The sequence below is a fragment of the Mobula birostris genome, chromosome 14, assembly GCF_030028105.1.
Source record: "Mobula birostris isolate sMobBir1 chromosome 14, sMobBir1.hap1, whole genome shotgun sequence".
In the NCBI taxonomy this organism is placed as follows: domain Eukaryota; kingdom Metazoa; phylum Chordata; class Chondrichthyes; order Myliobatiformes; family Myliobatidae; genus Mobula; species Mobula birostris.
In genome coordinates, this window is record NC_092383.1 from 61,114,241 (window position 1) to 61,690,956 (window position 576,716).

Genomic DNA, 576,716 nt, shown 5'->3' on the forward strand with positions numbered 1-576,716 from the left:
CCCCACAATGAAATCCAATGAGTGAAACTGAATGCTTTTCCACTTTGGAGCAGATGGCCGAGTTGCACTTCTGTTGGGTATTAGTAGTCAAATTGGTAAAGTAATATAAACCATCCTTTGTTATATAAAGAAGAGAAATGCAACCTGGAGCAAAATCTGTTAAACCTACCTTTCAACCATCCTCTCAGCCCTGACTGTATCATATAAATTATATGGATATAATTATTATTATATTGAATTGAAATCAATTCTTGTTTTTATTCATCCATATGTTCTGTTAAGGGAAAGAAAAGGAAAAATATCAAACAATAGTTTATCACAGTTCAGTGAATTTATAATAATGTGTCTCCCTATATGTATTTTAGTCATTGTGCATTTAAATTCTGAAATATAACATTAATTTACTAGTCAAGGGAAAAAGGGTAAAGAAACATTATGTCAACTGACCTCGTGACTTTTGGGAAAACACATCAGCCAACATGAAAAGGTAACTTGTTTTTTCCCACCTGTTGCCTAAATCTGGTCTTGTAAGTGTGAAGTTTTAATAAAAGGTTTTGTTAAATTGATGAAGCTATTCCAAATCTACAGAATGTTCAGAATTTGTATTGTCTTTTGCTTGTGGATCCATGAATCTACTGGTGGCTTGAGGGCCAGAGGCTTGCTGGAGTTGGAGGGCTGTGTGTGTGTGTGTGTTTGTGTTTGTGTGTGTGTGTGGGGGGGGGGGATGGGGGTTGGGCTTGTTTTGCAATTACTGTTTTGTTGCTTGTTGTGGTCTGTGTTGTCCTATTGAATATTGTGGGCATGCTATGTTGACGCCAGAATGTGTGACAACACTTTTCCCAGCACATAGAAACATAGAACATAGACACCTACAGCACATCACAGGCCCTCCAGCCCATAGTGTTGTGCCGACCATGTAACCTACTCTAGAAACTGCCTAGAATTTCCCTACCACATAGCCCTCTATTTTTCTAAGCTCCATGTACCCATCTAAGAGACTCTTAAAACGCCTTATCATATCCACCTCCACCACCATCACCGGTAGTGCACTCCAGCACCTACCACTGTCTGTGTGGAAAAACTTACCCCTGACATCCCCTCTGTACTTACTTCCAAGCACCTTAAAACTATGCCCCCTCGTGTTTAGCCATTTCAGCCCTGGGATAAAGCCTCTGGCTATCCCACATGATCAATGCCTCACATCATCTTATACACAACATCTTTAGATTGTGTTGGTTTTAATACAAATGACGCACTTCACTGTATCTTCACATATACTTGTGATAAATAAATGAATTTGAATCTGTCATCCTGTGTGTGTGTAATTTATACATTTCTTAATCTTTAATTGCTAATATTTTCTAACTTTTTTGGATGCCTAAACAATCCTAGGGAACCCATCATATCTATTTTCTCCTACACTTTGAGAACATAGAATATTGAACATTGTAGCACAGTACAGGCCCTTCGGCCCATGATGTTCTGCCATCCTTTTGACTGACTTACCCTTTCTTCCTGCCTCTCAAAGTCCAACCATATGACTCTGTTGTGAGAGGTGGAAATGGGCTCTGGTACGGTGCATACAATGGATTACAGAAACATTGATGAACTCCAAATATACCATCAACTTTGAATGATGGAGGTAGGAGGTTGTCAATGGCTTACACTCCACTGGAACTAGGGGCCCAAGAAGAAGGAGAACCATTCCTTCCCACATAGCAATCCATTTTTCTTTCATTCATGTGCCTATCTAAGAGTCTGCTACATGTCACCAATGTATCTGTTCTACCACCAACCTTGGCAGTGAATTCAATGCACACACCACTCCCTGTGCAAAAAAATCTACCTCTGACACCCCTTAACCTTTCCTCCAATCACCTTAAAATTATGCTCTCTCTTATGCCCAGGGAAAAAGGCACTGGTTGTCCACTCTATCAATGCCTCTTATCACCTTATAAACCTCTATCAAGTCACCTCTTTCCTTGGAAAAGTCTTGTCTAAGGGTCTCGGCCTGAAATACCGACTGTACTCTTTTACATAGATGCTGCCTGGCCTGCTGAGTTCCTTCAGCATTTTGTGAGTGTCACCTCTTATCCTCCTTTGTTCTAAAGAGAAAAGGCCTAGCTCCCACAAACTTTCCATATAAGACGTGCTCTCTAATTCAAGCAGCATCCTAGTAAATTTCCTCTGCACCCTCACAAAAGCTTCCACCTTCTTCTTATAACAATCAACCAATAATGAACACAACAGTCCAAGTGTGGTCTAACCAGGGTTTTATAGAGCTACATTACCTCGCATCTCTTGAACTCAATCCTCCCCACTAATGAAGGACACCGTACACATTCTTAACCACCATATCAACCTGGCACAGCAACTTTGAGGGATCTATGTATATGGACTACAAGATTCCTCTCCCACGCTGCTGATTCCTACCATTAACCCTGTACTCTGCCTTCATGTTTGACCTTCCAAAGTGTATCACTTCACATTTTTCTATATGAACATCTTCTGCCACTTCTTAGCCCATCTCTGCATCCTATCAATGTCCTGTTGTAACCTACCATAACTTTCTGTATGATCCGTGACACCTTCAACTTTTATGCCATCTGAAAACTTAGTAACCCCCCCTTCCACTTCCTCATCTTTGTCATTTATAAAAATCACTAACAGGATGGTTCCTAGAATGGATTCCTGCAGAATGACACAGTCCACTGACCTCCAGGAAGAACACTTGCCTTCTACTACCACCACCCTCCCTCTGAAGGGAAGCAAATTCTGAATACATGTAGCCAAATTTCCCTGGATCCCATGCCTCCTGACTTTTGGAGTGAACCTACCAAGGAGAACTTTGTTGAACACCTTACTAAAATCCATATATAGCACATCTACTACTCTACCTTCATCAATTTGTTTTGTTACTTCCTCGAAGAATTCAATTAGGCTCATGAGGCACAACCTGCCCCTCATAAAGCCATGCTGACTTTCCCTAAACAGAGACTATGCTTCCCTAAATGTTTGTAAATCCAGTCTTTAAGAAAACCCTAACTCTATGGTCTTTAATAGTTTGCCCACCTGTGACGTAAGTCACACTGATTATGCTTATTAACTTTCTTCAATAAAGCAATAATATTTGCCACTCTCAAGTACTAATTCTCCAGTCAGTGAGGATGCAAAGATCATTGTCAAATGTGCAGCAAACTCTTTCTTCACTTCCATAGTAACCTGGGCTATATCTTGTCCGGCCTTGGGGACTTATCAACTCTAATGTTCTCTTTCTTAATATCAACATATACCAGCATATTAACCTGTTCTTTGCCGTTCTCACATTCATAAAGTTCCTTCTCATTGGTGAATGCTTTCCTCATTAAATTTAGCAAATATTCTACATCATTTCTAAATTCTATTTTTTTTTTGCCATGAAACCCACTTTCTCCATTTTTTATTATTCATATTTTCAAATATTCTCTGTTCATTTCTATTTTAAGATCCCTCTCACTCTTTATGTCGTCTTAGCTCTGTTCATTTCATCTGCTAAATTCTGTTGCCCCCATTTCTTTTAATCTTATTTAATGAAGTACCTCCATTATTATCAGTATTTTGGTAACATTGCCATTGCTTAATGCTTAATTGCCCATGTAAATCATTCATTCCCTTATTTATTACCAACAGTTCTCTTTTTTTCTGCCATATTACATATGCTAGTTTATTTCCAACCTTCTACATTCAAGTGATGCAAATAATCATATTCCCTCTTCAGGTGCTTACTTACACTTACTTAGGACATCAATAATACTTTGGTCTAGAATTCATTTGGGTATTTAAAATGAAGAAAGAACTTCTTTAACAATCTCAGAATTTCTTAATATACTTCATAATGCAATGTTCTTGAAGTGTTCTCATGTACAAAAACTTGTTATCTCCAATAGGATTCCACCGGCAAGCATATCTTTCCCTCTCCCCCTCCCACCTTCTGCTTTCCACAGGGATCACTTCCTCCGTGACTCCCTTGTCCATTCATCCCGCCCAACTGATCTCCTTCCTGGCACCTAGCCTTGCAAGTGGACCATGTGCTACAACTGCCCCTGAACCTCTTCCCTCACTACATTCAGGACTCCAAACAGTCCTTCCAGGTGAGGCGACACTTCACCTGCAAGTCTTTTGGGGTCATATACTGTGTCCGGTGTTCACAGTGTGGCCTCCTGTATATCAATGAGACCTGACATAGATTGGGAGACTGCTTCGCCGAGCACCTATGCTCTGTCCACCAGAAGAATCAGGATCTCCCAGTGGCCACCCATTTTAATTCCACTTCCCATTCCTATATGTCAATCCATGGCCTCCTCTACTGTTGTCATGATGCCACACTCAGGTTGGACGAACAACACTTTATATTCCGTCTTGACTAACCTCCAACCTAATGGCATGAACATCATTTCTCAAACTTCCTGTAATGCTCCCCCCCTTTCACCATTCCTCATCCCCTTTTGACTCTCTCACCTTATTTCCTTGCCTGCCCATCACCTCCCCCGGTGCTCCTCCCCCTTTTCTTTCTTCCATGACCTTCTGTCCTCTCCTATTAGATTCAAATTCTCCAGCCTGTATCTCTTTCACCAATCAACTTCCCAGCTCTTTACTTCACCCCTCCCCCTCCCAGTTTTACCTATCACCTTCAGTTTCTCCCTCCCCTCCCCCCATATTTTAACTCTACTCTTCATCTCCTGCTGAAGGCTCTTGGCCCGAAACATTAACTGTATTCTTTTCCATAGGTGCTGCCTGGCCTGCTGAGTTCCTCGAGCATTTTGTGCTTGTTGCTTAGGAAAACTTCAGATATCTTGAGTGGAACATTTCCTTCTTGAAAGAAAAGCCATACTTGTTTAATGCTGAAATGGTGGTAATTAAGAAATTTCAACAATCGGAATATTAGTGACCTAAAGCTAAGTATGATCTTAGCTGTGTGAAGTATGTGCATGAATTTAATTTGCTCCCTAGTTCCTATTCCAAAGGCAAACATCGAAAGAAAAACTTACACTTACTCTTTGAACATCCCAAATCATTTTGCAGGGAAAGGGATATTTTTGACGTGTCATCACATTTATATTATAGTATGCAATAAGAAAGTTAAAATTGCAATGTTTGAATGTTTCAAATTTGAGTGCTGTTTTCAATTTCATATCCCAGGGCTGCAGTTAATTTTCTGCTTTTGCATTATAACATTTAAGATGTACCAAATATGTAAAATTAGCAACAACATTCTGCTCCTGATACATCAGACCACAAGACCATAATCTGTTCCAACATTGCCGTATAGCTGATTTTTTTTATCCCCTTCATCTCCATTCTGCTACCTTCTCCCCATAATTTTTGACATCCTGACTAATGAAGAACCTATCAACCTCCGCTTTAAGTATACGCATCGATTTGGCCTCCACAACTGTCTGTGAGAATGAATTACACAGATTCACTACTCTCTCTCTGAAGAAATTCATCCTCATCTCTGTTTTAAATTGATGTCCCTGGGCTCTGATGATATGCTCTCTGGTCCTAGACTCACCCACCATAGGAAACATTCTTTCCATATCTACTCTACCTAAGCCTTTCAATATTCAATGAGATTCCCCACCACCCCCACCATCATTTTCTGAACTCCACTGGTAAAGAACCAAAGCCATTGAACACACCTCAAACATGAACCCTTCCATTCCCAGAATCACTCTCGTGAACTTCCTCTGGACCTTCTCTAAAGCCAGCACATTTTTTCTGAGATAAGGGGCTCAAAGCTGCTTAAAGTACTCCAAGTGCGGTCTGACCAGTGCCTATGAAGCCTCAGCATTACATCCTTGCTCTTATATTCCAGTCGTATCGAACTGAATGCTCATTTTGCCTTTGCCTTCTTTCCCACTATCTCAACCTGCAAGTTAATCTGTGCAGAATCCTGTACAAGGACTCCCAAGTCTCTTTAAACCTCAAATTTTTTAAAATTGTATCTGTTTTTTGAAAATTGTCTATGCCTTATTTCCTTCTAATAAAGTGTATGACCATACACTTCACTACACTATATCCCATCTGCCACTTGTTTACCCACTCTCCCAATATGTCTAAGCACTTCTGCAGACTCCCTGCTTTCTCAACACTACCTGCCCCTTCACCTAACTACAGTACTTCCACAAACTTGGCCACAAAACCATCAATTCCATCATCCAAATCATTGACATATAATGTGAAAAGAAGTAGCCCTAATACAAATACATGCAGAACATCACTAGTCACTGACAGCCAACCAGGAAATGTCCCCTTTATTCCCACTCTTTGCCTCCTGCCAGTTAGCCAATCCTCTACCCATGGTAGTATCTTTCCTATTATAACATGGGCTCTTGTTTAGCAGCCTCATATGTGGCATTTTGTCAAAGGCCTTCTTAAAATCCACGTAAACAACATCTATTACTCTCCTTAGTCTATCCAACCTGTTACTTTCTCAAATAATTCCGATGGATTTCTCAGGGAAAATCTCCCCTTAAGAAAAACATGCTCACTTTGGCTTATTCTAACACGTGCCTCTAACTACCCTGAAACCTCATCCTTAGTAATTTACACCAGCATCTTCCACTGAAGTAAGGCTAACTGTCTTATAATTTCTTTTCTTCTGCCTCCCTTCTCTCTCAAAGAGTGGAGTGACATTTGTAATATTCCAGTTCTTGGTAATCAGTGATTCTCTGAAAGATCATTATCAACAACCTCTTCCACCACCTCTTTCAGAACCCTGGGGTGTAGTCCATCTGGTCCAGGTGAGTTGTCTACTTTCAACTTCCCAAACACCTCCTCCTTAGTAATAGCAATGACATACACTTCTGCCCTCTGACACTGTCAAATTTCTGGCACATAGCTAGTGCCTTCCACAGTGAAGACTGATGCAAAATACTCAGTAAGTTCATTGCCATTTCCAGCATCACTTTCCAGTGGTCCAATATTCATCCTCGCCTCTCTTTATATATCTGAAAAATCATTTTTGTATCTTCTCTTATATTATTGTCTAGCTTACCTTCATATTTCATCTTTTCTCTTCTTATGGCTTTTTTAGTTAGACCATAAGACCATAGGACATAGGAGCAGAATTAGACCATTCAGCTCATTGAGTCTGCTCAGCCATTCCATCATGGCTAATCCCAGATCCCACTCAACCGCATGCACCTAACTTCTCACCATATCCTTTGATGCCCTGACCGATCAGGAAACGATCAACTTCCACCTTAAATATACGCATAGACTTGGCTTCCACCACAGTCTGTGACCGAGCATTCCACTGATTCACCACTCTCTAGCTAAAAAAAATTCTTCCTTGCTTCTGTTCTAAAGGGTCGCTGCTCAATTTTGAGGCTGTGCCCTCGAGTTCTGGATACCCCCTCCATAGGAAGCATCCTCTCTACATTCAACCTATCTAGTCTATTCAACATTCAGTACGTTTCAATGAGATCTCCCCCTCACCCTCCTGCATTCTTCTAAATTCCAGTGAGTATGGGCTCAAAGCTGCCAAATACTCCTCACATGTTAACCCCTTCATTCCCAGAATCATCCTCACGAACCTCCTCTGGCCTCTCTCCAATGGCAATACATCCTTTCTGAGATATGGGGCCCAAAACTGTTGACGATACTCCAAGCGCAGCCTGATTAGTGTCTTATAAGGCTCAGCATTATCTCCTTGCACTTACATCCTATTGCCCTTGAAATAACTACCAACATTGCATTTGCCTTCTTTACCACAGACTCAACCTGTAAACTAACTTTCTGTGAGTCTTGCATGAGTCCTAAGTCCCTCTGCACCTCTACTGTTTGAACCTTCTCTCTATTTATATAATAGTCCACACTATTGTTCCTTTTACCAAAATGCATATTCATACATTTCACAACACTGTATTCCATCTGCCACTTTTTTACCCATTCTTGCAATTTGTCTAAGTCCTGCTGCAATCGCATTGCTTCCTCAGTACTACCTACCTCTCTACCTACCTTTGTATCGTCTGCAAACTTTGCCAAAGCCATCAATTCCATTATCTAAATCATTGACAAACAATGTGGAAAGTAGTGGTTCCAATACAGACCCCTGAAGAACACCACAAGTTACCAGCAGTCAACCAGAGAAGATGCCTTTCATTCCTGCTCGCTGCCTCCTGCCTGTCAGCCATTCCACTATCCATGCCAGGATATTTCCTGTAATGTTATAGGATTTTATCTTGTTAAGCAGCCTCACGTGTGGCACATTTTCAAATGCCTTCTGAATATCCAAATAAATTACATCCACTGCCTCTCCTTTGTCCACCCTACTTGTTACTTCCTCGAAGAACTCTAACAGATTTTTCAGGCAAGATTTCCCTAGACAGAAACCATCCTGACTTTGACATATTTTATCATTTGTCTCCAAGTACCCCAAAACCTTATCCTTAATAATAGACTCCCAACACTTTCCCAACCACTGAGGTTAGGGTAACTGAACTGTAATTTCCTTTCTTCTGTCTTCCTCCCTTCTTAAAGAGTGGAGTGATATTTGCAATCTTCCATTCCTCCGGGACCATGACAGAATCAAGTTATTCTTGAAAGATCATGACCGATGCATCCGTTATCTCTTCAGCAACCTCTCTCAGGACTCTGGGATGTAGTCCATCTGGTCCAGGTGACTTATCCACCTTAAAACCTTTGAGGTTGCCTAGCACTTTTTCCTATGTAATAGCAATGGCATTCATTCCTGTTCCCTGACACTCACTGACCTCTGATACACTGCTGGTGCCTTCCACTGTGAAGACAGATGCAAAGTATCCATTAAGTTCAGCTGCTATTTCTTTGCCTCCCATTACTACTTCTCTAGCATCATTTTTCAGTGGTTCAATATCAACTCTCACCTTCCTTTTCACTCTTTATATAACTGAAAAATCTTTGGGTATCCTGTTTTATATTAATGTCTAGTCCACCCTCAATTTTCATTTCCCTTCTTATAGCTTTTTTAGTTGCCTTTTGTTGGATTTTAAAAGCTTCCCAATCATCTAACTTCCCACTAAGTTTTGCTAATCTATATGCTGTTTCCTTGGCACTTATGTAGTCTTTAACTTCCTCTGTCAGCTGTGCTTACCTACCCCTGCAATATGAAAAATTCTCCCTCTGTGGGACATCTCTATCCCACGCCTTGTGAACTATTCCCAGAAACTTCCAGAAAATTCCTATCCCTGCTCCTCTCTGATGCTTCTGTAATTCCCTTCATTCCATTGCGATACTGATACATTTGAGTTATGCTTCTCCATCTCAAATTGCAGTATGAATTCAATCACATTATGATCACTGCCTCCTAAGGGCTCTTCTATATTAAACTCCCTAATAAGATCTGGCTTATTTCACAACACCAAATTGAAGATTGTCATAAGGGGGTTGCTGAAGGCGGACCCAAATGCAAGACACAGACCAGTGAAGTACTAGGAACAGGACTAGGTCTGAGTTAGGGACAGGACTGGACACAGACTAGGTGCTGGGACAGGAACACAGACTTGGGCTCGGAAAGCGGGACCAGGACGAGGAACTGGGAGCTAGGAGCCTGGGCTTGGCGAGACTGGACAAGGACCCAAAACCTAGGTCTTGACTCGGGCTCGGTCCCTGGAACTAGGGAAGGACATGGTGAGGCTAGGGTTCTTCGAGGCTTGGCTACAGGACTAGGCGATGTGGGAACTCCAGCATCGGACAAGGGAACTCCTACACAGGGCTGGGCAGGGTACTCCTGGGCTGGGCGAGGCACATGGACAGGACGGGGCACATGGACAGGACGAGAACACGAAGCCTTGACTTGATCTTGGAAGACAGGAGCCTTGGAGCCTTGGACCTGGAACTCAGGAACCTCGGAGCCTTGGACTTGGAACACAGGAACATGGCACATAGAGCCAGAACCCTTCTCCTTGGGAACAGGACCAAGGACCAGGGCTCTTTCTATACACAGTAAACTGAACAGGAAGAGGCAGTTCTTCACTCAGGGTAGCAGCAGACGGCCAGACCTGCCCAGCAGAGACAACACAAAGAGACGGTTCCCAACACAAGGTAGCAGCAAACAGCCAGAACTATCTAGTGAAGGCGAGGACACAGAGATAGTTCCCCACTCAAGGTAGTGGCAAATGGCTGGACCTACCTAGCGAAGGCGAGGACACAAAGAGACAATTCCAAACAACACCAGACTGTTCCTTATCTTGACACAGGAAGGCCCCGGTCTTGCTCCAGAGGTTGAACTTGCCAGGGTTACAGGCAAGGACTCAGGCAAGGCTTCAGGAGGAAGGGGAAGGGAACAGTCCAGCAAATGAAGCTGAACCCAGGAGCTATTTATGTAGCCAGCACAAAATGAGAATCAGGTGCCTCAATTGAGGCACTCAACAGAACATGGGAGAAAACAGGAAAACCCGGAACAAGGATCGATGGACCAGACCGTGAACCAGAATGCAGACTTCATGGATCAGACCATGACAAAGATAGACTTTCCCTGAGCAGGCTCAAGCACAAGTTGCTCTAAAAACCATACCATAGACACTCTACAATTCCCTCTCTTGGTATCCAGCACCAACCTAATTTTCCCAAACTACTTGCATATTGAAAGCCCCCAAGACTATCATAACACAGCCCTTTTTATATGGCTTTTCTATTTCCCATTGTAATTTATATCCCACAACCTGGCCACTATTCAGAGGCCTGTATGTAATTCCCATCAGGGTATTCTTATTTTTGCAGTTTCTTAATTTTCCCCACAAGGATTTTATCTACTATCTCTGATCCTATGTCACGTCCTTCTAAGGATTTGATTTTATTTTTTACCAACAGAGCCACCTCACAGTCTCTGCCTACCCACCTATCTTTCTGATATAATGTGTATCCTTGGATCTTGTTCCCAACAATGATTTTCTTACAGCAATGGCTCAGTGATACCCATAATGTCAAAGCTGCATGTCTCTCACTGCACTACAAGATCATCTACCTTATACCATATACTGTGTGCATTCCAATGTAATGCCTTCAGTCCTGTATTCAACACCCTTTTTGACTTTACCCCCATGTTACATTTCATCTCATCCCACTGACTACCATTTTGCCCCATCATCTGCCTGTCTTTTCTCACAGTCTCACTACACTTTGCATCTGCTAGCATACAAATGGCCCCATCTTCAACCCTATCGCTCTTTTCCCCATCCCCCTGCCCAGTAAGTTCAAATTCTCCCCGACAGCTCTAGTAAACCTGCCTGTAAGGATATTGGTCCCCCTGCGGTTCAGGTGTAACTTTTTGTATAGGTCATGCTTTCCTTACAAGAGATCCCAATGCTCCTGAGATCTGAAAACCTGCCCCCTGTACCAAATCTTCATTTATCTGTACTATCATCTGATTCCGGCCCTGACTAGCATGTAGTACTAGGAGTAATTCAGAGATTGCTACCTTGGATGTCTTGTTCTTCAGCCTCTTCCCTTACTTCCTATACTCACTGCGAGGACCTCTTCTCCTTTTCTACCTATTGTCATTGGTGCCAGTGTGCACCATGAACTCCAGCTGCTCATTCTCCCTGGAGAATATTCTGAAGAGGGAGAGTGAGCAAGCACTCTGAGACATCCTTGACTCCAGCACCTGGGACATAACTTACCATCCTTGTGTCTTTTGCAGCCACAAATCTCCTGTCCATCCTCCTAATATTGAGCCTCCTATCACTATCGCACTACCTGACTTTTCCCTTGACAGCCGAGCCTCAGAGCCGGCCATAGTGCTATTTGTCTGGATGTTGCTGCTGTGCTCTGATAGGTCATCTTCCCTGCAAAGGGGTATGTATGTTGCTGAGGGGAATCGCCACAGGGTAACCGTGCACTAACTGCTTATTCTCCTTCCTTCTCCTTTGGGTCACCCATCTACTATCTGAAACCTGCACTCTGGGTGTGGACACCTCAGTAAAAGTCTCATCTAAGAGGTTTTAAGCCTCCTAGATGACCCTGAGTACATCCAGCTCCAGCTCCAGTTCTTTGACCTTATCAATTAGGAGCTGAAGTTGGGTGTACTTCCTGCAGATGTAGTCTTCTGGGAATATTACTCTGTCTTAACTACCACCCTGCCTACGCTTGCTATTCCTTTTGCTCTATCTTCTTCAGCTTAATTTCTACAATCAACAAAATGACTCCAAAAGGCTCATCCCATTCAGCTTACGTCTACTATTTCCGAAGCCTATTGAGCCAAAGAGTGACCACTCTAACACTGGCCCACTCACACAATGGCCCCTCCCAAAATATTAAAGCCAAGTTGCTGTGGACAGTCTTGTACTCCCTGGAAGGTGAATAACGGCAGAACAAATGCCGTAAAAATATTGTGTGGTCTACTATTTATTATAGGAAGTTTATAAATTAAGCATTAAAATATTTTACTGTTCTTGAGAACCTAAACACTGTTACGCATTCTTTGCTAACATTAAGAAATAAAGGAAAAAATAAGAACGGGGTCAGCTCATGAAAGCAAACACATTCCTGTCAGGCAGAGTTTGCGTTCCAAATAAGGATAGCTTATGATATATCTTTAGTCCTCACGCACTTTCAACGACTGAACTATAACTGAATTCCAATTATGTTTTGTTGGTTGTACCAACACAATTGTGGTTATAATAAACAAGAACCAAAGAATGGAAAAGCCTACAGAAAATGTGGGATACAGCGCAGTCCATCACTGGAAAAGTCTTCCCCACCACTGAGTACATCTACAAGGAGCGCTGCCACAAGAAAACAGCGTCCATCACCAAGGACCCCCACCACACAGGCCATGCTGCTGCCATTGGGAAGGAAGTACAAGAGCTTTAAATACAACACCATCAGGCTCAGGAAGAGTTATTACTCTTCAAATATCAGGCTTCTGAACCAGAATGGATAACTTCACACATCTCAAAAATAACCTGATTCTAGAACCTATGGAATCACTTTCAAGGACTCTACAACTCATGTTCTCGGTATTAATTATTAACTTAGTATTTTTTTTTTCTCTCTGCTCCGGCCGGTAAGATCTGAAGTACAGGCATACTTGAGCACACTTATTTGCCAATTGCAAGGAACTTTCAGAATATTCCAATGGTGTTTAGTATTGTGGCTTTCTGAAGACTTACAAAGATATTATTGTGTCGCCCTAATTATTTCATGCTATTGTGTAGTGCCTTCGGTACGATACCAGTTCTAGATATTACTATCGGGAAAAGGTATACCCTATTCATGTTCTAAAGTGTTTCAATTTCCTTCATAAATTCAGCATATTTCTGGTGTTTTTCTCTTATTGATTTCTGTAAGTTATACGTGTTTGGAATGGCTATATCTATTAAACAAGTTGTTCTTGCTTGTTTATCCTGTGTTATTATACCTGGATGGTTATTATGGATTGGCCTATGTGTAACAACAATAATTATTATTTGTAATTCCATAGTGTATCTTCTTTTGCACATCATTTGTTTATGTGTAGTTTTTCATTGATTCAATTGTATTACTGTGAAAGCACAGCAGCGCCTCTACTTCCTTAGGAGTTTGCGAAGACTCGACATGACCTCTAGAACTTTGACAGACTTCTATAGATATGTAGTGGAGAGTATATTGACTGGCTGCATCACAGCATGGCATGGAAACACCTATATGCTTGAATGGAAGATCCTACAAAAAGTGTTGGATACAGCCCAGTCCATCATGGGTATCGACCTCCCCACCCTCTACACAAAATACTGTTGCAAGGAGGGACCACCATCAACCAGGGCATGCTCTCTTCTACTGCTGTCATCAGGAAGAATGTGCACGAGCTTTAGGACATTTATTACCCCTCAACTATCAGGTTCCTGAACCAAAGGCGATAACATTACTCAACTTCACTTGATCTGTCACTGAAACGTTCCCTCAACCTACTGGCTCACTTTCAAGGACTTGATCTTTATTGCTTGTTTATTATTATTTCGTTCTTTTTGTATTTGCATAGTTTGTTGTCTTTTGCACATTGGCTGAATGCCCACTTTGGTGCAGTCGTTCATTGATTCTGTTATGGTTATTATTCTATAGATGTATTGAGTATACCTGCAAGAAAGTGAATCTCAGGGTTTTATATGGTGATATATATGTACTTTGATAATAAATTTGGTTTGATCTTTGAGCCTTCAGGAATTTTAAATATAAGTGGATAATAGCCAAACCTATTATCATTCATATGCTTTCTTATTTTTGTATGTTGGCATAAGGTGTACATTTACTGATCTCTGCCTAATTTAGAACAGTATTATTTGCCAAAGGAAGAGATACATTTACAAAGGATTTTTTTTAGATAGACAGTTTTCAGTTGTATTAACAAAATGTCGGACAATTGCTCTTAAATACAGGAAGAAATGGGCGAGGAGGGGGGAAGGAATCCAACCACAAACAGGAGAACATCTGCAGACGCGGGAAATCCCAGCAACACACACAAAACGCTGGAGGAACTCACAGGCCAGAGAGCATTTAGGAAAAGAGCACAGTCGATGTTTCGGGCCGAAACCCTTCGACAGGACTGGAGAAGAAAAAGCTGAGGAGTAGGTTTAAAAGGCAGTGGAGAGAAACACTAGGTGGTAGTGAAACCTGGAGGGAGAGGGATGAATTATGGAGCTGGAAAGTAAATTGGTGAAAGAAACAGAAGGCCATGGAAGAAAGAAAAGGGGGAGAGCACCAGAGGGAGGCGATGGGCGGGCACAAGGAGATAAGGTGAGAGAGGGAAAAGGGGATAGGGAATAGTGAAGGAGAAGCGCGGGGGGGGGGGGGGTGGTTCGGAGGCATTACCGGAAGTTCGAGAAATCGAAGCTCACGCCATCAGGTTGGATGGAGGCTCCCCAAGTGGAATATAAGGGGTTGTTCCTCCAACCTAACTGTGGCCTCAACACGACAGTGGAGGAGGCCATGGATGACATGTCGGAATAGAAATGGGAAGTGGAATTAAACTGGGTGGCCACTGGGAGATCCCGCTTTTACTGGCAGACGTAGGTACTCGGCGAAGCGGTCTTCCAAAAAGGAGAGTCACATTCTATTACGCTTCACTTCATGGCACATTTTACGTTTGTGGGTTTCTATAGAACCTTGAAGTTTATTTTAACCAGTTCAACGTCAAAGTCGATACTCCACTTCATAATATCTGACCAAGAGAGACAATTCCTTTGGATTCTGGTGATCTCGTTATTCTGTTATCTTGTCAAACTGACGGAGCGGTGTTTCCAATCACATTGTTCACAATGGTCCTTCTGGTGTTCTATGTGCCCTTCACCCCGTAACCAATCTCCGTCCAACAGTTAAAATCTAGTAATCCCTCAAATTATCTTTCTTTTGTATATCACATATATTTCACAGTTTTTTGTGGGGTATAAAAATGTATCCAGAACAAAACTAACATAAAAGACACTCGAGATGGGCAGGGAATAAGGCAATAGAAAACAGTGTCTATTTGTGATACAAGACTGTGGGAGGATATAAATATGTGTACATTTGTGCGTGTTTGTGCGTGTGTGTGTGGGGGGGGGGGGTCGTCACAATTCTATATTTCATCCTGTATAATTAAACAGGCGCCAGTGTCACTTAGTTATGAAACACTGCTCTCAGATTAATTATTTCAAACCTTGCGCGCTTCAATCGAATCTCAAATAAATTCAGGCGGGAAATTAAAGGTTTTAAATCTATGCAGTGATGTCAGAATCTCCACATGAAGACTGCATATGAAAATACAGAAACAGCGTGGTCGTATTATTCTCTATTCTGATCCGACCTGACATTTCCGACTGAGGATTTGGGTGCCGAAAAAAAAGGTTATTAGGAAAGAGAAATTGCTCTCTAAACCTCGTCCTCTCATCAGGGTAATTCTTATCAGCAAGTTTCTAATTGTTAACTATTACAGTATGTATATTTTGGCGCCAATCGTCCAGTCATGCACCAATTGAGTCGTACAGTTTCGAAGTACATTCATGCAAAGGATTAATGTTTAACTTTTTGTCAGTAGTCTTGTATCTGTACGCTGTACCGTGCATTTGCTGCATTTAAAACGTTTTCAGATCACGTGCTCATTTGAGGAAAAAGTTTTCCAATGATAATTTAAGTCTGACTTCTCAGATTCTCACTTAGAATAAAATAGGCAGTGAACTGGCTCAGTTAATACATTACTATTTTTATAAGCAATGAAGTCAGCTAATGAAGAGACTAGAGCTGATTTAAATGGTGGCGAACATTTTTGTAAGGAGAAATAAATGAAATTGAAGTATTTGGAATGCAACTGTAAATAATGTATTGGTGAATACTATCTATCAAGAAATCATCCGAAGTGTTGAAGAAATTATAGCTCCGCCCACAGCGATCAATCATCTAACTTTAGTGCGCGACGCCAGCCAATAAGGTAAGTGTGTGTTTGCCCAAAGCCACAATAAGTAAATGCGGTGGCAGCGAGAGCGGACTGAAGTTTGCAGAGATCTGCATCCACACACGTGTGTTGCTGTAACTGACATCTGTGCCGACCCTCCAAAGGCTTCCGTCAGATCACAGGAGAATGTTCCTGCCCTACTCGGTGCTTATCCTCGCTGCCTTTGGGTATGCATGTGCGACCCAAGCGCCAACGAATCCCCCATGCCCACCTCAGTGCCACTGTGAGGAAGATGGCATTCTACTGTGGGTCGATTGCTCAGAACTCGGGCTTGTGACGATACCGGAGAACATAAGCGCGCTGACGTCTTACCTGTAAGTGCATGCACTGTTGCTCTGATATACCTATTAGAATAGTATAATAAGTTCTGTTGCCGTTTCAATCTTAGCCCGACCCCCAGTGCTCCAGCGGAGAACTTGATGTTAAAAAAAACCTAAAGCATTTCGGAGAAAGTAAAGTCTAGGAAGCTGACACACGTCGATTGAGAGATCCTGGTTTTTTTTTTGCTTAACGAACAACTTTTCCCACAGCGCTACTTATAACAAATCACAGTCCAGAAAAAAAATAGACTATTGCGTGCTGTACCTAATATGACAAGGAAATAATCAAGATATATAGAGTGGTGATGGTGTTCGTGTGAACTACTGCACAGATATATCACGATGGTACGCACTGACTGAAAAGAGGGCGTGAACAGGTTGATTCGTGCAGTTCAAGGGAGGAATTAAACGCACGTTTGTAATATAGTTACTTTTAGAGCTGTGAGAAATAGCTGCACAGTACAACTAACGAGTGAGCTATTTTGAAGAGTAAACGCTGCAATTATGGGCCGAATAACCTCTTTTGTGACTTTATTTATTCTCTAGTTAGCATATCAACGATGACTGCGTCTTGCACATATTTTATGATGAAAACAACTCATTATCAGAATTTCTTGTTGATTATCTCAAGATCTGAATCACGTATCAGGGTCATCGACTAACGATAGACTTATAACCCATCTCATATGAAGATCTTAGGAATTCTTCGCATATATCCTTATTGAGACTAGTATTGAATATCTGAACCGTAATAGTGATAGCTTCCATGACTAAGGCTATTGGGAGTTAGTTAATAACTGTAGAGGAGTAAGATATCCAGATGAGACATCAGATAAGTTATGTTTATCGGGTACTGGCTGAAGAAGTTATTGATTGAACACAATTCCTGCGAGCTACGGCTCACAGCTGCCAGAATGCACGCTCGATTTGCTGGGAGATTTTCTTCAACCTTGTTTGGATGCGATATACTGAGGGCTCTGAGCAGAGGCGAATAATATTACAGTTGTAGCCGTTTGTTGCCACAAAACAGATTCCTGCTGAAATCAAACTGTACTTTCCTTATTTCATTGTCACGAAGGGAAACGAATGTCCTGTGCCAAAAATGTTTTCCAAAAAAAAAAGTAATTACTTGCTTCCGTCGGTTGGTTAAAAGGGAAAGGAGGATAATTTCCGCCCTGTGCTTAGAATTTTAAATAGCTGAAACTTTATATGAAAGACAAACAGGCTGGAGCAACACACTGACATGCAGAGCAATACACTGCACATCAGAACGCTTTTTATAACTGTCCATTAACGTTGCACCTGCCAGGAATATTAATCCGGCTCTTTGCATAACTCATAAGCAGCGATCTTAATACCAAACATATATTGAAAATTGTCTCAGAGTGATCCTCCCAATTTCAACGAGCGCCTACTTTCCTGACGTCGGCCAATGGGCTGTTATTTTCATTAACAGTTAAATCACGTTGGTACAATACATTTTCGGAAACGAGTGACAACGTGATAATTAATTGCGCTTCAAATGTGCCTTTACTGCTGATCTGTGCAAATTTCCCTTGACCTCAAGTGGGTTGCTTTGGTCCACATTGGCCAAGACACTTGCCTGGGTGCAACAGATGTTAAAACATTTCAGGTGCGAATGTAGTCTTCCGCGGCTGTCTTCTATTCGTCATTGCGAGCAAATTTTGCTGGTTGTCTTATTTGCAGTTTTACAGCGCGTTGATCAAAGGTATGGAACACCCAGAATAAATTAAACCGACTAAAGATTAACAAATAGAAATACCAAACAGAGAACGTCAGGCAGTATCACCTGCCTGAATGTGATTAAAATAGATCTTGGGGTCGGAAGTCTAACAGTTCGTCCAGTAATAAACAGAGCCCCTATACCGCCACCCCCTCCCCCCATTCAGTGTAGAGCGGCAATGAATTTTGTATTTTTCATATAATAAAATATTCGAAAATTGAATCCACTTCATAATTCATTGTGTACCAGTGAAAATTAAACAGAAGCCATACGGTTAAAACTGCGTGATTATGCTCTCAAATATGTGAAGGCGTCGTTTCTCCGTGGTGTGACACCTCAGTAAATATATCTAGACTGAGAAGAGCCGATGTCTTTCTCATTCATGCTTACACTTTTTTTTACTTGAGGGCTTATTCGATTTACATACTAAAAATAAACATTTGCTACGTATTTGCACAGAAGCGAATAAATCAGCCCGGGGCCGTCTGAAGCCTGGACGCTTTACTTAGGGAGATCAATGAAGATGTATAGCTGTAATTTATATTTGAGAATACCCATTCAAATTCCGGGAAGTGTACAAACAGCAGTGGAATCGTCTTTGGTACCACACGCACATCTTATCAATCAGTAAGTTTAGGCTTCAGACACTGACACAGTCGAACCCACCTGTGTTCTTGAATGTTCATTTACAGAAAATGTTTAAAATCTGAATTTTGATTTTATAATTTTAAATCAAAATCGAAACCTCTGTACATTGCAAATTAAAATAACCTTGTTTTCCCATTTAAGCTTTCAAATGTATTAGAATAATTTCTTTCAAAGTGTTAATTTTCAAAATGTTATAGTGAAATGATGAAGTGCCATCAATACATAAATATTTTGGTAGAAGCAAAGCAAAATTAAAAATTATTGGGCAATATTATTGAAAAGTGTGCATCTCATGGTGTATAATTAAATAGTATCGTTTCTCTGAAATATGGCAACACATACCCTTCTCATGCCTACCCTTCACCACCATCTCTACTAACCAACAGTAGGTCATTCCTGACGTGGTAAACACGTGCAGAGCTACAGGTATCTTTTATTTTCTGAAAAAAAAACTATTCCCTTAATTGAGCTGTGCACTATTAGCATATTTTAATAAACACTGATTTAAAGTATGCAAACAAAAACAATCAAATGTCATAACAGGTCTCCAAAAGTATTTATAGCAGTCACTAAATGCAATCATTATCTACTGTCAGGCAGTATATTTAGATTGCGTTGAAGTGCACAATTGCTCTTGGGTTTGCAATGATGCTAATTGTTACAAAAATTGAAACTCTGGATCAGAGGAAGAGGTGATCTTCTGCTGTTTCTGATTCATTCCTGGAATGTGACCTGTACAGTTATTGTCCATGCCTGATTAACGTTGGACAGATACAGTAGTACTAAGTTCCATTCTTGAACCACAGTAATACCGCTGCTGAAACTTCCACCACATTGCTGTTAGGATTTCGAGTCAGCAATCATGAAGAGTTCATGATATACACGATGGCCAAATTAGGTATTCAGTAGGGAGTAAGCAGAACACAGCAGTCTGTACTGTTGAAGGCATTTGAGATTACATAGTTATGGATTTGTAATTACATAACCTCAAATGTGGCAATGCATCATGCAGATGGTGCACACTACATCCAGAATGAACAAGTGGCAAGGAAATTAATACTTGTGTTGGATTAGGTGCCTATCAAGTAGAAAGTTTAGTCCTGGACAGTAGTGAGATTCCGAAGGATTGGTCGGGAAGCATTCACTTCAGCAAATGGAGTATATTTCATCACAAGCTTAGCCTACACCTTGTTAATGTAAGACAGCATTTGAGAATCAGAATGCTGCTACAGATTGCAGTTGCAGTTGTAACTGGTGTTTTGGCCACTGATGATCCAAAACAGATTGAAGATAGAGGATTTGAAAATGTTAATGCCTTTGAAGGATGCTATGGTGGTGTGCCTATTAGTGCTGATGCTTCTTAGCTCAGCGATCTCATGTGCTGTTACACAGAATTTGCACATTCTCTCAGTAACTGGATTGCTTTTGGATGTTCTCAATCCTTTCCATATTCCAAAGACATGCTAGTGGGTTAATTGGTTGTTGTAAATTGTTACTTACTATAGAATAATGGTAAAATTAATCAAATGAGAGTTGACAAATGTATGAGAAAGAGTAAATTGCAGGCGTATAAGGAAATAAGGAGAAGGGGGATTAATGAGATTGCTCCTGAAGAGTTGGCTTGGATCTGATTAACCATGTTACCTCCTTCTGTATTATTTTAAATATAATACAAGAATGTCAAGTACAAATTGTTCTGCTATCTTGTGCTGGAGGTGGCTATTGGTTATTACTTGAATGTTACTTCCCATTTATCAACACGCACAAAATGCTGGAGGAACTCAGCAGGCCAGGCAACATCTATGGAAAAGAGTACAGTCGTTGTTTCGGGCCAAGACCCTTCATCAGGATCCTTGTAGGCACTTGAGATTATGTAGTTATGAATATATAAGTACATAACCTCAAATGCTGCAGTGCATTTTATGGCCTTGGACTTCCCATTTATCAGTCTTGTTTGAATAGCTTTCAAGATGGTTTTAGTATTTGAAAATACATAAGTGAAAATACCATGCAGTTATCAGTAAATATCCCATGTGACGAAAGGCTAATTGATGAAATAATTGAAGATGTTTGATCCAAGGACATTTTGCCCTCTGCATTTTCTGCAACAATATTCTTGTTCTTTGATGACAGGCCTCCAATATGCACAATCATCTTTCATTGTGCTAGTGATTAGTCCAATTAGTAAAAATACTTCTCCCCACTGGCAGACTTAGTTAATTGCTTAAGCCGATCTTGAGGGATGTTGTTCTCATCTCTTCTGTGCAATTCAATTTCTTTCACTGTTATTTTAGGAAAAATAGCAAAGCAGTCTGGAAAGAAGTGATTCTGGTCTAACTCAAACTGAACAATGGTCATTGGAATATTTATAATTAAGTTGTTAGCACAATTGGTTAACAGCGTTTTACTTCAGTATGTGGATATTAAGAGCTGATAAAGTGTAATTGACTTAGTAAAGCATGGGCAGGTGTATACAAACATAAAAATCTTTATTTTACATGTAGGAACAAAGTTCAACAATTTTCAAAACCTTTAACAAGTGACAAGATCATTTTGTTCTCCCCTTATTCACATTTGGATTGGAATCAGCAAGTATGGTGTGGGCACCCTGATTGGTGGCTGGGTTAAATTCAACGTAAAGTTATTAACAAGATACACACATCAAAGTTGCTGGTGAATGCAGCAGGCCAGGCAGCATCTATAGGAAGAGGTACAGTCCACGTTTCGGGTCGAGACCCTTCGTCAGGACTAACATTATTAACAAGATGGAAGGTTTTCATAATACTGCTCATGTTTTAGAAAATCAGAAATAGTTCATTTTTTAGTAACAATAGGGATCGGGGTATTGAGGAAGATTGAATTTATTGGATTTAAGAAAAAATTATGATACAATTATAAAACGAGAGAAACAAGTCTTTTGACAATACTGTTCATTTGCTTCAATGAAGACTTTTATTTTAGACTAATTAAGTAGGGGTTGTAACCATTCAACTACAAGGTTTTGAAACTTAAAACCTTAAGATAAATTAGTCATGTGAAAGGTTTACACAGACTTAAGAGATACTGCAGATGCTCAAAATCTTGAACAACAGGCACAAAATTCTGGAGGAGCTCAGCAGGTCAGTCAGCTTCCATGGAGGGAAATGACCAGTCGATGTTTCGGGCTGAGACTCTTCATCAGGACTCACATATTTGAAATGTTATTTCAGAAATTGTTGTTATTCAATATTTTGTAACATAATAAAACTATGATTTTATTGTTAATAGAGCATGTAGCTAGCAAGCTCAATTTCCCTTGGCCAGTTAATTTGCTTATGTACGAGATTCACAGCACTATAATGGGTATCTATGTCCATCATTATGCTGAATTTGATCATACCAAGTACTTTGCTGTGCACCAAACACATAAGCAGAACATGCCCAAGTATTTGTACTACAATTTTTTTTAAAGGCAGACCTTTTTGAAGATGTTCCCTTTGATGTTACAAAAGTCTGCGCATTGCAAAAAAAGTTAAACTCAGCTACATTCTTTGAATTTTATTCTCAATTTAGAAGATAACTCCAATTGGTAAAATATATTTTAGATGAAGGATGGTGATAGATAAATGTTTGGATTTGCTATGAATCTAGGATAAGAATACGGTTTGGCTCGGCATCAGAGAATTCCTTCATTATTGTGACTGCAGCTGAACACAGACTTGGAAAATACACGCTAAACAAAAAGGAACATCACCTCAATAATGAGCTCAAAGGTGTACCTTTATATAGGTGCTAGCAACCTGTTATCAAGTTTAGCACTTTGCTATGTGCTAAACATATGCTGATGTGTTAATAGCCCATAATAAATGTGCTCCATATCATTTATAATCTAAGTCTTTGCATACATTGCCAAGTCTGCATTAGAGTGAAGTAGATACAGACTCTATTCTTTGGTGTAGTTGTGGGGTGGGGGGGTGGTAAGCGATGGATTTGGCAGTGCAAATTTTTCAACTTGGTATTGTAATTGAACTTTCATTTCTTCAGTTGAAAATTCAACTTCCTTAACAGGAATCAAATTCTCCTGAGGCAATAAGGAAGATTGCCACATTTATTTGATGTCCCTGCACTGGCATCCATATTCCATAGCTGTCTGACTTACAGGATTCAAGGACTTCCTAGTGTGGTGGAAGAAGGTGATGCATTATGTTGAAATGTTATCGCTAACACTTGATACTCTATTGTCTTTTCAAGTTGTGGGGTGTGAATCAAGCAAATTTAAAGATATGTAATTTCTGGTCATGTACTTCCAGCCTGCTGAAGAGCAGGTGCTGAAATAGGCTGCCCACCTGTCCCTAGAGGTTTGAGTGAGGCATAGCTACAGAACTTCCACACAGTGAAAAGGAAGTCTAGATAAACCACAGTCTTATACTACTCAATTATCCAGGTCCTATGTCTGGATCCAATATAACTTCTTTTTTAAAATTGAATCCACACTACTCCAAATTGCTCAAAGTTTTATAGGATCATAAATTGATCAATTTCTCATTGTTGGACAATTTAACTGAATCAGAATTTAATGCACTAGGTGGCAGCCTATTCCATATCTCAGTTCCTCAATGGCAGTGTTTGTTTCTAATTGTAATTGTTTATAATTACAACTGCATTTTCTGGTGCACTGATGGATTTTGCGTAACACGTGTTTATTTAAGAATAGTTTGGAACACTCCTTAAAAACTGTTCCCTAATAACAGTGGGTTTTGCCTTTTTATCTCTTGTAACTTAATGCTTAAAAATATGGAATACTTCATACTTTCCTTTTATGTCTTCATCTCAGAATGTTTCCTGTATGGGCTCCCCATAATGAATATGAAAATGACTTACTTCGGAATATTATTTTCTACACTTTTCTATATATTTAAATATTTCTTTTTCTCTCTGGCGTTACAGATATCACACTGAGTTGTGGCAGCACATTTCTTCTTTATAGGAATATTTTGCACAAATCTTTATCACAACCCATTTTCCCAAGTAGCATATAATTTTGAAAAGTTATATTTATTTTCCTTAGTGGTAGTATTTATCACTTTCCAGTAATACATCTCATTTTATCTGCTTAATCACTGTACATGTTTTAGAATTGGGCCTCTTTTGTCTGAATCCTTTACTTGTCCACACACGTTTGGAATGTATAGATAGATCAAAATCTTGATGAATATTTCATTTTTAATTATTTTATCAAGATTTTCTATAAATATTTGGAACAAGACTGAACTTAGTAATGTACCAAATCCAATCTTGGGTGTATTAAACAATGAATCCATTGTCAGGTTAGTCTAATTAAATTATAGTTCGAGTTGAAATGAAACTTATTAGAGCAGAGTCCATAACAATGATTTTCATGTTCATGTATAATTGTTGAGGGAGTTTCGAGAAATCATTTACGTTTTCCTTTCAGGTGGTAAAAGTCTGCAATGAAAATATTAAGTATAGGATGTATAATTGTCCTTAACATCATACACAGTACACAACCTTAGAGTCATTCAATTTACTTAATGACATTAGTAGCTTCTTCCTGGTACTCACAAATAATAATGACAGTAATGAAGGAAACAGGAATGTGTGGAATTTAAATATAAACATAACTGACATTGATGAATAAACTCATGCAGATATTCTCAATCTCAGTCTTTAGCGTGCTCCTTCAGCCTTGCTACTTTCAGCCAATGACCAGTTTTTCATAGATGCCTACATCTTAAAGAAATAGAATTAAGAACCATATTCAGTAAAGTGGAGATGATTGTTGGTAATCTTACTTCAATGTTCACATTTCAAGGTAGAGTTCTTGACCACAATAGTATAAGACCATAAGACATAGGAGCAGAATTAGACCAATCACCTCCTCAAGTTTTCTTCATCATTCCATCACGGCTGATACATGATCTTCTACATAATGTGAACTCAGCAACACTTCTGGACAAATGTTAAGCAAACTAGGACAATCTACCATTCAGAACAGCAATCTACAAGTCATGTGATGTGTTCCATAATAATTAAAATGATTTGTTGTATCATTGTAGTTTCACCATTGGTAAATGATACACATACTATCTTCAGATAGTGCTTGAAAACTTGGTCCAAAATGTGCAGTCAAAATAATGGCAAAGCTTCATGGAACTCTGTGTTATTTCTGTGTAATTACGATTGCCACTTCAGGCAAAGGGAAATGTTGACATCTATTGTCATGGTAAATGTAATTATTACCAGAAAGTCTCTCTGTCAATGAAAATACATTTTCACAACATATGGTTTCTATTGGAGCTTTATTTTTTTTACCATTTTTCTATTTTCTTTTTCTTTCTTTCACTGATTTGATAATATATTTGGCATTTTAACTTGTACTTTTTAATTGAGATCCACTGTTTTTAAATTCAGTCATACCAGGGATTTCCAACCATTTTTATGACATGGACCAATTCAGTTAAGCAGGGGGCCATGGATCCCAGGTTAGGAACCATTGGGTTATGCAGTCATCGCTGTTTACTTGAATCTAGGTGCCAAATAGAGGGCAAAGTGCAAAATCCTAACGGATATTTTCACCAAAATGTCACAGGGATTTAATGGGGAAGAATAAGCCATTATGACAAACACTATTGGTAAGTAATGTGATAAAATATGTTCATTTTATTAATTTATCTGGCTTAAACATTTAATTATAATTGCACTACACACAGCTGGGGCCATGCATCTTTACTATATTTCATAACTTGCAACATTTTGGGGGCCCCTGCTCGTTCTCTCATAATGTTCACTGTAAAGTTTGGTGGTCTTCAGATCTATTAATTATTTGGAATTTTTACATCTATTTAGTGCTTTTATAAAATGTTATTCTTTTGGATTTAAAATCATATTGGAGCATTTCCAGGTAAATTTTATTTCAGTAGGACATGGAAAGGCAGTGGAAACAATGTCACTGAATATTTTTAGGACCGTGATCAATTGATATTTCGTAAAGATTGAAAGATTAACATGGGTATGCAGGAATTCAGAGTTGACATTAAAGTCAGGTTAACTATGATCTGGTTAAATAGCAGAATAAACTTGAGCACCTGAATAATCTATTTCTGCTCCTGATTCGTTTTTTTTTTGTTGCAACATCATCATAGTCACTCTCAGGAGAACTGGGTTTCTCCAGCCCTGCTCTAGACTGCTGCCCCACAGATGTAAGTCCTAATCTGGAATGCAACCCCAGGCTCCAAAAGCAACATACCTTCTGAAAAACTCTACTGCTCCTCGTGCCCTCCCCTCCCCCCATATTATAAACCTCTTCACTGATTCTCCAATTCCCTGATTTTATAATCCTTCAAAATCCATCGTTCCTTCAAATCCATCCTGTGATACCCATAGTTCCCACACCTCAGATGACCCTGCCACTGATCCCACAAGCTACTGATAACATCTTCATATATCCCAGGTCACATTTACCCATGACCTCTGTACTCACTAAGCTATATTGGTTTCAAGTTAAGCAACAATTTATTTTCAAATTGTTCATCATTTTTGAAATCACTCCATGGTTGCTTATCTGTCCATTTTCTTAATGCCAGCCCTGTGACATTATATTATGTTTCAACTCTAGCCTCTGGCAGATCCTCATTTAGAATCCCTCCACCATAGGTGACATTGTCATGGGCTTCCAAAGTGTTAAGCTTTGGACTTTTCCTTCCTAACCCCAAGATGCTCCTTATTCCCTCTTTAAAGCAGTAAAGCTTTCCTTCAAACTTATCTAGAACATAGAAACCTACGGTACAATAGAGGCTGTTCGGCCCACAAAGCTGTGCCAAACATTTCCTTACCTTAGAAATTAACAATGATTACCCACAGCTCTCTATTTTGCTATGCTCCATGTGCCTATCCAGGAGTCTCTTAAAAGAGCCTATCGTTTCCTCCTCCACCACCGTCACTAGCAACCCATTCCACACACTCACCACTCTCTGTGTATAAAACTTACCCCTGACATCTCCTCTGTACCTTCTTCCGAGCACCTTAAAACTGTGCCCTCTCGTGCTAGCTATTTCAGCCCTGGGGAAAAGGCCTCTGACTATCGACACAATCAATGCCTCTCATCATCTTATACACCTCTATCAGGTCACCTCTCATCCTCTGTCGCTCCAAGGAGAAAAGGCCAAATTCACTCAATCTATTCTCATAACTTTTCCACTGTTACACTTGAGTGGTCCTATTCTCTTAGGTCTTATCCTCTTGCTCTTCACATACTTGTAGAATGCCTTGGGGTTTTCCTTAATCCTATCCACCAAGGCCTTCTCATGGCCCCTTCTGGCTATCCCAATTTCATTCTTAAGCTCCTTCCTGCTAGCCTTATAATCTTCTAGAACTCTATCCTTACCTAGTTTTTTGAATCTTTCGTAATCTCTTCTTTTCTTCTTGACTAGATTTACAACAGCCTTTGTACACCACAGGTCCTGTACCTACCATCCTTTTCCTGTCTCATTGGAACGTACCTATGCAGAACTCCATGGAAATATCCCCTGAACATTTGCCACATTTCTTCCGTCCATTTCCCTGAGAACATCTGTTTCCAATTTATGCTTCCAAGTTCCTGCCTGATAGCCTCATATTTCTGCTTACTCCAATTAAATGCTTTCCTAACTTGTCTATTCCTATCCCTCTCCAAAGATATGGTAAAGGAAATAGAATTGTGATCACTATCTCCAAAATGCTCTCCCACTGAGAGTCCTGACTCCTGACCAGGTTCATTTCCCAATATCAGATCAAGTACAGCCTCTCCTCTTGTAGGCTTATTGTGTCAAGAAACCTTCCTGAACACACCTAACAAACTCCACCCATCTAAACACTTTGCTCTAGGGACATGCCAATTGATATTTGGGAAATTAAAATCTCCCACCACAACAACCCTGTTATTATTACACCTTTCCTGAATCTGTCTCCCTATCTGCTCTTCTATGTCCCAGTTTCTGTTGGGTGGTCTATAAAAAAACACCCTGTGAACAAATGTTTGGTTATCTACTGGAGGATGTATTGTACTCCAGTGTTGGCCCATTCTAAAATAGTGCCATGGTAGTATGCATGGCAGAATTTGTAGTGACTATATATTTGTTGAGGTGCTTTGAACAAACAGAAGCAAGTCTCTGCTGCTTCCACTTGATGTTCCCATAGTACATAGTACATAATACATAGTACATCAACTTGTATGTGACTATAACAAGGAATCTGTTAAACCTATCAAGACTACAAGCATCAACTGTGCTCTCCAGATAAATTAAATGCAAATATTTGTTTGCTGATGGCTGCGCATTTTCTGCACCTTCTGGAGACCTTCACCTTATGGTGTATAGGTAGCCAATTTCTACCAGTGACTAAAATTTATGTAAATAATACTAAATTAATGTGTCATCCATAGTATTAGTAGCAAATGAAATACAGGAAGGCACACCTCTGAAAAGAAAAATCTGTGTGAAGTTTTTCATTAGTCTACAAAATTGATTAGTCAATGCACTAGGAAAGCATTATTACCTCCACAACAAAGACATTTGCCGTTAGATTACATCCTACACATGCCATAAATTTAAATTATTCACTTATTGTTATCCTTGAATGACTCATAAGAGCATGAGTTTGCTTTAGACTGTAGTGCGTGATTATATTATTAGCTTTTACAGTATCATATCTATAAGTGAGTAAACAGATAATAGAGTTCAACAGCTAATGTGGTATATAGAACACCTTGCAGCAAAATAACAATAATTTCTTAGGTATCTCCTCAAGTTATTTTAATACATTGATTGTGAGATGGTGAAGTCTGCCAGCTAGTTCTTAAATACACTTTTAAAGCAGATCAATTTAAGACACATTAGCACACTCAAAATATTGAAGGAACTCAGCAGGACAGGCAGCATCCTGTACCCCCGAAAATAGGGTTTTATTTTAAACTATTAAACAGACCCAAAAAGACGTTTGTTGTAATTTAGGCAATTAAACTTGAGGAAATGTAAATATTAAACTCTACCAGTAGCAAGCCCCTCTATAGCAGTAACATGTTGTTGTATTATAAACTCATTGGTGAACGGAATTATTTACAGTTAGTGGGATCAATGCATTGGCCAATATCTGTCCCATTTTTGATTCATTGCTAAGCAAAGTACAACACATTCTAATCAGTTCTGTGAAATAAACTCTGGTGTGCATTGTGAGAGCTCAGTGTCTCAATTGAGATAAATGTTCTCAATATTGCACTGCAGCCTTGGTACAAATGATTTTTTTAAATGGCATAAAACTGTCATGTCTGTATCTTTTTACTTATTAAGTGTAATCGTGAACTATAGCCAGATCAGAAATGCTGATCAAGTCAACTACTGCAGTTCTCAAAGAGAACTCTGATAGGCCAATCAGATGGTTCACTGCTGCTCAACGATAGAACACAAAAAAATCATATGTACAATTAAGAAACATTTTTAAATAGTAGAAATACTGGAGTCATGATGATCTTGATGAAGTCTGCTGGAGAGGGACCTTTATACACATGCTGTCCTCCATAATTCAAAGATCTTTTAAAATCTTTTTAAATATCTGAATTTTGTTGAGATTTCTTCACACTCATGTTATTTAATTCTGTGCTTGAGCTGAAAAGCTTCTTGTATTTGTTTTAGCCATTGTCTTTAGACAGGTCAAAAATGAAATATAACAAATGCTCCAATATATGGTGTTTGTTGAGGTTAAGTTGGTAGCAACTCTGCTTCTCAATCAGTAGGCAATAGTCAGAAATAAAGATAGAAAAAACTATAAGTACTAAGAGATTATACAGTATACCTGGAGAGGAATTGAGTTAATGATTTAGGTCAATTTTCTTGTAATGCAATAAGACAAAATTAGAAGTGAAACAAACATTCATAGCTTCAAAGTACATTTATTATCGAAGTATATATGCTGCATAGCCCTAAGATTCATCTTCCCACAGCTAGCCGCAAAATAAAGAAAGAAATCTGTGGCGCCTGTTCAAAGAAAAATATTACACTCCCGATGTGCAGAAAAAGAGCAAGTTGTGCAAACGACAAAAAAAAAGTGAAAAGCACAGAATATAAAACACCAAACCACAAATCATCGAACCAGTCCAGGCATGTTCAGTTCAGTTCAATCTAGCTCTGTGTCGTTCCATGTCAACCATACTTGAACAATGTTTATTTTCTAAGACGGGGAGTTATTCGTCCTATCCAGGTCATTGAATTTATTTTTGAATTGGCATCACTGAATAACAGATATCTTGACATTTATCACTTCACTGTAGAACTTTAACTGCTGCATTTTTTGAATAGCTACAGCAATTACACTTCAAAAATAGTTCCTTGACTATAAGATGCTTCATACTAATGTGAAGGTCACATTATTACTGCTAGCCTTTATTTATTGGTGTATTTAACATTGATCATGTCTATTATGTTTTTGTGCCAAAATCCTACATAAATTGGAACCTTAAGTGCCTGTGTTACCTGTGTTCCGGGAAATTTTATCAATTCCTTTAACTTTGTAGACATGGTAATAAGTATGGGAGGATTGTATTATCCAACTTTCAACTATTGTTATTCTTAGTTTGTTATCTGAGCTAATGAATCTTTGTTTCAGGAATTTTACCATGTTGTTTTAAAGGAAAGCAAGAATAAAAGCTGATTACGCAAATTTGGCTTTAAGACAAGATTTGTTAGTTCTGTTGCGCCTTTCTTGCCATATTCAACTGAACAACTCTAGAGGTAACAAAGATTTGCAGTGTAAAAATATGTGGTAATGTTTTAAGTTCCTAACATTTCTTGTTACCTGTTAAGAATCAATAACAAGTAAGTCAGTTTTAGCGTATTAACTAGGATCTAAAACTGGCAAAAAATGTTCAGCCATTTCTAAGTCTCATATTGACCCAAGGTGCTTAAAACTGGCATTACAGAGTTTACTTTGGCCTGAAACAAAGATTGATCACTTTCTCATGGGAGCAAATCATTTTCATTCTGTTCATTAATCATCTTCTCTGGAGGGCATATGTGAAACATTGCTTCAGTTACATTAAAATTCGGCTCCTGAACAAGCTTAATTTCAATGCTGCTATAATTGTATGAGATGGAAATGAACAGCAGCCAAAATTCAGCATGTGTACCAACAAAAACACTCGCAATAACTGCATTTGAAATTTTTGATTATTTTTCCAAAATGTGCTAAGCTAATGATTCATTATTCCAATAGTAACTAATTGAAAATATTTTTGTCGATGTCTCAAAAAGTGTTTGCCATAGTCACTTCAAACTGCAAGATTAATTGTACCCAATTGTAATGAGCTCATATTGGGATGTCAGACAAAATACTGATGAATATCATCCAATAATAACAATTTTGCCATATGTCACATCAGTTTATAGAATGATTAAAAAGATAAATCGAGGAATTAAAGCTTCCAAAACATTAGATACTGCTAATGGAATGCAAAAGACAGTTAAATTTATTTGTTGCATTTATATCAATTTCATTCATTTGTGTTCACTTAGATTCTTGATTATTTTCAATAATTACAGAAAATGTAAAATTCCTATTAAAGGTGAGTGGAGCTGTGATTTCAGGAAAACTTCATTCATGTGCACTTGGCAAACGTGTAAAGCTGCATTTTCACCTTTATAAGAATACAATATGAAAAAAGTTAGCAGCTAATTGGTTTTGCTGATACATTGTGGGATTTGGGTCTTGCACACGTAATTGCAGGTGTATATTATTCACATCAAGCTGTTGGTTTCACTTATTTTTTTTCAATGCCAAAGTCTGGGTTGGAAGGATGGAAGTAATATTGAATAAGCAGTGAATTAACATTTCAAATGGAAAATTAGGGATAGGTGTCACACTTAAAGCAAAATAAAATTGCATTCAAAATGCACATGTAATTGCTCCAGTTAATGTTTTTGCTAACATTCATTTCAATGACAACAAATATTTAAGATTTAACATTTTTTTGGGATAACATTGTTAAGTCTATTAAGTCTTCATGCATCATAATCATTCTATGGAATTGACAGCTACTTTGGGATTCCCCCGCATGCAAAAGGCAAAACTCTCAAAGTAGTTTCACAATGATTCAATGGCTGTACTGCTCATTGGATCTGGAGTTGGAGAGGTCTGCAGCTAGGAACTTGGAAGAATCCACTTGAGAGTTTGATGTCATTGAAACCTTGCATGTCAATTCACTGCCAAAAATGATCTTGTGCCATGTCTTTATCTTTATATACATGACATCTGTATCTTTTCCAGTGAGGTTCAAGGACTCCCCTCATCCAAATTTGAGGGAGTTGAATGACCTCAGGAATGTCTCTGATGACTTGAACATGTTATTTTGTTGGTTATTATTTCATAAAACCTTTGATATTTCTGATCATTTTTCTCAGTTACTCTGTGGCTTATAGATGTGTCTTTTTAAAATAAATAAATCTGAGTTTTTGTTCATAATGTTTGGATGTGCAAAGATTTTCAGGTGTTTGAAACTTTAATGGGCCAAAGACGTGGTTAAGGTACCTGCCAAGTCCTCTAATTCAGTGAGTGGGTAGGTTGGTTTTGATTTGATCACTAAATGTGATGTTCCATATGACATAGAAGACCCTATTCATGTGTAGAGTCTTAGCAAAAAGACTCCTCCCAACAAGACTGGAAAATTATCACTGGGAGAATCAGCATCTAATCATCTGGGAGATTAGATATTTATAAACTGCTTGCTGTGAGCTGTCAATGTTCACTGTTGACTGCAAGATCCAAACAGAAGTCTTAATTCAAGTCAGATGATGTAATGAAATAAATATTTCTTTTCCTCCCCAACTTGGGGAATTTTCTTTGATTACTTATTGGGTTGATCTTCCCGGCCAAAATCACTGCCAGCAGAAGCTTTGCGTCCGTTCTTACCTGGTTTGGATATGGAAGGCTCGTCTCACTACACTGTAATATCCTGCTCTCAGGCAGCAGAGTTTCTGGAATAACAAGGCTTCTACCTGAAAACTGAGGAAGTTCATTCAAACCCCTCGTAGCATTCATAGGTAAATAACTCTCACTTCTTAATGAATGATTTTCAATGGTCTTTTATAAATATGTTTAAAAATGAAGTGGATACCCTATTAACTAATTAAATAAATGTGATTTAACTTCTGTTTTCCCTCCTAATCTGAAGCTACACAACTCCCATTGAAATCAAGGAGTTTAAAGACCTCATAGTATCCAAGAGGTAGTGAACTAATTGACTTGATGTTTTATGTCAGTAAGCATGGATCTTCTGTGTTTAACAGTGCAGTCATGGACCTCTATGACATACTGTGGTTCCAATGGCTAAATGCCAGCTATTTCATTCAGAATTGTCAACACTTTCTAACAAACTCTGGAACAATTGAAACACAAGTGAATCTTCACCATAAAGCATATTTTCAACCAAAAAAGATCTTCTTTTTTTGAATAATGATAACAAATTAGTGAAAATTAAACTTCAAAGTTATGACCTACAAGTCCATTGACATATAGAGACATTAGATTGTGCAGCTTACCAATAATTTTAGTACTACAGTTGAAAGATTGTTCAATGCTATCTGTAAGGAGAACTCAATAATATTATCAAAAATAAAACTACCCAATATCAAGGTAATTCCTCTGCTGCTTTCCACCGCATTGTCCAATCCAGACCTACGTTTATTATTTAAGCATTCAAAGTCTATTGTGCCAATCGGTGAAGAGCAGACATTTCCCCCACTGGTTACCATGGTGCCAAAAGTGTTCTCTGTGTGGATCTCCCAATAAGTTCAGAGGAATAACTCAAGGTTCAAAGTAAATTTATTATCAAAGTAATTTTATGTCACCATATACTACCCTGAGATTAATTTTCTTTCAAGCATTCACAGCAGAGCAAAGAAATACAACAGAATCAATGAAAAACTACACACAAAGGCTACCACTATGCTAAAGAAGACAAACAATGCAAATACAAAAAATGTAAATAAATAATACAGAGGAAATGAGTTGAGGGTCCTTGAAAGTGAGTCCATAGGTTCTAGAACCAGTTCAGTGTTGAGGTGAGTGTAGTTTTCCACACTGACTCAGCCTAATGGTTGAAGGGTGATAACTGTTCCTGAACCTGGTGGTGTGAGACTTAAAGCCCCTGTACCTCCTTCCTGATAGCAGCAATGAGAAGAGAACATTTTTTAAAAATTTCAAAATATACTTTATTCAAAAATAAAATTATATACAATAAACTATTCAATGACTCCCAATCCTTTATATATGTTTCTCTTATGGTCTCTAGATATCCATACTTTTGGCCACCCATGTGGCCCTCCGTTGGTTCACCTTACCACACCATTGTTGAGGGGTATACTCCCCAACACCAGACCCCTCCCACTTCCGCGGGTGAAGAAATCTATACTGTGGTCCTTCCCCACCGGGTCCTTGCGGTGGCTGCACCAAGTTTCAGTGCGTCCCCCAGCACGAACTCCTGCAGCCGAGAATGTGCCAGTCAGCAGCATTCTGCCATGGACGTCTCCATGTGCTGGTAGATCATCAAGTTTCGGGCCGACCAAAGAGCGTCTTTCACTGAGTTGATGATCCGCCAGCAGCACTGGATGTTGGTTTCCGTGTGCGTCCCCGGGAACAGCCCGTAGATCAGAGAGTCCTCTGTTACGCAGCTGCTGGGGATGAAACGTGGTATTAGCCCGTCCATCCTCCTCCACACCTTCTCTGTGAACTTACAGTGTGCAAAGAGATGGGTCATAGCCTGGATGATGGACTCATTGTTTTTTTACACCAGGGATTACTCTATTTCCACCCACCACTAACTGCCCACTGACAACAAACACACTTTAATTTACATGTCTCTGAGCAGATTGGCAGTTTTACTTGGCTTTGACTGGCACAACTGTAGTTAGAAACACTTCATGCTCTTACACTTTCCATTCATGGCAATGTGAACCCAAATACCTCATCATAATTGTAGAAAACAAATGATGGATATCCTGTTTGCTTGCATACGCTGTTTCAACACCCTCTAAAGGGGAAAATGATTGAAATATGAATCACTGTGCACTCTTACATGGAATTAATATTTCCCATCCAGGTGTTTATAGAGGGTAACCATGTGACCCTTGGTAGGTGTCCTCTCTTAAGATATCACTACTTGCATGTCAAAGAGAGAATTTTACTTTCTGGACATACAGAAATCACCTGTACACTTTTTCCTCTACTCTGTGCTTGCATCCCAATGTTCATTTGCAATAAATTAACTTTAATGCAGTTAGCCATCTCAGCAAAAACTATTTGCGACTTGTCAAAAAAAATGGAAGTTTAACAATGATCAATTCTACAATAATGACAACAAAATACATTTACAAAACACAATTAACTTTTAAAGGCAGTTAGCTGAACCTTTAGCAAATACAAACATAAACCAACACAACTTTTGACAAAATATTCAAGAGATTAGTGAAAAATGAAGGTGGGACTTTCTTACTTTTCAGTTATGGTGACTGTAAGAAAGGAAATCATTTGCAAATTGTAAACACAAAATACTCTGCAGATGCTGGGGTCAAAGCAGCAGACACAACCTGCTGGAGGAACTCAACAAGTCGGGCAGCATCTGTGGAAACGAACAGTCAACGTTTCGGGCTGAGACCCTTCGTCAGGACTGAAGAGGGAGGGGGCAGGGGCCCTATAAAAAGGTGGGGGAAGGGTGGGAAGGATAAGGATGGTAGGTGCCAGGTGAAAAACCAGTAAGGGGAAAGATTGGGGGACCGCTTCATCGAGCACCTCCGCTCCGTCCGCCACAACAGACAGGATCTCCCGGTTGCCACCCACTTCAACTCTGCTTCACATCCCCATTTGGATATGTCCATACATGGCCTCCTCTACTGCCATGAGGAGGCCAAACTCAGGTTGGAGGAGCAACACCCCATATAGCATCTGGGTAGTCTCTAGCCCCTTGGCATGAGCATTGAATTCTTAACAACTTCCGGTAAATCCCTCCCCCTCCCTTCCCCCATCCCAGTTTCACTTTGCCCCCTCCTCCAGATGCCTATCACCTCCTTCATGGTTCTGCCTTCTTCTACTACGCATTGTGCTTCCCCCTTCCTTCTTCACCTTTACTGCCTATCCCCTCCCCCACCCCTTTATCTTTCCCCTTACTGGTTTTTCACCTGGAACCTACCAGCCTTCTCCTTCCCACCCTCCCCCCACCTTCTTTATAGGGCCCCTGCCCCCTCCCTCTTCAGTCCTGACGAAGGATCACGGCCCAAAATGTTGACTGTTCATTTCCACGGATGCTGCTCAACCTGCTGAGTTCGTCTAGCATGTTGTGCATATCATTTGCAAATCATCTTCAGATATTATAAACAATTGAACATGTGATTGCCTAAAACTGTGATCATGTGACATCATATTTTTGAGCATTCATTGTTTCATTTTCAATGAAAAGTAATCTTTGCCTACTCAGGAACTTCAATGATTTACGGAGTCTGTGATTTTTTTCTCTCTGTGTCCAGCACACTCCTGATGCACAATGCGGAGCAGAACTTAAACATTTGCTCTGCCTTCTAGGGTAGTGCAACTTGAATGCCATTTCCATAATGTACACTCACTCACGTGGCCATCTCTGTCCATGAGCCTCTGTCCAGTGAGGCTTGCAACATTGGGATACAGCTGAGGCTTGACCTAAACATGAACAGTCAGGGCAGTTTGAAACCTGTGGATTCCGCTCTGGGTCCATCTCAAAGCAATTTTGTCACTGAAGTGTCTCACCAACTAATCAGCACTCCCCAACACAATGTCATCAGTGATCCCCAATACCATCCCAAAGTTATCAAACTTTCTCCCATTCCACCTGACATACTGATCACGTAACTACCATGCCTCCCCATCCACCAATTTCCTTATCAAACATTTCTATCTGCTAATCTTTCAATCCAAGCAATCCTGCTGCTGCTCCTCCTCCAGCAGAACCACCAATTTCCATCTCCCTTGATTACCTCTTCTGCTGCCTGCTATTTTTCTTCTCCAATGATCTTATTTCCTTTACTCCGAATCAAGAAGTCAGAGCTATTAAGCAGGTTGCATTACTTCATTACACATTTCTACCTTATTCAAGATCAATCCATTGTAATAGTTCATGACTGGATGTAATTAACTACCTTTGTATTTAAATCTGTGTATCAGTTAATCTCATTTACAATGTGTACCTGGAGTAGCCTAAACCTGTGACTTTCTTCACACTTGCTGTAGTCAACTTACTGTCAATAGTTATAAGATCAAGATTCAATGATTAACATTATTTGCCTTGTACAATTACATATACAGTGGATGCTGATTAATTGGGACACATGGGGCCCGATTAAGCAAATTTTAATACAGAGCCCTCAATTAGCTAAATTTTCATGGAAATGGTAAAAAAGGTATAAAAAAGATAAAGTACCATTTAACTGAGTAACAAATTATGCATTTAAATGGAATATAGAACAAATTTGAACACTACCAATAATACTGCAGTACCATAAACTGTTTATTAGGTCCTAATAGTTATTGATGGAAGAATTGTATGTTGTATGTTGCTGTGTTCTTTTGATTGACTAGATGAACAAAAACAGTGGAGACACCAAGTGCAGATAATGCTTTCAACAATTGCATGCTCCAAATCTTAATTTTTATTGTAAAATTCAAGCTGATTATCGGCAGGATTCAAATTATTCGTAGTTCCTAACTTGATGAGGTAGTGAAATTGTATCATTTTCGCTCCCGGCCACCTCTGCCTTCTCCAAACCTGGATGCTTGAAACTACAGTAGGCAAAACAGTTCTGAATTGTTCTCTTTTTCACATCTCACCAATTTTAATGACAAAGATCACTGTTTTTGAACGCAAACACATGCAACTGACACTATTTCAAAACTATAGCCTAATGACTCTCACAGCTATCTGGACTATTCCTCTTCTCACCCTGTCTCTTGCAAAAATGCTATCCCCTTCTCGCAATTCCTCCATCTCCGCCGCATCTGCTCTCACGATGAGGCTTTTCATTCCAGGACGAAGGAGATGTCCTCCTTTTTTAAAGAAAGGAGCTTCCCTTCCTCCATCATCAACTGTGCTGTCAAATGCATCTCCCCCATTTCACGCACATCTGCTCTCACTCCATCCTCCCACCACCCTATTAGGAATAGGGTTCCCCTTGTCCTCACCTACCACCCCACCAGCCTCCGGGTCCAACATATAATTCTCTGTAACTTCTGCCACCTCCAACGGGATCCCACTACTAAGCACATCTTTCCCTCCACCCCCCCCCCCGCTTTCCGCAGGGATTGCTCCCTATGCAACTCCCTTGTCCATTCGTCCCCCCCATTCCTCCCCACTGATCTCCCTCCTGGCACTTATCCTTGTAAGTGGAACAAGTGCTACACATGCTCTTACACTTCCTCCCTTACCACCATTCAGGGCCCCGGACAGTCCTTCCAGGTGAGGCCACACTTCACCTGTGAGTCGGCTGGGGTGATATACTGCGTCCGGTGCTCCCGATGCGGCCTATATTTTGGCGAGACCTGACACAGACTGGGAGATTGTTTCACTGAACACCTACACTCTGTCCGCCAGAGAAAGCAGGATCTCCCAGTGCCATGTCCCATTCCCATTCTGATATGTCTATCCACGGCCTCCTCTACTGTAGAGAAGAAACCACACTCAGGTTGGAGGAGCAACACCTTATATTCCGTCTGGGCAGCCTCCAACCTGATGGCATGAACATTGATTTCACTAACTTCCACTAATGCCCCACCTCCCCCTCGTACCCCATCCGTTATTTATTTATTTATATACACACATTCTTTCGCTCTCTCTCCTTTTTCTCCCTCTGTCCCTCTCACTATACCCCCTGCCCATCCTCTGGGTTTTCTCCCCCCACCTCCCTTTTCTTCCTCCCTGGGCCTCCTGTCCCATGATCCTGTCGTATCCCTTTTGGCAATCACCTGTCCAGCTCTTGGCTCCATCCCTCCCCCTGCTGTCTTCTCCTATCATTTTGGATCTCCCCCTCCCCCTCCGACTTTCAAATCTCTTACTAGCTCTTCTTTCAGTTAGTCCTGACGAAGGGTCTCGGCCCGAAACGTCGACTGTACCTCTTCCTAGAGATGCTGCCTGGCCTGCTGCGTTCACCAGTAACTTTTATGTGTGTTGGTTGAAATTCCAGCATCTGCAGATTTCCTTGTGTTTGACTATTTCAAAACTGTTTGCTCTAAGCATGGTGTAGTGTCCACACAATTTAATGGCCACACAATTGCATGCAACTGATGTTGGTTAGAAAGTATTCTGCAGCAATTTCCTGCCCTAATTAAATTGCATAGTGCCCTAAATAAACAAAAGGAATCACACCTATTTTCTCAATTAGTTTTTGTTCTTTAAGAGTTGCCCCAAATAAGTGGCTGCCCAGATTAACCGATGGCCTGATTAACTGGAATATACTGTATTAGCAATTTGCTGTGGCGTGTTGCTGCGACATGCAGCAAAATGCAACACCCAACAATTAGAAGAATAAAGAATTATATAAACATGAACTTCGAGGTTAAAGTACAATTATGGAATAAAATGTACATAAATACATAATTACTTGCATGTATCTACAATCTAAACAGTATTATAAAAAAGTGGTTTAAAGTATTTCGAACAGAGATGAGGAGGAATTTCCTTAGCTACAGGGTGGTGAATCTGTAGAATTCATCGTCAATGACGGCTGTGGAGCCAAGTCATTGGGTATATTTAAAGCAGATGTTGATAGGTTCTTGATTAGTAAGGGCGTTAAAGGTTCCAGGGAGAAAGCAGGAGAATGTGTTTAAGAAAGATAGTAAATAAGACATATGGAATGGCAGAGCAGATTTGATTGGCTGAATGACCTAATTCAGCTCCTGTGTTTTATGGTCTTCACAATGCAGTGCAGTGACTGAGGTAATAGATCGAGGAAGCAGGGTGGCAACTAGAATGGCTGATATTAACTGCTTGAGGGAAGAAACTTTTAAGATGGCATGAAGTGTTTGTTTGATACCCCTATAGCATTTTCCAGAAGGGGCTTTTGGAAAAGGCTCTCATGTTTTTGTCCTGGACACTGCAGCCAATGACCTTTTTTGCTGACCTGACAGCTCGCTGCAGTTTTTGTATATTGGGAGAGGAAGCTGTGCCAAACCAAACAGTAATGCTGATGTGAAGATGCTCTTTATGATGAATTGCAAAAGCGTGTCATGGGAAAGAAAGAATATATTTTAGCTATTCTACCAAATGACCCACACTTTATCGGTACAGAAAGTGAAACATCTCATGGATGCAATGGTTGTGATGCTATTAATCTAAAAATTTAAGGATGATGTTCAAGATGCAAATCATTTGCCTTTCTTTCTCCTAAAACCTTGTGCCATTAGTTCTGAAGCACATAAGAGGATTCTTTCCTTCATATTTACAGTAAGTTTGCATGACTTATTTAAGATGCATGCAATTTACTCATTCCCCATGGGCTGGGTTTGGCTGATTGATGCCAGACAAAATGATCTCGGCTGCCACTAAAGTACTTCATAAACATACTTCTGTGACTCCAATCTAAATATCAGTTCCTCAAGCAGCCCAGAAAAAATAAACCCATCCCAAACTATAGAGCTAGATCAGAACTCTGATAATGCTTAAAAATAAGACAATGTTGCACCCCTCTACATGTACGAAGTTTTACCCTGACTTACACTGTGATCTTCCTATCCAATTTCATCTCTCTGTTCGGGTTGTTCTAGAGATTCAAACCTATTGATCAAATTGATTGTTTTAACTCTGTATCTCCGGTCAGTGACAAAGCATCACAGATCTTTGGAAGGATAGCTCTTGTGTGAAAACTTGCCCTTTCTTGATGTCGTCACATCAGCGGGATCACTGGCAGCCTCTCCAGTGATGACACTAAGTAGGTCAAGCAACCAATCACATGAAAACATTCATAAAATAATCTCGCAAGTATTTACCAGCCCTTTGAAAATTATGCAGTGATAAATAAAGTTTGGAATTCAGAGGAATTATAAACACATAAATTTGCTTCTTAAAGCCAAATACTTAATTCAGAAACTACAAACAAGTAATTATTTTACAACCATGTTACAGCATTTGTGTGGCAGTAATTATGTCTTTATATGACATTAAAATCTTCCAAACCTCACAAAACAAAACATAAGATTTTCTTGGTGTTTCACAGCTGAATGGGTTTGTAAATGGCATAAATTCATCTTAGTCCCGTTAATCTACTGGAGAAGGCTACAAACGGCACTGCCTATGAAGCAGAATGAAACACTGCCATCCAAATCACTGAATACTTTAAACTACATATGTGCAGAAATTCCAGAATTGCTGTCGGTTTCACAGGAGTAATGATCGTGAATGCTGATATTTTAATCATCACAACTGCTGCTGAAAGCTTCAGCTATGCATCACATACTGTGTTTTCCCCATCTCTGGCACACACACTCAAGTACCAGCCAGCATTTACGTTGATAACGACACTTCAAAACGTGCCCGGTATATGAAAAATTTAAACAAAAGCAAATGTTCTAAGGAGAATTTGTTTTATTTGCTGATTCAATGGCACTTTATTTTGGGGGTTAATGAATGGAGTAATTAAATAATATTTTGATATCCGGACATTTGGAATTATGATCCGGTGGATGTATGCTATATACATGTCATGTTAATGGACAGATGATGCCTGTTTCATCAGGAGAGGAGCACTACCTTGTACAAAGCATAATTATGGCATCTTCCTTTCAAAGGCTGGTTAGGCAATTGCAGAGGCTGCATGGAACATGAAATTTCAAGCGCAAGTAGATAACAAATTTTTACATCATTCATTTCAAATGGCTACTTATAAAAAGCCAGGAACTTATTATTTTACATAATTTGAAATATTTGAAGGAACTGAAGTGAGGATAAGAATCAATGCTAATATAACCATCAAACGTCTGCAGATTTGTAGCTACTTTGAGCTGTTGTGTTAAGGTTTTACAATGTTATACTGTGTAAAATGCTTACAGAGTTTTTCCATGTGTTGATATGTGCCTCTTTAAGACTGCATATCTTAATAATATTCAGTAAGATTGACACAAAATTTATTGTTAAGTAGGATCTTTACTATAACGATTTCAATCATGTTCTTAACCGTCTATCAAAATTTTGAATCCAAATTTATTTGAAACATTATGGGAATGATTGAGTCTGGGTAAAATAGTGTTCTATTATTGATTTTTATTGTCACTTGTACCAAGATACAGTGAAAAGTTTGCCTTGCATGTAGTTCCTACAGATTAGGTCATTAGACAGTGTATTGAGATAGAATAAGGTAAAGCAATACCAAGGCAGAATAAAGTGTAAAAGCTACCCAAAAAGTTTAATGCAAGTAAATGATTTGTAGATCATAATGAGGTAGATTGAGAAGAGACAATCTTATGGTACCAGAAGCCTATTTAAGAGTCTGATAACAGTGGGATAGAAGCTGTCCCTGTGCTTGGTGCTATATGCTTTCAAGCTTTTATATCTTCTGCCTGGAGAGCCTGTGGTTAGGAATATTGAGAATAATGTTGAGTTCATGAAATGAGGTACGTAGACTATCACTCATATGATACAAAGCTCTGGTTGTTGTCTCCTTACATGTTTTACAGTGTTATCTCATGTAGGTGAGCATGATCTGTTTTTCTCCAACAGAGCTCCAACATCTTGAATGTATTAACCTGAAAATGTTGACAAGCTGCTTTGTTGACCAACCACAAAATCCCCACAACTTTTGAAAATAGGTTGCAAGTCTGAAAATAACTGAACAAGGTTTCATATGAGAGGGAAATTGATCCAGAAATTATCATTTTCTATTATTTTTGAGGATTCATTATAAACATTTCTGATTTGAGAAGTGTCAGTTTGCCAGTTCATCTCTATCACCAAGGCTTCCAATTGATAGTTGCTTCTATAGGGAGAACAATATTAGCAGTCATTCCCATTTATATCTGCCATGAGGAATCCCAAAAATAAATCAGATTTCATGGCTGACCAGGTTTTCACTGCCAGAACTGACAAGTAACATTAAGGCAGGTTTTGCATGCAGCAGTAATGGAAAGATTTCCTTTCAATAGCAAGTTTTACAACGGTGTATAAGAGATATGTGCTTTAGATTAAAAATCTCAAACAGCCTTCTTTGCATAATAGATATATTGTGAAGAGATTTTATGACATTTGCTTTTGATTGTGTTTATTATCCTTGATGAAAATGGTTGGTGTCTTAATATAAGCATTATCCTATTATCTCTGTCTGTTACATTCATGAGTATCACCTTGTGGGTCACAATCTTTTGCAAGTATTGTATCATTCTGATGCATGATGCTGTGAAAATGACTAACAATCACATACTTTAAATTTCAATATTTTCCCAAAATATTAACTCAGCCTTGACTTCAATACCTTCAGAAAAGACAATGGTTAAGAGACATGTAACTTGATATAACCTAAACCAACCAGCCTGAATCCAACGGACAGAATTGTTAGTCATATATAAAATACATTGTTTTTATGTTGTACAAAGTATGAGCAAATATATCTTGAAGAAAATTAAATATACCACATTGCTTCTTTATAATAATCCATTTGGTGAAGGTAGCAATTGCTTACTGAATGTGACATACAATAGGCTGCTTCCATTAGTTTTGTGGGAAAAAAACTACTAATTTTCAGTAACCAGAACTGTTTTATTGTATAATATTTAGCATTAAAATATACCTCAGCAAATCTAAACCAGTTCTTTTTTGGACAACAATCTAATTCAGAATAAGCAGAATATTTAAAGTTTACCACTTCCATGCCACTTCAATTCTGTACTTAATTATCATTTAAGTATGTTGCTTATTAGTTAGAAACTACATGCAGAAATGTTATAAATTAAATACTGCAATCAAAAGTTGAAAGGCCATATCTACAGATATTACTGCTTGAATTCCCTATTTTTGATTTCTACTTTACATTATTGAATATAGTGATTTTGGTGGTAATTTTATTAAACTGTCTGTTTTGTTCAATGTGTATGGTTCTGAAAGAGAATGCAAGTTACATTGAAAACATATTTCAGAAGTTTTGTTTTTAAACTAATTTCAAGAACAAAGGGAGTTAAGAGGATTCTTCTGATATGACCTGGCACCTCAGGCAATTGAGTACTTGACTCCCTGCCCAGGATGTTGTGGGTTCAAGTCTTGATTCGCCCTGATACTTGAATCTTGTGCCTCCAGGGCTGACTCTGATTTGTTCTCAGCTGAACCACTTGGGAAGGTGCTTCTCAGAGGTGTAGTATTCCATTGCAGGGGAAGGGGAAGTGGCACTTCCCATCTCTTTCTCTTGTTTTGTTTTCCCTATAGGCATTGACAGCAGCTGTAAAGATATTCACAGCCCTCACTGTCCCATCCTCCGAGAGTACTAGGTCTGGGAATGGGAAACTTTAATTTTATGAATTAATTAAAATATCAATTAAAACTAGAAACATTTATCTGAATAAAAATGATTGGACTTTAAGACAAGCCAAATTTCAAGTCTCAAGAGATAAATTTAGAATTCGGGTAACTATTTTAAATGTAGCAGCTGTTCGTTCCTCACACTCTTTAGATTCTATTACCTTATTCTTCTGGCTCAAACAATTCAATTTCAGAACATTTTTACTACGATGAGGACACATAATTATGATCTGGATTATTTACGAGACAAGTTGATCTCACACATCTATTTTATGTACAGAATCAACAATTCTTTACAGTCAAGCACTTCATCTACATCCTGTTTATGATCTCATAGTTAAACCAAGCCGCCATGCATCGCATTTTCTTCCATTGTTTCTTAGCCGTTAGAAGGCACGAGACAAATCCCAACAAGAACGTTATGAGGGGTGATTGATAAGTTAGTGGCCTAAGGTAGAAGGAGTCAATTTTAGAAAACCTAGCACATTTATTTTTCCTACATTTACACACTTAGTCCAGTGATCGTGGAGCATATGGATCCCTTCTTTGTAGAAGTCTGCGTTTTGGAAATCCAGGAAGTGGTCCACAGCAGGGGTGATTGATAAGTTTGTGGCCTAAAGTAGAAGGAGATGAGGAGAAACTTCAAACTTTCTGCATTTTCACTCAAAGTGTTGAACTGCACGTGCATGTAACGAGAGCTGTATAACTCATCTCCTTCTAGCTTAGGCCATGAACTTATCAATCACCCCTCGTAATTCAGTTAGTTCAGTAATTTGAATTTGTTAAACAACTGAGGGTCACAAAATGACCATGTTACTGTGAAAAATCTTGCTATGTACTAAATCTAAAAGAAAAAAATCTGCCACCCCCCCCAACCTGTAACGTATTTTCTGGATTCAGATCTTCAGAAATGTGCTAGGCTATTGATTATCCATTAAAACAGACCAGAAAGGTAAGGAGTTCTGTCATATTGACTCATTTAAACATGTGGTTATTTGCGTTGCTGTTACCTTCTTGTCAGCCTGAAACAGTCTGGCCCTTCTCCTCTGACCTCTCTAATTAACAAGACATTTTCACTCACAGAACTTCTGCTCACTGGATGCCTTTTGTTTTTTCACACCATTCTCCATAAACAGAGACAGTTCTGCTTAAAAATCCCAGGAGATCAGCAGTTTTTGAGATACTCAAACCACCCCATCTGGCACCAGCAATGTTTTCATGATCAAAGTCACTTAGATCAAATTTCTTCCACATGCTGATGTTTAGTCTGAATAACAGCTGAATCTGTCGATCATGCCTGCATGTTTTTATGCATTGAGTTGCTGCCACATGACAGGCTGATTAGATCTTTGCATTAACGAGAGGGTGTACAGGTGTACCTAATAAAGTGGCTGCTGAGTGTATGTCATGTGGAAGCATGAAATCAAAGCTCTGTTTAATCATTCCTTCTTCCTCCCGTTAAAGACTGCTTGCAGTGAGAATTATTCTTTTCATGAAGCATAGTGGTTAGCGCAACCCGGGTTCAATTCCCACTGCTGTCTGTAAGGTGTTTATACATTCTCCCCATGACCATGTGGATTTCCTCTGGGTGCTCCAGTTTTCTCCCACAGTCCAAAGACATGGTAAGTTAATTGGTCATTGTAAATTGTCTTGTGGTTGGGCTAGGGTTAAATCGGTGGGCGGGGGAGGGGGGGGGGTGTTGGGCACCACAGCCCGAAGGGCAGGAAGGGCCTGTTCTGTGTAATAGCTCAATAAATAAATAAATAAATAATGTATTTCTTCTTGCAGCAATGACATAAAATTCCCTGCACTCCAGTTAATACCATTACTGCATGCCAGCAACCTCTATTGTTAGCATCGAATATGGAGATATGATCTTCCACCATGCATAAGGATTTAATTTGCATTTAACCATCACATTGCAACTTTGAGAATTCTGTGTATAACACATAAGAAAGATATTTGGTATGTAACTATGTTTCTAGCCCGGTTTCTGAACATATTAAACACTCAGATAGTAATATTACTGGGTAATTTTAGGGCTTAGATTCCTTTTGTAGTTGTGATAAAATCAAAGCTCATCATGAAAAATGTTGATCTGATTACCTTTTTAAGAAAATCAGCAAGATTTGAAGTCGGGCGGGTTTTATTAACGTACAAGCACTACCATTAGAAAATGAACCATCAAATTCATCAACTGATAAGTTGTTCTTGACAACAGCTGCAGGATTTATCTGTCATAGCTGGAATTATGTGGTAAAAATCTCACAATGTGGTTATAATATTTGCAACACGAGGGCATTGCTATGAAGTATTATATTTCAGTTTAGTTCTCAACAGTTTTCCACATTTTTAAGGAATATTGAAAAAAGCTTGAACTCCCACTGCATTTATTAAGATAGCTAGCGGTGACTTATAAATGAATCAGTGAAGCCTTGTAACAATAGGCCGCACATTAAAAATATTTCTTGATTGGAAGATATGAATTTCAGCATTATTTTGTATTTTCCAGTCAATTTTTTTAAAAAATGGAACTTCTCTATCCTCAATCACTTTGAAAGTGCAAGTTTTGGGAAACGTTCTGATTATTATGTTAACTAATTATTTTTTGCCCCCTGTGGCTAGGCTTTGGATATCAAAAGGACCTTCTAAGCTGCGATAAGAATGCGTATAGAACTAAAGTAGGGCTATCCTTAAATCAGCGCGAAGTAAGCTTTGACAACTGGCTAGCCTCTCTCTGATATGACATCAAATGTCAAAGACTGAATATTTCAGAATTTTCCAGACTTGTATAAACATTCAAAACAGACTACTGTATTTAAGAATTGTTACAACTGACCACAAACTTTATAAATATTACTTATCTAAAATCACTTAAAATGCTTAAGAATACACAGACAATTGAGAAGCTCTACATTCAACAGTATCTGCCTCAATCTCTCACAGCTAGTCATCTCCATTGAACAATGAGGAAGTCGAACCTGGCAAAGCAACTTAACAATGAGCCATAGAGTCACATCATGCAGAAACAGGCACTTCATTTATCGAATTCCTGCTCACCCTCGTGCCCATTTCTAGTAATTCTATTTCTATCAGCTCCAAACAGAATCTACCACTCAGCAACACATTTAGGGTAATTTACAGTGGCCAATTAACCTACTAGCTTTCGTGTCTTGGATGTGGGAGAAAATCAGAACATCACGTGGTCATAGGGAGAGCACACAAAGTTCATAATACAGCTTTGAGATAAAGATTCTGCCTAGGTCACTGAAGCTGAGGCTCTGAGCATGCAGTGCTGATTTGTGCAAATCTCCATGCTAAATATCACGAGGAGTCCAAAACTGGAGCACAATCATCAAAATGCCGGTGACGATTGATGGCTGTTAATGGATTTCTATATTTGCCGACGTACAGGCAGAAATTTTGAAGCTGCTAGCAATAATACAGAGAAATGTTGGCTGTTTCACCAATAATTTCTGATAAAATCTGGGTCCATGCCTTGGCGTCATTGACGAATCTGGCATGGAGATGATACTGAAATTGCAGCAAACTTAGTTGGCAGAAATTAAATAACATAATTTTTGCTCTCACTGACCTGATAAGCAACATTTCTTATGTACTCACCCACTTTATCGTGAAACCGTGCTGTTTGAAGGTTGATGCAGAAGATCGTGCCACCACCCCCCACCCCCCCCCCCGGCTTCATCTCCTATACTCCAGCATTACAGGCCCAGAGCTATTAAAAATCTCCTCCTATGTTAACTTTTTCATTTCCAGAACCACTCTATAAACCTCCAAACCTCCTCTGGACCCTTTCCAATGCCAGCACCCTCTTGCACCCCCAGCTACTATCTCACATGTGCAGCATGTTTGCATTAATGATGGAGGTCATAGTCAAAGTCATGAACACACTTGGCTTCCAAGTCCTAGCATCATTCCAAGGTGTTGCTTATCGCTGCCACACCTCACTGCTGCTTTTGAGCAACCAACAAAAATTCTACACCCAAGGAGAGAAGACTTCATCTACTTTTCCTTTGGCCCCCAAGAAAAAGTACAGAGCAGAAAGAACAGCCATCCTTGAAGTGTAAGCATTTAAAGATTGCAGTACTTTCATAACACTTTAAGACCGTAAGACATAGGAGCCAATCTGGGCTAATTGGCTTATCTGTACTGCTATTCCATCATGACTGATTTATTTTCCCTCTCAACCCTATTCTCCTGCCTCCTCCCTACAACTTTTGATGTCTTGACTAAACAAGAACCTATCAACCTTCACTTTAGGTATACTCAATGACTTGGCCTCTACAGTCAGTGGCAATGAATTCCACAGATTCACCACCCTCTGGCTAAAGAAATTCCTCCTCATTTTTGTTCTAAGTGGATGTCCCTCTGTTTGGAGGCTGTGCGTTCTGTCCCTAGACTTACCCACTATAGGACACATCTACTCTATCTAGGTCTTTCAATATTTGATAGGTTTCAATGTGATTCCCCCCTCATTCTTCTAAACTCCAGCGAGTACAAGCCCAGAGTCATCAAGCTCTCTTCATACATTAACCCCTTCATTCCCGGGATCATTCGAGTAAACCTCCTTGGGATCCTCTGCAATCCCAGCAGATCTTTTTTAAGATAAGGGGCCCAAAACTGCTCACTATACTCCAAGTACAGTCTGACCAATACCTTATAAAGCCTCAGCATTGTATCCTTGTTCTTATATTCTAGTCCTCCCAAAATGAATGTTAACATTCTATTTGCCTTCTTTACCACCGATCCAACCTGCAAGTTATCCTTTAGGGAGTACTTCACAAGTGCTCCCTTTGCACATCTTTGAAATTTCTCCGTATTTAGAAAATAGACTTTATTCCTTCTAACAAAGTCCTCAAAGAGCTCTCTGTATTGTGTAGTAATTTATCTATTGAGGCAGTAACTGCACAGAGGTAAAATTGAATGAGGGTATCTTCTTCATCCATTCTTTCCATCCCTCTGCCATCTCATCAGATTGCAAATTTTAGGTATGTGAAATTGGAAGTGGATAGGGATAATATTGAAGGAGATAAGTAATCTGCCTTTTCCTGCTTCAAGATGGGATACGAGGAGGAGAGTAAGAATGATAGATTCTGAGGATTTTGTCTCTCTGACAGTTTGTGCTTTGCTCCTCTCTGTGAACTCAGCAACAAACAAACATCCCAGTCATGGCCAGCATCTTCTTCTTCACATACTCTCAGTGATCTGTACATCTGCTTGTTAATGCAAATATCGAATCAGTAATTCATGTGGTAGCAACTCAATGCACAAAAACATGCAGATATGGTCAAGAGGTTTGATTATTATTCAAACCAAACATCAGAATGATGAAGAAATGTGATCTAAGTGACTCTGACCATTGAATGATTGTTGGTGCCTGATGGGTTGGTTTGAGTATCTCAGAATGGGATGTTTGTGCACGTTTCTCTAGAGGCTACAGAGAATGGTGCAAAAAAATCTATTCAGTGTCAGTTCTGTGGGAAAAATTGTCTTGTTATTCAGCAAGTTCAGAAGAGATTGACCAGATTGCTTCAAGCTCACAGGAGTGTGATAGTAACTCAAATAACCATATGTTACAACAGTGGTGTGCAGAAGAGTATCTCTGAACGTACAACACATTGAACCTTGGAGTGGATGGGCTATAGCAGCAGAAGACCACAAGTATACCTGCAGAGGCCACTTTATACTGTATAGGAAGTACCTGATAAGGTCACTGGGGGTACATCTCCAACATTGATTGGCTTCAGCTGATGTTGTCCCCCTAAGTGAGAAGGAACTATATTGTGTGCCATCCAATTGGTCTGGTTGAAAGAACTCTCATTTTTGACTTGTGAGTGAGACGTGCAAGTTTCAAGGTGTTCATTTGGAGAAGATGTCCGGGTGCTATGGGATATTTGAATTTTAAGAATGAATTATGTTTGGAGAGATTATTGGTGAGTCAATTATAAGCAAATGCTGGATTGAGCAGTGTCAGGAGCACATTTTTGTGTACTTCTTTCAGTAGATCTTTGCTGGTAGGTCATTAAGCTCCCTGAAGAGCAGCATGCTGCTCTTTGTCAATGGTTATCCACTGCCATTGTGCTCTAAGCATGTGTGTGAAGCTGCTCAAATCTCCTTGGAAATCATCTCTCCAACATTACATGTTGACCTCATCTGACAATCCTGGAGCCTTATCTTTCCCTTATTGTTCTAATCTTCTCTGCTTTCCAGATCAGCAACATTTCATCCAGGACTGCTGACAATGCATCAGCCCCAGTACTTCTCCACTTAAGGGACAGAGCCAAATTGTAATCAGTGAATGCTAGCTTTAACTGGAGCCAGCCATTCACAATCTTGGATCTCTGCTGATGCATCCAGACAATCAACATTGCAGTCAACACTGACTGGACACGAAAACCACAGAAATCAACAAGCAATGTCAAAGCAAAAAAATAACTGCTGACAGAACTCAGAGGGTCGAGTAGGTTCTGTAGGGTTTGATGGGGAGAGGAAAGAATTTTCGCTATTTCATGTCTGCATCAGGACTGAAAGCAGAGAGGCAAGATATTGCAAGAGGGAAATGTCATGCGTACCAAAATACAGTGGAAAAACTTAGTTACATAGAAACATAGATAACCTACAGCACAATACAGGCCCTTCGGCCCACAAAGCTGTGCTGAACTAGTTTCTGTGTCTTCCAGGTAGACCCTTCCATATGTTAGCCAACTGAAGTAAAAGGAACCCAGAATGCAGAAGTGCAGCGGGCTACGAAAAGGTGCAGTGTAAGTAATCAAAGAAAGCACAAGGGCCAGTCGGTCACAGGTGGGCTGATAAGGGATAATGGGTAGAGAGGGCCAAGTGGGGGACAGAGAGGGGTGGGGTTGGGAGACAAAAGTGAGTTGGTGATAGATAGAAGCAGAAAATAGAACAAAAGGTACAGACAGACTCAGGTGAGGTGATGGGAGAGGAGTCACAACATCTCATATTCTGCCTGGATAGTCTACAACTCAATAGTATAAATATTCAATTTTACAATTTTAGGTAAGTCTTACCTCCTGTGTTTCTGTTTCTCCCTACCTTTTGTATTGTGCTCCATTTCCATTCCCTTTCCACACACTCCACCTCTTGTCCGGGCTCAGAAGGGGGAAAGAGGAAGAAAGCACATTTTTGATCCCCTCCCCCACCTAGTTCCATCCAGCTATTACCCAACTGATGTCCTCCTCCATCTGAACCCATTTACCATTCATCGCACCCTTAATGGCTGCCACTAGGTTCTAGCATGCACAGACTTTGTGCTCCCTTTATCACAATGCACCTTTATTCAACACTCCCCCACATGTTTCCATCTGCCCATTTCCTTTCTCCTCTGCTTCTGTCACCCAGCTCTGCCTTTTCCTTTTTCACCTGATTCTTTCATCTCACCATTCTCACCCCCATCGAAAAACTAGTCGACTATGGACAACTGTTTCAAATCTCCATTCTTCCCCCCCTTGCCCTGCTGCCCTTCTCTTTATACCTGCTCCAGATACCAGCTTGTGCTGTGTTCTATTTCTCTTGCTCTCTCTGTTGTGATTAATGGGCATGAGTTGATGATGCATTATGTTCCTCACATCCATTCGAGAGCATCCAGAGAGGTTCATGACGTTTGTTCTCAGGAAAGAAAGGGTTAATGTACGAGGAGCATTTGGTGGCTCTGGGCCTGCACTCTCTGGAGTTTAGAAGAATGAGAGGGGATCTCATTGAAACCTATCAAATATTGAAAGGCTGAGATAGCATGGACATGGAGAGGATGTTTTATGTATTTGGGGAGTCTAGGACCAGAGGGCACAGCCTCAGAATACAAAACATCCCTTTAGAACAGAGATGAGGAGGAATCTCTTTAACCAGAGGGTGATGAATCAGTGGAATTCATTGCCAGAGACAACAAGTGGAGGCCAAGTATTTGGGGATATTTAAAGCAGAGGTTGATAGGTCCTTGATTAGTAAAGGGCATCAAACTTTACAGGGAGAAGGCAGGAGAATGGAGTTGAGAGGGATAATAAATCAGCTATGATGGGACAGCAGCACAGACTCGATGGGCTGAATGGCCTAACTCTGCTCCTGTGTCTTATGGTTTAATTATAATTCCACTTGTAAGTTTTATGAATCTTATTGGGTTAATTCTTTATCACGAAAAAGATAAAGGCTGAACTCAAATAGAGATTGTCAGATGAAAAGCCTGCCTTACCTCCTTGATATCAGAGAGAGAAAGATGCACTGTAAGCACTGATCAAATTCAAACCACGGTTGCTGTCACAAAGCATTGTTAGCATTTAGTGGTAGGGCAAGCAGGTAGCAGCATTGTGATTGTGCAGACAGAGCAGACAAAAAAAACCGAGCACATTGTGAACAGCGTTTCTTCAGATGAAGGACTAAGGGACAATTGAAGCCGTGAGGCAGACTGACTCCAGAGAGGAATCTGTGAACATCTACTGGCAGACAGCCTGCAGCCAGATGAGATCATCTCTCCTCATCTTTCTACAGTTTTTCAAAGATAGGAAGGCAACCTTGTTTCTGCCCTTCAATAACATTTGAACTATATGCTGTATAGTCCTGTGAAGTTTGCTGATAGAGTTAACAAGTGGCATCAATCAGTAGTTGCAAGATGGCAACACATTCATGCTGTTGAGGGTGGCGGTGGGTATAACTTGTTTCTAGTTAATAAGAATTTTATCGAAAAGCTTACACTTCTGTCTTGTTTTTGTCCACTAGAATGTGACTAAATTTACTGAGATGTGTTTGCATACGTAACCATTCTTTTCCAGTGATTTACCAATCTGGCTTTTATCACTTGTAAATTGATAGCAGTTGTGAAATCACTTGAGCCGAGTGATGTTTCAGAAAGCGTACTGGTTAGCGCAACAGTTCACAGTACCAGCAACCTGGAATCAATACCTGATGCTGCCTGTAAATAGGTTGTATGTTCTCCCTGCGGCTGTGTAGGTTTCCTCCGGGTGCTCTGGTTTCCTCCCACAGTCCAAAGACATACCGGTTAGTAGGTTAGTTGGTCATTGTAAGTTGTCCTGTGAGTAAATCTGGGGTTGCTGGGCAGCATGGCTCGAAGGGACAGAAGGGCCTATTCCATGCTGGATCCCAATAAATAAATAAATAGCTAAAAGACAATGCAACCATATGCAAAGTTATAATCGCATTTGATCTTGCATCACCATCACTTTGAGTAGTGTCTGAGTTAACTTTTCAGTCTGCATGCCACGTCGTACACTAACGGACCAATTTGAAGTAGGAAACCAGTCATGAAATGTGATCATTATATTGATATGAAATTGAATAATAGATCTCTGTGTACATCGTGCATCACCAGATAGACATTCATAGACATTCTAGAGTGATACCCATCAGTCTACAACATGCACTTGATGTCACTACTGCTGTTCATGCTGAATAATGGCCAGTAGAAACTCGTGGAGTACACCTTCATTAAAAATCAATCCTTTTATTAGCCACTATCCGCAAGTTCACCACTGCAGAAGGTGATAGAATCTCATTTATTTATTATTTATTGAGATACATCTCAGAATAGGTCCTTCCAGTCCTCTGAGCCCTACTGCCTAGCAATCCACTCATTTAATCCTAGCTTAATCATAGGACAATTTACAATGACTAACTTACCAACAAGTACATCCTTGGACTGTTACCAGAGCACTCAGAGGAAACCTATGCATTCATTGGAAGGATGTAGAACTTCTTAGAGGCAGTGATGGGAATTGAACCTGTGTTGCTGGGGGCTGTAAACCGTTGTGTTAACCACTACGCTACTGAAGCATCTCTAATATTCTTCATCTCAATTAACATAATGGCTTAGTGGCCAGAGATGCATGCTGTCTACTTCTGTCTAACTTGCTGCTTCTGGCTCAGGTATCATTTGATTCCAGAGAGAATCATCAGATTAAGTTCAGCTATGGCAGCAGATTACACTTGTCGGCTTATGCGTCTTATGCATTTTATATATTTCCTGAAAATATGCTTGTATGAATCACCTTATTCGCAATAATTTCATTTATTTATTTATTTTCCTCTGTTTGTCTACTTTTGCACATATGTTGTTTATCAGACTTTGTTCACATGTAGCTTTTCAATGATTCTAATTGTATTTCAGTGTTGTACTGTGAGTGCCTGCAAGAAAATGAATCTCAAGGTAGTATATGGTGATATATATTCACTTTGATAAAAGTTTACTTTGACTCTGATTTTTGACTTTAAAATGGACTCTATACTCCTATCAGTCATGTGGTGCAAGTGGTATTTTGCAAGTTAATAGATCAAACCTTAATTTCTACCATTCAGACAACAGTATATATACAAACATTACATGATTAACATTATTGGGTTTCGATCCTTCACAGTTTATTAATAAAAATCCAGAAAAAATATATTTGTGCGAATTGACTTTTTGTATTGTTGATTCTAATTAACTGACTTGGAAGAGTACAGCACAGAAACAGGCCATTCGGCCCACAATGTTGGACCGAACCAGCTAAAAAGCAAGTCAAAAACACCCAAACACTAATCCCTCCTACCTATACTATGTCCATATCCGTCCATCTCCTTATATCCATTTACCTATCCAAACATCTCTTAAAAGTCTCTAATTTATTTGCCTCTACCATCATACCAGGCAGCGCATTCTAGGCACCCACCACTCTCTGAGTAAAAGTCTTACCCCTCACATCACCCTTGAACCTACCCCCTCTCACCTTCAATGCATGCCATCTGGTGTTAGATATTTCAACCCTGAGAAACAGATACTGTCTGCCCAAACTAATAAATCTATCAGATCTCCCTTCAGCCTCCGACACCCCAGAAAAACCAACCCAAGTTTATCCTGCCTCACATGACTGCACATGTCCTTTAAACCAGGCAGCTTTCTGGTAAACCTCTTCTGCACCCACTCCAAAACCTCAGCATCCTTCCCATAGTGGGGTGACCAGAACTGTATGCAGTACTCTAACTGTGGCTAACCAGAGTTTTATAAAGTTGCAACACAACCTTCTGACTTTGAACTCAATACCTCAACTAATGAAAGCGAGCATTCCAAAAGCCTTCTTAACCACCCTATTGACCCGTGTATTGACCCAAGGAGCTATGAACCTGTATCCCAAGATCTCTCTGCTCGGCAACACTATTAAGGACCTTGCCCTGAACAGTTTACTGTCTCCTTGCATTTTCCCCACTGAGGTGCAACACCTCATATTTATCTGGGTTAAGCTCCATCTGCCATTTCTCTGCTCATATCTGCAAATGATCTATATTGTGCTGTATTCTTTGCCAGTCTTCTACTCTCACCAATCTTGGTGTCATCCACAAATTTACCAACCCACCCATCCACATTTTCATCGACGTCATTTATGTAAACTACTAACAGCAGAAGTCCCTGCTGAACTCCACTAGTAACAGACCTCCAACTCAAATATGTCCCTTCATCCACTACCCTCTATCTTCTACGTGCAAGCCAGCTCTGAATCCAAACAACTATTTTGCCACAGATCCCATGTGTCTTAATCTTCTGGGTTAGCCTCCCATGAGGAACATTGTCAAACGCGTTACTAAAATGCATGTAGACAACTCATCTATGTCTCGTCACCTTGTCAAAGAACTCAATCAAGTTGGTAAGGCACGACTTGCCACACACAAAACCATTCTGGCTCTCCCTAATTAGCCATGGGTTTCCAAATACTCATATACTTATACCTATGAATTTTCTCCAGCAATTTCCCTTCAATTGACATGAGAACCACCGGTCTATAGTTTCCAGGACATTCCCTTGTTCCCTTCTTAAATAGAGGTCCAACATTAGCCACTCACCAGTCCTCTGGGACTCACCTGTGGCTAGAGAGAAACAAAGATACTGGTCAAGGTCCCAGCAATCTGATTGCCTGCCTCCTTCAATAACCTGGGGTAAATCCCATCAGGCCTTGGGGACATATCCATATTAATACTCTTTAGGCAGCCCAACACTTCCTCCTCCTTGACTTCTAAACACCCTAATATATTTATACATTCAGTGCTGATCTCCTGGTCCTCCATGTCCTTTCCACTGGTAAATATTGAAGTAAAGTACTCATTAATATTTCACTCACATTTTCTGCATCCAAGCAAATTCTCTCCCCTTTATCCTTCAGTGGTCCCAACTTCCTTTTAATTATCCTCTTGCTCCTCATGTATGCATAGAATGCCTTGGGATTCACCATAATCCTACTGGCCAAGGACTTTTCATGGCCCCTCCTGGCTTTCCTAAATCCCTTCTTGAGTTCTTTTCTGTCATCTTTATATTCCTCATGTGCTTCATTTGATCCTAACTTCCGAAGCTTTATATATTTCTCCTTTTTTCTTCTTGTCTAACTTCATCACCTCTCTGAACACTTAATGTTCTCTTATATTTCCATCCCCGTCCTTCCTTCTAACAGGAACATACTTCTCCTGTACTCTGTGTAATTGATCTTTAAACACCCTCCGCATGTCTGATGTGGACTTGCAGAGAAAAGATGAAAGCAATTAACGCTTCTCGGTTCGTGCCTAATGCCCCTGTACTTTGTCCTAGTCCAATTTAAAACTCTCCCACAAGGACCTCCTCTGTAGCCTCCGTTGGTCGTGGTCAACCATGGGTTCTGCGCCTCTGGTAGTCACTGGGGAGTGGCCCCTCCAGGGTGCAAGCTAGGGCAGAGTTGATGTGGAGATCCGTCTGTTGCCCATGCAGTGGGATCCGCCCCCCCCCCCCCATGCTGATGACAGGTCCAAAGGGATGACGAAAGTCGATACGGTTTGGTGCCAGCAGCATCGCAGGAGTTGCCATGCCCGTGCCCGTGCTGGGTACAGCAGTCAGCCGCCTTCGGGACTCCGGCTCCGGATTCTTCCTTGGGGTTTACTCCCAAAGTCTTTCCCGGGTATAGCCGCAAGGCAGCGGAGGTTTGAAATCGGGGTTTTCTCTCCCCTAGGTGAGCTACCATCTGTGGTTAACAAGCCCCATCTGCCCGGAGCAGCTGGCTTTAAGGTGCCAGTAGCCTGCCTTTGCCCCTTCTCCTGTCAGTGAGAACAGCTCTGCCTGGACATAAGAACTATGCCACACGCGAAGGCCAGGAGTTGGACTTGGTTGTCAGAGGCTGTTTGAGACGCACACCATGAAGAGCATTTGTTTTGCAGTGGGAGCTCATCCCCACTACCACCCTTTGGCTATGACTACCTTTGGAGCCCCCACAAGGGCCATACCTATCCTTATCTATAGCTACCCTGAAAGCTAAGGAGTTGAGGTCACTGTTCCCTAACTGCTCACCCACTGGAAGGTCAGTTACTTGGCCAAGATCATTACACAACACCAGGTCCAGTACAGCCCCTCTTCTCGTTGGGCTGTCCACATATTGATTTAAGAAACCTTCCTAGATACACTTCACAAATTCAGCCCCATATAAGTCCCTACAGTAAGAAGGTCCAGTTTATATTAGGGAGGTTGAAATTCCCCCATGACAACAACCCTATTATTTTTACCCATTTCCTTAATCTGATTACATATCTGTTCCTCAATGACATTCACTTATGTCATAATAGAAAGAAAGAGAATAAGGTGTCAGCCTTGTTAAAGTTATGGATTCTAATTCCACTCCAATGATCTGAACATATAATCTGTAAAGATCCTTCAGCGGAAGATAGTGTAGGCAGAGTTGTATTTCAGCTTCATTTTTTGGATTTGATAGCTCAACCCGTTTCTGCCAGATGACTGCATGGCACACTTTGAAGAAAAATAGAAATTGCTAACTCTCAACCAATGTCACTTAAACAGATTATCTGATCATCAGTTTTGCTGCTGCTTGTAGGATACTGCTGGATGCAACTAAGCTGTTATGTACCTTTATGTTATTCTAGTGACCATTCTTTATAAACTGGATCACAAATTGTAAACATGTCATGAGTTTTTGCATGATACTTTAAAAAAGCAACATTTTCTACATTAGTACAACTCAGCAATGCTGATAGTACAGAGTGCAGGCAGATCCTGGGAAAAAAACAGATTTGCCGGTTAGTAATGATACACTCCTTTTTCAGTTTAAGTAAATCTAACACTTACTTAAATTTGTTAATATTTTGGATACTGTATAAATCTGGAACTGACCCAGTCAGTAAGTGGCTGGACCTGCCCATTTACCTCCTCTCTCACCTTCATTCGGGGTCCCAAATAGTCCTTCCAGGTAACACTTCACCTGCAAATTTGCTGGGGTTGTCTATTGTGTCCGGTGCTCCCGATGCGGTCTCCTCTACATTAGTGAGACCCATCGTAAATCCATTGTAAACTGGGGGAGTACTTCACCAAGCAAATCCACTCCATCAGCCAAAAGCGTATTTTCCCTCTAGCCAAACATTTTAATTCCGATTCTCATTTCCATTCGACGTATCATTCCATGGCCTCCTCCTGTGCCTTATTGTTCCTCAGGGTGGAGGAACAATATCTTATATTCTGTTTGGGTAGCCTCCAACCTGATCACATGAATATCGATTTCTCCTTCCAGTAAAAATAATTTCCTCCCCCTCCCCATTACTATTCCCCACTCTGGGCTCTTAGCTCTTCTCATCTGTCTGTCACCTCCACCTGAGTCTGCTGCTCCTTCTCTTTTTCCTATGGTCCACTCTCCTGTCCTATCAGAGTCCTTCCTCTCCATCCCTTTACCTTTCCTATCCACCTGGCTTCAGCCATCACTTTCTAGCTATCCTCCTTCCCTTCCCTACACCCTTCCCCCTTTGTTTCCAGTCCTGTAGAAGGGTCTCAGCCCAAAACATTGACTGTTTATTAATTTCCATAGATACTGCCTGACCTGCTGAGTTCGACTTGTATTTTGTGTGTGTTGCAGTAAATTCAGTGGTGGCTTTCCTATGTGTTATTAATACCTAAGCATACACATTCAAACAAAATGTTAATCCTTGTGTAAGCGTGTGAGGGTGACCTCATCGTGGCACAAGAGGAGGCCATGGACCAACGTGTCGGAACGGGAATCAGAATCGGAATTAGAGTGCTTGGCCATGGGAAGTTCCGCTTTTGGCTCCTGAAAAAAGAGAAACAATGTTTCTCAATTGGACAAACTCACCTGAATGTTAAAAGTCAAATTATGATTGCAAAATGTTTTTATTTCCCTTTGAAACTCAGCTGAGCAACAATAGGCATGAGGAGATTTTGTGGGGATTAATTCGTAAACTGGTTGCTGTTTGAGTCTTTGTCTCTGTCATTTGTTGGAAACAGCACATTTATCTTCTTACACAAATGTTGAAAGCTTTACTGAGTACAGCCAATTTCCTTTTACATGTTAACATGCGCTTTGTACAGGCACAATTCATTGTGTGCCTCTCTATGTGTCAAGTCTCCAGTTCTCAGCCAAAGACATCAAATATTGAGCCTATTCTCCTGTTCGCTAGATCAAGTAACCAAACCTCCTGATATCCTGAGGTAAGCAAATAAAGAACTGTGAGCCCGATAAAAAGGAATGAAAGAAAGAATAGGCTGAATAATGAAAGAAGAGAGCGGAGGGGAACAAAGGGGAGGAAAGAATAGACGAAAGATAACAAAACAGACACAAGAAGAACAAAAGTGGAATAAAAAGACTTAAATGTGCCTATATAGATTACATGGATCTCCAAAGTTTTGTGTCCCCACCTGTTTGTCATCAGGATGCACCTTAGTAATGTATCTGTTTCCTCCAACACCATCTCTCCAGCAAACTAAAAAAAAAATGTCAGGGTTATTTCTTAAGCTCAGAGAAAGTGAGTGATTTGTAGAAGACACGACATAATAGCTGCACAAATTATCTAGTTTTACTTCCTAAAAATGGTTCTGAAATCTGTAGGAAACAGTTCCATTTTAAATTAAGTGCGATCTGGTAATATTTTTTCTACTTCCTTCTTTTAAGCCCTTAAATTTGCATTTACTTGCTACATAATGACAACGTTTTATCATACATTTTTACAAAGAGCAATAACCCAGATTGGTTTACAACAAAAAGACTGTGAACCGTCGTGAACAGAGTTCGTTAGTATTCTGATGCCATCAAAATACTGATCCATTGCTAATGTATCCTATTTATTTTGAAAGTTGAAAACTCAATGGGTAAATCACTGATTTTTCATCTTTCAAAATACGAGGAATGCTCAAAGCAAGGATTTTTTTTGCGATATATAGCTTTAAATTTCAAACTTCATTTAATCCTCTTAGGTTTTAATTTGTGTCTGGTGGAAAATAGAAATTTCATCAGAAGGAAATGGATATTGTATAGCAGTGCCATGACAAAGCTTGAATGCTGGAAAATTGCCTTCAAAGCCAGTATCACGAGAGGAAGCTTTAAAGAAATGCAGCTTTGTCTGAGCCCCAGTTGATTTGAAATCACCCAAAGGTGTGTTATGAACCATCCTGACCCTGAGGGGCTTTGTGCACTCTTTGAAAAATTAGAGGTTTCTACTGTAGGGTTTTCAATAAATTACTTTTAATATCCTCACTGAAGCATACAGGAAGCAAGTTGCATAAAGAGACTATTTCACAAACATTTCCATATGTTGTGGAAAGATGTCATTGTTTCAGATTGCTTTTGTGTCTTTTGACTCAATGTCTTATTAAGTCAGCTTGTCTAAACTTCACAGCTGTTACAACAGTCATGATCAAACAACTGCGCAGCCTGTTTGCTCAGCTTGATGAGCTCAGGCGTGCACAAAAGAAAATATGTAATTGCACAAGGCCTTGGCTCAACTTTTTTTTAAAAAGAAGTCAAATATTCTCCACATATTTTCTCACAACTTAAAATATGCCATATTCTATTTTCCTCTGTACTCTTTGACTGTTATCACAGCATTACATGTCATCCCACTGCATTGATGAAGGCATTTTACTGTCAATATAATGGCTTGGTTTGAAAATTGCCACCTTAATTCTGTTCGGGTATGTACCTGTCAACAAGCCTTAATGAAAACTCTCATTGCTTATGACCATTTGGTATCAGATGGAATGCACTTCTCAGCTAAATGTTATTGAGGAGACATTTATCATCCAAATGAATGCTTTCCCATCTGTCTATATCGAACACCAGCAATAAAACCTATTTCTTTTTTACAAGTGTTTATCTACGAGTCTGTGGTGGCCAGTGCTATCATGTTTGCTGTTATGTGCTGGGGCAGCAGGCTGAGGGTAGCAGACACCAACAGACTCAACAAACTCATTCCTTAGGCCACTGATGTTGTGGGGATGGAACTGGACTCTCTCACGGTGGTGTCTGAAAAGAGGATGCTGTCTAAGTTGCATGCCATCTTGGACAATGCCTCCCATCTACTACATAATGTACTGGGTGGGCACAGGAGTACATTCAGCCAGAGACTCATTCCACCGAGATGCAACACAGAGCGTCATAGGAAGTCATTCCTGCCTGTGGCCATCAAACTTTACAACTCCTCCCTTGGAGGGTCAGACACCCTGAGCCAATAGGCTGGTCGTGGACTTATTTCATAATTTACTGGCATAATTTACATATTACTATTTAATTATTTATGGTTCTATTACTATTTATTATTTATGGTGCAACTGTAACGAAAACCAATTTCCCCCAGGATCAATAAAGTATGACTATGACTATGACTATGACTGCCTTTTCCTTCAATGCTGTTGGTTTTAACTGCTATTTGAGTCAGTGTTTTATATTGTTTTGAGTAAATAAATTTCCTTTGAAATCCTTGTTGGATATTCCAACTCTGCAGACCAGTCTAGATTTTGTTTTTGGATCTTAGAAACATGCAGATGTTTCTCTTCCTTGAACATATGGGATATTAGCTTCAAATACAGAAACACCATTGAAACAATTCATGGCCAGGTGTCCTGTAGGTGCGAGAAAAAGGCAGTCAGCAGTTGAAAATTATTGGTGTTGAGCTGGGGATATACCTTATTAGCCTTGAAATCCACCAAGAGCAATTTTCAGGTGGTTTGTAAATGTGTGGACAATCAGCCCACATAAGATAACTCGGCTGATGTAAAATTCCTGCTACAGTATGACAGCCAGTGTCTTAATGGACCACATGAAATGATCAAAGTTATCATAACCAGAAAAAGCATCTGATAGTTGCCTCAAAATTAATTCTTATGTTATTTTTATATTGTGACAATATTGTATGTTTAGTGGTACTGATGGAGGATGAATCTTTGAGCATTTTTTTTGTAAGATTACCGTGAGCTACAGTGAATAATATCTCCCCTCCCATTCCCTGGACCTACCTCTGGGCCAGGAACCGATCAAAATCCATTCAGTCTTAACTGGAATTGGCTTTTGGATTTTTGCCTTGTGTAGGAGTCGATTAAGATCCATTCAATCTTAGCTGGAATTGGCTTTAGGATTTTCTTGCTTTGTGTCAACAGCTAAGTGTGCAGTTGAAGCAAAGTCACAAACTGAAGCTTGGGGTACATAGATTAGTCACTCTATTGACTTTAAAAATGCAAACACGTGGAAATCTGCAGATGCTGGAATTTCAAGCAACACACATAAAAGTTGCTGGTGAACGCAGCAGGCCAGGCAGCATCACTAGGAAGAGGTACAGTCGACGTTTCAGGCTGAGACCCTTCGTCAGGACTAACTGAAAGAAGAGCTAGTAAGAGATTTGAAAGTGGGAGGGGGAGGGAGAGATCCTATATGATAGGAGAAGACAGGAGGGGGAGGGACACGTCCCATTCCTATCTTGACATGTCTATCCACGGCCTCCTCTACTGTCAAGATGAAGCCACACTCAGGTCGGAGTATATTCTGTCTGGGTAGCCTCCAACCTGATGGCATGAACATTGACTTCTCAAACTTCTGTTAATGCCCCTCCTCCCCCTCGTACCCCATCCATTATTGATTTATTATATATATATATATATATATATATATATATATTCTTTTTCTCTCTCTCCTTTTCTCCCTCTGTCCCTCTCACTATACTCCTTGCTCATCCTCTGGGCTTCACCCCTCCCCCTTTCTTTCTCCCTAGGCCTCCCGTCCCATGATCCTCTCACACCCCTTTTGCCAAACAACTGTCCAGCTCTTTGCTTCATCCCTTCCCCTCCTGTCTTCTCCTATCATTTTGGATCTCCCCCTCCCCCTCCCACTTTCAGATCTCTTACTAGCTCTTCCCTCGGTTAGTCCTGACAAAGGGTCTCGGCCCAAAACGTCGACTGTACCTCTTCCTAGAGATGCTACCTGGCCTGTTGCGTTCACCAGCAACTGTTATGTGTGTTACTCTATTGACTTGCCGTTCTTCCTGGGCATGTCAAACTTCTATTCCCATGAGTCCTTCTTCAATAAATTAAATAACCAGATATATTGCTTTGAGAAATAGTATGTTAGAGATTCTGTTTCAGTTAGAATAATTTCTAAAACTAATAAATTTTGATATTCAAATAGAACAGGTCAGCTCGAGTTGCCCCTGGTTGTCAGTGTTGTGATTTGTCTGCTCACAGGTAATTATGTCTCAGCTATGACCAATCTGAAGTCTGTGATGAGCTGAGTGCCAATTTCTGGCACAATGATTGCTCCATTCCACTGCTGGACTTTCAGAAGACTTCAGGTTTGGAGCCAATGGACTTAAGATTTGCAAGCATTATGCTGGAGAATCTCCCAATGTAATCCCAATCCAGTCCATAAAACTACGGCTTGTATGATTGAATTTCTAGGCTGTTTCTCTCTAAGGTGGACAAATTATGTTTATATAATTTATTTACAATGTCAAATGAGAAATGTTATTCACCTTTACTTCTGTGGCCTATGTTTTAAAACGTGCATCGAACTATCTATCTGAGCATGTGTTCTTCTTGCGATCACTCGAGTCGAGTATGATGTTCTCCAAAGGGGTTATCTATTGATTGGTCCTCAAGTAGCTGTAGAGACTGATCTCAGCTCCACATATTCCACAGGACTTAATCTGAGATGTTAGCGTGAATTCTGTTCATGGAGAACACTCGTGCGTGACTTTGTTTAATGTGGGGAGGTTGGTGCCTGAGCAGCCATCACACGATCGTTGACAAGGCTGACCAGGGACCATTGTCAAGGGGACCCAGCCTTCCTCTGCCTTCACTGCCATATTGTCATCATCATAAGCACCAGATGGCTAAAATCCAGAACATGCACTCTCAGGATCCCGGGATCTCACAAGCCTCTCTACTACAACAAAGAGATTATCTTTGGAGAAGCAGCGTACATTATAAAATTACACTGAAGCTCTCTTCAGAATGGATGGCAATGTGTAATATGTAGACCAAACACTTCCTTTGAAATAGTTGAATTTTTTAGAGAGTTCATTATGTTTTAGGTGTTTTTTGAAGACACCAGTTGTTGCACTGTGAATAAAGAAAGCAAAAAAAAGTAACTGGGCAGCTGTGATCAGTAAGTCTTGTGAAGTAATGACACTTCAGCACCAGTCATTTCACAAAACTGAGAATCAGTTTAAAGATTCGTCTCTATGCAGTTAGCTGATGCTAATCAGAGTGAGTTAGATTAGGCTGAAGCAAGAGAAAATAATTGGCTCAGCCGTCTACTCAGAAGTACAAGTGCAAAGCAAGCAGCTGAGGTTTGATGTCTCTAGTTAAACTTGCTTGTCATTGCTTAATGTCCAGACTCACGGACGAAGCGTGCCAGAAGTGTGAAGTTCTAGACGATGACTTGTTTGCTTGGAGCTACCCTCTCAAATGAATCATTACCTTAAGTGAAAGGGCGAGAAATTAGAAGGGGGAAACAAAGCAGACCGTTAAGCTTAGCTATCGTTATAATTTATTGAAGGCTGTATTGGCTGCAAGATATAAGTAGATCGCAGTAAAATATTATTTTTGTAAGAACATGAGCTTAGAATATACTGTTGATGATCTGAAATAAATGTTTACCACGTGTAACATGCTTCCGTCTGCTATTTTAAAGGAGTAGTTAATCCGTTTAAATGAAATCAGTTAATGCCTGCGTCAAAAGGCAGAGAATTAACTGTTTATTACCATATTGCTAATCTTACCAATAATGTGTGGGTGTGTTTGCAAAGCACCTTATGTTCACTCTTTCCTTTGAAATTCAACTGTTTGTCACCAGCATTTAAGGTTGTGCAGCTGGGAATGAATAACACAGAGAATAGAATAATTTTACATGAAACCCAAACCTTCCTGGACAAATTTCCTAGTTATGTTATATTAATTTACCTGGAAGATTAGTTCAACTGTTATGTCTCTCAACATACTGGAGGAGGCCAACAAGAGCACTGTTTCCACCATGATACTACCTCCAATGGATAGGTCATGTTATCTGGATGCCTAGCTCACATCTCCCCAAAAAAATCCTTTATTTCCAGTTGAAGGAATGTGAGTGAGCCCCCGGGGAGAAAAGTAAACATTTCAAAGATAACGTTGGTAAGTTGATGGAGAAGATCCTGAGAGGCAGGATTTATGAACATTTGGAGAGGCATAATATGAATATAATATAAAATAATCTTCTGAGGTGTGTCTATTTCAATGCAAGCAGTATTTTGGGGAAGGCTAAAGAGCTGAGGGCATGGATTGACACATGGAATTACGACATTATAGCCATTAGTGAAACTTGGCTACAGGAGGGGCAGGACTGGCAGCTTAATGCTCCAGGGTTCAGATGTTTCAGATGTGATAGAGGCAGAATAATGAAGAGTGGAGGGGTGGCATTGCTAGTCAGGGAAATTATTACAGCAGTGCTCATGCAGGACAGATTAGAGGGCTTGTCTACTGAGGCCATATGGGTGGAGCTGAGAAACAGGAAAGGTATGACCACATTAGTGGGGTTGTATTATAGACCACCCAATAGTCAGCGAGAATTGGAGGAGCAAATCTGCAGAGAGATACCAGAGAACTGCAGGAAACATAAAGTTGTGATAGTAGGGGATTTTAATTTTCCACTTATTGATTGGGATTCTCATACTGTTAAAGATCTAGATGGGTTAGAGTTTGTAAAATGTGTTCAGGAAAGTTTTCTAAATCAATATATAGAGGAACCAACTAGGGAGGGTACAATATTGGATCTCCTATTAGGAAATGAGTTAGGACAGGTGACGGAGGTGTGTGTAGGGGGAACACTTTGGTTCCAGTGATCATAACACCATTAGTTTCAACTTGATCACGGATAAAGATAGATCTGGTCCTTGGGTTGAGTTTCTAAACTGGAAAAAGGCCAAATTTGAAGAAATGAGAAAGGATCCAAAAAGCGTGGATTGGGACAGGTTGTTCGCTGGCAAGGATGTGATTGGTAAGTGGGAGGCCTTCAAAGGAGAAATTTTGAGAGTGCAGCGTTTTTATGTTCCTGTCAGGATTAAAGGCAAAGTGAATAAGAATAAAGAACCTTGGTTCTCAAGGGATATTGGAACTCTGATAAAAAAGAAAAGAGAGATGTATGACATGGAGCAAATAAGGTGCTTGAAGAGTACAAAAAGTGCAAAAAATACTTAAGAAAGAAATCAGGAGGGCTAAAAGAAAACATAAGGTTGCTTTGGCAGTCAAGGTGAAGGATAATCCAAAGAGCTTCTACAGATATATTAAGAGCAAAAGGACAGTAAGGGATAAAATTGGTCCTCTTGAAGATCAGAGTGGTCGACTATGTATGGAACCAAAAGTAATGGGGGAGATCTTAAATGTTTTTTTCGTGTCTGTATTTACTAAGGAAACTGGCAAGGAGTCAATAGAAATAAGGCAAATAAGTAGTGAGGTCATGGAACCTATACAGATTGAAGAGGAGGAGGTGCTTGCTATCTTGAGGCAAATCAGAGTAGATAAATCCCCAGGACTTGACAGGGTATTCCCTCAGACCTTGAAGGAGACTAGCGTTGAAACTGCAGGGACCCTGGCAGATATATTTAAAATGTCGGTATCTACGGGTGAAGTGCCGAAGGATTGGAGAATAGTTTATGTTATTCCGTTGTTTAAGAAAGGCTCTAAAAGTTATCCGGGAGATTATAAACCGGTAAATTTGATGTTGGTAGTAGGTAAATTATTGGAAGGAGTACTAAGAGATAGGATTGACAAATAATTTGGATAGACAGAGACTTAGGGAGAGTCAGCATGGCTTTGTGCGCGGTAGGTCATGTTTAATCAATCTATTAGAGTTTTTCAAGGAGGTTACCAGGAAAGTGGATGAAGGGAAGGCAGTGGATATTGTCTACATGGACTTCAGTAAGGCCTTTGACAAGGTCCTGCATGGGAGGTTTGTTAGGAAAATTCAGTCGCTAGGTATACATGGAGAGGTGGTAAACTGGATTAGACATTGGCTCAATGGAAGAAGCCAAAGAGTGGTAGTAGAGAATTGCTTCTCTGAGTGGAGGCCTGTGACTAGTGGTGTGCCACGGGGATCAGTGCTGGGTCCATTGTTATTTGTCATCTATATCAGTGATCTGGATGGCAATGTGGTAAGTTGGATTAGCAAATTTGCTGATGAAACAAAGATTGAAGGTAGTGTACAGTGAGGAAGGTTTTCAAAGCTTGCAGAGGGATTTGGACCAGCTGGAAAAATGGGCTAAAAAATGGCAGACGGAGTTTAATACAGACAAGTGTGAGGTATTGCACTTTGGAAGGACGAACCAAGGTAGAACATGCAAGGTAAATGGTAGGGCACTGAGGAGAGCAGTAGAACAGAGGGATCTGGGAATACAGATACAAAATTCCCTAAAAGTGGAATCACAGGAAGATAGGGCCGTAAAGAGAGCTTTTGGTACATTGGCCTTTATAAATCAAAGTATTGAGTATAAGTGTTGGAATGTTGTGGTGAGATTGTATAAGGCATTGGTGAGGCCAGATTTGGAGTATTATGTGCTGTTTTGGTCACCAAGTTACAGGAAGGATATAAATAAGGTTGAAAGAGTGCAGAGAAGGTTTACAAGGATGTTGCCGGGACTTGAGAAACTGAGTTACAAAGAAAGTTTGAATAGGTTAGGACTTTATTCCCTGGAGCGTAGAAGAATGAGGGGAGATTTGATAGAGGTATATAAAATTATGATTGGTACAGATAAAGAGAATGCAAGCAGGCTTTTTCCACTGAGGCAAGGGGAGAAAAAAACCAGAGGACATGGGTTAAGGGTGAAGGGGGAAAAGTTTAAAGGGAACATTCGGGGGGCTTCTTCACACAGAGAGTGGTGGGAGTGTGGAATGAGCTGCCAGGTGAAGTGGTAAATGCGGGCTTACTTTTAACATTTAAGAAAAACTTGGACAAGTACATGGATGAGAGGTGTGTGGGAAGATATGGTCCAGGTGCAGGTCAGTGGGACTAGGCAGAAAAATGGTTCGGCACAGCCAAGAAGGGCCAAAAGGCCTGTTTCTGTGCTGTAATGTTCTATGGTTCTAGAATAGGAATAGTCAGCATGGCTTTGTGAAAGGCAGGTCGTGCCTTACGAGCCTGACTGAATTTTTTGAGGATGTGACTAAACACATTGATGAAGGTAGAGCAGTAGATATAGTGTATATGGATTTCAGCAAGGCATTTGACAAGGTACCCCATGCAAGCCTTATTGAGAAAGTAAGGAGGAATGGGATCCAAGGGGATATTGCTCTGGGGATCCAGAACTGACTTGCCCACAGAAGGCAAAGTGTGATTGTAGATGGGTCATGTTCTGCACGGAGGTCAGTCACCAAAGGTGTGCCTCAGAAATCTGTTCTGGGACCCCTACTCTTCGTGATTTTTATAAAAGACCTGGATGAGGAAGTGGAGGGATGGGTTAGTAAATTTGCTGATGACACAAAGGGTGGGGGTGTTGTGGATAGTGTGGAGGTCTGTCAGAGGTTACAGCAGTACATTGATAGGATGCAAAACTGGGCAGAGAAGTGGCAGATGGAGTTCAACCCAAGTAAGTGTGAGGTGGTTCATTTTGGTAGGTCAAATATGATGAGAGAATATAGTGTTAATGGTGAGACTCTTGGCAGTGTGGAGGAACAGCGGGATCTTGGGGTCCGAGTGCAAAGGACACTCAAAGCTGCTGTGCAGGTTGACTCTGTGGTTAAGAAGGTATACAGTGCATTGGCCTTCATCAATCGTGGGATTGAGTTTAGGAGCCGAGAGGTAATGTTGCATCTATATAGGACCCTGGTCAGACCCCACTTGGAGGACTGTGCTCAGTTCCGTTTGCCTCACTGCAGGAAGGATATGGAAACCATAGAAAGGATGCAGAGGAGATTTACAAGGATGTTGCCTGGATTGGGGAGCATGCCTTATGAGAATAGGTTGAGTGAACTCAGCCTTTTCTCCTTGGAGCGGCAGAGGATGAGAGGTGACCTGATAGAGTTGATTAAGATGATGAGAGGCATTTATCATGTGGATAATCAGAGGCTTTTTCCCAGGGCTGAAATGGCTGGCATGAGAGTGTACAGTTTTAAGGTGCTTGGAAATAGGTACAGAGAAGATGTCAGGGGTATGTTTTTTTACACAGAGAGTGGTGAGTGCATGGAATGGGCTGCCAGCAACGATGGTGGAGTTGGATATGATAGGATCATTTAAGAGACTCCCGAACAGGTGCATGGAGCTCCGAAAAATAGAGGGCTATGGGTAACCCTAGGTAATATCTAAGGTAAGGACATGTTCAGCACAGCATTGTAGGCTGAAGGGCCTGTATTGTGCTGTAGGTTTTCTATGTTTCTATGTAACATCAAAATTAGCCTGCAGAGATTCAACATTACATTTATAAACTGGGAAGACTTTGCACTCAGTTGACACACCTGGAGGAAATCTGTTCAAAGGGAGCTCCACTACATGAAAGTGGTTTCTCCTGTGCCACTGAAAACAAGTGGCAGCTGTGAAAGCAGAGACTGAACAACTAATGACCTAACACTAACCACAGCCACCACTTGCTCCTGCCCACACTGCACCAGAATATGTGGATCCTGAATCGACCTCTACCACCACCTAAGGACCCACCAATAGACAACCCCTTAGGAGAACATCATACTTGACTCATGTGATTGCACTACTAGATATGATTTTCTTTCCACAATTATAAGCTGAATGTTTAAAAATTCAGCATTTTTTACAGTGAGTATTGTTATGATCTATGTATCATTTTCAATATCCATATTCTTGGTGAATTAAATCAACATCAAGCATTACCTCACCAGGATCTTCATTTGGCACTCATTTAAACCATGAACTGCCAAATTCAGACAATGAAAGTAATTGAACAGGGAGCTTCCCATATATATGTTCATAGAACAGCATAACAGTTAACTCACTGGGGTCACAATCTACAGGCATGTACTACAGATTCAAATCTTATGATAGAGATTGGTGAATTTCTAATATTTCTAATAAACAAGTTATTTCTAATTTTTTGAGTATTTTAATTACATTTACTTTTATAACATATCGAAACATAGAAACTAAGAAAACCTACAGCTCAATACAGGCCTTTTGGCCCACAGAGATGTGCCGAACATGCCCTACCTTTAGAGGGTTACCCATAGCCCTCTATTTTTCTAAGCTCCATGTACCTATCCAGAAGCCTCTTAAAAGACCCTATAATACCCGCCTCCACCACTGTCGCACACAACCCATTCCACGCATTCTCCACTCTCTGCGTAAAAAACTTATCCCTGACATCTCCTCTGTACCTACTTCCAAGCACGTTAAACCTGTGCCCTCTTGTTGCAGCCATTTCAGCCCTGGGGAAAAGCTTCTTACTATCCACATGATCAATGCCTCTCATCATCTTATACATCAGGTCATCTCTCATCCTCAGTTGCTCCAAAGAGAAAAGGCCAAGTTCACGCAACCTGTTTTCATAAGGCATGCTCCCCAATCCAGGGAGCATTCTTGTAAATCTCCTCTGAACCCTTTCTATCATTTCCACATTCTTCCTGTAGTGAGGTGACCAGAACTAAGCACAGTACTCCAAGTGGGGTCTGACCAGGGTTCTATATAGCTGCAACATTACCTCTTGGCTCCTAAATTCAATTCCACAATTGATGAAGGCCAATACACTGTTTGCCTTCTTAACCACAGAGTCAACCTGCACAGCTGCTTTGAACGTCCTATGGAGTCGGTCCCCAAGATCCCTCTGATCCTCCACACTGCCAAGAGTCTTACCATTAATACTATATTCTGTCATCATATTTGACCTACCAAAATGAACCACTTCACAGTCATCTGGGTTGAACTCGATCTGCCACTTCTCAGCCCAGTTTTGCATCCTATCAATGTCCCACTGTAACCTCTGACAGCCCTTCTCACTATTCACAACACCCCCAACCTTTGTGTCATCAGCAAGCTTACTTACCCAACCCTCCACTTCCTCATCCAGGTCATTTATAAAAGTCACAAAGAGTAAGGGTCCCAGACAGATCCCTGAGGCACACCACTGGTCACCGGCCTCCATGCAGAATATGACCCGTCCACAGCCACTCTTTGCCTTCTGTGGGCAAGCCAGTTCTGGATCCACAAAGCAATGTCCCCTTGGATCCCATTCCTCCTTACTTTCTCAATAAGCCTTGCATGGGGTACCTTATCAAATGCCTTGCTGAAATCCATATACACTACATCTACTGCTCTTCCTTCATCAATGTGCTTAGTCACATCCTCAAAAAATTCAATCAGGCTCGTAAGGCACGACCTGCCCTTGACAAAGCATCACATTATACCTCTGCAAATGTTCACAAATCCTGCTTCTCAGGATTTTCTCCATCAACTTACCAACCACTAAAGTAAGAGACTCACTGGTCTATAATATCCTGGGTTATCTCTACTCCCTTTCTTGAATAAGGGAACAACATCCGCAACCCTTCAATCCTCCAGAACCTCTTCTGTCCCCATTGATGATGCAAAGATTATCGCCAGAGGCTCAGCAACCTTCTCCCTGGCCTCCCACAGTAGCCTGGGGTATATCCCATCTGGTCCCGGTGACTTATCCAACTTGATGCTTTCCAAATGCTCCAGCACATCCTCTTTCTTAATATTTACATGCTCAAGCTTTTCAGTCTGCTGCAAGTCATCACTACAATCACCAAGATCCTTTTCCATAGTGAATACTGAAGTAAAGTATTCATTAAGTACCTCTGCTGTCTCCTCCGGTTCCATACACACTTCCCCACTGTCACACTTGATAGGTCCTATTCTTTCACATCTTATCCTCTTGCTCTTCACACACTTGTCGAATGCCTTGGGTTTTCTTTAATCCTGACCGCCAAGGCCTTCTCATGGCCCCTTCTGTCTCACCTGATTTCCTTCTTAAGCTCCTTCCTGTTGGCCTTATAATCTTCTAGATCTCTAACATTACCTAGCTCTCTGAACCTTTTGTAAGCTTTTCTTTTCTTCTTGACTAGATTTATTACAGCCTTTGTACACCACGGTTCCTGTACCCTACCATAACTTCCCTGTCTCATTGGAACGTACCTATGCAGAACTCCACATAAATATCCCCTGAACATTTGTCGCATTTCTTCCGTGCCTTTCCTTGAGAACATCTGTTCCCAACTTAAGCTTCCAAGTTCTTGCCTGATAGCCTCATAATTCCCCTTACTCCAATTAAATGCTTTTCTAACTTGTCTGTTCCTATCTGTCTCCAATGCTATTGTAAAGAAGATAGAATTATGATCACTATCTCCAAAATGCTGTCCCACTGAGAGATCTGACACCTGACCAGGTTTATTTCCCAATACAAAAGCAAGTACCAGTACCAAATCAAGTATATCTAAAGAAAGTTGTTGTTTATTAAACAATTTTAAGCTTCTTTGAACATCATAAATATTTACATCTAGTTCCTCAACCAGTTGTCAAAAGACCCTCAAGGCTCAGTGTATACAAGACCTCATGATCTCTTTTCATAGGTTTCTCCACTCCATAGGATACCTCCTGTGTACAAAGGATGAGTTCAGCCAGTCCTCTGAGTTGGTAACAGATACATGCATACATGTGACTACTGTCAGTGGAAAATTCAGGTGATGGGTTGAATCCGGGATGATTCAGTCCAAGTTTTACGCAACCTGATTATCATTTCCCCTATGTGATATTCCCTGTGTCTGATCTCAGTTATTTTTCTTAATACACTTCAATTTCTTAATACACTTCAATAGACACTTCATCAAGACTAACTGAAGGAAGAGCTAGTAAGAGATTTGAAAGTGGGCGGGGAGGGGGAGATCCAAAATGATAGGAGAAGACAGGAGGGGGAGGGATGGAGCCAAGAGCTGTACAGGTGATTGACAAAAGGGATATGAGAGGATCATGGGACAGGAGGCCCAGGGAGAAGGAAAATGGGGAGGTGGGGAAAAAACCCAGAGGATGGGCAAGGGGTATAGTCAGAGGGACAGAGGGAGAAAAAGGAAAGAGAGAAAAAGAATGTGTGTAAATAAATAAGTAACAGATGGGGTACGAGGGGGAGGTGGGGCATTAGCGGAAGTTAGAGAAGTCAATGTTCATGCCATCAGGTTGGAGGCTACCCAGACGGAATATAAGGTGTTGTTCCTCCAACCTGAGTGTGGCTTCATCTTTACAGTAGAGGAGGCCATGGATAGACATATCAGAATGGGAATGGGACGTGGAATTAAAATGTGGATCTCCCCCACCCCCTCCCACTCTCAAATCTGTTACTAGCTCTTCCTTCAGTTAGTCCTGACGAAGGGTCTTGGCCCAAAACGTCAACTGTACCTCTTCCTAGAGATGCTGCCTGGCCTGCTACATTCACCAGCAACTTTGATGTGTGTTGCTTGAATTTCCAGCATCTGCAGAATTCCTCGTGTTTGCATTCTACCACCGTTTTTTTTGTTCCAATAAATTAGGGAAAACAGTTTAACTGACATGAGTTCATTCCATTCCAATAGTTATCCCAAAAAACAAAGCTAAGTGTCATAATGATGTTGTTCCTTGGCAAGATTGAAATGATTGGGTAATTTCTTTCTATACAATCTGAGATGAATGTTATGTTTACAACTGGTATTTAACCATTCTCCTCCCACAAAATGTTTCAGGTTAAACCTAGCTCCATTACTAGGAGAAGCTGGTGTAGATTCTGTCACACACTCTGTTTTGACTACTCCTTAAGTGGACTATTTCCAGAGAAAATTGAACATGTATATGATACAATTGCTAACTTCTCGCCTGTTCCAACTCACTGGCTGATAGTCTTTTAAAAGGACACACTGAAAATGACTAACTGTTCAAGCTTCCCAATTGTTATTTTCAGTGCTAGGGTACACACTCTGGTAATATCTTACTGTTTGTCAGATGACTTGACAATTGCCAAAAGGATCAGATTTTGCTGAGGGTGCCTTCTGCTGTATAATGTCAACAGCATGGAGGTATCTACCCCGCATCTCAAAGAGTTTCTTACAGGAGACTATTGTTCAGCAGAACACAAGGAGAATGGAGACATGTGGCCCAGGCAGTACAAACTCTTTCCATAAAACTCATAGCAAAGCCCCACCCTAATGTTGTGGTCTGTCAAAGCTTTCAATGTGTTTCAAAGTTTCTGAATATTATCCTTGATATTCAACAAATCTCACGACATATGTCATTGATACTAAACCTGATTCTGATTCAGAAATAGAAATCAGTAATGACAAGTTTTTTAGCAGTGTGAAACACTGGGACCTATTTCCCACTGCTCTGAGACAGCTGAGAGATTCCTATGTACAATTATAGTGCAGATACAGGTTTCTGCTGAAGGCCTGTTTGCTGGCAGTTTGGCAAGACTCAGTGCATTGCAAGATTTCCCCTTCTAGATGAGTGAGTTGCATTGAAGGAATGACTTGGGCAAATATTTGGAGTCAGTTGGAGCCAGTGAAAACACATAGGCACCTACACGCATGCATACACATGTATACACACACACACACACCCCTACATAAATACACACTCTTAAGGACAAACTTTCAGACAAACATATTACATCAGATGAAAATTTGGACTTACCTTTCCTCCAGCAGGTGGTATCCCTTTTTTATTTGAATGGCACCACTGTATTTGCATCAGGCCTGACCTAGCATGGATTCCATGGGCAGTTTTCCCAGCCTGAAAGCTAGGAATAGATCAACTACATAGATGAATAACAAGATACACAAAATTATTGAAGAAAAGACGGCTATATAAGGAACACAGAAAACATAGTAATGGTGTTAACCATAGCGCATATAAAAATATGACAGCTATAGTCAAGAGGGAGATTCGGATTGCCAAAAGGCAGGTTGAGAAGGATATTGCCGATATAATGCTACGATTGACCCCCAAGAGATACTTTCATTACTTTAGTAGTAAAAGAAAAGTCAAGGTGGAAGTTAAGTGTATTAGGAATAATAGTGGGGTGATAAGTTATACAGAGAAGGACATAGCGATACTCTTAACTCATATTTCACTAAATTATTCATCTGCAAAGATGTTAGCAGTATACTAGTAAGGGTAGAGGAAAATAAGGTTGTTTTAAGTGACTTAGAGATCTTAGAAAGTGAGGGGTCCTGGTTCTGCTGAAAAGGCTGAAAGATGATAAATCTCCAGGGCCAGACAACATATATCAAAGAGTAATTAAAGAGAGTGATTATACATACGAACTTCTAACATGTATTTGTCAAAAGTCATTGAAGACAGGTGAAATCCTTAAGGACTGGAAATGGGCTAATGTTGTCCCCGTATATGAGAAGGGTGACTACACTGTCCCTCGTAACAATAGACCAGTAAGCTTAACAGATATCGCAGGTAAGATAATGGAAATAATAATAAAGAATGAGATGGAATGTTAGACAGGCATGTTATCAGATAGCCAGAATGGGTTCAGAAAGGGGAAATCATGTTATACTAATATGTTGGATTTCTATGAAGAGGCAACTAAAATTTATGGTAACAATAGAGTGGTTGATATCATTTACTTGGACATCCAAAAGGCTTTTGACAAGGTACCCTACAAGAGGTTAATAACCAAATACCAGGAGGTAACTCAGGGTAAGGTGTGAGAATGGGTGCAGAATTGGCTCAAACACAGAAAGCAACGAGTTACGGTAAGAGGATCTTTTTCACACCTAGAAACTGTTAAAATTGGGATTCCACAGGCATCAATTTTAGGGCCACTGCTGTCTTTAATTTACATTAATGATTTGAATGAGCACATAAAAATAATCCAGTAAAGTTTGCTGATGACACAAAATTAGGGGGATGGGCTGATAACACTCAGGCGGCAGAATCAATACAGTTAGAGCTAAACAAAATCCAGATGTGGGCTGATAAACAGCAGATGAAATTTAATGTAAGTAAATGTAAAGTATTACATATAAGGAAGTAGAAATATTAAATATGAATATACAGTGGGATGTCTTGAGTTAGAAAGTGCACTGTATAAGAAGCATTTGGGTGTCCTGGTAAATTCATCACTATCAACACAGAAAAAGATTCTTTTTCTTCATGTGTCTTGAGCGTTACATGCTTGGGCGATCATGGCTCTCCACACCGAATGATCCCTCGCAGTGTCAATGATATCTCGCACAATTAGATCTGTTAGTTCTTTCACAGTGTCCATGTATTTTCTTCTTTGCCTTCCTCTTCTGCATTTCCCAGGCATATGGCCTTGTAATGTAAGGCATTCTATTTCTCCCTTTCTGATGACATGGCCCAGGAATTTAAATTTCCTCTCATTTAATGTTCTCATTAAAGATTTTTTGTATGGGCACATTGGAGTACTGTCTCTATATGATATACCCATTCTTCCAGTGTTCTTCTAAGAAACCACATTTCTGTTGCTTCTAAGTTTCTTTGGAGTTCAGGTGTTATATGCCATGTTTTGGAAGCATACAGCAAGATTGATCAAATATAACATTTTAGTAGTCTAAGCCTTGTTGTCATAGAAATGTGTCTATTGGTAAAAATGGGTTTCATTTTTTGGAAGTTGGTTTTGGCAATGGCAATTCTTTACTTCTACTTTACTTCTAGCTTCTTGTGATATAAAGCTACCAAGGTAATTAAAGCTGGTCTTTTGTTCAATCTCTCGGTTACCGATGTACAACTGGCAGTTGGGAGTATCCTGGTGTTTTGATATTACCATACATTTCTTTTTTTTACAGTTAATGGTTCGACCAAAACCTGCACTTGTTTGTACTACTTTGTCTAGGAGGATTTGTAGGTCTTCTGCAGCACTTGCTATTAGGGTGCTATCGTCTGATTATCTTATATTGTTGATGTTAACACCTCCAATTTTTATCCCATCTCGGTCTAAATAATTCCGGTGAGGCAACGCATCCCTGTCTACACCTCTTTGAATTTTAGTCCAACTGCTTATATTATCATCAATTTTTACCGCTGCCGTTGGATTCCAATATAAATTTTGAAGCAGTTGTTGGTCCCTTCCATCAAAGAAAAAGATTAGGAAGTCTAATAGAATGTTGGGCTATATAATGCGCTTAGCAGAGTTCAAGTCTAGAGACGTCCTCTGTAAGTTGTATAATGTGTTTGTGAGACCACACCTTGAGTACTGTGTACAATTTTGGTCTCCATATTTTGTGAGAGATGTGCACCAGGGAGAGTTCAGAGAAGGGTGACTAGACTCATTCCAGGACTGCAGAATATGAGCTATGAAGAAAGATTGAAATAATTAAATCTTTTTAGCCTATGCAGACATAGAATAAGAGGAGACATGATAGAAGTGTTCTAAATCATTAACAGTATAAGTAAGGTGGATGCCAGCTGCTACTTCAAAATTAATCCATCATTAAGGACACAAGCCATAGGTGGAGACTGGTTAAGGGGAGATTTCAGACTAACATCAGGAAGCATTTCTTTACACAGTGAGTTGTGGATACATGGAGCAAACTATCTCTAGTTGTGTACTTGAGAGTAGTGCCTTAGAGACTTTCAGATCTAAACTCGGTAGTTATTTCAACATACTATGTAAATAGGGATTTGGCAAGCTTTGTTGGATCGAAAGGCCTGTACTTGTCAAAAAGTTTCTGATGTTCTAATATTCTAAGAAATCTGCCAAGGCTGGAACGGCATCTCTGGACTCCGTAACTTGCCGAGTGCGGGTGTTCCTGGGCCAGCGCTCTGTGTGCAGAAGACTGCACTATAGACTGTAGATCGGAATAGCTCATCTCTAGGCTTACCTCCCAGTAAATCTTGGGGGGGAGGGTCAAAGGTCTTGCCCTATTATTATTAAACATACCCCCAATAATCACAAACCACAATAAGCATGAATAATTTGAACATTGTATCTTACTGTGTCCTTTCTTTGCTTCACAGTGAACGGTAGGGCACCGAGGAGTGTCATAGGGTTGGAAAGAAAGCTGTTGGCACATTGGCTTTCATAAATCAAAGTACTGAGTACAGGAGATGGGATGTTTCATTGAAGTTGTATAAGACAGTGGTGATGTCTGGTTTGGAATATTTTGTGTAGTTTTGATCTCCTACCTACAGAAAAAATGTAAATAAGTTGAAAGAGTACAGAGAAAATTGACAAGGATGTTGCCAGATCTGAAGGTTCTGAGTTATAAGGAAAGATTGAATAGTTTAGAACATTACTCCTTAGAACATAGAAGCTTCAGAGGAAATTTGATAGAGGTATACAAAATTATGAGGGATATAGATAGGGCTCCCGGGTACGCTTTCCATCTGTGCCGGGTTGAGTGTTGAGCTTGCAACTTGGCCTCATGAAAGAAAAGACTGTGCTGTGAGAAGGACGGAGGGGGACCACTCACAGAATCTTTCCTCCAAGACAGCCACTTGAAAAAAGTGGTCGCCGAGGCTCTGGCAGAGTATGGCACACAAAAAAAAAAAATAGATAGGACAAATGCAAGCAGGCTTTTTCGCACTGAGGGTGGATGGGACTACAACCAGAGGTCATAGGTTAAGGGTCAAAGGTGGAAAGCTTAAGGGGAACATGAGGGGAACACTCAGAGGGTCATGAGAGTGTGGAATGAGCTACCATTACAAGTGGTGCGTGCAAGCTTGATTTCAAAGTTTACGTGAAGTTCAGATGGATAGATGGATAGTAGGGGTATGGAGGGCTATGGTCCTGGTGCAGGTCGGCAGTTTAAATGGTTCAGCTTGGCCCAGATGGGCCGAAGAGCCGGTTTCGGGGCTGTACTTTCCTATGACTTTATGACTCTATAAATTTTCCATTCACATGATGGGCTTGTTGATATTTTGCTAGGTCTAAACTGGTCCAGGGTCCAGGAGCAGTTTCTCACAGAGAATGTGCAGAGAATTCCAAAATTAACTTTACTACTTTTTGAATCCATGTGAAATCCATCCAACAGGTTCATCTGGAGAATTACCTTCAAAACCCAGCTACATTACTTGCATGTTTCCACGGGAGTCCTGAATTTGCTGGCAAAACCTTAATCGATGTTTTGAATTTCGCGCACAGCCAATTTAGGTGTGAGGCCCTCACTGGTTAGACATGAACACCAATTTACATAAGGGGAACAAAAACATACTGTTATGCACTGAGGTCCTTTGATTAACTATAGAATTAGGAGTTGATTGATGTTCTGTGTTTAATTTTTACATTCATTGTTAAAATTTTTAAATAGATGTTATCTTTTCTGAAATAACTTACAAGAAAAAGAAGGACGAATTTCTTCTCTTTTCAAGGTACAGTATGTTTACTTTCAATATGCATAGCCCAACAATTGCCATTGGCATATATTTCATCTTTCAGCTTCTGTCTATAAAGTTGAGAGGTCAATATTTTCTTTGAAATGTAAAAGAGAATTCCAGCAGGGGAGGCTTTGAATTCCATGATGCTAAAACAGCCAAACTTCAAAGCATACCTCTTGAGTGACAACAGAAACCTTTTTACTAAACATGATTCAGAAGCTTTTAGGGAATGTGATTTTTGACAGCCTTGTTTCATATTTTCAGTTCCAATTTTGAATGAATGGAAATTTTGACAGTTTAATTGTGCTCTTCAAGTAAATCTGGGAGGATTCAATACCTACAAAACACTTTTAATCTTATGTACAAATTTACATGCAAGCCTAAAGGGAGAACAGTCTGTTCTCAAAGTTATTAAATTTTTTTTCACATTTTGAAAATTTAGATCTACATCTTTATGCCCTAACTTGCTCCTCAAGCAGTTTTTTAAAAATTTTTTGGCAGAGTATTTAGCTGGATTGGTAATAAATGAATTATTTGATTATATTTTAGTTATAGAGCCGTAGGTGTAGATCAATCAGCCCATTTGAATTATCTACCATGGAGTAAGAATATGTTTGATCTGTACCTTATTTATTTCCATACCTCATCTCAAAAGTTCTTCTCATTTCATACTTCTTTCTCTTTTGCTGTGCTAAGAGCCCTAATTGACCCAGAGACTTTATTGTTTTGGGTAGTTGTTGGGAGAAGACAGATATCCCACCTCTCCCTCAAGTTCCGGTAGTCTCCCACATATTGATAGTGGCTCCCTGATGCCCGCAAATTATATACAATATCCTGGAAATTGATTTTTTTTTAGAGTGAGCAAGTGAGAGAGTGCGAGAGCGAGAGAGAGAGACAGAGAGAGAGCAAGAGAGAGCACGAAAGAGAGCGAGAGAGCGAGCATGAGAGAGCAAGAGAGAGAGAGAGAGAACAAGCGTGAGAGAATATGAGAGAGAGAGAGAGAGAGAGAGAGACAGAGAGAGAGAGAGAGAGAGAGAGAGAGAGCGAGCGCACACTGGCACAGTGTACCAAAAAAAAAAGAAAATATAAAATGTACGTCACCCTGGACTACACTAAAGTGTACCCCTGCCTAATAGGGGTCAAAAATAATGACGGTGTTGCTCAACAGCGACTTTTTTATGGCCCATGGTGGGTTAAGACTGTAAAAGACATGTTGAGGTGAGTTTAACAGGTGTCATTCGTTCATTCGCATAGCTAACGTTATTTAAACTAGCTGACTAGCTGCTAAGGAGCAACTCTATTGCAGACATCCCACCTCTCCTGGAAGTTCCAGGAGTCTCCCACAAATTGATGGTGCTACCTCCCTGAAATGAGTTTTTGCAGGGTGGGATGTCTGAAAAGATATAATATTAATGAAGAGATTGCGGGTGGTCAACTGGGGAGGAGACGGGCAGAAAGGGAGTTGGTTTGGACTTCTGTGAAAAAGATACTTCCCCATTTCCCTGTTTATCATTTCAATGAGACAATATATTCATCATAGTGAGAGACTGTTATCAGATGTAGAGGTCAACTGGCTCCAGTTTGGCAAAAGTCTGACAAATTACCAAAGCATTGCTCCAAAGTGTTAAACCAAATGAAAGAAGTAAATGTGTATTATAATGTTTATAATTTTAAAATCAGAAGGTGGAAGAGTTAAAATCAGAATATCAATTTGTTTATGTTGGTTTAATAATTATTAGGAACTTTAAAGGTTGCTGCAACTTAGTATTTGAGGAACAAAAGCATCCTGAATATTGAGTTCAGTGACATTCCTATTTAAGTGTTAGCTTGCTTATAATTTAAAATCCAATAATTATTCAATAATAAGAACAGACAGAAAACTCATAAGTTCCTGTAGAGGTGAAGCAAATTATCAGCAGACGATGTTCACAGCTCTGCCAAACTAATATTGAGTGGGAACTCAAAACCATGGGTCCATGAGGTGCACCCAAAACTCAAAAAGGAAAGCAGCAAGCAAAAAGTCAAGAAGTCAACTGCAGACAATGGCGATTGATAGCTGGATATTGAATGAACAATCAGTTGCATGGAGCATACTGATTGTGGCCCTAGGAGTCATCAAAGATGCTGGATGATTGAAGCCTAGTTAAAAATGATTGTGAATTGGAGCCAGAGACCTGAAGAATCATGGATTGGATCAAAGGGAGTTTTGCAGTTGGGGCCTGGAGTGGAGGAGATCAGAGAGCAGGAAGTGTTGGGAATTGGGTGAAAGTCTGGTAAAGTTGGTAATGTAGGGGTTTAAACAGTGGCAGTGAGGTTAAAACCACCAAGTAAACAATTTAAAGGGGATTATCCTGAGTCAGGATTCTAAGCACCAGGCTGGGACTTGTTCAGTGAGTTTTCCTTGAAATGGAAGTGGCACTACTAAAATCGAGTTGCTGTTGCACAACAACAAGCCTCTAAACCATGTGAGTTAACTTTTCTGGCAGGACTTAAAAAGAGTTTTGCATGGGGAGTGATGCTTGACTAGGAGTAAATGCAATTCATGACTGGATAAGCTTATTCATATTTTCACTGTGGATCAATTTGACTCAGTGATCAGCATCATGACATTTCAAAATTCAAAGAAAATTTTTTTTATCAGAGTACATACACTGGGACACCACTGGGATTGTGAAACGGGCCCAGCAGAGATTGCACTTTCTGAGGAAGCTTAAGCAAGCATCACTCCCCACTAACATCTTAACTACATTCTACAGAGGCGTGGTTGAGAGTGTGCTGACCTTTTGCATCACAATCTGGTACTCCAGCTGCAGTGCTGTCGACAAAAAAGCCTTGCAGAGGGTGGTTAGGGGAGCAGAGAAGGTTATTGGGGTCTCCCTACCTTCTGTCCAAGACCTCTTTCAGAGTCGATGCCTCCAGAAGACACGGTACATCATTAAGGACCCCTCACACCCTCTCCATGAACTGTTTGTTCTTCTGCAATCAGGCAAACGTTACAGGAGCATCAAAACTAAAACCACAAGGCTACTAAACAGCTTCCTCCCACAGGCAGTCAGACTGCTAAGTAGCTGCTCCACCTGACTCTGCTTTGGACACTTTTAACTTGCACTGGACACTTATAACTTGATTTTAACTGACATGTGGCTGTTGTGTTTTACTATTTATTGTTATGTTTATTATTTAGTGTTGCGTTTGTTATGTTATGATTGCAGTGTCCCTGAGAAACGCTGTCTCATTCTGCCCTGCAGAGCTGATGTATGGTTAGAATGACAATAAAGTTTTTTGAATCTTGAATCTACACGTCACTACATATAACCCAGAGATACTTAGCAAATCTATAGAACAGTAACTGTAGACAGGCTCAATGAACAACAAACTGCGCAAATGCAAATATTAATAAATAGCAGTAAATAACGAGCATAAAATACAAGATAAAGAGTCCTTAAAGTAAGACCATCGATGGTGGGAACACCAGAAGTACAATCGTAGAATGAGTGTAGTTATCCCCTTTTGTTCAAGAGCCTGATGGTTGAGAGGTAGTAACTGTTCTTGAACCTGGTAGTGCAAGTCATGAGGCTTCTACCTGATGGCATCAGCAAGAAAAGAGCATGGCCTGGGTGGTGGGGAACTTTGATGATGGATGCTGCTTTTCTACAGCAACGTTTCATGTAGCTGTGCTCAGTAGTTGAGGGGGCTTTAGCCATGGTGTGCTGGGCTGAATCCACTGTCTTTTGTAGGATTTTCTGCTCAAAAGCATTGGTGTTTCCATACCAGGCCATAATGCAGCCAGTCAACACCCTTTCCACCACGCATCTATAGAAGTTTGCCAAGGTTTTCGACAACATGTCAAACCCTCAGACTCCTGAGCAAGTAGAGGCACTGTTGTGCTTTCTTCACAATTATATTCTATGATGGGTCCAGGACAGGTCCTCTGAGGTAGTGACACACAGGAATTTAAAGTTACTGACCCTCTCCACCTCTGATCCTCCACTGATTACTGGCTCATAGATTTCTGGTTTCTCTCTCCTGAAGTCTACAATCAGTTCCTTGGTCTTATTGACATTGAATGAGAGGTTGCTGTTATTACACAACTCAGGCAAACTCTTAATCTCCCTCCCATATTGCTGATTCATTACCACCTTTAGTATGGCCCATAACAGTGGTGTCATCAGCAAACTTTTATATGGCGTTGGAGCTGTACTTAGCCACACATCATAGATGTAAAGCGAGTAGAGCAGGGGGCAAAATACACATCCTTGTGATGTTTCTGTGCTGATGCAGAATATGGAGGAGATGTTTTTGCCAATCCAATTTTACTACAGTCTACTGTGACGAGAATACACATAGATTAAGATGTAGCTGTCCTGTGCTGGCACCGGGGGTATCAGCAGTTGGTCTGCCACCTGTCTTCAGGAGAGAGAGAGATAAGGATAACAATGGAGCAGCATTTGGAGATGTTAATGAAGGGGAAGGAGAGCTGTCAAGATCGGCTCCCCCTTTGAACCCTGAACTGTTTGAAGTGTTGGACAGGCGATACCCCAGCAGGGGGATAAAAAGGGACAGGTTCGCTAAGGCAAGACACACACGACACCCGAGGTAACAAGACCCTGGAAGCGGTGCGTCTCTCACAAGTCGGTGGGAAGTACTGGGCCATAAACGCACAGGGTGGAAAGGCACAATCAGCAGGAACCTGGTGTGTGTCCACCCTTGTCTGGGTGCCAGGTTCACCGCAGGGAAACGATCGTATCTGGAAATGGAGGGGTCACGGTCGGTGACCTCAGATGACATCACAAAGGACTCGCCCGAAAGCTGACTGCGGAGGTCTGTGTGGAAGCCTTGAATATTCATTCGTTTTGCTCTCTCTCTCCTTCCCCCCACTGTCCATCACCACAGCAGTGATTACTGCGAACTGAACGGAACTAAATTGAACTGAACTTTGCATCACTTTGAAACTGGTCATTTACCCCTAGACAACAATAGAGCTTGATTGATCCTGTTATCTTAATTCTGTGTACATGTATGTTTATCATTGCTGAACTGTTGCATTCATTATCCTTTTGATTATAGTACTGTGTTGCTTGTTTCTTTAATAAAACTTTCTTAGTTCTAGTAATCCAGATTCCAACTGAGTGATCCATTTCTGCTGGTTTGGCAACCCAGTTACAGGGTACGTAACATAAGTGGGGTTCTCGTCCGCGATTTTGAACGCTAAATTTGGGACGGAGTAAATTGATTGGGTCAAAATTCCCGAAAGAAAGAAAAGACAAACAGCAGAAATGGAGGCTGAGGAAATTATAAAGGCGCCGACCTTGGAGGCATTAGAGGATGCCAGGAAATCGGAATTGGTAGCTGTGGCCAAACAGTTGAATCTTGCTAAGGGGAAGTCGACAATGAGGAGAGAGGAGATACACAGAGCTTTCGTAGAGCACTATGTATCTAAAGGTGTGTTTCCCCACAGCGAGCTGGAGGTGGTGTCTATTGAAAAACCTGCTGGAGACACGGTACAGGTGCAGCTTGAAAAACTGAGACTCGAGCACGAGTTCCGGGTACGGCAGTTGGAGCGAGAAGAGAAAGAGAGGGACAGACAGTTGGAGAGAGAAGAGAAAGAGAGGCAATGGGAGCGAGAAGAGAGAGAGAGGCAGAGGGAAAGGGAATTTGAGCTGGAGAAGTTAAAGATAAGGGCTGAGCAGGGGCCCATACCGAACCAAGGTGGAGGGTTCCGGGCGACCCAGGAGGTTAGGCTGGTTCCCCCATTTGATGATACCGACGTGGATCGGTACTTCTCCATTTCGAAAAAGTTGCTATAAGTCAGGACTGGCCGAGGGATAAGTGGGCTGTTTTGCTTCAGAGTGTACTGAAAGGGAAAGCCCAACAAGCTTACACAGCTTTGTCCGCGGAAGATGCCCAGAGGTACGAGGTGGTGAAAGAGGCCATCCTCAGGATTTATGAGTTGGTCCCAGAGGCATACCAGCAGAGGTTCCGGAATGCGAGGAAGCAGTGGGACCACACGTATTTAGAGTTTGCCCGTGAGATGCAGACATATTGTGAACGTTGGTGCGCCTCGAAGGGGGTAGAGGGGGATTATGACAGACTGCTACAGCTGATCCTGATTGAGCAGTTTAAAGGTTGTGTCCCTGAGGGTATGAGACCCTACCTAGATGAGACCCTACCTAGATGAGAAAGAGGCAGCTACGTTAGCCGCAACTGCTAAGTTAGCGGATGAGTATGCGTTGACGCATAAAATGAAGTTTGCCCCGAGTAAAGGCTACCAGAAGGGTAGTCAGGACGGCGGGGAGAGTCCGCCAGAAAAGGCAGAAAGTAAGCTGGGGGCTAGTGAGAAGGATAAGGTAGACCAGGAGCAGTTTGGTAGGAAGTCTCCTGGGGTCGTCTGTTATAATTGCGGGAAACTCGGACACTTTGCGTCCAGGTTCTTTGCCCCAAAGAAGGAGACGGGGAAAGGAAAAACGGCGATTTTGACTGGCTGTATTGAGCTGGTAAGCGAACCGCTAGAGAAGGACAGGTCTGCCAAAGTTCAGGAAGGGCGCGAGAGGTTTATCTCGGCCGGATTGGTGTCAGTGAAGGAAGGGTTAAAACCAGTTCCAGTGTGGATCTGGAGAGACATGGGAGCGTGTCAGTCACTGATACTGAAGAGTGTATTAGAGTTTAGCTCAGAGACCCAGACTGGGGAGGTCAAGGTCAAAGGTATTGGGGGAGGGACAGAGGCCGTCCCTTTGCACCAGATACGCTTACAAAGCAACCTGGTCTCTGGACTAGTCACGATCAGGGTGAGGTCCGAATTACCGATGAAAGGCGTGGAGGTCTTGCTCGGTAATGACCTCGCGGGGGGAATCGTGTTCCCAGCAGTGAGATTGACAGGTCAGCCTGCCAGCATTGAGGCCCCGCCCATGGACTCACAGGTTCATGACAGGACTGCGGTAGTAAATTTAGCTGAGACGTTTCTGCCAGCCTTGTACAAGAAGGGGGTAGAAAGTGAAAAGGAGGAGTGTAGTGAAACAAGAGGTAGTGAGGGAGCTGAGACAGACTTAGCATTAGCCAGGAAAGAATTTGTGCAGGCGCAGGAGTGAGACGAGGGGCTGATGGTTTTGGCAGAGACAGCTCCCTCTGACACAGAATTAACATGGGAACTAGTAGGCTATTGTGTGGAGGAGGAAGTGCTAAGGAAGAAAGGGAGACCAAGTACCGTACCCGCAGATGAGGAATGAGGGGTGGTGCAAAAGAGTTATGGGGATGCGATTTTTAACTTGCCCCACAAGGTACCCCCCGGTGGACATCTTGCGGTGCTGGAGGAAACAGTTGGTGGAATCATGAAAGAGGTTTACCGGCTGCCCAGGAGGGAGAATGTTATTGATTATGGCCGACGTGAACTAAGACGGTCACAGGCTTTTGATATGCTAACAAACCTAGTCGGTGTTAGCGCGGAAATCAATGAAGCTAGGGTCCCCCTGATAAGAGAAAAAAAACATTTTGAAAGGATGAGTATGGTATCCACCAGATGGAAGAAGGCTATTGTTTTGGCCAGCTCTGCTGATAAGGTCTCTCCCTTAATCCCTGAACAAAGCGACTCTTTAGGAGAAGTAATTAAACGACTCGCACACGTGTGTTTGATTGTCCCGAGGCGATGCAAAGAACTGGGACGTTGGGTGGTGCTTGTTAATTAGGTTAGCCTAGCGAGCAACAGTCCTATAGAATGAGTAATTCAGTGACTAAAGGGCTGACGAACACAGAGGTGTGTATTGGCGATGTAATATGGCTGTCTGAAGCCAGCTTGATAGTGAACCTTGAAAAAAACGAGTTCGGCCACACGAAGGTCACTTACCTGGGAATTGTGGTGACACAGGGGCAGCTGGCAGCGATACAAGCTAAAGTGCGGGCTATCTCTGACATCCCAACCCCGACAGACAAGAGGGCTCTCAGAAGGCTCTTGGAGATGCTGGGGTACTGTAGGAAGTTTTGCAATAACTCTACGGTTACTACCCCTCCCCCTCCTACTAAGCCCTTGCGAGAGAAAACTAAGTCGGAATGGGACGACCCTTGTTATTGTAGTCCGGGACGAAACCCAATGAGAGGTTACATTGATCGCAATTCATCAGTGTTTTTGGCCACTATGAAGTTTGCTAAGTTGGAGCCTGGTCTAAGGGATTATTAATAACATATAAAAGGAACAGGAAATGTGATGGCTGACTGTCTGTTCGCTGTATTAGCCAAATAGCTGATAAAGATGTATATTTGTGTGTATCAAATAATGCATTCATGTTTGTAATTTTCACCCCCCGGTAAAAATCCTTAAAGGGGGGAAGTGTGACGAGAATACACATAGATTAAGATGTTAGCTGCCCTGTGCTGGCACCAGTGGGATCAACAGTTGGTCTGCCACCTGTCTTCAGGAGAGAGAGAGAGATAAGGAAAACAATGGAGCAGCATTTGGAGATGTTAATGAAAGGGAAGGAGAGCTGTCAGGATCGGCTCACCCTTTGAACCCTGAACTGTTTGAAGTGATGGACAGGCAATACCCCAGCAGGGGGATAAAAAGGGACAGGTTCGCTAAGGCAAGACACACACGACACCCGAGGTAACAAGACCCTGGAAGTGGTGCATCTCTTACAAGTTGGTGGGAAGTACCGGGCCATAAACGCACAGGGTGGAAAGACACGATCAGCGGGAACCTGGTGTGTGTCCACCCTTGCCTGGGTGCCAGGTTCACCGCAGGGAAACGATCGTATCTGGAAACGGAGGGGTCACGGTCGGTGACCTCAGATGACATCACAAAGGACTCGCCCGAAAGCTGACTGCGAAGGTCTGTGTGGAAGTTGTTTTGAATATTCATTTGTTTTGCTCTCTCTCTCCTTCCCCCACACTGTCCATCGCCACGGCAGCGATTACTGCGAACTGAACTGAACTAAATTGAACTGAACTTTGCATCACTTTGAAACTGATCATTTACCCCTAGGCAACGATAGAGCTTGATTGATCCTGTTATCTTAATTCTGTGTACATGTATGTTTATCATTGCTGAACTGTTGCATTCATTATCCTTTTGATTAGAGTACTGTGTTGCTTGTTTCTTTAATAAAACTTTCTTAGTTCTAGTAATCCAGACTCCAACTGAGTGATCCATTTCTGCTGGTTTGGCAACCCAGTTACGGGGTACGTAACACTACCAGTGAGGAAATCGAGAATCCAATTGTACCAGGGGGTATTGAGGGCCAGGTCTTAGAGTTTACGGATTCATTTTGAGGGGATGACGGTATTAAGGGCTGAGCTGTGTTCAATAAAGGGCATCCTGATATATACATTTTTGCTATCCAGATGTTTCAGGGTTGTGTGAAGAGCCAATGAGGATGAATCTGCTGTGGACCTGTTGCTTTGGTAGGCGAACTGGAGCGGATCCAAGTTGCCACTCAGACAGTAGCTCAAAACCCAGTCTCTCAAAATACTTCATCACTGTGGATGTAAGTGCGACTGGGCGAGAGTCATTGAGACAGGTTATCATGCCCTTCTTGGGCATTGATTGAAACGTGTTTGAAGAGAGGTTGAAGATATCCATGAATGCACCAGCCAGCTGGTCAGCACGGGGCTTCACTACTCAGCCAGGTACTCCATCTGGATGAGCTTTCCTTGGATCCACTCTCTTGAGGGCAGCCCACAAGTCACCTTCAGATACTGAGACCAAAGGATCATCGGGAGACATGGGGCTACGCAATGGTTCCTCCCTGTTCTGGTGGTCAAAGTGAGCATAGAAGGCATGAGCTCATCTGGATGCAAAGCTCTGCTGTTCTCTATATCACAAGGTTTAATTTTATAAGAGGTTATGACATTCAAACCCCGCCGCAGCTGGCGAGCATCCCTCGTTGATTCCAGTCTCGTCTGTCATCTCCACTTCGCCTGTGTAATGGCTTTGCGGAGATCATACCTGCACCTTTTGTGGCATTCTTCATCTCCAGACTTGAATGCTTGAATGAACTAGCTCTCAGCAAGTTCTGGATTTCATTGTTCATCCAGGGCTTCTGATTCAGGTAAAACCTGAATGATTTTGTGGGGACACACTCATCCACAGCTGTCTAAATAAAGTCTGTAATGGCCCTGGTGTAGTCATTCAGGTACTCAGATGGGTTCTTGAATACGGCCCAGTCCACTGACTCAAGGCAATCCTGTAACCGTCCCTCTGCCTCCCGTGACCACCTCTTAGTTGTCTTGATCTCTGGAGCCTTGCTCTTCAGGCTCTGTCTGTATGCAGGTAGTAAGAGTACAGCCAAATTAGGTTATGAGGACATGCAGTCCTCTTTTATTGTCATTTAACAATGCATGCATTAAGAAATGATACAATGTTTCTCCAGAATGATATCACAGAAACACACGACAAACCGACTGAAAAACTGACAAAAACCACATAATTATAACATATAGTTACAACAGTGCAAAGCAATACCGTAATTTGATAAAGAATAGACCATGGGTATGGTAAAAAGTCTCAAAGTCTCTCGAAAGTCCCATCATCTCATGCAGACGGTGAACCTCCAGCGACACCAACTTGCCAGTGCAGCCTCCTGGAAGCATCCGACCACAGTCCGACTCCGAGTCCGTCCGAAAACTCCGAGCCTCCGACCAGCTGTCCGAAACCGAGCACCGAGCACCATCTCTGCTGAGCACTTCGACCCCTCCCCAGCAACAGGCAATAGGCAAAGCCAAGGATTTGGGGCCTTCTCAACCAGTGATTCTCAATCGCACAGTAGCAGTGGCAGCGAAGCAGGCATTTCAGAAGTTTCTCCAGGTGTTCCTCCGTGCTTCTCACAGCTCTCTCCATCAAATCAGGATTGTGCACGGTCCCTACCTAGTTAACACATACGATATCATTCGGAACGGCTGCGCGCGCTGTGTCGCACTGCTATCTTCTCCTCCCTCCTCAGATCCAAATGATCTGACTTGCCAAAATGCAGTCTCGGGAAGGAACAATAAGCATTCCTTAAAATAGTGCAGTAGTGGTCAAGTGTATTGGGACCTCTGGTGTACCAGGTTACATGTTACTGCTAACTGGGCAGGGTTTTCTTCAAACAGGCCTGATCAAAGTCACCGACTATGATTTGAAATGTGTCAAGTGGGCTGTTTCTTGCTTGATGTCCACATCGTGCAGTTTCACGAGTGCTTGCTTATAATCCTTTCCTGTTAAAAAGAAATTATTTTTATATGGATTATACTGAATATGAGTCCTAGTATATCAAAGCATCTATTCAAAGCAGAATGAGTAAGTGTTCTTCATTAATGACCTGCAATAATACCCCTTTTGCATGTTGATGGTTTTATATCATTACTGATGCACCAACAGACTTCTCTTCTAACAAAGGTTTCACAAATCATGACAGAAAACTGGAAGACTTTGAGATGACAAGTCTGCAATCTATCAATTACATTTATGATTGACCAAATTAAGGATTGATTTAAAATGACATTCAATAATCAAGCATGTTCCAGAGGAAAGATGTATCATTGAAAGGTTTGTGATACTGTTTTACACAGTATATCAAGTCAGTTTTACATAGATGCCTGAGAACAGTCTCAAAAGAGGCAGTCAGGACTAAAATGAGAAAAAAAAAGCCTTCACTAAGATGGTAGTGAATCTTTGGAATTCACCTCTGAGTACATTCAAAACTAAAATCAATAGATGTTTGACTATTAAAGGAAACAAGATTTATAGTGAGTGGAGGAAAATAGTGCTGAGGTGATGAAATGGTTGAGCAAGGAAAAGGGGCTGAATGGACTGTGTCTGCATCTAATTATGTTTTTTATGTTCTCTGTAAATTCCTACACCTCACCTCCACCACCCCCACCCCCCACCGCTCGGGTGATGTCACTCTTCAGAGAAAATGTGGTATATCAAACAGTGCTCCTTTGATGTTTTTATAACCTGGTATTCCCTAACTTTATTCAATGAATCACATCAAGTGTGAAGTGAACTGAATTGATTCTACACATTGTCCCAACATGCAATCAGAGTTGGAGGCCTTGCTTGGCGTTGAAACATTAGATGTTTGCATCTCACTAGTATTAGCATGGGTATTAACTTTAAAGTTACCATTAAAGAATCAGATAACCAGATTTCGGGTACTTGCCATTGAAATCAGGTGTTTTGAGGAATATTTCAGATTATTATGAGTCTATGCCAGTCAGTCAGGCATTAACAGCAGCTGGGACAACAATCTACTCATGTGCTTACAAAGCTACCAAGTGAAGGAATCATGGACAATAGTCTAATCAGGCATCCAAATGACACATTTTGTGCCTCTCAACATTTTGCCATAATTTTCTGGTATATGTGAGAATCTGTATAGAATAGTTAAAAATCCTCCTTATAATGTCTTTGCGAATGCTCCATCCTTACTGAGAAGGCTTGTAGAAGACTCAATAACCATTGCTGGCAGCTTCACAAAGACAGCCTTTTTTTAAAAACTTCCTCTCATGGCTAGTTAACAGTGTGAAATTCCATACAGAAACTAAAAGCCAACAGCGTGCTGTGAAGCACACTGGTCTGAAGAGAGATCCCCCTCGGCAGTGTTTGTTGATCACTTCCTACTGGTTCTCAAGAAGCAAACAAAATAGCCACCAAGTTATGGGGATATCAATTTGAATGTTATTGCAATTTGGAAAATAGTTTGCTCTTAATAAAGTGTTCCACAGTTATTTGATGTGTGCACAAGGCATTAGCAACATGGGTATCCTGTTTTATAAAGACGTTACTTTTCTACTATTCTATTTGATTTGTGTATTTTAGCATTGATATAAACTAAACTATAAGAAATTGCAAAGATAGAAGAGTGTAGTCATTGATTCATAGAGTGTAACAGAAGGCAATTCAGACAGCCAATGCCAGCTTATTGAAAGCACCAGCCAGTTATTCGCTCTTCCTAATGATTCCCCGAAACTCTTTTACTATCTCCTTTCAAGAACATCTGTGAATCCAATATCAAATTCCCTTTAACTTACTTTGTGGATAGTGAGTTACTCAAATATACATTAATTTAAAAAGATAATTGCTATTTAACTCAGACACTCTACAACAGCATTGTTCACTCTCGAGGGTAGCATGATATCGTATCTGTGCCCGCACCTAAGCTACATTATCAGAAGGGAATCCTACTGGTCCAGATGTTGATATTTTCTATTGTTGTACCATGTATTCTGTGGCGTCTCTCACTGAGTTAGCTGAATTATTTCCAATTAGTGACAATTAGGATAAACATTACTCATGAGAAAATTGAAGAGTCCTTCCATTCAACACTTTTGGAAGCAGCAGAATCTAAAGACTTTATAGGAGCATTTCAGCGCGTTTAGTACAGTGGATATCCAGGAGAAATCATCCAATAAGGCTGTTAGCTGGAAGTTTGGAATGAAAGAGGGATGATTGTTTCACTGGGGTTATACCTTAAGGCTCCCAGTAGTGGGAATAGAGGAACAAATGCATTAGTGAATTTTATAAAGGTCTAAGAGCAATCATTTTACTGTAGTAAGGGATTTTAACTTTATATAACCATCTAACAATTACAGCACGGAAACAGGCCATCTCAGCTCTTCTAGTCCGTGCTGAACTCTTACCCTCACCTAGTCCCACCGACCTGCACTCAGCCCATAACCCTCCATTCCTTTCCTGTCCATATATCTATCCAAATTAACTTTAAATGACAACATTGAAACTGCCTCAACCACTTCTGCTGGAAACTCGTTCCACACAGCTACCACTCTCTGAGTAAAGAAGTTCCCCCTCATGTTACCCCTAAACTTCTGTCCTTCAGCTCTCAACTTATGTCCTCTTGTTTGAATCTTCCCCACTCTCAGTGGAAAAAGCCTATCCACATTAACTCTATCAATCCCCTTCATAATTTTAAACACCTCTATCAAGTCCCCCCTCAACCTTCTACGCTCCAAAGAATAAAGACCTAACTTGTTCAACCTTTCTCTGTAACTTAGGAGATGAAACCCAGGCAACATTTTAGTAAACCTCCTCTGCACTCTCTCAATTTTATTGACATCTTTCTTATAATTCAGTGACCAGAACAGTACACAATACTCCAAATTTGGCCTTACCAATGCCCTATACAATTTCAACATTACATCCCAATTCCTATACTCAATGCTCTGATTAATAAAGGCCAGCATACCAAAAGCTTTCTTCACAAAAACTTTCCTAGTATTGATTTGATTTGCTTTAATACAAGGGACTCTAATAAAATGAAATTTGTTAAGTGTATCCAAGAGGGGTTTTTGGGACAATTGGCAACATGGATATCCCGTTTTATAAAGATGTTACTTTATTAATTCAAGGGGGGTTTATGGTCCTAATAGGCATCCGTTAGTCCCATGAGACCATGGATTTTTCGCCTTGGAACGTTTCCAGGGCGCAGGCCTGGGCAAGGTTGTATGGAAGACTAGCAGTTGCCCATGCTGCAAGTCTCCCCTCTCCACGCCACCAATATTGTCCAAGGAAAGGGCACTAGGGCTGATACAGCTTGGCACCCGTGTCATTGCAGAGCAATGTGTGGTTAAGTGCCTTGCTCAAGGACACAACACGCTGCCTCAGCTGAGGCTCGAACTAGTGACCTTCAGATCACTAGACCGATGCCTTAACCACTTGGCCATGGTCCTAATAGAGACAAGTAGTAGTCAATGATATTTTGGGTAATTATACTGGGAAGGCAGGAGTACACTTTGGGAATAGTACCCGTATTTCTGTACGTTGCCAGATAGTTATGGAATGGGATAAGTTTAGTCCTTGAGCAAAGGCCCTAAACTGGGGGAAGGTAAAATTCAATAGTGTAAGAGAAGAGCTGGTGAAAGTCGATTGAGAACCAGTGCTTGCTGGTAACTCAACATTTGACAAGTGGAAGTCTTTTAAAAGGGAATTAGTAAAAATTCAGGGTCAGCATATTCAGTTTAGGATGAAAGGCAAATATGGTACGATTAAGGATCCTTGGGTGACAAAGGACATTTAAGGTTTGATTGGGAAAAATTGATATATGATATGATAGATATGAAAGAATATGATAGATTATAGGCAACTGGAATCGAGTGAGCCTTGAGGAATATAGGTATGTAAGAAGGAAAAGGAAGGCAAAGAAGCACCATGAATTATCCTTCATCAGTAGCATTAAGTAGTATCCCAAACCATTCTATTGAAGAAACAGCAGGTTACCCAGGGACCAAAGCGTTCATCTGTGTATAGAGAGAGCTGCTATGGGTAAGTTCCTAAAATACATCTGTATTAATCAAGGAGAAGTCCTTAGACGTTTGGGGGGTGGGAGTGGATTCATAGTCTGCAGCAAGAAGATGATGGATGTCATGGAAAGCATAGGAATTTATAAATCACCAGGACAGGATGAGATCAAAACCAGGACTGCTCCTCAACTCTATAATTCTATCAAGTCAAAGTCAAAGTCTGTCCTGAACCTTTGTGGCCCATCAGGCCAGTGCTTATGCCAGTTTCTATGGCGTGAAGTGACTGAGAGTACGAGACCCCACCCTCCAGATAGGACGCTAGTCTATCGCGAGGTTAACCCCCAACATTTGCCAGTACCCATTTTCAGCTGGATGGACTGAAGCAGTGTGTGTGGCCAAGACTCGAACCCACGGCCTTCAGATCGTGAGCCCAATGCCCTAACCACTTGGCCAGGCACCACATACCCTAATCATATTAATTGAAGATGTATATACCAACATTATTCGAAGGACAAAGTATAATAATAATAAAATAAATGGCCTTATTTGGTGGTGGACCTCCATCTTCATCTCTTCAAAGTGTGACCGCCATCTTCATTCAACAGGTCCAAATCCAAACCACTTTCACATTGCAAGGATTGTTCAAATGCTCTGCATCAAAGAGCTTAATAGCTGACATCAAAATAAGAAAGAGAGATAGTAGGAGGAATTATAATAAATCAGATCCCAAAGCTTACAATGACCTATAGGAGAGATTTGTCTTCAGTCTAATGTGCATATCTAAATCAAGGGTTCCCAACCTTATTTATGCCATGGACCCTACCATTAACTGAGACATCTGTGCACCCCAGGTTGGGAACCCCTGCACTAAATGCATTGTAAAAACACTTTGCTGGAAATTACGGAATTGTTAACTTGTAATTATGTCCATCCTGTGGATGACACTGTCACTTGGGCATTAGACTCAGTAGCTCAATAGGATATTCAACAATTAGAGTTAAAGTAGATAGAATATAATAACATTAATGTAAGTGAGGTGTATTAGTCAATACTTGCACTGCTGTGCCATGTTTTGTAGCTTTGCTCAGCAACAGATGTTTACAAACTTTTGCACAGTTTATCGGATAAAAATAGTACAAATAGTATATTATAAAGCTAAACACTCCTATATAAAACAATTCAAGCAAATTTGAAACATTTACAATCATTTATTAATAGGTCAATAGGTAGGTTCAATAGGTACATATAATGTCAGAGAAATGTATATAATATACATTCTGAAATTCTTTTTCTTCGCAAAAATCCACCAAAACAGAGGAATGCCCCTAAGAATGAATGACAGTTAAATGTTAGAACCTGAAAGCACCCCCCCCCCCACCTCCCCCTTCATACACACAAGCAGCAGCAAGGCAACAAACACTTCCCTCCCCCACCAGCAAAAAGGCATCGGCCCCCCCTCACTGAGCACTCAAGTGTACAGCAAAGCATCAATAAAGACACAGACTTGCAGTACCCCAAAGATCCGGTAATTCAATATACCACAGGCTCTCTCTCTCCATATTAAGGGAAAAAGGGGTGTCCCTGTTTCACAGTGAGAGGGGAGACATAACAAACAACTCACTGATTTATGAAGTTAAAAGTCTGTTGCATCGCTTTTTCTGAGCTCTGCACCCAGAGAACTGGCCCCGAGGCTTAGGTCTCTGGACACACAACCAACACCCTTACTTTATTATTTAGCTGGCTGGTGGTGTAGTGGCATACACACTGGATTTCAAGGCGAGTGGTCCTGGGTTCGAATCTGGCTGGCTCCTTGCACGCTTTCCATCTGTGCAGGGTTGAGCATTGAGCATGCAGGGCAGCCTGGTAAAAAACAGAACAAAATGTTGAAGAGGTGGCAGGTTGCCACCAGTGCACCCCAAGGTGTGGAGAGGAACAACAACAATAATATTATTATTAAATAGTTTTGTATTGTATAATGAGGAGCTAGCTGCACAGACGGGTCTGTGCAAAAGCAAAATGGCATAGATATCTGTAATTGGGGTTGGATAGTATAGATAATTGAAAAACAAAAGGAAAAATAAACGTGCTCAGATATAATTCACAATACAGTGTAACATAAATGACCTTTGAAATCGAAACTGGCAATGGTATTAATATCATTTTTTTCAAATACTTGTGCTATCTGATATAATTGTGAACTGGTAATAGATAATCCGAGTAGACTGGATGATTCTGGAAATGTATTCACCAGAGAACAGAATCATCTTGTGGTGAGGAGCACTTGTAATGTCAAAGGCAGGAGATAACCACATCAAAGTAGTATTGTTTGATCCAGCCTTATGGAAGAAAGGAAGGATAATCATGGTTAACTATCTTTATTTAGAAATAAGTATATTTGTTCCAATCCTGCTTATAAATCATTCTTTGTACTTTCTGGCTTAAGATGAAAGGAATATTGTTATTTAAAATGGTAGTAAACAATAATTTGGTTGTAGAAGAAAAAAATTATGAACTTACATCTATAGCTTTTGTAGGGCATGGCAATTTGGAACACATAGCATTGCCCATCATAATTGATATGGTTATTAGCAAAATTGAAATCGCCAAAGCTACCTTTATGAATGCTTAAACAAGAGAAATTCCACAGATGTTGAAAATCCAAAGCAACACACATTAAACACTGCAGGAACTCAGGCAGGCCAGGCAGCATCTACGGAAATGAATAAACAGTCAATATTTCATGCCGAGACTTTTCTTCAGGACTGTTTGTTGAATGAATGTTTGTTAATTTTTGTTAAATCCGTGAATATTTTTTTAAAGTCCCTAACAGCATTGTTTAGACAATAAAAAAGTGAAAATAAACCTTTAACTAATTATAGACAAAAGAAAATCTACAGATGCTAGAAATCAAAGTAACACACACTATTACTGGAGGAACTCAGCAGGCCAGGCAGCATCTATGGAAAAAAAGTACAGTTGACAAGACCCTTTGGCAGGACAGTACATGGATGCTGCCTGGCTGGCTGAGTTCCTCCAGCATTTTGTGTGTGCTGCTTCAACTAATTATTTTACTTTTGCTTTAATTTTTATTGAAATAAATCATGAAAATATTTTTTTCATTTGGTTTTCTCCACATTATTAAAAACAGAGATTAGTTTACAAATTGCTCTTTATCTGATCAATAAAAATAATACATCCTTCATGATTTTGTCACATTTGTGAATAAAAGTGTGAAATGAATTGCCAGGCATTGTTTCATGGAAACAGTACACTCTGGGCAATTCTTTCGAATTCTAAAGTTCAGTAATGCCCTCAATGAAAAATGAATTGTGATTTTAGCCAGTAGTGATATATTTAAATTATCAGCCAAAGAAAATGCTTCACTTTTGCTTTGATGTTAATAAGTGTAAATGGAAATAATGATGAAGAGCTTATTGGACAGGATTTCTAGGGAGATGATTTACATGCTTTTGATTAGAGGCAGACAGCATCGCTTTATGCAGGACAGTTCAGATGTTAAAAGACTTTACCAAGTTTTTTTTTAAGGAGATGATGAAGGTCATTGGTGAAGGTAGGGCAAGAGATCTTATCTTCATGAATTTTAGAAGGCATTTGACAAGGTACCTCATGGTAGTCTGATCCAGAAGAACATGATATAGGGTGACTTGCTAGTTTGGATTCAGGATGAACAGGCTTGCCTTAGAGGATAAAAGATAGTGGGTATTCTGGCTGGAAGTCTGTGTCCAGGAGTGTTCTATGGGAATGGGTGTTGGGGTCTCTACTGTTTGTGTAATATATCCAAATGACTTGGATGAAAATGTTTGATTAGAACTTGGGGTTTGGGAGATATATAAGGAACACAGAGCATTGCACAGAAACAGAGAAAGGAATGAGGAACAGGATCAAACGTTGTTAGCAGTTTTGTTCATGTTCAGCCAGCTCTTGAAAGTGAGTTGACATTAGCTGCAATGAAACAGGGTTTGTGATGGGATTTGAGATGATGTTGAACAAATTTCGAAGTAGTTACATATGACTCAAGCTGTTAGAGAGCCGTGATCAGCAATGGTGATGGAGGGGGGAGGAATGTTAGAACATCTTTTAGGGAAGGTTATTTCTGGGTGAATTCTTCTGTTAAATATTTGGCAGAAAACCATTTATAGTTCCTTGTGTATATAAACAGTAAACTGAAATAGGCTGTGTAGTGCCACAAAGCATCGAAAGATCCGTAGGTTTCTAATCTAAATTGGTCATCAAATTTTGGACAGGATAATACTCACTTGGTTCTTTCCATTCATTTGTAGCCAGAGAATTACCAGCATTTTTTTTACTTCCCACACCTACCTTGGGGTCATCTTGGCTTTCTTCTTCAGCATTAGCATTGGACAACACAAAATGTTTCACATGTGCACGTATAGATCCCAGCTCCATCTCCTCACCATTTGTACTAACTGCTCTACCCTTTTTTAAACTGCCAGACTGTTTATCCAACATTCTGAAATGAATGAGCTGACTGTTCCTCCAGTTAAATATCAGGAAGTCTAAAGCAATTGACTTTCCACCAGCAGCTCTGTTCCCTTGCCACTAACTCCTTATCTCTGTAACTGTTTGAAACTGAGCCGTACTGTAAACAACGGATTATGTGGCCATGCTAACATTAAGGTTGCTCATTTCAATTTACTTAGTATCACCCAACTCTATCCTTACCTCAGTTCATAGAACAACAGGCCTGTAAAGCATGGAACTAAGCCTTTCCGCCCATCACACTATGCTGACATTTTAGTCCATTTGCTTCTGAAATCCTGATTCACGCTTTTTTCATTTGTAATCTAGACTATTCTAATGAATTCCTCCCCTCTCTTCCTCATTCTGTTCTCCATGAAGTTGGTTTTCTAAAACATTGATACATCTGTTTTAATATGCACAAGGTTTTGGTCCCTCATTGCCCTGTTTCCTAGTGCTCTTTGCTGGCTTTTGGTTAAGTAGTGGCTCAATTTTAGAATAATCCTTAATTTAAAATTACTCCTGTTCTCATCTTCCCCTGTTACTGTGACCTTCTCCAGCCATGTAAGCCTTTGAGATATATTTGCTCCTCTAATTCTGGTCACGTTTTCATAGCTGAGTTCCCACCTGCTCTGAAATTCTGCCCTGAATGCTTTTGGCCTCTATATTTCTCGTTCCTGGATCTATTCTTATTGAATCATTCATATTCAGAGACTACAGACGCTTTGAGTTGATGTTACTGAAAAGAGGGGGCAAGTGATAGGTTCCTAGGGTCCATTAGTATTGATGGGGAAGGATAGGCATTCCCATGGATTCTCTGAAACTGGCAAGTATTGTCCTGTTTTAAAACCAATATCTTGATTAAACCTTTGGTTAATCATGTCACCATTTCATTCCATTACTTAATGTTAAACCATTGATCAAGTTTAAGTCTGAATCGTTTTGGACAATTTAAATGTGTGATATGAAAGATGGGAGTCTTTGGATTCTATTAAATTTTTGATGAATGATTCTGAGAAATATCCCTTTTTGATATATGCATAAATATGTGAACTGGTATGGAGGCGGACTGCACAGGATCACAAAAGACTGCAGTGGGTTGTAGGCATAGCCAGCTGCATCACAGCCACAACCTTTCCTATCATCGAGGACACTTTGAAGAGGTGGCATCCATCATTAAGGACCCTAACCATCTGGTACATGACTTCCGCTCAATACTACTGTCGGGGAGGAGATACAGGAGTCTGGAGACCCACTCTTGATGATTCAGAAACAACTCCTTACCCTGCACTGTCAAATTTCTGAATAATCCATGAACAATGGACATCCCCTCAATATTCCTTGTTTATGCACTTTATTTATTTTATAATTTATAGTAGTTTTATGGCACGTAACTTTTCTACTGCTGCGAAACAACCTATTTCATGTCATATAAGACAGTGATAATAAACTTGATTCAGATGTGAGCACACTTTTTCAGACAGAAAAGAAATTAATGATAAGCATCCTTGTGGGATTTTGTTACAGGTGATGTTGTGGGTCTGGTGCAACAAGGCTTGTCAAATTAAGCCTTGTTATGCCTTTGAATGCACTGTGCAAATTGCAGCTGTCAACATTAGCAGTGAGTGAAGCATTTAAGTGGAAAATTTTAATGACATCTTGCTTGTATGTTTCCTGGTGTTGCCATGTGCTTCATTCTTTACATTTCAAAGTAGGGTAGTTTGTTAATTTCAAAACAAGCCACCTACACTGCTGCATTTGTAATGTTTAGTTGGAAGCACGAGAGGAATTATGTCAACCAGTTTCTGTTTCCTGATTTGGAAAATGCATGCTTTAATACAATTCCTTTCATAAACTCAGGAACACCCACAGCTCTTAAGAGCTAATACTTGGATGGAAAGAGTCATGTAGCAAACACAGTGCCTTGTTGACATAGAGGAGGCAGCTGCAAATTGCAAGAAGATTAATGAACAGCTAATTCTGTATCCATGATCGTAAATGAGGAATAAATACAGGCAAATCTTTGCTCTTTTCAAGTTTAGCCACAAGGATTTCAAATTGGCATTTAATCTGAGTGACGATCCTTCATCATTGGCAGTGTAGCACTGAAGTCTGAGTCTAGATTATGTGCACAAGCCTCAAAAGGTACTGAATTCCAAGCTTGCTTTGTCTGTCTCTAAGACCATTGTCTCTCATGCTTTTCCATTGCAAAGGGTTCAAGGGTATCCGTGTGCAAAGCAGAAGGGAAAGGGTTGATGGCTTAGGACTTCAGTGGCTTTAAGGGCTGGGCTGCTTGGCAGGTTAGATAGTTTGGAGTAGAGTGGAGAACCAGACTGACAGACTGTAGTGGAAATGGCCTAGTAGGCTAGTAATGGGTTAGGTTGGCAATTTTAGCAGGACTGACCTGCGAAGTGGATTAAAGATACTGAAGGATCAAGCCTGGCATACTGGTAAGGAGAGATCTGTCCAGCAGGAAGCTGGTAAATTCAAAGCTAAGGTCAGTTGTAGGATGTCAAAGGAGAGATGAGGGGTGATAGCAGGTCAGTAGTCAATGGGAAGGATCATGAGTTGGGGACTGTCACTGTCCTGCCATGACAGTGTGGAGATTATGCAGGCTGAAGGCAAATTGGTAAATAAATTTCTCAAAGAGGCCAAACTTTATTGGGATCTCAATATCAGTCTCCCTAAGCTTTTCAGTCTTACCAGTGCAGGCTTCACAAGTGATGGGCCATCTTGCCTGCAGATCACAATGCAAATTGAGAAAGTAACCTCAAAGTGTGACTAACACTCTGATGAATACTACTGTGCATGTCTGTGCTTTGACACATTAAGCACACAAAGTACCCGGGGCACTTACTGATTATGCAATTTACAGTAAGTTGCCAATTTTTTTAAATAAAATTTGAATAATTTAGTGCTGTTTTTTTAATCTGATGATATCAACAGTAATCATTTAATTTATAAATTACTCTCTGGTATACGTCTTCAGTAGTTTTTGTAATGATTATGCAGAATTCAGTGTGATGCAAATTCTGAACAAAATATCTTCTTTCCTTTGTAAATATATAAATGCTTAAAAATATTACCCATGAGTGCCATGTAATGATTTATGAAGTTGTACTTAGGATCTAAATACAATATATCCATGTTAGAGAAAAATTGCATGAACGTGATAAATACCTTACTCAGGTAAAAGATAATGATTGATATTAAATAATATTACAGTGAACACAATGTACTTTCCCAGAGGAACAGTTTTCTTCTTTAAAAGGTGGATTCATCAGGTAACAGCAACTATTTACAAGCATGTTGCGCAAGAGTTAGTTGCTAGGATTGATAAACAATCATTTAATTCTAGGCACACTATTCATCTTTAGGACATCTTGTGATTTAAAATGTTCCAGTTTTAGAAGCTACAAGGAAAAGAAATATCATGCCTAACATAATAAATTGTCAGAGTTTAATTTTATGGACAGATAAATTACTGCACTTCATTATACAATTTGCAATGAAGAAAGAACCCATGGCATTGAAGTGAGTCTGAGAACATTGGTCGGTCTCCTGTGAATAACAAAATATTCCCAAATCTTGCTGGAAAGTGTCAAAGTTGTGAAAACTGGACAGTGTATGAATAGGGTTGTCCTTGGCAGCAGTATCTGTTTGATTTGTCCTGTTAAAGAGACAACCATTTGCAGAGAACAGATTCCAGACTAGGCGTGGGAAATATCAATACATCTGACACTGGTCTTGTTCACAGAATAAAAGGGCTGTATTGAACAACAATTGCTGTACTGTCTGCTATAGGTACAAGGTCCATTGTCTTGAGGCTGAAGGATGAGCTAATCCTCTCTTGCTTGCCAGAATATGCCATTTAACATTTTGTCGAAATTCATGGTTTGAATATGCCTCAAAGAGAGAAATATTGCCTTTTATTGATGAGCTTTTTGGTAGTTAGTAATTAATATTATTGATTATGACCTGTGAAGCACAGAATAAACCACACATCCATCCACAATTTTACTGCGCCAAACATTTGGTCAATCTCAACAGATCAAGCTATATATTTGTTATGTTAGCTTTTTTTTAGTAAAAGCTGAAGTAAAAGAAACAAGGAAAAATAAATCAAATCTTGCAAATGTGTTAGAACAAAAGCTGAATTAGATGATTTTCACTGTGGCGATAGTTGGAAGTTAGAAGCCCATTGCAGGGTTTCATCCAAGAACAGCCTAGCATGAGAGTCAAACTCGACAATGTTTACATTACAAAGAGCCCAGACTTTTCCATCAAGCTGCACTGGAGCAGAAAGAAGCATTCAGTGCAATAACAGCATACGTGCACATTTGCAGCCCCAGGATCGAGAACAAACTGGGGATAAGCAAAGCTGAATCTTGAATCTGGGCTGAAGATAATTTTTGCTCCAGCTGTGTCAGTATTATTGATAGCGCATTTTTAAAATCTCTGTTACCAGTGTAAAAGCGTTCCAAAATGTAGTATGTTTACCTTATAGTGAATATTACAGTGCAGGGAGTATTAGAATTACAAATAGACAATTGCATGTAGTATGTTTATTTGAGAAGTTACTTACTTTCTGGCATAGCAACTTTAAGAATTATACCTTGTACTGAATTTATATCCATCTATTGAGAATGCTCCAATAGAGACTGAAAAGGCAGCAAATTAACTCTCCAGAACATAACTGTACTTTACCCTTGTCAGAGAGAAATTAGTTTCTAACAGTATTTGGAAAACTTTTAATTGTACACATTATCTTACAGTTGCCTAGGTAGTAGCTGAATTATATTACAATTTGAATTTATATATCATTATTGCATTTGCAAAAGTACTATTAAAATGTTAATAAGGTCACTAAAATGGATTAGATTAGGCTTCATTGCTTTAGGCTTCTGAATTACATAGTAACAGACACAAAACACTGGAGGGACTAAACAGGTCAAGGGGGCATCTATGGAAATGAATAAATAGTCAGCATCTTGGGCTGAAACCCTTCTCCAGGACTGAAGAAGTGTCCTGGCCTGAAACGATTATCTGGAAGAAGGGTCTCTGTCTGAAACATCAACTGTTCTGAAGAAGGATCTCTGCCCGAGACATTGACTATTCTGAAAAAGGGTTTTGGTCTGTAACGTCAACTATTTATTCATTTCCATCGATGCTGCCTGACCTGCTGAGTTCCACAAGTGTTTGTTGCTTTGGATTGGCAAACTTTCTTGTGTTTATGAATTACATAATTTTATTTTTGTCCATATATTGCTGATATATATCCTAGTGACATTGTAATACTATACTTTTGTATACATTCCATTAATGAAATGGAACCGAACAACAACTACCCCATATTTTTATTTTAATTATTGCTATGACTTTAGTATCTCCGTGGATGGATTTGAAGTTAGACAGTTACTAGTATAAAATTGCATCAAATATTAAACTCTTTTAATGGCCAAAGTACTGAATAAAATAACAGTAACCCTAAACCTACCCCTATCAACATTGCCTTTATTAGGGTTTAAATCTGACAACAGATCTCAGAACCCACACGAGCATAATTAAATGTAGAAACGTGGAAGCTACTGTCCAAATTGCTCTTTTATCACCACAAATAAAACAGAAACTGCTGGAAATACTCAGCAAATAAGGAAGCATTTGTGAGGGTACAAGCAGTATCAGTGATATTTCATCAGAAAGCTTCTGATATAAATTTACCATCAATGATGAGACAGCCCACGGAGAGGAGGTGGAAGAAATCTCGGCCTGGTGCCAGACAAATAACTTTTTCCTCAATGTCAACAAGACAAATGAGATGATTATCACTTTAAGGAGAACTCACTGCACTCACACCCCTCTTTACACTGGCAGTGCAGGAGTGGAAACTGCAGGCAGTTTCAAACTCCTGGAAATGCAGATCTCACACATTGTCCTTGACCACATTCTACACAATAAGGAAAACTCACCTCTGCCTTTACTTTCTGAGGAGAGCTGGACTATGCATATCTATACTTATATCATTCTACAGATGTGGAGTAGAGAGCGTCCTAACATTTTGCATCACTGCGAGGTATGGCAACTGAACTGTGGCAGACAGGAAGGCTCTACAATGGGTAGTCAAAACTTGCCCAATGCGTCTCCTGCACCAGCCTATCTGCTGTCAAAGACATACTGTATATACAGAAAGGTGCCGGAAAAGAGCCAGTGTCAGCATGAAGGATCCCACCCACCCTGCTCATGGACTGTTCGTCCCACTCCCATCAGGGAGGAGGCTACATAGCATCCATACCAGGACTACCAGACTCAAAAACAGTTACTTTCCCCGAGCATTGAGGCTAATCAACACCTCCACCCACTAACTGACCCCTGCACACACCCCACCACCGCTACTTTATCATTTCCTGTTATGTACCGACACCGCTGTGCCTAGATCACTTTATGGACATTCAATGAGTTTATGTATATAAAGTATCTTGTATATTTATATTTATTGTGGTTTTTTTTGTGCTGCAGTGGATTCAGAGTAACAATTATTTTGTCTTCTTTACACTTGTGAACTGTAAACAACATTAAACAACTTTGAATGCTGAATCTTTACACAGATGCTGTATGTCTGATCTGATTTTCAGAGTATTTCCGGTTTTACTTCCAATTTCCAATTCTTTGCAGTTTTTTTTCTTGATCTATTTTATGCTGCTACCTTGCAGATTGACTTAGCATTCAAATATGATATTCAGATGGTATCCTAGTAAAGATTACATGATATTTTAATGGTCTAGCTGATCCAAGTTATTACCAAGCAAACCAACTCTCTGATGCTGAAATTTAGAAGACTAGCATTTCATCCTTTCAAATTTGTATTACCATTGTACAAACGTACATTAATTCTTTTTTGTCCCTCTTGAACCTTTTATCTCTCTGTTTCTACATCTCCATTTATTTTGTTTTCAACTATAATTTCATCTTGAATAAACTATTCTAACCAACTTCCTGTGTTAGACTCTGCAGGCCTCAGTAATGATTCTTCAGTCTGATTGTTTAAGGAAATGTGTAACTGCTTGTTCATCCTAGAACCCATGTGACATTCTTCCTAATGACCATGAACTGTGGCATAAAAGTTCCCAACAAGTCCATGGACAGCTGCAACATTATTAAATCACCTGCCACTCAATGATTTCGTATGATTGTTCATTCACTGGTGTGTTATCTATTCAATATGTACAAATGCACTCCTTCAAGGAGAATTAATCACATTTCGTAATGTTTTCTTTGAAGGGATTCCAATGATTTGTTCATATGAAAGGAGATCAAAGCCACCTGAAATCCAAAATAAAGATGCCACAAGATGGTTATCTTTCATTCATTGTTGCTAATTGTCATAAATCAGAAAATTCTAACTATAGGACTCCAAATGGGTAGCGAACAATTGCCAAATAAAACAATCTTGGCTTCATTAAACCTGATTTAAATGCTTGGCATTAACTGTTTTCTCTGTTTGAGAACAACATACTGATGATGCATACAGTAAATGTTTGTTGAACCAAAGGGAAACTTAATTGTTTAGTTCAGTAACACTAAAGCACTTGAAATAATGAGATAAATTTTTATTTTAGATGCAGGGAGAAACATGAACTCAAGTTATCTCAAAATTACTCTAGTTTTCTGAAATGATTTCATGACTCAGGTCTCCAAACCGGTGTTCTAGATCATAGGAACATGATTTGATCTGAATATGATTTGATCCTCTGCTTTATTTTCAAAGTGGATATTCTGCCCTTGCTTGAGAGTTCACCTATTATCTTAAGCCAGGCAGATAGATAAACTCAAGTCCCGGTGTAGATAGTTTGAAGGAGGTTTTAATATTCAACAATGTGTTACAGTACACGCTGATGTAAAAAGACAGTACTTCTCACCGTTCTCACAAAAAGTAGCTTCAAATATTGATTGAAATTCATTTGACTTCTAACAAAGGGCTTGTAACTGCTAGCGACTAAATGAAATATACATACGATATGAAATGGTGACCTGATGATGAAAGCTAATTGCTTAACAGCACAATAATAAGTAATCAACACCTGCTGTGAACTAGCAAGTAAGCAGTGAGATAATTAGAAATAAAATAACAAACCACATCAGGAAGGACTTAACAGCAAAGGTTTAGAACTCTTGATTAAGGGCATCAAAGGTTGTGCAGAGAAGGCAGGAGAATGGGGTTGAGATGGGTAATAAATCTGTCTTATGATGGAATGGCAGAGCAGACTCAATGGGTTGAATGACCTAATTCTGCTCTTATGTCTTATGGTCTGATTGTCTTTATTTTGACAACATTTCAGATTGATTGTGACCGCTCAAGTGAATAAAAATAAATACATCAATAGAAAATTTAGCTTATGGTTTCTGGTTGTGCTCTATCTTTCTTTGCTTCTATTTTTCTGTCAAACTTATTTATATAATTCCAGATATCAGGCCAGAACTGGCAGTGATGTGCTTGATGTTTGATCAGTAGCAATCAATGTAAATACAGAGTTATCTTTTCCAGATCTAATGATGTTGGCTTGCTTCTCAATCCAGAACCATGTCATGCTGTTACAGAACATTACCACCACCCTACAGGAAAATGATTTGCAACCAGCTAAACCACACACAGAATTGCCAAACTTGAATCAATTGACAAGTTAAATACTTACTGTATGTCCCAAAAAAGCAGAAATATTCAAAAGCTATAAAATAAAATGAAGAAAATTAATGCATTTTAAAATAAGGAAAAACTTCCAGCATTTTAGACAATTGAAAACTTTTAAGCAAATTGTGAATTAAAATGCAAATTGTTTTACAAATAGCTCATCCCAGTCTGCTTCTTTTTTCAACTTACAAACGTTTGTAGATGAATGGCTTCAGTTTTCCTTCACTATATCTATCGATGATCCAGCAGGTCGAGTTCCCCTACATAACTGCTGATGATCGGGAACAATTTGTCCTCAAATGCTAGACAACAATGTCAGAATGCAGACAAGGAATTGCCCATGAGAGGTACCTAGCAACTTGCCGGTTCAATGGGAATCCCAAACATGCTGGCATTTACATTGAGAAATACCAGCAATTTGGTGCAGAGCTGCAGGCATTTACCATCAAGTTTCAACCTGTTAAATAAAACCAGAACAACCTGCCAGCATTTTAGACCATGTGTTCTTCATTTTTGCTTTTTCTAAAAATATTCCTGGATGTATTAATGAACAGTAACCAGGCACAATTTTAAAATAACTGAAGATTGGTTTATCATACAAAATAAAAATTTAAATAGTAGTTTCTTGCAGGCTACCTGTGCTTTAACATAAGTCAAAATTGCCAAAGAAATCTGTATAGAAACATTTCAAATTCACAGATTCAAAGTACATTTATTATCGAAGTATGTCTGTAGTATACAACTCTGAGATACGTCTTCCCACAGACAGTCACACAACTAAGAAAGAAAACCATAAAGTGAAATTAATTTACCTGCTTATTTGATAATGCTCGTCAATTTCATGCTAACTTGAATATATTTACAGTTAAACTTCAGAATCGGAATCAGGTTTATTATCACCGGCATGTGACGTGAAATTTGTTAACTTAGCAGCAACAGTTCAATGCAATATATAATCTAGCAGAGAGAGAAAAAAAAATAATAAATAAACTAAAGCATATTAATAAATAAACAAGTAAATCAATTACGTATATTGAATAGATTTTTTATAAATGTGCAAAAACAGAAATGCTGTATATTAAAAACATGAGGTATTAATATTCTCATGACCAAAAGGAAAGACTGATGTTAAGCTTTGCGAAAATTTGCAAATTCAAGGCTTCAAAGTACATTATCAACGTATGTATAAATTATACAACCTTGAGATTTGTCTGCTTACAGGCAGTCACAAAGCAAAAAACCCGAAAAAGAACAATTAAAAAAAACCAACACCTAATGCGCCGAGAAAGAAAAAAAACACAAATCATGCAAACAATAACAGGAAGCAATCCAATTCTGAAACAAATTGAGTCCATATACCTGAATCCCGGAGCAACCAGAGCAGGCCCATTGCCTCGGTTTCAGTTAATCTTTTAGCGGGGCAAGTTGCTGCAAAACTTGCAGACAGGAAGTGCATGGCAGTTTCAGCCTCAGAGCCATAGAGAGAGGAGTGAACATCGTGGAAGAGTGAGGGGAAACGGCCTGACTCTCATCTCCGATCCCAACACCCTGCCTTTACAGTCTATCTGGGTCAGCGTACAAGTGACTATATTCAGTAGAATTAGCAAACAATAATGAGTAAAGTTGTAGCCAGTTTTGAAAGTCTGCTGGAATCTAGCATAGTGTTTTTTTTTAAAAAGCTAGCATAAGAATCATGGAAATTTAATTAGTGTTAATGGTAAAATGCCCTTGATGCCACTGATCTGGATGATTCTAAGCAAATTAGGCCAGCGCAACTAAATTTGGCACAAATATAAAACAGCATTGATTTTTTAAAAAATAGTGACTTTGTTCAACTTCCTAACTCATTGTCAAACTCCACAACAAAACAAGATTTTGTTTCCAAAGAGTGAAAGTGTTCTCCCTTCCATTTTATTTGGAGACACAAAGACACATTAATTGATGTGGTTAATGGGCTATATTGGCATTAAGCAATACAATGAAGGATTAGAAGTCTGAACATTGAAACAAGGATAAAAGTTGGCTGTTGCTTTGGAAAATTACATATGAAAGTAAACGCAGCAATTATTCTTCATGAAGCCTGTCAAAGTTTGGCTTTAGTGCATTCTGACTGTATGAGTTAGGAAAATGGCATTCAAATAATTTCATTAGAAGGATAGATGGCAGAGATATAATATTCGTGTGTTGGTATTGGGTTCACTGCCTGCAAAGACATAAACTCCAAAAAAGATTTTAAGCCCTATCCAATACTGGTGTCTATGGATACTCTCACTCTAGGGAGGTTACACTGTATCCCCCTACTCTTCAAAGACTAACTCACTTCCCTGTCTAGTCTCTACAGTGGAATATAGCTGCCAATACCTACTGCTTAATTAGTAGGTCCCTCGTCCCTACCAAGGAGGAGCTACTTCCAGCTAACAAAGTAGTTTAAACACAGTGTATTTTATTTTTAATGACATGTGTTTAAATTTAGATAAATAGCTGTTAACACACATTTAACATTCACAGAGGATTTCTGATTTATGATTTTGAACTCCAGAAGATTTATAAATTGCAAAGGATTTCCAAACACAAATAAAATTCTTACAAACTGAAAGAACATACCAACGAGTTGCAAACGAATGAATCGTTCATCACAGAAACCAAAGGTTGAGGAATGTATTCTAGTTCTTCTTTCTGTCACCCTATTTTTCTATCATTCCTAACAATCCCCAATGCATTCTAATATTTCTACTGTTTTACTACTAGTTGGCATTGTTTGCATGTGAAGTGTTTCAGATACCTGCTGTGACAAAGTAATTTTCACAAAGATGATCTAAAGGCTTCTGGAGACAGAGATCCCAGACACATAAAATGAATGCTGTGATGTCTATTTCTCTAAGTACACAAATATCAGAACTACCCATGTTTGGTGTGCTAAGTGACAGAATCTGTCTGTTCAGGAACCTTTCATGATCTCTGTCATGATGATGCAAATAACTTAGCTGTAGTTGCCTAATTTGATATGGACCATTTAACGTAACCCCTTCATTTTATACTTAGCTAACGCTGACAAGAAATCTCAGGGTCACTCCATTTTGCAAACCATATCTGCAAACAGCTCGCGGCCCATGCTCTGTAAAACTGTTTACAAAGCTATCCTTTCGACTTCAGATTGATTACTGCTTCAAATTTACACTAAGAATTTAAGACTGGTTCTTGTTTGCACCAAGAAGCTGAGAAAGAGAAGAGAAGATGGCGGTGCAATGCAGCAAGCAGTGGCCACTCCGGTGATGAATACCTGTATTTGTCAAGTAGGATGCCGTGCACAATCCTGATTTAATGGAGATGGACGTGACAGCATGGAGGAACATCTGGAGAAACTTCTGAAATGCCTGATTCGCTGCCGCTGCTACTGTGTGATCCAGAATCTCCAGAGGGAAAGGCCCCGAATCCTCGGCTTTGCCTGTGCTTGGCAGCCGGGGCCGGGGTCAAAGCGCTCAGCAGAGATGGTGCTCAGTGTCGGAGGGCTAGTTGGAGGCTCGAAGTTTTTGGAGGGACTCAGAGTTGGCTGTGGTCGGGTGCTTCCAGGGTGCTGCATCAGCAAGTTTGCGGCACTGGAAGTTGATGGCAGGGAGAGTTTCTTCCTTCTACCGTCTGTGTGAGATGATGGGGCTATCGGGACCTTGAGACTTTTTTTTACCCTGCCCATGGTCTGCTCCTATCAAATTATGGTATTGCATTGCACTGTTGTAACTATATGTTATAATTATGTGGTTTTTGTCAGTTCTAGTCTTGGTCTGTCTTGTGTTTCTGTGATATCATACTGGAGGAACATTGTATCATTTCTTAATGCATGCATTACTAAATGACAATAAACAAGGACTAAGTGTCCTCATAATTAAAAAAAAAGAAATATTTGTTCAATGTTTAACTTTGTCACAAGCATCTCCAACCCTTTGGAAAGGTCATCCTGCTGCATTGGAGAGGTGAGTTCGGTATTAAGCCTTTCAGGCCTGGAAAGTGACTATCCATCACATTTGGCCGATTATGTTTAGAGTGTGAACCAATAGTCAAGTCAAAGCAAGGTGAGGTTTAAAGTTTAAAACTAATACCCCCTCCCTCACACACACACACACACACACACACACACACACACACACACACGCACACTCAAAGAAGAATGTTCAGTTGCTAGAAATAAGAAATATAATTCTGAAAGTCTTAACAGGCCAACAGGCCAATCAGCACCTGTGGAGAGAGAAACAGTCCAAAATGATGAAGGGATATTGGCCTGAAATATTAACATGGTTTCTCTTTCTAAGAATGTGTATTCATCTAGCCAGCATCTTAATTTTAATTCCTGTCCACAGTTACCTCGTAATGGACAGGTCTAAGTAGCTAAAACATTTTAAATAGCAGGCACAATCATTAGAGAGCACAGGAATAATGTGTTCAGAGCATCATGAGATGTGCTCTTCAAAAAAATGTAAGTAAGACATAATCTCACTTGAAAAGAAAACAAATGTGAGATGATATGCTTGCTGCTTTTAGAGTTCTGCAGGGAACAGGTAATGCGGATCAGGGTGAGCACTTTCTCATTCTCAAGCAGTGTTACCAGAAAATGTACTAGTGCTTATTGAGGTTGTTGAGGATTGGTGTGTGTAAACTGTGGAAAAATTGTTTCAAGATTCATGGAGCCAGCTTTCTAGGAAATAGCTAGAAGCAGTCATTAATGATTAAATTCAAATTGGATGCTGTGAAAGGATGAAAAATTGCTTCAAGACTCATGGAGCAAGCTTTCTAGGATATTGCTGGAAGCAGTTATTAATAATTCATCTAAGTGCAAATAGGTCGCTTTCTTCCAGAAAGTAATAATTTAGAATCCAATGTGTATTATAATCTCAAAAGCATAGCAAGGTTTAACAGGAAAAACATACTCTGCACAATGGTTTCTGAGGTTATCCTCCAGTGCAGTAGTGGTTCTTTGTAGCACTTTTGGATCTATTGTTGATTAAATAAGAGATTTATTACCAAGGATGTGTTGAGGTAAGCTTGCTACTTGCTCTTTGTTTCATCGTGCAATTCCTATTGTGCCTGTGAGCCCAAGGGTATCATTGGCAGCTTACCTAATGCTCCATTACAAGTCAGTTGAAATAAACCACTTGAGCACAAGTTCTGTCCAAGGGAGCTCAAAATTTACACCCTGTCCTGTACATTGTCCAGACTCTTTGGTTACATTGATCTCTTTAATAGTATCACAGGCTATTTCACAGTCACTGTATGTGTCCCAAATGTAGCAGAAACTATGCATAAATCAAATGTAATAGGGTGCTCAGCAATCTTTCCACTATGGTTATCATATTATCATAATGATGACTACTAATAGATTATAATTGTCATAAATTACACTTTTCACAAAAGACTATTTTTTTAGATAAGCACATTTTCAGCCCAAGCAATAAATTAATGGATTTCTAAAGCCGATTTGCAAATGATTACTGAAGTGCATATAGCAATCTTTTCTAGTTAGGCTTCAGAAAACAAAATCATACCGAATTCTACAGCCCATTTAAACAACTACCGTTTGATGTATTGTTGACATGGTTTAAACCACTTCAGTATTCAGGTCCTGTAGAACAGAGGCTTTAATTGGACTGACTCAATAATATTATTAATTGGTACTTTTACCTTTTCATAAACCATTGTCTCTATTTTACACCCACTACAGTAATTGGCAGGCACTCTAACACTAAAAGGTTGTTTCGCTCTCAATCAAATTTTTCTTACTGAAGGTTGTTACATAATACTGTATGTTATTAACAAATTTACGGACACATAGAATCCACACAGGTCCTTGCTCCACATGTTGGCATTTAAGACTGTAAGTAGTATGCTTGATTTTGTAATGAAAATGTCCTTGTGTTATTCTTTCCTTTGCTAATTCACTTGCCTGAGGAGAAAGATGAGCACAAATTTAAAGTCTAAGTAATTGCTAGGTACTAATAAAATGATCAATGGTAGTGAAATATGGTTCTGTATACCCGTCCACATGTTCGGTTCTATACGTTCACTTTATGGACATATTGTACAACCACTTGATGTATATATCTGATGTATTATCATTTATTGTGCTTTTATTATAATTATTGTGTTCCTTATCTTTTGCATGTTTCTGTGCTGCATCAAATCCAGAGTAAGACGATTTCATTCACCTGTACCTGTGTGCACAGGAAATGACATTACACAATCTTGAATCTTGAATGTGTCAGTTCTAAAGATAAGCACTAAATAAATGAGAAAAGGATGCTGTCTGCTTTGATTAACTCTTAGTGTGATTTAATTGAATCAAGAACGTGTGAATACAATTCCTCACACCATAGGTCGGTACCTGGTGCAGAATCAAATATAGTGGATTTGCAGACAAGGTTGGTCTTTTCAAGAATAGGTGGTGATTCTTAGTCCACAGCCATCTAATTATTGTTCTGTGTCATCACTGACATTTACCATTGTATTTTAAGATTCAGCGAAGGCATACTGTTGTTCTGATATGTACAAAAAATTGAACAGTTGAGTGTACAGCTCAGTGGATGCTACAGATGATTTAATTATATGAAGAGATCTTATAAATTGGATATTTTGTTTAGAAAAGAAGTTGAGGAAGATTTAAAAGAAGCAGTCAAAATGTGCAATGTTAATAAAAGTGTTTGAAGTTGTTTCTCATGTAATCAGAGAACAATGTTTTAACATTATTCATGGCAAACCTAGAGAAAGAGCTTTTAGATATATTCATTGAATTGCTATGATTTGGAAACTATTACATTATAGGGCAGTGGTTGTTGGTTCAATAATAGCTGGGATAAGGGAATGAGACTTGTACTTGACAAATTAAGAAATTAGCAATGCTGTGTGGAAGAAACAAGAGAGCGGCCATTGACCAAACCTTCAAAATGCCACTGAAAACAAATTCCTTCTTTCAGCCTTGTGTGATCCATGATACATGAAGTGTTATGCTTCATAGTTTGATGTTACCTTTATGATTCCTCACTTCATTTTATTATTGTTTTTAAGATCTTAGAAGTAACTTGTTTGCCTGTCATTATCTAGTTCTCATTTACACAAGTCTTGTGTTGGGCATCCAAGTATTTTTGAAGCTATTGAACATTAAATCTGATCTAGTTTGTTTCAAATGATCTAGGATGTGGTGCAATCAAGAGGAGGGTGAGGGAAGGTGTGGATAGTTTTTAGAAAAACAGTGTTAGTTAATTCTGATTCATCAGAGTTAGGAGGGACAATACATCTCTTCATGTTAATCATTCAGAATAAAAAAAACTGGATGATAAAAAGAACTTGGATGTTGACTTAGCTAAGAAACCTGTCCTAGTCTCTTAGAAAGAAATTCCCAAACAGATATTGAAAAGATTTACTGTCAAAAGGAAGTTCGCATTTCATTGTTAGTGAAGTGAAAAGCTAAAGCAAGAAGTATTCTGAATAAACACAAAATTTATATTTATGAAAAAATTAAAACAAAGCGATCTCTGATGATGTGCTTCACCTCCCTCATCAGTTTGTTTTGGATCTGATTTATGTTCGTGTACATTATATACACATGTCCTGCAAGATGTCGTCCAGGTCGCAGTTCTTCAGGACATCTGGTGGTATCCCATCTGATCCAGCACTCCTGCCCTGCTTGAGTGCATATTTGGCCTTCTTCAGTTCTTCAATGGTGAATGGGCCGACATCGATGTCGACTTGCATTAGTATCGTGGGTATGTCCTCTTCTTCTTTCATGATTCGCACCACCATTGACCCTAAGCTAAGATTCAATCAGAATGGTTTTCGGCAGAAGTGCACAACAGTAATGCAAATACTTGCTCTCCGTAGAATCATCGAGGAAGTCAAGAAGAACAACCTACCAGCCATGCTTACTTTCATTGATTTTCGTAAAGCTTTTGACTCCATTCACCGCGGAATCAAAGGTTATGGGGATAAGGCAGAAACAGGGTACTGATTGTGGATGATCAGCCATGATCACAGTGAATGGCGGTGCTGGCTCGAAGGGCCGAATGGCCTACTCCTGCACCTATTGTCTATTGTCTATATTGTCTATAAAATGCTGAAGATCCTGGAAGCTTACGGAGTGTCAGACCGTCTACTGAGAGCAATAGAGTCCAGCTATACCAACACCATGGCGAAAGTTGTATCACCAGATGGGGAAGCAGCAGTGTTCGAGCTCCGAGCTGGTGTGCTGCAAGGAGACAACCTGGCACCCTACATCTTTATAATCGTCCTTGATTATGCTCTATGTCAAGCTACCAAAGATCATGACAAGCTTGATTTTACCGTAAAACCAGGACGAACCAAAAGGTTCAGACCAGTTCTGCTCACCGATCTCGATTTTGCAGATGACATAGTCCTGCTCTCTGACTAGATGGAGGAAGCACAGCAGCTACTGACAAAAGTGGAAATTGAGTGCAATACAGTTGGACTTCACCTAATCACTAAAAAGACACAGTACATGGTGTTTAACTGCGACAAAGGTACTCTCAAGACCGTAAAGAATGATACCATTAAGAAAGTCTTTGACTTCAAGTACCTCAGATCAAGAATGATAAGCTCAGAGAAGGACATAAAGATACGGAAGGTGCTAGCGTTGAGGGCTATGAACGGCATGAAGGAAATCTGGAAATCGAACCTGACCAGAGGGCTTAAAAAGAGGATCTTCATAGCAGTCATAGAGTTCATTCTCATGTATGGATGCGAGACGTGGACACTCACCAAGATGATGCGAAAGTCTCTAGATGGTTACCGTACACGAATGCTCCCGATGGCTCTTGACGTGAGTTGGCAACAGCATATGCCGAACGTCGAGCTCTATGATGACCTACCGATGCTCACCACTAAAACTGAGGTGAAAAGACTAGCGGCGCACTGTCTATGCCACCCCCCCAAGCTACCTGCCAGCCTAGTCATCATATGGGAGCCCGAGCATGGGAGGATGAACCCTGGGTGCCCTCCCAAGACTATGGGCAACACGCTCCTAGAAGACAGCGGTGCGGCTAATGTAGATGAACTGAACACACTGGTGAAGGAGGGGGAGAAGTGGAGAGTCCGTCATCGTACCCGACGCCAGCCCCCTGGGCCTGAGACGATGTAGTAGTAGTAGTACATTATAGGAGAATAAATGTTCTAAATGAAAGATATGGTAATGCATCACTCTTTCAGGAATGACAGGAATAACAGGGAAAGTATGTTTATGCAACAACTTCTGAATTATTTCAAAGAACTTATGGTTCTACTTTAATGCAGAAAACATAGTCAATTTGCAAAAAGCAAGTTTCCATAAACAAATATGTGACAATAGATAGAAAACATATTTATTTCAGTGATGGTTACTAACAACTGAATATTCACTTGGACATCAATGGTATCTTCCCTCTTTTCTTATGAGGTAATATCATGACATCTATTGTACCCATTTGACAGTTCAGATTTAACTATTGATCAGAAATCTGCACCTCTGGGAGCAGAGCACTCCTTCAGTACGGCACTAGTGAATAACTGAGGTTTCAAAACAGATTCTTATGAAACTCCAGAAGTCACTTTTGGTCAAAAACTTTGCCCAATTCAACGTCTTCTGCAAGTCAAACAGTTTAATAGTATGCCTTCTATTCCATGAGTTTCGAATCTTGCTAACATTCTATCTTGAGGGACTTTGTCAAACGTCTTCTGGAAGTCCATATAAATTATTAACATCCTCTTGTCCACTATTTTGGTTGTGTCTTCAAAAAATTCAGTATAATTCTTCAAGCATATTCCCTTAAAAGTTCCATGCCTCCTCGCTTTAAGTGGCAGAAGGGGTTCAAGATATTGTGTTGCTTTATCCTTAAATAGAACCTACAGTAATTGTCCAGCAACCAAGGTTAGGCTTTTCAATTTATAATTTACTGGTTTCATCCTCTCTTACACAGTGTCTGTTGTAATTTGTAGTCAAACTTGTCAAACTTTCCCTGGAACTTTATAAATAACATTTGGATCCCCCTGCACTTTGCTTCTTTCAATATAGATCATGGCAATTCATAAATCAAAACTGAGACTGGCATAACTTATACATCTGCATCACATATTTACAAACAAGTACCATACATTCCTGGTCTACTTATGTGTTTATTACACAATAGATGTTGAATGAAAACCACATCTGGTTACCTTTATGGATGTAAACATCATTTGCCTCTTTCTAAAGAGGAGAAAAGAGCTTTGTGGATAACATTGTTCATTGATATGAATGAAACTGTCTTAAATAGGCATTCATCTCTGTTGTGGTTCATTGGAGCTTTCATTGTGTACTGCTAAGCCTGCTGATATAAAACATACCAGTGCAAAAAGAAAGAGCAGGAGCCGGCCATCTAACCTGTTGACGCTGCTTCATCATCCAATAAGATCATGGCTGATCTGGCAGTAGACTCAGCTCCAATTACCTGGCTGCTCCCCATAACCTTTCATTCATTTACTATGCAAAATTTCATATAATTCTATCTTACACATACTTAACGAAACAGCCTCTACTGCTTCCTGGGGACAGGGAATTTCACAGATTTACTACTCTCTGGGAAAAGCACTTCCTCTTATCTCCATCCATGATCTTTTCCCCAAATGTTGATCTATGTTCCCTAGTGCTAGTCTCACCTACTAATAGAAACAACTTGCCTGCCTCTATTGTATTTTATCCCTTTTCGTAATTTTATATGTTTCTATAAGATGTTCTCTCATTCTCCTGAATTCCAGCAAGTATAGTCCCAGCCAACTCAATCTCTCCTCATAGACCAATCCCCTCATCTCCAGAGTCAACCTGGTGAACCTCCTCCGCATTGTTTCTTACTTAGCCCGGTATATCTTTTATCAATTATAGAGACCAGAAATCCAGGTGTGGCTTCACTAGTACCCTGTACGTTTGCAGTATAACTTCCCGGCTCTTGAATTCAGTGCCTGCACTTCAACATTGATGAGCTGTCATCATCTGAATAAGGAAAGATATGATCGCAACTCCTTTCTTAAAGCAATAACATTTAATTATTGCAATATATCTAATAGTTATTGAACATTGGTTCCTTTCTAAATCCAGTTAGGAATTCCTTGTAAGTTTAATTTTCTTCTGTATCAATATAGAATATGATTACCTTTTTAATGTGTTTTCAAAGATATAAACTGACATTTGGAGAGGGATGGTTGTTTTCTTTCATTTAGCCCCTTTAGCCTGGCTTGCCATGTAAGCTAATGCATCTTCTCTGATGGGAATGCCCGGGGCCAGGCTTCCCATCATCTGTGTTTCATTTTGGTCTTGTCAAGAGGAAAATTGGAAAGGGGGATTAGTGCTCCCAAAGGGGTGTCTGCCAGATTTTTCCTCTCAATAACTTAAGTCAATACATGTTCTCTTTTTTTAACCATATGTCTCTCCTTGCCCAATATTTCTCAAAGGTGGCATCCATCACGTCTTTCCATTTCGGCAGTTCTCTGCTGCATAATTCATAACATATTAACAGAGAGAAATACTGTATGTTAATGCACTCAGTGGCTTCTGTGTGATTTTCGTATTTGTTTTCAGATCGGTGGCAATCTACCTTCTCAAGTCCAATTCCAATTTGAGTTCAAGTTCAAGTTTAACTGCCGTTCAACCAAACATGGATACCCATGAATACAACCAAATGAAACAGAGTTATTCCGGGTCTAAGGTGCAAAACACTGTACCAACAGTCATACACAGCACAAGGCACACTTAGCACATATAAGATAGTAAGCACATGAGACAGCAGGAAACATACAGTCACACAAAAAAAAAATATAGCCCAAGTCCCTGAGTGTCATGTTCTGTGATTGATAGTGGATGGATGTTGTGGGCAAGAGCAAAAAGAATAAATTATTTGTTGATAACTTCTCTTTACCCAAAAAACAACTTTCTGAGGAAATTGTTATTAACACCACTTAAAACAGTAGCCGGAACAAGTTTTTATAATCATTTGCAAACTTTGTGCCAAGTTGATGACCAGAAGCTAAACTGATGACTGAAATATTGGGCTAGGATACTTCTTTTTCCTCTTCTTAAGATTCTATCTTCTGCATACAACACCCAGCAATTCCCCAAGCAGCTAATTCCTTTGAAAGAGCCTATAGAGTGAGTGTGTCTGGAAAAGAAGAGCCCACCAGGGAGCTAAGCAATAAGCAGACATCCCACCTGTCCCGGAAGTTCCCACATATTAATAATGGCTCCCTGATGCCCGCAAATTATGTACAATATCATGGAATTATATACAATATTTCCTTTACCAGGGAAATCCCAGGAAATCTCAACTCTTGCATTCAGCTCTGTGGTCACTGTGCACTTTATAGCAAATGATCTTCCTCTCAGCATCTTTACTGGACTGGTCACATTCAGCTCTACACTTCTGATGCTGCTGACTCTCCTATGTGTTAAGTAGTATGAATAAAATGTCTTTCCATTCACAGTGGTTTCACATGATAGCAGGCCAATAAACTTGTAAGTGGGTCTGGGAATAACAAAGCCTTGTTTACTATCCCACATGACTTCCTTTCCATCAATGGTAAAGGGTAAAGAATTCATTTTCAAGTGACTTTTCTATTGCCCATGGTTGGTTAAGACTGTAAAAGACATGTTGAGGTGAGTTTAACGGGTGCCATTCGTTCATTAGCATAGCTAACGTTATTTAAACTAGCTGGCTAGCTGCTAAGGAGCTACTCTATTGCAGACATCCCACCTCTCCCGGGAGTCTCCCGCAAATTGATGGTTTTACCTCCCTGAAATGAATTTTTGCAGGGTGGGATGTCTGAATAAGTATCAAACCAAAATCTGTAGATGCTGGAAATCTAAAACAAAACCATAAACTGTGTGGAAACACTCAAACCAGGCAATTTTGCTTGAAAAAGAAACAATTAATGGTCCAATCTGGAACTTCATCTATTCCTAGCCTCGTCCTTTGTTTCTACCAGGGGTTGTTTGGAAAGTTGATAGTTAAGTATTGAAAAGCTTTAATACATTTCCCGTCATTTTAAAAACTAGTTTTCTTTTTCTCCCCCTCTCTGAGTCAAGATCTTTCTATTCCTACTGCCTAAGGAGAAGCTTTCTTCTGATGTCTATTTGCATATTTCGGGCTTTAAGGTTTCGATATGCTTGAGGGCTGGCATACCTACTCAATAGCTTGCTTTCCTAATGTATTTTTTTCTGATTAGGATCCAAAGCTATATATATTATATTTCTGAATGTCTGTGGGTTTTTAGTGCTTTGGGCTAAAAACTCATTTTTGAGAACTTATGTTAAATGGTTACATAGAACTCTTGGTGTTCAGTTCTATTGAATTCATTATGAGCAGAAATCAGGAGAGGAGAGAAGTATATTAACAAACTGAATATATCATCTATTTAGTGCGAACAAGCAAAGATGAATTTTGAAGTACCGTGGTTCAGCTTGAGGGCTGCAGAATACATAAGCAGCTCAAGTCTAAATGAAATTATTTAATAGATTGGATTCATCCCCTAATGGTTTAGGAATACAAGGAGACTTTTTCTAATTTAGTCATGTATTTTCTGGAACTGGGAAAGAAAACAATCAAAGTCTCTCTCCTCGTCACAGGCCATTGTTTGGAAAACAATGAAAAATGGACTCTTGATACTTTGACAAAAATGTTTGTAAATATGACTGTGGTGAAGAAAATGTATTTGTCATGGTATTATTGTGACAGTGTGCCCATGGCCCACCAACAGTATTTATTCAAATGTTGTCATATTAAGTGACTTGAATAGATGATTGAATCTGTCATTTTTGTGGCCTCAACCACAGTATGCCTGTCAGAAACCAACAATAACTAATCACAATCAGTATTTATAACATCAGCATTTTCTGCACAAGTGGTGGACTGTCTGTAGGGAACATGAAAGAGAGCAGTCCTCACCTTAGAAGATTGATTGCCACATAAGTAAGATTGGAAACTGATTACTCGTATCCAACTCGTTTTTCAAAAGAATACATTCAAGTTAACAATGCTGTAAAGACTGAAATATTTCATAACAACCTAATGTGAATCATTAAATCTAGCCACAGTGGAGGACAGTGAAATGCTAACAGATGAGGATACCTGAATACATTTACACAAGTTGAGAAAAATGGAATATATTGCACATATAGAACATATTCACATCATCTTCACACCAGCATCACATTTCCTAGAGAAAGATCAGTTACTCTCTGTTTTTTGATGATTCAGAAAATTCATTTATAGTGCATTGCTTGCTTTGTTTCAGAGTTTGGTACCGTCTGGATTGTTCTAGAAATCTATTGATAAATGGGGCTTTGATTCCTAAGTGTCTTCACCTCAGAGGATCTGTCTTGGGTCCAGCACATATGTGCCGTTACAAAGAAAGCACGACAATGCCGCTACTTTCTTAGAAACCCTGGAAAACGTAGACCACTTTCAGCATCTTGGAAATCACCTCTCCTCCACTGTCGACCTTAATGACGAGATCCAACATTGTCTTAAGTGCGCTGGAGCAGCTTTTGGACGTCTCCGAACAAGAGTCTTTCATAATCGTGACATCCGAACAGACATCAAAATGTTAGTGTACAAAGTAGTGGTAATCTCAACGCTCCTGTATGCATCAGAAACCCGGACAACATACCGACGACATCTGAAGGCACTTGAAAAGTTCATCGACGCTGTCTTCGAAACATCTTAAATATCAGCTGGGAAGATAGAAGAACCAATATCAGTGTACTAAATGAAGCAAAAACTACAAGCATTGAAGCCTATGTCATCAAGCACCAACTAAGATGGAGCGGTCATGTTGTTCGGATGAAAGACGAACGTCTGCCGAAAGAAATCTTCTACTGTCAGCTTAAAGAAGGCAAACATAAAAGAGACGGACAACAGAAGAGATTCAAAGACATCTTAAAAGCCAACATGAAGAAATGTAACATTGACATCAACAATTGGGAAACCAATGCCAAGGACAGGAAACTCTGGCAAGCCATCATCCGAGAAGGAACAGCAACTTTGGAAGCCAACAAATGTTCAGAATTAGAAGAAAAGAGAAGAAAATGGAAAGAGAGGCAGCAACAACCAAAGCCTGATCTGCCATCTGGAACTACCTGTTCTGAATGCGGAAGGACTTTCGAAGCCAAGATTGGACTCATAAGCCACTTGAGAGCCCATAAGTAGATCAACAGAATGAAGACTATCATCCTCGACCTCGAGGGATAGCCACAACGGCGACTTTCTTAGAACATTGCGAAGATTCGGCATGCCATCTAAAACTTTGATGAACGTATATCGTCGTGGCTATCCCTCGAGGTCGAGGATGATGGTCTTCGTTCTGTTGATCTACTTATGGGCTCTCAAGTAAAATGTATATATAGATTTAGTGGAAATTATACTAACTGGTACATGGGCTTGTATGGAAGCACCAATGCCCCTCAACACAAAAGCCTACAAAAAATAATGGACACAGCCCAGTCCATCACAGGTAAAACCCTCCCTACCATTGTGCACATCTACAAGGAGCACTGTCACAGGAAAGTAGCATCCATCATCAAAGACACCCACCATCTAGGCCATGCACTCTTCTCACTGCTGCCATTAGGAAGGAGGTGCAGAAGTCTCAGGATCCACACCACCAGGTTCAGAGACCCCTCAGTCATCAGGCTCTTGTACCAGAGGGGATAAATTAACTTAGCTTCAGTCACTCCAACTCTGAACTGCTCCCACAATCTACTTTCAAGGACTCTTTATCTCATGTTCTCGATATTTATTGCTTATTTATTTATTATTATTATTTTGGTTTTTTTCTCTCTTTCTGTATTACACAGTTTGGTGTCTTCTGTACATTGGTTGTTTATCAATCTTGTGTGCTGTTTCTGATTAATTCTCTTGCGTTTCTTTGTATTTACTGTGAATGCCCACGAAATTCCCAGGGTAGGATATGGTGACATAGATGTGCTTTGATAATAAATTCACTTCGAACTTTGAAGGTAGTGTAAATGCTCAAACAGTCTGCAACCTTCACTCTTAAGATGGCCAGAGGTTTGACCTTAAGAATCAAAATGTATTATTGTACTAGAGAGCTTAATTCACTCATAGTTGTCATTCCTCACCATTAAAATAATAATATACCTTTTCTCACTTTAAAATCTAAAAACTGATAACTTTGCTCAATTCAAACATTGTTGTTTTTGAAGCAGGAGACTGGGGTTCAGGTCGGTTTTTAAAGCTTCAGCATATAATCCAAGATAACACCTTAATGAGCAATTGCTAGCAATGGAAATGTTTACCTAGAACCTCGTTTCTGGTCCGTGATAGCAGGAATAGGACGTACCCTGTCACTGAAATGCATTCCATTGAGGAAAAGCAATGAGCTATGGAAATAGTACATGCTGCATTGCTGTCACAACATAGCATGCTAAGCACAACTGGTCGAATATGAATTGCAATGCAGTTACTCTTTTTAATAAAGACATTGACTGAAGTCTTTTCTGACATGTTCATGCTATCATGGTCCATGGAAGGAGGTTGCACTTCTGCCAGTGACCATGTGGGTTTCCTCCTGGTGCTCCGGGTTCCTCCCACATTCCAAAGATGAACGACTAGTGTTTGTGAGCTGCGGATATGCTGTGTTGGTACTGGAAGCATGGTAGCACTCGTGGGCTGCCCAGTGCAATCCTCACTGATTTAATTTGATGCAAACAATGATTTTACTTTGCGTTTCAATGTACATGTCATAAATAAAGCTAATCAATATCTTTAAATCGGCTACTGCACTCCTGCATTCCACTAGAAAGCTAGCTCATTAATTTATGGTTTGAGACATACTAAGTACAGTATATAGAAGTCACTATTGTAATAGATGTTCTTCATCTTTTTTTTCTGTCTTTTACCCTGTACTTCTCTGGTGAACTGTGGGCATGTGGCCAAGTGGTTAAGGCATTCGACTAGCGACATGAAGGTCATGAGTTTGAGCCCCAGCTGAGACAGCGTGTTGTGTCCTAAAGCAAGGCACGTAACCACACAATGCTCTGCGATGACACTGGTGCCAAGCTGTATCGGCCCTTGCCCTTCCCTTGGACAACATCGGTGTCGTGGAGAGGGGAGACTTGCAGCATGGGCAACTGCTGGTCTTCCATACAACCTTGCCCAGGCCTGTGCCCTGGAGAATGAAGACTTTCCAGGCGCAGATCCATGGTCTCGCAAGACTAGTGGATGCCTTAATCTCTGGTGAACTGATGGAAACGGTTGCAGGGGTTTCTAACCGTTTTTTTGCCATGAACCAATATCATTAAGCAAGGGATCCATGGATCCCAGTTTGGGAACCACTGAGTTAGAAGGAGGAAAGGAAAAAAGAAAGAAAAGTTGTTCTGAAGACCTGTGCGCTAACGTTGTCGTTGGAACAATGGCTGTTTTATAAAGATAGGGAAGGGAACACGCTGTGGGTTTAACCCTTTAGATTGTTGTCCTTTTTTTTAAAAAAAAGGCACTCTGTTTGTAAGATATGGTTAGATCACACTTTTATTGGCTGATATCTGCTTAAATTTGAATTTGTAGAAATGGACATTTCTCTGATTATATGGTTGACCGACTTAGTGCTTGGTGGTCTTGGCTGTGTATGAGATTAGATTGAATAGTTTGTAAGCATGGTAGAAATATTAACAGACAGGACCAGCATGATTAAGAATAGAAATGGAAAATGTTTAAGTCCATTATACTGCTGGAACTTAACGGCACTAAAATAGAACAACACTGAAGTTTTGAAGAATCTATCTTTTCTTTTCTACACATTAATAATTTTGAACAGTTCCAAACTTATTACTGGGGTCCTGTTACAGTACTGAGCAAAAGGCCTAGGCACATATCTATAGCGAGGGTGCCTATGACTTTTACACAGTACTGTCGTAATTTTATGGATTTCACTATGCTGCTGCCACAAAAAAAAAACAAATATTATGACATATAAGACCATAGGAGCAGAATTAGCTCATTTGGCCCATCGAGTCTGCTCCACCATTTCATCATGGCTGATCCATTTTCCCTCTTAGCTCCAATCTCTTGCCTTCCCGTATCCATTCATGTCCTGATCAATCAAGAAACTATCAACCTCTGCTTTAAATATACATAAACACCTCCTCATTAAATGCACTCAATGACCTCAACTCCACAGCTGCCTGCGACAATGAATTCCACAGATTCACCACTCTTTGGCTAAAGAAATTCCTTCTCACCTCCGTTCTAAAAGGACACCCCTCTATTCTGATGCCATGTCCTCTGGTCCTAGACTCTCCCACCACAGGAAGCATCCTCTCCCCATCCACTGTATCAAGATCTTTCACCATTCAATAGATTTCAATTAGGTCACCTCTCATTCTTCTGAATTCTAGTGAATACAGGCTCAGAGCCATCAAATGCTCTTTGTATGACAAGTCATTCAATCCTGGAATTATTTTGTGAACCTCCTTTGAACCCTCAGCAATGTCAGCAGATCCTTTCTAAGCTAAGGGGCCCAAAACTGCTCACAATGCTCCAAGTGAGGCCTCACCTGTCTTTTATAAAGCCTCAACATTACATCCTTGCTCTTATATTCTAGCCCTCTTCAAAATGAATGCTAACATTGCACTTGCCTTCCTCACCACAGACTTAAGCTACAAATTAACCTTTAGGGAATGCCAAGTACCTTTGCAACTCAGATTTTTCAATTTTCTCTCCATTTAGAAATACACCATTTTATTCCATCTACCAAAGTGCATGTTCGTATATTTCCCAACATTGTTTTCCACCTGCTATTTCTTTGCCCATTCTCCTAATCTGTCTAATCCTTCTGTCACCTCTCTATTTCCTCAAAACTACCTGCCCCTCCACCTATCTTGATATCATCCACATACTTTGCACCAAAGTCATTGATTCCATTATCCAAGTCATTGGCATATAATGTAAAAAGAAGCAGTCCTAACATACACCCTTGTAGAACACCACTGGTTACCAGCAGCTAACCAGAAAAGTTTCCCTTTATTCCCACTCTTTGCCTCCTGCCAATCAGCCAATGTTCTATCCATGCCAGAATCTTTCCTGTAATACCAAGGGCTCTTAACTTGTTAAGCAGCCTCATGTCTAGCACCTTGTCAAAGACCTTCTGAAAATCCAAGTACATAACATCAACCAATTCTCCTTTGTCTATCCTACTTGCTATTTCTTCAAAGAATTCCAACAGATTTGTCAGGCAATATTATCCCTTGAGGAAACCATGCTGTCAATGGCCTATTTTATCATGTGCCTCCAAGTACCCCAAGATTACATCCTTTCCAATCAATTCCAACATCTTCCCAAGGTCAGACTAACTGGCCTATAATTTCCTTTCTTCTGCCTCTCTCCCTTCTTGAAAATTAGAGTGACATTTGCAATTTTCCATTCATCCAGAACCATTCCAGAAACTAGTGATTCTTGAAAGATTATGATTAATGTCTCTACAATCTCTTCAGCTACCTCTTTCAGAACCCTGGGGTGTACACCATCTGGTCCAGATAACTTATCTACTTCCAGACCTTTCAGTTTTCCAACAACTTTCTCCCAAGTAATGGCAGCTTCACACTCTTCTGACCCTCTGACACTCTGGACCATCCACCATACTGCTAGAGTCTTCCACAATGAAGTCTGATGTAAAATACTTTTTCAGTTCATCCACTATTTTATTGTCCCCCATTGTTACCTCTCCAGCATCGTTTTTCAGTGGTCTGATATTTGCTCTTGCCTCTCTTTCACATTTTATGTATCTGAAGAAACTTTTGGTATCCTCTTTAATATTATTGGGTAGCTTACTTTTGTATTCCATCTTTTCCTTCTTAATGACTTTTTTAGCTGACTTCTATTGGTTTTTAAAAGCTTCCCAATCCCCTAACTTCCCACTAATTTTTTGTTCTTTTATATGCCCTTTCTTTGGCTTTTATGTTGGTTTTGGCTTCTCTTATTAGCCACAGTTATGTCAGCTTGCCATTAGAATACTTATTCCTTTTTGAGATGTATATATCCTGTGCCTTCCGAATTGCTTCCAGAAATTTCAGCCACTGCTGCTCTGCCGTTATCCCTGCCATTGTTCTTTTCCAATCAATTTTAGCCATCTCCTCTCTCATGCTTTGGTAATTCCCTTTACTCCACTGATCTGCCTTTAGCTTCTGCTTCTCAAATTTCAGGGTGAATTTTATTATATTATAATCATTAGGCCCCTAAAGGTTCCTTTACCCTAAGCTCTCTAATCAATTCCAGTTCATTACACAACACCAAATCCAGAATAGCTGGTCCCCTTGTGGGCTCAACTACAAGCTACTCTAAATAAGCTATCTCCTAGGCATCCCAGAAATCTCCCCTCTTGGGATCCAGCACCAACCTGATTTTCCCAATCTACCTGCATATTGAAATCCCCCATGACAATTGTGATACTGGCCTTTTGGCATGCGCTTCTATCTCGCATTGTAATTTGTAGATCACATCCTTACCACTGTTTGGGAGTCTGTGTATAACTCCCATCAGTGTCTTTTTACCCTTGCAGTTCCTTAGCTCTACCCACAACAATTCAACACCTTTCGACACTATGTCACCTCTTTCTAATGAGTGATGATAAACCTGATTCTGATATGAATGTCTATTGTGGACTGAGAATGAGAGGGAGGCCGGGAGAGGGAAATCATGGTTGGGAAAAGTGAAAGCGCGATTGGAGCAAGCAGGAAGCACCATAGAGATATTCTGTAATGATCAATAAACCATCTATTTGGATTCAAGTGACCTTGCCTGGTGTTCCTGGGCTGGGTGTGTCTGTACCTACACTGCTCCCCACCCTTGGTACATCTTCTCTGCCACCTGCTCTACATCCCTCCTGCGGAGCCCCCTCCTCCCACCATTACCAACATCTCTTTCTTCTGCCAAATTTACAAACCAACTCTCTGCTCTGCATTGATAAATCCAATCCTGTGCCGAAGTCTTTGGTACCGCGGCTAGTTATACGTGCCTCAGACTTCTGCACAATTCTGTATCCGCTAAGAGCATGAGAGTATCAGCTTATTGTCACTCATAAAAGGTTGAAGGAACTCAGCAGGCCAGGCAACAACTATGGAAAGGAATAAAGAGTCAATGTTTCAGGGTGAGACGCTTCTTTAGGCCGAGGCCTGAAATGTTGATTCTTTATTCTTCTCCATAGATGCTGCCTGACCTGCTGAGTTCTTTCAGCATTTTATATGTGTTACTCTGGATTTCCAGAATCTGTATTATAGTGTCCCTTCTAATGGGGCAACACTTCCAAGGTGCCCTGAAGAAGTATAAACAAAAATAATGATGCTGAGCTCTATTAAGACAGCAATGGACAAAATTTTGGATACTTGGGCAGCCAAAAAAATAATATTTTCACTAAAACCTAGTATGCACTGTGCCACAAAACAACACTTTTTATCCTGACTTGCCTCCTTGCAAGTTTAATGGATGTAATTGAGTGCTATTAAAAGAAACACAATAAATTGTCATTGAAATTTACAAAGAAGAAACAGAGCTTAATTATTTCTCCATACTTTTTCAAACTTCTGAGGTCACTGAAGAGCAAATCATTTATTTTACTTTAAAATCAGTAAGAGATGTAATAAGTGTGTTATTGAATTGACCTCCTTTTCCTTTGATTCTTTTCCATGATTTTAATTTTCCAGTTGTTTCCTGGAGATGGCTTTGAGTTTGTTTTTCTGTTTACCAAACAGCATGGATCTGAGCATTGAATGTTAGCCCTCAAAGAAATACATGATAGAGAAGTCAACTTCCCTATGTAACAAAGCACTTAGGTGTACGCAGGTAATGGTACCTCAGGAACTTTGTGACTTTGATGATGAAATCTGATCCTCAGATTAAAGCATACTTTCAGTTACTCTTATTCTTTAAGATGTTGCTAAGTCAACTTCAAAGATCTGTCTCTTTGAATTGTCATTCCTGAACACAGCATAGACTTGCTGTGTCATGCAAACAGAAAACTTTTTTTTAATGAAGAGGGCTGTATTTCATTTAGCATGAATAAGTTTGTCAACAAGAATGATAAATGAGCTTTGGTGTTAGGTTTAAAAAGTTTTCATGTTTATTCTTCACTTAATTTTGTAACATTTCAATATTTGGCAAAATCAATTTTTGCAAGATTTTTAAGTTATAGATCTCTTTAGTAAATTAAAGATAAAGTAAAGATAACATGGCTGAAGTGCTCATCTTAATACTTATTTAAACCTTGTTAACCTGTTATTTATCTTCACTGCACCAAGCATTCAGCTATTAAGTGCTGGTTCATCTCAGGTTTTGACTTGGTTGACTAATTAGTGCTGTTGTTGACCTCACTGCAATACTTCTCTTTCCATGTTCTGCTCCAGCTCATACCAGCCGATGTTCTGTGTTTTTTTTTCCCTTTTTAAATATATAAGAGTTGCAGAATGGTTACAATTTACATGGAGGCTATTTAGTCTATCAATGCTGTACTAGTTCTATATAAAAGCAATCTAGTTAATCAGATTCCTCTGATCTCTTCCAAGCAACTTGCAAATTCTTTAGCTTCAGATTCTTTATCAACACCATTTTGAAAACTACACCTCCAACTGCCTCCACTATTACCCCAGGCAATCTAGTTCAAATCCAAATCACACTATGTATCAAACAAAACTAATAGCAATCCCTGAGATCCATCCCCATTTATTCGCAATATTTATCCTTAAATCAAAATCACTAAAATATATCAATTAAATACCTTTATTATTCAGGAAGCACTTTTCAAATAAAATCAGTTGTAAACCCACAGACATAACAAGCCAATCAGCAAATGTGTTGTACCAATAAATAGCTACACAATAATAGTCAGAAAAACTACTTTGTGTAAATGACACTTGAGAGATAAATAGTAGCCAGACACCGGGAAAATAACTCTTATTTTTCTTCAATAAATTCCCTTGGAGTCTTTTACATCCATCTGAGAGAGCAGGTGGAGGGTTAGTTTAATATCTGACGCAGAAGTGCAGCTAGGTATTTACTGGTCAAGTGGGACTTGCACATAGAATCATCTGATACAGGGTTGGGTCTAACTGAACCACAACTGCCTATGTAGCTATAGGGAACAATTTTTCTTTCTTTACAATCATGGTCACACTTTGAAAGTACTTAATTGACTAAGAAGTTTTGGAAGTTTGACAGAGAGGAAGACACCACATGAATGACTTAGTTTCTAAGTAGGGCTGTGATTCTCATCTGAGATGCACAGAATGCACAGCACAAATCTGATCAGTTTCATGGAGCATATAAAGATACAGTAAGTGCCCAATTATTTTTGTGAATCTCCAGTCCTCCAAAATCCTGTTTATTTGTGGTCTGAGATGCTCACTCCCTGACAGGCATCTAATTTTGCTGGAAGCCCTCTAATCCAATTTTCACACTTTAATTCAGAGAGTACCAGCAGGTTACTTTACTGATGTCTTACAGCTTGCATGGAACTTATAACTGAAGTAAGAAGCACTGAAATCTCTTCCCCATTCACAGCTTAGTTATTAACAGCATCCCTTAGTCTCGTGCAAACATGGATTTGTGCCTTGGAAGGTTTCCAGGGCGCAGGCCTGGGCAAGGTTGAATGGAAGACTCGCAGTCGCCCATGCTGCAAGTCTCCTCTCTCCATGCCACCCATATTGTCCAAGGGAAGGGCATTAGGACCCATACAGCAGAACAATGTGTGGTTAAGTGCCTTGCTCAAGGACACAATAAGCTGCCTCAGCCAAGGCTCGAACTAGTAACCTTCAGATCACTAGACGAATGCCTTAACCACTTGGCCAAGTGGCAACACTCAGCTTGGTTATTAATGTACAACAAACAGTAAATGTCCTAGTTTCTATCCATGTGGTATACTGATAGTCATAGTCTTCTTAAATTTGTTAACTGACTTCCTAAAGTTATTTGCAGGACCTCATTCCTTTTCTTTAACCCATGTCATTAGTATTCAAATGCACCATGGCATTGGCTTTTCAGAAAGCCCTTCAACTGCAACCTGAGGCACTCCTGATCTTGACATGAGGGAGGCAGCATATAGAACACAGAACAGCCTGCATTGTTCTGCCAATCCAATTAAATTAGTAATTAAATGGCCAATCATTTAATTGCCAGAGTGCAGGAGTGAGTGTCATTGGAAAAAGTGCCAGGCAAACTGAAAGATCTGAAGGTGGTTAAGTCACCTGCACCAGATGGACTACATCCCAGAGTCCTGAGAGAGGTTGCTGAAGAGATATCCAATGCACTTGTCATGCATGTTCAAGAACAACTTAATTCTGGCATGGTCCTGAAAGACTGGGAGGTTGCAAATGTCACTCCACTCTTTAAGAGGGGAAGAAGACAAAAGAAAGGAAATTATAGGGCAGTTAGCCTAAACTCAGTGGTTGGGAAAGTGTTGGAGTTTATTAGGGATGAGGTTTTGGGGTATGGAGACAAATGATAAAATAAGTCAAAGTCAGCATGGTTTCTGTGAAGGGAAACCTTACCTGACAAATCTGGTGGAGTTCTTCAAAGAAGTAGCAAGCAGGGTGGATAAAAGGGAGGCAGTGGATGTCATTCACTTGGATTTTCAGAAGGCATTTGATAAGGTGTCACACATGAAGCTGCTTAATAAGATTAAGTCCTATGGCATAATATGAAAGATACTGGCGTGGATAAAAGAATGACTGACAGGCAGGAGGTAGCGAGTGAGAATAAAGGGAAACTTTTCTGGTTGGCTGCCAGTGACTAGTGGTGTTCCTCAGGGATCAGTATTGGGACTGCTACTTTGTTTATCAATGATTTTGATAATGGAATTGATGGCTTTGTGGCAAAGTTTGTGGATGATATGAAGATAGGTGGAGAGGTAAGTATTGCTGAGGCAGCAGTGCGATTTCAGCAGGACAGACAAATTCGAAGAATGGGCAAAAAAGTGGCAGATGGAACGCAGTGTTGGGAAATGTTGGGTAATGCATTTTGGTAAGTGGAATAATAGTGCAGACTATTATCTAAATGGGGAGAAGGTTCAAACTTCAGAGTTGCAGAGGAACTTAGGAGTCCTCATGCAAGACTCCCTGAAGGTTAATTTACAGACTAATTTTATAACTCTCTGAAGCTTACTTCGATCCTGAGCAGTAGCAACAACCCTCTCCCCAAATCAGATGGTGATGTAGCCAGTTAGAATTGTTAGATTCTCTTAAAATTTCCCAAATTCTAAACATAATTTTGCCATTTGTGGATTTTTTTAATTATTCTGAACTATTAAACAATACTTTCAATATGTATTTGGCTAGGAAGGAGTTTTTGACGATCTGAAAAGAGAAAAGTAGTTATGTAGCAGTGGTAGAAGTGGAGCTATATAGCAGCAATGAATTGAAAAATGCGAACATACACTATGAATCATTTTTATAACAGAAGAGTTTGTGTAATGAGTGAGAAAGGGGATAGTACATGTATCCATGTTCCATCAATTTACCACTGTTTCCATCGTTACCAACACTACCTTCTTCTAAAGAATCAGCCATTGAATCCACATTTGTGCCTCACCAGTCTGCCTCTGCCAGCTCTGGTCCTGTGCCTTTTGTCAGAGAGAGGACAGTCTGCACATGCATGTCCTGAAAAATGCCAGGGTAATGTGTTTGCCATGGTTTGAATATCAGGCATTCTGTCAGAACATTGAGATGAAGATGTGGGTAGTGGCAATGTGAAGTTGTGGGAGGGCATTAGAAATTGTGGATTGATGAAGGATGGGATGAATCCATTTCACTGTACTTAGTGAAAGATAGAATTTTAAATTGTTTCAATTATCATTAAATTCTTGTGAACACCAGATCTTTGTCCTTGATACCTCAACTTTAATTTGACTGTTCAATCTTCCATTGCTTAATGTCTTGACAGCTTCCTACCACTGGCCCACCCCCTTTCTCTATGTTTACCCAATATCTTCTCAATGGCCATTAGGGATGTTCAGTAAATGCTGAGTTTGCTGTCAATCTCAAATTAAAAACAGCTAGTTGAACTAACTGATACTAAGCTTAAAGCTGTATCTGAAAAAATATGTATCTTCCAATAGGATGTTTGCTGAAATGACTAATTCAATAATACCAAATCTTCTAGAATTCTTTCTGAACTCTGAATGCAATTACTGAGCCACTATAGTAAAATGGTTTACTGCGCCAAATGTGAGATCCATGCATGGAGGTGATGTGTGGTGAGGGTTGCTAATATAATCAGAATTTTGCACAAATTATTCCTTAATAATTGATGCTCATGCACAAAGTTAGGGCCAGGTGATCTTAATTATTTCTTCCAGTGAAGTTATTATCCGTTTTGCTTGAAAGTCTATGAAATGTGAAAAGGTCCTATTTCTGTATGTTTCTGTATGACAGACAATCATCGTGTCTGTCAGAACTATTTTTACTTTTAGATGGTTATGGGAACCAGACAACAGATACTTCTAGGGTTGTTTCATCTAAATTAAGGAAAACACAGTAATTAAAAGTAATTATCCTGATTCCCACTGGAGGGCCTTATTTTTTGCTTATTTACAAAGCTCAATTACTGTAAATGTGAACATAACAATACTAACTTGCAAATGCACATTCAAGTAAAGCAATAGAAGAACAAGAATATCTCTGCAAGAGCAAATGCAAACATTTGTACATTAATAAATAGAGAGAATATTATACAGCTTAATTATTTATAATTGTGGTTTGCTGATGAAGTCCAATAATAAATCTCAGTCAAATGAGAAACAGGCATGTCTTTAGATCAAGGAACTTATTTGAGAACTGAAAGATTGAGTGTATCAGCTTTTTAATAAATGGAGAACCAATGGGTTCATGGATCATTTAGAGATCTGATGGTGGAGGGAAAGAAGCTGTTCCTAACACACTGAATGCGTCATTATGACTCAATGATGATTGGGTCAGAATGACACAATCTTAATGAAACAATGATTGTGCCTTCAAAGCCTGTTGCAGAATGGAGTGAAAACCACTCCCAACGCTGGTACTTCAAACACTGGAAGTGCGTCATGTAAGATGCCAGGGTCCAGGCAAGTGAATATTGTGTTTTCATTGTTTGAATCTCTATATTGCAAGCAATGCGCCTTACTTGACCACAAGAAGAACTAACTGGCTGACAATATGATCTTTCCAAATATCTAATTACCAGCAGCCAGTGGGATCTGCAGTCTATCAATTTCCCACGCTTAGCACAATCCAGACCTCTGTCCATGTCCTTTAACCATCATCATCATCATCATCATCGTGTGCCATGTCATATGACTTAGGTGATCATGAGCAGTGTCTTTACAAAACAGGTGACCCCAGCCATTATCAATACTCCGCTAAGATTGTTTGCCTGGCGTCAGTGGTTGCATAACCAGGACTTGTGATATGTACCTGGTGCTCATACGACCATCTACCACCTGCTTCCACGGCTTCACGTGACCCTGATTGGGGGGGGGGGGGCTAAGCAGGTGCCTAGGGTGAACTACAGGCTAGCGGAGGGAAGGAGTGCCATACATTCCCTTTGGTAGAGATATATTTCCACCCCGCCATCCAATCTTTAAACATAGTGGCCTTCTGACAGGGACATGACCTCACTATTCCATTTTGCACTGTTTATTGATCTGTTACATGGTATTTTTAAAATTATTTCTTGCACTGTACTGCTCCACTAAAACAACCCATAATGACAGTGATAATAAACCTGATTCTAATTCTGATTCTATTTGGGGCAGTGGAGAGCAACACTGCGATGACATTAAAAGTTGCAAAAACTATGCAGTGGGGAGTAGTACAGGAAGAATCCTGCACAATCTGACATACTAACATAAAATTAACACAATGCCTAAGCCCTACAAATCTTTCAGACATTATATATATCTTAAACACAGGGAGAACTTTAATTACGATAAGCTGTTTGAAAACTTGAAATCATGTGAAGTTAACAGATCATTTCCATCAGAATTAATCTTTGTTACTGTTGTTTGAACTTACACCTGCTTTATGGATCCTTTTAACAAAAATCAGGAAGTTTTTCAGGACTGAAGATGAATTATATTAAATATGCAGTAGATTACCCTGAAATCTTTGACGGTTTTGAGACGGAAGACAACATTGTACAATTGGTAACCTTGTCATTCCTGCTGTGATCCTGCCTGAACTGTGCTGCGATACAAATCGATTCTGAAAACAATTACGAATTCCCAAGACACAGCAGACTTAGATGAGGAGGTGAAGGACGATGCAGCGACACAGCTGGCTGACACCGTTCCAATGACCCATGTTTGATCCTGAGCTCTGGAGCAGTCTATATGCAATTTGCACATTCTCCTTGAAACCACTTGGGTTTCCCCTGAGTTCTCCAGATTCCACCCGCATTTCGAAGGCATGCAGGTTTGTAGCTCAATTAGCCACGTAAATGGCCCCTGGTGTGTGGATAGCTGGTAAAATCAACTTGGAATTGATGGGAATGTGGGGAGAAAAATATTGGGGCTCTTGTATGAAGGTTAGTGTTCAGCAAGCGCTCGATGGGCTGAACAGACTGCTTCCTTGCTGCATGACTACATGATGATGTTCAAGTATTAGCATTGTTTGTCACATGCTGATTGCAACGTGCAGTGAAATGCATTGTTTCACATCTAATCAAACCATCAATTATTGTGCTGAGCAGCTGCAAATTTCGCCATGCTTCTGGCGCCAACAAAGCCTGCCCGTAATCCTGTCACTCTAACCATACATCTTTTAGAATGTGGAAGCAAACCCACAAGGTCAAAGGGAGAGCGTACAAACTCCTTACAGACTGCCATTCTTATACAGCCGGTGTTGTAAATGATTGTGCTGACCGTTACACTACCTTGCACCCCGTGCACTACCTTGCACCCCTAAAGATTTAAAATTACCCTCATTTGTCACATGTACTTTGAGGCATCGCAACATACAGCAAAGTGTCCTGATGAAGGGTCTCAGTCCGAAACATCGACTGTTTACTTTTTTCCATAGATGCTGCCTCGTTTGCTGAGTTCCTGTTGCATTCTGTGTGTGTTGCTTTGGATTTCCAGCATCTGCAGATATTCTCTTGTTCGTGATACAGTGTTGCTTTTATCAACAATGAATACAGTCTGAGGATGTGCTGGGGGCAGCCCGCAAGTGGCGCTATGCTTTTGGTGCCGACATGGCACGCCCACAACTTACTAACCCATACATCTTTGGAATGTGGGAGAAAACCGGAGCACCTGGAGGAAACCCATGTGGTCATGGGAAGGACATACACACAATGGCAGGAATTGAATCCTGATCACTGGCAATGTAAAATGTTATGCTAGCTGCTACACTACCATGTTTACCCCGACACTATTGTGATACTGTTTGTAAACAGCTGAATTGCCAGAAGGTGATTGAACCAAAATAGGAAAATGCAATGTGACGTACAAATGAACATGCTCGAACCGCATAAGAAATGCATCAACCACCATGTTTCTCGGTGATCAATACGAATGTGTGCAAAAGTATTGAAACATGATCAATATAATGTTTAAATAAAGCTCCCATGCTTTTGGAAAGAGTTTTATGAATATGGATTGTCTCACTGACATACAGTAAACAATTTTAGAATATCATGGCGCCAGAAGTGGCCTGGACCCCTGCAGCAATAGTCTTTAAAGGCTTCTTTAAACAGTGTGCAGCCTTGGTGCTACTTGTTATTGACATAGTCGACGAGGGAAATTTTTCCTTTATTCTTGTTCTTGACATCTGCTTTTTATTTCCTTCAAAGTGCACTTTACATTTGAATGATATTCATAAGAGATTATTTTAATCAGGAAAGAAACAATGTATCTTCCAGATGAAACGAAGATCACATGGTTCAAAAGTAATAGTGGCAAAGCAGAGAAACACCAATTTATCTCTGTTTGTGGGACTGAATGGACAATAAAATAAAATTGAAAATGACAATGAAAAGGCATATATCTACGAACATTGAACAGACTTCTTTCAAAGCTAATTACCACTTATCCATTTTTTTGTCTTTTTTCCACTCTCTTGGCAGCGACTTGAGCATGAACAATATCAATGACCTGCAGCCAAATTCTTTTGAAGGGCTTCACTTCTTAGAAGAGCTGTAAGTAACAAACAATTTCCAGAAAAAATAATTATGTTAATAAGCTTTGATATTTTGGAAGAGGATAAGATGCGATCAATAGTTCTTTTCTTTGTACTGCATGACAGTAAACATCCACAAAATGCATTTGTTACTCATTTACAAGAAGAACAGAAACCTGAATTATTGTAACGCTTTTGATAACCTCATGAAATCTTAAAGTGCTTAACATTAATTTAACTACTTTTAAAGTGTCATTGCAATTATAATGTAGAACATAGCAGGTAATTTTGCACAAAGTAGCATACAATTGATTTCCAAATGATCCTTTTGATTATTTTTATTGAGGTATTATTAGCTCAAGCTCCAGTAACGTTCCTGGCTATTCATTACACAGTGTCAAGACATCTTTTACAATCAAATATGGTTTACCCACAGATCTAAAAGGTACTATCTCTGTGATGAGAGTGTTTCCTAAATACTCTATTTACATGTCAGTTAGATTTTACATTGTGTGCTTCATTCATTCCAATGGAGCTTGAATAGACAACCCTGGACTCACAGCTGAGAATGGTATTGAGCCACTGTTAGCATGTGAGTGATGCTATTAAAAATGAAAAAAAAACACAAAGATACTGTTACCACCAAAAAAAACAGATAAAGAAAACACAAACAACAGGAATTCTGCAGATGCTGGAAATTCAAGCAACACACATCAAAGTTGCTGGTGAACGTAGCAGGCCAGGCAGCATCTCTAGGAAGAGGTACAGTTGACATTTCAGGCCGAGACCCTTCGTCAGGACTAACTGAAAGAAGAGCTAGTAAGAGATTTGAAAGGGGGAGGGGGAGGGGGAGATCCAAAATGATAGGAGAAGACAGGAGGAGGAGGGATGGAGCCAAGAGCTGGACAGGTGATTGGCAAAAGGGATATGAGAGGATCATGGGACAGGAGGTCTGGGGAGAAAGACAAGGGGGAGGGGGGGAACCAGAGGATGGGCAAGGGGTATAGTCAGAGGGACAGAGGGAGAAAAAAGAGAGTGAGAGAAAGAATGTGTGTATAAAAATAAATAACGGATGGGGTATGAGGGGGAGGTGGGGCATTAGCGGAAGTTAGAGAAGTCGATGTTCAAAGAAAACAGTTAAGTATCAAATTTAAAAAAACTTATGAAACATCAGTTGCCCATAATAACATTAAGTTGGGGTATTTTCAAACATTGTTATGATTTCATTACTCAATATTTTGTTTACAAATATATATTTAAATATTTTCCTTAGAATAGTTATGCCTGAGCTAATTGCAGAGAAAACTTGCAAGGACATCAAGGAGCAGATAAGGAGACAAATTCTGGAAGGGTGTAGTAATAACAGGTTTGTCATGGTGGGAGATTTTAATTTCCCAAATATTGATGAGCATCTCCTAGAGCAAGGAGTTTAGATGGTGTGGAGTTTGTTAGCTGTGTTCGGGAAGGCTTCCTGACACAATATGTTGGTAAACCTACACGAGGAGAGGCTGTACTTGATCTGGTATTGGGAAATGAACCTGGTGAGGTGTCAGGTCTCTCAGTGGGAGAGCATTTTGGAGATAGTGATCACAATTCTATCTCCTTTACCATAGCATTGGAAGGGGATAGGAACAGACAAGTTAGGAAAGTGTTTAATGGGAGTAAGGGGAAATATGAAGCTTTCAGGCAGGAACTTGGAAGCAGAAATTGGGAACAGATGTTCTCAGGGAAATGTACAGTGGAAATATCGCAAATGTTCAGGGGATATTTGCGTGGTGTTCTGCATAGGTACATTCCAATGAGACTGGGTAAGAATGGTAGCGTACAGGAACTGTGGTGCACAAAGCCTGTTGAAAATCTAGTCAAGAAGAGAAGAAAAGCTTATGAAAGGTTCAAAAAACTAGGTAATGATAGAGATCTAGAAGATTATAAGGCTAGCAGGAAGGAGCTAAGAATGAAATTAGAAGAGCCACAAAGTGGCGATGAGAAGGCCTTGGCGGACAGGATTAAGGAAAACCCCAAGGTATTCTACAAGTATGTGAAGAGCAAGAGGATAAGACATGAGAGAATAGAACCAATCAAGGCTGACAGTAGAACTGTGTGAATGGAACTGGAAGAGATAGCGGAGGTACTTAATGGATACCTTGCTTCAGTATCACTACGGAAAATGACCTTGGCGATTGTAGGGATGCCTTTCAGCAGATTGAAAAGTGTGGGCATATAGACATTAAGAAAGAGGATGTGCTGGAGCTTTTGGAAAGCATCAAGTTGGATAAGTCTCCAGGACCAGAGGAAAAGTACCCCAGGCTACTGTGAGAGGTTGGGGAGAAGATTGCTGAGCCTCTGGTGATGATCTTTGCATCATCAATGGGGATGTGAGAGGTTTTGAAGGTTTGGAGGGTTGCGGATGTTGTTCTCTTATTCAAGAAAGGTAGAGGTAGCCCAGGAAATTATAGACCAGTGAGTCTTACTTTTGTGGTTGGTAAGTTGATGGAGATCCTGAGAGGCAGGATTTAGGAACATTTGGAGAGGCATAATATGATTAAGAATAGTCAGCATGGCTTTGTCAAAGACACTGAATTTTTTGAGGATGTGACTAAACACATTGATGAAGGTAGAGCAGTAGATGTAGTGTATATGGATTTCAGCAAGGCATTTGATAAGGTACCCCATGCAAGGCTTATTGAGAAAGTAAGGAGGCATGGGATCCAAGGGAACCTTGCTTTGTGAATCCAAAATTGGCTTGCCCACAGAAAGCAAAGTGTGGTTGTAGATGTGTCACATTCTGCATGGAGTTTGTTGACCAGTGGTGTGCTTCAGGGATCCGTTCTGGGCTCCCTTCTCTTCGTGATTTTTATAAATGACCTAGATGAGGAAGTGACGGGATGGGTTAGTAAATTTGCTGATGACTCAAAGGTTGGGGATGTTGTGAATAGTGTGGAGGACTGTCAGAGGTTACAGCTGGATATAAATAGGATGGAGAACTGGGCTGAAAAGTGGCCGATGGAATTCGACCCAGATAAGTGTGAGGTGGTTCATTTTTGTAGGTCAAATATGATGGCAGAATATAGTATTAGTGGTAAGACTCTTGACAGTGTGGAGGATCAGAGGGATCTTGGGGTCCGAGTCCATAGGACATTCAAAGCTGCTACGCAGTTTTTCTGCATGGTAAGAAGGCATACGCTGTATTGGCCTTCGTCAATTGTGGGATTGAGTTCAAGATCCGAGAGGTAATGTTACAGCTACATAGGACCCTGCTCAGACACCACTGGAGTATTGTGCTTAGTTCTGGTCACCTCACTACAGGAAGTTATGTGGAAACCATAGAAAGGGTGCAGAGGAGATTTACAATGATGTTACCTGGATTGGGGAGCATGCATGGGGAGAATAGGTTGAGTGAACTCGGCCTTTTTTCTTTGGAGGGTTGGAGGATGAGAGGTGACCTGATACAGGTGCATAATATGATGAGAGGCATTGATTGTGTGGATAGTCAGAGGCCTTTTCCCAGGACTGAAATGGCTAACATGAGGGAGCATAGTATTAAGGTGCTTGGAAGAAGGTACAGAGGAGATATCAGGGGTAAGATTTTTATGCAGAGTGGTGAGTGCGTGGAATAGGCTGTCAGCGATGGTGGTGGAGGCGGATACGATAGGGTCTTTTAAGAGACTCCTGGATACATGGAGGTTAGAAAAATAGAGGGCTACGGGTAACCATAGGTAATTTCTAAAGTAAATACATGTTCGGCATGGCATTGTGGGCTGAAGGGCTTGTATTGTGCTGTAGGCTTTCTATGTTTCTATTTAACTTAAATTGTGGAAACATGAAATTTGCTTTTGAAGTTCATAATGCTAATTTATTTTCAACTAATAGTTTTTTGGTTGTTTAAATGTATATTTATTCTGATTAGAATCATTAATCAAGTGGGACACATTTTTCTTTATAAAAATATGTCTCAGTGTTTGAAATCCAAAGTGCCAAAGGATCAAAGAGAAAATAAAATGAGTCCTTTATTCACTGCTACTAGACTGTTCATATATATTTTCTCTCTGCCATCTCACATGAATAAATCACTGGTTATGTTAGCCTAGAGATTAAATTCCCTTTTTTTATGTAATTAAAACTGAGAGGTGATTGTTGTTCATATCTGTAGTCAACCATTATACAACACTTTCCTGCACACTTATTTTAAGGATCTTCAAGGCATCTAACAAAACTGCTGAATTTCTTCAGTGATAGAAGAGTGAAATTTATGTTATGCAATTGTTTTAATCCTTTATACGTTTATGCCATCTCTACAATGGTGCAGATAGAAATATTAAACTGGCTGTCTTTGAATGTGAAAGTTTACTGCTTGTTCATGATGATAATTTTTGATGATTTCACACCTCAAGAATGATTCATAATTCATGTTTAAAGAAATATATGAAGAAATGTAACCTTTGGAACACCATGAAAAATGTATAATTGTTTGCCATACATATAGAAATATTAGTTTTGGAAGGCAATGACTTACACTGTTGTTCTTATTGGTAAAGCTGCTGATTGAAATGGAATGGGACACAGATTATTCCAGTAAATCAAAATGTCAAGATCCAGCAATCACTCACTGAAACAGGAATTGGTATTGCCCGAGTAGCACCATGAGGCTGGTGCTGTCTAAGTTGAGAAATGTTTGGCAGCTATCCAGTGCAGTAGTATTTTTGAACTGAATGGACAAAGGCCTGAAAATGTTTCACATGATATATGTAAGAATCAGGTAACCCAAACATTATTCGATTGCGTGGTCAGCTCAATTTTCTGCACAAAAATTCAAGTTTTTTCTCTCCTCTGCTATGGTCAGCACTTTAAAAGTGGTTGCATCCACTTGAATTTATGAATTTGGATAAATTTACCTTCAGTCAGCAGGGAAGGAGAATGGGAATAGACACCCAATGTTTCCAGTGACTGATCTGTTATAGAAGGTAGGTCACTCAGGCAGTTGTTGGAGGTCCACATGAAAAAAAGAGGAAATGAAAATTTACTTTCAAGTGGGTAGCTCTCCTGTGGTGCTTTCAGTGGATAACTCCCCACCTTGGTCCAGAGAGGGACAGAACTTTTAATTAATAACAGAGCAGCTTCTTATCTCTGAGGCTACGTCCACATGACGCCGGATAATTTTGAAAACGCCGGTTTCGAGTGAAAACGACAGGCGACCACACTAAGCATTTTTCAAAATATCTCTGTCCACATTAGACGGATATTTGGGTGAATCGCCTCCTACTGGGCATGGGCAGGACACACAGAAAACAAGCGAAGAGGAAACAGTATACCTAGTGCGCGTTTGTCCAGTTACAGAGTAGAAAAACTTAAAAGGAATTGCTCTTGGCTCTTGCACAGGAGGACTTAAAACTAAAAAAAAACAAATACTGGAGTGTATGGAGGCAACCAACAGGGAGTTCACGGACAGTATGACCCGGCTGATGACGAACATTGAAAAACCGACTAACCCTGTTGCATCAATAAAGCACCTTGTTTAATGTATAAAACATGTCTGCATCAGTGTTATCTTGTATTTCCATACAATATTACATTAGGCTGTTACACATCTATTGTCAGAGAAGTACTTGCATAAATAGGTAGACCACCTTGGTTCTTGGTTCTTGGTTCTTGATCCTCCAAAATATTCCACATGGAATTTAAACTGGAGGTGGCAGAGGGTGTTTTCTGTCCTTACCTTCATACAAGCAAGGACAGAAAACAGGGCAAAGTGAGTATACTTATTTATTCAGTAAGATATGGGTCGAAGTATTTGGTGAGTACATTTCTAACTCTTCTGGCTTCAGTCTCGTTGCGGTCTGTTCTGAAATTGTTAGGTTCTGTGAAGCGCAGAATCAAATATCCCTGTGATGATTGTATGCTCTATTATCAATTGTTTGGCGACAATAAAGTAGTAATAATAAGAAGAAGAAGAAAACAATGAAATGCCGCACTGCCACCATCTGTTGCGGCACATCATGACAGCGGTTTTAAAAAGCTCCGTTTACCATGTCCACACTGCAATGGATATTAGGCAGTTTCAGATTTATTCACTCTGGAGACTGTTTCTGAAAATCTCCGTTTTCGGGGGATGAAAACGCCGTTTTAGTGTGGACAAAGGGTCAAAACGAAGAGAAAAAAGCTTCATTTTCAAAATTATCCAGCGTAGTGTGGATGTAGCCTGAGTCTGGTTCTGCTTCTGCATTATATAAAATCACCAGGGTATGTTATTTACACCTCATTTCAAATGTACTTGACTACCTCCAGATGTAAACATACAATATGCACAATAGTTGGCAAATGTATTCCTGGAAATGATCTAAAGATTGAATTTATAGCATTGCACATAAACCTGAAGTATATAATAGAATTCCCATCTTAATATTTTTAAATGTGGCATTGTTTCAATAAACAATCTCCATCAAAAACAGAACTCTTAATTAAAAACGGAAATTGGAAATGTGATTTTGGCCCATTGATGGTGAGGACATGGATGTGGTGAGGACCTACAAGTACCTGGGGGGTGCACCTGGATGACAGACTTGAGTGGAGCACCAACACAGAGGCTGTGTACAAGAAGGGCCAGAGTCACCTTTACTTCCTGAGGAGACTGAGGTCCTTTGGAGTATGCAGGCCACTCCTTCACATGTTCTACCTGTCTATTGTTGCCAGTACAATCTTCTATGCAGTGGTGTGCTGGGGCAATGGCATCAACACGGGTGATGCCAACAGGGTCAATGAACTGATTAGAAAGGCTGGCTCTGTTATAGGAGTCAAACTAGACACACTAGAGGCTGTGATAGAACAAAGCACCCTCAGGAAAATCCTGGCGATTCTAGACAATGTTTCTCACCCTCTGCATGCCACCTTGGCTGAACAGAGGAACATTTTTCGCAATAGAGTAAGACAACTGCGCTGCTCCAAAGAGCGCTATATGAGGTCGTTCTTACCCTCAGCCATTAGGCTCTAAAATGAGTCTTCCTATAGCTGCGGAGGTAATGATGCCCTCCTGCTAGACTGTTTGAGGTAACTTATATTTTATTTTTCTTTACTTCTCTTCTAGTATTTGTATATCTGGGCACTTGTAATGCTGCAGTGACACTATAATTTCCTTTGAGATCAATAAAGTATCTATCTATCTAACATTCCTTCCATTAATAATGCAGAGGTCAGGATGTTTCTGTTCATGTTGTTCTAAAATTCAACATGATCAGTCCCATAAATACTGGGTTACAAAACCAGATCAGAAACCAAGGCTGGCAACTCACCTCCAGATATCCTGAAGACAGGAATCTGATAGAACAGTCACCACTTTCCTGGGCTAGTCCAGTTCTGAAAATTCACTGGTATGCATTGTCTGCAGAGTCCTCTATCCAGGAAATGGATTGCAGTAACTGATCTCCACTACTCTGACACCTAACTCTCCCACCAAAATAGATAAGAGCCATAGATGCAGATAAATAAGACTACCTGCAGGTAATTCTGTTATAAAGAATATTGGAAAAATGTAACATCAATAGAGATATAATTAACGAATTGACATGAAATCACAAGGCATATTCCATCCAAACCTTTATAATTTACTCTGTACATACTTTGACTCCTAAAACTGGCTAAATTTTAAAGATAATTATATCTGAGATGGGAAAGCTGTGTGAAACAATACAAAGTTAAACAGCATTTAATATTTATCAGACAAAAATAGTGATCTTTGAGCTCATCACATTTTTTATTTTACATTGTCATTTTAAAACAAGTTCAGATTAACTCCAGAGAAAGACGTATTGGAAAATAGCTTAACTAATGGTGGACGAGCAGTGGACAATGTCAGTCTAAATTGACAGTGGAAACGCTTATGAAAATATGTACAAGTGCAGTATGTCCCAAATGCAGCTTACCTCAACTAGACCAGTTGAGTATTCCTTTGCTCAAGGCCTTAACCAGTCAGAATAAGTTGAATCCATTGCTGGGTGGATGGGTGGAGCACAGAAAGCGAAGAAAATTTGTTTTAACAGCCAGAAGGGACCCAAGCTGACAGCAGCTGGCAAACTTATTGCAAAACCCAAGTGTCTTCCCTTATTTCTCCTGAAACCACAAAATAATACATGGCATTTATCTGAAAGAATCGGTTCTATTTTTTTGGCAGCTTTTTCTGTGTGTGGCCTATGGGGGTAATCTGCCATGAAGATGCAGTGCTTATATTGAAGAGCTTGTTCCTGGCCATTTTCATTTTACCTCTGCAAGAACCCCATTTATATTTAGAACATGAAATTAAATTCTCTGTTTAACTTCATTCAAATGCAAGTAAGTGATTAGAGATAAATTTGTATAATTGGGGTATCGATCAGCTACAAGTATGGACTTGAAAGTTCAGAAAAGCAGAAAACTCTTTAGCTGTCATTTGATGAGGAGGTAGAGTGATGATACATTGTTGTATTTGATTGGCAACCCAGAAGCTCTGAATTCAAATTATACTTTGAAAAGTTATGAAATTGGTCTGCTTGTATCTAAGCTAGCATCAGATAAACAAAAATCATTGAAGTTGCTGAATTTTGTAAAAAGTCAGATTCTTAATAGAGCTATCCAGGAAAGGGGCAAACAGTTCATTTTGATCCCACACATCACTTTTTCGCACAGGATCTGAACATAAGAATTTGAAACAGGACTAGGCCATCCTAATGCCTTTTTAAAAAGATCTCAATTGATCATTTATCTTGGATTATTTTCCTGAATTGACCCTTTTAATTCCCTTAATATGTTAAAACAGTGCTCTTCCTTGAATATATTCATTCGTTGATTCTCCACACCCTCTTAGAAAGAGAATTCAAAGATGTACCAAGCTCTGACTGGGGATATTTTATTCTCACCTTTCCCTTCCCTCATTTTCAGATGGTGATCCTTGATATTAAGATTCTCAGCCAAGGGAAACACCCAACCAACACATATCCTGCTAACCCTGAGAACCCTCAATATTTCAAGAACATATCCTTTCGTTCTTCTAAACTATAGGACAAATATCCATTCTGCCTAATCTTCCTCATGGGTGGTGACCATTCCTGTGGCGTAAATTGTCAGTGCAAGATTCAAACTGAACCCTCAATCAACTTTTTTCAGTGCCCAGGATGGGTAATAAATGGTACTTTTTCAATATTTTGTAGTTTCCAGGAGCAAATTCAAAAACAGTTTTAGTTTATAGCTTGATATTTTTCAAAATACTTGCGAAATTGTAATACTATACCTGCCAATATAGTCAAGTTTATTGTCATTTAACTAGATACATCTATATAACATATATAGCCATATAATGTATATAGAAATGAGACAAAGTTTCTTCGAACCAGGATGTAAAGTACAGTAGTAAACATAATGCATAAAACACACAATAACTTATGAAGGTACGGATAAAATCTATAGATGAATCATACATTAATATCAAACTAAAGTGCATTACTTTTAAATATTGGAAGGTATGGAACAGATTAACCAGTGACACTTCGAATACAATGCGGCTGGGAGTTCAGGAGCCTAATGACTTGAGGGAAGAAACTGGTTCTCATCCTGACTATTCTTGTTTTCATGCATAGTCTCCTGCCTGATGGTAGAAAGTCAGAGAGGATGCTGGATGGATGGGTGGGATCCTTAATAATACTAAGGGTCTTGCGTATGCAGTGCTCCTGATAAATGTCCCCAGTGGATGGTAGGGAGACCCCTGTGATCCTCTCAGCTGTTCTCACAGTCCTTTGTAGGGACTTCCGGTCCACTGCTTGACTGCTCCCATACTCGATGAAGAAGGTACATACATTTTACATATAATCTAAATCAGAACACAACAGAACAATTAAAAGGCAAAACAGAAAGGACTAGAATATTTTTTACCAAAGTAAACTTTATTCACAATTTAAAAATTACAAGAATATCCCTGCAGTGTCTTTTCATTCAAGCTATATTAATATATCTGCAGAAGCCCTTGGGATTCTCCTTCAACCTCGCCTGCCAGAGCAACCTCATGCCTTCTTTTAGCCATCCTGATTTAATTCTTAAGTGTTCTCTTGCCTTTCCTGTATTCCTCAAGTACCTCATTTGTTCTGTCCTGCCCAAATCACCTGTGCACTTGCTTCTTCTTCTGAACCAGGGCCTCAATATCACCCAAAAATTAAGGTTCTTTAAATCTGTTATCCTTGCCCTTTATTCTGACAGGAACATACAAACTCTGTACTCTCAAAATTTCACCTTTGCAAGCCTCTGACTTACCAAGCACACCTTTGCCAGAACATAACCTGTTCCAATCCACACTTGCCAGATCCTTTCTGCTACCATCAAAATTGGCCCTTGTTCAATTTATAATCTCAACTGAAGGACCAGATCTATCCTTCTCCATAATTATCTTGACACTAATGGCATTATGATCACTTCATGCAAAATGTTCCCCTGCACAAACATCTGTCACCTGTCTTGTCTCATTCCCTCAGAGGAGATCAAGTATTGCACACTCTATAGTTGGAACCTCTTTATGTTGATCAAGGGAACTTTCCTGAACACATTTGACAAGCACCTTCCAATCTAGCTCTTTTATGGGTTGAGAGTCCCAGTCAAAATGTGGAAGGTTAAAATCACTAACTGTCACAACCTTAATGTTTCTTGTGATAGTCTGTGAACTTTCTACATACTTGTTCCTCTAAATCATGCTAGCTATTGAGTGGTCTATAATATAATCCCAGTAATGTGTCATTCCCTTCTTATTCCTAAATTCTACCCATATAGCCTCAGTAGACGAGCTCTCCGGTCTGTTCTGTCTGAGCACGGTCGTGACATTTTCCCTGATGAGTGGTGCCACCCTTCCCCCCTTAATCCCTCCTGCTCTATCACATCTAAAGCAACGGGAGCCTGGAACATTGAGCTGCCAGTCCTGCCCCTCCTGCAACCAAGTCTAACTAATAGCTACAATGTCATCATTCCACATGCTGGTCCATGCCCTGAGCTCATACACCTTTCCTACAATAATCCTTGTATTGAAATACACACAACTCAAAACATTAGTCCCACCATGCTCAAACTTTCAATTCCTGACTTTGTATGTAGACTTAACAACATCTTTCCTCACAACCACTCCACTGTCTGCTCCGATGCATTGCTTCTCATCCCTCTGCAAATCTAGTTTAACCCCACCACCATGCAGCACCAGCAAACCTTCCTGCAAAGGTATTAGTCTCCCTCCAGTTTTGGTGCAAATTATCCTGTCTGTACAGGTCCCACCTTCCCTGGAAGAGAGTCCAATGATCTAAAACTGTTATCTCCCTATTTCTGGCCTGACTAGCAAATGGTGTGGGTACCAATTCTTGAGTCCACAACCCTGGAGGCCCTATCCTTTAAGTTAGCACCTAACTTCCCGAACTCAGTGTGCAGGATTTGATCATTTTTCCTACCCATGTCATTGATGCCAACATGGACCACGACCTCTGGTTGCTCAACTTCCCAGTTAAAAATGCAGTGAACTCAATACAAGACATCCCTGATCCTGGCACCTGGGAGGCAAAATACCATCTGGGAATCTCATTCATGTCCACAGAATATCCTGTTTGTATCCCTAACTATTGAATTCCCTAACACTAATTTTTGACTTTTCTTCCCCTTTCTCTACTGAACCACAGAGCAAGACTCAGTGCTAGAGACCTGAGCACTGTGGCTTTCCTGTGCTAAGTCATCCCCCGCAACAGAATCTAAAGCGGTATACCTGTACTTGAGGGGAACAGCCACAAGGGTACTCTGAACTAGCTGCCCATCTCCTTTCCCCTTCGTTATGATCACCCCGTTACCTGTGTCCTGCACTTTGGGTGTAACTACCTCCCTGTAGGTCCTGTCAATCATTTCTTCAGTCTCCTAAATAATCTAGAATTCCACTAGGTCCAGCAGCAGGGTCCTTCGGAAACTGCAGGTGGATGATACTTTTTGCAGGTGTAGTTGTCAGAGATATTGGAGGTATCCCTATCTTCACACATCCCACAAGAGGAACATTTCACTATCCTTTCTGGCATCCCCACTGCTCTAACTACGATAAGAAAGAAAGAAAGAAAATTTTTTAAAATCTCGCTACAGCCTTTGCTTCTTCTCCTTAAAACCTCTTGATCCAAAGCTTCAACTCCTCACCTTAACACTGGGCCACTCACACAATGGCCACTTCACCTAACCCTAACTTTATTGGCTCTTGCCAAGTGCCTAATTATGCATAATCCAACATCTTCGCTGGTACTGTGGGGCACAGAATGTTCTGACTGCCCTGCTCACTTCTTCTGAAATCCCTCACCCACTACACACAATCCAATGTCTCCTCATAAGCACAAAATATCCTCACTGTCTCCCCTCACTTCTTAAAACCAATAGTGCTCGATGTTGGATTGTCTGGCAAAAAAAGGGCAACACAAAAAAGCTCTAGAAATTCAAGCAGGTGTGACTGTGCTCTTTTGATCTACCTCCCTATAATACAGGGGCTTAAATTCTTGTAGTTCATGTTGCATTTGCATTGACGTCAGAATGGTAGGGAGCTGAAAGGAGTGGAGACTGAACATAAAAGGAAAATACAAATAAAATAGGTCACAAGCTTCTAGGGATTTCATCGTGCTGATAACCACATGTGTAAACTGGAATTTAAGACCAAAAGACCGTAAGTTATAGGAGCAGAATAGGCCATTCATCCTGTTGAGTATGCTCTGCCATTCCATGTTGGCTGATTTATTTTCTCTCTCAAACCCATTTTTCCGGCCTTCTCCCCACAACCTTTGTTGCCCTTACTAATCAAGAATCTATCAAACACTGCTTTAAACATATCTAATGATTTAATCTTTAGGAAAATTAACCTAAATTAATCTTTAAGGAATCCTGCACTAGGGCTCCCAAGTCCCTTTGCATTTCTAATTTCTGAATTTGTTCCCTGTTTAGGAAATAATCTATGTTTTAATTCCTTCTACCAAAGTGCATGACCAAACACATTCCTATACTGTATTCTATCTACCATTTTTTTGCCTGTTGTCCTAATCTGTTCAAGTCCTTCTGCAGACTCCTAGCTTCCTCAACATTACCTGTCCCTCCATCTATCTTTGTATCATCCGTAGACTTGGCCACAAAGCCAACAATTTCATCATCCAAACCATTGATATATAAAGTGAAAAGAAGCATCCCAACTCAGACCCCTGCACAACACCAAATTCTTCAGTGAATTAAAGTACAGATAGCAATTTCCTCGGACCTTAGGTAACAACATAATTTCTTGTTCTTAAAATGCTTCAGGGCAGGATTGGGAGGATTGAAAGGAGCCATTTGATGGTTACTACAAGCACTAACTGCTATTGAAGGTAGCAAGGCCATTTCAGGAAACACATCTTTGCTTTCATTCAGCATTGCTACTGAGACGTCAATCTTGGCAGGTCATACTATAAGGCAATTGGAAGTAATATATATGCTAAATAAACACCTTTTAAGTTATAGAAACAGAAGTGTAGAAATGAGAATGGATGCCATACATAATGGTATCAGTCATAATTGTTGTTTCACCTGATGAGTACAATATAGTTCTGAAAAAATACTTTCCAATGCCTGGTGCATATCATGTTTGTTGATCTTAAATTGGGACTGCAGAGGAGGCTAAGATTAGTGCAGCGTCCCGTAGATTGGAGGTTGGGTGGGAGAGGGAAACAATCAACAAGAGTTCCTGCTCCTGATCACTATCCTGTGACCCCTGCCAATTGAATATGTTTGTCGACCTCCGATTCTTTTGTTAAGCACAAGAGTCTTGCTTTTAAAGAAAACAGAAGGCAATTACACATGGTACACAGCTACTCATGAGTGAAATCTTAAGTGTTTTATGTTGAAGCAGTTTTCATCTTGCCTGACATTTATATAATCTATGGCAGCATCCAGTTTCGAAAGCAGGATCTTAGATGTTTGTCTGTTACAAACAGCATTTCCATATTAAAATAATTCCTTTATGTACTCCCCATTTAACACAGGAAAGGAAATATTAATAAGAATTTAATCAGGCTGATCTATGGATTGCTTTTTGGAAGTTAAGGAGAATGTCAGCAGTCCCAGATGTGAAATACTTGATGCGTACCGATATGTTTTTTTCTTGTATAGTCATGAACTGGCTATGGCCTTCCTGTCACAACTGGCTTGTATATTGAATATTGAAAAAGTATCATCTGAAGATACCCATTTACTTCATACAGTAATTCTGGCATGTTTCATCAAGGTGTAAGTGTGTGTAGCTATCTTGAAGCCATTGGTTAACAACTCAAATAAAAGTGCTGTAATTAAAGTAAATTATGTCCCACCCTTATCATAAAATGAGAACCAAGTACTTCAATGAAAAGGGTATTACAGTCAACACCCCTTCAGAAGACAAGTTGCAACAATGACACAACTGAGAACTTCTTTGCAAGGGTGCACTATTTATGGCACAGTTGAAATGATGACATATTGATGTTAGAAATCCAGTAAAATCTAACTAAAGCTTCTAATTATGTGGGAACCTTGAGAAAATAATCTTATCGCTTTGTTTAATTGTTAATAAAGTTCAAAATACTGTTCTGAATAATGATTTCTACAGATGTTAAGGAAGTAAAACTCCTAAACGCATTTCAAGAACAGATGAAATGGAAGGGTAGAAGGAAAACATGTTACTTTGAAATTACTTTGAAGCACTGGTAATTTCCAGAGAGTTTTCTCCTCTCCTCATTATGCTCTGGTTAGTGGAAAGAGACATTTCCCTGGGCTTTCCATCGAATGGCCAAATGCAAAGTTGTTGACCTGATACAGTTCATTTCACCACAGGTGCTGCCTGACCTGTTGAGCATTCTCTGTTTTCTTTTAGATATCAGCATTTGCAGTATGCAGACGTTGACAGAGAAGCTGGTTTGTTATGTACTAATAAAAAGGGTTCAAAGTATTAGCAAGAGCAACAACTTTTATTCCCCTTCCCCAAAGGAAAAGTGTTATATTAAGAATTACACTAATGTCATTTTGAACTGAAGGGAAAACTTCTAAAGGAAATTTGGACAGAATTCTATTCTACTCAGTGTCTGCTCACATAGTCAGCTATGCTAATGAAGTTGGATCTTGCCAATACTAAACAAGAGATCATTTTACTTCTTATTAATTTAGGAGAACAGATTGCCTATTTGTTTTGAAACCTGCCAGCTTTTCTTTTTTATTGCAGTTACTGGTGAACCTTAAAAGTTGAGAAGTTCTGTAATGTGCAGCCAATCCATATAATTGATCCACCAACCAACAAAGGCAGAAAAAAAATTAGCGTTCATTAGTTCTCCAGCTGACAATCTGAGACTGGCAGCATGTTATTACGGTTGATATAATCTGTTAGCTACTAAAATGTCTCTGAGAAAGTAACAGGCAGAGTCAACAAAGAAGAGTCAGAGGATGTTTTTTACTTGGATCTTCAGAAGACCTTTGACAACATGTTCAAAGTACAAAGTAATTATACAACCTGGAGATTCATCCCCTTACAGGCAGCCACTAAACAAGAAACCCAAAAGAATCCATTTTAAAAAAGACCAACAAACACTCAATGGGCAGAGAGAGCGAAAAAAACAAAATGTGCAAACAATGAAAGTAAACACTAGCATTTGGAATGAAAGTGAGTCGATAGTCACAAACCAAATTTGCTGGTATCTTTTTTGCCAATCAACTGTCCAGCTCTTGGCTCCATCCCTCCTCCTCCTGTCTTCTCCTATCATTTTGGATCTCCACCTCCCCCTCCCACTTTCAAATCTCTTACTAGCTCTTCTTTCAGTTAGTCCTAACGAAGGGTCTCGGCCTGAAACGTCGACTGTACCTCTTCCTAGAGATGCTGCCTGGCCTGCTACATTCACCAGCAACTTTGATGTGTGTTGCTTGAATTTCCAGCATCTGCAGAATTCCTCATGTTTGCGATAGTCACAAAGCCTGGAGAAGCTACAGCGGGCTCACAGCCCCAGCCTCAGTGCAGCGAAGAGCAGAGTAAACCTCATAGAGCAGCAAGCAGAACTGTCCAAACTCTCACCTCTGGACCCGAAATCCAGCCTTTTCAATCAGCATTTAAATCGTCCCAACATTGGGTTGTTCCTCGCTCTAAGACTCCGGGGCACTGTCGCGTTGATACGCTCTGGATCTGGACCCTGCCACTATGTTTTGGCCCGTACCCAACCTTTCCAAATCGGCCTGTTGCTTAGATCGATCAAACCTCCCTCTTAGCTTAGGTGGACGGGCTCTGAAACTCATCCGCTTTGCTCACTCCAACTCTGTCTTGAACCTTGCTCCTTCATGGATACTTTGATTCTCGACTCAGCCTCACCTTTGCTTGCCTCTTCATTGTTTGCAATAATCATTTACCATAATTTTTTATGGTAAAAGTGTTTCTAATACAGTACTTGCTTTGAAAATCGCCAGTAAGCTGTCATTTGTCCTCAGTAGAGCCAGCTTAAAGCAAAAGTTTAAACTGGAAGATATTGCTTATGAGATTGCTGAAGAAGAGCCCAGGATATTGCAGGAAAGATACTAATATAGACAGAAGATAGGCTGACTGGCAACAGAAGACATAGAGTAGGAATAAAGAGAGCCCTTTCAGGTTTGCTGCCAGTGAACATTACTGGTCCACAGGAGCTTCTGTTGGGTCCACTACTTTTCACGGTATATGATATTAACCTAGATGACAGAATTGATGGCTTTGTGGCCAAGTATGCAGATGACACAAAGACAGGTGGTAAGGCAGTTAGCGTTGAGGATGCAGAGAGTCTGCAGAAAGACTTGGACAGATCAGGAAAATGGGAAAAGAAGCATAGGGAATAGTATGGTCATGCACTCTGGTAGAAGGAATTACGACGTAGACTATTTTCTAAGTGGGGATTGAATTCATAAGGCAGAGCTGCAAGGGGACTTAAGACTCCTAGTGGAGGATTCTCTAAATGTTAACTTACAGGTTCGGTTAGTATTAAGGAGGGCAAATGCAATGTTAGCACTCATTTCAAAAGGATTAGAATGTAAAGGCAAAGATGCAATGCTGAGGTTTATAAACCATTAGTCAGAAAATATTTTGCGTATTGTGAGCAGTTTTGGGTCTCATATCTAGGAAAGGATGTGCTGACATCGGAGAGGGTACAGATGAGGTTTATGTGAATAATCCTGGAAATGAAAGGGTTAATATGTGATGAGCGTTTGATGGATCTGGGCCTGTACTCGCTGGAGTTTAGACAAATGAGGGAGATTTTACTGAAACCTACCAAATACAGAAAAAGCCTGGATAGAATGGACGTGGAGGGAATGTCTCCAATAGTGAGAGAACCTTGGACCAGAGAGTGCAGCCTTAAAATATAAGGATGTCTCTTTCGAACAGAGATTAAGATGATTTTTTTAACCAGAGGATGATGAAACTAGAATTAATTTCCACAGATGGCTTTGGAGGCTATGTAATTGGGTAATTAAAATGAAGGTTGGTAGGTTCTTGATTAGCAAGCATGTCAAAGGTTATAGGGAGAATGCAGGAGGGTGGGGATGAACGGAAAAATAAATTAACCAATTAGCCTGTTTTAGCTGCTCAAAACATTCCTTAGCAATATTCATAAAAATTAGTTCTTAGTAGCACTATTTTAAAAATACAGTTGGGAAAAATATGTGAGGCCAAAAGAGGTAAATTAGGTTTGAATAAATCAGTCAGAAGGTCTTCAAAGGTTCAAAGGTTCATTTATTATCAAATATACAATTCTGAAATTCTTCTTCTCCAGATAGCCATGCAACTAAGAAAATAAAGAACAGCAACATGATCATCAACGCCCAAATCCCCCTCTCCTGCACAAAAACAAATGAGAAAGATCAGGCGAAAAACATAGAATATATAAACAAAAACTGTAAGACTGGTCTTGGCCATGGTTTGTGGCAAGGGCCACTTGAATGATCAGTAAAATTTCAACAAGCACTGTGGTGCACTCCCATTTGTCATCTAAAGGTGGTGAGACTGGAGCATTCTTTGCTTATTGGCACACCTGTTAAACCTCTGTCAGCCTGAATTCCTGAGCAACACACGCAAGATGCTGTAGGAACTCAGCAGGTGAGGCAGTATGTATGGAAAGGAATACCGATTTAATGTTTCAGGCTGAGACCCTTTATCAGGACTGGAAAGAAAGGGGAAAGGAGCCAGATTTTTAAAAATGAGGCAGTCCACCCACTTACCTTCCTCCTCACTTCTAGCTTGAACTTCTTCCCCTCCCTGACCTTCTTATTCTGACTCCTTCCCCTTCCTTTCTAGTCCCGATGAATGGTCTCAGCTTGAATCATCAACATGTTTTTCCCTTTCATAGTTGCTGCCTGGCCTGCTGAGCTCATCCAGCATTTTGTGTGTTACTCTGGATTTCCAGCATCTGCAGAAACTCTTGTGTTTATGATTTTTCAGCAGAACCTTGACTAAGGGAACCTAAGGTAAAGGAACCCTTAGGAGAGAGTGATTATAATATGATAGAATTCATCCTGCAATTTGAGAGGGAGCAGCTAAAGTCAAATGTATTAGTATTAGATTGGAGTGAAGGGAATTAAAGAGTCATAAGAGAGGAGCTGGCTAAAGCTAATTGGAAGGGGGCACTAGCAGGGATGACGGCAGAGCAGCAATAATGGGAGTTTTGGGAGCAATTCAGTAGGCACAGGATAGATACATTGCAAAGAAGAAGAAGTATTCTAAAGGCAGGATGACACAACCATGGCTGACAAGGGAAGTCAAAGCCAACATAAAAGCAAAAGAGAGGGCATATATTAGAGCAAAAATTAGTGGGAAGTTAGAGGATTGGGAAACTTTTAAAGACCAACAGAAAGCAACTAAAAAGGCAGAAGTAATGAAAAGATTAAATATGAAGGTAAGCTAGCAATAATATCAAAGAGAATACCAGAAGTTTTTTTCAGATATATGAAGAGTAAAGCAGAGGTAAGAGGACAGTAGGTATCAAACCATTGGAGAGGTAGTATGAGGGACAAGGAAATGGTGGAGGAATTGAATAAGTATTGAACACACTTGCAGTATGCTGGAAGTTCAAGAGTGCCAGGGGGCAGAAGTGAGCGCAGTTGCCATTACCAGTGAGAAGGTGCTAAGGAAGCTGAAAGGCCTTAATTAGATAAGTCACCTGGACCAGATGGACTACACCTAAGTGTTTTGAAAGAGGTAGCTGAAGAGATTGTGGAGGCATTAGTAATGATCCTTAAAGAATCACTAGATTCTCGCATGGTTCTGGAGAACTGGAAAATTGCAAAATATCACTCCACTCTTCAAGAAGAGTGGGAGGCAGAAGAAAGGAAGTTATAGGCTGGGTGGTCTAAACCTCAGTCATTGGGAAGATGTTGGAGTCGATTGTTAAGAATGAGGTTTCAGGGGTACTTGGAGGCACATGATGAAATGGGCCAAAGGCAGCATGAGAAAATCTTGTCTGACAAATCTGCTCGAATTCTTTGAAGAAATAACAAGCAGGGTAGACAATGGACAATCAGTGGATGTTGTGTACTTGAATTTGCAAGCAGCCTTTGACAAAGTGCCACACGTTAGCAACATAAGAGCCCATGGTGTGACAGGAAAGTCACTAGCATGGACAGAGCATTAGCAGATTGGCAAGAGGCAAACAGTGGGAATAAAGGGAGCCTTTTCTGATCGGCTGCCAGTGACATGTAGTGTTCCACAGGTGTCTGTGCTGAGACCACTTCTTTTTATGTTGTATGTCAATGATTTGGATAACGGAATTAATGGCTTTGTAGCAAGTTTGCAGATGATACAAAGATAGATAAAGGGGCAAGTGGTGTTCAGGAAGAAGGGAGGCTGCAGAAGGAATTAGTCAGATTAGGAGAATGGATGAGGAAGTAGCAGATAGAATACAGTATCAGGAAGAGTATGGTCATGCACTTTGGTAGAAGGAATAACAGCATAGGTTATTTTCTAAATGAGGAGAAAGTTCAAAATTCTGAAGTGCAAAGGGACTCAGGAGTCCTCACACAGGATTCCCTAAAGGTTAACTTGCAGGCTGAGATGATGGTGAGAGAGGCAAATACAATGTTGGTATTCATTTCAAGAGGTCTAGAATATAAAAGCAAGGATGTAATGCTGATGCTGTATAAGACACTGGCGAGGCCGCACTTGGAGTATTGTGAGCACTGTTGGGCCCCTTATCTAAGGAGGAATGTGCTGACATTGGAGTGGTTTCAAAGGAGATTCATGAAAATGATTCAGAGACTGAAATGCTTATCATATGAGAAGCGTTTGATGGCTCTGGCCCTCTACTCTCTGGAATTTAGAAGAATGAGGGGGGATCTCATTGGAACCTATCGAACAATGAAAGACCTAGATAGAGTGAATGCGGAGAGGATGTTTCTAATCTAGGACCTGAGGGCTCAGTCATTGGAATAGTGGGAATTCCACTTAGAACAGAGATGAGGAGAAATTTCTTTAGCCAGAGGGTGGTGAATCGGTGGGAGTTGATGCCACAGGCAGCTGTGGAGGTGAGTTCACTGAGTGTATTTAATGAAGAAGTTGATAGATTCTTGGTAGTCAGGGCGTGAAAGATTGTGGGGAATAGGCAGGAGAATGGTATTGAGAGGGAAATGGATCAGCTATGATCAAATGGCAGAGCAGACTTGATGGGCCAAATGGTCTCATTCTGTTCCGGTGTCTTATGGTCATAAACAATCCACACATCTCAACATAGTCTATAGATATTAAGCACCATTCTGCCACTATCAGAGATTGAACACCTTCCAGCAATTTTGGAAGCTATCACATCTCTTGGAGAATGTGACCCAACTTTCATAGCTATAGTAGAGGGCATTAAGGACATATGACAAAATAGTAAACATCTCTCTGTGCATTGTCAACAGCATATTTTTCTTTACAAATGATGTAAGTTTCCCAAAGATTAAAGTGGCTTTGCCGATTTTCACATCTGGTTCTCCTTGAAGGTTAAATGAGAGTTGAATCAAGATGGCAGAAGTAATGGTTTTTGCTCAGAATTATTTTGGATTAATTTACATGCTGACACGTTGTTATTCTTCCACAGAAAGAAAATGAAATCATTTGCAAGAATCTAATTAACTGAGTGTTTGGCATCCCATATTTCTCCCAGCTGTGTTTTTGTCTGTTTCACTCTGTTTATCAGTTTCAAACTGGATTTTGGCTCAGCATATAGAAACTGGATCTCTGGTAAGGTAATGTATTAAAATTTGCTGGATCATACCTCTATGGATGACGGGCTTTTTAATGCCTAGTTTTCAACAATTAATTCTCCAGTCAAATGGAAACTGTGCTAAAAGCAAAATGAATGCAACACTAGAAAGAAGACCTCTTTGTTTCAATTTTCCTCCATGATTCAGGATACTTAATTCAGTTTGACCTCTTACAAAGTGTACAAAATATTGCAGCAACATTGGTATGGAACATATACATCAAGACCACAGCCAATGGTGTGTTTAATAGTGTTAATGGTGCTGTTCTGGGCAGCAATACCATCAACAGTGTGGCAAGTACTTACCACCAGTCACTTAGTTACTGCAAGATTGTTGTCAATTTTCGGTTACAGTGGCATGAAAAAGTTTGGGCACCCCTGGTCAAAATTTCTCTTGCAATGAATAGTTAAGTGAGTAAAAGTTGAACTGAACTCCAAAAGTCATAAAGTTAAAGATGAAGCATTCTTTTCAACATTTTACGCAAGATTAGTGTATTATTTTTGTTTTGTACAATTTTAGAGTGAAAAAAAGGAAAGGAGCACCATGCAAATGTTTGGGCACCCCAAGATAACTTTGATGAAGGTCTCAGACCTTAATTAGCTTGTTAGGGCCATGGCTTGTTCACAGTCATCATTTGGAAAGGCCAGGTGATGCAAATTTCAAAGCTCTATAAATACGCTGATTCCTCAAACCTTGTCCAAACAATCAGCAGCCATGGGCTCCTCTAAGCAGCTGCCTAGCACTCTGAAAATTAAAATAAATGATGCCCACAAAGCAGGAGAGAGGGCTATAAGAAGATAGCAAAGCATTTTCAGGTAGCTGTTTCCTCAGTTCATAAAGTAATTAAGAAATGGCAGTTAACAGGAACGGTGGAGGTCAAGTTGAGGTCTGGAAGACCAAGAAAACTTTCTGAGAGAGCCGCTCATAGGATTGTTAGAAAGGCAAACCATAACCCCTACTTGACTGCAAAAGACCTTCAGGAAAATTTAGCAGACTCTGGAGTGGTGGTGCACTGGTCTACTGTGCCGTGACACCTGCACAAGTATGACCTTCATGGAAGAGTCATCAGAAGAAAACATTTCCTGCATCCTCACCACAAAATTCGGCATCAGAAGTTTGCAAAGGAACATCTAAGCAAGCCTGATGCATTTTGGAAACAAGTCCTGTGGACTGATGAAGTTAAAATAGAACTTTTTGGCCGGAATGAGCAAAGGTATGTTTGGAGAAAAAAGGGTGCAGAATTTCATGAAAAGAACACCTCTCCAACTGTTAAGCATGGGGGTGGATCGATCATGCTTTGGGCTTGTGTTGCACCCAGTGGCATGGGGAACATCTTACTAGTAGAGGGAAGAATTAATTCAATTAAATAACCAGCAAACTCTGGAAGCAAACATCACACCATCTGTCAAAAAGTTGAAGACGACAAGTGGATGGCTTCTACGACAAGATAATGATCCTAAACACACCGCAAAATCCACAATGGACTACCTCAAGAGGCACAAGCTGAAGGTTTTGCCATGGCCCTCACAGTCCCTCGACCTAAGCATCATCGAAAATCTGTGGATAGACCTCAATAGAGCAGTACATGCAAGACGTTCCAAGGATCTCACAGAACTAGAAACCTTTTGCAAGGAAGAATGGGCAAAAATCCCCTAAACAAGAATTGAAAGATTCTTAGCTGGCTACAAAAAGTGTTTACAAGCTGTGATACTTGCCAAAAGGGGTGTTATAGGTACTGACCATGCAGGGTGCCCAAACTTTTGCTTCAGGCCCTTTTCCTTTTTTGTTATTTAGAAATTCTAAAAAGTGGAAATAAAAAAAGTAATCTTGCTTAAAATATTAAAGAAATGTGACATCTTTAACTTTATACCTTTTGGAAATCAGGTCACCTTTTACTCGCTTAACTATTCACAGTAACAGAGATTTTGACCGGGGGTGCCCGAACCTCTGCATGCCACTGTATAGTGTGAGTCTGTTTAGTTGATATAACTAAGTCTTGGTCATGTGTATATAGCTAGGATGCCCAAGACTTTTGCACAGTTCTGTTTTTGTCACTGTGGTACGGACGGAAAACTTGTAAATCTGACAGATGCAAAGGATGTTCGGAATGGCAAAGGTTTGGCACTGCAGGAGTGGTATAGGACCGGAGTGGTATAGGATGACATGGGTCCAAACACACCCAACCCTGAGGCACCAGGCAAGGTCATTTGATTCGAAATAATTGTTTTATTAATCATTACAGAATGGCCCTCTGGTGCTTCTCACACTCTCCCCTTTTCATACCCCTTTTCCCAACCATGATTCCCCTCTCCCTGTCCTCTTCCTGCTCTCAGTTCACAATAGAGACCTAGTGCCCGAATCAGGTTTATCATCACTCACAAATGTCATGGAGTTTGTTTTTTTGTTTGTGGCAGCAGTACAGTGCAATACATAAAATTACTACAGTACTGTGTAAAAGTCTTAAGCACCCTAGCTATATACACCGTATGCGCCTAAGACTTTCGCTCTACTGTAAATTCGTCAATTTGGCCCATTAAGAATGCACTAACAGAGTGTAATCTCACTGAGCTGGATGCAATTACAGAACTGTATCATCTCCCACAGGAAGATGATCAAATAGCAAGAGACATCCTATGCCAGTATGCATCTGAGATCAACAATTTTTGTGGATCACACTGGAAACTTCAGTATCCTGCTGTTTGCTGTCACAGAGTCAGATGAAATGTCTAAATCATTAATTTTTCAGGAATTTCTGCAACTATCAATTTAAATAAATATATGAAGGCAAAAATGGATAATACTTTGGACTCGTTAGGAACATGGATAACCTGTGTGTGGAGACCAAGGTTGTAAGTAAGGTTGTAAATAAGTATTTTTCATCAATATTCACAAAAGAAGATATATTTTGTAGTTAGCGAATTCATTGAAGTGGTAGGTAGGTGAAAGTCTAGTACAAGACTCGATAAATAATTAAGTGGTACTTGATGCCTTAGTAGGCTTAAAAATTTACAGGATCGAAAGTTAACAGGCTGTTTGAGGAGGTAAGGGAAGAGACTGCTGGTGCTTTAGTTAAGATTTTAAAATCCTCATTGGCACAGTTGCTGGTGGACTTTAAGTGTCTGATTTAAAAAGAGAGTAGGTTCTGTCCTGACTTTCTGCGGAGCTTAAGATTGTTTCATTTATCAGGCACTTGGCAAGGGACAATAAAAAGAAGCTAGGATGAAGCAGAGCAGTCAATGTTGGGCTAGGATACGAGTAGGGATCTGAAGCTTTGACTCAAAAGGCTTCATCAAGAAGAGATGTGGGCTAAAGTAAGTTTCTTTCTTTCCCTCCTTCCTTCCTTCTCTCCTTTCCTTCCTTCCTTCATTCTTCCCTTCTCTCCTTTCCTTCTTTCAGACAGGACAGACTGGAAGGTTTGTCTACTGAAGCTATGTAGGTGGAACTGTAGAATGAGATAGGAATTACATTGTAGACATCCCACTAGTTAGCAGGATTGAGAGGAACCATTTTTTTTAGAAATAGCAGGCAGTTGCAAGAAGGATAAGCTTGTGGTAGTCGGTGATTCTAACTTTCCATGTGTTGATTAGCACTATAAAACTAGAATCACTGGATGGTGATTCACTAGAGTTTGTCAAATGTGTTCAGGAAAATTTCTTTAATCATTATATAGAGGTTCCGTCTAGAGAGCATGTGATACTGGATCTCCTTTTGGTGAACAAGTGATGTAAGTGCGTGCAGGAGAGCACTTTGGATCTAATGATTATACTTCCATTAGTTCAAAGATCATTGCGTAGATCTGTTGTTTTGTTTGAAAGTGTAAATTTGTTGATGTGTTGAAAGTTTAATTACAACTGTTTGTGATCTTACAAGTGACAGCTGCTGTGCTTAGAAAGTGAGCTTTACAAAAATCCAAGAGCCTTCTGACCAAAAAGTGAGTATCGATCACACCAAACACATTTGCTGAACCCTATCCATTATTTATTCATATAAACACATTCTTTTTCTCTCTCTCCTTTTTCTCCCTCTGTCCCTCTCACTATACCCCTTGCCCATCCTCTGGGTCCCCCCCCCCACCTTTTCTTTCTCCTTAGGCCTCCTGTCCCATGATCCTCTCATATCCCTTTTGCCAATCAACTGTCCAGCTCTTGGCTCCATCCCTCCCCCTCCTGCCTTCTCCAATCATTTCGGATCTCCCCCTCTCCCTCCCACTTTCAATATTAGCTCTTCTTTCTGTTAGTCCTGACGAAGGGTCTTGGCCCAAAACGTTGACTGTACTTCTTCCTAGAGATGCTGCCTGGCCTGCTGTGTTCACCAGCAACTTTTATGTGTGTTACTTGAAATTCCAGCATCTGCAGATTTCCTCGTGTTTACATTTGCTGAATAAATGGCTTCAAATCCTGCTAGGGGTTCTGCTTAATAGCATCGTGGAAAACCTGAAAACTGGAAGACCTTAGATCCTGTTAAGGGTGAGGCCACAACAAGGCCCTTTAACGGAAAACCCTGGAGCAGCACATGCTCAATAGGCCCAAGTTTCTTTGGGTATAATGGATGTTGGAGAAAATTAAGTAAGTAAAAGAGGAAAAGAAAATAATCGTACAAGGTCTGACAACTGACTGTTCCTGAAGTCTGACCACTTTATTAATATGCTGCACTCCTCAAAGTGTGCATTATTACATTCAGAGGTAAACGCTAAATTCATTTTATAAAAACCGGCTGATAACATCCTGCTCTGTTAACACAGGAAGTTGGGCATATTTCCTCACAGTTCCATCTCAGTAATTATGCTACCTCACACTATTTGGAATTCCTCAAATTCTTATGCATACACTTGTACCTAATTAAAGTAAACCCTGTTCTGAACTTGAAGATGTTGAATTTAGAGAGTTATTAGATCTGGAATAATACAGGCATGTGTGAAGTTCTCCACCAGCTCTTGACATGTAGGTGATAAGAAAGGTTTTAGTGAGCCAATAACTCAAAACAGAACAGTCAGCCTTTGACCTTCTCCAATAGCCACTGCTTGGCTTATTTCAGTCAAGTGTCTAGTGGTCCCTACAGGATTTTAAAAGGAAAGATTTGATGCTGAAATGTTGGTGCTTAGAAAATAAAGGTATATGGATTTTCATTTCTCCTTATGATAATTTATTGAACTTAAATGGTATAAACAATGACTGCAACCTGAATATTATTATCAACAAGAGAAAATCTGCAGATGCTGGAAATCCAAGCAACACACACAAAATGCTGGAGAAATTCAGCAGGCTAGAAAGCATCCATGGAAAAGAGTACAATCGACGTTTCAGGCCAAGACCCTTCATCAGGTCCTGTTATAGATGCTATAGCTAACATCTTGAAAATATCAAAAATACATGTAAATCTATCACATTATAGTATTTCAATTTTTTTTCTTTAACCAGTCATTAATCAAGAAAGGTTTCACCAATGGCAATAACACAGTTACTGTAAATCTGAGACCTTTTCATTTTCATAAAATGTCAGCACATGTTTAGACCATCTGTCCTGATGATTCAGTTAATGATTCAAGGGTTCTATGCCAGGCTGAATGCTTTCTGTAGTGTGTCTGCGTTGGTCAGGAGGGTTATTAGCAATCAGGGAATAAACCTGAAGAGGCTGGGTGTCAACATCGGGCAGCCTGCCTCAGACTTTTAGAGAGTGAGCTGCCAGCAGCTGAAAAGATGCGGGAGGTTGGGTAGAGAACAGGAGGGTCCAGTGTGAAGTGGAGTGAGGAGGTGAGTGAGGAAGGATGGAGGTCAGATGGGTGACAACCCAGAGACTTAAACTGCAGAAAACTGTTAAGTGTAGGGAGATGAAAGCAGAGAAGCCAAGAAAAAAAGAAGAGCATCCAAGTAGGGGATATGAAGGAAAGAGTTTGAAGGAAGTTGTGCAACTGTGTCTGTACCCATGTGTGGGTATGTACATGTATGTATGTGCATCATGCACAGGTCTCCTATACTTTGCACCACTTTTGCATTAAACCAACACCTCACTCTGTCAGTTCTAGTGGCTGCTGGGCAATGGCAAACCCACATATTTATCATCAAGGTCTTAGAACTGACGTGGTCATAAGTCAATTCTCAATCCCATATAAACTATATTAGACTTTTGTTCCCTCACGTTGCATTTGTCATTCGTTCATATAGTCGAGTTCACCTATGTTTGCTATTAGGGTGATTTCTCTCAATGAAAAGCTGCCTCTTGCTGGCACGTGGCAAATACTAGTGCAATATATTACTCTTTTAACAAGTCTGAGAATGACAAATTTCAGCTTTATGGCCTGTGGCTGAATCATTTTCTTTAAACTTCAGTTGCAGGCCAGGACTCTTTCCATTTTTACAACCGTAATTAAAAACCAGGTTCTAATTCTGAATAAAAATGAATGTACAATTTATATTATATCCTCAATGATTCATTGAATTTTGGTTCAATTGTGGTTGGAGTTATTTGTGAACAGTCATTCATCCAACTCGCTCCATGATATTGTTCAGACCTATCCATTTTTATTACATTGCCTTATCTTAAACCTTCATCAACTATTACAAAGAATGTGTATGGGTAAGATGTATGGACCTGTTAATGATGTGATTCTATAAATGCAAGGATTCTATTACCAGCATTTCACTTTATTTGCCCCTGTTCATTTTTACCTTCTCCAGTTTTACAGTGCAGTGAGGTTCAATTTCTAATAGATGTACATAAGATTGAAGAGAATAATCCAAAGAAATATCTCTAACAATTGCCTTAAAAATGTGAAAATTTACATGTTAAAATGTTTGCAACACACACACACGCACACTCACACACAAATTTGAGGAGGAACTGATTAAGTCAGTCAGCCTATTTGGAGGGGGAATAAAAAGTTGACATATCCAGCTGAGACCCTTCGTCAGGACTGGAAAGGAAGGGGACAAGATATAGTTGGTTGGGTGGGCAAGTGGATTGTTTGTGAGGGATTATCCTGCTTGATTCTCTATTTAGAGGAAAAGGGGAAAAATGAGGACAGACAATCAAAGTTTAATCCAATATCAGCTATTTTACATGACCTCCAGAGCTTGACTTTCCCTTTTAGTTAGGTGGATTACAAAACTAGGAAGTATGAAAATTGAGCATTCAGTGCAATCCTATCCAGGCAGTCATTGTGGACCATAATTACACCCTGGTTTGGTTAATTGTCCAGTTACTTCCTATGGGGTTTAAGTGATATGTTTGAGATTTATGTTGATACAAATGTGCCAAGCAGTTCCATTGTAAACTCATTTCATTAAATTCCTTGGATCATTTAATACAGTAAAAGCAATATATAAATCCAAACAGTTGTGAAAAATTTAATCCACATCTGGGAGATATTCTGTTGTTACTTTGGTTGTGTATCTGCTTGAGTGAAACTCCAGCAGATCCAAAGTGACAATTGGCAGATTTTAATGCGGTCGGGTAAATTCCTAGGGAAAACCTTAAACTTAATCATGTATTTGTGAAGTGTTAGCAATGAATTGTTGGCTCAATACCAGCAGGCAAGGTTAATAAGGATTGATGTACTGGTAAATGAGTCTACAAGTAATAAAGGAAACTGGCAGTGAAATTGAATTAGTTTTTAAACAGTGTCCAGAAAGTAATTGTATAGCATCTTGCAAGAAAATAAAACAAAGCTATTCTCAGAATGTTCCTTTTGTTTGTACTCAATTTTTCAACATCACCATGCTGGTACAGAACATGTGTGTACCCGAAATGTGCTTTTAGACAAGCTCAATAGTCACTTTGATGTTGAATTTCATTATTCAATTATAAATTCTCTCATTGTCATGAAATATTAAAATCAAGGAAAATTACGTTTTGTCAATTATAATAAAATTGCATATCTCAATGTTAGAGTGATTTAGGGGTTTAGTACACTTACATTTAACAAATAATTTTGGCTACCACTCTTCACATCTGAGTGTGTATCATGGATTTAATTTGAAGTGCAGCTCTAAACGATGTATTCCTAAAAGCCGTGAATCCCAGACCAGACGATGCTGATTAAAATTCATTTGGATGTCTGTGGTGTGGGTGCAAATCTGGCGTGTGAAGTTTGTGTGTAGTTTCAAAGAAAGCATTGTGGATGCATTGTAAATATGGATGGTCCTTTGATTTTTAGCACATAAAATATCAAGCCCCATTTTGGGTCAGCCAGACCTTTCGACCGAAAGTGTCTCTGTATGATGCCTGCTGTGCCTTGTTTTGTTGAATAAAAAAGCTGCTTCATACCTACCAGTACTTTCCTCCAGCAACTTCATTCGCACAACAGCAATCAGAATGGAGTAAGTGATTGACTGGCTAACTAAGTAGTGATGAGAAGATACGCAAACTTTATCATCAACTTCTTTTCAATTTGCTTTTACAATTCTTCATATGGTATTTGTATGATTGTTATACAGAGCACAACAACATTTTGAAATCGTAAAACCAACACTGTGATTGTAGAAGCATACAAATGGACATACAAAATAGGAATAGGAGCATTTGGCCCAAGATCTAATGAGCTCATGGCACCATATTTATCAAGAACTATTTATCTTTACTATTAATGTTGGATTGAAGATTAGCTTTATTTCTCACATGTACATTGAAAAATACAGCGAAATGTGTTATTTGCATTAAATGAAACCAGCGATGACTGTGCTGGACTGCCCGCAAATGCTGCCACACTGCGGACACCAACATAAAATGCCCACAACTCCCTAACCCTAACTCTAGGTCTTTGAACCGTGGGAGGGAACCGGAGCACCTGCAGGCAATGCATGTGGTCATGGGGAGAAACTCCTTACATGCGGTGCTAGGAATTGAACCCCATCAGGTGATTGCTGTTGCTGTAAAGCATTGTGCTAACCACTATGCTACAAATGCTGCCTTTTTGGAAGTGCTTGTTGCTTCAGCTATGTTCCACAAGTCGTTTGTTTCTCTCTACATTTCAGGATTTTCGGACCAGTGGTACCACCCTCTGCTATTGCACAAACTCTCTGTCTTGAATAGAACCTTGTTGATTCTGCCTCGTCACCCTTGAATTCATCTTTAGTCAAAATATCTAGAAAAGGCCAGCAAAGAAATATTTAATGGCACTCTTCAAAATTAGATACTTGTGAGCATAGTGTAGCAGATAGTGCAACTCTTTCTGGTGCGCCAGCTGTAAGATCAGGGTTTGACAACCACCTCTGTCTGTAAGGGGCATGTACCTTCTCCCCGTGACTCGCGTGGAGTTCCTCCAGGTGCTCTGGTTTCCTCCCACATTCCAAAGACATACAATTAGGGCTAGTGAATTCTGGACATGCCAGGGGTTAGCACAGGAAGTGTGGCAACACTTGTGGGCTGCTCTGCACAAACCTTGCTGATTCGATTTGACGCAAATGAAGCATCTCGTAAGACCATAAGACCATAAGACAAAGGAGCAGAATTAGTCTATTTTGGCCTATTGAATCTGCTCCACCATGCAATCGTGGCTGATCCTTTTTTTCTCCTTTCTTCAGCCCCACTCCCCAGCCTTCTCCCCGTAACCTTTGAAGTCATGTCCAATCAAAAAACCTATCAAGCTCTACCTTAAATTCTCCCACTGACCTGGCCTCCACAGCTGACTGTGGTAATAAATTCCACAAATTCACCACCCTCTGTCTAAAGAAATTTCTCCACATCTCTGTTTTGAATGGAGACCCCTCTATCCCGAGGCTGTGCCCTCTTGTCTTAAAATCCCCCACCATGGGAATCATCCTTTCCACATCTACCATGTCTAGGCCTTTCAACATTTGAAAGGTTTCAATGAGAACCTCCACCCCCATCCTTCTAAATTCCAGCAAGTACAGACTCAGAATTATCAAACGTTCCTCGTATGATAAACCTTTAATTCCCAGAATCATCCTTGTGAACCTTCTCTGAACCCTCTCCAAAGCCAGCACATCTTTTCTTAGCTAAGGAGCCCAGAACTGTTCACAATACTCAAGGTGAGGCCTCACCAGTGCCTCATAAAACCTTAGCATCACATCCTTGCTCTTGTATTCTTGAACGTTTGAAATGAATGCTAACATTGCATTTGCCTTCCTCACCACCAACTCTACCTGCAAGTTAACCTTTAGATTGGTCTGCACAAGGTTTGTTTCGAAGAATATGTGACAAATAAAGCTAATCCATCCACTACACGTGGCTCATTATATTAAAGCAGCTAAATTGAATATTGGCTAAAGATTCAAGATCCAAAATTGTCAGGCTGAAATTGTGGAACGTGTGCTAAGCATGGTCTCAGAACAGTTTGACTATTTCAGACGCATTGTAAACTATCTGTGAACTTGAAATGAATACATTTTGTGCTTCTTCAGGTTAGGATCCTGACCTGTGTGACTAACTGTAAAACTTTACAAAACAAATGCTTGTGACCCAGGGACAGCTTCCTACCATTGTACTGGAATTAATTAATGCTGTTATAACATGATAATATTATTATTAAGTTACTATGCTGCTGGTGAGCAAATAGTTTATGGCTGGGGGCATTAGTTTTTAATAAACCTTGGACCTTTTCACTGTTTTTTATGAAGCATTGAAAAATATAATTAGGGTTTAGATTTTCATTATTAGTAATCATAATTTAATTATAGCTGAAAACCTACTCCACTCACCTACATGTGAGTACATTAGCGTATTATTGCACCAGAGGTGGGTACTAACATGAAAAATATCAATTATAGATTTTACGAAAGTTCATCATATATCACTGCCTTTTATATGAAAATTGGATAATATTAAACCAAAGTACTATCTGTTGGTATGACTTAGAAATCCTATAGTGGAGTAAAATGCTATTAAGCACACGTGATGAATTTTCTCAAAAAAATTGCTAAACACGATCAGATCACTATCTCAAGAAGACGCTAGCAACCAGCACAACCAACAGTGATGACCTGTAGTCAGTTCAAAAAACTACTACTTCTTCTTCATTTTTCTTTTAAATATGCTTCTTCAACTGAACTGCATGCAATTACAGCCACACACATCAAAGTTGCTGGTGAACGCAGCAGGCCAGGCAGCATCTCTAGGAAGAAGTACAGTCAATGTTTCAGGCCGAGACACGAAGGGTCTCAGCCTGAAACATCGACTGTACTTCTTCCTAGAGATGCTGCCTGGCCTGCTGCGTTCACCAGCAACTTTGATGTGTGTTGCTTGAATTTCCAGCATCTGCAGAATTCCTGTTGTTTGCAATTACAGCCTGTAGTTTAGATTTTGATGGCAGTTCTTGAGCCAACTGGGCACTTTTGCTGTCACGGGGGAAGTTCGGGAAGGTTGAGAGCGATGTGTGCAGCCTAATGGTGGAGTCCGATCTCATGATCAGATCTATTACTCAGTACCAATTAAGACGTCAGGCAAAATTGAAAATCGACGAGGATGAGTTCGGAAGGAAAGTGGGAGTTCACAATGTCCGCTTCCATTTGAGCATTCTCCTTTGTCCTCTCACACCTGAGGAAGATTGAGGAGCCTTGGGTCCATGCTGCAAGGATTGATTGGCGAGGCTCGTGGCTGTGGGACTCTTTTGTGGAGGACCTTGCCGATTCATGTTTAGTGCCTGTGCCTGTGGTTTCTGGTTGCTCATTTTTTTTTGCGGGTTTGCATGATTTGATCAGGGCACCTCAGCGCAGACTGTCTGTGAGGCCTGCAGTCAATGAACAACACAGTGCTAAACTGAATGGAACTAAACAGTCCTGGACTGTTTGATATTTAGATATTTGATACTATGTGTGTTATTTGCTCATATTTTGCCATTTGCGTGACTTGTCCTTTTTGTCGCGCGTTTGATGTTACCTTTGAAAGAGTTCCATGGTGTTTCCTTCATTCCATGGCTACCTGTGGGAAGACTAACCTCAGGGTTGTATGCTGTATACATATTCTGATAATAAATGTACTTTGACTCTTAGAATTTAAATCAGATTGCTGGTAGAGCTCTTGAGGATTTCTGTTCTGTATCTGCCAATGGTACAAGGTGAATATCCAGGGAAACTATGGGCATGTATAATGACTATAGATGGCATGCTACAACATTTGGATGTTGATGTGCAAAATCCCTTATTTCACATACTAAATCAGGCCTTTATTGGGGGGTGTAGTTCCATTTTCTCTTTACTTAAAAGGATACAACCACAATTTGGCCATTGCTTGATGGTCTATTTTGGCATAGCTTGTCCTTTGAGTTGTCCTTGGTGACTCATTTTATTCCCTGACTGCAAATGTCCTTGGACACCCACATATACCCATTAATTGATACCCACACTTTTATCCTCTTCCTGCCTGTTCCCTCCACCCACCCTCACCACCCCTGCATTCACCCCCCCACAATCATTTATTCCTGTTCTTGCCACCTTACTCCCCCTCTGCATACTACCCTTCTCTCAGTGTTTCTTCCCAACCCCTAACCTGTAATTTAATACCAAATAGAATTCCTTCACGGTTTCCGTTCTTCAAAATGCAAAATCGTTTGTGCTTATGGACAAACAGGATTCACGCATGATTCTGTCCCAGGCTAATTCTTTCAGATAGAACAGAATATTTCTTTGGCCCTCATTAGAAAGTCATCTGAGTCACTCCCACAGATCTGTTAGTCTCTCACTGTCCATTCCTCCATCAATTTCAGAATCAAAATCGGAATCAGGTTTAATATCCTAGTTTTGTTAACTTTACAGCTGCATTACAATGCAATACATAATAATGGAGACAAAAATACTGTGATTTACAGTTTTAACTATATATATTAGTTAAATAAGTAGTAAAATTAATATTGAAGTGGTGTTCATGGGTTTAATGATAGAGGAGAAAAAGCTGTTCCTGAATTGTCTAGTGTGTGCCTTCAAGCTTCTGTACCTCCTTCGTGATGGCAACAATGAGAAGAAGGCATGTCCTGGGTGATGGGGGTCCTTAATGATGGACGCCATCTCTCTGAGGTGCTACTCCTTGAAGGTGTCCTGGATACTACAGAGGCCAGTGCCCGTGATGGAGATGGCAAATTTTACAACTCCCTGCAGCTTACTATGATCCTGTGCAATAGTCCCACTGCTCGTATCAGGCGGTAATGCAAAACACGCACAAAATGCTGGGGGAGCTCAGCAGGCCTGGCAGCATCTATGGAAAAGAGTACAGTCGACGTTTTGGACCGAGGCCCTTCTTCAGAACTGCTGAAGCGCCCTGCTGAAGGGGCTCAGCCCAAAACGTCGACTGTACTCTTTTCCATAGACGCTGCCTGGCCTGCTGAGTTCCTCCAGAATTTTGCGTGCGTTGCCTGGATTTCCAGCATCTTCAGATTATCTCGTCTGTTTCCAGACGGTAATGCAGCCAGTTAGAATGCTCTCCGCGGTACATCTGTAGAAATTTGAAAGTGTTTTTGGTGACATACCAAAGCTCCACAAACTCTTAAGGAAATATAGCTGTGGATCTAAATAAAAGAATTTATACAGAAGAATCAAGTTGGAACAAAAAAAAAGCCTTGATTCTGCTCCATTAGAGGAACATATGGAAATAGTCAAGGAACTACATTAATTCCCCATTAGTCAGAAGGGATCTGTTTGAATTATTAGTTGCATGTACTATTCAATTTGATTACATGAAGTGATGATTTTTATGAGCTGTGCGCATTTGAGTGCACTTGGTCCTCCATTTCAAGGATAGATTGCTTAGAAGGGGCATATTGAACTGTAATATCAATCTGACAAGCATTCCACTTTGTATTATTTACATTAGTGGCAAATTTCAGAATGGTTTCTCCAATTGTTTCACATCACTCTTCAGACTTAGAGTGTTTAGATGCTGAGCGGGCAATTTGAAAACTTCATTTCTTCTCCTATGTCAAAAAAATTATTCTGGATTTAAAAACCTATCATTGGGATTAAGGTAATGTTAAAGTAATATCACGGTGTTCAGTATAGTTCTGGATTACAGCAAACATATTGTACAGATGACTTTTCATCTCTATGCGTTGCTGCCAGAATTATTTGCAGAGATACTTCCAAATTCTCAGAGAAAAGTCAGTCACTGCTTTTCCTGTGCAGAGCCCCGAGTCCGACATTGTTATGTAGGGAAGTTCAGCAATACTGTAGTTCAAGGCTACAATTCTGGCAAGGTGAAATATTGTAAGGCAGAATAATGAAAAAAATGTTCCATTATTTACTCTTTCTCTGAATTCAGGTCTACCTGAAGTAGAGTGTCATGGCTAAGATAGAGACCGGACGTTCTCCGAAACTGGAGTCAGGAAGATGGCATCTGGCGCATTAAAGAAATAAAAAAATTTAAAAATCTTTAACTCTACAATAGTCCCACAGCAAGGTACTATATCACTCATCATGGGCATATAGAAAATTTCCAAGAATGTCAATAACTTAAAAAAGGTGGATTTCTGGCGTGTTAGAATACTACATATTATATTGTGCTAGTTATAATGGTATGATAATTGTATTCAAGTTATATAACGTCAAATTACAACAACATAATACTGGCATGACATTTTCATAAACATAAGAGATTCTCCAGATGCTGGGAACCTAAAGCAACACTCACAAAATGCTGTGGGGGGGGGGGGGGAACAGAAAGGAGGAGAGCTAGAAGGTGATAGGTGAAGTCATGTGGGTGGGGAAGGTAAAGGGCTGGAGAGGAAGGAATCTGATAGGTGAGGAAAGTGGACCATAGGGGAAAGGGAAGGACGAGGTGCAACAGAGGGAGGTGATGGGCAGGTGAGAAGAGGTAAGAGGCCGGTGAGGGAAGAGAAGAGGGAAGGATCTGAGAAAACTTTTTTAACAGAAGAAGAAATCAATATTCATGCCATCAGGTTGGAGCCTACTCAGACAGAATATAAGGTGTTGCTCCTCCACCCTGAGGATGGCCTTATAGTGACACAAGAGGAGGCCGTGGACTGACATTTCAGAATGGGAATGGGAATTAAAATGTTTGGCTACCGGGAAGTTCTGCTTTTGGCAGATGGGGCTGAGGAGCTTGATGAAGTGGTTTCCCAATTTACGATGGTCCTCACCAATTAGAGGAGGCTGCATCGGGATCACCAGACACAATAGATGACCGCAGAATATTCACAGGTGAAGCGTTGCCTCACCTAGAAGGAATCTTCAGGGCCCTGAATGGAGATGAGGGAGGAAATGAATTGGCACGTGTAACACTTCAGTTGGTTTCAGGGATAAGTACCAGGAGGAAGATTAATGGGAGGGTGCAACAGACAAAGGAATGAAGGAGGGAGCGATCCTTGCAGAAAGTGGAGAGAAGGGGGGAGGTAAAGGTATGTTTGGTGGTAGGATCCCTTTGGAGATGGTGGAAGTCACAGAGAATGATATGCTGGATATGGAGGCTCATCAGGTGATGGGTAAGAACAAGAGGAACTCTATCACTATTGAGGCGGTGGATGTTCAGGAAATGGAGGAGATGCAGGTGAGGGCAGCATCAATGGTGGAGGACGAGAAACCCCTTTCTTTAAAGAAGGAGGACATCTCTGATGTCTTGGAAAGGAAAATCTCATCCTGGGAGCAGATGCGGTGGAGACAAAGGAACAGAGAAAAGGGAGTAGCATTTTTACAGGAGACAGGGTGGGAAGAGGTATAGTCAAGGTAGCCATGGGATTTTGTCAGTTTATAAAAGATGTCAGTCAACAGTTGGTCTCCAGAGATGGAGACAGAGAGATCAGAAAGGGGAGGGAGCTGTCTGAAATGACGTATTTATTATCACAATTGCCCAGCAAAGCAGTTGAGTTTTACTGATCAGGACTGTCCCATATTTATCCAATCTAAATGTACCATGACTCAGAGTTTTGTCTGATTTATCTCAACCGCATCTTTGATAAATTTGGCCTTAAACCCTCTGTCAGTGAAAGGTGCTGTCAAGGCTCAACGATTGAGTGCAGTTGGACTTGATTAAGGCATCCGTTAGTCTTGCAAGAGCATGAATCTGCACCTGAAGAAGAAAGTCTTCACTCTCCAGGGCGCTGGCCTGGGCAAGGTTGTATGGAAGACTGGCAGTTGCCCATGCTGCAAGTCTCCCCTCTCCATGACGCCGATGTTGTCCGAGGGAAGAGCAAGGGCCAATACAGCTTGGCACCAGTGTCGTTGCAGAGCACTGTGTGATTAAGTGCCGTGCTCAAGGACACAACACGCTGCCTCGGCTGGGGCTTGAACTCACGACCTTCAGATGGCTAGTCGAATGCCTTAACCATTTGGCCACGTGCCCACACACTTGATGGTATAGAACAAAATAACAGCCAAGGGGTGAATATTTCAGAAAGAATTTTGATTATAATGTGCCTTTCATAATGAGGGAATGCCCAAAAGCATCGAATGATCAGTAAAATACACTGTAATTCTTTTTTTTCCAGGTTAGTGAGAATGCCCTTAACAAAATAACTATGCCAGAATTGTAGGCTTGAATTGAAAGCTGACAAGTGTCCATTCTCTTTAGTTCAGGATGCATGGAGTGAGTTCTGGGAAGAGCAATGGATGAGATGATCTGTAGATAGAACATTATGCATCAGATAGTTATTACTGCAGGGGTTCCCAACCTTTTTTCTGTCATGGACCAATACAATTAAACAAAGGGTCCATAGATCCCAGGTGAGGAATCTCTGCATACTGATGGAAACCAATGAAGTATTCACAAGATACAGCTGATTTAGTGCAGGAAGCATAGTGCCCAATATGAAGGAAACAGATCTCACAAATGCAAATGTGATGATTGATTGAGTGATAGTATTGGCCAGGACTCCTAGTATAAATTTAGGAATGAAATTAATTTTGTTATAGCCTTGTCAGTGCATTCAACTTTTACAGTCATTTACAGGAAGGAGACAACACAATGTTTGCTGATTGTGATCCCCACCATGACAAAAAGCAATCTTACGATATTTCTTTAAAATAACATCAACAAAATCATAAAAACATTTTGAAGTAATTCAAAAATTATTGGAAATAAATATAATATTGCAACTTACCTTATTCTTTTCTTTCTTCCTCACAGTTGTAATTTCTTTCCATTGAAATGAATGCCTTGCAGATTCTGTGACAAGGAAAACTTGTCATAATATCCATGAGTAGACTCCCCAGCATAAGTGCAGGACAATCTCGGCATGGTCATGCCATGTCATTTGAATCCATTCTGTCCAGTAGCAAAGCGTATTGACAGATTTGACAGCTGGAATCTGTCATCAGTTTTGGGACTTCTGTGCCCAACTCAGACTCAAATTTTAAAATGTAAAAGGTAAATTTCAACAGTATATGGTGGAAGGTCCACATTTCCAACAATGTCAGTCCAAGATTTGTAATTCCCTTCCCTGCAGAGTGCTGGTGGGAAGGTTACGGAAGTCAATGTAGAAGAGCAGCAATAATACTTCAAAATATTCTTTTGCACAGGAAATTACAAAGGAGTGTCAATAAGTTATCAATAACAATGTACACACACAGAACCTTCTACTGGATATAAGCACATATAAAACATGCTAACAGAAACACCTGGCATATCTGAGACTTGCTAAACTATATTAAAGTATTAATGGACTGTTCAAACATACCACTGGGACCAGTTAACAAACCAATCATGAATTGAAACTCTATGAAAGAAGAAAGTAATTATTTTCACCAGTTTATTACTACTTGTAAATGTTTATTCAAGCCATATTGAAGGAAAATAAATATCCTCCTGTATTAGAACATGTCTTTTAAAATTCTTTTGCACTCTGTCCCTACTCATTCTCAAAAAAGTGGCTGAACTGTTATCAGTCTTTAACAATCAATAATTTACTTAGAAATGTTTGGTGCTCTAAGTATGCAATATTATAAAATTAAATTTGCAAGTATATGGTATACAGTTCATATATTTTATTGAGCAAAATACATTTCCTTTCATATCAATGGAGGTAAGATTTGTTTATGAAACACTGTTAGACTGTCCTGCTGTTTAACATCTGTGGAATATTGTACATCCTTGTCATAGCATTAGCTGTGGGCATCTGGGAACTCTGTCCCCAGAAGCTTTTAGACCACCTGTGTGAAAAGGTATCTGAAAAAAATCGCATGTGTATGAAGTCACCGCTAATTGGCTAAAGATCAGTTACATATAAGAGAGCTGTCAGGCTTGTTAGGAATGGTTGTGGAATATCAAGAAGAATGACAGAAAGACTGGGTGAACTAGAATCCATTTTTCTGTCTTCAATCTCTGCAAAAGATGACTTGGTTCATCTGCAACTTGTTGGTATGACTTTTTAGCATACAAAAATTATGTCTGCGTTTGGGAAATCATATATCATTTGAAAATCTTTTATAAGACAGAAAACTTCTGTGAGTTTTAAGTGATCACAAAAAATAAATGAACTACTTTAAATGACTTTAATTATTGTAAGTATCTCCTCCTTGGTAGGGTGAGAGACCCACTACTCAAATTGTGGGCATTGGCAGCTAAACTCACCATGGAGGATTAACAGGGAAGTGATCTAGCCTTTGAAGAGTAGGATACTACAGTACTTCCCTATAGTGATGGTACCCGTAATATCCAAAAGGGCTTAATATCTTTGTTTAAGATTAGATCTTCATGCTTAGCAAACCCAATACCATCCTAACCTCACAGAGCCAAGTGATATTCCAACAGCCCAGCAGACAGCTCAGTCTTCTGTATATTTATAAACTCCCTTTCCCAAAACACAGTTTTCCACCAATTGAACATATGTTTACTATAAAATAGACATAGGAGATGGTAGAAAACATTAAATACAATATTGGATTGTCAATGATTTAATATTGAATAAGGTTCAAGTTGAACATGAACAAGTACAAATTCACTTGTGTAATGCACGAGATGGCATTTCTCCGCAAATTGTGCCTAAAGCTTAATCCATACATTCAGCCAGAAAAAAAAACAACTCATAAAAATGTCCACCTGACTTTGTTGTTTTCAACAGTCAAAAATTAAACGGTCCTTGAAGATCCCAGCAGTTCATAGATGTTCCATCTTTATTATTGTTTCCCTCTGACAGATCATTCACAGCCATTCTTAACGTTTTCTCTGAAAATCTTTAATCTCTTGAATAATTTTTTAGATCCTCTGGTCTCCCCCAAGTTAATGATCATGCAGCTTTGATCTGGTTTGTCTTTACTCACTTTATCTGTCTTGTTTCTGCAACATCTCCTCATATAATTGCAAATATATTGATGGTAAATATATTAGCTGCACAAGTCTCTAAACTTTAAATTACTTAGTTAAACTTTCCATCATTTCTTAAAGTTACAATTTTATAATGGTTCACAAACAGAACAAGAGGAAATAGTTCAATTCCTCAATCCCTACTTTTAGTATGTAGTACTTCCATCATGAATTCTCAGTACTAAACTGATATCTGTATCTCCGGGCCAAGAGGATCTTAAAATAGACAAGATTATACATGTCATCTCCCACATTTTATCACCATATTCCATATTTCAGGTACTAATTGACAAGAACAATTGGACAACTAACATAATGTTAATGTAGCTATTACCAGATCATATGTTAATTTATTTAAAGAAATTACATACTTGAAAATTAGTCAATTTATCAAATAAGTCTCATCTCACATTACTCATAACAAAGGAGGCCATTAAGCCCAGTGATTTCATACCAGCTCTCAGAACAATCCCATCTATCCCATTGTCCCATTTATTTCTCTGGAAACCATCTTAATCACATGCCTATCAACTCCACCTACCTTCACCATAATAATATGCAACATTCTGTTTAACTTCTGGCCATCACGTCTTTGTTGTGTGGAAAGAAACCAGACCATCCTGATGGTGCATACAATCACAGCAAAAACATGAAAACTTACACACACCGCACCAGAAATCAGGATCATTGGAGCAATAAATTAGCACCACTAACTTCTGAGGTTCTGTGCAACCCCATAAACAATTCTATAAATAGCATACACACATACAAAGAAATTCATAATGCTTCATCAAAAAATGAACATATAGTAAAAGATATTTCAATGTTATTTTTCAAGCATTTCCACCTATAGCTAGTCATTAGCCTTCAATTACCCCTATGAAATTTTATGCACTGTGTATATGTCTTAGAGATGCTAGTATGACTTAACTTTTATGTTGATTGCTTCAAATTAGCTTCACTCTGGACTGTGTTTCATTGCTTTCATAATTTAGTCAAATATCTCTCTTTCTCTTGAGTTATATTTTACCTCTATCAAATAACTGAAAACCATTCTTCAGTACAAACTTATCTGGTATTTCCACAGGCTAGTTGTCTGGCTCACAACCAATTAAATTTGAAAAAAAAAATCATACCATACATGCAATCTAGTTCCCATCAATTTTCAGGTGATCTACAAAGTTATACATAAAAATGAAGAGTATAAATATTCATTTATTATTTATTGGGTGATACAACATCTCCCTTTTGAGCCAACCCGGCAACCCCACAACTCCTAATAACCCTAACCAGCCATGACACAATTCACCATGACCATTTAAACATCTTTGGACTCTGGGGAGGAAATTGGAACCCCCCCCCCCCGGGAAAACAGACGCATTCCACGGGGGAGGATGTACGGAGGCTCCTTACAGAACAGTATTGGAATTGAACTCCAACTCCGGAAAGTCCCGAGCTGTAATGGCATTGTGCTAACTGTTGGAATTTCTTTCCCTGTGTCAGAATGTGGTTGTTATGAAAGTTATCAACTGTCTAAAAATGTTTATCAAACTGTACAAATTTTTCTGGAGAAAGTTATGGATTAATAATTCTAAACAAAACTTTCCATAACTTCCAAAGTTCCTAGACTTGTATCTGTTGGTGAATTATTTAATTTAATTCCTTTCATAAAGCAATTTTTTGGAAAATTTATGATCACGCAGTGTGATAACATTGCAATTGAAACAGCTATTCCAGCATAGTCAGGAACTTTAAAAAAAATAAATTTCCAGTGCAGTATTTTCAATTCTTCTCTGAATATCAATCAAATATTCCCACAAGATCCAGTTCACTGGTATGCTCTTGCTTGATTAATTTAAATCCCAGGAAAGTTGCAGAAATTTCACAAAATATTGTACCGCTTTCTTTTTTCATTCAAATCAGAAATGTAAATTTTGTTGGCCAGATAGATTTTATCAGAATTCAACTTCAGTTAAAAGTTTATTCCTTAATAATTCGTAAATTCCATGAATGCAGTTTTTTAAATATCATGATTTGATATTTTCCTTAGTCCTCAGGCATATTTATCCTTGTTACAACTGGATTTACAATATTAAATGTTAAGTCTGATTCTTCTGAAAACAAAGATTTTAATTTAAGTTGCCAACTTAATGTGTCATTTGACATCTACAGATAAATTCCTATATTCTTAAAAAGGGACTCTGTGTTAATTTTCTTGCTGGCACAAACAGTAATGCCACCTTCTTAACAAATAACAAACTGACTCTGTTGCTGTTCTGTTTAGGAAATGAAGGGTTTAATTTGCAACTATAAGAAAGTATTCATTCTTTGTGGTTTCTAAAGCCTTACCCACATGCTTTTCATAGGTCAATAATTAGTCAGGTTTACAAAAATAATTGCAAATGTTTCAATACAGCTATTCAAAATATTGTTTGGAGATACCTAAACATGAGAGTTCTTAAACAAAAGAATACTATAAGCTGTTAATCTATAAACACATGCAGTCAAACACAAAAAATTAACCAAAAATGTAACGACCTCCAAAATTTATCACTTTCTAATGCTTGATCTGAAATAGGATTAAGATTACAATATGCATCTGTCCTAGAAATCTTGACAATTTGTCCAATCTTGTCTGTCTGTCTAGGTATCATATCGGATGTGGACTTTGGTGACCATAGTTTTCCATATAGATCTATCCTTCGTTTTTTGGATGACTTCCATTTCTTCAATATGTAGCCACCTGGCTATGATTTTGATGTACATAAGCCAAAGTCTTCCTCTAGGTTTGCTCCCCTCAATCTTTCCAGAGAGTATGAGTTTTTCTAGTTTATCTTTCCGCATGATGTGTCCTAGGAATCTGAATTGTCTTTCTCTTATTGTTGGTATGAGTGATCGAACTGCTTGGGCACTTCTGAGAACTTCTTCATTTGATGTGTGTGTGGTCCATGATATTTTTAACATTCTGCTGTAGAACCATAATTCAGCTGCTTCTCGACTCTTTTCCATTGCTGGAGAAATGGTCCAGCATTCCCTTCCATAAGTCAGGATAGAATAAATGTAGCACTGCAGTATTCTGTTTTTAGTGTACGTGCTCATCTTTGTCTGTTAATATGGTCTTTATTTTTTGGAAAGCTTCTTTCACCATTGCTATTCTGTATTTGATATCTGTGGCGCACCTGCCATCATTTGTTATTAGGCTGCCAAGATATTTGAATTTGTTGACTTGTTTGATGTTTGTATTTCTGATCTTGATCACGCATTGTAGGATGTTTGTCTTTCTGGAGATGACCATGCTTTCTGTCTTCATGGTGTTGATTGAGAGGCCTCTGCGATTGCTTTCTGCTACCACTATAGTGAGTAGTTCTTGAAGTTTTGTTTCTGAGTTAGCTATTAGTATGATGTCATCAGCATATCTGATGTTATTTATATTATGGCCTCCAATTGAGAATCCTTTGATGTCATTGATACTTCTCAAGATATTTTCACTATACAGGTTGAATAAGTCTGGGAAAAAAGACACAACCCTGCCTGACTCCTCTCATGATCTATTGAGGAATACAGGGAAGCAAGAAAGGAGCTTAAGAAGGGGCTGAGAAGAGCAAGAAGGGGGCATGAGAAGGCCTTGGCGAGTAGGGTAAAGGAAAACCCCAAGGCATTCTTCAATTATGTGAAGAAAAAAAGGATGACAGGAGTGAAGGTAGGACCGATTAGAGATAAAGGTGGGAAGATGTGCCTGGAGCTGTGGAAGTGAGCGAGGTCCTCAATGAATACTTCTCTTCGTTATTCACCAATGAGAGGGAACTTGATGATGGTGAGGACAATATGAGTGAGGTTGATGTTCTGGAGCATGTTGATATTAAGGGAGAGGAGGTGTTGGAGTTGTTAAAATACATTAGGACAGATAAATCCCCGGGGCCTGACGGAATATTCCCCTGGCTGCTCCACGAGGTGAGAGAAGAGATTGCTGAGCCCCTGGCTAGGATCTTTATGTCCTCATTGTCCACGGGAATGGTACCAGAGGATTGGAGGGAGGCGAATGTTGTCCCCTTGTTCAAATAGGTAGTAGGGATAGTCCGGGTAATTATAGACCAGTGAGCCTCACGTCTGTGGTGGGAAAGCTGTTGGAAAAGGTTCTTTACTTAGGCATTTAGAGAATCATGGTCTGATCAGGGACAGTCAGCATGGCTTTGTGTAGGGCAGATCATGTGTAACAAGCCTGATAGAGTTCTTTGAGGAGGTGACCAGGCATATAGATGAGAGTAGTGCAGTGGATGTGATCTATATGGATTTTAGTAAGGCATTTGACAAGGTTCCACACGGTAGGCTTATTCAGAAAATTAGAAGGCATGGGATCCAGGGAAGTTTGGCCAGGTGGATTCAGAATTGGCTTGCCTGCAGAAGGCAGAGGGTGGTGGTGGAGGGAGTACATTCAGATTGGAGGATTGTGACGAGTGGTGTCCCACAAGGATCTGTTCTGGGACCTCTACTTTTCGTGATTTTTATTAACGACCTGGATGTGGGGGTAGAAGGGTGGGTTGGCAAGTTTGCAGATGACACAAAGGTTGGTGGTGTTGTAGATAGTGTAGAGGATTGTCAAAGGTTGCAGAGAGACATTGATAGGATGCAGGAGTGGGCTGAGAAGTAGCAGATGGAGTTCAACCCAGAGAAGTGTGAGGTGGTACACTTTGGAAGGACAAACTCCAAGGCAGAGTACAAAGTAAATGGCAGGATACTTGGTAGTGTGGAGGAGCAGAAGGATGTCGGGGTACATGTCCACAGATCCCTGAAAGTTGCCTCACAGGTGGATAGGGTAATTAAGAAAGGTTATGGGGTTTTAGCTTTCATAAGTCGAGGGATAGAGTTTAAGAGTCGCGATGTAATGATGCAGCTCTATAAAACTCTGGTTAGGCCACACTTGGAGTACTGTGTCCAGTTCTGGTCACCTCACTATAGGAAGGATGTGGAAGCATTGGAAAGGGTACTGAGGAGATTTACCAGGATGCTGCCTGGTTTAGAAAGTATGCATTATGATCAGAGATTAAGGGAGATAGGGCTTTACTCTTTGGAGAGAAGGAGGTTGAGAGGAGACATGATAGAGGTGTACAAGATAATAAGAGGAATAGATAGAGTGGATAGCCAGCGCCTCTTCCCCAGGGCGCCACTGCTCAATACAAGAGGACATGGCTTTAAGGTAAGGGGTGGGACGTTCAAGGGGGATATTAGAGGAAGGTTTTTTACTCAGAGGGTGGTTGGTGCATGGAATGCACTGCCTGAGTGAGTGGTGGAGGCAGACAACGAGTGAAGTTTGAGAGACTACTAGACAGGTATATGGAGGAATTTAAGGTGGGGGCTTATATGGGAGGCAGGGTTTGAGGGTCAGCACAACATTGTGGGCCGAAGGGCCTGTACTGTGCTGTACTATTCTATGTTCTATGTTCTATGATTTTCACATACTCGCTCCCTTCTCTTTCAATTCTGATGGATGCTGTCTGGTCCCCATATAACTTTCTTAAGTAACGTATATCTTTCCCATCAATGTCAAGATCTTGAAACATTTCCAGAAGCTCTTGCTGTCTGACAGTGTCAAAAGCTTTTGTATAGTCAATGAAACATAGGTAGATGTCTTTTTGTACCTGGATGGCTCGTTCACAGATCATCCGCAGCATGAAAATTGCATTTCTGGTTCCAGTGTTTTCCAAAAAGCCGCATTGTTCTTTACTGATTTCTGGTTTTATACAGCGTCTTGCTCTCATCATGATTACTCTGAGAATAACTTTTGCCACGTGGCTCATCAGGCTTATTGTATGATGTAACTCACATTCTGTTGCTCCCTCTTTCTTTGGAAGTGTGATGAACACTGATTTACTTAAATCATCAGGTATCTCCCCCGATCATAGATTTCATTTGCTATTTCTGTTATTTTCTCTATTCCAAAATTTTCTAAGGCCAGTATCATTTCAACAGCGATGTTGTCTGGACCAATTGCTCTGTTATGTTTTGTTTTATTTACGGCTGTTCGAATTTCTAATTTTAGAATGCTAAGTCCTTCAAGATTCGTCTTTATGTTTCGTTTTTCTCCTCTTTGGTCTTCAAAAATTTCTTTTATATATTCTGTTCATCTGTTTAGGATTTCCTCTTTGTTCATAATTAAGCTGCCATCTTTTGCCTTGATGCATCCACTTGCTGAGCAAGGTAATTTCCCCGTTAGTTCTTTAATCTTATTGTGCATCAATTTTGTTCCAGGGTTATGGGTTTGTAGCATTTCTATCTCTGAACATTTCTCATTTAGTCATCTGTCTTTAGCTTCTCTGCATTTTCTTTTTATTGTTTTATCAATTTGTTTGTATTCTTCGCTGTCTCTTAGTTTGATGGTCTGTTTTTGTTGCATCAATTGTATTATATCTTCAGTTATCCATTTCTCCTTACTTCTCCGTTCTTTTCGTGGGATGGTTTCTTTTGCAGCTACAACCATGGATTCCTTCAGTACATCCCAGGAAGATTTGCCTCCTTCGTCCTGCAGCAATTGAAAACGGCTTTTCACCTTGATTGTGTATTCGGTTTTCAGATTAGGGTTGTTTTGTAGTTGTTGATAATCCAGTGGTTCTGATCTTTTTGGATTCTTTAATTTTCTCATCTTTATTTTAATTTTGCAAATGATTGGTATGTGGTCGCTTCCACAGTCTGCTCCAGGGTAGCTTTTAGATTGAGTTAACGAGTTTTTGAATCTGTTATTGATTGTTATGTAGTTGATTTGATTTTTGTTGTTCCCATCTGGGCTTCTCCATGTCCATTTCCTTCTTGGATGTTGTTTTAACCAAATGCTGGTGATTATCTGATTGTTTGTTTTATACCATGATATAAGCTTTTCTCCTCTTTCATTTCTTTCTCCTAATCCCTGGTCTCCAACAATATGGTCTTCTCTTCCCTCACCAACTTTTGCATTGAAGTTGCCCATGGCTATGATGGCTTCTTGTGATTTGTATTCTTCTAGTGCTTTGTCCAGGGAGTGGTAGAAGGCATCAATTTCTTCCTCTGAGCTTGCCATTTTGGGTGCATATACTTGGATGATAGAGATGTTGTTTTGTTGTCCTTTTAGTTTGATTAGCATCATTCTGTCTGAGATATGCCAGTATCCTAGCAGGCTCTTGGATGTTTCTTTGTTTAAGATGATTGCAACACCCTTTTCATGTTTATCTCCACCAGGGTATATCATCCTGTAGTCGTCTGATTGGAATACTCCAGTGCCTTTCCATCTTATTTCACTTGGACCTTGGATGCTGACTTCTAACCTCTTCATTTCTAATTTTACGTTTTCTAGCTTACCAGCTTGGTGCAGGGTTCGAACATTCCAAATGGCAATTCACAGTCTCTTGTTCTTGCAGACAGTAGTGGTATGACGATCCGGTCTCACCTGTCTGTTTACATGATATCCCGTACCGAACAAGGTGTCCGCACTATTTGGAAGTGGGCTGCCATTTATGCTGTTGTCTTTTACATTTGTGTATGTATTAACCATGGTTGTACTAGGGATAAAATACGAGAAGTAGTTTCCCCTTGCTTGCTTCCGATGCAGTGTCTTTACAAGATGCTCAGCGTCTGAGAAGCAGGAATCATCAATTGTGTAACTCACAACTTACCTTCTGCTTCATCCACCACTTGCATTCGTGGCTTCACTGTAACTCAAGTAAGGAGGCTAACAGATGCTACGCCTTGCCTAAGGGTGACCTGGAAGTAGCTGTGGTTAATGGTAACCTCATTACCCAAAGCAAATGCTCCACAGCCGGATGTAGTTTATCCTCATACCCAGGACAGATGGGTAATGAGGATAAGATGTCCAATCTTACCACAAGTAAAAGACTCTTCTTTGGGCACACTGTATTATGTTTCTTAGTTCCCCTTCTGTATCTGTTAAATTTCTTCTTTTTGTACTTTGATTTATTTTTATCATTCAAAGTGTGTTGAACTCTAGAAACAGGGTGAAATTTTGAGGTTGTAACTAGTAGAGTGGATAGGGGAGAACCAGTGGATGTGGTATATTTGGATTTTCAAAAGGTTTTTGACAAGGTCCCACACAGGAGATTAGTGTGCAAACTTAAAGCACATGGTATTGGGAGTAAGGTATTGATGTGGATAGAGAATTGGTTGGCAGACAGGAAGCAAAGAGTGGGAATAAATGGGACCTTTTCAGAATGGCAGGCAGTGACTAGCGGGGTACCGCAAGGCTCAGTGCTGGGACCCCAGTTGTTTACAATATATATTAATGACTTGTATGAGGGAATTAAATGCAGCATCTCCAAGTTTGCGGATGACACGAAGCTGGGCGGTAGTGTTAGCTGTGAGGAGGGTGCTAAGAGGATGCAGGGTGACTTGGATAGGTTAGGTGAGTGGGCAAATTCATGGCAGATGCAATTTAATGTGGATAAATGTGAGGTTATCCACTTTGGTGGCATAAACAGGAAAACAGATTATTATCTGAATGGTGGCCGATTAGGAAAAGGGGAGGTGCAACGAGACCTGGGTGTCAATTATACACCAGTCATTGAAAGTGGGCATGCAGGTACAGCAGGCGGTGAAAAAGGTGAATCGTATGCTGGCATTCCTAGCAAGAGGATTCGAGTACAGGAGCAGGGAGGTACTACTGCAGTTGTACAAGGCCTTGGTGAGACCACACCTGGAGTATTGTGTGCAGTTTTGGTCCCCTAATCTGAGGAAAGACATCCTTGCCATAGAGGGAGTACAAAGAAGGTTCACCAGATTGATTCCTGGGATGGCAGGACTTTCATATGATGAATGACTGGATGAACTAGGCTTATACTCGTTGGAATTTAGAAGATTGAGGGGGGATCTTATTGAAACGTATAAAATCCTAAAGGGATTGGACAGGCTAGATTGTTCCCGATGTTGGGGAAGTCCAGAACGAGGGGTCACAGTTTGAGGATAATGGGGAAGCCTTTTAGGACCAATATTAGGAAAAACTTCTTCACACAGAGAGTGGTGAATCTGTGGAATTCTCTGCCACAGGAAACAGTTGAGGCCAGTTCATTGGCTATACTTAAGAGGGAGTTAGATATGGCCCTTGTGGCTAAAGGAATCAGGGGGTATGGAGGGAAGGCTGGTACAGGGTTCTGAGTTGGATGATCAGCCATGATCATGCTGAATGGTGGTGCAGGCTCAAAGGGCCGAATGGCCTACTCCTGCACCTATTTTCTATGTTTCTATGTAACAGCAAGCCTATATACAGTATCTCTGATCCCAAATAGAATTCTGTGGGGGAAGCTTACCCTTCTTAATGCCACAACCCCCTCTCCCACACAGACTTCGAATGTTCTGGTATTGTACACTCATTAGGACGCTGTGGCACGGAGCAGACTTTGTTTTACCTGCCACTATCAGAATTTTTTTAAATTCTAGAACTAACAACATACAGTACTGGTATTGATCTCTCAGGGAGAAGATTTCCCTGTGGATCATACTTCCTAACATTACTACGTCTGGGGTTATTTACATCTTTGATAATGCTGCTGGTCATTTACCCAATCTGCCCATCAGTTCTACGAAAGAATGGTCTATTTCTCGTTCCTTGGTAGATTTTCTTGGATACCGAATCTGGCATTTAAGGACCATATTTTCAGCCTGGCACTTTTCCAACACAATTTCACATTTAACAGTTCTTGAAAAGCACTGTCAGCTGCTAGATTGTCACATTGCACTGCTGTTTAACAGCTGTGGAATATTGCACATCTTTTTCCTCAGAGCAGATTTGCTCCTGAAGGTCCTCAATTTCTTCCTGTTGCCTTCTATGGTGCTTCCTTTTTTAAAAAAATCTGCATATGCTATCAATTTGATAGCTTTATCTGATTTAATTTTCTTTAGATCTACTCATTCCTATTTACTATGTCTTTGAAAGGAGCTTGGTATTCTTTTGTGACTCATTCTGCCTTGATTAACTTATGCTTATATGCAGCCATAATAAATTTATCTGATATTCTGTAATTTCTCAAACATGAAAACTATCAGAGTGCAGAAACTGAACTTGCGCTACTTTGGCAAGAGTTACTGTTGTGTATTTAACAATTCAGCAGTATTTGTGTAATATTGTAAATATATTGTTTGATTAAGGACTCTTGGTCATTTAAATAATTCTTTTTGGGTTGTATATAAGTATGTGAATTGCATACGTCATTACACTATCATGTGAAAATAACATATCTCCCTTTGAATTAATTTAATGTTTTGAAGTTACAAAACATAACAGTGGCGATGAGGTATTTTCAAAGTTAACCTGAGATGGCTATTGACCTGTTGAAGTGCAGAAAGACGTTCAAGTTAAAAAAACAGTGCAGGAGGGAATGGTGAGTGAAAAAAACACAGCTTGGTACATGCAGAGACAGTTGAGTTTAAAAAAGCAGCAAAGCACATGTTCAAAAGGGAAGATGCGATCAAGTTTAAAAAAGGCACAAAATAGAATAATTCTCAGTTCATAAACAGTGAGTACCAGGTGATAATAATAATAATAATTAAAAAAAGAGTAAAAATGGCTAGCTATGTCAGAAATACTGATGTGTTTAATTACACAACAGATAACTGGATTTCATTTACTGGGCAAATTGAACAGCATTTTGAAGTAAGTGGAATTTCCAATGAGAAACAAGTACCACTTTTGTTGAGTGCATTGGATTTAAAGGCATACAGTTTACGTTGAAGTTTAACTGCTCCTGCCAAACCAGCAGAAATTAGCTTTGCTCCTATTGCAAAAGTAATGCGGCAGCCTTTAGAAGTGAAACAGTTGTTGATTGCCGAATGTTTTAGGTTTCATAAGCTGAATCTAAAGGAAAGGGAGTTCCTTTTCAACCTATGTGGCTAAATTAAGGAGATTGTCTGAGCGTTGTTAGTTTGGCAATAGACTTATGATGCACTGAGAGATTATTTAGTGTATGAAATCTTACAAGAAAGCATTCAAACAATGCCCTAACTGAACTGCTACAATTTACCTCCAAAAGAGCAGTTGAAATGACTGTATCAATGGAAACAAAAGACAGAGACACAAGTGATTTGCAGTCAGTAATGAAAGTGAGCGTAAACAAAATTACAGCATTTAGACAGCGGCCTGCATGGCCAAACAAATGGTATTACTGTTGTAGCAGGAGCTCGCATACACCAGCCCAATGCGTATTTCAGTTTCTGCAGAAAATGCAACAAAGTAGGATACATACAAAGAGCATGCCAGGCAGACAAAAATATGTGGACTACACAGAGAAGAGAAAAAGATAAGAAGTCAAGCTGCTGTTTCAAAAAGAGCACATCTGTATGCTGTTCATGAAAAAATGTGATATTCATGAGAGTGACTTAAGACTGAGTACCCTTGGGATTTACAGTGTTAAAACTAACAATAGACAAGCAATATGAACGGAAAATTAATTGAAATGGATCTGGACAGTGGCTCAACTATTTCTGTCATTCCAAAAAATGAGTTTGAATGGAATTGCACAGATACTAAACAGAAGCCTGCAGATATCTATCTAAGAACTTATACTGGAGAAAATGTAACTCCTGTGAGAATGACATTCATGACAATGAATCACAACAACCGGCAAACCACATTGAGTTTGTATGTGGTAAAAACAGGAGGTCGAGAATTGTGGGACATGATTGACTGAGACAATACAATTTGATCCGAGATCCATCCTCTATTTGCGTTCCAAAACCCCTGCAACAGAGTCAACGGAAAGTGAATTAAGAACGGTACTGGATACTGCCACAAATATCTCCATGATCTACACCATGAGCTCTTGCCCAACAGGTGTTGGTGTCAATCTCTGTGCCTATGGTTGGAAAGCATAACTGGACCAAGGAAGGACCATGTTGCTCAGAGGAGGCATGAAAATGATGAAAGCACTGTTCTGACTATAACAGTTTTTGTAGGCAATATATCTGAGAACGCTTCTGATATGTTAATCAGGCAGTTACTTGCAAAATGTGGCTTAGTTTTAAGCTGGAAGAGAGGTCTAAAAGCTTCAGGAAAATTGCAAACATTTGCCTTTTGTGAGTATAAAACAACACAATCTGTGTGCATTAAGGTTGTTGCATGAACTTCAAGAGGAAGACAAAAAGCTGCTTGTAAAAGCAGATACAAAGACCAAAGCCTTGCTTGGTGAACGGAAGGCCAAAAATTAAGGAGTCAATGGAGGTATGAAAACAGTGGATTCATCAGAGGAATTATGAGGAAAATCAGATCGTAATGGGAGCAATAGAAGGATTAATAAGAGAATACTCCAGTGAACTAAATGCACCTTCCAAAGATCAAGATCACAAAGTAGAAGAAGAAAAAAAGGAGAACAAGAAAGGCAGCTACCACTGTCAGATCCACTTCCTGCCATCTCAAAGTCAAATACAGCAACCAACATGGACGAGGCTCCAAAACCTGAGATTGTTTCACAGCCACAAGTCTCAACTGTCAGGTAGAGTGATTCCCTGTGTCAGGAAAAACGTTATCCCACAAGAGGAAGCAAGACTCCACAGCAATTAAATCTTGTGTGGGACAATTTAAAATGTATTATGATATGAATGTCTGGCTGGTTGGTGGCACAATGGCATCAGCACCGGGCTCTGGAGCAAAGGCTCCCGAGTTTGAATCCAAGTCGAGCCACCCCCCAAGCACGCTTTCCATCCGTGCTAGGTTGAGCGTCGAGCTAGCCACTCGGCCTTGTAAAAAAAAAGGGTCGAGTCAGGAACGTTCATATTGTGACCCGGTTAATCCGAAAGGAGACCAATCCTGACACCACGCGCCAGACAAGAATGGCTGACTGACGGGTGCGACACGCTAAAAGAAAATGTCTGTATATAGTACACTGCCTGTATATTTGGCATGCTACTGGAGTTTATAGCTAAGCAAGGAGGAGGATTGTATATTTAATATTTCAGTAGCATTTGAGTAATATTGCAAATATATCATTTGGTTTAGCATTCTTGTTTGCTTAAATAATTCATTACAGGTTATATAGGAATTGCATATGTCATCACACTACCACGTGATATTGCTTAAAGTAAAAAACAAAGTTAGACTTGTATTTTGAAGTTGTTTGTCTTCTTTTGAATTATTTTCTTGTTTTAAAATGGCTAAAACTACATCTGCCTGTGGATGTCAAGCAAACAGCCATCCCTCGAGTCTGGTTACTTAGTTTTGTCGTGCAATGCTTTTGGTATGATATTTCTGAAACAAAATGTTCTTTGTTGAGTTTGGCCTTTCTACACAATGGTAGATGCCAATTTATTACTTCAGAAAATTGCAAACATGGACAAAACAGGTCAAGCCTGAATGGTCATTCGGTTGGCAAAACAAGAGGCTAGGAGGAATTTGCCATGCAGTCAGAGATCTGAAGGAAGAAGGGGATTAATAACAGGAGATAATGTGAGGGAATCAATGGTCAAACTACCATGAGGTGCTGACCCTGTTGTACTAAAAGGTCACTTGAGATCAAAGTGAATGGCATTTTTAACCACCATCGCCAATATCCTCAGTAGCAAATACTACCCCTCCCTGGGTTGTGTTGGCGGTTAACATAAACAACACATTTCTCTGTATGCTTCAATGTACATATGATAAATAAACCTGAATCTGGAAAAAAAATGAACTCCTTTATTACCCTTCAGTTCTTCAGTTATTTCCCTTTAACCATCAGGCTCCCGAACCAGTGTGGATAACCTCATTCACCACAATCCTGAATTGACTCTGTCATCCACAGACTTACCTTCAAGGGCTCTTCATTGTTATTTGCACAGTTTAACTGCTTTTGCACGTTGGTTGTGTGTCAGTCTCTGTTCGTGTACAGTTTTTCATAAAATTCTATTGTATTTCTTTTTTTTCTATAAATGCCCACAAGAAAATGAATCTCAGGGTACTAATATATGTATAAGTACATAATATACATACTTTGATGATAAAATTATTTTGAAATTTGAATTAAAAGGGCTGGCTGGTGGGGCAATGACATCGGCGTCGGACCCGGGAGGGAGGTTCCTGGGTTCGAAACCAGTCAGGTCCGCTTTCCATCCCTGCCGGGTTGAGTGTCGAGGTCACAAATCAATCTTGTAAAATAAAGGGAAAAATACTGCGAAAATGTCTGTGTGAGAAGTGGCGCGCCACACAGTCTCTCTCTCTCGCTCCGCGCCTTGTAAAAGCCATGAAAAAGACATCATCATGGTTTACGCACGCAGACGCACAGACGTGCATGCACACACATGCAGACGCACACGCACAGACTCACGCGCACGCAGGCGCACGCTTAAAAAAAAAGAAATTTGAACTAAAAATTGTATATAGATGCTGGTTTTGTAAGGGGATAAGGGCAGCACCATGGCATATCTAGCCGAGCCGCTGCCTTGCAGCTCCAGAGACCTGCTGTAGGTTCAGTCCTGACGCCACTTCATTTCTATGCATAGGCCGCACCTTCTGTCTGAGACCATGTTCATTTGCTCAGGGTGCTCCAGTTTGCTCCCACGTTCCACGAGGGGGTTGGTTAGTAGATAGTTTTTTATCCCCGAAGTAAATTTCCCCGAATGTATTTTCTATTGTACCATGCTGGCACAAGTATTGGCTGAAATAAGCTCATCCATGCTTTTGAGAGTTCTCTGCATATTAGCCTGCATAGCTCAATGTGTAGTTTCAGGAAAAATTTTAATAAAAAGGTTGCTAAACTGGAACAGACCTGTAATGTTTGCTTTTTCACTCCTTTTTTCATGATCCTTGATAAACTTTAAGATGCATCATTTGATGTTGGATATTATGGTGAATTAGTGAGGTAGTTAATATTCGTACTGCACCCTCAGGGTGGTGGAGCGACGCCTTATATTCTGTCCGAGTAGCCTCCAATCTGGTGGCATGAATATCAATTTCTCCTTCCTGTTAAAAAAATTCCTCCCTTTCCCTCTTCTTCTATTCTTTTCTGCTCTTCTCACCTGCCTATCGCCTCCTGCTGGATCCACTCCTCCTCCCCTTTCTTCTGTGGTCCACTCTGCTTCTCTATCAGATTCCTTCCTCTTCAGCCCTTTATCTTTTCTACCTACCTGGCTTCACATATCACCGAGCTATCCTCCTTCCCCTCCCCCCGTCTTTTTGGTCTGGCATCTTCCCTTTCATTTCCAGTCCTGAAGTAGGGTCTCGGCCCAAAATATTGACTGTTTATTCATTTCTACAGATACTGCCTGACTTGCTGAGTTCCTCCAGCATTCTGTGTGTGTTGCTTTGGATTCCTAGCATCTGCAGGCTTTCTAGTGGCTCTATTTAATATCATTTTGTTACTGTACCTAAAAAAAATCTGATTGAGATTACCAAAATTGTCTAAAATTAGTTCTTCTGGTAACCCATGTCATTACAAAGTGGAGCTGAACATCCATTTTGTTTCACCTTAATTTATTTTGATTAACTATCTTTGAGTACTGACAAATAATCAGTTCCCTACCCTTAAAAATAATGTGTGTACTTTGAAAAGATCGTGTTCAGTATTTTCATCTTTCGTATAGGTTTCTTTGCTCTAATGACTATGTAGTTTTGACAATACCTAAGTACTAACACTTCAAGATCTTTATCTAGACCTAGTCAATAACCAGAAGGTATAATTATATGCTTTCACATTCATATTAACAGGATATTCATAGTTAAACTCTTCCAAAATTTGTGTTCTTAGCTCATCCGATTTGACAACGCTACGTTCCATATTACATAACCTTGTTCAATTGCCAGCTTGTTTAATGAGAATGGTCTCATTGCTTCATCTAAACATTTATCGACTTCATCATATTTTTATACCCTTGTATATATGTATGCCTATGACAATAAACTTGAACTTGAACTGAAGTTTTATTGGGTTGTCATTCTATAAACTGTTCGTATCTTTTTGATATTACTCTATTCCTGTGACCTGAAATTCATCTTCTGCTATTTTCGATGTCAAGGTCTCTGCTTTCACTTCCTTTATCTGATTCACATACAGCAGTGACAGTATATTTGCAATAGCATTTTACTCTGAAGTTCAGACTAGTTAAGGCATCGTATTGACATTGAAAATTAGTCCAGCTTGGAATTCTCAACAAAATTGCCATTAGTATTGCAACTTAGGGTCAAGTATTGCAAACAATTAATTGTGTTCTGTTACCAGGATAGATCTCCTCAATAAGATCTAATTAAACTTTTCTACTCCGAAGAAATCCTTAGTGCATCTGTCTCAATTTGGGCATCATTTCTATGATTCTTCAGCAACGTATACATTTCAAGTGCAGTCTTTTTCTCTTGCCCTTTATCCATTACCTAAATTAAAGCTGGTCTTATGCCATCACACAGAAATTTCAACAAGCGTGTTGTAGCATTATTAACAAAAAAAGTTTCACATTCCAGATTTGTCTTAAGTAAACCATATGTCATATGATATTCTTTTCTTCAATTGTGTTTCTTATCTTCAGTGACTGACACTAAGATCTACCGTGAAAATCAGTTATTCCTATGAATGATCTTGATTCTGTGGTGTTCTGAGATTTACTTGTCCTCATAATTGCTACACTTTTTTCCCCAGACTGGTCACAATTAATTTGCATTTAAATAAGACTTCTGTTTTTTTTGCAAATGCACATTTGTAATTTCTGTTGGCTTCATGTAGCTAGTTTTGCTTCTTCTGATTTTGAAAGATTTTACTCTTTGGTATTTGAAGCTATTTGTGCATCCTCTTGTTTGCATAGACACTTATTGCAATTGTCATATCTTGTTCATTGCAGCTTTAAGTTGGATCTGTACAAAAATAGACTCCACATGTACTATTTGTTAAATATTGATTATGTTCCTTATCCACACTCAACTAAACATTGTCAATTAACAACAATATTTTGATAAAAACTTTGGTTCCTGCCAACTCTACATACAAATCCTGTGGGGTAGGGAATAAATACTACCTAGGTCAAAATTACCCTGTAATCATCATAAAAAATCAAACACATAAAAACAATGAGTCAATGTAGCTTGTGCTTACAACTATACTGTTCTGTTCTAATTTATCTACCTGGTACTTCAATATATAGGGGAAAAACAAAAGCATACTGTGAATTGTATTTATAATGGTATTGGAAATGTACCCTGCCTACTTTCCTAATAATGTCTTATACATGATGTTGAAGTATCTATGCTTCACGTTATGTATACCAAGAATAAAAGTTAAAATAGCTTGCTTCTGTGGCATAACTATAAATTCAATATCAATTGGCAAGAGAGAGTTACCATAGCAGAGGTTTTCCAAAGGACCAATCTGCTATGCATGACAGCCATGTGCAAAGATGATTACACTGATTAGGCCATCTGCCTGTATTGGAAGATCGTCACACATGCAAGGAAATAGCAAGGGAACAAAAACGGAAGGGGATCCTGTCTTCACTAAAAGATGCCTGCCAGTGTGATTTGAAGACATTTCAAATTACTGCTGACTTCGGAAACGATGAGGGCCTGCAGAAGCAAGGCTTTGAAAGCGAATGGGCATATACGGATTTGACTGCTGTCGGGAGTGCTTTGACTGACACGTACAGTACTGTGCAAAAGTCTTAGGCACATATACGAGGGGTGATTGATAAGTTGGTGGCCTAAGGTACAAGGAGTCAATTTTAGAAAACCTAGCACATTTATTTTTCAACATAGTCCCCTCCTACACGTACACAATTAGTCCAGCGGTCGTGAAGCATACGGATCCCTTCTTTGTAGAAGTGGTCCACAGCAGGGGTGATTGATAAGTTTGTGGCCTAAGGTAGAAGGAGATGAGCTATTAGCTTCAAACTTTCTGAACTTTCTGCATTACCACTCAAAGAGCTGAACTGTACATGCGTGTAACGAGAGCGTCTTGGACCTCCAGGTGGTCCACAGCAGGGGTGATTGATAAGTTTGTGGCCTATGGTAGAAGGAGATGTGTTATACAGCTCTTGTTACATGCACGTGCAGTTCAACTCTTTGAGTGAAAATGCAGAAAGTTTGAAGTTTCTCCTCATCTCCTTCTACTGTAGGCCACGAACGTATCAATCACCCCTCCTATATAGCTAAGGCGACTAAGACATTTGCACCATACTGCAGTAGTTTTATGTATTGCACTATACCACTGCTGCAAAAAAGAGTGAAAACACAGGATATGAAACACAAAATCAAAAGGCATATTTCATTTCATTCAGTAATGAAATTAATACACTTTCATATATTTCTGGACTTGAAAACAGTTTCTGAGTTAAAATACAATTAGAATCTTATTTTTTGGAACTGATTTTGAAATCAATTTCTTTGTGTTCCATTAATTGAATCAGAAAGAAGTTCAAACATTTTCTGAGCTAATGCTTGACTCCGATCTTAATGGACAAAAATTCAATAATATTTGATCCATCTTGAATCAATTCTGAAAGTCCATCCCTCTGGACTATCGTAATAGACTTTAATTTTCAGGAAAATATTAACCTTTAACCTGTTGAATAAAAAGAATTCCATATGGTTCTCAGGAAAAGTGATTTAAGCGATGCTTTAATGATTAAAATCTTATCCTATAATTGTTTTCAGTTTCACTATTGTCATTTTGCTAACTGACTCATGCCAGCACATGATCTTATTTCATGTGTTTTATGAATTTAATTAATTCATGGTTTGTACTAACTTTATTCCCTATGATCCCAGTTTATTCATTCATCAGCAATCATCAAGAAAAATGTACTTAATAGAAAACTTTTATAACCTGTACTGTCTGGATACTTCTCTACTTCTCAAAAAATATGATGCTCAAGGAAATATAACAAATGTTCATGCTTTTTTCTTGTAACAAGGAACAAGATGACATGTAGACTTGCATCAATTAAGTACAAGGAATCTATTTACTTTAAGCCTTAGACATACATTGAAGAAAACATTAAGCTGCATTGATTGTTACATTAAGATAATTTATTATATTTAATCCTATCAATGTGAAATCATAAACACATGAATAAAGAATCTGTTCTTACCAAGTGCTTTATTTGAATTGAAAATGGATACTCAATATGAGATCCCCTGTGACTAGAAATACCTTCCACAATGATACTATGTTATAAAATTATATATAATTCAAAGAGAAAAAGGTGCTTAAAACTCAATTATTCCAATTTGCAACATTGACGATAGACAATGTTCAGTTTCAGTGAAAACAGTTGAAACGAGCCATGATATTCCCTCTCATCAAATATCTGGCACTAACTCAGTGAATGAACGTTAGAAGAAAAATATTTGCATCAAAAGAAGTTAGAAGTCAACAGCTGAATCATTGTGCTTGTTATTAATACTGGCACATATTGCTGTCAACACACATCAAAGTTGCTGGTGAACGCAGCAGGCCAGGCAGCATCTGTAGGAAGAGGTGCAGTGGACGTTTCAGGCCAAGACCCTTCGTCAGGACTAACTGAAGGAAGAGTGAGTAAGGGATTTGAAAGTTGGAGGGGGAGGGGGAGATCCAAAATGATAGGAGAAGACAGGAGAGGGAGGGATGGAGCCAAGAGCTGGACAGGTGATAGGCAAAAGGGATATGAGAGGATCATGGGACAGGAGGTCCGGGAGGAAAGACAAGGTGGGGAGGGGGACCCAGAGGATGGGCAAGAGGTATATTCAGAGGGACAGAAGGAGAAAAAGGAGAGTGAGAGAAAGAATGTGTGTATAAAAATAAGTAACAGATGGGGTACGAGGGGGAGGTGGGGCATTAGCGGAAGTTAGAGAAGTCGATGTTCATGCCATCAGGTTGGAGGCTACCCAAACGGAATATAAGGTGTTGCTCCTCCAACCTGAGTGTGGCTTCATCTTTACAGTAGAGGAGGCCGTGGATAGACATGTCAGAATGGGAATGGGATGTGGAATTAAAATGTGCGGCCACTGGGAGATCCTGCTTTCTCTGGCGGACAGAGCGTAGATGTTCAGCAAAGCGGTCTCCCAGTCTGCGTCGGGTCTCGCCAATATATAAAAGGCCACATCGGGAGCACCGGACGCAGTATATCACCTCAGTCAACTCACAGGTGAAGTGTTGCCTCACCTGGAAGGACTGTTTGGGGCCCTGAATGGTGTAAGTGTCAGGAGGGAGATCAGTGGGGAGGGATGGGGGGGGACGAATGGACAAGGGAGTTGCGTAGGGAGTGATCCCTGCGGAATGCAGAGAGAGGGGGGGAGGGAAAGATGTGCTTAGTGGTGGGATCCCATTGGAGGTGGTGGAAGTTACGGAGCATAATATGTTAGACCCGGAGGCTGGTGGGGTGGTAGGTGAGGAGCAGGGGAACCCTATTCCTAGTGGGGTGGCGGGAGGATGGAGTGAGAGCAGATGTACGTGAAATGGGGGAGATGCGTTTAAGAGCAGAGTTGATAGTGGAGGAAGGGAAGCCCCCTTCTTTAAAAAAGGAAGACATCTCCCTCGTTCTAGAATGAAAAGCCTCATCCTGAGAGCAGATGCAGCGGAGACGGAGGAATTGCGAGAAGGGGATGGCGTTTTTGCAAGAGACAGGGTGAGAAGAGTAATAGTCCAGATAGCTGTGAGAGTCAGTAGGCTTATAGTAGACATCAGTGGATAAGCTGTCTCCAGAGACAGAGACAGAAAGATCTAGAAAGGGGAGGGAGGTGTCGGAAATGGAGCAGGTAAACTTGAGGGCAGGGTGAAAGTTGGAGACAAAGTTAATAAAGTCAACGAGTTCTGCATTCGTGCAGGAAGCAGCGCCAATGCAGTTGTCGATGTAGCGAAGGAAAAGTGGGGGACAGATACCAGAATAGGCACGGAACATAGATTGTTCCACAAAGCAAACAAAAAGGCAGGCATAGCTAGGACCCATACGGGTGCCCATAGCTACACCTTTAGTTTGGAGGAAGTGGGAGGAGCCAAAGGAGAAATTATTAAGAGTAAGGACTAATTCCGCTAGACGGAGCAGAGTGGTGGTAGAGGGGAACTGATTAGGTCTGGAATCCAAAAAGAAGCGTAGAGCTTTGAGACTTTCCTGATGGGGGATGGAAGTATATAGGGACTAGAAATCTATGGTGAAAATAAAGCGGTGGGGGCCAGGGAACTTAAAATCTTCGAAAAGTTTAAGAGCGTGAGAAGTGTCACGAACATAGTTTGGAAGGGATTGAACAAGGGGTGATAAAACCATGTCGAGGTATGCAGAAACGAATTCGGTCGGGCAGGAGCAAGCTGAGACAATAGGTCGGCCAGGACAGGCAGGTTTGTGGATCTTGGGTAGGAGGTAGAAACGGGAAGTGCGGGGTGTGGGAACTATAAGGTTGGTAGCAGTGGATGGGAGATCCCCTGAGCGGATAAAGTCGGTGATGGTGTGGAAGACAATGGCCTGGTGCTCCTTAGTGGTGTCACGATCGAGGGCTAAATAAGAGGAGGTATCCGCGAGTTGTCGCTGTGCCTCGGCAAGGTAGAGGTCAGTAGGCCAGACTACAACAGCACCCCGCTTATCGGCGGGTTTAATAATAAGGTTAGGATTAGTGCAGAGGGAGTGGAGAGCAGAGCGTTCCGAAGGAGTGAGGTTGGAATGGGGACAAGGTGCGGTGAAGTCGAGACGGTTGATGTCCCGTCGGCAATTAGCGATAAAGAGATCCAGAGCAGGCAGAAGACCAGAGCGGGGTGTCCATCAAGAAGAGGAGGGTTGAAGACGGGAGAAGGGGTCATCGGTGGGAGTGGGAGAGTCCTTGCCAACATATTCCTGTCACTCTGCTTATGAGATATCAACCAGCTCAACTTCAGCTCTCCTCTCTCCTCCCTTAACCTCACATCCTCTAAACTCACTGCCCTCCGAGTGCACCACACTAAATCCCAACTTTGCCATCAAGCCAGCAGACAAAGGGGCTACTGTTGTAATGTGGTGGACTGATCTCTACCTTGCTGAAGCCAGGCAGAAACTCTCAGACACCTCCGCTACCTACCCCTTGAAAAGGACCCCACCCCGGATCATCAGAAAACCGACTCCAACACCATCACTGACCTCATCAACTCTGGAGAACTCCCATCCACTGCCACCAAATCATAGTTTCCTTACTCCACACTGTTCGCTTCTACCTCTTACCCAAGATCTACAAACCTGACTGTCTTGCTAGGCCCAGTGTCTTTGCCTGATCCTAACCCACTGAACTCGTATCCTCATACTTTGACGCCATTCTATCCCCCTTGGTTCAGTCCCTTCCCACCTACACCTGCAACACTTCTAATGCTCTCGATCTCCTCACTAACTTTCACTTCTTTCCAGGTGAGGCAACACTTCAGCTGCAAATGTGCTGGGGTCCTCAATTGTGTCCGGTAATCCCAATGTGGCCTGCTCTACATTGGAGAGACCCGTCGTAAATTGGGGAACCGCTTCACTAAGTACTTCCGTTCCATCTACTAAAAGCGGGACTTCTGGGTGGCTAAACATTTTAATTCCCATTCCCATGTCAGTCCATGGCCTCCTCTTGTGCCATGATGAGACCATCCTCAAGGTGGAGGAGCAATTCCTTATATTCCATCTGGGTGGCCTCCAACCTGATGGCACGAATACAGACTCTCCTTCCAGTAAAAAAAATTCCCTCCCCTCCCCTCTTCTATTACACACTGTGACCCCTTACCTCTTCCAACCGGCCGATCATTTCCCTCCTTCCCCTTCTTCTGTGATCCACTTTCCTCTCCTTTTAGATTCCTTCCTCTCCAGCCCTTTACCTTTCCTACCCTCCTGTTTTCACCTATTACTTCTAGTTACCCTCCTTCCCCACCTCTCACCTTTTTATTCTGTCATCTTCTTCCATCCTTTCCAGTCCTGAAGAAGGGATTCGGCCCAAAACGTTGATCGTTTATTCACTTCCAAAGATGCTGCCTGACCTGCTGAGTTCCTCCATCATTTTGTGTGTGTTGCTTTGGATTTCCAGCATCTGCGGAATTTCGCATGTTAACGCTTCGCTTATTTTCTTAATTTAAAGAATTCCTACAGTGTTATTTGCCAAGATTATACTGATGAGATGGATAAATAAACAAATATTTCTGTTCATTAGTTCATTGAGATTATTAATTTTTTTCCAAACTATCTCAGCACAAAGGCACTGTTTATAAAAATGTTCAACAAACTTGAGTGAAAGTTTTCTTTATTATTGTAGCAGGCAAGTTTAAATAAATCTGTCGATATGTCTGCTAAAATAATGTGGAAAAAAAATATCTAAGTAAGATATTCTCCTGCAGCCCCTCCTCCACCCACCCAACTTCCCCTCCCCCTCATCTGGTTTCAACTATCACCTGACATCTTGTACTCCTCCCCCTCCCCCCACATTCTTTTTCTGACTTCGCTTCCCTTTTCCTTTCCAGTCCTGATGAAGGGTCTTGGCCCAAAACATTGACTGCTTCCTCCCGTCCATTGAGGCTGCCCGACTTGCTGAGTTCCTCCAGTACTTTGTGTGTGTCGCTACAGTCGTACAGTAACAGTAGAGCATGGAACATATCATATGGTACACGTTGTTCACGCTGACCAGCAAATGCCCTCCTATTTTAATCCCATCACCAACTCTTGGTCCATATCTTCCATGCCTACGCGATTCCAGAGCGTAGCCTGACACTTCATAAATGCTATCAACAATCCCACTTAACATAGAAACATAGAAAATAGGTGCAGGAGTAGGCCATTTGGCCCTTTGAGCCTGCACCGCCATTTATTATGATCATGGCTGATCATCCAACTCAGAACCTTGCACCAGCCTTCCCTCCATACCCTATGATCCCCCTAGCCACAAGGGCCATATCTAACTCCCTCTTAAATATAGCCAATGAACTGGCCTCAACTGTTTCCTGTGGCAGAGAATTCCACAGATTCACCACTCTCTGTGTGAAGAAGTTTTTCCTAATCTCAGTCCTAAAAGGCTTCGCCTTTATCCTCAAACCGTGACCCCTCGTTCTAGACTTCCCCAACATCGGGAACAATCTTCCTGCATCTAGCTTGTCCAATCCCTTTAGGATTTTATACGTTTCAATCAGATCCCCCCTCAATCTTCTAAATTCCAACGAGTACAAGCCTAGTTCACCCAGTCTTTTTTCATATAAAGTCCTGCCATCCCAGGAATCAATCTGGTGAACCTTCTTTGTACTCCCTCTATGGCAAGTATGTCTTTCCTCAGGTTAGGGGACCAAAACTGCACACAATACTCCAGGTGTGGTCTCACCAAGGCCTTGTACAACTGCAGTAGTACCTCCCTGCTCCTGTACTCGAATCCTCTTGCTATAAATGCCAGCATACCATTCGCCTTTTTCACCTCCTGCTGTACCTGCATGCCCACTTTCAATGACTGGTGTATAATCACACCCAGGTCTCGTTGCACCTCTCCTTTTCCTAATTGCCCACCATTCAGATAATAATCTGTTTTCCTATTTTTGCCACCAAAGTGGATAACTTCACATTTATCCACATTAAATTGTATCTGCCATGAATTTGCCCACTCACCCAACCTATCCAAGTCACCCTGCATCCTCTTAGCATCCTCCTCACAGCTAACACTGCCGCCCAGCTTCGTGTCATCCACAAACTTGGAGATGCTGCATTTAATTCCCTCATACAAGTCATTAATATATATTGTAAACAACTGGGGTCCCAGCACTGAGCCTTGCGGTACCCCACTAGTCACTGCCTGCCATTCTGAAAAGGTCCTGTTTATTCCCACTCTTTGCTTCCTGTCTGCTAACCAATTCTCTATCCACATCAATACCTTACTCCCAATACCATGTGCTTTAAGTTTGCACACTAATCTCCTGTGTGGGACCTTGTCAAAAGCCTTTTGAAAATCCAAATATACCACATCTACTGGTTCTCCCCTATCCACTCTACTAGTTACATCCTCAAAAAATTCTATGAGATTCATCAGACATGATTTTCCTTTCACAAATCCATGCTGACTTTGTCCGATGATTTCACTGCTTTCCAAATGTGCTGATATCACATCTTTGATAACTGACTCCAGCAGTTTCCCCACCACCAAAGTTAGGCTAACCGGTCTATAATTCCCCAGTTTCTCTCTCCCTCCTTTTTAAAAAGTGGGGTTACATTAGCCACCCTCCAATCCTCAGGAACTAGTCCAGAATCTAACGAATTTTGAAAAATTATCACTAATGCATCCACTATTTCTTGGGCTACTTCCTTAGGCACTCTGGGATGCAGACCATCTGGCCCTGGGGATTTATCTGCCTTTAATCCCTTCAATTTACCTAACACCACTTCCCTACTAACACGTATTTCGCTCAGTTCCTCCATCTCACTGGACCCTCTGTCTCCTACTATTTCTGGAAGATTATTTATGTCCTCCTTAGTGAAGACAGAACCAAAGTAATTATTCAATTGGTCTGCCATGTCCTTGCTCCCCATAATCAATTCACCTGTTTCTGTCTGTAGGGGACCTACATTTGTCTTTACCAGTCTTTTCCTTTTTACATATCTATAAAAGCTTTTACAGTCAGTTTTTATGTTCCCTGCCAGTTTTCTCTCAGAATCTTTTTTCCCCTTCCTAATTAAGCCCTTTATCTTCCTCTGCTGAACTCTGAATTTCTCCCAGTCCTCAGGTGAGCCACTTTCTCTGGCTAATTTGTATGCTTCTTCTTTGGAATTGATACTATCCCTAATTTCTCTTGTCAACCACGGGTGCTCTACCTTCCTTGATTTATTCTTTTGCCAAACTGGGATGAACAATTGTTGTAGTTCATCCATGCAATCTTTAACAATTCATTCAGGCAAGGCATTTCAGGTGCATACCACTCTCTGGTGGAGAATGTTCTCCTTAATTCCTCTCTAAATCTCTTCCTCCTACCCTATATCTAGTCCTCGAGTTTTATCTGCATCTGATGCAGGGAAAGTAGTCAATCATATTCATACCCCACATAATTTTATATACCTCAACCATGTCCCGTCGTAGCCTTCTCCTACCCAGAGAGAACACTCCCAGCTTTTTTAGTCTCTCCAACCTGATTGAACTGCTCAACGTCAGGTAACACCCTAGTCGAATCTCCTCTGTCCCTTCTCCAAGGCTATCACATCCTTCCATTGGCATGGTAAACGGAACCACAGACAAAATCCCAGCTATGGTTTGACCAAAACATTTTAAAGTTGGACCATAACCTTTCAGACTATCCAATATTTTGACTAATGAATGATGTTTCCCACATACCATTCTAACCATGTTATCTACCTGCATTGCCACCTTAAAGGATTGTACTTGGAGGTTCTTCTGTTTCTCAGTAGTTCCCAAGCCCCTAACATATGGTGCATATAGCCTCACTAGTATCACTAAATTACTGTCCATAACCCCACACTTATTTAGATTAAACTTCAACTGCCATTTTTCTGACTACTTCACCAACACAACGGACTGCTTCCACACTGTCAACAAATCCACCAAACTATGTGTCATCTGCTAGTTTAGTGATCGTGCCTCCCACATCTACTGTACATCTAAATCATTCACGTAAGGATCTCAGAACCGATCCTTGAGGGACACCACTGATCACAAGCATCTAAACACAAGAACAGTCTCCAGTTTGCCAACTTGCCTTAGATCTCATGGGCCTAACCTTCTGAACTTGTCTCCTATGTGGGACCTTATCAATGGCTTTACTAAAGACTATGTAAATTCTGTCTACTGCCCTGCCTTCTTTAATATCCTTTGGTCAGAGCGGATATGCCCTTAATAGAGCCACATTGACAAGTCCCTAATTTACCAAGGGATCATTAACCCTCTCCCTTGGAATACTGTCCAGAATCTTCCCTACTCACAGATGTTAGGCTCACAGATCTACAGTTGCCAGACTTTTCCCAAACGTCTTAATTAAAAAGGGGGGGATCATGTTTGCAGTCCTGCAGTCACTTGGTAACTTACATTTCTCTGACAAAGAATTAAAACTCTCAGCTAGAGTCCAGCAATAATTTTCCTTACCTCTCGTGGTAGCCTGGGACTAATCCCTACCAACCCTTGGCCCAATCCATCTTTAAGTTCAATAAGGTACTGAATCACCATCATAATGTGCTGTGTCGTATGACAAAGGCGATTAGGGTGTCATGACCATGATTGTTCTTGGCAAATTTTTCTACTTAAATGGTTTGTCATTGCCTTCTTCTGGGAAGTATCTTTACAAAACAACTGACTCCAGCTATTATCAATACTCTTCAGAGATTGTCTGCCAGCCGTCAGTGGGCTTGTGATGTGCATCGACTGCTCATATGACCAACCACCACCTGCTCCCATGACTTGATGTTACCTTGATCGGGGGGCTAATCAGGTGCTACCCATGGTCAAGGATGACCTGCAGTTTAGTGCACGGAAGGAGCGCTTTATACCTCCTTTGGGAGAGATATATCTCCACCCAAAGGAACTGAATGCCTCCATTGTAGTTATCATTTTCCATAACCATTAGTTGCCTATACATGTCATTTGCTTCCCTTCTTATATTTATTCAAAACCCTGTCAGAATTCTGCAAAAATATAATTCCGGAGCAAAGGTACTGCTGATAACAAAAGGCTCTTAAAACACAGATATTTTCTCGCAGCCATTAAGGTGTCAACTCACATTTCATTTTAGATAGTCATGGCTTTTATTAAAAATAGTTACGATGAACCCTGCCTGCGGGACTTCTGTAAACCACTTCAATTTATCAAGGTCACTATTTTTCTGTGGGTTTGTTACAAATTTTAAAATTTGGTCAGAGAACCAAAAATCAAGAAGATAAACGATTCTTAATTTAGTACTGTTATAGCACCTTTTACTTTGGGAATATAATTTTAAAAACATCTCTGTTGTCTTGGGGCTGAGAGCACGTTGCTGAAGAGACTTGCTATGTTTGAACTTTAGCCAGCAATCTGCCCTCAGTAACAAAACATCACACAGTGCTGTAACCTTTATTACTGTATTATCTCAGAGTTAAAGAATTCTGAATATACACGTGTGACAACCTTATAACTGCATTTACTCAACTAATGTCAATCCACATAAACTAATCAATAATGAGAAGTAGAACATTTTTAAAGTATTGTTCACTGTTACAAGTTAACAAATTGTCTTGTCCTATTTAAAAAATTCTTTAGTAGTTGTGAGTGTTCTTTCATATTTTCTTCATAAAATTGATTCCAGTTGCTCTTGTTGAAAGCAAACACATGTGGTAATCAACCGCTTTTTCAAGGATGTTTATTCGGTTCATCAAGTATTCATTTTCCATGGATTATGCTGCCAAGGAATCTAAAATTTCTGATGAACACAACCACCATCCATAAGTCATTGAAACCTACAGGGAAGAATTTTACCTCATTTTTTAAGTGCGTTTCCAAAGGTTAGCTGGAGTTTTCAGTGTATAAGTTGAATCATTGGTTTTGTTACTGGATAATCAGGTCTTGGAATTCTGCAGCAATATTTTACAAGAACGTGACTCGGGCAGAGCAGATTGTGCAAACCCAGATTTACAGTGGTAGGGAGCAAAGATTCTGTGAAGGGAAGTGAGCATCGTGCAAGAATAAATGTTGCAAAGGAGGAATTTTAAAAAACACACCATTTCTTCTTTCTGTCATTGTTTGGCACATGCTTAAAGAAAAAAATACACTATTTTGATTTTTTCCTTATTTCTTTGAGAGTAAATAATGCTCTAGAAATTGCATTGCATCTGCAGTGGCATGGTAATTCAGCTGTACATAGTAGATTAATAAATACTTTGGTCAGAGGTCTGTAGCTGTAAAACTTTTCAACACAAAGAGGGCCAACGTCTTGTGTGTTATAGAATGGGTCTTAGATGCTCTGTACATGCGAAGACTAATCTGTTCTGTGCTCCACAGTTGAAAGGATTATTGATAGTGACAAAAGTGAGGAACTGGAAGGGGAAGAAGGATGTGGGGCGGGTTGGAAAGGATTGCTTTAGCAATTGGGGGATAGTGAGAAAGTCTGCCTTTGCGAACAGGAGTAGAATGAGGGAGGTGAGGGTTAGGCATCAATCAGGATTTGGTGGGTGGATGAAAGGATGAAGATCAATAACTAAAGTACTGATTGTTGAATCTTAAGATTGGTGGAGATCCAGATAGGTAAGCTGGTGATTGTGGGGCTTATGACAGAGGACGGAGGAGGTTCAATTCAAAGAGTATAAGGAATATAATCATTGACATGTGGCTTGACAGTAAACCTGGTGATGGGTAATTAATGACTTAAAGAAGACTAAGCTGAGATGGGCATCCAATGAAAAGGATGGGTTCCTGCTCAAGTTAAGTAATAATGAAGAAGCCCAAGGCAGTGTGAAGTTGTGCTTCTGTAGGTGTGGCCATCACCCAAAGGCATGGTGTTAATATTCAGGTGTGCTTTGTGCTTTATTAAATGCCACCATTCATGCCAAGGACTCCTGATGCATGGAGCATATGAAAGGAAGATTATAGACATTATGAACTTCATATTAAGATTTCCTTTGCAAATCTTTTTCTATTAATTTTGTATGACAGAATCTATCTAAATGTTCAGCTACGTAGTGTAATTTAAAGGCCTGAGTCTTTCACTGTATGTTCTAAATCCCTAGTACAACCTATAGTGTTTGCTTGTTTCTTAAGCTGAAGACTGAAATGAAACATTTGGGCACTCAACGCATTGCAATATCAGCCACCCTTTTTCAAAACAATGAAAAATGTCTCAATTATTGAGAAACCTGAAAAAGATCAAACTTCTTGCATTGATTATTGTGTTAAAGACTAATCTGTAAAGAAAATCTGGAGAAGGATTCTTTATAAAACTTATGTTTCATACTCACCATTTTGATGGCTCTGTCTGTACTCACTGGAGTTTAGTAAAATGAGGGGAGATCTCATTCAGACCTATCAAATATTGAAAGGCCTAGATAGAGTGGATGTGGAGAGGATGTTTCCTGCACTGCGTGAGTCTAGGATAGGAGAGCACAGCCCCAGAACAGAGATGGTTGTCTATGTAGAACAGAGATTAGAAGGAATTTTTTAGCCAGAGGGTGGTGAAACTGTGGAATTCATTGCCAGGGAAAGCTGTGGAGACCAGGATATTGAGTATATTCCAAGCAGAGGTTGGTAGGTTCTTAATTAGTCACAGTGCCAAAGGAGACAGGGAGAAGGCAGGAGACTGGAATTGAGATGGATAATAAATAAGCCATGATGGAATGGTTGAGCAAACTCAATAGGCTAAATAGCCTAATTCTCCTCCTATGTCTTACAATCAATCATATACCAGTAGCATATAAGCAGAGAATTACCATACAAATATGGTGATCTGTATGTAATCATTTTGATGTGTTGAGCAATAACCTACTGGTATATAGTCATATATGAAAAACCCTAAAGATGTTTCTAATTAGATCGAATTATGTACGAAAGCTTCAACACTGTATTTGATGACTCAAACAACACAGATGGAATCAATTATTTCAGTTCTTAGAAAGAGCTATTCCAATTATCTACAGCCCTCTGATATTTTCATATATATATAAAAATCATTTATTTTAAGATATATATTCCTCCTAAATGTCATTTCTGAATGGGTTTGCCCCACACTTTGCTGATTTTATTAAAGCTTTTAGAGAAATGCACATTAGCAATTGAGGGTTCAATGTGGCTAACCTATACTCAGTGACATCTCCCTGAAAAAGCACAAGAAACATTCAGTTTAAAAACTAATTGCTCAGAAAGTAATTGTAAAGGCACAACAGCGTGCTGTACTTCCACTCAGAAATTCATTCCATTGAAGTCAATGTGCAATTCTGCAACTCTACTGTACTTTCTGCTCTACTGGACAGGAGTGAATTTTTATGTACAAAATATTATCTTAAATTCTAAAACAATGTAAAAATATTCTTTAATTATATTTAAGTACATTAGTCATTTTGTTTCCCAGTACTTTTACCTTAAGCGATGACTTTGTATATTTGAACAGGAAACCTTTGAAGGGAAGTCACTTGTAAACTTCTGCCAAGCCTACAAGTTGAAAAATATAACCAATATTACACAATATATCTCTTATAGATGATCCTGGTAATTAATTTATTACAAACTTAGTCAATAGTTAATCTTTTGGAACTTCCTCTCATTTCAACTGTTTCACAAGTTTCCAAATTATAGAAGATAACCTTTTATAGTGTTCATGGAGCAATACACGTTTATGGTCTTGAAAAATCACAGAACAGTGGTAGTATTGTAGATAAATAAGAAAAAGTACGACATAGAATTTGAAACTCTTTAACATATGATTTCCAAGAGTGAGTGATATTGTAGATGGTGGGTCCTTCGGGAGTATTAGTGTACAGGGGGATCTTGGGTGCAGATCCATTGCTCCCCGGAAGTGACAGCATGTGGATAAGGTAGCAAAGAAGGTTACTTCGTTGATCAGGGCATTGAGTATAAAGTTAGGGAGTCATGTTGCACCTATATAAGATGATCAATTAGCCACATTTGGATTATAGCATGCAATTCTGGTTGCCACTCTATAGGAATGATATGCAAACATGAGGAAATCTGCAGATGCTGGAATTCCAAGCAACACACATAAAAGTTGCTGGTGAACACAGCAGGCCAGGCAGCGTGTCTAGGAAGAGGTACAGTGGACATTTTGGACCAAGACCCTTCGTCAGGACTAACTGAAAGAAGAGCGAATGATATGGAGGCTTTCGAGAGAGAGCAGAAGAAGTTTACCAGGATGTTGCCTGGAATAGAGTGTGTTAACTATAAGGAGAACTTGGAAAAATGTGGATTTCTTTTCACTGGAGTGTCAGAGGCTGAAGGGTGGTCCAATGAAGGTATATAAAATTATGAGATGCTCAGTCAGAGTGGACAGTCAAAGGGTAAAATGTCAAGTACTAGAGGCCATGGGGAAAGTGGAAAGGAGATATGTGAGGCAAGGTTTATTTACCCAAAGAATGGCTGATGCCTGGAATGTGTTGGCAAGTGAAGTGGTGGTAGTAATGTCTATGAGGCATTTGGACAGATATATGAACAGGCAGCAAATGAAGTGGAAGATATGGACTTTGTGCAGGTGGTTGCAATTGGTTGAGATTGGCACTATGGCTGACGGACACATGGTGAGCTGAAAGGCTTGCTCCTGCACTGTGCTGTCCTGTATTCTACAGATGATTAAACACACACATTAATAAGAATTGTGTGATTTTTGGGATACTGGGGATAGGAAACATTCAGAATGGGAAATACTCCGAATTGCATTGTGACAATTACAGGAATACGTTTAAAAAATACTATTCCAGATAAAAGACAGAAAAATAATTTGAATAAATCCAAAAAGTTAAATTGATATAAGTCTACCCTCATTTTTGAGTTCCACAAACACAACAAAATATGCAGATGCTGGAGATCCAAACACACACGAAATTCTGGAGGAATTCAGCAGGCCAGATAGCATCTACGGAAAAGAGTAAACAGTCGATGTTTCGGGCAGAGACACTTCATCAGGACTCATTTTTGAGTTGCCGGATTATTATTTGTTGCTAAAGAACTGAAACAGTAATTGAAGATCAATGGTGTTGAACAGTACACGGTAATGCTGTTAATGAAAATGAGATGTTGGCATATATTTTCGAATACACATTTCACTCTGACATTGAGCACTAGATGAAATTATTCTGATAGTGGTGAGGTAAACAGATTTTACAGGCAGTGTAATAAACAAATGAGAAACTGACAGAAAGTAGTAACCTTGATATAATTCCTTATGCATTTGGTGATGGCAGACTACAGAGCCAAATCAAGAAAACAAATTTCATTGTTCCACGTTATTTGGATGAAGTAAAATCCTTCATGAAGTCTGTGTCAGCACATCACTACTGGAGCAGCTGGTACTGGATCTGGTTTTAATTATCATTTTGTGGAAATTATGGAGAACAAATCCATCTAATACAAGTTGGGTGGTCCTTCACTGATTCTGTTATAGTTATTATCCTATAGACTTGTTAAATATGGCCATAAGAAAATGAACCTCAGGGTTGTATATGGTGACACATATCTAATTGATAATAAAATTTACTTTGTCCTTCGTGTATGAATCTCATTGAAGTAACAATGATATATGCTGAATATCTCTTGTTGTTTTTGTGTTCTTATGTTATTCAATTAAAAATTTCCGACAAACTTCCCTGATGGATCAGTAAATGTAGTATCACCTGATCATCGTGGTATTGATCCATATGTTACCAGAGGTCTCAATTTTTTTTTATTCCAGATTAGCTTTACCTCTGCTGGCTATTTACAGATTCAAGCAGAGGGTAGTCAAGGATTCTGCCTGTTGTGTATTTAAAATTTCAGTAATATTTGAGTAATATTGTAAATATATTGTTTGATTGAGCATTCTTTATTGTTTACATAATGTATTGTGGGTTATCTGTAAAAGTATGCAAATGGCGTGTGTTATCATACCACCATGTGATTGATATATGCACGTATCACTAAAGTAAAAAAATTAAAGTAAGTCCTCTGGGGCTCCTTTTCCTTTCAATTAGTTCTTATGTTTCAGAGTTACAAAACTTAATGGTGATGATGAGGTATTTTTAAAGCAAACTCGAGATGACTATCCACCTTCAACCTTGGCAAGATGTTCAAGTTTCCTCGGTAAGATGGCACTGGTAAACCACGGCGATGATATGTAGGCTACATACAATACTTCTAAACTTACTTTTTTTTAACTATTCTTACTGCAATCTGCAGCATGTAACTTCCCATTAAGCAACGTATTTTGAATCAACTTAATGAACTACAGATTTCACGATCTTCTGAAAGACTCAGCGGACTTGATTCTCAAGCAAGCAGGTACAGCACCTTTAACCAGATGAAGGTTCATCACCATGGCCAGAAGCAAGGCAGGAGTGGTGGGTGGGTGGGGTCTCCAAGCCAGGCTGATGCAGATGAATGAGGCAGCCGCCACCCAGCATCGTGTTGGCAAATGTGCAGTCGCTGGAGAGCAACATTAAGGACCTAAGGGCAAAATTGCTGTATTAGAGAGAAATGAGAGATTCTGTTCTGTGTTTGACTGAGTCACTAGATATGATGATCAGACCTGAAGGCTTCCCAATTCACAGGATGGACCAAACTGCTGATCCAGAAAAGGCAAAAGTTAGGTATGTGTTTCTTGAAAAACTCTCTGTGGTGCTTTGATATGGCAGTTTTCAGGCACTTGTGTTCCTACGATTCCTTGAACACCTAACAATCAAATGCTGACCATTCTGCCCAGGATAAGGGATATCTTCGCAAATCTTTCCGGAGGGAAACACTTAAGCAAAGTCAACTTAGCTGAGGCCTACCTACAGGTGGAGATGGAAGAAGAGTCCAAAATATTTAAGAGTCCACCATAATCACTCACAAAGGGATTTATCACTATAAAAGGCTTATTTTTTTGTAGTAGCATCTGCACCTGCACACTGACAGAAAGCTATGGACCAGGTGCTGCAAATATTTCCAGGCACTCACTGTTACCTGGATGTCATTATTGTTACTAGTAAGGTAATAAGGAACATCTCCTAAATCTCAAGACAGTGTTAAAAAGAATAAAAGCTTATGGGCTCAGATCATGATGCAACAAGTATGAATTCTTTAAACCAAGCATCACTTATTGTGGTCACACTATTGACGCACAAGTATCACTCAAGTGTGCTGAGAAAATTCAAGCAGCAGTGGATACCTGAAGGCCAAGGGATATGTCATAGTTGTGAACAACAGGAATTCTGCAGATGCTGGAAATTCAAGCAACACACATCAAAGTTGCTGGTAAACGCAGCAGGCCAGGCAGCATCTCTAGGAAGAGGTGCAGTCGACGTTTCAGGCCGAGACCTTTCGTCAGGACTGTCACAGTTGTGGTCCATTTAGGATTTGTCAATTACTATAACAGGTTCCTGTCAAACCTGGCCAATGTGCACCTATTACTACAGATCAGAAAGACATGACAATGAGAGGTGGCTTTCCAAAAGGTTAAAAAAAAGGTGATGTCAGGCACTGTACTCACACATTATAATCTACGTCATCCAGTGAAGCTTGTCGTGCACTGTTCGGGGTGCCAACATGGCCAGAAGAAAGGTATCCAGAGCTGTCAGAACCACTTCTTGCAATCCCAGAGTCAACTACTTCAACTACCATGGAGGAGACCCCAGTACCTGAGATTGTTTCACAATCACAAGTCTCACCTGCCAAGCAGAATGATGTCACCTTTTCAGAAAAGACATTGTCCTACAAGTGTAATATTTAATCCTCCACAGCAATTAAATCTTTAGGCCTAAATGAGACAATTAAAAAACTTGTTATGCTGTGAATGTCTAGATAGTATTTGTATTATATAGTATACTGTGTGTGTGTATACATAGATATGTGTGTGTGTGTGTGTGTAATTATATAATTTGAGATGCATTCTGTAAAGAGCTGGAGTTTATAGTTAAGCATAGAGGAGTGTTGTGTATTTAATATTTCACCATTATTTGAATAATATTATAAATATATTGTTTGATTAAGCATTCTTTGTTGTTTTCATAATGCATTGAAGAGTATCTGTAAAAGTACGTAAATGGCATACATCATCATGTCAACACATGATACATGTGCATCTCGTTGAAGTAAAAAGTGGAAGAAAGACCCGTCCTGATGGGCTCCCATCCTTTTCCTTTAAGTTACTTTTCATGATTTGGAGTTACAAAACTTACCAATGCCTGTGCCGACTGCCTTCCCCTCTTTCGGGCTTACATCTGTGCCTGGGTGTCCTTGAGGGAGCATAAGGTCTCTATGGGCACAGTGGGGAAGTCTGAGAATGGTTGGCCCTGCAGGGACTTGAGTATTTTACAGATAATAGTAATAATCGTATTTTAATTTGAAATTGGAAGTAGTTCTATGAACTCCTAATTATTGTATGTATTTTGTGAGAAAATAAACTTTTGTATATTTGTAAAAATAACTCATGTAAATTTAACCATCTAAGTTTGTAATATTTTATATTGTTTCTTATCACTCCCAGCAAAATTTGGTAGATTCTTATGTTTTGATTGATATATTTGTACTGCTGCAGAGGTCAGTCTAATCTGACATACAATATATTCATAATTTATTAATGTATTGCAATTACATCACAGTTGGAAAATAGCACCTTTGCCTACATCCTTCCAAAGAAAACTCAGATGTTACATTCTGATTTGCATTGATCATATTATTCTGAAACAAGTGCTATAGATGTATTATACCTATGGACATAAAATCATAACATCTGTGGTTACTTTCAGATTAATATTGAATTCACCACCACTTCCCCATATGCTATTTCAAATTTGAAGAAGTTCTGCTTCTTTCGCTCTGATTTCCTGTTTATTTTTTTCTTTTTTGTATTCCTCACTTTCATTGGTTTCCATTTCCTGCATTGTTTGTGAGAAGATATTGGCCAAAATTTGCCCTATTACCATATGTTTCTTAGTGAATTTCCAACAGTCCTGCTCAGTGAAGGGGGTTGCCTCTTTACTTAAATATCCAGAATCATACCCATGTTATTTGCACTGAGAGAAGGTAACAATCAGTTGTTTTTTGTGTCTTATTTGAAAATAACAATATGAGAGATGAAATTATTTTTAGTACTGGTGGTATTATGAATGAAATCCAACACAATCATTTTAGTAATATTCCTTTAAATGTGTACTCGGTGATTCAGGAGGTAGACTGTAACACTAGGTTAATTGTTCCTTCATGTAATTTCTATGAGCCGTCAGTTATCTCAGCTGGATTTTGTAGGTCCATCACGCAAGACTCTACTGTTTTAATGCAGTTTTCATTGGTACTCTCCCTGGCTGGCTTATTGTTTCACAAGTGGTTATTTTAATAAATATAGTTTTCATTGGCAGTGAAGTGCATCCAATTTGTTCAACTTTATAAAGGGCTCACTGGCAAATTACAATGTATTCAGCAAAATAAAATGAAATTGCCATGTATCTCTCTAAAGAATATATTGTTGATTTACCAGATTTAAACACAGTCATTACGGGCATATATTATATATAAATTCAGTAGGTCATGGTGTTAAAAAATACTATTAGAAACTTGTTTATTGACTGCCAACTCAAACTGTATGGTGGAATGGGTCTTAGCTAGTCAAATTGATGATTTTATTCTGATCCTTCACATCCCCAAGCAACTTGGAATATTGCTAACCATATCAAAATACATGACTCTTGAAATGTCCTTGGACAGGCATTCCTGGATTAACTGTGTGCTGCTCCAGGAATTAGAGGCGGAATGGCAGCATAGCGGTTACTACAGTTCTTTACAGCACCAGCAGTAAGATTTGTGTTCGATTCCCACCACTGTCTGTATGTTCTCCTTACGACCATATGTGTTTCCTCCATGTGCTCTGTTTTCCTCCTGCATTCCAAAGATATATGATTAAGGTTAGTGAGTTCTGGGCACTCAGCGTTGGTGCCCAGCACAATCCTCGCTATACTGATCACTGAAACAATGCATTATATTTCCATGTACATGTGACAAATTAAGCTAACCCCTCGTTTGAGTATGGAAAAAGAATATAGTTTATAGGAATCAAAACCTGCTTACACTTAAATGACCACGACATGCAGGTTTGTTAGCACCAAAACTGTTAGCTTCAATGGCAAAACAGCTTTTAATTGATAATATTGGACTATTTTCATTTAATAGAAGCTGCAATGATTGATACTAATTAACATTTGCTTTGAGGTTTTCCATAATCGTCTGGATATAATACCTGAAATTTTCTGTGATCAAGAGTCCTTCATGTCAAAAACAGTTATCTCAGTGGGCACTCTAAGAGCAGATAATAAATTAATCAAGAATAAACACCAGATAGTTCTTTCAAAAGGCAAATTACTTCCATGAAGTCACCAGCTGGATTTTAACCTGAATCCCTGAAGTTCTTTGAGAACAAAGAATCTTAAGAGAAAACTTTTCTAATGCACCTGTCTTTACAATATGCTTTTTGGGAGACTGCCAGGAGGTGATGCAGTTAAGGCATCTACTGAAATGTAAATTAGCTCAACTTTTCGCCATTACTTTGGTAATAGTAAGAGTAAAAGCCTTGATTATTTGCATGGGGATACCATTACAAAAGACGTATTTACTGATAGCTTTACACAAAGACATCAACAGGCAAATATTGACCCAAGACTTTGCACTGCTCTAATATACACATTATTTCAAGACAGGGATTGAAAGATCTCTTGTATCTCCAAAACTAAAAGGCTTGTTTTGTAAACACATGAGATTCTGCAGATGCTAGAAATCCAGAGTAACACACACCAAATGCTGAAGGAAATGAGCAAACAGGCAATGTTTTGAGACAGGACCCTTCATCAGGACTGGAAAGGAAGGGGGAAGATGACAGAATAAAAAAGTGGGGGAGGGGAAAGAGGACAAGCTTGAATGTGATGGGTGAAGCCAGGTGGGTGGGGGAAGGGGAATAAAGTAAGAAACTAGGAGGTGTGGGTGGAAAAGGCAAAGGGTCAGAGAAGTGGGAATCTGATAGGAGAAAAGAGTGGACCATGGATGAAAGGGAAGAAAGAGGGGCACCAAAAGAGGAGAAGAGGTAAGAAGCCTTAGTAGGGAATAGAAGAAGAGGGAAATGACAGAGAAAAATAAATTACCAGAAGAAGAAACTGACGTTCATGCAACCAGGTTGGAAGCTAACTAGGCAGAATATGAAAACGTAAACACGAGGAAATCTGCAGACGCTGGAATTTCAAGCAACACACATCAAAGTTGCTGGTGAACGCGGCAGGCCAGGCAGCATCTCTAGGAAGAGGTACAGTTGACGTTTCGGGCCGAGACCCTTTGTCAGGACTAACTGAAAGAAGAGCTAGTAAGAGATTTGAAAGTGAGAGGGGGAGGGGGAGATCCGAAATGATAGGATAAGACAGGAGAGGGAGGGATGGAGCCAAGAGTTGGACAGTTGATTGACAAAAGGGATATGAGAGGATCATGGGACAGGAGGCCTAAGGAGAAAGAAAAGGGGGAGGGGGGAAAAACAGAGGATGGACAAGGGGTATAGTGAGGGGGATAGAGGGAGAAAAAGGAGAGAGAGAAAAAGAATGTGTGTATATAAATAAATAACGGATGGGGTGCAAGGGCGAGGTGAGACATTAGTGGAAGTTTGAGAAGTCAATGTTCATGCCATCAGGTTGGAGGCTACCCAGACGGAATATAAGGTGTTGTTCCTCCAACCTGAGTGTGGCTTCATCTTTACAGTAGAGGAGGCCGTGGATAGACATATCGGAATGGGAATGGGACGTGGAATTAAAATGTGTGGCCACTGGGAGATCCTACTTTCTCTGGTGGACAGAGCATAGGTGTTCAGCAAAACGAATATGAGGTGTTGCTCCTTCACCCTGAGAGTGGCTTCATCATCATAAAAGAGGAAGACATGGATTGACATGTCGGAATGAGAAAAGGGATTAGAATTAAGATGGTCAACGACTGAGATATCCTGCTTTTTGCAGACGGAGCAGAAGTGCTCGAGAAAATGGTCCCCCAGTTAACGCCAGGTCTCACCAGTGCAGAGGAGGCCACAACAAGAGCACTAGATACAGTGTATGAAGCCATCAGACTTGCAGGTTAAGTGTGACCTCAGCTGGAGGACAGTTTGTGGCCCTGAACGGAGGTGAGGGAGGAGGTGAATGGGCAGCTGAAGCATTGCTGTCACTTGTAGGGACATGTGCTAGGAGAGAGATTAACGGAGAGGGACGAAAGGACAACAGAATCATGGATGGAGCAATTCCTGCAGAAAGCAGAGAGTGGGTGGGGGGGTGGAGAAAGACGTGTTTGGTGGTAGGATCACAAGGAAGATGGTGAAAATTGTAGAGAATGACGTGTTGGATACAAGGCTCATGGCATGGTTGATGAGGACAAGAGTAATTCTAAACCTGTTAAAGCTGCAGGAAGACAAGGTGAGTGCAGGTGTCTGTGAAATGGATGAGATGCGGGTGAGGGCAACATCAATGGTGGAGGAATGGAAACCATTTCTTTGAAGAAGGATACCTCTGGTGTCCTGGAAAGTAAAGCCTCATACTGGGGACGGATGTGGCAGAGACGAAGGAACTGAGAAAAGGGAATGGCATTTTTACAGGCTTATTTTGTAAAATTATTATTTGTGTACATATACTTAAATATCTTCAGTTATGAATATCCATCACTAATTATTAATTATATATAATGTACAAATCTCTTCTGCTCTTTGAAAATATAATGCAACTTCTTGCAATCTGGTCATGGTTAACTTGCACACCTGTTCCCAGTATTGCATTGCTAGTAATGTATTTTGTGTTTCTACTGCTACTAATTGGCTGTTTTCACAGTGAATTATTTTACCAAGATTAAATGCACATGGCTATATTTTTGTTTCTCTTGCAGACGGCTGTCTGGAAATCACCTAGCACAGATCCCCATTGATGCTTTTGCCGGTCTCTACAATTTGAAAGTCCTGTAAGTAGCTCGTATCACTCCAAAATGTCTGCATAATTGGGATGAATACAAATGTTATTTTTATCTTATTAAATCTTCAACCACATTCACCTTAAAATGCTGAACAGAGAACCGGATTCATTGTCCATTATACTGGGTTGGGAGAGAATGTTCATGTGAGCTTTGAATAATATTTTATCACAATTGCCACAATGAAAATCATTTCCTACAATGTTGGTTTTGATGCACGTTTTCTTTTGTTTTGCAGGTAAGCTATTTTAACGTGTGTAAAACTCAAAAGCTTAATTATGAACTGTTGCGGCTTCATTTTGGAACTCTATCAAAGGAAGTCAATATTTATGAACAAAAAGTAATTACTGTGACTTAAGGCACTGAGAACCTGTGTATTTGTATCTAATATCATTATTATTAGGAATAAGGGCAAAAGATTTTAATATAGGAAACCTTGGTGCCAGTTTAGTTTAATGATACTGCAGTAATTTAACTCATAAAATACTTTAATGTAAAGGATGGTTTGGAGTTTACTGCAGAATTGCGCTCCAGGCTATCTGCTGCAGAACATGAATCAGAAGCAAAGAATATCAGTTTCAGTTCCAGCTATCAAACCATCACATGATCAAACCAAAAGTTGTACAGTTGTAGTCTGTCGGACTTTGCTGAGTCCAAGTGGCAACTCTCATAACTCCTCTTACTTACCCTTTGAAGAGGACCCCTCTCAGGACCGTTAGGACATTGTCTCCAGAACCATCACAAACCCCATCAACTCTGGAGATCTCCCATCCAACGACACGAGCCACATAGTTCCCTTACCCCACACCGCTCATTTTATCTCCTACTGAAGAGTCACAAGTAACTGACATCTGGCAAGGCCCATTGCTTCTCCTGCTCCAGCCCCACAGAACTCGACTCCATTTTATCCCCCTTGTTTCAGTGCCTTCCCACCTACATGCATCCGCAACACTTCAAATGCTCAGTCTCCTCAACAACTTTCAATTCCCCGGCCCTGATCACCTTATTTTCATCATGGATGCCCAGTCCCTAAATACTTGTATTCCCCCCCATCAAGAAGGCCTTAAAGCTCTACATATCTTTCTTGGCAACAGACTTGGCCATTTCCCCTCCACCATCACCCACCTCCATTTGGTGTAAATGGTCCTCACCCTCAACAACTACTGTTTCAGCTCCTCACACTTTTTCTAAACTCAGGGTGTAGCCATGGGCACCTGTATGGGTCTCAGCCTGAAACGTTAACTCTTTATGCACTTTTATAGATGTGACCTCCTGAGTTCCTCCAGCATTTTGTGTGTGCTGCTCTGGATTTCCAGCTTCTGCAGAATCTTTTGTGTTTATCAAACCATTAGTCATGTTTTCCAATTGTAACCCATATTTAGTGATAAAATGTGGAGTAGGCCCTTTCAAACCATAGAGTCACGTCGCCCCAGCAACCCCAAGAAACCCGATTAACCCTGACCTAATCAGGGGAGAATTTACAATGCAAACAACAGGAATTCTGCAGATGCAAGAAATTCAAGCAACACACATCAAAGTTGCTGGTGAACACAGCAGGCCAGGCAGCATCTCTAGGAAGAGGTACAGTCGACGTTTCAGGCTGAGACCCTTCGTCAGGACTAACTGAAGGAAGAGTTAGTAAGAGATTTGAAAGTGGGGGGGGGGGAAGATCCAAAATGATAGGAGAAGACAGGAGGGGGAGGGATGGAGCCAAGAGCTGGACAGGTGATTGGCAAAGGGGATATGAGAGGATCATGGGACAGGAGGTCCAGGAAGAAAGACAAGGGGGGGGGGGGGGGGCGGAACCAGAGGATGGGCAAGGGGTATAGTCAGAGGGACAGAGGGAGAAAAGGACAGTGAGAGAAAGAATGTGTGTATAAAAATAAATAACAGATGGGGTACGAGGGGGAGGTGGGGCATTAGCGGAAGTTAGAGAAGTCGATGTTCATGGCATCAGGTTGGAAGCTACCCAGACGGAATATAAGGTGTTGTTCCTCCAACCTGAGTGTGGCTTCATCTTTACAGTAGAGGAGGCCATGGATAGACATGTCAGAATGGGAATGGGATGTGGAATTAAAATGTGTGGCCACTGGGAGATCCTGCTTTCTCTGGCGGACAGAGCGTAGGTGTTCAGCAAAGCGGTCTCCCAGTCTGCGTCGGGTCTTGCCAATATATAGAAGGCCACATCGGGAGTACCGGACGCAGTATATCACCCCAGCCGACTCACAAGTGAAGTGTTGCCTCACCTGGAAGGACTGTTTGGGGCCCTGAATGGTGGTAAGGGAGGAAGTGTAAGGGCATGTGTAGCACTTGTTCCGCTTACAAGGATAAGTGCCAGGAGGGAGATCAGTGGGGAGGGATGGGGGGGACGAATGGACAAGGGAGTCGCGTAGGGAGCAATCCCTGTGGAAAGCAGAGAGAAGCAGGGAGGGAAAGATGTGCTTAGTGGTGGGATCCCGCTGGAGGTGGCGGAAGTTGCAGGGAATAATATGTTGGACCCAGAGGCTGGTGGGGTGGTAGGTGAGGACCAGGGGAACCCTATTCCTAGTGGGGTGGCGGGAGGATGGAGTGAGAGCAGATGTACGTGAAATGGGGGAGATGCGTTTGAGAGCAGAGTTGATAGTGGAGGAGGGGAAGCCCCTTTCTTTAAAAAAGGAGGACATCTCCCTCGTCCTAGAATGAAAAGCCTCATCCTGAGAGCAGATGCGGCGGAGACGGAGGAATTGCGAGAAGGGGATGGCGTCTTTGCAAGAGACAGGGTGAGAAGAGGAATAGTCCAGATAGCTGTGAGAGTCAGTAGGCTTATAGTAGACATCAGTGGATAAGCTGTCTCCAGAGACAGAGACGGAAAGATCTAGAAAGGGGAGGGAGGTGTCGGAAATGGACCAGGTAAACTTGAGGGCAGGGTGAAAGTTGGAGGCAAAGTTAATAAAGTCAACGAGCTGAGCATGTGTACAGGTAGCAGCGCCAATGCAGTCGTCAATGTAGCAAAGGAAAAGTGGGGGACAGATACCAGAATAGGCACGGAACATAGATTGTTCCACAAAGCCAACAAAAAGGCAGGCATAGCTAGGACCCATACAGGTGCCCATAGCTACACCTTTAGTTTGGAGGAAGTGGGAGGAGCCAAAGGAGAGATTATTAAGAGTAAGGGGAATTTACAATGACCAACTTACCTACCCTGTATGTCTTTGGACTGTGAAAGAAAACTGGAGCAACAGGGAAAGCTCATGCAATCCACAGGGAGGATGAACAGTCTCCGTACAGATGGCACCAGAATTGAACTCTGATCTCCAGAATACCCTGAGCTGCAATGGTGTTGCAATATCCCTATGTTACCATGGCTTCCCATCCATCAAGACAGATTCTGTGTTCTAATAGTTCAGGGAATACTTGAATTTTCTTTAATTCCATAATCACATGTTTGTCATGGATTGTATTACTGAGGGAAAGTCTTATGTTATTAAAATTCTAAATACAGCATTAATACCTGGCTTCCCCTTTGACTTCAATAGCAGGTGCACCATTTGTACTGATCTTTACAATGATATAGCTCATAATCAAATCACCTTTGCCATTGTTTTCTATATTTCTGAGCCTATAACACCATTATTTTCAGTACTGTTATGTATATTTATTTCCATTTCCACAGTTTTCTCACTCTTCTGTTGAAATTTCAAATCCGTGATGATTCCCAGATCATAAGGCGTGCTTATAATGGCAGTAGGTTATCCAGCAGAGATGGATATTGATAGAAAAGGCTAGCATTTTCTTCAGTAGCTACATCCAAACACAGAGGAACAGGAGTAGTTTATTCAGCCCAGCAAGTCTGCTTCTCTATTTTATTTCAAGTCTCCACTAGTTTCATATCATTTAATATCCAATAACATTGATAAATAGAAGTCATTTTTGAAGCCCTCAACTGGTCCTGTCTCCAAGTCCTGTATAAAATAGTACTTCCTGTTATTAGCTCATTGATAAAGTTCCAGAAAGTGTCACTGGTTAACCATCTCCTGAAGTTGTTAGTGATTAGGAACCAAGACCAGGATCTTGCCTGAAATTATTTCTTTAATCTGGGTACCACTACGATCAGATGTGCCACTGCAGCTGTTGCAAATGATCAGAATCTCAAGCACAGAGCAGATCGAGTCCTGTCTGATTTCCTTTGTAGCCCATGACAGTCAGCTACCACTGTTAAATATTGGCTTCTTAAAAAGCTAATTTCTAATGTAAAAGAAAATGTTAGTCTCACTAATTCTGATCCAAAAGTCCTTCCTGTGTTACAATGAAGGGAAGGATGTTATTGCTCTAACCCCCATGGAAGCCTACTTTTTTGAACAAGTAGATTGATTCCCGCCTCATGATGCATGGACTTTATTATTTTCTAGTCCATCCCATGCAGGTTCAATAGTTCATTCATTATAAATTTCTACATCTTACAAGATCTCAACAAAACTTGAACTGTTTTGTTTTCCTGTCACAAATATGCAGTCTTAAAAGAATGTAATTGTTAGTACTTCAGGAGTAGCCATAGAACTAATTCAGATCTGGCCCATAGACCCAAGAGATAGGCAGATGTACCATTCCTCCCCTCTGTAAGCCAGGCTGGAATTTGTGGAAGTACTTAAAATGGCCAAGAAGCTAGAGAAGCCAATTTCCACATGAAATTTTAGCTCCAAGTGGATGAAGTATCCCAGTGTCCAATCTTTCTAGTTCCCAGGAGCTGTAGCTCATTATTAGTAATGTTGACCTCCACAGCAAATGGAGTAGGACAACAACTAACTCTTCTGCAGAATCTAATTCTGGTTTTCCTTTTGGAAAACAGGAGTGTCATCTCCAGATGCTTGAGGTATTACTGTGCTCAGATTAGCTAACAATTGTCACCAACATGCAAACCATTCATGATATGCTCAGTGACACTTACAGGTCCAGGTATTCTGAAACGCTGCTCATTTCGTTTTGCAATTTGAACTTTGCTACCAGTAGTTTCTATACAAGAGTCAATATCAGAATTTGACTGTGGTCAATTCTAATATTTTATATTATATTAATAGAAAGCACAAATAACACATCTGGCATTATGCCATAAACCAGAGATTAATTCAACATTTCTCATATCAGCTACATCTACAATTGTTTGTAGAGTTCCTTTGATGTTGCACAGAATTGAAGGGATGTTGGCACACTTGAAAGCAACAGCTTTTACATCCTTTGTGAATTTAATATTGGGCTGGTTTTCAAATACATTTTCAGAGTCTAATTTACCAGTGGTTTGCTGCTCAAATTTACTTCCACTGAAAGCAATTCAAAATATATATTTGAGGTGAAGTGTGTGCTTTATTCTAAAGGAATTATTTGACAGCATTGGCCTGATATTCAACAGCAAGCCATATTCCAACAAGGGAGTTGTGCATATAATTTTAATTCAGATTATCCCATGAAATTTTTCATCAATCATCCATTTCTCAACCACACAATTATCCTTCCATTACAGTTGAAATCCCCGTGATTACACCAGAAAAGAATCCTGGGATATTTCATCTCTCCAAGCCTCATCTAGAGACAATTACTTAACTTCCTGGCTCTCAGTATACCATAACAGAGATTTGGTGTCTGTTAATACTTGGATGAATGGCAGATAAGGCCCCAGGGTAGAATCTGATAAGGTCTGAGGAATATGTGAAAGGAAGGCAAAAGGTACAACTCTGGAAATCTTTTTTCCTCCATCCTCTTCCTTAATGGGCATCTAGTGCATCTTAATACTCAGGGCACCTTTCAAAAATTGCAGGACAATCACTGATGCCATCACATCTTGTTATGAATATTAAGAAAGCCCCTCCCTTATTTAGAGAAAATCGCCTTACTTCCTGCCAAGAAAACAGCCACATATGACAGTAAATCAACTGCCAGCTCCCTAGGGCAGGCAAGTAATTGTCAATATCCTGGTTTCCAAGTAGGTTTAAAACATATTCTTCTCCACAACTCTCCACACCTTCATTTTTGAATTTGCTATTTTTCATACCTTATTATTCCTAAGGTGCTGAAATTCCTAATAAATTCAAACAAAATTGCATCATGGACCCATGAAATCTGCGCCAGCCTTTAATCTCTTATTGTCACAAATCCTACATTAATTGGATTTTTTAAAATCCTTCTTACATTCTCATCGGCTTTCTCCAGATTTTACCATTCACATATACAATTAGAGACAATTTACAGTGGCCAATTATCCATGTCTTTAGGATGTGGAGGAAATTGGAGCCACCAGAGGAAGCCCAGCGGTTACATAGAGAACTCCCAAATTCCATACTAAGTCTACTTGAGGTCAGGATGAACATGGGACTCTGGTGAATGGCAAAATTTTGTCACGACTATTAGTATTAGAGCCATCTTATGCTGTGTGGATTTTAATTCACACATTTACTACAGCTGCAAAAACAAGGTTTTCATGTTCATTCTTGCCAGCCTTAATAACCCTCCAAAAGAAAAATTTCCTGTCTGCGATTTTAACGTGAGATTGGAGTTGCTATATTATTAGGCTGGGTATCTGTAGAGAGCAACTTGTAATTGTGTTCTGTTTCATTTCCAAAGGCAATTACTCTTTTCATCAGAGGAATATCTAAAAGATGCACTGAACCTGCAGTACTGTGCAAGTCTTATGCATATATATAGCTAGAACGCCTAAGACTTTTGCACAATACTGTAGTAATCTTATGTTTTGCACTGCACTGCTGCAAAAATAAAACAAATTCTGTGACAAATGTGAGTGATGATAAACCTGATTCTAATATGGGTTTCTATTGTAGACTGAGAGCGGGAAGAGGACAGGGAGAGGAGAATCATGGGTGGGAAAAGGGGAAGGGAGAGACATTCTGTAATGATCAACATACCAATTGTTTGGAATCAAATCAAACCAATTGTTTGGAATTGACTGGTGTCTCAGGGCTGGGTATGTCTGCCCTTGCCTCTAGTGCTCCTTCTCTGCCACCTGTCTCACACCCCTCCCACGGTGCTCCACCCTCACCACGCAAACCATTCTTTGCTCCCGCCAGATTTACAAACTTGTTCTCTGCCCCACATTGACAAATAGAGTACTGTGCAAAAGTCCAAGACACCCTATCTCTATGTGTGGACATAAAACTTTGGCACAGTACTCTATCTCTACAAAGTCCATACAGATGGAGTCACGGAGTGATGCTGCACAAAACAGGCCCTTCAGACCAACATTTCCATCACAAGAATCATCAAGTTCCTATTGGTACTCATCCCATTTACCAGTATTTGGTATGTAGCTGACTGTGTTTTAATATTATAAATCATTAGTAAAATGAAATTCAGAATTGTAAAATGCCTGTTAAAAAAACCTGTAGCACAAGGTCTTACACTAGATTGGCATCCAAGGTCTTCTCAGCAGGTGAGGCAGCATCTAAGGAGAGGAACAGAGAGGTGACATTTCAGGCCAAGACCCTACATTGGGACCCTTTGTGAGTCAGGACCACTCTTCCCTCTAGGCGGCACGTGTGCATGGCCATGCAGTAACTGAACTACTCTCACTCACCTAACCTTTGTTGCCACACAGCTGGAGTTTTTCTTTATATAATGTTATTATAAAGTGTTGCACAACTTTCAGGTTGTGTAAGGATTTCCTGCTCAGTGCAATGGTTGGTGCGCATAGCTGTAAAAAAGTTAGAGGGACTGTTGGTCAGAACTCTTCACGAGTACTGATTAAGGGTCCAGGTCCGAAACGTTGATTCTTTAATCCTCTCCATAGATGCTGCCTGACATGCTGAGTTCCTCTGTAGTACAATAGTCACAATGTGCAAAAGTATACATAAAGCCATTCCTCTCCTTCATTGAAAATAGTGGTGGTAAAAGAGAAAGTGGGTTGGGAAGGGGATTAGGGATAAGGGGAATGGTTTCCAAGGAAGATGGGGATGAACACAAGATGATTGTGAGGAGTAAGATGATCAAAGACAGGAAGAGAATCTTCACATAGATGAGAGAGATGGAAACAATATGTTAATTTAGAAATAAACAGGGTTTGTGGTGGAGAGAGTGTGAGGGATAACATAAATATGATTGCATCAGGATCAGAGCCCGTTTCAGTAATTGTTAAAAGTGATTCAAATTTGCCAGGCAGTCCAGTAGTACAATTTCCTCCAAGCAGAACAGGTAGTAGTCTGTCTTCTTCCAGGTGGTAGCGGTAGTAGTAGGCAGCCATCGATCCCAGGGGATCATGGGTTTGCACCTCTGGTGGACTGTGTCCTCTCCAGGGCACAAGCTTGGTTGGGGGGATTTGAAGAACCGGCTGTTCCCATGCAGCGGATCCCCCCCTCTCCGCGTCACTGATGTTGTCCAAGGGAAGGGCAAGTGCCGATACAGCTTGGTGTCATCGCAGAGGTTGCCAGAGTGAAGTTGTAAACAACATCAAACTGCCTTAGGGACTTCGGCTCCAGATTTCTTCCTCAGGGTTGGGTATGGGCGCAAGGCAGCAGAGGTTTAAAATCAGAGTTTTCCTTCTCCTGGGCGGGCTGCTGTCCAAGGCTGACGAGCCCTACCTGCCCGAAGCAACTGGTTTTGAGGCCCCAGTGGTCCGCCTTTGCCCCTTCCCTTGTCAGAAGAAACAGTTCTGCTGGGCCTAGTAGCTAAGCCGCACGTGAAAGGCCAAGAGTTGGACTTGATTGTCAGATGCTGTTAGAGTTGCACGCCATTTGGAGCACTTTATGGTAGTGGGAGCTTATCCCCACTACCACCCCCAGCTATGACAACCTTAGGAACCAGGTACTCATCTGTATAAAGCACAAAAATATTGTTCTGATTCTGATTAATTTTAGATTTGTTACATGATTAATTTTGTTATTCTGTGTTAGCTTGACAAAATATTTTCCAGTAGATTTACTTAAGTCCTTGTTCACTGTAAGATCAGGAAGTATGTCCAAATTATAAATTTCACATGGTGCTTGATGCCTCATTTTATTTTACCATGTATAAAGTATGTTGCATTGTTTTCACATTATTAGCCTAATGGATTGGATGAATTTAACATCTGAGAAGGTTTAAATTTCAGCTCATCGAACAGTTTAGTATTCCTGTACTGGGATTATTAGGAATTGTAATAATGTGTCCTGCATGTAGAGGAACTTGATACGCCTAAATTAAGTTTGAAAATATTATTCATCAAATATGGGCCACAAGAAGAAGAGCTAATAGTACTGGGTAGGTAGGATCTGTTGTCATGACCAGGGACTGTCTTCTTCTTTCCTCTTCTCACCTGCCCCTCAATTCCCCCAGTGCCTCTCCTCCTTTCCCTTTCTCCCATGGTTCACTCTCCCCTCCTACTAGATTCCTTCATCTCCAGCCCTTTACCTTTTCCACCCATCATCTCCCAGATTTTTACTTGAAAACTCCCTCCCCACCCACCTGGCTTCACCTATTATCTTCTAGCTTGTACTCCATCCCCTATCCCCAGCTTCTTATTCTGGCATTTTCCCCCTTCGTTTGCAGTCCTGATGAAGAGACTCAACCTGAAATGCTGACTATTTATTAATTTCCATGGGTGCTGCCTGACCTGTAGAGCTCCTCCAGCATTTTGTATGTGTTGCTTGGGATTCTGCTGTCTTGCCAAAAAGGATTCTGGCTGTAGTAACTATCAAGATTCTTGCAAAATAAGTTTCAAGTAAATCATTATGTGACTATCTAGCTGTGTTCATCACTGACTGCAAAATCCTGATCAACTGTGCCTGTCTAGTAGCAAGTAGTGTCCCGGAGGCATTCAACTCAGTTGTACGTTCAGATTTGACCTCTGCTTGTAGGATGCCGCGGTCCCTTACTAATCTCTTAAGGGATGGTTTATGATTGATAAATCTTTTCCTTGTGTGCTCGTCTACTTCACACAACAAGGGAAGATATAGAGCAGCACACGTGGAATGCTGGAGGAACTCGGCAGGCCAGGCAGAAGCTAGGGAGAGAAGTGAACAATTGTGGTTTTGGGCCTAGACTCTTCATCAGAACCTTGATCTTCCCTTCATCAGGGAAGATACAAATTTCCTCTGGCACCTATTTATTGCAGAGTGACCTTTCTGACTTTGTCATCTTTCTTCTAGGAAGGAAATCTGTTACTCTCCAGTTTTTTTCGTTCACTGTATGTACCGTGTGTGTGTGTGTGGGGGGGGGGGGTAGAATTCTAATTTACCCTCTCGGGTGCCTGAACCGTTTTATCTAAACAGCAAGAGTCTATCAGTTCTGCTGAAGGGTTCCAGACCTGAAACACCGATTGTTTCTCTTGCTACAGATTCTTCCTTATCTGCTCAGTTTTTCCAGCATTTTCTGTTTTAATTTAGTGTCTTAGCATTTACAAATTGTGTAAATAGTGCTGATTATTATATTTCAGGAGCTTATTTCGAGGGTAATTATGGGCTGCAAAATAATGTATTCTCCTCTAACTAAACTTCACTGTCAAAAGATCAAGTTCAATAGAAATTGCAACATATAGCTTTATCAGTTGAGAGTGCCCACTTTGATAAAGCATTGAGTGCTACAAGATTCCAGAAGTCAGCATCTTTGGGGAAGCTATGGGGCGGGGGGGGGGGGGGGAATAAAGAAAGCACAGCAAACAAGTGAATGTTCTCTAATGAGGAGTATCTGTCTTTGCTCCATTCAAGTATTTTGATTTAATGTTGAGCAGAGTTAAGATAGGGAAAGAAAACAAACTACTGTACTGTGTAGAAAGCAATAAAACTCAATGAAACAAAGGGGAAGGGAAAAGATGAAAGAAAAAATGGAAAAAAACAGCTTTCTGATCCTGAAATCTAGAGCTTTTCAACTCTTTGATCATGAGACCTTCAAAATGGTTAGAGAATAAAAGACAGTTTTACAACACAGATTTGGTTACTGTACGTTAGTTAATGAGACAGAGACTTTTCAGACTTAAGCCACAACTGAGAAAGAGGCATTCTTAAGAAAAATAATTACAGAAACATTTATGTACAGGAGCCAAAGATAGGTCCAGTGAAAGTAAATCCCTTTTTCTCTCACTATCCCAGAGGGAATTTGCCCTGGATAATTTCTGTTTTCCTATTTATCTCACTTCTGTTGTCAGCTACCCTTGCCCGTTGCCATGGTACTTGGTCATCACACAATCCTTTTGGTTCAGCAACAGAGGGAATTAGCAGAAGTTCCCAGAGGGGACAGAAAAATCAACTGTTTAATGAGCCTACTTTGATTCATACAAGAATCCTTCCATAGCTCTTCAGAGAAAGGACAGATAAACTAATTTATTAATGAATTGATATTGCAATTCATACATTCATGTGGATTTTTTTTATCCTCATAACATCAGAAATTTTAAAGTATATTATGGAATTAATCCATAATCTGAAACTATAGTGCCAAGTCCAAAGTAATGTGGTGGATCTCTGATAGCTTCATTATGTCTGGTAGCCATAAAGGTACATTCTTCAATTTTTTTAAAACATTTGTTGTTAATATAGAAACTAAAGACTGGTTCAGTTTGATTCATTACCATCAATTTTATACAACAAGTAAGCTCTGCACATTTTCTTTGTCTGGCAATCCTACATTGGCAGTGTACATATATCATTTTTATTACCATTCTGAGTTCAGGCAGTTTGATATAAGATAGCTTATTGAGTTCTATTGTAAAAGATTGATGTTTTAAGTTTATATAACAACTTCTAATGCAATAATTTTTGATTAATTTTTAATCCAGAATTATTTGATCTTTGAGGAGAACCTTTGAATTGTGTTCTCAATTATTTGTGGGTTCACAATAAATTTTCTATATCCCTGCTTTTTGAATTACTGGAGCAACAATATGACTTGCTTATACGCCAGCTTTTGGAGAGAAATTCATGTTAGTTTGTTCGCATTTATGTACAAATGTATCTGTAATCCATATACTCACATTCACATATCCAGTCTTGGAAATGAATGGGCAAAGGTGAATGCCCTCTGTACTGAATACTCTGACACTTGTTTATTGCTATTTGATCAGAAATGAACGTCTTCCCTTTAAAGGAGCATAAATGTCCCATGACACTTCCATCGGAATGTTACAAAGCAAAACCTGACATCTGCTCAAAGAGGTTATGTGTTAAGAAGCATTTTGAACAAAGAAAGGGAAGTCAAGGCCAGGAGTTCAAGAACTTATGACTGCAGTAGCTGAAGACTATGTGAGATGATGGTGGTCAGGATGAACTTGAAGCCAGAACAGGAAGGTTGTAGGATGGAGCATGTACACAGTTGGGGGATCTTGGGATATATAGGAATCGGAAAAGAGGATAGCAGATTGGAAATTAGAATGCAATTTTTAGAAGTTTTCATCAGAATGCTTAAAGAGAAAAGTAAAAGGGCATTACAGTTCATAGTTTTCTTTCTTAAGCATTCAGTACACCACAGTTCCTGAGGAGACATTAGATTGTGTAGCGGGAGAGGAGAAAGAAGAGAGTGGTGCAGTTGGGACATTCTGCGCACCACGGTTCCCAAGGAGACATTGGATTAGGCACCTGGCAAGGGTCAATGAAAAGAAGTCAGGTTTTAGCAGAGCAGCAATTGTGTGAGTGGGCCAGTGTTAGAGTGGGGAGTTGAGGCTTTGGCTCATTAAGGCAGAGGCCATCGGTACAGTAGATTTTCTTTTTGTTTGGTTTTTCTTTCTTTCTTATTATACAGTTACAGCAGTGGGGATGCCAAACAGGACAGTGAAATGCTCCCATTGAGGGATGTGGGTTGGCAGGAAAAGCTCCAGTGTGCCTGATGACTACACCTGCAAGGAGTGTACCCAGCTGCAGCTTCTTTCAGACCATGCGAAGGAATTAGAACTGGAGCTGGATGAACTCGCCATCATTCAGGAGGCTGAAGGGTTGATCAACAGGACATACAGGGAGGTAGTTACACCCAAAGTGCAGAACACGAGAAAGTGGATGACCATCGGGAGGGAGAAAGGGGACAGGTAGCCTGGGGAGAGTACCCTTGTGGCCATTCACCTCAACAACAGGTATCACACACAAAATGCTGCCTAGCCTGCTGAGTTCCTCCAGCATTTTGTGTGTGTTGCTCGGATTTTGAAAATCTGCAGATTTTCTCTTGTTTGTGATTCACAACAGATATATCACCTCGGATACTGTTGTTGGGGGGGGGGGTGTTGCTGTAGCAGAGGAAAGCCACAGAGCAGAGATGAGGAGCAATTTCTTTAGCCTGAGGGTACTGAACCTGTGGAAATCATTGCCACAGATAGCTGTTGAGCTAAGTCATTGGGTATATTTAAAAAGGAGGTTGATAGGTTATTGTTTAGTAAGAGCATCAAAGATTACAAGGAGAAAGCAGAGGAATGGGGCTGAGAGGGAGAATAAATCAGCCATGTGTGAATGGTGGATATGACTCAATGGGCCAAATGGACTAATTCTGTTTCTAGATTTTATGGTTTGAGGGGAAGATAAGGCAACTGTCACTGACAAGTGAAGTCAAAGACAGCAAGTAAGCAAAAGAGAGTGCTTAAAACTTAGCAAAAATTAGTGGGAAGCCAGATGATAGGGAAGCTTTTAAGGATCAACAGAAGGCAACTAAAAAGGCAATAATTACAAAAAGGTAAAATCTGAAGGTAAGTAATCCAATGATATAAAAAATGATATTGTTGTGACTGACTAAAACTGAGTGATGCAGGAGCTACAATTGGGAGCTGTAGTTGTATCTGAAGGTTTGCTTTGTGAATATACGTCTTTATTCACACAACAAACCTTTAGGACAGAGTCCAGGGGAATCCCAAACAGTATCACTCTCCAGTCACGATGTTTTTATACTTTTTCAACACAAAGATAACAATGAATGATTAACTACAGTTTCAATTGCTATAATTACCTGATTAACTTTAACATCTGGAATATAATGAGGTTAATTTACAGAATTAAATATTTTCAATGGCAGAATATCCCAACATGCAGAACCCCATTAAATATTCATTCCAGGTAAACATTTCAAAAGCTAGACCCCCAAAATATAGCCCTTTTGTAACAGCATTAATGGATTTTTATATCAATATAAGCTTTATTTGTAATAAAAATATTTATAAAAGTAAATCATGCAATGCCTTTTCATTGTTACATTCATAGTCAGTGTTTTCAGTCCTCTTCTGTTACATTCCTTGAGACCAATAGGACTGTTGCCATTCATGTGGCCCTCTCAGCTGGTACACTACTACAATCATCGAGGGGCTTCCTCACCCAGCCTCTCCCTCTCCATTAGCGAAAGAAGCATATACTATGTCTAGTCCTGGCGAAGGGTCTGGGCCCGAAACATCAACTGTACCTCTTCCTACAGATGCTGCCTGGCCTGCTGCGTTCACCAGCAATTTTTATGTGTGTTACTGTGGTCCTTCCCCACCGAATCCTTGTGGTGGCTCCATCAAGCATCATTCCCACCCTTAACATGTACTCCAGCAGTCTGGAATGTGCCAGTCGGCAGCATTCCTCCAAGAACATCGTGATGGAAGGATGACTCCATGTACTAACCTAGTTAAGTGGCAAAACCCATCCTCCTTCATTCCAAAGAGAAAAGCCCGAGCTCACTCAACCTGTTCTCGTAAGACATGCACCATCTCTAAAATTTCATAACATTCCTGTAATGAGGCGACCAGAACCAAACACAATACACTGTGTAATCTAACCAGAGTATTATAACTCTGCAACATTAGCTCATGGCTCTTGAACTCAATCCCCAACTAATGAAGTGTCATCTTAACTACCCTATCACCTCGCATGGCAACTTTGAGAGATCTAAGGATGTGGACTGCAAGATCTCTCTGTTCCTCAGCACTACCAAGAATCCTGCCTTCAACTTTGATTTTCCAAATGGTAACATATCATAGTTTTCCATTTGCCATTTTCAGCCCAGCTCTGCATCCTATCAATGTCCTATTGTAACCTACGACAACCTTCTACACTATGGACAACACCACCAACCTTCATGTCATCTGCGACTTACTAATCCTCCCTTCCACTTTCCCATCCAAGTTATTTATAAAACTCGAAGAGCAGGGTTTCCAGACAGATCTCAGCAGAAAACCATTAGTCACAAGGAGAGGCAAGTGCTAACATTGGACCACTGGAAAATGACTGGAGAGGTAGTAATGGGAAACAAAGAAATGACAGATGAGCTGAATAAGTACATTGCATCAGTCTTTGCTGTGGAAGACACCAGCAGCATGCTAGGAATTCAAGAGTGTCAGGGACAGAAGTATGTGCTTGCACAGTTAAAAATAGTTAGAGCAGCACTCTGGGTACATAGCATTAGAGGCACTACTTGGCTCATATTAGAACACAAAAAGCAGAATGTAGATTGCCTCAAGATAATAGAGGCTAAAACAAAAGCAAAACTGGCATGGAGTCATGCAGATAAATTAATCAAACATAGAATAAAACTTAGATAAGCAACTTGCCACCTGAAAAGAGATTGCCAACATTATGGAGATGGAAATAAGTTGAGATAATGGTGGCAAGGCAAAGCTTTGCTGCCATTAATCTGCACTTGGAAATTGAAATTCACCTGGGTGCCAAATATTACACAATGTTTGTTTCAGGCAGGTCACAAGAAGATGGAAGGTGTCAATGGGCAAGAAATGTAATCTGTGGTGAGCACTTAAATATCCGATTGTATTGTTTATTGTTTACTGTTTATTGTCGCCGGAGGTTTTAAACACGCGAACCTTAAATCAGTGGTCCCCAGATTCCATCAGAACGTGGACTTTGCAACGAGAAGGGAGAACGCGTTGGATCTTGTTTACACAAACATTCCTGACGTGTACAGGGCGGAGCCCCTCCCCGACCTTGGTTACTCAGACCACATCTCTGTTATGCTAATCCCAGCATATAGACTGCTCGTCAGGCGCTCCAGACCAGTTCAGAAGCAGGTGAAAACCTGGCCAGCAGGAGCCATCTCTGCTCTAAAAGACTGCTTTGAGCACACTGATTGGTACCCCGCTGCCCCCCTCACTGGACCCCCTGCAGTTCGCGTACGGTCCCAACCATTCAACAGATGATGCCATTACCATCACCCTCCACCTGGCTCTAACCCACCTAGACAAAAAAGACACGTATGTTCGAATGCTGTTCATAGACTTCAGTTCAGCATTCAACACAATCATTCCTCAGAAACTGAGTGGAAAGCTGAGCCTACTGGGCCTGAACACCTCCCTCTGCAACTGGATCCTAGACTTCCTGACTGGGAGACCTCAGTCACTCGGGATTGGAAGCAGTATCTCAAATACCATCACACTGAGCACGGGGGCCCCCCAGGGCTGTGTGCTCAGTCCACTGCTGTTCACTGTGCTGACCCACGATTGTGCTGCAACACACAGCTCGAACCACATCATCAAGTTTGCCGAAGACACGACTGTGGTGGGACTCATCAGCAAGAACCATGAGTCAGCATACAGAGAGGAGATGCAGAGGCTAACGGACTGGTGCCGAGCCAACATCCTGTCTCTGAATGTAAACAAAACAAAAGAAATGGTTGTTGACCTCAGGAGGACACGGAATGACCACTCTCTGCTGAACATCGACGACTCCTCAGTAGAGATCATTAAGGGCACCAAATTTCTTGGGGTTCACCTGGCACAGAATGGTGAACCTGGTCCCTCAACACCAGCTCCATAGCAAAGAAAGCCCAGCAGCGTCTCTACTTTCTGCAAAGGCTGAGAAAAATCTATCTCCCACTCCCCCATCCTCACCACTTTCTACAGAGGTTGTATTGAGAGCATCCTGAGCAGCTGCATCACTGCCTGGTTCGGAAATTGCACCATCTCGGATCGCTCGACCCTGCAGTGGATAGTGAGGGCAGCTGAGAAGACCATCGGGGTCTCTCTTCCCACCATTACAGACATTTACACCACACGCTGCATCCGCAAAGCAAACAGCATTATGAAGGACTCCACGCGCCCCTCATACAAACTCTTCTCCCTCCTGCCATCTGGCAAAAGGCACCAAAACATTCAGGCTCTCACGACGAGACTATGTAACAGTTTCTTCCCCCAAGCCATCAGACTCCTCAATATCCAGAGCCTGGACTGACACCTCTACAGTGCCTATTGTCTTGTTTATGATTTATTGTAATGCCTGCACTGTTTTGTGCATTTTATGCAGTACTGGGTAGGTCTGTAGTTTAGTGTAGTTTTTGTGTTGTTTTATGTAGTTCAGTGTAGTTTTTGTATTGTTTCATGTAGCACCATGGTCTTGAAAAACATTGTCTCGTTTTTACTGTGTACTGTACCAGCAGTTATAGTCAAAATGACAATAAAAAGTGACTTGACTTGACTTAAGGTATTAGGTACAGCCTTTCTGGTGATTAATTAGAGGAAGTATCCGACTGTTGAACAGATGCTTTGCCTGAGAATGAAAAGGGCTAGAAAGAGTGTTAGACACAACACAGTCTATCACAGGCAAAGCCCTGCCTGCTATTGAACATATTTATATGGAGTGCAGCCAGAAGAAAGCAGCATCCAGTTCTTAATGTAAATTGCAAGCAATAAATGGTTTGAAGTTCAAAGCACAGCTTTGCAAACAGCATTGCTGGCTGATAGCAGGGACTGGCTGCTCAAAAGATATAGGTTGCAAAGTGAAGTGACCGTGAGGCTTCTTGTCTGATGTAAGATAATGGGGTTACTTCACTTAGCACACCAACATGGTCACAGGCATGATCAATCAATAGTTAAGTATACTCAGAGGGTCAGCCATCACAGCATTTATTTTAGGTGGCTGGAATATCTGTCCCCAGAATCTTTCACACTACCTGTGTGAATTACTTTGTCACAGCAAAGGTATCTAGAAAACATCACACACAAAGAATGCCAAGCAGTAGCAAAACAGTATACATATTAGAAAGCAAACACGAGGAATTCTGCAGATGCTGGAAATTCAAGCAACACACATCAAAGTTGCTGGTGAACGCAGCATCTCTAGGAAGAGGTACAGTCGACGTTTCGGTCTCGGCCCGAAATGTCAACTGTACCTCTTCCTAGAGATGTTGCCTGGCCTGCTGCGTTCACCAGCAACTTTGATGTGTGTTTCTTACATATTAGAAACCACTGGGGATTGTTAAGAGTGACAAAGAGAATGACAGAAAGAAAGAAGAACTAGAATTCATTCCGCAACCTTCAGTTCCTGTGACAGACAAATCGTTCGTCTGCAACTCATTGGCATGGTGTTTTAGTTTGTAAGGTTTGAACCTGCATTGGAAATCCTTTGTAATTTATAAATCCTTTGTAGTTCAGAAATCTTTTATAAGTCAGATATCCTCTTGGAATGTTAAAAGTGTGTTAGGAACTATTTGTCTAAATTTAAATGTGTATTGATAAAAATAAAATAAACAATGTTTAAACTATTTAATTACCTGGAAGTATCTCCTCCTTGGTAGGGAAGGAGGCTCCACCATTCAGGCAATGGGTATGAGGCAGCTACAGCTCACCATAGAGACCTGACAGTTCTTCCAGAGTAGGTGGATGCAATATAACCTCCCTATAGTGAGGGTACCCCTAGATAAATATGTCGAATAAGATTTAAAATCTTCTTTTCAATTTCGGGCTTTGTTGATGGTGAATCCAATCCATTACAGTTCTCAGTATTATATTTTATTTGCACAGTTTGTCTTCTTTTGCACATTGGTTGTTTGTTGCTCTTTTTCTGTTTATATATAGGTTTTTCTTTGTAAATTCTATTTCTTTGTTATTCTTGTGAATGCCTGCAAGAAAATGTGTCTCAAGGTTTATGTTTTTTTCATACATGTACATTTATAAACATTTACATATTCTGAACCTGTAGGTGCAAACATGTGCTGAGTTTTATGGATTTTTCATCGGCCAAAATGACAGCAAACAGGAGTTGGTGTGAGGTTAAGTTTATATTAAAGGAAACATCGGTCCTAATGTTAGGGATTTGAATGGATCCAAAGTTGTATTATTGTTGGAGAAGTTGATTTAAAGGCATTCATTAAGTTAAGCTCCAGTTCAATTCACAATGGATCAGTTCTATGGAAGTCCATCAAATGAACACAAGAACATCATCTTCAAAGCGCTCTTTCCATGACTCACAGCCCCAGGTTTATCTGTCATTATAACAATTTTCCTGCTTGGTCCGTTTTGACAAAATTTGCACTTAAAATAAATAAATATAGTATATATCCTATGTTGGATATTAAGCTAGTTTCTGGTTCTTTGATATGCAATTACTCTATAATTATTTGTAGAGTTCAAAGGAAATCATGTCTTAATACATTTTAACCTTTAAATAGAAGATAATTAGTTATAATTATGTAATCTCTGTAAAATCTGAGATGCCTGAATCAAGATTACCCCTTAGGGAAATGAACATTTTCCACTATTTTCCATGGGTGTTCTTCCAATTTCTTAAAGCAACTTCAGCAGAAGGATGGCAGAATCATCAGAGAAAATAGTGGAATGAAAATCAGATTCTGTCATTAACTGGAGAATTTTCTTGGTAAGATCAACATTTAACTTGCTTGTTTGAAATTGTTTTCTGGTTTTCACTCCATTTCTCTCTTCTATAGAATGCTCAATAATAACTCATCTAATTTTCATCATTTTGTAGATGAGATTATGCATTTCCGCCTTGCTACATCTTGTTATGGGGTCATTGAGTAATAGAGCACAGAAACAGACCCTTCAGCCCAACTCACCTATGCTGACCATGGCACCCCCAAGCCAGTCCCAATATTCTGTACTTAGCCCATATCCATTTAAGCCTCTAAACCCTAGTCGTCCATGTATTTGTCCAAGTGCTTCTTAACTGATACTACTACACCTGCCTCAATCACTTCCTGTGGCAGGTCATTCCCTACACTCACCACTCTCTGCTTAAAGGATGTAGTGTACCTGGACTTTCAGAAAACCTTTGATAAAGTCCCACATAGGAGATTAGTGGGCAAAATTAGGGCACATAGTATTGGGGGCAGAGTACTGACATGGATTGAAAGTTGGCTGGCTGATAGACAACAAAAAGTAGCGATTAACGGGTCCCTTTCGGAATGGCAGGTGGTGACCAGTGGGGTAGCGTAGGGTTCAGTGCTGGGACCACAGCTGTTTACAATATATATTAGTGATTTAGATGAGAGAACTAAAAGTAACATTTGCAAATTTGCCAACGACACAAAGCTGGGTGGCAGTGTGAAATGTGAGGAGGATGTTATGAGAATGCAGGGTGACTTGGACAGGCTGGGTGAGTGGGCAGATGCAGTTTAATGTGGATAAATGTGAGGTTATCCACTTTGGTGGTAAGAACGGGAAGGCAGATTATTATCTAAATGGAGTCAAGTTAGGAAAGGGGGAAACACAACGAGACCCAGGTGTTCTTGTACATCAGTCACTGAAAGCAAGCATGCAAGTACAGAGGGCAGTGAAGAAAGCTAATGGCATGCTGGCCTTCATAACAAGCAGAACTAAGTATAAGAGCAAAGAGGTCCTTCTGCAGCTGTACAGGGCCCTGGTGAGACCACACCTGGAGTACTGTGTGCAGTTTTGCTCCCCAAATATGAGGAAGGACATTCTTGCTATTGAGGAAGTGCAGTGTAGGTTCACAAGGTTAATTCCCGGGATGGCGGAACTGTCATATGTCGAAAGATTGGAGCGACTGGGCTTTAGAAATTTAGAAGGCTGAGAGGGGATCTTATTGAAATGTATAAGATTATTAAGGGATTGGACGCGCTGGAGGCAGGAGGCATGTTCCCACTGATGGGTGAGTCCAGAACCAGAGGCCACAGTTTAAGAATAAGGGGTAGGCCATTTAGAACGGAGTTGAGGAAAAACTTTTTCACCCAGAGAGTGGTGGATATATGGAATGCTCTGTCCCAGAAGGCTATGGAGGCCAAGTCTCTGGATGCTTTTATGAAAGCGATGGATAGAGCTCTTAAAGATAGCGGAATCAAAGGTTATGGGGATAAGGCAGGAACTGGATACTGATAGTGGATGATCAGCCATGATCACAGTGAATGGTGGTGCTGGCTCAAAGGGCCGAATGTCCTACTCCTGCACCTATTGTCTATTGTCTATAAACTTTCTTCTCCAAACCTCAGAATATTTAAAAATCATGATTAAGAACCCAGTCCCGTTTTGTTCTTTTCTCTTCTTAGCCAAGAGGACAAGTTCATTGTTTGTCTGCCAATCTCTGCCTGAGATCATTTGACTTGGCACATAAAATAAACTGAACTTGAAGCCTTTCTGGTCTATCATCTTTTGCTGGTCATGTGCCATGTTGTATGACCTGGGCAATCATGACCTTTCCATGAGCATGATTGTTCTTGGCAAAATTTCTGCAGAAGTGGTTTGCCATTTCCTTCTTCTGGGCAGTGTCTTTACAAGATGGGTGATGCCAGCCATTATCAATATGCTTCAGAGATTGTCTGCATGGTGTCAGGGGTCACATGACCAGGATTTGGGATATGCACCAGCTGCTCATATGACCATCTCCCACCTGCTTCCACGGCTTCACATGACCCTGATCAAGGACCTTGCTACACCTTACTCAAGGGTGACCTGCAGGCTAGCGTAAGGAAGAAGCGCCTTACAGCTCCTTCGGTAGAGACGTATCTCCACCCCACCATCCATCTGGTCTCAGAAGCTCAATATTATTTTCCCTTATAAGCCAAATGAATCACAGAGGAAGCCATTTTTGATGGGCCTCATAATTGCACAAGGAGGCAAAATTGCAATACCAAATAAATTACCATAGGGCAAAGGGTTAAAGCTCGATGAAACAGGCATTAGACACCATACATATATAAATAAGAAACCTAAAGGCTGACTTCAATGGAACCGAATCTTGGGAGGAGAGTACAGCCTGCGGCCAAAACTCTCACACCCATTTGTCACAAAGACTACCTTCCACCCTTAAAAGTAGTTTGAGTGAAACTATATGTCAAATGTCTTTTAAAATATCGAGATAAGTAATTTTTATTTCTTTTCAATAGAATGTTACAAAACAACCAGCTGCAGAGACTCCCATGTGAAGCGCTGTGGGATCTACCCAACCTCCAATCACTGTAAGTTGTCAATATCTGCATATTCATTTATCATCGGACGTCTATAGGATCTGCATCCTGAAACCTTCACTTCAAATCTCATCTTATTAACCACGACATATTCACATTGATTCAAAACTGACACTTGCTGTATTTTGATGGATGGCCATGTGAAACTTAAGCATGTTTTTAGATGAGTTTATAACTTGCCCTGAGCTTTGCAATAATATGCCTTGTACAGAACATAGGGAAAATATTCTATGCTAACAATGAGGCTTTTGCTGATTTTATATGAACATAATGATCTGATATATTTGATAGTGCATTATCTTAATTGATAACATTTGCTAAGGGCAAGAAACTGAATGAATAACAACTTGAGTTTATAAAAAATGTCTCAAATATTTAACAACTTTGGCATTACGATATTGTGACTTCTAAATTCATATCATCTTTAAAACCAAACTTCAATTATATTTATACAATGAGGAATTTTATGTTTATGGAAAAATAAACTGCCTTTAATTCCTAAGCAATTTTATAGAGTCCCTTAATTGACCAATTAACCAATTGGCAAACAATTGACATCACTTTTCAATTATTTGCTTTTTACATTCTCAGTTATGTTCCCAAGAAAATTGCCCCAAGCTTACAAAATTACACCACACCTACTCTTATGAACTTTCATGCATTTGTATTCTGTTTTAGAGAAATAATATTCTGTACAAAAAAAAATGAAGGAAGCACCTTTATTTGAGTAGATGACCAAACATTCATTGTAGATCACTGGTTTTAATTTACAGCAGCAGAGGTGCTATTTTGGTTAATTTGCAATTAGAGAAAGCTCTTCATGTAACAGGAGACTGTATCCAGACAAGAAAATGGGATAACATTCACATGCTCAATAAACAAACATTGCCTTCATTACACTCGATACCATTCAAGGACAGTACTTCCAAAATCAGATAAGAATGAATGTAAAAACCAAGTTGCAGATAACAATACCCACATCAAGCAATGAACTACAATGAACTTTGTTATGTCTCCTACCTCCTTGATTTTAACCCATTTGTGATGGGCCTTGGTTATCTTTTCATTCTTAAAAAAACAGTAATGCCTTTGTGTGCAAAGCTGAACAACAATTTTTCATTCAGATCTTAAGAGGATGGTGAATGCAAAGTGAGGGCTCTGTACTCAACCATTTGAAGTAAATGCTTTCATCGGATTTCAAGTGTGCATTTATTAGTTGGAACCACTTGATTTTTATATTTGAATTTGTCGTGAAACTTGTCACCAAGGCAAGTGTTATTATAGCTTGATTTTGAAAGCAGTTTGGTCCTGATCTACCAATAAATTGATGTTAGCTGTTCTTTCCATTAACTTTGAAGTGATTGAATTACCCAAAATACCTACATTATACAAACGTAATTGCTGTATTGATAGCTGCATAAACCTCCCAGGAATTTTCATGTTGAACTAGCAATGAACGTTGAAGGCGCAAACTGTTCATTCTGTAGTATTTTTCCGGTCAGTTGAATCTCAGCACAATTGCTCCCCGTCAGTGTACAATATAAACATCTTTAAATTATTCAGTTCACAACACAGATAAGCATTACTGGAGCAATGCAGATTGTTTTCCAATTTAGCCAAAAGTGAGCATTGCAAGTTCTTCCATTAGGGAAAATTAAAATACTATCTTTCCTTCAAATGCACCATAGGTTTCACAAGGTTGTTCAGTATACCTGGCAGAAAACAGGCAACAGAAATTTACAAGGTGCTGGGATTATTATGCTCAAACAGTGAATTGAGCTGGAGTTTATTAATGTTACTCAATACAATAATGTTTGTTTCCTAAAAGAAATATGCTAATAACTATTTCCAGGCTTTGTGCCGTCCAGAAGGTTGACACTACATATCTAAGAATAAATCTTTATTTCGAGACACAGCACGGAAAAGGCCCTTCGTGCCCAACAAGCAGTGCTGCCCAGGAACCCTACCCCTCCACCCCACCCATCAACACTAGCCTAATCACAGCACTACTTACAATAACCTATTGACCTACTAACCCACCCACTGAACCCTAGCCTAATCACAGGACTATTTACAATGACTAAATAATCTACTAACCCAGCGGTCCTCAACCACTGGGCCGCGGACCGGTACCAGGCCGCAAAGCACGTGCTACCGAGCCGCGAGGAAACGATATGAGTCAGCTGCACCTTTCCACATTCCCTGTCACGCCCACTGTTGAGCTTGAACGTATGCAAGATTATTACGCACGCATCATCCATGTCAGCGTGGGAAGGAGATCAACTCCTTGAGCTTGCAAATGACGGTGGGCTGAAAAGTATGTTTGACATAACATCTCTGCTGGCATTTTGGATCAAAGTCAAGGCTAGGTATCCTGAGATCGCCACGAGAGCACTAAAACGTTGCTTCCATTTCCAACATATCTCTGCAATGATTGCAACGAAAACTAAATTGCGGAATAGACTGGACATAATGAACCCCTTTCGAGTATCGCTGTCTCCTATCACCCCTCGATGGCACTGTCTTGTTGCAGGGAAACAAGCCCAGGGCTCCCACTGATTCAGCGATACTGGTGTGTTAGAATGATTTTGTATGTTTATATGAGGAAAATATGTGCTGTGTGTTTAATATCCAAACATTACTTAAAATGTTATGATGCTATTGACTTATAAGTGACTTATATAACCATATAACCATATAACAATTACAGCACGGAAACAGGCGATCTCAGCCCTTCTAGCCCATGCCGAACGCTTACTCTCACCTAGTCCCACCGACCTGCGCTCAGCCCACAACTCTCCATTCCTTTCCTGTCCATGTACCTATCCAATTTTTCTTTAAATGATAATATTGAACCTGCCTCTACCACTCCTACTGGAAGTTTGTTCAACACTTAATTCAAGCTCCCCTGTCCTCTCCTGATAATTGACTTATCGCTATATTCATGCGAGGAAAATATGCGCTGTGTGTTTAATATTAAATTCGTTAGATAAACCCTCTTAGAAACGAAATTGAGTGTATTAGCCACTTATCAGCTATATTCCGGTCGTGATTTGTAGAAAAAAACTCGGTATGTACACGCATGCGCACATAGTAGCCTGCGCAAGGCTTCATGGTCATGGTAGTCTGTCTCGGGTAAACACAACGTATTTGACTGCTACTCTTGTCCGTTGACAACCCTCCCCCCCCCGGTCAGCCGGTCCGCAAGAATAATGTCAATATTAAACCGGTCCGCAGTGCAAAGGTTGGTGACCCCTGGTCTAACCGATATATCCTTGGATGGTGGGAGGAAATTGGAGCACCCGGTCGAAACCCACGCGGTCACGGAGAGAATGTACAAACTCCTTCCAGATGGCTCCGGAAATGAACTCAGATCTCTGACGCCCCAAGCTGTAATCACGCTTGCCAACCACTACACTACCGCTTTTATATCCATGGCACAAGGCAGAGGTGACATTTATATTTATTTATTTATTTAGAGATACAATGTGGAATAGTCCCTTGCTGCCCAATAAGCCACACCACCTAACAACCTGCCTACTTAATCCTACCCTCATCACAGGACAGTTTACAATGACCAAATGATCTACTAACCCGTACATCTTTGGAATGCAGGAGGAAACCAAAGCACCTGGATGAAACCCATGCTCTCACGGACAACACTGGAATTGAACTCCAATCTCCAATGCCTCGAGCTGTAATCCCGTCACGATAACTCCTGTGCTACAGTGGCACCCCTAACATCTTGTGCAATATTAACATCCCTTATTTGGAGAACTACAGAGACACTTGAACCAGGTTGTTCTGGGAGAACCCATTGGTGAACACTCCAGGAACAATCAGGTATTCACAATGTAATGCCTAACATGGATGCCAAACTGGAAAGTCAATAACTTACTATCATCCTTCAGAACTTCATCCTGGATTGCATCAAATTCTCCATGTATCCACTGCCCCCCCTCCCATTATTTCTCATTCATCCTAGATCTGCCAGATCCCAGGCACCCTGCAGTGTCAGTAAACCTTGATTTATAGATTAGTGTAAGTAAGCAAACTTCCACATTCCCAGACATCCCACCTCTCCTGGAAGTTCCGGGAGTCTCCCGCATATGAATAGTGGCTCCCTGATGCCCGCAAATTATATACAATATCACGGAAATCAATTTTTTTGAGAGCAAGCAAGCAAGAGCGCGAGAGAGAAAGCAAGCGAGAAAGGGAGAGCGTGAGAGCAAGCAAGCGAGAGAGCGAGAGAGGGAGAGCGCGAGAGTGCGAGAGAGAAAGCAAGCAAGAGCACCAGAGAGTGCGCGAGCGACCACGGGAGACAGAGAGAGCAGGAGCGCGCCGTGGCAGTGTTCCAGAAAAAAAAAGAAAATATAAAACGTACGTCACCGCAGACTACACTAAAGTGTCCCCTGCCTAATAGGGGTCAAAAATAATGACAGTGTTGCTCGCTGCACTGTTTGCAACAGTGACTTTTCTATTGCCCATGGTGGGTTAAGACTGTAAAAGACATGTTGAGGTGAGTGTAACAGGTGTTGTTCATTCATTAGCTTAGCTAACGTTATTTAAACTAGCTGGCTGGCTGCGAGGGAGCTACTCTATTGCAGACATCCCACCCCTCCCGGAAGTCTCCCGCAAATTGATGGTGCTACCTCCATGAAATCAGTTTTTGCAGGGTGGGATGTCTGCATTCCTCTCCCACCCCCAACATTCCCTCTGCCCCACCATCAACATAACTTCTGTTAATTCTAGTTAATTGTGCACTGTTGGGAAGCCTGTGGCTGAATTGTTTTTAGTGAACCCACTGAGTGCAGCAGAATTTGTAGAATTCATTTTTTCAGTTTAACACCAGGTTGAAAAAATCACCAATTGAGGAAAAAAATGTGTAAGTTTTCATATACTGGTTAATGCATGCAATCTTAAGCCAGTAACCATTAGCAGGCTTACAAGAAAATCAAACTAAGCTTGCTTTACCTATGGAAAAAATGCCTGTTACCTTAATTAATCCTCTGGGGTTCATTTTTTTCAGTTTTTATTTTTACATTCAACCTATTGCTCTTTCCCAGAAAGAGACAAAATGTCTGTTAGTCAAGTTTCCAGGCAAGTTAGATGGACGAAAGTATGTCCTATTTACTAGTTTTAAAGCCAACCAAAATGCACAGGTTGATTCAGTTTTGCAAAGACAATTGCACAGTAACTGCTATACCAAAGCTACTACCAAAATGTAGGAAAGCCAACTCAGATAATCTACCTAGTAAAATGATAAAAGCACAGATCTGTCTAAAGCAAACATTCCCAACCTATTTTGTGCCACAGACCCTTACCATCAAACGAGGAGTCCATGGTCCTCAGGTTGGGAACCCCGGTCTAAAGCATCATTAACTCAGCACCAAATCTGCAATGCAGTTTGTGTCAGACTAATCATATTTAGGTACACAGTTTAAAGCAAATAGAGTTTGACATTGCAACCGCTCTGCTCATGACCTGAAGAAACCTCAGAGAGTTGTGGACACAGATCAGCACTTCATGGAAGCCAGTCTCCTCTCCACTGGCATTGACTATACCTCTTGCTACTTCAGCCAATCTAATGAAATACCTCATCCCCTCGGACATTTCCTCTTCTCTAATTCCCCATCAGGCAAAAGATACTAAAGCCTTAAAACACATCACCAGGCTTCTTTTCCACTGTTTTAAGACATCAAATGCTTTCCTAGTATAAGATAGGCTCTTGACCTCTCAATCCACCTTGTTATCATCTTGCACCTTATTGTTTACCTTCTCTGCACTTTCTCTGTGGCTGTTACACTTTCCCCTGCATTCTGTTATTGTTTTGCCACAATGCACTGTGCAAAGTTTTGTTCTGTATGAGCAGAATGTGAGAAAAACTTTCACTGTATTTTGTTACATGTGACAATAATAAATCAATTCCTTTTCCAGCAGTTGCCACTTCAGCTGCATAGCATCCACAATATAATCTTTCAAGTTTTACCTTTAACCTGTTTATTGTTAACTGAAAGTTAACGGTTGCTTAGCTGTCTGCCAATATATTGTTGCAGTAACCAACGTGTGGAACACGCATACGCAAAGCTCCAGTTTCCGTACTCTGGGTTGATGCCTATCCTGAATCAAACCCGACAGGGGCTTTTCTGAAATACAACAGTGTTATTTATATGCTAACTGAACGACACCCTGGAGAGAGTTCAAAAGCAATAATTAAATCTCAAGGTTCAGCCATACACCTCGGGGGTATAACAATTCATGATGTTTTCTGCACAGCTTCAATTCGATTACTAATGTCAGCTGTTCAGTTACAATGTCAACAACTGATTAAAAACTATTGAAACACGGATAAAGGAATCACTGATATCATACTTGGGTTAAATTGTAACCATAGTTTCACAATGCTCTCAGCTCTTGTAATTCAGTTATGTAATAAATATTGGCATTTATTCTGGTTAAGAATCAGAAGAAATAAATTTAAACTACATTGTAGAAATAATATTTAATTTATCAGAAGGTTTTGAACATGCAAGTTATTGCACTTGATAATGTTTGTTCATTTTAACATTTAAACACTAAATAAGAAATTGCAAAACATTGCAAAGAAACATTTGCTTTGGCATAATTGGTTCACTTAATGTAACTGACCTTCAGTTTTCATGGATTTCAGCAAGGCATTTGATAAGGTACCCCATGCAAGGCTTATTGAGAAAGTAAGGAGGCATGGGATCCAAGGGGACATTGCTTTGTGGATCCAGAACTGCTTTGCCACAGAAGGCAAAGAGTGGTTGTAGACAGGTCATATTCTGCATGGAGGTCAGTGACCAGTGGTATGCCTCAGGGATCTGTTCTGGGGCCCCTACTCATTGTGATTTTTATAAATGACCAGGATGAGGAAGTGGAGGGATGGGTTAGTAAATTTGCTGAAGACACAAAGGCTGGGGGTGTTGTGGATAGTGTGGAGGGCTGTCAGACATTACGGCGGGACATTGATAGGATGCAAAACTGGGCTGAGAAGTGGCAGATGGAGTTCAACCCTGATAAGTGTGAGGTGGTTCATTTTGGTAGGTCAAATATGATGGCAGAATATAGTATTAATGGTAAGACTCTTGGCAGTGTGAAGGATCAGAGGGATCTTGGGGTCCGAGTCCATAGGACACTCTAAGCTGCTGTGCAGGTTGACTCTGTGGTTAAGAAGGCATACGGTGCATTGGCCTTCATCAATCGTGGGATTGAGTTGAGGAGCCGAGAGGTAATGTTGCAGCTATATAGGACCCTGGTCAGACCCCTCTTGGAGTACTGTGTTCAGTTCTGGTCACCTCACCACAGGAAGGATGTGGAAACTTAGAAAGGGTGCGGAGAAGATTTACAAGGATGTTGCCTGGATTGGGGAGCATGCCTTATAAGAATAAGTTGAGTGAACACGACCTTTTTTCCTTGGAGCAATGGAGGATGAGAGGTGATCGGATAGAGGTATATTAGATGATGAGAGGCATTGATCGAGTGGACAGTCAGAGGCTTTTTCCCAGGGCTGAAACGGCTCACCTGAGAGGGAATAGTTTTAAGGTGCTTGGAAGTTGGTACAGAGGAGATATCAGGGGTAAGTTTTTTACACAGAGTGTGTGGAATGGGCTGCCGGCAACGGTGGTGGAGGTGGATCATAGGGTCTTTTAAGAGACTCCTGGACAGGTACATGGAGCTCAGTAAAATAGAGTGCTATGGGTAACCCTAGGAAATTTCTAAGGTAAACCATATTTGGCACAGCTTTGTGGGCCCAAGGGCCTGTATTGTGCTGTAAGTTTTCTATGTTTCTAAGTACTGAACAATATTCTTTCACAAAGTAGTTTGAATTTATTAAATTAATCCATAGGTATTTATTGTAAATTATTAGGAAGAGCTCTGGTGAAATATAGAATTGTAAACCAAATGTATAGATTAAAATGCTAATTGGAGGTAAAGGAGAGATTTCCTCTTACTTTCTCACAAATTTATGTGTATCTCTCCTAGAAAAATTATGCAAAAATTCCTCCAGTCCAATTTTCATCACTTAAAAAATTAAGTGCTTCTTATCTGGGTCACAAAAGAAGTCCCTTGTAGCTATAGCTGTCATTCTTTTTTCAATGATGAGAGGAAGACCCAAGCCAGGGTCAATACATGTAAGGTCTCGGCCCGCTACGTCAACTCTTTTCCATAGATGCTTCCTGGCCTGCTGAATTCCTCCAGCATTTTGTGTGTGTTGTCTTTGACCCATGTAAAGCTGCGGAGCCTGATAAAGTACATGGTCAGGTACAAAGGGACTGTGCAACCCAGTTAACTGAGTTTCCAAAAGGTATCGTCCTCATCTCTCTGGAACAGTCCACTGTCCCCTTGGGCTTCAAGGTGGTCATCATTATCCCAGTGCCTAAGAGGTTGACACTAACCTGACTTAATGGCTCTGACCTCAGCAATAATGAAGTACCTTTAGTCTCTGGTTATGGATTGCATTAAATCCCATCTTCCTGCTACATTGGGCCCTTTGTAGTTCATGCTTTGCTCAAATTGGTTCACTGATGATGCCATAGCCTCTGTAGTCCACTCTGTCCTGTTCCACCTGGAAAAGGGTGCCTCATATGAAAAGATGCTTTTTATTGACATTTGGCATTTAATACACTCATCCTTCAGAAGCTGGTGGGGAAACTGTCCTTGTTGGGTCTCAACACCTCCCTCTGTAACTGGAACCTGGGCTTCTTGACAGAAAGGCCACAGTCAGTCTACCCAGCATGTGGTAAAAACTGCCCAGCGGATTATCGGCACCCAATTGCCCACCATTGAGAACATCTACCATAAATGCTGCCTGAGCAGGACGAAAAGCATTATCAGGGATGTATCTCACCCTAACCATGGACTTTTTACTCTCCTCACGTACGGTAGGCACTACAGGAGCCACCGCTCCTGCACTAGCAGGCACAGGAAGAGCTTCTTCCCTGAGGCTGTGACACTGCTGAAACTCTCATCACAGCACTAAACAATATTGCATCCGTATTGTACTGTCTCAGTACTGTTATATTTATGTGCTGTAGCACTTCTTTTATTCGCAGTTATTTTGTAAATAACACTATTCTTTGCATTTCTGGTCAGAAGCTAAATGCATTTCATTGGCTTTGTATCTGTGCTCGGCACAATGACAATAAAGTTGAATCTTTATCTTTATCTTTATCTTTATGTTGGCAGAAACATCTCTAGCTCCATCACTCTGAACACTGGCACTCCCCAGGGCTGCATGCTCAGCCCACTGCAGTTCATACTGCTGATACATGAGTGCACTGCTCGATCTTGTTCAAACCAAATCACCAAGTTGACACAAAAGTGTCAACAAGAATAGTGAGACAGTGTACAGATAGGAGGTGAAGTTGTTGATAGAATGGTGCAAGCATAACAACTTGAGTTTCAACATGGACAAGACCAAAGAGATAATTGTGGACTTTAGGAAGGTGCAGGATGACACTCCTCATTGCACATACATGGCTCCTCCGTGGAGAGAGATGGGAGCACTAGGTTTCTGGGAGATCACATAACAGATGATCTCACATGTTTTGTCAAGACCTCTTTGGTCATGAAAGCACATCTTGCCTCCACTTCCTGAGGAGACTGAGGTCAGTGAGGCTCTCCCTCTCCCACTATTTTAACCAATTTTTACAGGAGCATGATCAAGAGTGTCCTGGCCAGATACAACACCATATGGTACAGGAATTGTAGCGAATTGCAAGACAGCTGATAGCAAGTCCCTACAAAGGATTTCAAGAACCGCTCAGAGAATTATCAATATCTCTCTTCCACACATTTGAAATATTTATCAGGAGCAATGGATATGCAGGGCCCTTAGCGTTCTCAATGATCCCTCCCATCTGTCCAACAATCTCTTTGACCCCCTACCATTAGGCAGGAGGTACCGCAGCATTAGGACAAGAGCTGCTAGGAAGGGAAACAGATTGTTACCAGATTCGGATACGACCCAAGTACGGAGTGAGAGACACTGAAGCAGGTCGATAGTTCACAAACTTTAACGCGAACAGTGTTAAAGCGAAAATAAAGCAATAAAAGCTTGGCCAAATAAGACCGTTTACTAATAGTCCCAAATGGAAAGCGAAGTCTACACTGTGGCTGAAAAGAAAATCTAAACATTAAACGAATACCGCCAGTCTTCAGTCAGTGGACTCAAAAGTCCAATTTCTCAGGGAAAGCCGAATGCAAACAGGCAGTGAAGCGTTGCTGTGCTCTGTCCAAGTCTCGACAAGCACTACGACGACAAGTGTGGAGGTAAATACTATCACGATTAAATAATAATTCGCTGACACATGCATATTCAGAAGCGTAATTGCTGTATCTACTGCGCTGCCAAATCCGTGGTTGTGACACAGTTTCTTCAGTAAGACTAGTGAACTCTGCCACCACCCAGTTCTCATTATGTATGAAACACCAGTAGCTTTATACTGTTACTTTTTTAACTAAAATTGTATATACACAATGTTATTTGTTAATTTACTAGTGCTAATATTGTGAGTTATAGTGTACTTTATATGTACTATGTTGTGCACCTGGACCGAAGGATTATTGTTTCATTTGGTAATATACCTGTGTATAGTTGAATAACTGGATTTGAACTTGAATTTGAACTCAATATATCTATAACCTTTGACATGGTTGATTATGCCATCTAATCCATCTTTCAATTGGGTGGATCTGCTTTCACCAGAAGGAGATGACACCAGTCATCAACATGACCAAGGGCGACATCCTTCAGATGGTTCACGAAACTACTTCTTTCACTTCGTTTTCTTTGAAATGTGGTTCTGCTACTGTTGGAGCCTGTGATCTACATTTTGGTGGTGTGTTTCTGGGCCGGTTGACTGATCTGGTGTTTTGCTGTTTCCGAGAGGATTCCATGAGGCTTCAAGCAATATGTGCGGCCTTGAGATCCAGGAAGCCTGGAGGTAAGGCATGAGCAAATGATCAACTCCCCTTCTCACCACTCTCACCATATAAAGCACTGAAGAAGATTGAAATCATCAAGGAGTGAGCAGGTGTTTCACACCATCTACCAGTCTCATGCTCTCAGCTGCTGGAGGAAGGTATCTGTGTGTGACCCTCTCTCTCTCTCTCCCTCTTGCTTGCTCTTCCCAAAAGAAGGACCCTGCGTTCGAATGGTCTCGCTCTTCCTTGATGCTATCAGAGGATGGTGCTGAAGTTCTGGGTCTATGGTTGTGGATTGGACTCTCTAGTTCACATTCCAATGTGTTTCTGGTTTCTGGTCACTCCTTGTTTTGTTGTTATTTTGGACAATTTTGAATCACGGCAGCCTGCAGATAAGAAAAACAGAGCCGAACAGAATGTGGCTGGACTCTTTCAACTTTATGTTTTATACTCAGTGTTTTTCACTTTTTTGTTGTTGTTGTTTGCACAATTTTTACTGTGCATGAGAGGGAGTTTGATGTTTTTCTTTGAACAAGTTCCATGGTTTTCTTTGTTTCATGCCTGTCTGTGGAGAAGACATTAATTGCAAGGTCGTAGACTGCATACATATTTTGATAATAAATGTACTTTGAATCTTGCTACTCTTTATATCCATACAAGGAATCCCAGGTAATATTCTGTTTGTTACCATTGTTTCCAACTTTCTATTCCTGGATCTCAGCCCGAAACATTGGCTGTACTGTTTTCCATAGATACTGCCCGGCCTGCTGAGTTCCTCCAGTATTTTGTGTGTGTTGCTTGGATTTCCAGCATCTGCAGATTCTCTCATGTTTCTATTCCTGGCCTGCTCCCATTTTTCATCCACATGATTTCAGGAAGAAGGCAGATGAATGGGGCTGATAGGGAAAATAAGTCAGTCATGACCAAATGGCAGAACAGACTCGATGTGCTGAACGGTCTAATTCTGCTCTTATGTCTTATGATCTTTTATTCCTGCCAACAAGATCCTATACACAACTTCAGCTTCCACTTGTATGCTGTTGTCACTCAGCAGCACCTCTCTAAATTCTCCCTCAATTCTCGTCTGATTTTACCTACTCTGTCATTAATAACCACACATTCAGATACTTGTATCCCAACACCTAGAAGGTCTGACCTTCTACTTCTCCATAGCTTTCCTTTTTTTTCCCTTTCAGATGTCCAATAATGCATCTATCTCAACATTTCTTTATGTGGCTTGAATTCACATTTTATTTAACACTCCTGTAAAGTGCTTTAGTATGTTAACAACTTGCATTTATTTAGTATAATTAAATAAAATTAAGTGTTTTTGGTTGACAAGATCAGCCACTGGTGCTACTGCAGATTGAAGATAACAGTAGGGAAACTTTTCAAATGAGTGACAAATGTTTTTGCACTTAAGCAGTCTGCATTGTCCGACACCAGCATTTACCATGTGCTGACAACTTGAAACTAGATCATGTTATTATATTTCTTAATAGATATGCTGCCAAATCTGTCAAGTCCAATGCATTGGTTATTTTGCTTAGAAGTTACTCTGAGTCTTTGGTTTCTGTCTAGATTTGCAAAGGTAATTGTGAAGCCTTTTCTTAAGTTCATGGCCAATGTAAAGGGGATTCAAACTTTGCAGTGAAAGCAGAAAAAGAGAGAGAAAGTGAAAAGCTTAATGGTTTAAAATATCTAATCATGGAACCTTAAACTTTAGTGAATGTAACTTTGTGTTACTTGCTCTAAAAGTTATACAATTTTCCAATACTTTTACCTAGATGTGTATAACCTAGATGTGTGTATCACAGCTGATATACACAGTCTAAGTGAAATGTTTTGAAAATCAAATGAGTGTTTAATGAATGCTTGCTTTGCAGCTTATTGTTTGCTTTGTTGAAGTAACCCTGTTAAATACACGTTTACATCACTATTAAAAGTCAAGTTTAAGGTGGAATCGGCTCTGAAGATAATTGAGAAAAAAAACTATGAATCAAATACTCATTCTGATTAAAAAATTGTAAATGCAGTTAGTTACTCTTTATAATACAGTAAGTTATCACAAATGATTTATTCCTCTCCAATCACTAATGCCCATGAAAATATTCACAGAAGTACCAAATAGAGAAACTTGCTTTAAACTTGTATCAGTATTCATACTTAATATTAATTAATGACAGTAAAATATCAACCCAATCAAATTTTCATTCTGTTCTTCAATGAAGAAGAAATGTTTCATTTAATCAATACACTCAATTGACCTGAAAAAGACAAATACAAGTACCAATATATTACATATGTTGCATATATACCTTGCACAATATACTTATTACCTTAATAGTGGATAATCTGCAGAATTGTTATCTAAAATTTAAATACATATATTTAAAATGTAGACTTGTTTTTATTGTATTTGATGCGTGGTTGATTACAGATTTGCATCAATTTTAACTTGCAGAAAACACATTTGTGCATAGAGTCTTTGTTTTACCAGCTTTCAAAATATCAAATATGCACATTTCTGGACTTCTTTAAGTATATGCAATATATGCATAGAACCAGCTCTGTGTCTATTAGCCTACATTAAACAAAACATTAAATGAGGGAATTCAAGCCTTCAAATAGATTGACTAATTAAGGTATATGCTGGTAGAACACAGAATCAGGATGTAACAGCTTTGTGGGTAAATACAGCCTTTGCTTTGATAACCATCTGTACAGACTAGAAAGATAGCTTTTTTTTGATTTCAATGCAATCGGGAATTAGCTGCTCCCAGAAGAAATGAAGCTAAAATTGACATTAGTATTCATAAGGTTCCAAGGGAGAATAAACCAGCCATGGCTTCCTTTCTGATTGCTATCAGATGTTCCTTTGGAGAATGCGGGTTTATGTATCTGGAAGGTGAGGTCAAGATCAAGCCAAGTGGCAAGCACTCTTGGTTGGACAGATGCACACTAGTGAAAGTCACTTATAAAGTATGATTGATGTTTGTGAAGTCAAGTGGAGTATGAAAGAATCAATATGCTCAGAGGGAGAAAACAGAAAAATGTGAAGATTCTCTCAGATTGTCACTATGGATATTATTTAAGTTCTTTTATGGAGGGGGGTAACATCATTTTTGGCCTTTGTGCTTCTGAATGTCAGTATGTGACTAATTAGCATGGCAAATGGAATGTATTTTTTTAATTACAAAGAGGATGCATGGAAAGAGATAAGTGGGAGGTGAGGCAAGAGTAGCACATCCACTTTGAGGAGGGTTTCATCATCTCTTCAGGAGTTTTGTGAGACATTGTCTCACTGTTTTCCCTCTGAGATTTTTACTGCTTTCTTGCTCCTTGACCATATTCTCACTCAGATTTGTACCATAGTTTGCCAGCTCATGCCTCGCCCATCCCCATCTCCTCTCTACACTATCAGGTCAGATGAAGGGTCTCGAAATATTATCTGTCCATTGCCCTCTACCCACTGATTTCCTCAGCAGTTTGTACTTTGCTCCTCTCTTGTGTCTCTGGGAAAAGGAGATTACCCCATGAGAAAAAAAATGAGCAATATGTCAGAACATTCCAGAAAATGGAAGAACGAGAGATGATTATAAAGTCATAGAGAGATATAATCATGGAGGAAACTGGCTCTGTGACCCATTGAACCCACATGAACCACCATTTTACAGTACTCGTACATTAATCCCAATTTTTATTTGCCTCTTATTTCTGTTCAGCTCTCAGATTCTACCATCACTTACACAGAAGGGGTGATTTCCAGTGACCAGTGAATGTCCCAATATGGAAGGAAACCAGAGCACCCTGGGAAGCCCCTGCGGTCATGGGAAAAATGTGAGAAGTCCTTAAGATCTCGAGATCAGTGTTGAACCCTAGTGTCTGGTGCTTTGAGATAGTGGTTCTGCTAGGTCCATAAGACATAGGAGCAGAATTAGGCCATTCATTCCATCGAGTCTGCTCTGCCATTCCATCATGACTGATCCTGGATCCCACGCAGCTCCACACACCTCCCCTCTTGTCATATCCTTTGATGACCTGACTGATCAGGAAACTATCAGCTTCTAAGATTTACAAACTATTTTTACGGGGAGTATGCACAAACTCCTTACAGGCTATAGTGGAAATTGAACCCGGATTACCTGTACTTTGTAAAGCGTTGTGCTAACCACTACACTACCAGTCCACCACTGTGCCACTCACTCATTGAAACATATAAATTCTGAGAGGGCTTGACGGTGTAAAACTGTAAACAAATTCCCTTTGCGGGAGAATTTGAAAGCCAAGAAACGTTTGAGCTTTCAGATGTTTTACATTGAAATGAGAAGGAACTTACTTTCCTCGGATAGCTATGAACTTATGCCCGACGCCGGCCCCCTAGGCCCGAGTCGACGTAGTAGCTATGAACCTTTTCCCTCTGGAGAATTATAGGTGCTAAAGGTTTAAGAATAATACCTAAAAGCTGCTTTGTGTTGTATTTACACAAGCAAATAACAAAAGCACAACTATCAACAGATTATCTTTCAATGAAGGAAGTAACAATAGTGTCTGATACAACAGTGCATCAAATATATATCATCTGGTACATTTAGATTTTAAAGGTACATCTACACTGCTAGCCCTCTGAAAGGATAAATAAATCCACACAAATCATTGTAACTTCACCAAGCTATAAATTCTTTATATCTCTTAGTTTTTCATTAATTTAATTCTTTCTTGTAAGTTGTAGTGGTTTCCACCCCAGGCACCAGCAATTCCAGAGGATCATTTTCCTAGAATAATTCCATTCTGAGATGGCAGAAGCACTGTCTATTGGAAGCCTTAAACTAGAGTAATTCATGAGGACAAAGGATTCTGCAGATGCTGGAAATCCAGAGCACACACACAAAATGCTGGAGGAGCTCAGCAGGTCAGGCAGCTTCTATGGAGAGGAATCGACCGTCAATGTTTTCAGGCTGAGGCTTTTCATTCAGAGTGATTAGGATGGGGGGAGGAAGTCAGAATAGGAAGGTGGCTGGGGGAGGGGCAGGAATGCAAGCTGGCAAGTGAGAGGGGAAACCAGCTGAGGAGGAAGGTGAGTATGAGGGGGAGGGGGGAATAAATTCAGAAGCTGGAAGGTGAAAGAGGTAAAGGGATGAAGCAGAAAGAATCTGATGCATAAATAGCTGCCTTCCACCAGCCGCAGATTTGTAATAACATGTCTTCTGGGCCACCACGCCCTGGACTTCATAGAGTTTTCCCTTCATAGTTGCTGAGTGTCCTGATGAGTATCTCCAACATATTTTTTGTGTTACTTCACTCTAGCATCTGCTTTCTTTCTTGTGTCTCACCATGGGTTAAAGTTTGTTGTATTTATTCTTCTGCTTTTTACATCGGCCTCTGAACCTTACGGAGCCTCCAGTGCTACTTTTGTAGTTGTCGATTTCTACCCTTGGAGGATAATGTTGATTCATGTCGAAATAGGCATTCATCCAGCCCTTACTGGCAGACAGACAAGGTGTTCATCACTACAAATCCATGACTCTCAAACAGATGCTCATAGTATTAGACACAGTTTTCATTACAGATTTAGAGATCACACACAGTATCAAGTAGATAAATCAGCCCAGCAATACCACCAAAATATTAATCACCGGAATAAACCAAGAATTTATTATAAATCTTTCATTCCATTTCTTGCCAGTTTGTTTTTTAGGAAGATCTTGGTTACCGGAACTTTAGAGGAACTTGCAAGTGAAGTTTCCATAATGACTCAGAATGTAAATCTGACTCGTGAATTGTTGGCTGAAATTATTGGCACAATATTACGTGAATCCTGATAATGTGTTAAGAAAGTCAATGCCAGAGTGGGAACACAGCTCTACATCTGATATTTGGTAAACAGTCTGCTTATTGGACCATTTTAAATTTATCTTTACAACAGATGTGACACATGCTAGATATGTTCCAATATTTTTTAATTTTAGTATATTATTTAATATCTCATTATACCTAATTTGTAAGTCGGCTGGTAGTGTACTGAACCGGACTCTGAGGTGAGTGGTCCCGAAATCGAATTGGGCTGGCTCCTTGCATGCTTTCCATCTGTGCTGGGTTGATCGTCGAGCTAGCAACTCAGCCTCATAAAAAAAAACAGACAAAAATACTAAAGAAACAGTAAGGTTGCTACCTGATGTGCCAAGGTGCGGAAAGGAAAAACACACACCTCGTTTGTGAAACCAGTCCAGCACTTCACCACACCTAACACAGTCTGCAGCTGAGCACCAGGACATGCCATCAGTCACGCTAGATCACCTCCATTTTCCTGCACCATTGCAACACCCTTAACTCTTTGTTGCCTGAAGTAAATTGCAAATAAAATAGAAATGCTTGTATGTTAATCCCACAATCCATGGATAATTTTGTTGGTGCATTGGTAGCTAGAGCCCATTGCTGTTGGTAGTGTTATTGATTTTGCATTGTATGTAATGACTGCACATAGGAAGTATTTTTTTTTCTGTCCACCTGCTAATCTCCTTCTACAATAAGGTTCAAATCAGTGTGTCTGTTCCAGGCGTCTGGTATGGAGCTTGCAATTTATATGGCCTGCCTAACATAGCCTACTGGATTTGAATATGCCCTCTCAACTGGAGATGTTAACCTAGGTTAAGATTAACTTAGGATACACTGGTTCGTTTTCCTTCCAGTGAATTTGAAGGACTTCACAGATACAACACTGGTGGTATTTTTCCAAAGATTTGAGATGCTTGTTGCAGATAGTCCAGGTCTTCAAAGCTTATTACTCCTGCCCAGGAGACCCAGGAGAGTTTAGTGTCACTGACTCATGAAAGCATTTCGCTCACGACTGTTCAAAGTGTAAATGGAGCATTTAAGATGAAATTGAGATCTTGAGGCCATGCATCAACAGTACACAGAAGCAGCAGAAGGAGCAGATATTCTCACAAACCACCCACCTGTTTCTCCACCAGCCACTTCTTTCCCATTTGTGGAAGAATCTCTAATTCCTAGATTTCCTTTCTCAACCAACTTGGAACCCGGAAACCCAAGACATCCTTGATACTGAGACACAGTTTAAGAAGAAGATATAATAATATAAGATTGATAATACAAAAGCAGTTTTGACTTGCTAATTACCTGCTAGCTGAGTGCTTCAAACTTTGGAGCTTAAGCCGTGAATATAACAATTAAAAAATTTAAATAATCCAATATACTTTAGTAACTGGAAAGGTAAATTTAATGAGCACCTTCTCCATTTGCGGCCTAGTCGAGATGGCTGTCTTGTTTAACGGTCTGAGGGAGGGGAGATTATTTTCACATTCCTAAGGGCTAAGGAAGCACTATATCTTAGGAGATTCATTAGTCTCCAATTCTTCAACATTGTAAAGCCAAAAGCAAAACTCAGAAACTTACAAAATCTTGTTTCTTTATTTGTTGCCTCATGAAACAAAGATATTGCGGGTGACATCAGTATTAATTGTTTATTCCCAGCCATTAAAAATTAATCACATTGGCACATCTGTTAACACAGATTGACCAAGTTGGATAAAGACAACAAATCTCATACCTAAACAATACACATAAAATGCTGGAGGAACTCAGCAGGCCGGGCAGTATCTATAGAAAGAGTAAACAATCGATGTTTTGGGCTGAGACCCTTTATCAGGACTGGAAAGGAAGAGGAAAAGTCAGAATAAGGAGGTGGGGTGAGGGGAGGAAGAGTTTCACACCTAAAGAACATTAATGAACTAGGTAATGCTAGTTCTAGTAACTCATCACATCTTTCCATTTTATTTCATATTTTTGGATCCAAGCTTTCATTTGTCTGAATCATAATTTTAAAAAGTCAAATCCTCTAATTGCTTATTTAGTCTTGAGTCAATTTCTAAGAGGACTGAAAGATTTAAATAGAACAAAGGCGCAATAGAACTTAAGTTCGCTTTGGCTGTTCGGTTTTAATTTAAAAAGGTAAAACATTACCAAAGCATTTCATCTACAGCAAATAACCATTGAGATGGAGCTACTATTTGTATCTATAAAATAAGTTATACCATTTTTAAACAGGACAATAAATCAACATAATATAAGTCATAATAACTGTCGTCATTGTACTTCGCTGCCAGCTTCATGGCTTTTCATATGAGTTATCATGGTTTGAATAAGCTCGTAATTTCCTTATTTTTTCATGAACTTCCTGCCAAATGCCCTTATTTGTAACTACAGTTTAATTGCTGAATCAGTTCGAAAAAGTTATGATTTTCCATAGAAATTATACAATTGTAATTTGAATACCAACTGAAGAAATCTACATTTTAGTAATTCGGCAAAATCTCTCTGTGCAAGTGCCAAGGCCATCAATCAGCATACAAAAGCTTTTTATATGCTGTGTAAGATTAGATTCCCATTGTAGTTCTGAATGACATTTTTTCTAGTTAAATGATTTATTAGAATATCCTAAAATAGCAAATAATCTCAAAGAAATCTGTAAAAAGTGCATAGTCTGAGCGTTAATTGGAGAGTGCTTAAAATGGGCAAAAAAAATTGAAACTCTTGATTTTTGGGTTTCATAATAGTTTCTAAGATCATATGCAAGCTGATGGTTATTAAGCACAAAAGCCAAAAAGAAATGGAAATGAAGTGACACACATCAAATGACGGAGGGACTCAGCAGGCCAGGCTGGATCCAAGGAAAGGAATAAAGCATTGATATCTCAGGATGAGAGCCCGTCCTGATGACGGGTCTCAGGCTGAAATGTTGGCTGTTTATTCCTTCTCGTAAATGCTGCCCAACCTGAGCTCCTCCAGCATTCTGTGTGTGTTACTCTGCATTTCCAGCACTTGCAGAATTTAGTACAGTGTTTATGGACACAGTGACTGGACTAAAAGCCACTGACAGACGACCCTAGCATATTTCAGAGATGCTTGTGTGCTGCTAAACAAGCTCATCGGTGCATCGCAGAAAAGATTTGCATTTATAGGGAAGCTCACGTGCCCCTTTCAGAATATGCCTATAGCCAACAAGACATTTTCGTAACGTGGCAACCAATTTGCACGGGTTTCCTTCTCACAATGGATATACACAGGTGGAAAGATGGTGAGAAGAGTGACAACACCCCTATTTGCAAAAGTGCTATGAGATCCCATTGGAAGTCTCACCATATCTACATTTATCTTGATGTGTCTCCAGTGATCCAGTGGGCAAGTCCTACCCCGAAACGATCCTGTGGCTTTTGACATCCTGAAACATCAAAAATATACGTTGAACGTAATTAACTAAAACAATAAAAACTCCAAGAACATTAAACATCAGACTACATTGAAATAATTTTTTAAAAAGCACTCTCCTCTATGTTTTATACCTATGGATTTTCAAGATGCACGATTGCTTGTCATGTGTGAGGTGAGGTGAGGGCCTCTGTCAGTCGGGTTGACAGTAGATATTGCATCCTTGCTGTCTAGATACACAAGCCTGGGCGGTACAAGATGGAGAGCAAGCTGTTGCCCATGTATCAAGCTCCCCCTCTCCACCCATCTGATGAACCCAAAGGAAAAGCAGAGACCAATACAGTTTGGTACCAGCAGCATCACAGGAGTTGCCAATCAACATTGAACTCAATGTAGGACTGCCTTAAGTCCAGATTTTTCCCTTGGGGTTTACTCCTGAAGCCTTCCCCATGAGTGGGTATAGCTGCAAGGCAGTGGAGGCTTGAAATCCGAGTTTTCCTTCTCCTAGATGAGCTGCCAACCACAGCTGATGAGCCCCATCTGCCCACAGCGACTGGTTTTAAGGTATCAGTAACCTGCCTTTGTCCCCATCTACTGTCAGTAGAAACAATTCCGCTGGGCTTAGTAGCTAAGCCACATGTGAAGGCCAGGAGTTGGATTTGGTTGTCAGAGGCTATTTGAGGTACATGACATTGGGAGAATTTAATATGTAGTGGGAGTTTATCCCCACTATCACCGCCCACCTATAACAACCTTATGTAATCTTTTCATGCATACATACACTGAAATGTGTCATTTGCATTAACAACCAACACATCCGAAAGTGTGCTGGAGGCAGTGCCAAAATAGCATGCCCAGAATGCTCAGCAGAAGAACACACAAACACGCAACACAACAAACAACAAAACGACAACACCAAATAAACGATGGATTTAGTATTCTCAGGCTTTCTGGGCTAACTTCTGGGCTTGACAGTGCATGTAAATCCCAGACTTGTTGCCATTCAAACTGGTAAATGCCAGTAGTTTGATTCAAAGTTATTGACATTTACCAGCAAGATCTGGGCTGATGCAAATCATATCATGGAGAAATTTGGAGAACATATTTGATGAGGTTGGGCAATAATGTTCTGGGTATCAAGTGTGCCCATACCTCACAGAAGATAAAATCGACTAATATTAAAAGTTGGAAAATATTCTGGAAGACATTCTTCCTCTACCTGCCATCCACAGCAATACCCTTCCATAAGAACCCTTCACCCCACCTCTGCTATCCCATCCTTGCAGATTCATTCCAGACCCCAACCTCCATCATCCAGCCAGGAAAGTCAAAACATTCTTGAATTTCAGAACAAAAGACTAGTAGATATCACTACTCAGCATAGTAGGGAGGGAGTTAGACATTTGATGGGGAATCTTCTTACTAAAGCTGCTCCAATGGGTTTAAGCAATGTTAAATAAACCTGAGATAAAATTTTGTATGTCAAGAGTGTTGAAAGGGATGATATATAATAAGATGCTCTACATAATCTTTTCTTTGTTCAATCTTTGTAATATGACTTATTAAGAAGACCACAGAACAAAGTTCTTCTACTACGGGACAGAGAGGGTCGGGATGGGCGAGGAAGCCCCTCAATTATTCTAATAACGTACAATCCCACGGGGCCACATGAATGGCAACATCCTATTGGTTTTAACGAATGTAACAGAAGACTATATCATGCATTGATTCTGGTAAATACTTTTATTATGAATAAGGGGAAGAAAAATAAATAAGAAGCTGTTGCCTGTTTTCATAGTTGCTCAAAGCCTGTACCTGGGTTTTAAGTTGGAACCACAAATACATTTGGTGCCCTCAATGCAGAAAGACAGCAGCCTACAAATTCTCATGAACATAAATGGGTGTGCTTAATTGTTGTTGATGCAGTGTATTAATGATTTGGTCTTAGGTCCACAAATGCAAATGTTTTCTACTAAGAAAGCCTAGGTACTGCTGAAAGATCAGTTGCTGGGTGGGGGTGAGGGGGAGGTGGTGGATGAAGGGAGAGGAGTTTAGGATTGTGTTCAGCTACATAACTGGGCTGAGGTCCAAGGATGGTCAGTTCAAAGGGGAAAGGTGTTGAGGACAATAGGATATTATAAATGAGACCTACTGACTCCAAACTAGAAACTATGTCAGGTTTGTCCTTGGTACTGGGCAAGAAGGCCAAATTTATATTATCAAAACATACCAAATGGACCTTAAGTTCATTCAACTTAATTTGACGTCTTTGCATGTAGTATGTGGCATGTAGTGATGCCCCCGTGCATGAGGTAGGGCAAGAATGCTCATGTAATCATGCAGACAATATATTGGTCATAATACTTTGACTAGAACAGAAAAAAAGACATCCTGTTATGCAAACTAATTTCAAGCCTCTTTTCAAAGCCTCTCGAATGACTTCTAGCCTTGAATACAATGTATAATGTCCCACAATGTGAAGATTCCATTAACACTCATTTAGAAATTAGTTGTAGTTAAGATACTGATTCATAAATATAAAAACTACCTAACTTGCAGTTCCTTCTGAATCTGTCTAGCCCAGAATAGTTTGCTGACTGGATTAACATAATCAATAAAAATATTTTTTTCCTATTCATTTATTTCTGCTTCATGCTTCATATTTAATCAATGATGGTAACCTCTCAGAATATTTTTTGTATACTGGTGGTAATATTTTAAATCTTCTCAAGCACTAGATTAGTAATATCAGGCCTGACCAAGGAAAGTATTAACATTTCTCAATTCTGTATGATGAAATGCTTCACAAGTTACTCATTAGTTCTTTGAACAAATCCAGAAATTCGCTCTCTCATGCACATTGGCTGAGATGTATTGCATTATTTTCAGAAATGCCAGGAATCTTGGGGAAAAAAAGTCAGTATCTATCTATTTCTAGTTTTTTTTTTACTACCTTACAGATAAGATATTTTTGATTTGTAAAATAGAGTTTATGCTACTTCTTTGACAGTCCACAGTGGTAGCAGGTTATGGGATAGAAATGTAGCAATGGTGTAGTGAAAGGGAACTGAAGGTGGGCTGAAGGTATACTACTCTGGGACAATAAGGGTGGTTTATCCAATAGAGATAGCTGACTTGAAAATACTGAATGTCAAAATAGAAAATGGCCCACCTTAAATTTCAAGGTGCAGAGAAGAGGAAGAAATAAATCTTTGTAAACAATGTTAGGCACGACTAACTTGGCTAATTTTGCGTAAGTTCAGTATTTGACAACATATCTTCATGCTAATTTGACTTATCATTCTGATGCGATGACCCAGGATTGGTTGGAATTCACATCCAGCTCCATAGAATAAATCACTACCCAGAGCACATACATGACCAGTATGTTGCAAGTTTTGTTTAAATTGATATGTGACATATTCATTCCCATGTCTGAACTCCTCTAAGAAAATTCTCATCCTTCAGACTAAGAACTACACCAGCCAAACAAGCTTAAAGCTCCTCACTAACTATCTGATGTGCTTTTTAAAAAAATATTTTGGTATTTTGCCAAAATTAACTGAAAATGATAAAAATCAAAGCCAGTACAATCACAAGCCATGATTAAAGTCAAGGTTACTGTATTGCACCATAAATTCAAAGGTTGTGTTTCTCTAATACAAGAAGTATTTTGTCTGAATACTTAGTTTATCTTTATACAATGACTGCATTGTACTTAAAGCACGTACTTTTAAGGAAAGTGTATCACATTCAGTGAGATGTGTAAGGAGACTAGAATGAACCACAGATAATTTAAACGTTGGTTTTTTGCAAAAAATCTGATGCTTACTAACATTATTATCAAGCCATAGGTTCTGATTTTCGAAGTCCAATAAGCAGCACATTTTGACTAAAAGAAAAATAATTAGATTTTCCATTTTTACAGCCAATAAATAAAGTGTTGCTAATTTTCACTCATATGATATTTAGTTCGATGGGAACATGGGGTGATGTAAATGATTTCTTTCATTCTGTCACTGTTTTCAAACAAAGAGATGGTCATTGCCATTACATTCAATGCATTAACGCAGTAAAATGCTCAAAGAAAAATAACTTGATGCTCAGATTTGCATATTAAATTTAGCACTTTTTTTTCTGTTTTAAAATGACGTTGAAAACATTGTCTCCAAAAGAAAAAAACAAAAATTAGTAACCAAGGAAAGTTTGCCTCTACCCATGGTAAAAATTTAACTAAGTTCCTAAGGGTTTCATTTGGAACTGGTTACTCAAGCTTATTGCCTTTGATCATGCGTTGGCATTTCACAATTTATAATTAACAACCTGTGGAGACTGATCATCTCCACTTGTATTTAATCTGCCCATACAGTACATTACTTTGGAATTCCCAATGTGTATTTAAAATCCAAAACCTCAATAAGCTGATGTGCCGCGAGTTCCTTGCACCAACTACAGAAGTTCCTAGTTGGCTGCAAATTGATTTTAGATGTGCTGAAGTCACAAAACATATTATATAATCACATATTTTATCTCACTCTGCTGGTTCTAAATCAAGATATGGCCTCAAGCATGTGGAATTGAAATAGATTTTGATGCCAGCCCTGCAATTTTTCCAACCTCCTTCTTGGTGTCATTATTTCGCAAATCATATCCACCTCTTCAAGCTCTTCAAATCCCTGAGAGCACTGAAAATTGAAAGGGAATTGAGTGAGCGAAGAGTCAACTGGAAGTCCCCTTGTCTCCCATGTGAGCACGACTGGAATTAACTAGCCTGTTTCAACTTTCCTGAGCACTCCTTTTAAAAGGCTAATATTTCCATTCTACTCCATGACGTCTCTGCATCCATCTCTTCTTAATCTCTCTTTTTTATTGACAACTTTTTCATATTGATGCAGAAGTACAGCACCTCAAATAGCAATTGCTCCAAGTACTGTACCTTCAAGGCCACTTCTAATTTCCAATGGGATCTAAGTTAGTTCTCATCATTTTTGACATCTATATGTTAAGCCTGCCTCCTGAACTGGTTTTGTTATATTAATTATGGTTCCTGATTGTGTCTTAGATGAATCATAAACTTCTGCTGTTAATTGTTGACAGATCTGATGTCAATTGGTTAAATTTTCAGCAGTATTTTTCTGCCATTATCTCTATTGCTGCTAAATCAGACCTATGTCCACTAATGCATAATCGTAATGCTTTGAAGCAAACGACTTCCAAAATTATGTGAAATTTATCTCAGTGGCAAACTTTACTATGTAACATTGCCTGTTGTGTACTTAAGTTATCCGTTCATTGTTTAAGCTTCTACATATGGCGGTACAGTAGTACACAAACTCCTTACAGACAGTGGCATGGCTACATAGCATTTAGTGTAATGACATTACAGTGCCAGAGATCCAGGTTCAATTACACCGCTCTTTGTAATGGTTTGTGTGTTTTTCCCATGAAAGCTTCTCTGGGTGATCCATTTTCCTCCCATATTCCGAAGATACACAGGTCAGTTGGTTAATTGGTCACAAGCATGTAACTGGGCAATGCCGGCTTGTTGAAGTGGAAGAAATAAATGCCTCCGTTGCCATAGAGATAGACCTTAACTACTTTTATCACTGGTCTTCCTACCTCCAGATTTCAGGTATCTTTGCTGCAAAGTGAACAGTTATATAAATAGTATTATCTGGGACATTACTTGGAAAAGACTGTGAATATTAAAAAATGTGATGAGATTCTGTCTTCTCTGAGCACCAGAAGACCCTGGTTATGGGAAGAAGTTGGAAAGGCTGAGGAATGAGACAGAAAGAGGAAGATATAATTATGAGAGGCATAGATAGAGGGTAGTCAGAATCTTTTCCCCATGTTATGGATATTAAAAGCAAGAGGGCTTAAGCTCAGGGGTAAGCAGAAAGAATTTTAAAGGGGATGAAGGGAAAATGTAATCACACAGAGAATTATTGATATCTGGAACTCACTGTTAAAGGTCATTGAGTCAGATACAATGGCAATCATTATGAGACACTTGGACAGATATTTGAATGGGCAAGGCAAAGAAAAATACTGACCTAATGTGAATGATTGTAGTCAGCCAAAATGTCAGCATAGGCCCTTCTCAATGCTGTACAACTCCTTGACTCAAAAAAGAAAGAAAAAATCACTACAGAATTCAAATTACATTGGCACAGTTCTTGCTTCTCACTGCCATGCGAATATCTGACTGTGTCCTCCATAATGTACCGTGAGTTCTAAGAACTGTGTTGTGCACCTTGATCTGGTGGAAAGTTACCAACAAGAGAAAATCTGCAGCTGCTGGAAACTGTTTAATCTTCCATACATGGCAGTACAGTAGTGCATCATCAATGAGGACGGGAGAGGTTCCAGAGGATTGGAGGGTTGTGGATGTTGTTCCCTTATTCAAGAAAGGGAGTGTGGATAGCCCAGAAAATTACAGGCCAGTGATTCTTACTTCAGTCTTTGGTAAGTTGATGGAGAAGATCCTGAGAGGCAGAATTTATGAACACTTGGAGAGGCATAATAGGATTAGGTATAGTCAGCATGGCTTTGTCAAAGGCAGGTCGTGCCTTACGAGCCTTATTGAGTTTTTTGAGGATGTGACTAAACACATTGATGAAGGTAGAGCCGTAGGTGTAGTGTATATGGATTTTAGCATGGCATTTGATAAGGTACCCCATGCAAGCCTTATTGAGAAAGTAAGGAGGCATGGGATCCAAGGGGACATTGCTTTGTGGATCCAGAACTGCCTTGCCCACAGAAGGCAAAGAGTGGTTGTAGATGGGTCATATTCTGCATGGAGGTCGGTGACCAGAGGTGTGCTTCAGGGATCTGTTCTGGGACCCCTACTTTTTGTGATTTTTATAAATGACCTGGATGCGGAAGTGGAGGAATGGGTTAGTAAATTTGCTGATGACACGAAGGTTGGGGGTGTTGTGGGTAGTGTGGAGGGCTGTCAGAAGTTACAATGGGACATTGATAGGATGCAAAACTGGGATGAGAAGTGGTAGATGGAGATCAACCCAGATAATTGTGAGGTGGTTCATTTTGGTAGGTCAAATAGGATGGCAGAATATAGTATTAATGGTAAGACTCTTGGCTGTGTTGAGGATCAGAGGGATCTTGGGGTCCGAGTCCATAGGACACTCAAAGCTGCTACACAGGTTGAATCTGTGGTTAAGAAAGCATACAATGCTTTCAATCGTGGGATTGAGTTTAGGAGCTGAAAGGTAATGTTGCAGCGGGTCAGACCCCACTTGGAGTACTGTGCTCGATTCTGGTCGCCTCACTACAGACAGGATGTGGAAACCATAGAAAGGGTGCAGAGAAAATTTCCAAGGATGTTGCCTGGATTGGGGAGCATGCCTTAAGAGAATAGGTTTAATGAACTTGGCCTTTTCTCCAGAGGTTTTTTCCTAGGGCTGAAATGGCTAGCACGAGAGGGCACAGTTTTAAGGTGCTTGGAAGCAGGTACAGAGGAAATGTCAGGAGTAGGTTTTTTATGCAGAGAGTGGTGAGTGCATGGAATGGGTTGATGGCGACGGTGGTGGAGTCAGAAATGATAGGGTCTTTTAAGAGACTCCTGGCTGGCTACATGGAGCTTAGAAAAATGGAGGGTTATGGTTAAAGTCTAGGTAGTTCTAAGTTAGGGACATGTTTGGCACAGCTTTGTGGGCCGAAGGGCCTGTATTGTGCTGTATGTTTTCTATGTTTCTATGTATAAACTCCTCACAGACAGTAGCACGGTTATGTAGCAATTAGTGTCATGATATTACAGTGATATTACATAATATTACAGGGTCCTGCTGAAAGGTCTCGGCCTGAAACGTTGACTGTATTCTTTTCCATAGATGCTACCTGGCCCTGCTGAGTTCCTCCAGCATTTTGTGTCTGGAGGAACATTGTTTCATTTGATGGTCCACACGTGTATGGTTGAAAGACAATAAACTTGAATTCGAGCATATTGATCAGCTACTTGCTGACCTCCGCTGCCACATCAGATCACCCTCTCTAACCCTGTATTCACCATTGTTAAATTAGTAATCTGAGGCAACCAATAAACCCAGCAGTTACTGGTTTACAGACACAGCCATAGCTTGCAGATGATAAGCAGGGTGGGAAACTACTTGAATCTATCTTGCTTACTATTTTAAACCATGCATTCCAAATCAGAACAACTTGTCATGTAGAAGAAGAAATTCCTCATGATAAGCTGAAAAGCCAGATCCACTTCACACTCAGACCATCAGCAGACATGTATAATGGATCCTCAAACAATTATTTATTTATCGGTATATTCATGTTTGTTAATTAGTTTATAATGCACTAAGATGTCTTCATTTGTATTTACTTTTTATATAAGTACTTCTGATAATTTGAATTAATTCCTAGGCTTTTAATGACAGTTAAAAGCAATTGTAAGGCCTTTGACAGCAAGGAGCTAAAAAAGCCATAAGGAATGGGGCTCCAAGGTGTATCATCTGAGGCTCAGTTGCCACTTTTAGTTCTTTCTAATTCACAGGATAGAACTCAGCAAAAGAGGATCCACACAATAGTCATTATGTTTATGTTTATGTCATGTAAGTCTTAGTTTGTGTGTAGTTTTCCATTGCCTCTATTGTACTTCATTATTCTACTGTGAATGCTTACAAAAAGTGAATCTTAAAGTAATATATGGTGATATATTTGTACTTTGATAGTAAATTTACTTCGAACTTTGAACTTATGTTTCCAGATCAGGCTAGTTCAAGTGAGCACCATGAAGGATAAGTTCATGCAGTAAGACCTGGCCTACTGACTGTTCGACAAGGAATCACAAATTCAAATAGGCAAAGGAGATATTTTGTCTAGAATATAAATTTGAGGAAAAGCTTCTCATGTGCAGTTGAATCCATTTTCCTTTGAGAAAATTGAGCAAAAGTCAATGAGATGTTATATTTTTTCCATTTGAATAATCCAGGTCTCTTGTGGGCACGTAGCCAAGTGGTTAAGGCATTGGACTAGCGACCTGAATGTCGTGAGGTCGAGCCCCAGCCGAGGGAACGTGTTGTGTTCTTGAGCAAGGCACTTAATCACACATTGTTCTGCGACGACACTGGTGCCAAGTTGTATGGGTCCTAATGCCCTTCCCTTGGACAACATCGGTGTCATGGAGAGGGGAGACTTGCAGCATGGGCAACTGCTGGTCTTCCATACAACCTTGCCCAGGACTGCACCCTGGAGAGTGAAGACTTTCCAGGCGCAGATCCATGGTCTTGCAAGACTAACGGATGCCTTTAATCCAGGTCTCAAAGAAATCTTTTAATCCATTCTAGCTGTTGTCTACAATTAGTCCCACTCTCATGTTTCTTCCCCTTACCTGGGATTTTTACGCTTCCAGTTATATTCCTAATCTTTTGAACATTAGCATTAAATGCTTCTCCCGCTTTTAGTTAGCACTGGATGTATGGCGGAACTTGAGTGCTGCCCTCAGCACATCGCATGCGATGGCACAAATTACGCATTTCACTGTATGTTTTTGTGCACAGATGACAAATAAGGCTATTTATTTATCTTTAAGCAAATTTCAGATCATAGCATGTTAGGGATGGGGATTAAATAATCATGGATCTGTCAGGCAGTTAGTCTACTTGGTGATCTTTTCTTAGGAGAGATTGCAGAAAGTATGATTAATCAGTTTGATCTGTGACTCATTCCCCCAAGGCTCTTCGAGGGCTTGAATATCTACCACTGTAACATGGAATAAAAATCACCATAATGCTTTATGTAATCTCAGTTTTCTTAGTTCCTCCTTCCCATGCTGAAGGGAGCTTGCTGTATATGGGAAGGAGAAATAGTTTTGTTGTTAATTCTCAAATGTCTTCAAATGGTTCTACATGCACGATTGGATGAAGGCATTGTAGTAGCCTTTTCCGATGCTTTTCCTGGCTGTAGATTGAAATCAACAGTTGTACAAGAGGAGTACATGCTCATTTTGAGTACTTAATTGTTGTCCGAATCCCTACTAATCAGATATCTTTCATGCCAAGGTGCCATTCAATGGATAGTGTCCCTGCAAGTGATTTTTAAAATGTACTTTCCCATAAAATTACACCAATCGAGTATTGAATTTTGAAACAAACACATAAAGGCTTTGTACCAACCCACATGTCTAGTATACAGTGAAAACCTTAGGGTTTAAAGTAGGATCTTCAGTGAATATTTCTCTACAAGAACTCAGTCTAGTTATGGTTTCTGTGCTAGCATCTGGTTCCAAATCTTTTTTCTAGTTTGCAACATTTATCATTTTCACCCATTTCACAGTTTATGGCACTGGGCAAGGTGGTGTGAGAAATGGTGTTGAGGCTTCCTTTGCTAACCAAAAGTTGTTATGCTGATTTATGGATGAATGAGTACCAGCATACAATAAGATAGCATTACGTACTGGAAAATCAGAAAATTGACTGAATTTTTTTTTCTTAAAAAATAACTGAATTAGTAACGCATTTACCATAAATCAAATATAGCTGTCATTGCTTTGGTCTAGTGTGGTACTATACCAGAGAAACTGGTGATGTTCTAGGGAAAACTCATTAAAAGCGAATGATAAACTTTTCTACCCAAGGAATGTATTAAAGTATACATGTTATTTCAGAGAGTACCAACGTGATATTTTTCTTTAAACTATATCACAAAACGATTAATATTATTCTGTGTAACTCCTGCCACCAGGGTAGTGATGGATAGCTGTTGGTGAAGCTTCCTGTTATTGCAGGTGAAGTTAACAGATGGGCTGCTTGTCAGTGCACTGGATTACTACAATCCATCAATCTAGCCAGATCCAGTTTGGAGACCACAGCCAATATGTTGACAGCAACTTGACATCTTTGCAGGGAAAGATAAATGTTTCCCTTGTAGTGTCACTGGACAGTGGCTTTGATCTCCGAAATTGGGTATGCATGAAAACATGGGCACATCCACCAGTTCTGACCCGCTGCTCCCTGCAGTGTTCAATGTTGACTAAGTGAAGCAAGTGCCTGCCTTTGGGCAATGAGGAAGAGTCAAAGGTTAAGAATCCTTCTTCTGACCTGCTCCTGAATAGAGTACATGCTTACGGCAAATTGATTTATGGGCTCTGAAATATCGTGTTTATGGTTTATATTCTTTGTTTCAAAGGAGCCCACATTGTCATCCTTAACTCAAAATACATTGTACGTGGCAAATACCATTCCTAAATATTTCATATTTCCTTATCACCTCTGTATCCTGTTTCTTAGGTTACTCCAGCCTGTAATATACGTTATATATTCTTTTTGATGTTCCCATGGAATGCTAACATTAGGGACATCTGAGATTAAGTGCTGCTGTCAGCAGCAAAGCACGACAGCGGTCTATAGAGTCAAGGGACTTCCATGTGAGAACTCACCAAGTGCTCTACAGAGAAGTTTTCCTTTCTCCTTGTGTTCTTTTGATTCTTCCTGTGCTGTCTGAGACAGATCCATCAGGCCATTTTCCATTAATTGCCTGTGGAGGAAATCACACCTCATGTACTTAATGTCAGCATCACCCAGATGCCCGTTTGATTGCTTACGTATGAGTAAAAGAATCCTTAACTGATTTCTTTGCTTTCCCTTACCTTGGGGCTTTGTGGTAAGTTGCAATTCTCCTTCATCGAGATGAGGTAACTCTCCACTGATATGGACTGAATCAAAGCACAATTAGTTTATGTGATTTACAAGATGGGCAGTAAAGCACGTTGCATTCCATATTAGCCACTGGAAAGGCTCTTATGCAATATTTTATAACTGCTCTTTGTGTAGGAAAGCAAGTTACATAATTGAAACCTTATTGATTTCTATCAGTGCTATTTCTACTAAATATAGGGTAGTGAATCTGTGGAATTCACAGACAGCTGTGGAGGCCAGGTCTATTTAAAGTAGAGGCTGATAAAGGTGTTAAAGGTTATAAGGAAAAGGCAGGAGAATGGAGTTGAGGGATATTCTGTATAAAATGGCGAAGCAGGCTTAATCGACTAAATGGCCCAAATCTGTTTCTATATCTTATGGATAACTTTAACCATTTTCTTTGGAAAACAGGCTCATTTTTTAATGCTTTGGGGAGAAAACAGCTTTCTATAAACTTGCTACAAGAATGTAAATATAAAGTAAATTACTGATTTATTATTGGCACAGGTTATTTGGAGGAAATTTTTCTAGACTGCATCAAGACCGTGGTTAATATGTTATAAGCCAATGGAATCAAAGGTGTTGAAGAATCAGCATATAGGAGGGAGGCTGAAAATCTGACTGAGTGGTGCAATGTAAATGACCTCTTACTCAAAGTCAGCAAGACCAACTAACTGATAATTAACTTCAGGTAGAGGAAAGCAGAGGTCCATGAGTCAGTTCTCATCAGAAGTGGAGAGTATTAGCAGATTTAAAGTCAATCATGTTATCATTTCAGAGTTTATGCGAGAAATGAGGAATGTGCAAGACAGGTATATTCCAAAAAAGAAGAAATTTTCGAGTGGAAAAAGGATGCAACCGTGGTTGACAAGAGAAGTCAAAGCCAAAGTTAAAGCAAAAGAGAGGGCATACAAGGAAGCAAAAATTAGTGAGAAGACAGAGGATTGGGAAGTTTTTAAAACCTTACAAAAGGAAACCAAGAAGGTCATTAAGAGAGAAAAGATTAACTATGAAAGGAAGCTAGCAAATAATATCGAAGAGGATACTAAAAGCTTTTTCAAGTATATAAAGAGTAAAAGACAGGTGAGAGTAGATATAGGACCGATAGAAAATGATGCTGGAGAAATTGTAATGGGAGATGAGGAGATGGCAGAGGAACTGAACAAGTAATTTTCATCAGTCTTCACTGAGGAAGACAGCAGTATACCGGACACTCAAGGGTGGCAGGGAAGAGAAGTGTGCGCAGTCACAATTACGACAGAGAAAGTACTCAGGAAGCTGAATAGGCTAAAGGCAGATAAATCTCCTGGACCAGATGGAATGCACCCTCGTGTTCTGAAGGAAGTAACTGTGGAGATTGCGGAGGCACTAGCAATGATCTTTCAAAAGTCAATAGGTTCTGGCATGGTTCCGGAGGACTGGAAGATTGCAAATGTCACTCCACTATTTAAGAAGGGGGCAAGGAAGCAAAAAGGAAATTATAGACCTGTTAGCTTGACATCCATGGTTGGGAAGTTGTTGGAGTCGATTGTCAAGGATGAGGTTACAGAGTACCTGGAGGCATATGACAAGATAGGCAGAACTCAGCATGGATTCCTTAAAGGAAAATCCTGCCTGACAAACCTATTACAATTTTTTGAGGAAATTACCAGTAGGCTAGACAAAGGAGATGCAGTGGATGTTGTATATTTGGATTTTCAGAAGGCCTTTGACAAGATGCCACACATGAGGCTACTTAACAAGATAAGAGCCCATGGAATTACGGGAAAGTTACATACGTGGATAGAGCGTTGGCTGATTGGCAGAAAACAGAGAGTGGGAATAAAGGGATCCTATTCTGGTTGGCTGCCGGTTACCAGTGGTGCTCCGCAGGGATCGGTGTTGGGGCCGCTTCTTTTTACATTGTACATCAACGATTTAGATTATGGAATAGATGGCTTTGTGGCTAAGTTTGCTGATGATACGAAGATAGGTGGAGGGGCCGGTAGTGCTGAGAAAACGGAGAGTCTGCAGAGAGACTTGGATAGATTGGAAGAATGGGCAGAGAAGTGGCAAATGAAGTACAATGTTGGAAGGTGTATGGTTATGCACTTTGGCAGAAAAAATAAACAGGCAGACTATTATTTAAATGGAGAAAGAACTCAAAGTTCTGAGATGCAACGGGACTTGGGAGTCCTTGTACAGGATACCCTTAAAGTTAACCTCCAGGTTGAGTCAGTAGTGAAGAAGACGAATGCAATGTTGGCATTCATTCCTAGAGGAATAGAGTATAGGAGCAGGGATGTGATGTTGAGGCTCTATAAGGCGCTGGTGAGACCTCACTTGGAGTACTGTGGATAGTTCTGGTCTCCTTATTTAAGAAAGGATGTGCTGACGTTGGAGAGGGTACAGAGAAGATTCACTAGGATGATTCCGGGAATGAGAGGGTTAACATATGAGGAATGTTTGTCTGCTCTTGGACTGTATTCCTTGGAGTTTAGAAGAATGAGGGGAGACCTCATAGAAACATTTCGAATGTTAAAAGGCATGGACAGAGTGGATGTGACAAAGTTGTTTCCCATGATGGGGGAGTCTAGTATGAGAGGGCATGACTTAAGGATTGAAGGGCGCCCTTTCAGAACAGAAATGCGAAGAAATTTTTTTAGTCAGAGGGTGGTGAATCTATGGAATTTGTTGCCACAGGCAGCAGTGGAGGCCAAGTCATTGGGTGTATTTAAGGCAGAGATTGATAGGTATCTGAGTAGCCAGGGCAGCAAAGGTTATGGTGAGAAGGCAGGGGAGTGGGACGAAATAGGAGAAAGTGGATCAGCTCATGATAAAATGGCGGTGCAGACTCGATGGGCCGAATGGCCTACTTCTGCTCCTTTGTCTTATGGTCTTATGGTCTTATCTGTCCTGGGCCCAGTGCAATTATGAAGAATGCACAGCCTCTACTTTCTTTACAAAGATTGACCATGATATTTCAAACTTTGACGAACTTCTATAGATGTGTAGTGGAAAGTATATTGACTGGCTGCATCACAGCCTGGTATGAAAACACCAATACCCTTGAATAGAAAATCCTACAAAAAGTAGTGGATACGGCCCAGTTCATATCAGGGGTAAAACCCTCTCCATCATTGAGCACATCTACACAAAGCATTGTCGCGGGAAAGCAGCGTCCATCATCAAGGCCTCAACGTTCAGACCATGCTTTCTTCTCAGTGCTGCCATCAAGAAGAAGGTGCAGGAGCCTCAAAGCTCAAACCACCAGGTTCAGGAACAGTTAGTATCCTTCAACTATCAGGCTCTTCAAGCAGACTGGATAATTTCACTCAACTTCACTAGTCTTATCACTGGAATGTTCCCACAAACTACGAACTCACTTTTAAGGACTCTCATCTCATGGTCATGTTCTTGATATTTATTTCTTTTCTTTATTTGCACATTTACTTTGCATACTTACTTTGAAATTTGAACTGGCTACATTAGATCTAAACATGTACACAGCGATGGGGTTAATTGGAAATCTCATAGTTAGGTATCTCCTAGAGAAGAGTTATGACAGTATGGTTTTCTGGCTTGTAATCATTATGGTGCAGAGAGAGGCTTTTCAGATCATTGAGTCAATTTAGTTAGTCAGATTCACCTTTTCCATCCCATTTGCCATGCAAGTTTATTAAATGCATTCATTAAGTTTTTGAAAGATTTGACCATCTTCAATTCCATCACCCCTGTGGGCAGTGAGTTTCAGATTGCACAAAAACATTTCTTACAGCTTGCCTGTATATCTTTCCCTGTCTATACCATGAATCTATATAATTTAGTCCATGTTTCATTAGCTAATAGGAACAGTTTTTCTTTGTCTACCTCTTAGAAAGACTTTTTACTTTGCTCTCATGCCCAGATTGCTCTTTCCAAAAAGGTCAAGGTCATATTAGATCCATTAAATTTTTGCCACAGGATTTTTCCAAATAACTACTGTACATCAGATTCTAGTGGTCTCCCAATATGTTACTCACAACTGCATCAGAAAGGTCACCTGAGTAACTGTATTCATCAAGAAAAAACTTCATAGTCTTTAACGTTGAGTACAATGATTTGCCAGCATCACTGGGTTCCTATGAGTGCAGGAAATCAATGGCTACACTCATGTTCCTATTGGGTTTCCACTAATAACGTGGACATTCTATCAATAGGACAGTTTCCATTCCTTCATTATTTAATGGGGTTGTGTATCATCACTGCCGGTCAGTGTCATGTTTTTAGGAAGTACATATGGGAACCACAGTGCCAGAACAAATAGTGGAGTGGTTGAGAAAAAAATATTTTTAAGCCTATGTATAAAGTCAGGAATTGAAAGTTAGACATGATGGGACTAATGTTCTGAGCTGCATGTATTTCAATGCAAGGGATATTGTAGGAAAGGTGGATGAGGTTAGGGCATGGATCAGCACATGGAATTATGAGCAACACTCACAACACGCTGGAGGAACTCAGCAGGTCGGGAAGCATTCGTGGAAATGATGAGTCAACGTTTCGGGCCGGAACCCTTTGTCAGGACTGTAGGGGGAAGGGGCAGAGGCCCTATAAAGAAGGTGGGGGGAGGGTGGGTAGGTTCCAGGTGAAAAACCAGTAAGGGGAAAGATAAAGGGGTGGGGGAAGGGAAGCAGGGAGGTGATAGGCAGGAAAAGTGAAGAAAGTGAAGAAAGAATAGGGGAAAACACAATGAGTAGTAGAAGGAGGCAGGACCATGAGGGAGGTGGTAGGCAGCTGAGGGAGGGGGCAGAGTGACATAGGGATAGGGGAAGGGAGGGGGAGGGAATTACCGGAAGTTGGAGAATTCTATGTTCATACCAAGGGGCTGGAGACTACCTGGACGGTATATGAGTGTTGCTCCTCCAACCTCAGTTTAGTCTCATCATGGCAGTAGAGGAGGACATATATGGACATATCTGAGTGGGAGTGGGAAGCAAAGTTGAAGTGTGTGGCTACTGGGAGATCCTGTCTGTTTTGGCGGACGGAGCAGAGATGCTGGACGAAGCGGTCCCCCAATCTGCGTCAGGTTTCACCGATGTGGAGGAGGCCGCACCAGGAGCACCGATAGTCTCCAGCCCCTTGGTATGAACATAGAATTCTCCAACTTCCGGTAATTCCCTCCCCCTCCCTTCCCCTATCCCTATGTCACTCTGCCCCCTCACCCAGCTGCCTACCACCTCCCTCATTGTCCCGTCTCCTTCTACTACCCATGGTGTTTTCCCCTATTCTTTCTTCACCTTTCCTGCCTATCACCTCCCTTCCCCCACCCCTTTATCTTTCCCCTTACTGGTTTTTCACCTGGAACCTACCAGCCTTCTCCTTCCCACCCTCCCCCCACCTTCTTTATAGGGCCTCTGCCCCTTCCCTCTACAGTCCTGTCGAAGGGTTCCGGCCCGAAACGTCAACTCATCGTTTCCACAGATGCTGCCCAACCTGCTGAGTTCCTCCAGCGTGTTGTAAGTGTTGCTTTGACCCCAGCATCTGCAGATTATTTTGTGTTTACGTGGAATTATGATATTGTTGCCATTAGTGAGACTTGGTTTCAGGAGGACCAGGACTGGCAGCTCAATGTTCCAGGCTTCCATTGCTTTAGACAAGACAGAGTGGGGGGGATTAAGGGCGGGGGGAGGTGGCATTACTAGTCAAGGAAAATGCCATTGCACCACCCATTCTGGACAGATTGGAGAGCTCATCTAGTGAGGCTTTATGGGTAGAACTGAGGAATAATGAAGGTACGACCATGTTAATTGGATTATATTATAGACCACCTAACAGTCTGCACAATTTAGAGAACCATATTTGTAGAAAGATCACAGACTGTTGTAAACTTTCCACATATTGACTGAAACTCCCATAATGTTAAAGGGCTGGATGGGAAATAATTTGCCAAATGTGTTCAGGAACATTTCTGTAATCAGAACATAGAAGTTCTCATGAGCGTGTGCAATATTAGATCTCCTATGAAACAAGGCAGGTGACAGAGTTTTGTGTAGGGGAACACATTAAATTCAGTGATCATAATGCCATTAAGTTAATTATGGAAAAGGATAAGTCTAATCCTCAGGCTCACATTCTAACTTGGAGAAAGGCCAATTTTGATAGTATAGAAACATAGAAAATAGGTGCAGGAGTAGGCCATTCGGCCCTTCAAGCCTGCACCGCCATTTATTATGATCATGGCTGATCATCCAACTCAGAACACCGCCCCAGGCTTCCCTCCATACCCCCTGATCCCCGTAGCCACAAGGGCCATATCTAACTCCCTCTTAAATATAGCCAATGAACTGGCCTCAACTGTTTCCTGTGGCAGAGAATTCCACAGATTCACCACCCTCTGCGTGAAGAAGTTTTTCCTAATCTCAGTCCTAAAAGGCTTCCCCTCTATCCTCAAACTGTGACCCTTCGTTCTGGACTTCCCCAACATCGGGAACAATCTTCCTGCATCTAGCCTGTCCAATCCCTTTAGGATCTGATATGTTTCAATCAGATCCCCCCTCAATCTTCTAAATTCCAACGAGTACAAGCCCAGTTCATCCAGTCTTTCTTCATATGAAAGTCCTGCCATCCCAGGAATCAATCTGGTGAACCTTCTCTGTACTCCCTCTATGGCAAGGATGTCTTTCCTCAGATTAGGGGACCAAAACTGCACACAATACTCCAGGTGTGGTCTCACCAAGGCCTTGTACAACTGCAGTAGTACCTCCCTGCTCCTGTACTCCAATCCTCTCGCTATAAATGCCAGCATACCATTCACCTTTTTCACCACCTGCTGTACCTGCATGCCCACTTTCAATGACTGGTGTATAATGACACCCAGGTCTCGTTGCACCTCCCCTTTTCCTAATCGGCCACCATTCAGATAATAATCTGTTTTCCTATTTTTGCTACCAAAGTGGATAACTTCACATTTATCCACATTAAATTGCATCTGCCATGAATTTGCCCACTCACCCAACCTATCCAAGTCACCCTGCATCCTCTTAGCATCCTCCTCACAGCTAACACTGCCACCCAGCTTCGTGTCATCCGCAAACTTGGAGATGCTGCATTTAATTCCCTCATCTAAGACATTAATATATATTGTAAACAACTAGGGTCCCAGCACTGAGCCTTGCGGTACCCCACTAGTCACCGCCTGCCATTCTGAAAAGGTCCCGTTTATTCCCACTCTTTGCTTCCTGTCTGCTAACCAACTCTCCACCCACACCAATACCATACCCCCAATACCATGAGCTTTAAGTTTGCACACTAATCTCCTGTGTGGGACCTTGTCAAAAGACTTCTGAAAATCCAAATATACCACATCCACTGGTTCTCCCCTATCCACTCTACTAGTTACATCCTCAAAAAATTCTATGAGATTCGTCAGACATGATTTTCCTTTCACAAATCCATGCTGACTTTGTCCGATCATTTCACCGCTTTCCAAATGTGCTGTTATCACATCCTTGATAACTGACTCCAGCAGTTTCCCCACCAGCGACGTTAGGCTAACTGGTCTATAATTCCCCGGTTTCTCTCTCCCTCCTTTTTAAAAAAGTGGAGTTACATTAGCCACCCTCCAATCCTCAGGAACTAGTCCAGAATCTAACGAGTTTTGAAAAATTATCACTAATGCATCCACTATTTCTTGGGCTACTTCCTTAAGCACCCTGGGATGCAGACCATCTGGCCCTGGGGATTTATCTGCCTTCAATCCCTTCAATTTACCTAACACCACTTCCCTACTAACATGTATTTCGCTCAGTTCCTCCATCTCACTGGACCCTCTGTCCCCTACTATTTCTGGAAGATTATTTATGTCCTCCTTAGTGAAGACAGAACCAAAGTAATTATTCAATTAGTCTGCCATGTCCTTGCTCCCCATAATCAATTCACCTGTTTCTGTCTGCAGGGGACCTACATTTGTCTTTACCAGTCTTTTCCTTTTTACATATCTATAAAAGCTTTTACAGTCCGTTTTTATGTTGCCTGCCAGTTTTCTCTCATAATCTTTTTTCCCCTTCCTAATTAAGCCCTTTGTCCTCCTCTGCTGAACTCTGAATTTCTCCCAGTCCTCAGGTGAGCCACTTTCTCTGGCTAATTTGTATGCTTCTTCTTTGGAATTGATACTATCCCTAATTTCTCTTGTATCAGTCAGGATCTGGCAAGTGTGGATTGGGACAGGTTGTTTACTGGCAAAGGTACAATCGGTAAATGGGAAGCCTTCAAAAATGAAATACTGAGAGTACAGAGCTTGCATGTTCCTATCAGAATATAAGACAAGAATAATATGTTCAAGCAGTTTTCGAAGATACATTTAATGTCAGAGAAATGTATACAATATACATCCTGAAATGCTTTCTCGTTGCAAGCATCCATGAAAACAGAGGAGTGCCCCAAAGAATGAATGACAGTCAAATGTTAGAACACCAAAGTCTCCCCCAGCTACCTCCACTGGCAAAAAAAAGCATTGGCACCCACCACCAAGTACTCAAGTGTGTGGCAAAAGTAACAGCAAAGACACAGACTTGCAGGACCCAAAGACTACGTGTTCACCCGGTATTTGACATACCAGAGGTTCTTTCTCTCCCAAATAAAGGAGAAAGAGATGTCTCCGTTTCACAGCGAGGGGGGAGTAAACTGATTCACTGGCTTATGATGTTAAAAGTCCATTGTGTCACTTTTTCCGAGCTCTGTGCCCAAAGATCTTAGGTCTCTGGGCACACAGCCAAACGTCTTCCAGCTCCCATGACATACCAGTCCAGGACACCAAACTTCAATCCGCCCATCTCCAGAGCCTCGAGATCCTAGGCCGCACCCTTGGCATGTTGAATAACGGCCAGTCATGACACCCTAAGAGCGGGTCCCATTCCCACAAAGAGTCAAAGTCAATGTGTAACTCCAGGTCAGGGTCTTCAAAAGAACTCTGAAAGGGAAAAATAGAAAAATTAAGGATAGAAACAGAGCTGTTTCCGAAGATGCAAGAAAAGGAATCGCCGTTTAGCGCCATCTCGCCATCTTGGTTTTTGAGAGATATTGAGACCTTGATTAGGGAAAAGAAGGAGGTGCATAGCAGAAATAGGCAGGCAGGAACAAATGATGTACTTGAGGAGTATAAAAAGTGTAAGGGAACACCTACAAAGGAAATCAAGAGGGCTAAAAGAACACATGAGATTGCTCCAGCAGACAAGATGAAAGAGAATCCTATAGGCTTCTACAGATATATTAAGAGAAAATGGATAGCAATGGATAAAATTGGTCCTCTGGAAGATCAGAGTTGGAACCTCTACATGGAGCCGAAAGAGATGTGTGAGATCTTAAATGGATTTTTGCATCTGTGTTTACGTGGGAGATAGACATCGAGTCAATAGAAGTGAGGTAATGCAGCAATGAGGTTATGGACCCTATGCAGACTACAGAGAAGGAGGTGTTAGTTCGTCTGCAGGCAAATTAGTGTGGATAAATCCCCATAGCTTGACAGGATGTTCCCTTGGAACCTGTGGGAGGCAAGTGCAGAAATTGCAGGAGCCATGGCAGAGATATTTAGATCATCCATAGCGACAGGTGAGGTACCAGGGGATTGGAGGATAGCCAATGTCATTCTATTGTTTAAGAAAGACTCTAAGAATAAGCCAGGAAATTATAGGGCAGTAAGCCTGACATCAGTAGTAGGAAAATTATTGGAAGGTATTCTAAGGGACCAGATTTGGATAGACAGAAACTGATTTGGGTTAGTCAACGTGGCTTTGTACATGGCAAGTCATATCTAACCAATCTTCAAATGGTTCAAATAGTTCCATTTATTATCAGAGAATGTATACAACCTGAAATCCACAAAAAACAGAGGAACCCCAAAAGAATGAATGACAGAAAAAAAATCAGAATCTCAAAGCCCCTCTGCTCACTCCCTTATGCAAGCTGCAGCAAAGTATCAACCTCCCCTCTTAACTTCATCAAAAAGCGCCAGCGTCCACCACCCACGAAGCGATAGCAAAGCACCCTATCAGAGACCATGATCTGCAGTCAACAAGAACTATTTTTTATCTGACAGTTCGACATGCCACAGGCTCTCTCTCTCTCACTAACAATGGACAGAGAGGTGTCACCCACTTCATAGTGAAAGAAGAGACTAACAGTTGCTGTTATGATGTAACAGTCTGCCGTGTCATTTTTACTTCAAGACAGTGCAATCGCTCGACTACAGAGACCTCTGTCCACACACCCACCGCAGCAAAATTCTGATGTTCCATCTCCCGCGATGCCTCAGTTGGTAACACTGGCCTGGAATTGGTTGTCCACAGGGCCACACCCCAGAAACACCTGGCAAACGTCAGTAAACAGCCAGTCATTGAGCTCCAGTGGTAGGAACCTATGCACCGCGAGAAACTACAGTAGTGAGTGCCATTGCAGATAAAGGACCTCGATAGAACCCCAGCCACCTTGAAAAGGAAAAAAAAAGAGACATTAAAGAGAGGAATTTAAGCATTTTCCACAGATGAGCTCAAAGAGGCAGCCATTTGATGCCATGTTAACTCTGCCCTTATAGCATTTTTTGAGTGTGTTACCAAGGACATTGATGAAGGCAAGGCGGTGGGTGTTGTCTACATGGATTTTAGCAAGGCCTTTATCAAGGTTCAGTATGGTAGATTGGTCAAGAAGGTTCAGTCGCTTGGAACTGAAGATGAGGGATTAAATTGGATTAGGTATTGGCTTCGTGGAAGAAGCCAGAGAGTGGTTGTAGATGGTTACCTCTCTGACTGGAGGACTGTGTTTAGTGGTGTACCACAGGGATTGATGCTGGGTCTATTCATGGGCACTAGCCTACCCAGCATTGAGGACATCTTCAAAAGATGATGCCTCAAAAAGGTGTCATCTGTCATTAAGAACCCCATCACCTAGGACATGCTTTCTTCTCATTGCTACCATCAAGGAGGAAATACAGCAGCCTGAAGACACACACTCGATGTTTTACAAACAGCTTCTTCCCAATCATCATCGGATTTCTGAGTGGAAAATGAACCCATGTACACTACTACACTGTTTTTTTCTTTTTTCTGCTATTGTTTTGCACTATTTCTTTGTATATTTATTTATTTATATTTCTTATTGTAATTTATAGTGATTTTTATTGTGTATTACAATGTATTGCTGCCACAACAGAATGTATTTCAATACAGATGCCAGTGATTTTGAACCTGATTCTGATTCCAATTCTGTTTCTGATTCAGATAAGTACATAGTTGAGGGGGGTATAGAGGACTGTGGTGCAGGTACCGTATATGGAACTAGGCAGAAAAACTGGATGGGCCAAAGCGCCTATTTCTGTGCTGTAGAGTGCTCTACAACTTTAAGACTCTTCTCAGAAAAGCACTGGCTTTCTACATCCTCCAACTTTTAACATCACCATTATCCACCAATTATCAGGCAAAAATGCCCAGAATAAAACATGACTATGCTTCACATCCTTTTTGGCAGGATCACCTATACAGATCGTAACTCATTAATGAATTAATTGTTGATCTATTTATTAAAGTGGTTCAATATAAATTGTTTTGGAAGTGGGTGGTTTAACTGACACACTTTGTAGGAATGAGATTTATACTTTACTTGAATGAATAGTGTTCTTTTACCTGGAGGATACTCCTGTGTTGACTTGTAATCTGACTCTTACTCTGGTTGCTGTTACAGGTCTCCTACGTCCCTCAGTATAGAAGACCTCCCTTCTGATATTTGCCTCAATGACAGAGGGCCAGGTCTCTTTCAGTAAATCAAGCAACTCTTTCCCTTTCCCCTGCAGCCTCTGTCTTCCCCATTACAACCATAGTGTAGTTTATTGCTGTATGTTTACCAACTGGGGCACAGTTAGTAGCCGATTCATCTCTTACATAGGTCTGCAGCACATTGTCATAAGCTGCATTCAATTGAAGTTGGTTCAGTCAGGAAATGAAAATCAAAAACAAACTGCAGAGAAGCAGAGCTTCTTTCCAGTAGACTTTTCTGGAAAAGGAATGGCAGTGTGCTTGACAGTAAATGAACATCATAAAGCTGCAAAATGCTGGGCACCTTCAATAGTTTCTGAATTTTAAACATTCTCTAATTTTACATTTAGAGCGACAAAGCTCCATTTCTCAACATTTGATTCTGGGGGTTACCATAAGTATTTTAATATACGTTTGAACAATTTTACTACTTTTTCTGAACAATCTGATTCAAATTAATATGAAAAAACACACAGTCAGCATGCTAAAAAGGTAGAAAGCCAATTTCTGGGCACAGGATTGTAATATGAGCAAAGAGCTTCAAAATATCTTCACTCACCTCAATATTGAACTGATTCTGCAAACACTTTCAAAAACTCTATAGCTCGTGTTCCCAATATTATTTATTAATTCATTGTATTTACACAATTTGTCTTCTAATGCACGTTGGTTGTTTGTTAGTCTTTGTGTGTAGTTTTTAACTGATTCTGTTGTGTTTCTTTATATCTACTGTGAATCCCTGCAACAGAATGAATCTCAGGGTAGTATATGGTGACATATACATACTTCGACAATAAATTTTACTTTGAACTTTGAATATTTAGTGAGCACTAGATACATTAAGAGCAGCAAAATGTGATAATCCTACTGTTTGATGGCCTCTGTTTTGAGACACCATATAAGGTAAATATAGGAAATTGTCATTTAAGAATGAATTAATGAGAAATTCCTTTGTTCAAAAATTTGTAAAAGTTTAGAATTCTAGACCATTTAAAGATGTGGATCATCACTTGTTGAGTGTCATCAATACTGAGGTTGGTAATCTTTTTGGAATTAATAAATATGGGCATCAGGCAAAAAAAATGCAGAATCTCACAGTGGAACCATCTGCTGCATTTCTTGTTTTATTTCTGCATTTATGAAGACAGATTCAACAATTCAATTTAAATTGGAGCATCACAAAATATCTTCAAAGTTGATTTTTCTTCAGCTGGTAACATTAATGAAGGATCTATATAATGCTGATATGGAATAACAAGTATGTACTCGAGAACTGTGATAAATGAAGAAGTTCTGAAAAGAGTCAATTTCTATATGTATATGTAGTAACCTATATTATAAGAAAGAGAAGCTGAATTACAAAAATGTCCAGAAATTAAATGGTGCGCCAAAATCTGCAGTCACCCTTGGGCAAGGTGTAGCACCTGTTTAGCTCCCTCGATCAGGGTCAGGTGAAGCCATGGTAGGAGGTGGTGGATGGTCATATGAGCAGCGGGTACATATCACAAGTCTTGGTTATGTGACCACTGATGCCGGGTGGACAATCTCTGAAGAGTATTGATAATTACTGGTGTCACCCATCTTGTAAAGACACTGCCCAGAAGAAGGCGATGGAAAACTAATTCTCTAGAAAATTTTGCCAAGTACAATCATGGTCATGAAAAGACCATGATCGCCCATGTCATATGAATGAATGCGTATATCATCATACACTGCCCTGAGATCTGTTTTTTTGCAGGCATTCACAATAAACTGAGCAAATACATTTGAATCAATAATAAAACAGGTTCTGATGCAGGGATTCCAGCATTTTCGTGGTGCCAATCACAATATGTTTCCCATTGTTGCCCATTAGATATGAGCCATTTCAGGAGTTCTGAAAACAACCTGTGCTAATTCACTTTATATATACATTTCTAAAAAAAACGTAGTTAGATCACTTATCTAAACAGTGCTGAATGCCACTGTTCAAATTAGGGAGCAATGATGATAACACAGATATAGCAATGGGTTCTCCACTTCACAGGAATGAATTTCACCATCCTGGGAAAGAGGTGGACATGAGCGGGGAACCAGGAATCCACTAATGGCTGAATCACTGAGAAGCGATGTCCCGAGAACTTAATATCAGATGAATATAGCTGCTTTGAGTAGAGTACTCAGGACATTTCAATTGAAGAGCTACAAGTTGCTACATAATTCTACATTTGCCGCTTGGAATAATCCAGGAAAACACAAGTGATTTTCATATCTAAGGGGAAGTGCTTGGACACAAATCTGTGGCTGTAGCTCTGTCCACCTCAGAAGATGGTAGCCTCTTCCAGCAATGTCCTTGTTGACATGTGTGCTCAGTGACGTTTCCCTCACGTTGATGCAGGAAAGTGGCTCCTGTTCGACCATTGAGAAATAGGCTGTCCGGAACAGTTCTCCTCATTCCTTCTTCACCCTCCAAATAAATATTCCATTGTCTTCTTCCTCTCTCCCCCTAGTCCTGATTGTGTTGTACGATGAATTAGATTGATGGAAGCATCCACTAATCTTTCATGACTATGAATCTAAGGTAGCACCAACTACAACTTCTACTGAGTTGCAGCTCAGACTTAGTTATTTTTAAGTTAATCATTAGGTTTGTAAGGACAGATTTGGGGACAGAGAAGGGAGTTGGGGGCCATTTTAAGGTTTAGGGAAAAGGACGTGATGGAATTTGAGGTCAAGCCAGAGTTGAAGCCTCCACTCCATGTTAAAAGACCAGCATCATGGGACATCAGTGATCAGATGTCATACTGCCAGAGAGTGGACGAAGATTCTCCCTCAGGTCATCAAGTTAACAGACGGTTCCAGAGTTGGAGTTTCACGCGGGCAGGAGGAATGAGTTCCAATGACCTCCAGGGTTCATGAGTCAGCGAGACTGGACTTTGAGGCTTAGTGTTCGGTGATTGGGATGATGCTGAGGATCTAGGACCAAGGGTTGCATTGGAAGTCTGGAAGTTGAAGCCCATTAACCAAAGCCAAGTTTGCAAATATCTGCATGTCCGCTAGTGAGGTTGAAGCTCAGTGTCTACAGCCCAAGAGTGAGTCCATTGGAGGCCTGTACTAGGGTTAATGGACTGTGTATGTGCGTGAGTGGGAGGGAGGAATGAGGTTTGTTTTGCTGTTGTTACTTTAGTAGTTATTGTGTTCTGTGTTATTTTGCCTAGCATTGTGCGATATGCTATGCTGGCACCTGGATCTGTGATGACATTTGTGAGCTACCCACAGTATACCCTCTGGTATGTTGGTTGTTATTGCAAACAACACATTTCTCTACATAGTTCATCATACATATGACAAATAAACTTGAGTCTCCCAGAGGCATTGCAGCTCTAAAGTTCAGTGTCCAACTCCTGCAGTTCTGCTCTAACTTCCTGATCAACGAACCTGCTTGTAAAGATGCATCCTTTAAATAGCACAGTTTTATCCTTGCTGTTCAGACGTGGTATCTACACTGTATGGAACTTGCATTATGTATGAAACAGTTTCTCAGGGTTGACATTAATATTTCTTTGTATAAACTTAGCAACATTCTACATGTTTTGGGTGTGGAGAAACCACAACACTGAACATGTTTTTATGTCGGTGTGCTACGAAATAGCAGTCATGCTTTGCAGTTGGCGTAATGGTGCCATTTAATTGCTTACGGCTTGGAACACGTGCTTTATGCCATTTAATTTTTTTTGCCAAGAAACCCAAATATTTGAAGCCTCAGGAAAAATTTATTTTTATTTTACAGAGCAAGTGCAGGAAAGAGAGGGGATGTGAGGACAAGAGTGTTTAAAAATCTGTAGCTATTGAAGATATCAGTGAAATATTGCCACAAGAACTTTTCTGCTGATTAGAATAAATCTGGCATCTTTCCAACGTCATTCATTTTGTTGATCAAACCATTAGGAACAACTTATCTTTGATGTAACTTTGATTTAATGGACCATGGAAACAATATTAAAGGGTTTATTTCACCTTAAACTCTGCAATCCTAATTGAATGTTATTTTTACATTTCTAGATGAGTTAATGCTTGGCACAAGATTCAGAAATAAAGTCCTGTAATATAATACCAAGATTAAGTGAGCGAAACATCAATTATATCTGAAATTTGGAACTCTCGAAGAAGTGAGATGTTTTTTTCAACATTCTTTTTTATGATAATAGAAAAAGCTACCATAATTACTAGTAAAATATAGGTTTTGTAATGGTACTTAGCTTCTATTTCCAGCAAGCCTATACTAATCTTTCTTTGAAGTTTGCAATAGAGAAATAGATTTTGAAAAATAATTTTTATTTTGTAAATTAATGGAAATTTTTCCTATAATTATAATTATAGCAAAATTTGTGCCAACTGTATCATCACTTTTGGAGTATTTTTTTAAGCAGACTTTGCTATGTATGTTACATAAGTGTAAGTTGTGATGCTCATCGGGAAATGAGTTTTAGTATCATGGAGAAAACTGTACATGTAAGCATTCACTACGTCTCCTAAGCCTCCTAGTCTTGTCGTGATACGTAATGAACATTAGTTTTAATTTTTTACTAAGGAAAACTTTCAGAACATTAATCAAGATATCATATTGACAAAGATAGTTGTGAAAGATTCCTAGAAACAAATTTATCTTAATTGTAGAAGAACCAGTATTTAGTAATTAAAACAATTAACCTACATTGAGAAATTGGTGGAAGTGTATTTATGTGTGTACTGTTCTAAAGCATGGGATCAATTTGATGGTTAACCCGTTTACATGGACATCCTTTGTTGCTCAACATAGTGGCATCTGTTCTGAGGTCCCCGTGATCCATCCATTGCTAGCCAGGTTCTAGTATCAAATACAAATTAGCAGGTGAAATTTGAAACATCTACCTCATCAGGATGCCAAGATTAGACCATGAAGTAGATGTCCCAGGGCTGTCTGATGAGGCTAAATAACCTTTTACACATCAGACTTGGAAGAATTGTGATTGTAAATTATGCACAGAAGAAGCAAATATTTGCAATATCACTGAATGGCGTACGTGAGCATATATTTACATAGATAGATATACATATTGTTATCCACAAGTGTGTCATCTGTAAAACAAACACTATTACATCAGCTGCACTTTTAGATTTCTCGGTACTTTCTGCAGATTACTTATCTGAGACTAAGGGGTAAATATGTTATGGACACAACCCAAACAGGCAAACAGTCCTGAAGCTCCAATTTACAAATTAAAAGCAACCAATTATCTGGCACAGAAGTACAGTATCTACTGAAATATTGCAACTGTAAAGTCAGGATTAATGCAGTTTTAATTGGGCAAAAAATAATTTTGTGTCAATTGCGGCTTCATTAATGATGAAAGTTTAAACCAAGCCAGAGTCACAGCCTACTGGAAAATTTTGTGAGAGGTGGAGGCAGGGACAAATTTTAATTTGGTTACTTTTCCTCTGAACCAATTCACAACATCGCAACTGACATCTTACAGTTTGATATATTTAATGTTTGGTACAACACTTTTATTTTCAGAAGGAACAGGGGCATAGCTCTGTTCTTCCACCACATCTGTATAATGTGAGTTCTATTGCTGCATTTATGTCAAATAAAGATTTACTGAAGTGAAATACAGAAATAAAAACATTATTAGACTATATTTACAGTTGTATTTCATTAAATGCATTTCTGTAAGCACATAGTACACTGTAGGAAGAACATAATTCCATTGAATTTTGCCTGGGGTTTGTATCAGTTATGAAGAGAGATGGCATTGGTTGTTTTTCCTTGCAGCAGAGGAGGCTGTGGCATTGGGGTGGGTGATCTCTGATAAATGTATACAATATTAAAAAAGGATAGATATACTTACTGTAGTGAGTAAGGAAGTTTTCTCCATGTCAGCAGAGTCCCTAGGTTTAAAGTGATTTAGGAGAGATCTAAAAGTAATCTTAAGAGCAACTTTAACTCAGAGTATGGCATTATCTGGAATACATTGCCCGAAGAGACTGTGAAAGCAAGTACTCTCATGATGTTTAAAAAGCATTTGGATGAGCACATGAGTCATTGAGGGATAGTCAACTTTAGGCCAACTGCCGTTAAATGGGGCCAGAACAGATAGAACAATGATCAGCATCGATGTGGTAGGCCAAAGGGCACATTAGTGGAGAGTCAAAATAAGTCGGTCTTTTTCATTTGAAAGGTTATTGCTAGTAAGGTGCCCAAAGTATTATGAATGGACCACAATTACCTTTTATCTCTATCAGCTACTCGAAGTGTGCAAAGTGTGCAATATCCAAGTTTGTTGTTAACCATATACTGTAACCATATAACAACTACAGCATGGAAACAGGCCATCTCGGCCCTTCTAGTCCATGCCGAACTCTTACTCTCACCTAGTCCCACTGACCTGCTCTCAGCCCATAACCCTCCATTCCTTTCCTTTCCATATAGCTATCCCATTTAACTTTAAATGTTGCATGAAGATAGGTGGAAGGGCATGCTGAAATGAGGATATCTGGACTCAATATACCTGTAAATCAGTTGAGTGAATGAGCGAAAACTTGGCAAGTTTAATACAGATAAACATGTTATCAAACAGGTTGGTAAAATGAATCAAAAGACAGACTATGATTTAAATAGGGAGAGAATGCAGTAAAGATGGATCTAAGTATTCTTGTGCATAAAACACAAAATATTAGTATGCAGGTGAAGGGATATTAACTTTATTGCTGGAGGCTTAGAGTGTAAAAATAGTGAAATATTGTTAGAATTGTACAGATGCTGGTGGGGTTATGCCTTATAAAAGGATATACTACCATTGGAGGTAGTTCAGCAGAGATTTGCAAGGCTATTTCCAGAAATGAAAGGTTGTTCCATCACAAATGGCTAAAAGAATTAGACCTATACTCTTTGGAATTTAGGAGACTGAGGTGTGATCTCATCAAAACAAGTAAGATCCTAAGGAGACATGGCAGAATAATAATTTAAGATGAAGGTGTTTCCATTTGTGGTAGAGTTCGAAGGGAGGAGATATATTTACGAAATAATGGGCAGGCATGTGAAACATAGGTTCATAAGTACTTCATATATGGTGAATCAGTGAAATTCTGTACCCATGAGGACTGACTGTCTGTCGAGCTTTGTTGTCTGGGGTAATCAAAGAGGAAGCAAATTCGTTTTGAAACATTAGGAAATTAGAGCTGCAGTATGTTGAACAGGGACAAGAAAGGAGGGGATCACCAGTGATCATATTCAATGATTGAGCAAGCTTGATCAGCCAAGTGGCCAACTCCTGGTCCTATTTTTTTATGTTTCCTTGTATTGTCTTGTGTTAGATACAAGCACTTTTGACAAAGGTTGAATTTATGCAGTTACTGAATAATCTCAGAGGCACCTTATAGCAATTATTGTTGCACATCAAATTGAATGTTACTTGCTCATTTTTGGACTCTAACTACAGAATTGCTCTTTTATATAAATAATATTTCTGAGGTAATTTCTGTACATTTTATAATTTAACAGCAAATCTATATATGTAGAATATACCTTTTACGTGATCCATGCCCTTCGCAATTGATACAAACTTTTTGTACATGAGAATATATTTAATTAAAACAGTCATTAAAGCTCAGGAAAGTAATGGAGGATACCTTGTTAAATATATTTAAGACAGAGTTAGATAGATTTTTGCATTTTAGGGTGGGGGAATTGTGGATTCTGGAAAAAAAACAGGTAGGTGAAGCTGAGTTTATGACCAGTTCAGCCATGCTCGTATCGAATGGCAGAGCAGGCCCAAAAGGCCAGATGGTCAACCGCTGCACCTATTTCTTACGTTATTAAGTCATATTTTATCACATTACTGCAGATTTAAGGTAAAGGAAATAGAAAACAATATTTGAACCTGGCATGGATCACGATTGCTTTAATACATTGGTATCCCACTTAGTTTTCCTTAAAAATATATTGGTTAATGTGTTACTTTCATCAATGCATCTAAGTGCATAGTTTTTATTAGAACATTATTTTAAAGCAATAATGTACTAATAAAAACAACACACTTAGATGCATTGATGCAAGTAACGCGTTAGCCAACATGTTTCAAAGGAGAGCTAAGTGGCATACCAATGTATTTAAGCAATTGTGATCCATGGCAGGTTCAAATATTGTTTTATATTTCCTTTACCTTAAACCTGCATTGCTCTTAGTTTTCTAAATTGATAAAATAATAAATGTTTATGAATTGGTTGTGTAGATTTCCTATCATCCTAGAACTCAGATCAGAGGAATTAACAAAAATACACCAAAACTTCTTAACGTCTGAAGCTGGGATTGGTTAAGAGGTGCTTTTTGTGGGAAATGTCATTGGAAGATTGGAAACAGAACTCACATACACAGCAATAGTGTAACTACATAGGTATGCAACAATAATAGATCAATTTGTTTGTTTAAGAGGTGTAGCCATTTTCAAATGTGTACATGAAATGAATAAAATGATTTTAAAATCAGTTTTAGTAATTAGTTTTAAGTCCTCTCTTTGCCACATATGTAAAGTTACATGCAAGGTTTAAGTGACCAGGTATCATGTTAACATTGAGATGTTCCAGATTTAAAGGTTTTGTTCCTTTCCTGATCAAGGTTGCACGGTAAATATTCACTTTAGGTGATCGTATTATAATGGAAGTTAGCGTCTGCCTGAAGAAGGATCTTCACGTTTATTTCTGACATACATTGTGATCTTTTGTTTCAGCGGTACAGTGCAACAGATAAAAAGATCACAATCAGTCATAATAAGAATAAAGTAAATAAATATTGCAAAAGAAGAATAGTGAAATTGTGTTCATGGGTTATGGGACTGTTCAGGCCTTTGGCTTGTGTGTACTCAGGATAATACTGCATTGGAGAAAAACAATTCAATTTCATATCAGCTTTGGTTATTTGTCAGATATCACTTACGTTATTTCACCCACTTTGCTGAGTATTCACTCCCAATATCAACAGGATGTTAAGACCACTTTACAAAATGGGCTGCTACATTTCCCCAACTCCTGACCTGCCAGGGCACGAGCAGAAAGTGTGAGGAAAAGGCATCACCTCAAGCCGCCAAGCTCAAGTTGCACACCATTCTGATTTGGGCATTCTGCAGATGCTGGAAATCCAGGGCAACACACACAGAATGCTGGAGGAACTGAGCAGGTCAGGCAATATCAATGGGGAAGAATAAGCAGTCAATCTTTCCTGCCAAACACTTCCCTCTGGTGACCTTCTTCCTTCCCTTTCTCTCATGGCCTACTGTCCTCTCCTATCAGATTCCTTCCTCTTCAGCCCTCTACCTGTTCCACCTATTGCCTCCCAGCTTCACACTTCTTTCTTAACCCTCCCCCACCTACCCACCTTCCACCTCACCTGGTTTCACTTATCACCTGCTGACTTGTACTCCTTCCCCAAGCCCCTCTTCCTATTCTGGCTTCCTTATAAAGGCTCTTGGCCTGAAATAGCAACTGTTTATTCCCTCCATAGATGCTGCCTGACTTGCTGCATTCCTCCAATATTGTGTTTATGTTTCACTGGAAATTGATTGCCTTGCTTCGATGTATTGCCTTCTGTCACTGCACCTAAGTGCAGGAACTCCTTACGCGACGTCGGTGTGTCCCTTTACCACATAACTGCAGCAGGTCAGGAAGGCAACTCATTAATTAACAGAAATTCATTGCTACCTTTGACACTGAAACCAGCATCTTGACAACATGTCCTAATAACATGGGAACAAAGTTTGCCATTCAAGTACTTCAGCTTCACCTTCCATTGAGTTAAATTTTTACTGGTCTCAACTCTAGCTATCTAGTTCAGTTTAGTAATTCTTTACAACCTCTCCTGATAAAGTCCTGACAATCCATTTTTCAATGAACAAGTTTTTGGACGGCATTACAGATTTACGCCACATCATACGTGTTGATAAAGTATTTGAACACACTTGCTCTAAGTTCTGTAAATTTACATTATTAATACGTGCTTGAAAAAAGTTATTTTACCACCAAATTTTTTGCAAATCATCAAAGAAGGAAAGTAATTGGAATTTCATTGTTCTTGCAGACGCCTGGATGCAAACCTGATTTCAGACATACCTCAGAACAGCTTTGAAGGCTTGCAGTCCCTTCGGCACCTCTGGCTCGATGATAATGCCCTGACTCAGATTCCTGTTCAAGCGCTCAACAACCTGCCATCACTTCAGGCCATGACACTCGCTCTCAACAAAATAGCATACATCCCTGATTTAGCATTTGTCAACTTGTCAAGCCTAGTTGTACTGTAAGTACTGAATTATTTCTTTTTGACACCATCCTCCCCAGCATCAAAGGTGAATAAGAGATATGTGGGAGGTATTTAGGAAGAGCACAGTGTAAAGGAACAGAAGATGTATAATTAAATTCCGCTCACCAAAAAGAGTGTCATTGTCCGTATGGTTTTTCCAGTTTTCACTTTGAGAAGAGCAGCGTACAAGCCTGCTCAAGCCAAGATAAAAACAGAAAATGGTGAAAACACCCAGTGAGTCTGATAGCATCTGCAGAGAGAGAATCAGAGTTAATATTTTTGTTGAAGGCCTTCATCAGAACTAGGGGAAACACAGAGCAGGTTGTTTTTAAGTTGCAGAGAGGATGGGGAAGGGCGATATCTTCAATGGGCTGAGGTCAGTGTTGCCATGGGGATGTGTTTTAGAACTACTCTCGTTAATCAGTTAATGTGAGCAATTAGAATGAGATAAAGTGAATAAAATTTATTAAATGAGGGGAATAGGAGAGCAAGAACACAGACAAAGAAACTGAAAATGTGCAAAATGCGGCACTGAAGGACATGTCCAACAAGCCAGATGGACAAAGAACTACATATAGATGACCTACAGCAGGGATAGCCATTTCTGGTAGAAACAGAGAAAGTGGATTACCTGAAGTTACAGCATGAGATATTAAGTTCAGAAGGCTGCTGAATGTCCAGATAGAAGATGAAGCAGTGTTCCTCGGGCCCATATTGGACCTCATTCTAAGAGTGCAGGAGACCACAACAGATATGAAAGAGAGAGATGGAATATTACAGTGTCCAGAACAGGAAGCTTTGATTCACCACTGCAGAATGGACACAGATCCACCACAAACCAGCTGAGCTTGGCTACCCAAATGTAGAAGTAACCACAATACAATGCACTAGCTTGTAAGGAGTGCAAGAGTCACTGCTTCACCCAGAAGGATTGTTTGGGTTCCTGAATGATGAGTAGTTTAAGTATGACATCTCCTCCAGTTGCTTGGAAAAGTGATATAAAAAGAATAAAATGGTTGGTGGAGATGGAAGACAGAGGGATTCCATGAAAAAGCTGAGTCATAGGTGGGGAAGAGAAAATGCCTAGTGGTAAAAATTCCATGAAGCTGGCAAAATTGTTAAGGATGATTCATTGAATGCAGAAGCTGATGCAGTATGTGAGAATCTGCGGGTCTCTGTTCTTGCTCTGTGAAGAATTAGATGGTATCCAGTGATAGAAAGAAAGCCATAATTCTGGGAGGACAAAAAATCTCAGAGACGTCTATATGGAAAGTATCTCCCCTGTCATTCAATAATGACCTCTTGCTTACATTTTAGGCATAGGGTATTAAATGTGTGAAAGGCACTGATCTTCATTCTTAGCTCTGCTTCAATTTCCTCAGTAGTGGCCTGATTTCAAAATTAGCTTTATCTTAAAGATTGGTCTTTGGGATATGGGAGGAAATTCATGCACCCTGAGGAAACTCATGCTGTCATGGGGAATAATGTACACTACAGACTTCTTACAGGCGGTGGTGAGAATTGAACCCTGATTGCTTATTACTGGCACTGTAAAGCGTTACACTAACTGCTATGCTGCTGTGTCGCACATGGTACGTTCCATGGTACTGGGGCAGCCACAAGACATCTGCAGGGTTCCTTCTATGCTCTGCCATTTAGAAAAAGAAGGAAAAATTGAAGGTGGTATAATGTCCTAAGTTCCTGAGAAAGAAGAAATTAGAACAGATTTATACTTTTTGGTGATGTTGGTTTGAGGGTTAAACACCAGGCACTTCACAAGTGATTTCCTCAGGTTTGAATAGTGCCGCAAGATCTTATAAAGCAACAAAAATGGTAAGACAGAGTCTCAATTTACTGTTCCATCCAAAAGACTGCCCCTCCAGCAGTATAGCATTCCCTGAATACCTCAGTGAAGTACCGATGTAAATTATACACCCTCGTCTCTGGAGAGGGGCCTGAGCCCACGGTTTTTAAAATCAGATCTGATCTGCTGCTTGTTCCCTCTGTGCAGCAGTAACATATTTCCCAAACAATGTACATTACTCAAATAATGAATGCCATTTTGAAGCTTCAATATGCAGGTGGAAAAAAATCCATCGAAGGTGTTATTTCTAACAGCTCAATTGTTCAAACTGTGTGTGATGTGGAAAAGTTATCAGAAGTTGCAAGGCACAATTCCAATTTTCTAACCCGGGTTAACATTCACTGGACCTAAAAAGCATTTTGACTGTGTTTGCTTGCTGAAGTGTTGCAGAAGTATTGCACCAAGAAGAATGTAGTTTTTTTTTAAGATTTCTTAATTACTGGGAAATTAATGCCAGGTCTTTTAGTTCAACCACCACTGTACAGGAGCACACATCAAAATCCACTGAGTGTTCCCGTCGTGATCCAGCTGCCAAAAGTACAGATAATGCTCTGTCCTGAAGCAAGAGAAAGTGCGAATGCTCTAAGAAAGTTGTCAATTCTCTTTTCTCTCCATGTAAAAGCTCATCTACTTTTAATCACAGCACAATAGGATGATGTAAACAACAGGCTTAATTGTGAACAATTTCACTGGTATTCCTTTCAAATTTGGTTTCTTCTAATATTCAAAGGGAGCTCATTGTTAATTGGGTTAATTTTAGAGAATTAACATGAAAAGGGGTTTTCAGTTTGATGTTAATAATATTGGGAATTCAACAAAGTATTGGCAAAGCACCAGATTGTAATCAAAAATAAGCAGCAGGATTTCATTGACTAAGCTCACCCATGCAACCCGACGTTCAACTGGAAGTTTGTGTGATAAAGTTGCAGAGAAGAAAGTAATATGTGTATTCTCCAATATAAATCAGCATATCAGAGGGAGATTGAAAATCTGGCTGAGTGGGGCCACAACAGCAACTTCTCACTCAGTGTCAGCAAGACCTGCGGGCTGATTATTAGGGAGGAAAGCAGGGGTCCATGAATCTGTTCTCATTGGGGGGAAGTCAAAGGTGGACAGAGTCAGCATCTTTTAATTCCATGGTGTTAGCATTTCTTCATAAGTGCAATTACGGAGAAAGCACGGCAGTGCCTCTATTTCCCTGGACTTTTGTAAAGCTTCAGGGTAGCATCTAATACTTTCGCAATCTTCTATAGATGTGAGGTTGACTGATTGCATCACAGCTTAGTATGGAAACACCAATGGAAAATCCTACAAAAAGTAGTAAGTATGACCTAGTTCATCACAGATAAAGCCCTGCCCACCATTAAGTGCATCTACACAGAGTGCTGTTGCAGAAAAGCAGCATCCATCATAAGGGATCCCCACCACCTAAACCATGCTTTCTTCTCACTGCTGCCAACAGAAAGAAGGTACAAAAGCCACAGGACTCACACTACCAGATGCAGGAACGGTTATTACCCCTCAACTATCAGGATCCTGAGCCAGTGGGGATAACTTCACTCAATTTCACCTGCTCCATCTCTGTACTGTTCCCACAACCTACAGTGCCTATAAAAAGTATTCACTCCACCTTGGAAGTTTTCATGTTTTATTGTTTTACAACATTGAATCACAATGGATTTAATTTGGCTTTTTTGACACTGATCAACAGAAAAAGACTTCTGTGTCAAGGTAAAAACAGATCTCTACAAAGTGATCTAAATTAATTATAAATATAAAACACAAAGTAATTGATGCACAAGTATTCATCTCCTTTAAAATCATGCACAAAATCATCACTGGTGCAGCCAATTGGTTTTAGAAGTCACATAATTAGTTAAATGAAGATCAGTTTCTGGAGACTAGTGTGCAGTCAAGATGTTTCAAATGATTGTAGTAAAAGTACACATGTATCTGGAAGGTGCAACTGCTGGTGAGTCAATATCCTGGCAAAAACTACACCATGAAGACAAAAGAAAACTCCAAGCAACTCTGCAGAAAGGTTATTGAAAAGCACAAGTCAGGAGATAGATACATGAAAATTTCTAAGTCACTGCTTAATCCTTGGAGTACAGTTAAGTCAACCATCAACAGATGGAAAGAATATGACACAGCTGTAAATCTACCTAGAGCAGCCTGAGCTCAAAATCTGAGTCACGGTGCAAGGAAGGGACTAGTGAGGGAGGCCACCAAGAGACCTATGACAATTCTGGAGGAGTTACAAGCTTCAGTAGCTGAGATGAGAGAGACTGCGGATACAACTGTGTTGCCCAGGTTCTTCACTAGTCACAGCTTTATGGGGGGAGTTGCAAAGAGAAAGCTACTGTCGAAAAAAAATTCACATGAAATCTTGACTAGATTTTGCCAGAATGAAGGTGGTAGACTATGAAGTCAGCTGGAAGAAGGTTCTATGATCTGATGATATCAAAATTGAGCTTTTTGGCCATCAGACTAAATGCTATATTTGGCTTAAGCCATAAGCCAAACAGTGCACATCATCAAAAACATACCATCCCTACCGTGAAGCATGGTGGTGGCTACACTATGCTGTGGGGATGCTTCACTGCAGCAGGATCTGGAAGGCTTCTGAAGGTAGAGGGTAAAATGAATGCAGCAAAATACAGAGAAATTCTGGAGGAAAATCTGATACAGTCTGCAAGGGAACTACAGATTGGGAGGTTTGTTTTCCAGCAAGACAATGACCCCAAGCATGAAGCCAAAGCTACACAGGTGGCTTAAAAACAACAAAGCTAATGTCCTAGAGTGGCTAAGTCAGAGTCCAGACCTCAACCTAATTGAGAATTTGTGGCTGGACTTGAAAAGGGCTGTCCACTCACAATTCCCATGCAATCTGGCAGAGCTTGATCAGTTTTGTAAAGAAGAATGGGGGAAAAAAATTGCAGTGTCCAGATGTGCAAAGCTGATAGAGACCTATCCACACAGATTCAAGGCTGCAATTGCTGCCAATGGAGCATCTACTAAATACTGCCTTGAAGGGGTGAATACTTATGCAATCAATTATTTTGTGTTCAATAATAGTGATAAATTTAGACCAACTTGTCGAAATTTGTTTTCACTTTGACATGGAAAGGTCTTTTCTGTTGATCAGTATCAGAACAGCCAAATTAAATCCACTGTGATTCAATGTTGTAAAACAATAAAACATGAAAATTTCTGAGGGGGGAGAATACTTTTTATAGGCACTGTATAGGCTCACTTTCAAGGACTCCTTATCTCGTGTTCTCAATAGTTACTGCTCGGCTATGTATTTATTATTCTTTTGCATTTGCACAGTTTGCTGTCTTTTGCACACTGTTTTTCCACGCTGTTGGGAGGGGTCTTTCATTGATACTATTAGTGCTCCCCACAAGTATTCCCACAAGAAAAAAAATCTTGAGGTTGTATATAGTGATATATATGTACTTTGATTATAAATTTACTTTGAACTTTTGAACTTTAATATGGTCTGTTAATTTGATTTCTCAGCTTCCTGATTTGAACGTTGGTGTTAAACATTAGTAAAGCTCCTACATTTAGTTTCTCAACTGGAAAAATAATTCCCCCCTCTTCCCCCCTCCTCCTTCTGTAGGGATCACTCCCTCCACAATTCCCTTGTCCAATTGACCCTCCCTCCAGGCCCTTATCCCTGCAGGTGGCACAAGTGCTACACCTGCCCATACACCTCCTCTCTCACCTCCATTCAGGGACCCAAACAGTCCTCTCAGGTGAGGCAACACTTCACCTGTGAAACTGCCGTGATTGTCTATTGTGTCAGGTGCTCCCAATGCAGGCATCCTCTACACTGGTGAGACCAGTCGTAGATTGGCGGATCGCTTCATCGAGCAACTCTGCACCATCTGCCACAAGCAGGACCTCCTGCTGACCAAACATTTTCATTCCCATTCCCATTCCAGTGTGTCAATCCATGGCCTCCTGTTGTGTCAAGATGTCACCCTCAGGATGGAGGAACAACATCTTATATTCCATCTGGGTCCCCTCCATTCTGATGGTATAAATATCAATTTCTCCTTCCATAGAACAAATTTACCCTTCCTCTTCCTCTATTCACCACTCTGACCTTTCACTTCTTCTCACCTGCCCTTTACTTCCCCCGGTGTCCCCTCCTCCTTCCCTTTCTCCTATTGTCCACTCTCCTGTCCTGTCAGATTCCTTCTTCTCTGGCTCTTGACATTTCCCACCCACCTGGCTTCACCTATCACCTTCTAGTTACCCTCTTCCTCCCAACCCCACCATTTCCTTCCTGCATCTTCCTCCTTTCTTCTCGGTCCCACAGAAGGATCTTGGCCTGAAACGTCGACTGCTTCCTCTTTTCCATAAATGCTGCCCGACCTGCTGAGTCCCTCCAGCAGTCTATAGGCGTTGCTTTGGATTTCCAGAATTTGCAGACCTTTCCATGTTTAAAATAATGAGCAGTTTGTGTTCTCTCAGAGATATTGATTTGGTATTACATGGTGCTCTTTTGATTATCCAGATAAGTTATTTTAGCAAAAAAGTTGCCAAATTCACATGATTTCAATTTATTTGTTAAGCATTGAGAAATAGGGTTCCCTGGCAAAGTTATTGCCACCCTAAACCATCCCCTTTGGAAGTATGTTGGTAAGCTGCTTTTTTGGACCAGTCTTTTGTCATACCACCAACGCCCAACACCACCACCCTTCCCACCCCCCCTGCACCCCTACCAGCCCGGTGCTGTTAGATGGGCATTCTGACTCAGCAGTGTGGGAAATTGGGAAAAATGGAATTCATATTTTCCTGCTAGCCTTGACTTTCTGGATGGAAAATATTGATGGGTGGGGCTTTGTCAGAGAAAAAAATGACAAGTTACATCAGTTTGTCTTGTAATCTATAGGGATTGTTCAATATTGGTGGAATCATATATTTAAGCTGGTTAATGCAAGTCAAAGAGAAAATTTTGGCCACTGTGCTTTTAAAATTCTTTATTACTTTATTGTCGCCAAACAATTGATACTAGAGCGTACAGTCATCACAGCGATATTTGATTCTGCGCTTCGCGCTCCCTGGAGTACAAATCGATAGTAAATATAATAAAAATTTAAATTATAAATCATAAATAGAAAAGGGAAAGTAAGGTAGTGCAAAAAAAACAAGAAGCAGGTCTGGATATTTGGAGGGTACGGCCCAGATCCGAGTTAGGATCCGTTCAACAGTCTTATCACAGTTGGAAAGAAGCTGTTCCCAAATCTGGCCATACAAGTCTTCAGGCTCCTAAGCCTTCTCCCGAAGGGAAGAGGGACGAAAAGTGTATTGGCTGGGTGGGTCGTGTCCTTGATTATCCTGGCAGCACTGCTCCGACAGCGTGCGGTGTAAAGTGAGTCCAAGGACGGAAGATTGGTTTGTGTGATGTGCTGCGCCATGTTCACCATCTTCTGCAGCTTCTTCCGGTCTTGGACAGGACAACTTCCATACTCAAGTGATATTGGCAAATGCAGAAAATGTCTTCATATTTCTGATTTGGACCTTATTGATAATTATGAAGCAGCATCATTCACTGTAGAATGCAGATCCCTGCTCCAACTCCTTTGTCCAGCATTAAGGTGGTTGATCCAATTAGATGTCTGGTGAATGCAGACCCGGGATGATGTTGAAGGTGGATTCAACAAAAGCATTATCACTGAGTGTGAAAAGGACAGGGTTAACTCTTCCTCTCTCCAAATAGTTATCACCAGGCGTTAGCTCAAACTGGCTAATTATCCAGGTTTCGCTGCAAATAAATGCAGACTGTTACAACAGAGTTGTTAAAGGAACGGAATACTACATAATTATTAGCAAATCTCCACACACAATATTTATAAAGGCTGCAAACTCTATGTTGAGGAAGAAAGATGACTGGGTGGAGGATATTGTCCTCATGACTTCTACAGTAGTTCTGGAATGAAATGATTTTCTCCAATTATCTTCCGTTGACCTTGGTTTATTTCTAGTGTGTGTAGATTATTCACCCTGATTATAGTTAACAAGTTTACCAGCATTTGTTGGGGCAAAGCTTAGTCAAATGCTGCCTGGATGTCAAGAACAGTCACTTTTCATTTCTTCTCTCGAGTTCAGCTCTTCACTTTAGAACAGGTGTTCTGAGATCCAGTGCTGAGGATACCTCTCACCTTTATAATATAAACAAATCCCAAGCATGTTGTGCCTGGGAAGATCTAATTTAAAGTCCAAATATTTGTAGCCTAATTCCTTCATCAGCTAAACTGAACTGTTCTTCACCAAGTGTCTGCAATAATTCCGTAGTGAGGTCTTCCTCTTCTCCAGTGTTTGTTGGTATAGGCATCAGTTCAATGGGAAATTCTAGCCAAGGTTTACAATGAATGAATATATTAATTGAAAATGCTGTTTGTGTTTAGTATTTCAAATAGCTGACTGCTATCTCTATTGATAAAGCTAATTAATGTTCACTAAAACAGAGTTACTGATAATAGCCCTATCTTTTCAGATTGACCAATACACAGTATTGTATTTCTTAATATATCATATTTACTTTCTTTACATTGTTGTGATATTTAAAATGTTATATTTTAGTTTATCACCTGAATTATCTTTTCCTAAATGCAATACCAATGTCTTTCACAGGCATCTGCACAACAACAATATTCAGTCGCTTGGGACGAATTGTTTCGATGGACTCCACAGCTTAGAAACACTGTACGTAACATTGTAACAACTCTTTATAAATAAAAGTTTGTTTGCTTTGATTAAGTTATAATGACCAGCTTAAAATTAAGCTCGTAATGACAGTATTAAAACACTAGTGGGTTAAATATACAGTAATTTCAAACTTACAGCTTAACACGAAGAGAAGGACCTGTCACTTTCTAACATGTACTGTAACTATTGAATGAATTTTGCTGAACATTATTTGTAGTAAAAGTTCACACTTAAGTTTTAAACAGACTCAATTGGCACCAATGCAAGAAATCATCACTTAAATGACATCCTCTCTGTATTCTGTATTCTAAATCACATCAGCACATTTGAACGATCAGAAGCGCTAACAAAACACACTGATCAAACTGTCTGAAATGTTTATTTCTAGTGTTATTTTATTTTCTGCTTTCATTACAATTATTAGCTTTTAATTTGGACTTAAAGATGTTTTTGGAGAAAGAATGATTTGCATACGTGTTATAGAGTGGAATAAATATAATATATTGATATTTTCAGAATCGGATTTATTATTGTTGTTTTGTGACAGCAGTACAGTGGAAAACATAAAGAATTACTATTTACAGTAATTAATGTAAAGAAATAGGTTAGTAGTGCAAAAAGAGAGCAAAAAGTGAGGTAGTGTTCATGGGTTCATGGCTGTCCAGATATCTGATGGCACAGGGGAAGAAGTTGTTCCTAAAACACTGAATGTGTGTCTTCAGGCTCCTGAACCTCCCCCCTGATGGTATCAATGAGAAGAGTGAATGTCCTGGATGGTGAGGGCCCTTAATCTATAGAATTTTTCTGAAATTTTTGGTGGTATGCCAAAACTCCTCAAACTCATAATGAAATATAGCCACTGGAATGATTTCTTTATAATTACATCAATATGTTGGGCCCATGATAGATATTCCGAGATATTGACACCTGCAAACTTTAGTTTTGTCCTGTGTGATTTTACTAGTTTTTTTCAGTTTGTTGTTAATAATGTTAGAAGTTCAGCCAAATAATAGAAAAACAGCAAACTGTCATCAAAAATAAGCAACAGGATTTCTTTGACTACTCTCACTAATGTAGTCTGACATTCAACTGGAAGTTTGTGTGATAAAATTGCAGAGAAGAAAGAAGTACGTGTATTCTCCAACATGTAGTCTATCCTTTTGATTTCACAGCTTCCTGTTTGAAACATTAGTGCTAAACAGTAGTGAAACTCCTACATCTTGTTCCTTAGCTTGTAAAAGCAACATGCAGTTTGCATTGTTAAAACTGAGGTTTTTCCAGACAGTACATTGTTCATACTAATTTAGAATTATATAGTAGCTCTTTTAGTTATCCAGTTGTTATTTTATAGAAAAATTGCCAATTTTATAGAATTTCATTCTATTTATTCAGCAACGAGAAATAGGTGTCCCTGACAATGTATTTGCCATGCTAAACAATTCCCTTAGGAAGTGTTGGTAAGCTGCCTTTTTGAACCAGTCCTTGTGATAACCCCTCCCCCCCCCCCCCCCCCCCACCACCACCCAGTGCTGCTAGACGGGCAGTTCCGGGATTTCCAATGACAAGATTAGGAGGGATTTGGAAAAAAGTGGTTTTCATATTTTCCTGCTAGCCTTGAATTTCTGGATGGAAAATGCTGGTGGTTTGAGGTTCTGACGAGAAAAAAAATGGCAAGTTACTGTGGTTTGCCTTGTAATCTATAAGCATTGTGACAACATGAGTGAGATCAAATATTAAAGCTGGTTAGTAAAGTCAAAGAGAAAGTTTCAACCATCGAGCTGTTAAAATTCTGAGTGTTATTTGAAAATGCAGGAAATTTCTTTGTATTTCTGATTTATTATTGATAATTATGAAGAAGTATCACTCACCGTGGAGTACAGAGCCCCTATCTAACTCTTGTTGTACAACATTAAGGTGCTTGATCCAATTAGATGTCTGTTGAATGTAGACCAGGATGATGTTGAAGGTGGTTTCAACAAAGGCAACGTCAGTGTAAGTGAAGAGGAAAGGGTTAACTTTGCCTACCCACAGTTGGTTATTGCCAGGCGTAGGATCAGACTGGCTGATTATCCACGTTTCAGTGCAAGTAAACGTAGACTGTTACATAAGAGTTGTCAAAGGAACTGAATACCATCTACTTATCGGCAAAAATCCACACACAGTACTTAAAAAAGAGGGAAGCTGTATGGTGAGGAAACAGTGATGGTCAGGCCAAGGACATTACCATCATGACTTCTACCGTAGTCCTGGGCTGAGATGATTTTCTCCAATCATCTTTCTTTGATCCTGGTCTACTTCTAGTGCATGTTGCCTATTCACCCTGATTATAGTTAACGAATTGTTGGGGCAAAGATTAGTCAAGTGCAGCCTGGATGTCAAGAACAGTCACTTTTCATTTCATCTCTGATTCAGAAGATGAGTGATTTTGCTAGTTAGCTAACCCTTTGAATTTCAAAAATATCCAGTGGAAAGTATTTTTTTGGTTTTCAAACATTAGAGAATCTTCATAAATTCAGTACAAATTAGACCCAAATAAGTGTGGCTGTTCCTCTCAATTATTAAAATGGAAGCAGAAGAAACAAGAAGCTATTTTAATATATTTTTGGTACTGGCAATACTCCTGGACTTACACTTCTACATTACTGAGTGAATAATAATGTAGAGTCCATGTAAAGACCTTAGTAATGACCAGTGTTGTCTAATACAATTCAGGGCTGGCCATTCAAACAAAGATGCATAAGTTGTCCAAAAATTTAAGTAAGAATATCGGAACCTTTTCATTTTTTAAACTATATTTAACTTTAACATTTAACTGGATCTTTACACAAGCGCTATACATAGGCATATTTAAAATATCATGTTAAAATATCATGTATTTAAAGAGCTTGAAGCTTGTAAGTAGCATCAGTGATTTTAGAAGCAGTGAATCATTCTTTAATCTTACTAAAAATGCTTGAGTAGATAATTTGAACCTATCCAAAGGATGTTATTTCGCATTTGGATTTCCTGAAGTCTCTTCATGAATATTCACTTGTGAAAGATATTTGATGTTCATGGGGGTAATGAAACTCAGCTGCCCGATTTGTCTTTATAATAGCCAGCAGAAGGTGATGACAGTGGAACTGCCTAAAAGCAAAATCCAAAGTAACCAAATAGATTTTGTTCCCTGTGCTCTGCATTATCTGCGAATAACATGGTTTACAAATAGTATATAAATTATAATCCTGGCCAGTTTCCTTCATACAAATCTAGGTAAACTTGAGGTCATGCAAAACTCTACTACTTTCATTCTAAACCATAGCTAGTTCAATTCATCTCTCTTTTTTGTTTGTAAATCTACAATGCATAGAGTCCAGTTAATTATAAACCTATCAGCATTATTTCCAAATCCCTTCATAATTTCACCTCTTCTTTCTCTATAATTTCCTCCAACCCTGCACACTGCAAGATACAAATAACGCTGTACTTTGATTGATCCATCATTTGCGGCCATTCCTTCAGATGCCAAAGTGTGACACCCTGGAGTTGTATCTCTTATCATCTCTGCGTTTCTGTTTTCTTTTTTACATTTCAATTTATGTTGCCTTTTTTAAAACTTTTCATTATGTCTTTGACTGTGCTTTGTTCATGTGTCATTTCATCTACACGATGAACTGGTTAACTATATTTGTTTGATATAATAGGGATGCTTAGCTTTGTTAAATGTGCAGAAATGGTTGTCACTGCATATTACATTTTTGATAACAGTACTATTACATTTTTTAATTCTAGCAAGTTACGTAGATTTACTAATAGCATTCAAAGGTATCTAGACTGTTTGACAGGCTAAGAAATAGACAGAATTCTTTTGTAGAAGGTTTACTGTGGCGTACATTAGTGAATGAAGCAAGTAAGTACTATTATCATTGGGGCTTATTGAAATCTGGTATGTGTGTCAAACATTTTCGATTAGAACGTTGTGTGTATTTTGAACATCTTTTCTTCAAAGAAAGTAGATGCTTACAATATTACTTTCTTTGGAGAAGACTGTGAGGAGTTGTAATCCAAATCTACACGATAGTGAAAGGTGCAAGTAATGTTTATTTAGGTTGAACTTTGAATAAAGAATTTAAAGATAGTAAATCTGAAAAACCACAAATGTGAAAAAAAGAAACACTTTCACACATTATAGATATTTGAAGTAAGCTCACTTGGGGAAAAAACCTTACAGTATCGATTAATTGCTTTATAAGATGTGAGCCTTTCATTGATAGATTTTGGAAAATAATTATATTGAATACTCAGATGGGCAACTACAGAATCATTTGATCTCTATGAAATTCCTAATTATAGTTAAACAGAAGGTAGTAGAGTTTTGCACATTTAGTAATTTCAAGAAGTTTTTGATTATAATTATTTTACATATACTCTGTAATTCATACAGAGAGAGAAAGGATAACATTATTAAGTTATTAGTCATACCTGCAATTAATAGCTACTGCTAGTGTTAATAAAATCCAAACCTATTCTTTTTCTCACATGAAGATTTATCCATGAAAATGCATTGTCTATTCAAAGGCCTGTCTAAATGCCTGTTAAAAATGTTGATTGTACTTGATTCTGTCAACTCTTCCGGCAACAAGTTCCAGATATCATACATTCTCTGAATAAAGACTTTCCCTCAAATCCCATCCTGCCAATCACCTTAAACCTAGGCCTCTAGTTTGTGATTTCTCCACCATGGGATAAAGATTCTAGCCTATCTATGCTTCTTATAATTGTATACAGGTTAAACAGCTCTTAACAAAATGCTTGGATCCAGAAGTGTTTCAGATTTTGGAATATTTGCATCTCTATAATGAGATATCTTGGGGGATGGAACCCAAGTCTAAACAAAAAATCCATGAAGATTTTATATACAGCTTATATTGTACATATACCTTGAAGGTAGTTTTATAGAACATTTTTAATAGCTATTACTGCCTCGGCCACCAATGCAGTGACTGTTTGGCACTCCATAATTTCCAACTCTGAATTTATGTGTTACCGATTAAGCAGCCTTTGTCTTACATTTGTCCATCACACATCTGTACTCATGCAGCCGTTCAGCATCTAGATTTTCATCTGCAATGATCTTGCAAACATCAATTAATTTCTCTGCTGCTCTGTGATCAGCAGATGCTTTATCACCGCAAATCTTTAGAAAGTTAATGCCATGGCTTTAGTTCTGCAACCAACCTGTTGAATATTCGCAGTTACCTTCAATTTTCAGTTTGTTGTGATATATTTTTACTTGTTTCATGATCTGCGTACCATAAAGTGGCATACATTCACTCTGAAGCTGACAAGTACACTCCTTCAATACACTTTAGAGCTCTTATTTTTTTGCTTTATGCAATGTTTTTCTATTTTGCATTAACTTCTGTACATTACATATAGGAGATCACTTCTCTGAACAGTCTGTGCTATGCCAATCTGCTCATCACGTGAAAACCTTTCCAGTGCCTTGTTTAATTTTCCATTTGTGATGTCATGTCAGAGATCAAAAAATTTCAGGTTTCAGAGGTTTTCAGATTTTGGAATTTCGGATAAGATGTGTTCAACCTGTATACCTCTATCTAGTCAGCTATAAGCCTCCTTCACTGCAATGAAAACAAGCCTAGGTTATTCAATCTCTTCCTAGAACTGAAGACCTCCAATACAGGAAACATTCTGCTGAATTTTCTTTGCAATCTTTGCAGCATAACCACATACTTCTTAGAGCATGGCAACCAGCATGCCAGAACCACACGCAATGCTTCAAATGTGGACTAACCAGTATTTTAGAAAGTTGCAACATAGTATCTCAACTTCTATATTCTGTGTGTCATTCTATGAAAGGAAGCATGCCATTTACCTTTTTCATCATCCTCTACATTTGCTGCCACCTTCATGGAATTATGAAACCTTCCTTGTGATTCATCTCACCAGCTTTTGTAACATCTGCAAACTTATTACATACAAATTGTTATGGTATTTCATAAGCAACAAGGGATCCTACAGTACATCATTACTAAAAGTCTTCTAATCAGAAAGGCATCTATCCATCACTGCCCTCTGCTTCCTATCAACAAGCCAAGTATGGTCCAGTTAGCAATTTCTCCTTAGATTCCCTCTTAGACCAGCCTACCATGTTGTGCCTTGTCAAATGCCTTGCTTCAGTCCATGCAAACATCTACAGCCCTGCCATCACCAAACTTCTTCGTTACCTCCTCAAATAATTCAATCAAATTAATGGGATAGAACTCCTCCCACATAAAGCCAAGCTGACTATCCCTGAACAGCTCCTGTCTTTCCAAATATTCTCTACATAAATCTTATCCCTTAAATTTTTTTCCTAGTAAATTCCCTACCAACAATGTAAGGCTCACCACTCTATTGTTACAGGGCTGATTCCTGCTTTGTTGGTAAATAAATAGCAAAGTTATATCCTACAGTCTTGTAGTGCTTCATTTGTGGCAAAAAAATCTCTGACACAAAAATATCTTTGTCAGTACCCCAACTATCTCCTTCTTTGCTTCACATTTCAAACTGCGATAAATCTCATCCAGTCCTAGAGATTGATCAGTGTTTTCCATGATATATAACACCTTCTCTTTCTTAAATCTGACCTGTTCTAAATTATCCATATATCCTGCCCTGAACTCATTATCTTTCACATACTTCTCCTTGTGAGAAATACTGATTCATGACTTCACTCACATCCCCAGCTTCACTCATTGGATCTTCTCTTTCCTTGGCTACTCTTCTGATTCTGATAAACTTAAAGAAAGTCTTAGGATTTACCTTAATCTCACCTGCCAAAGATATTTCAAGGTCCTTTTTTCCCTTCCTAATTTTTTTTCTTCTCTCTTACATAATCTGTACTCCTCAAGAGACTTCCTACATGTGCTTACATTTTTCAAACAAACCTTCAATATCCTTTGTAAAGAAAGGTTCCCTAATCTTGCCATCTTTGTTTTCAATCCTTACCAGAATATGCTGATCACAAACACTTACTAACTTTTTTTTTAAAGACTTCTACCTATTACCTGTCATTTTACTCGCAAGCATCGGGTCCCCATCTCCCTATTGAAATCAGCATTCTCTGAACTCAAGAACTTAACCTGAGGACTAACCTTATCCGTCTACATAAACTACTTAGAAACTTACATAATTATGGTAATTGTTCCCAATGTGCTCCCCACTGACACTTCCACCACCTGCCCAGTTTCATTTCCTAAGATTATGATTAAAAGGAGCTCTGACTTTAGTAGGGCTCAGAGATAAATCTCTTGGAAGCATTTCACAAATTCTTCCCCTTGAACTTAGGCAATCCCAATCAATATTAAGGCAGTTCAAACCACCACTACAAAAACACTGTTGCATTTGAAGCTTTCTGTAATTTGCTTACATTATCGTTTTCTTGATTCCCATCAATAATATTGCACAGCAAAGTGATAGACCCGCTTTTGTTCTTAAGCTCGATCCACACATTCTCCAGAAAATTCTCTTTAAGTACTGCCCTCTCACTTATCAGTAGTGCAACTCCCCCTCCACTCCTGTGACCCTCTCGATCATATGTGAAAGCCCTATACCCTTTTACAGTAATAAAGAAAAATGCTGTTTTTTAAAAATATCTTTCAAGTCCCATTCATGACATCCCAAAGAATTTCACAGGAAATGAGTTACTTCTGAAGTGAGATCAATGTTGGCAAATGGTTTTTAAATTGTTTTATTAAAAATTTCAATGTGATGATAAACAACACAGCAATGCTATTTTTATTATATCAAATACCTCTGCATGCACAGCTTCAGGCATGGGAAAAACTGTGAATGCCTTTGACTGTGCTAACACTTATAAACCACGCTCAATTTGCCTTTGATCTTGACAAGCATCGTTCAAATGATTTGGCCAGTCAGGTCTAATTATTAGATCAAATGCAAGCTGACAAGCATCAGTTTTTCTCCTCTTTACCAAAACGCTGAAAATGGGAAGAGAGCCTTACTTAGTTTTTTCACTGCGAGAATGGTAATTGCATTCAAATCTATTTTGTATGTTCCTTTGACTTTCTACTTTTTTATGTCAAGACATTTTTCTGGAAAGAAGATATCTATGAATCACATTGCTAATTTACATTCGAACACTATCTTTGTAAAATTGGTCTGTTATTAAATAATTAAAATGCAGAGAATAATTATTAAAATAGTCATTCAAAGAGGGAGCCTAAAATTTGTCCAGTTCACAAATATATCAATTTTCTGCTTTCTGCTTTCTCTATCCAAGCAAAAGCATGAACAACAAAAAGGGAATGTTTCAGATGCCATCAATTCTGGAGATCAATAGGCCTATCAGGGGTATTAGTTCAGGAAGTGGCCCCAAAATTATTAAATGGTGGAGCAGTCATAAGGGTGAATGGCATCCTCCTCTTCTTTATGTCCTTACACTTAGTGGCCACTTTATTAGGTACACCTGCCCATTAATGTAAATATCTAATCAGCCAATCATGGCAGCAACTCAAAGCATGCAGACATGGTCAAGAGGTTCACTTGTTGTTCAGACCTAGTATCATGATGTGGAAGAAATTTGATCTAAGTGACTTTAACAGTGGAATATTTGTTGGTGCCAGTTTGGGTAGCTCAGAAACTGCCAAGCTCCTGGGATTTTCACACAGAACATTCTCTAGAGCTTATAGAGAATGCTGAGAAAAATGAAAAAAAAACAATACAGCAAGCTCCAATTCTGTGAGCAAAAATGCATTGTTAGTGATAGATATCAGAGGAGTCTGGCAGACTGGTTCAAGCTGGCAGGAAAGATTCAGTAACTCATACTACCACATGTTACAGAAGAGCGTCTCTGAAAGCACAACATGTTGAACTTTGATGTGAATCGTCTACAGCAGTCGAAAACCATACCTGGTTCCACTCCTGTACCTAATAAAGTGGCTACTAAGTGTACGTTTTTATGCCACCACATAGGAAAAATGGAAGTCACTCTTCACACAACGAGTTCCTACAGAGTGTAACTAGATGCACTTTGCAACTATGCAACTAGATAACTGCCAGAATTATCTGGCAACAGTATTCATCACTCGCCTCTGCATATCTACTATTATTGGTTTTTCCAGTGGCAATTTTCACAATGGTATTGATTGCACACACAGTGGAACTTCTTGAAGTAAAGTACATCATATCCACAGTCCAAGTCCACATCCAGAACACAGAAAACTTGGGCAACATTTTTCCTTTCTGTAGAAGGGCCATCTCACCAGAGATTAAAAAGACAGTCTCCCCTCTCTAGCAGCAGAGTGATCCCCTAGTGATGAAAAAGGCAGGCAGCCGGCATTTCAATTTCCCTTGATGCTTTAATCGGCGAACAATGGAAGCTTTAATTGGTGAAATGGAGTCGAACATCGGCTTGCAACCTTCTCACCACAAGGTTGCTGCCTCCGCCTCCTGGAATCCCCTTGGAGACTGCAGAGCACTGAAACACTCAAACTATAAATCACAGGATCCAACAGTTCCAGAATCACATTCAATACGGAAAACAAATGTAAAGGAAATAAATTAAGTGAAATACACGTTTTCATGATCTGTCCAGAGGATGTCAACTGAAGAAGTGCCGTACGCAGGTGCCACCTTGACTGGAAGTCAATAACTGCCAGCAGACCCAAGCATCACAGGAGCATTCCTCAGGAACAGATTGGCCAAACTGTTGAGGGATAAATAGTGGTATGAATACAACTCCTCAAATCATCTTCAAAATATTGTCTTGAAGTCTTTATTTTATCCACCTGAGGGTGGAAAACAGATCTCATTGAATAACATACAGTCTACTGGAGGAGTTCATTGGTTCAAACAGCATTGGAGATGGTTGTGGGGGGGGGGGAGGAGGTGGAGGATTGGAGAGAAAATGCTGATTTTCAGGTGAAGACCCTGCGTTAGGAAGGAACGCAGGAGGATGACATCAGCATGAAGAAGGCAGGAGGAGGGATGAGGTAGGAGCCAGTCGGTGATTGGTGGGCCAAGGAAGGGTTAAGGATGACAGACAGATGGAACTACGTAGCGGAAGGGGAGGAGTGGAGTTGGGAAGCTCCTCTATCTCCCAACTCCTCTCCTCTCCTTCCTCTCTCCACTCAGTCCACTCAGTCCTGATGTAAGATTTCAGCCTATAATTGCTTCTCTACTTATTGGTGCTGCTCAGCCTAGAACCTCCTCTACTAAATTATTAAGAACACTTTATTAGGACACTGTAGTGTTGACCTTCTACCTGATATTATAAATGTGAACTGAGGGTGCTTTGGTCACCATCAAGAGAACAACAACTAGTCCATTCAGCTATCACAAGTATCCCAGCACTTTTGCCTCTGATTCAACTTCCTCTGATTTAACTTATTCCAGTCAAAATAGACTATGCAATCCAACACAGAATAGATTATGTGACTCAAAACTTGGAGGTGAATCTTTTATTCTATCAATCAATCAATACAACTGTATGTTTTGTTTCTGCAGTATTGCTTTCTTCCTGTCTCCTGGGCTCCCCTCTGCAGATATTTAAAATTCTTTGAAATCTGTTGCGTGCAAGAATCTGTTGTGCGTCAAAATCTTTTTCCTCAATTACAAGTTCTCTGCTATTCATCTCGATGGTTAGTGGTTTAGCAGGAACTATGTCAAACATTCAAGATTAGATTAAACAGACTAATGAAGGAACAGTGGTTGACGGAATATGCGAACAGGGTGGAGGATAAAAGCGATTAGAACTATTTGCTCGAACAGAGTGTAAACATTAAGTATGAACTGATCAATCAGCAACTCTTGTGTAATGCCCATCTTTGCTGACCTCTGCTGGCTTCCCATCTTGTAGGGCACTGAATTAACAATCATGGTACTTACTTACAAATACTACTATGAACTTGAACTCCTCCTTCCAATCCTATGTCACATTCTGCATCTTGTCACCTACCTCACATACTAGTTTTGTTTATTTAGTAACACAGAATTCAGTATCAAAGCATAATTCTGAAGAGGTCTCTTCTCAAATATTATAGCATATGTTTACTTATAACAGATATCTATATGATGCATAAGATCATGCACATTGTTGGTGAGTTGAATAAAACAGACATGCTTAATTTAGTAGGTTAAAGGTTTGGCACAACATCGGGGGGCTGAAAGGCCTGTATTATGCTATGATGTTCTATCTTTTGTCATCTCTTTGTGTCTCCTTATGTTTTCTGTATTTACTCTGATTGATTGTGCTTCAATGTAAGGAGTCCTTAGCAAGACAGATGTTCCATACAATTACTGCCCTGCTTTCAAAGCATCATCATATCCTGTTTTCGGACATTTTTTTGACACTTCTTCCATTTATTAGTTGGTACTTTCTCTAATCTAGTGAAAAGTCCAACCAAGATCAGATGAGTTTATTTTGTGAAGAGTCTCATGTCCCTTAACCTGAGCGTGTTGGAATCAAAACAAAGATTAAAATGGCGCCAATAAGTAGCAACTCTGCATGCAGCTCCAATGGGAATCTTCAAATTTTCCCGTTTTTGAAAAAACATACATACTTCAGAAAGCAACATCATTTTAAGATATTTAAAAAAATCTATTAATTCTCAAATCTAGGAAGATCAGCTGATACCGGATGGCAGACTTATGTTGTGAGCACAGGTCCCCTTTAAGAAAACAGAAGCATGGAAGCCGGGCCTGTTTGCAGGTACAATTGAAATGCAGGGGCTTTAGACCCTCACTCCCAACTATCCTGCTGGCAAATGTGTAGACTCTGGAAAATAAAATTGAAGACTTCAGAGCAATATTGCTGTACCAGAGGGTCATCAGTGACTGCTGCGTACATTGCTTCATGGAATCATGGCTCTCCTCCGCCCTTTGGGTGCAGCGCTGCAGCTGCAGAGTTTCACTATTCTCCGCAAAGACAGGACAGCTCAGTCTCATAAAGGTAGAGGAGGTGGAGTAAGCTTTATGATTAATTCGTCATAAGGCACAGTCGAGCATATTCTCCCGCAGTCCTTCTCACCAGATCTTGAACATCTAGTGATCAAGTTCATCCATTTTAGCTGCCAGGGGAGTTTTTCACCATCATCTTGGTAGCAGTGTACATTCCGCCTCAGGCCAACGTTAGCCTGGTACTGACGGGGTTGAGCTCCATGATCAGCAGTCACAAAAATGCATACCCAGATGCCTTCCCTATCGTTGTGGAGGATTTCAACCAGGCCAGCTTGGAGAAGTCTCTGAACAACCACCACCAACATATAATCTGTGGAAACAGAGGAGCCAACACACTTGCCCACTTATATACCACCATCAGGAATGCTTACCATGCCAAACCATGCCCACATTTTGGAAGGTCCGATTATCTGTCTGTGCTTCTACTCCCAGTGTGTAGGCAGAGAATAAAAGCTGCAGGACCATTGGTGTGGACCAAGAAGGGATGGTCTAGGAAGGTGGAGGATTGTTTCCAGGACTGCTTTGGGTTGGTAGACAGTGCAATGTTCAGTGATTCATCTAAAAATCTATATGAATATGTCACAGTTGTCACCGACTTCACCAACACCTGTATGGATCAGTGTGTGTCTTTGAGAACATACTGGATATACCCAAGCCAAAAGCTATAGATAAACCAGAAAATATGTAAACAACAGGAATTCTGCAGATGCTGGAAATTCAAGCAACACACATCAAAGTTGCTGGTGAACGCAGCAGGCCAAGCAGCATCTGTAGGAAGAGGTGCACCCGTATGGGTCCTAGCTATGCCTGCCTTTTTGTTGGGTTTGTGGAACAATCTATGTTCCGTGCCCATTCTGGTATCTGTCCCCCACTTTTCCTTCGCTACATCGACGACTGCATTGGCGCTGCTTCCTGCACGCATGCAGAACTCGTTGACTTTATTAACTTTGCCTCCAACTTTCACCCTGCCCTCAAGTTTACCTGGTCCATTTCCGACACCTCCCTCCCCTTTCCAGATCTTTCTGTCTCTGCCTCTGGAGACAGCTTATCCACTGATGTCTACTATAAGCCTACTGATTCTCACAGCTATCTGGACTATTCCTCTTCTCACCCTGTCTCTTGCAAAAACGCTATCCCCTTCTTGCAATTCCTCCGTCTCCGCCGCATCTGCTCTCAGGATGAGGCTTTTCATTCTAGGACGAGGGAGATGTCTTCCTATTTTAAAGAAAGGGGCCTCCCTTCCTCCACTATCAACTCTGCTCTTAAACGCATCTCCCCCATTTCACGTACATCTGCTCTCACTCCATCCTCCCGCCACCCCACTAGGAATAGGGTTCCCCTGGTCCTCACCTACCACCCCACCAGCCTCCGGGTCCAACATATTATTCTCCGTAACTTCCGCCACCTCCAATGGGATCCCACCACTAAGCACATCTTTCCCTCTCCCACCCCTCTCTGCATTCCGCAGGGATCGCTCCCTACACAACTCCCTTGTCCATTCGTCCCCCCCATCCCTCCCCACTGATCTCCCTCCTGGCACTTATCCGTGTAAGCAGAACAAGTGCTACACATGCCCTTACACTTCCTCCCTTACCACCATTCAGGGCCCCAAACAGTCCTTCCAGGTGAGGTAACACTTCACCTGTGAGTCGACTGGGGTGATATACTGCGTCCGGTGCTCCCGATGTGGCCTTTTATATATTGGCGAGACCCGATGCAGACTGGGAGACCGTTTTGCTGAACATCTACGCTCTGTCTGCCAGAGAAAGCAGGATCTCCCAGTGGCCACACATTTTAATTCCACATCCCATTCCCATTCTGACATGTCTATCCACGGCCTCCTCTACTGTAAAGATGAAGCCACACTCAGGTTGGAGGAACAACACCTTATATTCCGTCTGGGTAGCCTCCAACCTGATGGCATGAACATCGACTTCTCTAACTTCCGCTAGGCCCCACCTCCCCCTCGTACCCCATCTGTTACTTATTTTTATGCACACATTCTTTCTCTCACTCTCCTTTTTCTCCCTCTGTCCCTCTGAATATACCTCTTGCCCATCCTCTGGGTCCCCCCCCCTTGTCTTTCTTCCCGGACCTCCTGTCCCATGATCCTCTCGTATCCCCTTTTGCCTATCACCTGTCCAGCTCTTGGCTCTATCCCTCCCCCTCCTGTCTTCTCCTATCATTTTGGATCTCCCCCTCCCCCTCCAACTTTCAAATCCCTTACTCACTCTTCCTTCAGTTAGTCCTGACGAAGGGTCTCGGCCTGAAACGTCGACTGCACCTCTTCCTACAGGTGCTGCTTGGCCTGCTGCGTTCACCAGCAACTTTGATGTGTGTTGCCAGAAAATATGTAGACTGCTGAGGGCTAGAACTGTGGTATTCAAGACCGATGATGCAGAACTATACAAGAATGAGAACCAGGTATATTATCACTGGCATGTGACATGAAATTTGTCAACTTAGCAGCAGCAGTTCAATACAATACATAATATAGAAGAGAGAGAAAAAATAAAATAAAAAATAATAATGATAATAATAAATAAGTATATCAATTACAGTACTGTATACGTATATTGAATAGATTAAAAAACCGGCAAAAAAACAGAAATACTGTACAGTAAAACAGTGAGGTAGTGTCCAAGGGTTTAATGTCCATTTAGGAATCGGATGGCAGAGGGGAAGAAGCTGTTCCTGAATTGCTGAATGTGTGCCTTCAGGCTTCTGTACCTCCTACCTGATGGTAACAGTGAGAAAAGGGTATGCCCTGGGTGCTGGAGGTCCTTCATAATGGATGCTGCCTTTCTGAGAAACCACTCCCTGAAGATGTCCTGGGTACTTTGTAGGCTGGTACCCAAGATGGAGCTGACTAGATTTACAACCTTCTGCAGCTTCTTTCGGTCCTGTGCAGTAGCCCCCCACCCCCACCCCGATACCAGACAGTGATGCAGCCTGTCAGAATGCTCTCCACAGTACATCTATAGGAGTTTTTGAGTGTATTTGTTGACATCCCAAATCTTTTCAAACTTCTAATAAAGTATAGCCACTGTCTTGCCTTCTTTATAACTATAAGAAGAACAGAATCTATAGGTGGTATTTGAACTATGCCTAGCCACACAGTCATGTGTATACAGAGAGTAGAGCAGTGGGCTAAGCACACACCCCTGAGGTGCTCCAGAGTTGATCATCAGCGAAGAGGAGATGTTATCACCAATCCACACAGATTGTGGTCTTCTGGTTAGGAAGTCAAGGATCCAATTACAGAGGGAGATACAGAGGCCCAGGTTCTGCAACTTCTCAATCAAGATTGTGGGAATGATGGTATTAAATGCTGAGCTATAGTCGATGAACAGCATCCTGACATAGGTGTTTGTGTTGTCCAGGTGGTCTAAAGCCGTGCGGAGAGCCATTGAGTTTGCTTCTGCCGTTGACCTATTGTGGCAATAGGAAAACTGCAATGGGTCCAGGTCCTTGATGAGGCAGGATTTCAGTCTAGCCTTGCGAGGGTTCATTCTCTTTAAGGACAGCCTAACATCAGCCTCTGAAACAGAGATCACAGGATCATCAGGTGCAGCAGGGAGATTCACAGCTGTAGCTGTAGAAGTCCAGGTGCAGCCTACGGCAGACTATTTTAAGAGCAATAAAACAATTTCCATTCAAATTAGATATGGGATTGGACTTACATCAGCTCTGGCAGGGTTTGCAGGCCATGACTTCCTAAAAGAAACTAACATCATGGATGTCTGTGATGCTTTACTCCCAGATGAGCTCATCACTTTTTATGCATGCTTCAGAACGGAGAGTAAAAGTACACCTGTGTGAATCCCTGCAGCATCTGGTGACCCTGTGATCTCTGTCTTGGAGGGGGACGTCAGATCATCTTTCATGAGGGTGAACCCTTGTAAGGCATCAGGCCCTGATGGTGTACCTGGCTGGGCACTGAAAGCTTGTACGAACCAATTGGTGGGCGTGTTCATGGGCATCTTCAGTCTCTCACTCCTGCAGTCAGGGATTCCAACCTGCTTTAAAAGGGTGACAATCATACCAGTAGGGGTATCACAATAACAACTTTGCACTCAATGTCAGTAAGACCAAGGAATTGATGGTGAACTTTAAGCTAAAATAAGCTAAAGGAAGGGGAAGTTGAGGGAACACACAAGTCTCGTCGAGGGATTGGCAGTTTCAAGTTCCCAGGTGTCATCATCCCCGAAGATCTACCTTGGGCCCAACATATTGATGAAATAACTAAGAAGGCAAGACAGCAGCTATATTTCATTAGGAGTTTGAGACTTGGTAGGTCACCAAAGATCCTTGCAAATTTCTACAGGTGTAGCATGGAGAGCATTCAAACTTGTTGCACCACCGTCCAGAATGAAAGGGCCACTGCACAGGATCAGAAAAAGCTGCAGAAAGTGGCAACCTCAGCCAGCTCTGTCATGGTCACTAGCCTCTCCAGCATCCAGGACTCCATCAAAAGCCAATGCCTCAAAAAGACAGCATCCACCGCTAAGGACCCCCATCAACGCTACCATCAAGGAGGAGGGACAGGAGCCAGAGCCTGAAGGCACACACTTGGTGTTTTAGGAATAGCTTCTTCCCAGCCCCCATCAGATTTTTGAATGGACAATGAATCCATAAACACTATCTCACTACTTGTTTGCTCTTATTTGCACTGCTTATTTAGTATAATTTTTATACATACTCATTATATAGGTCTTTTATGATTATACTCTGCAATGTACTGCTGCTGCAAAACAACAAATTTCATGACATATGCCAGTGATACATAACCCAATTCTGAGCTACCTGGTGTTTCTTTAGGTGGTTTAGGACCTCTTTAAGTTAAAGAGAAACAAGCTTTATGGACATTGTAACCTCTTTATGAACAGGCAATGAACAGAACGGATAACACTGAGGTGCCATGGTAATGTAGCAGTTAGCTACACAGCTATTACAGCTCTGGGTGATCCAGAGTTTGGAGTTCAATTCCAATGCCGCGAGTAAGAAGTTTGTACGTTCTCACCATGAACCATATGGGATTCCTTCATCTGCTCCAGTTTCCTCCAACAGTACAAAGATATAGATAGTAGATGGATAGATAGATAGATAGATAGATAGATGGATGGATAGATAGATGGTTATAGCTAGATAGATATACCAGCTGGTAGGATGATTCGTTATTGTAAATTCTCTTGTGATTAGGTTAGGTTTAAACAGGAGTGTTGCTGGGCAGTGTTGCTTGTGGCACCAGAAGGGCATGTTGTGTGCTACATATCCAAAATGTTTTAACAGTGTATGTTAAGAATTATAAGAATGGCATTTAAGCCATGAAATTCTTTATTGGATGTGATTTTATATCCTCCAGTTCTTCTAATTCTCCATTCCTTAAATATTGCCCATGGTGCAATTTCTATGAAGAATAAATATGAATGAAATTGGGAGATTGAGGAAAGCACTGACTATAGTGACTATACACACTGGTCACTTTGTAGGGTACACCTGTACACCTGCTTGTTAATGCAAATATCTAATCAGCCAATCATGTGGCAGTAACAATGAATAAAAGCATGAAGTCATGGTCAAGAGATTCAGTTGTTGTTCAGACCAAACATCAGAATGGGGGAAGAAATGAGACCTAAGAGACTTTGACTGTGGTATCAGACGACATTTTTTCAGGAATATGTAAACAATGTTGTTGAGTCTCCACACTTAATCAATTTCCATTACTTAGTCAGATTCTTCTAAAACGTCTAATCTATCTAAATATCCCTTTTGAGAATGAATGACAGAGGCCACACTCAGGATGCCAGAAGTAACCTCACTGAAAGGCACACTGTCAGTATAACTTGGTTGGGACTGATTCTGTGAAACTCAGACAAAAGTGCAGGGCTCCAGATGTGATGAGCGCAGGATGTGGCCAGCTTCGCTTCCCGTAAGCCCACGCAGCTTTTCACTAAATTACTAATACATAAATTCAATGTGCTTTCACATTTCCAGTATCAACTTGTGTATGAATCGTTAACTACTGTGAATGTAGTCAGATAATTTTCCCTTTATTCAGAAACAGATTTTCACACAGTTAGGAAATCAATGTATTTTATCAAAGCAAACATTTTGCCCTTGAGTAATCTAAGCCATTTTTCCATACATCAAATAAATAAAGTAATTACTCATCAGTCTTGGCCCACTTGTTAAATCAAATGATAGACATCGGAACATCCCTCAGTTTCCTAACAATGTTTTAACTGGGCTCCTTATATGATTTTTAGATCCCTTGCCCTTTTCAATCCAAAGATAAATTCACAAAGAAGATCAATTGATTTTGCATCCTAGATTTGGCATAGGATTTGACAACTCAATTTCAGCAGCAAAAAGAAGCAGGCAATAACCCACCCTCTTTTTTAATGTGTTCCCATATTTTTGTGCAGATCTAAAGAATGCAAATATCTGGATGTTTTTCCAACTATAGCTGAAAACGTTGCATGTTTTAAATGTGTAAGTTTTTTATGCAAAAATGAAAAATTATACTAATATTTCAGATAAATAGCAACTACCCTAAGTATTTAGTGATCATCAAGATAGGTGAGTTCTTCTCAACGTATCTGAAAAATACCCACACAGATAAAAGTAGGCATCTTTCCCTTTGTCCTTGGAGACAAAGATTGGCTAAGGAAAAGTAGCTGTCTTCTTGAGGGAAGAGAAAGGATTTTAGTGCACAATAATTGTCCATATTTAAATGACAATCACAAAGAAACCTGCAGATGCCGGGAATCCCTGCAGCACACAAAGCAGGCCAGGCAGCATCTATGGAAAAGAGTAAACAGCCAACGTTTTGGGCTGAATCCCATCATCAGGACATATTTAAATATTATTTTTTGTATTTCACGATACAGTGTAGAGTAGGCCCTTTTGGCCCTTTGAGCCATACCCCACAACCCCTAACACCCCTGATTAACCCTAATCTAATCATAGGACAATTTAATTATAATAATAATACTTTATTGATCCCAAGTGAGAAATTCTTTTGTTACAGCAGCAACATTTAGAAACACACTTAGCAGTGTGCAGACTTAACTTATAATAAATACAGGATAATAATAGTGTAAAAATAATAATATAAAAATAATGTACCAATCAGCAATAATAATGTATAAAATGATAAAACTGAAACTATTGTACTATGTCGCATGTTTACCTGTTGCACAGAGATGAATTGTTGTATATGCTTATTGCATTTGGTAAGAAAGATTTTCTGTAACAATCCTTGTGACAGTGGAGCTGAATGAGTCTGTTTGAAAAGGTGTTTCTTTACTTATTCAATTGATCATGGAGAAGATGTGCCAGATTGTCCATAATGTAAAACAGTGGGGCCCCAATTGAGAGCCTCTCACAGAACACTTGGTTCCTGCTTCATTGACTAACGTTCCTGCAGTTATATTGCTAGAAGTGGAAACATTTTCTGATGATTTCACAGTATTCATTTGCATTTGTAATTGCTCAGAAGCACCTATACTTCCTTGTGAACATTTGGCGTGACATCTAAAACTTTGACAAACTTCCATAGTTGTGTGAGGGAGAGATATTGGCTGGCTGCATCACAGCCTGGTATGGAAACACCGATGCGCTTCAATGGAAAATCCTACACAGAACTAAGAGGATGTGGCCCAGTTCATCACGGGTAAAGCCCTCCCCACCATTGCGCACGTCTACACAGAGTGTTGTTGCAGGAAAGCGGCATCCATCGTCCAGGACCTCCACCACCCAGGTCATGTTCTTTTCTCAATGTTGCCATCAGGAAGAAGGTACAGGAGCCTCAGGACTCACACCACCTAATTCAGGAACAGTTTCCACCTCTCAGCCATCAGGCTCTTGAACTAAAGTGGATAACTTCAGTCAACTTCACTTGCCTTTTTTATATTTTTACAATTGAGCCCTGGTTGGCAGATTTTCTTAAGCCTTGTGGTAAATTCTGACAAATATTTCCCTTTCTTGGAATATGCAATATTTTCTTTGCTTGTTGATATCACAAATACTTAAATGTTTCATATCCATCCATCAATTGTGTTGTATCCTGCTACTCTGTTTTATATTCTTCCAGCTCTATTGCACCTTTTTTATATTTAATGTTTATATTTTTTTTCTCAGCTCAAGCTGGTAGATAATGAGGTACAGGCATAACTATGCACACTCATTTCTCAATTGCTAGGAACTTTCAGACTATTCCAATGGTGTTTAGTACCATGACTTCCTGAGATTTACATAAATATGGTTGTGTAGGTGTAATTATTTAATGCTGTTGTGTAGTGTCTTTGGAATGATACCAGTTATAGATATCACTATTGGGACAATGTATAAGCTACAAATAAACTCTTCTAGGGCTTCCAGCCGGGTACTGTTATCTATTATAACTGATGTTTTGATGACAAACTCTACCATCTTCATCAGGGATAATGCTTGATCATCTGTCCTTTCTTAAATTACTTTCTCCTGGTAAAATAAATTACTCTTAATGTCAATTTGTGAGTTATTTTATCTTTCATGTAGTTACATTTCTTTTTGTTAAATTACCCTGAAGTTCACCATAGCTTTAATGAAATCATGCAATTTTTGGAAGAGACTGTGTACATTCATATACAAATCTTACTCTTCATACAACTATAGTCAACTATAAATCTCACTTAAAAGGAATTCATAGGAACTGGCACAATTCTCAGATATGACTCACCTCTGTTGTGATAAGCTTGCAGTACTAATAGTAAATTTGGCAAGCACTGCAAAACATTATTAAAAGCATCCATTGTCTATTGTGTATAGGAGTCTATCTAAGATAAATATTGCAACCAACTCTAAAAGATAAAAAAAAGTGGTTGAGCACTTATTTTTAAAGTAGAGCTTTGATGTTTCTATGATTATGACAAATAAGTGAATGAACAAAATTTAAGACAGAGAAATAAAAAAAATCAATGAATGCATTGAACCAAGGTAGAGATTACATTATGCTCACTTTTATAAGTCTCTGCAAATTTACTCACAACAAATAAATGCTTTTACTGAAATTTTTACTCAATATAGTGCTTATCAAAACAGTCTGCAGATAAATCTTGCCGTACTTGGCAGAAGGTTAACAGTCAATTTTTTTCTAAATCTTCCTGGCCTGGAAGTTATTTTTTTTTATCAAATATCCAAGGAAAATCTTGTAACCAAAGATAATAATGGGGTTCTGAACCTTCACTATAATGTGACTCTTAAGAATCAAGCAATTTTCATCTGATGGAGAGACTTTTCAGCAAAATCCATCAAAACACAGGAAGGAGAAACCCAGCATGGAAACTTCCTCGCAGTATGGAAGGTCTATAGAGGGCAGTGTCTAAGTTATAAGGCATATAAGATGTAAACACACTCACTTTGGAACCATTGTAGAAAATAACTTTCTTTAGCTTAAAATACATACAGTTTTGCCATCCACAAGTTTAACTTATTTTCCCTCTTTTCTAGTCCCGATGAAGGGTCCTCAATCTAAAACACTTACTCTAGGTTCCCACATGCTTCCAATCGGACACCATTATCCGTGTACTCTGCAGCTTCAGAACTAAACGATTACCACCTGGTGGCACTAATGGCAATCATCATGATGTGCTGGTAATGGCACTCATCGAAAACTGCATCCCTGCCACAATGGACACTCACCAATATGCTTACCAACAGAACCACCAACTCCCACTCCTTGGTCTAAGTACTGGGTTTTGGACTTTCTAACCAACAGACCCCAGTCAGGATGCACAATGGCTCCTCTTTTCCCGTTATCCTCAACACAGGTGTCCCAAGGCTCACACATGACTGCATAGCCAAAAATCTACGCAATCGCATTATCAAGTTCGCTGACGACACAACAGTGGTGGGGCTCATCACCAACAGCAATGAGGTGGCCTACAGAAAGGAAGTGGAAGAACTTGAAGCCGGGTGCAAGGCAAATAACCTCTTCCTCAATGTCAGCAAGACAAAGGGGTTAGTTATCAATTTCAGGGAAATGCACGCCGTGCATGCCCCTCTGTACATTGGTGGTAAAGCAATGGAGCTGCAAGCAGTTTCAACCTCCTGGGAGTGTAAATCTCCTACAAGTTTTCATGGCTCCAGAACACATCATCCGTAGACTAGAAAGCTCACTAATGCCTCTGCTTTCTGAGCAGGCTAAAGCGAGCTAGACTGTGCACATTAACCATCACGACCTTCTACAGATGCCCATTTGAGAACATGTAACAAGCTGCATCGCCATGTGGGATGGAAACTGCACTACGGCAGACCAGTGGGCTCGACAACAGGTAGTTAAAACTGCCCAAACCATCACCAGCACAGCCTACCCACCGTCAAGGATGTATATACAGAAAGGTGGCAGCAGGAAAAGGCCAGCAGTATCATGAAGGATCCCATCCAGCCTGCTTATGAACTGTTTTTCCCACTCCCATCAGGGAAGAAGTTAAGCAGCAACAACATCAGGACCACCAGACTCAAAATCACCTACTTTCTCCCAGCGCAAAGGGGAGGCAATCTGCAGATGCTGGAAATCCAAGCAACACACACAAAATGCTGGAGGAACTCAGCAGGCCAGGCAGCACCTATGGAAAAGAGTGCAGTCAATGTTTCGAGACAAGAGCCTTCATCAGGACCCAAAACCATCAGGCTGATCAATACCGTCACTCACTAATCCATCCCATCACCCCCCACCACCACTACATCCTTATCAGTGACTCCTCTCCACAGCCCCTCAGCACCCTTTGCTCCCCCCCCATGCACTGCAACGTAATGCCTACAATCCACACTCCATACCTGCACCGACACAGTCATATGTCCTCCTGCTGCCTAGAAGAGTTTGCCTTGCCAAGACTAACTTTGTCACTTATCATTTCCTGTCAGAGTCACCTTATGTACAGATAATCCTGCATGTAGTGTCACTTTATTTACATACAATCTGTCTATGTACATTATATAATTATATAAGCTTATCTTATGTACACTATTCACGGCCACACTCAAACAGTTACTTGTACATTACATTTTATAGGATTGTTTTTATGTTTATAGTATTTTTTGTGTCCTTTATGCTTATTGTGTATATTTATGTTGCACTGGATCTGAAGTAACAATCATTTTGTTCTCCTTTGCACTTGTGTACTGAGGATTGACAACAGACAATCTTGAATCTGTTCCACAGTTGCTGCCTGACCTTCTGAGTGCTTCTGGTGTTTTCTGTTTTCAATGCTTTCAGCTTTTGGACCGAAGGGACCAAAAGAAGTTGCAGAGGGTTGTATATTTAGTCAGCTCCATCTTGGATACTAGCCTACAAAGTACCCAGGACACCTTCAGGGAGTAGTGTCTCAGAAAGGCAGCATCCATTATTAAGGATATCCAGTACCCAGGGCATGCCCTTTTCTCACTGTTACCATCAGGTAGGAGGTACAGAAGCCTGAAGGCACACACTCAGCGATTCAGGAACAGCTTCTTCCCCTCTGCCTTCCAGTTCCTAAATGCACATTGAACCCTTGGACACTACCCCACTTTCTTTTTGATATATAGTATTTCTGTTTTTGCACAATTTTTAATTTATTCAATAGCTGTATACTATATAAAGTATACTGAATAAAATGTATTTTTTTATTTCCTTCTATATTATGTGTTGAATTGAACTGCTGCTGCTAAGTTAACAAATTTCACGTCACATGCCGGTGATAATAAACCTGATTCTGATTCTGATTCTACTATAAGTTTTAGGTTTTTTTTTACAAATTTTTATGTCATGTTTATTCTATTATTACTGTACCACGTAATGGTTTATAGATTGCCATTTCAAACATGAAAAGGCAGGTTTGAACTATTTTGGAAAGTAAATATCAGATTCTACCTGGCCTAATTTTATTAGATGAATACACCAGTAAAAAAAGCATGTCGACAGTTGACCTTCTGACATGATTTCCTCACTCCGTCAACTCCAGGAGAAGTGCAGGGAACAACAGAAACCCCTCTATGTTGCTTTCATCAACTTGACCAAGGCATTCAATCTTGTCAGCAGGGATAGGCTCTTTCAGATTCTCAGCAAGGTCGGCTGTCCCCCGAAACTCCAAAGTATCATCAAGTCATTCCATGACGACATGAGGGCTACTATTCTGTACAATGGCAGCTCATCAGAGCCCTTCACTATTCGTAGTGGAGTCAAACAAGAATGCGTGTTGGCCCTATCATTATGCGGCATCTTCTTCTCTCTCTATTGAAGCACACGTTTGGGATGTCGACAGAAGGCATCTACATGCACACCAGGTCTGATGGGCGGCTGTTCTACCCTGCGCGCCTGAGAGCAAGAACAAAGGTATGAAAGATCTTAATACATGACATGCTGTTTGCCGAGGACGCTGCTATAACTTTGCACACCAAATAGAAACTACAAACTCTCATGGACCACTTCGCTAAGGCATGCAAGGACTTCAGGCTTACCATCAGCCTAAAGAAAACAAACGTCCGTACCCAGAATGTAGTGGAGACACCAGTCATTACCATCGACAATTATGATTTAGAAGTGGTTCACGAGTTCACATACTTGGGGTCAACCATTAGCGACACTCTCCCTTGATGCTGAAATCAATAGGCATATCGGCAAAGCAACATCGATCCTTGCTTGACTCTCCTCACAGGTCTGGGAGAATCCGAAACTTGCTACAAAGACCAAGACTGCTGTGTACAATGCATGCGTTATCAGCACCCTCCTGTATGGTAGCAAGACTTGGACCATCTACTCCAAGCAGGAGAGGAAACTCAATAGTTTTCACCTGCGTAGCCTTCACTGCATCCTCGGCATCAACTGGAGAGACAAAGTCCCAAACTCTGAGGTCCTCTCCCGCGCTGGACTTCCCACAATGTTCACACTTTTAAGACAACGCAGACTGCGCTGGCTGGACCACGTCCGTCATATGAAGGATGGTAGACTGCCAAAGGACATCCTCTACAGAGAACCAGCAACAGGCAAGAGGAACGTTGGTAGAACCCAGCTTCGCTCCAAGGACCTCTGCAAGCACGACATGAAAGCCTTAAAAATCAACACAGGGTGCTGGGAGGATACAGCAGATGACCGCAACAAATGGCAAGGTACTCTTCAGCAACACCTAGAGCAAAGCGAAAGAGTGATCCTGAGTCAGTTTGAGGAGCAGAGAGTACAGCGGACAGCGGGCAACAATTCCACGATGCCCTACGCTTGCAACAACCGTGGCAGAGCCTGCCGTTCCAGGATCAGCCTCAACAGCCGCAGTCGACACTACTCGAGAAACCAGTGACTACCAGAGGCGCAGTACCCATGGTCGACCATGGAGGCCACACACACAAACACACACACACACACACACACACACACACACACACACACACGCACACACACACACATGCGTGCACACACACACACGCACACACACCAGTAAATACGTCACAATGATAGAAAGGCACTGTAGTGTCTCTATTCAATAGCAGCCATGAATTCAACTTGGTCAGCTTTGACTGACTTTTGATTTTTGCAAATCATTTGTTGTAATTTTAGAACTTGAGGCATCATAGATGAAGGATTTCCAGTTTTCCTTGATACACTTATATTAATTTTGAGAAATTTTATTTAGATATACAGCATAGTAACAGAGCCTTCAGGCCTAACAAGCTACCACCACTCAAATACCCCCTTGTGACAAATTAACCAACTTACCCATACATCGCTGGAGCATGGGATGAAACCGGAGCACGTGGAGGAAACCCATGCAGTCACAGGGAGAATGTACAAAATCCACACAAACAGCAGTGAAACTGAACCCAGGTTACAAACGCTGTAATAGCATTATCCTAACTGCTATGCTGCTATGTCACCCAGATAGTTAATTTTAAATAATCATTTAAAAAATTGGTGGTGGGAATTTTAGATCAATCTGCTAGAAATTACTCCAGTCGTTGGAATGGAAAATTATTCTGTGGACACTAAAATCCCCTATTATGTCCAACATCAGTCTATTAATATTTTCTAATTTTAGTTACATTTCAAACTACCATTAAACGATACATCTGCTTTTCAGTTTGATAAGGATTGCTGTTGCCCAAATACTATTTCACTATTGTCTATTGAACATTCATTAAAGAGGGGAGTTGTTTTTTCGTAAGAAAATTAAGGAGATAGCACCAGCCAGGTGCTGGAGTTCCAACTGTTAAAAGAACTTCATTTAACTGAGTAAATACCTTATCACATATCCTGTTCAATATGCTTATCATTTCCTTTGGTAATTCTTTTGGAACATTTCCTGATAGGTAATTATAAACCCTCACTGCATATGAAGAGCTGTTAAGAGCCTACACATGAAGATTTCTTTAAGCATTGAAGGGGAATGCCCTCCTATACAAGGCAGGGAGACAGAAGATACTTCCATGTTGGAGACAAGCCTAGAGCAAACATAAATCACAAAGTCAAAAATTGTTCTCTGTGCCCCAATTAATTCCTCTCCACCCTGGCCACAGAATTTTCTTTGTCTTCTCCATACCTTTCATCCTAATCTTTGCCACCTTACCATTTCCACTGATCCATCTTGCCCCAAATCATGTTGCCCCTAACCCAATAGTCAAACAATTATCAGCTATACCCTGCTCTGGTTACTTCCTTTGAATTTTCCCCAAGCATCTTACATTGCCTGAGAACAACACTACAATATTCTTATAAAGTCCTGCTGTTAAGATTGGTAAAACTTTAGTGTTATTGGGTTTAAAGGGTTCTTCCACTAGTTTCAGGCTTTAATCAAATCCCAAAGCTCTTTATTTAGATAGCATTGTTCACTATCATATATAAAATGTATGCGGGATGGTTTTTTGAACCAACATGTCGAGGAACCAACTAGAGAGCAGGCTATTCTGGACTGTGTTTTAAGCAATGAGGAAGGGTTAATTAGCAATCTTGTCGTGAGAGGCCCTTTGGGTAAGAGTGACCATAATATGGTGGAATTCTTCATTAAGATGGAGAGTGACATAGTTAATTCAGAAACAAAGGTTCTGAACTTAAAGAGGGGTAACTTTGAAGGTATGAGACGTGAATTAGCTAAGATAGACTGGCAAATGACACAAAGGATTGACGGTGGATATGCAATGGCAAGCATTTAAAGGTTGCATGGATGAACTACAACAATTGTTCATCCCAGTTTGGCAAAAGAATAAATCAAGGAAGGTAGTACACCCGTGGCTGACAAGAGAAGTTAGGGATAGTATCAATTCCAAAGAAGCAGCATACAAGTTAGTCAGAGAAAGTGGCTCACGTGAGGACTGGGAGAAATTCAGAGTTCAGCAGAGGAGGACAAAGGACTTAATTAGGAAGGGGAAAAAAGATTATGAGAGAAAACTGGCAGGGAACATAAAAACTGACTGTAAAAGCTTTTATAGGTATGTAAAAAGGAAAAGACTGGTAAAGACAAATGTAGGTCCCCTACAGACAGAAACAGGTGAATTGATTATGGGGAGCAAGGACATGGCAGACCAATTGAATAATTACTTTGGTTCTGTCTTCACTAAGGAGGACATAAATAATCTTCCAGAAATAGTAGGGGACAGAGGGTCCAGTGAGATGGAGGAACTGAGCGAAATACTTGTTAGTAGGGAAGTGGTGTTAGGTAAATTGAAGGGATTGAAGGCAGATAAATCCCTAGGGCCAGATGGTCTGCATCCTAGAGTGCTTAAGGAAGTAGCCCAAGAAATAGTGGGTGCATTAGTGATAATTTTTCAAAACTCGTTAGATTCTGGACTAGTTCCTGAGGATTGGAGGGTGGCTAATGTGACCCCACTTTTTAAAAAAGGAGGGAGAGAGAAACCAGGGAATTATAGACTGGTTAGCCTAACGTCGGTGGTGGGGAAACTGCTGGAGTCAGTTATCAAAGATGTGATAACAGCACATTTGGAAAGCGGTGAAATGATCGGGCAAAGTCAGCATGTATTTGTGAAAGGAAAATCATGTCTGACGAATCTCATAGAATTTTTTGAGGATGTAACTAGTAGAGTGGATAGGGGAGAACCAGTGGATGTGGTATATTTGGATTTTCAAAAGGCTTTTGACAAGGTCCCACACAGGAGATTAGTGTGCAAACTTAAAGCACATGGTATTGGGGGTAAGGTATTGATGTGGATGGAGAATTGGTTAGCAGACAGGAAGCAAAGAGTGGGAATAAACGGGACCTTTTCAGAATGGCAGGCGGTGACTAGTGGGGTACCGCAAGGCTCAGTGCTGGGACCCCAGTTGTTTACAATATATATTAATGACTTGGATGAGGGAATTAAATGCAGCATCTCCAAGTTTGCGGATGACACGAAGCTGGGTGGCAGTGTTAGCTGTGAGGAGGATGCTCAGAGGATGCAGGGTGACTTGGATAGGTTGGGTGAGTGGGCAAATTCATGGCAGATGCAATTTAATGTGGATAAATGTGAAGTTATCCACTTTGGTAGCAAAAATAGGAAAACAGATTATTATCTGAATGGTGGCCGATTAGGAAAAGGGGAGGTGCAACGAGACCTGGGTGTCATTATACACCAGTCATTGAAAGTGGGCATGCAGGTACAGCAGGCGGTGAAAAAGGCGAATGGTATGCTGGCATTTATAGCGAGAGGATTTGAGTACAGGAGCAGGGATGTACTACTGCAGTTGTACAAGGCCTTGGTGAGACCACACCTGGAGTATTGTGTGCAGTTTTGGTCCCCTAATCTGAGGAAAGACATCCTTGCCAGAGAGGGAGTACAAAGAAGGTTCACCAGATTGATTCCTGGGATGGCAGGACTTTCATATGAAGAAAGACTGGATGAACTAGGCTTGTACTCGTTGGAATTTAGAAGATTGAGGGGGGATCTGATTGAAACGTATAAAATCCTAAAGGGATTGGACAGGCTAGATGCAGGAAGATTGTTCCCGATGTTGGGGAAGTCCAGAACGAGGGGTCACAGTTTGAGGATAAAGAGGAAGCCTTTTAGGACCGAGATTGGGAAAAACTTCTTCACTCAGAGAGTGGTGAATCTGTGGAATTCTCTGCCACGGGAAGCAGTTGAGGCCAGTACATTGGCTATATTTAAGAGGGAGTTAGATATGGCCCTTGTGGCTACTGGGGTCAGGGGGTATGGAGGGAAGGCTGGGGCGGGGTTCTGAGTTGGATGATCAGCCATGATCATAATAAGTGGCGGTGCAGGCTCGAAGGGCTGAATGGCCTACTCCTGCACCTATTTTCTATGTTTCTATGTTTCTATAAAACTTATAATTGCACACTTTTACTAAACCAGAGTTTTCCTTTAGGATAGAATTGTGTTGGCAGCAGCAGTTGGACAGCTTGCAATTATGTGGCTCCAGGATTTATTAATAATTTGCTGGTGATGATATTTTCATTCTGATACATTGTTTCACACTGCTATCTTGCTTTCTGTGTTGTGAAAAGAGTGGATAAATATGTGGTAAGAGGGAAGATAACCAATAAGCAGGAGACAGTAGGTTCAAAGATTCAGAGCACTGATTAAATTAAAATTCCTGTCTTTTAGATTTATTTTAATGATGTTCAATCCATAAATAACTTGGGTCACAACTGATTTTATTTCACAGCTACATTTAGCAATAACTTTGGGAATTCTAAACGAGCAGGTTAAAATCTCTTATTGTTACAAATGCAATTAGATACCATAAATTTCCACCGTCTTAAATAGCACAGCTACCAAATTTTCAATGTTCTGTTAAAATAAAAAGAATTATATGAAAATGTAGAAATGCAAAATTTCATTTCCCCCGTAACCTATCGCTAAAAGATACCACAAGTTGTATAAAATATAGTAAATTTGAAGGTAGCGCTAACCTGATATTTGTTTCTATGTAATCAGATTGATATTTAAAATGTGGATACTGATTGAAGCATATTTTTAAAAAATATATCATCTACATAAGTGTATATGCTGTAAAGCTGCTGATTAGTTATAGATAATGATGATTAATAAGATGTTTAAAATGCAATGTGCCCTATCTGCTTTATCACTGTCATACTGTATAAGTTCAGTTTGAATATTCATGGAATCCATTATATCACTTAAATGGTTGAAGGGTATTTAAGTGTGCCTTTCTTATATGTCAGTTCAAAAAAAAATTATTAGTTTTAATGATCAATCCTTATTTATTCAGCTTTTTAAAGCCAAGCAGTAGCATTTTAATGACTAGGTGCAGCTCACAAAAGCACACAACTTATTTGGTCAGCAAGCAATCATTCTCATTTTGTGCCATGATTTTGTCTGCCCAAAGCTAACTACAGGATGGATTATTGCAGAGACTCCAATAATTCTAATTAACTACACAGAATATACAATGTCATCAGTAAAGGATTCCCATTTTGTTTTTAACCAGAGACCTGAATTATAATGACTTGGCTGAATTCCCTGTAGCCATCAGAACCTTGAGCAAACTTCAGGAACTGTGAGTATTTTTTAATCAATTATTATGAAAGCAATATCTTGATTTTGGAATTATACCTAAATAGTATCAATAGTAGTAATAATATAATAGTAGTAACAGGTGCTGAATCTATGTAACACTCCTGAAAACAAGTGAGCTTGTATATTTCCAAAATAATGGATCAAAATCATGTCAGTTCAAATCCCACACAAGATATCCACCCACTATATAAGGCAGCAAGGAAAATTGACGGAGGAGGTGGTTATGTCCAGGGAAATGTAAGCATTTTTGCTTTGCATTTACAATTAAATTTTAGAATTATAGAGTCAAAGAATGCTAGGGAAGGAGACTATTCAGCCTATTGAAATCTGCAGGGCTGTTGGCACCCAGTGCCAATTTACTTAGTAAGTGCACTGAAATGCAAAATGTGTCATACTTCCTCAAACAATATTGAGCATCCATGATTACAAATGTCACAAGCCTCAAACGTTGATGCAAGCCTTAATCCTGTTAAGCAGAAGACCTATTCCAGTGTTACAGCACACTGACCTTGAATCATTTGGAACAGCAATTCCTTCAACATGCTAAGTGTGCAAAGATTATCCAACTTAAAATTTGTAAACTTGTGCAATCCTTGCCAGGGATGCCTAAAGTTGCTCATCAAAGGTAAGTGGTGTTGGCTGCTATACCCACCCCACTGCCATTAAAGAGAATATCTGACTCGGAATGGTGCAGTTAGTTCTAAAGGCTGTCAATTTACATGCTGCATAATGCCAGGATATTGGGCACAATGCCTGTGCTTTGATTTTTATTTATTTGTTTTACTGAGATACAGTGTGGAATAGGCCTGTCCTGGCCTTCCAGCCATGCCACCCAACAATCCCCCGATTTAACCCTCACCTAATCACAGGCCAATTTACAATGACAAATTAACCTACCCACCGGTACACCTTTGGACAGTGGGAGGAAACCGCAGCACCCAGGAGAAACCCATGCAGTCACGGGGAGAACATACAAACTCCTTACAGGCAGCTGCAGGAAATGAACCCGGGTTTGTACTGTAAAGCATTGTGCTAATCACTATGCTACTGTGCCACCCATGTGAGTTGCTGAGACCCTAAATATGAGGCACTGGGTGCTATTGCAAAGAAATGGTGTGACTTTGAATAAGTACAAAGCAACAGATAGATCTCTAGTCAAGAGAAGGTTAGGGAAACTCACAAGGAAGAGAGAAACCAAGTGATAGAGGAGTTGGAGAGTTGTAGTTCTGAAAGAGAACCAGTCAGTAAATAATGACAGAGGATACATAAAGTACATTCTCTAAGTCATGCATGTGTATGCAGTGTCCGAAGGATTATGAAAGCATTGTTGGGTAGTAACTGCCCAATGGCACACATGCTTTAAAAATTGCCATTTAAGTTCTATCAACAATAACTCTGCAACAGAATTTCAAGGCATGCTTTTCTTCAAAGGGAATGAATTGAATCTTCTATAGAAGTATAAATATAATGCAGGGAAAATAGAAAGAATGATTTGCATTTCAATTGTGTCTTTTGCATATTTCTAATATTCCTACACACTTTGAGGCTAATTAAATGCCTTTGATGTATAGCTGATGCTGGAAGATAGGAACAGCGACAGCCGAATTTGTTCACAAAATGGTCTCACAGATAACAAAGGGGTAATGATCTGATAATGTGTTTGGCTGATGTTGATTAAAAGGTTAAAAAGCAAGGGAGCTATCATTGGCACCTTGGATCTAATGATAAAAGAACAAATGAAATCTCCCGTAAGGTAAAATAATTTCCATGTTCATATGAATGGTTTAACTAACTGTGTGCATTTCTGTTTGTATTGTAGCGGATTCCACAATAATAATATCAAAGCAATCCCAGAGAAAGCTTTTGTTGGAAATCCACTACTTCAGACAATGTAAGTTTAAATATTATCATCTCCCATTCACTGTTAATTATTCTGTCTCAGTGTTTCATTTTGTAACAGTGTTAAATGCAAAAGCTCATCTGGAAATTCAGCCTTGGGTCCCACACCACCAGGTTCAGAAACCCTTAAACCAACAGGCACCCAAACCAAAGTGAATTACTTCAGTCTCCTCAACTCTGAACTGATTCCACAACATGTGGACTTACTTTCGAGACCTCCTCAACTCATGTTCTCAGCATTCTTTATGAGAATGAGTAAATGCAGTACAGAGATGCATCCAACCTGGGTTCTCACTACTGACCTGTTATCAGTGCAATTTGAAGTGGGCTTTATTTGTGCTGTAAAAGTCTACTTCTGTGAGAAAGAGCTACGGACAGGACGGTTAGCAGAATTTTCTTTGGTTAGCCGGGTCTTGCTCCTACTTGAGAGGCCATGCATGTGTGAACTTTGAAAGTTATCGAAGTATTTATACATGTGAACATTGCATAGCTTTGGCTATCACTACATGCTCAGGTAGCTCTGACACCAGGAAATGAAACTGAAAACTTGCAGATTTTCTTTGGAGATTGACTTTATTTTAAATTACAATTTGAAAGCATTGCTCTCTATCACAGTCACAAAGTCAACAGCATAAAAACTGGCTCTTCAGCCCAACTGGTCATGGTGGCCGTAGCGTCCTCCCTGCTGGTCTCAGTTGCACATGTGCAGCCTATTACCCTCCACGTACCCATCCAAATGCCTCTTAACTGTTGCAATTGTTCCCGGTCATCCCCTTTCTCTGGCAGCTCATCCCAGGGACTCACTACAATCTGTGAAAAAATTACCTCTCAGATCGCTTTTAGATCTCTCACGGCTTGCCTTGTATGTATGCTCTCTAGTATTGGATTCACAGCCCTCAGGGAAAAAATATCTATAACCAACCACCTTATCCATAGCCTGCAGGATTTTATAAACTTATGTCAAGTCACCCTTCATTCTCCTATGCTCCAAAGGGTAAAGATCCAGCGTGTCCAACCTCTCCAATATCTAAGACTCGCTTGTCCAGATCTTTTCTACATAGAAACATAGAAAACCTACAGGCCCTTCAGCCCACAATGCTGTGCCGAACATGTGCTTACTTTTGAAATTATCTAGGGTTACCCATAGCCCTCTATTTTTCTAAGCTCCATGTACCTATCCAAGAGTCTCTTAAAAGACCCTATTGTATCCATCTCCAACACTGTCACCAGCGGCTCATTCCACGCACTCACCACTTTCTGCGTAAAAAAACCTACCCCTGACATCTCCTCTGTACCTACTTGCAAGGACCTTAAAACTGTGCCCTCTCATAATAGCCATTTCAGCCCTGGGAAAAAGCCTCTGACTATCCACATGATCAATACGTCTCATCATCTTGTACACCTCTATCAGGTCACCTCTCATCCTCCGTCGCTCCAAGGAGAAAAGTCCAAGTTCACTAAACCTATTCTCATAAGACATGCTCCCCAATCCAGGCCACATCCTTGTAAATCTCCTCTGCACCCTTTCTATTGTCTCCACATCCTTCCTGTAGTGAGGTGACCAGAACAGAGCACAGTACTCCAAGTGAGATCTGAACAGAGGCCTATATACAGTAGTTGTAACATTACCTCTCGGCTCTTGAACTCAATCCCACAGTTGATGAAGGCCAATACATCTCTCTAGTTTGACAATGTGCTTCCTGTAACACGGTGTCTGAAACTCTACCCAATACTCCAAGTGTTGTCTGACCCATGATTTACCTAACTACTACATAAGATCCTTACTCCTAAACTCGATGCTCTGACTGATGAAACTACAAGATAATGCAAAAGTCATCAAATCACAATGAAATCCAAAATCTGTAAAAGTCTGCATTGGTTATAAAAATATATCCAGTGAAAAAGTAACCTAGGTGAGATAGTGAAGTTTGGACTCATTCCTCATTACATGCTGAGAAGCTGAGCATTTTGTGGAACAGAAATAGATCGGGGTTAGGGAGTCCACTTCCCGGTTCACTTGAGAACCACTGAATGTACACTGGATCCCTCTGATTATAAGCAAAATCCTGCCAACAGTTGCTGTCAGGTCCCTGTCTGAGCCGTTGTGTTTGAGTATGTTACCAGATGTAACCAAATCTTATAGAAATACTTGGTAACTTTTAAAAGGAACTAAAGAGAAGAAAGTTGTTTGAAAAAAATATGTAAAGAAAAATCCAATCTTATAGTTCAGTTGACACCCACTATTTTTATTTGTCTCCAAGATCATTCAATTGATATCAGGGTCTGGGAGGAAGCCTATTATTCCAGAGTGGGTGTGGTTAATTTGGGCTCAAATTTAGACCAGCATGAAAGCTAACTTAGAGCTGAGGTTCACAAAATTATGAAATGGGTCTTGGCAGATGGTAGTTCTCCTCCCTGCCATTGTACTTGAGTGTATTGTTCAAACAAACATAAAGAATTTGGAGCTATCTCAGTGACTGATTGTCTGTCATATTTCTGAAGTACAATTATTGTTGTAAAGAAAGAAACAAAGCATCATACCAGCAACAATGCAGGAGAATGGGGTTAAGAGGGAAATGAATCAGCTATGATGAAATGAGCTGAGTGTCCAGTTCTGCACTTGTGTCTGATGGCAGAAGAATATAATATTGTTTGAGAAATCATCTTTTGTTAAGTGCAGGATAAGTACTGATGAGAGCACCTGGGATAGATCTCACTTTCTTCAAAGTACTGCCATCAGTCTGTAGCATCCACATGAGAAAGCAGATGAGGCTTCTATTTTATGTCTCAGACAGAACCTCTTCACTAGCTTGGAACGTCAGCCTAGATTTATGTGTTCAAGTATCTGGAGTGAAACTTAAAATATACACTCAGTGGCCTCTTTATTAGGCATAACCGTACAGCTGCTCTTTCATGCAAATATATAATCAGTCAATCATGTGGCAGCAATTCATTGCAAAAAGCACACTGGCATGGCCAAGAGGTTCAGTTGTTGTTCAGATCAAACATCAGAATGGGGAAGAAACGTGATCTAAGAGACTTGGACCTGGAATGATTGTTGGTGCCAGACCGAGTGGTTTGAGTATCTCAGAAACTGCTGATCTCCTGGGATGTTCATGCCCAACAGTCTCTGGAACTTACATAGAATGGTGCAAAAAAAACAAAAAAAGCATCCAGTAAGCCGCAGCTCTGTGGACAAAATCCTTTTTTTTTAATGAGAGAGGTCAGAGGAGAATGGCCAGCCAGGTTCAAGCTGGCAGGAAGGTGACGGTAACTCAAATAACCACCTGTTACAAAAGTGGCATGAGCACTTCTGAAGTGAAGGCTACAGCAGCAGACCTTGAACATAAAGAAATGCATTCAGTGCCTGCTTTATTAGGTATCTCCTGTACCTAATAAAATGGCCACTCAGTGTATAATATATATCATTTTGTGATCCAAAAAATAACTTAGCTGGGGAATGTGTTTATTATAGACTTAAGAGCATTTGAAACTGCTCCATACTCAGAGCTAAGTTCACGGATCAACAATTAGCAAATTAATGTTTGCATTTGGCAGAATGGGGGTGTGAACATAACTAAATACCTCTAAGGAATATGCCTTATTTATTTTTCTTGGCAGAAGTAGCCCTCTACACCTAAGAATTATATTTTGATGTAAGCTAGACAATACTATGTTGTTAATTATTCAATGTAAATAAAATCAATTTGATTATAATATATATAGATTATTTATTTATTGTCACTTAAATATTTTATATAAATATCAGCTTAATTTGTTTTGAACATACCACTTTGAAAGAGCTAACAGATACCTATTAATCACGGGTGTGCTGATGCCATCTAAAATTAGCTCTTACCCCTATACACAAATGTTAGTAGTAGGTAAAGAAAACTGTCTGCCGTCATCTGTTCAAACTGCTAACTAAGACATATGGGTTTCATGTCAGATTGTCTGGCTGGTTTCAATTAATTCTGCAGGCGACTCTCATAGGTTTTGTTATTGAAACCGATTCTACACTATGTTCACATGAGCATAGCAGATGTGAGCTTTGACACTGATTGATGTAGTATGAGAGCTAATCTAAACAATTTACTTCCTTTTTAGTCATTTTTATGATAATCCGATCCAGTTTGTGGGGAAATCAGCCTTTCAGTATCTGCCGAAGCTTCACACCTTGTAAGTATGTGCTGAGCTGCGTGTTCAACTTCCCAAGTTTGGAATGCTGACCCAGTAGCTTATGTAATTGCATGCTTGACTCCCAATCAGACTGTAATGGATTCGAGTTTTGGGTGTTTCCACTGGAATCTATTAGGCTTGGTGATTGAGTCTAGTTCTCTTTGGTCTCAACCGATGAGCTATGCAATAGTAAGTCAATCCAAGGCTTGACAATTGAACGTGTGCCTCTTCCTGCCATTTTCATGTGGACTCTGATATTGTCTGTAGAAAAATTTGCAGCACGGAAGCTGTGCAGGACTGACTGTAGATTTATAGATAGTTGAGAAAAGCATCAGCATAAAGAATGTAAGAATAACTTTAAAAATAGGTGTTACTATTCCACTTTCTGCTTCTATTGGAACCAGAAGTCAGCAATGCTCACTATTTGATTGAGGTGTAATGGATACCAATGCTATTAAAGAACTAAGTTTTATTTGTTATATATTGTACAGAGATATTAAGGCAGCACAATCGACTGGGTTCTTTCAGCTATGTAGGAATCTAGATGACTGCTTCACATAACTCTTTGAAGGTTTATGCAACATCTCAAAAAATGCAATGCTTTTAACATTTTCGTCAGACTTAACTTGCAGCATGTGAATAATAACCAGGGAAGAGTAAGTTACTCATATTTGGCTTTGTATTGTGCACATTCCTGTGGAGTATTCTGCTTTCATGCCTTGCTGTGATGTAAGGATATAACCAAATATTACAAGGATGCAACCATTGTTGGTAGAATCTCAGGTGGTGGCAAGAGGGCATACAGGAGTGAGATATGCCAACTAGTGGAGTGGTGTCACAGCAACAACCGGCACTCAACGTCAGTAAGACGAAAGAGCTGATTGTGGACTTCAGGAAGGGTAAGACGAAGGACACATACTAATACTCATAGAGGGATCAGAAGTGGAGAGAGTGAACAGCTTCAAGTTCCTAGGTGTCAAGGCCTCTGAGGTTCTAACCTGGTCCCAACATATCGATGTAGTTATAAAGAAGGCAAGACAGTGGCTATATTTTATTAGGAGTTTGAAGAGATTTGGCATGTCAACAAATACACTCTATATAGGTACCGTGGAGAACATTCTAACAGGCTGCATCACTGTCTGGTATGGAGCGGCCACTGCACAGGACCGAAGAAGCTGCAGAAGGCTGTAAATCTAGTCAGCTCCATCTTGGGTACTAGCCTATGAAGTACCCAGGACATCTTCAGGGAGCGGTGTTTCAGAAAGGCAGCGTCCATCATTAAGGACCTCCAGCACCCAGGGCATGCCCTTTCCTCACTGTTACCATCAGGTAGAAGGTACAGAAGCCTGAAAGTACACACTCAGCGATACAGGAACAGCTTCTTCCCCTCTGCCATCCGATTCCTAAATGGACATTGAATCTTTGGACACCACCTCACTTTTTTTTTATGTTACGTACCCCGTAACTGGGTTGCCAAACCAGCAGAAATGGATCACTCAGTTGGAGTCTGGATTACTAGAACTAAGAAAGTTTTATTAAAGAAACAAGCAACACAGTAATCGAAAGGATAATAAATGCAACAGTTCAGCAATGATAAACACACATGTGCACAGAATTAAGATAACAGCATCAATCAAGCTCTATCATTGTCTAGGGGTAAATGACCAATTTCAAAGTGACACAAAGTTCAGTCCAATTTAGTTCAGTTCGCAGTAATCGTTGCCATGGCGATGGACAACGTGGGGGGAGGGAGAGAGAGAACGAGAACGACTGATCATTCAGAACGGCTTCCACTCACAGACCGGCGATATTGCTCACAAGCAGCTTTCGGGCGGGTCCTTTGTGATGTCACCTGAGGTCACCGACTGTGACCCCTCCTCCAGATGCGGTCGATCCTCTGCAGTGAACCTGGCACCCAAGCGAGGGTGGACATACACCGGGTTCCCGCTGATCGTACCTTTCCACCCTGTGTGTTTATGGCCCGGTACTTCCCACCGACTCGTGAGAGACGCACCGCTTCCAAGGTCTCGTTACCTCGGGTGTCGTGTGTGTCCTGCCTTAGCGAACCTGTCCTTTTTTATCCCCCTGCTGGGGTATCACCTGTCCATCACTTCAAACAGTTCAGGGTTCAAAAGGGGAGCTGCTCTAGACAGCTCTCTCTCCCGTCCCTTCATTACACATCTCCAGATGCTGCTTCATTTTTCCTTATCCCTCCTTCCCCTGAGGACAGGTGGCAGACCAACTGCTGATGCCACTGATGCTAGCCCAGGCCAGCAAACATCTTAATTTATGTGTATTCTCGTCACACTTCCCCCCTTTAAGGATTTTTACCGGGGTAAAAATTACAAACATGAGTACATTATTTGATACATGCAAATATACATCTTTATCAGCTATTTGGCTAATACAGAGAATTTGAAGTCATCACATTTTCTGTTCCTTTTATATGTGTTATTAATAATCCCTTAGGCCAGGCTCCAACTCAGCAAACTTCATAGTGGCCAAAAACACTGATGAATTGCGATCAATGTAACCTCTCATTTGGTTTCGTCCTGGACCACAATAACAAGGGTCGTCCCATTCCGACTCAGTTTTCTCTCGCAAGGGCTTAGTAGGAGGGGGAGGGGTAGTGACCACAGAGTTATTGCAAAACTTCCTACAGTACCCCACCATCTCCAAGAGCCTTCTGAGGGCCCTCTTGTCTGTCGGGGTTGGGAGGTCAGCGATAGTCTGCACTGTAGCTTGCATCGCTGCCAGCTGCCCCTGTGTCACCACAATTCCCAGGTAAGTGACCCTCGTGTGGCCAAATTCATTTTTTTCAAGGTTCATTATCAAGCTGGCTTCAGACAGCCGTATTAAATTGCCAATACACACCTCTGTGTTCATCAGCCCTTTAGTCACTGAATTACTCATTATATACGGAAGTTGTTTGCTAAGCTGACCTATTGTAACAGACATCACCCAACGTCCCAGTTCTTTGCATCGCCTCGGGACAATCAAACACACGGGTGCGAGTCGTTTAATTACTTCTAAAGAGTCGCTTTGTTCGGGGATTAAGGGAGAGACCTTATCAGTAGACCTGGCCAAAACAATAGCTTTCTCCCATCTGATCGATCCAATACTAATCTTTTCAAAATGGTTTTTTTCTCTTATCAGGGGGCCCCTAGCTTCATTGATTTCCACGCAAACACCGACTAGGTTTGTTAGCATATCAAAAGCCTGTGTGACCGTCTCAGTTCACGTCGGCCATAATCAATAACATCCTCCCCCCTGGGCAGCCGGTAAACCTCTTTCACGATTCCACCAGCTGTTTCCTCCAGCACCGCAAAATGTCCACCGGGGGGTACCTTGTGGGCCAGGTTAAAAATCTCATCTCCATAACTCCTTCGCACCACCTCCCATTCCTCATCTGCGGGTACTGTACTTGATTTCCCTTTCTTCCTTAGCACTTCCTCCTCCGCACAATAGCCTACTAGTTCCCTTGTTAATTCTGTGTCAGAGAGAGCTGTCTCTGCCAAAACCATCAGCCCCTCGTCTCGCTCCTGCGTCTGCACAAATTCTTTCCTGGCTACTGTTACGTCTGTCCCAGCTCCCTCACTACCTCTTGTCTCATTACACTCCTTTTCATTTTCTACTCCCTTCTCGTACAAGGTTGGCAGAAACGTTTCAGCTAAAATTACCACCTCAGCCCCATGATGAACCTGTGAGTCCATGGGCGGGGCCGCAATGCTGGCAGGCTGACCTGTCAATCTCACGACTGGGAACAGGATTCCCCCGGCAACGTCATTACCGAGCAAGACTTCCATGCCCTTCATCGGTAATTCGGACCTCACCCCGATCGTGACTAGTCCAGAGACCAGGTTGCTTTGTAAGTGTATCTGGTGCAAAGGGACTGACTCTGTCCCTTCCCCAACACCTTTGACCTCTACCTCCCCAGCCTGGGTCTCTGAGCTAAACTCTAATACACTCTTCAGTATTAGTGACTGACGCGCTCCCGTGTCTCTCCAGATCTGCACTGGAACTGGTTTTAACCCCTCCTTCACTGACACCAATCCGGCCGAGATAAACCTCTCACGCCCTTCCTGAACTTTGGTAGACCTGTCCTTCCCTAGCGGTTCGCTTAACAGCTCGATACAGCCATTCGGAACCCCCGTTTTTCCTTTGCCCGTCTCCTTCCTTGGGGCAAAGCACCTGGACGCAAAGTGTCCGACTTTCCCGCAATTATAACAGACGACCCCAGGAGACTTCCTACCAGACTGCTCCCGGTCTACCTTATCCCTCTCACTAGTCCCCGGCTTACTTTCTGCCTTTTCTGGCGGACTCTCCCCGCCGTCCTGACTACCCTCCTGGTAGCCTTTACTCGGGGCAAGCTTCATTTTATGCGTCAACGCATACTCATCCGCTAACTTAGCAGTTGCGGCTAACGTGGCTGCCTCTTTCTCATCTAGGTAGGGTCTCATACCCTCAGGGACACAACCTTTAAACTGCTCAATCAGGATCAGCTGTAGCAGTCTGTCATAATCCCCCTCTACCCCCTTCGAGGCGTACCAACGCTCACAATATGTCTGCATTTCACGGGCAAACTCTAAATACGTGCGGTCCCACTGCTTCCTCGCATTCCAGAACCTCTGCTGGTATGCCTCCGGGACCAACTCATAAATCCTGAGGATGGCCTCTTTTACCACCTCATACCTCTGGGCATCTTCCGCGGACAAAGCTGAGTAAGCTTCTTGGGCTTTCCCTTTCAGTACACTCTGAAGTAAAACAACCCACTTATCCCTCGGCCAGTCCTGACATAGCCACTTTTTTGAAATGGAGGAAGTACCGATCCATGTCGGTATCGTCAAATGGGGGAACCAGCCTAACCTCCTGGGTCGCCCGGAACCCTCCACTTTGGTTCGGCACGAGCCCCTGCTCTGCCCTTAACCTTAACTTCTCCAATTGGAATTCCCTTTCCCTCTGTTTCTCTTCTCGCTCCAACTGCCGTACCCGGAACTCGTGCTGGAGTCTCAGTTTTTCAAGCTGCACCTGTACCACGTCTCCAGCAGGTTTTTCAATAGACACCACCCCCAGCTCGCTTTGGGGAAACACACCTTTAGATACATAGTGCTCTATAATAGCTCTGTGTATCTCCTCTCTCCTTATTGTCGACTTCCCCTTAGCAAGATTCAACCGTTTGGCCACAGCTACCAATTCTGATTTCCTGGCATCCTCTAATGCCTCCAAGGTCGGCGCCTTTATAAATTCCTCAGCCTCCATTTCTGCTGTTTGTCTTTTCTTTCTTTTGGGAATTTTAACCCAATCAATTTACTCCGTCCCAAATTTAGCGTTCAAAATCGCGGACGAGAACCCTACTTATGTTATGTACCCCGTAACTGGGTTGCCAAACCAGCAGAAATGGATCACTCAGTTGGAGTCTGGATTACTAGAACTAAGAAAGTTTTATTAAAGAAACAAGCAACACAGTAATCGAAAGGATAATAAATGCAACAGTTCAGCAATGATAAACACACATGTGCACAGAATTAAGATAACAGCATCAATCAAGCTCTATCATTGTCTAGGGGTAAATGACCAATTTCAAAGTGACACAAAGTTCAGTCCAATTTAGTTCAGTTCGCAGTAATCGTTGCCATGGCGATGGACAACGTGGGGGGAGGGAGAGAGAGAACGAGAACGACTGATCATTCAGAACGGCTTCCACTCACAGACCGGCGATATTGCTCACAAGCAGCTTTCGGGCGGGTCCTTTGTGATGTCACCTGAGGTCACCGACTGTGACCCCTCCTCCAGATGCGGTGGATCCTCTGCAGTGAACCCGGCACCCAAGCGAGGGTGGACACACACCGGGTTCCCGCTGATCGTACCTTTCCACCCTGTGCGTTTACGGCCCGGTACTTCCCACCGACTCGTGAGAGGCGCACCGCTTCCAGGGTCTCGTTACCTCGGGTGTCGTGTGTGTCCTGCCTTAGCGAACCTGTCACTTTTTATCCCCCTGCTGGGGTATCGCCTGTCCATCACTTCAAACAGTTCAGGGTTCAAAGGGGGAGCCGCTCCAGACAGCTCTCTCTCCCGTCCCTTCATTACACATCTCCAGATGCTGCTTCATTGTTCCTTATCTCTCCTTCCCCTGAGGACAGGTGGCAGACCAACTGCTGATGCCACTGATGCTAGCCCAGGCCAGCAAACATCTTAATTTATGTGTATTCTCGTCACATTTAATATACAGTATTTCTGTTTTTGCATGTTTTTTTTAAATCTATTCAATATAAGTAATTGATTTACTTGTTTATTTATTATTATTATTTTTCTCTCTGCTAGATTATGTATTCAATTGAACTGCTGCTGCTAAGTTAATAAATTTCACGTCACATGCGAGTGGAAATTATCAATTCATTGGCTCTTAAAGAAGGAAAGAAGCAAAAGATGGTGTTTACATTTTGTGTTGCTGACCTCCAATTACCTTGAAGTACTTTACAACTAGAAAAGTAATTTTATAGGATAGCTATTGTAATGTCAAAAGTCTTGGCAGTCAGATTGCACAGAGCAAAGTTTCATAACTGTCAATGCAATAAACAGCAAAACAAAAAGTTTTGGTCAAATTGATTGAGGGATTGATTGAGGGATCAAAGCCTTCAAAGGGGAAATTTTGAGAGTGCAGAGTTTGTATGTTCCTGTCAGGATTAAAGGCAAATTGAATAGGAATAAGGAACCTTGGTTCGCAAGGGATATTGCAACTCTGATAAAGAAGAAGAGGGAGTTGTATGAAATGTATAGGAAACAGGGGGTAAATCAGGTGCTTGAGGAGTACAAGAAGTGCAAGAAAATACTTAAGAAAGAAATCAGGAGGGCTAAAAGAAGACATGAGGTTGCCTTGGCAGTCAAAGTGAAGGATAATCCAAAGAGCTTTTACAAGTATATTAAGAGCAAAAGGATAGTAAGGGATAAAATTGGTCCTCTTGAAGATCAGAGTGGTCGGCTTTGTGCTGAACCAAAGGAAATGGGGGAGATCTTAAATAGGTTTTTTGCATCTGTATTTACTAAGGAAGCTGGCATGAAATCTATGGAATTGAGGAAATCAAGTAGTGAGACCATGGAAACTGTACAGATTGAAAAGGAGGAGGTACTTGCTGTCTTGAGGAAAATTAAAGTGGATAAATCCCCAGGACCTGACAGAGTGTTCCCTCGGACCTTGAAAGAGACTAGTGTTGAAATTGCGGGGGCCCTGGCAGAAATATTTAAAATGTCGCTGTCTACGGGTGAAGTGCCGGAGGATTGGAGAGTGGCTCATGTTGTTCCATCGTTTAAAAAAGGATCGAAAAGTAATCCGGGATATTATAGGCCGGTGAGTTTAATGTCAGTAGTAGGTAAGTTATTGGAGGGAGTACTAAGAGACAGAATCTACAAGCATTTGGATAGACAGGGGCTTATTAGGGAGAGTCAACATGGCTTTGTGCGTGGTAGGTCATGTTTGACCAATCTGTTGGAGTTTTTCGAGGAGGTTATCAGGAAAGTGGATGAAGGGAAGGCAGTGGATATTGTCTACATGGACTTCAGTAAGGCCTTTGACAAGGTCCCGCATGGGAGGTTAGTTAGGGAAATTCAGTCGCTAGGTATACATGGAGAGGTGGTAAATTGGATTAGACATTGGCTCGATGGAAGAAGCCAGACAGTGATGGTAGAGAATTGCTTCTCTGAGTGGAGGCCTGTGACTAGTGGTGTGCCACAGGGATCAGTGCTGGGTCCATTGTTATTTGTCATCTATATCAATGATCTGGATGATAATGTGGTAAATTGGATCAGCAAGTTTGCTGATGATACAAAGATTGGAGGTGTAGTAGACAGTGAGGAAGGTTTTCAGAGCCTGCAGAGGGACTTGGACCAGCTGGAAAAATGGGCTGAAAAATGGCAGATGGAGTTTAATACTGACAAGTGTGAGGTATTGCACGTTGGAAGGACAAACCAAGGTAGAACAAACAGGGTTAATGGTAAGGCACTGCGGAGTGCAGTGGAACAGAGGGATCTGGGAATACAGATACAAAATTCCCTAAAAGTGTCGTCACAGGTAGATAGGGTTGTAAAGAGAGCTTTTGGTACATTGGCCTTTATTAATCGAAGTATTGAGTATAAGAGCTGGAATGTTATGATGAGGTTGTATAAGGCATTGGTGAGGCCGAATCTGGAGTATTGTGTTCAGTTTTGGTCACCAAATTACAGGAAGGATATAAATAAGGTTGAAAGAGTGCAGAGAAGGTTTACAAGGATGTTGCCGGGACTTGAGAAACTCAGTTACAGAGAAAGGTTGAATAGGTTAGGACTTTATTCCCTGGAGTGTAGAAGAATGAGGGGAGATTTGATAGAGGTATATAAAATGATGATGGGTATAGATAGAGTGAATGCAAGCAGGCTTTTTCCACTGAGGCAAGGGGAGAAAAAAACCAGAGGACATGGGTTAAGGGTGAGGGGGGAAAAGTTTAAAGGGAACGTTAAGGGGGGGCTTCTTCACACAGAGAGTGGTGGGAGTATGGAATGAGCTGCCAGACGAGGTGGTAAATGCGGGTTCTTTTGTAACATTTAAGAATAAATTGGACAGCTACATGGATGGGAGGTGTATGGAGGGATATGGTCCGTGTGCAGGTCAATGGGACTAGGCAGAAAATGGTTCGGCACAGCCAAGAAGGGCCAAAAGGCCTGTTTCTGTGCTGTAGTTTCTATGGTTTCTATGGTTTCTATGGATGAATGTTACCAGAAACAGTGAAATGCCCACATTCTTCTTTAGAAAGTATTATGGGATCTTCTATTTGTATCTGATGCTATGGATGCAACATTGGTGTAGGAATATGCTCTTGATCACTCCATCTATCTGCATGATATACCAATGTATTCGCATTGTGTTCCACGTATAATCCATGGAACTGAATTTCAGAAGTGCTCCACGGTAGTGTAGCAGCATTCTGGAATTTGGAGTTCATTTCTGGCACCATCTGTAAGGAGATTGTATGTTTTCCGGTGAACCACATGGGTTTCCTCTGGGTGCTCTGGTTTCCTCCCACAGTCCAAAGACATACTGGTTAGTAGGCTACTTGCTCATTGTAAATTGTCCTGTGAATAGGTGAGTTGCTGTATGGCACAGCTCATTGGGCCAGAAGGGCCTTTTCCATGCTGTATCTCTAAATAAATAAGTGTTTACACTGCAATATTGTTCAGGTGACATAAGCAGATGAAAGCAACTTTCTATAATATTATTGCATGAAAGCGACTCCCAGTGCCAGGGAAGGTCAGTTACAAAAATTATAAAGTTGAACGCACAGCACAGGAGTAGTTGTGTGCATGTTTGAAAATGCATTCATTTCTGTTTAAATACGTAATGTAAATGACAAGAATTATAAAACAGAAGCGTGCAAAAACTCATTAAACCTGGAAAAGGAGAAGCCTTCTTGTAATAAATTGCAAGAATGTAACCAAGCAGAATGGATATATGAAGTATACTTTATTTGGAAAATATTCTAAATATAAAGGATATACAGAATTAAATTCACAACCCATTTTCTTTAACAAAATTATGAATATATTTCAAACAACATAGAAGGGATAGTATAATCACTTACTTGAAATGTTACGGGCCAATAGCTGCAAACTGTGATGTTATGTCGGACTTTTTCTTTTAAGAATGCATGAAGAAAGTAATGGGTTTTCACTGTCAATTCCAGGTCACTAAATGGAGCAAATGAAATAAAGGAATTCCCGGACCTTAAAGGAACAACCAGCCTGGAAATACTGTGGGTAGCAAATTTATGTTCATCAAACTTAGATTCTGAATGAACAGCAGGCACTATTTTGCTGCAATTATTGCTCTTTTCTTTTGATGGCATTCATTCATCACAAATTATCCATTACATTGTCAGTTCTGTCAGTAAAAATAAAGGTCATGTACTGAGGAACTTCTCGCATGCCTTCCTCCAAATAATAGCATAAATTTTCTGCTTCTGGACAGGACTCTGACTCGAGCTGGAATAACCTCACTTCCCAGGGGACTCTGCCAACAACTCCCAAATCTACGAGTATTGTGAGTATGGTTTCATTTCAGGTTACACATGAATTCATTATTAACTTTCAGTGAAGTGTTCCAACAGTTCTGTATCAAAATAAATCAGAAAATGGAATGATTGACAAATAGAAACTTGGCTGAAAGAAACATCTTAAAATTCTGTTTTGTTCTATAACTTAAATTTTATCTTAATAATATATGTAATACAATTTGTCCTATCTAAGACTGTCTGACCTCCTAAATTATGTTTATTCTTCTGAATAGCTTCTGGGATGAAATGAATAGGCTCATTGATAAGTATAAAATTCAAAGCTATTAGTTATACAATGTATTATATCTATAAAACATGCTCCATACCTGTTTTACCATGTATATTGTTTAATTTTGAATGTATTATGTTACATATACACATAAAATCTAAACAAAATAGTTACGGGTGAACCATGATGCAATCCTACTCAATCTTGCTTTAAAATGCAAGTGCTAGTCATGGGTCCTATCTCACTCCTGGACATGTATCTACCTTAAAGAGCTTTACGTTGGTTATTCACTGGATAATATATTTCTGTCAAATGATTTATTGTAATACTTGCCTTTAAATTACACTTTGAGAAAATGATCATAACATACGAGGGGTGATTGATAAGTTCGTGGCCTAAGGTAGAAGGAGTCAATTTTAGAAAACCTAGCACATTTATTTGTCAACATAGTCCCCTCCTACATTTACACACTTAGTCCAGCGGTCGTGGAACATACGGATCCCTTCTTTATAGCAGGGGTGATTGATAAGTTTGTGGCCTAAGGTAGGAGGAGATGAGTTATTAACTTCAGACTTTCTGCATTTTCACTCAAAGAATTGAACTGCACGTGCATGTAACGAGAGCATTTTGGACCTCGAGGTGGTCCACAGCAGGGGTGATTGATAAGTTTGTGGCCTTGGGTAGAAGGAGATGAGTTATACAGCTCTTGTTACATGCACGTGCAGTTCAACTCTTTGCGTGAAAATGCAGGTAGGTTGAAGTTAATAACTCAACTCCTTCTGCCTTAGGCCACGACGTATCATTCACCCCTGCTGTGGACCACTGCTGGAGGTCCAAGACGCCGACGTCTACAAAGAAGGGATCCGTATGCTCCACGACCACTAGACTAAGTGTGTAAATGTAGCAAAAATAAATGTGCTAGGTTTTCTAAAATTGACTCCTTCTACCTCAGGCCGTGAACTTATCAATCATCCCTCGTACTTTTATATTAAATATTTATGGAGATACAAATCAATCTACGTATGTAAGATATCTTATATATTTATATGTATTGTGGGGGGGCGGGGGGGGAGGGTGTGCTGCATTGAATCCAGAGTAACAAATATTTCATTCTCCTTTACACTTGTGTACAGAAAATGACATTAAAAAAATCTTGACTCTTGAATCTTAATACTTTAGGTTAATACAGGCTGCTACTACTACTACTACGTTGACTCAGGCCTAGGGGGCCGGCGTCGGGCACGATGACGGACTCTCCACTTCTCCCTCTCCCTATCAGTGTGTTCAGTTCATCTACATTAGCCACACCGCTGTCTTCTAGGAGCGTGTTGACCATAGTCTTGGGAGGGCACCCAGGGTTCATCCTCCCGTGCTTGGGCTCCCATATGATGAATAGGCTGGCAGGTAGCTCGGGGTGGCATAGACAGTGCCCCGCTAGTTGCAGTCTTCTCGCCTTGATTTTAGTGGTGAGCATCGGTCGGTCATTATAGAGCTCGACGTTCATCATGTGCTGTTGCCAACTCACGTCAAGAGCCATCCAGAGCATTTGTGTATAGCAACTATCTACAGACTTTCGCATAGTCTTGGTGAGTGTCCATGTCTCACATCCGTATGTGAGAATGGACTCTATGACTGCTATGAAAATCCTCTTTTTAAACCCTCTGGTCAGGTTCGACTTCCGAATTTCCTTCATGTCATTCATAGCCCTCCGCACCAGCGCCTTCTGTATCTTTATGTCCTTCTCCGAGCTCATCATTCTTGACCCGAGGTACTTGAGTCAAAGACTTTCTTAATGGTATCATTCTTTATGGTCTTGAGAGTACCTTCGTTGGAGTTAAACACCATGTACCCTGGCATTTTAGCATTTAGGTGAAGTCCAACTGTATTGCACTCAATTTCCACTTTTGTCAGTAGCTGCTGTGCTTCCTCCATCTGGTCAGAGAGCAGGACTATGTCATCTGAAAAATCGAGATCGGTGAGCAGAACTGGTCTGACCCTTTTGGTTCGTCCTGGTTTTATGGTAAAACTAAGCTTGTCATGATCTTTGGTAGCTTTATACACTTAATGTTAAATGTGAATATCATCATTGATACATTTCATGAAATTTGTCATTTTGTGGCAGTGGTACAATGCAATACAAAAAAAATTTTTCTAAGTTGCAATAAGAAATATAAAAATAAGAAATAAATAGTAGTTGGGTAGCATGGACCATTCAGAAATCTGAAAGCAGAGAGAGAGAAGCTGTTCCTAAAATATTGAGTGTGCATCTTCAGGCCCCTGTTGCTCTTCCCTGATGGTAGTCATGAAATGAAGGCATCCTGGATGGTGTGGACACTATCAATAGCATTGACCTTCAAAGCTCAAAGTAAATTTATTATCAAAGCAAACACGAGAAAATCTGCAGATGCTGGAAATTCAAGCAACACACACAAAATGCTGGTAGAACACAGCAGGCCAGGCAGCATCTATAGGAAGAGGTACAGCCAACGTTTCAGGCCGAGACCTTTCGTCAGTACTTGAAGTATTAACAAAGTACATATATGGCATTCACTTCCTTGCAGGCATTCACAGTGGTACAAAGAAACAACAGAATAATGGAGAACTGCACACAAACAAATTCAGATAAACAACCAATGTAGGAAAAAAGACAAACTGTGCAAATAAAAAAAAGCAAATAATAATACTAAATAAATAAATAAACAATGTTCAGAACATGAGTTGTAGAGTCCTTGAAAGGGAGTCTATTGGTCATGGAATCAGTTCGGTATTGAGGTGAGTGAAGTTATCCATGCTGGTTCAGGAGCCTGATAGTTGAAGGGTAATTGTTCCTGAACTTGGTGGTGTGGGACCAATCTTAATTCATTGCCAGTCTTAACTGTAGATAACAAATTGACTGCAAACCTGCCAATAAAATCAACACGATATAATTAAAAGTCCCCTTCAAACAATTTAAACTGTAAATTAATCTTTCATGGCAGCGAATGGCACTTTGTTGTGATATTCAATATGCACAAAAGGTAAGTGAAATATAGAGCTTTTATACACCATCAATCAAGGGAAATTTGATCAAAACTGAAATGTTGACAGAGGAATTGGAATGAACTAGATGATTTGTATTGCGGTACGAAAGCTTATCAAGCACACTGATGTGAGTGGAAGGAATGCACGTGCTCCAAGGAGCAACATTTTGCTGAGGCTATCATTCGCAGTTTTTCAGAGAACTCATTAAAAAAATAAATCTGCCTAAAATGTTGCTATAAAATCCTTAAATTTTAAGGTAATGTTTTATATAAAATCATGGACCACCAAACAAAGAGAGCAGCAACTACCTTAATATCTACTTGTTTCTTCATAATGCGAATGATAAAACTGCCTTTACCCACAATTTTATTTTATTATTAAGAGTATTTTGTATGTGCATCTGAAATAGTATCATCAAAGTTTTATATATCAAAGAATGTGATAAGTGTTGCACATCACAGCAAGATCCTCACATTGTTTGAACAGAGCAGTCTCAGGCTAATACATCAGATAAATAGCTGCCATAACACATCATATCTTGAGCGTAAATAGCATATATAATGTTCTCACTTCATTTCTACTGATATGGCGACAGTGCATCTTAATGGAAAAAAGATTATTGCAGTGGTTATAGACATAAGGGAAACATGTTCCTTTCTTTTAACCCTCACCTGATTTTTTTCTGCATCCCGGGTTATGGTTCTTAGATACCAGCTGAATAAATTGCTTCAGTGGCATTGAATGTGAACAACTGCACAGCAGTGAAAGAGCCCAGTGCCCACTTGCCCACTTTCAAGTGGGGGTTATGGAGAACAATCAAAAGTAAAAACCTGGAGTACATTTACCCCTAAATCCAGGGACATTTAGGCAAGTGTAACAGGCCTGAGATCAGCCAACTCGTTATCGCACAATAGAATTACTCTTCGTTCTTGCCCTGCACTCTGCTTCACACTGGACAGTCCACCTGCCAACTTAGCTCTTAAAGTAGTGTGCAAGAAAATATTTTCATGTCATTCACCCACTTGAAAGAGTGCAGCTGAAGGTCATCAAGCTTAGGTAATCAAGTGATTGAAATATCTAGCATTCATCAGGCTGAAACCTTGTGATTAGATTATATTAGTATATCAAATATTTTCTTTTAAAACTGTTGGCAGGAAGTAAATAATTCCCCCATATATGACATTTTGTTCTTAATATATTGATATGTACTTTAACAAAGAAAAATATTTGGTAAGTTTACATTATACTGATATATGTTGAAGTATACTAAAGCCAACACTGCTTTAGTTCTGTCGATCTCAGCATAGATACAGTATTTTTCTGTGACAGTAATTACCTGTCAGTTGTGTGATTGCTTTATATCACTTGCTGTGAAAGTTGTCACAGTTTTATAATTAGCACTTAAATTTCACTTGACAGTGAAGAACTACTCCATCAAAATCTATCCTGACAGTGCCTTTAATGAGCAAAACCGTTGCAAGACATTTCACACAGATGAAAGCAGGCAACAGTCAACACCAAGATAAATGAATTATTAGGCCAGGTTTCAATCAATGACAAAGCTGAAAGGGGAATGGACTTTGTGGAATGGGTAGAAGTGAGGGTTTTGCCTTTGTAATGGTTTATGAACCTCATTCCAAAGGCTGAAAAGGAGACAAAGATGGATTTACATAAATACTACGGGTGCTGGAAATTCACAGCAACACACACAAAACACTGGAGGAACTCAGCAGGCCAGGCAGCATCTATGGAAATGAATAAATAATTGGTGTTTTGCGCTGGGACCCTTCTTCAGGACTTATTCCAATTGCAGAGGATCTCAGTTTTAATTTACTTTAGTGCTGCAGCAAAAACTGAAGACAGATTAGCAACATTAAGTTGTGGGAAATAATTCAAGGAATTTGGAGAAGGGAGGTAATTTTGGAAGGAATGAGGATAAGTACCTGAAGGGAGCAAATTATTTACCCGTCTTTTAGCTTGCAAGCTGGAAGGGAAATTGGGTAGTCAGCAGTTGAACGTAAAAATAGTTGGGTTAAGTTGGGTTGGGTTACTCCTCAAATTAGCTCAGCATTCACTAAGATTCCGTTTTCAGCCTGAGATGTTAAATTGTTTTCCCTGTCCATAGATGTGGCTGACCTTCCAGGTGTTTCCACCATTTTCTCCTTTGCACTGTCATTTGTTAACCAGAAATCTGTCTATTTAGCCTTGAATTTGTTGAATGATTTGGTCTTCACTGCTCTCCAGCTTAGACTGTCCCAAGGATCATAATCCTCTGAGAGAAGAAAATTATTCTCGTTTCCAACTTAAGTGGACTATCTGTTATTTTGAAAGGTGCTCTCTGGTTCTATGTTTGCCCACAAACAGGAATGTTTTCTAAACATTTACTCTAAGACCTTCAGGGTTTTAATATTGTTAATCCCAGTGAGTATGGGCCTTACCTGCTCAACGTCTCATCGGAAGCCAACTCTATCTTCCTGGAGTCTACCTGGTGATTTCTCTTTAAATTACTTCAAAGCATGTATATCCTGCTTAAATAAGAATTTCAAAACTCTTCATAGTCCTCCAGGTGTAGTTTCAACAATGTCTTCTTCTTCCCTACTTTTATCGCAACTAATTCTTTTCAATAAAAGCCAAAATCTATTTTCCTTCATTAGTTATTATATCTTCATGTCAATAAAAATTTTGTGGCCAAGACTGTTATATCCCTCTGATGGTCAGTTAAATATTATGCTGTCTTTTCTTCTTCCCACCAAAGTGCATAACTGCATATTTCCCTCCATCTACCAACGTTTTGTCTCCCGCTTAGTCTTGGAGGGGAGGAGAAGATGGCGGTGTGATGCAGTGCGCGCGGCCCCTCTGAAATATCGTATTTGTTAAATAGGGGCCGTGCACAATCCTGATTTGATGGAGACAGATGTGAGAAGCATGGAGGAACATCCGGAGAAACTTCTGAAATGTCCGCTTCGCTGCCGCTGCTACTGTGCGATCGAGAATCTCTGGAGGGGAAGGCCCCAAATCCTCGGCTTTGCCTATTGCCTGTTGCCGGGGCTGGGGTCGAAGCGCTCGGCAGAGATGGTGCTCGGTGCTCGGTGTCAGAGGGCTGGTCGGAGGCTCGAAGTTTTCAGACGGACTCAGAGTCAGACTGTGGTCGGGTGCTTCCAGGATGCTGCATCGGCAAGTTTGCAGTGCTAGAAGCTCATGGCAGGGAGAGTTTCTCCCTTCAACTGCCTGCATGAGATGATGGGACTTTCGAAAGACTTTGAGACTTCTTTTTTACCGTGCCCATAGTCTGTTCTTCATCAAATTACGGTATTGCTTTGCACAGTTGTAACTATATGTTATAATTATGTAGTTTCTGTCAGTTTTTTTTAGTCTTGGTGTATCTTGTGTTTCTGTGATATCATTCTGGAGGAACAAATTGTATCATTTCTTAATGCATGCATTACTAAATGACAATAAAAGAGGACTGTGTGTTCTCATAATCTAATCTAATCTAATTTTACGATATAGCCTTGTACAGAGTCTTTGTGCCTTCCTCCCAACTAACTCTTCAACCTGTCTTTGTAATGCTAGCAAATCTGGCATTAGAATATTCAACATCTTAATTTAAGTTAGTGGTATAAGTAATATATAATTGAGGCCCTAACCCAGATTCCTGTGCCTCCCTGCTGGTTAGAAGTAGACAGTCCGAATATGATCCATCAGTATGATTAATATCAAAAGAATAGCAGGTGGACCTTGTTGGGCTAGTTCGCGTTCAGGAAGTGATTATTAAGGTATAAGTGGACAAGGACTTGTTCTCAGTAAATGATCACAAGGTGGACCAACTGAAGTTACGTGCTCTCCCTTCTCCACATTGTCTCCTTCCTGCATGGCAGTTTCACTGTATCTTCTCAATATTGGCCATGGAACCATTTCCTTAAGTCTCAAGCTTATTGTCATGGGCATATTTACCCAGGGTACAAGTGCCAAAATTGTGAACAATTCCTTTGGTGGCAATGGTACAGTTGCTGCAAGCATTGCAAGTAGCACTATATGAATACTTTAGCTAAAGTTTTTATGTATTATTCCAGAAGAGCACCGTTTTTTTCAACGTGCTTTTTTGCTAGTTCTCTTACTTTTCAAAGCCACCTGACTGGGGTTAGCGCTATATGCATTTCCCAGTTAACACATCAAACTAAAGGGTGATATTATTTTGTGCATTCAAGAGTTGATTGAGCGTTCAGAATTGGAAGATAGCGACAATCAGCTTGAATGTTACCTTTGGTCCCCCACCAGACACAGTTCTCACCTGAGTGAATCCTGGTAGCATGCAACAGCAGCCACACCTGGTACACTGCTTCAATAGGCGGGCTAAACCAGATGAGGGTAGTCAGTAGGTCTCATACCCTGGTGAGATAGAGACATGCCTGCCCTAGCATGTGAAGTCAGCTCTGGCGGCCTAGGCAAATGTGATCTACAATGAGATCCAATGGCCAGGAAGGTGGTTCTGCAAAACGACATGGAGAGCGGATTGCATGATGAGGCACAGAAGAACCAGGGAAGATCATAGTTGTGATATCTACTCCTCCCATTGGACGTGGACTTCTGAGGTCGAGAGAGTGGAACGGCCCTAATCAAATGGCTTTTCCACTTTAAAAACTCCCTCACAGGTTTCCTCTCATCGTCAGATATGATGAACAAGCTCCAGTAGTATTGGTAGTGTTCTAATTTGTTCTGTATTTCACTTAAATGCATCATTTGTTACTCAGTTAAATAGTAGTTTGTCTTTTTTTTTATACCTTTTTTAACTATTTCCACGAAACTTTGTCTGATTGGTGTAGCCTGTCACTTGGGCCAAAATGTACCAATATGTTCCACTTTATTGAAATCCTCTGTGTTTTTCTCTATAATTATTTTTGTAAACACTTATCCATTTTGGTATTTCAGTTAGCTCTTTTGGTTCATTTCTATCAAATTATGAAATGTGAAAATATGCTTTGACTCCAAGTAAACATACTTGATTTTAAAGCATAAGGACAAGATGTTGTAATCTTAAAGTATACAGGAGAGGGCTAACAACTATCTTCTATGATAATGGAAGTGTTTTATAGACCATCTGTTAAACGCCTTTAATTTATTGTACATTAGTGCTACTCTCAAAGAAGAAAGTAACTCACATTCTTATTGCAAAACCCATAATACTCAAGATAATGATACTTGGATGGTCTTTATAGAGTATAGCTCAAATTCATCACATTATTGTCTATGTCTTTGTTTAATAGGCATTTTTTGCTCAGTAATGTTTCTTTTGTGAGTGTGTGTACATCCTGATGCATTTAATTGGATTTGCTAATGTAGTTACTATTTCCCCACTATTGGCAGTAAAACTTGAAGTAATTCCCCCAATTCATCTCGTGAATTAGTGCAATTATATATGCCAAAAATAATAAGAGAACTTGAGTTGTGAAGATATGTTTGACTCATCTTATCTCAACAATTTAGAGAGATTCGAATGTCTTAACATAACATATAATTATTTCCCAGGGACTTTGCTTCTATTTACTGATTGATAGAATCGTTGTGTTATACTGCATGTAAATGGTCCTTTGGCCCAATATGTCCATGCTGACTAACGCACTGCTTAAGTTAGTCTCTTTGACCCATATCCTTGAACCGTTCCTATCCACATTCCCTTTCAAATGTTCTTATAATGTAGTTGTATCATCTCTAGCTCTTCTCCTGGCATCTTGTTCCATATATAAACCAGCCTGTGTGAAGGTTCTTCCTCTCAGATCTCCGTTGGATCTTTCTCCCATCACCTTAACACTCTGCCCTCTAGTGTTTTACTTCCTAATCTTGGAAGAAAGAGTAACCCACAGTCATTTTTGCTCTGGACAAACAGTCCCAGCCTATCCAGTTATTCCTCTTAACTCATGTTCTCCAGTTCTTGAAACATCCTATAAAGACTCACATGCCGTTACGTTTGTCATTAGCTATTATATAAATAATCATGAAGAATGTCTGTGATATATTTCTCCATTCTTTAGGCATTATTTAACTTGCCTCTAGAAGTGCCTTTCCTATTATTATATCTTACAGAATTGCTATAGAATTTCTGAACTATCTCCCAATCCAATTTGACGTTGTGTAAATTACAATCTAAGCTTCTGAACCCAGTGTTATCCAAATCTCTGTTCTTCCCACCGCCTCCCCCCCAGTCTGATGTAACTTTTTCAAAGTGCTAACTAGAGTAAATTTTCAGCTTACTGTCTTGGTATAAATCAACACAGCTCACTATTTCACTGAAATTTATTTACATTATTTTTAACTTATGCTGAGTTCTACACACAAGGTGATGTTAATTCATCAATGTTAATTAATTTTGACTAATTTGTATAGCAGCCAGTTTTGGAGATTTCCATTACAAAACTAATCTCTAAAATAAATCCATTATTCAAAAATCTCATTTACATTTCCAGTTTGACCTACATTTTCCTAAATAAAGTTCTACCTATAAAGTTAAAGAGTTCTGAAATGTCTCCTCTGTCAGCTGATTTACTCTCCGTGTATCTGGCCCTGGAAGTTACCTCACCTTTCCCTCTTCTATACATGTTATATGACCATTTGGTTTCAAAACAAGTTCTCATTTAGCTCATTTCTAAGCAGCTAAACCACACAATTTTGAAATTCACAGTAACCTAAATTTACACAATTCATTGCAAACCAGAATTAAATAAGTAATTGTTTTTGTCTCTTTCTTTTTCCTTATATTACAGGGAATTATCATACAATCGAATTCATATATTACCAAGTTTCCACAATTGCCAGAAGCTTGAAGAAATGTAAGTTCTTATATTTTATGATTGATATTCTGTAATAATCTATGCTGTATTGAACGTTCTTGTTAGAATGAACATTTCATAAAGAAGCTTTATTTGTCCCTGTTTCACACAAATACCTTGCAGTTTTAAAAATGTACTTTGCAGTCCAGAATGCTAGAACATTTATATCCCCTGGTTGAGAGTGCCTAAGAATGGAAGGACAGTATTGATTGTCTAGAAGTTACGATATTAGCCTACAGAAACAGCTCAAGGATGAAACAAGACCAGGGAAGGAACAATCCATCAATTCATTTTTCCCTGACCTATAACTTGCCATTCTGTAGAAGATCTTTCAGGCTTTTAATAATTTCAAGTAAATAATGTTCAGTCAGGGTAAGGAAGATCAACAACCTGGAGTTTTTCCTTTGACAAGTGACTGATAAAAGTTACACCCCACAAGCTTCAAAAATTTATGAGAAAGACTGGACAAAAATTCAAAGAGCAATAGAATTGAAATACTTATTGAGAAAAAAAACAAGTTATGACAATCTCCAAGATCAATGTTCATTTGTAAAGTGGCAATAAAAAATAGAAAGAAGAACAAGCTATGTGTATCTAAGGCCTATTAATGCAGAAAATTTAATGTCCGAAAGTATAGACCAGAATCATTGCCACCAGCCATTGAACAAAGCCAATTAAAATCAGGCTACCAGCAATTACTCTCTGAAGGTAGGGTTGCACCACTTGTTTACTCAGTTCTGCGATATTGAAAATTGAGCTGATTGAATTCTGTTGCTTGGAGAGGTATCTACATAGATAGGGGAATCATGGTAGAGTAGCAAAGTGGTTAGTATAACCTATTACAGCTCTGGGCACCAGAGTTTGGAGTTCAATTCTGGTGCTGTATGTAAGAAGTTTGCATGTTCTCCCCACGACTGTGTGGGTTTCCTCCAGCTGCTCTCGTTTCCTACTGCAGTCCAAAGACTTACCAATCGCTGGTTAACCGAGCATTGTAAGTTGTCCTGAAGTTAGGTGAGAGTTAAATAGGTGCATTGCTGGGCAGTGCAGCAGGTTGGGCCGGAAAGGCTTGTTCCATGCTGTATGTCCAAAAAAAATCATTCAATAAATAATTCAGATATTTAATACTGGTTCAAGGAGTCATCCAGAATTTGGAACCAACCATGCAGAAATTGGAACCAGCAAGTTATTTTTTGGAAGGTAACCATTAAAAGAGGTTGCATTTGTTTGGATACATTATAAGAGGCCAGCACTCTGTTTCAGCATTACAATTCAAGGTAGTACAAAGCGAACAGTAAGAGGTATCCTCAAATATAGCTGGGCAATCAATATCAAAGTTGGGAAAGAGCTTCAAGTGATGATGTGAAACCGGCCAACGTTAAACAATTCAAGACAATACACTGTGCTGGACTTGGAGTCAAATACACACAGGACTGCTGACATTTTCTTGCTTGCATGGTTCCAAACTCAGGATTCTCAGAGAGGAATAGAAGAGCTGCTAGACACTGCCTACAGTTCCAGTGGGGAAAAGGTGGCAAATCTGACAGGTTATCCTGCACTTGGTGCAGGACCAGTGCCTCTTTTCATTGGAATTGAAAGGAATGGCTGTAAGGATGCAAAGAGATCATCGGAATGATAATCATAATGTAAGTGACCTCAGTGTTGTTGGTCAAGAGAAAATGGAGTCAGGCTGCTGTTCCCCTGGTGATTCTAAGCTAGTGGACTTCCCTGAAGGGTGTCAGATATCAGAGGAGAACAGAATCAGCCTGGATTTTAATAACTCCCATAACAAAATAGCCTGGTGACCTGATCTCAGGTTTTACATATAAAGAAATCCCTCTTGGGTGAGGTACCAGATGGTAACTGGTACCCAAGGAGACATATCCCAGCATGGGTCGGTGCCCTCAGGTGGAAATTGGAAAAGAAAACTGATTCAAAAATCAGATAATGGCAAGTTATCTTCTGTTTAACATTAAGCCACTTCATGAACATTTGATACAAACCACTTCCGTTATGTTTTGTCTTTTCTCATGCCAAAGTGAATGATTTTTTTTGTCCCTCTCTGTCCTCTGAAACAAGAATGATGTCTTGCAACCTTGATCTCATTGTACTGTTTGTCTTTTCAGTGGCCTACAGCACAATAGAATCACTGAAATCAGAGCTGACACATTTCAACAACTAATGGCTCTACGATCTCTGTGAGTAGCATTTTGCATTCTTTCCTGAAGCAAGCCTCCCCAATGAACTTGTACTGTTCTGCTGATAAGATAGAAACCTGATTCCAGGCACCAACTTGGAACTCAATTGCGCTGGCAGTCATATAAAATAAGATGCTTGTGAATGCTCTCAGTAGGTGTAGCGTCCATTGCTCTTGTAACAGATGTTTTCAACATTTGTTATGAGGACAAGAAATCGCATCCTAATACTGACTTTAGTTGTGTTTTGTCAAGGCTATAACTTACCTTGCCTATATTCTGCAATAAACAGTCATAAACAATTAGAAAAGACAAAAAGATTATGCTTCCAGCATGAAATACCATAACTTGCAGCAGTAAATAAACTTTGTTCATAGTTATTTGCTTCTTTTGTATTCATTGTCCTGATTCAATAAGCTCTGTGGGAAAGTGACTTTTTCTCACAGATGTAACCCTCAGTTACAAAACATTAACCCTTAGCAGACAATAGATCATCTGCATCTTATGTTACAAATCACCAAGCCCTATTAAACTGTTTCACTGAGATTCTAAAATTATTCCTTATATATTTCATATGATTCATGTAAGCCCAGAGACCAACAAAGAACACAATCCAGTTTATGATGACCATATTATAACAAACCAATTTCCCCCCTTAAAAGAAAAGTGAAACACTTTCTTTGGAGCAATAAGTCATTCAAGAACAAAGTCAATTTATCAGACATAATCTATTCATAAATATCACTTACTAGTTTCATGGTTTCTTAACTATGAAATCTCCATTAGAGCTCAATCCTATGTCAATTACGTTAAACTGGCAAAAATATCTTCAATAATTAACCTATAAGCTGCATACCTTCATTTCCTGTGAAGGGACTGCAAACAGAATGGAGATAATTTTGAGCGCAGGGTTCTCTCATTATCTGCACACATGCCAAAGGCCTGAACATTGCATGATGGAGATAGGTTGGGTAGTATTGCTGAAACACAGTTGGCTGAACAGGCTAAATTGTAGTGTAAATTTACGGTGTTTTTCATTTACAGAACACCAAGAATGGGTAAGAGGACAGATTTTTCTGCTATTCTCATTGCAAAATATTTGCTGCTTCCATCACACAATCATGATTGAACAATGTTACTTCTGATTGCAATGAAAACTAGAAAAAAACATTATTGTAGCAACTTCTTATTGCGTTACTTCTCCCCAAGACCATGTTTTAGAGACTACCCAAAGAGAAAGTAAGAGACAGCTTGTATTGTTCAGTGATAACTCATTTATGCTTAAAGTACATAGGAACTGATACATCACTAAATTAATTTTCACAATAATCATATTTTGGATCAGGACTCATTTATTTGGGAAAAATACAGTTTATCACTTTACTGCATCAACAAACAGGCAGTACCTCCAATTACTTCTTACACATGGATTTGAGAAAAAATGATTTCAGGCCAAATTGCCTGAAATGTAATTTTTCACCTTCGATTGAAGGTGGCTAAATCACAGGTTCCTTTGCAACCACCAAATTGCCAACTTCTGACCTGCATCCTGCTATTGAAATGGGAGGTTAATTTTCCTGGTCCGTACATTGGTAGGTAGCTTCCCATTTTTGTGATCTAGGCTCCTCTGATAATTATTGGTACAATTGTTTTTCTAAGGGGTGACAAGATCACAGGAAGAATAGTGGTTGCTGGCTCAAATTGAAACTATTAAGGGGGTGAGAAGTAAGTCCAATAGATGTAAGACTGGAATGAGAAATGCAGAGAAGAGTGCTAGCTGTCAGGGAAGGATAGTGATAAGCAAACAGCTGGAATGGGAGGTTTGCCTTCTGAGGAAATATTAAACATGCTAGGCTTCTATCTGCGTAAGTTCAGTAGAGTGAGAGTGCACTTGACTGAAGCACAGTGGACCCTCAACAGTCTTTACAAAGTGGGTGTGGAGAGGACTTTTCCTCTTGTGGAAGAATCTCAAATTGAGTGTCAGTCTTTAAAATTAAGAGGTAGTCCCTTTAAGAGAGATAAAGAAATGTTTTTCTATTAAGGTGTTATGATCCTTGAAACTCTCCTTTTCAAAGAGTGGTAAAAACACATTCTTTGAATAATTTTAAGGGAAAGGTGGATAGAGTCTTCCTAAGCAAACAGATGAAAAATTACTGGGTATAAGAGGCTTGATCAGATTCACCATGATCTTATCGAATGGCAGAATAGGCTCAAGGGGTAGAATGGCCCATACCTGCTTTCAATTCATGTGTGTGTATGTGCTCAGTGAGGGTGATAATCATGCAATGTAAAACAGGTAAAGCTGGATGAATGGTGTTTTTTTTTCTCTATATCTGCCACTCAAGATGTTTTACAAGGACAACTTGTTGCTTCCTAGCTGTGTCCTTATTTGGGAGCTAGTACTTCTGAGACCACTCAAAGTTCAAAGTAAATTTTATTATTGACGTACATATACGTCACCGCATACAACCCTGAGATTCATTTTCTTGTGGGCATACTCAGCAAACCTATAGAATAGTCACTATAACATGATCAATAAAAGATCAACCAGAGTGCAGAAGACAACAAAATGTGAAAATGCAAATATAAATAAAGGGTAACAAATAACAAGAACATGAGATAATGAGATAAGGAGTCCTTAAAGTCCTTGTAGGAACATTTCAATGATGGGACAAGTGAGTGTAGTTATCCCCTTCTATTCAAGATCCCAAGAAAAGATACAGCTGAGAAATGTCTGCTAGGTTGACCAAGTATAACATACTGTAATTCCATAAGGCCATAAGACATAGAAGCGGAATTAGGCCATTCGGCCCATTGAGTCTGATCTGCCATTCCATCATGATTGACATACCAGTGGAAGTGGGTAAGTTGACCTATCTATTTGCTGATAATCAATGAATGGCCTCAGTCCAGAGCATGCCAGATCATTTGGTAAACAAAGAACAGCAAGCTTTCAGTGGACATCCAATCAGATTTCATCTCATTAAAGTCTGTGAGTGAAAAAATCATTATGGTTTGGAATCAATCTAGGTTGATTTTCTATGTTTTGTAAAAGTCACACGGTTTCATAATGTGCTATTATAACTCAATGATTTGCAGCTGACTATCCATACATTACATTACAACTACCAACCCTAATTTTCTCAGGCCTCCTTGTGGTATTTTGATTAAGGTTAATTCAAGAGAGTGTGACAATAAAATTCACCTTTAATGATTAAAATACAGCAAGTTCTTGATGCAGAATTTAATGAAATATTATTCTATTCTGCATGGAAGTATTATTTAATTCATATGTTTATTGAAAATTATGTTGACAATAGAGCATCTCAAATTATGTCTTAGAGCTTTAGCTGATAAAAATATTTGTTTCTATCCCAGGGATCTTAGTTGGAATGATATAGCAGTCATTCACTTTGATGCCTTTGCCTCATTACGATCATTAAAAAAATTGTAAGTATTTTCATTTACTGTTGCTTATAAAACACAATTCTAGCTGAATAACAGAACACATGGCCTTACTCACAAGCTTACATTATGTTGTGTACAAAACTTAACATAATTTCAAATAGCATTCCAATGTGCTAAAATGATCTTTATTATAATCATATCATAAAATAAGTATTGCAACATTTTCCATTTCTCCTCTTCTTTCCCATTCTCACAGGATCCACTCTCCAGTCAGATTCCTTCTTCTTCAGCCCTTTAATTTTTCAACCTATAACCTCCCAGTTTCTCATTTCATCCCCCCCTCCCCTCCACCCACCGTCCTCCCCCTCACCTGGCTTCACCTATCACCTTCCAGCCTGTACACCTTCTCCTTTCCCCCCACCCCAACTGATTCTTCTTCTGACTTCTTCTCCCTTCCTTTACAGTCCTGAGGAAGGGTCTCAACCCATACGGTTGACTCTTTATTCCTTTCTATTGATGCTGCCTGACATGCTGAGTACCTCTAGCATTTTGTGTGCTATTACAATATAGTGGATTCTGGTTAAATGGGACACATTGAGGCCAGTACGTTTTGGCGCAATTAAGTGGCTGTCCTAATTAACCGACGTTTCACAGACAATCAGTTTTTTAAAATGTCAAACTACCATTTAGCTGAGTTACAAATTATTTATTTAAATAAAATACAGTACATATTAGAACACTATCAATCCTACTGCAGTGTGTAAAACGGTGTGTTAATCCCTAATAGTTATCAACAGAGGAATTCATCCAGTTCATGCTGCCATGTATAGGGTGTCCAGGGAGGGTAGCACCTCTGGTGAAAGAGCTTGTGATTTCCATTCCAGGGCAGCTCACTTAACTTTGATCCCCCACCAGACACTCAGCCCTCACCTGTGGCTCGAAGTAGCTGTTTGCAGGCAACCGCAGCCACACCCGAGTACACCGATTCAATAAGTGGGATAAACCACAGATGAGGTGATGCAGTGGGCTTCATACTCTGGTGAATTAGGTACATGCCTGTTCTAGCAGTGAGATCCAATGGCCAAGAAAGTGGTTCTGCAATGCTTCATGGAAAGCGAAGGGCATGACAAGGCACAGAAGAAGTCATGGTTATCCACTACAACCAAGGAAGACCCCAGTCTGTGTGACTACTCATACCACTGGAACTGAACTTCCGAAGTCGAGAGAGTAGAACTGTCCAAGTGCAGTTGTTTTTCCACTTTAAAAACTCTCCCATACAGGTATCACTATCATCATTGGATCTGACCGACAATAAATATGATCTTTTGATTGACTGCAAATGAACAAAGTCAGTGCAGACACCTAGTGCAGATAGTGGAATGCCTTCATACAATGTTTTCAACAAATGTATCTGCCAAATCTTCATTGTCATTGTAACATTCAAGATGATTGTTGACACCTTCAAATTCTTCATAGTTCCTAACTTGCTGAAGTAGTGCAATCATTTCATTTACACTCCTAGCTGTTTCTGGCATCTCCATGCCTGAATGCTTGAAACCTCAATGAGCAGAACAATTTTAAATTGTCTTACTGTTTATTTCTTTCCAACTATCAGTGACAAAAATCACTGCTTTTTGAACACAAACATACACAACTGACACCATTTAAAAAACTGTTCACTCTAAGCACAGTATAGTGTCTAACTGCCTCACAGCATGCATGTGACTAGTACTAGTTACAAACTGTTCAGCATCAATCTCCTGCTCCAATTAAGCAGTATAGTGTTCCAAATAAACGAAAGGGATCCCTGCTGTTTTCTTGATTAATTTTTGTTCTTTATAAGTTTTGTCTCAAATAAGCGGCTTCTCCGATTAATTGATGGCTCAATTAACTGAAATTCACTGTATTTTTCTGACTGCTTGTCAAGTTAGAGTAATAAATTCAGCAATTGGCACTTCCAGTAATTATTTTGCCATTCAGTAGCAATTTTCTTTCTCCTTTATATAATCTGGATCTGTCGAGTGTTTCCATGTACTGTTTCTTGAATAAAACCAATGCATTGTTTTCAAATATCCTCCGTGACGAGTTGCCCTGATATAATGATATAACAAGTAATAAAATTGAACGGCAGCAGAAATATATGGAATTCATTTCAATATCATCTACAACTGAAAATGGAATATTTCAAAATTAAGTCAAAGCAGCTAATGGTTACATTATTTTTTCCAAAATGTAACTTAGTCAGTGAGTGACCATTTTAAGAGTGATGAAAGTGGCCATTACTTCAGAGAAGAGACAGTGTATAATCAAATATAAATATTAATTCCTATTTATGCCTGTCATAGCAATGCAAATTAGATTACTTTAAGGACATTTGTTTAGAAATTCATTCACAATAAACACACTATATACTGACTATATGCTCACATCAGCATGTTGTACATTACCTCTAAAATTTATACCATTGTGGCATTGAGGGAGCTGAAATCATCATTATTACTGACAAAATGAATTTATCTGCACCTGTATTTATTAGCTCAGATGTATGCAACTTGCCACATTTACTTCCAGATATTTATCGTTTAACCACTGACGATGACATCAGTTTTAGTTTTATGCTAATTGGAAGCAGGAACATAACAAATAACAAGCGCTTTCCGTACACAGAACATTAATGTCCAGGCTATATACAGCATTTCCCATCTTTTAATATATCCAAGCATTCATTTATAGCTTATTGAAAGAGGTAATTTCTGATTAATAATATTTAGAGAATCTATGAATTCTTCTCGTGTGACATGCCTCAGGGTAACAGACTTCAGTTTGCTTCCCCTCTACATTTCTAAAGTTCCCTGCTTTTCATATTGTTAATATTGTACATATAAGGACACATAAAAAGCATAGAAGACAATAGGAGCAGTTTTGAGATTATGTAGACTTCAGCAGGTGTAGAGTGAGTGTATCAGACTGCACACACAAAATCTTTGGTGAGAAACTCAAGTTATTATGAAATTCAGATTAATAATGGCAAACTCAACCATTGCCTACAGGCAGCTTGCAACATGGCAGCCTCTCTCGCTGTGAAACCAGTAACTAAGTATGTTAAAGTTGCTGAAGGTGGTAGGATATGAAGTAAAGGGCAAAGATTAACTGGCCTGAACGCTGCTTTCATGGACTCAATTTTTACCTCATTAACCCAAACATCCAAATTTCACTTTGAAAGCAGCATAAATACTTCTGCACCTATTGTCTATTGTCTATTGTCTATATGTCCCAGCTAAGCCAACAGGATCTTCCTTAGAAACACATAAATTAGGAGCAAAGGAATCCATTTAGTGCTTCAGTCCTCTCTACCAATTAATGAAATTGATGATGATCACCAAATACAGTAGCCTGTTCCTGTTTTATCCAATATTCCTCAATCTCATTAACACTCTAACAGTTTCTTAAATGCTTAATGAACTAGACCATAAAACCTTAAGAAATAGGAGCAGAATTAGGCCATTTGGCCCATCGGGTCTCTCTGCCATTTCAGCATGGCTGTTCCATTTTCCCTCTCAGCACAATCTCCTGCCTTCTGCCTATATCATGCCCTGACTAATCAAGAATCTATCAATCTCTACCTTAAATCTATCCAAAGACTTGACCTCCACAGCTGGCTGAGACGACAAATACCACAGATTCACCACTCTCAAGCTGAAGAAGTTCCATCTCCTCTCCATTCCAAGAGGATGCCCCTCTCTTCTGATGCTGTGCCCCCGATCTTATGCAAGCCCACCACAAGAAACATCCTCTCCAGATCCACTCTATTAAAGCTTTTCAACATTTGATAAGCTTCGATGACGTCAACCCTCATTCTTAAGAACTCCAGTGAGTGGAGTCCCAGAGTCATCAAATTCTCTTCATGCGACAAGCCTTTCAATCCCAGAATCATTTTCATGAAACTCCAATGTCAACACATCCTTCCTCAGATGAGGTGCCCAGAACTTCCCACAATACTGCAAGCAAGGCCTCACCTGTACCTTATCAAGCTTCAACGTTACATCCTTGCTTTTATATTCTAGTCCTCTCGAAATGAACGCTAACATTGCATTTGCCTTCCTCACCATCAGCTCAACCTGTGAATTAACCTTTAAGGAATCCTGCACGAGGACACCCACGTCCCTTTGTGCATCAGATTTTTAAATTTTCTTTCCATTTAGGAAATAATCTAGGCTTTTATTTCTTCTACCTATGTGCATGATTACACATTTCCTGACACTGTATTTCATCTGCCACTTTTTTTCCATTCTCCTAATCTGTTTAAGTCCTTCTGTAGCCTCTTTATTTCCTCAAACCTACCTCCTCCTCTATTTACCTTCGTATCATCCGCAAAGCCATCAATTCTGTCATCCAAATTATTGACATATAATCCAAAAAGAAGTGGTCCCAACACAGACCCCTTTGGAACAGAATTAGTCACCAACAGCCCAGCAGAAAAGGTTCCCTTTATTCCCATTCTTTGCCTCCCGCCATTCAGCCAATGTTCTATCCATGCTAGTATCTTTCCTGTAATACCATGGGCTCTTAACTTGTTAAGCAGCCTCATTCATGGCAACTTGTCAGGCAAGATTTTCGCTTAAGGAAACCATGCTGACTATGGCCTATTATATCAAGTACATCCAAGTGGACCAAAACCAAATGCTCAAAAATTGACCCCAACTTTTCCCAAAACACTGAGGTCAGACTAATTGGCCTATAATTTCCATTCTTCGACCTCTCTCCCTTCTTGAAGACTGGAGTGACTTCTGCAATTTTCCATTCCTCCGGAACCATGCCAGAATCAATTGATCCTTGAAAGATCATTCTTAATGCCTCCACAATCTCCTCAGCTAGCTCTTTCAGAACTCTGTGGTGTATACCATCTGGTCCAGGTGACTGACCTACCTTCAGATCTTTCAGTTTCTCCAGAACCTTCTTCCTAGTAATGGCAACTTCACACACTTCTGCTAGTGTCTTCCACGGTGAAGACTGATGCAAGATACTTTTTCAGTTCATCTGCCATTTCCTTGTCCTCCATTTGACCTCAGCCTCCTTTACTATACAGAGCTTCACTACTCTTTCATGAAGACATCCACCTGTATCTCCTACCAGTCCTACCCTGTCTCATTAGTCTATAACCTCTAGTTCTGAACTTCCCCATCATTATGAGCATCTTTCCTGCATCTAATTTGTACACTCTCATTATGGCTATATTCTACTGAATTTTAGTGAATATACTTCTCTGCACTTCTTCCATAGCAAGAACATCTTTCACCAGAAAAGGAGATCAAAACTTCGAACAGTACTTCAAGTGCTTGCCCATTACACTCGCCCTTCCTAAATCGTTCAGGAGCCTCTCTGTTTCTCCCTAATGACTCAAACTTTGCTAGGACATTGTGTCATCCACAAACTTGGAGGTATTACATATAATTCCCTCATCTAAATAAATGAAGTTACATGGTGTCAACTCAAAAAGGACCCATTTAACACTTTTCTTTACCTCTTGTCTGCACACGTTCTCCATTCATGTCAGTAATCCACCTGCAATCCACATGCTTTAATTTTTCACATTAACCTCTTATGAGGGATCATTTCAAAGGTCTTCCAAAGGTCTGAATACACCACATTCACTAATTCTCTTCTACCCTCTCGGTAGGGTACATACTGAAAAAATTTTAGCATACTTGTTAGGCACGACTTCCATTTTATAAAACTTTGCTGACGTTAACCAATTTTGCTGCTGTTTTCCAAATGCTCTGCTATTACATCTTCAATCATGTACTCTAACTTTTCCCCACTACCAATGTCAGACTAACTAGTCAAAACTTCCAGACTTTCTGCCTCCATCCACCTTGAATTTCAGTTGGCTACCTCCAATCCATAATAACTGATCAAGAGTCTAATGAATGTGGGAATATGACAAACAATCCATCTACTGTTTGTGCAACACACACAAAATGCTGGAGGAACTCAGCAGGCCTGCCAGCATCTATGGAAAAGAGTACAGTCGATGTTTCAGACTGAGACCCTTCAGCAGGACCGGAGAAAAGAAGCTGAGGAGTGGGGAGGGGAGAGAGAAACACAAGGTGATAGGTGAAATCTGAGAGAGGAGGGGATGAAGTAAAATGTTGGGAAGTAAATTAGTAAAAGAGACAGAAGGCCATGGAGGAAAGAAAAGGGGGTTTGAGCACCGGGGGAGGAGATGGGCGGGCAAGGAGATAAGGTGAGAGAAGGAAAAGGGTGAAGGAGAGGAGGGGTGGGGTCCATTACCAGAAATGGATGTTCGTGCCATCAGGTAGGAGACGACCCAAATGGAATATAAGGTGTTGTTCCTCCAACCTAAGTGTGGCCTGATCATGGCAGTGGAGGAGGCCATAGATAGACACATCAGAATGGGAACGGGAAGTAGAATTAAAATAGGTGGTCACTAGGAGATCCTGCTTTTATAGGTGAACAGAGCATAGGTGCTTGGCGAAGCAGTCTCCCAATCTACGTTGGGTCTTACCAATATACAGGAGGCCACACCAGGAGTATCAGATATAGTATATGACCCCAACAGACTCACAGGTGAAGTGTCACCTCACCTGGAACGACAGCTTAGGGTCCTGAATGTAGGTGTAGGGGCAAATGTAGCACTTGTTTCACTTGCAAGGATAAGTGTTAAGAGGGAGATCAGTGGGGAGGGACAAATGGACAAGGGAGTCACCTAGGGAGCGATCCTTGAAGAAAGCAGAAAGTGGAGGGGGAGGGAAATATGTGTTTGGTGGTGGGATCCTCTTGGAGATGGCTGAAGTTTCGGAGAATTATGTGCTGAACATGGAGACTGGTCGGGTGATAGGTGAGGACAAGAGAAACCCTATCCCTGGTAGAATGGCGGGAGAATGGGGTAAGAGCTGACATGCGTGAAATGGAAGAGATATGGTTGACGGCAGCATTGATGGTGGAGGAAGAGAAGCCCCTTTCTTTGAAAAAGGAGGATACCTCCTTTATTCTAGAATAAACAGCCTCATCCTGAGAGCAGATGCAGAAGAGGAGAGCAATTGAAAGAAGAGGATGCCATCTTTACAAGTTACAGGATGGGAAGAGGCATAGTCCAGGTAGCTGTGAGAGTACTGTTTGTGGTTTCATGTCTTTAATTACTATGGGATACAGACAATTGGGCTCTGAGAATTTCTAGTTCCATGTCCTTAAGTACGCTAGGATGCAGATTATTACCCAGAGGGGTTATCATCCAATAAACTTCCTGAAAGGCATTTTACAGTCAATATTAACTTCTTTCAGATCTTTCTTCTGACCAGATGCTATGTTTGATAGGATCATAAGACCATATGAAATAGAAATAGGAGCAGACCACCTACAGAATCTTTTGTCAATTGTATGTTCACTGCAATTTCCTCTACTAACCTGATTGTAGGAGTGAGCTGGGAAGTAGTCACAGCATATGTATTACATCAGCAATAACAAGTTATAAAAGCACACTTGTGAGGTTTCCCTGTGAGATCAGAATGCTTCAAAAAGGTTTAAATTAAACCAGTGCAAGATATGATTCCAGCAACCAGACACACCAAATCTTCTGGCATTCTCTGCTTACCAGTTCATTGACTGAAAGGTTATTGATCATACAAAATGGATGAAACGATCAAGTAGCCACCCACAGTTGTGAACAGTAGTAGCATCAATAATGGAGTTAGGACTCTGATCAGCAGATCAATATTTACAAGTGCAAAATATGTGCATTTCCATGAATGAATTAAACATCTCATTTGCTGTTTACATATTCATTACAAATGTATTCTTAACTGCAGATCTTTAATATATTCAATATTTTGCAGGGATCTGACATTCAATCGGCTTTCCTCTCTCCCTTTGAATGGTCTAAGTGGACTGACACATCTGAAGCTGAAAGGAAATCTTGCACTATCAGAATCCTTTCCAGAAGAAAATTTTCCCAAGTTAAGGTAGGAAATTTAGAAACCTTTAGTCCTAAACCTTTAAATTCTCAAATGCTCCTTCAGAACAAAATAGCAATAATCTTCCTTTTGATCTATTAATGTATTTAGTCTATTTGGAGAAGTGACATAAATTTAAGGGTTCACGTGGTTATAATAAATGATTCATTTATATCAAACAGTAATTGCATTGGTCACTACATGCAGCAGAACTGGAAACATTTTGAATGTATTTGCAACTTAATAACATTAGCAAAATAGTTAGAACATATGTGCATGTGTTTGTGATGTCATGGCATCTGGTGACCAGAATTTCCTGTCTTCTTAATTGGAGAATGAGTGTGCAATTGGTAATAAAATTAATGACAATCATATTAGTTACTGAAATTCTTGTTATGATTAGTAGAAATTATTGAAAAGTGTTTACTGTGCATCGGTAATAAAATTAATGACAATCATACTGAAATAGTTGTTATGGTTAGTAGAAATTATTGAAAAGTGTTTACTGAAATGTACCCACAGAGAACTCTCCATTAAGAAATGACAAGTGTAAACTATTTTAATTTAAAAAATTAAATCAATTTGATTATAAAGCAAATAATTTGTTCTACTTTAATCACTTTAATTTGGTTGTGAAATTTTAAATAAGAAAATACAAAAATACATTGCTGGAAACGATTTTTGAGGCAAACTAAGTTTATATATCAGTTTGGTGTTATATTTAATGGAGCAATTTATTTGAAAGGATAATTGTGCTGAATCATCATTTATCCATGGGAAGAATATATTTGCTTACAATCCATGGTTAAGCAATCTATCTGAAAAAGTAAAGAGTGAAATGCCTTCTGAAAATTATTTAATGAAAATTATCTAACATTTGTATCCAAAAAGTATCTTTCTTTTAATTTAAAATGAAACTATATTAGTCATTTTCCAATGTACATCTCGAAATCATTATGTTCATGCTTAATAGGAGAAATAGTCAACAGTTTGCGACAACACAAAATAACAAGATAATTAATTCCTTAGGCTAACATATATTCCATGAAGCAGAGTAGACACAGTAAACAACGACTAGAAAATCTGCAGATGCTGGAAACCCAAATGCCGCACACAAAATGCTGGAGAAACAGCAGGTCAGGCAGCATCTATGGAAAGAGTAAACAGTCGACATTTCAGGCCAGGACCTCAGCCCAAAACACCAAGTGCTTACTCTTTTCCATAGATACTGCCTGGCCTGCTGAGTTCCTCCAGCATACTGTGTGTGTCAGAGAAAAACAACTGCCCTGTTAATGACCATTGGACGATTGGTTACAAGTGAATCCATACAGAACAATTTTCTTGTACGCAGTGTTTGCTGTAATTCATGATTAATATCAGGGTTTGTCCTAACAAGTCATTTTAACAAAGCAACACACATCAAAGTTGCTGGTGAATGCAGCAGGCCAGGCAGCATCTCTATAAAATAAAAATCATTTTATTATTTTGTTTCATTACTCTTCATATTGGCATTCGTTTATCACATGTTTAGAGAGACAGTGAAAAGCTTATTCATACAGATCAAATCATTACATAGTGCATTGAGGTACAGCAAGTTAAAACTATAATAATGTAAAATAAATCATAAGAGCTACAGAGGAAGTGCAGTGCTGACAAACAATAACGTGTGAGATCATAACAGGTTAAATTGTGAGGTCAGAAGTCTACTAGGAAGCTATTCCTTAGTCTTACTACAGTGGGGTAGAAGCTGCCCTTGTGCTGCTGTAAGCCCAATTTATACTTCTGCGTCAAATGTATGCAGTAGGTACCGCGTACCCTATGCCATGAGGTGACGTGCACCTCCCCAAAAATGTAACTCACGCGTCACGGCGACGCAGACCACAATAACTGTGATTGGTCCGTTTGGTAGCATCGCATTTCCGGTGGCTTTTCTCCGCCATGTCTGTTCGCTGATGCGAAATATATGGTTGGAGGCGATGAACCAAATCGTAAAATCTACCTGCCGACATCCGAAAATATTTGAAATGCATTTCCTCGTCCATGTCTGTCACGAAGAAACTCAACACAGTGGCATAGAAACCCCACAGCCAACTAGCGTTTTGGCGGTGAATTGCAGAGCGACGCTGATACAACAACGCATGCTTACTACTGCATAGGGCTGCGCAAAAGTATAAATCAGGCCTACAGCGTAGCCTGTACGCACAAGTATAAATCAGCCTTTACTGAGGCAGTATAATTAGCGTTCATAGAAGGGAAAGTGATTTCTATGATGTGTTAATCTGTGTCTGCAACCCACTGCAGTTTCTTGTGGTTGCCATACCAAGCCATTATGCATCCAGATAGGATGCTTTCTATGGTGTATTGATGAAATTGATAAGGGTCAACAGGGACATGCCAGCTTTCTTTAGTCTTGTGAGCATTGATGTTTTTGAGCTTTCATGGCATTGGTGCCTGTGTAGTGGAACAGGACAAGCTGTTGGTGATGTTCACACCTGCAGCTTGAAGCTCTCAACCCACTCAATCTTAAGCTGGTATGAATGCCATCAGAATAGTGAAGTGATTTTCTGTGGCAGGCAGTATGAACATTGTTTCTAAAAAGCACTTGAACTACAAAACGTATATTACACATGCTGATGCAAGAGGGCAAAGACATTACAGACATTACGGTTCCATTTAATAATTTACTTCTAAATGCTCCTTCCATCATATTTGTCCAATGGATATCATTTGGCACCCATTGGATAAAGAAAATGCTAATATTCATGGTTGTAGTTACACATTCTCAATACTGGTTGTGCAAATGTTCATAACCCATGCAGAACATCATAATAAAATTTACTGAAGCACGGTGCATCTGCATAAAGTAACAAATGGGTTTCAGGTAAAAATCGACATTAATTTCTTTAACTTCTAGTAACCACTCCCCTCTGTTCCGCAACCCTCCCCACTTTGTCTTCCCTTATCATCCCAGAACCTTTGTCCCTTCTCTTGTCCCTTCCCTGCCCTCATCACCTGTGCCTTCCTCCCTTTGGGTTCTCACTGATTTCCTTTCATTCCATGATCTACTGTCTTTTCTGATTATATTCCTTCTTCTTCCACCCATTTGCCCCTTCCATCTATCACCCCTCAGCTTTTCACATTGTTCCCACTGTCCCCCACCCCTACACTCCCCCACCCACCTATCTTCCACTTCTTACCTGGATTTATCTATTACCAATAAATTTAAGAGACTATTAGACAGGTATATGGAGGAATTTAAGGTGGGGGGGGTATATGGGAGGCAGGGTCTAAGGGTCGGCACAACATTGTGGGCCAAAGGGCCTGTACTGTGCTGTACTATTCTATGTTCTATGTACCAGCCAGCTCTTGCTCCCCCCTATACTCCCACCCTTTTATTCTGGCCTCTGCCATCACTGTTTCCACTCCAGATGACATGTCTTGGACTGAACTGTATCATGTTCATAGATACTGCCCGACCTTCTAAGTTCCTCCAACATTTAGTGTGTGTTGCTGAAAGTGAAAAGAATTCCATGTTTTACTCTATACAAGAAAATTAGCATGGTGTCTCACTGTGATACTAAGAATATACTGTAAGTAAACTGTTAATGCATTATCAGAATACTTTTTGCCCTGTGTCATAAATGCACTATGTTAATTGTTAATTTATTTATGGTATTATTACCTTATGTGTTGCATGTGAGTTATATGCCTTGTGTTGTGCAGTTGAACATTGTTTCATTTGATAGTATACATGTATATTGTTGAATGATAATAAACTTTGAACTCAAAAGCGTCTAGACTGAATATTGAAGGTGTTTAGCTTCTATAAAGTAATTGGAAAATTTTATATCTTGATTGCAGGGTGCTGGAAATGCCATTTGCCTATCAGTGTTGTGCGTATGGTTCCTGCAAAAATAATCACAAACTGCCCAACCTGTGGGATTCAGATGTTGCTATTCGTGATGATGAAGATAGCCAGAAAAGAGCAATGGGAGTATTTTCCATCCAGCCAGAAAGCAACTGTAATTATAGTATTACTATTCTGGGGTATATAATGCATAGAGAGCTGAGACCTGAAATCTTCTTGGGTCGGAGCAGGGTTCAGAGCTGCAGCCAATGTACTTCAAGTGTTCTTGATTTGGATCTACTGCTGATCCCTTTCGAAAATGCACCTTGCTTTCCTGTAGAAACTGCTAGTGATATAAGATATATTTGCTCCAAAGTGCAAAGGACAAAGTCATAAGAGCAAATATTTCTACCCCTGAAAATATAACACTTAAGTTTGTACCTAATAAGTTGCAACAATAGGCAAGAGTGAACTACCTGTAAGAATTCACCAATCTCAGAGCCTTACCATCATCTTTTCAGAATAAGCAATAAATGCTACTTTTGCAGACAGTGCCTAGGATGAATACAAAAAAAATAATTGAGATTGGTCCACTGAGTAGCTACAGATTTACTCTGAGACGTTGCTTTTAATGGCACATACACATATGGAAGAATTCTGTAAACTGTTTCAAAACTTGCTTTTCACTTAAATTTCATGAAGTTTTATATAAGACATATCACGGGTGTTTCCCTATGTTTGAGACTGAACAAGATTAGGAAGTAAAGGAAATCAAAGAGATTAGGAGGATGTCCACTAATTAAGAGTGGTCTTGTCCTGGAGTTTACTGATCATGCCACACATTTGATGATTACTGAGAAGAGTTTTACGTTAGCAATTGCATTATGAGGCACATAGAAGTATGCTTCCCAATATATATTGACTTCCATTTACTTTCTCATAAACAAACAAGAAATTGATTTCCTTCTTCATATCATGAAGTAGACCTGATGTCCTTCGTATATATTTATAACAAGTACTTTTTACCGATGTTTACTACTGATGCTAACCTGTTCTTAAATCTCCTCTGGCATTCAGCAAGTGCTGGGAAAACTAATGGTGAACAAATCTTTTATTAAGAGCCTTCTGGAATCAAAATGCACCGCATACCGGTTACCAACTGCACATGTTTCCTTCTAATATGGCCAAGGTCAAAGTCAAGTTAATTGTCAAATACACAAGTACATGTATGCATGGGTGCAATGATAAACTTACTTGCAGCAGCATCACATGCAAGTAAGGCAGCACTCACAAGAAAAAAAGCATAAATTAAACCAAATTACACACATTTTTACGAGAAAGAGCACAATTGGAATTTTAAAAAAACAAAGTCCATTTTAATGCTATGTTATCCAAGTGATGATAATATTGCTAAAATGTAATGATTAGAGTGTTGCCAGTTGGCTTAAGAACCAGATGATTTTTATGTGTTGACTGGACTTCCAAACTGTAAGATGACTGGATGGGACAGAGTTTCTAAAATATGTTCAGGGAAATTTCCTTAGTCAATATATAGAGGTCTCAAGTAAAGAAAGTATAATACTGAATCTCCTATTGGAGAGAGAGACAAGATAGGTGACAGAAATGTGTGTAGGGGTGCACTTTGGACCTAGTGATCATAATCTTGTTAGTTTCAAGACACTTAAGAAAAAAGATAGAACAAGTCCTCAAGTTGAGATTCTAAATTGGAGAAAGGCCAGTTTTAATGGCATCCTCAAGAATCTGGCAAATGATGATTGCGATAAGTAATCTTCTGCTAAAGGTAAATGGGAGGCGTTCAAAAGTGAAATATTTAGAGTACTGAATTTGTATGTTCCTACTAAAATAAAAGGAAAGGCTAAGAGGTTTAGTGAACCTTATTTTTCAAGAGGTATTGAAGTGTGTATAGAGAGCAGAGCAGGATGCAAGCATTTAAATAGGATAACAGAACTTGCGACATAAGCTGTTATCAGGAGATAGTGCAGTATTGTGAAAGTGAATTCAAATTATATACTTGTGCCGAATTATGAATTTGAGGGCTGACTGATCAGCTGGGTGTAAGAGTATCAGAGGTTTAGATCACGTTACCAAATCTTCAAAGGTTCTTTTATTATCAAAGTACACAACACTGAAATTCTTCAATTCTCTGGGTAGCCATGAAACCAAGAAAGAAATGAAAGGCTGCATAATCATCAATCCCCAAATTCCAACTCCCACACAAAAAAAACAAAATGGATCAGGTACATTGACCCCTAAATCCCTCTTCCCGCACAAAAAAAAATAAACTGATCAGGCACATCAACCCCCAAATCCCTCCTCCCACACAAAAAAAACAAACAAAATGAATCAGGCCCATTGAGCCCCAAATCCCCCTCTCTGCATAAAAAAACCAAGAAGATCAGGCAAAATAAAAACAATATAAAAACTGAAAAATAGAGTAAGACTGAAAAATAGGGTCTATGATCCAAAGTCCACATCCAAAGTGCAGGAAAAAACTGGACAATACTGTCCGGGCCCAAGCACAGCAGCTGGCTCTCTCCTCTCCAATACAGAGCAACCACTCAAAAGACATCCAGCTGGCGCTCACCCTCTGCACTCACCTCAGTGCTTCAATCTCCCTTTTCGCTTTAATTGACAAACTATGGGTGCTGTAATCAGTGAAATGGAGCCAAACATCAGCTTGCACCCTATCCTGAGCGTGCCCGCTACAAAGATCACGCAAGCTGCCTCCCAGAATCCTCTTGGAGACTGCAGAGCCCTGGAACACCCAAACGATCTCCGAACTTCCACACTCTCCTTGATGTTTCAATCGCCCTTGTCGCTTTAATTGGATGGCAAACAATGGATACTATAATCAGCGAGATGGGGTCGGCACGCGTGCTATCCTGAGCCTTGTCACCACAAGGTTCATTCATGTTGCCTCTGCATCCCGCGATCTTCGCAGAGACTGCAGAGCGCTGAAGCACCCAAAAAAAATCTCCAAACAGCAAAACACGGGCTCCAACAGTCCTAGAATCACCTTCAAGATGAGAAAGAAATGTGAAAGACATAAAAGAAGTGAAAAATATGGTTTCATGATTTATCCAGAAGATATCAACCAAAGGAGCATTGTACACATGCGCTATCTTGACTAGAAGTATTGTCAGTGATCCCTCAATATTTTTCCAACTTTTGAAGGGAAGTGATCAAAAAACCTTTGTTGATTCAAGGGCATACCTGTGTTCTTCACTGGTGATAGAGTAAGATAGTTCTGTTCATCAGTATAGGAAACATTAGAAAATTCATTTATATTAGTACTTATATTAGCTATGTTAAATTCTTTCGAAGTGCTTCTTGTCTTATAAGCAAATAAGAAGTTCATACAGAAAGGGCAGAGGAAGTGACAAGTTTACCTTAATTGCTCTGGTTGCTGTGTCTTGCCATGTGAAACCTGATGTTCCTGTCATTTGTTGTCATAGCCTTCTTCCTTTGTCATGTGATTGCAAGAATACTGGTAGGGTTCCAAGCCAAGCACAATCTCTCCTACTAAGTACAGTACCACAATGAATAAAACTGACCAGTCCAGCACCTTGAAGTTTTCCCCTTGTTTCATGGGCCTGGTTACCATCATTCTCAACCTGTTTGGCTCATTGCTCCATTGTTGCCAAAGTTCTGTGACTTAAGCAGTTTACTCATTCTTTTCCAAGTATCTTTCAACCACCACAACAGAGTCTCTGTGCACCTTTATGATTCGATTGAACTGTGATCCCTGTGAACCTCATTTTCAGCATAAACTCTGTACTCTTTGTGAACATAAATCACAGTAATATAGGAATTTATATGTTGAAAACTAGGTTTTTTTTTGGAGATGTAATTTGTGGAAAGCTCAATATAGTTGTAGTTCTAAAGGTATACTCAATGCAATGTGAAGTTTGCAAAGCTCATATATGTTTATAATATCTAATCCCATTGCTGTTTCTCAGGAACCCCTACACTAATACCATATTTGTTATTATAATACATAGATTACTTGCATATGGATGGTTTTCAGTTTGATATGGAAGATCCCAAACTGCATCTCAGTATTCAGTGTACACCTGATCCAGGTCAGTTGACAAAATATTCACTAAGTGAATCGAATACATAAATCACAATAACACGCTTTGCAAAATTAAGCATTTAATCCCATTTCAGATATAAAATGTCAAGCATCTATAACCTTATTATGCTATGTAAATAAAAACTTTCACAGCTAAAATGATACAAAATAAGTCATTGGAATTACATATTGATATTTCTGTATTCTAATGTGATATGTATTTTTAAATTGTTACAGGTCCATTTAATCCATGTGAATATCTCTTTGAAAGCTGGATAATTCGTCTTGGAGTTTGGGGAATAGTCCTTATCTCTGTAGTTTGCAACGGACTAGTCATCACAACTATATTTGCATCACCTAGCTATCTATCTCCAGTGAAATTTGTTATTGGCTTGATAGCAGGAGCCAACATGTTAACAGGGTTGTATAGCGGCACATTAGCAATTGTTGACGCAATGACTTTTGGACAATTTGCAAAACATGGTGCAAAATGGGAAACTGGATTGGGATGCAGAATCACTGGATTTGTATCTGTATTTGCCTCAGAAGCATCGATACTATTCCTGACTCTTGCAGCTGTTCAGTGCAGTATCTCAGTGTCTTGTGTTCGTGCGTATGGGAAATCACCATCTTTCGGCAGTGTGAAAGTAGCTGCCTTTTGTTGCACAATCCTATCATTCAGTGCAGCTGCACTGCCTCTATGCTCAGTTGGAGAATTTGGAACCTCACCACTCTGTCTCCCATCACCTATCCCTGGTGGAAAGCCTTCTACTCTGGGCTTCATGGTAGCTCTGATCATGATGAATACCCTTTGCTTCCTTGTTATAACTGGGACTTACACTAAACTTTACTGTGATCTGATGAAAGGGGAATTTGATAGCATCTGGGACTGTGCCATGATTAAGCACGTGGCTTGGTTGATCTTCACCAACTGCATTCTATATTGCCCTGTAGCCTTCCTTACATTCTCTTCCTTGCTCAATCTTTTCTTAATCAGCCCGGAAGTAATTAAATCAATCCTACTTGTGGTTCTTCCACTGCCTGCTTGCCTAAACCCCTTGCTTTATCTGTTATTCAATCCACATTTCAAAGAGGATCTTCGCATGCTCCGTGAGTGCAAGTGGCAAAAAAAGTACCAATCGAAACCAGTCAGCATAGATTCCCTCAGTTCAGAAGACATCGACAAGCAGTCATGCGATTCCACTCTGGCGCTGATGACCTTTGCAGATAATGAAATCATCCTTGATTCAAACGAAAGCCTTGGGGTCCTGTCAAGTCATCGTCAGATGATGGAGGCCTATCCCTTTCCACCTGTAACTCTAATTCCATGTCAACAGATGAAAGGTAAAGAAGAAGGTTACTCAACACAACAATCCCATCTCACTGATGAGGAGCTTCTAATTTCTTCAGAAGTCACAGAGCAAGCACGTAACAACATTCCAATCAGATTCTATCCAACCAAAGGACCTTCCTTTACATCGAATGTATAAGTGCTGGGATGCCATAATCCCAAGAGAGCTACAACTGTTGGGAATCACATGATGATATAAAGAACTGATTAAGAGAACACTAGATGACAAAACAAGATTATGATATTGCAATCAACTGCAAAAATTAGTCAACAAAGAGCAATGTCTTAAATTTAGTTAAGTAATGGATAGGCAGGAGTTAGTTACAGACGTATACTGGTCTTCAAGTGGTTTTTGGCTACTATACAGTATGTGAACTATTAACTGCACATTGCAGCCGGAAACCAATGAACCACATACTGTAGGCTTAAAAAAGTCATTGCAAGATGTTAAGAAATAGTTCCTTTCTCATTACTAAATTAATTAAAGGGAAAATCTATTAGCACTTGAATCATGGGAGTCCTAATGAACCAATGTAAATGCATTCTATGTTGAAAACATGCATGGAACCTATTGGCAGCTTGCTGAGTTATATGACAATATAATGTTATGTACAATCTACATTATATTTTTACATTATTAATATGACAAATTACCCAAGCAAAGGGTAAATAGTTAAATTGTTCATCTCATATTATTTTCGGATAAAAAAGCATGAGTACATGATGGCTTTAAAATGCTGAATTTTTATATTTTGGTATCTTTGTAGAAGTAAATGTTAAATGAACAATAGAAATATATTTATTGCAATAGAAAACTTTCTCCATAGAGACCTTTATAAATCCTTCTTTTTCATATAATTGGACCGCTGAACAGATGATGTATAGTAAAACTACCTCTTACTAGTACACTATATATCGCTTTACTGACAAAAATGTTACTTTTTACTGCTTAGTTGTAAAAATATTGAGTTATTTGGATGTACATATTTTATGTACTGTACTCTGTTTTTAAGAGACTAAACTTAGCAAATTAATGTCAAAGTAAATCATTCTTTTCTTATACCTGCTTTGTGGTCATGAATTCATAGATCTTTCCAATTTTATTTTTGATCTCTTCTTTATTGATTTGTTTAATTCTAGAAAGTTAAAAGCAAGCAACAACAAGGCCTAAGTGCTATCCACCATTATGGCACTCGGAGATAAAAGAAAGTTTTCAGCAACATCATTGCTGGCCTCTTAAAACCATGATTAATATCATAGCATTCTATTATTCAGGATCTTTCCTGTTTCTAGTCAAAAAATTAATGTATTAGGAGCAAACTATATTCTTGAGAATGCTTGTTGTTGCTGGCTGGAATACAAGGAAGACACCATGTTAAAAAACATAAACATGAGAAATTCCGCAGATGCTGAAAATCCAAAACAACACACACAAAATGCTAGATGAACTCAGCATATCAGACATCATCTATGGAAATGAAAAAACTGCTGACATTTCAGGCCAAGACCTTTCTTCAGGACTGAGAAGGAATTGGGAAGATGCCAGAATAAAAAGGTGGGGGTGGGGAAAGAGGCAAGCTGGATGAGGATAGGTGAAGCTAGGTGGGTGGGAAAAGTCAAGGGCTCGAGAAGAAATAATCTGATAAGGGAGGAGAGTGGACCATAGGAGAAGGGCAAGGAAGAGGGTGTCGTGACTGTGAATGAAGTCACCAGAGGGATGCAGCTGGTAGATATAAAAGTCTTTGTTCAGTACACACATGAGCTGACAGCTGTTGTCAAGAGAGACAGAGGGAAAGACAGAGATTCCCCAACCCAGCATTATAGCACATGTTTATATTTTAAGAACAATGGTAACCAGACAATTTCAATAGTTACAATGCCCTCATAATGCTTCTTTTGAGTTACATGTTTTTTTTCAAATTCCTGAGTCTTCCCAACAATGCACCCAAAATGAATGTTAATTGCTGTGGTTTCTGAGCCTGAGGTATTACCAGGGTGTTCATTGCATTCATGTATATGCAGGCATATATCAGTCAATTGGGTGTTTCCTGGTCTGCAATTTACTCCAAGATGCAGCTTCATGAATACCATTGCTCCGAGCTGTATTTTAAATTCAACCTCCAATCCATATTCAGATCTGAAGCTTGGTTTCTGATTAAGATTTGAAAACAGCTTCTTTCCAACTGTGATAAGACTGCTGAATGGATCCTGACCCGGATCTGGGCCGTACCCTCCAAATATCCGGACCTGCCTCTCAGTTTTTTTGTACTACCTTACTTTCCATTTTTCTATTTTCTATTTATGATTCATAATTTAAATTTTTGATATTTACTATTGATTTGTAATCCAGGGAGTGGGAAGTGCAGAATCAAATATCGCTGTGATGATTGTACGTTCTAGTATCAATTGTTTGGCGACAATAAAGTATAAAGTATACCATAATCCCAGAATGTGCCCTAACACAGGTGACCCGGGCGGGGGGGGGGTGAGGGGAGGGAGTAAAAATCAATTGATCAATTGTTTCTTGATAAAAGCAAACTTAAGACATTTTTCAAAAATATAATTTGCTAATATTTAGCGGTTATAATTCTTACTCAACCAGTGCTCATGGATGTAATATAAAAGATCTGCCACAACAGCTCAATTGCCTGTCATTAATCTAATTTCAAAATAATTCATAAGAAGAATAAATTTAGTTTGTTAACAACAGCAGAAATCCTGTATTAATAAATGTCTGATTTCCCCTTTGAAAGCACACTAATGACAATTTTGATAAAAGAGAAAGGAACCCAGATTTCTTAATTTCTGCACACAAAGAACATATATAAAGCCACCTTAAGCCAACAATAGTTTTAAACTGATTAACAACATTTACTTCTCAAAAATATTTAAAATGAAATATTGAGGGTAATGACGAGACATTATCAAGGTTTTTGCATCAGATGTAAAGTTAATTAGTGCCTGGCCATTTTAATCACTTCTTACTAATTTATTGAGCAATTTTATTGCATGCTTCCAGCAGAAAAATGCAGCAACATAACTCTGTGGTATTTCAGATCTATCCATGACAGATACACACTTCCCTTGAGGGTGATGATCCTTTGGGAACATTGTGATTGCTGTGGCACAGTGCTTAACCAACTTTAATACTGAAATTATCTGATCCTATAAATGTTAAAGTAGCTCTCTCCTTGCACTGGTGTATTAAGCAGTCAAAATAATAGAAACTATTAACTATCTGCTTTATGTTATTTCACATAATATGATGACTGACTTTGTGGCTCTCTGGTGATGAATTTCACGCACATTGCTGCACAGTTGTGGCATCCATCAGATCTACCTGGAATAAGTTTGTCAGTATTCAGTGATATGGTATGCAAAGTAATGCATTTCCCCCGACATGGAACAGGCAATTCATCGGTTCTATCCCATAGCAAACCCTTGCCTCCTATGGAGCTAACACTGGTAATTTTGGTTGTTGGTGCAATCCCAACTGTTTGAGTAAGTGAACTTGAGTACAACAAGTAGGAAAGACAAGAATTATACTAGATTTTAACACATGGGGCTCTTTGATGCCTCAGAAAGTTTCTCCAATCAGTAGTTGGTCTATATAAACTAAGAGGAATCCATAAATGATCCCTGCTCTAACCAAGATCTTGGATCTGACTTCCAATCACTAATCTGAAATTTCTGTTGTTATCTACTGTAGGTAGATGACAGATGAGGGCTGAAGCGGGTCCAGGTTCAATTGCAATGCTTGTTCAAGTCAAAATACCACTAACTCTCAGCTCACACATGAATAGCAACAGATTTGTGGGATGAAAGTTGCAGGTGCTGAAAATCGGAAATAAAAATTAAAAATGCTGGAAATAATCATCAGATTAGACAGCATCTGTGGAGAGAGAAACTAAGGATGGGTGTTCCTCCGTCTTTACTCAGTACCAATTTACTCAAATCTGAATAAAAATGGTTACTGAATTTTCTGTTGCAATAATCAATGTGTTTAATTTTTGAAAGTAGAGAAGCCAAAACTGTTGATAAAGGAAAACAGAACCCAGTTCCACTTCTAGCATCTGGTGTCAGCAATGTCTTTTTAGGGAAAGCACAAACTAAAAAACTGACAATTTGTGTAGTGCGATTAAAACACCACTCAGAGCCTGCAACTGCAGATATATTGTAGCAGGCTTTTATTCAGTCAAGTAGACAAACAGGGGATATCAAATGGAAGAATCTTCCGAAACCTCAAATACATAGTGTTTTATATTTATGAGACATAAGGATAACACATTGCAGTTTATTGACAACCCATTAAGTGCACTCATAATGTTTCAGGCCGAGATTTTTGTTGTGTGCAGTCTGGCCTGCTGAGTGTTTCCAGCATTCCTGATTTTATTTCAGATTTTCATCACCTGCAGTTATTTGCTGATTTGTTTCATTCACTCCTTTCATAGAGAACCGTCTTTGTTTACTCAGCTTATTTTGTGATCTTAAAGCTGCATCAAAATGTGGCTGCCTATTGTTCTTGCATTAATTGTATAGCCTCTAATCCTGGACTATGTGCTCACAGTAAATTCCCAGTCAATAACGCAACAATAGATGTTAAGGATACATGGTTTCGGAAGAGTTTAAACAGCTTGGAAGTAGATGACATATAATTAGACTCCAAGCAATTAGGTAGAGTGGAAGGTGTACACTGAAACAAATGTAAAGAAGCTGAAATGAAAACATCAAGGAATTTAAAAACTAAATCAAGGCAATTGAAGTTAAAATGAGGGTGTAAGATATTTGAAAGTGGACTTTGGGCACTATTAAAATTCTGAGAAGTTCTATTTATAATAATATTTACAGGACTTAGGAGCTTCAGTTATTGGTACTTATTCTACACCAAAAACAAAGAATTCTTTATGAATTCATGTGTATGGATAGGCAGTGATGCAACCATGTTCTCTGGCTTGTTTACAATAACCATGTACAAGTACAGCACACTTCTTTCCCTTTCTGAGGATAATATGTCTAAACATTTTCACAATTGTGGTTATTACAGATTTGACCTGCTAATTAGATATCTTAATATAGGGGTCTACTCACTGCTGTTGTATATCCTACACCCATGGAGGTTTATAAGTTGAGAGCACCACTCTTAACACTGACTTATTTTCCTGATATTTGATAGACCTTTCCTTTCCTTGCCACCAGGTGTAATGTATCCTATGACAGACAATAGATGCTGCAGGAGTTTTACTTTATTCTACCTACAGCAATAGTTACAACATGTAGAACATTCAAATAAAGGGAGATTGAATAAACATTCACAGCAAAGAGCTGCCAATGTATATCGTTTAATCATTATGTTTAATCACTCTCCCTTTATATAATGACATAGATATCAAAGAATCTATGATCATAGATGGCATTACTCCATCCTTTGATATCCATGTAATTATATACAAATGCATGACAGTTGACAGCTTGAGGCAAATGAAGTTGGGCAAGGACAGGGCTACTGATTAAATAAAGCTTGTGAAAGTATGAATGAAATACTGCAAACTTTCCAGAGCATGTTTCCTCAAAGTTCTCTCAGTGCAGCTGTTTGGAATAGACTGAATCACAGAACATGAAAACTGTAATGAGCTCTTCTGGTTTGTGCGGGGAGCTGGAAAGTGTTGGACTCTGAGCTTTTTAAGAGCACATGAATTGGTTAATTGTTGTTTAACGAGAGCCACTAATCGTCTAGCGTTCCTTCTGTTTTTTTTTCTCTCTAGCGACTCACTCTTCGTGATGCGGTCTCCTGGTGCTTTCTGTTTAAACTTGTTAAGTTTATTTTGATAGACTCAGAGATTCCATATCACTTGCATTGGTTTAGCAGACATTGTGGGGTCCTAGCTTTGAGAATGTTACATCATGCGGTGTCGTTCGGCTCGGCCATGAATGTTTTGCTGGAATTCTTATGAATAAACTCTGGTCTCCATCTCTACAATGGAATCTGCCTTTTCTCTGCACTTGACATTGCCAGAATACATTGTGACAAAAAAATACCGTTCCAAATAAATGTATCAACAGTAGTGTTACCTCTGTTTCCAATGACCATTTGTTGAATATCCTAAAGTGCATTATTCCCACTGGCTCTTGGTAATTTCTATCCAAATGACTTTTCAAAGCAGGGTATTCAAAGCAACACAAACAAAGTGCTGGAGGTACTCAGCAGGTCAGGCAGCATCTATGGAAATGAATAAACAGTTGACGTTTCAGGCCAGGACCTTTCTTTAGGACTAAATTTGAAATCATGTTGATCATCTCAAGGTTGTACATTACAAGCACACGGAATCCCCATGAAAGTAGTTAGAAGGAACACACCCACACAACACCTACCCACGCTGTGGTCACATTAGTCACCTCCTACTCAAACTGTGGAAGCCTTGGCAGATCCTACATTGATCTTATTATCTACCTCAGTATCCCGAGAAAGACTGGAGCAGAAGGCCTCCTCAGTCCTTAGGGACTACTAAAAATAAAGAAGGAATAATTATATACAAATATTTAGAAAAGTTTAATCAGCCTTTAAAAGTTGGAGAGAGCCTATGAAACATTTTCTTCATTATTTATCCTGAAACAAGCACCCTGTTCCACCTTACATTGTCCAATGGAACCTGAAGAGCTACCTTAATAACGACAGAAGAAAACAGCAGGTAAATATTTTCCTTTTCCTTTTCTGACTTCCATTTGTTGTTCGAAGTTTTGCTCTGAGAATGTCAATCATCTATTAGATCATCTGTTGAATGTTGATATGGACCAACTACTAAAAAAGTAAATAAAGGTAAATCCACCTGCTAGGTCCTGCATTGATAACAAACTACTTCAGCGTTTTTTATGACAGCATCTTGCACTCCACTTGAACCTGGGATTGGGTTACATTAATACAAACTGCATATGTGTAACACAATCCACCTAATTGCTGAGCAGCGTATTTACAGAATTAATCTGTTTGAAATTTTTCGTTCATTCATATTCAGTGTGCAAAGTTCTGTCCTGTAGGTTATTTACAAATAAATCCAGTAAACCAAAAAAGAAAGAGAAACCTATTTAAAAGTTTTAAGTTGATCTAACCTTTGCTAGTATTGTAACTGAACCATTTGATTATTACACCACTATACGTTCTACTCCTTAGATTTGAAACAACTAAATGAGAACACCAGCTTGTTTTAATTGAGTTGTATCCAGTTTTGTTTATGGGAAAAGTTTCCTGTCTGAATGGTCTCTCCCAGAAGGCTACCAATGGTATTCAAATAGTGTGTGGTCTCCATACCATTGCCCCACCGGTAGACAGATTCAATTTGTAGCACTATCATCTACACCTTATATCTAAAATGGATGTTGTTTTGCGATGTGCCTCATTTTTTCATGTGTGTGGCATTCGGATGGAAGCAATTTATGTACGGCAGTCTTAGCATTATCCAGTCTCCAGTTTAATGATCTACACATCGCCCTTGCTATTACTTTGTGGTTTTTTGCTAGTCATATATGGCCACTATTTCCTCTGTAAGGGATAACCATCTAGCCCCAGTCAATTCAAAAATAGGAATTGTTCAACCACAGATAGTAAACATCACACGTGATAAATTACTGCTAAAACATTGGAACTATTTTGTTGTATCCATGTATTCTGGCAGCACCCAGCTAGTGAGAATTTCAGTTGGCAACATTATTCAAAGTTCCACTTTCCTTGTGGAAGAAAAAGCCAATGGTGTGAACAATAAGATGCAGAAAGGTGAAATTTGAAGACTTTTTTTTGAAAGAAAACCATCCATCAAAAGACTTGAAGAAGCAATATAATTGTTTCCATTTTCGAAAAAGACAATAGGATTGCGAGTTGCAGACAATAAAAGTAGAGCCCAGAATAGAGAAGTAGAAGGTACCTTGGTAATGGAGGTATCTTGGAAGTCAAAACAGTTGCCAAAGTTCAGAATGGTATAATTCAGGCCTGTCATAGATTAAATTTGTAGCTAGGATAAAAGACTATACATACATGCATACATTGCTTATTAGCAACAGACATATTTTGCACAACAGAACTCACTGACTTTTTCTGATATTAATTCCGTTTACTGACCTGGAGGTCATTTTGTACATACGTGCTCTACCTTGGTGACATTAGTTGGAGGGTTTACCTGGGGAAAATGGGGAGGTTGTTAGGTACATTGCAAATAAAATACAGCTGTTAATTGTGCACATCCATTTCAAACCATCCACCACACTATTGATTTGTATCCTAAATATCATTTTTCAGAAGGTATAGATAAACTTCATGAGAGAACATATAAAACTCAGAAATTGATCTAACACCTGTTGGCTGTTTGCATAAATACATGAAAATTATTTCTTTGATAATCTAGAGGCTGGAAAGACAGCTTTTTGATTGTTGCAGTCACAATGCAAGTAGTTATTGGAATGAGGGATTCCTTTTTAGCAGCAGAGTGTGCTATTTGTTGACCACATTGGCATGAGATTATGATACATTCTCGCTGGAGTTTAAAGACCTGTGCCACCCAATTATGTCAACAATTTACATTTCATACCTTCTCCTTGAGGTCTGTTGTGTCTAGTTTTGTTTCCTGGAAAAGCTTCCTGTCTGAGCTGTCTCTCCCAGAAGGTTACCACTGGTAATCAAGTAGTGTGTGGTAGTCTCCATACATTATTCTCACCGGTAGTCAGTTTGTCACTTCATATAACTTCCCTAATATTGATTGGCACCTGATTAATTCCAAGGGTTTAGATGGGGCAGAGTTTGTTAAGTGTGTCCAGGATGGATTCCTGTCACAGTATGTGGACAGGCCGACCGGGGGAATGCCATACTAGATCTAGTACTAGGTAATGAACCGGGTCAGGTCACAGATCTCTCAGTGGGTGAGCACCTGGGGACAGTGACCACCGCTCCCTGGCCTTTATAATTATCATGGAAAAGGATAGAATCAAAGAGGACAGGAAAATTTTTAATTGGGGAAAGGCAAATTATGAGGCTATAAGGCTAGAACTTGCAGGTGTGAATTGGGATGATGTTTTTGCAGGGAAATGTACTATGGACATGTGGTGGATGTTTAGAGATCTCCTGCGGGATGTAAGGGATAAATTTGTCCCGGTGAGGAAGATAAAGAATGGTAGGGTGAAGGAACCATGGGTGACAAGTGAGGTGGAAAATCTAGTCAGGTGGAAGAAGGCAGCATACATGAGGTTTAGGAAGCAAGGATCAGATGGGTTTATTGAGGAATATAGGGAAGCAAGAAAGGAGCTTAAGAAGGGGCTGAGAAGAGCAAGAAGGGGGCATGAGAAGGCCTTGGCGAGTAGGGTAAAGGAAAACCCCAAGGCATTCTTCAATTATGTGAAGAAAAAAAGGATGACAGGAGTGAAGGTAGGACCGATTAGAGATAAAGGTGGGAAGATGTGCCTGGAGGCTGTGGAAGTGAGTGAGGTCCTCAATGAATACTTCTCTTCGATATTCACCAATGAGAGGGAACTTGATGATGGCGAGGACAATATGAGTGAGGTTGATGTTCTGGAGCATGTTGATATTAAGGGAGAGGAGGTGTTGGAGTTGTTAAAATACATTAGGACAGATAAGTCCCCGGGTTCTGACGGAATATTCCCCAGGCTGCTCCATGAGGCAAGAGAAGAGATTGCTGAGCCTCTGGCTAGGATCTTTATGTCCTCGTTGTCCATGGGAATGGTACCAGAGGATTGGAGGGAGGCGAATGTTGTTCCCTTGTTCAAAAAAGGTAGTAGGCATAGTCCAGGTAATTATAGACCAGTGAGCCTTACATCTGTGGTGGGAAAGCTGTTGGAAAAGATTCTTAGAGATAGGATCTACAGGCATTTAGAGAATCATGGTCTGATCAGGGACAGTCAGCATGGCTTTGTGAAGGGCAGATCGTGCCTAACAAGCCTGATAGAGTTCTTTGAGGAGGTGACCAGGCATATAGATGAGGGTAGTGCAGTGGATGTGATCTATATGGATTTTAGTAAGGCATTTGACAAGGTTCCACACAGTAGGCTTGTTCAGAAAGTTAGAAGGCATGGGATCCAGGGAAGTTTGGCCAGGTGGATTCAGAATTGGCTTGCCTGCAGAAAGCAGAGGGTGGTGGTGGAGGGAGTACATTCAGATTGGAGGATTGTGACTAGTGGTGTCCCACAAGGATCTGTTCTGGGACTTCTACTTTTCGTGATTTTTATTAACGACCTGTATGTGTGGGAGAAGGGTGGGTTGGCAAGTTTTCAGACGACACAAAGGTTGGTCGTGTTGTAGATAGTGTAGAGGACTGTCAAAGATTTCAGGGAGACATTGATAGGATGCAGAAGTGGGCTGAGAAGTGGCAGATGGAGTTCAACCCGGAGAAGTGTGAGGTGGTACACTTTGGAAGGATGAACTCCAAGGCAGAGTACAAAGTAAATGGCAGGATACTTGGTAGTGTGGAGGAGCAGAGGGATCTCGGGATACATGTCCACAGATCCCTGAAAGTTACCTCACAGGTGAATAGGGTAGTTAAGAAAGCTTATGGGGTGTTAGCTTTCATAAGTCGAGGGATAGAGTTTAAGAGTCGCGATGTAATGATGCAGTTCTATAAAACTCTGGTTAGGCCACACTTGGAGTACTGTGTCCAGTTCTGGTCACCTCACTATAGGAAGGATGTGGAAGCATTGGAAAGTGTACAGAGGAGATTTACCAGGATGCTGCCTGGTTTAGAAAGTATGCATTATGATCAGAGATTAAGGGAGCTAGGGCTTTACTCTTTGGAGAGAAAGAGGATGAGAGGAGACATGATAGAGGTGTACAAGATAATAAGAGGAATAGATAGAGTGGATAGCCAGTGCCTCTTCCCCAGGGCACCACTGCTCAATACAAGAGGACACGGCTTTAAGGTAAGGTGTGGGAAGTTCAAGGGGGATATTAGAGGAAGGTTTTTTACTCAGAGAGCGGTTGGTGCGTGGAATGCACTGCCTGAGTCAGTGGTGGAGGCAGATACACTAGTGAAGTTTAAGAAACTACTAGACAGGTATATGGAGGAATCTAAGATGGGAGCTTATATGAGAGGCAGGGTTTGAGGGTCAGCACAACATTGTGGGCCGAAGGGCCTGTACTGTGCTGTACTATTCTATGTTCTATGTTCTATATATAAACCAGATGCTTTTCCATGCTGTGCCTAATTCACTGCCTCTCACCCCAACAATTTTCTGGGTTAACAAAATGTATGTGAATGCTTCCAAATGAGGGAATGGGGACAAGTAATGATATTTGTGGAGCTGGAACATTGGGATATTAGCTTGTAGAACAGTACAGTACAGGAACAGGCCTTTCGGCCTATGACATCTGTGCTGACCATGATACCACAGTAAACCCATGTGCCTTCATGTAATCCATAATCCTCAATTCAATCAATGTTCATTTGCTTATCTAAATGCCACTATTGCATCTGCTTCCACTCCCGTCCCTGGCAATGGAATCAATCGTCCACTGTTTAAAAACTTCTACCCTGTACATCTCCTTTAAATATTTCCCCCCTTACCATGAAGCTACGTTCTCTAGTATTTAACATTTCTGTTGAGAAGCATGTCTGATTTTATATGTCATGATTTTATAAACCTATATCAGGTTTCCCCTCAGCTTCTGATGCTCTGGAGAAAACAATCCTAATTTGTCCAACTTCTCCTTATAGCTAATATTTTCTAATTCAGGTAACCCCTTCAGCATCCTCTCCCTGAGGACCACCACTGGTCGTAGATCTCTAGTAGCAAAATTGCAGAATAAAGTGACAAAAGGAGTCTTAAAATTGCTAGAGAGAGAAAAAACACCTTGCTTTTATTTTAATACAACTTTAAATGAAAAGTTAGAGGAATTCCCAGCCATCAGCGCATATATGTTATGTCAGGGTATCATACCCAGTATCACTCAGATTTCAATATTTCTCTGACGTGCTGCCTGCTTCAAAATCTCTCAATAGTCAAGTATAGTACCAGCGTATCTTGGCAACTTCCCCTTCAATAATAATGATTGAAGTGAAGTACCATAATGTAGCAGTTACTCAAGCAAACCAACACCGCTGCTAGAGACCAAGCATGGGTAGCTATCCTATATGACATGCCCTCTGATCCAATCCAACAATAATGTTCAAAACTTCAAAGAAGTGGATTCGATCCTTTATTAGTAACTAGCAAAACATACAATCCTGAAGCAATGAAACTAATGAAACTAAAACAAGTGATATTAACCCAGGGCCTGTATGTGCTGTAGGTTTTCTATGTTTAAGTACTTAAACAGACTTAAACAAAGTTAAGTGATTTCAAATATAATTAAGCCTTCAAAAAAAGATATCACACCCAGCGGTCCCCAACTCTAAACTGCCCAGAATAAAGCATGAATATTTCCTTTTTTACCATGCCCCACCCACATGACTAACCATAATAAACATCATAAATGCGTAACACAGATTATAATGCAGACATTATAATAAAATTATAATAAAAGTATAATCTATTATAAAATTATAATAGATACATGGCTCCTGCATACAATAATGCAAGCTTCATGTACCTGTATCTTATAGAATGGGCGAAGAGGCTGGAAACAGCAAGTAGGGACAAGAGAGTTATATTTAGTGAAGCAAACTGTACCCAGTGTGGTATCACAGTGATCAGTGCAAGAAGCCAATGACCAGATATATTAGAGACTTGGAAGAAACAAAAAATTCAAACAGCACCAGTATAGGTTGAAGAAAAGCTGATACTGGTTAAAATTTTGGCAAATAGAGCATGCTGTATGAAAATGTGAAATGCTTCATTTTAGAAGGAAGAACTGAGGAACAGAGTGCTACTTAAATGGAGAAAAACTGCAGTAGCTAACAGCTTCCTGTTGACACGAGGAATTCTGCAGATGCTGGAAATCCAAGCAACACACATCAAAGTTGCTGGTGAACACAGCAGGCCAGGCAGCATCTCTAGGAAGAGGTACAGTCAACGTTTTGGGCCGAGACCCTTCGTCAGGACCCTTCCTGTTAACATGCATGAAGGTGTGAATAGAACGTTGATCCTTATTTCGGGGAGGCTGGGATATAAACTTAGGGAGATCTTACTGCAAATATACAAAGAACTAGTGAACTATTATTAAGAGTACCATAAACAAATTTGCACCTAACCTGCTATTTACGGAAAAATAATATCTTATTGAAGGCTGTTCAGAGAAGATTCACTATTGTGATGAATTGTAGGTGGAAAGATTGTCCAACAAAGAAAGATTAAAGAGATTGGGACCCCCTGCAGTTTAGAAGACTGAGAGGTGATCTTATTGAAGCATATAAGAGTTTTAGGGAACTGGTTAGGCTGGACAGAAATTAAGTCCTCCCATGAACCAGCAGATCCAGAATTTACAGACATAATCTCAGAACAACAGTGTTCTTTTAAAAATTGAGATAAAGAAAACTTTATTCTCTCAGAAGTGTGAATCTTTGGACCCCCTTGCTGCAGATGATGAAGGGAGCAAAGTCCTGCGTTATATTTAAGGCTGAGATTGATGGACTTTTGTTTAATAAGCAAATCAAGATTTGTAAAATAGATTGGAAAATTGACTTGAAGAACATGGGAACAGCTGGAATCCTGTTGAACATTGCACCCAGCTCAAGAGGCTGAATGACTTATTTCTGTTTCCACTTCTTATGGTCTTCAATCATAAAATGAGCCAGATCCATTCCCGATATTAGTTACACTTTCAGCCACTAATGTCCTATTTTCTGTTAATACGAGCCAAGCCAAGTGTATTTGTATATGCAAAGCTCAGAAGCTTATGGAATTTACCTATTCGTGATTGATCAGCTACATACCAGTTGACACAAACCATTCACAGGGTTTAGTGCCTCTTTGGGAGATAACCATCCTCACAGCCTTTTGTAACACCCTTGGCAAAAAAAGTTAAAAACTAAGAAACAGAGTGCTAAGAACTAAGAGAACAGAGTGCAGGAGGATTATGAATTTGAGTTCCATGAAGGAATTAATATCTGGTCTTATACTGAAGGATAGAAACCAAGGAAGCACTGGACAGTTTAGTTTCTAAATTTCATTGAGACATTATACAAATCAACCAGATTAACTGGACAGAAAAAAACAGAGGGAATACTTGCAGAGTGCTGGCCATTATTGATCCTCTGGTCAACATCAGTGAAAGAGGTTACCAGCTCATTTTCACTTTTGCATTTGTGAGAGTTTGCTGCTTACAATTTTTGCTGAAGTGCTCCCTATATTACAATGATGGAACACTTCTCAAAGTGCTCCTGTTTAATGTGTTTTTGAGCAGTCTGACTTCGTAGATGTTGTTTCATAAATATAAATCCTACTTCATTTATGATTTCCTTTGCTCTCTATTACAACCAAACTAAAACAGATTTTAAAGTTCAGCATAATTATCTGTAATGGAAGATATGCTTAGTGTTCACTACTAGGTGCTTATAAACTAAACTTCTTGCTCTTCTTAGTAGTTTCCTGCAGCTGCAAAAACCATAGCCAAATATCCACAGACACTCGTATACATTCTTCATGTGATTTTTGTTGGGCATTAAGATATTAACTTCAGGCCAGACCAATAAACTTCTTGTAGTCTGCCCTGCCCAACAAAATGGTGCAAATGTCAATCATTTCTGGGGCAATTAGGAACAGGTAATAGTTCAAGTTCAAGCTTAGTTGTCATTTAACCATTCATTAAAAAATTTTTTGAGAGATTGCAGACTGTTGTAAGAAACATAAGGTTGTTATAGTAACACACATCAAAGTTGCTGGTGAACGCAGCAGGCCAAGCAGCATCTGTAGGAAGAGGTGCAGTCGACGTTTCAGGCCGAGACCCTTCGTCAGGACTCGGCCTGAAACGTCGACTGCACCTCTTCCTACAGATGCTGCCTGGCCTGCTGCGTTCACCAGCAACTTTGATGTGTGTTGCTTGAATTTCCAGCATCTGCAGAATCCCTGTTGTTTGAGGTTGTTATAGTAGGTGATTTTAATATTCCACATATTGACTAGGACTCCCATACTGTAAAAGGACTAGAAGGGACAGAGTTTGTCAAATGCGTTCAGGGAAGTTTCCTTAATCAGTACACATAGGTCCCAACGAGACAGTGTGCAATACTTGATCTGCTATTAGGGCATGAGACAGGGCAAGTGACTGAAGCTTGTGTAGAGGAACACTTTGCATCAAGTGATAAACATGCCATTGGTTTCAAAGTAAGTATGGAAAAAGATAAGTCTGGGCCACGGATGAGATTCTAAATTGGAGAAAGGCCAAATTTTGATGGTATCAGAAAGGGTCTGGATTGGGACAGACTGTTTCCTGTCAAACGTGGTAAGTGGAAAGCCTTCAAAAGTGAAATTTTGAAAGTACAAAACTTCTATGTGACTGTCAGAATAAAAGGTAAAGATAAGAGCTTTAGGGAACCTTGGTTTTCAAGAGATATTGAGGTTCTGCTTAAGGAAAAAAAAGTTGGTATATAGCAAGTATAAGCAGGTGGAACAAATGAGGTACTTATGGAGTATAAGAAATACAAGAGAATAGTTAATGAAGAAATCAGGAGGGTTAAAAGAAGGCATGAGTTCTCCCTGACAGATAAGGTGGAGGAGAATCCAAAGAGCCCCTACAGAATCATTAAGAGCGAAAGGGTTACAAGAGACAAAATTGGTCATCTGGAAGATCAGAATGGTAATATATGCATGGAGCCAAAAGAGATGGAGGAGATCGTAAGTGGATTTTTCTGCATCTGTCTTTACTCAGGAGATGGACACAGTCTATACAAGTGAGACAAAGCAGTAGGGAAGTCATGAACCCTATACAGATTTCAGAGGGGGAGAGTTTGCTGTCATGAGGCAAATTATGACTGATAAATCGCTAAGGTGTTCCCTCAGACCCGGTGGGAGGCAAGTGCAGAAATTAAAGGGACCCTAACAGAGACATTTAAATCATCCTTAGAGACAGGTGAGTTATTGGATGATTGGAGGATAGCTAATGTTGTTCCGTTGTTTAAGAAAGGCTTTAAAAATAAACTAGGAAATTACAGGCTGGTGAGTCTGATATCAGTAGTGGGAAAGTTATTGGAAGATATTCTAAGGGACGAGCTTATGAGTATTTGGATAGACATGGCCTGATTAGAGATAGTCAGCTTGGTTTTGTACATGATAAGTCATGTCTAACCAATCTTATAGAGTTTTTTGAAGAAATTGCCATTGTTGTTTGTCAGCTATATCAATGATCTGGATGATAATAAGACCATAAGACATAGAAGCAAAGTTAGGCTATTTGGCCCATTCAGTCAGTTCCACCATTTAACCATGGCAGATCCTTCATTTTCCCCTCCTCAGCCCCACTCCCAGGCTTCTCCCCGTAACCTTGATGCCATGGCCAATCAAGAACTATCAATCTCCTCCTCAAATACACCCAATGACCTGACCTCCAAAGCTACCTGTGGTGACAAATTCCACAAATTCACCACCTTCTGGCTGAAGAAATTTCTCCACATCACTATTTTAAATGGATGCCCCTCTATCCTGAGGCTGTGCCCTCTTGTCCTGAACTCCCCCACATTGGGAAACATCATTTCCTCATCTACCCTGTCCAGGTCTTTCATCATTCGAAAGGTTTCAACGAGATCCCCTCTCCCTTCTTCCTTCTAAATTCCAGCAAGTACAGGCCCAGAACTATCAAAAACACAAAATAATCTGCAGATGCTGGGGTCAAAGCAAACACTCACTCAAAGCTGGAGGAACTCAGCAAGTCGGGCAGCATCCGTGGAAAAGATCGGTCAACGTTTCAGGCCGGAACCCTTCATCAGGACTGTAGGGGGAAGGGGCAGAGGCCCTGTGAAGAAGGTGGGAGGAGGGTGGGAGGGCGGGAAGGAGAAGGCTGGTAGGTTCCAGGTGAAAAACCAGTAAGGGAAAGATAAAGGGGTGGGGGAAGGGAGGCAGGGAGGTGATAGGCAGGAAAAGTGAAGAAAGAATAGGGGAAAACACAATGGGTAGTAGAAGGAGGCGGAATCATGAGGGGGGTGATAGGCAGCTGGGGGAGGGGGCAGAGTGACATAGGGATAGAGGAAGGGAGAGGGAGGGAATTACCGGAAGTTGAAGAATTCTATGTTCATACCAAGGGGCTGGAGACTACCTAGATGTTATATGAGGTGTTGTTCCTCCAACCTGAGTTTAGCCTCATCATGGCAGTAGAGGAGGCCATGCATGGGCATATCTGAAAGGGAGTGGGAAGCAGAGTTGAAGTGGGTGGCTACCGGGAGATCCTGTCTGTTTTGGCGGACAGGCTCTGCTCCAAGGATGAGGTTCTCCGTTCCAGGACACCTCAAATGTCCTCTTTCTTTAAGGATTGTGGTTTCCCTTCTGCTGTCATCAGTGATGCCCTCACCCGCATCTCCTCCATTTCCGGCACTTTGGCTCTCACCCCATCCTCCCACCACCACAATAGGGACAGAGTTCCCTTTGTCCTCACCTACCACCCCACTAGCCTCCGGATCCAACACCTTATCCTCCACAACTTCCACCACCTTCAACAGGACCCCACCACTAAGCACATCTTTCCCTCTCCACCTTCCGCAGGGATCGGTCCCTCCGCAACTCCCTGGTCCACACGTCCCTCCCCACGGATCTCCCACCTGGCACTTATCCCTATAAGCGCAAGTGCTACATCTGTCCCTACACCTCCTCTCTTGCCACCATTCAGGGCCCCAAACAGTACTTCCAAGTGAGGCAACACTTCACTTCTGAGTCTGTTGGGGTCATCTATTGCATCCGGTGCTCTCAGTGCGGCCTCCTCTACATCGGTGAAACCTGACGCAGATTGGGGGACCGCTTCGTCAAGCACCTCCGCTCCGTCCGCCAAAACAGACAGGATCTCCCAGTAGCCACCCACTTCAACTCTGCTTCCCACTCCCATTCAGATATGTCCATACATGGCCTCCTCTACTGCCTTGAAGAGGCTAAACTCAGGTTGGAGGAGCAACACCTCATATACCATCTAGGTAGTCTCCAGCCCCTTGGTATGAACATAGAATTCTTCAACATCCGGTAATTCCCTCCCCCTCCCTTCCTCTATCCCTATGTCACTCTGCCCCCTCCCCCAGCTGCCTACCACCTCCCTCTTGGTTCTGCCTCCTTCTACTACCCATTGTGCTTTCCCCTATTCTTTCTTCACTTTTCCTGCCTATCACCTCCCTGTCTCCTTTCCCCCACTCCTTTATCTTTCCCCTTACTGGTTTTTCACCTGGAACTTACCAGCCTTTTCCTTCCCATCCTCCCCCCACCTTCCTTATAGGGCCTCTGCCCCTTCCCCCTACAGTCCTGTCGAAGGGTTCCGGCCCGAAACGTCGACCGATCTTTTCCACGGATGCTACCCAACCTGCTGAGTTCCTCCAGCGTGTGTGAGTGCTTGCCAGAACTATCAAACGTTCCTCATATGATAACCCTTTCATTCCCAAAATCATCCTTGTAAACCTCCTTTGAATGCTCTCCAATGCCTGTCACAGTGGCAGGGGAATGGGGAGCAAGGGTGGACCCAAATGCAAGACACATCTTGTGTGGTTAGTTTATTGTTTGATATCAGGAGAGCTAGGCAGGAGCAGGAGTAGCGAACTGGACAAGGACTGAGGACTGTGACTAGGCTGGGACCAAGGGTCTGGGCTTGGACTCGGAATCGGATCTCAGAACTAGAGGAGACACGAAGAGGCTAGGGTATGGACTCCGAGCCAGAGACTGAGCAAGGACCCAGTACCTGGGTCTTGCCTCTGGCTCGGACCCCAGAACCAGGCATGGACGTGACATGGGCTAGGGAGAGGAGGAACATGGAAAACAGAGCCTGTCTCGGGAGAGCAGGTACATGGAATCCTGGACACATACACAGAACAGAGAGCCGGAACCCCTCTTTGGGTACAGGACATAGGGCCGGGACTCACACACAGAACAGAGAGCCGGGACCCCTCCTTGGGTACAGGACATAGGGCTGGGATTCATGACCCTCCGAGGGGCAACGGCAAACGGCTTGACTTACCCCACGGAGGCGAGGACAAGACACAACAAGACATGACCCCCCCACGGGGCAATGGCAAGACGGCCTGACTTATCCCACGGAGGCAAGGACAAGACATGACTCCCCGCGAGGCAACGGCAAGATGGCCTGACTTACCCCACGGAGGTGAGGACAGGACAAGACAAGACATGACTCCCTGCGGGGCAATGGCATGACGGTCTGACTTACCCCCACGGAGGCGAGGACAAGACAAGACAAGACCAACACGAATGAACACCAGTCAGTACCTATCTAGCTCCAGTGATGGAACTAGACCGAAGTGCAGGCAGGGGCTGCAGACGAGGGCTAGGGGTGAGAGGGGCAGAGAAGGGATTCAGACAGGGGGGTAGGACAGGAATCATAGACCGCCAGGGCCAGGACTTGACTCGGAACTGGGAAGCCGCCAGGGCCAGGACTTGACGTGGTACTTAAATACCACCAGGACAAGGACTTGGACGTGATACTTGGATGCCGCCAGGACCAGGACATGGACGCAGTACTTGGATGCCGCCGGAGCTAGGACGTGGACGCGGTACTTGGATGCTGCCGGAGCTAGGACATGGACGTGGTACTTGGATGCCGCCGGAACCAGGACGTGGACGTGGACGTGGTACTTGGATGCTGCTGGAGCCAGGACGTGGACGTGGTACTTGGATGCCGCCGGAGCCAGGACGTGGACGTGGTACTTGGAACCTCCGGGTAGTGCCGAGCTCTCGACTTGGCCCGGGAACTGTAGACAGCGGCTCCTGATTCTCTCCGGCGGGTTAACTGACGGACCCACCTTGAAGAGGAAACTTTGCAGGCTCGCTTCGGCGAGGTAACTGGACAGGGTTGCTCCAGTAAGGAAAGGCGAATTACCGGCACTCGCTTCGGGCGGAGACAAGGCTTGCTCCAGCCAGATGACATTGGCACGCCATGACTTTGCAGACTTTGCAGATGCTCCTGCACCGAACGGCTGAAAGCCGGAGACTGTAAACTACCAGTTCAGCCGAGTGTTAATTGCCTCTAATCACCAAAGTCGAGGGACACAGGAAAACAGGGAATCAACAGTCCGGATTGTAACATAAACAAGCTAAATTTAAAGGGACCCCGATCCGGACCATGACAATGCCAGTACATCTTTTCTAAGATAAAGAGCCCAAAACTGTTCACAATACTCAAGGTGAGAAGGTGAGGCCTCACCAGTGCCTTATAAAGCCTTAGCATCACATCCCTGCCCTTATATTCTAGACCTCTTACAATGAATTCTAACATTGCATTTGCATTCCTCACCACTGACTAACCTGCAAGTTAACCTTAGGGTACAAGCACTCCCAAATCCCTTTGAATCTCAGATTTTTGGATTTTCTCCCCATTTAGAAAATAATCTGCACATTTATTTCTTCTTCCAAAGTGCATGACCATGCATTTCCAACACTGTAATTCACTTATCATTTTCTTGCCCATTCTCTTAATCTGTCTAAGTTCTTCTGCAGTCTTCCTGTTTCCTCAGCACTATCTGTCCTTCCACCAGTCTTCATATCATCCGCAAACTTGCCAACAAAGCCATCTATTCAATCATCTTAATCATTGACATACAGCGTAAAAAGAAGCAGTCCCAACACTGACCCCTGGGGAACACCACCAGTCACTGGCAGCCAACCAGAATAGGATCCGATTATTCCCACTCGCTGCCTCCAAACAATCATCCAGTGCTCCAACCACGCTAGTAAATTTCCTGTAATAATACTATGGGTTCACAACTTGGTAAGCAGCCTCATGCGTGACATCTTGCCAACAGCCATCTGAAAATCCAAATACACAACATCCACTGCATCCCCTTTATCCACCTGACTTGTAATCTCCTCAAAGAATTCCATTAGGTTCATCAGGCAGGGCTTTCCCTTAAGGAAACCATACTGACTTTGTCCTATCTTGTCCTGAGTCACCAAGTACTCCATAACCTCATCCTTAACAATTGACTCCAACATCTTCCCAATCACTGAGGTCAGGCTAATTGGTCTATAATTTCCTTTCTGCTACTTCCCTCCTGTCTTAAAGAGTGGAGTGACATTTGCAATTTAACAGATCTCCGGAACAATGCCAGAGTCCAATGATTCTCGAAAGATCATTACTATGCCTCCACAATCTCTACCACTATCTCTTTCAGAACCCTAGGGTACAGTTTATCTGGTCCAGTTACCTTTAGGTCTTTCAGCTTTTGATTACCTTCTCCTTTGTAATAATAACTGCACCCATTTCTCTTCCCTCACACCCTTCAACACCCAGCAGGCTGCTAGTGTCTTGCACTGTGAAGACTGATGCAAAATACTCATTTAGTTCATCTGCCTTGTCCTTGTCCTCTGTTATTATTTCTCTGGCCTCATTTTCTAGTGGTCCTATATCCACTCTCATCTCCCTTTTATTTTTTTATATCGTTTTTTATATATTTTTATTTTTTTGTGCTGGAGGCAGGGTGAAGTTAAGATGGCACTAAACAGCAACTCCTTTGCTTGCATCTTCGGAAACAGCTTTATTTCAATCTTTAATATCTTTATTTTTCCCTTTCAGGGTCCTTTTGAACACCCTAACCTGGAGTTGCACGCTGGCTTTGGTTCCTTGCGGGAATGGGGCCCGTTCTCAGGGTTCCATAACTGGCTGTTGTTCGGCATGCCAAGGGTTCGGCCTGAGAGCCCAGCTTGAACTCGGAAGCCTAAGATCTCAGGGCTCTGGAGACAGGCGGATCGAGGGTCAGTGTCATGGCAGGAGGCCCGTGTGTCACTGGGGGAGTCAGGATATCTGTTGTCAGCCCGAAGACCCAAAACCTTTGCAATCTTCGGGCACAGAGCTTGCAAAAAGCGACGTAACAGACTTTTAATGTCGTAAACCAGCGAGTGCTCAGTGACAGTACCGATGCTTGTTTTTTTTTGCCGGTGGGGGGAGGGGGATCATTGCTCGGTGTTGCTTACGTGCAGGAGGGAGGGGGAGCTGGGGGGACTTTGGGGTTCTTACGTTTATCTGTCGTTCATTCTTTGGGGCACTTCTCTGTTTCCGTGGATGTTACCGAAGAAAAAGCATCTCAGGATCTATATTGTATACATTTCTCTGACATTATATTAGACCTTTGAACCACGAAAAGATTAACTACAAGGTTAACAGGATCAACAAATTTGCAGATGACACCAAGGTTGGGGATGTAGTGGACAGTGAGGAAGACTATCAGAGCTTGCACCAGGATCTGGACCAGGTGGAAAAATAGGCTGAAAGATGGCAGCTGGAATTTAATGCGGACAATTGTGGGGTCTTGCTCTTTGGTAGGACCAACCAGGGTAGGTCTTACACAGTGAATGGTAAAACACTGAGGAATGTGGTAGAACAAAGCGACCTGGGAATACAGGTCCATAATTCCTTGGAAGTGGTGGCAAAGGTAGATGGGGTTGTAAAGAAAGCTTTTGGCACATTGGCCTTCATAATTCAACATATTGAGTACAGGAGATGGGATGCTATTCTGAAGTTGTATAAGACATTGATAAGGCCTAATTTGGAGTACTTGGTGCAGTTTTGGTCACCTACATACAGGAAAGATGTAAATAAAAAATGTAAAGATGCATCCCCTCTGTTTATTTCTATTCCCTTCAGATCCATGAAGGTTCTCTCACTACCCTTCCCCTTTCTCCAAAGACTCCCTTCTCAGCCCCGTAACCCCATTTTGTTCCTGTCCATCATGTGGTTCCATATCACTCACACACTTAACTTATTGATGCTCTCATCCCTTCTCCCAACTTGTTCCATCTTCTCATCATCCCTGCCTTGTCAGGTTCATATCACCATCCTAACTTACCAGACACCAGTATCTTCAGCTTCTTGTGTTTCCATTTATCACCTTCTACCTCTGTTTCTACCTTTATCTTACCCTATCCCCATTTGGCTCCATCTGCTTCCCTTTTTCTCTCATCACCTGTTTCTACCTATCACTCACCAGTAACTGTTTCCCAGCGACTTCCCTCCTCCTCCTCTAAAATGACTCCATTATCCCTCCCCTCCCCAGTTCCACCTATCACTTCCCATCATCTGTCTTGCCCTCTTTCTCATCTCCCTATACTAGCAATCTCCCCTCTCAGATCCGATGCAGGGCTTTTGATCCTAGACATCAACCATTCTTCTGTCTCCACAAATGTTGCCTGACCCACTGAGCTCCTTCAAAAGATTTTTTTTTTACTCCACATTACAGGATCTGCTGTATCTTGTATCTCTGTAGGTACACTTGCTGGACACCTGAATCATCTAGAAATGAGGCATTAAGGAATTTTTAAACATGTGGTGGATAATGGATAGTAAACAAAGGAGAAGCCAGTGAAGCAAAACAATGGCAGGAAGCGGTCTGCATTTTAATATGACTTGCTCTCAGGTCTATGTGAAAATTAGAATTTTCATCAAAATTATTGTTTTTTGATGGCCTACAGGAGTCTTTTGTTTCTTAAGTAAGTTGTCTCCAAGCAATTCAAAGTGGAATTTGGAAAGATATTGCCCCATACTGGCATGTAAAAAGTTGGCCTAAAAATCAGATTGTACCAAGTTTTGGTGTACAAAACATGGCTGTTGTTAACACGAACGCCATTGCTACTGCACAGGACCGAAAGCTACAGAAAGTTATAAAGTTAGTCAGCCCCATCTTGGGAATGAGCCTCCATAGTTTCCAAGACATCTTGAAGGAGCCACGCCTCAGAAAGGCAGCATCCATTATTAAGGACCCCCATCACCCAGGATATGCCCTCTTCTCATTGTTACCATCAGGAAGGAAGTAAAGAAGCCTGAAGACACACACTCAGTGATTCGGGAACAGCTTCTTCCCCTCTGCCATCCAGTTCCTAAATGGACATTGAATCCATGAACAATACTTTTCTCTTTTTTTATATTATTTCTGTTTTGCACTATTTTTAATCTAGCTATTTAATATACATATTATATACACTGTAATTGATTTATTTTTTTTTCTTTCTATGTTATTATGTATTGTGTTGTACTGCCACTGCTAAGTTAACAAATTTCATGACACATGCTGGTGATAATAAACCTGATTCTGAAATGGGTCCTCCACAGGAAGTCCTCAAACTGGCCAAAGTCCATATTGCAAGGTGTCTACATGCAGCACTAAGGTGAACCTTTTCTCGTCTTCAGGCCACATCGTGCAGCAACCAGAAAAGAGCATTAAGTGTTCAAAATTCACTGTAAGTTTATCCTCACAGTTCGTACATTTTACCATACGCTACACTAAGATTCATATTTTGCAATCATTTACAGGGAAAAAAGAGATATAATAGAATTTACAAAAATACATAACCAAAGTCTAACAAGCAATGTGCAAATCGCGAATAAAAACAACCCTGAGAACTAGTTGAAAAGGGCCCTTGAAAGTGAGTCTGTACATCATAGAATCAGTTTAGATTAGTGGTGAAAGAAGTTATCCATGCCTGTTCACCACTGGTTGTCACCTCAGAAATACACGTCAAGGAGAAGACAGAGAAGGAGAAAACTTCTGTATCCATTTAATCAAGTCCTGGTCAATAACGCACATTGCCGGAGGAAGATCCTGGGAGGGCCGGGAAACCCACTGTGCCAACCATAAGAGGAACTTGAATGGCGGAGGGAATGGCTGCAGTAATGTCTTCCAGAATGAGAATCCCCCACACAATAGAGCAATGCTTAATGTCACATCCTCATTAGTTATGTCAGGATGTCCTTCACACTCTTGTTTGTACTGCAAAGAGGAGATCCTCAATGGAAATTGCACTGTTTGTAAAGGTCTGAGTTCTTTAAGTGTAATGCTCAGCTATATTGGCTCATATTTATCTGGGGGAAACCCCGTCTGCTGCCCACCTGGTCTCCCGGTTGTGTCGGTTGGTGTACAACTGCCACCAAATTCAGCTTCGAACATCAATCATCAGCCAGCACCCAATGTACGTTTTACCAATTACACTTTATAGGTATTACTAAGTCTATGAGGTTAATAGAAGTTCAATACAAAAAAAGGAATGGAAAATTCGCCAGACTTATCGAAGTTCAATTTCTTCGTGCACACGTTGGAGCTCGGGAACCTCTTCGGGATCACTCCGACCCCGTTGACTCGCAGCTCGGGAACACGCGGAGTGATCAGCCTGAGCCTTCCCGCATGTCTGTCGTCCTCACGGTCTCTCCTCCGACTCCCCGCCAAAAGCCCCTGGTTCCCAGCCATATGAGACAGCATATCACCCCAAGAAAGAATAACATGGACACCCATTGGTTCATAGTACTCTGCTATCTGTTATAACCCAAGCAAATGTCTAGCTAGAGACTTTCTCAGCATTTAACATAACATAGAAGCCATTTTAATTCACATACGTAGCAGTTTAAAAGATTAACATAACAAAGAAGCCATTTTAATTTTAACATAACAAAGAAGAAGCAAATTACCACTTATCGAGGAATATGCAGATACTGCAAAGTTCAAAGCACATGTATTATCAACAGATGTATAAATTATACAACCTTGAGATCCACCTGCTTACTGGCAGCCGCAAAACAAGAAACCCGAAAGAGCACATTAAAAAAAAGACCAACACACAATGTTCAGAGAGAGAAAAAAACACACACATTGTGCAAACAATAAAAGCAAGCAAGCAACAGCATTTACAATGAAACTGAGTCCATAGACATGGAGCCTGGAGCAGCTGAAGCAGGTTCACAGCCTCAGTCTCAGTTCATCAAGCAGCTCGCTGCAACAAAACCCGGAGCAGTCTCACAGTCTCAGCACCATGGAGAGAGAAGTAAGGGGAATCGGCCCTAGCCTCTCCTCCAGTCCCGGCACCCTGCCTTTTCAGTCTATCTGGGCCAGCGTTTAAATTGGCCAAACTCTAGGTCGGCTCCCGCATTAGGACCCGCTTCCTGACGCAGCGATACACACTGGGCTTGGCCCCCGCCACCACATTCCAGCCCGTACTCAAGCTTTCCAAATCGGCCTGGCACTTAGGTTGATCTCGCCTCGCTACCAGTTTAGGCAGGCAGGTTCTGAAGTTCTTCCACTCCAACTCCTCTCTGATTAGCTCACTCCAGCTCCATCTCCGACTTCAACTTTGTCTCCGTCTTGAACGTGGCTTGACATCGCTCCAACGATTTCTCCTCAAACATGCCACACTCCAACTTTGCATCACACCCGCATACCTTGACCCTCAAGTCAGCTGCGACTTCACTCGCCTCTTCATCGTTTGTGGTTATAGTTTACCCCAATTTACCACAGAAAAAGTGTTATTAATAAAGTATTTAGTCGTATTTCTTGCTTTATGAACCACCAGTAGGCTGTTGTCCAACTTCAGCAGCACCCAGAAGCTTAAACCAAAAACCCGCTTATTGAAATCATAGCATTATAATCCATTATAATCATAGCATTATAATGATACATTATAATCCGCGCAGGTGGTGCTGCGTGGGGCTTCGGGAACTTCGGCTTGCTGAACTATTGGTCGCCAGTGCTGACTGGTAGGCTGTGATACCTCTGAAAAGTTTATGGATATTGTCTACATGGACTTCAGTAAGGCCTTTAACAAGGTCCCGCATGGGAGGTTAGTTAGGAAAATTCAGTCGCTAGGTATACATGGAGAGGTGGTGAATTGGATTAGACATTGGCTCAATGGAAGAAGCCAAAGAGTGGTAGTAGAGAATTGCTTCTCCGAGTGGAGGCCTGTGACTAGTGGTGTGCCACAGGGATCAGTGCTGGGTCCATTGTTATTTGTCATCTATATCAATGATCTGGATGAGATTGGAGGTGTAGTAGACAGTGAGGAAGGTTTTCAGAGCCTGCAGGGGAACTTGGACCAGTTGGAAAAATGGGCTGAATAAATGGCAGATGGAGTTTAATACTGACAAGTGTGAGGTATTGCACGTTGGAAGGACAAACCAAGGTAGAACATACAGGGTTAATGGTAAGGCACTGAGGAGTGCAGTGGAACAGAGGGATCCGGGAATACAGATACAAAATTCCCTAAAAGTGGCGTCATAGGTAGATAGGGTCGTAAAGAGAGCTTTTGGTACATTGGCCTTTATTAATCAAAGTATTGAGTATAAGAGCTGGAATGTTATGATGAGGTTGTATAAGGCACTGGTGAGGCCGAATCTGGAGTATTGTGTTCAGTTTTGGTCACCAAGTTACAGGAAGGATATAAATAAGGTTGAAAGAGTGCAGAGAAGGTTTACAAGGATGTTGCCGGGACTTGAGAAACTCAGTTACAGAGAAAGGTTGAATAGGTTAGGACTTTATTCCCTGGAGCGTAGAAGAATGAGGGGAGATTTGATAGAGGTATATAAAATTATGATGGGTATAGATAGAGTGAATGCAAGCAGGCTTTTTCCACTGAAGCAAGGGGGAAAAAAAACAGAGGACATGGGCTAAGTGTGAGGGGGGAAAAGTTTAAAGGGAACATTAAGGGGGGCTTCTTCACACAGAGAGTGGTGGGGGTATGGAATGAGCTGCCAGACAAGGTGGTAAATACAGGTTCTTTTTTAACATTTAAGAATAAATTGGACAGATACATGGATGGGAGGTTTATGGAGGGATATGGTCCGTGTGCAGGTCAGTGGGACTAGGCAGAAAATGGTTCGGCACAGCCAAGAAGGGCCAAAAGGCCTGTTTCTGTGCTGTAGTTTCTATGGTTTCTATGGGAGTTGGTTCATACAGATGAGCATGAGCTTGTTTCCAAGCCCGAGGTCCCAGTCCCATTCTGAGCCATCATCATAACAAAGACTTCCAGTAATTAGATGCTGCCAGCAGTTTGAACACTGAAGTGCCATGAATATCTCAGCAGATATATTCTGGAGAAAGCATACTTCGGAGTTTGTAAGGTGATTGTAAGGCAATATGCTCAGAAGCTGTGAGTTAGGTGATCCAGTTAAATGATCTTCCAAATAAGTTGCTTAAATGAAAAACAAATGAGTACAGTAAGACCCCTGTTCTTCTGAAGTGTCATAGTTTAAAAATTTAAATGCTCATTTATGTCTTTGAGGGGGTAAATAAGTTTTATATGAATAATGACATTATTGTGTGAATACCTGATATCTGATCATATCTGATCATGCATGCGTATGTCAATAGTGGACAGAGTACCCAGTTCAAACTTGGCAAGATATGCTTAGAAGGACAATCTTCTCAGGGTAAAATCCAATTTTACATAATTAGCATCCAAAAGAAGACACGTGTAATCCAATCTTCAAGCTCAGGATCTGGGGATTTTTTTGGACAATGTCAACAAGTGGAAAGTGAATTTGAGAAACACTCATTTTGAAGTCTGGTCACAACACAACACACTTCTCCAATAGATGCAGCACCATCAAAATCCTATATCAGAAACTTTAGGTCCAAAAAGCCTGATTTTCTGGTGTGGGTGGGTAAATTTAAAAGCAAATACCCTTTGGCAGAAATAGATTGCACAGAAATACAACGTCTTATTTTTTTTGCATGTGGCAAGTATTTTGCTTGTACCTAAAAGGATACAGCCCTCTTAATGCCTACAAATGTTTATTTTAATAAACACAAGAACTACAACTTAACATGTTAACAATTGACACACTAGAAAGTTGAGCTCCTGCCTACACATTGTTAATGAGCTAAATTTTCATTTATTTATTCAGAGATACATCATGGAATGGGCCCTTCTGGCACAGTGGCCAAACGAGATAAAAAGTCCAGCAACTCACCTGTTTAACTCTAGCCTAATCACAGGGCAATTTACAATGACCAATTAATCTAGTAACTGATCTGATTTTAGATTGTGGGAAGAAACCAGAGCACCCAGAGGAAACCCATGTGCTCACAAGAAGGACATACAAGCTTCTTCCAGACATCGTCAGAATTGAAATCTGAACTCTGACGCCCTGAGCTATAATAATAGTGCACTAACTCCTGTGCTGCTGTGGTGCCCAAAATTTCTTGAAAATGTAACTGAATATAATTACCAATGATGAAGTTATCCTTCTATATAAAGGATATGAGTGAAGTAATGGTAATGTGGCATTTGGCATAATGCTATTGCATCAGCAGTGACACAGGTTCAATTCTCATTGCTTTCAGTAAGGAGTTTGTACGTTCTCCCTGTGACCATGTGGGTTTCCTCCAAAGTGCTCCAGTTTCCTCCCACATCTGAAAGGTGCACAGGTTAGTAGGTCAATTGATCAGACAGGTGTGATCGGGCGTCGTGGGCTCATTGGCCGGAAGGTCCTGTTACCGTGCTGTATCTCTAAATAAAATACAAAATTAAATTGAAGAACCAATTTTAAATATGGAGCATACTTGAAATAAAAGTTTTGAAAAGAGAATTGAATTGATAATTAATAAGAAAATATGCACAGGTCTAAAGGGAAAGGATATGAGGCAAACTGGGCAGGTCTTTCAAAGAAATAACATAAAGATAATGGATGAAGTGTCAAATCTTCAACCTTCAACTTGTTCTTCAAGCAAATGAAACTATTTCTTTAGAAACCTGCAAATTATTATTCATAATTATTCTCTTATCCTGATCTAATCCATCCTGCTGTCAAACCTATGTCTGGTGTTTCCATATTAATATCACTGGTATTATAGTTTGCTTAGACATAGAGTTCATAGAAGCAATGCAAATTAAATACCTCTTATCTTTGCTATGGTGCACTGCACCCCCTTGTGTTTCAGCTCAGAAGCAGTAGACAGTTACAAATGCACTGAAGGGCTGAGTATTTAGTGCATTGACTGACATATTTATTTTGTATTTTATTTTAACAATCACTTCAAAAATAACTTTTAACAATATTAGTGCCCATGCTCTTGTCCAGTATTTTAAATGTGGTTTTACTAAATTTATAATGAATTGAAGGTAGTGGCAGAAAATATGTCTTTGGTCATTAACAACAGTAAACACCTCTGCCAACTCAGAAAACCCATAGCCTTTGCCAAAGTTGGAAACCAAGAGCATCCTCATCCCAGATCACCAGCAAACTTGCTCACCACAACATCTGATTGGCAACCAATGCCACGGTCCGGTCATTTGACTCCTCATTCCAGTTATTTCCTTTTCACCATGGTCCATCGGGAGAGCAAGTGCAGTTGTCCGAATTTGGGTCCCCGTTCATTGTGGACTCTAAGTGGCTCTGGTGCCCGGGGTGCTTTGTGGATTTGGTCATTTTCGTGTCCAGCCGAGTTGCCAGCCGTTTGCAGCCACTCCAAACCAAAGGTATGAATTCTGCCGTTTCCATGGCCAGCTGAGATTTGCTGGCCGGTGGCCGCTTCTCCGAGCCGAGATTCAAATGGACTGTCATGGTTTGGATTTCATCATCTCGTATCCAGCTGAGTAGGCAGGCCGTTTGCCGCTACTCGAATTGACTGTCGTTACTTTGTCGTTCTGAGTCCTATTCCAAGTCCAAGTCTAAGTCCAGGCTCTGTGTCCAAGCCCAAGTTCAAGTCCAGAGTCTAAGCCCAAGTCCAGGTTCCGAGTCCAAGCCTAAGTTCAAGTCCAGAGTCTAAGCCCAAGTCCAAATCCAAGTCTAAGTCCAGGCTCTTTGTCCGAGCCTAAGTTCAAGTCCAGGTTCCAAGTCTGAGTCTAAGTCCTGGCTCTGTGTCCGAGTCCAAGCCCAAGTCCAGGTTCCGGGTCCAAGTCCAAGTCCTGGCTCTATGTCTGAGTCCTAGTCCAAGTCCAAGTCTAAGTCCAGGTTCTGTGTCTGAGCCCAAGTTCTAGTCCGGGGTCCAAGTCTAAGTCCAGGCTCTGAGTCCTAGCCCAAGTTCAAGTCCAGGTTCAGTGTCCAAGTTTAAGCCCAGGTCCTGGCTTTGTGTCTGAGTCCAAGTCCGAGTCCTGGTTCCATGTCCAAGACCAATTCCAAGTCCAGGTTCTGAGTCCAAGTCCAGGCTTTGTGTCCGAGTTCGATTCCAAGTCCAGGCTCCGTATCCGAGCCAAAGTCCAAGTCCAGGTTTTACTGGTTTGTTATCCAACGTTCATGTCCATGTTGGCTTTTTATTCTCGCTCCCTGGCCTTCTTAGTAGCTATCAATAAATACATTTCTGTTTATTCTACCTCTGTGTCTGTGTCCTGCACTTGGGTCTGCTCCCGTCCTCCAACTGCCCCATGCAACAACTGGAATTTGAAGTTGGCAAGCAATCAAATAAAGTTTCCTGTCTTTGTCGAGCCATCATCACTGAGGCTAGTCATGGTCATTCTGTCAGAAACTTCAAAGCAGGTGGTCATTCTGTCAGAAAGTTCAAAGCAGATGGTCATGATAGAACTGGCCATGCCTTAGGAAGACCAGATTGAGGAGGTGTTTGAGTGTAAGATAACCAAATACCAGGAACTGGTAGAGTAGTGCCAGGACAGGGGTCTAGGGCATGAACTGAGCCTATAGAAGTGGGATGTAGGGCTTTTGCTGGCAGCTTGCTGACCAGAACCTACCTCTCTTCTGGGGCTTCAAAGAAAAGAGCCAACAGGACAGTCACAGAGGCTGCTAAATGAGCCTCCAGATGGCTATGGATCAAGAAGTGTGGCCCGTGGACCAATATTGTTGGGACACAAGCTGGGGCATGATCATCCCTGGCTCGGTCACCTGTGCAAGGGTGTTTGCTATTGAGAGACCTGAAAAACCGTTTGACCCCAGGTTACATGAATAATGACGTGTCCCAGGGTATCGTAGGATATATCTCAGCATCAATCAACCAGTCTGCCAAGCTAAGACTTGGGGAGAATATATGTTGAACATTAACTATTTGGACTCCATGTTTGAAAACATCAATCTTTAGCCTTCAGTCCTTAGTACACTATGTGTAACTACAGTATATGCTACAGAACAGCAATTAATAAAATTATATCAGTTTTCAGAGCCTCTGATCATTTAAGTAGAAATCCAATGAAGAATAACTCCATTGGCAAGGATACTGTGTTCAATGCACAAATAACTTATTCCTCACTGCAGGAACACTGAGCAAAGTCCTGCAAGTTAGGTGCAAATAGCAGTGTATATCTGCTCTTAAAAGGCACTGCCAGTTGAGCAGGAAAGGGTACTGCACTAGATGCATTTAACACTGCTAATTTCTATGGCCAGGATGAATCTTACCAACTTTCATTGTCAGTGGATAATTTTGCTGGCACAAATGGAGAGACTCACGGCGAGCAGATCCCTTTCCTATTAATAACCCAACAGAGATCAACTTGTCTTTGATTTGTCACAATGCAAGCGAGTGCTTTTAAACCTTCCAGGGAGGCGTTGGCCTCCAGTTCAACCACAGAAACTGTGACATCCTATGTGCAAATATTGGAAATTTAAGATAATGCTTCGTATCATTGCCGTCTTCCCACTTTTCAAAGGTCAACGCTGGGCTAATGGAACCAAACAGAGAGTCTGCTGTCACTTCGGCATTGTCTGAGCTCACTGAACAGACTAATAGTTCCAAATCCAGTTTCAGTTTTGTTCATTGTGTAATTGGTGAGGTTGGTAAAGTGTAGGTAAGTGGTTTCTTCTATGAAGCTTTGATCTAAGATTATATTTCACAAGTTTCAAATTGCCATTTTGAAATTACATTTTAAAGTAGAAATAAAGATAGTTAAAGGGTAGGGAGGAACAGTTCACAAGTTGACACACAGTTTTCTTGGTGACTTTAGGTATAAAGTGATGATAGTTTTTGTATGATCCAGTGGCATCTTGCAACTTGATGTAAAGTCATAAAGGTTACCGAGTACTGATAAGGGTCGTGCTCTCCTCTGTCAAGCATTTATCTCCAGAGGAATATCCTGCTCATGAAACCAAAATCTCAAAATCTGCATCTTACAAACTTGAATCTTCATAATGCATCTGAAAACTTTAAGTTATGGCAATAAAAAGGCAGCCTTTTGTATTGAAATAGCAATTTGCAACATCTTGCAACAGATGACGTTAATGGACTCTCCTGGGCCTAATTCCACTTTCACTGTATTTTACAGAGCTTACCAAATTTACAAGTTTCAGTTTTGGCCCACAAAAGGGATATTTTGGAAACTAACTCCTGCAAGGATAAGTAGCTTCATCTACAAAGATCCTGAGTCCTGATGAAGAGTATTGGCCTGAAATGTCTACTGTTTATACCTGTCTCTTAGATCCTGCTTGATCTGCAGAGTTCCTAGGTATTTTGAATGTGTTGCTCTGGATTTCCAGTGTCTGCAGGATCTCTTGTGTTTGAGATAATTATTACTGACTGAATTTAAGGTAGTTACTACAAAATAAATGATAAATAATTTTTATTTCATTTATATAAATCTTCTTATTAGGCAGTCTCTCTGGTTTAAGGATGATTTGTTTCCACACTTGTTTTGTGGACTTTAGGGTGACTAATAAGCGCAGTATGGGAACTGCAGAGGTTTTCATAGATGGGACAGGAAATACCTGATTGAGAAGGTAACTGGGTAGTGTCTGAGGACAAGTACTTCTTCTGCTGTTTACACTGGATCTTTTATTTTACTGATGCATAGGGCAATCACTAATTCTGCAAATGGAACTACTGAGACAGTCCTTAATTGTGAAACTCCCTCCATGAATATGATATCCTTTCTCTGGGTTTGTTCCTCCTGTATGTGTACCGACTGCTCTTTAAACTGATGATCTCCTGTCCATTGCATCTCACTCAGGGTGGCGATGTTGACAGAAGTGCTTAAGTTCCCAAAGTATAGCAGCAGAATGGAACTGCTGGGACCCTCTTTGAGGTCCTGAGCTTCATATTGTGAAGTGGAAATTGCCTGTGTGTTGTTTTTCTTTCAGCATAAGAGGGCCATTGCATGGCAGCTAATACACGATCCCTCAGAGTAAGATCGTGAACCAATTGCCAAGTGGACCAAGACATAAACAAATATTCATTGATCACATTTGTGTGCATCAAGCTTAACTTGTAATACAAGCAAAGGTGTGATTTTATTGTTGGTTCTTTACTTTTTCATATTTTGTTAAATCAATTTGTAGTTAGCTTGCAGGTAATCACCTGGAGATTTTATCGGCTGCTTTTTCGATTGTGTCTGTCTTGAAAACCCTTTAAATGTGGAGAAATAAATCACATGATATAACCCAATTCCAGGGGATAGAATAGGGAACAACTTTGTAATACATCTGAGAGAAACAATTCTAAAACCTATAGAATGATTTAACATACCTTTGACTTGAAGTCTGTTCTGAAGCTGAATAATAGAATGTTCCATTTTAAACAACTTAAAAATACAAACATATTTTTATGTCCATCTGCACGAGAAGCCTAGCGTGGCTTCTGATTGAGCAGCTCAAAGAATTCAATTTAAGCAGTTCAAAGTCTTTATCAATTCAGTCAGCAGTTTATTAACGGTTAAAACATGCCATCTCAAAGCTTTCGGATTAATGGAGATTGCAGGTGCCTCTGTTCATTAGTGGCTTTGCAGTACAACTTAATCCATTGATCTTGCAAATCCTGAAGGGAATACTAATATCATGAATATTATAGGTGCTGAGAGGCATGAAGGGATTGATGCCTTAATTACAATTTACCTCTGGGACCTAGATTTGAAACTAGTCCAGATGAAGCAGATAGAAATATCTAGGCTATCAATGGGAAGAATTGGAAGAGAAGTAATTCTGCATAGTTTCAACACAGTTCACAAAAGACTCCATATCTTAGTTGTTTATGGTAACATGTTAAACTAGTGAGATTATGGAAGCTGTCTTGAGGCCTGGCGTGACATTATATCATTGATAAAGAAATTAAAACAACATTGTGCTCTGAATATAAAAACTGAGACCTACACTTTTATGGCCACAGAATTCTGAGCATTTTACAGCCAATGCAGGAATTCAGAAATTGAGTCTTGTTTGTAGGTGTGGCTAAGCTAGAAGAGCTTGATTTCAATGAAGGCTGCATTCTTTCAAAGGGAAATCACATATGGATATTATATTGTAAATTTTATATTAAGTTTGCCAACACTTACATCATATTATTCTTTTCAACTGGAATGTAAATGAAAACTATGAAGTCTTTTACAAGCTCGTGACAGATGTTAGCCAATTTGTTACATTTTCCCTGATGTATCATAACATTGTACTCTGGGAGCATTTATTATATTCACTGAAAATTGTTCAAATTTGATCTGTACCTACAGAATTTACACTTCTGGTGAATCAAGAATTGATATAGATCAAGACTTAAAGGGCTGAAAAGATTGATCCATTTCTCAAGTTCTTTCAAAACTAATGAACATGAGAGGTTATACAGATTTTTATTTAATATTTATGAATGATTTGGCATTGCACTTCCTCTTGTATCTTTGATCAACTTCATTAATACTAACACTTTAAAAAAGATTTGCACATTCTAAGGTTACTTTTAAAGCCTTTGTGATTAGGTCTTAGAAAGCAGTGAAAATTGCATCTTTATAAATGAATTTGGATTTACTTAGAGATCATTTGGATTGATCCTCAGTTGATTTATAATGATTCTACAGACATTTGCCACAGTATCTTCTAATACAAAGCAAATTTTGATGTCTCTCTTCTTCCTTTACAAAAGCCTCAACACCTACAGAATATAACTTGATTCAAGTAAGAAATGTTAGCTTCCAATAATTTTAACCAAAAAATGCATTGAGTAAAAAAAACCTTAATTAAGTTATCAACTGCAAGAATTTCATCACTCACTATTCCCTCTACAAAGCCATAACAATGTTTAATACAGACACAAAATGTCGAAGGATCCCAAGAGGTCAGGCAAAATCTTTGGCAGAAAATGAACAGTTCTGATGAAGGGTCACGGCCCAAAATTTTGACTGATCATTTTCCTCCATGCATGCTGTCTGACCTGCTGAGTTTCTTCAGCATTTTGTGCGTGTTGCTCAAGATTTCCTGAATTTCCTGTGCCAGCAATCTGTAATACCTCCCTCACCCAGAATATAGTGGTGGAAAACTGGTAAATTAACAAACTGGATTAACAATCTATGGAGATACTAAACTAAAATTCAGATTAATAACTAAAAATTAGTAATGATAACAGGAAAATTATTGAATTGTCCTAAATGCCCAGTTGGTTCAAGAAATTCTCTCTATCTCAGAAGAGAAAACCTGCTATCTTACCTACACTGACTTATACACTCAGTGGTCACTTTACTAAGTACATCTGTACAACCGCTTGTTAATGCAAATATCTAATCAGCTAATCATGTGGCAGCAACTCAATGCATGAAAGCATGCAGTCATGGTCAAGAGTTGTTGTTCAGACCAAACATCAGAATAGCGAAGAAACGTGATCTCAGTGACTGGGACTGTGAAATAATTGTTGGTGCCAGATGGGGTGGTTCAGAAACTGCTGCTTTCCTGGGGCTGTCATGCACAACAGTCTGTAGAGTTTACAGAGAATGCTGCAAAAAATCACCCAGTGAGCAGTAGTTCTGTGGGTAAAAACACTTTTTTAAAAAAACTCAGCAGAGATGGTGCTTGGTGCTCAGTGTTGGAGAGCTGGTCGGAGGCTTGAAGTTTTCGGACGGACTCGGAATCGGACTGTGGTCGGGGTGCTTCCAGGATGCTGCATCAGCAAGTTTGCAGCGCTGGAAGCTTCCTTCAACCATCTGCATGAGATGACGGGACTTTTGAGAGACTTTAAGACTTATTACCGTGCCCATTTTCTGTTCTTCTATCAAATTACGGTATTGCTTGCACTGTTGTAACTATATGTTATGATTATGTGGTTTTTGTCAGTTTGTTTAGTCTTGGTTTGTCTTGTGATATCATTCTGGAGGAACAAATTGTATCATTTCTTAATGCATGCATTACTAAATGACAATAAAAGAGGACTGCGTGTCCTCATAATCTAATATCCTTAAATAACTTGGCCCATTCCATTCTAGGAAAATTAGAAGTGGCTAGTAAATGCTGAAAGTTAAATAAAAGGGGACAAATTGAAGTCAATAAGCAATTTAGTTTCCTTTGGATGTATAGAATTTGGATATAATAAACAATCCGCTGGAGGATCTCAGCAGGTCGAACAGCATCTATGGAAAGAACGAAATTGATGGCATTTCAGGTCAAAAGCCTGCTCCAGATTCCAACAGTCTCTTGTGCTTCTAGCCTTTGGATATAATTAGGTATCAAAGGATCACTCAGAAAAAAAACCTATGACTTTAATTTCAATGATTATGTTCACACCATGTACCTTGAAATATAAGCATTGCGATTTTAATCATGTGGGAGTTCAGCGACCAACCATCTACAAGATTTGAGAGCAAGCTAAGTTTGAGAGCGGCGGAATTGGGATTCAGCATAAACACGTTTCAGAACGATATCTGGCTGTTTAGAAATCTGAACCAGCTCTATGTGTCCGTTCTGTTTGATTTGTTTCTAAATAGAAAATGATCTTCACTCTTAGGATACTTCTTACTTCATTGCATAACATAATCCCCTATGAGTTCTTTCTGTGCCATTGATAATAAACAGGTTAATGCAAGATTATGCTGAAATAAACAAAATGATTATTGATAAATGGTTTAGTACCAAACTGCCAAAGAATCAAAATACAGTATGCCCATTTGCTCAACAACATACTTTCATTATTCCATCATTATTGTCACATTTCCCAATGTCTTTCCAATATACTGATTAATCAATGGATCTGATGGAACATGTGCAAATCCTTATTTTCTCCTTGCTGGAGCAAAACATATGCCACATAACGGAAACTTTCAGCACCTTTTGCTTTCTTAGAAATGTGCCAGATTCGGCATGGTATCTAAAACATTGGCAACATCTATAGATGCACAGTGGAGAGAACCCTGACTGGTTTCATTATAGCCTGGTTTAGAAACACCAATGTCCAAGAATGGGAGAGCCTACAAAATCTAATAGAGACAGCCCAGTCCAGCACAAAGTCCTCCCCACCATTAAGCACATCTATTCACTGATAATTAAGTATTATTTATTTATTTATTTATATATCACGGTCTAGTGCTTTCCTGGTGTATATGGCAAATAAACTTTCTCCGGCTTCCATTCAGGTACAGGTATTGATTTTAATTGACATTTCGATGACAAACTCTACCGACTTCATCAGGGATGATGCCTTGGCATGTCTAATCTGGTGGTATTTATACCCCCGTCATCCATCCATCCTGATTGGTTGGTCCTCATCCAATCAGGTTTCCACTGACCCACTTTGTTTATAATCAAATTCTGGTTCTTACTTAGAGCGAGAGCTTCGTCTTTGTTAAAGTTCTTTTCCTCTAGTTTTATTTCAATGGCTTCCTTCACCAGGCAGGCCCAGAAACCATTGGTGCAGTGCAGTAGTTTTACACTGTCGAAGTCAATCATATGGCCATTGCAGATGCAATGTTCTGCTACCGCCGATTTCTCTAGGGAACTCAAACAGATACACCTCCTGTGCTCCTTGATACAGGTTTCCACCATCTGGCTGATATACGCTGCTCCGAATTTAGAGGGAATCCTGAGTTCATTAACCTTACGTTCCAAGTGCTTCTTCAGATAAATCAATGACACCTTCATAGAGCGGCCTCATGGACTCCAGGCATTTTAACAGTTCCACGACCATCTGAACAGCATACTTCCAAACATTCAATTTACGATGGAGGTGGAGAAGAATGGTTGCTTCGCGTTCATGGACATTCAAATATGATGGAAACCAGATGGCATCCTCGAACATAGTATCTACCAGAAACCCACTCACACAGACTTATACCTCAACAATAACAGCCACCACCATTTCTCCCAACGTACAGCAGTTCTTTCTACTTTGATTTGATTAACCATGCGAAAACTATTTCGGACCCAGAGAGTCTCCACAAGGAAATAAGGCAATTGTGCACAATGTTCCTACAGAATGCTACAAGGTGATGGGAATCAATTGGGCCCTTAAAAGGGTTGACAGAAAAACCAGGAAACCTAACAACTGCCCGCCTTCCCTATACTTCCACAGTTTCTGGAAGGATTGCCAGGATCCTGATGAAATACCAGACTAGTATCATCCACCAACCTGTAAGGATGCTCAAATCACAGTTTAAGCGGGTCAAAGATGACCTGGCACTCAGTACGGCTGAAGTTTACAGGACAGCGTATATCGGCCAGACAGGGCGCACGGTGGAAACCCACATCAAGGAGCACAGGAGGTGGATCTGTTTGGGTTACCTGGAGAAATGTTTAGTAGCAGAACATTGGATTCGCAATGGCCATAGGATTGACTTCGACGGCACAAAACTACTGTGCCATGCCAATGGCTTTTGGGACCACCTCGTGAAAGAAGCTATTGAAATGAAACTAGAGGAAAAGAATTTTAACAAAGACAAAAGTCTCACTCTAGGTAAGAAATTGAATTCAATTGTAAACCAGGTGGGACAGCGGAAACCTGATTGGATGAGGACTAACCAATCAGGAGGAACAGACGACTGGAGTATATCATCGAAATTTTGATTAAAATTGATACCTGCACCCAGCTGGAAGCCTGAGAAGAGTTTATTTGTTGTTATCCATATAATTTATTATTATTATTGTATTTGTACAGTTCATCTTATTTTGCACATTGCTTGTTTGTCAGTCTTTATGTGTAGTTTTTCATTGATTCTGTTGTACTTCTTTGTTCTACTGTGAATGCCTGCAAGAAAATGAATCTCAAGGTAGTATATGGTGATATATACATATTTTGATAATCAATTTACTTTGAACTTTAAAACGGCCACCACAGAAAAAATACTGATTGTTGCTCAGAACATGCAAGCTATGCTAATAATATAAGAAAAATTAAAATATAATCCCATTCTATAATCAGCAGTTGGTTCAAACTTTGAATAAAATGCTGTGTTTATAGCTGGCATATTGTTAAATTATTTTATGATCTCTACTGGATATGCTTATTAACCGTAAGAACATTGCAAGGAGCTTCCACAAACAGATAGAGAAAGCTGGTGCTAAGTTTTATGATTTAACTGCAGAATTTACTGCCATTACCTCTTAATTAATACATCAAAGTTGAGGGCAAAGATTTTAAAGAATAACATCCAATGTCATGATGTTGAAACTTTGGGGATTTGTTTCTCAAGTCTGATCTGCATTGCATCAACAAAAGGAAGAATATTGTCTTCAAATTATTTACTTGTTCTTAGATTTCATTTTAAGTGGAATGTTACTCTTTTGCAAGCCAGCTGGATAAATATGAATGCAAATTAAACAAAGTATTACAAATTAATTATGTTAAGGCCAATCCCAATGGGTTTCCTGCAGTCATCCTTCATGCAGATGACCTATATTTCAGACATATCACAACAGGAAAGTATTTTCCAAAGGAATTTTATTTTTGTGTGGTCTATTCCCCAAGCAAAAACTAAGTAAATGACCTGGTCAGACACGGTTCAGTGAGTGCCCAGGCTGTGTGTGGTACCAGTTTTATTTGTTGTTATGCCTTTTTATTTCAAGGAATTCTCTATATTCACAAATAGAATCTGGAAAATGTTGTGTCAGGAAGTCACAGTTAATTGGAGGCAATTAAAGCAGATATTTTCCGTACTGCATCATCAGTGTCAACACTGAACTCATTCTCCAGTTATTCTGTATGACTTGAGTACAAAGAAACGAAAAAAAAAAGCTGAAATTGTTTAAGCAACAAAACTTTAATCTTTCAAAGGTGCACTGTAGGCCCCTTGATTGTTCATTGCATCCTCTTTTCTGACATTGTGGTGATCCCATTTTTACTCCATCGTACTGCAAAGTTCTGAGCAACCAAAGACCACAAGTCATAAATTAACAATTCTTTCTATCAAAGGAACAGATCTATCAGATAAGATCTAATTCTTGAACATGTCTGGAAATTCTTTAAGGATGTGCTACAATGATTTTATCGGTGTCAGATACAGACGGGGCAATGCACAAATGCATATTTTCTTGATTACGAAATCGATTATGTGACGTGTATGCCTCTGAAAGGACCACAACGTTGTTGTGGTTTGGAGGCTCGAGTACAACAGTGACCAAGAGAGCTATGCAGGCTGGATTCAAGGCCATATGCTTTGGCTCTTGGCGGGATCACCCACATCAAACAGGTCAAAGGATAGAGGCTAGACTAAGAGTGGTCCAGCAGGGCTCCAGGTTTGGGTTTCAGCTCAGGGTCAACAACCCTGACCGGTGAAACAAAATTGTCACAGTAACAGCAATGAAGAATCCTTCTCCTTCTGAGTGCGACAATATTCCTGAGTCCTGGGACTAGCACGACTGGCAGTAGTGAAAACCAAGAGGACACGATGAAGGAAGCCCTGAGCATCGTTAAAAATGGAGCACCTTCATTGCTGCCCTAAGTGCCAGACGCGTAATGGGGAGTAAGTAAAGTAAGTAAGTGATATATATGATATTTAACATATACATATTCCCTCGGGTTTTGAAAGAGTCAGCAGTAGAGATTGTGCAGGCATTGGTAATGATCTTTCAAAACTCATTGGACTCTAGCATGGTGCCAGAGGACTGGAAAATTGCAAATGTCACTCTACTCTTTAAGAAAGGTGGAAAGTAGCAGAAAGAAAATTATAGACCAGTTATGCTGAACTCTGTGTTTGGGAAAGTGTTGGCGTCAATTGTTAAGGATGATGTTATGGAGTACATAGTGACACGGGACAATATAGCACAAAGTCGGCATGGTTTCCAGAAGGGAAAATCTTGCCTGATGAACCTGTTGGAATTTTTTGAGGAGATTACAATTAGGATAGATAAAGGAGATGCAGTGGATATTGCATATTTGGACTTTCAGAAGGCCTTCAAAAAGGTGCCACACATGAGTTACCAATTTAAGAGCCTATAGTATTACAGGAAAGTTACTGGCATGGTTAGAGCATTAGCTGATTGGTAGGAGGCAGCGAGTGGGACTAAAAGGATCCTTTTCTGGATGGCTGCCAGTGAATAGTGGCATCCCACAGAGGTTGATGTTGGGACCATTCTTTAAGTGCTGTATATCAATGATTTATATTATGAAGTAGATGGCTTTGCTGCAAAATTTGAAGATGATATGAAGATTGGTGGAGGGGCAGGTAATGTTGAGGAAACAGGTAGGCTGCAGAAGGATTTAGACAGATTAGGAGAATGGACAAGAAAGTGGGAAATGAAATACAATATTGGAAAATGCATGGGCATGTACTTTGGTAGAAGAAATCAATGTGCAGACTACTTTTTAACTGAGGAGAAAATCCAAAGATCTGAGATGCAAAGGGACTTAGAAATCCTTTTGCACAACAACCTAAAGGTCAACTTGTAGGTCGAGTCGGTGGTGATGAAGGCAAATACAATGTTAGCATTAATTTCAAGAGGTCTAGAATATAGGAGTAGGGATGTGATGCTCAGGTTTTTTAAGGCACTGGTGAGGCCTCAGCTTGAGTATTATGAACAGTTTTGAGCCCCTTATCAAAGAAAAGATGTGCTGACATTGGAAAGGGTTCAGAGGAGGTTCACAAAGATGATTCTAGGAATGAGAGGTTTAGAGGAACGTTTGATAGATTTGGGTCAGTATTCAATGGAATTTAGAATGATTGGGGGAATTCACTGAAACCTTTTGAATTTTGAAAAGCCTAGGCAGAGTAAATATGAAAAGGATGTTTCCTAATGTGGGGGAGTCCAGGACGAGAGGGCGTAGCTTCAGGATAGAGGGACATCCATTTAAAACAGAAAGACAGAGAGATTTCTTAGCCAAGCTGTGGTGAATTTGTGGAAGGTGTGGAGGCAAGGACATTGGGGCTTTTTTTTAAGCGCGTCGCACCAGACATTCAGTCATTCTTGTCTGGCATATGGTGTCTGGATTAACCAGGTCACATTATGAACGTTCCCAACTCGACCCTTGTATTTTTTAACGAGGCTGAGTGGTTAGCTCGACACTCAACCCAGCACGGATGGAAAGCGTGCTTGGGGGTGGCCCGACCTGGATTTGAACTCGGAACCTTCGCTCTGGAGTCCGGCGCTGATCTCACTGCACCATTGGGTGTATTTAAGGCAGAGCTTGATAGGTTCTTGATTAGACACAGCATCAGAAGTTACGGGGAGAAGACCGAGGAGTGGAGCTGCGGAGAGGGAAAAAAGGATCAGCCATGATTGAATGACGGCGTAGACTCAGTGTGCCAAATAGCCTAATTCTGCTCCTATGCCTTATGGTCTTATAGTCTATTATGTAGGCCAGGTACCAATAACCCCTCTATGGCTTCGGTTCAGGCCAAGATCCCATATTAGAAGAGACAACCTTAGTAGCCAATGATGGGCCTGTCTGCCACATACTCAGTAAATACCGTTAATGGGATTTGGAAGGTCACCAGCAGTATAGACATGTACAATCTTTTACCGAAGTCCAGTCCTGTCCTTTGATGGTTACAGTAACATATTTCATCCCAGCCCTATGTAGCAGCTTTCGAGCTGCGGGGGGTGGAGGGGGGGTAGGTTTGCAATCGTTGTAGTTAGACTGATACCAACCCTCTAAAAGTTCTTCTGGCAAGAGCTATTCCTATGGGCAGTGCAGTCTCATGCTCCCTTTGCAGTTCTAATTTTATTATGGAAGTAAACTCAAACTTAATATCTGAGTAAGGGGTATAAACATATTGGCACCACCTTCTGAATGTATAGACCCTACCTGAAGCACACCCAATGGTTAGGACATGACACATATTAATAACTAAGGTGAAGAGAAGTGCTGGAGTATGAGTGTTGTGGAATACTTCTACCTTAAGCTGTAAAATGGATGTCCAAAATTACCCCAAGTTTATTATGTTTAGTGATTACTTAAGGTTACAAATAGCAAAGATCAAGAGCTCAGTCCCTCAGTGGTCTTGGGCCACGTGTTCCCTACAGTCCGATAGCACTGCTGTCTTAATGTGCGAGGCATGTACCCACTCTGGCTTTCCCTGGACCTTTAAAGCGGTTATATCTGATCAGCAACTGCAGCATGCTTTTGCTCATAATGTGGACGTCAATCTGTTTAATTAAAAGGGAGGGGCGACTGGCAAGCGCAATAGACATCCCAAAATGATCTCATACAGAGATAGCAACACACATCAAAGTTGCTGGTGAACGCAGCAGGCCAGGCAGCATCTCTAGGAAGAGGTACAGTAGATGTTTCGGGCCGAAACCCTTTGTCAGGACTAACTAGTAAGAGATTTGAAAGTGGGAGGGGGATGGGAGATCCAAAATGATAGGAGAAGACAGGAGGGGGAGGGATGGAGCCAAGAGCTGAACAGTTCATTGGCAAAAGGGATATGGGAGGATCATGGGACAGGAGACCAAGGGAGAAAGAAAAGGAGGGGGGGGAACCCGGAGGATGGGCAAGGGGTATAGTGAGAGAGACAGAGGGAGAAAAAGGAGAGAGAGAAAAAGAATGTGAGTATATAAATAAATAATGTATGGGGTACCTTGCCAAGGCACAGCGACAGCTCATGGATACCTCTTCACTAAGGAGCACCAGGCTATTGTCTCCCACACCATCACCGACTTTATCCGCTCAGGGGATCTCCATCCACTGTTACCAACCTTATAGTTCCCACACCCCACACTTCCCGTTTCTACCTCCTAGCCAAGATCCACAAACCTGCCTGTCCTGGCAGACCTATTGTCTCAGTTTGCCCCTGCCCCACTGAACTCATTTCTGCATACCTCGACGCGGTTTTATCCCCCCTTGTTCAAACCCTTCCTACCTATGTTCGAGATACCTCTCACGCTCTTAAATTTTTCGATGATTTTAAGTTCCCTGGCCCTCACAACTTTATTTTCACAATGGATGTCCGGTCCCTATATACTTCCATCCCCCATCAGGAAGGTCTCAAAGCTCTCCGCTTTTTTTTTGGATTCCAGACCTAACCGGTTCCCCTCTACCACCACTCTGCTCCGTCTAGCCGAATTAGTCCTTACTCTTAATAATTTCTCCTTTGGTTCTTCCCACCTCCTCAAAACTAAAGGTGTAGCCATGGGCACCCATATGGGTCCTAGCTATGCCTGCCTTTTTGTTGGGTTTGTGGAACAATCTATGTTTCAAATCTATTCTGGTATCTGCCCCGAACTTTTCCTTCACTACATCGACGACTGCATTGGCGCTGCTTCCTGCACACATGCTGAGCTCGTTGACTTTATTAACTTTGCCTCCAACTTTCACCCTGCCCTCAAGTTTACCTGGTCCATTTCCGACACCTCCCTCCCATTTCTAGATCTTTCTGTCTCTGTCTCTGGAGACAGCTTATCCACTGATGTCTACAATAAGCCTACTGACTCTCACAGCTACCTGGACTATTCCTCTTCTCACCCTGTCTCTTGCAAAAATGCCATCCCCTTCTCGCAATTCCTCCGTCTCCATCGCATCTGCTCTCAGGATGAGGCTTTTCATTCCAGGATGAGGGAGATGTCCTCCTTTTTTAAAGAAAGGGGCTTCCCTTCCTCCACCATCAACTCTGCTCTCAAATGCATCTCCCCCATTTCACGCACATCTGCTCTCACTCCATCCTCCCACCACCCCACTAGGGATAGGGTTCCCTTTGCCCTCACTTACCACCCCACCAGCCTCTGGGTCCAACATATTATCCTCCGTAACTTCCACCACATCCAAAGGGATCCCACCACAAAGAACATCTTTCCCTCCCGCCCCCCGGCTTTCCGCAGGGGTTGCTTCCTATGCGACTCCCTTGTCCATTCGGCCCCTCCATCCCTCCCCACTGATCTCCCTCCTGGCACTTGTCCTTGTAAGTGGAACAAGTGCTACACATACCCCTACACTTCCTCCCTTACCACCATTCAGGGCCCCAGACAGTGAGGCAACACTTCAACTGTGAGTCGACTGGGGTGATATACTGCATCCGGTGCTCCCGATGTGGCCTTTTATATATTGGTGAGACCCGACACAGACTGGGAGACCGCTTTGCTGAACACCTACGCTCTGTCCACCAGAGAAAGCAGGATCTCCCAGTGGCCACACATTTTAATACCACGTCCCGTTCCCATTCTGATATCTCTATCCACGGCCTCCTCTACTGTAAAGATGAAGCCACACTCAGGTTGGAGGAACAACACCTTATATTCCGTCTGGGTAGCCTCCAACCTGATGGCATGAACATTGACTTCTCAAACTTCCACTAATGCCCAACCTCCCCCTCGTACCCCATCCGTTATTTATTTATATACACACATTCTTTCTCTCACTCTCCTTTTTCTCCCTCTGTCCATCTCACTATACCCCTTGCACATCCTCTGGTTCCCCCCCCCCCCGACTTTTCTTTCTCCCTGGGCCTCCTACCCCATGATCCTCTCATATCCCTTTTGCCAATCACCTGTCCAACCCTTGGCTCCATCCCTCCCCCTCCTGTCTTCTCCTGTCATTTCGGATCTCCCCCTCCCCCTTCCACTTTCAAATCTCTTACTAGCTTTTCTTTCAGTTAGTCCCGACGAAGGGTCTCGGCCCGAAACATCGACTGTACCTCACCCTAGAGATGCTGGCTGGCCTGCTGCGTTCACCAGCAAATTTGATGTGTGTTGCTTGAATTTCCAGCACCTGCAGATTTCCTTGTGTCATACGGAGATAGGTCAGTTGGGAGTGCAGCACACTGTCATGAGGGCCAGTGAAAGCGCCTCTGGCCACTTCAGTTTGGTCTCATCATGCGCTGTAGCTAACCTGCATTTCAGGGCCCCTTTCTATCTTTCAGTTGCCCGTTAAGATTGACAATGGTAAGGAGAGGTGAAATGATGCTTACACTGTAAGGCTTTTGTTAATTCCTCTATAACTTTACCTGCAAAGTGAGAACTGTTATCACTTGGGATTTTCTCAGGGATCCCAAACCTAAAAATAAATTCTCATAATAAAGCTTTATATCAAACTTCAAATTCCTTGGTGTCCACATTTCCGAAGATCTCACCTGGTCCCTGAACTCCTCCATCCTGATCAAAAAGGCACAATAGCGCCTTTATTTCCTGTGGAGCGTCAAGAAAGCTCACCTCTATCCCAGGATACTGATGGACTTTTACCGCTGTACCATTGAGCGCATACTCACCAACTGCATCTCAGTGTGGTATGGCAATTGTCCCATATCGGACCGCAAAGCACTCCAGCGTGTGGTGAAAACTGCCCAGCAGATTACTGGCACCCAATTACCCACCATTGAGAACATTTACCATAAACGCTGCCTGGGCAGGGCGAAAAACATTATCAAGCATGCATCTCACCCTAACCATGGATTTTTTACTCTTCTCCCATCCGGTAGGCACTACAGGAGCCTCTGCTCCCTCACCAACAGGCACAGGAAGAGCTTCTTCCCTGAGGCTGTGACCCTACTGAACCTCACATCACAATGCTAAGCAGTATTACACCCATATTGTACTGTCTCAGTACTTTTATATTTGTGTGCTGTAGTACTTACATTTTATTCGCAGTTATTTTGTAGATAACACTATTCTTTGCACTTCTGGTCAGTTGCTAACTGCATTTCATTGGCTTTGTATCTGTACTCGGCACAATGACAATAAAGTTGAATCTAATCATCTAATCTAATCTAATCTAAAAATTGTCAACAGTTACAGCATCATTTGTCGGAGTTTAATCCACAGACATAATAAACACAATAACAAATGCATTTATCAGAACCCGTACATTTAGGTAACTGCATAAAGTTCATTTGGAGATGCACAAATAACCCTGGGGGAGGGGGTGGGGAGGAGGGGTGCCCAGCAACGGTAGATACCAGCAGCATCTTTCAGAATTATGTCCCTGGCAAACCATATAGTTGATGCTACTTTTCAGAATCAGAATCAGGTTTATTATCACCGACACATGACATGAAATTTGCTGCCATGGTTGAGAATCTCTCATTTTTGATGATACCCGTTGTCCTTGATAGCCTTGCACATAATGTGCCTCGGTCCATAAAGCCCTTTTCAGCTGCAAGTGCATCACACTGGAATTGTACTAGTTCATCAAAAGAACTTGGAAAGTATTGGCAGCCTGATCACACTGGAGTGTAACGTGGCCATACACATCTGTTGCTGCCTTAGCAAATAGTCAGTTTGTGCTTACTCTTTAGTTATCTCATCCTTCCGCTTGGTAGGAGCTGCACAGTTTATAACAGCAATAGCAGCAAGTAACTTAGAAGCAGGAGGCGGTTCATAGTAAATTCACCGTGTCTTATCAGAGTTCCAAAGAGGTGAGGAACCCACGCAATTTCCATAATTGTCCATTGTCATGTGCTGCTCCTGAGGCATTAACAAGGATTCAGTGCACCCGCTACAAGGGTACTGGCTTTTGTTAAGGCAAAAATGTTCAGCTTCTTGAGCAGAACAGGAGGGAAGGCAGCTGTGCCACCGCAGTTGTTATATTATGTGTGCACACCGCATATCCACTAAAATATTCCACTAATTTTTTTCAGCATTAGATCAGTGGGAAAAGCCGTCAAAGAAAAATTATATGCAGGCTTACATCAGGTGGCATTTTATGACGGGCAGATTAAACAGTGCAAGTTTTTAAGTACAGTTTGGAAACAGATTATTTAAAGTAAACTGCATCGGCTATGATGCTGGTGACGGTGGAGGAAGAAACTCTTATGGTTGCCTCGGCCCAAGGGCATCTTCGAGGCTAGTGGATAAGTTGTTCACAAACAAATATATACCCCTTGCAAACATCCCCATGTCTGCCCCTATCGTGCCCACTGTCCCATTTCCATGTTTGTTCGGTCAACTGTAAACCCACGTTTAGAACAATATTATCTAAACAATTATGCTGTTCTCAACAAAAATTATCAGTCACATGTGGGTCACATGAGCCATATGTATATAAAGCAGGTACAGTTAACACCAAAGTTTACAGTAAAATTTTAATTAGAAGTTAATCTGTTAATGATTAGCCAGAATGTGATCACTATCAATTTTGTTAAATATAAAACAAAGCTATAAGTTAAAATAATATTCAAATTGCAATACCTTTAAAACAATGTACAATATTGCCCAGAGGCTCTAGTGGAGAGCCAAGAAGTCCTGCATAAATATTGTCCTCATTCCCCTTAACAGCTTTAATCGTTTGACTTTGTAATTGTTTTTGGCAATATTGTAAAACACTCACAATTTTACTTAACTCTCTCATCTCACACAAGTAACAGTATGTGTTTTCTTTGAACCCAGGTTGCAATTTATTTACACTACATTTATTTATCTCTGCTTGTAGAGTTAATTTACACAAGCGTTCTATATATTCGTTAACATCATTCTACATATTCATTAACATTATTGTTTCCTAACCTGAGACTTGTTTTTAATGCCAATCTAGAGTGCTCCTGCTAACGTTGGCTTCACCAAGCACTCAAGAGATGTCATTTGGCATGGGCTTTGAAAACCATGCCTGGGGAAGGCAGTGGTACAGCATCTAGTTTTTTTATTGAGATACAGCTCGGAATATGCCCTGCGATCTGCGCCACCCAGCAATTCCCCATTTTACTCCTAGCCTAATCACAGGACAATTTTGGAGGAATGCCCAATTTTGCACTATGGGAGGAAACCCATGTGATCACGGGGGAAATGTACAATCTCCTTATAGGCAGTGGTGGGAATTGAACCCAGGTATCTGATACTGTAAAGCATTGTGCTAACCACTACACTCTAGACTCTAAGTGGCCTCAGACTCTAAGTGCTAATTGTTTCTTTTCAAACACTGACATAGACACTATTATCCTTTGTCTTTGTATGCTCTTTCCGTGTCTTTTCCTTTTTTAACTTTTCCTCACCTTCTCTGTTTTTTTACAGGATTCATCTAACCTTGCACATCTACGTCGAACAAAAGGCCACCCTACATTCTTCTCACATCTTCCTTTCTCTAACACATATCTGCAGAAACTCACTTAGCCAATTCCACCCACTCCAGCATACTTAATACTTTCTGGTACAAACATACTACTGGAGTCCTTTAGAGGTCCTGGACAGGGAAATTTCACACTACCAGTCATACACACACACACACACACACACATTTCCAACTTCCATTTTTTTAACAACAAACTTAATGAATTTTCCTGTGCTCTATGCGGGCTCCAACCTGGCCTACGGCAACACCTCGCCTTTTTCTTTAACACAAGAAATTCTGCAGGTGCTGGAGATCCATTGCAACACACACAAAATGCTGGAGGAACTCAGAAGGTCAGGCAGCATCTGTGGAAATAAATAAACAGTTGATGTTTGGACTGAGACTCAATAAGCATTTTGTGTGTATATGTAGCACACACGAAAAATGCTGGTGAACGCAACAGGTCAGGCAGCATCTATAGGAAGAGGTACAGTTAACGTTTCGACCCGAAGGGTCTCAGCCCGAATTTCTTTAGCCAAAGGGTAATAAATCTATGGAATTCATTACCACAGAGGGCTGTGGAGATGAAGTTACTGGGTATATTTAAAGTGGATGTTGATAGGTTGTTGATTACGGGGAGAAGGCAAGAGAATGGGGTTGAGAGGGATAATGAATCAGCCATAACAGAATAGAATAGGAATAGAAAAAGGAGTAGGCCAATCAGCCTGCTGGGTTCTTCAATCAAGCAATAAGAACATGGTCGATCATTTATCTGAGCAATGCTTTTCAGTACTAAACCTATATCCCATGATTCTCTTAATATTTAAGAATCCATCAACTTCTGTCTGAAACTCCAAATTCCTCATTGATAGTGAAATTCAAAGGTTCACTACCGTTAGTCAGAAGCAATTGTTACACAGTAACTGACTACTCATTCTAGACCAGGGGTTCCCAACCTTTTTTATGCCCTGGAGCAATACTATTAGCAAGATGTCCGTGGAATCCAGCTTGGGCACCCTTGTTCTAGATCAGATTGCTGATCTTCTATCTAACTTTCCATCGAGACAATCAAGCTTCTTAAGATATTTATGCTTGAATGAGATCACCTCTCATTCTTCTAAACTCAGGAAGACAGGACTGGTCTGTTAATCACCATCCCAGGAATGATCATGTGAAAGTTTATTTCCTCTGCTACATTGCACTTCCATGGGTAGAGAGGCAAGGCCTGTACACCATATTCTAGATGTGATCTCACTAGAGTTCTATATAAAGGAGCAAGAAGTTTCTTCCTTTATTATCGCATCTCTATTGTTTTACTCCTCTAACCTTGTCTGTAAGGAAGAATATTCCTGCTTGCTGAGCTCTGCTTACTTGTGTTATCAAGTAGCTCACTGTTGATGAAAATGGAGATACTTATGTGAAAGTAGAGTTTTGCCGTACTCAAGGAGAATGGCCCCCTTTTGTGTTTCTTGTCACTCTTGAAGGAATGAAACATAGCAGCAGGAAAAGAGTAAATATTGCTGCTAATATATGAAGCACAATTGATGTGGTATATGGCAGCAACAGTGGAAATTTAAAAGATGTGGGAGTTCATCAAGTTATATTATGGAGTGGTCTCTCTCTCTCTCTCTGTCTCTCTCTCTCTCTCTCTCTCTCTATATATATATATATATATATAAACATACATATTTTTTGTTGATTAGTCTGCACTAGTTTGTAAGAGAGAGGGAAGAACTCAGAGGGAGGGAGTCAAAACTAATAATAATTAAGCAATGATAATACTAAGCAATTGCTTCCTGTTAGAGTGAATTTTTGGGTAGATGATTCATTTACACTTAAGTGACTTTGGCCACCAGTCTTCTGCTCTTTGACAAAGTACTGTGGATTGAGTTCATAACAATGCATTTCCTAAAAGCTGTGAACACAGTTCATTTGTAACAATATTGTTCCTAAAAGCTGTGAATACCGGAATACTAGCTCATTTGCTGCTGGTGCGTCTGGGATGGAAGTTTGAAGTTTACAGGTGGTTTCAAAGACAGCCTTATCTATACTTTGTAAATATGGATTGTCCTTCATGTTAAGCATGTAAAATACCAAATAAGTCTTTTGTGGATTCAGTTTGGAACTAAGGATTCATGAATACCAGCCCAAATGCTGCTGGTGCTGGTGGAACGGATTTAATCAAAAGGTGTGAAAGCTTCAGAAGAAAGCATTGTCTATACTTGTAAATATGAACTGTCTTTTGTGTTTAGCAAATAAATATCGAGCCCCATCACAGGGCCAACAGACCTTTCCACCGAAAGCGTCTCCGTCCGTATGATGCCTGCTGAACCTTGTTTTGTTGAATAAAGAAGGTGTTTTGTATCTACCAGTGACTCTGTCTCTCCGGTGATTTCATCCACGCCACAACATTTCCTATCAAGCTTACAGAAAAACAAGTCTTTATAATTAAGGATGGTCAAATAAGATTTAAAACATTAATGAATGGAATAAGCATTCAAGGTATGTTGAAATAGCTTAAGATCAATACACAAGTTTTTATTAGCTAGAATATTAATAATCTTACAATATTAGAGGCATAATTTTTCTTTTGTTTAATTCTAGAGACAAACATTAAGACAGTGTGGTGTCAGAAATGATTATGAAAAAATAAAGTCATAGGAAGTTAGGAATTGATAAACAAGCTTTCACAGTGCATCCTTTGAGAATGGTTAATAGTCATAGTCATACTTTATTGATCCCAGGGGAAATTGGTTTTCGTTACAGTTGCACCATAAACAATTAAATAGTAATAAAACCATAAATAGTTAAATAGTAATATGTAAATTTTGCCAGGAAATAAGTCCAGGACCAGCCTATTGGCTCAGGGTGTCTGACCCTTCAAGGGAGGAGTTGTAAAGTTTGATGGCCACAAGCAGGAATGACTTCCTACGACGCTCTGTGTTGCGTCTCGGTGGACTGAGTCTCTGGCTGAATGTACTCCTGTGCCTAACCAGTACATTATGTAATGGATGGGAGACATTGTCCAAGATGGCATGCAACTTGGACAGCATCCTCTTGTCAGACACCACCGTCAGAGAGTCCAGTTCCATCCCCACAACATCACTGGCCTTACTAATGAGTTTGTTGATTCTGTTGGTGTCTGCTACTCCTAGCCTGCTGCCCCAGCACACAATAATAAAGCAGACCAAGACAATGACAGAATAATTGGCATCACTTCAGCATCAGATAAAATAGTGAGTTTGCTTGAGGGTTCTCTCAATGATAATATCATAGAAAACAACAACCAACATGAGTCAGTAGAAAATCCTGATATTCTGAAAAAAATCACAACTGAGATAGATCATATACAGCCATGTGGTACAGTGTACCAAGAAATCTCATTACCTTTGGCATTGTTTCCCAGCTGTTCTCGATTAACATTCAGAAGCCAAATGCAAACATATCTAGTCAGCAGATAATGCTAAACTGAAGAGGGGGTCATGAGAAAGCTTCAGAACCAATAAATATGTCAAAATTTAATTGGGACAATCATGGAGTATTGCAAACAGGAAGTAATAAAAAAGAAGGGTTATAAATACTTTCTGAATGATTTCAAAGTGACTAAGGTTGAAGTTGAAAGAGACTCTAGAATATCCATAACTCATTGCTCAACAGGTTCAGTTAATGTTGATCATCAAAGAAAACACAAGATGGCTAGCAACACTCCTGGCCCAATTGTGATTACTCAGACACAGATGTTATTCTTGCCTTAGATGCAGGGAAAGACAAAGCCTGATCTCTGATCCCTGGAGAAATGAAAGAAGGCGACTTCATGAAGGGCACATTGCATAGTAAAGGTAAATCAGATGCTATTTCAGATTAAGGCATGAGAATGAGAGAATTTTGCTTTTTAAACTTGAGAATAGTTCCCCATAGATAGAGAAATATAAACATAAAATTATAAATTATATATTATAGAACTAGTTTATAGTTTAATGTTTATACTTAGAATGGAGAACATGGTAGGGTAGAAAAAAATAATTTCTCTGTACAGGGCTACCATAATAAATTGGAAACTTCCAAATTATGCAAAAGATATAATTTAAACTAGTGGGACAAATATGGGATTGATTTCTTATAAAGAATGAGCAACATACCAAATGGATTCTAGGTGAGATATAATGATAAAGAAAGCTGGAATCATTTAAAAAACAGCTTGGTGCTGTAATGGGAATCTTGCAATTTATCTTCTGGATGGATGGGATGGATGGTCAAATGGTCTTTCTCATTCAAAGCTATCTTGCAATCTAAAGGTGGGCATTTCCAAAAACTCTATAGCTTTAAATGGAAATGTATATCAGATGGGAAATACTATGAAATATCAGATTCCTTTTTGGATGAAAGTGAAGGAATCAGCTACATCATTGTTTATTCAAAGAAAAACACATTAAATCTAAGTTTAATGTGCCATGCATTTTTTCTTCTTCTCAGCTCTGTTCCACATGAAAAACTCAAACTAACTAGAAAGTAATATAAAGCCAAAATAACTTCTTTTTTTTTGTTTTTAAGGAATCTGCTCATTGGGCAGTTCCATGTAAAATATTGAATGCAAGGGGTTTTGACATCATGTGATTTGTTATATCTAAAGTAGATTATGTTGGAAAGGTTTGAACTATCACCACGTTATGCAAAGCTGTACATAGCTATTTAAAATAAAAAAGTAAATTTACCAAAGCATCTGTTTAGTTAATATTGCACAGAGAAAATTATAGGTTGTTTCTTTAACACAACGTGAGGTCCAGAATAGCTTCACACCTAATAAATGTTTTTATAATCACAGAAAGTCTTTTAACATCTTCACTTTAGATTTAGACATTACAGCTCAGATGTAAACAACTGCAGATGTAACTGAGATGGTTATAATGATGTATAACATGCTGCATTGCCATGAAATTGAGCCTTTAATATTCTGTTAGATTGAGCAATGCACTGAAATGTTTGTGACTGATTAATACATGACCCATGTATCCTGTATAAATAATACTGAGAAATAATTTGTGAAAATATTTTTCCAGACTGCAATCAATATAGTTGAAACTGTATGTAACTCTAGTCCAGTGAAGAAAGTTAATGTTTTTCTAATTTTTTACTGTTATTCCCTTTATATTCAAATATATTCCTATTCTTATGTTTACTAGAACACTTTCATGAATCCTTTTAACCTTTGCGTACCTCTTGAAAGTAGTTATTCTTCAATAATGAACCTAGATTTTCAATTTTGATATAAGACGTCACTTTAATGACCATCATAGTAGAGCCTGATGGGCTTCTACTGAAAAGTCATGGTCATCCCATCCCAGCAGTTCAGGATGTGCTGGCTTGTTCTCCCTGACCTAACCCAAAGATATTGGGAGCAGCCATTACCATTAGGAAAGGCTTAGGATTTAAGGTATAGGTTTAACACCTGGATTGTTAACACATGCAATTTTTAATAAACTTTTTGCACCACTTTTAAAAAAAATGCTTAGGCACTGGAAATAAGTAAATGAGGGAGAACAATGACTATTTTGGCTTTGGTAACAATGCCATCAGAACTATGGTATCAAATCAGGGTGCATGGTTATGTAACGGTTAGAGCAATGTTATTACAGTGCTAGCGATCACCGATCGGGTTCAATTCCCTCCACTGCCTGTAAGGAGTTTGTACCTTTTCCCTGTGACCACGTGGGTTTCCTCTGGGTGCTCTGGTTTCCTCCCACATACTAAAGACATACGGTTGGTAGAAGTTGTCGGCATGCTATGTTGGTGCCAGAAGCGTAGCAACACTCCTGAGCTGCCCAGCGCAGTTCTCACTGATCTGGTTTGATGCAAATAACACATTTCACTGTATGTTTCCATGTATCCATAGACAAGTGACAAATACAGCTAATCTTTAAAAATAATTTGCATAAGAAACCAGTCATTATCTTTAAACACACTTGGAAATATGGCATCTGGTTCTCCTCTCCAGAAGCAGTGAGGTTTTCTATAGCAGGGGTCTCCAACCTTTTTTGTACTGCGTACTGATTTATTATTGACAATATTCTTGCGGACCGGCCGATCCGGGGTGGGGGGAGGGGAGGGTTGCCAATGGACCAGAGTAGCAGTCAAATACGTTGTGTTTACCCCGAGAAAGACTACCATGACCATGAAGCCTTGTGCGGGCAACAGTGCATATGTGTGTACGTGCCGATTTTTTCTACAAATCGCTTTTGGCGATTCTGTTCGGGGGGGCGGTGTTGTTTATCACGACCGGAATGTAAGTGGTAAGTGGCTAATACACTCAATTTCATTTCTAAAAGGGTTTATCTAACAAATTTAATATTAAACTCACAGCGCCTATTTTCTTCGCATGAATATAGTGATAAGTCAATTAACAGGGGAGGACAGGGAGCTTGAAGTAAGTGTTGAACGAACTTCCAGTAGAGGTGGTGCAGACAGGTTCGATATTATCATTTAAAGAAAAATTGGATAGGTATATGGACAGGAAAGGAATGGATTGTTATGGGCTGATTGCAGGTCGGTGGGACTAGGTGAGAGTAGCATTCTGCACGGACTAGAAGGGCCGAGATGGCCTGTTTCTGTGCTGCAATTGTTATATGGTTATATAAGTCGCTTATAAGTCAATAGCATCATAACACTTTAAGTAACTTTTGGCTATTAAACACACAGCACATATTTTCCCCGTATGAACATATAAAATCATTGCAACACACCAACATTGCTGAGTCAATGGGAGCCCTGGGCTTGTTTCCCTGCAACAAGATGGTGCCATCGAGGGTTGATGGGAGACAGTGATACATGAAGGGGGTTCCTTATGTCCAGTCTATTCCGCGATTTCGTTTTCATTGCATTCATTGCACAAAACCCCGCTTCGCAGAGCTATGTTGGAAATGGAAGCAACGTTTTCAGTGCTTTCATGGCTATCTCAGGATATTTAGCCTTGAGTTTGATCCAGAATGCTGGCAGGGATGTTAAGTCAAACATACTTTTCAGCCCGCCGTCATTTGCAAGCTCGAGGAGTTGATCTCCTTCCCGCGCTGACGTGGATGACACGTGCGTAATGACCTCGCGTGCATTCAAGTTCCAACAGTGGGCGTGACAGGGAATGAGGAAAGGTGCAGCTGACTCATATTGCCAAATCATACTGTTTCCTCACGGCCCGGTAGCACATGCTTTGTGGCCCAGTGGTTGGGGACCGCTGTTCTCTAGGCCCAGTCAGCCATGTGGATTTTCTGTCCCTAAACTGAAGATCTAATGGAAGTGATAGAAAAAGAGAAAAAAAAACTCCTCTACAATTTGGGAATTATCAGCACTCTCCGCTGATGCTAAGTGTAGGTGACATAGGCAGCACTGTTTCTGGGGGAATGAAAGAACCCCAATAATGTTTAGGCTGGAGTAGATTTTTGGCTGTAGCCGAAAATCAGATCAGCCGTGATGTTATTAAGTAGTGGAGCAGATTGAGAGTTTGTATGAACTACTCCTGCTACACCTCAAGATGTTTAATGATCAGACATGTGGAGTCTGTGCTCACTACAATTCCAAGACTCATCTTCAGATGGCATATCCTGCATAGTCTAATGTTCATTCATCTATGACAGACACATCAATCTAAATTCTCTAACATATTTTTCTCCAGTTTTCTTGACATGATGACAGCACCACAAGCTTAGGGATAGGATGTATTGATCATCATACATGGATGGTGAAACAACAATGGCAGGTATTTCTGGGAATAATACAGAAGGCGCAGGATCAGTTCATTCCAAAGAGGAAGAAAGATTCTAAGGGGAGTAAAGGGCGACCATGGACAACAAGGGAAGTCAAGGACAGTACAAAAATAAAAGAGACGAAGTATAACATAGCAAGGATGAGTGGGAAGCCAGAGGATTGGGAGACTTTTAAGGAGCAACAGAAGATAACTAAAAAGGCAATACGGGGGAAAAGATGAGGTACGAAGGTAAGCTAGCCAAGAATATAAAGGAGGATAGTAAAAGCTTCTTTAGGTATGTGAAGAGGAAAAAATTAGTTAAGACCAAAGTTGGGCCGTTGAAGATAGAAACGGGTGAAATTATTATGGACTACAAAGAAATGGCAGATAAGCTGAACAGGTACTTTGGATTTGTCTTCACTAGGGAAGACACAAACAATCTCCCAGATGTAATAGTGGTCAGAGGACCTAGGGTAACGGAGGAACTGAAGGAAATTCACATTAGGCAGAAAATGGTGTTGGGTAAACTGATGGGACTGAAGGTTGATAAATCTCCAGGGCCTGATGGTCTGCATCCCAGGGTACTTAAGGAGGTGGCTCTAGAAATCGTGGACGCATTGGTAATCATTTTCCAATGTTCTATAGATTCAGGATCAGTTCCTGTGGATTGGAGGGTAGCTAATGTTATCCCACCTTTTAAGAAAGGAGGGAGATAGAAGACAGGCAATTATAGACCAGTTAGTCTGACATCAGTGGTGGGGAAGATGCTGGAGTCAATTACAAAATATGAAATGGTGGCATATTTGGATAGCAGTAGCAGGATAGGTCCGAATCAGCATGGATTTACGAAGGGGAAATCATGCTTGACTAATCTTCTGGAATTTTTTGAGGAGGTAACTATGAAAATGGACATGGGAAAGCCAGTGGATGTAGTGTACCAGGACTTTCAGAAAGCCTTTGATAAGGTCTCACATAGGAGAAAGCCTTTGATAAGGTCTCACATAGGAGAAAGCCTTTGATAAGGTCTCACATAGGAGGTTAGTGGGCAAAATTAGAGCACATGGTAGGGTACTGACATGGATAAAAAATTGGTTGGCAGACAGGAAACAAAGAGTAGGGATTAACGGGTCCTTTTCAGAATGGCAGGCAGTGACTAGTGGGGTACCACAAGGCTCGGTCCTGGGACCGCAGCGGTTTACAATATACATTAATGATTTAGATGAAGGGATTAAAAGTAACATTAGCAAATTTGCAGATGACACAAAGTTGGGTGACAGTGTGAAATGTGAGGAGGATGTTATGAAAATACAGGGTGACTTGGACAGGTTGGGTGAATGGGCAGATGCATGGCAGACGCCGTTTAATGTGGATAAATGTGAGGTTATCCACTTTGGCGGCAAGAACAGGAAGGCAGATTACTATCTGAATGGTGCCAGGTTAGGAAAAGGGGAAGTACAACAAGATCTGGGTGTCCTTGTTCATCAGTCACTGAAAGTAAGCATACAGGTACAGCAGGCAGTGAAGAAAGCTAATGGCCTTCATAACAAGGGGAGTTGAGTATAGGAGCAAAGAGGTCCTTCTGCAGTTGTACAAGGCCCTGGTGAGACCCCACCTGGAGTATTGTGTGCAGTTTTGGTCTCCAACTTTGAGGAAGGACATTCTTGCTAAGGAGGGAGTGCAGTGTAGGTTCACTGGGTTAATTCCAGGGACGGCAGGAATGTCATATGTTGAAAGATTGTCGCGACTGGGCTTGTATACACTGGAATTTAGAAGGATGAGAGGGGATCTGATTGAAACATATAAGATTATTAAGGGATTGGACACGCTAGAGGCAGGAAACATGTTCCCGATGTTGGGGGAGTCCAGAACCAGAGGCCACAGTTTAAGAATAAGGGGTAGACCATTTAGAACAGATTTGAGGAAAAACTTTTTCACACAGAGGGTTGTGGATCTGTGGAATGCTCTGCCTAAGAAGGCAGTGGAGGCCAATTCTCTGGATTCTTTCAAGAAAGAGTTAGAGCTCTTAAAGATAGCGGAGTCAAGAGATATGGGGAGAAGGCAGGAACAGTGTACTGATTGTGGATGATCAGCTATGATCACAGTGAATGGCACTGCTGACTCAAAGGGCCAAATGGCCTACTCCTGTACCTATTGTCTATTGTCAGCCACTTGAGCAGTGAGTGATAGAAGCTCAGCTTTGAATTCACCCGAAGGCAAAGTCCTGTGTGCAGTCTGATCCAGGGACGACTGAAGAGGGGGAAGTCTAATTATCCGGATAGGTACCACTCTCCTGAAGGAAATGGCATCTATAAAATACAGCAGTGTGTGGTAAGCTGTTACATGCTGCAGATGTCCCATATGCCATCTTAGACAGATCCAGAGACTTAGAAACGGTTGGCTATCACTTATTAGTTATCTGTTGGGAAACCAGTTTTGATCTTGTGCCATTGTTGTAATTAAAGTTGCATGTCTGCCAGTACCTCCTTAATGAAGCAGAGCCACCACAGGCACTGGCCCTTACCAAGCCATCTTCCAATTACAGTCTCCTGTATGAAAGCAGGAAAATTTACAATGGACTGTGAAATGATGTAATCTCCCACAATAAATCCAACTAGAAATCAGTACTCACTAGCATTTACAGTACCTGGTTTGAAAGGGTAGGGATTTTCAACTTTCAGGCCACACTGATCAGAAAGAGCTGTAGGCTTGAGGAAATGTAGCATCAGAACCCAGCTTCTGGCCTCCCTGTAGCAGTTGAAATGATGCTGGATGAGTCGTTTGTGAGGAAGTTACACTCCGTGTCACCTCTCCATACCACTTCAGCTGCACCCTCCCCAAACCCAGGCCCAAGCCAATTCTATCCCTCATGGTGGCCTAGCTTGGATCCTAGAAGGTGATTACTCTTGAAAATCAGCAGTAGCAGCACTAATTGAGAGAAAACGGTCAGTGACTGAATAAATTAAACTCCTGTTCAAAACCTTAAAATTATAATAGTAAATCTCTCGACATTATTAATTTAATATTTATTTTCTAAATCCGAAGGAAATAAAGAGAAAATTTTGGAAGTGGTCAGCAGATCAAATACAGTAGAGTCATAAAAAAGTACAGCACAGAAACAGGCCCTTCAACCCAATTAGTCTATGCCAAAACCATTTAAACTGCCTATTCCCATTGACCTGCACCGGTACCCTAGCCCTCCATTGCCCTATCATCTATATACCTATCCAAAACTTCGCTTAAACATTGAAATCGAACTCGCATGCACCACTTGTGCTGGCAGCTCATTCCATACTCGCACTGCCCTCTGAGTGAAAACATTTCCTCTCAAGTTCCCCTCAAACATTTCCCCTTTCACCCTAAACCCCTGACGCCTGGTCGTAGTCCCATCCAACCTCAGTGGAAAAAGCCTGCTTGCATTTACCCTATCTATACCCCTCATACTTTTGTATACCTTTATCAAATCTCCTCTCAATCTTCTACATTCTGAAGAATAAAGTTCTAACCTGTTCACTCTTTCTTTACAACTCAGATCCTCCAGACCCGGCAACATCTTGTAAATTTTCTCAGTGCTCTCTCAACCTTATTTACATCTTTCCTGTAGGTAGGTGATGAAAACTCCACTCAATACTCCAAGTTAGGTCTCAGCAACGCCTTCAACATGGCATCCCATCTCCTGTACTGTACAGTAATATCTGCTGTGAGATAAAATCAGAGACATTTTATCATAGCATCCTTTCTGAAGAAAGGTAATTGAAAATAAATATTACTTCTTCCATATGGCATTCGGCCTGCTGGGTATTCTTTATATGATTTCTTTATATTCTAAACATGTATTCTTTATATTCTAAACAGCAAACCTACATTAAAGTTCCGAAGATTAATAGGCCACTTAGGATTTGTTGTTAAGATTAACAGTATTGTTTAAAGCCTTCTACCCTTGAAATTCATTTCCATTCATTGAGGATCCAAAATTTAATTACAATTGGCTATGCTGTTGATTTGATTCTGGCATTTTAAAGTGGAATGTACGAGCACAAGCATAAACTACGTCTTCCTCATGCAGAAAGCTTATTTAAATTAGGCAATGTTTGTTTTTTATTTCCTCAATGGCTCTGTGGTTTCAAATGAGCAAATTTTTTTTTAAAAATCAGCTTTACAAATGAGTAATGCAATACTTAATGAATTGGCAAAATGGATAAGAATGTGGTGTTTCTGATCTTTTGATCTAATTTAAATAATCTGAACTGGGCCACTTGAGTCAACACTGATTGCAACAGCAGGGCAGAGGCTGATTGCTCTGCAATAAGCTGTTTACCTCCTGACCTCCAAAATCATGTGAGGGAATGCCATTTGGTTGCTTGCAGAGAGCTGCCGCAACACTTATAAAGTTAAATCACAGCGGCACAGCTAATACAGCGCAGACCTAGCAACCTAAGTAGGTTGTAATCCTCACCTCTGATGCTGTCTGTGTGGAGTTTGCACTTTATCCCAGTTACTGCATTGGTTTCCTTCAGGAATTCTGGTTTTCATCCACACTCAAAATGTTTGGGTTAGGAGGTTAATTGACCACTGCAAATCACCCCTTATGTGTAGATGAGTGGTTGAATATGGGGAAGATTTGAAATGATTGTAGAAAGAACAGGTTAAAGATGGACTCAGTGGGCAAAGAGCCTGTTTCTGCACTGTATGTGTGACAATCTAACGTCTGCATTATTTGCACCACTGCCAGTGCTCAACTACTGATCACTTCTGGCTGAAGTATGTGTTGATTACAGAATAAATAATGTGCTATTCAAATGCTTATAAAATCAGTTTGGTTGGTAGAATGCAAAATCATTTGATGTGACTGCCTGATTTTTCTATAATTGTAGCATTGCCTTCTACAGAAATGGCCAAAGGAAAGCCACAATATGAATGCTGTCTTGAAAATGTAAGCTATTATTTCATAATTAAATTGCTGACTAGTTTCCAGTATCTAAGAGAAAGATTGCCATTAATGCACAGTTAGAATTTACTACAGTTAGAATTTCCCAGCATCACCTCTAAGAAACATAAGGACACCATCCCCTGCATGATTATTCATACTTCACAAATCAAATTGACAATCAAAATCCTTAGGTAACACCTCCTTTAGGAATGCAGTTCAGAGAAAAGTACCACATTTTCAAGATACCAAGAGATAGCTCTGTAGATTTTTTTTGTGTTACCCAGAAACATAAAGCAAATAAAAGGCAAATTACAAAATGAAGATCAGCATGACATGTAAAAACATAGATTAAGAGTTTAATCAATGGAGTTTGGCTTGGTTGAAGAAAATAGGAATTCAGAACAAATGTAGGAAGGAAAGGTTAGATTGATCTTAGAGCAAGTTAAAAGGTTGGCACATCATGAGCTGAAGGACCTGTACCCTGCTATAACGTTCTATATATTTTCTAAATTCACCTAGTGCTGTTTAATAAAATACAGTTGTTCATTTTAGATACATGGGCATCATTTGAAAGGTTGTGATTTGTCCAACAGGTTAAAACCAAGTAAAATATGTAACCGTAAGGCCTGCGTGGGTAAGCACCTTCCAGTCTCCATCCAGCTAACAGGAGCCACTTGCCACTCATCACCTGCAGCCTATTTAAACCCAGGTCTCATCCACAGTCACAAACAAGAGAAAATCTGCAGTTGCTGGAAATCTGAGGAACACACACAACTCAGCAGGCCAGGCAGCATGTAGAAAAAGAATACAGTCTTTTCAGGCTGAAACCCTTTGGCGGGACTCATTCTCTCAAAATGGCTCTCACCCACAGTCGTGGTTCACCCAGCGAACCAGCCAGCGTCAACCAACTTAATCAGTACCTATTCTATCTTGTTTCATTGCCCCTCATGGCTTATTATTTCGCTTATTAAAGTTATTGCTCACCACTCAATAGTGTCTGCTGCACTGCTTTTGGGTCAAGACTCCTCTATACTTCCTGACAGTAAGAAGAAAACACCAGATATCCCATTAGGTCACATTCATCCACAAACTATATGCAGATAAGCAGATAGAGTTTCTATCACACTTATTTAATAAGTGCAGGTGGTTTCTCCATATGTTTCTCTGATATAAATTAGGAGCAGTCATAAATCATTGTTTATCTTTAAATCTTCAGTATTTAGTTTTGGCTGTTTGATTCCTAAAAGTATACTTCTGATCTCTAGCTGAAAGGAATCATTTTACCATAGTGTGCCATCATCTGTCTCAAAATATTCCAATAATATTTATAATTTTCCAACTCTGTTTTGAAGGAGTTAATGACTTTTATAAGAATAATAATTATTTCTTAAACACGAAAATAAACTTGTATCGATGGGTTAAAATCAGTATCATAAACTAAATGCTATCGTTATCAGCAAGATTTGAAAGCTCAACACAGCTAAAGAATATTTTTCCATTTGGGATGGTTGAACCTTTTAACTTCATCTTGAAAGGTTGTGTTGAAGATCAAATGAATGTGCTGATTGTCATATTAAACTGCTCTTAATAAAACATTTCCAATACACAAGAGGTCAACATTAATTTAATTACTTTTTGATGTAGCAAGTATTTACTGAAAAACAAAAGTCATATGGCTATAATATATGTTAAAATTTCAAACAGTGATTTAATGGTAATACTAAACAGATTAAAATTATCATGCCTTGGGTAGTTATGCTATTTTCAGAAATGTCTTCTGATTTTCTTTCTTCCCTCTTTCAACCATACACATGTATACTACCAAACAAAACAAAATTCCTTTGGATGAAGGTGTATAATACAGTACATACGATATATGTACACATCATATAAAGTAATATTAAGACTAGTAAATTATCAAATAATAAAGTGCTTTTGTGACACAAGTTAAAAAGCAAAATGTATATCACTAGTGCTTCATGCGTGATGAGACCTGGGTGGTGGTTAGGAGTTCTGTAGTCTTAGGCCTTGGGGAAGAAGCTGTTTCCCCTTCTAACAGTTCCTGTCCTAATGCTATGGTACCTTCTGCCTAAAAGTAGGAGGTAAAAGGGATTGTTGGATGAATGGGCCCTGCTAACTCTGTCCTCCTGATAAATGTTGCTGATGGAAGGAAGAGAGACCCTGATGATCCTTAAAGCAGCTGTCACAATCCTTTGCAAGGAAGCGGTCAGATGCCTTACAATTTCCATACCAGCTGGTATGGTGATAAAGCTGGTCAGGACACTCTCAATAGTGCTTCTGTAAAAATTGGTTAGAATGGGGCAGACGGGAGCAACCTCATTTGCATCAATCTCCTCAGGAAGTGGAGACGCTGTTGTGCTTGCTTGACCAAATAGGTGGTTTTGAGGAAAAAGGTGAGATTGTCTGTTACTGTGCACTTCTATTGCTAATCGCAATTTATCAGTTGGTATTATTTTTATTTATGAAGTTGCTGTTGTTGCTGAGTGCCATTGAGCCATAGTGTAGTTGTCCTTAGGGTTATCGTGGCAAAATACAGAAGTTGAATGCCAGGCCTTTCTTCCACGCAGATACTGTTGTTACCCAGCCGGATTCGAACTCAGGACCATCTGCCTTGGGAGTCCAGTGCTGATGCCACTGCACCACTAGTCAACCTTATGAAGTAAGTACTAAACAAAAATTTTTATGTATTCATTGTTTAAGAGCAGGCATTGGAAGAGTTGCAGAACCTTACCGCGTGAGTTAAAGATATGTCTAGCCTTGTGAATAAATATTTGCAAGCAACTAACAGCTTGCTCTCCATTTTTCACCATTCACTTTTCCCAATTTAAAAGCTGTCCCTGTTCTCTATAAAATTTATCCCAAATTACTACAACGTAGTTATATATACATTACTGTTTGCATACATTTTTTTTTTAAGATGATGCCATTATTTCTGCTCAAGTATGTCTACACCATGTTATGAGAACAGAATATATGAGATAGCCTTGGTTGATCAAAGATCACTGTAAGTAATATGATCAAGAACAATTTCAGGATTTAACTATTCCTGTTTTCTTCTAGTCTTGTACCTTGCTCCAGCACCATATCACAACATCAATCTTATCTGTCCTTTGAATAACATTGGTCTGAAAAGCCAATTAACTACCCAGTACTACAGGAACATATTAAGATACCCTCTATGAAAATTTCTCAAATGTGTTGTCAGAGTTTAACAGAATCATTAAGTGGTAATGTAAACACACCGTTATTCAGAGTTCAGGGTGAGAAACCAGGGACAAGGGTGCTAATTGATATTGGGAACCAGGCACAAATTGATTCTCATGTCTTGTGGAGTTGTTTGGAAGGGTTGGTGTTAGGATAAATGGAATTTGGGGCTCAGAGCCAGCATAGTGAGTGCAGAGCACAATTTTATGATCTCTTCATCATGTGCAGCTGTGTGGAAGCTGCTGTCTCTCTCTCATTTTTAATTTATTTGGCTATACAGTTTTCCTCAGCCCAGAGATTTCAAATTTACACCATATTTTGTTTTGTAACTTGTCAATATTGTCTTCATTCTATTTAATTATACTGGCAGATTACTGTGCACAATAATTTTATTTATCTCTAATCACTTTTTTCTCTTTGGATGTTTTCCTAGGTATCCCATCAATTCTCCCCCCCCTCCCCACCCTTCATCTTCTGTTTATATTCTTATAAATGCTACATATATTGAGTGGGAACACAGAGAGAAAATTAAATGAATGGAAAAAAAAAATCGCATGAAATTTTGAGTTTGAAGGACAGTATTCTATATTCTAGTTCCACCCCAATGGCCTTCCTGTACTTTTCACTCCTATTATTCAATCCCTGTAAACTACCAAATTTGTGTTGGGCACGTGGCCAAGTGGTTAAGGCGTTCGTCTAGTGATCTGAAGGGCGCTAGTTTGAGCCTCAGCTGTGGCAACATGTTTGTGTCCTTGAGCAAGGCACTTAACCACACATTGCTCTAGTGTCTGTGTGAGGAGTGGCGCCCCACACAGACTTGCAATCTGCACCTTGTAAGGCATGAAAATATCCACCACGGGCCTCTCATGGTCTGAGTCGATGTTCCCTCCCTCTGTAAACTACTAACATCCTCACAAATCTTTCTTGCCAATGAAATCATCTTTCTCCCAACTCTGTTCTTCCCTTTCACCTCCACCCCACTGGGAGGAAATATTGTACTAAGTTAAATTAAACTACTGACAAATAAATAAAAAGACCAAAAAGAATGTGTTCATCATGTACACCAGGAAAGCACTAGATCCTTTTTCAAAATTATTGGCAATTTGAAAATTTGTGTCCAAAATGTTTATTGCTATTTACTTGCTACCATACTGTTAGAGTACAATGACTGTGGGTTTCATTCAGGTGCTCTAGTTTCCTCCCACAGTTCAAAGACGTACTGGTTGGCAGGTTAATTGGTTATTGTAAATTGTTCCGTGATTAGGCTAGGGTTAGTTTTGGGTTTGCTGGGCAGCACGGTTTGAAGGGCCAGAGGGCCCATGCTCCATGCTGTAGCTCAATAAATAAATAAAAACTTTCTGTGCTGTTCTCCAAAGGCAATTAATTTCAAAATGCACCAGCTTCATGAAAATCATGAGCTTAGAGAAAAAAAAATACTGCTTCTGCAAATAGCAGAGTGAAGCAAACCTCCAGCAATTTATGGCTACTCATGATTCCAGAGTATTCCTTTCTCACCTTAAGCTGCTTATTCAGTTGCAATTACAAACGACAGTGGTGTTTTTTTTCTGCAAAATTTTCATTGACTGTAGAAAATATGGAGGGGAGATCTCTTAGTTCCAAGGCTTACTTTTGAAGAGTTATACTAAAAATCTGTCAAAAGAAATATCCATTTTGGCTAGTAATTGACAATAAATTGATAGGTTATTCCTGCACATCGAACATATCTGTATCTTGTTTCTGGAGCACCCAGAAAAAAGTGATGCATTCCATGGGGAGGACATATAGACCCCTTACAGATGATGTCAGAATTGCCCTGAACTGTAATGACCTCATACTAATCTCTACACTGTGTCTAAATGGATCTGTTCAAAATAAACATGCTCCACAAATTGCCCTTTCAAATCTCAATCAGTGATAAAGAAAATAGAATGAGCTGGCATCACATTGAGTCCCAACACACAAAACAAAATCAAAGCACCATATCGAAAATAGTTTCTGCAGGACAGTCAATAACCAATGGGAACCTGAGCCTGAGGCTCCGGAAGGTTCCTGTACTGTGGAAAACGTCCTGCCTCATCCCCGTGCCGAAGACGCCGCGCCCCAGCGGCCTCAATGACTACAGACCAGTGGCATTGACCTCCCACATCGTGAAGACCCTGGAGAGACTTGTTCTGGAGCTGCTCCAGCCTATGGTCAGGCCACACTTAGATCCCCTCCAGTTCACCTACCAGCCCCGACTACGAGTTGAGGATGCCATCGTCTACCTGCTGAACCGTGTCTCTGCCCACCTGGACAAGCCAGCGAGCACTGAGGGTCATGTTTTTTCACTTCTCCAGTGTGTTCAACACCATCCACCCTGCTCTGCTGGGGGAGAAGCTGACAGCAATGCAGGTGGATGCTTTCCTGGTGTCATGGATTCTTGATTACCTGACTGGCAGACCACAGTATGTGTGCTTGCAACACTGTGTGTCCGACAGAGTGATCAGCAGCACTGGGGCTCCACAGGGGACTGTCTTGTCTCCCTTTCTCTTCACCATTTACACCTCGGACTTCAACTACTGCACAGAGTCTTGTCATCTTCAGAAATTTTCGGATGACTCTGCCATAGTTGGATGCATCAGCAAGGGAGATGAGGTCGAGTACAGGGCTACTGTAGGAAACTTTGTCACATGGTGTGAGCAGAATTATCTGCCGCTTAATGTGAAAAAGACTAAGGAGTTGGTGGTAGACCTGAGGAGAGCTAAGGTACCAGTGACCACTGTTTCCATCCAGGGGGTCAGTGTGGACATGGTGGAGGATTACAAATACCTGGGGATACGTATTGACAATAAACTGGACTGGTCAAAGAACACTAAGGAAGGGTCAGAGCCGTCTCTATTTCCTGAGGAGACTGAGGTCCTTTAATATCTGCCAGACGATGCTGAGGATGTTCTACGAGTCTGTGCTGGCCAGTGCTATTATGTTTGCTGTTGTGTGCTGGGGCAGCAGGCTGAGGGTAGCAGACACCAACAGAATCAACAATCTTATTCGTAAGGCCACTGATGTTGTGGGGATGGAACTGGACTCTCTCACGGTGGTGTCCGAAAAGAGGATGCTGTCTAAGTTGCATGCCATCTTGGTCAATGTCTCCCATCCACTACATAATGTACTGGTTAGGCACAGGAGTACATTCAGCCAGAGACTCATTCTTCCAAGATGCAGCACAGAGCGTCATAGGAAGTCATTCCTGCCTGTAGCCATCAAACTTTACAACTCCTCCCTTGGAGGGTCAGACACCCTGTGCCGATAGGCTGGTCCTGGACTCATTTCATAATTTACATCTATTTCACTATTTATGGTTCTATGACTATTTATTATTTATGGTGCAACTGTAATGAAAACCAGTTTCCTCCTGGGATCAATAAAGTATAACTATGACTAAATTTTTATCTTTTGGAAAAAAATCAGTAGAATCTCCTTTGACGGATCTCAACTTTACTTAATGCAACTTTACTTTATAAGTGTTGTAATGGATCTGATGAGACCAGAGACGTGATCTCTAAGCTTTGAGTTCATATATCCCTTAAAGTGTTTAGCCCTAGCAAGCAAATTCCCAGTGACAATTTTGAAATACTGATATCTCAAATAATTTTCCAGATTGTTTGAAACATTGTCAAGAAAAAAATCACAATAGTTTTTAAAATTCATGGGTGCTTTGTGATGAGCACATAACTGTTATAAATGCTGAAAGTCAAACTTGGAAAAGGCATTGGACACTACTTCCTGTCTATTGTAGCCGTGCACTTCCTAAGATGGCATGCCAAATGATGACATCATGAATGAATGACTACTTAGTTAAGTGGTTAAGTAGTTTGCTGTAATCATGGGCATAAGCCCAAAAAGCTGTTACCTGCCACATGCCAGGATTAAGGTCATCACGTTAGGTTGGAGAGGTAGTTAAAGCAGAAAGGGGAAGATTTAGTTGTCATACCTCACATAGATGAAAAAAGTACATAGCTAGGATCAAAAAGGAGGGTTTGCTGAAACAACGCAAGCTGCTAAAGTCCAAATCATGGCTTGAAACATTAACCATCTCTTTACCTCCATAACACTCCTTGACCCACTGAGTTCCTCCAGCAGTCTGATCTTTTCCCCCTCCAGATTCTAGCATCTGCGATTTGTACTCAATGCTGCTTCTGTTCAAGCTTTTCCCTAGGTGGTTTACTAATATAGTCAACAGTAAAGTTAAACATTTTATTGAAATAAAGTGACAATTTGGCAGAATAATTACAAACATTAAAAAATAACATTGAACATACAAATACTCCACTATTTACAAACAGAATTTTTTGGCATTGTCAGAATCACAAGCAGATCTTTTGCGTGGTATTGGTCTTTCCTTGGTTACATCTGGTTCGACCTGGTTCAGATTCTCTTTCAGATATGCAGGTATCTAAGGAAGCAAAAAACACTTCATGTTATTCATTGTCAAAAAATCTCCACTTAAAGCTTATTTGGTAACATCATTTGACTAAGATATCAAAACAAAGAAAACATAGGAAAGATCAAAAATATACAGTATGTAATACTATTACAAGTACCTGGATTTGATTATGCCATATGTTACATCCCCTGAGTCATTAAGAATGCCTTTTTCCACCACAATATCACCTGAATCAGCCTCGTCATAGTTTCTTCTATTGAAACTCTTGTTCATATATTTGATACCAGTACACAAGTTCTCCAATATTGGTAGTGGGCTTTCAGACTCTTCTGTATGCAAACTCAAAGGTCATTCAAAGCTATTAACTAACGCCCTAGTTTGTCAAGTCTTTCTCATTCAATCTTGTGACTGCTGATTCTACACTGGCTCCCTATTTTTGATTGATAACATTCTAGAAGGACTTGGAGTACTTTTTCTCCTTTGCTGACAGTTATAATCAATGGAAGTTATTATTGCAGCAATAACTTTTTCTTTTGCTCATCAGCTTGAACACTTTGCTGCAGTGTTAAGAGCACAAACTCAATTAACAGCTATAACTTTTAAACGTGAAAGGGCAATGAAATTAAAAAGACGAAAGATAGTGTTTGTTCAAAGCAAATACCACGACAATGAAAGTCATGAACCAAGCTCTGGCACACTGGAACTTAAGCAATTTTGAATAATGCCCTGAACCTACAAACCCATTTCCCAAGTAACTACATCCTTCAAACATTTATTTTTCCAGCAAGTATCGATAACATTGCGATAAAGTCCATACCATCTGTTGCAGAACTCCTTGTTCTTTTCACAGAAGATAGTTCTTTATGTTGATGTCTGTGTGTGTGGGTTTATTGTCCTGCTGCAGAATGAATTTGGAACTGATCAGACACCTCCCTAATCGTATCGTGTGACAGATGAGAATTTGCTTGTACTTCTCAGCATTGGTTCCATTAATTCTGACCAGATCACCAAGTCCATTTGCAGAAATGCAGCCCCAAATCTACAGGAAACTTCTGCCATGTTTCACAGTTGGCTGCAAAAACTCATCCATGCAGCACTCTCCAGCTCTTCAATGACAAACTGCCTTCTGTACAAGCCAAAAATTTAAAATGTTGATTTGTCATACCAGAGCATTTGCTGCCATTGTTCAGCACCCCAGTCTTTGTGTTCCTGCGTAGCTGAGTCTCTTGGTTTTGTTTCCACTTCAGAGGAATGGCTTTCTGGTAGCAACTCTTCCATGAAGACCACTTCTGATAAAACTTCTCACTGCAGCAGAGGGTTTCTGTGAATTCGGAGCTGTCAGCAGTGCTGGACCTCTTGCAATACAAGTGACATCAGTTTGATATATCTCTCGTCTGTTTCACTCAGTTTCTGTGGCCAACCACTGCATTTCTGGTCTTCAGCCTTGCCCATTTCTTTGTGCTTCTTCAGAAGAGCTTGGACAGCACATTTTGAAATTCCTCTCTGCCACGAAATTTTTGCTTGGGAGAGACCTTGCTGCTGCAGGTTGATCACCTTGTATTTTGTTGCTATTCTCACTCATCCCATGGTGCAAGAATTGATAAGGTTAAGCTGTCACATCTGCCAAACCTTTATCTTTTAATTTGGCTGTCCTTCACCCAGTTTGATTCCCTCTACACCCATTTCTGTTTCAGTGAATCAGTTTAGTTCATTCTGCTCATTATGTCATTGATCATTAGCATCCATTTGTTAAATTTGTTTAATTTTGCACTGGACTATATACCTACGAGGTAATCAAGTTTTTCCGTTGATAAGTGGTCTATAATTGAATATGTTACTTTCTTCAATAAAATACAAACGTTTCTCTGTAACATTTAAATTTTTGGAAAATGGGTATTTGAAAATCTAAAATTTGTTCTTTTCTACTGACACACTAATGCAGAAGACAAAAAATATCTAAAATAAAATTTATATAAAAATCCAGGGTGCCTAAGATTTTTGCACAGTACTGTACACTCCAACTCTTTACACCACATTACCAAATTCATGTTTGGAAAGAAAACAGAACATTTTAAAATGGCATTTAACAACCAGCTACACAGCAGTATTGACACCCAAGTAATGGAAAATTATAATTCTCCACAAATGTTTAAACTCACCTTGTCCTTTGTTTGTGTTGCATGCTTTAATGTCCATTTTTTTGCATTTTCCACAAAAGATTGCCTGTTATATTTGAATTCAGACGACTAAAAATAAAATGTGAAAGTGCATTAGGTCATTTTAGGATGCATTTTATTCCTGTAGTTTATACACTACAATAGAGAAAATATGTTTAGTCATCAACTGGCTAGTGATATTCCTATCAGAAAGGCAAAAGCACACCACATCAGAAAGATGAAGTAACCAATACAAAATCAAACCAGAATTAGCAATCCCATATTGTTCATATTATAAATGCAATCCTAGAACAATTATATTAATGGAGTTTCGGAAACAGTGAAATGTTCCTATTGATACAAGTGCTCAATAATTTCTGATAACCAAAGATTCTAAAGATCTTGAAGAAAAGTTAAAATCCAAAAACATGAAGCCCTCCTGTATAGGAATAAATCACGTCAGAAGGCAAAGGGAGAGCAAAACACGAGACCATGAATCAAATCCAAGTGTTAATTAAAACTAGTATCATAATCAAGGAGGTCCAAGGGAAATGTTAAAGAGTAAATAAATTTATCTGATAAACTACAAATTTCAAATTAAGCAATGTGTGATTGTGGGGAAATTAATACTCACAAATGAATTTGTTCAAATTTAACTGAATTTTTCATTAATGAAAAATAAAATTGGAATTATCAAGGGAAAATTATGGATAACTTATTTTGGACAATCAATGCCAGAGAGCAATGCATTTATTTCGTTCCACAAGGATCTGGGAGCCAGACTTTTAAGTTGGTGCCGCAGTGGATTGCAACACTAGAGGTCCTCTGTGAGCTATGGAAATAGACAACACTTCAATCCAAATATTGCAACTTTAAACATCACTGCCAGTTTCTCCATATGAGCACTTTTAAATGAAAAGATTCAAGATTGTTTAATGTCATTCCCTGTATACGTGTAAAGGAAAACAAAATAATTTTCACTCCAGATCCAGTACAATACAAAAAAAAACAATAATAAAAAATAAATACATAAGCTTATATACAGAGATTGATAGGCACAGGAATGTTTGTTCCTAGGTGACAGACAGGAAATGACAAAGTACTGGTGGTGGTGCTCAGCCTAACTGCTTCATGCATCAGCCAGAATCAAATGGAGAGCAGAATTGATGGGCCAAATGGGCTAATTCTGTTGTGCTGAAGTTGAAGAGTAGTCACATTATTTATTGGATAAGCAGACACAGGACAAAAGGCCTCCAGGTGTCTCTTATATGTATCTGACCTCTTACTCCATTCCATTATGTCATTCCATAGCACCAAGCCAAAGGGGCAACAAAATTATAAGCCAGTTAATATCAAACAACAGAAATTCTGCAGATGGTGGGAATTCGGGTCTCGGCCTGAAACGTCGACTGCACCTCTTCCTACAGATGCTGCCTGGCCTGCTGCGTTCACCAGCAACTTTTATGTGTGTAGCCAGTTAATATTCCCATTTTTGTATATTTTATAGGAATTTTGTAACATTAGAAAAAATTGAAAGTTAATGTTTCAGATTTTTCTGATCACTATGCAACTCATTGCATTAAAGAACCACAGATTTGCATTGATAATTATGAATAAGTTAATTTTGTTTCCTTTCTACCATTTTTAATAACGCTCTCTACCACTTCTGTTCCATTTCTTGAATACCATCTTTCACTCCCCTTCCTCATCCACAAGTATTTTACTTGGCTTTGCCTTCATTTTCACTTGGCACAACACATCATTCTCTGTAATTCCATGATTTTTAATGTAATGGCACTAATAGACACATTTTCCCCTTCATGACTCCCTTATTCACTCTTCAATCTCTTTCAATGACAACTACTGCTTCTCACAGCATCTTTGTGCATAACCACACCAAATGCATTACCTATCCTTCTCCTTTCCCACCATCTCAGACCCAAATGCTCCCTCCAGATGAAGTAGCACTTCCCTTAATTTCTTCTAAATTAGTTTATTTCTTTCAGTACTCACTGTGTGGTCTCCTAAAATACCCAATTATACCCAATATAAATTAGGTGACTGCTTTGCAGAACACCTCTGTTCAATCCACACAGGTGACCAAGTTTCCAGTTTTTTCTCCCCCCCCCTTAAATTCTCTATCTCGTTTCCAAACCAACCCCCATCTTTGACCTCTTACACTAATCTAATGAAGCCAAACATCAAGCCTAAAGAGCAATCTCATCCAAAAGACAACGGAGCAGAATTAGGCCATTCAGCCAATTGGGTCTGGTCCACTACTCCATCATAGCTGATTTATTATCCCTCTCAACCCCATTCTCCTGCCATCTCCCAGTAACCTTTGACGCCCTAATTAATCAAAACTTATTAACCTCCACTTTAAATATAGCCATTGAGTTGACCTCCACAGCCATCCATGGCAAAGAATTCCACAGACTCACCACACTCTGGCTAAATAAATTCCTCATCTCTGTTCTAAAGAAATGTTCTCGCGTTCTATGGCTGTGTCCTATAGTTCGAGACTCCCCCCACTCTAGGAAATATCCTCTCCGCATCCACTCTAAGAATTTCAACATTCAATAGGTTCAATAGCCACACCCCGATTCTTCTAAACTCCAGCAGTACAGACCTTCAGGCAAACACTCGTCACATGTAAATCCTTTCAATCCTAGGATCATTCTCATGAACCTCCTCTGGACCCTTTCCAATGCCAGCACATCTTTTCTTAGATAAAAGGCCCCAAACTGCTAATAGTTTGACCAGCACATTACAGCCTTGGAGTTACAGTTAATTTCAGTTAAAAAGATGGAAAGGCTGGTTATCAGAACTCAATAGTTCTGATTGAACATCATAGGTTGTCTTTTTTGTCTCTCAAAGGAACTCCTTCCTAACTCATTTAATATTTCAAACATTCTCATTTCAGAATTCTAGCAACTATTTTGTTTCCTATTTCAATTGCAGCATCTTTCCCCTAGTTTCTCTTCATTCACATCACTTCCAAAGACAGTAACTGTGATTAACAAGGTTTCAGCACTCAAACAATACCATCATATCCAGCTCTCCACCTTTTCCTTTGTTCTTTCCCCACAAAAATTGTAAAAAAAAATCAAACAAATTCTGATGAAATGTGATCCACTTTTTACTTTAACTTTGCTTCTCTTTTTAGATGCTGCATGACCTGTTGAAGATTCCTATATATTTTTTTTTAAACTCTCAATTTTCAGCATCTAGATTTTTTGTTAAATCAAGCAGTACATTCAGTAACACGCTCACTTTGAGATGAGTTCCATCAAATATTGTATTCATGATTGCCAATTTAAAACAAAACTTACAATGTCAGCCATGAGAGGATCATCTGGATTAGGTTCAGACATCAATAAATGAATTGATGTCAACACAGTAGAGAGGTTGAGAGATGGCCGCCAGGCTCCCTAAATAATAAAATTAACATATATCAGCATTAAGTATTTACATGTTTTTGTATATTTAAGATGAGCACTTTATTCTTTTTGGAGTATGGAATCTAGTTGTCTAGAAATGAATATTTTCTTACAATCATACACTAACTTATAAACTGATCTGTACAATGATGAAATGTAGACAACATGCAATTAAAAACACTACTTCCTAATCAAATAAATACTGACATACCCACAAAACAGGCAAAAAGTCATTCATTTGTTAAACTGATTGAAAGAACTCCAGTCAAAATAAACATAATACAGTTGTGCTGCCATTCAGCTTTCATTTACAGCTTTATTTGTAAAGATTTAAAGAAACAAGTGATACACACCAATTACAATGCATGAAATCCACAACAGTACAGCAGCAACTTGGAAATTAATTTCCATGATCAAACATTAGAACTTGCTGCAATAAAAGATATATCTGCAATAGTACTTAAAACACTTCACTGAACATCATTAATTTAAGGGAAAGACAAGTTATTTTCTGAATTTTGAAACTGAATACTGTTCAACTTCAATTATATTGAGGCTGTAGTTCACTGTTCTCCAGACAAAGTTGGTAAATGACCTAATGGCAGAAGTTCCCATTTTCATGAAAGCCACTTGTAGTAACAATAGCAAGATTTGCTCCTTCCCTCACTATATGAAAGGCACAGTACGGACTCAGATTAGATCCTGACCTCCGATGCTGTCAGTGGACACTCCACCTGTCATCAGTTGGATTACCTCTACCAAAATGTCACAATAACCAATACATAGCTGATTACTATGCATTTCCCCTGGTGCAGGTGGGGGATATGATAATCCAGGTGGAATTGATTGCTGAGAGAGAAAAAATAAGTTACAACAAGGGAAATGGATTTGTTTTGAGAGGTCGCACAGCACCGATCTGTTTTCCTTCTAAAAGGAAGGAGTCTCAGCACTATACGAGAGGTGACTGATAAGTTCGTGGCCTAAGGTAGAAAGAGTCAGTTTTAGAAAACCAAGCACATTTATTTTTCAACATAGTCCCCTCCTACATGTACACACAGTCCATTGGTCGTGGAGCATATGGATCCCTTCTTTGTAGAAATGGTCCACAGCGGGGTGATAGATAAGTTTGTGGCCTAAGGTAGAAGGAGATGAGTTATACAGCTCTCGTTACATGCACGTGCAGTTCAACTCTGAGCGAAAATGTAGAAAGTTTGAAATCTCCTCATCTCCTTCTACTTTAGGCCATGAACTTATCAATCATCCCTGCTGTGGACCACTTTCTGGAGGTCCAAGACGCCGACTTCTACAAAGAAGGGATCTGTATTTTCCACATCCACTGCACTAAGTGTGTAAATGTAGGAAAAATAAATGTGCTAGGTTTTCTAAAATTGACCCCTTCTACCGTAGGCCACGAACTTATCAATCACCCCTCGTAAATCAAATTTTCACATTACAACAATTTAGTCTTCAGCAGTACCCACAGAGGAAGACACCAAAAGGCAAACTGAATTTCATTAGATTTTTGCTCATAAACTACAGAACATGTGCCAAAATTTTTCAGTTGCCCAGTGATAAAAACTAATAATTATTCAATTAATATTGGGAAGACATTCATTTGTGGAGTCACTCAGGATTGAAAATGCCAAGTACAGCATAACGGAATATTCAAGCTGCTTTCAAAAACGAAGTGTCATCTAATTGCAGGAATTATTATTCCTCAAGTCATTCCCTATGTCCTTCAGACCATGATTTTTAAGTTAGTATACAATCATGATAGCTGAGGTTCTTCATTAGGTTCATATACAAACCAGCAGGGCTGTAGCTGAGGCAGCAGAGATGGGATCATCATGGGTGTGGACCAAGTACATCCAGAGGGGCAGATAGCCAGATAGTGTATCTATCTTTTGCAAATCCTTCAGTAGTTGCATAGACTCCTGAAGAGTAGACCATCTGTTGGACAGAAGTGACTAACAACTCTGATAGAGGCAGATGCCAAGTTTTTAAGCTCACCAGTGGGAAGTGGTGCTTTAGCACTGCTGGCCCACCACCTTGAGGGAGTCTTAATCAAAGTGGGCCGAAACTCCTGAAGACAGGTGGCTGAGCAACTGATGATCCTCCTGGTGAAAGCACAGGACAGTTAACATCTTAGTCCAATTATTTTGTTCTGGACACCAGTGACTACCAGGAATAGTGTGGTTGGTGACCGGGAATAGTCCGGTGACAGCGTGCAGAGACAGCGGACAGACAGGAAAGACTGACACCGGGGGTGTCAGGATTGGCAGTCCGGGCACCAGCTCAGAAGAGCACCCACCTCTTGAAGCTCCTAGTTTACATGGAGAGACATACCCTTGGGGTCTTCCGAGAGGGAGGGAGAGTGATGGACCCAATCAGACAGTTACAGTTAATTACAAGGAACGACTACGACCAAGAGCTAGGATAAGAGGCTCTGAGTGTCCAGGGTGTTGGTGTGGGAAAGCATTTTCCAGCATTTAAGGTTCACAAGTCTACCAAGCAAAGTTGAAGTGCTATTCCATCCCAGTGGATGAAAATGAAATTACTTCACCAAGCACAGATGATGTGGTCTTTTCAACCACTGATTCACAAGCCACAGCGATTCGCTCTGGAGAGAGTCATCATACTCCTGGTCAGACGAGAGATAACCCAGCTCAGATTTCAGACCACAGTACCCAGGTAGATCCTTCACATGATGGCAGTGGTGAGGAGGTAGAGAAGAACAGGAAGGTCAAGTGGCCAGCAATGGCAGACGAGAAGGCTTGGCGTGTATTTGATGAGGATATCAGTATGATGTTGGAGAACACTCTCATGGGAACATCAAAGAGAAAGTTGGAAGTGATGGGCGATATGATTTACGATGTTGGAAAGTACCGGTTTGGTTTGGTTGAGTTGAAGAAAGCAAAGCCAGCACGGACACTAAGCAGGCGCCAGGAGATTAGTAGGTTGAGGAGAGAGCTTAGATCATTGAGACAGAGGTGGAAGGTAGCAAGTGAGGGTGACAAGCCAGGGCTTGCTGATCTCCAAGAGCATTTTTGATTAAAGTTAGCATCACTCCGTCGTGCAGAGTCACAACGTAAAAAGAGAAAGAGGAGATTCCATCCATTCAGGACCATCCAACTAAGAGCCTCGGGCGATGGTACACAGAGGAGCTGAGAGACACCAAGAGGGTTCAAGAGACAGGAGAACAGATCAGCAGAGGTCTTTTGTCAAGTGTGGCTTGCCTCGGAAGTTGAAGTTGTGGTGCTTGCAGTATGGACTGATGCCACAGATAATGTGGCCACTGATTGTCTATGAAGTGACAATGTCCCATGTTGAGGCAATGGAACGGAAGGTCAACAAGTATGTGAAGAAGTGGCTTGAAGTACCAAGCAGCCTCACCAATGTTGCAATCCACAGTAGCCAGGGTAAGATCATTCTTGATGCTTCGAGACTCAGAAGACCCTGTCATCAAGAACACCCAGCCGGATGTGAGATCAGGCAGGAAGTGGTCAGCCCATGTAGCAGTTGATGAGGCAGAGTCTAGATTGAAGCACAAGGAGATGGTTGGGGCTACCCAGCTAGGCCGCCAGGGACTTGGATGGACGACCCACAAGTGGTGGTCATCTTCTACAGGTAGGGAGCACTGTGAGCTCGTAATGCAAGAATTACAAGAGGTAGAAGAGGAGAAGAGGTTAGCTAAAACAGCTGGCCTGGCCAAACAAGGGGCTTGGGCCTGGAGGGAAAGTGTTGAACAACAACATCTATCTTGGAATGTTCAGTGGCAGATGGAACCACTCCACATTTCTTTTCTATGCAGAGCAGCGTACCACCTGCTCCCAACACCTGCCAACCTCAGCACCTGGTATGAAGACAGACAGGTGTGCTGCTTGTGGCGAGAAAGGAACACCAACATATTTTGAGTGCATGCAGTCAATCTTTCCAGCAGCATGTACACTTGGAGACATAACAATGTTCTCAAAGTTGTAACAGAAGTGGCTAAGCAGAGTACTGCAGCACAACTTACCTCAAGCTCCATGCAGCGCAGGACATCGCATATCATTTGTGAAAGAAGGCTCCAAGTCGAGGGTGTACAGCGCAAGCCCATGATCAAGCATACTTTCTTCAGCCAATGACTGGTGTCAAGGCTGACCTGGATGGGAAAGGCAGTTTCCCAGAGCAAATAGCTTTCACCACATTGTGTCCAGATATAATCATATGGTCTGACACCAGCAGAGAAGTGGTTATTGGTGAACTCACAGTCCCCTGGGAAGACAACATCGATGAAGTCCGTGAGCGCAAGTTTACCAGTATGCAGAATTAAGATCGAGTGCAGAGACAGAGGGTGGAAGGTCTTATGCTATCCATTCAAAGTAGGTTGGCATGGCTTTATTGCATTCACTTTTCAGAAGTGGCTGCGTGACCTTGGCTTCACTAGAAGAGGGATCAAGTCAACCAGCAGGGCTGTAGCCGAGGCAGCAGAAACAGGATCATCATGGGTGTTGACCAAGTACCTCCAGAGGGGCAGATAGTCAGACAGTGTATCCACCTTTTGCAAACCCTTCAGTAGTTGCATGGACACCTGAAGAGCAGACTATCTATTAGATGGAAGCGACCAACAACTCTGATAGAGGCAGATGCCAGGTTTTTAAGCTCACCAGTGGGAGGTGGTGCTTTAGCACAGCTGGCCACCACCTCGAGGGAGTCTTGATCATAAGTGGGCCAAAACTCCTGAAGACAGGCGGCAGATCAACTGATGATCCCACTGGTGATAGCACAGGACAGTTAACCTCTTAGTCCAAGTGTATTTTCAATTCTAAACACTAAATTCTCAAAAGTAGATTGGTGCCCAATTTAGAATGCTGGAGGCAAAAACAAAATGCAATATTCTAATTACTCATTTCATTTCTAAATCCCGAATACTATTTGGGGATTCAGGGAAAAGAAAACGTGAACAAGAAATTATTTATTCTCATATCATTGATACAAGTTCCCAGTACAAAGTATCAAGATACGGAAGCGAGTATCAAAGTGGATATTCTTGATGTGACGTTAATCACGCTCTAGCCACAGAAAAATAATGCCCATTAATGTTTGATGTTGTGACAACAAACAATTAAAAACAAATCACAAAATTTAAGAGTACTATTTGAATCACTTAAAAAAGTATACCTAGGTTGTTCCAAAAATATAGTAGCAATTCCAAGTATTTTATTAATTAACATTACTCCCAAAGCTAATGGAGGGAAAAATAATAGTGTATATATAAAATATAAGACAGTAACACTGTAGAGCAGGGCCCCCCAACCTTCCTTATGCCATAAACAAATACCATTAAGCAAGGGCCCCCCAAACTTCTTTATGCCATAGACAAATACCATTAAGCAAGGGGCCCATGGACCCCAGGTTGGGAATTCCTACTGTAGAGTCATTTTCAATCAAGGTATCAATAGCATCCAAGTCTTGACAAATAACTCTGATTACCTTTGGAGGCAACTTCAAGATGTCCAAGCAGATCCTTCCTGCTGTGTCAATGTTGGGATGATATATTGGAGTAAGAAAACGTATTTTTGGAGGTTCAAATGGGTATCTTTTAAAAAAAAATTTAACAAGAATTTAAAATGATAAGTCAATTTGTTTTCCACTTCCTGATTATTTTCTAAATGGATGAGAAAGTATATTTTAAAGTGTGTCTGCTTTAAATTAAACAAGCACCTCAGTCATATTTACTTTTAAATCATTTGTAATCTCAAAAAAAATAAGACCTTGCCTCGCAGTGCCAGTGACCCAGGTACAATCCTGACTTCCAACACTGTGTGCAGTTTACATGTTCTATCAAAACTCCTGTTATGGGATTAACGTACAAGTGCTTGATAAGTGGCACAGACATGTAGTTTAACAATAGTTGCTACACTCCGTAATTTTGATTCATTGTTGACAAATTAAAGCCATGTAGGGAGTAAACTAAAAAACTAAGCAGCACAATTCCACTTAATCCTACCTTCACCACTTTAACCTAAGTATACCTAACAAAGATGACAAGGAAACAATTTTTGAAATAATGGCAGATCTACGATCTACGCCCCCCCCGCCTAGCGGTTAAATATAAAAATTAAGTAACCTAAATTCATGCTTTTCAAAATAGAACAAAAGGTTTCAAATTTAGTTCTTCCTCAGTAAGCATGTCACAGTGGAAAGACAAAATACATTTTCCTATGTGTATTTTAGCTTTCATGTTCATAGACCATTTAAAAAATGCTGCAGATATTAAAGATGGGCACAATTCAAGCACAGCCATGCTTAATTAACCAAACAGTAGAACATAGGACAGCACAGGAACAGGCCCTTCAGCCCACTGAAGGCTGATTTATACTTCTGCATCAAATCGATGCCGTAGGTAGTGTAGCCGCGAACCCTACGCAGATCCCTACACCGTAGCCTGACGCGCACCTCTCCCAAAACGTAACTACGCGTCGCGGCAACGCAGACCGCAACAACTGTGATCGGTCCGCTTGGTAGCATCACATTTCTTCCTACGCTGCAATAGCTTCCCATTGGGCGACTGAAGGGCAGGGAAGGAACTCTGGCTGTAATGCTTTCCATAAAACTTTACAGACCTCCGAAATTATGGAGGACACATTTCGATTTTATGAAAAAAGATGCTCGCTTTAAACTTGTTTACCCCGAGAAAGACTACCATGACCATGAAGCCTTGCACGGGCAGGTGTGCGCATGTGTGACATGCCCGAATTGCCGAGCAATGCAGACACACCAACGCACAAATATAAATGCTCACAATGTGCGTAGGCCACTTGCGTAGGTTACGGCGTCCATTTGACGCAGAAGTATAAATCAGCCTTAAGTCAGCACTTAAGGATGCTAAAGTAAATCTCTTGCCTGTGGATGATCCATAACTTTATTTCCTGCATACTCATGTGCCCATCTAACAACCTCTTAAAGTATCACATGCGTTTCTACTACAACTTTAGGCAGCCTGTTCCAGGCACTCTATTAAAAAAAAGAAAAAAGAATTGTCTTGCAATTCTCCTTTAAGCATTTCTCCTCCAAATTAAATGCATGCCCTCTAGTACTAGACATTTCTACTCTGGGAAAAAGATTCTGACCATCTACTCCAGCTTTGCTTCTCATAATTTTAAATCTCTATCAGATCTCTCCTTAGTTTCTGAGAAAACAACACAAGCTTTCTCCAACCTCTACTTATACCTCATACCCTCTAATCCTGGCAAACACCTGTATTGTTTCCAAAGCCTCCACACCCTTCCTGTAATGGAGTGACCAGAACATACAGGAGTGTTACTCTGTACAAAGGAACACAAGGGCAGGGGAAATCAAAAGTGATATTAAAGCTAATTTTACCTTTCAGGAACAATAATTTCAAGATTAAATATTCCTCCTTCATATGGCGAATCAGCACTTCCCAAAATTTCTAGAAAGAATAAAATAGGATTTATAACCAAAGTTAAACTGTCAGATTTAATTCTGTAAAAAAAATGATTAGCCTTGACAGCTCAGATTAAAAATAAACTGAGGGCCCATTAATAAGTTAAAACTATGACAGCCCATACATTTGGAATCAGAATCACTTTATTGCCAGTATGTGAAGCATACCAGATTGATTGTAGTTCGGTGCCAAGCATAAAACACAGGGCAATACCACAAAAAACAACGCAATAGCAACCATCAGTTTACAAGACAATAGTGCAAACAGCCATGAGCAATCAACAATTAGCAGAATGGGCACATGTGCAAACGTCAATAATCAAACTTAAATAAATGTGAACACATAGTCAGACTTAATTATCAGCAGAACAAGGAGACCAGGAAACACTATTTAACAGATGTGCAGGGACAGTTACGGCATTGCACCTGAGTGAGTTTTGTTGAGAAGCCAGATAGCTACAGGGAAAAGCTTTGGAAATGTTTAGTCCTGGTGGTAATGGATTTGTAGTGCCTCCCTGATACCAATTTAGTGAAAAAGTGACTGTACGGTGGGTGGAATCAACAGTAATTTTTTTCAGCTCTTTTCTTAACTCTGGTGATGAGCAACTCCTTTAATGTTAGTAGCTGACAGCCAATGATCTTCTCCATTGAGTGGACCATTCGCTGCAACTTGGAGGGAGAGGAGGTGGCAGGAAACCAAATGGTAACACAGCTTGTCTTAACACCCTCTATGTTGGCTGAGTAAAAATTTATCAGGATATGGCCTGAGATGTTGTTTCCAAAGCTGATGTAGGAAGAATCTCTGTTGGGCTTTACCAATGATGAGTACAACATGCTTGTTCCACTTCAATGTATTGGTAATGATAGCCCCAGGAATTTAAGGGACTTGACCAGACACAGCCTGACCCTTAATTTACAAGGGGGTGGGGTTGGCAGGTACAGCTGTTAATGTTGGTCAATCATCATTTCCACTTTTTTGATAGCATTAAGCCCTACATTGTTATGAGCACACATTGTTGCAAGATGGGTGATCTCACTTTGATAACAAGTCACATCATTATTGCAGATTGAGACCAACTACAGTCATGTCATCCAAACTTTAGAATCTTAAATTTATCTGTGGAGGTAGTCATTTGTATAAAGTGAGAATGGGAGGGGTGAAAGAACACAAACCTGGGGAGAGCTTATAGACACTGGATCAGACAAGGAGCCCAACCACACATATTGCTTCCTTCCTGTCAGGAAGTTTGCAGTCCACTGACAGATAACTTAGGGTACATCTAGCTAGGTTAGCTTGCTGTGGAGTAACTAAGGAACAATAGTGCTGAAGGCAGAGCTAAAAACCACAACAAAGATCCTCACATTGCTGTTGGGAGGAGTCCAAATGGTAAAGAATGTAATGAAGGCACAAGTTAACTAAATCCTCAACTGAGTGATTTGCTCTATAAGCAGACTGTAGCGGGTCAAAAGAGGATCAGTAATGGACTTGAGATAGGTCAACATCAGAGGTTCAAAGGTTCTCATAACTACTGAAATCAGAGCGACTAGCCTATAATCATTAAGTCCAGTGATCTTGTCTTTCTTGGGAACTAGAATGATTATAGCAACTTTAAAGCAATCCAGAACACTGCATAATTACAGGGAGGTGTTAAATAACTCAATGAAGACATGTGCTAGTTGATCCTCAGTGTCTTTCGAGTACCAGGTGAGACCATTAGGGCCTGCAGCTTTCCTAATGTTGTTTTCCAAATCCTCTGCGAACACCTTCTTGCTTCACAGGAATTATCAGGTGGCATGGAGGGAGAGGGCAAGAGGGGGAGAATGCTGAAGGTAGTGAATAGGGGTGGGATGAAGGAGACATTGGAGTGGTTGTGAAGGAGGAGGGTGGGTTAGATCAGAGGAAGTGAGAAAAGATAGATGTTGATTGTCCATATCAAATCAGCAATAAAACTGACTGGCCAAAGTAGGGAATGGAGATGTGGGAGCACTTCTGAAGTTGGTAAGACTTTGCAGGAAACTCCAGACTGCCTGGCTATTGTTGTTGAAGTCTCCCTCTAGCTGATCTATTTAAGTGCAAACTGCCATTTTGCAGAGCTATATTTGTTTCCGGACCTATAGGCATGATCCTTTGCAGAGTCTTCAACTCCTTGTTGACTCATGACTTGTCATTGTTATAACTCAATGATGTTTTTAAGACACACATCTTCACAGGATTTGTAAAATGTTACAATGTTCATCTATACTATACAGCAACCTTCCAATCCGTGGAGCCCAAGCAGTCTCTCAGCCTTCCAACAACCTCAGGAGTCCATCATCATCTGATGGTCGTGGTTGGTTTAGATTGTTTCAGTTTTTGTTTATAGCTGGGAACAAGCCCGATCATGGCATGGTCAGAGATGATAATCGGTGCCCAACAGGAAAATGGCAGAATTCCTCTTTAATGTTGGTATAGAAGTAGTCCAAAATTCCATCCTCAAGTCAGGTAGCTAACCATCTGGTGGTATTCTGAGCAGATTATGTTTCATGTTACAATGGTTAAAATTCCTCATAATGAAAATGAAATTTATGGGAATTTTATTATCCAAATCACAAATGATATCAGCAAACAGCCAATGGGCAGATTGAGCTTTTGCATGAGGGGGGAATGCAAATACCATTCAGAATAACAGAGTGAAATTTCCTGGACAGGTAGAATAGTTTGCAATGAAAGAAAAGAGTCTCTAAGTCACCAAAGGAAAAAGAAAGAATGATGGACACATCCCTGCACTATCTGTTATTTATAAGCATGTACAAGACACCAGCAGGTGACCTGCTACATAGTGCACTATCAGCATCCACTCTAAATATCTGGTATCCTGACATTTGAACAAAGTTGTCTGGTATGTCAGAGTTAAGCCATGTTTCAAGTTTGAATTCCTGCAAGTAATTAAAACATACGTGCTCGTAATTCATCCATTTGATCACATTTCTGCCAGCAAGAAATACCAGGTGGAGGCTGGTTCGCCAGCAACTGCAGTTCCTTTTTTAACCTCGAAACTCTTTGCATTGTCTTCCAGTTTATCTGAAGTACACAAAGACAAGAATTTACATAATTTAGCAACTTTATCATGTGAAACAACCCAAGCTGACTTGTAGAAACACTGACAAAATTTGGGACTGAAATATACAAGGATATTTTAGACATGGAATCAAGAACTTGGTCAAGTGGGTAATCGCAAAGAGAAAATGTATCACCTCACTGGATTACCAGAGAGAGATTGACAACAGGATTTGGAGGCAAGGCATCTGAAGTCAGGGCTGTTAATTTCAAGGATAATTAAAGGGGCTAAATTGGAGATACTTAGATTCCTCAAAGGGCCACGCTGCTGCAGGAGAGACATGCAAAGTTTATAGGTTTCTGTGTTGTTCCTGGCATAAGCAGCAGTAATTGAGTCATATAGCATGGAAACAGGTCATTTCGCCCAACTCATACAAACCAACCAAAATCTCCATCTAACCTAGTCCTATTTACCATTATTCCAAGCCTTTCCAATCTACATACCTATTCGTCTTTTAAATGCTGCCTTAATAAGTACTTCTAGCAGAGGTATGTCTTCCAACACAACTTCCTTTATTGAAAGCAGAAATTTCAACTAAACAGTAGTGATCGGCGGAGCAATATCCCCTCTTGCCTATACACACAACATTGCCTCCTCCCCCCCCCATGAAATAAAACAACCCTAATTTAACAGTCTGCAGGTACAAAGTTACACAGTGAGTTTGCATCGCATGCAGTATCTGAGGAGTGAAATGGATAAACATTTGTCGTCCATAACAACTACCCTCAATTGCTTATGAACCAACTCCCGCAGTTCAGCATCTCCCACTCTAAGGCCAGCGATGGCTGCATCGCAGAACCCATGTCGGAATATAAATTAGCATCCTCACCGAGTCAGGACTGGCTGAACCACAGTCAGCGCTCGGAAGGGAAGCGTTCACTTACCGAGGCTCCTCGGCCTGCAGCCTCTTCCCTCGCTCCGCCGGTTTCAAATCACCCGCGAGGTGCGCCTCCTGCAACGGCTGCTTCCGGTCGCTGCGAGGCAAGGCAAAACCCGACCTGGATCACACGTGGCCGGACTGGAGCACGTCGGCGCTTCGCTTCAAAACGACGCCCGTGGCCAACCATAAAGCCCGGAAATTCGGAAGGGACTAGTTTATAAAATACCGTGACTTTTGTGACCTTATACCTTCCCAAAATGTACTCCAGTCACCAGGTTTTCGCTGATTCACGTAACATTTCTTTATCCCCTTGAAGACACTTCACATCCTCCCCCCTACTCGAATGTCTGCCTAGTTTAGATCATTGGCAATATGACATTTCACAGCCAAATTGTAAATATTGAGGACTCAACTACCCACAGCCTCCTGTGCAGTGGCCCGTCCATACCAGACAGTGATGCAACCAGTTAGAATGATCTCCATCAAGCACCTTTAAAAATTTGTGGGTCTTAAGTGACATTCCAAGTCTCCTCAAGATCCTAATGAAATGTAGATGCTGTCATGCCTTCTTAGTAATTGCATCAATATGTTGGTTCAATATGTGGGCACGTGGCCAAGTGGTTAAGGCATTGGACTAGCGACCTGAAGGTCATGAGTTCGAGCCCCAGATGAGGCAATGTGTTGTGTCCTTGAGCAAGGCACTTAATCACACATCGCTCTGCGACGACACTGGTGCCAAGCTGTATGGGTCCTAATGCCCTTCCCTTGGACAACATTGGTGTCGTGGACAGGAGAGACTTGCCAGGCGCAGATCCATGGTCTCGCAAGACTAACGGATGCCTTAATGTTGGACCCAGGACAGATCCTCAGAGATGTTGACAACTGCTGGCCTTTTCCACTACTGATCCCTTCATGAACAGTATGTGCTTTTGCAACATAGAGCTACGATAGCACATACAATCACAGAATAATATTAGCACAAGTCCCCGAGTGGCATGGCCTGGAGATTGTTGGTGCATGGGATGTTGTCCTGGAGCCATGTTTGTGCACGAACAAGTCTGCAGCAGTTCCTCATCTCGCACTGGTTCAGCTACAGGAAAACCAGTTTGTCTTCCGGGGAGCAAATACTGGGAGAGCAGTACCGATGCAAGGATTCCAGCTCGCCCACCATGCCTCTACATCACCCTCCTATATCAGCTCCGGCACCTCGTCCCCTGGGTGGCTGTAGCAGGTGACAGCCTGGTCTGCACAGCAACTGAGGCTGCACATCTCCCCTGCCATCAGTCTCACCAATGAGCCAGTGAATTGAACTTGCAGTATTTTATATTACCAATGTCCAACCGGGTCTTGTGATCACAAAAAAAATCATTTAAAACACACTCTGCACCTGGAGAGGCCACTGTGACCATGCATGCCGCCATCTTAGCAGGAGGGGAAGAAGAATTTTCAAAACATAATAGTAACTTACCTCCAATTTCATGATCTAACCTCCTGACCAATCTCTAATATGAGATCTTGTCGAAAAACTTCTGAAATCCAAATATACCACAACCAATCATTCCTCCTTACCTATTCTTCTCATCACATCCTCAACTTGAACTTCTGCCAATCTAATGTGATCCTTCAGTGTTCACAATGTGGTCTTCTCTAAATCAATCTCTGCAGATGATCTTCACTTTATTTTTTTTAAAGGGGCAGGGATGAGGAGAATAGTAGGTCAGGACAGTAAATGAAGAGTTAAGGAGAGGAGATGATATATATGTGATTAATAAATAAATCCAAATCTAAATTCTCCACCATAATTCTGCTTTAATGTATCGGTTTATAGTCAATTCCAGTGTTGTACTGGGCTGGCCATTCCGGTCAGTGCAGCTTCTCTGGTGTTTAGTTAGTGCTGCCCTCCAGTGTTCAATCGGTGGTAAAACGAACTGGACAAGGACAATATACGATCAATCCACAGTAATGCCCCTGAGGCACTGGAGTATATATTTCTTTTTCTTTGTAACTGTTTTCTTTTGCAATCGTAATCATTTGTGCTATGTGCTCAGTTCAGTGTGCTGTGTGCTGTTGGTAATGTGTTTTGCACCTTGGTCCCAGAGAGGAACACTGTTTTGATTGGCTATATTCATGCTAACTTGAACTTGAACTTAGTTCATCTGTCTGTGATATTGGCTCAATTTTTCCACTCAATTAGCATACCCTGACCTGCTATTTGCAACTTCTTTATCACCTGATAAGTCCACCTGATTGACACCCCATCCTGATGCTCACCCTAGCCCAAACTATCACAGATTTTCCCTTTATCCTATCCACCTTTCTGTACACTATGCCTGCAACCTAAAGTCAACATTTTATCTCTCTGTCCCAGTTTTGACAAAAGGCCTCTTTCTTTTTTTAAGCACACTGCTTGATCCATTGAATACTTCTACCATTTTTGTTTCAGATTTCCTGCATCTGCCCCTTTCACTCTCTGGACATCAGGGATGAAGAAACCTTGAGTAGGTGCTGTCAATATTCATTGAGGTTTGGAAGAATGAGGGGGGGGAATCTAATTGAAACTTTGATGATGCCGTGGGAAATTGGCAGGATGAATGCGTAGAGGTTTTTTTCCCTCTTCATCCAAATGGAGATGAGGATGGAGTCCTTCATTTGAGGTTGTGTGTCTTTTGAATTTTCTACCCCAAAAGGTTGTGGAAAAAGTATCACTTTATGTATTTTAGGTGGAGGTTGACAGATATTTAAACTGCAAGGGACTCAGAAAGTATGAGTAGGCAAGTGGTGTTCAGGCTACAAAACAAGAGATCAGTTGCAGCACAGGCCCAAAGGGATGAATGGCTTGCTCCTATTTCTTATGTTGTGTGACAGCTTATGTGAAATTAGAGCTGATAATGAAAGCACTTTGGGAAACAGCTAAATCTTGTTGTGCAAATTGTGTGCTGATGGGTGAAAAGCAAAGATAAAGAGCCTCAAATGTACTTAATGATTCACTCACTGCTGACTTCTGGCGTGAAGCATCCCAGATCCACAACTCCACACAGCAAATGTTTCACTTCATTTCAATCTTCTGTTTGCCATTATCCACCGAATGGCCTTTATATGTTTCAATACAACCATCTCTCATTCTTCTAAATTACATGGAACCTGCACTCAACTTATTCACCTTACCCAAAAGATAACCCTGCCAGTTTATGAATCAATCTTTTCTGTACTTTCTCAAGGACAATTACTTCTTTCCTTAAGAAACCAAAACTCTGCACATTATGCTCTCTCACATTAAGCCCCTTTACTCCTTTTGCTTTCTAATTGCTTTCTGTACCTCACTTCTAGTGTTTTTATTATATTTCATGCTGCCAGATTCAATGGTGTCATATGATTAAATAATTGAATGCATTTCTATTCTTCCTACCAAATCAAGTGATCTCACATTTCCCCATAAAATACTCCATTTCATATCATTCTTCCCAGTCACTTGGCATATCTCTAACCCTTTAAAATCTTTTGTGTGTTCCAAACATCTTCAAGTCAAAACTGAGATTATTGTCATATGCTCAAGTACATGTACAGATACAATGAGGAACTTGCTTGCATTATCACAGGTGCAGAGCATCATACTAACTATAAAACCATAAGACTATAAGACATAAGTGCAGTATTAGACTAGTTGTCGCATCGAGTCTGCTGTCATTCCATCATGGCTGACTTATTATCCCTCTCATCCCATTCTCCTGCTTGCTCCCCGTAACCCTTGATGCCCTTACTAATCAAGAACCTATCAACTTCCCCTTTAAATATACCCTAGAGCCATCAAACATAAGACCTTTCATTTGGGAATCATTCTTGTGAACCTTCTCTGAACTCTCTCCAATGCCAGCACATCTTTTCTTAGATAAGGGGCCCATCACTGCTAAAAATACTCTGAATGTGGTCTGTTCAATGCTTAATAAAGTCTTGGTATTACATCCTTGCTTTTATATTCTAAACATAGAAATGAATGTGAACATTGCATTTGCCTTCCTTATCACTGACTCAGCCGGTAAGTCAACCTTTAGGGAATTCTGTATGAGGACTTCAAAAGGTCCATTTGCACCTCTGATTTTTGAATTTTCTCCCTGCTTAGAAAATAGTCTACACCTTTATTGCTTCTACCGAAATCCATTACCATACACTTCCCTATGCTATATTTCATCTGCCACTCTTGTTCATTCCCCTAATCTGGCTAAGTCCTTCTACAGAATCCCTACTTTATCAAAACTACCTGCCCCTCACCTGTCACCTGCAAACTTGGCCACAGCCATCAATTCCATCATCCAAATCATTGAAATACAACGTGAAAAGAAGTGGTCCCAACTCTGACCCCTGTGGAACACTACTAGTCACCAGCAGCCAACCAGAAAAGGTACTAGCATTTACAGAAGATTGGCTGAGCGGCAGGAGGAAAAGAGTTGGAATGAACATTTATTCCAACTCTTTTCACCCTGCCACTCAGCCAATCTTCTGTAAATACTAGTACCTTTCCTGTAATGCCATTGGCTATTATTTTATTTAGCAGTCTCATGTGCAGCACTTTTTCAAAGGCCTTCTGAAAATCCAAGTAAACAGCATCCACTGACCCTCCTTTGTCTGTCTTGCCTGTTATTTCCTCAAAGACTTCCAATGGAATTGTCAGCCTGTCATAAGGGGGGCACTGGGAGCGGACCTAAATGCAAGACACAGACACTGAAGTACTAGGAACAGGACTAGTTGTGTCACGGAAGTAGGGGAAGTGGAGAAGAAATGATACTGGACAAGACACAGGCCCTGGACGAGACTAGGATACAGGGCCTGGGCTAGGTCTAGACTAGGAAAGCAGGACCTGGATGAGGAACAAGAAACTTGGAACCTGGACAACGACTCCAAGCCAGAGACTAGACAGGAACCCAGAACCTGGGTCTTCACTCAGGTTCGGACTCCAGATCTAGGCGAGGACAAGACGTGGCAAGGCAACAGGACTGGACTTGGCGGCAGGACGCGGGACCAAAACTGGATGAGGACACGAAGCTCAGACTTGGTCTTGGGAGACAGGGACGCAGAACACAGAGCCTTGGTCTTGGGAGACAGGGACGCAGAACACAGAGCCTTGGTCTTGGGAGACAGGGACGCAGAACACAGAGCCTTGGTCTTGGGAGACAGGGACGCAGAACACAGAGCCTTGGTCTTGGGAGACAGGGACGCAGAACACAGAGCCAGGACCCTCCTTGAAAACAGGATGTAGGGCCAGAATTCATACACAGAATGCTGAACATGACAAGACAGTTCCCAACAGAAGGTAGCAGCAAATAACCACACCTACCTAGCAAAGGTGTGGCTACAGAGACAGTTCCCAACTCAAGGTAATGGCAAACATCCAGACCTACCTTGCAAAGGCATGTACACTGAGACAGTTCCCAACTCAAGGTAGCAGCAAACAGCCAGACCTACCTAGTGGAGGCAAGGACATAAAGAGACAGTTCTAAACAACAAAAGACAGTTCCTTATCTAGACACAGCAAGGCCCCAATCTTGCCCTGGCAGTTGAACCTAATGGCATTACAGGCAAGGACACAGGCAAAGGTAACAGTCAAGGCTTCAAAAGGAAGGCAAGGGAACAATCCCACCAATGAAGCTGAACCCAGGAGCTATTTATGTAGCCAGCCCAAAATGAGAATCATGTGCCTCAATTAAGGCACCAACAGAAAAAGGGAAAATTGGAAAACCTGGAATAAGGATCGATGGACCGGTCCATGAACCAGAATGCGGACTTCACAGACTGGACTAAGACACGGCCAAGATTTCCCCTTAATAAAACCATGCTGACTTTGTCCTATTTTAGCAAGTACCCCTGAAACATCATCCTTAATAACAAACTCCAACATCTTCTCAACCACTGAAGACAGGCTAACTGGCCTATAATTTCCTACCTTCTTAAAGATGGAGTTGCACTTGCATTTTTCCAGTCCTCCGGAACCATTTCAGAATCTAGTGATTCTTGACAGATCACTACTAATGTCATGGTTCGGTCTGTGAAGTCCGTATTCCAGTTCACAGTCCGGTCCATAGTTCCTTATTCCAGTGTTTCTGGTTTTCCCCAGTTTCTGCTGTGGGCACATGATTCTCGTTTTGGGGCTGAGACATAAATACCTCTGCAAACCAGGGATTCCCTACTGGGCTGTCCTGTTCCCCTCCCTGTCTTTTCCCCCTCCTTGCCTGACTCTCTGCCTGGATACCTCGCCTGCACCACTGTCTAGTTCAATCGCCATTGCAGAGATGAAGCTGTCTGTCATTCTTTGGTGTTTGTCTCTTCTTGTCCTCACTTCTGTGGGGTAAGTCAGGCTGTTCTGCTGTCGCCCTACGGGGGGATCTGTCTTGTCTTGTCCTCGCCTCGGTGGGGTAAGTCAGGCCATTCTGCCATTGCCCTGTGGGGGGACCTGTCTTGTCTTTGCTTCTGTTGGATAAGTCCGGCTGTTCTGCATTTACCCGATGGATGGTCCCGTCCCACTTTGGTATGGAGATAAAATTGAGTCCCGGCTTGTCTTAGTATAAGTCCCGGCACTATATCTATGTACTGTCCTGTCTCATGTTGGTGTCGTGTTAAAGATGAGTCCCAGCTTTTCGAAGGATAGGTCCTGGCTCTATGTTGATGTACAGTTCTCAGTCTGTCTCCGAATTCCAGCCTCCGAGTTATCAGCTTCTGCATTCCAAGACCGAAGACCCCAGCCTGCAGCCTCAAGACTCAAGACCCCAAGCCTGTGTCCTCAAGCCTCAAGATCTCAAGCCTCAAGACCCCAGCCTCCAGTCCTGCAGTCATGTCATGTCCTTGCCTGCGAGCCCAAGGCAAGACCCAGGTTCTGGGTCCTTGACCAGTCTCTGGCTCGGAGCCCAAGCCCAGGCTCCTAGTGCATTGTTCCTTGTCCGAGTTCCCTGCCTTGTCCATGTCCTAGCCCAAGTCTGCGTTCTTGCCCCTGCTCCTTGTCTGTATCCTGCCATGTCCCTACTCTAGTCAAGTCCTGTTCCTAGTACTTCAGTGTCTGTGTCTTGCATTTAGGTCCACCATCAATGCTCCCTATTGTGACAACTCATGCCTCCACAATCTCTTCAGCTGCCTCTTTCAAAACCCTGGGTTGTGGTCCATCTGCTCCAGGTGATTTACTTACTTTCAGACCTTACAGCTTCCCAAGCGACTCCTCTTTATTATAGAAACCACACTCACATCTTCCTCCTGACACTCTCAAATTTCTGGCATTTCTGGTATAAATTTCTGGTGTCTTCTACAGTGAAGAATGACAAAGTATTTATTGAGTTGTCCGCCATTTCTTTATCCCCCACTACTACCTCTCCATCATCATATAAACATTATTCATAAGACAAACATAAATTATACTCAGCTTTTGCAAGAAACAACACAATTAGAACAAAATGCAATGTGATCAAAGTAATCATCATGTTAAGGACCAAATGGTTGAAGAGAAGCTATTCTGGAACTTGGTTTATGTATCTCCTACCCATTGGTGACTACAAGAAGATGCCATGGCCGGCGTGATGAGCCAGCAGGTTTACAAGTAGATGATGGGTTGCCACTGATTGGTTACAAATGCAAAAGAGTTAAATTGTACCACAGAGGCAAAATTCAAAAGGGTGAAGAATGCAGGACTGAAGGTGTTGTACTTAAACACGTAGCATTTGGAATAAGGTGGACAAACTCGTGTAATTAGAGATTGGTCGGAATAACATTGTGGGCATTACTGAGTCATGGCTGAACAAAGGCTATAGTTGAGAACTTAACATCAAAGCATATACTTTGTATTGAAAAGGCAGGCAGGAAGGAATAGGTGATGGTGTGGCTCTGTTGGTAAGAGATGGAATTACGTGTTTAGGGAGATGACTTAGGGTTAGAGAAGGTTGAATCTTTGTGGGTAGAGTTAAGAACTTACAAGGGATAAAAAAGCATTAAAGGAATCATATATAGGTCTCCAAATAACACACATAAAAGTTGCTGGTGAATGCAGCAGGCCAGGCAGCATCTCTAGGAAGAGGTGCAGTTGACGTTTCAGGCCGAGACCCTTCGTCAGGACTAACTGAAGGAAGAGTGAGTAAGGGATTTGAAAGTTGTAGGGGGAGGGGGAGATCCAAAATGATAAGAGAAGACAGGAGGGGGAGGGATGGAGCCAAGAGCTGGACAGGTGATAGGCAAAAGGGATACAAGAGGATCATGGGACAGGAGGTCTGGGAAGAAAGACAAGGGGGGGGGGAACCCAGAGGATGGGCAAGGGGTATATTCAGAGGGACAGAGGGAGAAAAAGGAGAGTGAGAGAGAGAATGTGTGTATAAAAATAAGTAACAGATGGGGTACAAGGGGGAGGTGGGGCATTAGCAGAAGTTAGAGAAGTCGATGTTCATGCCTATCACCTGTCCAGCTCTTGGCTCCATCCCTCCCCCTCCTGTCTTCTCCTATTATTTTGGATCTCCCCCTCCCCCTACAACTTTCAAATCCCTTACTCACTCTTCCTTCAGTTAGTCCTGACGAAGGGTCTCGGCCTGAAACGTCGACTGCACCTCTTCCTAGAGAAGCTGCCTGGCCTGCTGCGTTCACCAGCAACTTTTATGTGTGTTGCTTGAATTTCCAGCATCTGCAGAATTCCTGTTGTTTAGGTCTCCAAATAGTAGCCAAGATGTGCGGTTGAGATTGCAAAGGGAGCTGGAAAAGGCACGTAATAAGGGCAATGACACAATTGTAATGGGGGATTCAATGTGCAAGGAGATTGGGAAAATCTGGTTGGTGTCAGATCGGAAGAGAGGGAATTTGTTGAGTGCCTGCGAGATGGCTTTTTAGAGCAACTTGTGCTTGAGCCTACTCAGGGAAAGGCTATCGTAGATTGGGTGTTGTGTAATAACCCAGATCTTATTAGGGAGTTCAACGAAAAGGAACCCTAAGGAGACAGTGATCATAATATGATTGAATTAGGACTGCAATTTCAGTAGGAGAAGCATAACTGGCATGTATCTGGAATAAACGGAATTACGGAGGCATGAGAGAGGAGCTTGTCCAGGTGGATTGGAAGAGGATGACGGCAGAGAAGAGATGGTTGACATTTCTGTGAATAGTTCATAAGGCACAGGATAGATACGTCCCACAGAAGAAGTTGTTCTCAAATGGCAGGGATAGGCAACCGTAGCTGATAGAAGAAGTTAAGGACTGCATAAAAGCCAAGAAAGAGGCATATAAGGTAGCAAAAGTGAGTGGGAAGTTTTAAAAATCTAACAAAAGGCAACTAAGATGCTATAAGAAGGGAAACAAAGAAATATGAGGACAGACAAACCATTTATATAAAACGGAATACCAAAAGTTTTTTCAGTTATATAAAGGGTAAAAGGGAGGTGAGAGTTGATATTGGATCACTGGAAAATGATGCTGGTGAGGTAGTAATGGGAGATAAAGAAATGGCAGATGAACTTACTGAGTACTTTGCAACTGTCTTCACAGTGGAAGACATGAGCAGTGTGCCAGAGGTCTGTGAATGTCAGAGAGTAGGAGAGAGTGTCATTACTATTACAAAGGGAAAAGTGCTAAACAAACTCAAAGATCTTAAGGTGGATGTCATCTAAGCCAGATGGACTACAGCTGAGAGTCCTGAGAGAAGTTGCAGAAGAGATAACGGATGCATTGGTCATGATCTTTCAAGAATAACTTGAGTCTGGCCTGGTCCTGGAGGACTGGAAGATTGCAAATGTCACTCCACTCTTAAGAAGGGAGGAAAGCATAAAAAAGCAATTAGCCTAACCTCAGTGGTTGGGAAAGTGTTGGAGTCTATTATTAAGGATGAGGTTTTGGGGTACTTGGATACTAATGATAACATAAATCAAAGTCAGCATGGTTTCCGTCCAGGGAAGTCTTGCTTGACAAATCTGTTAGAATTCTTCAAGGAATAACAAGCAGAGTGGACAAATGAGAGGCAGTGGATGTCATTTACTTGGATTTTCAGAAGGCGTTTGATAAGGTGCCACACTGTTTAGCAAGATAAAATCCTAAGGCATTACAGGAAAGATACTGGCATGGATAGCGGAAAGACTGACAGGCAGGAGATAGGAAGTGGGAATAAAAGGGACCTTTTCTGGTTGGCTGCCGGTGACTAGTGGTATTCCTCAGGGGTCATTGATTGCTTTTCACATTGTTTGTCAATGATTTAAGTAATGGAATTGATGGCTTTGTGGCAAAGTTTGCGAATGATACGAAGATAGGTGGAGGGGTAGGTAGTGCTGAAGAAGCAATGCGATTGTAGAAGGACTTAGACAAATTGGAAGAATGGGCAAAAAAGTAGCAGGTAGAATACAGTGTTGGGAAGTGTATGATAATGTATTTTGGTAAAAGGAACAGTAGTACAGGCTATTATCTAAATTGGGAAAAGGTTCAAATGTCAGGGATGCAGAGGGACTTAAGAGTCCTCATGCCAAAGGTTAATTTACAGGTTGAGTCTGTGGTAAAGAAAACAAATGTGATGTTGGTATTCATTCCAAGGGGAATAGAATAGAAAAACAAGGAGATAATAGAAACAAGGAGCCTTTATAAGACACTGGTCAGGCCGCCCTTAGAATATTGTCAACAGTTTTGGGCCCCATATCTCAGAAAGGATGTGTTGTTGTTGGAGAGAGTCCAGAGGAGGTTCATGAGGATGATTCTGGGAATGAAGGGGTTAACAAATGAGGAGCATTTGGCAGCTTTGATCCTGTACTCAATGGAATTTAGAAGAATTTGGGGGTATCTCATTGAAACTTACCAGATGTTGAAAGGGCTATATAGGGTGGATGTGGAGAGGATGTTTCCTGTGATGGTGGTTTCCAGAACTAGAGGGCACAGCCTCAACATTGAGGGGCAACCCTTTGGAACTGAGGTAAGGAGGAAGTTTTTTTAGCCAGAGAATAGTAAATCTGTGGAATGCTCTGCCACAGACTGCGGTGGAAGCCAAGTCCGGGCATATAGATATATATATATATTTTAAATATTTTCATTTTTATTTATTACAAACAAACAAAAAAAACACAAAAAAATACAGCACATCCACAAAAACCACAACCATAACAAAATCAAATTAAATATTGAGCAGCAAAAGGGAAAAAAATATAAAGGCAAAAGTAAACATACACAGCAGAGCTGCACCGCACCAAAAAACCTCAGTCCTCACCCCGTGAGAAAGTCCAATGCAGGGCCCCAGATCCTTTCAAAGATGTCCCGTCTGTCCTCATTACATAGTCTCAGTCTCTCCAAATGTGAAGTATTTGCCAGTTCTCTCAGCCACAGATTGTATGTAGGCACAGAGTCCATTTTCCACCTTTGTAGGATTAACTTCTTGGCAATCACCATTCCAAATACAGCTATTTTTTCATACATATTGGCTGAAGGTAGGGAGCTTGTTGCTCCGAGGATGGCTATGAGCGGGTCTGGTGCATATACTTAAGGCAGAAGTTGATTGCCTCCTGCTTGATTAGGGCATCAAAGGATAAGGTGAAAAGGCAGGTGCATGGGGTTGTGTGAGATCCAATAACAGCCATGATGGAATGACGACGCAGACTGGATAGGTTGAATGGCTTAATTCTGCTCCTATGTTTTATAATCTTATGGTCTTATAGCAAACTTGTACATGACACACAGGATTAATTCATCTAAAACACTTTAAGTCATTAGTTTAAATTACAAGTAGCTGAGATCCACAGAATGAGACATGCAGCCTGAAAATCCTGAAATTGGTTCTGCTATTTATTGAAATATTATCTGTTCAGGTATGATTATATTAAGCATTAATTTATATCAAATTCAAAATGCTTTTGGAACCTTAGGGTGCAGATTGCGTAATGCATCTATCAATCACCTTGTTGTACGCATGCAGTGTGCAGATGCATAAAGCACGCTGAGATGGCTATGTTTAATATCTGGTTGACAGCTCCCCATTAGGTTATGCTTTTGAAATGAGGAAAATCAACATAACAACTCTCATATCTACAAGCTTAAGAGGATCATTAATAGCTTATATTTTTGCAGAAGTATTATTTGAATTAAGCACATGCAAAGGATTAAAACAGAAAAAATGTAGTGTTCTGTCTATTGAAAAAATGAAGGTAATTTAAAAAATGAAGTTTATAGTTCTAGTTATGCTTAGCCTGCAGCAACATCCAAGATTTAAAACTGTGGGTTCCTTCACGAACAAAGAGGATTGAAACAGCTCTGGCCAAGAGGTTCTCAACCCTTAAAAGACACCCCCTGGCCATTCTTCTACCTTCAATATTCCTAATAGTATTGTATCTAGATATTAAGTTTCTCTCAGTGGGAACAAGGATCTGTCATTTTCTGGAGCTACGTATCCATGCTGGGGCTGCTCCACCTGGGAAGGTGCTGGCTATTGTCAATGAATGTCCATGATCAGAGGCAGCTATAGTGGATTTATGCCACATTTTCAAGGTTTGTAAATCATGGCTGTATTCAGCTCTTCATGGGTGCTCTCTATTCAGTGGGATTCATCATCTTCAATATATAGCAAGAACAAATGTAAGATCCAAATACTCCATTTAGATCTATGAATTGAGAATTTAAAAAAAACAACTAACAGTCCCGAACACTCATTTATGTTCAGACTGTTCCCTTTTCAAAAGTTAGTGATAAATCGCATGAACCTGGATCTCCTCTTGAACTCGAAAGGGTGTCACACTCTGAGCTGCCAGAAGTGTTGAGCCATCAGGTAATATCTGCATGATCATTACCTTGTGCACCCATTAAGGTTCATTCACAATTAACAAACAAAATGGTTCTGGGCAGGCAATGTTAACACCTTTATCCTTGCTTCCTTAATCAGTTCCTTGTTATGCTGAAGAGCTCAGTCACAATCACAGAACGAGGACTGCACAGATGCTCAGTGAGATGACCCCATCGGGATCTCCAATTTGCTATTTCATTGTTCGGATTGGGCGGGGAGTATCCGGCAGTACTTTCAGAGAAGAAGTCTCACCTCATCACCATCTTCTGAATGCTATATACACTGCTCTTGCCACTGCAAAACAGCAGGAGGAAGATGAAGTGAAGATGAAGAGAATGACATGATGTAGTGATGCCTTGTTAGTTGCACTTTTGACGGGCTGAGCACAAAGCTCTGAGATTCATTTCTAACTCCTACTACACTAATTCACGACATAAGCTAGAAGCAGCCTTTACCTAAATGTAGCTGCTGAAAGATATTGTATTAAGTTTCGAATACAAAGCACTAATTTATCTTCATTGTCTGCATCAGATGCAAGCTTTTTACCCATGATGAATAATTACAGTACCATTGCTTATTCCCCTAACAGCAATCCCTTGGGATATTACTTGATCCATGTGCTTCATTATTGTGTCTGAAGCATCTGTGCCCAGTAAGTATCTCAACCCCTTATTTTGCAAGCCTATGCATCATCTGCAAAACTCAGGGAGAGATTTTTTACAATATTAGTAACAAATATTAACATGGCTGAACATGTTTGTTACATTCTTTGACTGGCAAGATTCTGATCGGGTGACCTTACTGCACTGATACAATTATGTTGACATTGATGGTGCTAAGCAATGATACTAAACAGACTGAAGCTCATTTGAAGCTACACACATCAAATTTGCTGGTGAACACAGCAGGCCAGGCAGCATCTAGGAAGAGGTACAATCGACGTTTTGGGCCGAGACCCTTCGTTAGGACTAACTGAAGGAAGAGCTAGTAAGAGATTTGAAAGTGAAAGGGGGAGGGGGAGATTCAAAATGATCGGAGAAGACAGGAGGGGGAGGGATGGAGCCAAGAGCTGGACAGGTGATTGGCAAAAGGGATATGAGAGGATCATGGGACAGGAGGCCCAGGGAGAAGGAAAAGGGGGAGGGGTGAACCCAGAGGATGGGCAAGGGGTATAGTCAGAGGGACAGAGGGAGAAAAAGGAGAGAGAGAGAGAAAGAATGTGTGTATATAAATAAATAACGGATGGGGTACCAGGGGGAGGTGGGGCATTAGCTGAAGTTAGAGAAGTCAATGTTCATGCCATCAGGTTGGAGGCTACCCAGACCGAATATAAGGTGTTGTTCCTCCAACCTGAGTGTGGCTTCATCTTTACAGTAGAGGAGGCCGTGGATAGACATATCAGAATGGGAATGGGATGTGGAATTAAAATGTGTGGCCACTGGGAGATCCTGCTTTCTCTGGCGGACAGAGCATAGGTGTTCAGCAAAACGATCTCCCAGTCTGCGTTGGGTCTCGCCAATATATAGAAGGCCACATCATGAGCACCGGATGCAGTATATCACCCCAGCCAACTCACAGGTGAAGTGTCGCCTCACCTGGATGGACTGTCTGGGGCCCTGAATGGTGGTAAAGGAGGAAGTGTAAGGGCATGTGTAGCACTTGTTCCGCTTTCAAGGATAAGTGCCAGGAGGGAGATCAGTGGGAAGGGAGCTCATTTGAAGCTGTTTATCTTTCCGGGTTCACACTAGAATCAGACCTTCCTTTGACATTACCTTTTCTGTTGGCATGCTATCTCAATTAATTCCTTACTTATAGGAAGTTGTACCAAAAGAGATGGTTATTCACTTCAGGAAAACTCTCACCACTCTCACCTCTCTTCACATCAGAGATACAGCTGTGAAAACTGCAAGCAGTTTCAAATTCTTGGGAGTGCATATCTCACACAACCTCTCATAATCCTAGAGCATGCCCTCCACAGTCAAGAAAGCTCACCAATGCCTCTACTTTCTGAGGAGTCTGAAGAGTGCTGGACTATGCACATCAAAACTAACAGTCGTCTATGGATGCAGAGTTTCGAGCATTCTAACATGCTGGATCACTGAATGGTACAGGGTCTGCACTGCAGCGGATAGGAGGGCTATACAACAGCCAGTTAAAACTGCCCAACGCATCACCAGCACCAGCCTACCCACCATCAAGGACATATATATAGAAAGGTGCTGGGAAAAGGCCAGCAATACCATGAAGGATTCTACCCAATCTGCTCATGAACTGCTTGTCCCACTCCGATCAGGGAAGAGGCTACACAGCATTCATGCCAGGACCACCAGACTCATAAGCTCATATATAATAAGCTAAATTTATGTATATAAGCTAATCTTATGTATTTATATTTATAGTGTTCTTCGTGCTTATTAAGTTTTTTATGCTGCAAGGGATCAGGAGTAACAAATATTTCTTTATCCTTTATACATTTGTACTGATGAATGACAATAAACAGTCTTCAATCATGAATCTTGAAGTTACAATGAAAATTTATATTTGTCATGTGTCTGTCTGCAGCCTTTAACACATTTAAAGACACTAACATTTTCCATGTCCCTCACCATCTAACAAGCTGATTCCAGTCTTATAAGACCATAAGACATAGGAGCAGAATTGGCCATTCAGCCCCTCAAGTCTCCTCCGCCATTCCATCATGGCTGATATATTATCCCTCTCAACCCCAGCCTCTTACATTAACAACCTGATCTAATCTTTTGGATTTATTCCTCTTCCATCTTCTTCACATTTCTTCACAAGGACAACTAATTGGCTCCTCCAATCTCTCAACAAAATGTTAAATTTCAGCAACATCATCCAAAAACTCAAATCCCATTTTCATATATAATTTGCTGACACCCAGCCTCACCTCACCACTTCCTCCTTTTGAACCCTGTACTGTTCTTATATTGTAAGATTGTTTTTCGAAGAACTAGTACAGGTGATCATGTTTTTTCCTCCAACTTAATATTGAGAAAACTGAAGTCTTGATTCTGTTTCCACACTACCTCTTCATACACTTTCTTACTGACACCACTTATATCTCCTCGGCATATGCTTGAGACTGATCATGTTATGGTCCAGTCCATGAAGTCCGTATTCCGGTTCACAGTCCAGTCCATCGACCCTTGCTCCAGGTTTTCCTGTCTACCCTGTTTCTGTTCTTGTTGAGCTCTAACTGAGGTAGCTGATGCTCATTGGGGCTGGCTGCATAAATACCTTCAGAGACCAGGGCATGGCTGCTGGACTGTTCTTGTCCTTACTCCTTGTATCCCTTCCTCTGCCTTCTGTTTCCTTGCCTTGTCTTGCCGGTAACTCTCGCCTCGCCGTACCTAGCTCCATTCCTGTTCATGCCTCTGCCAGGTAAATCAGGCTGTCTTGCCATTACCCTGTGGCTGGTTCTGTCCCTTGCTTCTGTCAGGTAAGCCAGGCTGTACTGCCGTTACCTACGGTTGGTTCTGTCCCTTCCTGTCCCTTGCCTCTGTCGGGTAAGCCAGGCCGTCTTGCCGTTAACTGCGGTTGGCTCTGTCCCTTCCTGTCCCATGTCTCCATCGGGTGGTGATCCGCGCCCTGCCCAGGAGTACCGCGCCCTGCCCAGGAGGAGCCTGCCTAGCCTCAAGCCTGAGGACTCCATCCTCCTGCCTCCTGCCAAGTCTCGCCTCTAGCCTCAAGCCTGAAGACTCCAGCCTCCTGCCTCCTGCCAAGCCTCACCTCTAGCCTCAAGCCTGAAGACTCCAGCCTCGTCCTGCCTGCCTGCCAAGCCTCATCCTTGCCTAGTTCTGGGGTCCGAGCCAGAGGCAAGATCCAGGTACTGGGTCCTTGTCCAGTCTCTGGCTCGGAGTCCAAGCCCAGGCTCCTAGCTCTCTTGTCCAGTCCTGTTCCGGGTTCCCGGTTTTCATGTCCATGTCCTTGCTCTCACCCTGTACCCTAGTCCTGTCCCTAGTCCTTCAGTGTCTGTGTCTTGCACTTGGGTCCATTTCCAGCCACCTCCTTATGACAGATCAAAGTATTTTTCAACATTGATGTCCTATTTGACTCCAGGATCTTCAGTGGTGAGCATAATTTCATCTTCGCAGAGATACCTATTTCAGCTTATCAACTGAAAAAACCTCAATGCAAATATGTTATAAGTTATTTTGTGTGTGTGTGTGTGTGATGAAAACACATAGTAATTGTTGTTAGACTTCAGTAAAGAGTGAACACATGTTCCAGAGTTTCTGATACTTCCTACAATTTGCCTAATACAACACTTCTAAACTCTACTATAACTGTTCACAGACCAGACTATCTTCCAGTACACAGCCCTTGTCCCTAGACCTGACTATTTTAATATATGCTTTATTAGCCATTCTCATCAATCTGAGTTCAAAGTTCAAAATAAATTTATTATCAAATTACATATGTCACTGTTTACAACCCTGAGATTCATTTTCTTCTGGGCATACTCAGAAAATCTCAGAAACACAATAAAGTCATTGAAAGACTGCTTCCAACAGACTTATACAAACAGAGATTATTGGTGATACCTACTTTGTTTTTACACATTTTGTTGCCTTCACTCACAGTTGCAAGGAATTATACTCGGGTCACTTTTACAATAAATATATGTAGTCTGATTTATTGCTACCGTCTCCTTTCATTCCAAAAGGAAATGCCAGAATTCTCAATATCAAATTTACTTTATCATCTTTTGTGCTTACTGCTAAACATGTCAATGACCTTCAACAACCTTCTGAATCAGAGGCATGTCATCTTGCAGGGCCAAGTGATGCTTGCACCTACGTTTTTCAGTTATTTTTATTGTTTGCCAAGCTCCCTGATTATATTTATATTTTACTATCTGGTGCTTCAAATGACCAAGCTCAAAATCATCTGTTCAAATAGAGTACAAAAATGTACCAAGTATTCATCCCCGGGTTAGTCTTAGACGCTGCTTCCCAAAAATGCAAACAACCTTCTGTCTCTGATAGTATGTTTATACGTATGCCTGAATTATTTTGACACGTCTTTTATTTAACATCTTACTAAAGTTATTGTAAATTCAATATCAGAAATGTTTAAATTATTTTTGTGCATATAGATGAGAGGTGATTGATAAGTTCGTGGCCTAAGGTCGAAGGAGAGGAGTTATACAGCTCTCGTTACAGGGACATGCATTTCAACTCTTTGAGTGATGATGCAGAAAGTTTGAAGTTAATAACTCATCTCCTTCTGCCTTAGGCCATGAACTTATCAATCACCCTTGCTGCGGACCACTTCTGGAGGTCCAAGACGCCGACTTCTACAAAGAAGGGATCCGTATGCTCCACAACCGCTGGATTAGGTGTGTAAATGTAGGAGGGGACTATGTTGAAAAACAAATGCGCTAGGTTTTCTAAAATTGACTCCTTGTACCTTAGGCCACGAACTTATCAATCACCCCTCGTATAGACTTTACTCTGCAACTTGTTTTTAGTAAGTGCATCCTGCTTGACTTTAATTTTTTGACCTTACTGCAATTCTAAGTGGTCATTGATTTCATTTTTGAATTAAAAATCATAATAGTTTGTACATAAGTGCCATAAAAATAGCTGCTTTATCCTTGCCAACTTTATAGTCTTTATTTGCAGAGAAATATAATAGCATTATTCTCAAGCCATCTGATGTAGTTTGCATTGCTCAAGTGAAAGTAAAATGCACCCAATCTGTTCTTTCATCTCATACTTGTTTTAGTAGTCATGATTGCAGACAATCATGACCCTGTAAGTTATGAAATTGCATTTTTGATTTCATTACATGAGAAGCTAGCTGACAGACAGGTCCAGCCCCTTTTATGGAATCTGTCCAATTTTCATCCCTTTTTAACTTAAATATGTTAGATCTCAAATAGAAGGAACAATAGTGCAGCTATATTATCGCGAAAGTGATAAGGATAAAAATTTACCCTATCTAACTTGATCTGTCACTTATGCACAATATTTTTCTTTTAAGTTATCTGAAATGTTTGCAACACATTTCTTATAGCTCTGTAATCGCAATCTGTTTGTTAACCTGATGCAATGTATTTATTTAATCTTGTCATCTACATTCTCTCATTCATCCTTGAGAAGTCCTACATTCTTGATTTTTTTCTTTTAATATGTTGCTTTTCTTTTATATATTTAATCTTCAAATTTTTCCTTTTTGCTGCATTTAATGTAATTACCCAATTTTTGTATAAAGTAGTAAGGTTTTTGGTAATATCTATCTTGCCAATAATACCCTCATCCCAGAAATTAATTATAATATTCATTTGGAAGATGGTGAAAGAACAGATTTCCAATTTCCAAATCAATTTTTACAGGTGGATGAAACCCAAGGTCCATGAGGCAGTCCTCATTAGGGGACCTGAAATTGAGAGTGTCAATAACTTTAAATGCTCTGGAGTTATGTCAGAGGATCTGTTGTGGAACCAGCAAGGAAATGTCATTACGAAGAAGGCACAGCAGCACATCTACTTTCTTAGAAGATTATGCACATTCAGTATGTCATCTAAAACTTTGACAAGCTTCTATAGATACACAGTGGAGAGTATCCTGACTGGTTGCATCATGACCTAGTATGGAAACACTATGTCCAAGAATGGAAAAGCCTACCAGAAGTGATGGATACAGTGCATTCCTTCACAGGCAAAGCCCTCCCTATCATTGAGAATGTTTACAGGAGAGGAGCCACAAGAAAGCAGCATCCATCATCAAGGATGCTTACCATCCAGGCCATGCTCTCTTCTTGCTGCTGTCATCAGGAAAGAATACAGGAGCCTCGGGAATCATGCCACCCGGCTCAGGAACAGTTATTACCCTTCAACCATTATGCTCCTGAACCAGTGTGGAATCAGCTCAACTCTGAACGTATGATTCTACAACTCACATTCTCAGTATTATTTATGTGTCTATTATTTGTATTTGAAGATGTTGTCTTCTTTTGGACTTTGCTTTATTTATCAGTGGAACACTCACAGCACGCTGGAGGGACTCAGCAGGTCGGGCAGCATCAGTGGAAATGATGAGTCGTCGTTTCGGACTGGAACCCTTCGTCAGGACTGAACAAAGAAGGAGGGGGAAGGATTTGAAGAATGCTTGTAGGCTCAGTTGAAAGACCAGTAATTTGAAAGACAAAGGGGTGGGGGAGGGGAAGCAGGGACGTCATAGGCAGGAAAACAATGGGTAGTAGAAGAAGGAGGTGGAACCATGAGGGAGGTGATAGGCAGCTGGGGGAGGGGGCAGAGTGAAATAGGGATAGAGGAAGGGAGGGGGAGGGAATTACTGGAAGTTGGAGAATTCTATCTTCATATCAAGGGTCTGGAGACTACCTAAACAGTATATGAGGTGTTACTTCTCCAACCTAAGTTTAGCCTCATCATGGCAGTAGAGGAGGCCATGTATGGACATATCTGAATGGGAAGCAGAGTTGAAGTGGATGGCTACTGGGAGATCCTGTCTGTTGTGGCGGACGGAGCGGAGGTGCTCGACGAAGCGGTCCCCCAATCTGCGTCGGGTTTCACCGATGTAGAGGAGGCCGCACTGGGAGTACCGGATGCAATATATGACCCCAACAGACTCACAAGTGAAGTGTTGCCTCACCTGGAAGGACTGTTTAGGGTCCTGAATGGTGGCAAGAGAGGAGGTGTAGGGACAGGTGTAGAACTTGCGCTTACAGGGATAAGTGCAGGGTGGGAGATCTGTGGGGATGGACGTGCGGATAAGGGAGTCGCGGAGGGACCGATCCCTGCGGAAAGCGGAGAGGGGTGGAGAGGGAAAGATGTGCTTAGTGGTGGGGTCCTGTTGAAGGTGGCGGAAGTTGCGGAGGATAGCGTGCTGGATCCGGAGGCTGGCGGGGTGGTAGGTAAGGACAAGGGGAACTCTGTCTCTGTTGTGGTTGTGGGAGGATGGGGTGAGGGCCGAAGTGCGGGAAATGGAGGAGATGCGGGTGAGGGCATCATTGATGACGGTAGAAGGGAAACCACGATCCTTAAAGAAAGAGGACATTTGAGATGTGCTGGAATGGAAAGCCTCATCCTGGGAGCAGATGCGGCGGAGACGGAGGAACTGGGAATAGGGAATGGCATTTTTGCATGTGGTGGGGTGGGAAGAGGTCTAGTAAGAGAGTCAGTGGGCTTGTAGAAGATGTCAGTGGACAGTCTGTCTTCAGAGATGGAGACCGAGACATCGAGAAAGGGGAGAGAAGTGTCCGAGATAGACCAAGTGAATTTGAGGGCTGGGTGGAAGTTTGAAGTGAAGTCGATGAAATTGCTGAGCTCAGCATGTGTGCAGGAAGCAGCACCAATGTAGTCGTCAATGTACCAAAGGAAAAGTTGGGGAGCAGTACCAGAATGGGTTTGGAGCACAGACTGTTCCACGTAACCAACGAAGAGGCAGGCGTAGCTGGGTCCCATGTGAGTTCCCATAGCTACACCCTTAGTCTGAAGAAAGTGGGAAGAGCCAAAAGAGAAGTTATTGAGTGTGGGAACCAGTTCCGCCAACCAGAGGAGGGTAGTGGTGGTGGGGAACTGGTGAGGTCTATTATCCGGGAAGTAGCGGAGGGCTTTGAGGCCTTCTTGATGGGGAATGGAGGTGTATAAGGATTGGACATTCATAGTAAAAATGAAGCGGTTGGAACCAGGGAACTGGAAGTTATTGAAGAGGTGGAGGGCATGGGATGTATCCCGGATGTAGGTGGGGAGGGACTGAACTATGGGTGACAAAATGGAGTCCAGGTAGGCAGATACAAGTTCGGTGAGACAGAAGCAGGCAGAAACTATGGGTCTACCGGGACAGTCAGGCTTGTGTATCTTTGGAGGAGGTAAAACTGAGTGGTACAGGGTGTGGGAATAATGAGTTTAGTGGCTGAGGATGGAAGGTCTCCAGAGTTGATAAGGGCGGTGATGGTGCGGGAGACAATGGTTTGATGTCTTTTGGTGGGGTCCTGTTCCAGGGGTAAGTAAGAGGAGGAGTCAGAGAGGTGTCAGGTGTCCTTCTTCTACTACCCATTGTTTTCCTGCCAATGACGTCCCTGCTTCCCTTCCCCCACCCCTTTGTCTTTCAAGTTACTAGTCTTTCAACTGAACCTACAAGCATTCTTCAAATCCTTCCCCCCTCCTTCTTTGTTCAGTCCTGACAAAGGGTTCTGGCCTGAAACATCGACTCATCGTTTCCACTGATGCTGCCCGACCTGCTGAGTTCCTCCAGCGTGATGTGAGTGTTGCTTTGATCCCAGCATCTGCAGATTATTTTGTGTTTATTTATCACTGTTTGTTTGTAGTTTTTCATTGATTCTATTGTATTTCTTTGCACTGGCTGTTGTTTCTTGATGTCCCACCTTTTCACAGAGGTTGATCTATTTTTTTTCCTTGTGTGCTGGTTAATTTGAATTTGGATTGGCACTATTTTATTTATTTATTTAGAGATAGGGCATGGAACAGGCCCTTCCAGCCCAAAGAGCCTCATCGCCCAGCAACCCACCTATTTAATCCTAGCCTAGTCACAGGACAATTTACAATGACCAATTAACCTGCTAACCGGTACATCTTTGGACTGTGGGCAGAAGCTGGAGCACACGGAGGAAATCCAAGTGCTTATGTGAAGGAACGTACAAACTCATTTCAGATTGCATTGGAATTGTACTCCTAAATCTGACACCCCGAGTTGTAATAGCGCTATGCTAACTGCTACACTACCATGGCCCCTTGTGCTCTCGGTGTGATTTCTCTCTGTGCTATTGTTTCCCTCCCTCCTTTCTATCTTAATTGATTTTTATTTCCCACATAACTTTATTTCCCTCTTTTTTCTTTTTTTTCTGCTTCCTCCACCTTTCTGTATTTTGTTTAAATTTTAAGCAGCATTGGTGAATGGTAATGAAATGGCATTTATAGCGAGAGGATTCGAGTACAGGAGCAGGGAGGTACTACTGCAGTTGTACAAGGCCTTGGTGAGACCACACCTGGAGTATTGTGTGCAGTTTTGGTCCCCTAATCTGAGGAAAGACATCCTTGCCATAGAGGGAGTACAAAGAAGGTTCACCAGATTGATTCCTGGGATGGCAGGACTTTCATATGAAGAAAGACTGGATGAACTGGGCTTGTACTCGTTGGAATTTAGAAGATTGAGGGGGGATCTGATTGAAACGTATAAGATCCTAAAGGTATTGGACAGGCTAGTTGCAGGAAGATTGTTCCCGATGTTGGGGAAGTCCAGAACGAGGGGCCACAGTTTGAGGATAGAGGGGAAGCCTTTTAGGACCGAGATTAGGAAAAACTTCTTCACACAGAGAGTGGTGAATCTGTGGAATTCTCTGCCACAGGAAACAGTTGAGGCCAGTTCATTGGCTATATTTAAGAGGGAGTTAGATATGGCCCTTGTGGCTACGGGGGTCAGGGGGTATGGAGGGAAGGCTGGGGCGGGGTTCTGAGTTGGATGATCAGCCATGATCATAATAAATGGCGATGCAGGCTCGAAGGGCCGAATGGCCTACTCCTGCACCTATTTTCTATATATAAAAAAAAAGGAAGGCATGGCAAAGAACAAAGCAACCAGTAGCTGTAGGGTATATTCGAAGTGGATTCTGGAAGGAAGATATGGCCCTCAGCCACTCCTTGTACTGTATGTAATTTCTGCAACTTGTTTGCACTTGTGCATTTCGCGTCTTTAACTTTCACGTGTTCCTTCCTCACCAGGGATAATTTATATGCACCTGACTCCCCGAGATATTGGAATTTGATAATGACCATATAACTTATTACATCATATGAGTTGATAGATAAATATTAACTCAGATGATCAGATTTAACTATTTTGCTAGTCTTCAATATAATTCAATGGAATTTTTCAATCTCACTGAGAATAAGACTCACTTGAGATATTGAACTTTCCAACTAATGGTAGAAGCTAAATAAAAATATTTCAATTGTTTAACAAAAGAGTATGGTTGATGTACTCTATTAATGAAGTTGCAACTTGAGGTCCACTATTCAAAGAAAATAAAAATAACAATTTATTTTAATGCCAATTGACCTTCAATCAAGTTTATTGTCATTTATCTATATATACGCAGACCATCAAATGAGAAACTGTTTCTCCGAGCCAGGCGTGAAGCACTGTAGTATACATAAGCTCCCTAATGATGTCGTAGCTAGGGGATAAGCTCCTACTACCTATAAAGTGTTCCAAATGGTGTGCGTCACTAGCAACCTCTGACACCCAAGTCCAACTCTTGGCCTTCATGTGTGGCTTAGCCACTGGGCCCAGTGGAACTGTTTCTACTGACAAGAGAAGAGGCAAAGGCGGACCACTGGCGCCTCAAAACTAGTTGCTTTGGGCAGGTGGGGCTCGTCAGCCTTGGATGGCAGCCCGCCTAGGAGAAGGAAAACTCTGATTTTAAACCTCCACTGCCTTGTGGCCTTACCCACCCATGGGAAAGGCTTCTGTAGTAAACTCCGAGTAGGAAATCCAGAGCCGAAGTCCCTAAGGCAGTTTGATGTTGTTTACAACTTCACTCTGGCAACTTCTGCGACCACACTGGTGCCAAGCTGTATTGGTGCTTGCCCTTCCTTTGGACTACAGTGATGTGGCGAGGGGGAACCTACTGCATGGACAATAGCCGGTTCTTCAAATCTTCCTGCCCAGGCTTGTGCCCTGGAGAGGACATAGTCCACCAGGGGCGTAAACCCATGATCCCCTGGGTTCAATGGCTGCCTACTACAATACAATACACACAGAACACATCATAATTTATGAAACTAGGATGAAATCTACAGATGGATTATACATAAGTAAACAAACTAAAGAGCATAAATTAAATATTGTAAGGTACAGAACAGATTAACCAGTGACACTTTGAATGTGATGCGGCAGGGAGTTCAGAAGCCTAATGACCTGAGGGAAGAAATTGTTTCCCATTCTGACCATTCTTGATTTTATACATCAGTCTCCTGCCTGATGGTAGAAAGTCAAAGAGGATACTGGATAGATGGGTGCTCATTGCAATGTCTAGGAATTAGACTTCAATTTCTGGAGAAATTACAAATATGTGGTTGTTAGTCATTTTGCACAAGCCTTTACCTGTTTACATGCCCGCTATTTGTTAAAGTAAGCAGAGAATTACATGTTCACTATGGAACAAAAACTGTCGGTTTTCTGATCATGATTGTAATTCTTAACAGTTACTCCAAGTTGCCAGAATACCTCAAAAAAATATTGTGTCAAATCAATGAATAACTTCATCTCCGGTTAGAAACATTTACTTTATTTCCACAGTACTGGAAGTCTAAAAAAAATAGGAGGAAGCATTAGAATATCTCTTTAACCATTAACCAAATAACCAGTTTTTGTTGTAAAGAACCTTTTATGAAGTAAGGGCTTTTTAATCAAACAAAATTGGCGTCAATCTATTGAGTTGACTGGTCCTCTTGACTTTGTATAATCTGATGCTGAGATATACAGATGGTAGAATAGTTTTCCAAAGGCTTGGTTGAAGGAAAGTAGGGAGGCTTCGGAAGGGATTACAGTGCATTTTGAAAACTATTGTGAAAGAGATTTGTCCCAACACGGCTTCAGCGATATTGTTTTGCTCTGGTTCTCGACGGGCCGCTGTAACTCCTTCAGGTAGGGGGCGCGCCAGGGATTGGGAGGAGGAATTAGGGCGGTGTGCTTTTCGGATCCTGGGCCTCCAGCTACGTTTACTGTGTCTGCGGAGGAGAAAGGCATTCCTTTTTTTAACTAATTCCCCTACAGCTTGGCTGGCAGCCGCGCTCCTGGTTAACGTCGAGATTAAGGAAGGATCCAGCGGCGAAGACAGACGAAGGCCCCGTCTTTGAGAGGAGCCCAAACCCAGACAGCTTGGTGCCGTTAGGTTAGCGGCTTCAGCTCTGCTCCCCTCCTCTGCCAGTCACAAGACACAGCCGGGGTGATGTTGGCCCTCTTCAGCAAGCTGCTGGACTGGTTCAAGTCCCTGTTCTGGAAGGAGGAGATGGAGCTGACACTGGTGGGATTGCAGTATTCGGGGAAGACGACGTTTGTCAATGTGATAGCGGTAGAGTATCCGCGGTAATAATACACGGGGGCGAGGGAGGTGTTGGTGCTAAGAGATTCATTTTGTTCAAAGAATTTCTCATTAGGTTTAGTCTTTCCAGGAGCTAAACGTGTCAATTTCGGTGTTGACTATGCTTGTATTATTTTATTCTCATTGAAAAATCGTGTGTCTTCATTTAGCTTTTTTTAATATGGTGTTTTTTAATAACCTCGACCCTTTTGCGCATGATCCTTGCTTTGGCTTTAACTTCCTGATCTAGTTTCTTAACCCGTTACTGCCCATCAGTACATCCAGCATTGCAATATTTCGTATGGTTCGTTCCTGTTTTGTGGGTGGATGTTGCGATGCTTGTGCACTAGACACATTCAGTCACTCCTCATCATTTCTAAAAATAAATTGGGCAACACCGAAAACAATTTTTAAAAAAATTTTTAACGAAGATTTTGAGGGAGTTGGTATATTGTGGACTGTTAACTGTGGTGTGACCTTCATGCATGTCGAATATCTAAAGAATGTTTTATCCCAAACAACTTTATATGGAGCTTTTGCATAAATGTATGAAATTACAATTAAAAATTAAGCTGAGTCCCATGAAATATTATATTTAACTAAACAATTGAGGTAGAAAAGCAGGTTGTCAGGGAATGCTGAAAAAAGTAGACCAATATAGACCCTTGAGTGTGCCTTTCTTGCACAGCTGTGACCTAATTCCATATTATACATGTATTTATTCCACATCTCTTGGTTAACAGTATATAGACCTCATTTAAGAGCAGAGTTTTAAATTTGATTGAGGTAGATCACAAAGACAAGTGGTGTGAGTTAGCTATCGTAGATAATAAAGGGAAGGGCTGTAAACTAATGACTACAATTTAAACAATTTATATAAATTTGTGCTGGAAAACTCAGCAAGTCAAGAAGCATTCATGGAGGTGAATAAACAGTCAACATTTTGGGTCAGGACCCTTTATCACAACTCAAAATATGTAAAGTGGTCCAATCACAGCTATCAAGAAGTCTTAAAGGGAATACTGATGGAGTGGATTCTGGTTAATTGGGTCATCGGCTAATCTGGGCAGGCACTTACTTGGGACAACTCTTAAAGAAACTAATTGAGATAATAGCTGGGATCTTTGTTTATTTGGGACACCATACTGCTTAGTTGGGACAGGAGACTTGCCGGACAGTTTTAACTAGTGCAGTCGCGTGCACGTGCAAGGCAGTTAGGCAGTACACTGCTTAAAATGAACAGTTTTAAATAGTGTTGGTTGTGTGTGTTTGTGTTCAAAAAGCAGTGATTTTTGTCACTAATAGTTGATGAGAAATAAGCAGTAAGGCAACTCAGGATTGGTTGTCCAAGGTTTCAGACATTCAGGCTTGGAGATGCCAGAAGCAGCCAGGAATGAAAGTGAAATGAGTTCACTATTTCAACAAGTTAATTATTCATCTTGGTAAAATGAAAATGAAGATTTGGAGGATGTAATAGTCTGAAGTACTCTAAGAAGGCAGTCCATTATCTGTACTTGGTGTGTTCACTGATTTTGTTCATTTAATCAATGAAAAGAACACAGCAGATGAATTCTTCCATTGATAACTATTAGGAACTAATACCATTTTTTTTAGAACTGTAGAGGGTATTGGTAGTGTATTAATTTGATTTGTATTCATTTAAACACATAAATTGTTGCTCAGTTAAACAGTAGTTTGACTTTTTTTTACACCTTTTAACCATGAAACTTCAGCTAGGGTGAAATAGGTTGGTTGCTGGGTGGTGCAGCTTGTTAGACAGGAAAGACCTGTTCCAAGCTGTATCTCAAAATAAAATTAAAAAAAGTGTTCTGGCTTCTGGCTTCTTCCTCTGTCCTTTTCTGTCCTGATGAAAGGTCCTGGCCTGAAATGTCGACTATTTAATCCTTTCCAAAGATGCTGTCTGACCTGCTGAGTTCCTTCAGGATTTTGTGTGTCTTGCTCTGGATTTCAGCATCTTGTGTCTAAGAGTATTTTGTTCTGCAATGGTTGGTCGGAACACATTGGGAGCGCTCTGACAAGTATTGGTCTCCTTATTTAGGGAAGGGTGTCCTCAACATGGCGCCATTAAGTGGCGACTCTTAGTGTGCAGCTCTGATGGGAATCATCAAATATTCCTGATGAGGACTCCTACAGCTGAGCTCCACAGTCACGGCCGTGGGTACTTCAGTAAGAAGCATCATTTTAAGATGTTTAAAAAATCTATTGATAATGAAGCTCGATGAACCTTGGACAGCAAACTTGGGTCAGTTCCCTTTTAAGAAAACGGAAGCGGGTAAGCTGTGCTGATCGACAGGTATGATTGAAATGTAGAGGCCTGAGACTTGCACTACTGGATTATCCTGCTGGTGAATGTAGTCTCTGGAAAATAAAATTGAGGACCTCAAAGCAAGATTGCTGTACCAGAGAGACATCAGGGAGTTCTGTGTACTCTGCTTTATGAAGGTAGCAAATATAACCCCATTCTATAACAAAGGAGGGAGATGGTAACTGGTGAGCTGACGATCAATTAGGTTAACATCAGTAGTGGGAAAAGAGCTGGGATTTATTATTATGAAATTGGGACAGGTACTTGGAAATGTGGAATAAACTAGTTGGGATATAGTGTTTTTAGAATTTCAGAAGGTCCTGAAAACATGCCACACAAGAGATTTATGAAGAAAATTGCAGCACATCAAAATGTGGAAAATACAGTGGATTCCAGTTAATTGGGCATCGGTTAATCACGGCAGCCACCTATTTGAAATAACTCTTAAAAGAACAAAAACCATTTGAGAAAATAGCTGGGATTCCCTTTGATTTCTGGGATTTGGGACACTATGCCACTTAATTGGGACAAGAGATTATTGCCGAACAGTTGCTAACCAGCGTCAGTCGTGTCTACTTGTATGGCCGTTAGAGACTACACAGTACTTAAAGTGAACGGTTTTTAAATAGTATCAGTTGCCCTGCCAAAGGGTTTCAGCCTGAAACGTCAGCTGTACTTTTCTCCATAGATGCTGCCTGGCCTGCTGAGCTCCTCTAGCGCTTTGTGTGTGTTGATCGGTTGTTTGTATTTGTGTTCAAAAAGTAGAGATATATTGTCACTGATAATTGGCAAAAAATCAGTAAGACAATTCAGAACTCTTTCGCTCTTTGCAGTTTCAAGCATTCAGGCTTGGAGATGCCAGAAACAGCTAGCTGGGAGTGAATATGAAACTATTTTGCTACTTCAGATTAGGAACTATGAAGTATTTGAAGGTATTGACAAGCATCTTGAATGTTACAATGAAAGTGAAGATTTGGGGAACTATTAGGAACTAATATACAGTTTTATAATACTGTAGTAGCATTGGCACTGTTCTAATTTGTTTATTTCATTTAAACACACTTTGTTACTCAGTTAACCAATTATTTATTTTTTTAATACCTTTTTAACTATTTCCATGAAGTTTTGTCTAATTGGGGCAGCCACTAAATTGGGCCAAAATGTACTGGTCTTGATGTGTCCCAATTAACTGGAATTCACTGTACTAGTTTGGACTGAGGATTAATTATTGAGCAAAAATGGACTAGGAACAAATGGGTTGTTTTCATTTTGGCCTTGATTAGTAGGGGAATAGAGTTCAAGAGTCATGAGGTAATTTTGCAGCTCTATAAAACCTCTAGTTAGTCCACACTTGAAATACTTTGTCTAGTTCAGTTCGCCTTATTATAGGAAGGATAGAAAACTTGAGAGGGTGCAGAGGAAATCTACCAGGATGCTGCCTGGATTAAAGAGCATGTCTAGCTGAAGTATAGGTTGAGCGAACTAGGGCTTTTCTGTTTCGAGAAAAGGAGGATGAGAGGTGACTTTAGAGAGGTGTAGAAGATTATAAGAGGCCTAGATCGAGTAGATAGTTAGAGACATTTTCCCAGGGCGGATATGATTAATACGAGGGGTCGTCATTTAAGGTGATGGGAGAATGTCAGAGGTACATTTTTTACGCAGGGAGTAGTGATTGCGTGGAACTCACTGCCAGGGATGGTGGTAGGAGCAGATACATTAGGAACGTTTAAGAAACTCATGGAAAATAGAAAAATAGAGGGCTGTTTAGGAGGGAAGAGCTAGATTGATGTTGGAGTAGGTTATAAGGTCAGCAGGATATGAAAGAAATCTTGCAGTAGAGAAAATGAAAAAAGGGCTATCTTCATAAAGCAAGAAAAAATCTACAGATACTGGAAATCAAAGTTAACACACAAAATGCTGGAGGAACTCAGCAGGCCAGGCAGCATCCTTCACTATCAGTGCTCTCTTTCTACTTCATCACCAGCCTCTGCATCTCCACATAATTCTCCGTAACTTATACCATCTCCCACAGGATCCCACCACCAAGCACATCTTTCCCTCTCTCATTCCCCCTCCAAATTTCTGCTTTTCACAGCGATCTCCCCCATGCGATGCCCTTGTTCAATGTCCCTCCTCACTGATCTCCCTCATGATATTTATCCTTGCAAGCAGAACAAGTGCCACACCTGCCCCTACACCACCTCCATCACTGCCATTCAGGACCCCAAATAGTCCTTGTAGGTGGGGTGACACCACATACGAGTTTGTTGGGTCATCTACTGTGTCTGGTGCTCCTGGTGTGGCTTCCTGTACATCAGTGACATTGCTTTGCCAAGCACCTATGTTCCATCTGCCAGAAAAAGCAGGATCTCCTGGATTCCACCCATTTCAGTTCTACTTCCCATTCCCATTCTTACATGTTGGTCCATGGCCTGCTTTACTGCCATGATGGTTTGAGGAGCAGCACCTTGTATTCCATTTTTGTTTATGATTATGAAGACACGTAGTCCTCTTTTATTGCCATTTAGTAATGCATGCATTAAGAAATGATACATTATTTCCTCCGGTGTGATACTACAAAACACAGGACAAACCAAGACTGAAAAAACTGACAAAACCACATAGTTATAACATATAGTTACAAACAGTGTAACAATACTATAACTTGATGAAGAAGTCTGTGAGCACAGTAAAGTTCAAAGTTTCTCAAATGTCCCACATCTCACGCAGACGGGAGAAGGAAGAAAATCTGTCCCTGCCATGCCGATTACAATCCGACTCTGAGTCATTGGAAAACTTCGAGCTCTGATCAGCTCTCCGACACCGAGTACTGAGCGCCATCTCTGTGCGAATGATTCGACCTCCTTCTCAGTTGCCAAAAGCAGGCAAGGCCAGGGATTTTGAAGTCTACCCTCCAAAAGATTCACGACCACACAGTAACGACAGCAGTGAACGGGCGTTTCAGAAATTTCTCCAGATGTTCCTCTGTGCTTTCATGTCCATTCACCATTAAATCAGAATTATCCACGGCCCCTATTTAACGGATACTATATCATTTTCACCGGAGAGCTGCGCATGCGGTAGCCTCTCACCTTATCTCCTTACCTGCCCATCATCATCTTCCAGTGGTCCTCCCTTCCCTTTCTTTCATGGCCTTTTTTCTTCTATCAGAATCCATATTCTCCAGCTCTTTTATCTCTTTCAACAATTGACTTCCCAGCTCTCTGCTTCACTCATCCTCCTCTCCCAGTTTCACCTATCACCTACTACCTTGTACTACTTCCTCCCCTCCCCCACCTTCTTACTCTGACTTCTCAGCTCTTTTTTCCAGTCCTGCTAAAGGGTCTTAGCCTGAAATGTCAACTGTTTACTCTTTTCCATAGATGCTGCCTGGTCTGCTAAGTTTTCTGTGTATTTCTAGGGGTTATCTTTGCATTACAGAGAACAGGAAAGTAGAGCCCACGTGATGTGTTTCAAGTACATCATTTTCAGTATCCTTTAAAGCATACCTTTCAGGTATGCATTATCTGGTTTCAGGCAGCAGGCTGGGTAAGAAAAAGGCTATTTTAATGGGAGCTTCAAAGGTAGCAGGAACAATGTTGTTGAAGTCATCCAGAACTGCAGAAACCTGGTGAATGGAGGACTTAAAAAAAATTGATGGATGATGTATTGAAAGTAGACTTGCAAGTGAATCGCATGACGACAAACCAAGTTATCAGAAGATTGATGCTGCTGAGAGAGATAAGGGAGACAAATGGAGAAACGTTCAAAATGTTAATGAGAGAGGAGAGAGAGATAATGAAAAGAGACACCAGTCCGCGTATTGACAGACCAGTTGCTTTGAACCTGAACTGTTTGAAGTTTGATGGACAGGCGATACTCCAGCAGGGGGATAAAAGGAACAGGTCCACTAAGGCACGACACCACGAGATAACGAGACCCTGGAAGAGCAGTGTGCCCCCACAAGTTGGTGGCAGTTTGGAGGTCTGGTCGCGGGACCGACCATAGACGCACAGGGTGAAAAGGTACGATCGGCGGGAACCTGGTGTGTGTGTCCGCCCTTGCCTGGGTGCCGGGTTCACCGCGGAAGAGTGGTCGTGTTCGGAACGGAGGGGTCACAGTCGGTGACCTCAGAAGACATTAAAAGGGTTCGCCCGAAAGCTAACTGTGAAGAACAAAGGTCTGTCTGAATCAGATTTGCATATTATCTCTCTCTCTCTCTCTCCAACGGCACAACAGTGATTACTGCGAACTGTAGTAAGCTGAACTGAACTCTGCGTCATTTGAGACTGATCATTTTACCCCTAGACTGCGATAGAGCTTGTTTGATTCCTATTACCCTAGTCCTGTGTACATTTGTGTTTTATCATTGCTAATCTGTTGCATTTATATCCTTATGATTAGAGTACTGTGTTACTTATTTCTTTAATAAAACTTCCTTAGTTCCAGTAATCTAGACTCCAACTAAGTGGTCCATTTCTGCTGGTTTGGCAACCCAGTTACAGGGTACGTAACAATCGTGAGAGTTTTTCTTCAAGGGCTGGTTATAAGACAAGTAGGGTTGGAAGGGAGAAAGGGTGTATGTGGTGAGTTGCAAGGAAGTGGTTTAGATGGCAATATTTCTGATGTAGGCATGTATATTTACTCATTGTGACCCTGTGTGAAGGGAAGGGAATGATCATGTATTTGCATTTAGAAAAGGGATTACCGAAGCTCAGAATAGTGAGCCCCATGTATAAAGCGTAATGAATTGAGATGCAATTTGAACTCAGAAGTCATGTGTTGTAGAGGCAAGGAAGTAAACAGATGATGCTACTGTTTAGCTCAGCACAGGTTTGTAAAGTGTGTTTTTGCTAATACATGGGATAAGTCCATTTCTGAAGTGCATTCCTTTTGTTAGAGTGTTAAATGTGAAAATTATTGAATGGAGCGGTTAGGTGAGACAAGCATTGGTGGTGGGGGTGTCGTTTGGGAGAGCACTACATTTGTTATTTAAAATAAACAGCATTAAATCTTTCTGCAAAGGCAACCAACTTAAGTCTGAAAAATAAAAGTAATCAAACTATTACACCATAGGAAGGTAAAGAAGGTAATTGGTGATTAGATGTTTTGGGCTGAGACCATGCAGCAGGATTTCTGATTTCTTCTTGGTTTGCAATAATACAATTTAATGTAATGTTCATTTCCCCTGACACTGATATATTGATGAGCCTGATAAAGCTTTATATGCATTGTATTCACTCTGTGCTGACATAGTCTCACTGCTTGAAGAATCATCAATGGTCCTATTTCACTGGAACGCCTTTCTTTCCATTGCTTTGTCTCTTAACTGAGTTTGCTAGCATTTTATCATTTTCCATCTCTCCGGTCTATCCATTGACTCTGCTTGTTTTATTTCTGTTCTCAATATGTAAAACATTAGAAGTATGATATATCTTGAAATTCCAGCATCTGCAGATTTCCTCGTGTTTGTGTGCTGATATCTTGGGAATGTTTAGTTGATCAAATAAAACCACACTAAAAATTAATAAATAACTATTTCAAAAGGAGAAAAATTGAGCATTTGAAATATCTGTTTTAAAATGTTCTCTGTATCCCACATGATAAAACAGTTTTCAAATCATTTTTGATTTTCATTTGCTATATTAAGATCAGTGCAGGGGCTGGAAATCTGAAAATATAAATGGTGAAAACACTTAGCAGATCAGACAGCATCTGTGGAAAAGGAAGCAGAGCTAAGTTTCAGATTGAAGACTCTTTGTCATCTTCTAAATAACCAACTATTTCTTCATTGCATATAAACTTCAGCATTATATCAACAATAGATAATTAATTTCCCTATTTATTCTTTCTGGGTCCTTATCCATGTGGTTTTAACTATGCTTCCTGAATATTCCTTTAAATATCCTTCCCACAACTTGGTGAGTTTTGGGAAAAAAAATTCAGCAAAATGCTCTATGATCTCTACAGCCATTTCATTTAAAACTATTGGATGTAGATCCACTGGATTATGTGATTTGACTATCTTTTTATCCCAACAGATCTTCAATACTTTAGTCGCCTTGTTCTGAATTGTTAGAATATTATTGCCTCCTGTTAACCTTAGGATATTTGCGGTGTTCTTCACCACACAGTCTGGCATCAATTTAATTTAACTATCATTTTTTTGTTTCCTGTTATTAGTTCCCCAGACTCACTTTACAGGAGTGCTACAATTGCTTTTGCTACCATTTTTTAAAATATTTGGTATATCCAATTTGTGTTACCTGTCAGTTTACTAACATAAACAATTTTCTTCCTTCTTATTAGCTTTTTGGTTTCTCTTAGAAGATTCCTGAATAATTTTTATTCGTCCAATCCACCACAAGCTTTTGTTCCGTTCCTAGATATTTTGCTGCAGAAGATTTATCTTTATCACTGGGATAAATTGCTGCTGAGTATTATAACATAGCTCATCTTTGCTCATTGCTCATCTACTAACCTATCCTTTTGTAATATTCTCTCTGTGTTTACTTCAGAGAACTCTTCTTTCATACTTTTGTAGTGTCCAAATTTAAGCATTTGGACTTGGATCGTTTGCCTTCAATCTTATTTGGGCAGTCACTCTCTGCTCCCTGAGGATCATCAGCTACAAGATCTTTTATTAATCTTACGTCTGCCATTACAATGTATCTAAGGAATTTTGGCAAATTAATGCCAATGCACAAATTATTTCACTAGTTTTTGCTTTTAAGACACTAGGATGAATTCCATCAGGATCTGGAGAGTTGAAAGCCTACACTGCCAATAACTTGATGTTCCTGGGTTTCTCTTTCCAGTTACTGATACATACTACACTTCATTGAATCTAGTTAAAATATATCTGATCCGCTTCCAGCCAACTCCAAACAAAAAATACATGAGAGACTTCAGATGCTGGAAATCTGGGGCACCTGGTAAACTCACTAAGTTCCTCCAGCATTTTGTGTTGCTCAAAAAAAACCTCAAGTCTACGATGCATCATTCTCCAGATTGCTTTCTCTTTATGCACTGACGTACCCATGTCTCCTATACTTATCCGTGTTCATCTGCTTATTTCTTACAATGCAGAAAGTCATTCATTTAACCAAGGTCATGCACGTCCATCCAATCTATCCCATTGGTCTCATTTCCTTCTCTTATTTCCCAGCCATCCTGCATCTTGTTATGTACATATCTACTTTTCTTTAATTATTTTGCCTCTTAATTACATCACAGAATAATGACATGAAAAGTGATCATGACATTGACTAGAGAGAATCCTAACATTTTGAATTGCATTTGAGTTTGTCGTTTGGAGAACCATTTAGTTTTACAGTGGTGCTAGAAAGTTTGTGAACCCTGTAGAGTTTTCTCTGCATAAATATGACCTAAAATGTGATCAGACCTTCATGTGTCCTAAAACTAGATAAAGAGAACCCAATTAAATAAATAACACAATAAACATTATCTTTGTTCATTTACTTATTGAGGAAAATGATTCAATATTATATGTATTTGTTGGAAAAAGTATGTGAACCTTTGCTTTCAGTTACTGGTGTGACCCCATTGTACAGCAATAACTCCACTCAAACATTTATGATAACTGTTGATCAGTCCTGCACATTGACTTAGAGAAATTTTAGGACATTCCTCCTTACAAAACTGCTTCAATTCTGGGATGTTGCTAGGCTTCTTTATATGAACTGCTTGCTTCAGGTCACTCCAGAATATTTCTATAGGATTAAGGTCAGGACTTTGACTTGGCTATTCCAAAACACAAGTTTTCTTCTTTTTAAACCATTCTGTTATTGATTTACTCTTGTCTTTTGGATCATTGTCTTGTTGCATTATCAGCAGTTTCAAATTCCTGGGTGTCAAATAACTTGGTTCCAACATATCAATGTAGTTATAAAAAAAGGCAAGACAGCAGCTATACTTCATTAGGAGTTTGAAGAGATTTGGTATGTCAACAAATACACTCAAAAACTTCTATAGATGTACTGTGGAGAGCATTCTGACAGGCTGCATCATTGTCTGGTGTGGGGGGAGGACCTATTGCACAGGAGCGAAAGAAGCTGCAGAGGGTTGTAAATCTAGTCAGCTCCATCTTGGGTACCAGCCTACAAAGTACCCGGGACATCTTCAGGGAGCGGTGTCTCAGAAAGGTAGCGTCCATTATTAAGGATCTCCAGCACCCAGGGCATGCCCTTTTCTCGCTGTTACCATCAGGTAGGAGGTACAGAAGCCTGAAGGCACACACTGAGCGATTCAGGAACAACTTCTTCCTCGCCGCCATCTGATTCCTAAATGGACATTGAACCCTTGGACACTACCTCACTTTTTTAATATACAGTATTTCTGGTTTTTTTGCATGTTTTTAAAATCAATGTATGTATACTGTAATTGATTTACTTATTATTATATTTTATTTTTTTTCTCTTCTATGTTATGTTGAACATTGAACTGCTGCTGCTAAGTTAATAAATTTCATGTCACGTGCCGGTGATAATAAATCTGATTCTGAACTTCTATGAAGCTTCAGGTGACGGATCACCACCCTGACATTCTCCAGTAAAATGTCTTGATACAACTTTGAATTCATTGTTCCCTCAATGATTGCAAGCTGTCCAGGCTGCAAGGCAGCAAAGAGCCCCAAACCATGATGCTCCTTGCACCATGCATCACAGTTTCAATGAAGGTTTGGTGTAGGTGTGCAGTGCCTTCTCCCTCCAGGCTTAGCAATCGTCTCATCTGCCCACAGAGCATTGCTCAAGAAGCTTTGTAGAACATCCAGGTGGTCTTTTACAAGCTTGAGACGTGCAGATATGATTTGGCGCAGTTTCCACCATGGTGTCCTTCCATGAACACCCTTCTTATTCAGTGTTTTTCCTAGAGTGGACACATGAACAGAAACTTTAGTAAGTTCTAGAGATTTCTGCCGGTCTTAGGTTCTTTTTCACTTTCTTCAGCATTGCACGTTGTGCTCTTGATGTTATCTTTACAGGATGCCCACTCCTAAATTCCCTGCATTTGCAGACAACCCACACCTCTAATCTCATGGATTAGAACACCTGAGTCCAAATAGTAGACACAAAATACTCTGCAGATGCTGGGGTCAAAGCAACACACACAGCACGCTGGAGGAACTCAGCAGGTCGGGCAACATCTGTGGAAACGAACAATCAATGTTTCAGGCTGAGACCCTTCATCAGGACTGAAGAGGGAGGGGGCAGGGGTCCTATAAAGGGTGTGGGGGGAGGGTGGGAAGGAGAAGGCTGGTAGGTGCCAGGTGAAAAACCAGTAAGGGGAAAGATAGGGGAAAGCACAATGGGTAGTAGTTTTTGTAGAAGACATTACCCCAGATGTTCACATACTTTTTCCAACAAACGCATGTAATATTGGATAATTTTTCTTAATAAATTAATAAATGAACAAGTATAATGTTTTTGTTTTATTTATTTAATTGGGTCCTCTTTATCCAGTTTTAGGACTTGAGTGAAAATCTGATCACATTTTAGGTCATATTTATGCAGACACTGAGAAAATTCTACAGGGTTCACAAACTTTCGATCACCACTGTAATTACGCAAGTTGAGTGAATAGAATGTGTGCAATTATCAGCAACTCTTGGTTGGCAACAATGAATTGCAAGTTAGATGGAAAACAACTAGGTTATAAGTAGATAAATTCCTATTTCTCTAACTGTGTGTGTGTTTAAAAAACAAAAAAAAAATTGGCATGTAAATATAATATTTTTGTTCTCTATTTGCCAGAGCAGCTTTTTAAAAATACAGTTGCTAATGTTATTTCTTTATATATTTGCTCAGGGTCCATTTGCCTTTAGGAACTAGATTGAAACTACAAAGGACTCCTGTAGCAAGATATTTTCATTCAATTAGATCGTAACAAAATTTGAATGTTATTCCAGAGTTCAAAGGCAATTTCCCCTCTGTGCTATTTGGGTAACTGCATTGCCTTCTAGATTGTGTAATGTGTCAACAATGACATTCTGATTTCAGTAAAGAAGCATTAGAAATGGCTGAGTTCAGTAAATTCCTAAATCCTGTTATATTTATGTTAATGTTAAATATTAACATAGTTTAGATAGGAGATATTTTCAATTCTTCCCTAAATGTAGTGTAATCTAGTTTGTTTTCTTATAGTGTTAAATGGTTCAGTTTATGAAATTAAAATAAAGATGGTATGAATTTGACAATAAGAGCTCCTACATACAAGAAATTCTCATGAATTTGTGTGACTGTTTTCACTACACGCTTGCACGTGGTTCCTTTTGAATTAGAAATCTTTAGTATGCATCCTTTCTTCCAGACCTTCACTGATCAGACACTTGGGTTAGTTGCTATCACCTTTGACCATTCCTAATAGTAAGTTGAGTGTCTGCCCATCCAAGGAAAGTACACAGAACCTCTCTCTTTATATCCACCACAATTTTCTACTCTAATCTCAGTCAATGCTAGGCATCTGATAGTTAAAATAATTGATTTTAAACTTGTGCTTTTGAGAAATGGAAAGCTGAGTCACAATGATAGAAATTTTAAGTGTATAAAAGCATAGCTCCACTTGTGCATGCGTAGATACTGGGTCATGCAAATGTGCCAAACTGGATTGTTTTTAAAACAAAAACAGATATATTGAAGCACAATTAATTCATACTTTCTCATAATCATGATCAACTTGGAATAATGCAATAATCTTTTGTTTTTAATTCTGCAGTGAATTGTAGAAATATTGCTGAGACTGGCAAGAAACAAGTATGGCCTTTTCTCCTTCAACAGTAAACTGTTTAAACAGCTTTTTTTTTAAATGTTGAGGAAATACGTTGTTTCATAAAGGAAGGGAAAAATATACAGTGGATTCTGATTAATTGAGCCATTGATTAATCAGGACAGCCACTTATTTGAGACAACTCTTAGAGAACAAAAACTAATCGAAGAGATAGCTGGGATTCCTGTCATTTATTTAGTACTCTGTGCCACTTAATTGGGATAGGAGACTGTTACCAAAGAGTTTCTAACTAGCATCAGTCACGTTTATTTGTGTGGCCGTTCAACACTACACCATGCTTAGAGTGAATACTTTAAATAGCATCAGTTGTTTTTGTTTCTATTCAAATAACAGTGATTTTTATCGCTGATAGTTGGCAAGAAATTAGCAGTAAAACAATTCGGAACTCTTTTGCTCTCTGTGGTTTCAAGCATTCAGGCTAGCTGAAAAAAATTACCCTACAAGATCAAATTAAAAGCCTAACACCAGTCATTGTCAGCTGGGAGAGATAACTAAAGTGCGAAAATTTGCTAATGCAGGTTTGACTCATCAGCATGATAAACTGCGAGAAGAATGGGTATTAAGTGAGGGGCAATGGGACATCCCAAAAATGAAAGCATGAAGTTAAGGATACGCAATTAATGGTTTCCTATTGTAACTGGGCAAGGTGTGTGTATTAGAGGGTCAACGTTAAAAACCATCAAGGGAGCTTTCTCAGAAGCTGGGTCAGGAAGAATTTAAAATAAAAGATGGTTGATTGTCTCACTGGAAATGTAGGTACCACATTAAATTCAAGAAAGAACGTGCCAAGATAGTGCTGATGCTGTAAGTACAGAAACATGGAAATCTACAAAAGCTCCCAGACTTGCTTCATAAAGTTTGTGCAGATGATATCTACAATGCCAATGAAACAGACCTTTTTTTAAATCGTGCCACGCAAGATGGTTCCCTTTGCTACAAACATACAATACTATCAGCTTCAAAGAAAGCAATGGGTTGCATAAGATGAGCTAGTGACTGCAAAGGATGCCAAGAAACTTATTGTTGGATTACTCCACTATTTCATGCGGGGAAGGGAGACCATTATCCACACTGACTTTGTTCATTTACGGTCAATTAAACGAACATGGCAGCGTACTCTGGCTGAATTCCTCCATCGATAACTACTTAGAACTAATGCAACTAATACTTTAGTAGTGTTGGTAACGTTCTAATTTGTTACTTAGTTAAACAGTAGTTTAATCTTTTTTTTCTACCTTTTTAAAACTATTCCCATGAAACTTCAGCTAATTGGGCCAACCACTTAATGGGGCCAGAGCCTACTGGGTCCCAATGTGTCCCAGTTAACTGGAATCCACAACAAATTGCTATTCTCTTTTTCATTTTCAGATGAGAAAGAATTTACAGGATATCAGATGAATATTACTGATCATTGAGTTATGAATACCAGTCACTGAGTATATAATGTGTTAAATAGATTTTTGATACCGAGGAAATTAGAAGGTGTGAGGATTAGATGACATTGGATTTGAGACATTGGCACTTGATTTTGGTGTATGTTAAGTTGTAAATTGTGAAAATATGTTAATTATTGTCACATGTATTGAGGTACAGTTTTTAACAAAAACTTTTGCATGCCATCCATAAAGATTTCTTCACATAGTATGTAGAATAAAGTGTTACAGAGAAAATGCAGCACATAAGATGCAAGACCAATAAGAGGTAGATTAAGAGGGCAGGAGTCCATTTTATTTTAGAGGAGGACCATTCAAAATCATATATTTGCGGAATAGAAGCTGTCTTTCAGCCTGGTGTTACATACTTTCAGTCTTTGTATCTTCTGCAAAAGGAGAGAGGGGGAATGACTGGGGTGGTGGGGCTGTTTGATTATGTTGGCAACTACTGAGGTAGAGAGAAGTAAGACAGTCTATGGAGGTGAGCTGGTTTGTGTGAAGTGACCATTTTCCCTTTGCTTAACATCTCTGATATTCTTTAATGGATTATGAAGAATTTCATAAGTTATGGATATCTTTTTAAAGATTTTTTTCTAATAGCATTCCAACTTGATATTCCAAGCTGCAAACCAAATAAACATATTTGAGTGAATTCTCAAGAAAGCCCCTTAAGCTCTTTTGTGATAGCTTGGTAGTCCAGAATACAGATCAATTTGAATGAATTTTTGAGGCATTATATTGCTGATTTGGATATGAGCATTGCTAATAATAATAGTATTTGATGTTAATTCAATTGTCTGATCCATCAACTGCTAATAAATTTTAAACTTCCATTTGTTATACAAAATGTATTTTATAGATATTTATGCAATTTTTTGTATTTTTACTGTTGAAGATGGGACACTCCTGACTTATTGATACTCTCGTATTTTCTCATAATGTTATTAAGTTCAGAAGTTTGACATGTTCATATCTGTAAATGGCAGAATTAGTTCTCTTGCCGTCTTTATTATTTCTTCTTTCTTATTCTTGTATTCTTAATTTTTTTTATATGCCATGTTAGTATTTTCCCCCCACTTTGCATTTCTGACTTTGAATGAGGCGCGTCTGTAAGAATGGAATCTATTTGTTACCTGGGAATGGCCAGTAATACAATTTAAACTAGTATTAGTTTTCATCAACCACATCTGTCCATCATATCTACAAATAAAATGTCTGCATTATTTTCTCATAAATAGATGAAGTAATGACACCATTTTCTCAAATGATTTCATTTGAGAAGTTCTGTATCTCCCAATGGGTTTTCTATTGCAAAAAATTTGTCATGGCGAGATGAATCAGTTTGCCTTGCACTGGGAGTGATCAAGATGAACTTAAAGAGGGTTTAAGCTTGCACTTCACTCGTTCATGGAAATGCTCTGGGACATTGGGAAATTCAGCTATCACTTCCTGACATTCAATGGCATTACTATCACTGAATCCCTTACTATCAATGTCCTGTGGGTTATCATTGATCACTTGGGCACGTGGCCAAGTGGTTAAGGCATTCGACTAGCGACCTGAAGGTTGTGAGTTCGAGCCCCAGCCGAGGCAGCGTGTTGTATCCTTGAGCAAGGCACTTAACCATACAGTGCTCTGCGACGACACTGGTGCCAAGCTGTATCGGCCCTTGCCCTTCTCTTGGATAACATTGGTGTCATGGAGAGGGGAAACTTCCATACAACCTTGCCCAGGCCTGCGCCCTGGAGAGTGAAGACTTTCCAGGCGCAGATCCATGGTCTCACAAAACTAACGGATGCCTTTATTTATTTATCATTGACCGAAACTGGACTGCAGTAATCATGTACACAAAATGGCTATAAGACCTGGTAAGAGACTAGGAATTCAACGATCAGTAACATTCCTCCTATTTCTCAAAGTGTGTTCACTTTCTACGTGGCCTGTGGCAGGAGCATGTCCAGATGAGCGCAGCTTAAATAACACTCACAGCACGTGACAGATACAGGACATAACCAAATCTACAATATCCACAAGTTAAAAGGACAAGGACAGCAAAAGCAAGAAGACACTACCACCTGGAATTTGCCTTCCAAACTAAATATCATCCTGATTTGGCATTATATTATTATTTTCTCACCAATGCTCGCACAAAGTCCTCTCTAATAGCATTGCAGCTATAATCACACCTTAGGAACACATTAAAACTGCAGTGGTTCGTGAAGGCAGATTGCAATGGGCTATGAAATACTCACTGAAAGTCCACATCCCTTGAATGAATTAAAAAAAAATAAGGACAATGGAGAATAAATGGGTTCCTTGGCAAATGCCATGCTACACTTTACTGTATCTGTGAACAGCATAATTATGGAGTTAAAGTATCCAGTACTACTAGCATAAGTAATATTACATCATTCCACTATTTTCAGTGCAATATTTTTCCTTTGGTTAGTGCAAAGAAAGCTAACTTTGTCTTGATCAGAAAATACATTGCAAACAGTTTTATTGGATCAGCAAAACATGTTATGATTTTAGGAGTTAATTTTCAAAGGCACTTATTTCCTAATTAGTCCTGACGAAGGGTCTCGGCCTGAAACGTCGACTGCACCTCTTCCTAGAGATGCTGCCTGGCCTGCTGCGTTCACCAGCAACTTTGATGTGTGTTGCTTGAATTTCCAGCATCTGCAGAATTCCTGTTATTTCCTAATCTGTCATCATTTACACAGTGGTCTTGTCTAAATTGCTTTGGCCTTTGAATATTTATTGTTCAACTAACAGTGGAACTAAATCTTCATGTAGTAATGACAGAACAGTATCTTTGACCTTCAATATCTCAGTATATTTCCAGTAAAGATAGCCACTAAGCTTGTAGTGTGGCCAAACATTTTAATTCTGATTCCAATTCCCATTCCAACATATCAGTCATGGCCTCTTCTTGTGTCTCAGGGAGGAGGAGTAACACCTTGTATTCCATCTTGATAGCCTCCAACCTGATTGTATGAATAAGGATTTCTCCTTCTGGTAAAGTATTTTTTCATGCCCCCTCCCCTCTTTTTCTATTTCCTACTCTGGCTTTTTATATCTTCTCACCTGCCTAGCACTTCCCCTGGGTCTCCTGCTGCTTCCCTTTCTCCTATGGTCTACACTCTTCTATCAGATTCCTCCTTCTTCCCCAGCCCTTTATCTTTCCCACCTTCTTGGCTTCTCCTATCACCTTCTAGCTTGCCTTCCTTCCCCTCCCCACATTTTGTTAATCCTGGCATCTTCCCCTTTCCATTTCAGTCCTGAAGAAGAGTCTAGGTTGGAAACATTGACAGTTTATTCATTTCCTTGATGCTGCCTGAGCTGTTGAGCTCCTCCAGCATTTGTGTCTGTCCCTTATACTGTTCCTGTTAGTTCAGTGATATCAGTTAACACAAGCTGTGTGTATGTGTGTGTATATGTATATATGTGTGTGTGTGTGTGTGTGTGTGTGTGTGTGTGTGTGTGTGTGTGTGTATATAATATAAAATATATTTATTTTTTGTTTGGGATACCTCAGGGTATCCAATGTACAAACGTGTAGTTGGATTCAGGGAATAAGGCAACCTATTGAACTGAATCTACGCATTCAGCCCGCCAGGTTTACCATCTTATTTTCCCACATAAAGCAGTTATGTGGGAGATTAAGATTTCTTTATGCTTTCTATTTGCCGTGTATTGTTCCAAAGCAATTGCATATTTTTCACTCTTAACATGAGGAGAAAAGTGTTTCTACCCTCCTATACTTCTAAATTTATCTTCATTGTCCATTATCTTATTTGTCCGTTATCTTCATTGTCCATTAACTTGTGTTTCAAGTGACTGTTGGTTTTCTCACTGTATTGTTGAATGTTATCTTTATACCATTGTTAATTTCTAACCTGAGGCTTTATTTTGATAATAACTTGCACTGTGGAAATAATCTTAGAACTACAATCTCCTCATGACACATCTTTGGAGTCCTCCTAAATAGCTTATCCTGTGTGGGTGGGGGTGTGGGGAAGAACCTTCAACTGTCAATTCCTTAAAACGTAACTCTTCAGATCTTATTTTTTAATAGTATTCTTACAATGGAATGTCCAAAATTCTGCTCAGTACTTAATTTAAAATATTGGAATGGTGATGTACGTTCTTCCCCATGTGATAATTATCTTCATTTTGCATTTTCCACATGTTCCCTGCCACCTAGCATACAATCCACTGCTTACTCTCTGTTAGTCATTAAGATATCTTATCACTCTTTGCTAATGTGAGAAGTCTGTACTGTTCCATTATGAAGGGGCTAGGTGTGAACACCTCTTTCCACCACCCCACTCCATGGCCCAGCATAATAGAACCTTCAGCAAGAGAGTAAAATGAAAACCATTGAATTGTAGATAGTTAGTACAGGTCGACCCTCACTAATCCCACTACCTGTAATCCAGTTCCTTCGATAATCCGCACTGATTTCAAATTTTCTGTGCAACTGTAATTTTAAATTATCTGGGCCACTGTACCAATCTGCTGTGCATTGTTTCGGTTGCGCTAGATCTGTTCATGTGTTGGCGCGCTCTCGTAAGCACAGACAGGCGATTCCTGCTTGTTTTCCTGCATTTAATAATATCATTTGCCTGAGGCGCGGCTGTATGGCACCTGCCAGCGGTGGGGGAGCTGGCGCACGCTTGGTCGGTCCGCCTTCTCGCCCACCTGCCGGCAGTCGCGCACTGCTCTCCGGCGTTGCCTGGCCGGCGCTCCGTTCTCTTCTGCCTACAACCTCAGGTCAGACATGGTGACCTGAATTTAAGCATGTTACTAAGCGGAGGAAAATAAACTAACAAGGATTCCCTCAGTAACTGCGAGTGCAATGTAGTCTTTGGGGTAACTGCAAGTCTGTGTCTTTGCTATCGCTTAGCTCACGCTTAAGTGCTGGTAGTGGGTGCGCTTTATTTTTTGCCGATGGGGAGGGGGGGTTGTTGCTCGCTGCCACTTACGTGCGGGAGGGAGGGGAGCGGTGGGGGGGGGGATCATTCTTTGGGGCACCTCTGTTTTCATAGATGGTTGCGAAGAAAAAGCATTTCAGGATGTGTATTGTAACATTTCTCTGACATTAAATGAACCTTTGAATCCTTTGATATCTTAAAGGTATGATGAGGTGGTTAGCTATTGCTTAATGTGATCCTTCTGTAATTTGGCATTTTCTCGAATCCAGCACTCCTCAGGTCCCAATGGTGCCGGATTATAGAAGGTCAACCTGTACTTTGCTCTTCATATTGATATTATCCTGTTAGAATTGCATAATTTATATAGTGAACATAAAAAATGTGGAAAAATTCTTTCCTCTTATACCCTGGTATTATTTCAATTTTGAGAGAGTGGAGAAAATATAATCAAGCAATCTGATTGGCACACAACCAGTTCTCTTTTTGGTTACTTTTGATTTATAAGACTCAAGAAATCAACAGTGTTACTCTGCACATTAATTGTTAGAAGTAAAATTGTGTTAAAGCATATACATTTCTTCTCCTGAGGAAAAGGTCCTTCACACTTTTTCTCAGTTGGAAACTTTTTATATGGTGATCTTTCTACATAACTTTTTCATTTCTATTGTTTGTGTTTTCATTGAAAATATACAAATTTCTACACATTTCAATAAAGTTTCTTGGATATAACAGAATTTTTTTTGTGACAAACAATCGTCTTCATTTTTAAAAGATACTATTCATCATATCAGTAAATAAAGCAAGAATTAAAATTAAAGCAGCGTTTTAGCTAAACACCAGTATATAGCAACACATTTGATCTTTCTTAGAAGATGTTTCATTTATACTGAACTGTTATGTTTTCATAAATTTATCTTTGTTTCAACAGTCTGGGCAGTTCAGTGAAGACATGATACCAACTGTTGGATTCAACATGAGAAAAATCACTAAAGGAAATGTCACCATCAAGGTACTTATGATTTTCCAGTGATCTGTTCTTTTTAAAAAAAAAGGTTCAAAGGTTCGTTTATTATCAACTCTAAAATTTTCCTTCTCCAGATAGCCACAAAACCAAGAAACTAAAGGATGGCAGCACAATCGTCAACTCCCAAGCCCCTCCTCTCTGCACAAAAAACAAACAGAAACAGAACAGGCATATCAACACTCAAGCCCCCTCCACCACACATGCAAAATAAACGATAAAGATCGGGCGAAAAAAAGGATATAATAAAACTACAAGTCGGGATTTTTGAAAAGTCTACGGTCCAAGTCCACATCCAAAATGCAGAAAACCTGGGTTGCATTCTCCGGCAGGCCTTTCCCCCTTTAGCGGAGCGATCTCATCCGCGGTCAAAGGCAGTCCTCCCTCTCCATAGCGGAGTGATTTTTTCCCCCAGCGATCAAAAGGCAGGCTCTCCATAGCAGAGCGGTTCCTCAGTGCCCAAAATGACATAAGAATAAGCCATATGAAAGCTATGATGATAATTCTATTTATAGATCTTCAGGTTATGATATTAACTTGGAGAAGAATTATTCAAAACCCAAATGGTTTGCATGTCAGCAATGCAGCCGCAGAGTTCCCACACAGCAGAAGATGCCTGCAGCCCCACAAGAGCTGGCAATCCAACGTGTCAGTGTCCCACACTCCTGAATGTATGTATGGGCTGTACATAATTTGGGCACTTGTAAGCTAGCGAGGATCTATATATCTGTATAATGTTCTAGACTGTTTAATCTCTTTTAGATTTTCAGTGGTACAATTTAATAATTTAGGTTCTGCTTTTAACTTTCTCAGATTATAGCTTTCACTTTTTTTCCTTCTGTTTAAAAAAAATAATGTGAACCTTCTTTTTGAAAGCCCTTTAGTTTAAATCCATGCAAAAAATTAGTCTGGATTACTTGGCCAAAGCTGTGCTCTGTTCAAGTATTGAGTGTGGGAAAGGGCAAAAACCTGCTATTCTTTTGTTTCAGGTGAATAGAGTAGCTTCCATTCCCCAGTTGTTTGTTCGAGCTTGTTAATACTTCGAGATTTTTTTTTGTTTCCATTATGGCTATTCATTTGAGTTCATAATGCTGTGGTACAAATACATCCTATCTGTGAAATTGTAATATAGCTTCTGATTTGATTTGGAAGTTTGGAAAAATAATTGAATGGTATGGTGAATAATCATTCATATTATTTCATGCAGCAAGTTACTTTTGACAGATTTTTCACGTTAATAGTTCTTAAATGTAAGTGTGTTATCTGAAAATGGGGAGCTCCATGAAAGGCAGGCTATTGTGCTATTGTTTTAGGATAGTTCAGTTTGTCTCAGTAGCTGTGGCAGATGTTGGTATGGACTTGGTTAATTGGTGCTTTTAGTTCTGCATTTTCAAATGAAATTGGCAATGGTAGATATTTCACTATATCACTGCAAAATGTACTACTGTTTTGAATTTGAAGCTATACAATCCCAATGTCATGTTAGTGAGCATAATTAAAAGTATATAGTTTTATTGCAAAGTAACTACGCAAGTTGTTTCTGTTTGAATGTTTATCAGCCCATAAACATTAATTTACCAAATTTTTTTTTTATTTGGATAAGGAATTCACAAATATCATGTACTTTTTTCACACATATAACCTTTTCCATTTTTTTATATGTATAAAACTACAATTATTTATACATTCTTAAGTACACATTGAGATGATATAAAAGGAAAATAAACTTTTAAATAGATAATTATGTACTGTGGTAAATCTAACCTATTAGGCTAAGTAATGGAATTAGTTGTTAAGAAAAATGGTAATAATAGTTTCCATATAACCCTTCTGGACCATTTCCACTGGTCCAAATTTTGTATATAAGCCTATGTATCAACCATTGTAGGTGTTTATATCCTAATTTGTTCATGCTTGCTCCTGCCCGCAGACATAATTATCCAATCCCTATGTACTTACTTACTTAATTTTTTCATTTTTTTATCCCTTTCCCAAATCTTTCCCTTTACTTGTGTTAATTCTCTATTTTCCAAAAGAAAACAAAAAAAACAAACATTTAGACTAGGGGTGCTTACGTTAGCAATATTACTGTGTTGATGAGAAGAGCAGTATGAATCATTAGGAGAGTCATCTAAAGTCTGCTCGCATTGGGGTTATACATTCAATCCATTTATTCCAGATTTGATAAAATTTTTCTTTTTGAGTTCTCAGGGAGTAAGTCAACTTTTCCATTTTAAATATTTCCAAGATAATTTCGTACCAATCTTCTAATGTAGGTGGTATTGGATTTAGCCATTTTCTAGTGTTTGATTTCTTACTTGCCGCTAAGAGGGCCTGCAGCAACTTTATATCTTCCTTCTGTTCAAGAAACAATACATGCCCCAAATAGAGCGTCTCAAAGTTCAGAGGTATCTGGGACCTAAGTACCTTAACTAATGTTCTATGAATACCTTCCCAAAATAGATTTAATTTAGGGCAATCCCAAAAAATATGAAAATGATTTGCCTCCTTGGAGCCGCATCTTCTCCAACACATCACATTTGTATCTTTATATTTTTCCTGATATGGGGTCTTGAAGTATCTTATAATGTTTTTCCAACAATGTTCTCTCCAAGTCAAAGAATTAGTCGAGGACCATTGAAAGCTGCAGATTTTCTCCCAAGCCTCCTCTGAAAGTACCAACCCCGCTTCTTTCTCCCACTTCTCTTTAATATACAGTGTATTTACATTTTTAGCATGGGAGAGTGCATTATATAATCGAGAAACTGATTTACTAGGTATTGAACTGCAAACCGAATTCAGAATCTTGAAAAATTCTAATTCTCCTGTTGATAGGTCTGTATATCTACAACTCTGGTTAACATAGTTTCGTACTTGAAGGTACCTAAAAAAGTCATTATGTTCTAGGCCATGTTTGTCCTGCAGGATTTGGAAACTTTGTAATACTCTTTTTATCTATAAATGAGAGGTAGGTTGTAAGACCTTTCTTTATCCATAGCTCAAATCTTTTATCTCCTCTGTTGGGAAGGAATTCGGTATCATATGCACACCATCTAAAGAGTTTTAACATGTTATTAATTCCACATGAATTAACCACCTTCTGCCGTACTTTTAATGTAAGATTTATCCAAGCGTTTTTAAATTTTTCCAACTGGGCCATCAATCCTTTGTCAGCTATTGAGGCCTGAAGAGGAAAACTGTCAACTAATCCAAATTCTATTTCCTTCCATCTAGCCTTATATTCCCTATTACACCAATATAACAGAGGGGTTATCTGTGAGGCATAAAAATAATTTCTCAGGCAAGGAAGAACCATACCTCCTTCCTTCCTTCCCTAACTGTAAGGTGTTATATCGAATTCTAGGTTTCTTTCCTTGCCAAATGAAGCGGGAAATCCATTTGTCCCATTCCCTGAATTGATTATCATCCACCTCCACCAGTAAAGTACGGAAAAGATACAATAACCGAGGAAGAATATTCATTTTTATAGTATTTATCCTTGAATTTAAACTTAAAAAGGGGATAAGATTCCATCTATGCATATCTGCTTTTATCTCTGAGTTTAATGGCCCATAATTTACCTGTGACAGTGTTGAAAGATCCTTCGGCAGGGTTATTCCTAAATATTTTAATGATTTAGCTTCCCACTTAAGATCATATGTATCCTGCAATTTTTTGGATGGTGTATAATTTAGGGATATAACCTGCGTTTTCTTTACATTTATTTTATAACCTGATATTTTCCCAAAGTCATCCAACTGTGTAAACAATCCTATAAATGATTTTTCTGGTTCACTCAGATAGACCAAAACATCATCTGCGAATAACGCCACTTTCTGTTCAATCCCTGCCACCTTGATACCTTTTACGATTTCGCTCTGTCTTATTAGTTGGGCAAGCAGTTCAATATATAGTGCAAAAAGGAGAGGAGAAATTGGGCATCCCTGTCTAGTGCCTCTGTCTAAGATGAAGGAGTCAGAGAGGTCCCCATTTATCTTAATTCGGGCTGTAGGGCTGTCATATAGAGTCTGAATTACTTTAATAAACTTTTCTTGAAAGCCGAATCTTCCTAACACTCTGTATAGGAATGCCCAACTAACCGAATCAAAAGCTTTCTCAGCGTCCAATCCTACTACCATTGTCTCTGTCTCGTTCTTATTAACCTGTTCTAATATGTGCAGAGTTCTCCTTATGTTGTCCTGTGTTTGTCTTTGTTGAATAAATCCAGTCTGGTCTAAGTGGATTAGGCCAGGTAAAATCTTTTCCAATCTGCGCGTTAATATAGATGTAAGTAGTTTGTAATCTAAATTAAGAACACTAATTGGCTGATAATTGCCACATTCTAGTTTATCTTTACCCTCTTTAGGAATAACTGAAATAATCGCTTCTCTCCAGGAAGGTAGAGTTTCTCCTCTCTGCAAGATCCAATTAAAGGTGTTAAGTAGTAATGGGGCTAACTGTGTCTTCAGGGACTTGTACCACTCTGAGGTAAACCCATCAGAACCCGGGGACTTTCCAGCCTTTAACCTAGAGATGGCCACGTTCAGTTCTTTGACAGTTACTGGTTCTAATAAACTTTCATTTTGTAAATCTGTAAGTTTAGGTAGATCTAAAAAATTCAATACACTGTCTATATAGGGCTCATTGGGGGCCCGGGGTTGGGAGTACAGCTCTCGATAATATGATTCAAAACTCCCTTGAATTTTCCCTAGTGTACTCTCCACAAGCTTTGTCTTTGGATTCTTTATTTTATGAATTGTATTGTCTGCTTGTTGTTTTCGTAATTTATATGCTAATAATCTAGCTGATTTACTTCCTACTTCATAATTCTTTTGTCTCAGGTAAAGAAAATTTCTTTGAGTTTCCAACATATAAATATCGTCAATTTCACTTTGCAATTTCCTAATTTCCTGTTTTCGATTTGAATTACTTTTGTTGCTATCTACAACTTGAAGTTGTTTTAATTTTCCTTGAAGGTCTGCTAATTTTTGTGCATTGATTTTTTTCATGTGAGTGGTAATGGAAATAATTTTCCCTCTCAGTACAGCTTTCAATGTATCCCATAAGATCACTGGTGATGTTTCTCCCATGTCATTAAGGTCTAGATATTCTTTGATTTCTCCCCTTAATCTCTCCATTACTTTCGGGTTATTGAGTATATGTGAGTTTAGCCTCCATAGTGTTTTCCTCATTTTCCTTTCCAGGATTAGAGACATAGAGACTGGGCTATGATCCGACAGATCAATTGTTGCAATATTACAGTTTTTTATCCTGCGTCTATCTGTATTAAAGATAAAGAAATAGTCTATCCTTGAATAGGCTGAATGAGGGAAAGAGTAATATGTATAATCTTTACTAGTAGGGTGTAATTCCCTCCAGACATCTATAATTCCCAACTCCTCCATCAATGAATTCACTTTCCGAGTCAGAGGTAACTATTCTTGAAGAATCTAATGTAGGATTTAATCTAATATTAAAATCCCCTCCACAAATTACTACCCCTTGAGAACTGACCATTAGGTCAAAAATGTGTCTATAAAATGACCATTCACAACCTGGAGGAGCATAAACATTCAGCAATGTTATTTCTGTACCTTCTATTCTTCCTGTGATTTTTACGAACCGTCCTTCTTTGTCTCTAGTCTCTGAAATATGTTCATAATTAAGAGTACTTGATATTAAAGTAGCTACCCCTCTTTTGTGACTCAATTTATATGATGAATAAAATACATGCTTAAAGCCCATTCTTTTTAATTTTCCATGTTCAGATTGGCTCATATGTGTTTCTTGGAGGAAAGCTATTTGTGCCCCCTCTTTTTTCAATTTAGACATAATCTTATTTCTTTTAATTGGATTCAAAACCCCATTAACATTATAGGAAATTATTTTTACCAATTCAGTTTGCATTTTTCTCTAGTAGAAAAAAAACACTCTCCTTTTCTAACCAAACAGTAAGCAATCCCTTCTCAACAGTAAACCAAGACATATAACCACACCCTAGACATTTTTGAACGTGCAACATTTGAAAATTTTTCCCGACTTCCCACAATGAGGCCTGAGCACCGACCTGCCTCAGTTCAGAGGGATAACCTCTATCTTCACCCTGTGTTAGAGGGCCCTCAACAGTTTGAATAATCATAGAGAATTTTCTCCTATTTATGTCTCGACCATATTGCTATCATTCAAGTTATTCCGTCTAGTTTATTTTCAATTACCAGTTTTCATTTTACCTTTAAGTCCGATTTACTCTTTTCAGTCATTTCTCTTAATTAATCTGTGTTCTCTGTACATTCGCGTCTGAATATTTGTAGCTTTTCCTTGTAGTTTGACACTCTGGTTCGTGTGGAGCGTCCTCGCCCCACTAACTGCCACGACTTCCGCCGAATCCTCTCCAGTAGCGACTCCGGTTGGGTGATAACTTAAATAGGTAGTCCCTAGTCCGCCAGGTCCAACGTTGCCTCCTCCACCGTAGTGTAAGTTTTTGTCCCTTCGTCATAAAAGACTCTCAGCCGAGCTGGATACAGGGTCTGGAATCTGATGTTGTTTTCCTTCAGGACTCTCCGTGTTTCCGTGTATTCCTTCCATCTGGCAAGAATCCCCGGTGCGTAGTCGTGGTCTAAACTGATTTTACAGTTGTTCCATATGAAACCTTTCTTTTGCCATGCCCTTTTAAACACCTCTTCCTTTGTTCTGTAACTGAGAAATCTGACCAGAATCGATCTGGGCTGGGCGCCTGCTGGAGGCTGTGGTGCCAACGCGCGGTGAGCTCTTTCTATCTGTAGGTCTTTTGCGGCCGGTATATCAAGGTTCTCTCTAAGTAGCTTCTCCACGAAGGGAATCATCAATCCGAGTTTACCTTCAGTTCCTTCGGAAACTCCGTAAATCCTCACATTTTCCCTTCTCGAGCAGCCTTCTTGATCTATTAGTTTCCACTGGAGCTGGTCTTGCAGCTTCAGCATTTCTGCTATCACCTCCTCTACGTTTTGTAGCTTCTCTTCAATTCCAACAATCCTCGCTTCGGCTTCATCTATCGGCGAGTTAGTTTTTACTATTTCTCCTTTAATATCTTCCAGCTGTTTGCTGTTATCTTGTCGGAACTCACGAATCTCTCCGAGAATCAAGGACAGAGTCACCGATTCCCCCTCATTATCTCCGTCCTGGCTTGCCGTGGGGGAGCTAGGCCCGTTGCCTTGCTGCGTCTCTTTATGTTTATCAGCCTTCGGAGCGGACTTTTTAATCTTGTTCTTAGACATCATCCTTGCCCCTTTTATTAATATAGTTATGCAATATTAAGTATTTGTCTAAATTCGATTATGGGGCAGTTTACCTTTTTTGTCGAGAGACCTTTTCCTTACGCCGCCATTCCCTTGATGACCCGGAGGTCCCATCTAATTTACCAAATTTTAATGTTTGAATGTCTCCTTTGTAGTAAACCAGTTTATTGTACAGCACTTGGTTATTTGTAAATTACTTAGAATGCAATTTCATATTTATTTGCAATTTTAATTTTAGCTTTGGGATATTGGTGGACAGCCTCGATTTAGAAGCATGTGGGAACGATACTGCAGAGGAGTCAGTGCAATTGTGTAAGTATTTGAATTGTTTTATCAACTGGGGTGGGGGTGAAGCCAGCTATTGTTCAAATTTAATTTGGTTACTAATTCCATATCATAAGAATTTGATGATTTCAGAGTGTAATTGTACCTAATTAGGACCGTTTCTATTTATGCCTCTTTCAAGTTTGGTTCGCGACAGTAGAGGAGGCCATGGATAGACATATCGGAATGGGAAATGGAATTAAAATGGGTGGCCACTGCGAGATCCCACTTTTTCTGGCAGACAGAGCGTAGGTGCTTGACGAAGCGGACTCTCAATCTATATCGGGTCTCACCAATATACAGGAGGCCACACTGGGAGCACCAGCCATAGTATATGACTCCAACAGACCCACAGGTGAAGTGTTACCTCAGCTGGAAGGCTTGTTTGGGGCCCTGAATGGTAGTGAGGATGGAGGTGTAGGGGCAGGTGTAGCACTTGTTCTGCTTGCAAGGATAAGTGCCGGGTGGGAGATCATTGAGGAGGGATGAATGGAGAAAGAAGCTGCATCCCTGTGGAAAGCAGAAAATTGGGGGGAGGGAGGAGGAAAGGATGTGCTTGGTGGTGGGATCTCATTGGAGATTGCGGAAGTTCTGGAGAATTTTGTGTTGGATGTGGGGGCTGGTGGGATGGTTGGTAAGGACAAGAGGAACCCTATCCCTGGTAAGGTTGTGGGAGGATGAGGTGAGAGCAGACGTGCGTGAAATGGAAGGGATGAGTTTGAGGGCAGCGTTGATGGTGGAAGAAGAGAAGCCCCTTTGTTTGAAGAAGGAGGACACCTCCATTGTTCTGAAATGAAAACCCTCATCCCCCCTAATATGATATGGCGGAGATGGGGGAATTAAGAGAAGGGGATGGTGTTTTTGTAGGCAACAGGGAGGAAAGAGGCTTAGTCCAGATAGCCGTGAGAGTCTGTGGGTTTATAATAGACATCAATAGATAAGCTGTCTCCAGAGATAGAGACAGAGAGATCGAGAAATTGACCTGGTAAATTTGAGGGCAGGGTGGAAGTTGGAGGCAAAGTGGATGAAGTTGACGAGCTCCGCGTGGGTGCAGAAAGCAGCACCAGTGCAGTCATTGATGTAGCTCAGGAAAAGTGGGGGAGTGATACCAGTGTAGGCTTGGAACATGGACTGTTCTACATAGCCAGCAAAAAGGCAGGCATAGCTGGGACCCATGCAAGTGCCCATGGCTAGTCCTTTTGTTTGAAGGAAGTGGGAGGAGCCAAAGGAGAAATTATTAAGAGTGAGGATAAGTTCTGCTAGATGGAAGAGAGTGGTGGTGAAGGGGAACTGGTTGGGTCTGATGTCCAGAAAGAAACGTTGAGCTTTGTGGCCTTCCTGGTGGGGGATGGAGGTCTAAAGGGACTGGGGATCCATAGTAAAAATAAGATGATGGGAGCCAGGGAATGTGAAATCATTGAAAAGATCCAGACCATGTGAAGTGTCACAGATGTATGAAGGAAGGGACTGAACTAAGGGAGATAAAACAGAGTTGAGGTATGCAGATAATGAGTTCTGTAGAGCAGGAACAAGCTGAAACAATTGGTCAACTGGACGAGTGGACTTGTGGATCCTGGGTAGGAGGTAGAAACGGGAGTGTGGGGTGTGGGAACTATGAGGTTGGTGGCAGTGGATGGGAGATCCCCAGAGCTATTAAGATCGGTAATAGTGTAGGAGACAATGGCCTGGTACTTTTTAGTGGGGTCCTGTTTGACTGGTAAGTTAGGGGAGGTGTCTGAGAGTTGTTGCTGGGCCTCAGCAAGTTAGAGGTCAGTACGCCAGACTGCTACAACACTCCCTTAATCTGTGGGTTTGATGGTGAAGTTAGGATTAGTGGAGAGCACAGCATTCAGAGGAGTGAGGTTGGAATTGAAGAGAGGAGTATTGAAGTCGAGACAGTTGATGCCCCGTCGGCAGTTGTCAATGAAAAGATCCAGAGCAGGCAGAAGACCAGGGTGGGGTGTCCAGGAAGAGGAGGAAGGTTGAAGACGGGAGAAGGGGTCATCGGTACGGGGTGGAGAGTCCTTGCCAAAGAAGTAGGTCGGAGACGGACGGCTCGCGTCATGGCGGGCACAGAACTCACTGAGGTGAGGGTGCAGGGGAACAAAGGTGAGGCCCTTACAGAGGACAGAATGTCCTGCCTCAGAGAGGGGAAGGTCAGCGGGAATGGTGAAGACCCGGCGCGGATGGAAGCTGGGTTCGTAGGTGGTAATGGGGTTGGTAGTGTCTGAGGAAAGGGACCTCAGGAGAAGAAAACCTAAGCCTGTTGGTTTTGGTCACACAATTATGGAAATTTCACACACATTGCCACTTAAACTGTTAAACACCAGTAGTTCCAAACAGAGATATTCACATCAGAGAGATTCTGCCTGATATCTCATTTATGACATTATATGCACCATTGTTAAAATCTCAGTTTCAATCAGCTTTTTAAATACAAAATTAATAACAACCGAATGTGTTTTGATGACAACAGCAACACTGACCTGAAAGCATTACTCTGTTTCACCCTTCGCTAACACTGCTCACGTGGTGGGTATTTCCAGTATTTGCTGCATTTGTTTTAATTTTCCAGTAAGTGCAGGTTTATTTTTTCTTCAGGTGCTCCTGTACTTGTCTGGTAGCCCTAAGCTTGGATCCATTAATGCTGCTGATGGCAAACAGTAGAATGTTGCAAATTGGCAACCACGGCATAAACCAGACCACTTTGTTCTTGACCAGCTAATCGAAACCATTGTGGAATGCCATTCAGACTGTATTTTTAATGGGGGTTATGTCTTTGCACTCTTTAGGTACATGGTGGATGCTGCAGACCACGAGAAGACAGAAGCTTCAAAGAATGAATTGCATAATTTATTAGAAAAACCGCAGTTGCAGGGCATCCCAGTGAGTGCTTCTTTCAATTTATGGTGAACTAAACTGAACTTTTTAAAAAAAACTAATGAGAAATATGAAAAGTTAATTGCTTTGACTTAGTGATCTAACATTGTAATCTGCAGCAGTTGTATCTGTTGACTTCTTGAAGGAAAGAAGTTGAAAATAAGTTCAAATTGATTGCGTAATGTTTTCACACTAAGAATGGGTGATAGAGGTTAAAAAGCATTTCAGTGAACACCTTGTAGCAAACAAAAAAAAAGACTCTGCTGTGTGGCCATTTGTTACTTGGTTGTTAAACTATACCATCATGACTTCTAGGGTGTGTACACCTCTTGACCTCAGCACCAGCCTATATATGAGACAGAGATGCTACTTTTTTAAATATATGCATATATTGAATTTATATAAATCAGTAAATTAGAATACATGGACATGGTTAACAACAAGGTCCAGGCAAACCAGCATTAATATTGCAAAATCAGGCCCACTTTAGAGCATTCAGGACAATAACATTTAATTGTACCATAAAGGAACTAAATTGTAAGATTCTCATTTCAATGATTACAGTTCACTAAACACATTCTTACTACTTTTAAGTGGGTAGTATTTTTTTTTAGCCAAGAGCATTTTTCTGTTTTATTTTTGGGGTGATTTATATTTGGTACAGAAGTACAGTGGATTTTGGTTAACTGGGACACATCAGGAGCAGAACATTTTGGCCCAGTTAAATGGCTATCACAATTGGCTAAAGTTTCCTGAAAATATTTAAAAAAGCATATTAAAAAAAAAGACTCAGTAACCATTTAAGTCAGTAACAAATTATATATTTAGATTAAATATAGAATAAATAAGAACACTACCAATAGTACTTTAAACTGTGTATTAGATCCTAATAGATATCGAGGCCGTGTTCTTTTGATTGACTATAAATGAATAAAATCAGTGCAGACACCGAGTGCAATGCTTTCAACAATTGCTTTTTTCCATATCTTAGTTTTCATTGTAAGATTCAAAATGGTTGTCTATACCTTCAAATTTTTCACAGTTGCTCACTTGTTGAAGTAATGAAATTACTTAATTTTCACTTCTGGCTGTTTCTGGCAACTCCAAACCTCAATGCTTGAAACTGCAGTGAGCAAGTAGTTCGGAATTGTCTTAGTTCTTACTTCTTGCCAACTATCAATGACAAAAAAAAATGAACACAAACACACACACAACTAACAGTATTTAAAAGCTGTTCTCTCTAAGCAGTGTGTACTGTCTAAAGGTGGCACAGTAGTTGTAGAGGTTAGCACAACTCTTTACAGTAGGTACTAGCAACCTGAGTTCAATTCCCACCGCTGTGTGTAAGGAGTTCTCCCCATAACTCTGTAGGTTTCTGCTTGGACTGTGGGAAGAAACGAGAGCACCAGGGAGGTACCAGTTGGCAGGTTATCTGGTCATGGTCATAGTCATAGTCATACTTTATTGATCCCGGGGGAAATTGGTTTTTGTTACAGTTGCACCATAAATAATTAAATAGTAATAAAACCATGAATAGTTAAATAGTAATTTGTAAATTATGCCAGGAAATAAGTCCAGGACCAGCCTATTGGCTCAGGGTGTCTGACCCTCCAAGGGAGGAGTTGTAAAGTTTGATGGCCACAGGCAGGAATGACCTCCTATGACACTCTGTGTTGCATCTCGGTGGAATGAGTCTCTGGCTGAATGTACTCCTGTGCCCAACCAGTACATTATGTAGTGGATGGGAGACATTGTCCAAGGTGGCATGCAACTTGGACAGCATCCTCTTTTCAGACACCACCGTGAGAGAGTCCAGTTCCATTCCCACAACATCACTGGCCTTACGAATGAGTTTGTTGATTCTGTTGGTGTCTGCTACCCGCAGCTTGCTGCCCCAGCACACAACAGCAATCATGATCGCACTGGCCACCACTGACTCGTAGAACATCCTCAGCATCATCCGGCAGATGTTAAAGGACCTCATTCTCCTCAGGAAATAGAGACAGCTCTGACCCTTCTTGTAGACAGCCTCAGTGTTCTTTGACCAGTCCAGTTTATTGTCCATTCGTATCCCCAGGTATTTGTAATCCTCCACCATGTCCACACTGACCCCTTGGATGGAAACGGGTTGCCGGTACCTTAGCTCTGCTCAGGTCTACCACCAGCTCCTTGGTCTTTTTCACATTAAGCTGCAGATAAATTGTCCCATGATTAGGCCAGGGTTAAGTCAGGGGTTGCTGGGTGGCAGGTCTATCGTATGCTGTATCTCAGTGAATTAATAAATAAGTATACACAACTTACACTAGTTAGAAACTGTTTGGCAATAGTCTGCTGTCCCAATTAAGTGGTGTAGTGTCCCAAGTAAACAAAGGGAATCCCATCTCTTAATAAGTTTTTATTCTTTAATAGTTGTCCCAATTAACCAATGGATCAATTAACTGGAATCCACTGCATTTGAAAATGTGTCTATTATGTGTTGAGCTTTAATTTAATGGATGTTTTTACAAAGAGAAACATTGAAATAATCAAATTATGGAGAAATTGTTTAAAAAAACATTCCTGATTGAAAATTAATTGATGCACCTGATTGCATTGGTTTCCTCCTAAATCCTAAAAGCGTGCAAATTGGTAGGTTAATTGGCTACTGTAATTGCACTTTGCATGTAGGGTGGTTAAAATCTGTGGTGATTTGGTAGGAAAATAGAATGAAATTGAATTAGTGGCGAATTCAGGAAGAAGATGGCACTGGTGAGACATGATAATGCTTTGAGGGCAGCTAACAAAACTACCAACAATTCTACTGAATATACTTCTTCAGGACCATGATCACAGCAATCTGCAACCTGTAATTTCTCATTGGGAGGTGTGCTTTTGAACCATCTGTACGACCTGGTGTTTTTGAGGTATCTTAAAGGATTCGGCTTTCTGAACCGTCGAGAATGCAGGTATTCCAGTCATTGCTGGAGTGGACTTGGGGCCGGACTGGACTGAAACTTCACGCCGGATTGAAGCAGCAGGGCCCAGTCCCGAGAGTGGATAGCAAACTGATGTTTGGCTGATGTAAGCACTGAGCCAGATTAAAAAGGTTAAGGTGTTGAGGCTCAGCGTGAAGGACAACTCAGTATTCTCACTACTCGGTGAGACTTTACTCACCTCAGTGTTAAACTGACTTTGCAGCTGTGGCCTACAGCCATTGGCATTCGCCTCAATGCAGAACTGGCTCCATGGCTGTGGCCTTACTTTTGGTGATTCTGTAGTTCATCATCTGTGGATTGATTGTTTGCTTTTTTGTTTAATTGGTTGCACAATTTGTTCTTTCTTTTTCACACATTGGATGTGTGACTGTCATTGTGGTGTGGTTTTTTTGTGACTTTTATTGTCTTTCTTTGTTTTGTGGCTGCTTGCAAGAAGAAGAATCTCAAGGTTGGATATGGTATACATACAGTACAGGTGCACATTCCTTTATCCGAAATTCTGAAATTCAAAATGCTCTGAAAACCGCAGATTTTTTGCCAACAGCTGACGTCACTCAGGTGTGACGTGGCAGCACGAGCAGAGGCCACCAGACGTTAATTGTGGCTCAGCGCTCGTACTGGTTACACGTGCATTTGCTGTTCGCTGATATTTTGTGATCACTGTTGACTTTGTGTTTAATTTCACTGTGAAAATGTCAAAAAGAGCTGCAGATACCCCCATGGGTAACAATGAGAAAAAGAGAAGGAATCTTCTCTATGAAAAACGCAGAAAGTGGAGTTATTGCAGAAGCTTGATTGTGGTGTGTCTGTGCGGCGTCTTACTGAAGAAAATAGTGTCGGACCTACCACAGTATATGATTCAAATAAACAGAAAGACAAGTTACTGAAGTTTTATAGTGACAGTGATGTTCTACATTTATTCCAATAAGTCATTTTCCATGTGTTTGATTCGGTTCGTTTGAAGCTGTACATTTTTATGTTTTATTGAATGTTTTTGTTAGAAATAAAATTTCTTCTTGTCATTATTCCCTAATCAATACAGTATAACAGCTATTTACATAGTATCTACATTTTATTAGGTATTATAAGTAATCTAGAGATGATCTAAAGTATACGGGAGGATGTGCGTAGGTTTGGTGCGCCGCTGGGTCCTAAAGTCCATCGCACTGAGACAGGTTAAATAAGGAACTTGAGCATAGGTGTTTTTTGGTATCCGGCGGGGGGGGGGGGGGGGGGGGGGAGGGTGGTGGTGTCTGAAATCCAAAAAATTCTGAATTCTGAAATGCAACTGGCCTCAAGGATTTCGGATGAGGGATTGTGGACCTGTACTTTGAATTTTCAAACTTTGAACTTGGTGCCCGATGGTTGGCATGGATAAGTTGCCAAAGGGCCTGTTTCCATTCTGTATGTTTCTGACTCTTAACGTGATAATGATTTTTTAAAAAATCTGGTGGCTTTCTTTAATCAAAAAATAATTCAAGAGGGAAGTATTACTGTCTGACCCTTTTTGCATACTGTGCCTTGAAAAAGTATTCACTCCCACAACTATTTTCACATTTTATGATCTCATTTTCTAAATTTCAAATATTTTAAAGTTAGGATTTTTTGAGCTAATCTACAAAACATTGTGCAGCATATCAAATCAAAAGAAAAATTCCAAAAGCTGTCAACAAGTTAATAAAAATTAAAACCAAAGTTGTGAGGCTTAAAAAACATTTGTAATTGCTGCACTAACTTTCCTCAGGTGTCATACTATATATTACCTTGCCAGCTTACCCAATTTGTTGATGTAGAAAATTGGACGATCAGCTGATTAAATGTCTTCTCTCTCTCTCTCTCTCTCTGTAAGATCTGACAGTATGGTAGAATTCCAACAGATCAGACCAAAGTGAAGGCAAAAGAGCATTCAAGGGAAATCAGGGAAATGACAATAGAGAAGTACAAATCTGGAGAAGGGTAGAAGACTACCTGAAAAACACTGAACGTGGCTCAGAGCTCAGTGCAGTCCATTGTGAAAAGTGGAAAAATTTGAAAGCACAGCCACACTGGTCAGGCTGCCTCTCTAAACAAAGGTTCAAAGGTTAATTTGTTATCAAAGTATGTATGCAATATACAACTCTGAGATTCGTCTTCCCCAGATAGCCACAAAACAAAGACAAACCTTGGAAAGTCATTCAAAGACAAGCAGCAAACTCCCCCCGCACAAAAAAAGGGCAGACGTCAACCTCCAAACCCCTCCTCCCCGCACAAAAAAAAACGAGAAAGAACAGGCACAAACACAAAATATAAAAACCATAAGACTGAAAAAGTCCATAGTCCAATCGATAAACATCATCGAAAGAGAGAGACACCACTCAAACACGGAGGCCTACCCTCTGGGTACAGCGAGCTGTCAAACAGCGATAAGCCACCACACAATCTCCTTTCCGGCAGTAGAGGGATCTCATCAGCAATCAAAAGGCAGGCAGTTGGCACTAAACCCGTACTCATTTTCCGCATTCACCTCAAAGTTTCAATTTCCCATGACACTTTGATCGGTGATTAATGGACTCTTTAATCAGCGAAATGGAGTTGAACATTAGCTCGCGCCCCATCGCGAAGTTTCTTTGCGCTGGGTGTTCAAACTTGCTTCCTGGAATCTTCTCGGGATAGCAAAGTGCTGGATCTCACAATCGATCTCCAGACTGCAAATTGCAGGCTCTAACAGTTCCAGAAACACACTTAAGATGCAAAGCAGACATAAAAGAAGTGAAATGAGCACTTTTGTGGACTACCTGGAGTATTGTGTGCAGGCCAGAGAAGAATGGCGCTTGTAAAAGAGGCCACTGTGACACCAACAGTCACTCTGAATGAGCACCAGAAGTCAGTAGCTGTGACTGGATATGAAGTTCATGACTCTACAGTTCCACAGTCTCTAAGGCCTTGCACAATAGAGTATTTATGGAGGAATAGCAAGGAAGAAGCCCTGGCTTAAAAAAAGCAGATCCTTGCTCCTAATGACTTTGCAAAGCGTCACTTAGACAATACAGTAAAGATGTGGAAGAAGGTTTGATGAGACTAAGGTGGAACTTTTTGGCCTCAACACTAAATGGTACGTACGTGTGGCGTAAATCTCATACTGTGCATACAGGTGGTAACACCATCCCTACTGTAAAACACAATGGAGATTGTGTTTTACAGTAGATGTGTAAAACACAATCATGCTATGGGGATGCTTTTCAGCAACAGCGTCTGAAAATCTGGATTGACGGGAAGATGAATGCTGCTGTGTACAGAGAGATGCTAGATAAAAACGTGCTAGCCTCTGTTAGAAAGTTTAAAGTGGGCAGGAAGTTTGCCTTTCAGCAGGACAATGCACACTGCCAGAGCAACCATGGAATGGCTTCAAATGAAGAAAATTGATGTCCTTGAGTGGTCCAGTCAGATTCCTGATTTAACCTGATCAGACGTCTCTGTCAAGACCTCTAGATTGCTGTCTGATTGACCTGGCACAGCCTGAGCAACTTTGTCAGGAGCAATGGACAAATCTTGCTTCATCACATTGTGCAAAGCTAATAGAGACACCCAAAAGATTACTGGCTGTAATAGCTGTGAGGGGTTCAACTAAAAATTGAGGAAAGGGGGATGAATACTTTTGAACTGCTGAGGTTTCAGATTTTGAATTTTGAGTTTTTCATGCTTTACAATTTCCCCTGTCTTTTGGGCTGTACTGTGTGTGTGTGTGTGTGTGGGGGGGGGGGGAGGAGGAGCATGTGATTCACAAATAAAAATTAGTTCAATTGATCAGAATCCTTGCTTGTAATACTCATTCCTGCGAACAAAGTGTTGGGAGCTGAATACTTCTACTAGGCACTCCAGTTCCTGAGGTCCATCAGTATCGTATTTTGTAAATCATTTTGAGAATCCCATTAGGGCTGTGTAAATGATAGGTCCCAGACTGGATAGGTATACAATATTTCTACATGCCGCTTATATTGGATAATAGAAAATTGTATTATAGTATTTAAAACTGTACGTAAAAGTGACCCATTCCCAAATTAAAATCCTCAGTTAATCTTGATCATTGCTGAGGAAAACACTGGGTCAGAGTTTCATGGTTCAATGTATCCTGGGCTGAATTGCTGTCTATTGTCGCACAACTGTGGCTAACTTGGGGAAGAAGTCCTGCCTTTGAACTAATTAACATGTCAAAATGAGGGCAGAAAATATTCATAACATATTTTGACCCTTACTTTTACATTCAGGAATGTTTAGAAACTATGGAAATATAAGTAAATATAATTTTCAAGAGTACATGCAGGTTTTTGTATGTGTTAATTAATACTAAAGTAACTAACCTTGCCCCTTGCCCAGCAATCTGCATCAGAAAAGAGATCTTTGATCATGTGTTAGATTGGACTTTGTTTCTTTTCCCTCAAATCTCACTGGTATTCAGCTTGGTATGAACTCCTGAGGTGGAGTGCTGGAAGTATTTTGCCTTCGAAATCTGACATTAGGTCCCAGACTGTGCAGCGCAGATCGTGATGGATTTCTGGGACTAATTCCGTTTCATTGGCTAAACGTTCCACTGGAAATAGACATGGGATCTGACTGCATTTATTTTGTTACTCATTTTTCAGGAAGAGGGCATTGCTGTCTGGTCAAACTTGCTTTTGCTGCAGAATCCATGTTCTAGCCAATAATATAAAGGAAGATACTAGAAGTTTTTTTCAGTTATATATGGAGTAAAAGAGAGGTGAAAGTTGATATTGGTTCATTGGAACATTATGCTGGTGTGATAGCAAGGGGGGGACAAAGAAATGGCAGATGATCTTAATGAGTACTTTTCATCAGTCTTCACTGTGGAGGACACTAGCAGTGTGCCACAGGTCCGTGGTGTCAGGGAGCAGGAGCGAGTGCCATTGCTATTACAGAGGAAAAAGTGCTGGGCAAAACTTTAAGGTGGATGAGCCACCTGGACCAGATGGACTACATCCGAGAGGCCTGAGAGAGGTTGCAGAAGAGTTAGCAGATGCATTGGTTATGATCGTTCAAGAATCACATGATTCTGGCATGGTCCCGGAGGACTGGAAAATTGCAAATGTCACTCCACTCTTTAAGAAGGGAGGAAGGCAAAAGAAAGGAAATTATAGGTCAGTTAGCCTAACCTCTGATTGGGAAAGTGTTGGAGTCTACTCTTAAGGATGAGGTTTCAGAGTACCTAGAGACTAATGCTAAAATAAGTCAAAGTCAGTATGGTTTCTGTGAAGGGAAATCTTACCTGACAAATCTGTTAGAGTTCTTTGAGGAACTAACAAACAGGGTGGATAAAGAGTGGCAGTGGATGTCACTTACTTGGATTTTCAAAGGCATTTTATAAGGTGCCATGCATGATAAAATCCTATGGTGTTACAGGAAAGATATTGGCATGGATAGAGGAATGGCTGACAGACAGGAGGCAGCGAGTGGGAATAAAAGGAGCCTTTTCTAGTTGGCTGCTAGTGACTAGTGGTTTTCCTTAGGGGTCAGTACTGGGACTGCTACTTTTCACATTGTTTGTCAGTGATTTAGATCATGGAATTGACGTCTTTGTGGCAAAGTTTGCGGATGATATGCCAACGGGTGGAGGGGTAGGTAGTGCTGAAGCAGCAGGACAGAATTGGAAGGATGGGCAAAAAAGTGACAGATGGAATACAATGTTGCGAAATGTATGACAATGCATTTTGGTAAAAGAAACAATGGTGCAGACTATTTAAATGGGGAGAAAATTCAAACATCAGAAGTGCAAGGCTCTCAAGTTTAATTTAGAGGTTGAGTCTGTGGTAAAGAAGGCAAATGCAATGTTGCCATTTATTTCAAGGGGAATCGAATATAAAAGCAAGGAGGTATTGCTGAGGCCTTATAAGACACTAGTCTGGCCATAATTGGAGTATTGTCAACAGTGTTGGGCACCATATCTCAGAAAGGATGTGTTGTCATTGGAGAGATTCCAGAGGAGGTTCGCTAGGATGATTCCGGGATTCAGGGATCGGTCACCCCTCTCGCCTTCTGCAGGGATCGGTCCCTCTGCTACTCCCTGGTCCACACGTCCCTCCCCACGGATCTCCCACCTGGCACTTAGCCCTGTAAGCGCAAGTGCTACACCTGTCCCTACACCTCCTCTCTTGCCACCATTCAGGGCCCCAAGCAGTCCTTCCAAGTGAGGCAACACTTCACTTGTGAGTCTGTTGGGGTCATCTATTGCATCCGGTGCTCCCGGTGAGGCCTCCTCTACATCGGTGAAACCCGACGCAGATTGGGGGACCGCTTCGTCGAGCACCTCCGCTCCGTCCGCCAAAACAGACAGGATCTCCCAGTAACCACCCACTCCAACTCTGCTTCCCACTCCCATTCAGATATGTCCATACATGGCCTCCTCTACTGCCATGATGAGGCTAAACTCAGGTTGGAGGAGCAACACCTCATATACCATCTCGGTAGTCTCCAGCCCATTGGTATGAACATAGTATTCTCCAACTTCCGGTAATTCCCTTCCCCTCCCTTCCCCTATCCCTATGTCACCCTGCCCCCTCCCCCAGCTGCCTATCACCCCCCTCATGGTTCCGCCTCCTTCTACCCATTGTGTTTTTCCCTATTCCTACTTCACCTTTCCTGCCTATCACCTCCCTGCCTCCCTTCCCCCACCCCTTTATCTTTCCCCTTACTGGTTTTTCACCTGGAACCTACCAGCCTTCTCCTTCCCACCCTCCCCCCACCTTCTTTATAGGGCCTCTGCCCCTTCCCTCTACAGTCCTGTCGAAGGGTTCCGGCCCGAAACGTCGACTGATCGTTTCCACGGTTGCTTCCCGACCTACTGAGTTCCTCCAGCGTGTTGTGAGTGTTGCTTTGACCCCAGCATCTGCAGATTATTTTGTGTTTATGATTCCGGGGGTGAAGGGGTTGACGTATGAAGAGCGTTTCGCATTTGGGCCTGTACTCACTGGAATTTAGAAGAATGTGGGGGGATCTCATTGAAACCTACCAAATGTTGAAAGGCCTAGATAAAGAGGAGGTGGAGACGATGTTTCCTATGGTGGGAGTATCCAGAACTAGATGGCACAACCTCTTGATTGAGGGGCAACCTTTTAGAATAGAGGTAAGAAGGAATTTTCTTAGCCAGAGAGTAGTGAATCTGTGGAATGCTGTGCCACAGACTGTGGTAGAGGCCAAGTCCGTCAGTATATTTAAAGTGGAAGTTGATAGTTTCCTGATTGGTCAGGGCATCAAAGACTATGGCGAGAGGGCAGGTATATGGGATTGAGTGGGATCCGGGATCAGCCATGATGGCGGAGCAGTCTCGATGGACTGAATGGCCTAATTCTATCCTATGTCTTATGGTCTTATCTGCAGTCTTATGTCTTGTTGCACTTATTGGTCTTAATGTTCTTCGGAGGAGAAGTTTCGGGTTTGAGTGGTTCTGCTGGAGTAGCAGTCTTTGAAGGTTTTCAAAGTAGAGGAAGAGTTGACTAAATAGGCTGCGAAAATATAGTATGTTAAAAGATTGAAATGGTAGAGTTTTAGCTATGTAGACAGAGGGTAGTGTTTAATATCTGCCAGAAACCGGGTAAGTGAAACAATGTAGTATACTCTGTCGGTTCAGCCCAAGTTATATGTTTCATTTCTCGAGTGGCCTGAACTTAAACTTACGTCTAAAAAGCAGAATTGCTATAAAGTCATTCTAAGGAACAACAGGTGCATCCGTCTGAATTATAGATCTTATATAAGTTGGATACTTTTCAGCTCTTATTTTACCTACCCACGTATAGCATTTTCATTTTAATTCCAATGTTTATTTGAGGTTTCAAGCATCTGCAATAGTTCTAATCAGTAAAATTATGTAATCATTTGCACATTGGATCTAAATCTAGTGAGATACTCAAGCCATGAAGTCAAATGACTCATTTTCCTGCAGGAGTCAGCCAATTAAAAAAAAAATAAGCATTAGCTGTATTCCTGTCTCCACCAGATGAAAATCAATTAAGAATGCTAGGTACCCATAGTATACAGACTTTGTCTGACAAAGTTGTTATTGTTCAAAGGTTCAAAGATTCATTTATTATCAAAGTATGCATGCAGTATACAACTCTGAGATTCACCTTCTCCAGATAGCCACAAAACAAAGAAAACCATGGAAGTTAGTTCAGAGAGAAACAGAAACCCCCCCCCCCCAACCCCCGCAATAAGAAATAAGGGCAACAAGAACATCAAAACCCAAACTCTCCTCCCCTGTATGAAACACAACAGGAACATCAGCCCCAATTCCTATCTCCCTGCACAAACTGCAAAACAACATTGACCACCTAACCCCTTCCCCTGCACAAAAACCGAGGAAGTATGGGAGAAAACACAGAAAATAAAAAGCTATAACTATATCCATAAACGCTGAAAACCTCAGTAACATCTTCCCGATACAGCAATAGGTCACATAGGCTCCCTAAATTGGTACTTAGTCGATTGTAATTCTTGCATTCATGTTGAATAAAGTATCTCCAGTATTTACCTCAACAAGTTAACATCTTCAGCAGTGAGAGGAGTCTAAGGACGAAAAGCAGGTTAACAGTACTCAGTTTTAATACAAAATCTCCAATAGTTTCAGGGAATCATTTGTGTCCTTACTGCTTTTTGCCAGTTAACAATTTGGGTTATGCAGGATTATGCTTGAGTTCATTTAATACATTAATTGGGACTGGTTAGTAAAATCAAGGTAAATAAAATTATATGTTTAGGACAGATAGGAAATTAGATTAAAGGCAGAAAAATGGAGTTATAAATTCAGCGGATTCCAGTTAATTAAGACACATTGAGACCAATATATTTTGAGCCAATTAAGTGGCTGTCACAATTAGCTGAAGTTTCTTGGAAATAGTTAAAAGGTGTAAAAAAGACAAGCTACTGTTACCTGAGTAACAATTAATGTACTTCAGTGAAATACAAAACAAATTCGAACATTATCAGTACCTCTACAGTACTATAAAACTATTCGTTCCTAATAGTTATCAATGGAGGAATTCATCTGCCATGTTGTTTTGATTGATTAAATGAACAAAATCAGTACAGACAGTTAGTGCAGATAATGGACTACCTTTGTAAAAATGCTTTAGGTGATTGCATTCTCCAAATCTTCATTTTGATCTTAACATCCAAGATGATTAACTTGTTAAAGTACTGATGAAATTGTTTCATTTTCACTCCCAGCCATTTCTGGCATCTTCAAACCGGAATGCTTGAAACCATAGTGAGCAAAATAGTTCCATATTGCTTTACTGCTTATTTCTTGCCAACCGTCAGTGACAAAAATCATTGCTTTTTGAACATAAACATATGCAATTGACTCTATTTAAAAACTGTTTGCTTTAAGCACATTGTTCTATATAACAGCCGCATAAGTGCAGACGACCGACACTAGTTAGAAACTGTTTAGCAACAATCTCCTGCCCCATTTAAGTGGCATAGTGTCACAAATAAACAAAGGGAATCCCACCCAGTTCGATTTCATTTTTGCTGTTTAAGACTTGTCCCAAATGAATGGCTGCCCCAATTGACCAATGGTCAAATTAACCAGAATTCATTGTAGTTATTGTACAGTGGAGGAAAGCAGATTGTGATGTTCCCTAGTGGTCATTTGCTGGGTCCTTTTTTTTGATATGCTAATAATGTAGTAAGGGGTTTTTAGGATAAAATTTCAAATTTGTGGATTACACGCACCGTAATTGTGGTAAACAGTGAGGAGGATTGCAAATAGTCAGGTTGAATAAATGAGCAGGCAAAATGGTAGATAGCATTTAACTCTATAATTTTGGCAGACAGAATGAGAGATAATGTAAACTACATGGTATGAATCTAAAATGTGATCTGGAAGACCTTGTATTTGTGCAAAATCCTTGAAGCTGTTTACGTATTTTGAAGGAATGATTAGTGAAGTGTGGGATCCTGGGATATGCAAATAGAGGCATGGAGTACCAAACAAACAAAATCGGAAGCTGCTTCTGTTTGGGTCATGTAATATTAGGAAGAATGTGAAAATCCTGGAAAGATAGAGAAAAGATTTAGTAGAGTGTCTCCTGGGATGAGTATTTATAACTTTATGTTAAAAGTGAAGAAACTGGTGTGGATCTCAGAACAAAGAAGGTTAGAGGCTATTTGATGAAACTACAGAATATTGTGACTGATTTAGTTTGGAGGGGAAAAAAAACCTACTATGGATGGTTCAAGGATCAGGGAGAAAATTTAAGCCGTTGACCAGAAGTGGGTTTATTATGTATGTTTTAAGAAGTCATAAATTACAATTCAATTTCTGTAAGTGTGGAAAAAAAATAGATCAGTACCTTCAAAAAGGAATAGGATGAATAGCTATTTTTATTTTTAAATGCCAGGTTCTGTTTGGAAAGAACAGGGGATTGTGACCAGCATATTGCTAACTTTTCTGGAAGCTTCATTTATTCACTGTTGGCATTGAATTGTCAGATTCCTCAGTGAAGTGCAATTCCTTCCTTTCTGAAATTTCAAACACAGTATGACAGTAGATTGAAATGCTGGAAACTCAATTAAAGATCAACAATCATTATTTTATCTCAATAAAAATTTATGGTCATTCCCTAGATTGAACACATAAATGTATATTACATCATCAGAGCTTACCTTGAAGATTGGAATATCAATATTTTTGCATTCTCATGTCTTTGAAGAGCAATTGAGATTTCAGTCATCTTCAAAATAGTAACAGATAAACTCAGTGCTTTCAAGTGATATTTTAATTTTGGACTTGTATTGAGGATCATTTGAATTTGTTGTTTTGAGCTGTCAGCTTTGTAAAGCTGTTGCTTAGCTAGAAAGTTGTCAAGATTATGTCTTATGTGACTGTATCAGCAACTGTTTCCTTTGAAGGGCAAGTAATTGTTGCTCCTTAGTATCTTTCCACTCAACTGATAAAGAAAGGCCAAAGCAAAAATCAGACTCAAATTGCCTACATGTACTTTCCATAACTAATTTCATCATAATTTTTCATTAAGCTGTGTAAAATCTCCTATATCTGTGTTTTAATTTTTTTTGCGTTCTTTAGCACTTTTCAAATTTCTTGCTGGGTGTATTTTGGAATAAACTAACTAAGAGAACGGTTGGCCCATTATTATTGGGTCCATACAGTTTCTAAAAGAAACCCATCATCCTATTTCCTTGCAGCGCTGCAACTTGTTTTCTCTCACAAACCCATCAATTTCCCTTCTTTTTTGTTTCATTTGCCTTGCACTAAGGGATACTTTACAGTTGTCAATTAATCTTTAATGTATTTCACAAACATGAGAAAGTCTGAAGATGCTGGAAATCCAAAGCAACACACACAAAATGCTTGAGGAACTCAGCAGGTTGGGCAGCATCTGTGGAAATGAATAAGCAGTCGACATTTTGGCCTGAGACCCTTCTTCAGGACTGAGAAGGAAGGGGGAAGATGCCAAAATAAAAAGGTGAGGAGGGGAAGGAGGCTAGTTGGAAGGTGACAGGTGAAGCCAGGTGGATGGGAAAATCAAGTACTGGAGAAGAAGGAATCTGATAGGAAAGTGGACAAGAGGAGGAGGGGACCCAGGGGGAATTAAAAGGCGGGTGAGAAAAAGTGAAAGGTTGGAGTCGGGAATAGAGGAAGGGAGCAGTCTTCCCACATTCCAAATACTGTAATGTATTTGGGATGTGGGAAGGAAATCAGAAAACATGATAGAAAGTCAACAGCACAGTGGGAACATGCTAAATATCCCATCTCTGCCAAACTGTTTTAGTCCTCTTCAGCTGACAAGTAGCTAAGTAACATTGCTCGCTTCCAAAATTCTACAATCCACTTTTTTAACTTACTAAAGCCATGATCTAGCAAAAAAATTTTGGTTACATTTAAACTTGTGTTTTCTTTTGATTACTTCTGCTTAGCCAACATAAATTCTTTCCCCAGCTATAGAAATTCAAGTTATTTTTGTGGTAAATACATTCTGTAAAGGGGAAAAGCTCTTACATGGAGGTCCATATTATCATTGATTTTAATTGTTAATTAGATTTTTAAATGGATGATATACAGCTTAAGGTAACTTGATTTCTTGGTCTTTATCAGTCATTCCACGTAATTAACTTAGCTTGTTTTTTCACTCTTTAATAAAGAACATGCAACCTGTACTGTTGGGTTTGGTCTCTGCATTTCTCAACTCCTGTATTCTTTTATCTAGGTTCTTTTGTCTATGTTGCCACACTCTATAACTGCTCTCATTCACACAATGACCAGATAAAACATAGAAGAATACAGCACAGGAGCAGGTCCTTCATCCCAAAATGTATGTGCCAACCATGATACCAAATTAAACTAATCCCATCTGCCTACATGTGGTCTACATCCTTCCATTCCCTGTCTGTTCATGAGCTTTTCTAAATACCTCTTAAATGCTGGTATCATATAAGCTTCTACAATCTTCCCTTGTAGAGTGTTCCAAGCACCTACCACTCCTTGCCTTGTAAATCTTTTAAAATTTCCCCCTCAAAGCTGTTCCCTGTAATAATTTCATTTCCACCAATGGGAAATTAAAAAAAAAGCTGACTACCCTTATCTATGTTTCTCATAATTTTATATACATCTATCAGGTAACCTTGTTTGCAGCTTATTCTCATGTCACTCTGGATTTATCCAAGCAGCGAGTGCTCTTCCACCTTTGCAGGCTGCTTTTCTCGCCATTTCAATTTCGATGAGGTATCTCTAGCCCATAATATTGATTCTTAAAATTTTCTTGAAGATGCAGCTTGATCCGCTGAGTACTTAAGGCATTCTGCATTTTTTATATTAGATTTTCTGCATTTGCTTTTTTGTTCTTTGTGAAGATCACACACTAGAATGCTCTTACAGGTAGTTTTATTGCTGGAACTAGTTTCAAATCAGAATTGCTGAGTATGCTCTAGTATTGGCATTACTGTTTTACAGGATAGTTTACAGTAATGAAACACTAAATCAATGGAGAAGGTAAGAAAAATTATCTAATAAATCTATGTTTCTCATTGTCTTAGCATTCTTGGCTTGGACTGGAAATGTCCTAGAGAGGAAAAGTCTCCAATAATAATTATTTTTGTGTCCAGTAAGCAAATTTTATTAAGCCACAATGCCCCATAACTTTGATACCATTACAAATAGCTTCTGTTGAAAAATTAATGAAGACTATTCCAGATGATCTTTTTTGGACCCAATTAAGTGTTTCATACATCTGTTACTACACATTTCTGCCTGTTTTTACAGAGTTCTCATAAGACATTCAGGGTAATCAATTCGTCTTGAAGATTTTCATAAATATAGTCTGACAGAAGAACTTGACCTCTTTCTTGGTAGTAGAAAAATGTTTTTCTTTTTTTTAAACCTTGCATTAAAAATATTGCAATATATCAGCTGCACATCACAACAGAAATGAATTTCCCCATTGGAATGTTAACATATATGCGCTTACTTTTAACCACCTACAAATCCAGGAAGCTATTACAGTTAAGAGGTATTTTAAAATACATTGTTCTGATGTGCCCTACTGAAGTCCAGGTTCTGGTTTTGCTTCAGTCTGCATTGCCTAATTAATGTTGTGTTCTTATAATGTTTAAGTAGTACCTCTTTACCATTGGTGGCATCTGTTCATTGATTTACTAACGCAGTGGATAATTGCTCATTTAGGGTTGCTACTCCCTGAAGCATGCTTTAGAATCAGATCATTCTTCTCCTCCTCCACTTTCATCTGACATGTTACTCTGCTCACAATCATCCTGTACAATATCACTGCCAATTTCTAGCAATCAAACCACTTAATATTTTGTGCATTGATATTTTACCTCCACTCATTTGCTAGACCTGCTGCTGAAGTGTGTTCCTTGTCCGTATTGATCCTGCTGCTTGCCTCTGGAACACTTTTCTACTATGATCTATTCAGCATGTTTGGTTTCAGTTTCATCCATACCCTGGCCACTGTATAACTTGCATTCAAAGCAGTCAAATTCTTCCAAGAAGATTTTATATGCTCAAGTAATATGCTTTATTAATAGTCCTGAACAATAATAGAATTTAATAAACGTACTTGTTCCCTGGCCCATAACGTGGGTTAGAGGATTGCGATTCGCCAAATGCATTGACATAGTAAATAACATTGGTGGCACAGACATGTTTCAGATGGTGGGTGTCCTTGATAGATGTTGCCTTGATGCATTGCCTCATATTGATACTACCAGTAATGGAGAGGGATGTGCCCTTAACATATTAGGCTGAGTTAACTGCTCTCTGCAGCTTGCATTCCTGTCCATTTGAGTAATCCTTCCAGACCATGGTGCAACCAGTCCAGATACTTTCAACAGTTCATCTATAGAAGTTTGCTGGAGTGTTGAGTGACATGCTGATCCTCCTTATCCTTCTAAAAGTAAAGCTGCAGGTGTACCTTTTCTGTGATTATACCTGTGTGCTGTGTCCAGGACAGGTCATCCGATATGGTAATGCCCAGGAATTTAAAGCTGCTGATCCTCTCCACTACCAAACCACCGAATTTGATTGGCACACGATCATCCTCCGTCCCCTTTCTGAAGTCAACAGTCATATCTTTAATGTTACTGACACCGAGTGAGAGATTGCTATTGTGGCACCATTCGACCCAGTCTCTTGTCTGACTCCTGTATGTTGACTCATTACTGTTGCTAATGAGAGGCAGCTAACAGCGATGTAGTTACATGCACAAGATCTGATGTCATACATAGAACACCAAAAACTCCCATGTTCTGCTGTCATATTAGAAGAATCAGGCAACAGCAGAAATTGATTTTTCAAATCAGGACATTACCAAAGTTCGTAAAGATTGGGCGTTCTCAAAAATGTTGATTTTTCTCAGAAGGTAGTTCTGAGATAGAAATGTAAATATAGTAGGACAAAGGTTACCATAACCAAGATGCACTGCATCTTAATCATCAGCTTTACCATTAGACCATAAGACAAAGGGGCAGAATTAGTCCATTCCATCATGGCTAATTAAATATCTCTCTCAACCCCATTCTCCTGCCTTCTCACTGTAACCTTTGATGCTGTCAACTTCCACTTTAAATATATCTAACGACTTGGCCTCCATAGCCATCTGTGGCAATAAATTCCACACATTAGCTACTCTCTGGCTAAATAAATTCCTCTTCATCTCTGTTCTAAAGGAACATCTTTCTTCATTAGCCCATGTAACACAGTGATGCATCTGAATGAGGTTTCTGACTTCAGTGAATAGGAGGTGGTTTGCTTCCGTTTTATTTGAGTTAATCATAATGTTTTTAATTATCACAAATGTTTTGTGCAAAAATTTCTTGTAACTTTTTTAAATTTATGATTGTAAATCCTTTGAATTGTTTTGAAATGCCTTTTAGTGCCACTAAAATACCTTGTAATCAATGGCCTTTGACAGCAATGGTCTCTCAAAAGCCGATCAGAGCAGTTTAAGTAGGCAGTGAATCTGAAGATCGAAATGCTGCTTGCAGACTGCTCTACTTCACAGGAGCCCTGGTGGACATTTTGACCTGCAGGGTCACAAAATGTAGGTGAGACAGAATGGAATGGTGTGGATGACAATTGAGGTGCAGCACATAATTTTTAGGTAGCATGGGTGCACTGTTACATTATTTTGTACGCTGAAGAAATGTTTGTGCATTTAGATTGGATTGAATATGTGAAATTTATTTTCTTGCAATTATTTTGGTTGTACCAGGAGTTTAACGGCACCAGAATGTAAAGGACATAAGTTTGGTGTCTCAGCCCCTCCTAATTGTATCTTAACTGACAGAAATTAGCTGAGGTTTTGAGTTACTATTTTCAAAAATTAATTTTTATTTTAGCTCAATTGAGCATATAGGCAAATACATAATGTGGAAGTCATAATGGTTTCAAGAAATGAAATTACATGGAATACCACTCTAAAATTTAGTCTACAATTAAAGTAAATTGAAGTAAACTGTAATGCTAACAACAGGAATTCTGCAGATGCTGGAAATTCAAGCAACACACATGAAAGTTGCTGGTGAACGCAGCAGGCCAGGCAGCATCTGTAGGAAGAGGTGCAGTCGACGTTTTAAACTGTAATGCTGTTTTTTTGCAAATATTTACATTCATCAGCAAGATGCAGAATTTACTTCCTGTTTTGTTTTTAGAAGTTTATAAAATAATAAGAGGCATAGATATAGTACAGAGCCATTTTCTTTTCCCCAGGGTTGAAATATCTAATATGGGTTTCCTCTGCCATCCGAAAGTGAGCGTTCCTATGAAATGGTTCGTAAGCCGGAATGTTGTAAAGTGAAGGAGCAATTATCATTTATTTATATGGGAAAAATTTGTGAGCGTTCGCAGACCTAAAAAGATAACCTACCAAATCATGCCAAATAACACAAAACCTAAAATAACAGTAGCATATAGTAAAAGCAGGAATGATATGATAAGTACACAGCCTATATAAAGTAGAACTACTTTTCTACAATCATTGCCGCACTGTTCTCTGTAACGAAAATCTCACGCAAGCGCTCTCGGCAGAAGCACTCTCTCCTATAACCTTTAAGCTCTGAAGCTGCGAAATCATACCAAATAACACACAAAAATACACAGCCTATATAAAGTAGAAATAATGTATGTACAGTGTAGCATCACTTACTGGAATTGGGAAGACAGCGCCGAGCACACTGATGATGGTGTGTTAGGCTGAGTCGTCGGAGGTTGGGGTGGTGCAGTGGTCCCTAACCTCCAGGTCGCCGACCGATGCCGATCTGCGGAGAATGCAGCGGTACAGCGGTGGCCGGGAGGCACCCAGCACATCTTTAAGAAAAAGGCCGAAATAAACAAGCTAATTAATTAGGTGCTGCCCGGCACGTAAATGTTGGCCTTGATCAAAGGCGACGCAATTAATCGCCTCTGATCTGGGCCGATATTTACGTGCCGGGTGGCGCCCAATTAATTAGCTTGTTTATTTTGGCTTTTCTCTTAAAGATGTGTTAGGTGTGTTTCAGCTACCGCTGCATTCTCCGCAGCAATGTGTCGGTTCGCGGCTCAAGGGTTGGGGTGGTGGGACAGTGGGGTGTCATCTCATTGTCATCCGTTTCCATCAGGGCAGGCAGGTCATCATCTTCTATGTCTGCCTGCCTCGATGTCGAAGGTCGAGGTTCGTCATCTGCTGTGGCTGATGTGGAAGGCTTGAAAAATGACAGTATGCTTGACATTTTTCTATCATCTCATGCAGTTGCTTCACGTTCAGTTCCTGGACGACTTCACTTTCGGTCCATTCGCTACTGCATTCGGTTTCGATTGTTATTCTTTCCTCTTCCAATTGCATCAGCTCTTCATCTATCAGTTCTTCGTTGTGGGATGCCAAAACCTCTTCAACATCACATTTGTCAACTTCCACAAGTCAAACTGACTTTGTCCTTACTTTGTTCACTACGATCAAAACGCCTGTTTATGTATAGTTTTATGCTAAGTGTAACACCCTTACAAGCTCTTTTAGGGTTTTCCGATACCTTAGAACTCATCTTGCTAACGGCTGCTCACAGGCACGTGTTTAAACAATGCCGGCGAGAATGCAGTTCCGGGGGAGAAGGTTGGCGTGCTGCCTTTTCTCATAACAGTGAAAACACCTTCTGTTAGTGAAAACAGGTAACTAATGTAGGTCTTTCGTAACAGCAAGGTTTTGTAAAGCGAAAAGCGGGGGACACCTGTACCAGAAGATACACATTTAAGGTGGGGGTGAGGGAGTTAAAAGAAGATGTGTGGGGAAACTTTTTTTTAAACAGAGAGAGTGATGATGCCTGAGTGCCTTGTTAGGTATTGGCAGATCTGATAGAGGCATGCAAAAAAGATCTTAGGCATGTGAGTATGCAGAAATGGAGGGATATGGTCTGTGGGCAGGGAAAAAGGATTAGGAGAGTAATTAATTTGAGAATGCTGTGTGCTGTTACTATGCTGTACTGTTCTATGTCATTAAGTATGTCACTGAAGCTGGTTTAGCTAACTCTGCCCTTGTGCTTCTGTAACTGCCTTTATTTAAATTTAGAACACCGATTTCAGAGGCTGGTTGTTCATTATTAAACTAAATTTTAACATTTCTTATGGCTAAGAACAGAATTTGCAAGACCACAGATATGATTATATTGATTGCATTATTTCTGATGTGCACTAATCTAATTGTAACTAGGATAGTTTGTCCATGATCATTACATTTTCTTGAAATTTTTCAAATCACATAATCTGGTTTGATCACCCAGACCACCAGGAAATGACTAGGTTGATGCAAGTATGCAGGACAGAAATGGTGATGTACCTGGCATCTAATTATGCATTCCTGACACCAAATTAAGAGTTGCAGATATTGCTGAGATTGTAAGAGTTAAGTGCTTTTGAAACACCATTTACAATGAAATAGGAATGCAATTTATGCTTTCTATAATATTGAATGGACAGTTCTTGTCAGCACATATATTGCTAGATAATTAACAGTATGTAATTTATTACAATTCTTTTAGTTGGAATAGGTGTTCACATATATTTTGACTGAAAACGCTCCTGCTTTAATTCATTGACTTTGAATGATTCGTAACTCCATTGGCAGTTGTTTGGAGGATGTTTGATGACTTTCGTAATATTTTGACTATACGTTCATATGAAGAAAGATAAATTTGAAGTCCTAACTTTTGATGCAAGATGTATTATTGTAAAATTTTACTTTTCTGAGTTGGTGTATGTTTTACTTTGTGAATAAACTGATGAGTTTTTTTTTTCTCTTAGGTGCTGGTCCTGGGGAACAAACGAGACCTGCCCAATGCACTGGATGAGAAAGAGCTGATTGAAAAAATGTAAGTAGATTTATTTTAATGCTCGTAGAAGATAAAATGAAAACAAAAAAAAACTGCAGCTGACAGAAACCCTATAGATGTTCTTGCTCCTCCGTGACAACATTAATATGATATGTAAAACTGTCTAAATGTCATAAAGTGTCATAAATGCTGACATAATTTTTTCCTTTGAAAACTGGTGATAATGCCAGCAAAATTCAACATGCAGATCAAGGTGTGCTGATTAAATGCCCTTTCCTGACCAGATTAACAGAAAACAGTGAGATCATGCATGGGAGTTCCATGAAAGTGAACATTGGAGAAAGTTGGGCTTCTCTATATATTGAATATCATAAAGATTAAAGTAGGTTAGTGGGATTGATGGCTTTTAATCAAGATGATGTCAGTGCAGCTATATAAACCTTTCTGTGGAGAAGTGCCTTTGGAATATCTACAGGCCCAGAGAACTGTAAAGAATAGTTAAACCCAACAGGCAGATTTACAGTACATAAGGTAACTAAGAATTTGGTTGGAGAGGTTTTACAGTTGCATGGTAGGATTTGGAGAGATGGGTGGAAGGAGGAACAGCTTTTTTGCATTGAAGGTGAGTAAAGTAGGTGAATATTTGACTGTTACATAAGAATAAAAGTAAAATCATGGAGACACAGCAGGACAGTTGATATTTGTAGAAAGAGAGTATTTCAGCTCCAGGGTGCTTCATCAGAGCATAGTTTCTGGCTTTTAACTTGTTTTCATTCTTCAAGTAGTAGGTAAATTCTTGAAGGAGTAGGTACATTTTTTTCACTAAATTATCAAGTCAGATATGGCAACAGATGCATGGTGCTCAAAACTCCACAGTCAAGACACTTGAGACTCTGGACCTAGTAAATAATCAAAGGAGTTATCAGAGTAGGAGATTACGTGTTCAGTGGTATGATTGATGACCACAAATTAGCACATTGTTAAGGTCAGGAAAATCAGCAGTTGGAAAGCTAAGGGAGAATTGTTGGGTGAGGTGGAGGATTTTGCTTGTGAAATGGAGTTAAGTAATCCAAGGTGGTCTTGCCAGTGTCTGAAGCATTAAAGATATCATGTCTACAGATGCCAAAGTTTTGCTGTCACTAGTGGAATTGATTATACATTGGTAAGAACAAGAGGTAAAGGCAGGCAATGCCAAAACAAAGGACTTGAAGTAATCATCAAGTTATTGGCATTGTTAGAGAATTATCTAGAATTTATGATGGAGTCTCTTGGAAAATTGGAGCACTTCAGTTTTTAGCATTAATGACCTGGTTTGGTAGAGATAAACATCAAAAATAAACATAGTGGTTAGGGCTCAACTGGTGCATTACAATTAGTTATTCATATACAAGGGGTGATTGATAAGTTCGTGGCCTAAGGTAGAAAGAGTCAATTTTAGAAAACCTAGCACATTTATTTTTCAACATAGTCTCCTCCTACATGTACACACTTAGTCCAGCAGTTGTGGAGCATACGGATCCCTTCTTTGTAGTAGGGGAGATTGATAAGTTCGTGGCCTAAGGTAGAAGGAGATAAGTTATTAACTTCGAACTTTCTGCATTATCACTCAGGGTTGAACTGCACATGCACGTAACGAGAGCGATTTGGACCTCCAGGTGGTCCACAGCAGGGGTGATTGATAAGTTTGTGGCTTTAGGTAGAAGGAGATGGGTTATACAGCTCTTGTTACATGCATGTGCAGTTCAACTCTTTGAGTGAAAATGGAGAAAGTTTGAAGTTATTAACTCATCTCCTTCTACTGTAGGCCATGAACTTATCAATCACCCCTGCTGTGGACCACTTTCTGGAAGTCTAAGACACCGACTTCTACAAAGAAGGGATCCGTATGCTCCACGATTGCTGGACTACGTGTGTAAATGTAGGAAAAATAAATGTGCTAGGTTTTCTAAAATTAACTCCTTCTACCTTAGGCGACAAACTTATCAATCACCCCTCATATCAGGAAGGCCTTGGAGAGATTTAATGAAACACAACTAGAGATGTAACGCTTCTAGAACTAGTGAAGTAGGATTTGTTCTCCTTGATAAATGAACAAAATCAACTGGGATCTTGGGTAAGTTACCTCACTCTCAGACCTGCTCTACCATTCGATGTTATCATGGTGGATTTGTCACAGGCCTCAGCTCATTTGTGCTAGTTTCCCATAATCCTAAATTCACCACCATTCAAAGATATATCTAGTTCTTTAATTATCTTCAGTGATCTAGCATTTACAACCTTCTGAGGAAGAGAATTGCAGTGATTTGCCACTCTTATTGGGTTTGAAAGGTTTCAAAAATCTTTAATGGAGAGTGTAAAGGCTGCTTCCATTAGCAGAAAAGTCAGTAATCGAAGATCACAGATTTAATTAGAAAACTAAAATGAGATGAAAAAATTTAAATCAATTTTTATCTTCTATCCCACTGGTACAGGACATTTAAATAGTTGCCTATTATAAGAAAGTGTCTTGATCTCACAATCTACTTTGTTATAACCTTGTGCCTTATTGTCTACTTGCACTGCACAGCTGCACTTTCTCTGTAACTAACATTTTATTTTGCACTGTTAATGTTTTACTTTGCATTGTTGTAATGAATTGATTGGTATGCAAGGTAAGTTTATCATTGTACCTTGGTACATGTGATAAAAATAAACCAATTTGGCAACTGAATATCAGCTAAGATCTATGTTACATTTAGTTCAAAAGTGTCATAAGCATTTCAAAAAATTAAATACATCGCATTTGGGTGGTTTGCTGAAACTGATTTTCTGCATTTGTTCCCCCTCTGTGCCTCTGGGATCACTCTGTTCTTGACTCCCTGATTTGCTCATTCCTTCTCATCCTTCCTTTTCCCCTACAACCAAAGGAAGTCTGACACCTGTCTCTACACCTCCTCCCTCACCAGCAACTGGGAACTTAAAACAGCTATTCCATGTGAGGCAGATATTCATCTGTACTTCTTCCTACTGATCTACTTCTACTCTGGTGAATCCTAGCATCAACCAGATGTCTATTTTGTGGAGTTCTCTGCAATAAGCATTTCAAGTTTCTGGTTACATCTCATCTTAACACTCCTCCCTACTCTCACATGTACGACATTGCCCTATGTATCAAGGTCAAGCACAAATTATAAGACGGCATCTGATGTCCCACTTGGATAGCTTACAACGCAATGGTAGGAACATTGAATTTTCCAATTTCAGGTAATCCACATTTCCAGTGCTCTTCCTAACACTCAGCTTTCCAACTGAATTCTCCCTTTGTTCATCTTTCCCATCTTCTCCTTTTCCACTTTGTTCCATCTGCCTATTATCCTACCCTTTTTTATCTGGTTCCATCCACCTACCAGCCTCTGTCTCACCTCTCCTTTTTACTTTTATATACTAACAGTCATTCTTCTCCCTTAGTCCTGATGCAGGAGCTCAACCTCAACCTGAATACCTTTTGCCTCCACAGAGCATCTACTGTTTCTCTTGTCTTTGTTTCTTTCTGAATGAACGTTGACCCTGTTCTTTACCACGATGAACGTAATTATCCAAATCCAGTTGTTCTTTTAGTTATTAAAGTGTTTTGTTGTTTGATGTTTCAAAACGTGAGTTTCTGCAGTTCTGCGACTTTTCAAAGCTCATAGCTTTTGAAATACTAACTCTAATCGATCAGGATCAATTCAAATTATTGTGGCATGTTGGGGCTTCATGGTGGAGGATAACCCTGTATGAACTTAGTGCTTTCTGGTGCCATCCCAGAAATATTATCATTCAAAATTCACAATGATGTTCTGAATGCCAACTCCTGAATTCAGGGGGCATTTTTTCAGTCATCTCCTTGCCCATTGAAACCTGTAACCGTTTATATCTGGAACAGTTGACATTAATCACTTTTAAAAATTTGGTTTTCCAGAAGAAGATAAAACATCTTCTGACATAATTTCTCCTTTTGATTGGAATCTCTTTTTCCAGAACAAAAATTTGATTCTTCTATCTATTTTTAAAAATTTCTGCCAGACCTACAAAAGCCAAATTGCATTAATTAGTGTTGCCGAGCTAGTGTTTCCTTCAGTTCAAGAATTGCACTAAAACAAATATTATCGTTTTCTCCCACCTTCAAAGATGATTGCATTAAGTAGATTTCTTGACATTCATGTGGTGTTGTGCATATAAAATGAAGTATTCAACTGAAACAATTTCAATGTGCAGTTGGTGGTGTGCTCTGTTGTTCCTCTTGTATAATTAATTTTTTAAATTTGTATCTACGTGTAGAAGTAAACCCTTAACAAACTACAAAATGGGCTTATCTCAGGATATTTTTAAAATCTGATCGATGTTTTTTCTGAAGGCTTATTTAACTCAGAGCAAATAATTTTCCCTGTATTAAGCATTAATAGGGTTTGCAAACTAAATTTAATCTTTTTCACTATTTAATTCTATCTAAATTCTACAACTATATAATTATATTCTATCGATTATATAATTATTCAGATTGGAATAATGGACATTTCAAGATATTCAAGGTTCTGTGAACATTTCACAATTAATACTTCCCTTTGTTTCATTTTGCTAGGAACCTGTCTGCTATTCAAGACCGAGAAATCTGCTGCTATTCCATCTCCTGCAAGGAGAAGGATAACATAGGTAATTGCTTCTGAGCAAATTAAAGAATATGTAGATGATCATCTCTTGCGCACCAGCGAACTTTGAATAGGCAGGTCATGTGAAAAATAAAGATCTAGGTCAGGTCCTTTGATCTGCCTCCCATTTTTCCATTCAGTTGTACAGGACAGCTGGAGTCTAGATTTGCAATTCAATCAGGCTGTGGCTGCATTTTGTAAGAGGATTTTTTTTCACTTTGCTTTCATTTGCCAATGGTTTTGGCACTGTGCCTTCAGAGCAAATTTACTAAAGAGTAAGGCATGTTAGATGAAATGTAAGATGTACTTTTCTTTGCAGGATAAAAATTTAAAAATCCATCTGTTATTTGTAAGATATTAAAAAGAAAATCTTGGAAGCCTTTGACAGTGTAAGCCTTGTTATATTTCTATCTCAAACAGCTTTGGTACAGTTACTGTATCTGACAGGTGGATCTTTTTAATAATCTGCATGTAATCAACAATGATCCTATGCTAAACTAAATTTAATATACCTTTATTCTATCTTGTAAACACAATTCATACATCTCATTTTTAATAGAGACTTAGAGCATAAATTAGGTAAAATACCAACAATTGCTGGAGATGCTCAGCTGGTTTTACAGCATCTGTGAAGAAAGAAACAAAGTTAACAGAAAATTCGTGACCTTTTGTCAGAAGTTATTGATAAACCACAAAATATTAATATAGTTTTGCACAAGTACTGTAAACATCTTGTAATAGATAATGTAAAGTTAATGAATGTAAGGTTATAAAGTTTGTAGTTTTGATTGCCTTTAGCATTTTGTTAAATTGTGGCATCAATTGGTTGGAAGCCAAATCTCATTGGAGCCATTCTGACAAATTATTGGGCTAAGAGTGAACTGCTGAACTCTGAAACAACAGGATGTAAGTACATGAAGTGCAGAGATGGACAAGTGAGATGAAAAGCTAATATCTTCATGAAGATCCCCAGAAGTGTTTTAGTGCTGTTGCCATTGGGAATGTGCTTCATTTTGTACAAAGCAAGATTCTGCAAACAAGAATCAAATAATAAGCAGCTGTTTATTTGATTTACTTGTTGAGGGAATAAGACTGGCCAAAATAATGACTAATAATATTAGCCAGAATAATGTTCTTCCAAGTGATGCCATAGGATCCTTTATGTTCATCTTAATTAATGGAAGAAACATACCAGAGATTTTAATATTTTATCCAAAGCCTTGACAATGTAGAAATTCTGTGTGTCACATTACAATTCACCCCAAGTTGTTTGCTTTGTTCTCGGGGTGAAAGTTGATCCTCCTGACTTCTGACTTTGGTGTAAGTGAACTTGACTATTTTGTGCTCATAGAAAGGAACGCACTATCATTTATCAAGTCCATTCCTCAATAGAGATCACTTTTACTGCAGGCTGATTTCTCTGAACTTGGCATCACTGCTATATCTCACCATAAAGACAGTGCAAGTTTTTGTGAACATCTAAGTCAAGTGGTGATAAAGTTTTAGCTTTCATATTTCTGGCAATATTTCCAGTTTTAATAAGATTCTCATGATGTTAGATATGATTAATGATATTATATATAGAATCTTTTAAATTGAGCATTTCCCATCTTAATGGTATAGTGACAGATGGCAACAGTTTTATTAGCGCTTTTTTTTTTAACATTACCTTTATAGGCACTGCTGAAAATAATGAAGTATTTATTTTCCTATTACCCATTCTCTTGATCGCTTTTTCAGCTTTGTTTGTCTTACAACAAATAAAGTTATGATTTGGTCAGTAGTGAGACACACGAAAGGTTGCTTATGAAAATGAGAAACAGAAATCCCTCGACATTACATTGCTGCTGGTAGGTTAGGAGCATAGCCCTAAGCTTCGTTTTTAAAAATGGTTATGCTGGACAAAATTGGATTTTCCCCTTTTCCATCAGTTTTATTATTTATACAGTGTTCTTTAAATGCTGGATGCTGAAGTGGAGGGGGTCTTTTTCATTGTCAGCAATCCCTTTATTGCTTTTAATTAGAAGCAGGGGTAGACCACCCAGGCCTCAAGTCTCCCATATAATTCAATAAGTCATGGTTAATCTGACTGTAACCTTAATTTCAAATTCCTTTCTGCCCCCTGTAATATTTCACCCTTGCTTATTGAGAATCCAGCCATCACCACTTCAAATCTGTTCAAAAACTGTGCAGTATGTTCAAGGATGTTAGATACATGCCCCTTTTATGTTGTTATGATAATAGTCAAAAACATTTAATGCCATATTTTTTAAAATTCCGCTTGAAGCTTCTTTGTCTCTATTCCTTTGTCTGTATTTTGGCTTTCATGACTGTTGTAAATAGTACTAAAATGTAGGAATTCTCTGAACTCCTCTTTATTATACTGTGAAGGATATGTAAAGCGAAATAGAGAATCCATGAATTCACTGCTTTATTATAATTATTATTTGAAATAAAGCTCTGAAAGACAGCTGTTATCATTCATTCATTATGTACCATATCATATGACATAGGTGATCCATGACCATGATTGTTCTTGGCAAATTTTTCAACAGAAGTGGTTTATCATTGCCATCTTAAACAAGAGAAAATCTGCAGATGCTGGAAATCCAAGTAGTACACACAAAATGCTGGAGGAACTCAGCAGGCCAGGCAGCATCTATGGGGAAAAAAGTACGGTTGACATTTTTGGGCCAAGACCCTTCAGCAGGACTGGAGAAAAAAAGATTTAGAAGGTGGGGGGAGGAGGGAGAGAGAAACACAAGGAGATGGGTGAAACTGGGAGGGGGAGGGGTGTAGTAAGGAGCTGGGAAGTTGATTGGTAAAAGAGATACAGGGTTGGAGAAGGGGGAGTCTGATAGGAGAAGACAAGGCCATGGAAGAAGGAAAGTAGGGGGAGGAGCACCAAGGGAGGCGATGGGCAAGCAAGGAGATAAGGTGAGAGTGGGAAAAGGGGATAGGGAATGATGAGGAAGAGGGGAGAGGCCATTACTGCAAGTTGGAGAAATCGATGTTCATGCCATCAGGTTGGAGGCTACCCAGACGGAATATAAGGTGTTGTTCCTCCAACCTGAGTATGGCTTCATCGAGGCCACAGAGGAGGCCATGGATTGAAATATTGGAATGGGAATGGGAAGAGGAATTGGGTGGCCACTGGGAGATCCCGCTTTTTCTAGTAGGAGCTCAGCAATGTGGTCTCCCAATCTACATCCTATCTCCCAATCACCAATATAAAGGAGGCCACAGTGGTAGTACCAAACACAGTATATGATCCCAACAGACTGACAGATGAAGTGATACCTCACCTGGAAGGACATTTTAGGACCCTGAATGGTAGTGTGGGAGGAGGTATAGGGGCAGGTGTAGCACTTATTCTACTTGCAAGCCCTGTATCTTTTTTTTAACCAATCAACTTCCCAGCTCTTTACTTCATCCCTCCCACTCCTGGTTTCACAGATCACCTTGTGTTTCTCTCTCCCCTCCCCCTACCTTTTAAATCTACTACTCATTTTTTTTTCTCCTCCAGTTCTGCTGAAGGGTCTTGGCCCAAACTGTCGACTGTACGCTTCTCTGTAGATGCTGCCTGGCCAGCTGAGCTCCTCCAGCATTTTGTTTGTGTTGTCATTGCCATCTTCTGGGCGGTGTATTTACTAGACAGATGTCCCCAGCCATTATCAATAATCTTCAGAGATTGTCTGGCTGGCGTAACCAGGACTTGTGAAATGCTCCAGTTGCTCCTATGGCTTCAGGTGACTCATATCAGTGGGCTAAGCAGGTGTTACCTGCAGTCTAGCAGAGGGAAGGAGCACCATACTCCTCCTTTGATAAAGATGTATCTCCACCCTGCCACCCAGATAGCTGTTATAAGATTCTTAAATGGTTCCTTAGTACAGTAAAATGGGCTCTCTTGACTTCACAATCTATCTCATTATGGACTTGCACCTGTCATCTGCCTGTACTACACTTTCTCTGTAACTAACACTTTATTCTGCTTTCATTTATTGCTTTTTTTTGTATTATATGAGTGCATGGTGTAATGAAATATGGATGGCTTGCAAAATAGATATTCACTGTTCCTCAGTACATAAGACAATAATAAGCCTATTTCAATTATTCTACTTTTTATGGAAGTCTTAACCACTGGTGAAAACGAAAGATTTTTTTTTGCTCTAATGTAGTTTTGCTCTCTGAGCTAGTAATATTTTTGTCTCATTGTGCTCAAAGTATGAATTTCATGCTTCCAGTTTGTGATGACTTTGTTTTTTTAAGCTAGCTCAATGCACAATAAAGCACCTATCAATTAAATTCTACTAAACCGGTAGTATAAAATAGTACAAGAAGAGATGCTTCAGTGAAATATAAAGTTCCTTTTATGTTGCTGAATTTTAATAGAATGTTGAAGTTCAACTCTGGATATAGCATATTGGGGTTAGTTTCTTGGTGCCTATTGGCCATTTATTATTTTAAGAAAACGTCTTGGAAGTGAAAAGTATTTGACTTATTATTCCCCAGAACATATTGTTTCTAAATATATTTGGATATTTTATGTATATTGATTAATAGATTGAATTCTAGTTAATGTTTTGAGAATTGGGAATGCTGCATACAGCTAGTAAAATCATCACTTGGAAATTATCTTTAAATGGAGGAAACAGTTCATGCTTGAGATAACGGTCAATTAATGCAACATAACCATAATTAGTCTGGAATGAAAGTAGTGATAAAATCAAATTAGTGATATTTTATTCAAGTACTCATGGTGTGCAATTTTATGCTGCTTGCACTTCTAACTTTTCAAATTAATTTCAGATATAACACTACAGTGGCTCATTCAGCACTCAAAGACCAAACGCAGTTGAGGACAAGGATGTTGGTTTCTTGCTCATACCCAGGACCTGCCATGTTTAACTTCGACCTCCTTCCCTAAAGAAATGATTTGAAAAGGTGTCCAACAAGAGGTCAAATGTTTTTATCATGACAGAGTGTACAATATTATTTTGCACTTTTTTATGTTTTTATGTAATTAAGCTGAGTTACTAAATTTGACCTTGTGAAGCTTGGTACTTTACCCACTGTCAATACGAATGGGGTTTTGTTATATATAAATGGGACTTTTTTATTTTTAATATGCATGCTTACCAAGTCCCAATGTAGGATGAAATTTCTTCTCCCAGAATGCCAGTACTGAAACACATTTACATTTCATTGTATCAACTAAGCATGCTCAGGGGATTTGTGCTGTGGCTCAGTTACAACATTTGAGTAAACATCTTTTTCATTTCACCACATAATGTCCTTGGCCTTTGTTTTGACCTCAAAGATAATTTGGTGTAGTTTGGACCTGCTTATTACAGTGGATAAAATTTATATAAAGAGTGCAGGCCATCTGTAGTGAAGCCATATGTTTAATTATAAAACATTATAAAAAGAGGCTTATCAATTGAATGCCTGTTACCAGTAAATGATGGAGTGTGGTGTGGTCATTGTTGTAATCTGGAACGCAAATTAAGATGGTGAAAGCTTTATTGATTCACCTCAACAATTCTCCAATAGTCCAATATTAGAATAGGGAATAACCAGATTATCAGTCAGTGGCATTAAGTATGTAATCAATAAAGAGTTGATATAAATCATGGCTGTTTACAAGATTGACATATTCAATGGAGAAGATGCTTATGGAAAAAGTTCAGGTGTACCAGATTGATTTTTATTGTTCAATTGTATCTCAAGCCTTGAGGTTGCAGGTATTTTTTTGTTTTTGTTGCTAGGTACTAAGTATTTCTGCCTCGGGTTGTTTTTGTCTCCCCACTTTGGATTCTGGTGATTCAGTCAGATTTGAAAATATGGTGGAGAGTACCACAGGTGGCCACATTCTGACTTTTATTTTCTTGCAACCGAACAAAAATAAATTCACAGTATACTTAGTTACATTAGCCTGCTTTGCAGTTGATTGTGCCTATTTCCAGCAATGACAAAGATTAACCACACTGAAAAATTATAAAATTTGGGATCTTTGTAATTAGTTATATAAAATGGGCACAGCTGCCTCATACACACTATCACTAATACAGTGATGAGGTTTAAATTGCTTTTTATGGATATATACAATAGTAGTGGTCATGCTTAACAGCTTAAACTTGATTTGAAAATTTGATTCTTTTATGCCACAATTTTTTAAAGAAACTCCATCAAAGCGTAGCAACTACTCAGGATGAGGAATGAGACAAGCTATTAACATTCACATTTAATTTTTAATTTTTGCCTGCAAATGTCCTTAAGTATTTAAACTGCTGCTCTTTTAATAGCACATCCCTATTGTTGCACATTGAAGTATTTTTACTTTTGACAGGTAACGTAAAAAGTGATCAGCTTTTGTTTTTGTTGTCACTTGCCTTTTAATAAGTTTACAATCTGTTCTCAATTGCGGTTTTGTACATGAAAAGTTAAGCCAAATTGTTGGAATTTTTAAAACATACAGATTTGTGATAAATATTGTACTAGATAGTAATTTGCTTAAATACAGGTACTTGCCGTAAAAGCTAAAAAATTAGCAGTCTCTGCTATTGTGTACGGAGAATGAAGGACTAATAGCTTGTGTGTTTTACTTGAACTATAACTGGCTTTAAGTGAATCCTTTATTCTACAATTTTAAGAAACAAATAATGTTGATACGTACTGTATAATAACAGCTTGTTGACTTGTACAGTCAGCTTGTCAGATAATTGTCCTGCGGGTGATTAATGTACTGTTGCTTTTGTCATTTGAGGCTAGCGCTGTAATAAATACATCCATACATTCTGTTGTCTTTTTATCATTTCACACAAATTATGTTTTTAATTTTTTGGGGTTTTGAGTAAAATGACTGTGGTATTATTAAAAGATGCTAATCCAAATTTAAGTACTTCAGATGCAAATTGGAGAAAGTTTGAGGTGGTTTAATTTTGCTGATAAGAGCCTTTTTTCCAATCCTACATAATGCACCTGGATGATTTCAGCCTCTGACAATGTAAACAATGTCGTCAGTGGGCTATATTAGGAATCACTTTGTAATATCTTTTTATCCTCAATTGTAAATTTCATTTCATGGGGTACTATTTAAATGTTTAATTTGCGGTTTCAAATTACATCCAGAAAATAATGTTTGCAGTGTTTTAATTTGGATGTCAATATTGGATATGGGGAGAATTAAAAGAAGTTTCAAGATGTTTGTATATGTTTAAGATGAGGTGATGTTAGACTTCAGTAAAACTGGCATTCTTAGTAGTGGAGCTCAGGAAGCCAGCAGCATCTACGGAAAGGAATAAACAGATGACCTTCATCAGACTGGAAAGGAAGGGGGAAGAAGCCAGAATAAAGGTGTGGGGAGGAGAAGGTGATAGGTGAAGCCAGGTGGGCTGGGAGGGGCTATGAAGTGAGAAGCTAAACTGTGGTAAGTGGAATAGGTAAAGGGATGAAAAAGAAGGAATCTGATAGGAAAGGAGAATAGACCATGGGAGAAAGGGAAGGAGGAAGCATATCAGAGTTTCACCCATCGCCTAGCTTGTACTCTTTTTTTTCCCTCCCCTCACCTCCTTTTTCTGGCTACTTCCGCACTTCTTTTCCAGTCCTAATGAAGGGTCTTGGCCTGAAATGCCTGCTCTTTATTCCTCTCCATAGGTGCTGCCTGACCGGCTGAGTTCCTTCAATATTTTAAATGTGCTACTCTGGATTTCCAGCATCTGCAGAATCTCTTGTGATTACTCTTGCTGGATTAACAAACATTCCGGACTATTGGAGATTACACCTACTAATGTCCCGACGCAATTGTAACGCTGTAGTTCAGTGAATTTTCCAGTGAACTGAGTAAATTTAAAGAGAGATGGAGAATATGACCTTGGTCTAGGGACGATTGGGGGAAAAAAGGACCTGGTGTGCCAGATGCAGAACAACTGGGATTCCAAAAAAATTGGGAATTGGACTATCGGAACTCATCAGTACTTACGAGGAAAACAGCTTCTGAATTGATTAGAAATTTGTTTGTTCAGGGAATTAGAAATCACTGGAAATGGGACTGCATCCCAACAGAAAATAGGATGCCTCGAGGTCAATGTTTGTAAGTTCGGGGGTGGGGGGGGGGAGGAAGAGAGATTGTTGTTGATATTTGAAAGTCATTTAAGGAAAGCTGTCAATAATAAAAACAAGTAGAGATGAAATGGAAAAAAATCAAATGTACTGGAAATTACCACAAAAAAAATAGGTGCTGAACAGCAATGATTGGAAGCACAATGCGGAAGAAAACGTAGGATAAAACTGCTGTGCAGGAAATTCTCTGTAGGCTGGGCAGCATCTTCAGAGACTGATTCATTGGTGGTTTTCAAAATAAGTGATAAAGTAGAATATGTGGAATAATGGAAAGAATTCTCTTCTGGAGAGCTGGCATGGAATCTAATAATTGAATCTCAGGCCATGCTGTAGCATTTTATTTAACTTTGATTTCTTTTTTCAGATTTTCTTGTAATGCAATCAAATGGAGTTGCAGTATAGATTCTACATTTTAAAACAATAAGGCATCAGAGGTACTTTAGAAGTGGCCTGTGGAAATGACTAGGCATTCGTCAGAAATTGAAGAAATGTTGAGAATGTGACCAAAGTGGTGGTAAATAATTAGTTTTCAGTGAGCATTTGGATTTAGGAATAAATAGTGTGGGGCCAGGGGTTTGGGTGCAACTGGAGATTAGAAAGGTACAGTAAGACAGGAAAATTGAAGGAATTTAAGGCTGTAATATTTTAAGGTTCTGCCACAGGTGAAGTGAAGAAATGAATCAAATTAACCACCTGGAATTTGGGCTGGAAAATATTTCAGATAGAATAAACCAAAGATAAAGGGTAGGGGGTGTGTGATGTTGTATTGGTTTCAATGCCTTACTTCCTGCTTTAAGGTGATTTTTGTTTCACACCTCCATCCTAACTTCAGAAATAACTAGGAAATAATTAGTTGGTTTGAAATTAATTCCACCTATATATCGAATTTCAATTAAATAGAAAGTAGGTGCAGGAGTAGGCCATTCGGCCCTTTGACCCTGCACCGCCATTCAGTATGATCATGGCTAATCATCCAACTCAGAACCCTGTATCTGCCTTCTCTCCATACCCCCTGATCCCTTTAGCCACAAGGGCCATATCTAACTCCCTCTTAAATATAGCCAATGAACTGGCCTGAACTGTTTCCTGTGGCGGAGAATTCCTCAGATTCACCACTCTCTGTGTGAAGAAGTTTTTCCTAATCTCGGTCCTAAAAGGCTTTCCCTTTATCCTACAACTGTGACCCCTTGCTCTGGACTCCCCCAATATCGGGAACAACCTTCCTGCATCTAGCCTGTCCAATCCCTTTAGGATTTTATGCATTTCAATAAGATCCCCCCTCAATCTTCTAAATTCCAGTGAGTATAAGCCTAGTCGATCTAGTCTTTCATCATATGAAAGTCCTGCCATCCCAGGAATCAATCTGGTGAACCTTCTTTGTACTCCCTCTATGGCAAGAATGTCTTTCCTCAGATTAGGGGACCAAAACTGCACACAATACTCCAGGTGTGGTCTCACCAAGGCTTTGTACAACTGCAGTAGTACCTCCCTGCTCCTGTACTCAAATCCTCTTGCTATGAATGCCAGCATACCATTCGCCTTTTTCACCGCCTGCTGTACCTGCATGCTCACTTTCAATGTCTGGTGTATAATGACACCCAGGTCTCTTTGCACCTCCCCTTTTCCTAATCGGCCACCATTGAGATAATAATCTGTTTTCCTGTTTTTGCCACCAAAGTGGATAACCTCACATTTATCCACATTAAATTGCATCTGCCATGAATTTGCCCACTCACCTAACCTATCCAAGTCACTCTGCATCTTCTTAGCATCCTCCTCACAGCTAGCACTGCCGCCCAGCTTCGTGTCATCCGCAAACTTGGAGATGCTGCATTTAATTCTATTATCTAAGTCATTAATATATATTGTAAGCAACTGGCGTCCCAGCACTGAGCCTTGCAGTACCCCACTAGTCACTGCCTGCCATTCTGAAAAGGTCCTGTTTATTCCCATTCTTTGCTTCCTGTCTGCCAACTAATTCCTTATCCACATCAATACCTTACCCCCAATACCGTGTGCTTAAAGTTTGTACACTAATCTCCTGTGTGGGACCTTGTCAAAAGCCTTTTGAAAATCCAAATATACCACATCCACTGGTTCTCCCCTATCCACTCGACTAGTTACATCCTCAAAAAAATTCTGAGATTCGTCAGACATGATTTTCCTTTCACAAGTCCATGCTGACTTTGTTTGATGATTTCACCGCTTTCCAAATGTGCTGGTATCACATCTTTGATAACTGACTCTAGCATTTTCCCCACCACTGATGTTAAGCTAACCGGTCTCTAATTCCCCAGTTTCTCTCTCCCTCCTTTCTTAAAAAGTGGAGTTACATTAGCCACCATTACCATATACTACCTCATTTTCTTGTATGCATCTACAGGAGAAAAAACATAGATAAACAGGCACAGACTGACAAACAACCATTGTGTAAAAATAATATTGAGAACATGACTTGAAAGTCTGTAGGTTGTAGAATCAGTGGTGACTGAAGTTATCTATGAATGTTCAGGAGCTTGGTGGTTGTGGGTAATAACTGTTACTGAACTTTGTGGTGTGAGACCTGAAGCCTTCTGTAGTGAGAAGACTGCATAGCCTGGATGGTGGGAGAGTTTTGATGATGGAAGCTGCTTTCTTGTGTCAGTGCTTCCTGTATATGTATTCAATGGTGAAGAGGACTTTGCCTCTAATGGCAACTATCCAACACTTTCTGTAGCCTTTTCCATTCCTAGGCATTGGTGCTTCCATACTAGGCTGTGGTACAACTAGTTAAGATTCTCTCCACTGTACATCTATAGAAATATTACAGTGAGCAGTCAACTCGTGGAGTTTTAAATTGAATAGAATCTTAAAATTAAATCTTATTTGCAAAGAAATTTCATGTGATAGTCACAGGCATATAGCATGGGAAAAACCCTTTGGCCCCACTAGTTCAAGTTTGGCCAATTTGGATAACATTCAATATCCTTCTCAGCATCCACATCATGGCTAGTCTTACAGCGTACATGACGACAACGCAGCCTTCTGAGCCAAGTGAAATTATACAGAAGAGAACTTGGGATATCAGGTCAGGCAGCATTTGTGGAGAGATGTGATGGAAGCCAATTTGTAAACTTTCAAAAGAAATTTAACTCTCCATTTAAAAAAAAACTCATTGATGTGGGTAAAGAACACTGGAAAACCATGAGGTTCCTACTCTTGCAAAAAGCTGGCATGTACTCCAATGAATGAAACCAGTTGTTATCAAAATTTAGAAATGTTTAACGTTAAACTTTTTAGGGTTTTTTTAATGATGATTTATTGAAGAAAAATTGAGAGAAGTGAAAGATCAATTATCAAAAACATGCATTTTGTGCACAACTTTATTGACCCTGTTCATACTGTAGATTTAGGGATGGCACGGTGGGGAGAGAGGGATGCAGAAAAGTGAAATTCTGATCTGTGGTCACGGCTGGGGTTGGGAACTTGGATATACTGTATAGATGTGGCTGAAGTCTGGAAATGGGGCTAAATTTGGGGATGCACCAGAGAAACTCATGCAATGTCATTGTGACCATCTTGCAGGCAAAGAGATTTACAGATGGCTCTTCCTGCTGTCTGTCACAACAACAGTCAATGCTGGCAGAAAATTGCTGCTTCCAAAATTACAGTGTGGATCCCAACCATCAGGAACATAAAATTCAGTGCACAATCACAAGTATTGCAAGTGCAGAACCAGTCAATTTCATGAAATCCATTGAGTCCATCATTCAGAAGTGATGATGGGCTTTGTTTTAATTTGACTAATTAAAAGATATTCATTCCATCTTGTGATGGCATATAAACCATGATCCTAACCAACTGGCCAGTTGCATTATTGTCCTGCACTACTTTCAATTTGTTTTGCCATATTGCTGCACCTTTCTTCCAACAAACTTCCTGCGGAAGTAGAGCTAATCTTAAGAACAAATGGGAAGCTGTTCACCCTGTGGTGACTATATTCTTGAACCAAGGTCATCCAAATTTGATGATTGAGCTGCAGTATACAAATAAAATTTGTATGCCTGGAAGCTGAGCACAAGAGTAAGGACATTATATTCAATGTCTGAATAGCAGAAGCTGTTAACTTACCCCGGCTGAGTGATATTGCCCTCTGTCAGTAAAGATTCATGAAGACATCCTGCAAGTTATGAAATACTGCACATTTTTTCAGGAACCACTTGGTGAAGAAAGATGTCACATACAATTCACTGCAAGCCTTTATATCATGAAAATTTATACAAAAAAACATTTTTTTAATTCTGAGGTTAATGCAAACTATTATGTACAGGTTTCTAAAATACTGAGACAAATCATTTAAGGATGACTTCTATTTAAAAAAAGAAGCTGAGTGATTTGAGTGCATGCACCAATTAACGAAATAAAACAACTAGATATTGTAACATTCAGGAAAATGTTTAAAAATGCTACGATGGATTTAAGACTTAAGATGTGGCAATCTTGATTCATGTCAAGTGCTACTTCTGAAATATGTGTTTGTAAGTTTCCTTTAGATTTCAATGTTGCTTAGCACTTGCACTGCAGGACAATAATAATATTTTTTTTGATTGGCTTGGTGTTTTCCATGAAAACTTGCTGCACGTCCATGTTCAGATACTCAACAGATTTTAGAAAATTAGGAAGTAAAATATTTTAAGCTGCTCACAGATTTTTCCTGACCTTGTCATTAACAAGTGTGTTGGCTGGTAGGTTTATTAATTCAGACTGCAGCTTTCATTTTTTTCCTTTTTTATGTCCTTGAACATTGTGATTATTGTTCCCTTCTGGTACCCAGAACAAAAGAGTCTTATGCTACTTTGATGTAGGTAACCATTGATTGCAGGCAATATAACAAGTCTGATCTTAAGGAAGATTATATTTTTTTTATTCAAAGAGTTAACAAAAGTGGAATATGTTTATTTAGCCATGTCGTTCTGTGTCAGAACCCAAAATCAGTCACTGGCTTCCCTCCTAAAATCAATCTCACATTTGAAATAGGGTAAAAGATAAAGACCATAAGACATGGCAGCAAAATTAGGCCCTTTGGCCTATCAAGTGTGTTCTACCATTCCATCATGGAGATTGTCAATTCAAAACTACATACCTTGAATCTTAAGCAATAATTTTTTTTTGGAGGTACATAATTCTGAATTGTTATAAGTGGAAAGGAGATGTTGACAGGACAGGAATTTCTGGACCCTTCCTAACGATACTGTCTATTGTAGATTTCGGTAGCAGCATTTCACCTAAAACAGGGAAGATCCTACCATTGCTGATAAGGGCAAGTCCTTGAAACCATTCTGGAATAATCTCGGGTGGAATCTATATCCATGGAAACCATGAAGAGGTTGACCCAGTGAATCTTAAACAACTGGTGCAGTCTGATCCAAACATCCTTAAAGGTATCCTGGAGCAAAACAAGAGCATAAATGTTCCATGGTGTGTTACAAATTTCTTCCCAGCCACAGCCAGTCCCACTCTAACCATTCTTCTACAGTAGTTCCTATTCATTTAAGAGCCCACTTTTGCTTTTGTTTCTGCAGAGGGCTATCAGTATTCCTGGCCTCACCACCAACACCACCCCCCCTCCCCCCCCCCCGCCCACCACCACCATCCTGGAGTGGTGACTGCGTATCAGCTTTCATTAAATGCTGGCAAGTTGCCTTAACAATCTTTGTGAAGCTCAAGTATGAAAAAAGGAAAGGTCAGACCTTATTAATGACTTCTGGGTTGGCATAGACATCTTTCCACCCACATCTTCACACAGATCATTGAAAATAATAAAATGTCCTTCTTCATTTTCTGTTGTTAGAAAGCAAATCTGCCAGTTATAAATACTCCTAATTTAGTTTTAAAACCTTTCTAACTCCTTCCATTTGGTGGCAGGTACAAGTTGCAGTGGAAGGGAGAGTGCTCCCCCATCCCATAAATTATTGTGTGAAGCAGACTTGTGTAGTGTGTGCGTCATATCTGCCTAAACTACTCCCTCTAAAATATGTCAAACGTAAATTCCTGCTTACATTAAAGAACAATGATTAGAAGCTAACTATCGCTTGAAGCAGATAGAGGAAGGACATGGAGTTGTGATAGGTTCTTTTCAAACGAACCAGCTCTGACTCAGTGGGCTCTTTGGCCTTCTCGGCTGTAGTACTCTGCAACAACCTGAGATATAATTGGCTTCTTGGTTACATCATTTTAATGATTTTATCCCAAACAAAATGGAATTATTTTTGATTACTTTAAAATTAATTAAAATTAAAATTAACTTCTCTTCAATCTCATTGAAAGAAATGCATTAATTAATGTAGCGCATCTGAAGGCAGAGAAATATTTAACAGAATGTCATGACTATGAAAAATTAATATCTTCAATTTTAAGATATTTTAGATGGAGATGTGCTAAAGGAAGAGGCTGATAACGTAAATATCGAAGCACCAGAGGATTGAAGACAGTATAAAACAAAAGTAACTGCATATTCAAATTGAACAATTTCAGTCATGGGCTCTTAAACTTTTCTGTGTCAGAACCCAAAATCAGTCACTGGCTTCTCTCCCAAGATCTGTCTCTCATTTGAAAAAGGGTGAAAGATAAAGATCACGAGATATAGGAGCAAAATTGGGCCCTTTGACCCATTGAATCTGCTCTGCCATTCCATCATGACTGATTTTTTATTCCTCTCAACCCATTCTCCTGCCTTCTCCCCATAAACTTTGATGCACTGATTAATCAAGAACTTATCAACTTACGCCTTAAATATACCCAATGCCTACACAGCTGTCTGTGGCAATGAATTCCACAGATTCACCACCCTCTGACATAAATTATTCCTCATCTTTGTTCTCAATAGATATCTCTCAAATCTGAGGCTGTGCCCTCTGGTCCTGGACTCCCCTACTACATGAAACATTCTCTCCACATCTATTTTATCTGGACCTTTCAATAATAGTTTTCATTGAGGTTACCCTCATCCTTCTAAACTCCCATGGTTACAGGCCCAGAGCTATCAAATGCTCCTCATGTATTAACCCTTTCATTCCTGGAATCATTCTCAGGAACCTCTTCTGGACTCTCCAATGCCAGCATATCCTTTCTTAGGTAAGAGGCCCAAGTCTCAGCATTACATCCTTGCTTTAGTATTCTATTCCTCTCGAAATGCATGCTAGGTTTGCATTTGCCTTCCTTACCACTGACTCAACCTGCAAGTTAACTTTTACGGAATCCTGCACGACGACTCCCATGTCCGTCACCTCTAATTTTTGAATTTTCTTCCCATTTACAAAATAATCCATGCCTTTATCACTTCTGCCAAAGTACATGACCATGCACTTCCCTACATTATATTCTATCTACCACATCTTTACCCATTCCTCCAATCTGACCAAGTCCTTCTGCAGATACTCTGCTTCCTCAACACTACCTTCAGTAGGAGATTTTAATTTCCCAAATATCGATTGGCATATCCCTAGAGCGAGGGGTTTAGATGGGGTGGACTTTGTTAGGCTTGTTCAGGAAGGTTTCTTGACACAATGCGTAGATAAGCCTACAAGAGGAGAGGCTGTACTTGATTTGGTATTGGGAAATGAACCTGGTCAGGTGTCAGATCTCTCAGTGACAGAGCATTTTGGAGAGAGAGGTCACAATTCTATCTCCTTTACCAGAGGATTGGAGAAGGATAAGAACAGACAAGTTAGAAAAGCATTTAATTGGAGTAAGGGGAAATATGAGGCTATCAGGCAGGAACTTGGAAGCATAAATTGGGAACAGATGTTCTCAGGGAAATGTACAGCAGAGATGTGGCAAATGTTCAGGGGATATTAGTGTGGAGTTCTGCATAGGCATATTCCAATGAGACAGAGAAATGATGGTAAGGTACAGGAACCGTAGTGTACAAAGGCTGTTGTAAATCTAGTCAAGAAGAAAAGAAGAGCTTATGAAGCATTCAAAAAACTAGGTCATGATAGAGATTGAGAAGATCTTAAGGCTAGCAGGAAGGAGCTTAAGAAAGAAATTAGGAGAGCCAGAAGGGGCCATGAGAAGGCCTTGGCAGACAGATTAAGGAAAACAAGTAAGGGAAGAGCAAGAGGAGAAAATGTGAGAGAATAGGACCTTGTGGACAGTGTGGAGGGCTGTCAATGGTTCATTTTGGGAGGTCAATTATGATGGCAGAATATAGTATTAATGGTAAGACTCCTGGCGGTGTGGAGAATCAGAGGGATCTTGGGGCCTGAGTCAATAGGACACTCAAAACTGCCGTGCATGTTGAATCTGTGGTTAAGAAAGCATACGGTGCATTGGTCTTCATCAATCGTGGGATTGAGTTTAGGAGCCAAGAGGTAATGTTGCAGCTATATAGGACCCTGGTCAGACCCCACTTGGAGTACTGTGCTCAGTTCTGGTCGCCTCTCTACAAGAAGGATGTGGAAACCATAGAAAGGGTAATTTCTAAGGAAAGGACAGCTTTGTGGGCTGAAGGGCCTGTATTGTTCTGTAGGTGCTAATGAATCACCTTATACTTAGCTGTGTTGAACTCCATCTGCCACTTCTCAGCCCAGTTTTGCATCCTGTCGATGTCCTGCTGTAATCTCTGACAGCCCTCCACACTATCCACAACACCCTCAACCTTTGTGTCATCAGAAAATTTACTAACCCATCCCTCCACTTCCTGACTCAGGTCATTTATAAAGATCACGAAGAGAAGGGGTCCCAGAACAGATCCCTGAGGCACACCACTGGTCACCGACCTCCATGCAGAATATGACCTATCTGCAACCACCTTTTGATTTCCGTGGGCAAGCCAGTTCTGGATCCACAAAGCAATGTCCCCTTGGATCCCATGCCTCCTTACTTTCTCAATAAGCCTTGCATGAGGTAACTTATCAAATGCCTTGCTGAAATCCATATACACTACATCTACTGCTCTACCTTCAGTAATGTGTTTAGTCATATCCTCAAAAAATTCTATCAGGCTTGTAAGGCATGACCTGCCTTTGACAAAGCCATGCTGACTATTCCTAATCATATTATGCCTCTCAAATGTTCATAACTCCTGCCTATCAGGATCTTTTCCATCAACTTACCAACCACTCAAGTAAGACTCACTGGTCTATAATTTCCTGAGCTATCCCTACTCCCTTTCTTGAATAAGGGAACAACATCCACAACCCTCCAATCTTCCAGAACCTCTCCCATCCTCATTGATGTTGCAAAGATCATTGCCAGAGGCTCAGCAATCTCCTCCCTCACCTCCCACAGTAACCTGGGGTACATCTCATCTGGTCCCAGTGACTTATCCAACTTGATGCTTTCCAAAAGCTCCAGCACATCCTCTTTCTTAATATCTACATGCTCAAGCTTTTCAGTCCACTGTAAGTCATCCCTACAATCACCAAGGTCCTTTTCTGTAGTGAATACTGAAGCAAAGTATTCATTAAGTATCTCTGCTATCTCCTCTGGTTCCATACACACTTTTCCACTGTTACACTTGATTGGTCCTATTCTCTCGTATCTTATCCTCTTGCTCTTCACACACTCGTAGAATGCCTTGGGGTTTTCCTTAATCCTGCCCACCAAATCCTTCTCATGGCCCCTTCTGGCTCGCCTAATTTCATTCTTAAACCCCTCCCTGCTAGCCTTATAATGTTCTAGATCTGTATCATTACCTAGTTTTTGGAACCTTTCATAAGCTTTTCTTTTCTTCTTGACTGGATTTTCAAAAGCCTTTGTACACCATGGTTCCTGTACCCTACCACCCTTTCCCTGTCTCCCTGGAACGTATCTATGTAGAACTCCAGGCAAATACCCCTGAACATTTGCCACATTTCCGCCATACATTTCCCTGAGAACATTTGTTTCCAATTTATGTTTCCAAGTTTCTGCCGGATAGCCTCATATTTCCCTTTACTCCAATTAAACCCTTTCCTAGTTTATCTGTTCCTATCCCTCTCCAATGCTATGGTAAAGGAGATATAATTGTGAACACTATCTCCAAAATGCACTGACATCTGATCAGGTTCATTGTCAAAGACCTTCTGAAAATCCAAATAAACAACATCCGCCGACTCTCCTTTGTCTCTCCTGCTTGTTATTTCCTTAAAGAATTCCAACAGATTTGAAAGGCCAGAATTCCCCTTTAGAAAACCATGTTGACTTTGGCCTATTGTATCATGTGCCTCCAACTGCCCCAAAACCTCATCCTTAATAATAGACTCCAACAGCTTTCCAACCACTGAAGTCAAGTGGTTGGAACTCAGCATCTCAGGCTGATGTCAAGAAGATTTTCAGGATGTATATTGTATACATATCTCTGTCATTATTTATTGGAGCCAACTGGCCAAAAGTTTCCATTTTTCTGTCTTCCTTCCTTCCTTAAAGAGTGGAGCGACATTTTTGTAATATTCTGGACCTCAAGAACCGTTCCAGAATCTCGTGATTCATGAATGGTCATTACTAATGCCTCCACGATCTCTTCAGCCACTCTTTCAGAACCATCTGGTCTGGGTGACTTCGCTACCTTCAGACTTTTCAGCTTCCAGATACCTTCTCCTTAGTAATAGCAAAAAGACTTCAGCCCCTTGTTACTCACGCATTTCTGACATTTTCTGAAATACAACATTCATTTTATCAAGAGTTTTTATGGTTAAATAATTAGTAACTTTGCAACTTTATTCAAATAATTTAGGATTCAAAGTATTTCTTTCAATTCTTTAAAAGGTTTTTGAATTGGCGTAATTTGAGTGCCTCAGAACCTGGGATTTTCATGCACGATACTTTCCAGAGTTTATAGAGACACGTGCGAAAAACAAAAACAATCAGTGAGCAGCAGTTCTGTGGGCGAAAACGCCTTGTTAATGAGAGAGGTCAGAGGAGAATGACCAGACTGTTTCAAGCTGGCAAGAGGTGACAGTAAGTCACATAACCACACTTTACAACAGTGGTGTGCAGAAGAGCATTTCTAAGTGCACAACCTGTCAAAACTTGAAGTGGATGGGTTACAGCAGCAGACGACTACCATTGTACACCCAGTGGCCATTCTATTGTCCGACGCTGGCCCCCTAGGCCTGAGTCGACATAGTGGTAGTGGCCATTCTATTAGATACAAGAGAAACCTAATTATGTGGCCATTGCATGTACATATATTATAACCGTATAACCATATAACAATTACAGCATGGAAACAGGCCATCTCGGCCCTTCTAGTCCGTGCCAAACGCTAACCCTCACCTAGTCCCACCGACCTGCACTCAGCCCATTACCCTCCATTCCTTTCCTGTCCATATACCTACCCAATTTTTCTTAAAATGACAATATTGAACCTGCCTCTACCAGTTCTACTGGAGCTCGTTCCACACAGCCACCACTCTCTGAGTAAAGAAGTTCCCCCTCATGTTACCCCTAAACTTTTGCCCCCTAACTCTCAACTCATGTCCTCTTGTTGGAATCTACCCACTCTCAATGGAAAAAGCCTATCCACATCAGCTCTATCTATCCCCCTCATAATTTTAAGTACCTCTGTCAAGTTCCCCTTCAACCTTCTACGCTCCAAAGAATAAAGACCTAACTTGTTCAACCTTTCTCTGTAACTCAAGTGCTGAGACCCAGGTACCATTCTAGTAAATCTTCTCTGTACTCTCTCTATTTTGTTGACATCTTTCCTATAATTTGGTGACCAGAAATGTACACAATACTCCAAATTTGGCCTTACCAATGCCTTGTACTATTTTAACATTACATCCTAACTCCTATACTCAATGCTCTGATTTATAAAGGCCAGCATACCAAAAGCTTTCTTTATCACCCTATCCACATGAGATTCCACCTTCAGGGAACTATGCACCATTATTCCTAGATCACTCTGTTCTACTGCATTCTTCAATGCCCTACCATTTACCATGTATGTCGTATTTTGATTAGTCCTACCAAAATGTAGCACCTTATACTTATCAGCATTAAACTCCACCTGCCATCTTTCAGCGCACTCTTCTAACTGGCCTAAATCTCTCTGCAACCTGCTTCATTATCCACAACGCCACCTATCTTAGTATCATCTGCATACTTACTAATCCAATTTACCTCCTCATCATCTAGATCATTAATGTAAATGACAAACAACATTGGACCCAGTACAGATCCCTAAGGCACATCACTAGTCACCAGCCTCCAACTTGACAAACAGTTATCCACCACCACTCTCTGGCATCTCCCATCCAGCCATTTTACTACTTCCATATTAATGCCTGACGATTGAACCTTCCCAACTAACCTTCTGTGTGGAACCTTGTCAAAAGCCTTACTGAAGTCCATATAGATAACATCTACTGCTTTACTCTCGTCAGCTTTCCTAGTAACCTCTTCAAAAAATTCAGTAAGATTTGTCAAACATGACCTTCCACACACAAATCCATGTTGACTGTTCCAAATCAGCCCCTGTCTATCCAGATAATTATATATACCATCTCTTAGAATACTTTCCATTAATTTACCCACCACTGCCGTCAAACTTACAGGCCGATAATTGCTAGGTTTACTCTTAGAAACCTTTTTAAACAATGGAACAACATGAGCAATACACCAATCCTCCGGCACTATCCCCATTTCTAATGACATTTGAAATATTTCTGTCAGAGCCCCTGCTATTTCTACACTAACTTTCCTCAAGGTCCTAGGGAATATCCTGTCAGGACCCGGAGACTTATCCACTTTTATATTCCTTAAATGCGCCAGTACTTCCTCTTCTTTAATCATCATAGTTTCCATAACTTCTCTACTTGTTTCCCTTACCTTACACAATTCAATATCCTTCTCCCTAGTGAATATCGAAGAAAAGAAATTGTTCAAAATCTCCCCCATCTCTTTTGGCTCCACACGTAGCTGTCGACTCTGATTCTCTAAGGGACCAATTTTACCCCTCACTATCCTTTTGCTATTAATATAACTGTAGAAACCCTTTGGATTTATTTTCACCTTAGTTGCCAAAGCAACCTCATATCTTCTTTTAGCTTTTCTAATTTCTTTCTTAAGATTCTTTTTACATACTTTATATTCCTTGAGCACCACATTTACTCATGCTGCCTATATTTATTGTAGATATCTCTCTTTTTCCGAACCAAGTTTCCAATATCCCTTGAGAACCATGGCTGTCTCAAACTTTTAACCTTTCCTTGCAACCTAACAGGAAAATAAAGATTCTGTACCCTCAAAATTTCACCTTTAAATGACCTCCATTTCTCTATTACACCCTTCCCATAAAAAAAATTGTCCCAATCCACTCCTTCTAAATCCTTTCGCATCTCCTCAAAGTTAGCCTTTCTCCAATCAAAAATCTCAACCCCGGGTCCAAACCTATCCTTCTCCATAATTATATTGAAACTAATGGTATTGTGATCATTGGACCCGAAGTGCTCCCCAACACATACCTCCATCACCTGACCTATCTCATTCCCTAACAGGAGATCCAACGCATTCCCTTTCTCTGGTTGGTACCTCTAGGTATTGCTGCAAAAAACTATCCTGCACACATTTTATGAAAATCTCCAAACCATCCAGCCCTATTACAGTATGGGCTTCCCAGTCTATGTGTGGAAAATTAAAATCTCCCACAATCACAACCTTGTGCTTACTACAAATATCTGCTATCTCCTTACAAATTTGCTCCTCCAATTCTCGCTCCCCATTTGGTGGTCTATAATACACCCCTATAAGTGTTACTACACCTTTCCTGTTCCTCAATTCCACCCAAATAGTCTCTCTAGACAAGCCAGCTAATCTGTCCTGCCAGAGCACCACTGTAATATTTTCTCTGATAAGCAATGCACCACCTCTCCCTCTTGTCACTCCGATTCTATCACACCTGAAGCAATGAAATCCAGGAATATTCAGTTGCCAATCACACCCCTCCTACAACCATGTTTCACCCATGTTTCACTAGTAGCTGCAACATCATACTTCCAGGTGTCAATCCATGCTTAGAGCTCATCCATCTTTCTTATAATGCTCCTGGCATTAAAATAAATTCATTTAAGAAATTTTCCACCTCTTACTCTCTGTTTATCACTACTGGTGCAAACAACTTTACTATCTTCTTTTTCTTCCTTCTCCCTTACGTCTGTTCCTACACTCTGGTTCCTCTCCCCTCTTGTATCTAGTTTAAATCCACTGGAGCCTCTGTAGCAAACCTACCTGCAAGAATATTTGTCCCCCTCCAGTTCGGATGTAAACCATCCTGCCGGAACAGGTCCCACCTTCCCTGGAAAA

General features: G+C 40.3%; 3 protein-coding genes across 5 annotated transcripts; 2 read left to right on the forward strand and 1 right to left on the reverse strand.

Moving 5' to 3' along the window:
* Positions 1-16,325: 16,325 nt before the first annotated feature.
* Positions 16,326-384,852, forward strand: lgr6 (leucine-rich repeat containing G protein-coupled receptor 6). 2 transcript variants are annotated; one of them, XM_072277748.1, is made up of 18 exons: positions 16,326-16,402; positions 138,761-138,832; positions 219,644-219,715; positions 241,709-241,780; positions 295,480-295,695; positions 304,214-304,285; positions 334,662-334,730; positions 336,570-336,641; positions 340,757-340,828; positions 350,539-350,607; positions 350,823-350,894; positions 360,916-360,981; positions 363,105-363,176; positions 366,552-366,623; positions 374,435-374,560; positions 378,413-378,573; positions 382,421-382,501; positions 382,732-384,852. In XM_072277748.1, exons 2-18 carry the CDS (start codon positions 138,771-138,773, stop codon positions 383,982-383,984), a joined length of 2,679 nt encoding a protein of 892 aa, XP_072133849.1. In that variant the 5' UTR covers positions 16,326-16,402; positions 138,761-138,770; the 3' UTR covers positions 383,985-384,852. The 2 variants fall into 2 exon arrangements, with proteins under 2 accessions (XP_072133849.1, XP_072133848.1); XM_072277747.1 differs by lacking the exon at positions 16,326-16,402 and adding an exon at positions 16,463-16,740.
* Positions 384,853-453,788: 68,936 nt separating this feature from the next.
* Positions 453,789-471,093, reverse strand: ube2t (ubiquitin-conjugating enzyme E2T (putative)). 2 transcript variants are annotated; one of them, XM_072277749.1, is made up of 7 exons: positions 471,015-471,093; positions 469,970-470,093; positions 466,949-467,018; positions 465,056-465,161; positions 459,473-459,571; positions 456,144-456,230; positions 453,789-453,993 (listed from the first exon to the last, which is right to left on the reverse strand). In XM_072277749.1, exons 2-7 carry the CDS (start codon positions 470,076-470,078, stop codon positions 453,874-453,876), a joined length of 591 nt encoding a protein of 196 aa, XP_072133850.1. In that variant the 5' UTR covers positions 470,079-470,093; positions 471,015-471,093; the 3' UTR covers positions 453,789-453,873. The 2 variants fall into 2 exon arrangements, with proteins under 2 accessions (XP_072133850.1, XP_072133851.1); XM_072277750.1 differs by having other exon boundaries at positions 470,960-471,049.
* A 25,340-nt stretch (positions 471,094-496,433) lies between these two features.
* Positions 496,434-561,125, forward strand: LOC140209506 (ADP-ribosylation factor-like protein 8A). Its single transcript, XM_072277752.1, has 7 exons — positions 496,434-496,850; positions 517,290-517,370; positions 524,895-524,968; positions 527,773-527,866; positions 549,632-549,699; positions 554,261-554,331; positions 559,137-561,125. The coding sequence occupies exons 1-7, from the start codon at positions 496,728-496,730 to the stop codon at positions 559,184-559,186; spliced, it is 561 nt and encodes a 186-aa protein (XP_072133853.1). The 5' UTR covers positions 496,434-496,727; the 3' UTR covers positions 559,187-561,125.
* Positions 561,126-576,716: the final 15,591 nt, after the last annotated feature.

Excerpts from the sequence above, each read along its gene's own strand:
- lgr6 (XM_072277747.1), top strand. The coding sequence starts at position 16,553 with ATGTTCCTGCCCTACTCGGTGCTTATCCTCGCTGCCTTTGGGTATGCA. Across the intron at positions 16,741-138,760 it reads AGCGCGCTGACGTCTTACCT|CGACTTGAGCATGAACAATA; the intron begins GTAAGTGCATGC and ends CTCTCTTGGCAG. Across the intron at positions 138,833-219,643 it reads CTTCACTTCTTAGAAGAGCT|ACGGCTGTCTGGAAATCACC; the intron begins GTAAGTAACAAA and ends TTTCTCTTGCAG.
- ube2t (XM_072277749.1), bottom strand. The coding sequence starts at position 470,078 with ATGCAAAGAGTTTCGAGGTTAAAAAAGGAACTGCAGTTGCTGGCGAAC. Across the intron at positions 467,019-469,969 it reads AATGGATGAATTACGAGCAC|AAATTTTGGGAAGTGCTGAT; the intron begins GTATGTTTTAAT and ends TATTCTTTCTAG. Across the intron at positions 459,572-465,055 it reads TCTTGAAGTTGCCTCCAAAG|GGAGCCTGGCGGCCATCTCT; the intron begins GTAATCAGAGTT and ends TTTATTATTTAG.
- LOC140209506 (XM_072277752.1), top strand. The coding sequence starts at position 496,728 with ATGTTGGCCCTCTTCAGCAAGCTGCTGGACTGGTTCAAGTCCCTGTTC. Across the intron at positions 517,371-524,894 it reads AAGGAAATGTCACCATCAAG|CTTTGGGATATTGGTGGACA; the intron begins GTACTTATGATT and ends TTTTAATTTTAG. Across the intron at positions 524,969-527,772 it reads AGAGGAGTCAGTGCAATTGT|GTACATGGTGGATGCTGCAG; the intron begins GTAAGTATTTGA and ends TGCACTCTTTAG.